The sequence below is a fragment of the Narcine bancroftii genome, chromosome 13 (genome assembly GCF_036971445.1).
Source record: "Narcine bancroftii isolate sNarBan1 chromosome 13, sNarBan1.hap1, whole genome shotgun sequence".
NCBI lineage: Eukaryota > Metazoa > Chordata > Chondrichthyes > Torpediniformes > Narcinidae > Narcine > Narcine bancroftii.
This window is the reverse complement of record NC_091481.1, coordinates 37942212-38518927: the sequence shown is the minus strand read 5'-3', so window position 1 is coordinate 38518927 and position 576716 is coordinate 37942212. Positions and strand designations below refer to the sequence as shown.

General features: G+C 45.5%; 3 protein-coding genes across 9 annotated transcripts; 1 reads left to right on the top strand and 2 right to left on the bottom strand.

Moving 5' to 3' along the window:
- Positions 1-157461: 157461 nt before the first annotated feature.
- On the bottom strand, positions 157462-223283 carry dldh (dihydrolipoamide dehydrogenase). The gene is made up of 14 exons (XM_069908207.1): positions 223180-223283; positions 218175-218247; positions 216691-216770; positions 207713-207781; positions 207212-207281; positions 206493-206593; positions 200891-201034; positions 194265-194366; positions 185212-185402; positions 184950-185120; positions 176631-176820; positions 161975-162112; positions 161790-161879; positions 157462-157718 (listed from the first exon to the last, which is right to left on the bottom strand). The coding sequence occupies exons 1-14, from the start codon at positions 223198-223200 to the stop codon at positions 157653-157655; spliced, it is 1506 nt and encodes a 501-aa protein (XP_069764308.1). The 5' UTR covers positions 223201-223283; the 3' UTR covers positions 157462-157652.
- Positions 223277-480774, top strand: LOC138748290 (chloride anion exchanger-like). 3 transcript variants are annotated; one of them, XM_069908204.1, is made up of 25 exons: positions 223277-223355; positions 227076-227094; positions 238069-238202; positions 244388-246491; positions 248018-248101; positions 263213-263409; positions 267002-267141; positions 271259-271369; positions 271452-271615; positions 271693-271857; positions 276546-276698; positions 305643-305725; positions 306780-306927; positions 309142-309255; positions 311761-311838; positions 312671-312766; positions 323755-323861; positions 328489-328558; positions 328649-328741; positions 468040-468135; positions 472061-472294; positions 473488-473542; positions 477840-477985; positions 478493-478552; positions 478634-480774. In XM_069908204.1, the coding sequence occupies exons 6-25, from the start codon at positions 263249-263251 to the stop codon at positions 478655-478657; spliced, it is 2298 nt and encodes a 765-aa protein (XP_069764305.1). In that variant the 5' UTR covers positions 223277-223355; positions 227076-227094; positions 238069-238202; positions 244388-246491; positions 248018-248101; positions 263213-263248; the 3' UTR covers positions 478658-480774. The 3 variants fall into 3 exon arrangements, with proteins under 3 accessions (XP_069764305.1, XP_069764306.1, XP_069764307.1); XM_069908205.1 differs by having other exon boundaries at positions 227076-227107; XM_069908206.1 differs by lacking the exons at positions 223277-223355; positions 473488-473542; positions 477840-477985; positions 478493-478552; positions 478634-480774 and adding an exon at positions 473209-473261 and having other exon boundaries at positions 227003-227094.
- Positions 480775-488690: 7916 nt separating this feature from the next.
- Positions 488691-557074, bottom strand: cbll1 (Cbl proto-oncogene-like 1, E3 ubiquitin protein ligase). 5 transcript variants are annotated; one of them, XM_069907423.1, is made up of 6 exons: positions 556873-557074; positions 549013-549180; positions 502196-502293; positions 502035-502118; positions 500682-500755; positions 488691-490794 (listed from the first exon to the last, which is right to left on the bottom strand). In XM_069907423.1, exons 1-6 carry the CDS (start codon positions 557045-557047, stop codon positions 489756-489758), a joined length of 1638 nt encoding a protein of 545 aa, XP_069763524.1. In that variant the 5' UTR covers positions 557048-557074; the 3' UTR covers positions 488691-489755. The 5 variants fall into 5 exon arrangements, with proteins under 5 accessions (XP_069763524.1, XP_069763522.1, XP_069763525.1 ...); XM_069907421.1 differs by having other exon boundaries at positions 502196-502296; positions 556873-557062; XM_069907424.1 differs by lacking the exon at positions 556873-557074 and adding an exon at positions 551128-551224 and having other exon boundaries at positions 502196-502296.
- Between the last annotated feature and the right edge of the window lie 19642 nt (positions 557075-576716).

Sequence of the window (576716 nt, the reverse complement as noted above, 5' to 3'; positions counted from 1 at the left end):
GATGCACCTCTTGCCAGTGTAATTATCAGGGACACGTGCAGATGGATGCACCTCTTGTCTTTTTAATTATCAGGGACACGTGGAGCTGGATGCACCTCTTGCCAGTGTAATTATCATGGACACATACAGCTGGATGCAACTCTTGCCAGTGTAATTATCAGCGATACTTGAAGTTGGATGCACCTCTTGCCAGAGTAATTCTCAGGGACACATGCAGCTGGATGCACCTCTGGCTGATGTAATTATCAGGGTCACCTGCAGCTGGATGCACCTCTTGCCAGAGTAATTATCAGGGACACTTGCAGCTGGATGCACATCTTGCCGGAGTCATTATCAGGGTGGAGTAACTATCAGGGACACGTGTAGGTGGATGCTCCTCTTTCCGGAGTAATTATCAGGGACACATGCAGCTGGATGCACCTCTTGCCGGAATAATTATCAGGGACACGTGTACCTGGATGCACTTCTTGCCAGTGTAATTATCAGGGACACATGCAGGTGGATGCACCCCTTGCCGGAGTAATTATCAGGGACACATGCAGCTGGATGCACCCCTTGCCGGAGTAATTATCAGGGTCACTTGCAGCTGGATGTAACTCTTGCCGCTGTAATTATAAGGGATACGTTCAGCTGGATGCACCACTTGCCAGAGTAATTATCAGGGACACATGCAGCTGGATGCACCTCTGGCTGATGTAATTATCAGGGTTACCTTCAGCTGGATGCACATCTTGCCAGAGTAATTATTAGGGACACTTGCAGCTGGATGCACCTCTTACCGGAGTCATTATCAGGGACACGTTCAGCTGGATGCAGATCTTGCCAGTGTAATTATCAAGGACACATGCAGCTGGATGCACCTCTGGCCGGTGTAATTATCAGGGTGGAGTAATTATCAGGGACACATGCAGCTGGATGCACCTCCTGCCACTGTAATTATCAGGGACACATGCAGCTGGATGCACCTCTGGCTGGTGTAATTATCAGGATCATCTGCAGCTGGATGCACCTCTTGCCAGAGTAATTATCAGGGACCCGTGCAGCTGGATGCACCTCTTGCCGGAGTAATTATCAGGGACACGTGCAGCTGGATGCACCTCTTGCCGGAGTAATTATCAGGGACACGTTCATCTGGATGCAAATATTGCCAGATTAATTATCAGGGACACATGCAGCTGGATGCACCTCTGGCCGGTGCAATTTTCAGGGTCACTTGCAGCTGGATGCACCTCTTGCCAGAATAATTATCAGGGACCCGTGCAGCTGGATGCACCTCTTGCCGGAGTAATTATCAGGGTCACATGCAGCTGGATGCACCTCTTGCCGGAGTGATTATCAGGGACACGTTCAGCTGGATTCAAATCATGCCAGATTAATTATCAGGGACACATGCAGCTGGATCCACCTCTGGCTGGTGTAATTCTCATGATCACCTGCAGCTGGATGCACCTCTTGCAAGAGTAATTATCAGGGACCCGTGCAGCTGGATGCACCTCTTGCCGGAGTAATTATCAGGGACCCATGCAGCTGGTTGCACCTCTTGCCGGAGTAATTATCAGGGACACGTTCAGCTGGATGCAAATCTTGCCAGATTAATTATCAGGGACACATGCAGCTGGATGCAGCTCTGGCCGGTGTAATTATCAGGGTCACTTGCAGCTGGATGTAATTCTTGCCAGAGTAATTATCTTGGACACGTGTAGCTGGATGTTCCTCTTGCCGGAGTAATTATCAGGGACACGTGCAGCTTGATGCACCTCTTGCCAGAGTACTTATCAGGGATATGTGCAGCTGGATGCACCTCTTGCCAGTGCAATTATCATGGACACATACAGCTGGATGCAACTCTTGCCAATGTAATTATCAGCAATACTTGAAGTTGGATGCACCTCTTGCCAGAGTAATTATCAGGGACACATGCAGCTGGATGCACCTCTGGCTGATGTAATTATCAGGGTCACCTGCAGCTGGATGCACCTCTTGCCAGAGTAATTATCAGGGACACTTGCAGCTGTATTCACCTCTTGCCGGAGTAATTATCAGGGACACGTTCAGCTGGATGCAAATCTTGCCAGTGTAATTATCAGGGACACATGCAGCTGGATGCACCTCTGGCCGGTTAAATTATCAGGGTGGAGTAATTATCAGGGACACGTGTAGCTGGATGCTCCTCTTGCCGGAGTAATTATCAGGGACACATACAGCTGGATGCACCTCTTGCCGGTGTAATTATCAGGGACATGTGCAGCTGGATGCAACTCTTGCTGGAGTAATTATCAGGGACACATGCAGCTGGATGCACCTCTTGCCGGAGTAATTATCAGGGACACGTACAGCTGGATGCATCTCTTGCCGGAATAATTATCAGGGACACATGCAGCTGGATGCACCTCTTGCCGGAGTAATTATCAGGGTCACTTGCAGCTGGATGTAACTCTTGCCGCTGTAATTATAAGGGATACGTTCAGCTGGATGCAGATCTTGCTATTGTAATTATCAAGGACACATGCAGCTGGATGCACCTCTGGCTGGTGTAATTATCAGGGCGGAGAAATTATCAGGGACACGTGTAGGTGGATGCTCCTCTTGCCAGAGTAATTATCAGGGACACATGCAGCTGGATGCACCTCTTGCCACTGTAATTATCAGGGACACATGCAGCTGGATGCACCTCTTGTCTTTGTAATTATCAGGGACACGTGCGGCTGGATGCACCTCTGGCCGCTGTAATTATAAGGTTCAATTGCAGCTGGATGCACCTCTTTCCAGAGTAAGTATCAGGGACACATGCAGCTGGATGTAACTCTTGCCGCTGTAATTATCATGGACACCTACAGCTGGATGCAACTATTGCCAGTGTAATTATCATGGACACATACAGCTGGATGCAACTCTTGCCAGTGTAATTATCAGGGATAATTGAAGTTGGATGCACCTCTTGCCAGAATAATTATCAGGGACACATGCAGCTGGATGCACCTCTGGCTGGTGTAATTATCAGGATCATCTGCAGTTGGATGCACCTCTTGCCAGAGTAATTATCAGGGACCCGTGCAGCTGGATGCACCTCTTGCCGGAGTAATTATCAGGGACACGTGCAGCTTGATGCACCTCTTGCCGGAGTAATTATCAGGGACACGTTCAGCTGGATGCAAATATTGCCAGATTAATTATCAGGGACACATGCAGCTGGATGCACCTCTGGCCGGTGTAATTATCAGGGTCACTTGCAGCTGGATGCACCTCTTGCCAGAGTAATTATCAGGGACCCGTGCAGCTGGATGCACCTCTTGCCGGAGTAATTATCAGGGACACGTTCAGCTGGATGCAAATCTGGCCAGATTAATTATCAAGGACACATGCAGCTGGGTGCAACTCTGGCCGGTGTTATTATCAGGGTCACTTGAAGCTGGATGTAATTCTTGCCAGACTAATTATCTGGGACACGTGTAGCTGGATGTTCCTCTTGCCGGAGTAATTATCAGGGACACGTGCAGCTGGATACACCTCTTGCTAGAGTACTTATCAGGGATACGTGCAGCTGGATGCACCTCTTGCCTGTGTAATTATCATGGACACATACAGCTGGATACAACTCTTGCCAATGTAATTATCAGCAATACTTGAAGTTGGATGCACCTCTTGCCAGAGTAATTATCAGGGACACATGCAGCTGGATGCACCTCTGGCTGATGTAATTATCAGGGTCACCTGCAGCTGGATGCACCTCTTGCCAGAGTAATTATCAGGGACACTTGCTGCTGTATGCACCTCTTGCCGGAGTAATTATCAGGGACACGTTCAGCTTGATGCAAATCTTGCCAGTGTAATTATCAGGGACACATGCAGCTGGAGGAACCTCTGGCCGGTGTAATTATCAGGGTGGAGTAATTATCAGGGAAACGTGTAGCTGGATGCTCCTCTTGCCAGAGTAATTATCATGGACACATACAGCTGGATGCAACTCTTGCCAGTGTAATTATCAGGGACACATGCAGCTGGATGCACCTCTTGCCGGAGTAATTATCAGGGACATGTGCAGCTGGATGCAACTCTTGCCGGAGTAATTATCAGGGACACGTACAGCTGGATGCATCTCTTGCCGGAATAATTATCAGGGACACATGCAGCTGGATGCACCTCTTGCCTGATTAATTATCAGGGTCACTTGCAGCTGGATGTAACTCTTGCCGCTGTAATTATAAGGGATATGTTCAGCTGGATGCACCACTTGCCAGAGTAATTATCAGGGACACATGCAGCTGGATGCACCTTTAGCTGCTGTAATTATCAGGTTCACTTGCCGCTGGATGCACCTCTTGCCGGAGCAATTATCAGGGACACGTGCAGCTGGATGCACCTCTTGCCAGAGGACTTATCAGGGATACGTGCAGCTGGATGCACCTCTTGCCAGAATAATTATCAGGGTCACTTGCAGCTGGATGTAACTCTTGCTGCTGTAATTATAAGGTTCACTTGCAGCTGGATGCACCTCTGGCCAGTGTAATTATCAGGGTCACCTGCAGCTGGATGCACCTCTTGCCAGTGTAATTATCAGGGACACGTGCAGATGTATGCACCTCTTGTCTTTTTAATTATCAGGGACACGTGGAGCTGGATGCACCTCTTGCCAGTGTAATTATCATGGACACATACAGCTGGATGCAACTCTTGCCAGTGTAATTATCAGCGATACTTGAAGTTGGATGCACCTCTTGCCAGAGTAATTCTCAGGGACACATGCAGCTGGATGCACCTCTGGCTGATGTAATTATCAGGGTCACCTGCAGCTGGATGCACCTCTTGCCAGAGTAATTATCAGGGACACTTGCAGCTGGATGCACATCTTGCCGGAGTCATTATCAGGGTGGAGTAACTATCAGGGACACGTGTAGGTGGATGCTCCTCTTTCCGGAGTAATTATCAGGGACACATGCAGCTGGATGCACCTCTTGCCGGAGTAATTATCAGGGACACGTGTAGCTGGATGCACTTCTTGCCAGTGTAATTATCAGGGACACATGCAGGTGGATGCACCCCTTGCCGGAGTAATTATCAGGGACACGTTCAGCTGGATGCAAATCTGGCCAGATTAATTATCAAGGACACATGCAGCTGGGTGCAACTCTGGCCGGTGTTATTATCAGGGTCACTTGAAGCTGGATGTAATTCTTGCCAGACTAATTATCTGGGACACGTGTAGCTGGATGTTCCTCTTGCCGGAGTAATTATCAGGGACACGTGCAGCTGGATACACCTCTTGCTAGAGTACTTATCAGGGATACGTGCAGCTGGATGCACCTCTTGCCTGTGTAATTATCATGGACACATACAGCTGGATACAACTCTTGCCAATGTAATTATCAGCAATACTTGAAGTTGGATGCACCTCTTGCCAGAGTAATTATCAGGGACACATGCAGCTGGATGCACCTCTGGCTGATGTAATTATCAGGGTCACCTGCAGCTGGATGCACCTCTTGCCAGAGTAATTATCAGGGACACTTGCTGCTGTATGCACCTCTTGCCGGAGTAATTATCAGGGACACGTTCAGCTTGATGCAAATCTTGCCAGTGTAATTATCAGGGACACATGCAGCTGGAGGAACCTCTGGCCGGTGTAATTATCAGGGTGGAGTAATTATCAGGGAAACGTGTAGCTGGATGCTCCTCTTGCCAGAGTAATTATCATGGACACATACAGCTGGATGCAACTCTTGCCAGTGTAATTATCAGGGACACATGCAGCTGGATGCACCTCTTGCCGGAGTAATTATCAGGGACATGTGCAGCTGGATGCAACTCTTGCCGGAGTAATTATCAGGGACACGTACAGCTGGATGCATCTCTTGCCGGAATAATTATCAGGGACACATGCAGCTGGATGCACCTCTTGCCTGATTAATTATCAGGGTCACTTGCAGCTGGATGTAACTCTTGCCGCTGTAATTATAAGGGATATGTTCAGCTGGATGCACCACTTGCCAGAGTAATTATCAGGGACACATGCAGCTGGATGCACCTTTAGCTGCTGTAATTATCAGGTTCACTTGCCGCTGGATGCACCTCTTGCCGGAGCAATTATCAGGGACACGTGCAGCTGGATGCACCTCTTGCCAGAGGACTTATCAGGGATACGTGCAGCTGGATGCACCTCTTGCCAGAATAATTATCAGGGTCACTTGCAGCTGGATGTAACTCTTGCTGCTGTAATTATAAGGTTCACTTGCAGCTGGATGCACCTCTGGCCAGTGTAATTATCAGGGTCACCTGCAGCTGGATGCACCTCTTGCCAGTGTAATTATCAGGGACACGTGCAGATGTATGCACCTCTTGTCTTTTTAATTATCAGGGACACGTGGAGCTGGATGCACCTCTTGCCAGTGTAATTATCATGGACACATACAGCTGGATGCAACTCTTGCCAGTGTAATTATCAGCGATACTTGAAGTTGGATGCACCTCTTGCCAGAGTAATTCTCAGGGACACATGCAGCTGGATGCACCTCTGGCTGATGTAATTATCAGGGTCACCTGCAGCTGGATGCACCTCTTGCCAGAGTAATTATCAGGGACACTTGCAGCTGGATGCACATCTTGCCGGAGTCATTATCAGGGTGGAGTAACTATCAGGGACACGTGTAGGTGGATGCTCCTCTTTCCGGAGTAATTATCAGGGACACATGCAGCTGGATGCACCTCTTGCCGGAGTAATTATCAGGGACACGTGTAGCTGGATGCACTTCTTGCCAGTGTAATTATCAGGGACACATGCAGGTGGATGCACCCCTTGCCGGAGTAATTATCAGGGATACATGCAGCTGGATGCACCCCTTGCCGGAGTAATTATCAGGGTCACTTGCAGCTGGATGTAACTCTTGCCGCTGTAATTATAAGGGATACGTTCAGCTGGATGCACCACTTGCCAGAGTAATTATCAGTGACACATGCAGCTGGATGCACCTCTGGCTGATGTAATTATCAGGGTTACCTTTAGCTGGATGCACATCTTGCCAGAGTAATTATTAGGGACACTTGCAGCTGGATGCACCTCTTGCCGGAGTCATTATCAGGGACACGTTCAGCTGGATGCAGATCTTGCCAGTGTAATTATCAAGGACACATGCAGCTGGATGCACCTCTGGCCGGTGTAATTATCAGGGTGGAGTAATTATCAGGGACACATGCAGCTGGATGCACCTCTTGCCACTGTAATTATCAGGGACACATGCAGCTGGATGCACCTCTGGCTGGTGTAATTATCAGGATCATCTGCAGCTGGATGCACCTCTTGCCAGAGTAATTATCAGGGACCCGTGCAGCTGGATGCACCTCTTGCCGGAGTAATTATCAGGGACACGTGCAGCTGGATGCACCTCTTGCCGGAGTAATTATCAGGGACACGTTCATCTGGATGCAAATATTGCCAGATTAATTATCAGGGACACATGCAGCTGGATGCACCTCCGGCCGGTGCAATTTTCAGGGTCACTTGCAGCTGGATGCACCTCTTGCCAGAATAATCTTCAGGGACCCGTGCAGCTGGATGCACCTCTTGCCGGAGTAATTATCAGGGACACGTTCAGCTGGATGCAAATCTTGCCAGATTAATTATCAGGGACACATGCAGCTGGATGCAATTCTGGCCGGTGTAATTATCAGGGTCACTTGCAGCTGGATGTAATTCTTGCCAGAGTAATTATCTGGGAAACGTGTAGCTGGATTTTCCTCTTGCCGGAGTAATTATCAGGGACACGTGCAGCTGGATACACCTCTTGCCAGAGTACTTATCAGGGATACGTGCAGCTGGATGCACCTCTTGCCTGTGTAATTATCATGGACACATACAGCTGGATACAACTCTTGCCAATGTAATTATCAGCAATACTTGAAGTTGGATGCACCTCTTGCCAGAGTAATTATCAGGGACACATGCAGCTGGAGGCACCTCTGGCTGATGTAATTATCAGGGTCACCTGCTGCTGGATGCACCTCTTGCCAGAGTAATTATCAGGGACACTTGCAGCTGTATGCACCTCTTGCCGGAGTAATTATCAGGGACACGTTCAGCTGGATGCAAATCTTGCCAGTGTAATTATCAGGGACACATGCAGCTGGATGCACCTCTGGCCTGTGTAATTATCAGGGTGGAGTATTTATCAGGGACACGTGTAGCTGGATGTTCCTCTTGCCGGAGTAATTATCATGGACACATACAGCTGGATGCAACTCTTGCCAGTGTAATTATCAGGGATAATTGAAGTTGGATGCACCTCTTGCCAGAGTAATTATCAGGGACACATGCAGCTGGATGCACCTCTGGCTGGTGTAATTATCAGGATCACCTGCAGCTGGATGCACCTCTTGCTAGAGTAATTATCAGGGACCCGTGCAGCTGGATGCACCTCTTGCCGGAGTAATTATCAGGGACACATGCAGCTGGATGCACCTCTTGCCGGAGTGATTATCAGGGACACCTTCAGCTGGATTCAAATCATGCCAGATTAATTATCAGGGACACATGCAGCTGGATGCACCTCTGGCTGGTGTAATTCTCATGATCACCTGCAGCTGGATGCACCTCTTGCAAGAGTAATTATCAGGGACCCATGCAGCTGGATGAACCTCTTGCCGGAGTAATTATCAGGGACCCGTGCAGCTGGTTGCACCTCTTGCCGGAGTAATTATCAGGGACACGTTCAGCTGGATGCAAATCTTGCCAGATTAATTATCAGGGACACATGCAGCTGGATGCAGCTCTGGCCGGTGTAATTATCAGTGACACATGCAGCTGGATGCACCTCTGGCTGATGTAATTATCAGGGTTACCTTCACCTGGATGCACATCTTGCCAGAGTAATTATTAGGGACACTTGCAGCTGGATGCACCTCTTGCCGGAGTCATTATCAGGGACACGTTCAGCTGGATGCACATCTTGCCGGAGTCATTATCAGGGTGGAGTAACTATCAGGGACACATGTAGGTGGATGCTCCTCTTTCCGGAGTAATTATCAGGGACACATGCAGCTGGATGCACCTCTTGCCGGAGTAATTATCAGGGACACGTGTAGCTGGATGCACTTCTTGCCAGTGTAATTATCAGGGACACATGCAGGTGGATGCACCCCTTGCCGGAGTAATTATCAGGGATACATGCAGCTGGATGCACCCCTTGCCGGAGTAATTATCAGGGTCACTTGCAGCTGGATGTAACTCTTGCCGCTGTAATTATAAGGGATACGTTCAGCTGGATGCACCACTTGCCAGAGTAATTATCAGTGACACATGCAGCTGGATGCACCTCTGGCTGATGTAATTATCAGGGTTACCTTCAGCTGGATGCACATCTTGCCAGAGTAATTATTAGGGACACTTGCAGCTGGATGCACCTCTTGCCGGAGTCATTATCAGGGACACGTTCAGCTGGATGCAGATCTTGCCAGTGTAATTATCAAGGACACATGCAGCTGGATGCACCTCTGGCCGGTGTAATTATCAGGGTGGAGTAATTATCAGGGACACATGCAGCTGGATGCACCTCTTGCCACTGTAATTATCAGGGATACATGCAGCTGGATGCACCTCTGGCTGGTGTAATTATCAGGATCATCTGCACCTGGATGCACCTCTTGCCAGAGTAATTATCAGGGACCCGTGCAGCTGGATGCACCTCTTGCCGGAGTAATTATCAGGGACACGTGCAGCTGGATGCACCTCTTGCCGGAGTAATTATCAGGGACACGTTCATCTGGATGCAAATATTGCCAGATTAATTATCAGGGACACATGCAGCTGGATGCACCTCTGGCCGGTGCAATTTTCAGGGTCACTTGCAGCTGGATGCACCTCTTGCCGGAGTAATTATCAGGGACACGTTCAGCTGGATGCAAATCTTGCCAGATTAATTTACAGGGACACATGCAGCTGGATGCAATTCTGGCCGGTGTAATTATCAGGGTCACTTGCAGCTGGATGTAATTCTTGCCAGAGTAATTATCTGGGAAACGTGTAGCTGGATTTTCCTCTTGCCGGAGTAATTATCAGGGACACGTGCAGCTGGATACACCTCTTGCCAGAGTACTTATCAGGGATACGTGCAGCTGGATGCACCTCTTGCCTGTGTAATTATCATGGACACATACAGCTGGATACAACTCTTGCCAATGTAATTATCAGCAATACTTGAAGTTGGATGCACCTCTTGCCAGAGTAATTATCAGGGACACATGCAGCTGGAGGCACCTCTGGCTGATGTAATTATCAGGGTCACCTGCAGCTGGATGCACCTCTTGCCAGAGTAATTATCAGGGACACTTGCAGCTGTATGCACCTCTTGCCGGAGTAATTATCAGGGACACGTTCAGCTGGATGCAAATCTTGCCAGTGTAATTATCAGGGACACATGCAGCTGGATGCACCTCTGGCCTGTGTAATTATCAGGGTGGAGTATTTATCAGGGACACGTGTAGCTGGATGTTCCTCTTGCCGGAGTAATTATCATGGACACATACAGCTGGATGCAACTCTTGCCAGTGTAATTATCAGGGATAATTGAAGTTGGATGCACCTCTTGCCAGAGTAATTATCAGGGACACATGCAGCTGGATGCACCTCTGGCTGGTGTAATTATCAGGATCACCTGCAGCTGGATGCACCTCTTGCTAGAGTAATTATCAGGGACCCGTGCAGCTGGATGCACCTCTTGCCGGAGTAATTATCAGGGACACATGCAGCTGGATGCACCTCTTGCCGGAGTGATTATCAGGGACACGTTCAGCTGGATTCAAATCATGCCAGATTAATTATCAGGGACACATGCAGCTGGATGCACCTCTGGCTGGTGTAATTCTCATGATCACCTGCAGCTGGATGCACCTCTTGCAAGAGTAATTATCAGGGACCCATGCAGCTGGATGAACCTCTTGCCGGAGTAATTATCAGGGACCCGTGCAGCTGGTTGCACCTCTTGCCGGAGTAATTGTCAGGGACACGTTCAGCTGGATGCAAATCTTTCCAGATTAATTATCAGGGACACATGCAGCTGGATGCAGCTCTGGCCGGTGTAATTATCAGGGTCACTTGCAGCTGGATGTAATTCTTGCCAGAGTAATTATCTTGGACACGTGTAGCTGGATGTTCCTCTTGCCGGAGTAATTATCAGGGACACGTGCAGCTGGATGCACCTCTTGCCAGAGTACTTATCAGGGATACGTGCAGCTGGATGCACCTCTTGCCAGTGTAATTATCATGGACACATACAGCTGGATACAACTCTTGCCAATGTAATTATCAGCAATACTTGAAGTTGGATGCACCTCTTGCCAGAGTAATTATCAGGGACACATGCAGCTGGATGCACCTCTGGCTGATGTAATTATCAGGGTCACCTGCAGCTGGATGCACCTCTTGCCAGAGTAATTATCAGGGACACTTGCAGCTGTATTCACCTCTTGCCGGAGTAATTATCAGGGACACGTTCAGCTGGATGCAAATCTTGCCAGTGTAATTATCAGGGACACATGCAGCTGGATGCACCTCTGGCCGGTTAAATTATCAGGGTGGAGTAATTATCAGGGACACGTGTAGCTGGATGCTCCTCTTGCCGGAGTAATTATCAGGGACACATACCGCTGGATGCACCTCTTGCCGGTGTAATTATCAGGGACATGTGCAGCTGGATGCAACTCTTGCCGGAGTAATTATAAGGGACACATGCAGCTGGATGCACCTCTTGCCGGAGTAATTATCAGGGACACGTACAGCTGGATGCATCTCTTGCCGGAATAATTATCAGGGACACATGCAGCTGGATGCACCTCTTGCCGGAGTAATTATCAGGGTCACTTGCAGCTGGATGTAACTCTTGCCGCTGTAATTATAAGTGATACGTTCAGCTGGATGCAGATCTTGCTATTGTAATTATCAAGGACACATGCAGCTGGATGCACCTCTGGCTGGTGTAATTATCAGGGTGGAGTAATTATCAGGGACACGTGTAGGTGGATGCTCCTCTTGCCAGAGTAATTATCAGGGACACATGCAGCTGGATGCACCTCTTGCCACTGTAATTATCAGGGACACATGCAGCTGGATGCACCTCTTGTCTTTGTAATTATCAGGGACACGTGCGGCTGGATGCACCTCTGGCCGCTGTAATTATAAGGTTCAATTGCAGCTGGATGTAATTCTTGCCAGAGTAATTATCTTGGACACGTGTAGCTGGATGTTCCTCTTGCCGGACTAATTATCATGGACATATACAGCTGGATGCCACTCTTGCCAGTGTAATTATCAGGGATAATTGAAGTTGGATGCACCTCTTGCCAGAGTAATTATCAGGGACACATGCAGCTGGATGCACCTCTGCCTGGTGTAATTATCAGGATCACCTGCAGCTGGATGCACCTCTTGCTAGAGTAATTATCAGGGACCCGTGCAGCTGGATGCACCTCTTGCCGGAGTAATTATCAGGGACACATGCAGCTGGATGCACCTCTTGCCGGAGTGATTATCAGGGACACGTTCAGCTGGATTCAAATCATGCCAGATTAATTATCAGGGACACATGCAGCTGGATGCACCTCTGGCTGGTGTAATTCTCATGATCACCTGCAGCTGGATGCACCTCTTTCAAGAGTAATTATCAGGGACCCATGCAGCTGGATGTAATTCTTGCCAGAGTAATTATCTTGGACACGTGTAGCTGGATGTTCCTCTTGCCGGAGTAATTATCAGGGACACGTGCAGCTGGATGCACCTCTTGCCAGAGGACTTATCAGGGATACGTGCAGCTGGATGCACCACTTGCCAGAATAATTATCAGGGTCACTTGCAGCTGGATGTAACTCTTGCTGCTGTAATTATAAGGTTCACTTGCAGCTGGATGCAACTCTGGCCAGTGTAATTATCAGGGTCACTTGCAGCTGGATGTAATTCTTGCCAGAGTAATTATCTTGGACACGTGTAGCTGGATGTTCCTCTTGCCGGAGTAATTATCAGGGACACTTGCAGCTGTATTCACCTCTTGCCGGAGTAATTATCAGGGACACGTTCAGCTGGATGCAAATCTTGCCAGTGTAATTATCAGGGACACATGCAGCTGGATGCACCTCTGGCCGGTTAAATTATCAGGGTGGAGTAATTATCAGGGACACGTGTAGCTGGATGCTCCTCTTGCCGGAGTAATTATCAGGGACACATACAGCTGGATGCACCTCTTGCCGGTGTAATTATCAGGGACATGTGCAGCTGGATGCAACTCTTGCTGGAGTAATTATCAGGGACACATGCAGCTGGATGCACCTCTTGCCGGAGTAATTATCAGGGACACGTACAGCTGGATGCATCTCTTGCCGGAATAATTATCAGGGACACATGCAGCTGGATGCACCTCTTGCCGGAGTAATTATCAGGGTCACTTGCAGCTGGATGTAACTCTTGCCACTGTAATTATAAGGGATACGTTCAGCTGGATGCAGATCTTGCTATTGTAATTATCAAGGACACATGCAGCTGGATGCACCTCTGGCTGGTGTAATTATCAGGGTGGAGTAATTATCAGGGACACGTGTAGGTGGATGCTCCTCTTGCCAGAGTAATTATCAGGGACACATGCAGCTGGATGCACCTCTTGCCACTGTAATTATCAGGGACACGTGCAGCTGGATGCACCTCTTGTCTTTGTAATTATCAGGGACACGTGCGGCTGGATGCACCTCTGGCCGCTGTAATTATAAGGTTCAATTGCAGCTGGATGCACCTCTTGCCAGAGTAAGTATCAGGGACACATTCAGCTGGATGTAACTCTTGCCGCTGTAATTATCATGGACACCTACAGCTGGATGCAACTATTGCCAGTGTAATTATCATGGACACATACAGCTGGATGCAACTCTTGCCAGTGTAATTATCAGGGATAATTGAAGTTGGATGCACCTCTTGCCAGAATAATTATCAGGGACACATGCAGCTGGATGCACCTCTGGCTGGTGTAATTATCAGGATCATCTGCAGTTGGATGCACCTCTTGCCAGAGTAATTATCAGGGACCCGTGCAGCTGGATGCACCTCTTGCCGGAGTAATTATCAGGGACACGTGCAGCTTGATGCACCTCTTGCCGGAGTAATTATCAGGGACACGTTCAGCTGGATGCAAATATTGCCAGATTAATTATCAGGGACACATGCAGCTGGATGCACCTCTGGCCGGTGTAATTATCAGGGTCACTTGCAGCTGGATGCACCTCTTGCCAGAGTAATTATCAGAGACCCGTGCAGCTGGATGCACCTCTTGCCGGAGTAATTATCAGGGACACGTTCAGCTGGATGCAAATCTGGCCAGATTAATTATCAAGGACACATGCAGCTGGGTGCAACTCTGGCCGGTGTTATTATCAGGGTCACTTGAAGCTGGATGTAATTCTTGCCAGACTAATTATCTGGGACACGTGTAGCTGGATGTTCCTCTTGCCGGAGTAATTATCAGGGACACGTGCAGCTGGATACACCTCTTGCTAGAGTACTTATCAGGGATACGTGCAGCTGGATGCACCTCTTGCCTGTGTAATTATCATGGACACATACAGCTGGATACAACTCTTGCCAATGTAATTATCAGCAATACTTGAAGTTGGATGCACCTCTTGCCAGAGTAATTATCAGGGACACATGCAGCTGGATGCACCTCTGGCTGATGTAATTATCAGGGTCACCTGCAGCTGGATGCACCTCTTGCCAGAGTAATTATCAGGGACACGTGTAGCTGGATGCTCCTCTTGCCGGAGTAATTATCATGGACACATACAGCTGGATGCAACTCTTGCCAGTGTAATTATCAGGGACACATGCAGCTGGATGCACCTCTTGCCGGAGTAATTATCAGGGACATGTGCAGCTGGATGCAACTCTTGCCGGAGTAATTATCAGGGACATGTACAGCTGGATGCATCTCTTGCCGGAATAATTATCAGGGACACATGCAGCTGGATGCACCTCTTGCCTGATTAATTATCAGGGTCACTTGCAGCTGGATGTAACTCTTGCCGCTGTAATTATAGGGGATATGTTCAGCTGGATGCACCACTTGCCACAGTAATTATCAGGGACACATGCAGCTGGATGCACCTTTAGCTGCTGTAATTATCAGGTTCACTTGCCGCTGGATGCACCTCTTGCCGGAGCAATTATCAGGGACACGTGCAGCTGGATGCACCTCTTGCCAGAGGACTTATCAGGGATACGTGCAGCTGGATGCACACTTGCCTGAATAATTATCAGGGTCACTTGCAGCTGGATGTAACTCTTGCTGCTGTAATTATAAGGTTCACTTGCAGCTGGATGCACCTCTGGCCAGTGTAATTATCAGGGTCACCTGCAGCTGGATGCACCTCTTGCCAGTGTAATTATCAGGGACACGTGCAGATGTATGCACCTCTTGTCTTTTTAATTATCAGGGACACGTGGAGCTGGATGCACCTCTTGCCAGTGTTATTATCATGGACACATACAGCTGGATGCAACTCTTGCCAGTGTAATTATCAGCGATACTTGAAGTTGGATGCACCTCTTATCCAGAGTAATTATCAGGGACACATGCAGCTGGATGCACCTCTGGCTGATGTAATTATCAGGGTCACCTGCAGCTGGATGCACCTCTTGCAGAATAATTAGCAGGGACACTTGCAGCTGGATGCACCTCTTGCCGGAGCAATTATCTGGGACACGTGCAGCTGGATGCACCTCTTGCCAGAGTACTTATCAGGGATACGTGCAGCTGGATGCACCTCTTGCCAGAATAATTATCAGGGTCACTTGCAGCTGGATGTAACTCTTGCTGCTGTAATTATAAGGTTCACTTGCAGCTGGATGCACCTCTGGCCAGTGTAATTATCAGGGTCACCTGCAGCTGGATGCACCTCTTGCCAGTGTAATTATCAGGGACACGTGCAGATGGATGCACCTCTTGTCTTTTTAATTATCAGGGACACGTGGAGCTGGATGCACCTCTTGCCAGTGTAATTATCATTGACACATACAGCTGGATGCAACTCTTGCCAGTGTAATTATCAGCGATACTTGAAGTTGGATGCACCTCTTATCCAGAGTAATTATCAGGGACACATGCAGCTGGATGCACCTCTGGCTGATGTAATTATCAGGGTCACCTGCAGCTGGATGCACCTCTTGCCAGAGTAATTAGCAGGGACACTTGCAGCTGGATGCACCTCTTGCCGGAGTCGTTATCAGGGTGGAGTAACTATCAGGGACACGTGTAGGTGGATGCTCCTCTTTCCGGAGTACTTATCAGGGACACATGCAGCTGGATGCACCTCTTGCCGGAGTAGTTATCATGGACACATACAGCTGGGTGCAACTCTTGCCAGTGTAATTATCAGCAATACTTGAAGTTGGATGCACCTCTTGCCAGAGTAATTATCAGGGACCCATGCAGCTGGATGCACCTCTTGCCAGAGTAATTATCAGGGACACATGCAGCTGGATGCACCTCTTGTCTTTGTAATTATCAGGAAAATTTACAGCTGGATGCACCTCTTGCCGCTGTAATTATCAGGAACACGTGCAGCTGGATGCACCTCTGTCCGCTGTAATTATAAGGTTCACTTGCAGCTGGATGCACCTCTTGCCAGAGTAATTATCAGGGACACTTGCAGCTGGATGCACCTCTTGTCTTTGTAATTATCAGGAAAACGTACAGCTGGATGCACCTCTTGCCGGAATAATTATCAGGGACACATGCAGCTGGATGAACCTGTTGCCGGAATAATTACCAGGGACACATACAGCTGGATACACCTCTTGCCGGAGTAATTATCAGGGTCACTTGCAGCTGGCTGTAATTCTTGCCGCTGTAATTATAAGGTTCACTTGCAGCTGGATTCACCTCTTGTCTTTGTAATTATCAGGGACACGTACAGCTGGATGCATCTCTTGCCGGAATAATTATCAGGGACACATGCAGCTGGATGCACCTCTTTCTGGAATAATTATCAGGGTCACTTGCAGCTGGATGCACCTCTTCCCATAGTAATGATCAGGGACACGTGCAGCTGGATGCACCTCTTGCCAGAGTAATTATCATGGACACGTGCAGCTGGATGCACCTCTTGCCTGAATAATTATCAGGGACACATACAGCTGGATACACTTCTTGCCGGAGTAATTATCAGGGACACGTACAGCTGGATGCACCTTTTGCCGGAATAATTATCAGGGACACATACAGCTGGATACACCTCTTGCCGGAGTAATTATCAGGGACACGTACAGCTGGATACACCTCTTGCCAGAATAATTATCAGTGACACATACAGCTGGATACACCTCTTGCCGGAGTAATTATCAGGGACACATACAGCTGGATGCACCTCTTGCCGGAGTCATTATCAGGGACACGTTCAGCTGGATGCAGATCTTGGCAGTGTAATTATCAAGGACACATGCAGCTGGATGCACCTCTGGCCGGTGTAATTATCAGGGTGGAGTAATTATCAGGGACACATGCAGCTGGATGCACCTCTTGCCACTGTAATTATCAGGGACACATGCAGCTGGATTCACCTCTGGCTGGTGTAATTATCAGGATCATCTGCAGCTGGATGCACCTCTTGCCAGAGTAATTATCAGGGACCCGTGCAGCTGGATGCACCTCTTGCCGGAGTAATTATCATGGACACGTGCAGCTGGATGCACCTCTTGCCGGAGTAATTATCAGGGACACGTTCAGCTGGATGCAAATATTGCCAGATTAATTATCAGGGACACATGCAGCTGGATGCACCTCTGGCCGGTGTAATTATCAGGGTCACTTGCAGCTGGATGCACCTCTTGCCAGAGTAATTATCAGGGACCCGTGCAGCTGGATGCACCTCTTGCCAGAGTAATTATCAGGGACACGTTCAGCTGGATGCAAATCTTGCCAGATTAATTATCAGGGACACATGCAGCTGGATGCAACTCTGGCCGGTGTAATTATCAGGGTCACTTGCAGCTGGATGTAATTCTTGCCAGAGTAATTATCTGGGACACGTGTAGCTGGATTTTCCTCTTGCCAGAGTACTTATCAGGGATACGTGCAGCTTGATGCACCTCTTGCCTGTGTAATTATCATGGACACATACAGCTGGATACAACTCTTGCCAATGTAATTATCAGCAATACTTGAAGTTGGATGCACCTCTTCCCAGAGTAATTATCAGGGACATATGCAGCTGGATGCACCTCTGGCTGATGTAATTATCAGGGTCACCTGCAGCTGGATGCACCTCTTGCCAGAGTAATTATCAGGGACACTTGCAGCTGGATGCACATCTTGCCGGAGTCATTATCAGGGTGGAGTAACTATCAGGTACACGTGTAGGTGGATGCTCCTCTTTACGGAGTAATTATCAGGGACACATGTAGCTGAATGCACCTCTTGCTAGTGTAATTATCAGGGACACATGCAGGTGGATGCACCCCTTGCAGGAGTAATTATCAGGGACACATGCAGCTGGATGCACCTCTTACCGGAGTAATTATCAGGGTCACTTGCTGCTGGATGTAACTCTTGCCGCTGTAATTATATGGGATACGTTCAGCTGGATGCACCACTTGCCAGAGTAATTATCAGGGACACATGCAGCTGGATGCACCTCTGGCTGATGTAATTATCAGGGTTACCTTCAGCTGGATGCACATCTTGCCAGAGTAATTATCAGGGACACTTGCAGCTGGATGCACCTCTTGCCGGAGTCATTATCAGGGACACGTTCAGCTGGATGCAGATCTTGCCAGTGTAATTATCAAGGACACATGCAGCTGGATGCACCTCTGGCCGGTGTAATTATCAGGGTGGAGTAATTATCAGGGACACATGCAGCTGGATGCACCTCTTGCCACTGTAATTATCAGGGACACATGCAGCTCGATGCACCTCTGGCTGGTGTAATTATCAGGATCATCTGCAGCTGGATGCACCTCTTGCCAGAGTAATTATCAGGGACCCGTGCAGCTGGATGCACCTCTTGCCGGAGTAATTATCAGGGACACGTGCAGCTGGATGCACCTCTTGCCGGAGTAATTATCAGGGACACGTTCAGCTGGATGCAAATATTGCCAGATTAATTATCAGGGACACATGCAGGTGGATGCACCTCTGGCCGGTGTAATTTTCAGGGTCACTTGCAGCTGGATGCACCTCTTGCCAGAGTAATTATCAGGGACCCGTGCAGCTGGATGCACCTCTTGCCGGAGTAATTGTCAGGGACACGTTCAGCTGGATGCAAATCTTGCCAGATTAATTATCAGGGACACATGCAGCTGGATGCAACTCTGGCCGGTGTAATTATCAGGGTCACTTGCAGCTGGATGTAATTCTTGCCAGAGTAATTATCCGGGACACGTGTAGCTGGATTTTCCTCTTGCCGGAGTAATTATCAGGGACACGTGCAGCTGGATACACCTCTTGCCAGAGTACTTATCAGGGATACGTGCAGCTGGATGCACCTCTTGCCTGTGTAATTATCATGGACACATACAGCTGGATACAACTCTTGCCAATGTAATTATCAGCAATACTTGAAGTTGGATGCACCTCTTGCCAGAGTAATTCTCAGGGACACATGCAGCTGGATGCACCTCTGGCTGATGTAATTATCAGGGTCACCTGCAGCTGGATGCACCTCTTGCCAGAGTAATTAGCAGGGACACTTGCAGCTGGATGCACCTCTTGCCGGAGTCGTTATCAGGGTGGAGTAACTATCAGGGACACGTGTAGGTGGATGCTCCTCTTTCCGGAGTACTTATCAGGGACACATGCAGCTGGATGCACCTCTTGACGGAGTAGTTATCATGGACACATACAGCTGGGTGCAACTCTTGCCAGTGTAATTATCAGCAATACTTGAAGTTGGATGCACCTCTTGCCAGAGTAATTATCAGGGACCCATGCAGCTGGATGCACCTCTTGCCAGAGTAATTATCAGGGACACATGCAGCTGGATGCACCTCTTGTCTTTGTAATTATCAGGAAAATTTACAGCTGGATGCACCTCATGCCGCTGTAATTATCAGGAACACGTGCAGCTGGATGCACCTCTGTCCGCTGTAATTATAAGGTTCACTTGCAGCTGGATGCACCTCTTGCCAGAGTAATTATCAGGGACACTTGCAGCTGGATGCACCTCTTGTCTTTGTAATTATCAGGAAAACGTACAGCTGGATGCACCTCTTGCCGGAATAATTATCAGGGACACATGCAGCTGGATGAACCTGTTGCCGGAATAATTACCAGGGACACATACAGCTGGATACACCTCTTGCCGGAGTAATTATCAGGGTCACTTGCAGCTGGCTGTAATTCTTGCCGCTGTAATTATAAGGTTCACTTGCAGCTGGATTCACCTCTTGTCTTTGTAATTATCAGGGACACGTACAGCTGGATGCATCTCTTGCCGGAATAATTATCAGGGACACATGCAGCTGGATGCACCTCTTTCTGGAATAATTATCAGGGTCACTTGCAGCTGGATGCACCTCTTCCCATAGTAATGATCAGGGACACGTGCAGCTGGATGCACCTCTTGCCAGAGTAATTATCATGGACACGTGCAGCTGGATGCACCTCTTGCCTGAATAATTATCAGGGACACATACAGCTGGATACACTTCTTGCCGGAGTAATTATCAGGGACACGTACAGCTGGATGCACCTTTTGCCGGAATAATTATCAGGGACACGTACAGCTGGATACACCTCTTGCCAGAATAATTATCAGTGACACATACAGCTGGATACACCTCTTGCCGGAGTAATTATCAGGGACACATACAGCTGGATGCACCTCTTGCCGGAGTCATTATCAGGGATACGTTCAGCTGGATGCAGATCTTGGCAGTGTAATTATCAAGGACACATGCAGCTGGATGCACCTCTGGCCGGTGTAATTATCAGGGTGGAGTAATTATCAGGGACACATGCAGCTGGATGCACCTCTTGCCACTGTAATTATCAGGGACACATGCAGCTGGATTCACCTCTGGCTGGTGTAATTATCAGGATCATCTGCAGCTGGATGCACCTCTTGCCAGAGTAATTATCAGGGACCCGTGCAGCTGGATGCACCTCTTGCCGGAGTAATTATCATGGACACGTGCAGCTGGATTCACCTCTTGCCGGAGTAATTATCAGGGACACGTTCAGCTGGATGCAAATATTGCCAGATTAATTATCAGGGACACATGCAGCTGGATGCACCTCTGGCCGGTGTAATTATCAGGGTCACTTGCAGCTGGATGCACCTCTTGCCAGAGTAATTATCAGGGACCCGTGCAGCTGGATGCACCTCTTGCCAGAGTAATTATCAGGGACACGTTCAGCTGGATGCAAATCTTGCCAGATTAATTATCAGGGACACATGCAGCTGGATGCAACTCTGGCCGGTGTAATTATCAGGGTCACTTGCAGCTGGATGTAATTCTTGCCAGAGTAATTATCTGGGACACGTGTAGCTGGATTTTCCTCTTGCCAGAGTACTTATCAGGGATACGTGCAGCTTGATGCACCTCTTGCCTGTGTAATTATCATGGACACATACAGCTGGATACAACTCTTGCCAATGTAATTATCAGCAATACTTGAAGTTGGATGCACCTCTTCCCAGAGTAATTATCAGGGACATATGCAGCGGGATGCACCTCTGGCTGATGTAATTATCAGGGTCACCTGCAGCTGGATGCACCTCTTGCCAGAGTAATTATCAGGGACACTTGCAGCTGGATGCACATCTTGCCGGAGTCATTATCAGGGTGGAGTAACTATCAGGTACACGTGTAGGTGGATGCTCCTCTTTACGGAGTAATTATCAGGGACACATGCAGCTGGATGCACCTCTTGCCGGAGTAATTATCAGGGACACGTGTAGCTGGATGCACCTCTTGCCAGTGTAATTATCAGGGACATATGCAGGTGGATGCACCCCTTGCAGGAGTAATTATCAGGGACACATGCAGCTGGATGCACCTCTTACCGGAGTAATTATCAGGGTCACTTGCTGCTGGATGTAACTCTTGCCGCTGTAATTATATGGGATACGTTCAGCTGGATGCACCACTTGCCAGAGTAATTATCAGGGACACATGCAGCTGGATGCACCTCTGGCTGATGTAATTATCAGAATTACCTTCAGCTGGATGCACATCTTGCCAGAGTAATTATCAGGGACACTTGCAGCTGGATGCACCTCTTGCCGGAGTCATTATCAGGGACACGTTCAGCTGGATGCAGATCTTGCCAGTGTAATTATCAAGGACACATGCAGCTGGATGCACCTCTGGCCGGTGTAATTATCAGGGTGGAGTAATTATCAGGGACACATGCAGCTGGATGCACCTCTTGCCACTGTAATTATCAGGGACACATGCAGCTCGATGCACCTCTGGCTGGTGTAATTATCAGGATCATCTGCAGCTGGATGCACCTCTTGCCAGAGTAATTATCAGGGACCCGTGCAGCTGGATGCACCTCTTGCCGGAGTAATTATCAGGGACACGTGCAGCTGGATGCACCTCTTGCCGGAGTAATTATCAGGGACACGTTCAGCTGGATGCAAATATTGCCAGATTAATTATCAGGGACACATGCAGGTGGATGCACCTCTGGCCGGTGTAATTTTCAGGGTCACTTGCAGCTGGATGCACCTCTTGCCAGAGTAATTATCAGGGACCCGTGCAGCTGGATGCACCTCTTGCCGGAGTAATTGTCAGGGACACGTTCAGCTGGATGCAAATCTTGCCAGATTAATTATCAGGGACACATGCAGCTGGATGCAACTCTGGCCGGTGTAATTATCAGGGTCACTTGCAGCTGGATGTAATTCTTGCCAGAGTAATTATCCGGGACACGTGTAGCTGGATTTTCCTCTTGCCGGAGTAATTATCAGGGACACGTGCAGCTGGATACACCTCTTGCCAGAGTACTTATCAGGGATACGTGCAGCTGGATGCACCTCTTGCCTGTGTAATTATCATGGACACATACAGCTGGATACAACTCTTGCCAATGTAATTATCAGCAATACTTGAAGTTGGATGCACCTCTTGCCAGAGTAATTCTCAGGGACACATGCAGCTGGATGCACCTCTGGCTGATGTAATTATCAGGGTCACCTGCAGCTGGATGCACCTCTTGCCAGAGTAATTATCAGGGACACTTGCAGCTGGATGCACATCTTGCCGGAGTCATTATCAGGGTGGAGTAACTATCAGGGACACGTGTAGGTGGATGCTCCTCTTTCCGGAGTAATTATCAGGGTCACTTGCAGCTGGATGTAATTCTTGCCAGAGTAATTATCTGGGACACGTGTAGCTGGATTTTCCTCTTGCCAGAGTACTTATCAGGGATACGTGCAGCTGGATGCACCTCTTGCCTGTGTAATTATCATGGACACATACAGCTGGATACAACTCTTGCCAATGTAATTATCAGCAATACTTGAAGTTGGATGCACCTCTTCCCAGAGTAATTATCAGGGACATATGCAGCTGGATGCACCTCTGGCTGATGTAATTATCAGGGTCACCTGCAGCTGGATGCACCTCTTGCCAGAGTAATTATCAGGGACACTTGCAGCTGGATGCACATCTTGCCGGAGTCATTATCAGGGTGGAGTAACTATCAGGTACTCGTGTAGGTGGATGCTCCTCTTTACGGAGTAATTATCAGGGACACATGCAGCTGGATGCACCTCTTGCCGGAGTAGTTATCAGGGACACGTGTAGCTGGATGCACCTCTTGCCAGTGTAATTATCAGGGACACATGCAGGTGGATGCACCCCTTGCAGGAGTAATTATCAGGGACACATGCAGCTGGATGCACATCTTACCGGAGTAATTATCAGGGTCACTTGCTGCTGGATGTAACTCTTGCCGCTGTAATTATATGGGATACGTTCAGCTGGATGCACCACTTGCCAGAGTAATTATCAGGGACACATGCAGCTGTATGCACCTCTGGCTGATGTAATTATCAGGGTTACCTTCAGCTGGATGCACATCTTGCCAGAGTAATTATCGGGGACACTTGCATCTGGATGCACCTCTTGCTGGAGTCATTATCAGGGACACGTTCAGCTGGATGCAGATCTTGCCAGTGTAATTATCAAGGACACATGCAGCTGGATGCACCTCTGGCCGGTGTAATTATCAGGGTGGAGTAATTATCAGGGACACATGCAGCTGGATGCACCTCTTGCCACTGTAATTATCAGGGACACATGCAGCTCGATGCACCTCTGGCTGGTGTAATTATCAGGATCATCTGCAGCTGGATGCACCTCTTGGCAGAGTAATTAACAGGGACCCGTGCAGCTGGATGCACCTCTTGCCGGAGTAATTATCAGGGACACGTGCAGCTGGATGCACCTCTTGCCGGAGTAATTATCAGGGACACGTTCAGCTGGATGCAAATATTGCCAGATAAATTATCAGGGACACATGCAGCTGGATGCACCTCTGGCCGGTGTAATTTTCAGGGTCACTTGCAGCTGGATGCACCTCTTGCCAGAGTAATTATCAGGGACCCGTGCAGCTGGATGCACCTCTTGCCGGAGTAATTGTCAGGGACACGTTCAGCTGGATGCAAATCTTGCCAGATTAATTATCAGGGACACATGCAGCTGGATGCAACTCTGGCCGGTGTAATTATCAGGGTCACTTGCAGCTGGATGTAATTCTTGCCAGAGTAATTATCCGGGACACGTGTAGCTGGATTTTCCTCTTGCCGGAGTAATTATCAGGGACACGTGCAGCTGGATACACCTCTTGCCAGAGTACTTATCAGGGATACGTGCAGCTGGATGCACCTCTTGCCTGTGTAATTATCATGGACACATACAGCTGGATACAACTCTTGCCAATGTAATTATCAGCAATACTTGAAGTTGGATGCACCTCTTGCCAGAGTAATTCTCAGGTACACATGCAGCTGGATGCACCTCTGGCTGATGTAATTATCAGGGTCACCTGCAGCTGGATGCACCTCTTGCCAGAGTAATTATCAGGGACACTTGCAGCTGGATGCACATCTTGCCGGAGTCATTATCAGGGTGGAGTAACTATCAGGGACACGTGTAGGTGGATGCTCCTCTTTCCGGAGTAATTATCAGGGACACATGCAGCTGGATGCACCTCTTGCCAGAGTAATTATCAGGGACACGTGTAGCTGGATGCACTTCTTGCCAGTGTAATTATCAGGGACACATGCAGGTGGATGCACCCCTTGCCGGAGTAATTATCAGGGACACATGCAGCTGGATGCACCCCTTGCCGGAGTAATTATCAGGGTCACTTGCAGCTGGATGTAACTCTTGCCGCTGTAATTATAAGGGATACGTTCAGCTGGATGCACCACTTGCCAGAGTAATTATCAGGGACACATGCAGCTGGATGCACCTCTGGCTGATGTAATTATCAGGGTTACCTTCAGCTGGATGCACATCTTGCCAGAGTAATTATCAGGGACACTTGCAGCTGGATACACCTCTTGCCGGAGTCATTATCAGGGACACGTTCAGCTGGATGCAGATCTTGCCAGTGTAATTATCAAGGACACATGCAGCTGGATGCTCCTCTGGCCGGTGTAATTATCAGGGTGGAGTAATTATCAGGGACACATGCAGCTGGATGCACCTCTTGCCACTGTAATTATCAGGGACACATGCAGCTGGATGCACCTCTGGCTGGTGTAATTATCAGGATCATCTGCAGCTGGATGCACCTCTTGCCAGAGTAATTATCAGGGACCCGTGCAGCTGGATGCACCTCTTGCCGGAGTAATTATCAGGGACACGTGCAGCTGCATGCACCTCTTGCCGGAGTAATTATCAGGGACACGTTCATCTGGATGCAAATATTGCCAGATTAATTATCAGGGACACATGCAGCTGGATGCACCTCTGGCCGGTGCAATTTTCAGGGTCACTTGCAGCTGCATGCACCTCTTGCCAGAATAATTATCAGGGACCCGTGCAGCTGGATGCACCTCTTGCCGGAGTAATTATCAGGGACACGTTCAGCTGGATGCAAATCTTGCCAGATTAATTATCAGGGACACATGCAGCTGGATGCAATTCTGGCCGGTGTAATTATCAGGGTCACTTGCAGCTGGATGTAATTCTTGCCCGAGTAATTATCTGGGAAACGTGTATCTGGATTTTCCTCTTGCCGGAGTAATTATCAGGGACACGTGCAGCTGGATACACCTCTTGCCAGAGTACTTATCAGGGATACGTGCAGCTGGATGCACCTCTTGCCTGTGTAATTATCATGGACACATACAGCTGGATACAACTCTTGCCAATGTAATTATCAGCAATACTTGAAGTTGGATGCACCTCTTCCCAGAGTAATTATCAGGGACACATGCAGCTGGATGCACCTCTGGCTGATGTAATTATCAGGGTCACCTGCAGCTGGATGCACCTCTTGCCAGAGTAATTATCAGGGACACTTGCAGCTGTATGCACCTCTTGCCGGAGTAATTATCAGGGACACGTTCAGCTGGATGCAAATCTTGCCAGTGTAATTATCAGGGACACATGCAGCTGGATGCACCTCTGGCCTGTGTAATTATCAGGGTGGAGTATTTATCAGGGACACGTGGAGCTGGATGTTCCTCTTGCCGGACTAATTATCATGGACACATACAGCTGGATGCAACTCTTGCCAGTGTAATTATCAGGGATAATTGAAGTTGGATGCACCTCTTGCCAGAGTAATTATCAGGGACACATGCAGCTGGATGCACCTCTGGCTGGTGTAATTATCAGGATCACCTGCAGCTGGATGCACCTCTTGCTAGAGTAATTATCAGGGACCCGTGCAGCTGGATGCACCTCTTGCCGGAGTAATTATCAGGGACACATGCAGCTGGATGCACCTCTTGCCGGAGTGATTATCAGGGACACGTTCAGCTGGATTCAAATCTAGCCAGATTAATTATCAGGGACAAATGCAGCTGGATGCACCTCTGGCTGGTGTAATTCTCATGATCACCTGCAGCTGGATGCACCTCTTGCCAGAGTAATTATCAGGGACCCGTGCAATGGATGCACCTCTTGCCGGAGTAATTATCAGGGACCCGTGCAGCTGGTTGCACCTCTTGCCGGAGTAATTATCAGGGACACGTTCAGCTGGATGCAAATCTTGCCAGATTAATTATCAGGGACACATGCAGCTGGATGCAGCTCTGGCCGGTGTAATTATCAGGGTCACTTGCAGCTGGATGTAATTCTTGCCAGAGTAATTATCTTGGACACGTGTAGCTGGATGTTCCTCTTGCCGGAGTAATTATCAGGGACACGTGCAGCTGGATGCACCTCTTGCCAGAGTACTTATCAGGGATACGTGCAGCTGGATGCACCTCTTGCCAGTGTAATTATCATGGACACATACAGCTGGATACAACCCTTGCCAATGTAATTATCAGCAATACTTGAAGTTGGATGCACCTCTTGCCAGAGTAATTATCAGGGACACATGCAGCTGGATGCACCTCTGGCTGATGTAATTATCAGGGTCACCTGCAGCTGGATGCACCTCTTGCCAGAGTAATTATCAGGGACACTTGCAGCTGTATTCCCCTCTTGCCGGAGTAATTATCAGGGACACGTTCAGCTGGATGCAAATCTTGCCAGTGTAATTATCAGGGACACATGCAGCTGGATGCACCTCTGGCCGGTTAAATTATCAGGGTGGAGTAATTATCAGGGACACGTGTAGCTGGATGCTCCTCTTGCCGGAGTAATTATCAGGGACACATACAGCTGGATGCACCTCTTGCCGGTGTAATTATCAGGGACATGTGCAGCTGGATGCAACTCTTGCCGGAGTAATTATCAGGGACACATGCAGCTGGATGCACCTCTTGCCGGAGTAATTATCAGGGACACGTACAGCTGGAGGCATCTCTTGCCGGAATAATTATCAGGGACACATGCAGCTGGATGCACCTCTTGCCGGAGTAATTATCAGGGTCACTTGCAGCTGGATGTAACTCTTGCCGCTGTAATTATAAGGGATACGTTCAGCTGGATGCAGATCTTGCTATTGTAATTATCAAGGACACATGCATCTGGATGCACCTCTGGCTGGTGTAATTATCAGGGTGGAGTAATTATCAGGGACACGTGTAGGTGGATGCTGCTCTTGCCAGAGTAATTATCAGGGACACATGCATCTGGATGCACCTCTTGCCACTGTAATTATCAGGGACACATGCAGCTGGATGCACCTCTTGTCTTTGTAATTATCAGGGACACGTGCGGCTGGATGCACCTCTGGCCGCTGTAATTATAAGGTTCAATTGCAGCTGGATGCACCTCTTGCCAGAGTAAGTATCAGGGACACATGCAGCTGGATGTAACTCTTGCCGCTGTAATTATCATGGACACCTACAGCTGGATGCAACTATTGCATGTGTAATTATCATGGACACATACAGCTGGATGCAACTCTTGCCAGTGTAATTATCAGGGATAATTGAAGTTGGATGCACCTCTTGCCAGAATAATTATCAGGGACACATGCAGCTGGATGCACCTCTGGCTGGTGTAATTATCAGGATCATCTGCAGCTGGATGCACCTCTTGCCAGAGTAATTATCAGGGACCCGTGCAGCTGGATGCACCTCTTGCCGGAGTAATTATCAGGGACACGTGCAGCTGGATGCACCTCTTGCCGGAGTAATTATCAGGGACACGTTCAGCTGGATGCAAATATTGCCAGATTAATTATCAGGGACACATGCAGCTGGATGCACCTCTGGCCGGTGTAATTATCAGGGTCACTTGCAGCTGGATGCACCTCTTGCCAGAGTAATTATCAGGGACCCGTGCAGCTGGATGCACCTCTTGCCGGAGTAATTATCAGGGACACGTTCAGCTGGATGCAAATCTTGCCAGATTAATTATCAAGGACACATGCAGCTGGGTGCAACTCTGGCCGGTGTAATTATCAGGGTCACTTGAAGCTGGATGTAATTCTTGCCAGACTAATTATCTGGGACACGTGTAGCTGGATGTTCCTCTTGCCGGAGTAATTATCAGGGACACGTGCAGCTGGATACACCTCTTGCTAGAGTACTTATCAGGGATACGTGCAGTTGGATGCACCTCTTGCCTGTGTAATTATCATGGACACATACAGCTGGATACAACTCTTGCCAATGTAATTATCAGCAATACTTGAATTTGGATGCACCTCTTGCCAGAGTAATTATCAGGGACACATACAGCTGGATGCACCTCTTGCCGGAGTCATTATCAGGGACACATTCAGCTGGATGCAGATCTTGGCAGTGTAATTATCAAGGACACATGCAGCTGGATGCACCTCTGGCCGGTGTAATTATCAGGGTGGAGTAATTATCAGGGACACATGCAGCTGGATGCACCTCTTGCCACTGTAATTATCAGGGACACATGCAGCTGGATTCACCTCTGGCTGGTGTAATTATCAGGATCATCTGCAGCTGGATGCACCTCTTGCCAGAGTAATTATCAGGGACCCGTGCAGCTGGATGCACCTCTTGCCGGAGTAATTATCATGGACACGTGCAGCTGGATGCACCTCTTGCCAGAGTAATTATCAGGGACACGTTCAGCTGGATGCAAATATTGCCAGATTAATTATCAGGGACACATGCAGCTGGATGCACCTCTGGCCGGTGTAATTATCAGGGTCACTTGCAGCTGGATGCACCTCTTGCCAGAGTAATTATCAGGGACCCGTGCAGCTGGATGCACCTCTTGCCAGAGTAATTATCAGGGACACGTTCAGCTGGATGCAAATCTTGCCAGATTAATTATCAGGGACACATGCAGCTGGATGCAACTCTGGCCGGTGTAATTATCAGGGTCACTTGCAGCTGGATGTAATTCTTGCCAGAGTAATTATCCGGGACACGTGTAGCTGGATTTTCCTCTTGCCGGAGTAATTATCAGGGACACGTGCAGCTGGATACACCTCTTGCCAGAGTACTTATCAGGGATACGTGCAGCTGGATGCACCTCTTGCCTGTGTAATTATCATGGACACATACAGCTGGATACAACTCTTGCCAATGTAATTATCAGCAATACTTGAAGTTGGATGCACCTCTTGCCAGAGTAATTCTCAGGTACACATGCAGCTGGATGCACCTCTGGCTGATGTAATTATCAGGGTCACCTGCAGCTGGATGCACCTCTTGCCAGAGTAATTATCAGGGACACTTGCAGCTGGATGCACATCTTGCCGGAGTCATTATCAGGGTGGAGTAACTATCAGGGACACGTGTAGGTGGATGCTCCTCTTTCCGGAGTAATTATCAGGGACACATGCAGCTGGATGCACCTCTTGCCGGAGTAATTATCAGGGACACGTGTAGCTGGATGCACTTCTTGCCAGTGTAATTATCAGGGACACATGCAGGTGGATGCACCCCTTGCCGGAGTAATTATCAGGGACACATGCAGCTGGATGCACCTCTGGCTGATGTAATTATCAGGGTTACCTTCAGCTGGATGCACATCTTGCCAGAGTAATTATCAGGGACACTTGCAGCTGGATGCACCTCTTGCCGGAGTCATTATCAGGGACACGTTCAGCTGGATGCAGATCTTGCCAGTGTAATTATCAAGGACACATGCAGCTGGATGCTCCTCTGGCCGGTGTAATTATCAGGGTGGAGTAATTATCAGGGACACATGCAGCTGGATGCACCTCTTGCCACTGTAATTATCAGGGACACATGCAGCTGGATGCACCTCTGGCTGGTGTAATTATCAGGATCATCTGCAGCTGGATGCACCTCTTGCCAGAGTAATTATCAGGGACCCGTGCAGCTGGATGCAAATCTGGCCTGTGTAATTATCAGGGTGGAGTATTTATCAGGGACACGTGTAGCTGGATGTTCCTCTTGCCGGACTAATTATCATGGACACATACAGCTGGATGCAACTCTTGCCAGTGTAATTATCAGGGATATTTGAAGTTGGATGCACCTCTTGCCAGAGTAATTATCAGGGACACATGCAGCTGGATGCACCTCTGGCTGGTGTAATTATCAGGATCACCTGCAGCTGGATGCACCTCTTGCTAGAGTAATTATCAGGGACCCGTGCAGCTGGATGCACCTCTTGCCGGAGTAATTATCAGGGACACATGCAGCTGGATGCACCACTTGCCGGAGTGATTATCAGGGACACGTTCAGCTGGATTCAAATCTAGCCAGATTAATTATCAGGGACAAATGCAGCTGGATGCACCTCTGGCTGGTGTAATTCTCATGATCACCTGCAGCTGGATGCACCTCTTGCCAGAGTAATTATCAGGGACCCGTGCAATGGATGCACCTCTTGCCGGAGTAATTATCAGGGACCCGTGCAGCTGGTTGCACCTCTTGCCGGAGTAATTATCAGGGACACGTTCAGCTGGATGCAAATCTTGCCAGATTAATTATCAGGGACACATGCAGCTGGATGCAGCTCTGGCCGGTGTAATTATCAGGGTCACTTGCAGCTGGATGTAATTCTTGCCAGAGTAATTATCTTGGACACGTGTAGCTGGATGTTCCTCTTGCCGGAGTAATTATCAGGGAAACGTGCAGCTGGATGCACCTCTTGCCAGAGTACTTATCAGGGATACGTGCAGCTGGATGCACCTCTTGCCAGTGTAATTATCATGGACACATACAGCTGGATACAACCCTTGCCAATGTAATTATCAGCAATACTTGAAGTTGGATGCACCTCTTGCCAGAGTAATTATCAGGGACACATGCAGCTGGATGCACCTCTGGCTGATGTAATTATCAGGGTCACCTGCAGCTGGATGCAGATCTTGCCAGTGTAATTATCAAGGACACATGCAGCTGGATGCACCTCTGGCCGGTGTAATTATCAGGGTGGAGTAATTATCAGGGACACATGCAGCTGGATGCACCTCTTGCCACTGTAATTATCAGGGACACATGCAGCTCGATGCACCTCTGGCTGGTGTAATTATCAGGATCATCTGCAGCTGGATGCACCTCTTGGCAGAGTAATTATCAGGGACCCGTGCAGCTGGATGCACCTCTTGCCGGAGTAATTATCAGGGACACGTGCAGCTGGATGCACCTCTTGCCGGAGTAATTATCAGGGACACGTTCAGCTGGATGCAAATATTGCCAGATTAATTATCAGGGACACATGCAGCTGGATGCACCTCTGGCCGGTGTAATTTTCAGGGTCACTTGCAGCTGGATGCACCTCTTGCCAGAGTAATTATCAGGGACCCGTGCAGCTGGATGCACCTCTTGCCGGAGTAATTGTCAGGGACACGTTCAGCTGGATGCAAATCTTGCCAGATTAATTATCAGGGACACATGCAGCTGGATGCAACTCTGGCCGGTGTAATTATCAGGGTCACTTGCAGCTGGATGTAATTCTTGCCAGAGTAATTATCCGGGACACGTGTAGCTGGATTTTCCTCTTGCCGGAGTAATTATCAGGGACACGTGCAGCTGGATACACCTCTTGCCAGAGTACTTATCAGGGATACGTGCAGCTGGATGCACCTCTTGCCTGTGTAATTATCATGGACACATACAGCTGGATACAACTCTTGCCAATGTAATTATCAGCAATACTTGAAGTTGGATGCACCTCTTGCCAGAGTAATTCTCAGGTACACATGCAGCTGGATGCACCTCTGGCTGATGTAATTATCAGGGTCACCTGCAGCTGGATGCACCTCTTGCCAGAGTAATTATCAGGGACACTTGCAGCTGGATGCACATCTTGCCGGAGTCATTATCAGGGTGGAGTAACTATCAGGGACACGTGTAGGTGGATGCTCCTCTTTCCGGAGTAATTATCAGGGACACATGCAGCTGGATGCACCTCTTGCCGGAGTAATTATCAGGGACACGTGTAGCTGGATGCACTTCTTGCCAGTGTAATTATCAGGGACACATGCAGGTGGATGCACCCCTTGCCGGAGTAATTATCAGGGACACATGCAGCTGGATGCACCCCTTGCCGGAGTAATTATCAGGGTCACTTGCAGCTGGATGTAACTCTTGCCGCTGTAATTATAAGGGATACGTTCAGCTGGATGCACCACTTGCCAGAGTAATTATCAGGGACACATGCAGCTGGATGCACCTCTGGCTGATGTAATTATCAGGGTTACCTTCAGCTGGATGCACATCTTGCCAGAGTAATTATCAGGGACACTTGCAGCTGGATGCACCTCTTGCCGGAGTCATTATCAGGGACACGTTCAGCTGGATGCAGATCTTGCCAGTGTAATTATCAAGGACACATGCAGCTGGATGCTCCTCTGGCCGGTGTAATTATCAGGGTGGAGTAATTATCAGGGACACATGCAGCTGGATGCACCTCTTGCCACTGTAATTATCAGGGACACATGCAGCTGGATGCACCTCTGGCTGGTGTAATTATCAGGATCATCTGCAGCTGGATGCACCTCTTGCCAGAGTAATTATCAGGGACCCGTGCAGCTGGATGCAAATCTGGCCTGTGTAATTATCAGGGTGGAGTATTTATCAGGGACACGTGTAGCTGGATGTTCCTCTTGCCGGACTAATTATCATGGACACATACAGCTGGATGCAACTCTTGCCAGTGTAATTATCAGGGATAATTGAAGTTGGATGCACCTCTTGCCAGAGTAATTATCAGGGACACATGCAGCTGGATGCACCTCTGGCTGGTGTAATTATCAGGATCACCTGCAGCTGGATGCACCTCTTGCTAGAGTAATTATCAGGGACCCGTGCAGCTGGATGCACCTCTTGCCGGAGTAATTATCAGGGACACATGCAGCTGGATGCACCTCTTGCCGGAGTGATTATCAGGGACACGTTCAGCTGGATTCAAATCTAGCCAGATTAATTATCAGGGACAAATGCAGCTGGATGCACCTCTGGCTGGTGTAATTCTCATGATCACCTGCAGCTGGATGCACCTCTTGCCAGAGTAATTATCAGGGACCCGTGCAATGGATGCACCTCTTGCCGGAGTAATTATCAGGGACCCGTGCAGCTGGTTGCACCTCTTGCCGGAGTAATTATCAGGGACACGTTCAGCTGGATGCAAATCTTGCCAGATTAATTATCAGGGACACATGCAGCTGGATGCAGCTCTGGCCGGTGTAATTATCAGGGTCACTTGCAGCTGGATGTAATTCTTGCCAGAGTAATTATCTTGGACACGTGTAGCTGGATGTTCCTCTTGCCAGTGTAATTATCATGGACACATACAGCTGGATACAACCCTTGCCAATGTAATTATCAGCAATACTTGAAGTTGGATGCACCTCTTGCCAGAGTAATTATCAGGGACACATGCAGCTGGATGCACCTCTGGCTGATGTAATTATCAGGGTCACCTGCAGCTGGATGCACCTCTTGCCAGAGTAATTATCAGGGACACTTGCAGCTGTATTCACCTCTTGCCGGAGTAATTATCAGGGACACGTTCAGCTGGATGCAAATCTTGCCAGTGTAATTATCAGGGACACATGCAGCTGGATGCACCTCTGGCCGGTTAAAATATCAGGGTGGAGTAATTATCAGGGACACGTGTAGCTGGATGCTCCTCTTGCCGGAGTAATTATCAGGGACACATACAGCTGGATGCACCTCTTGCCGGTGTAATTATCAGGGACATGTGCAGCTGGATGCAACTCTTGCCGGAGTAATTATCAGGGACACATGCAGCTGGATGCACCTCTTGCCGGAGTAATTATCAGGGACACGTACAGCTGGATGCATCTCTTGCCGGAATAATTATCAGGGACACATGCAGCTGGATGCACCTCTTGCCGGAGTAATTATCAGGGTCACTTGCAGCTGGATGTAACTCTTGCCGCTGTAATTATAAGGGATACGTTCAGCTGGATGCAGATCTTGCTATTGTAATTATCAAGGACACATGCAGCTGGATGCACCTCTGGCTGGTGTAATTATCAGGGTGGAGTAATTATCAGGGACACGTGTAGGTGGATGCTGCTCTTGCCAGAGTAATTATCAGGGACACATGCAGCTGGATGCACCTCTTGCCACTGTAATTATCAGGGACACATGCAGCTGGATGCACCTCTTGTCTTTGTAATTATCAGGGACACGTGCGGCTGGATGCACCTCTGGCCGCTGTAATTATAAGGTTCAATTGCAGCTGGATGCACCTCTTGCCAGAGTAAGTATCAGGGACACATGCAGCTGGATGCAACTATTGCATGTGTAATTATCATGGACACATACAGCTGGATGCAACTCTTGCCAGTGTAATTATCAGGGATAATTGAAGTTGGATGCACCTCTTGCCAGACTAATTATCTGGGACACGTGTAGCTGGATGTTCCTCTTGCCGGAGTAATTATCAGGGACACGTGCAGCTGGATACACCTCTTGCTAGAGTACTTATCAGGGATACGTGCAGTTGAATGCACCTCTTGCCTGTGTAATTATCATGGACACATACAGCTGGATACAACTCTTGCCAATGTAATTATCAGCAATACTTGAATTTGGATGCACCTCTTGCCAGAGTAATTATCAGGGACACATACAGCTGGATGCACCTCTTGCCGGAGTCATTATCAGGGACACGTTCAGCTGGATGCAGATCTTGGCAGTGTAATTATCAAGGACACATGCAGCTGGATGCACCTCTGGCCGGTGTAATTATCAGGGTGGAGTAATTATCAGGGACACATGCAGCTGGATGCACCTCTTGCCACTGTAATTATCAGGGACACATGCAGCTGGATTCACCTCTGGCTGGTGTAATTATCAGGATCATCTGCAGCTGGATGCACCTCTTGCCAGAGTAATTATCAGGGACCCGTGCAGCTGGATGCACCTCTTGCCGGAGTAATTATCATGGACACGTGCAGCTGGATGCACCTCTTGCCAGAGTAATTATCAGGGACACGTTCAGCTGGATGCAAATATTGCCAGATTAATTATCAGGGACACATGCAGCTGGATGCACCTCTGGCCGGTGTAATTATCAGGGTCACTTGCAGCTGGATGCACCTCTTGCCAGAGTAATTATCAGGGACCCGTGCAGCTGGATGCACCTCTTGCCAGAGTAATTATCAGGGACACGTTCAGCTGGATGCAAATCTTGCCAGATTAATTATCAGGGACACATGCAGCTGGATGCAACTCTGGCCGGTGTAATTATCAGGGTCACTTGCAGCTGGATGTAATTCTTGCAGAGTAATTATCTGGGACACGTGTAGCTGGATTTTCCTCTTGCCAGAGTACTTATCAGGGATACGTGCAGCTTGATGCACCTCTTGCCTGTGTAATTATCATGGACACATACAGCTGGATACAACTCTTGCCAATGTAATTATCAGCAATACTTGAAGTTGGATGCACCTCTTCCCAGAGTAATTATCAGGGACATATGCAGCTGGATGCACCTCTGGCTGATGTAATTATCAGGGTCACCTGCAGCTGGATGCACCTCTTGCCAGAGTAATTATCAGGGACACTTGCAGCTGGATGCACATCTTGCCGGAGTCATTATCAGGGTGGAGTAACTATCAGGTACACGTGTAGGTGGATGCTCCTCTTTACGGAGTAATTATCAGGGACACATGCAGCTGGATGCACCTCTTGCCGGAGTAATTATCAGGGACACGTGTAGCTGGATGCACCTCTTGCCAGTGTAATTATCAGGGACACATGCAGGTGGATGCACCCCTTGCAGGAGTAATTATCAGGGACACATGCAGCTGGATGCACCTCTTACCGGAGTAATTATCAGGGTCACTTGCTGCTGGATGTAACTCTTGCCGCTGTAATTATAAGGGATACGTTCAGCTGGATGCACCACTTGCCAGAGTAATTATCAGGGACACATGCAGCTGGATGCACCTCTGGCTGATGTAATTATCAGGGTTACCTTCAGCTGGATGCACATCTTGCCAGAGTAATTATCAGGGACACTTGCAGCTGGATGCACCTCTTGCCGGAGTCATTATCAGGGACACGTTCAGCTGGATGCAGATCTTGCCAGTGTAATTATCAAGGACACATGCAGCTGGATGCACCTCTGGCCGGTGTAATTATCAGGGTGGAGTAATTATCAGGGACACTTGCAGCTGGATGCACCTCTTGCCACTGTAATTATCAGGGACACATGCAGCTCGATGCACCTCTGGCTGGTGTAATTATCAGGATCATCTGCAGCTGGATGCATCTCTTGCCAGAGTAATTATCAGGGACCCGTGCAGCTGGATGCACCTCTTGCCGGAGTAATTATCAGGGACACGTGCAGCTGGATGCACCTCTTGCCGGAGTAATTATCAGGGACACGTTCAGCTGGATGCAAATATTGCCAGATTAATTATCAGGGACACATGCAGCTGGATGCACCTCTGGCCGGTGTAATTTTCAGGGTCACTTGCAGCTGGATGCACCTCTTGCCAGAGTAATTATCAGGGACCCGTGCAGCTGGATGCACCTCTTGCCGGAGTAATTGTCAGGGACACGTTCAGCTGGATGCAAATCTTGCCAGATTAATTATCAGGGACACATGCAGCTGGATGCAACTCTAGCCGGTGTAATTATCAGGGTCACTTGCAGCTGGATGTAATTCTTGCCAGAGTAATTATCCGGGACACGTGTAGCTGGATTTTCCTCTTGCCGGAGTAATTATCAGGGACACGTGCAGCTGGATACACCTCTTGCCAGAGTACTTATCAGGGATACGTGCAGCTGGATGCACCTCTTGCCTGTGTAATTATCATGGACACATACAGCTGGATACAACTCTTGCCAATGTAATTATCAGCAATACTTGAAGTTGGATGCACCTCTTGCCAGAGTAATTCTCAGGGACACATGCAGCTGGATGCACCTCTGGCTGATGTAATTATCAGGGTCACCTGCAGCTGGATGCACCTCTTGCCAGAGTAATTATCAGGGACACTTGCAGCTGGATGCACATCTTGCCGGAGTCATTATCAGGGTGGAGTAACTATCAGGGACACGTGTAGGTGGATGCTCCTCTTTCCGGAGTAATTATCAGGGTCACTTGCAGCTGGATGTAATTCTTGCCAGAGTAATTATCTGGGACACGTGTAGCTGGATTTTCCTCTTGCCAGAGTACTTATCAGGGATACGTGCAGCTGGATGCACCTCTTGCCTGTGTAATTATCATGGACACATACAGCTGGATACAACTCTTGCCAATGTAATTATCAGCAATACTTGAAGTTGGATGCACCTCTTCCCAGAGTAATTATCAGGGACATATGCAGCGTGATGCACCTCTGGCTGATGTAATTATCAGGGTCACCTGCAGCTGGATGCACCTCTTGCCAGAGTAATTATCAGGGACACTTGCAGCTGGATGCACATCTTGCCGGAGTCATTATCAGGGTGGAGTAACTATAAGGTACTCGTGTAGGTGGATGCTCCTCTTTACGGAGTAATTATCAGGGACACATGCAGCTGGATGCACCTCTTGCCGGAGTAATTATCAGGGACACGTGTAGCTGGATGCACCTCTTGCCAGTGTAATTATCAGGGACACATGCAGGTGGATGCACCCCTTTCAGGAGTAATTATCAGGGACACATGCAGCTGGATGCACCTCTTACCGGAGTAATTATCAGGGTCACTTGCTGCTGGATGTAACACTTGCCGCTGTAATTATATGGGATACGTTCAGCTGGATGCACCACTTGCCAGAGTAATTATCAGGGACACATGCAGCTGGATGCACCTCTGGCTGATGTAATTATAAGGGTTACCTTCAGCTGGATGCACATCTTGCCAGAGTAATTATCGGGGACACTTGCAGCTGGATGCACCTCTTGCTGGAGTCATTATCAGGGACACGTTCAGCTGGATGCAGATCTTGCCAGTGTAATTATCAAGGACACATGCAGCTGGATGCACCTCTGGCCGGTGTAATTATCAGGGTGGAGTAATTATCAGGGACACATGCAGCTGGATGCACCTCTTGCCACTGTAATTATCAGGGACACATGCAGCTCGATGCACCTCTGGCTGGTGTAATTATCAGGATCATCTGCAGCTGGATGCACCTCTTGGCAGAGTAATTATCAGGGACCCGTGCAGCTGGATGCACCTCTTGCCGGAGTAATTATCAGGGACACGTGCAGCTGGATGCACCTCTTGCCGGAGTAATTATCAGGGACACGTTCAGCTGGATGCAAATATTGCCAGATTAATTATCAGGGACACATGCAGCTGGATGCACCTCTGGCCGGTGTAATTTTCAGGGTCACTTGCAGCTGGATGCACCTCTTGCCAGAGTAATTATCAGGGACCCGTGCAGCTGGATGCACCTCTTGCCGGAGTAATTGTCAGGGACACGTTCAGCTGGATGCAAATCTTGCCAGATTAATTATCAGGGACACATGCAGCTGGATGCAACTCCTACCGGTGTAATTATCAGGGTCACTTGCAGCTGGATGTAATTCTTGCCAGAGTAATTATCCGGGACACGTGTAGCTGGATTTTCCTCTTGCCGGAGTAATTATCAGGGACACGTGCAGCTGGATACACCTCTTGCCAGAGTACTTATCTGGGATACGTGCAGCTGGATGCACCTCTTGTCTGTGTAATTATCATGGACACATACAGCTGGATACAACTCTTGCCAATGTAATTATCAGCAATACTTGAAGTTGGATGCACCTCTTGCCAGAGTAATTCTCAGGTACACATGCAGCTGGATGCACCTCTGGCTGATGTAATTATCAGGGTCACCTGCAGCTGGATGCACCTCTTGCCAGAGTAATTATCAGGGACACTTGCAGCTGGATGCACATCTTGCCGGAGTCATTATCAGGGTGGAGTAACTATCAGGGACACGTGTAGGTGGATGCTCCTCTTTCCGGAGTAATTATCAGGGACACATGCAGCTGGATGCACCTCTTGCCGGAGTAATTATCAGGGACACGTGTAGCTGGATGCACTTCTTGCCAGTGTAATTATCAGGGACACATGCAGGTGGATGCACCCCTTGCCGGAGTAATTATCAGGGACACATGCAGCTGGATGCACCCCTTGCCGGAGTAATTATCAGGGTCACTTGCAGCTGGATGTAACTCTTGCCGCTGTAATTATAAGGAATACGTTCAGCTGGATGCACCACTTGCCAGAGTAATTATCAGGGACACATGCAGCTGGATGCACCTCTGGCTGATGTAATTATCAGGGTTACCTTCAGCTGGATGCACATCTTGCCAGAGTAATTATCAGGGACACTTGCAGCTGGATGCACCTCTTGCCGGAGTCATTATCAGGGACACGTTCAGCTGGATGCAGATCTTGCCAGTGTAATTATCAAGGACACATGCAGCTGGATGCTCCTCTGGCCGGTGTAATTATCAGGGTGGAGTAATTATCAGGGACACATGCAGCTGGATGCACCTCTTGCCACTGTAATTATCAGGGACACATGCAGCTGGATGCACCTCTGGCTGGTGTAATTATCAGGATCATCTGCAGCTGGATGCACCTCTTGCCAGAGTAATTATCAGGGACCCGTGCAGCTGGATGCACCTCTTGCCGGAGTAATTATCAGGGACACGTGCAGCTGCATGCACCTCTTGCCGGAGTAATTATCAGGGACACGTTCATCTGGATGCAAATATTGCCAGATTAATTATCAGGGACACATGCAGCTGGATGCACCTCTGGCCGGTGCAATTTTCAGGGTCACTTGCAGCTGCATGCACCTCTTGCCAGAATAATTATCAGGGACCCGTGCAGCTGGATGAACCTCTTGCCGGAGTAATTATCAGGGACACGTTCAGCTGGATGCAAATCTTGCCAGATTAATTATCAGGGACACATGCAGCTGGATGCAATTCTGGCCGGTGTAATTATCAGGGTCACTTGCAGCTGGATGTAATTCTTGCCAGAGTAATTATCTGGGAAACGTGTAGCTGGATTTTCCTCTTGCCGGAGTAATTATCAGGGACACGTGCAGCTGGATACACCTCTTGCCAGAGTACTTATCAGGGATACGTGCAGCTGGATGCACCTCTTGCCTGTGTAATTATCATGGACACATACAGCTGGATACAACTCTTGCCAATGTAATTATCAGCAATACTTGAAGTTGGATGCACCTCTTCCCAGAGTAATTATCAGGGACACATGCAGCTGGATGCACCTCTGGCTGATGTAATTATCAGGGTCACCTGCAGCTGGATGCACCTCTTGCCAGAGTAATTATCAGGGACACTTGCAGCTGTATGCACCTGTTGCCGGAGTAATTATCAGGGACACGTTCAGCTGGATGCAAATCTTGCCAGTGTAATTATCAGGGACACATGCAGCTGGATGCACCTCTGGCTGGTGTAATTATCAGGGTGGAGTAATTATCAGGGACACGTGTAGGTGGATGCTCCTCTTGCCAGAGTAATTATCAGGGACACATGCAGCTGGATGCACCTCTTGCCACTGTAATTATCAGGGACACATGCAGCTGGATGCACCTCTTGTCTTTGTAATTATCAGGGACACGTGCGGCTGGATGCACCTCTGGCGGCTGTAATTATAAGGTTCAATTGCAGCTGGATGCACCTCTTGCCAGAGTAAGTATCAGGGACACATGCAGCTGGATGTAACCCTTGCCGCTGTAATTATCATGGACACCTACAGCTGGATGCAACTATTGCATGTGTAATTATCATGGACGCATACAGCTGGATGCACCTCTGGCCGGTGTAATTATCAGGATCATCTGCAGCTGGATGCACCTCTTGCCAGAGTAATTATCAGGGACCCGTGCAGCTGGATGCACCTCTTGCCGGAGTAATTATCAGGGACACGTGCAGCTGGATGCACCTCTTGCCGGAGTAATTATCAGGGACACGTGCAGCTGGATGCACCTCTTGCCGGAGTAATTATAAGGGACACGTTCAGCTGGATGCAAATCTTGCCAGATTAATTATCAAGGACACATGCAGCTGGGTGCAACTCTGGCCGGTGTAATTATCAGGGTCACTTGAAGCTGGATGTAATTCTTGCCAGACTAATTATCTGGGACACGTGTAGCTGGATGTTCCTCTTGCCGGAGTAATTATCAGGGACACGTGCAGCTGGATACACCTCTTGCTAGAGTACTTATCAGGGATACGTGCAGTTGGATGCACCTCTTGCCTGTGTAATTATCATGGACACATACAGCTGGATACAACTCTTGCCAATGTAATTATCAGCAATACTTGAAGTTGGATGCACCTCTTGCCAGAGTAATTATCAGGGACACATGCAGCTGGATGATCCTCTGGCTGATGTAATTATCAGGGTCACCTGCAGCTGGATTCACCTCTTGCCAGAGTAATTATCAGGTACACTTGCTGCTGTATGCACCTCTTGCCGGAGTAATTATCAGGGACACGTTCAGCTTGATGCAAATCTTGCCAGTGTAATTATCAGGGACACATGCATCTGGAAGCACCTCTGGCCGGTGTAATTATCAGGGTGGAGTAATTATCAGGGACACGTGTAGCTGGATGCTCCTCTTGCCGGAGTAATTATCATGGACACATACAGCTGGATGCAACTCTTGCCAGTGTAATTATCAGGGACACATGCAGCTGGATGCACCTCTTGCCGGAGTAATTATTAGGGACATGTGCAGCTGGATGCAACTCTTGCCGGAGTAATTATCAGGGACACGTACAGCTGGATGCATCTCTTGCCGGAATAATTATCAGGGACACATGCAGCTGGATGCACCTCTTGCCTGATTAATTATCAGGGTCACTTGCAGCTGGATGTAACTCTTGCCGCTGTAATTATAAGGGATATGTTCATCTGGATGCACCACTTGCCAGAGTAATTATCAGGGACACATGCAGCTGGATGCACCTTTAGCTGCTGTAATTATCAGGTTCACTTGCCGCTGGATGCACATCTTGCCGGAGCAATTATCAGGGACACGTGCAGCTGGATGCACCTCTTGCCAGAGGACTTATCAGGGATACGTGCAGCTGGATGCACCTCTTGCCAGAATAATTATCAGGGTCACTTGCAGCTGGATGTAACTCTTGCTGCTGTAATTATTAGGTTCACTTGCAGCTGGATGCACCTCTGGCCAGTGTAATTATCAGGGTCACCTGCAGCTGGATGCACCTCTTGCCAGTGTAATTATCAGGGACACGTGCAGCTGGATGCACCTCTTGCCAGAATAATTATCAGGGTCACTTGCAGCTGGATGTAACTCTTGCTGCTGTAATTATAAGGTTCACATGCAGCTGGATGCACCTTTGGCCAGTGTAATTATCAGGGTCACCTGCAGCTGGATGCACCTCTTGCCAGTGTAATTATCAGGGACACGTGCAGATGGATGCACCTCTTGTCTTTTTAATTATCAGGGACACGTGGAGCTGGATGCACCTCTTGCCAGTGTAATTATCATGGACACATACAGTTGGATGCACCTCTTATCCAGAGTAATTATCAGGGACACATGCAGCTGGATGCACCTCTGGCTGATGTAATTATCAGGGTCACCTGCAGCTGGATGCACCTCTTGCCAGAGTAATTAGCAGGGAGACTTGCAGCTGGATGCACCTCTTGCCGGAGTCGTTATCAGGGTGGAGTAACTATCAGGGACACGTGTAGGTGGATGCTCATCTTTCCGGAGTACTTATCAGGGACACATGCAGCTGGATGCACCTCTTCTCGGAGTAGTTATCATGGACACATACAGCTGGGTGCAACTCTTGCCAGTGTAATTATCAGCAATACTTGAAGTTGGATGCACCTCTTGCCAGAGTAATTATCAGGGACCCATGCAGCTGGATGCACCTCTTGCCAGAGTAATTATCAGGGACACATGCAGCTGGATGCACCTCTTGTCTTTGTAATTATCAGGAAAATTTACAGCTGGATGCACCTCTTGCCGCTGTAATTATCAGGGACAGGTGCAGCTGGATGCACCTCTGTCCGCTGTAATTATTAGGTTCACTTGCAGCTGGATGCACATCTTGCCAGAGTAATTATCAGGGACACTTGCAGCTGGATGCACCTCTTGTCTTTGTAATTATCAGGAAAACGTACAGCTGGATGCACCTCTTGCCGGAATAATTATCAGGGACACATGCAGCTGGATGCACCTCTTGCCGGAATAATTACCAGGGACACATACAGCTGGATACACCTCTTGCCGGAGTAATTATCAGGGACACTTGCAGCTGGCTGTAATTCTTGCCGCTGTAATTATAAGGTTCACTTGCAGCTGGATTCACCTCTTGTCTTTGTAATTATCAGGGACACGTACAGCTGGATGCATCTCCTGCCGGAATAATTATCAGGGACACATGCAGCTGGATGCACCTCTTTCTGGAATAATTATCAGGGTCACTTGCAGCTGGATGCACCTCTTCCCATAGTAATGATCAGGGACACGTGCAGCTGGATGCACCTCTTGCCAGAGTAATTATCATGGACACGTGCAGCTGGATGCACCTCTTGCCTGAATAATTATCAGGGACACATACAGCTGGATACACTTCTTGCCGGAGTAATTATCAGGGACACGTACAGCTGGATGCACCTCTTGCCGGAATAATTATCAGGGACACATACAGCTGGATACACCTCTTGCCGGAGTAATTATCAGGGACACGTACAGCTGGATACACCTCTTGCCAGAATAATTATCAGGGACACATACAGCTGGATACACCTCTTGCCGGAGTAATTATCAGGGACACATACAGCTGGATGCACCTCTTGCCGGAGTCATTATCAGGGACACGTTCAGCTGGATGCAGATCTTGGCAGTGTAATTATCAAGGACACATGCAGCTGGATGCACCTCTGGCCGGTGTAATTATCAGGGTGGATTAATTATCAGGGACACATGCAGCTGGATGCACCTCTTGCCACTGTAATTATCAGGGACACATGCAGCTGGATGCACCTCTGGCTGGAGTAATTATCAGGATCATCTGCAGCTGGATGCACCTCTTGCCAAAGTAATTATCAGGGACCCGTGCAGCTGGATGCACCTCTTGCCGGAGTAATTATCATGGACACGTGCAGCTGGATGCACCTCTTGCCGGAGTAATTATCAGGGACACGTTCAGCTGGATGCAAATATTGCCAGATTAATTATCAGGGACACATGCAGCTGGATGCACCTCTGGCCGGTGTAATTATCAGGGTCACTTGCAGCTGGATGCAAATCTTGCCAGATTAATTATCAGGGACACATGCAGCTGGATGCAACTCTGGCCGGTGTAATTATCAGGGTCACTTGCAGCTGGATGTAATTCTTGCCAGAGTAATTATCTGGGACACGTGTAGCTGGATTTTCCTCCTGCCAGAGTACTTATCAGGGATACGTGCAGCTGGATGCACCTCTGGCTGATGTAATTATCAGGGTCACCTGCAGCTGGATGCACCTCTTGCCAGAGTAATTATCAGGGACACTTGCAGCTGGATGCACATCTTGCCGGAGTCGTTATCAGGGTGGAGTAACTATCAGGTACACGTGTAGGTGGATGCTCCTCTTTACGGAGTAATTATCAGGGACACATGCAGCTGGATGCACCTCTTGCCGGAGTAATTATCAGGGACACGTGTAGCTGGATGCACCTCTTGCCAGTGTAATTATCAGGGACACATGCAGGTGGATGCACCCCTTGCAGGAGTAATTATCAGGGACACATGCAGCTGGATGCACCTCTTACCGGAGTAATTATCAGGGTCACTTGCTGCTGGATGTAACTCTTGCCGCTTTAATTATAAGGGATACGTTCAGCTGGATGCACCACTTGCCAGAGTAATTATCAGGGACACATGCAGCTGGATGCACCTCTGGCTGATGTAATTATCAGGGTTACCTTCAGCTGGATGCACATCTTGCCAGAGTAATTATCAGGGACACTTGCAGCTGGATGCACCTCTTGCCGGAGTCATTATCAGGGACACGTTCAGCTGGATGCAGATCTTGCCAGTGTAATTATCAAGGACACATGCAGCTGGATGCACCTGTGGCCGGTGTAATTATCAGGGTGGAGTAATTATCAGGGACACATGCAGCTGGATGCACCTCTTGCCACTGTAATTATCAGGGACACATGCAGCTGGATGCACCTCTGGCTGGTATAATTATCAGGATCATCTGCAGCTGGATGCACCTCTTGCCAGAGTAATTATCAGGGACCCGTGCAGCTGGATGCACCTCTTGCCGGAGTAATTATCAGGGACACGTGCAGCTAGATGCACCTCTTGCAGGAGTAATTATCAGGGACACGTTCAGCTGGATGCAAATATTGCCAGATTAATTATCAGGGACACATGCAGCTTGATGCACCTCTGGCCGGTGTAATTTTCAGGGTCACTTGCAGCTGGATGCACCTCTTGCCAGAGTAATTATCAGGGACCCGTGCAGCTGGATGCACCTCTTGCCGGAGTAATTGTCAGGGACACGTTCAGCTGGATGCAAATCTTGCCAGATTAATTATCAGGGACACATGCAGCTGGATGCAACTCTGGCCGGTGTAATTATCAGGGTCACTTGCCGCTGGATGTAATTCTTGCCAGAGTAATTATCTGGGAAACGTGTAGCTGGATTTTCCTCTTGCCGGAGTAATTATCAGGGACACGTGCAGCTGGATACACCTCTTGCCAGAGTACTTATCAGGGATACTTGCAGCTGGATGCACCTCTTGCCTGTGTAATTATCATGGACACATACAGCTGGATACAACTCCTGCCAATGTAATTATCAGCAATACTTGAAGTTGGATGCACCTCTTGCCAGAGTAATTATCAGGGACACATGCAGCTGGATGCACCTCTGGCTGATGTAATTATCAGGGTCACCTGCAGCTGGATGCACCTCTTGCCAGAGTAATTATCAGGGACACTTGCAGCTGTATGCACCTCTTGCCGGAGTAATTATCAGGGACACGTTCAGCTGGATGCAAATCTTGCCAGTGTAATTATCAGGGACACATGCAGCTGGATGCACCTCTGGCCTGTGTAATTATCAGGGTGGAGTATTTATCAGGGACACGTGTAGCTGGATGTTCCTCTTGCCGGAGTAATTATCATGGACACATACAGCTGGATGCAACTCTTGCCATTGTAATTATCAGGGATAATTGAAGTTGGATGTACCTCTTGCCAGAGTAATTATCAGGGACACATGCAGCTGGATGCACCTCTGGCTGGTGTAATTATCAGGATCACCTGCAGCTGGATGCAACTCTTGCTAGAGTAATTATCAGGGACCCGTGCAGCTGGATGCACCTCTTGCTGGAGTAATTATCAGGGACACATGCAGCTGGATGCACCTCTTGCCGGAGTAATTATCAGGGACACGTTCAGCTGGATTCAAATCTTGCCAGATTAATTATCAGGGACACATGCAGCTGGATGCACCTCTGGCTGGTGTAATTCTCAGGATCACCTGCAGCTGGATGCACCTCTTGCAAGAGTAATTATCAGGGACCCTTGCAGCTGGATGCACCTCTTGCCGGAGTAATTATCAGGGACCCGTGCAGCTGGTTGCACCTCTTGCCGGAGTAATTATCAGGGACACGTTCAGCTGGATGCAAATCTTGCCAGATTAATTATCAGGGACACATGCAGCTGGATGCAGCTCTGGCCGGTGTAATTATCAGGGTCACTTGCAGCTGGATGTAATTCTTTCCAGAGTAATTATCTGGGACACGTGTAGCTGGATGTTCCTCTTGCTGGAGTAATTATCAGGGACACGTGCAGCTGGATGCACCTCTTGCCAGAGTACTTATCAGGGATACGTGCAGCTGGATGCACCTCTTGCCAGTGTAATTATCATGGACACATACAGCTGGATACAGCTCTTGCCAATGTAATTATCAGCAATACTTGAAGTTGGATGCAGCTCTTGCCGGAGTAATTATCAGGGACAAGTGCAGCTGGATGCACCTCTTGCCAAAGTACTTATCAGGGATACGTGCAGCTGGATGCACCTCTTGCCAGTGTAATTATCATGGACACATACAGCTGGATACAACTCTTGCCAATGTAATTATCAGCAATACTTGAAGTTGGATGCACCTCTTGCCAGAGTAATTATCAGGGACACATGCAGCTGGATGCACCTCTGGCTGATGTAATTATCAGGGTCACCTGCAGCTGGATGCACCTCTTGCCAGAGTAATTATCAGGGACACTTGCAGCTGTATTCACCTCTTGCCGGAGTAATTATCAGGGACACGTTCAGCTGGATGCAAATCTTGCCAGTGTAATTATCAGGGACACATGCAACTGGATGCACCTCTGGCTGGTGTAATTATCGGGGTGGAGTAATTATCAGGGACACGTGTAGCTGGATGCTCCTCTTTCCGCAGTAATTATCAGGGACACATACAGCTGGATGCACCTCTTGCCGGAGTAATTATCAGGGACATGTGCAGCTGGATGCAACTCTTGCTGGAGTAATTATCAGGGACACATGCAGCTGGATGCACCTCTTGCCGGAGTAATTATCTGGGACACGTACAGCTGGATGCATCTCTTGCCGGAATAATTATCAGGGACACATGCAGCTGGATGCACCTCTTGCCGGAGTAATTATCAGGGTTACTTGCAGCTGGATGTAACTCTTGCCGCTGTAATTATAAGGGATACGTTCAGCTGGATGCAGATCTTGCCATTGTAATTATCAAGGACACATGCAGCTGGATGCACCTCTGGCCGGTGTAATTATCAGGGTGGAGTAATTATCAGGGACACGTGTAGGTGGATGCTCCTCTTGCCGGAGTAATTATCAGGGACACATGCAGCTGGATGCACCTCTTGCCACTGTAATTATCAGGGACACATGCAGCTGGATGCACCTCTTGTCTTTGTAATTATCAGGGACACGTGCGGCTGGATGCACCTCTGGCCGCTGTAATTATAAGGTTCAATTGCAGCTGGATGCACCTCTTGCCAGAGTAGTATCAGGGACACATGCAGCTGGATGTAACTCTTGCCGCTGTAATTATCATGGACACCTACAGCTGGATGCTACTCTTTCCAGTGTAATTATCATGGACACATACAGCTGGATGCAACTCTTGCCAGTGTAATTATCAGGGATAATTGAAGTTGGATGCACCTCTTGCCAGAATAATTATCAGGGACACATGCAGCTGGATGCACCTCTGGCTGGTGTAATTATCAGGATCATCTGCAGCTGGATGCACCTCTTGCCAGAGTAATTATCAGGGACCCGTGCAGCTGATGCACCTCTTGCCGGAGTAATTATCAGGGACACGTGCAGCTGGATGCACCTCTGGCTGATGTAATTATCAGGGTCACCTGCAGCTGGATGCACCTCTGGCCGGTGTAATTATCAGGGTCACTTGCAGCTGGATGCACCTCTTGCCAGAGTAATTATCAGGGACCCGTGCAGCTGGATGCACCTCTTGCCGGAGTAATTATCAGGGACACGTTCAGCTGGATGCAAATCTTGCCAGATTAATTATCAAGGACACATGCAGCTGGGTGCAACTCTGGCCGGTGTAATTATCAGGGTCACTTGCAGCTGGATGTAACTCTTGCCAGAGTAATTATCTGGGACACGTGTAGCTGGATGTTCCTCTTGCCGGAGTAATTATCAGGGACACGTGCAGCTGGATACACCTCTTGCTAGAGTACTTATCAGGGATACGTGCAGCTGGATGCACCTCTTGCCTCTGTAATTATCATGGACACATACAGCTGGATACAACTCTTGCCAATGTAATTATCAGCAATACTTGAAGTTGGATGCACCTCTTACCAGAGTAATTATCAGGGACACATGCAGCTGGATGCACCTCTGGCTGATGTAATTATCAGGGTCACCTGCAGCTGGATGCACCTCTTGCCAGAGTAATTATCAGGGACACTTTCTGCTGTATGCACCTCTTGCCGGAGTAATTATCAGGGACACGTTCAGCTTGATGCAAATCTTGCCAGTGTAATTATCAGGGACACATGCAGCTGGAGGCACCTCTGGCCGGTGTAATTATCAGGGTGGAGTAATTATCAGGGACACGTGTAGCTGGATGCTCCTCTTGCCGGGGTAATTATCATGGACACATACAGCTGGATGCAACTCTTGCCAGTGTAATTATCAGGGACACATGCAGCTGGATGCACCTCTTGCCGGAGTAATTATCAGGGACATGTGCAGCTGGATGCAACTCTTGCCGGAGTAATTATCAGGGACACGTACAGCTGGATGCATCTCTTGCCGGAATAATTATCAGGGACACATGCAGCTGGATGCACCTCTTGCCTGATTAATTATCAGGGTCACTTGCAGCTGGATGTAACTCTTGCCGCTATAATTATAAGGGATATGTTCAGCTGGATGCACCACTTGCCAGAGTAATTATCAGGGACACATGCAGCTGGATGCACCTTTAGCTGCTGTAATTATCAGGTTCACTTGCCGCTGGATGCACCTCTTGCCGGAGCAATTATCAGGGACACGTGCAGCTGGATGCACCTCTTGCCAGAGGACTTATCAGGGATACGTGCAGCTGGATGCACCTCTTGCCAGAATAATTATCAGGGTCACTTGCAGCTGGATGTAACTCTTGCCGCTGTAATTATAAGGTTCACGTGCAGCTGGATGCACCTCTGGCCAGTGTAATTATCAGGGTCACCTGCAGCTTGATGCACCTCTTGCCAGAGTAATTATCAGGGACACGTGCAGATGGATGCACCTCTTGTCTTTTTAATTATCAGGGACACGTGGAGCTGGATGCACCTCTTGCCAGTGTAATTATCATGGACACATACAGCTGGATGCAACTCTTGCCAGTGTAATTATCAGCGATACTTGAAGTTGGATGCACCTCTTATCCAGAGTAATTATCAGGGACACATGCAGCTGGATGCACCTCTGGCTGATGTAATTATCAGGGTCACCTGCAGCTGGATGCACCTCTTGCCAGAGTAATTAGCAGGGACACTTGCAGCTGGATGCACCTCTTGCCAGAGTAATTATCAGGGACACATGCAGCTGGATGCACCTCTTGTCTTTGTAATTATCAGGAAAATTTACAGCTGGATGCACCTCTTGCTGCTGTAATTATCAGGGACTCGTGCAGCTGGATGCACCTCTGTCTGCTGTAATTATAAGGTTCACTTGCAGCTGGCTGCACGTCTTGCCAGAGTAATTATCAGGGACACTTGCAGCTGGATGCACCTCTTGTCTTTGTATTTATCAGGACAACGTACAGCTGGATGCACCTCTTGCCGGAATAATTATCAGGGACACATGCAGCTGGATGCACCTCTTGCCGGAATAATTACCAGGGACACATACAGCTGGATACACCTCTTGCCGGAGTAATTATCAGGGTCACTTGCAGCTGGCTGTAATTCTTGCCGCTGTAATTATAAGGTTCACTTGCAGCTGGATTCACCTCTTGTCTTTGTAATTATCAGGGACACGTACAGCTGGATGCATCTCTTCCCGGAATAATTATCAGGGACACATGCAGCTGGATGCACCTCTTTCTGGAATAATTATCAGGGTCACTTGCAGCTGGATGCACCTCTTCCCATAGTAATGATCAGGGACACGTGCAGTTGGATGCACCTCTTGCCGGAATAATTATCAGGGACACATACAGCTGGATACACTTCTTGCCGGAGTAATTATCAGGGACACGTACAGCTGGATGCACCTCTTGCCGGAATAATTATCAGGGACACATGCAGCTGGATGCACCTCTTGCCGGAATAATTATCAGGGACACATACAGCTGGATACACTTCTTGCCGGAGTAATTATCAGGGACACGTACAGCTGGATGCACCTCTTGCCGGAATAATTATCAGGGACACATACAGCTGGATACACCTCTTGCCGGAGTAATTATCAGGGACACGTACAGCTGGATACACCCCTTGCCAGAATAATTATCAGGGACACATACAGCTGGATACACCTCTTGCCGGAGTAATTATCAGGGACACATACAGCTGGATGCACCTCTTGCCGGAGTAATTATCAGGGTCACTTGCAGCTGGCTGTAATTCTTGCCGCTGTAATTATAAGATTCAGTTTCAGCTGGATGCAACTCTTGTCTTTGTAATTATCAGGGACATATACAGCTGGATGCATCTCTTGCCGGAATAATTATCAGGGTCACTTGCAGCTGGATGCACCTCTTGTCTTTGTAATTATCAGGGACACGTGGAGCTGGATGCACCTCTTGCCAGAGTCATTATCAGGGGCACGTTCAGCTGGATGCACTTCTTGCCGGAATAATTATCAGGGACACATGCAGCTGGATGCACCTCTTGCCGCTGTAATTATCATGGACACATACAGCTGGATGCAACTCTTGCCGGTGTATTTGTAAGGGACACGTGCAGCTGGATTGACCTCTTACCATAGTAATGATCAGGGACACGTGCAGCTGGATGCACCTCTTGCCAGAGTAATTATCACGGACTCGTGCAGCTGGATGCACCTCTTGTCTTTGTAATTATCAGGGACACGTGGAGCTGGATGTAACTCTTGCCAGAGTCATTATCAGGGTCACGTTCAGCTGGATGCACCTCTTGCCGCTGTAATTATCATGGACACATACAGCTGGATCAACTCTTGCCGGTGTATTTATCAGGGACACGTGCAGCTGGATTCACCTCTTACCATAGTAATGATCAGGGACACGTGGAGCTGGATGCACCTCTTGCCGGAATAATTATCAGGGTCACTTGCAGCTGGATGTACCTCTTGCCGCTGTAATTATCATGGACACATACAGCTGGATGCAACTCTTGCCGGTGTATTTATCAGGGACACGTGCAGCTGGATTCACCTCTTGCAAGTGTAATTATCAGGGACACATGCAGCTGGATGCACCTCTTGACTTTGTAATTATCAGGGACACGTGCGGCTGGATGCACCTCTGGCCGCTGTAATTATAAGGTTCACTTGCCTCTGGAAGAACCTCTTTCCAGAGTAAGTATCAGGGACACGTGCAGCTGGATGCACCTCTTGCCGGAGTAATTATCAGGGACACATGCAGCTGGATGCACCTCTTGTCTTTGTAATTATCAGGAAAACGTACAGCTGGAAACATCTCTTGCCGGAATAATTACCATGGACACATGAAGCTGGATGACCCTCTTGTCTTTGTAAATATCAGGGACACGTGCAGCTGGATGTAAATCTTGCCGCTGTAATTGTCAGGGACACGTGCAGCTGGATGCACCTCTTGCTGGAGTATTTATCAGGGTCACTTGCAGGTGGATGCACCTCTGGCAGCTGTAATTATAAGGTTCACTTGCAGCTGGATGCACCTCTTGCCGCTATAATTATCATGGACACATACAGCTGGATGCCAGTGTAAATATCAGGGATACTTGAAGATGGATGCACCTCTTGCCAGAGTAATTATCAGGGACACGTGCAGCTGGAAGCACCTCTTGCAAGAGTAATTATCAGGGACACATGCAGCTGGATGCACCTATTGTCTTTGTAATTATCAGGAAAATGTTCAGCTGGATGCACCTCTTGCCGGAATAATTATCAGGGACACATGCAGCTGGATGCACCTCTTGTCTTTGTAATTATCAGGGACACGTACAGCTGGATGCACCTCTTGCTGGAGTTATTATCAGGGTCACTTGCAGCTGGATGCACCTCTGTCCACTGTAATTATAAGGTTCACGTGCAGCTGGATGCACCTCTTGCCGGAATAATTATCAGGGACATATGCAGCTGGATGCACCTCTTGTCTTTGTAATTATCAGGGACACGTACAGCTTGATGCACCTCTTGCCGCTGTAATTATCAGGGTCACTTGCAGCTGGATGCACCTCTGTCCACTGTAATTATAAGGTTCACTTGCAGCTGGATGCACCTCTCCCGCAGAAATTATCAGGGACACGAACAGCTGGATGCACCTCTTGCCGGAATAATTACCAGGGACACATACAGCTGGATACACCTCTTGCCGGAGTAATTATCAGGGTCACTTGCAGCTGGCTGTAATTCTTGCCGCTGTAATTATAAGGTTCACTTGCAGCTGGATTCACCTCTTGTCTTTGTAATTATCAGGGACACGTGCAGCTGGATGCACCTCTTGCCTCTGTAATTATCATGGACACATACAGCTGGATACAACTCTTGCCAATGTAATTATCAGCAATACTTGAAGTTGGATGCACCTCTTGCCAGAGTAATTATCAGGGACACATGCAGCTGGATGCACCTCTGGCTGATGTAATTATCAGGGTCACCTGCAGCTGGATGCACCTCTTGCCAGAGTAATTATCAGGGACACTTTCTGCTGTATGCACCTCTTGCCGGAGTAATTATCAGGGACACGTTCAGCTTGATGCAAATCTTGCCAGTGTAATTATCAGGGACACATGCAGCTGGAGGCACCTCTGGCCGGTGTAATTATCAGGGTGGAGTAATTATCAGGGACACGTGTAGCTGGATGCTCCTCTTGCCGGGGTAATTATCATGGACACATACAGCTGGATGCAACTCTTGCCAGTGTAATTATCAGGGACACATGCAGCTGGATGCACCTCTTGCCGGAGTAATTATCAGGGACATGTGCAGCTGGATGCAACTCTTGCCGGAGTAATTATCAGGGACACGTACAGCTGGATGCATCTCTTGCCGGAATAATTATCAGGGACACATGCAGCAGGATGCACCTCTTGCCTGATTAATTATCAGGGTCACTTGCAGCTGGATGTAACTCTAGCCGCTGTAATTATAAGGGATATGTTCAGCTGGATGCACCACTTGCCAGAGTAATTATCAGGGACACATGCAGCTGGATGCACCTTTAGCTGCTGTAATTATCAGGTTCACTTGCCGCTGGATGCACCTCTTGCCGGAGCAATTATCAGGGATACGTGCAGCTCGATGCACCTCTTGCCAGAATAATTATCAGGGTCACTTGCAGCTGGATGTAACTCTTGCCGCTGTAATTATAAGGTTCACGTGCAGCTGGATGCACCTCTGGCCAGTGTAATTATCAGGGTCACCTGCAGCTTGATGCACCTCTTGCCAGAGTAATTATCAGGGACACGTGCAGATGGATGCACCTCTTGTCTTTTTAATTATCATGGACACTTGGAGCTGGATGCACCTCTTGCCAGTGTAATTATCATGGACACATACAGCTGGATGCAACTCTTGCCAGTGTAATTATCAGCGATACTTGAAGTTGGATGCACCTCTTATCCAGAGTAATTATCAGGGACACATGCAGCTGGATGCACCTCTGGCTGATGTAATTATCAGGGTCACCTGCAGCTGGATGCACCTCTTGCCAGAGTAATTAGCAGGGACACTTGCAGCTGGATGCACCTCTTGCCGGAGTCGTTATCAGGGTGGAGTAACTATCAGGGACACGTGTAGGTGGATACTCCTCTTTCCGGAGTAATTATCAGGGACACATGCAGCTGGATGCACCTCTTGCCGGAGTAATTATCATGGACACATACAGCTGGGTGCAACTCTTGCCAGTGTAATTATCAGCGATACTTGAAGTTGGATGCACCTCTTGCCAGAGTAATTATCAGGGACCCATGCAGCTGGATGCACCTCTTGCCAGAGTAATTATCAGGGTCACTTGCAGCTGGATGTAATTCTTGCCAGAGTAATTATCCGGGACACGTGTAGCTGGATTTTCCTCTTGCCGGAGTAATTATCAGGGACACGTGCAGCTGGATACACCTCTTGCCAGAGTACTTATCAGGGATACGTGCAGCTGGATGCACCTCTTGCCTGTGTAATTATCATGGACACATACAGCTGGATACAACTCTTGCCAATGTAATTATCAGCAATACTTGAAGTTGGATGAACCTCTTGCCAGAGTAATTCTCAGGTACACATGCAGCTGGATGCACCTCTGGCTGATGTAATTATCAGGGTCACCTGCAGCTGGATGCACCTCTTGCCAGAGTAATTATCAGGGACACTTGCAGCTGGATGCACATCTTGCCGGAGTCATTATCAGGGTGGAGTAACTATCAGGGACACGTGTAGGTGGATGCTCCTCTTTCCGGAGTAATTATCAGGGACACATGCAGCTGGATGCACCTCTTGCCGGAGTAATTATCAGGGACACGTGTAGCTGGATGCACTTCTTGCCAGTGTAATTATCAGGGACACATGCAGGTGGATGCACCCCTTGCCGGAGTAATTATCAGGGACACATGCAGCTGGATGCACCCCTTGCCGGAGTAATTATCAGGGTCACTTGCAGCTGGATGTAACTCTTGCCGCTGTAATTATAAGGGATACGTTCAGCTGGATGCACCACTTGCCAGAGTAATTATCAGGGACACATGCAGCTGCATGCACCTCTGGCTGATGTAATTATCAGGGTTACCTTCAGCTGGATGCACATTTTGCCAGAGTAATTATCAGGGACACTTGCAGCTGGATGCACCTCTTGCCGGAGTCATTATCAGGGACACGTTCAGCTGGATGCAGATCTTGCCAGTGTAATTATCAAGGACACATGCAGCTGGATGCTCCTCTGGCCGGTGTAATTATCAGGGTGGAGTAATTATCAGGGACACATGCAGCTGGATGCACCTCTTGCCACTGTAATTATCAGGGACACATGCAGCTGGATGCACCTCTGGCTGGTGTAATTATCAGGATCATCTGCAGCTGGATGCACCTCTTGCCAGAGTAATTATCAGGGACCCGTGCAGCTGGATGCACCTCTTGCCGGAGTAATTATCAGGGACACGTGCAGCTGCATGCACCTCTTGCCGGAGTAATTATCAGGGACACGTTCATCTGGATGCAAATATTGCCAGATTAATTATCAGGGACACATGCAGCTGGATGCACCTCTGGCCGGTGCAATTTTCAGGGTCACTTGCAGCTGCATGCACCTCTTGCCAGAATAATTATCAGGGACCCGTGCAGCTGGATGCACCTCTTGCCGGAGTAATTATCAGGGACACGTTCAGCTGGATGCAAATCTTGCCAGATTAATTATCAGGGACACATGCAGCTGGATGCAATTCTGGCCGGTGTAATTATCAGGGTCACTTGCAGCTGGATGTAATTCTTGCCAGAGTAATTATCTGGGAAACGTGTAGCTGGATTTTCCTCTTGCCGGAGTAATTATCAGGGACACGTGCAGCTGGATACACCTCTTGCCAGAGTACTTATCAGGGATACGTGCAGCTGGATGCACCTCTTGCCTGTGTAATTATCATGGACACATACAGCTGGATACAACTCTTGCCAATGTAATTATCAGCAATACTTGAAGTTGGATGCACCTCTTCCCAGAGTAATTATCAGGGACACATGCAGCTGGATGCACCTCTGGCTGATGTAATTATCAGGGTCACCTGCAGCTGGATGCACCTCTTGCCAGAGTAATTATCAGGGACACTTGCAGCTGTATGCACCTCTTGCCGGAGTAATTATCAGGGACACGTTCAGCTGGATGCAAATCTTGCCAGTGTAATTATCAGGGACACATGCAGCTGGATGCACCTCTGGCCTGTGTAATTATCAGGGTGGAGTATTTATCAGGGACACGTGTAGCTGGATGTTCCTCTTGCCGGAGTAATTATCATGGACACATACTGCTGGATGCAACTCTTGCCAGTGTAATTATCAGGGATAATTGAAGTTGGATGCACCTCTTGCCAGAGTAATTATCAGGGACACATGCAGCTGGATGCACCTCTGGCTGGTGTAATTATCAGGATCACCTGCAGCTGGATGCACCTCTTGCTAGAGTAATTATCAGGGACCCGTGCAGCTGGATGCACCTCTTGCCGGAGTAATTATCAGGGACACATGCAGCTGGATGCACCTCTTGCCGGAGTGATTATCAGGGACACGTTCAGCTGGATTCAAATCTAGCCAGATTAATTATCAGGGACAAATGCAGCTGGATGCACCTCTGGCTGGTGTAATTCTCATGATCACCTGCAGTTGGATGCACCTCTTGCCAGAGTAATTATCAGGGACCCGTGCAATGGATGCACCTCTTGCCAGAGTAATTATCAGGGTCCCGTGCAGCTGGTTGCACCTCTTGCCGGAGTAATTATCAGGGACACGTTCAGCTGGATGCAAATCTTGCCAGATTAATTATCAGGGACACATGCAGCTGGATGCAGCTCTGGCCGGTGTAATTATCAGGGTCACTTGCAGCTGGATGTAATTCTTGCCAGAGTAATTATCTTGGACACGTGTAGCTGGATGTTCCTCTTGCCGGAGTAATTATCAGGGACACGTGCAGCTGGATGCACCTCTTGCCAGAGTACTTATCAGGGATACGTGCAGCTGGATGCACCTCTTGCCAGTGTAATTATCATGGACACATACAGCTGGATACAACCCTTGCCAATGTAATTATCAGCAATACTTGAAGTTGGATGCACCTCTTGCCAGAGTAATTATCAGGGACACATGCAGCTGGATGCACCTCTGGCTGATGTAATTATCAGGGTCACCTGCAGCTGGATGCACCTCTTGCCAGAGTAATTATCAGGGACACTTGCAGCTGTATTCACCTCTTGCCGGAGTAATTATCAGGGACACGTTCAGCTGGATGCAAATCTTGCCAGTGTAATTATCAGGGACACATGTAGCTGGATGCACCTCTGGCCGGTTAAATTATCAGGGTGGAGTAATTATCAGGGACACGTGTAGCTGGATGCTCCTCTTGACGGAGTAATTATCAGGGACACATACAGCTGGATGCACCTCTTGCCGGTGTAATTATCAGGGACATGTGCAGCTGGATGCAACTCTTGCCGGAGTAATTATCAGGGACACATGCAGCTGGATGCACCTCTTGCCGGAGTAATTATCAGGGACACGTACAGCTGGATGCATCTCTTGCCGGAATAATTATCAGGGACACATGCAGCTGGATGCACCTCTTGCCGGAGTAATTATCAGGGTCACTTGCAGCTGGATGTAACTCTTGCCGCTGTAATTATAAGGGATACGTTCAGCTGGATGCAGATCTTGCTATTGTAATTATCAAGGACACATGCAGCTGGATGCACCTCTGGCTGGTGTAATTATCAGGGTGGAGTAATTATCAGGGACACGTGTAGGTGGATGCTCCTCTTGCCAGAGTAATTATCAGGGACACATGCAGCTGGATGCACCTCTTGCCACTGTAATTATCAGGGACACATGCAGCTGGATGCACCTCTTGTCTTTGTAATTATCAGGGACACGTGCAGCTGGATGCACCTCTGGCGGCTGTAATTATAAGGTTCAATTGCAGCTGGATGCACCTCTTGCCAGAGTAAGTATCGGGGACACATGCAGCTGGATGTAACTCTTGCCGCTGTAATTATCATGGACACCTACAGCTGGATGCAACTATTGCATGTGTAATTATCATGGACACATACAGCTGGATGCAACTCTTGCCAGTGTAATTATCAGGGATAATTGAAGTTGGATGCACCTCTTGCCAGAATAATTATCAGGGACACATGCAGCTGGATGCACCTCTGGCTGGTGTAATTATCAGGATCATCTGCAGCTGGATGCACCTCTTGCCAGAGTAATTATCAGGGACCCGTGCAGCTGGATGCACCTCTTGCCGGAGTAATTATCAGGGACACGTGCAGCTGGATGCACCTCTTGCCGGAGTAATTATCAGGGACACGTTCAGCTGGATGCAAATATTGCCAGATTAATTATCAGGGACACATGCAGCTGGATGTACCTCTGGCCGGTGTAATTATCAGGGTCACTTGCAGCTGGATGCACCTCTTGCCAGAGTAATTATCAGGGACCCGTGCAGCTGGATGCACCTCTTGCCGGAGTAATTATCAGGGACACGTTCAGCTGGATGCAAAATCTTGCCAGATTAATTATCAAGGACACATGCAGCTGGGTGCAACTCTGGCCGGTGTAATTATCAGGGTCACTTGAAGCTGGATGTAATTCTTGCCAGACTAATTATCTGGGACACGTGTAGCTGGATACACCTCTTGCTAGAGTACTTATCAGGGATACGTGCAGTTGGATGCACCTCTTGCCTGTGTAATTATCATGGACACCAACAGCTGGATACAACTCTTGCCAATGTAATTATCAGCAATACTTGAAGTTGGATGCACCTCTTGCCAGAGTAATTATCAGGGACACATGCAGCTGGATGATCCTCTGGCTGATGTAATTATCAGGGTCACCTGCAGCTGGATGCACCTCTTGCCAGAGTAATTATCAGGTACACTTGCTGCTGTATGCACCTCTTGCCGGAGTAATTATCAGGGACACGTTCAGCTTGATGCAAATCTTGCCAGTGTAATTATCAGGGACACATGCATCTGGAGGCACCTCTGGCCGGTGTAATTATCAGGGTGGAGTAATTATCAGGGACACGTGTAGCTGGATGCTCCTCTTGCCGGAGTAATTATCATGGACACATACAGCTGGATGCAACTCTTGCCAGTGTAATTATCAGGGACACATGCAGCTGGATGCACCTCTTGCCGGAGTAATTATTAGGGACATGTGCAGCTGGATGCAACTCTTGCCGGAGTAATTATCAGGGACACGTACAGCTGGATGCATCTCTTGCCGGAATAATTATCAGGGACACATGCAGCTGGATGCACCTCTTGCCTGATTAATTATCAGGGTCACTTGCAGCTGGATGTAACTCTTGCCGCTGTAATTATAAGGGATATGTTCAGCTGGATGCACCACTTGCCAGAGTAATTATCAGGGACACATGCAGCTGGATGCACCTTTAGCTGCTGTAATTATCAGGTTCACTTGCCGCTGGATGCACCTCTTGCCGGAGCAATTATCAGGGACACGTGCAGCTGGATGGACCTCTTGCCAGAGGACTTATCAGGGATACGTGCAGCTGGATGCACCTCTTGCCAGAATAATTATCAGGGTCACTTGCAGCTGGATGTAACTCTTGCTGCTGTAATTATTAGGTTCACTTGCAGCTGGATGCACCTCTGGCCAGTGTAATTATCAGGGTCACCTGCAGCTGGATGCACCTCTTGCCAGTGTAATTATCAGGGACACGTGCAGCTGGATGCACCTCTTGCCAGAGGACTTATCAGGGGTACGTGCAGCTGGATGCACCTCTTGCCAGAATAATTATCAGGGTCACTTGCAGCTGGATGTAACTCTTGCTGCTGTAATTATAAGGTTCACATGCAGCTGGATGCACCTTTGGCCAGTGTAATTATCAGGGTCACCTGCAGCTGGATGCACCTCTTGCCAGTGTAATTATCAGGGACACGTGCAGATGGATGCACCTCTTGTCTTTTTAATTATCAGGGACACGTGGAGCTGGATGCACCTCTTGCCAGTGTAATTATCATGGACACATACAGTTGGATGCACCTCTTATCCAGAGTAATTATCAGGGACACATGCAGCTGGATGCACCTCTGGCTGATGTAATTATCAGGGTCACCTGCAGCTGGATGCACCTCTTGCCAGAGTAATTAGCAGGGACACTTGCAGCTGGATGCACCTCTTGCCGGAGTCGTTATCAGGGTGGAGTAACTATCAGGGACACGTGTAGGTGGATGCTCCTCTTTCCGGAGTACTTATCAGGGACACATGCAGCTGGATGCACCTCTTGCCGGAGTAGTTATCATGGACACATACAGCTGGGTGCAACTCTTGCCAGTGTAATTATCAGCAATACTTGAAGTTGGATGCACCTCTTGCCAGAGTAATTATCAGGGACCCATGCAGCTGGATGCACCTCTTGCCAGAGTAATTATCAGGGACACATGCAGCTGGATGCACCTCTTGTCTTTGTAATTATCAGGAAAATTTACAGCTGGATGCACATCTTGCCGCTGTAATTATCAGGGACACGTGCAGCTGGATGCACCTCTGTCCGCTGTAATTATAAGGTTCACTTGCAGCTGGATGCACATCTTGCCAGAGTAATTATCAGGGACACTTGCAGCTGGATGCACCTCTTGTCTTAGTAATTATCAGGAAAACGTACAGCTGGATGCACCTCTTGCCGGAATAATTATCAGGGACACATGCAGCTGGATGCACCTCTTGCCGGAATAATTACCAGGGACACATACAGCTGGATACACCTCTTGCCGGAGTAATTATCAGGGTCACTTGCAGCTGGCTGTAATTCTTGCCGCTGTAATTATAAGGTTCACTTGCAGCTGGATTCACCTCTTGTCTTTGTAATTATCAGGGACACGTACAGCTGGATGCATCTCCTGCCGGAATAATTATCAGGGACACATGCAGCTGGATGCACCTCTTTCTGGAATAATTATCAGGGTCACTTGCAGCTGGATGCACCTCTTCCCATAGTAATGATCAGGGACACGTGCAGCTGGATGCACCTCTTTCCAGAGTAATTATCATGGACACGTGCAGCTGGATGCACCTCTTGCCTGAATAATTATCAGGGACACATACAGCTGGATACACTTCTTGCCGGAGTAATTATCAGGGATACGTACAGCTGGATGCACCTCTTGCCGGAATAATTATCAGGGACACATACAGCTGGATACACCTCTTGCCGGAGTAATTATCAGGGACACGTACAGCTGGATACACCTCTTGCCAGAATAATTATCAGGGACACATACAGCTGGATACACCTCTTGCCGGAGTAATTATCAGGGACACATACAGCTGGATGCACCTCTTGCCGGAGTCATTATCAGGGACACGTTCAGCTGGATGCAGATCTTGGCAGTGTAATTATCAAGGACACATGCAGCTGGATGCACCTCTGGCCGGTGTAATTATCAGGGTGGAGTAATTATCAGGGACACATGCAGCTGGATGCACCTCTTGCCACTGTAATTATCAGGGACACATGCAGCTGGATGCACCTCTGGCTGGTGTAATTATCAGGATCATCTGCAGCTGGATGCACCTCTTGCCAGAGTAATTATCAGGGACCCGTGCAGCTGGATGCACCTCTTGCCGGAGTAATTATCATAGACACGTGCAGCTGGATGCACCTCTTGCCGGAGTAATTATCAGGGACACGTTCAGCTGGATGCAAATATTGCCAGATTAATTATCAGGGACACATGCAGCTGGATGCACCTCTGGCCGGTGTAATTATCAGGGTCACTTGCAGCTGGATGCACCTCTTGCCAGAGTAATTATCAGGGACCCGTGCAGCTGGATGCACCTCTTGCCAGAGTAATTATCAGGGACACGTTCAGCTGGATGCAAATCTTGCCAGATTAATTATCAGGGACACATGCAGCTGGATGCAACTCTGGCCGGTGTAATTATCAGGGTCACTTGCAGCTGGATGCACCTCTGGCTGATGTAATTATCAGGGTCACCTGCAGCTGGATGCACCTCTTGCCAGAGTAATTATCAGGGACACTTGCAGCTGTATGCACCTCTTGCCGGAGTAATTATCAGGGACACGTTAAGCTGGATGCAAATCTTGCCAGTGTAATTATCAGGGACACATGCAGCTGGATGCACCTCTGGCCTGTGTAATTATCAGGGTGGAGTATTTATCAGGGACACGTGTAGCTGGATGTTCCTCTTGCCGGAGTAATTATCATGGACACATACAGCTGGATGCAACTCTTGCCAGTGTAATTATCAGGGATAATTGAAGTTGGATGTACCTCTTGCCAGAGTAATTATCAGGGACACATGCAGCTGGATGCACCTCTGGCTGGTGTAATTATCAGGATCACCTGCAGCTGGATGCACCTCTTGCTAGAGTAATTATCAGGGACCCGTGCAGCTGGATGCACCTCTTGCCGGAGTAATTATCAGGGACACATGCAGCTGGATGCACCTCTTGCCGGAGTAATTATCAGGGATACGTGCAGCTGGATGCACCTCTTGCCAGAATAATTATCAGGGTCACTTGCAGCTGGATGTAACTCTTGCTGCTGTAATTATAAGGTTCACTTGCAGCTGGATGCAACTCTGGCCAGTGTAATTATCAGGGTCACTTGCAGCTGGATGTAATTCTTGCCAGAGTAATTATCTTGGACACGTGTAGCTGGATGTTCCTCTTGCCGGAGTAATTATCAGGGACACATGCAGCTGGATGCACCTCTGGCTGGTGTAATTATCAGGATCACCTGCAGCTGGATGCACCTCTTGCTAGAGTAATTATCAGGGACCCGTGCAGCTGGATGCACCTCTTGCCGGAGTAATTATCAGGGACACATGCAGCTGGATGCACCTCTTGCCGGAGTAATTATCAGGGATACGTGCAGCTGGATGCACCTCTTGCCAGAATAATTATCAGGGTCACTTGCAGCTGGATGTAACTCTTGCTGCTGTAATTATAAGGTTCACTTGCAGCTGGTTGCAACTCTGGCCAGTGTAATTATCAGGGTCACTTGCAGCTGGATGTAATTCTTGCCAGAGTAATTATCTTGGACACGTGTAGCTGGATGTTCCTCTTGCCGGAGTAATTATCAGAGACACTTGCAGCTGTATTCACCTCTTGCCGGAGTAATTATCAGGGACACGTTCAGCTGGATGCAAATCTTGCCAGTGTAATTATCAGGGACACATGCAGCTGGATGCACCTCTGGCCGGTTAAATTATCAGGGTGGAGTAATTATCAGGGACACGTGTAGCTGGATGCTCCTCTTGCCGGAGTAATTATCAGGGACACATACAGCTGGATGCACCTCTTGCCGGTGTAATTATCAGGGACATGTGCAGCTGGATGCAACTCTTGCTGGAGTAATTATCAGGGACACATGCAGCTGGATGCACCTCTTGCCGGAGTAATTATCAGGGACACGTACAGCTGGATGCATCTCTTGCCGGAATAATTATCAGGGACACATGCAGCTGGATGCACCTCTTGCCGGAGTAATTATCAGGGTCACTTGCAGCTGGATGTAACTCTTGCCGCTGTAATTATAAGGGATACGTTCAGCTGGATGCAGATCTTGCTATTGTAATTATCAAGGACACATGCAGCTGGATGCACCTCTGGCTGGTGTAATTATCAGGGTGGAGTAATTATCAGGGACACGTGTAGGTGGATGCTCCTCTTGCCAGAGTAATTATCAGGGACACATGCAGCTGGATGCACCTCTTGCCACTGTAATTATCAGGGACACATGCAGCTGGATGCACCTCTTGTCTTTGTAATTATCAGGGACACGTGCGGCTGGATGCACCTCTGGCCGCTGTAATTATAAGGTTCAATTGCAGCTGGATGCACCTCTTGCCAGAGTAAGTATCAGGGACACATGCAGCTGGATGTAACTCTTGCCGCTGTAATTATCATGGACACCTACAGCTGGATGCAACTATTGCCAGTGTAATTATCATGGACACATACAGCTGGATGCAACTCTTGCCAGTGTAATTATCAGGGATAATTGAAGTTGGATGCACCTCTTGCCAGAATAATTATCAGGGACACATGCAGCTGGATGCACCTCTGGCTGGTGTAATTATCAGGATCATCTGCAGTTGGATGCACCTCTTGCCAGAGTAATTATCAGGGACCCGTGCAGCTGGATGCACCTCTTGCCGGAGTAATTATCAGGGACACGTGCAGCTTGATGCACCTCTTGCCGGAGTAATTATCAGGGACACGTTCAGCTGGATGCAAATATTGCCAGATTAATTATCAGGGACACATGCAGCTGGATGCACCTCTGGCCGGTGTAATTATCAGGGTCACTTGCAGCTGGATGCACCTCTTGCCAGAGTAATTATCAGAGACCCGTGCAGCTGGATGCACCTCTTGCCGGAGTAATTATCAGGGACACGTTCAGCTGGATGCAAATCTGGCCAGATTAATTATCAAGGACACATGCAGCTGGGTGCAACTCTGGCCGGTGTTATTATCAGGGTCACTTGAAGCTGGATGTAATTCTTGCCAGACTAATTATCTGGGACACGTGTAGCTGGATGTTCCTCTTGCCGGAGTAATTATCAGGGACACGTGCAGCTGGATACACCTCTTGCTAGAGTACTTATCAGGGATACGTGCAGCTGGATGCACCTCTTGCCTGTGTAATTATCATGGACACATACAGCTGGATACAACTCTTGCCAATGTAATTATCAGCAATACTTGAAGTTGGATGCACCTCTTGCCAGAGTAATTATCAGGGACACATGCAGCTGGATGCACCTCTGGCTGATGTAATTATCAGGGTCACCTGCAGCTGGATGCACCTCTTGCCAGAGTAATTATCAGGGACACTTGCTGCTGTATGCACCTCTTGCCGGAGTAATTATCAGGGACACGTTCAGCTTGATGCAAATCTTGCCAGTGTAATTATCAGGGACACATGCAGCTGGAGGAACCTCTGGCCGGTGTAATTATCAGGGTGGAGTAATTATCAGGGACACGTGTAGCTGGATGCTCCTCTTGCCAGAGTAATTATCATGGACACATACAGCTGGATGCAACTCTTGCCAGTGTAATTATCAGGGACACATGCAGCTGGATGCACCTCTTGCCGGAGTAATTATCAGGGACATGTGCAGCTGGATGCAACTCTTGCCGGAGTAATTATCAGGGACACGTACAGCTGGATGCATCTCTTGCCGGAATAATTATCAGGGACACATGCAGCTGGATGCACCTCTTGCCTGATTAATTATCAGGGTCACTTGCAGCTGGATGTAACTCTTGCCGCTGTAATTATAAGGGATATGTTCAGCTGGATGCACCACTTGCCAGAGTAATTATCAGGGACACATGTAGCTAGATGCACCTTTAGCTGCTGTAATTATCAGGTTCACTTGCCGCTGGATGCACCTCTTGCCGGAGCAATTATCAGGGACACGTGCAGCTGGATGCACCTCTTGCCAGAGGACTTATCAGGGATACGTGCAGCTGGATGCACCTCTTGCCAGAATAATTATCAGGGTCACTTGCAGCTGGATGTAACTCTTGCTGCTGTAATTATAAGGTTCACTTGCAGCTGGATGCACCTCTGGCCAGTGTAATTATCAGGGTCACCTGCAGCTTGATGCACCTCTTGCCAGTGTAATTATCAGGGACACGTGCAGATGTATGCACCTCTTGTCTTTTTAATTATCAGGGACACGTGGAGCTGGATGCACCTCTTGCCAGAGGACTTATCAGGGATACGTGCAGCTGGATGCACCTCTTGCCAGTGTAATTATCATGGACACATACAGCTGGATGTAACTCTTGCTGCTGTAATTATAAGGTTCACTTGCAGCTGGATGCAACTCTGGCCGGTGTAATTATCAGGGTCACTTGCAGCTGGATGCACCTCTGGCTGATGTAATTATCAGGGTCACCTGCAGCTGGATGCACCTCTTGCCAGAGTAATTATCAGGGACACTTGCAGCTGTATTCACCTCTTGCCGGAGTAATTATCAGGGACACGTTCAGCTGGATGCAAATCTTGCCAGTGTAATTATCAGGGACACATGCAGCTGGATGCACCTCTGGCCGGTTAAATTATCAGGGTGGAGTAATTATCAGGGACACGTGTAGCTGGATGCTCCTCTTGCCGGAGTAATTATCAGGGACACATACAGCTGGATGCACCTCTTGCCGGTGTAATTATCAGGGACATGTGCAGCTGGATGCAACTCTTGCCGGAGTAATTATAAGGGACACATGCAGCTGGATGCACCTCTTGCCGGAGTAATTATCAGGGACACGTACAGCTGGATGCATCTCTTGCCGGAATAATTATCAGGGACACATGCAGCTGGATGCACCTCTTGCCGGAGTAATTATCAGGGTCACTTGCAGCTGGATGTAACTCTTGCCGCTGTAATTATAAGGGATACGTTCAGCTGGATGCAGATCTTGCTATTGTAATTATCAAGGACACATGCAGCTGGATGCACCTCTGGCTGGTGTAATTATCAGGGTGGAGTAATTATCAGGGACACGTGTAGGTGGATGCTCCTCTTGCCAGAGTAATTATCAGGGACACATGCAGCTGGATGCACCTCTTGCCACTGTAATTATCAGGGACACATGCAGCTGGATGCACCTCTTGTCTTTGTAATTATCAGGGACACATGCAGCTGGATGCACCTCTTGCCACTGTAATTATCAGGGACACATGCAGCTGGATGCACCTCTTGTCTTTGTAATTATCAGGGACACGTGCAGCTGGATGCACCTCTTACCGGAGTAATTATCATGGACACGTTCAGCTGGATGCAAATATTGCCAGATTAATTATCAGGGACACATGCAGCTGGATGCACCTCTGGCCGGTGTAATTATCAGGGTCACTTGCAGCTGGATGCACCTCTTGCCAGAGTAATTATCAGGGACCCGTGCAGCTGGATGCACCTCTTGCCGGAGTAATTATCAGGGACACGTTCAGCTGGATGCAAATCTTGCCAGATTAATTATCAAGGACACATGCAGCTGGGTGCAACTCTGGCCGGTGTTATTATCAGGGTCACTTGAAGCTGGATGTAATTCTTGCCAGACTAATTATCTGGGACACATGTAGCTGGATGTTCCTCTTGCCGGAGTAATTATCAGGGACACGTGCAGCTGGATACACCTCTTGCTAGAGTACTTATCAGGGATACGTGCAGCTGGATGCACCTCTTGCCTGTGTAATTATCATGGACACATACAGCTGGATACAACTCTTGCCAATGTAATTATCAGCAATACTTGAAGTTGGATGCACCTCTTGCCAGAGTAATTATCAGGGACACATGCAGCTGGATGCACCTCTGGCTGATGTAATTATCAGGGTCACCTGCAGCTGGATGCACCTCTTGCCAGAGTAATTATCAGGGACACTTGCTGCTGTATGCACCTCTTGCCGGAGTAATTATCAGGGACACGTTCAGCTTGATGCAAATCTTGCCAGTGTAATTATCAGGGACACATGCAGCTGGAGGCACCTCTGGCCGGTGTAATTATCAGGGTGGAGTAATTATCAGGGACACGTGTAGCTGGATGCTCCTCTTGCCGGAGTAATTATCATGGACACATACAGCTGGATGCAACTCTTGCCAGTGTAATTATCAGGGACACATGCAGCTGGATGCACCTCTTGCCGGAGTAATTATCAGGGACATGTGCAGCTGGATGCAACTCTTGCCGGAGTAATTATCAGGGACATGTACAGCTGGATGCATCTCTTGCCGGAATAATTATCAGGGACACATGCAGCTGGATGCACCTCTTGCCTGATTAATTATCAGGGTCACTTGCAGCTGGATGTAACTCTTGCCGCTGTAATTATAGGGGATATGTTCAGCTGGATGCACCACTTGCCACAGTAATTATCAGGGACACATGCAGCTGGATGCACCTTTAGCTGCTGTAATTATCAGGTTCACTTGCCGCTGGATGCACCTCTTGCCGGAGCAATTATCAGGGACACGTGCAGCTGGATGCACCTCTTGCCAGAGGACTTATCAGGGATACGTGCAGCTGGATGCACACTTGCCTGAATAATTATCAGGGTCACTTGCAGCTGGATGTAACTCTTGCTGCTGTAATTATAAGGTTCACTTGCAGCTGGATGCACCTCTGGCCAGTGTAATTATCAGGGTCACCTGCAGCTGGATGCACCTCTTGCCAGTGTAATTATCAGGGACACGTGCAGATGTATGCACCTCTTGTCTTTTTAATTATCAGGGACACGTGGAGCTGGATGCACCTCTTGCCAGTGTTATTATCATGGACACATACAGCTGGATGCAACTCTTGCCAGTGTAATTATCAGCGATACTTGAAGTTGGATGCACCTCTTATCCAGAGTAATTATCAGGGACACATGCAGCTGGATGCACCTCTGGCTGATGTAATTATCAGGGTCACCTGCAGCTGGATGCACCTCTTGCAGAATAATTAGCAGGGACACTTGCAGCTGGATGCACCTCTTGCCGGAGCAATTATCTGGGACACGTGCAGCTGGATGCACCTCTTGCCAGAGTACTTATCAGGGATACGTGCAGCTGGATGCACCTCTTGCCAGAATAATTATCAGGGTCACTTGCAGCTGGATGTAACTCTTGCTGCTGTAATTATAAGGTTCACTTGCAGCTGGATGCACCTCTGGCCAGTGTAATTATCAGGGTCACCTGCAGCTGGATGCACCTCTTGCCAGTGTAATTATCAGGGACACGTGCAGATGGATGCACCTCTTGTCTTTTTAATTATCAGGGACACGTGGAGCTGGATGCACCTCTTGCCAGTGTAATTATCATTGACACATACAGCTGGATGCAACTCTTGCCAGTGTAATTATCAGCGATACTTGAAGTTGGATGCACCTCTTATCCAGAGTAATTATCAGGGACACATGCAGCTGGATGCACCTCTGGCTGATGTAATTATCAGGGTCACCTGCAGCTGGATGCACCTCTTGCCAGAGTAATTAGCAGGGACACTTGCAGCTGGATGCACCTCTTGCCGGAGTCGTTATCAGGGTGGAGTAACTATCAGGGACACGTGTAGGTGGATGCTCCTCTTTCCGGAGTACTTATCAGGGACACATGCAGCTGGATGCACCTCTTGCCGGAGTAGTTATCATGGACACATACAGCTGGGTGCAACTCTTGCCAGTGTAATTATCAGCAATACTTGAAGTTGGATGCACCTCTTGCCAGAGTAATTATCAGTGACCCATGCAGCTGGATGCACCTCTTGCCAGAGTAATTATCAGGGACACATGCAGCTGGATGCACCTCTTGTCTTTGTAATTATCAGGAAAATTTACAGCTGGATGCACCTCTTGCCGCTGTAATTATCAGGAACACGTGCAGCTGGATGCACCTCTGTCCGCTGTAATTATAAGGTTCACTTGCAGCTGGATGCACCTCTTGCCAGAGTAATTATCAGGGACACTTGCAGCTGGATGCACCTCTTGTCTTTGTAATTATCAGGAAAACGTACAGCTGGATGCACCTCTTGCCGGAATAATTATCAGGGACACATGCAGCTGGATGAACCTGTTGCCGGAATAATTACCAGGGACACATACAGCTGGATACACCTCTTGCCGGAGTAATTATCAGGGTCACTTGCAGCTGGCTGTAATTCTTGCCGCTGTAATTATAAGGTTCACTTGCAGCTGGATTCACCTCTTGTCTTTGTAATTATCAGGGACACGTACAGCTGGATGCATCTCTTGCCGGAATAATTATCAGGGACACATGCAGCTGGATGCACCTCTTTCTGGAATAATTATCAGGGTCACTTGCAGCTGGATGCACCTCTTCCCATAGTAATGATCAGGGACACGTGCAGCTGGATGCACCTCTTGCCAGAGTAATTATCATGGACACGTGCAGCTGGATGCACCTCTTGCCTGAATAATTATCAGGGACACATACAGCTGGATACACTTCTTGCCGGAGTAATTATCAGGGACACGTACAGCTGGATGCACCTTTTGCCGGAATAATTATCAGGGACACATACAGCTGGATACACCTCTTGCCGGAGTAATTATCAGGGACACGTACAGCTGGATACACCTCTTGCCAGAATAATTATCAGTGACACATACAGCTGGATACACCTCTTGCCGGAGTAATTATCAGGGACACATACAGCTGGATGCACCTCTTGCCGGAGTCATTATCAGGGACACGTTCAGCTGGATGCAGATCTTGGCAGTGTAATTATCAAGGACACATGCAGCTGGATGCACCTCTGGCCGGTGTAATTATCAGGGTGGAGTAATTATCAGGGACACATGCAGCTGGATGCACCTCTTGCCACTGTAATTATCAGGGACACATGCAGCTGGATTCACCTCTGGCTGGTGTAATTATCAGGATCATCTGCAGCTGGATGCACCTCTTGCCAGAGTAATTATCAGGGACCCGTGCAGCTGGATGCACCTCTTGCCGGAGTAATTATCATGGACACGTGCAGCTGGATGCACCTCTTGCCGGAGTAATTATCAGGGACACGTTCAGCTGGATGCAAATATTGCCAGATTAATTATCAGGGACACATGCAGCTGGATGCACCTCTGGCCGGTGTAATTATCAGGGTCACTTGCAGCTGGATGCACCTCTTGCCAGAGTAATTATCAGGGACCCGTGCAGCTGGATGCACCTCTTGCCAGAGTAATTATCAGGGACACGTTCAGCTGGATGCAAATCTTGCCAGATTAATTATCAGGGACACATGCAGCTGGATGCAACTCTGGCCGGTGTAATTATCAGGGTCACTTGCAGCTGGATGTAATTCTTGCCAGAGTAATTATCTGGGACACGTGTAGCTGGATTTTCCTCTTGCCAGAGTACTTATCAGGGATACGTGCAGCTTGATGCACCTCTTGCCTGTGTAATTATCATGGACACATACAGCTGGACACAACTCTTGCCAATGTAATTATCAGCAATACTTGAAGTTGGATGCACCTCTTCCCAGAGTAATTATCAGGGACATATGCAGCTGGATGCACCTCTGGCTGATGTAATTATCAGGGTCACCTGCAGCTGGATGCACCTCTTGCCAGAGTAATTATCAGGGACACTTGCAGCTGGATGCACATCTTGCCGGAGTCATTATCAGGGTGGAGTAACTATCAGGTACACGTGTAGGTGGATGCTCCTCTTTACGGAGTAATTATCAGGGACACGTGTAGCTGGATGCACCTCTTGCCAGTGTAATTATCAGGGACACATGCAGGTGGATGCACCCCTTGCAGGAGTAATTATCAGGGACACATGCAGCTGGATGCACCTCTTACCGGAGTAATTATCAGGGTCACTTGCTGCTGGATGTAACTCTTGCCGCTGTAATTATATGGGATACGTTCAGCTGGATGCACCACTTGCCAGAGTAATTATCAGGGACACATGCAGCTGGATGCACCTCTGGCTGATGTAATTATCAGGGTTACCTTCAGCTGGATGCACATCTTGCCAGAGTAATTATCAGGGACACTTGCAGCTGGATGCACCTCTTGCCGGAGTCATTATCAGGGACACGTTCAGCTGGATGCAGATCTTGCCAGTGTAATTATCAAGGACACATGCAGCTGGATGCACCTCTGGCCGGTGTAATTATCAGGGTGGAGTAATTATCAGGGACACATGCAGCTGGATGCACCTCTTGCCACTGTAATTATCAGGGACACATGCAGCTCGATGCACCTCTGGCTGGTGTAATTATCAGGATCATCTGCAGCTGGATGCACCTCTTGCCAGAGTAATTATCAGGGACCCGTGCAGCTGGATGCACCTCTTGCCGGAGTAATTATCAGGGACACGTGCAGCTGGATGCACCTCTTGCCGGAGTAATTATCAGGGACACGTTCAGCTGGATGCAAATATTGCCAGATTAATTATCAGGGACACATGCAGGTGGATGCACCTCTGGCCGGTGTAATTTTCAGGGTCACTTGCAGCTGGATGCACCTCTTGCCAGAGTAATTATCAGGGACCCGTGCAGCTGGATGCACCTCTTGCCGGAGTAATTGTCAGGGACACGTTCAGCTGGATGCAAATCTTGCCAGATTAATTATCAGGGACACATGCAGCTGGATGCAACTCTGGCCGGTGTAATTATCAGGGTCACTTGCAGCTGGATGTAATTCTTGCCAGAGTAATTATCCGGGACACGTGTAGCTGGATTTTCCTCTTGCCGGAGTAATTATCAGGGACACGTGCAGCTGGATACACCTCTTGCCAGAGTACTTATCAGGGATACGTGCAGCTGGATGCACCTCTTGCCTGTGTAATTATCATGGACACATACAGCTGGATACAACTCTTGCCAATGTAATTATCAGCAATACTTGAAGTTGGATGCACCTCTTGCCAGAGTAATTCTCAGGGACACATGCAGCTGGATGCACCTCTGGCTGATGTAATTATCAGGGTCACCTGCAGCTGGATGCACCTCTTGCCAGAGTAATTATCAGGGACACTTGCAGCTGGATGCACCTCTTGCCGGAGTCGTTATCAGGGTGGAGTAACTATCAGGGACACGTGTAGGTGGATGCTCCTCTTTCCGGAGTACTTATCAGGGACACATGCAGCTGGATGCACCTCTTGCCGGAGTAGTTATCATGGACACATACAGCTGGGTGCAACTCTTGCCAGTGTAATTATCAGCAATACTTGAAGTTGGATGCACCTCTTGCCAGAGTAATTATCAGGGACCCATGCAGCTGGATGCACCTCTTGCCAGAGTAATTATCAGGGACACATGCAGCTGGATGCACCTCTTGTCTTTGTAATTATCAGGAAAATTTACAGCTGGATGCACCTCATGCCGCTGTAATTATCAGGAACACGTGCAGCTGGATGCACCTCTGTCCGCTGTAATTATAAGGTTCACTTGCAGCTGGATGCACCTCTTGCCAGAGTAATTATCAGGGACACTTGCAGCTGGATGCACCTCTTGTCTTTGTAATTATCAGGAAAACGTACAGCTGGATGCACCTCTTGCCGGAATAATTATCAGGGACACATGCAGCTGGATGAACCTGTTGCCGGAATAATTACCAGGGACACATACAGCTGGATACACCTCTTGCCGGAGTAATTATCAGGGTCACTTGCAGCTGGCTGTAATTCTTGCCGCTGTAATTATAAGGTTCACTTGCAGCTGGATTCACCTCTTGTCTTTGTAATTATCAGGGACACGTACAGCTGGATGCATCTCTTGCCGGAATAATTATCAGGGACACATGCAGCTGGATGCACCTCTTTCTGGAATAATTATCAGGGTCACTTGCAGCTGGATGCACCTCTTCCCATAGTAATGATCAGGGACACGTGCAGCTGGATGCACCTCTTGCCAGAGTAATTATCATGGACACGTGCAGCTGGATGCACCTCTTGCCTGAATAATTATCAGGGACACATACAGCTGGATACACTTCTTGCCGGAGTAATTATCAGGGACACGTACAGCTGGATGCACCTTTTGCCGGAATAATTATCAGGGACACGTACAGCTGGATACACCTCTTGCCAGAATAATTATCAGTGACACATACAGCTGGATACACCTCTTGCCGGAGTAATTATCAGGGACACATACAGCTGGATGCACCTCTTGCCGGAGTCATTATCAGGGATACGTTCAGCTGGATGCAGATCTTGGCAGTGTAATTATCAAGGACACATGCAGCTGGATGCACCTCTGGCCGGTGTAATTATCAGGGTGGAGTAATTATCAGGGACACATGCAGCTGGATGCACCTCTTGCCACTGTAATTATCAGGGACACATGCAGCTGGATTCACCTCTGGCTGGTGTAATTATCAGGATCATCTGCAGCTGGATGCACCTCTTGCCAGAGTAATTATCAGGGACCCGTGCAGCTGGATGCACCTCTTGCCGGAGTAATTATCATGGACACGTGCAGCTGGATTCACCTCTTGCCGGAGTAATTATCAGGGACACGTTCAGCTGGATGCAAATATTGCCAGATTAATTATCAGGGACACATGCAGCTGGATGCACCTCTGGCCGGTGTAATTATCAGGGTCACTTGCATCTGGATGCACCTCTTGCCAGAGTAATTATCAGGGACCCGTGCAGCTGGATGCACCTCTTGCCAGAGTAATTATCAGGGACACGTTCAGCTGGATGCAAATCTTGCCAGATTAATTATCAGGGACACATGCAGCTGGATGCAACTCTGGCCGGTGTAATTATCAGGGTCACTTGCAGCTGGATGTAATTCTTGCCAGAGTAATTATCTGGGACACGTGTAGCTGGATTTTCCTCTTGCCAGAGTACTTATCAGGGATACGTGCAGCTTGATGCACCTCTTGCCTGTGTAATTATCATGGACACATACAGCTGGATACAACTCTTGCCAATGTAATTATCAGCAATACTTGAAGTTGGATGCACCTCTTCCCAGAGTAATTATCAGGGACATATGCAGCGGGATGCACCTCTGGCTGATGTAATTATCAGGGTCACCTGCAGCTGGATGCACCTCTTGCCAGAGTAATTATCAGGGACACTTGCAGCTGGATGCACATCTTGCCGGAGTCATTATCAGGGTGGAGTAACTATCAGGTACACGTGTAGGTGGATGCTCCTCTTTACGGAGTAATTATCAGGGACACATGCAGCTGGATGCACCTCTTGCCGGAGTAATTATCAGGGACACGTGTAGCTGGATGCACCTCTTGCCAGTGTAATTATCAGGGACACATGCAGGTGGATGCACCCCTTGCAGGAGTAATTATCAGGGACACATGCAGCTGGATGCACCTCTTACCGGAGTAATTATCAGGGTCACTTGCTGCTGGATGTAACTCTTGCCGCTGTAATTATATGGGATACGTTCAGCTGGATGCACCACTTGCCAGAGTAATTATCAGGGACACATGCAGCTGGATGCACCTCTGGCTGATGTAATTATCAGGGTTACCTTCAGCTGGATGCACATCTTGCCAGAGTAATTATCAGGGACACTTGCAGCTGGATGCACCTCTTGCCGGAGTCATTATCAGGGACACGTTCAGCTGGATGCAGATCTTGCCAGTGTAATTATCAAGGACACATGCAGCTGGATGCACCTCTGGCCGGTGTAATTATCAGGGTGGAGTAATTATCAGGGACACATGCAGCTGGATGCACCTCTTGCCACTGTAATTATCAGGGACACATGCAGCTCGATGCACCTCTGGCTGGTGTAATTATCAGGATCATCTGCAGCTGGATGCACCTCTTGCCAGAGTAATTATCAGGGACCCGTGCAGCTGGATGCACCTCTTGCCGGAGTAATTATCAGGGACACGTGCAGCTGGATGCACCTCTTGCCGGAGTAATTATCAGGGACACGTTCAGCTGGATGCAAATATTGCCAGATTAATTATCAGGGACACATGCAGGTGGATGCACCTCTGGCCGGTGTAATTTTCAGGGTCACTTGCAGCTGGATGCACCTCTTGCCAGAGTAATTATCAGGGACCCGTGCAGCTGGATGCACCTCTTGCCGGAGTAATTGTCAGGGACACGTTCAGCTGGATGCAAATCTTGCCAGATTAATTATCAGGGACACATGCAGCTGGATGCAACTCTGGCCGGTGTAATTATCAGGGTCACTTGCAGCTGGATGTAATTCTTGCCAGAGTAATTATCCGGGACACGTGTAGCTGGATTTTCCTCTTGCCGGAGTAATTATCAGGGACACGTGCAGCTGGATACACCTCTTGCCAGAGTACTTATCAGGGATACGTGCAGCTGGATGCACCTCTTGCCTGTGTAATTATCATGGACACATACAGCTGGATACAACTCTTGCCAATGTAATTATCAGCAATACTTGAAGTTGGATGCACCTCTTGCCAGAGTAATTCTCAGGGACACATGCAGCTGGATGCACCTCTGGCTGATGTAATTATCAGGGTCACCTGCAGCTGGATGCACCTCTTGCCAGAGTAATTATCAGGGACACTTGCAGCTGGATGCACATCTTGCCGGAGTCATTATCAGGGTGGAGTAACTATCAGGGACACGTGTAGGTGGATGCTCCTCTTTCCGGAGTAATTATCAGGGTCACTTGCAGCTGGATGTAATTCTTGCCAGAGTAATTATCTGGGACACGTGTAGCTGGATTTTCCTCTTGCCAGAGTACTTATCAGGGATACGTGCAGCTGGATGCACCTCTTGCCTGTGTAATTATCATGGACACATACAGCTGGATACAACTCTTGCCAATGTAATTATCAGCAATACTTGAAGTTGGATGCACCTCTTCCCAGAGTAATTATCAGGGACATATGCAGCTGGATGCACCTCTGGCTGATGTAATTATCAGGGTCACCTGCAGCTGGATGCACCTCTTGCCAGAGTAATTATCAGGGACACTTGCAGCTGGATGCACATCTTGCCGGAGTCATTATCAGGGTGGAGTAACTATCAGGTACTCGTGTAGGTGGATGCTCCTCTTTACGGAGTAATTATCAGGGACACATGCAGCTGGATGCACCTCTTGCCGCTGTAATTATATGGGATACGTTCAGCTGGATGCACCACTTGCCAGAGTAATTATCAGGGACACATGCAGCTGTATGCACCTCTGGCTGATGTAATTATCAGGGTTACCTTCAGCTGGATGCACATCTTGCCAGAGTAATTATCGGGGACACTTGCATCTGGATGCACCTCTTGCTGGAGTCATTATCAGGGACACGTTCAGCTGGATGCAGATCTTGCCAGTGTAATTATCAAGGACACATGCAGCTGGATGCACCTCTGGCCGGTGTAATTATCAGGGTGGAGTAATTATCAGGGACACATGCAGCTGGATGCACCTCTTGCCACTGTAATTATCAGGGACACATGCAGCTCGATGCACCTCTGGCTGGTGTAATTATCAGGATCATCTGCAGCTGGATGCACCTCTTGGCAGAGTAATTATCAGGGACCCGTGCAGCTGGATGCACCTCTTGCCGGAGTAATTATCAGGGACACGTGCAGCTGGATGCACCTCTTGCCGGAGTAATTATCAGGGACACGTTCAGCTGGATGCAAATATTGCCAGATTAATTATCAGGGACACATGCAGCTGGATGCACCTCTGGCCGGTGTAATTTTCAGGGTCACTTGCAGCTGGATGCACCTCTTGCCAGAGTAATTATCAGGGACCCGTGCAGCTGGATGCACCTCTTGCCGGAGTAATTGTCAGGGACACGTTCAGCTGGATGCAAATCTTGCCAGATTAATTATCAGGGACACATGCAGCTGGATGCAACTCTGGCCGGTGTAATTATCAGGGTCACTTGCAGCTGGATGTAATTCTTGCCAGAGTAATTATCCGGGACACGTGTAGCTGGATTTTCCTCTTGCCGGAGTAATTATCAGGGACACGTGCAGCTGGATACACCTCTTGCCAGAGTACTTATCAGGGATACGTGCAGCTGGATGCACCTCTTGCCTGTGTAATTATCATGGACACATACAGCTGGATACAACTCTTGCCAATGTAATTATCAGCAATACTTGAAGTTGGATGCACCTCTTGCCAGAGTAATTCTCAGGTACACATGCAGCTGGATGCACCTCTGGCTGATGTAATTATCAGGGTCACCTGCAGCTGGATGCACCTCTTGCCAGAGTAATTATCAGGGACACTTGCAGCTGGATGCACATCTTGCCGGAGTCATTATCAGGGTGGAGTAACTATCAGGGACACGTGTAGGTGGATGCTCCTCTTTCCGGAGTAATTATCAGGGACACATGCAGCTGGATGCACCTCTTGCCAGAGTAATTATCAGGGACACGTGTAGCTGGATGCACTTCTTGCCAGTGTAATTATCAGGGACACATGCAGGTGGATGCACCCCTTGCCGGAGTAATTATCAGGGACACATGCAGCTGGATGCACCCCTTGCCGGAGTAATTATCAGGGTCACTTGCAGCTGGATGTAACTCTTGCCGCTGTAATTATAAGGGATACGTTCAGCTGGATGCACCACTTGCCAGAGTAATTATCAGGGACACATGCAGCTGGATGCACCTCTGGCTGATGTAATTATCAGGGTTACCTTCAGCTGGATGCACATCTTGCCAGAGTAATTATCAGGGACACTTGCAGCTGGATACACCTCTTGCCGGAGTCATTATCAGGGACACGTTCAGCTGGATGCAGATCTTGCCAGTGTAATTATCAAGGACACATGCAGCTGGATGCTCCTCTGGCCGGTGTAATTATCAGGGTGGAGTAATTATCAGGGACACATGCAGCTGGATGCACCTCTTGCCACTGTAATTATCAGGGACACATGCAGCTGGATGCACCTCTGGCTGGTGTAATTATCAGGATCATCTGCAGCTGGATGCACCTCTTGCCAGAGTAATTATCAGGGACCCGTGCAGCTGGATGCACCTCTTGCCGGAGTAATTATCAGGGACACGTGCAGCTGCATGCACCTCTTGCCGGAGTAATTATCAGGGACACGTTCATCTGGATGCAAATATTGCCAGATTAATTATCAGGGACACATGCAGCTGGATGCACCTCTGGCCGGTGCAATTTTCAGGGTCACTTGCAGCTGCATGCACCTCTTGCCAGAATAATTATCAGGGACCCGTGCAGCTGGATGCACCTCTTGCCGGAGTAATTATCAGGGACACGTTCAGCTGGATGCAAATCTTGCCAGATTAATTATCAGGGACACATGCAGCTGGATGCAATTCTGGCCGGTGTAATTATCAGCGTCACTTGCAGCTGGATGTAATTCTTGCCCGAGTAATTATCTGGGAAACGTGTATCTGGATTTTCCTCTTGCCGGAGTAATTATCAGGGACACGTGCAGCTGGATACACCTCTTGCCAGAGTACTTATCAGGGATACGTGCAGCTGGATGCACCTCTTGCCTGTGTAATTATCATGGACACATACAGCTGGATACAACTCTTGCCAATGTAATTATCAGCAATACTTGAAGTTGGATGCACCTCTTCCCAGAGTAATTATCAGGGACACATGCAGCTGGATGCACCTCTGGCTGATGTAATTATCAGGGTCACCTGCAGCTGGATGCACCTCTTGCCAGAGTAATTATCAGGGACACTTGCAGCTGTATGCACCTCTTGCCGGAGTAATTATCAGGGACACGTTCAGCTGGATGCAAATCTTGCCAGTGTAATTATCAGGGACACATGCAGCTGGATGCACCTCTGGCCTGTGTAATTATCAGGGTGGAGTATTTATCAGGGACACGTGTAGCTGGATGTTCCTCTTGCCGGACTAATTATCATGGACACATACAGCTGGATGCAACTCTTGCCAGTGTAATTATCAGGGATAATTGAAGTTGGATGCACCTCTTGCCAGAGTAATTATCAGGGACACATGCAGCTGGATGCACCTCTGGCTGGTGTAATTATCAGGATCACCTGCAGCTGGATGCACCTCTTGCTAGAGTAATTATCAGGGAACCGTGCAGCTGGATGCACCTCTTGCCGGAGTAATTATCAGGGACACATGCAGCTGGATGCACCTCTTGCCGGAGTGATTATCAGGGACACGTTCAGCTGGATTCAAATCTAGCCAGATTAATTATCAGGGACAAATGCAGCTGGATGCACCTCTGGCTGGTGTAATTCTCATGATCACCTGCAGCTGGATGCACCTCTTGCCAGAGTAATTATCAGGGACCCGTGCAATGGATGCACCTCTTGCCGGAGTAATTATCAGGGACCCGTGCAGCTGGTTGCACCTCTTGCCGGAGTAATTATCAGGGACACGTGCAGCTGGATGCACCTCTTGCCAGAGTACTTATCAGGGATACGTGCAGCTGGATGCACCTCTTGCCAGTGTAATTATCATGGACACATACAGCTGGATACAACCCTTGCCAATGTAATTATCAGCAATACTTGAAGTTGGATGCACCTCTTGCCAGAGTAATTATCAGGGACACATGCAGCTGGATGCACCTCTGGCTGATGTAATTATCAGGGTCACCTGCAGCTGGATGCACCTCTTGCCAGAGTAATTATCAGGGACACTTGCAGCTGTATTCACCTCTTGCCGGAGTAATTATCAGGGACACGTTCAGCTGGATGCAAATCTTGCCAGTGTAATTATCAGGGACACATGCAGCTGGATGCACCTCTGGCCGGTTAAATTATCAGGGTGGAGTAATTATCAGGGACACGTGTAGCTGGATGCTCCTCTTGCCGGAGTAATTATCAGGGACACATACAGCTGGATGCACCTCTTGCCGGTGTAATTATCAGGGACATGTGCAGCTGGATGCAACTCTTGCCGGAGTAATTATCAGGGGCACATGCAGCTGGATGCACCTCTTGCCGGAGTAATTATCAGGGACACGTACAGCTGGAGGCATCTCTTGCCGGAATAATTATCAGGGACACATGCAGCTGGATGCACCTCTTGCCGGAGTAATTATCAGGGTCACTTGCAGCTGGATGTAACTCTTGCCGCTGTAATTATAAGGGATACGTTCAGCTGGATGCAGATCTTGCTATTGTAATTATCAAGGACACATGCAGCTGGATGCACCTCTGGCTGGTGTAATTATCAGGGTGGAGTAATTATCAGGGACACGTGTAGGTGGATGCTGCTCTTGCCAGAGTAATTATCAGGGACACATGCATCTGGATGCACCTCTTGCCACTGTAATTATCAGGGACACATGCAGCTGGATGCACCTCTTGTCTTTGTAATTATCAGGGACACGTGCGGCTGGATGCACCTCTGGCCGCTGTAATTATAAGGTTCAATTGCAGCTGGATGCACCTCTTGCCAGAGTAAGTATCAGGGACACATGCAGCTGGATGTAACTCTTGCCGCTGTAATTATCATGGACACCTACAGCTGGATGCAACTATTGCATGTGTAATTATCATGGACACATACAGCTGGATGCAACTCTTGCCAGTGTAATTATCAGGGATAATTGAAGTTGGATGCACCTCTTGCCAGAATAATTATCAGGGACACATGCAGCTGGATGCACCTCTGGCTGGTGTAATTATCAGGATCATCTGCAGCTGGATGCACCTCTTGCCAGAGTAATTATCAGGGACCCGTGCAGCTGGATGCACCTCTTGCCGGAGTAATTATCAGGGACACGTGCAGCTGGATGCACCTCTTGCCGGAGTAATTATCAGGGACACGTTCAGCTGGATGCAAATATTGCCAGATTAATTATCAGGGACACATGCAGCTGGATGCACCTCTGGCCGGTGTAATTATCAGGGTCACTTGCAGCTGGATGCACCTCTTGCCAGAGTAATTATCAGGGACCCGTGCAGCTGGATGCACCTCTTGCCGGAGTAATTATCAGGGACACGTTCAGCTGGATGCAAATCTTGCCAGATTAATTGTCAAGGACACATGCAGCTGGGTGCAACTCTGGCCGGTGTAATTATCAGGGTCACTTGAAGCTGGATGTAATTCTTGCCAGACTAATTATCTGGGACACGTGTAGCTGGATGTTCCTCTTGCCGGAGTAATTATCAGGGACACGTGCAGCTGGATACACCTCTTGCTAGAGTACTTTATCAGGGATACGTGCAGTTGGATGCACCTCTTGCCTGTGTAATTATCATGGACACATACAGCTGGATACAACTCTTGCCAATGTAATTATCAGCAATACTTGAATTTGGATGCACCTCTTGCCAGAGTAATTATCAGGGACACATACAGCTGGATGCACCTCTTGCCGGAGTCATTATCAGGGACACGTTCAGCTGGATGCAGATCTTGGCAGTGTAATTATCAAGGACACATGCAGCTGGATGCACCTCTGGCCGGTGTAATTATCAGGGTGGAGTAATTATCAGGGACACATGCAGCTGGATGCACCTCTTGCCACTGTAATTATCAGGGACACATGCAGCTGGATTCACCTCTGGCTGGTGTAATTATCAGGATCATCTGCAGCTGGATGCACCTCTTGCCAGAGTAATTATCAGGGACCCGTGCAGCTGGATGCACCTCTTGCCGGAGTAATTATCATGGACACGTGCAGCTGGATGCACCTCTTGCCAGAGTAATTATCAGGGACACGTTCAGCTGGATGCAAATATTGCCAGATTAATTATCAGGGACACATGCAGCTGGATGCACCTCTGGCCGGTGTAATTATCAGGGTCACTTGCAGCTGGATGCACCTCTTGCCAGAGTAATTATCAGGGACCCGTGCAGCTGGATGCACCTCTTGCCAGAGTAATTATCAGGGACACGTTCAGCTGGATGCAAATCTTGCCAGATTAATTATCAGGGACACATGCAGCTGGATGCAACTCTGGCCGGGGTAATTATCAGGGTCACTTGCAGCTGGATGTAATTCTTGCCAGAGTAATTATCCGGGACACGTGTAGCTGGATTTTCCTCTTGCCGGAGTAATTATCAGGGACACGTGCAGCTGGATACACCTCTTGCCAGAGTACTTATCAGGGATACGTGCAGCTGGATGCACCTCTTGCCTGTGTAATTATCATGGACACATACAGCTGGATACAACTCTTGCCAATGTAATTATCAGCAATACTTGAAGTTGGATGCACCTCTTGCCAGAGTAATTCTCAGGTACACATGCAGCTGGATGCACCTCTGGCTGATGTAATTATCAGGGTCACCTGCAGCTGGATGCACCTCTTGCCAGAGTAATTATCAGGGACACTTGCAGCTGGATGCACATCTTGCCGGAGTCATTATCAGGGTGGAGTAACTATCAGGGACACGTGTAGGTGGATGCTCCTCTTTCCGGAGTAATTATCAGGGACACATGCAGCTGGATGCACCTCTTGCCGGAGTAATTATCAGGGACACGTGTAGCTGGATGCACTTCTTGCCAGTGTAATTATCAGGGACACATGCAGGTGGATGCACCCCTTGCCGGAGTAATTATCAGGGACACATGCAGCTGGATGCACCCCTTGCCGGAGTAATTATCAGGGTCACTTGCAGCTGGATGTAACTCTTGCCGCTGTAATTATAAGGGATACGTTCAGCTGGATGCACCACTTGCCAGAGTAATTATCAGGGACACATGCAGCTGGATGCACCTCTGGCTGATGTAATTATCAGGGTTACCTTCAGCTGGATGCACATCTTGCCAGAGTAATTATCAGGGACACTTGCAGCTGGATACACCTCTTGCCGGAGTCATTATCAGGGACACGTTCAGCTGGATGCAGATCTTGCCAGTGTAATTATCAAGGACACATGCAGCTGGATGCTCCTCTGGCCGGTGTAATTATCAGGGTGGAGTAATTATCAGGGACACATGCAGCTGGATGCACCTCTTGCCACTGTAATTATCAGGGACACATGCAGCTGGATGCACCTCTGGCTGGTGTAATTATCAGGATCATCTGCAGCTGGATGCACCTCTTGCCAGAGTAATTATCAGGGACCCGTGCAGCTGGATGCACCTCTTGCCGGAGTAATTATCAGGGACACGTGCAGCTGCATGCACCTCTTGCCGGAGTAATTATCAGGGACACGTTCATCTGGATGCAAATATTGCCAGATTAATTATCAGGGACACATGCAGCTGGATGCACCTCTGGCCGGTGCAATTTTCAGGGTCACTTGCAGCTGCATGCACCTCTTGCCAGAATAATTATCAGGGACCCGTGCAGCTGGATGCACCTCTTGCCGGAGTAATTATCAGGGACACGTTCAGCTGGATGCAAATCTTGCCAGATTAATTATCAGGGACACATGCAGCTGGATGCAATTCTGGCCGGTGTAATTATCAGGGTCACTTGCAGCTGGATGTAATTCTTGCCCGAGTAATTATCTGGGAAACATGTAGCTGGATTTTCCTCTTGCCGGAGTAATTATCAGGGACACGTGCAGCTGGATACACCTCTTGCCAGAGTACTTATCAGGGATACGTGCAGCTGGATGCACCTCTTCCCAGAGTAATTATCAGGGACACATGCAGCTGGATGCACCTCTGGCTGATGTAATTATCAGGGTCACCTGCAGCTGGATGCACCTCTTGCCAGAGTAATTATCAGGGACACTTGCAGCTGTATGCACCTCTTGCCGGAGTAATTATCAGGGACACGTTCAGCTGGATGCAAATCTTGCCAGTGTAATTATCAGGGACACATGCAGCTGGATGCACCTCTGGCCTGTGTAATTATCAGGGTGGAGTATTTATCAGGGACACGTGTAGCTGGATGTTCCTCTTTCCGGACTAATTATCATGGACACATACAGCTGGATGCAACTCTTGCCAGTGTAATTATCAGGGATAATTGAAGTTGGATGCACCTCTTGCCAGAGTAATTATCAGGGACACATGCAGCTGGATGCACCTCTGGCTGGTGTAATTATCAGGATCACCTGCAGCTGGATGCACCTCTTGCTAGAGTAATTATCAGGGACCCGTGCAGCTGGATGCACCTCTTGCCGGAGTAATTATCAGGGACACATGCAGCTGGATGCACCTCTTGCCGGAGTGATTATCAGGGACACGTTCAGCTGGATTCAAATCTAGCCAGATTAATTATCAGGGACAAATGCAGCTGGATGCAGCTCTGGCTGGTGTAATTCTCATGATCACCTGCAGCTGGATGCACCTCTTGCCAGAGTAATTATCAGGGACCCGTGCAATGGATGCACCTCTTGCCGGAGTAATTATCATGGACCCGTGCAGCTGGTTGCACCTCTTGCCGGAGTAATTATCAGGGACACGTTCAGCTGGATGCAAATCTTGCCAGATTAATTATCAGGGACACATGCAGCTGGATGCAGCTCTGGCCGGTGTAATTATCAGGGTCACTTGCAGCTGGATGTAATTCTTGCCAGAGTAATTATCTTGGACACGTGTAGCTGGATGTTCCTCTTGCCGGAGTAATTATCAGGGACACGTGCAGCTGGATGCACCTCTTGCCAGAGTACTTATCAGGGATACGTGCAGCTGGATGCACCTCTTGCCAGTGTAATTATCATGGACACATACAGCTGGATACAACCCTTGCCAATGTAATTATCAGCAATACTTGAAGTTGGATGCACCTCTTGCCAGAGTAATTATCAGGGACACATGCAGCTGGATGCACCTCTGGCTGATGTAATTATCAGGGTCACCTGCAGCTGGATGCACCTCTTGCCAGAGTAATTATCAGGGACATTTGCAGCTGTATTCACCTCTTGCCGGAGTAATTATCAGGGACACGTTCAGCTGGATGCAAATCTTGCCAGTGTAATTATCAGGGACACATGCAGCTGGATGCACCTCTGGCCGGTTAAATTATCAGGGTGGAGTAATTATCAGGGACACGTGTAGCTGGATGCTCCTCTTGCCGGAGTAATTATCAGGGACACATACAGCTGGATCCACCTCTTGCCGGTGTAATTATCAGGGACATGTGCAGCTGGATGCAACTCTTGCCGGAGTAATTATCAGGGACACATGCAGCTGGATGCACCTCTTGCCGGAGTAACTATCAGGGACACGTACAGCTGGAGGCATCTCTTGCTGGAATAATTATCAGGGACACATGCAGCTGGATGCACCTCTTGCCGGAGTAATTATCAGGGTCACTTGCAGCTGGATGTAACTCTTGCCGCTGTAATTATAAGGGATACGTTCAGCTGGATGCAGATCTTGCTATTGTAATTATCAAGGACACATGCAGCTGGATGCACCTCTGGCTGGTGTAATTATCAGGGTGGAGTAATTATCAGGGACACGTGTAGGTGGATGCTGCTCTTGCCAGAGTAATTATCAGGGACACATGCATCTGGATGCACCTCTTCCCACTGTAATTATCAGGGACACATGCAGCTGGATGCACCTCTTGTCTTTGTAATTATCAGGGACACGTGCGGCTGGATGCACCTCTGGCCGCTGTAATTATAAGGTTCAATTGCAGCTGGATGCACCTCTTGCCAGAGTAAGTATCAGGGACACATGCAGCTGGATGTAACTCTTGCCGCTGTAATTATCATGGACACCTACAGCTGGATGCAACTATTGCATGTGTAATTATCATGGACACATACAGCTGGATGCAACTCTTGCCAGTGTAATTATCAGGGATAATTGAAGTTGGATGCACCTCTTGCCAGAATAATTATCAGGGACACATGCAGCTGGATGCACCTCTGGCTGGTGTAATTATCAGGATCATCTGCAGCTGGATGCACCTCTTGCCAGAGTAATTATCAGGGACCCGTGCAGCTGGATGCACCTCTTGCCGGAGTAATTATCAGGGACACGTGCAGCTGGATGCACCTCTTGCCGGAGTAATTATCAGGGACACGTTCAGCTGGATGCAAATATTGCCAGATTAATTATCAGGGACACATGCAGCTGGATGCACCTCTGGCCGGTGTAATTATCAGGGTCACTTGCAGCTGGATGCACCTCTTGCCAGAGTAATTATCAGGGACCCGTGCAGCTGGATGCACCTCTTGCCGGAGTAATTATCAGGGACACGTTCAGCTGGATGCAAATCTTGCCAGATTAATTATCAAGGACACATGCAGCTGGGTGCAACTCTGGCCGGTGTAATTATCAGGGTCACTTGAAGCTGGATGTAATTCTTGCCAGACTAATTATCTGGGACACGTGTAGCTGGATGTTCCTCTTGCCGGAGTAATTATCAGGGACACGTGCAGCTGGATACACCTCTTGCTAGAGTACTTATCAGGGATACGTGCAGTTGGATGCACCTCTTGCCTGTGTAATTATCATGGACACATACAGCTGGATACAACTCTTGCCAATGTAATTATCAGCAATACTTGAATTTGGATGCACCTCTTGCCAGAGTAATTATCAGGGACACATACAGCTGGATGCACCTCTTGCCGGAGTCATTATCAGGGACACGTTCAGCTGGATGCAGATCTTGCCAGTGTAATTATCAAGGACACATGCAGCTGGATGCACCTCTGGCCGGTGTAATTATCAGGGTGGAGTAATTATCAGGGACACATGCAGCTGGATGCACCTCTTGCCACTGTAATTATCAGGGACACATGCAGCTGGATTCACCTCTGGCTGGTGTAATTATCAGGATCATCTGCAGCTGGATGCACCTCTTGCCAGAGTAATTATCAGGGACCCGTGCAGCTGGATGCACCTCTTGCCGGAGTAATTATCATGGACACGTGCAGCTGGATGCACCTCTTGCCAGAGTAATTATCAGGGACACGTTCAGCTGGATGCAAATATTGCCAGATTAATTATCAGGGACACATGCAGCTGGATGCACCTCTGGCCGGTGTAATTATCAGGGTCACTTGCAGCTGGATGCACCTCTTGCCAGAGTAATTATCAGGGACCCGTGCAGCTGGATGCACCTCTTGCCAGAGTAATTATCAGGGACACGTTCAGCTGGATGCAAATCTTGCCAGATTAATTATCAGGGACACATGCAGCTGGATGCAACTCTGGCCGGTGTAATTATCAGGGTCACTTGCAGCTGGATGTAATTCTTGCAGAGTAATTATCTGGGACACGTGTAGCTGGATTTTCCTCTTGCCAGAGTACTTATCAGGGATACGTGCAGCTTGATGCACCTCTTGCCTGTGTAATTATCATGGACACATACAGCTGGATACAACTCTTGCCAATGTAATTATCAGCAATACTTGAAGTTGGATGCACCTCTTCCCAGAGTAATTATCAGGGACATATGCAGCTGGATGCACCTCTGGCTGATGTAATTATCAGGGTCACCTGCAGCTGGATGCACCTCTTGCCAGAGTAATTATCAGGGACACTTGCAGCTGGATGCACATCTTGCCGGAGTCATTATCAGGGTGGAGTAACTATCAGGTACACGTGTAGGTGGATGCTCCTCTTTACGGAGTAATTATCAGGGACACATGCAGCTGGATGCACCTCTTGCCGGAGTAATTATCAGGGACACGTGTAGCTGGATGCACCTCTTGCCAGTGTAATTATCAGGGACACATGCAGGTGGATGCACCCCTTGCAGGAGTAATTATCAGGGACACATGCAGCTGGATGCACCTCTTACCGGAGTAATTATCAGGGTCACTTGCTGCTGGATGTAACTCTTGCCGCTGTAATTATAAGGGATACGTTCAGCTGGATGCACCACTTGCCAGAGTAATTATCAGGGACACATGCAGCTGGATGCACCTCTGGCTGATGTAATTATCAGGGTTACCTTCAGCTGGATGCACATCTTGCCAGAGTAATTATCAGGGACACTTGCAGCTGGATGCACCTCTTGCCGGAGTCATTATCAGGGACACGTTCAGCTGGATGCAGATCTTGCCAGTGTAATTATCAAGGACACATGCAGCTGGATGCACCTCTGGCCGGTGTAATTATCAGGGTGGAGTAATTATCAGGGACACATGCAGCTGGATGCACCTCTTGCCACTGTAATTATCAGGGACACATGCAGCTCGATGCACCTCTGGCTGGTGTAATTATCAGGATCATCTGCAGCTGGATGCACCTCTTGCCAGAGTAATTATCAGGGACCCGTGCAGCTGGATGCACCTCTTGCCGGAGTAATTATTAGGGACACGTGCAGCTGGATGCACCTCTTGCCGGAGTAATTATCAGGGACACGTTCAGCTGGATGCAAATATTGCCAGATTAATTATCAGGGACACATGCAGCTGGATGCACCTCTGGCCGGTGTAATTTTCAGGGTCACTTGCAGCTGGATGCACCTCTTGCCAGAGTAATTATCAGGGACCCGTGCAGCTGGATGCACCTCTTGCCGGAGTAATTGTCAGGGACACGTTCAGCTGGATGCAAATCTTGCCAGATTAATTATCAGGGACACATGCAGCTGGATGCAACTCTGGCCGGTGTAATTATCAGGGTCACTTGCAGCTGGATGTAATTCTTGCCAGAGTAATTATCCGGGACACGTGTAGCTGGATTTTCCTCTTGCCGGAGTAATTATCAGGGACACGTGCAGCTGGATACACCTCTTGCCAGAGTACTTATCAGGGATACGTGCAGCTGGATGCACCTCTTGCCTGTGTAATTATCATGGACACATACAGCTGGATACAACTCTTGCCAATGTAATTATCAGCAATACTTGAAGTTGGATGCACCTCTTGCCAGAGTAATTCTCAGGGACACATGCAGCTGGATGCACCTCTGGCTGATGTAATTATCAGGGTCACCTGCAGCTGGATGCACCTCTTGCCAGAGTAATTATCAGGGACACTTGCAGCTGGATGCACATCTTGCCGGAGTCATTATCAGGGTGGAGTAACTATCAGGGACACGTGTAGGTGGATGCTCCTCTTTCCGGAGTAATTATCAGGGTCACTTGCAGCTGGATGTAATTCTTGCCAGAGTAATTATCTGGGACACGTGTAGCTGGATTTTCCTCTTGCCAGAGTAATTATCAGGGACACTTGCAGCTGGATGCAATTCTTGCCGGAGTCATTATCAGGGTGGAGTAACTATCAGGGACACGTGTAGGTGGATGCTCCTCTTTCCGGAGTAATTATCAGGGTCACTTGCAGCTGGATGTAATTCTTGCCAGAGTAATTATCTGGGACACGTGTAGCTGGATTTTCCTCTTGCCAGAGTACTTATCAGGGATACGTGCAGCTGGATGCACCTCTTGCCTGTGTAATTATCATGGACACATACAGCTGGATACAACTCTTGCCAATGTAATTATCAGCAATACTTGAAGTTGGATGCACCTCTTCCCAGAGTAATTATCAGGGATATATGCAGCTGGATGCACCTCTGGCTGATGTAATTATCAGGGTCACCTGCAGCTGGATGCACCTCTTGCCAGAGTAATTATCAGGGACACTTGCAGCTGGATGCACATCTTGCCGGAGTCATTATCAGGGTGGAGTAACTATAAGGTACTCGTGTAGGTGGATGCTCCTCTTTACGGAGTAATTATCAGGGACACATGCAGCTGGATGCACCTCTTGCCGGAGTAATTATCAGGGACACGTGTAGCTGGATGCACCTCTTGCCAGTGTAATTATCAGGGACACATGCAGGTGGATGCACCCCTTTCAGGAGTAATTATCAGGGACACATGCAGCTGGATGCACCTCTTACCGGAGTAATTATCAGGGTCACTTGCTGCTGGATGTAACACTTGCCGCTGTAATTATATGGGATACGTTCAGCTGGATGCACCACTTGCCAGAGTAATTATCAGGGACACATGCAGCTGGATGCACCTCTGGCTGATGTAATTATCAGGGTTACCTTCAGCTGGATGCACATCTTGCCAGAGTAATTATCGGGGACACTTGCAGCTGGATGCACCTCTTGCTGGAGTCATTATCAGGGACACGTTCAGCTGGATGCAGATCTTGCCAGTGTAATTATCAAGGACACATGCAGCTGGATGCACCTCTGGCCGGTGTAATTATCAGGGTGGAGTAATTATCAGGGACACATGCAGCTGGATGCACCTCTTGCCACTGTAATTATCAGGGACACATGCAGCTCGATGCACCTCTGGCTGGTGTAATTATCAGGATCATCTGCAGCTGGATGCACCTCTTGGCAGAGTAATTATCAGGGACCCGTGCAGCTGGATGCACCTCTTGCCGGAGTAATTATCAGGGACACGTGCAGCTGGATGCACCTCTTGCCGGAGTAATTATCAGGGACACGTTCAGCTGGATGCAAATATTGCCAGATTAATTATCAGGGACACATGCAGCTGGATGCACCTCTGGCCGGTGTAATTTTCAGGGTCACTTGCAGCTGGATGCACCTCTTGCCAGAGTAATTATCAGGGACCCGTGCAGCTGGATGCACCTCTTGCCGGAGTAATTGTCAGGGACACGTTCAGCTGGATGCAAATCTTGCCAGTTTAATTATCAGGGACACATGCAGCTGGATGCAACTCTGGCCGGTGTAATTATCAGGGTCACTTGCAGCTGGATGTAATTCTTGCCAGAGTAATTATCCGGGACACGTGTAGCTGGATTTTCCTCTTGCCGGAGTAATTATCAGGGACACGTGCAGCTGGATACACCTCTTGCCAGAGTACTTATCAGGGATACGTGCAGCTGGATGCACCTCTTGCCTGTGTAATTATCATGGACACATACAGCTGGATACAACTCTTGCCAATGTAATTATCAGCAATACTTGAAGTTGGATGCACCTCTTGCCAGAGTAATTCTCAGGTACACATGCAGCTGGATGCACCTCTGGCTGATGTAATTATCAGGGTCACCTGCAGCTGGATGCACCTCTTGCCAGAGTAATTATCAGGGACACTTGCAGCTGGATGCACATCTTGCCGGAGTCATTATCAGGGTGGAGTAACTATCAGGGACTCGTGTAGGTGGATGCTCCTCTTTCCGGAGTAATTATCAGGGACACATGCAGCTGGATGCACCTCTTGACGGAGTAATTATCAGGGACACGTGTAGCTGGATGCACTTCTTGCCAGTGTAATTATCAGGGACACATGCAGGTGGATGCACCCCTTGCCGGAGTAATTATCAGGGACACATGCAGCTGGATGCACCCCTTGCCGGAGTAATTATCAGGGTCACTTGCAGCTGGATGTAACTCTTGCCGCTGTAATTATAAGGGATACGTTCAGCTGGATGCACCACTTGCCAGAGTAATTATCAGGGACACATGCAGCTGGATGCACCTCTGGCTGATGTAATTATCAGGGTTACCTTCAGCTGGATGCACATCTTGCCAGAGTAATTATCAGGGACACTTGCAGCTGGATGCACCTCTTGCCGGAGTCATTATCAGGGACACGTTCAGCTGGATGCAGATCTTGCCAGTGTAATTATCAAGGACACATGCAGCTGGATGCTCCTCTGGCCGGTGTAATTATCAGGGTGGAGTAATTATCAGGGACACATGCAGCTGGATGCACCTCTTGCCACTGTAATTATCAGGGACACATGCAGCTGGATGCACCTCTGGCTGGTGTAATTATCAGGATCATCTGCAGCTGGATGCACCTCTTGCTAGAGTAATTATCAGGGACCCGTGCAGCTGGATGCAAATCTGGCCTGTGTAATTATCAGGGTGGAGTATTTATCAGGGACACGTGTAGCTGGATGTTCCTCTTGCCGGACTAATTATCATGGACACATACAGCTGGATGCAACTCTTGCCAGTGTAATTATCAGGGATAATTGAAGTTGGATGCACCTCTTGCCAGAGTAATTATCAGGGACACATGCAGCTGGATGCACCTCTGGCTGGTGTAATTATCAGGATCACCTGCAGCTGGATGCACCTCTTGCTAGAGTAATTATCAGGGACCCGTGCAGCTGGATGCACCTCTTGCCGGAGTAATTATCAGGGACACATGCAGCTGGATGCACCACTTGCCGGAGTGATTATCAGGGACACGTTCAGCTGGATTCAAATCTAGCCAGATTAATTATCAGGGACAAATGCAGCTGGATGCACCTCTGGCTGGTGTAATTCTCATGATCACCTGCAGCTGGATGCACCTCTTGCCAGAGTAATTATCAGGGACCCGTGCAATGGATGCACCTCTTGCCGGAGTAATTATCAGGGACCCGTGCAGCTGGTTGCACCTCTTGCCGGAGTAATTATCAGGGACACGTTCAGCTGGATGCAAATCTTGCCAGATTAATTATCAGGGACACATGCAGCTGGATGCAGCTCTGGCCGGTGTAATTATCAGGGTCACTTGCAGCTGGATGTAATTCTTGCCAGAGTAATTATCTTGGACACGTGTAGCTGGATGTTCCTCTTGCCGGAGTAATTATCAGGGACACGTGCAGCTGGATGCACCTCTTGCCAGAGTACTTATCAGGGATACGTGCAGCTGGATGCACCTCTTGCCAGTGTAATTATCATGGACACATACAGCTGGATACAACCCTTGCCAATGTAATTATCAGCAATACTTGAAGTTGGATGCACCTCTTGCCAGAGTAATTATCAGGGACACATGCAGCTGGATGCACCTCTGGCTGATGTAATTATCAGGGTCACCTGCAGCTGGATGCAGATCTTGCCAGTGTAATTATCAAGGACACATGCAGCTGGATGCACCTCTGGCCGGTGTAATTATCAGGGTGGAGTAATTATCAGGGACACATGCAGCTGGATGCACCTCTTGCCACTGTAATTATCAGGGACACATGCTGCTCGATGCACCTCTGGCTGGTGTAATTATCAGGATCATCTGCAGCTGGATGCACCTCTTGGCAGAGTAATTATCAGGGACCCGTGCAGCTGGATGCACCTCTTGCCGGAGTAATTATCAGGGACACGTGCAGCTGGATGCACCTCTTGCCGGAGTAATTATCAGGGACACGTTCAGCTGGATGCAAATATTGCCAGATTAATTATCAGGGACACATGCAGCTGGATGCACCTCTGGCCGGTGTAATTTTCAGGGTCACTTGCAGCTGGATGCACCTCTTGCCAGAGTAATTATCAGGGACCCGTGCAGCTGGATGCACCTCTTGCCGGAGTAATTGTCAGGGACACGTTCAGCTGGATGCAAATCTTGCCAGATTAATTATCAGGGACACATGCAGCTGGATGCAACTCTGGCCGGTGTAATTATCAGGGTCACTTGCAGCTGGATGTAATTCTTGCCAGAGTAATTATCCGGGACACGTGTAGCTGGATTTTCCTCTTGCCGGAGTAATTATCAGGGACACGTGCAGCTGGATACACCTCTTGCCAGAGTACTTATCAGGGATACGTGCAGCTGGATGCACCTCTTGCCTGTGTAATTATCATGGACACATACAGCTGGATACAACTCTTGCCAATGTAATTATCAGCAATACTTGAAGTTGGATGCACCTCTTGCCAGAGTAATTCTCAGGTACACATGCAGCTGGATGCACCTCTGGCTGATGTAATTATCAGGGTCACCTGCAGCTGGATGCACCTCTTGCCAGAGTAATTATCAGGGACACTTGCAGCTGGATGCACATCTTGCCGGAGTCATTATCAGGGTGGAGTAACTATCAGGGACACGTGTAGGTGGATGCTCCTCTTTCCGGAGTAATTATCAGGGACACATGCAGCTGGATGCACCTCTTGCCGGAGTAATTATCAGGGACACGTGTAGCTGGATGCACTTCTTGCCAGTGTAATTATCAGGGACACGTGCAGGTGGATGCACCCCTGCCGGAGTAATTATCAGGGACACATGCAGCTGGATGCAAATCTGGCCTGTGTAATTATCAGGGTGGAGTATTTATCAGGGACACGTGTAGCTGGATGTTCCTCTTGCCGGACTAATTATCATGGACACATACAGCTGGATGCAACTCTTGCCAGTGTAATTATCAGGGATAATTGAAGTTGGATGCACCTCTTGCCAGAGTAATTATCAGGGACACATGCAGCTGGATGCACCTCTGGCTGGTGTAATTATCAGGATCACCTGCAGCTGGATGCACCTCTTGCTAGAGTAATTATCAGGGACCCGTGCAGCTGGATGCACCTCTTGCCGGAGTAATTATCAGGGACACATGCAGCTGGATGCACCTCTTGCCGGAGTGATTATCAGGGACACGTTCAGCTGGATTCAAATCTAGCCAGATTAATTATCAGGGACAAATGCAGCTGGATGCACCTCTGGCTGGTGTAATTCTCATGATCACCTGCAGCTGGATGCACCTCTTGCCAGAGTAATTATCAGGGACCCGTGCAATGGATGCACCTCTTGCCGGAGTAATTATCAGGGACCCGTGCAGCTGGTTGCACCTCTTGCCGGAGTAATTATCAGGGACACGTTCAGCTGGATGCAAATCTTGCCAGATTAATTATCAGGGACACATGCAGCTGGATGCAGCTCTGGCCGGTGTAATTATCAGGGTCACTTGCAGCTGGATGTAATTCTTGCCAGAGTAATTATCTTGGACACGTGTAGCTGGATGTTCCTCTTGCCGGAGTAATTATCAGGGACACGTGCAGCTGGATGCACCTCTTGCCAGAGTACTTATCAGGGATACGTGCAGCTGGATGCACCTCTTGCCAGTGTAATTATCATGGACACATACAGCTGGATACAACCCTTGCCAATGTAATTATCAGCAATACTTGAAGTTGGATGCACCTCTTGCCAGAGTAATTATCAGGGACACATGCAGCTGGATGCACCTCAGGCTGATGTAATTATCAGGGTCACCTGCAGCTGGATGCACCTCTTGCCAGAGTAATTATCAGGGACACTTGCAGCTGTATTCACCTCTTGCCGGAGTAATTATCAGGGACACGTTCAGCTGGATGCAAATCTTGCCAGTGTAATTATCAGGGACACATGCAGCTGGATGCACCTCTGGCCGGTTAAATTATCAGGGTGGAGTAATTATCAGGGACACGTGTAGCTGGATGCTCCTCTTGCCGGAGTAATTATCAGGGACACATACAGCTGGATGCACCACTTGCCGGTGTAATTATCAGGGACATGTGCAGCTGGATGCAACTCTTGCCGGAGTAATTATCAGGGACACATGCAGCTGGATGCACCTCTTGCCGGAGTAATTATCAGGGACACGTACAGCTGTATGCATCTCTTGCCGGAATAATTATCAGGGACACATGCAGCTGGATGCACCTCTTGCCGGAGTAATTATCAGGGTCACTTGCAGCTGGATGTAACTCTTGCCGCTGTAATTATAAGGGATACGTTCAGCTGGATGCAGATCTTGCTATTGTAATTATCAAGGACACATGCAGCTGGATGCACCTCTGGCTGGTGTAATTATCAGGGTGGAGTAATTATCAGGGACACGTGTAGGTGGATGCTGCTCTTGCCAGAGTAATTATCAGGGACACATGCAGCTGGATGCACCTCTTGCCACTGTAATTATCAGGGACACATGCAGCTGGATGCACCTCTTGTCTTTGTAATTATCAGGGACACGTGCGGCTGGATGCACCTCTGGCCGCTGTAATTATAAGGTTCAATTGCAGCTGGATGCACCTCTTGCCAGAGTAAGTATCAGGGACACATGCAGCTGGATGTAACTCTTGCCGCTGTAATTATCATGGACACCTACAGCTGGATGCAACTATTGCATGTGTAATTATCATGGACACATACAGCTGGATGCAACTCTTGCCAGTGTAATTATCAGGGATAATTGAAGTTGGATGCACCTCTTGCCAGACTAATTATCTGGGACACGTGTAGCTGGATGTTCCTCTTGCCGGAGTAATTATCAGGGACACGTGCAGCTGGATACACCTCTTGCTAGAGTACTTATCAGGGATACGTGCAGTTGAATGCACCTCTTGCCTGTGTAATTATCATGGACACATACAGCTGGATACAACTCTTGCCAATGTAATTATCAGCAATACTTGAATTTGGATGCACCTCTTGCCAGAGTAATTATCAGGGACACATACAGCTGGATGCACCTCTTGCCGGAGTCATTATCAGGGACACGTTCAGCTGGATGCAGATCTTGGCAGTGTAATTATCAAGGACACATGCAGCTGGATGCACCTCTGGCCGGTGTAATTATCAGGGTGGAGTAATTATCAGGGACACATGCAGCTGGATGCACCTCTTGCCACTGTAATTATCAGGGACACATGCAGCTGGATTCACCTCTGGCTGGTGTAATTATCAGGATCATCTGCAGCTGGATGCACCTCTTGCCAGAGTAATTATCAGGGACCCGTGCAGCTGGATGCACCTCTTGCCGGAGTAATTATCATGGACACGTGCAGCTGGATGCACCTCTTGCCAGAGTAATTATCAGGGACACGTTCAGCTGGATGCAAATATTGCCAGATTAATTATCAGGGACACATGCAGCTGGATGCACCTCTGGCCGGTGTAATTATCAGGGTCACTTGCAGCTGGATGCACCTCTTGCCAGAGTAATTATCAGGGACCCGTGCAGCTGGATGCACCTCTTGCCAGAGTAATTATCAGGGACACGTTCAGCTGGATGCAAATCTTGCCAGATTAATTATCAGGGACACATGCAGCTGGATGCAACTCTGGCCGGTGTAATTATCAGGGTCACTTGCAGCTGGATGTAATTCTTGCAGAGTAATTATCTGGGACACGTGTAGCTGGATTTTCCTCTTGCCAGAGTACTTATCAGGGATACGTGCAGCTTGATGCACCTCTTGCCTGTGTAATTATCATGGACACATACAGCTGGATACAACTCTTGCCAATGTAATTATCAGCAATACTTGAAGTTGGATGCACCTCTTCCCAGAGTAATTATCAGGGACATATGCAGCTGGATGCACCTCTGGCTGATGTAATTATCAGGGTCACCTGCAGCTGGATGCACCTCTTGCCAGAGTAATTATCAGGGACACTTGCAGCTGGATGCACATCTTGCCGGAGTCATTATCAGGGTGGAGTAACTATCAGGTACACGTGTAGGTGGATGCTCCTCTTTACGGAGTAATTATCAGGGACACATGCAGCTGGATGCACCTCTTGCCGGAGTAATTATCAGGGACACGTGTAGCTGGATGCACCTCTTGCCAGTGTAATTATCAGGGACACATGCAGGTGGATGCACCCCTTGCAGGAGTAATTATCAGGGACACATGCAGCTGGATGCACCTCTTACCGGAGTAATTATCAGGGTCACTTGCTGCTGGATGTAACTCTTGCCGCTGTAATTATAAGGGATACGTTCAGCTGGATGCACCACTTGCCAGAGTAATTATCAGGGACACATGCAGCTGGATGCACCTCTGGCTGATGTAATTATCAGGGTTACCTTCAGCTGGATGCACATCTTGCCAGAGTAATTATCAGGGACACTTGCAGCTGGATGCACCTCTTGCCGGAGTCATTATCAGGGACACGTTCAGCTGGATGCAGATCTTGCCAGTGTAATTATCAAGGACACATGCAGCTGGATGCACCTCTGGCCGGTGTAATTATCAGGGTGGAGTAATTATCAGGGACACTTGCAGCTGGATGCACCTCTTGCCACTGTAATTATCAGGGACACATGCAGCTCGATGCACCTCTGGCTGGTGTAATTATCAGGATCATCTGCAGCTGGATGCATCTCTTGCCAGAGTAATTATCAGGGACCCGTGCAGCTGGATGCACCTCTTGCCGGAGTAATTATCAGGGACACGTGCAGCTGGATGCACCTCTTGCCGGAGTAATTATCAGGGACACGTTCAGCTGGATGCAAATATTGCCAGATTAATTATCAGGGACACATGCAGCTGGATGCACCTCTGGCCGGTGTAATTTTCAGGGTCACTTGCAGCTGGATGCACCTCTTGCCAGAGTAATTATCAGGGACCCGTGCAGCTGGATGCACCTCTTGCCGGAGTAATTGTCAGGGACACGTTCAGCTGGATGCAAATCTTGCCAGATTAATTATCAGGGACACATGCAGCTGGATGCAACTCTGGCCGGTGTAATTATCAGGGTCACTTGCAGCTGGATGTAATTCTTGCCAGAGTAATTATCCGGGACACGTGTAGCTGGATTTTCCTCTTGCCGGAGTAATTATCAGGGACACGTGCAGCTGGATATACCTCTTGCCAGAGTACTTATCAGGGATACGTGCAGCTGGATGCACCTCTTGCCTGTGTAATTATCATGGACACATACAGCTGGATACAACTCTTGCCAATGTAATTATCAGCAATACTTGAAGTTGGATGCACCTCTTGCCAGAGTAATTCTCAGGGACACATGCAGCTGGATGCACCTCTGGCTGATGTAATTATCAGGGTCACCTGCAGCTGGATGCACCTCTTGCCAGAGTAATTATCAGGGACACTTGCAGCTGGATGCACATCTTGCCGGAGTCATTATCAGGGTGGAGTAACTATCAGGTACACGTGTAGGTGGATGCTCCTCTTTCCGGAGTAATTATCAGGGTCACTTGCAGCTGGATGTAATTCTTGCCAGAGTAATTATCTGGGACACGTGTAGCTGGATTTTCCTCTTGCCAGAGTACTTATCAGGGATACGTGCAGCTGGATGCACCTCTTGCCTGTGTAATTATCATGGACACATACAGCTGGATACAACTCTTGCCAATGTAATTATCAGCAATACTTGAAGTTGGATGCACCTCTTCCCAGAGTAATTATCAGGGACATATGCAGCTGGATGCACCTCTGGCTGATGTAATTATCAGGGTCACCTGCAGCTGGATGCACCTCTTGCCAGAGTAATTATCAGGGACACTTGCAGCTGGATGCACATCTTGCCGGAGTCATTATCAGGGTGGAGTAACTATAAGGTACTCGTGTAGGTGGATGCTCCTCTTTACGGAGTAATTATCAGGGACACATGCAGCTGGATGCACCTCTTGCCGGAGTAATTATCAGGGACACGTGTAGCTGGATGCACCTCTTGCCAGTGTAATTATCAGGGACACATGCAGGTGGATGCACCCCTTTCAGGAGTAATTATCAGGGACACATGCAGCTGGATGCACCTCTTACCGGAGTAATTATCAGGGTCACTTGCTGCTGGATGTAACACTTGCCGCTGTAATTATATGGGATACGTTCAGCTGGATGCACCACTTGCCAGAGTAATTATCAGGGACACATGCAGCTGGATGCACCTCTGGCTGATGTAATTATAAGGGTTACCTTCAGCTGGATGCACATCTTGCCAGAGTAATTATCGGGGACACTTGCATCTGGATGCACCTCTTGCTGGAGTCATTATCAGGGACACGTTCAGCTGGATGCAGATCTTGCCAGTGTAATTATCAAGGACACATGCAGCTGGATGCACCTCTGGCCGGTGTAATTATCAGGGTGGAGTAATTATCAGGGACACATGCAGCTGGATGCACCTCTTGCCACTGTAATTATCAGGGACACATGCAGCTCGATGCACCTCTGGCTGGTGTAATTATCAGGATCATCTGCAGCTGGATGCACCTCTTGGCAGAGTAATTATCAGGGACCCGTGCAGCTGGATGCACCTCTTGCCGGAGTAATTATCAGGGACACGTGCAGCTGGATGCACCTCTTGCCGGAGTAATTATCAGGGACACGTTCAGCTGGATGCAAATATTGCCAGATTAATTATCAGGGACACATGCAGCTGGATGCACCTCTGGCCGGTGTAATTTTCAGGGTCACTTGCAGCTGGATGCACCTCTTGCCAGAGTAATTATCAGGGACCCGTGCAGCTGGATGCACCTCTTGCCGGAGTAATTGTCAGGGACACGTTCAGCTGGATGCAAATCTTGCCAGATTAATTATCAGGGACACATGCAGCTGGATGCAACTCCTACCGGTGTAATTATCAGGGTCACTTGCAGCTGGATGTAATTCTTGCAAGAGTAATTATCCGGGACACGTGTAGCTGGATTTTCCTCTTGCCGGAGTAATTATCAGGGACACGTGCAGCTGGATACACCTCTTGCCAGAGTACTTATCTGGGATACGTGCAGCTGGATGCACCTCTTGCCTGTGTAATTATCATGGACACATACAGCTGGATACAACTCTTGCCAATGTAATTATCAGCAATACTTGAAGTTGGATGCACCTCTTGCCAGAGTAATTCTCAGGTACACATGCAGCTGGATGCACCTCTGGCTGATGTAATTATCAGGGTCACCTGCAGCTGGATGCACCTCTTGCCAGAGTAATTATCAGGGACACTTGCAGCTGGATGCACATCTTGCCGGAGTCATTATCAGGGTGGAGTAACTATCAGGGACACGTGTAGGTGGATGCTCCTCTTTCCGGAGTAATTATCAGGGACACATGCAGCTGGATGCACCTCTTGCCGGAGTAATTATCAGGGACACGTGTAGCTGGATGCACTTCTTGCCAGTGTAATTATCAGGGACACATGCAGGTGGATGCACCCCTTGCCGGAGTAATTATCAGGGACACATGCAGCTGGATGCACCCCTTGCCGGAGTAATTATCAGGGTCACTTGCAGCTGGATGTAACTCTTGCCGCTGTAATTATAAGGAATACGTTCAGCTGGATGCACCACTTGCCAGACTAATTATCAGGGACACATGCAGCTGGATGCACCTCTGGCTGATGTAATTATCAGGGTTACCTTCAGCTGGATGCACATCTTGCCAGAGTAATTATCAGGGACACTTGCAGCTGGATGCACCTCTTGCCGGAGTCATTATCAGGGACACGTTCAGCTGGATGCAGATCTTGCCAGTGTAATTATCAAGGACACATGCAGCTGGATGCTCCTCTGGCCGGTGTAATTATCAGGGTGGAGTAATTATCAGGGACACATGCAGCTGGATGCACCTCTTGCCACTGTAATTATCAGGGACACATGCAGCTGGATGCACCTCTGGCTGGTGTAATTATCAGGATCATCTGCAGCTGGATGCACCTCTTGCCAGAGTAATTATCAGGGACCCGTGCAGCTGGATGCACCTCTTGCCGGAGTAATTATCAGGGACACGTGCAGCTGCATGCACCTCTTGCCGGAGTAATTATCAGGGACACGTTCATCTGGATGCAAATATTGCCAGATTAATTATCAGGGACACATGCAGCTGGATGCACCTCTGGCCGGTGCAATTTTCAGGGTCACTTGCAGCTGCATGCACCTCTTGCCAGAATAATTATCAGGGACCCGTGCAGCTGGATGAACCTCTTGCCGGAGTAATTATCAGGGACACGTTCAGCTGGATGCAAATCTTGCCAGATTAATTATCAGGGACACATGCAGCTGGATGCAATTCTGGCCGGTGTAATTATCAGGGTCACTTGCAGCTGGATGTAATTCTTGCCAGAGTAATTATCTGGGAAACGTGTAGCTGGATTTTCCTCTTGCCGGAGTAATTATCAGGGACACGTGCAGCTGGATACACCTCTTGCCAGAGTACTTATCAGGGATACGTGCAGCTGGATGCACCTCTTGCCTGTGTAATTATCATGGACACATACAGCTGGATACAACTCTTGCCAATGTAATTATCAGCAATACTTGAAGTTGGATGCACCTCTTCCCAGAGTAATTATCAGGGACACATGCAGCTGGATGCACCTCTGGCTGATGTAATTATCAGGGTCACCTGCAGCTGGATGCACCTCTTGCCAGAGTAATTATCAGGGACACTTGCAGCTGTATGCACCTGTTGCCGGAGTAATTATCAGGGACACGTTCAGCTGGATGCAAATCTTGCCAGTGTAATTATCAGGGACACATGCAGCTGGATGCACCTCTGGCTGGTGTAATTATCAGGGTGGAGTAATTATCAGGGACACGTGTAGGTGGATGCTCCTCTTGCCAGAGTAATTATCAGGGACACATGCAGCTGGATGCACCTCTTGCCACTGTAATTATCAGGGACACATGCAGCTGGATGCACCTCTTGTCTTTGTAATTATCAGGGACACGTGCGGCTGGATGCACCTCTGGCGGCTGTAATTATAAGGTTCAATTGCAGCTGGATGCACCTCTTGCCAGAGTAAGTATCAGGGACACATGCAGCTGGATGTAACCCTTGCCGCTGTAATTATCATGGACACCTACAGCTGGATGCAACTATTGCATGTGTAATTATCATGGACGCATACAGCTGGATGCACCTCTGGCCGGTGTAATTATCAGGATCATCTGCAGCTGGATGCACCTCTTGCCAGAGTAATTATCAGGGACCCGTGCAGCTGGATGCACCTCTTGCCGGAGTAATTATCAGGGACACGTGCAGCTGGATGCACCTCTTGCCGGAGTAATTATCAGGGACACGTGCAGCTGGATGCACCTCTTGCCGGAGTAATTATCAGGGACACGTTCAGCTGGATGCAAATCTTGCCAGATTAATTATCAAGGACACATGCAGCTGGGTGCAACTCTGGCCGGTGTAATTATCAGGGTCACTTGAAGCTGGATGTAATTCTTGCCAGACTAATTATCTGGGACACGTGTAGCTGGATGTTCCTCTTGCCGGAGTAATTATCAGGGACACGTGCAGCTGGATACACCTCTTGCTAGAGTACTTATCAGGGATACGTGCAGTTGGATGCACCTCTTGCCTGTGTAATTATCATGGACACATACAGCTGGATACAACTCTTGCCAATGTAATTATCAGCAATACTTGAAGTTGGATGCACCTCTTGCCAGAGTAATTATCAGGGACACATGCAGCTGGATGATCCTCTGGCTGATGTAATTATCAGGGTCACCTGCAGCTGGATTCACCTCTTGCCAGAGTAATTATCAGGTACACTTGCTGCTGTATGCACCTCTTGCCGGAGTAATTATCAGGGACACGTTCAGCTTGATGCAAATCTTGCCAGTGTAATTATCAGGGACACATGCATCTGGAGGCACCTCTGGCCGGTGTAATTATCAGGGTGGAGTAATTATCAGGGACACGTGTAGCTGGATGCTCCTCTTGCCGGAGTAATTATCATGGACACATACAGCTGGATGCAACTCTTGCCAGTGTAATTATCAGGGACACATGCAGCTGGATGCACCTCTTGCCGGAGTAATTATTAGGGACATGTGCAGCTGGATGCAACTCTTGCCGGAGTAATTATCAGGGACACGTACAGCTGGATGCATCTCTTGCCGGAATAATTATCAGGGACACATGCAGCTGGATGCACCTCTTGCCTGATTAATTATCAGGGTCACTTGCAGCTGGATGTAACTCTTGCCGCTGTAATTATAAGGGATATGTTCATTTGGATGCACCACTTGCCAGAGTAATTATCAGGGACACATGCAGCTGGATGCACCTTTAGCTGCTGTAATTATCAGGTTCACTTGCCGCTGGATGCACCTCTTGCCGGAGCAATTATCAGGGACACGTGCAGCTGGATGCACCTCTTGCCAGAGGACTTATCAGGGATACGTGCAGCTGGATGCACCTCTTGCCAGAATAATTATCAGGGTCACTTGCAGCTGGATGTAACTCTTGCTGCTGTAATTATTAGGTTCACTTGCAGCTGGATGCACCTCTGGCCAGTGTAATTATCAGGGTCACCTGCAGCTGGATGCACCTCTTGCCAGTGTAATTATCAGGGACACGTGCAGCTGGATGCACCTCTTGCCAGAATAATTATCAGGGTCACTTGCAGCTGGATGTAACTCTTGCTGCTGTAATTATAAGGTTCACATGCAGCTGGATGCACCTTTGGCCAGTGTAATTATCAGGGTCACCTGCAGCTGGATGCACCTCTTGCCAGTGTAATTATCAGGGACACGTGCAGATGGATGCACCTCTTGTCTTTTTAATTATCAGGGACACGTGGAGCTGGATGCACCTCTTGCCAGTGTAATTATCATGGACACATACAGTTGGATGCACCTCTTATCCAGAGTAATTATCAGGGACACATGCAGCTGGATGCACCTCTGGCTGATGTAATTATCAGGGTCACCTGCAGCTGGATGCACCTCTTGCCAGAGTAATTAGCAGGGAGACTTGCAGCTGGATGCACCTCTTGCCGGAGTCGTTATCAGGGTGGAGTAACTATCAGGGACACGTGTAGGTGGATGCTCCTCTTTCCGGAGTACTTATCAGGGACACATGCAGCTGGATGCACCTCTTCTCGGAGTAGTTATCATGGACACATACAGCTGGGTGCAACTCTTGCCAGTGTAATTATCAGCAATACTTGAAGTTGGATGCACCTCTTGCCAGAGTAATTATCAGGGACCCATGCAGCTGGATGCACCTCTTGCCAGAGTAATTATCAGGGACACATGCAGCTGGATGCACCTCTTGTCTTTGTAATTATCAGGAAAATTTACAGCTGGATGCACCTCTTGCCGCTGTAATTATCAGGGACACGTGCAGCTGGATGCACCTCTGTCCGCTGTAATTATTAGGTTCACTTGCAGCTGGATGCACATCTTGCCAGAGTAATTATCAGGGACACTTGCAGCTGGATGCACCTCTTGTCTTTGTAATTATCAGGAAAACGTACAGCTGGATGCACCTCTTGCCGGAATAATTATCAGGGACACATGCAGCTGGATGCACCTCTTGCCGGAATAATTACCAGGGACACATACAGCTGGATACACCTCTTGCCGGAGTAATTATCAGGGACACTTGCAGCTGGCTGTAATTCTTGCCGCTGTAATTATAAGGTTCACTTGCAGCTGGATTCACCTCTTGTCTTTGTAATTATCAGGGACACGTACAGCTGGATGCATCTCCTGCCGGAATAATTATCAGGGACACATGCAGCTGGATGCACCTCTTTCTGGAATAATTATCAGGGTCACTTGCAGCTGGATGCACCTCTTCCCATAGTAATGATCAGGGACACGTGCAGCTGGATGCACCTCTTGCCAGAGTAATTATCATGGACACGTGCAGCTGGATGCACCTCTTGCCTGAATAATTATCAGGGACACATACAGCTGGATACACTTCTTGCCGGAGTAATTATCAGGGACACGTACAGCTGGATGCACCTCTTGCTGGAATAATTATCAGGGACACATACAGCTGGATACACCTCTTGCCGGAGTAATTATCAGGGACACGTACAGCTGGATACACCTCTTGCCAGAATAATTATCAGGGACACATACAGCTGGATACACCTCTTGCCGGAGTAATTATCAGGGACACATACAGCTGGATGCACCTCTTGCCGGAGTCATTATCAGGGACACGTTCAGCTGGATGCAGATCTTGGCAGTGTAATTATCAAGGACACATGCAGCTGGATGCACCTCTGGCCGGTGTAATTATCAGGGTGGATTAATTATCAGGGACACATGCAGCTGGATGCACCTCTTGCCACTGTAATTATCAGGGACACATGCAGCTGGATGCACCTCTGGCTGGAGTAATTATCAGGATCATCTGCAGCTGGATGCACCTCTTGCCAAAGTAATTATCAGGGACCCGTGCAGCTGGATGCACCTCTTGCCGGAGTAATTATCATGGACACGTGCAGCTGGATGCACCTCTTGCCGGAGTAATTATCAGGGACACGTTCAGCTGGATGCAAATATTGCCAGATTAATTATCAGGGACACATGCAGCTGGATGCACCTCTGGCCGGTGTAATTATCAGGGTCACTTGCAGCTGGATGCACCTCTTGCCAGAGTAATTATCAGGGACCCGTGCAGCTGGATGCACCTCTTGCCAGAGTAATTATCAGGGACACGTTCAGCTGGATGCAAATCTTGCCAGATTAATTATCAGGGACACATGCAGCTGGATGCAACTCTGGCCGGTGTAATTATCAGGGTCACTTGCAGCTGGATGTAATTCTTGCCAGAGTAATTATCTGGGACACGTGTAGCTGGATTTTCCTCTTGCCAGAGTACTTATCAGGGATACGTGCAGCTGGATGCACCTCTGGCTGATGTAATTATCAGGGTCACCTGCAGCTGGATGCACCTCTTGCCAGAGTAATTATCAGGGACACTTGCAGCTGGATGCACATCTTGCCGGAGTCGTTATCAGGGTGGAGTAACTATCAGGTACACGTGTAGGTGGATGCTCCTCTTTACGGAGTAATTATCAGGGACACATGCAGCTGGATGCACCTCTTGCCGGAGTAATTATCAGGGACACGTGTAGCTGGATGCACCTCTTGCCAGTGTAATTATCAGGGACACATGCAGGTGGATGCACCCCTTGCAGGAGTAATTATCAGGGACACATGCAGCTGGATGCACCTCTTACCGGAGTAATTATCAGGGTCACTTGCTGCTGGATGTAACTCTTGCCGCTTTAATTATAAGGGATACGTTCAGCTGGATGCACCACTTGCCAGAGTAATTATCAGGGACACATGCAGCTGGATGCACCTCTGGCTGATGTAATTATCAGGGTTACCTTCAGCTGGATGCACATCTTGCCAGAGTAATTATCAGGGACACTTGCAGCTGGATCCACCTCTTGCCGGAGTCATTATCAGGGACACGTTCAGCTGGATGCAGATCTTGCCAGTGTAATTATCAAGGACACATGCAGCTGGATGCACCTGTGGCCGGTGTTATTATCAGGGTGGAGTAATTATCAGGGACACATGCAGCTGGATGCACCTCTTGCCACTGTAATTATCAGGGACACATGCAGCTGGATGCACCTCTGGCTGGTGTAATTATCAGGATCATCTGCAGCTGGATGCACCTCTTGCCAGAGTAATTATCAGGGACCCGTGCAGCTGGATGCACCTCTTGCCGGAGTAATTATCAGGGACACGTGCAGCTGGATGCACCTCTTGCAGGAGTAATTATCAGGGACACGTTCAGCTGGATGCAAATATTGCCAGATTAATTATCAGGGACACATGCAGCTGGATGCACCTCTGGCCGGTGTAATTTTCAGGGTCACTTGCAGCTGGATGCACCTCTTGCCAGAGTAATTATCAGGGACCCGTGCAGCTGGATGCACCTCTTGCCGGAGTAATTGTCAGGGACACGTTCAGCTGGATGCAAATCTTGCCAGATTAATTATCAGGGACACATGCAGCTGGATGCAACTCTGGCCGGTGTAATTATCAGGGTCACTTGCCGCTGGATGTAATTCTTGCCAGAGTAATTATCTGGGAAACGTGTAGCTGGATTTTCCTCTTGCCGGAGTAATTATCAGGGACACGTGCAGCTGGATACACCTCTTGCCAGAGTACTTATCAGGGATACTTGCAGCTGGATGCACCTCTTGCCTGTGTAATTATCATGGACACATACAGCTGGATACAACTCCTGCCAATGTAATTATCAGCAATACTTGAAGTTGGATGCACCTCTTGCCAGAGTAATTATCAGGGACACATGCAGCTGGATGCACCTCTGGCTGATGTAATTATCAGGGTCACCTGCAGCTGGATGCACCTCTTGCCAGAGTAATTATCAGGGACACTTGCAGCTGTATGCACCTCTTGCCGGAGTAATTATCAGGGACACGTTCAGCTGGATGCAAATCTTGCCAGTGTAATTATCAGGGACACATGCAGCTGGATGCACCTCTGGCCTGTGTAATTATCAGGGTGGAGTATTTATCAGGGACACGTGTAGCTGGATGTTCCTCTTGCCGGAGTAATTATCATGGACACATACAGCTGGATGCAACTCTTGCCATTGTAATTATCAGGGATAATTGAAGTTGGATGTACCTCTTGCCAGAGTAATTATCAGGGACACATGCAGCTGGATGCACCTCTGGCTGGTGTAATTATCAGGATCACCTGCAGCTGGATGCAACTCTTGCTAGAGTAATTATCAGGGACCCGTGCAGCTGGATGCACCTCTTGCCGGAGTAATTATCAGGGACACATGCAGCTGGATGCACCTCTTGCCGGAGTAATTATCAGGGACACGTTCAGCTGGATTCAAATCTTGCCAGATTAATTATCAGGGACACATGCAGCTGGATGCACCTCTGGCTGGTGTAATTCTCAGGATCAACTGCAGCTGGATGCACCTCTTGCAAGAGTAATTATCAGGGACCCTTGCAGCTGGATGCACCTCTTGCCGGAGTAATTATCAGGGACCCGTGCAGCTGGTTGCACCTCTTGCCGGAGTAATTATCAGGGACACGTTCAGCTGGATGCAAATCTTGCCAGATTAATTATCAGGGACACATGCAGCTGGATGCAGCTCTGGCCGGTGTAATTATCAGGGTCACTTGCAGCTGGATGTAATTCTTTCCAGAGTAATTATCTGGGACACGTGTAGCTGGATGTTCCTCTTGCTGGAGTAATTATCAGGGACACGTGCAGCTGGATGCACCTCTTGCCAGAGTACTTATCAGGGATACGTGCAGCTGGATGCACCTCTTGCCAGTGTAATTATCATGGACACATACAGCTGGATACAGCTCTTGCCAATGTAATTATCAGCAATACTTGAAGTTGGATGCAGCTCTTGCCGGAGTAATTATCAGGGACAAGTGCAGCTGGATGCACCTCTTGCCAAAGTACTTATCAGGGATACGTGCAGCTGGATGCACCTCTTGCCAGTGTAATTATCATGGACACATACAGCTGGATACAACTCTTGCCAATGTAATTATCAGCAATACTTGAAGTTGGATGCACCTCTTGCCAGAGTAATTATCAGGGACACATGCAGCTGGATGCACCTCTGGCTGATGTAATTATCAGGGTCACCTGCAGCTGGATGCACCTCTTGCCAGAGTAATTATCAGGGACACTTGCAGCTGTATTCACCTCTTGCCGGAGTAATTATCAGGGACACGTTCAGCTGGATGCAAATCTTGCCAGTGTAATTATCAGGGACACATGCAACTGGATGCACCTCTGGCTGGTGTAATTATCGGGGTGGAGTAATTATCAGGGACACGTGTAGCTGGATGCTCCTCTTTCCGCAGTAATTATCAGGGACACATACAGCTGGATGCACCTCTTGCCGGAGTAATTATCAGGGACATGTGCAGCTGGATGCAACTCTTGCTGGAGTAATTATCAGGGACACATGCAGCTGGATGCACCTCTTGCCGGAGTAATTATCTGGGACACGTACAGCTGGATGCATCTCTTGCCGGAATAATTATCAGGGACACATGCAGCTGGATGCACCTCTTGCCGGAGTAATTATCAGGGTTACTTGCAGCTGGATGTAACTCTTGCCGCTGTAATTATAAGGGATACGTTCAGCTGGATGCAGATCTTGCCATTGTAATTATCAAGGACACATGCAGCTGGATGCACCTCTGGCCGGTGTAATTATCAGGGTGGAGTAATTATCAGGGACACGTGTAGGTGGATGCTCCTCTTGCCGGAGTAATTATCAGGGACACATGCAGCTGGATGCACCTCTTGCCACTGTAATTATCAGGGACACATGCAGCTGGATGCACCTCTTGTCTTTGTAATTATCAGGGACACGTGCGGCTGGATGCACCTCTGGCCGCTGTAATTATAAGGTTCAATTGCAGCTGGATGCACCTCTTGCCAGAGTAGTATCAGGGACACATGAAGCTGGATGTAACTCTTGCCGCTGTAATTATCATGGACACCTACAGCTGGATGCAACTCTTTCCAGTGTAATTATCATGGACACATACAGCTGGATGCAACTCTTGCCAGTGTAATTATCAGGGATAATTGAAGTTGGATGCACCTCTTGCCAGAATAATTATCAGGGACACATGCAGCTGGATGCACCTCTGGCTGGTGTAATTATCAGGATCATCTGCAGCTGGATGCACCTCTTGCCAGAGTAATTATCAGGGACCCGTGCAGCTGATGCACCTCTTGCCGGAGTAATTATCAGGGACACGTGCAGCTGGATGCACCTCTGGCTGATGTAATTATCAGGGTCACCTGCAGCTGGATGCACCTCTGGCCGGTGTAATTATCAGGGTCACTTGCAGCTGGATGCACCTCTTGCCAGAGTAATTATCAGGGACCCGTGCAGCTGGATGCACCTCTTGCCGGAGTAATTATCAGGGACACGTTCAGCTGGATGCAAATCTTGCCAGATTAATTATCAAGGACACATGCAGCTGGGTGCAACTCTGGCCGGTGTAATTATCAGGGTCACTTGCAGCTGGATGTAACTCTTGCCAGAGTAATTATCTGGGACACGTGTAGCTGGATGTTCCTCTTGCCGGAGTAATTATCAGGGACACGTGCAGCTGGATACACCTCTTGCAAGAGTACTTATCAGGGATACGTGCAGCTGGATGCACCTCTTGCCTCTGTAATTATCATGGACACATACAGCTGGATACAACTCTTGCCAATGTAATTATCAGAAATACTTGAAGTTGGATGCACCTCTTACCAGAGTAATTATCAGGGACACATGCAGCTGGATGCACCTCTGGCTGATGTAATTATCAGGGTCACCTGCAGCTGGATGCACCTCTTGCCAGAGTAATTATCAGGGACACTTTCTGCTGTATGCACCTCTTGCCGGAGTAATTATCAGGGACACGTTCAGCTTGATGCAAATCTTGCCAGTGTAATTATCAGGGACACATGCAGCTGGAGGCACCTCTGGCCGGTGTAATTATCAGGGTGGAGTAATTATCAGGGACACGTGTAGCTGGATGCTCCTCTTGCCGGGGTAATTATCATGGACACATACAGCTGGATGCAACTCTTGCCAGTGTAATTATCAGGGACACATGCAGCTGGATGCACCTCTTGCCGGAGTAATTATCAGGGACATGTGCAGCTGGATGCAACTCTTGCCGGAGTAATTATCAGGGACACGTACAGCTGGATGCATCTCTTGCCGGAATAATTATCAGGGACACATGCAGCTGGATGCACCTCTTGCCTGATTAATTATCAGGGTCACTTGCAGCTGGATGTAACTCTTGCCGCTATAATTATAAGGGATATGTTCAGCTGGATGCACCACTTGCCAGAGTAATTATCAGGGACACATGCAGCTGGATGCACCTTTAGCTGCTGTAATTATCAGGTTCACTTGCCGCTGGATGCACCTCTTGCCGGAGCAATTATCAGGGACACGTGCAGCTGGATGCACCTCTTGCCAGAGGACTTATCAGGGATACGTGCAGCTGGATGCACCTCTTGCCAGAATAATTATCAGGGTCACTTGCAGCTGGATGTAACTCTTGCCGCTGTAATTATAAGGTTCACGTGCAGCTGGATGCACCTCTGGCCAGTGTAATTATCAGGGTCACCTGCAGCTTGATGCACCTCTTGCCAGAGTAATTATCAGGGACACGTGCAGATGGATGCACCTCTTGTCTTTTTAATTATCAGGGACACGTGGAGCTGGATGCACCTCTTGCCAGTGTAATTATCATGGACACATACAGCTGGATGCAACTCTTGCCAGTGTAATTATCAGCGATACTTGAAGTTGGATGCACCTCTTATCCAGAGTAATTATCAGGGACACATGCAGCTGGATGCACCTCTGGCTGATGTAATTATCAGGGTCACCTGCAGCTGGATGCACCTCTTGCCAGAGTAATTAGCAGGGACACTTGCAGCTGGATGCACCTCTTGCCGGAGTCGTTATCAGGGTGGAGTAACTATCAGGGACACGTGTAGGTGGATACTCCTCTTTCCGGAGTAATTATCAGGGACACATGCAGCTGGATGCACCTCTTGCCGGAGTAATTATCATGGACACATACAGCTGGGTGCAACTCTTGCCAGTGTAATTATCAGCGATACTTGAAGTTGGATGCACCTCTTGCCAGAGTAATTATCAGGGACCCATGCAGCTGGATGCACCTCTTGCCAGAGTAATTATCAGGGACACATGCAGCTGGATGCACCTCTTGTCTTTGTAATTATCAGGAAAATTTACAGCTGGATGCACCTCTTGCTGCTGTAATTATCAGGGACTCGTGCAGCTGGATGCACCTCTGTCTGCTGTAGTTATAAGGTTCACTTGCAGCTGGATGCACGTCTTGCCAGAGTAATTATCAGGGACACTTGCAGCTGGATGCACCTCTTGTCTTTGTATTTATCAGGACAACGTACAGCTGGATGCACCTCTTGCCGGAATAATTATCAGGGACACATGCAGCTGGATGCACCTCTTGCCGGAATAATTACCAGGGACACATACAGCTGGATACACCTCTTGCCGGAGTAATTATCAGGGTCACTTGCAGCTGGCTGTAATTCTTGCCGCTGTAATTATAAGGTTCACTTGCAGCTGGATTCACCTCTTGTCTTTGTAATTATCAGGGACACGTACAGCTGGATGCATCTCTTCCCGGAATAATTATCAGGGACACATGCAGCTGGATGCACCTCTTTCTGGAATAATTATCAGGGTCACTTGCAGCTGGATGCACCTCTTCCCATAGTAATGATCAGGGACACGTGCAGTTGGATGCACCTCTTGCCGGAATAATTATCAGGGACACATACAGCTGGATACACTTCTTGCCGGAGTAATTATCAGGGACACGTACAGCTGGATGCACCTCTTGCCGGAATAATTATCAGGGACACATGCAGCTGGATGCACCTCTTGCCGGAATAATTATCAGGGACACATACAGCTGGATACACTTCTTGCCGGAGTAATTATCAGGGACACGTACAGCTGGATGCACCTCTTGCCGGAATAATTATCAGGGACACATACAGCTGGATACACCTCTTGCCGGAGTAATTATCAGGGACACGTACAGCTGGATACACCCCTTGCCAGAATAATTATCAGGGACACATACAGCTGGATACACCTCTTGCCGGAGTAATTATCAGGGACACATACAGCTGGATGCACCTCTTGCCGGAGTAATTATCAGGGTCACTTGCAGCTGGCTGTAATTCTTGCCGCTGTAATTATAAGATTCAGTTTCAGCTGGATGCAACTCTTGTCTTTGTAATTATCAGGGACATATACAGCTGGATGCATCTCTTGCCGGAATAATTATCAGGGTCACTTGCAGCTGGATGCACCTCTTGTCTTTGTAATTATCAGGGACACGTGGAGCTGGATGCACCTCTTGCCAGAGTCATTATCAGGGGCACGTTCAGCTGGATGCACTTCTTGCCGGAATAATTATCAGGGACACATGCAGCTGGATGCACCTCTTGCCGCTGTAATTATCATGGACACATACAGCTGGATGCAACTCTTGCCGGTGTATTTGTAAGGGACACGTGCAGCTGGATTGACCTCTTACCATAGTAATGATCAGGGACACGTGCAGCTGGATGCACCTCTTGCCAGAGTAATTATCACGGACTCGTGCAGCTGGATGCACCTCTTGTCTTTGTAATTATCAGGGACACGTGGAGCTGGATGTAACTCTTGCCAGAGTCATTATCAGGGTCACGTTCAGCTGGATGCACCTCTTGCCGCTGTAATTATCATGGACACATACAGCTGGATCAACTCTTGCCGGTGTATTTATCAGGGACACGTGCAGCTGGATTCACCTCTTACCATAGTAATGATCAGGGACACGTGGAGCTGGATGCACCTCTTGCCGGAATAATTATCAGGGTCACTTGCAGCTGGATGTACCTCTTGCCGCTGTAATTATCATGGACACATACAGCTGGATGCAACTCTTGCCGGTGTATTTATCAGGGACACGTGCAGCTGGATTCACCTCTTGCAAGTGTAATTATCAGGGACACATGCAGCTGGATGCACCTCTTGACTTTGTAATTATCAGGGACACGTGCAGCTGGATGCACCTCTGGCCGCTGTAATTATAAGGTTCACTTGCCTCTGGAAGCACCTCTTTCCAGAGTAAGTATCAGGGACACGTGCAGCTGGATGCACCTCTTGCCGGAGTAATTATCAGGGACACATGCAGCTGGATGCACCTCTTGTCTTTGTAATTATCAGGAAAACGTACAGCCGGAAACATCTCTTGCCGGAATAATTACCATGGACACATGCAGCTGGATGACCCTCTTGTCTTTGTAAATATCAGGGACACGTGCAGCTGGATGTAAATCTTGCCGCTGTAATTGTCAGGGACACGTGCAGCTGGATGCACCTCTTGCTGGAGTATTTATCAGGGTCACTTGCAGGTGGATGCACCTCTGGCCGCTGTAATTACAAGGTTCACTTGCAGCTGGATGCACCTCTTGCCGCTATAATTATCATGGACACATACAGCTGGATGCCAGTGTAAATATCAGGGATACTTGAAGATGGATGCACCTCTTGCCAGAGTAATTATCAGGGACACATGCAGCTGGATGCACCTCTGTCTGGTGTAATTATTAGGATCACCTGCCGCTGGATGCATCTCTTGCCAGAGTAAGTATCAGGGACACGTGCAGCTGGATGCAAATCTTGCCAGTGTAATTATCAGGGACACATGCAGCTGGATGCACCACTTGTCTTTGAAATTATCAGGGACACGTGCAGCTGGAAGCACCTCTTGCAAGAGTAATTATCAGGGACACATGCAGCTGGATGCACCTATTGTCTTTGTAATTATCAGGAAAATGTTCAGCTGGATGCACCTCTTGCCGGAATAATTATCAGGGACACATGCAGCTGGATGCACCTCTTGTCTTTGTAATTATCAGGGACACGTACAGCTGGATGCACCTCTTGCTGGAGTTATTATCAGGGTCACTTGCAGCTGGATGCACCTCTGTCCACTGTAATTATAAGGTTCACGTGCAGCTGGATGCACCTCTTGCCGGAATAATTATCAGGGACATATGCAGCTGGATGCACCTCTTGTCTTTGTAATTATCAGGGACACGTACAGCTTGATGCACCTCTTGCCGCTGTAATTATCAGGGTCACTTGCAGCTGGATGCACCTCTGTCCACTGTAATTATAAGGTTCACTTGCAGCTGGATGCACCTCTCCCGCAGAAATTATCAGGGACACGAACAGCTGGATGCACCTCTTGCCGGAATAATTACCAGGGACACATACAGCTGGATACACCTCTTGCCGGAGTAATTATCAGGGTCACTTGCAGCTGGCTGTAATTCTTGCCGCTGTAATTATAAGGTTCACTTGCAGCTGGATTCACCTCTTGTCTTTGTAATTATCAGGGACACGTGCAGCTGGATGCACCTCTTGCCTCTGTAATTATCATGGACACATACAGCTGGATACAACTCTTGCCAATGTAATTATCAGCAATACTTGAAGTTGGATGCACCTCTTGCCAGAGTAATTATCAGGGACACATGCAGCTGGATGCACCTCTGGCTGATGTAATTATCAGGGTCACCTGCAGCTGGATGCACCTCTTGCCAGAGTAATTATCAGGGACACTTTCTGCTGTATGCACCTCTTGCCGGAGTAATTATCAGGGACACGTTCAGCTTGATGCAAATCTTGCCAGTGTAATTATCAGGGACACATGCAGCTGGAGGCACCTCTGGCCGGTGTAATTATCAGGGTGGAGTAATTATCAGGGACACGTGTAGCTGGATGCTCCTCTTGCCGGGGTAATTATCATGGACACATACAGCTGGATGCAACTCTTGCCAGTGTAATTATCAGGGACACATGCAGCTGGATGCACCTCTTGCCGGAGTAATTATCAGGGACATGTGCAGCTGGATGCAACTCTTGCCGGAGTAATTATCAGGGACACGTACAGCTGGATGCATCTCTTGCCGGAATAATTATCAGGGACACATGCAGCAGGATGCACCTCTTGCCTGATTAATTATCAGGGTCACTTGCAGCTGGATGTAACTCTAGCCGCTGTAATTATAAGGGATATGTTCAGCTGGATGCACCACTTGCCAGAGTAATTATCAGGGACACATGCAGCTGGATGCACCTTTAGCTGCTGTAATTATCAGGTTCACTTGCCGCTGGATGCACCTCTTGCCGGAGCAATTATCAGGGATACGTGCAGCTCGATGCACCTCTTGCCAGAATAATTATCAGGGTCACTTGCAGCTGGATGTAACTCTTGCCGCTGTAATTATAAGGTTCACGTGCAGCTGGATGCACCTCTGGCCAGTGTAATTATCAGGGTCACCTGCAGCTTGATGCACCTCTTGTCTTTTTAATTATCATGGACACTTGGAGCTGGATGCACCTCTTGCCAGTGTAATTATCATGGACACATACAGCTGGATGCAACTCTTGCCAGTGTAATTATCAGCGATACTTGAAGTTGGATGCACCTCTTATCCAGAGTAATTATCAGGGACACATGCAGCTGGATGCACCTCTGGCTGATGTAATTATCAGGGTCACCTGCAGCTGGATGCACCTCTTGCCAGAGTAATTAGCAGGGACACTTGCAGCTGGATGCACCTCTTGCCGGAGTCGTTATCAGGGTGGAGTAACTATCAGGGACACGTGTAGGTGGATACTCCTCTTTCCGGAGTAATTATCAGGGACACATGCAGCTGGATGCACCTCTTGCCGGAGTAATTATCATGGACACATACAGCTGGGTGCAACTCTTGCCAGTGTAATTATCAGCGATACTTGAAGTTGGATGCACCTCTTGCCAGAGTAATTATCAGGGACCCATGCAGCTGGATGCACCTCTTGCCAGAGTAATTATCAGGGTCACTTGCAGCTGGATGTAATTCTTGCCAGAGTAATTATCCGGGACACGTGTAGCTGGATTTTCCTCTTGACGGAGTAATTATCAGGGACACGTGCAGCTGGATACACCTCTTGCCAGAGTACTTATCAGGGATACGTGCAGCTGGATGCACCTCTTGCCTGTGTAATTATCATGGACACATACAGCTGGATACAACTCTTGCCAATGTAATTATCAGCAATACTTGAAGTTGGATGAACCTCTTGCCAGAGTAATTCTCAGGTACACATGCAGCTGGATGCACCTCTGGCTGATGTAATTATCAGGGTCACCTGCAGCTGGATGCACCTCTTGCCAGAGTAATTATCAGGGACACTTGCAGCTGGATGCACATCTTGCCGGAGTCATTATCAGGGTGGAGTAACTATCAGGGACACGTGTAGGTGGATGCTCCTCTTTCCGGAGTAATTATCAGGGACACATGCAGCTGGATGCACCTCTTGCCGGAGTAATTATCAGGGACACGTGTAGCTGGATGCACTTCTTGCCAGTGTAATTATCAGGGACACATGCAGGTGGATGCACCCCTTGCCGGAGTAATTATCAGGGACACATGCAGCTGGATGCACCCCTTGCCGGAGTAATTATCAGGGTCACTTGCAGCTGGATGTAACTCTTGCCGCTGTAATTATAAGGGATACGTTCAGCTGGATGCACCACTTGCCAGAGTAATTATCAGGGACACATGCAGCTGCATGCACCTCTGGCTGATGTAATTATCAGGGTTACCTTCAGCTGGATGCACATTTTGCCAGAGTAATTATCAGCGACACTTGCAGCTGGATGCACCTCTTGCCGGAGTCATTATCAGGGACACGTTCAGCTGGATGCAGATCTTGCCAGTGTAATTATCAAGGACACATGCAGCTGGATGCTCCTCTGGCCGGTGTAATTATCAGGGTGGAGTAATTATCAGGGACACATGCAGCTGGATGCACCTCTTGCCACTGTAATTATCAGGGACACATGCAGCTGGATGCACCTCTGGCTGGTGTAATTATCAGGATCATCTGCAGCTGGATGCACCTCTTGCCAGAGTAATTATCAGGGACCCGTGCAGCTGGATGCACCTCTTGCCGGAGTAATTATCAGGGACACGTGCAGCTGCATGCACCTCTTGCCGGAGTAATTATCAGGGACACGTTCATCTGGATGCAAATATTGCCAGATTAATTATCAGGGACACATGCAGCTGGATGCACCTCTGGCCGGTGCAATTTTCAGGGTCACTTGCAGCTGCATGCACCTCTTGCCAGAATAATTATCAGGGACCCGTGCAGCTGGATGCACCTCTTGCCGGAGTAATTATCAGGGACACGTTCAGCTGGATGCAAATCTTGCCAGATTAATTATCAGGGACACATGCAGCTGGATGCAATTCTGGCCGGTGTAATTATCAGGGTCACTTGCAGCTGGATGTAATTCTTGCCAGAGTAATTATCTGGGAAACGTGTAGCTGGATTTTCCTCTTGCCGGAGTAATTATCAGGGACACGTGCAGCTGGATACACCTCTTGCCAGAGTACTTATCAGGGATATGTGCAGCTGGATGCACCTCTTGCCTGTGTAATTATCATGGACACATACAGCTGGATACAACTCTTGCCAATGTAATTATCAGCAATACTTGAAGTTGGATGCACCTCTTCCCAGAGTAATTATCAGGGACACATGCAGCTGGATGCACCTCTGGCTGATGTAATTATCAGGGTCACCTGCAGCTGGATGCACCTCTTGCCAGAGTAATTATCAGGGACACTTGCAGCTGTATGCACCTCTTGCCGGAGTAATTATCAGGGACACGTTCAGCTGGATGCAAATCTTGCCAGTGTAATTATCAGGGACACATGCAGCTGGATGCACCTCTGGCCTGTGTAATTATCAGGGTGGAGTATTTATCAGGGACACGTGTAGCTGGATGTTCCTCTTGCCGGAGTAATTATCATGGACACATACAGCTGGATGCAACTCTTGCCAGTGTAATTATCAGGGATAATTGAAGTTGGATGCACCTCTTGCCAGAGTAATTATCAGGGACACATGCAGCTGGATGCACCTCTGGCTGGTGTAATTATCAGGATCACCTGCAGCTGGATGCACCTCTTGCTAGAGTAATTATCAGGGACCCGTGCAGCTGGATGCACCTCTTGCCGGAGTAATTATCAGGGACACATGCAGCTGGATGCACCTCTTGCCGGAGTGATTATCAGGGACACGTTCAGCTGGATTCAAATCTAGCCAGATTAATTATCAGGGACAAATGCAGCTGGATGCACCTCTGGCTGGTGTAATTCTCATGATCACCTGCAGTTGGATGCACCTCTTGCCAGAGTAATTATCAGGGACCCGTGCAATGGATGCACCTCTTGCCAGAGTAATTATCAGGGTCCCGTGCAGCTGGTTGCACCTCTTGCCGGAGTAATTATCAGGGACACGTTCAGCTGGATGCTAATCTTGCCAGATTAATTATCAGGGACACATGCAGCTGGATGCAGCTCTGGCCGGTGTAATTATCAGGGTCACTTGCAGCTGGATGTAATTCTTGCCAGAGTAATTATCTTGGACACGTGTAGCTGGATGTTCCTCTTGCCGGAGTAATTATCAGGGACACGTGCAGCTGGATGCACCTCTTGCCAGAGTACTTATCAGGGATACGTGCAGCTGGATGCACCTCTTGCCAGTGTAATTATCATGGACACATACAGCTGGATACAACCCTTGCCAATGTAATTATCAGCAATACTTGAAGTTGGATGCACCTCTTGCCAGAGTAATTATCAGGGACACATGCAGCTGGATGCACCTCTGGCTGATGTAATTATCAGGGTCACCTGCAGCTGGATGCACCTCTTGCCAGAGTAATTATCAGGGACACTTGCAGCTGTATTCACCTCTTGCCGGAGTAATTATCAGGGACACGTTCAGCTGGATGCAAATCTTGCCAGTGTAATTATCAGGGACACATGTAGCTGGATGCACCTCTGGCCGGTTAAATTATCAGGGTGGAGTAATTATCAGGGACACGTGTAGCTGGATGCTCCTCTTGACGGAGTAATTATCAGGGACACATACAGCTGGATGCACCTCTTGCCGGTGTAATTATCAGGGACATGTGCAGCTGGATGCAACTCTTGCCGGAGTAATTATCAGGGACACATGCAGCTGGATGCACCTCTTGCCGGAGTAATTATCAGGGACACGTACAGCTGGATGCATCTCTTGCCGGAATAATTATCAGGGACACATGCAGCTGGATGCACCTCTTGCCGGAGTAATTATCAGGGTCACTTGCAGCTGGATGTAACTCTTGCCGCTGTAATTATAAGGGATACGTTCAGCTGGATGCAGATCTTGCTATTGTAATTATCAAGGACACATGCAGCTGGATGCACCTCTGGCTGGTGTAATTATCAGGGTGGAGTAATTATCAGGGACACGTGTAGGTGGATGCTCCTCTTGCCAGAGTAATTATCAGGGACACATGCAGCTGGATGCACCTCTTGCCACTGTAATTATCAGGGACACATGCAGCTGGATGCACCTCTTGTCTTTGTAATTATCAGGGACACGTGCAGCTGGATGCACCTCTGGCGGCTGTAATTATAAGGTTCAATTGCAGCTGGATGCACCTCTTGCCAGAGTAAGTATCGGGGACACATGCAGCTGGATGTAACTCTTGCCGCTGTAATTATCATGGACACCTACAGCTGGATGCAACTATTGCATGTGTAATTATCATGGACACATACAGCTGGATGCAACTCTTGCCAGTGTAATTATCAGGGATAATTGAAGTTGGATGCACCTCTTGCCAGAATAATTATCAGGGACACATGCAGCTGGATGCACCTCTGGCTGGTGTAATTATCAGGATCATCTGCAGCTGGATGCACCTCTTGCCAGAGTAATTATCAGGGACCCGTGCAGCTGGATGCACCTCTTGCCGGAGTAATTATCAGGGACACGTGCAGCTGGATGCACCTCTTGCCGGAGTAATTATCAGGGACACGTTCAGCTGGATGCAAATATTGCCAGATTAATTATCAGGGACACATGCAGCTGGATGTACCTCTGGCCGGTGTAATTATCAGGGTCACTTGCAGCTGGATGCACCTCTTGCCAGAGTAATTATCAGGGACCCGTGCAGCTGGATGCACCTCTTGCCGGAGTAATTATCAGGGACACGTTCAGCTGGATGCAAAATCTTGCCAGATTAATTATCAAGGACACATGCAGCTGGGTGCAACTCTGGCCGGTGTAATTATCAGGGTCACTTGAAGCTGGATGTAATTCTTGCCAGACTAATTATCTGGGACACGTGTAGCTGGATACACCTCTTGCTAGAGTACTTATCAGGGATACGTGCAGTTGGATGCACCTCTTGCCTGTGTAATTATCATGGACACCAACAGCTGGATACAACTCTTGCCAATGTAATTATCAGCAATACTTGAAGTTGGATGCACCTCTTGCCAGAGTAATTATCAGGGACACATGCAGCTGGATGATCCTCTGGCTGATGTAATTATCAGGGTCACCTGCAGCTGGATGCACCTCTTGCCAGAGTAATTATCAGGTACACTTGCTGCTGTATGCACCTCTTGCCGGAGTAATTATCAGGGACACGTTCAGCTTGATGCAAATCTTGCCAGTGTAATTATCAGGGACACATGCATCTGGAGGCACCTCTGGCCGGTGTAATTATCAGGGTGGAGTAATTATCAGGGACACGTGTAGCTGGATGCTCCTCTTGCCGGAGTAATTATCATGGACACATACAGCTGGATGCAACTCTTGCCAGTGTAATTATCAGGGACACATGCAGCTGGATGCACCTCTTGCCGGAGTAATTATTAGGGACATGTGCAGCTGGATGCAACTCTTGCCGGAGTAATTATCAGGGACACGTACAGCTGGATGCATCTCTTGCCGGAATAATTATCAGGGACACATGCAGCTGGATGCACCTCTTGCCTGATTAATTATCAGGGTCACTTGCAGCTGGATGTAACTCTTGCCGCTGTAATTATAAGGGATATGTTCATCTGGATGCACCACTTGCCAGAGTAATTATCAGGGACACATGCAGCTGGATGCACCTTTAGCTGCTGTAATTATCAGGTTCACTTGCCGCTGGATGCACCTCTTGCCGGAGCAATTATCAGGGACACGTGCAGCTGGATGCACCTCTTGCCAGAGGACTTATCAGGGATACGTGCAGCTGGATGCACCTCTTGCCAGAATAATTATCAGGGTCACTTGCAGCTGGATGTAACTCTTGCTGCTGTAATTATTAGGTTCACTTGCAGCTGGATGCACCTCTGGCCAGTGTAATTATCAGGGTCACCTGCAGCTGGATGCACCTCTTGCCAGTGTAATTATCAGGGACACGTGCAGCTGGATGCACCTCTTGCCAGAGGACTTATCAGGGGTACGTGCAGCTGGATGCACCTCTTGCCAGAATAATTATCAGGGTCACTTGCAGCTGGATGTAACTCTTGCTGCTGTAATTATAAGGTTCACATGCAGCTGGATGCACCTTTGGCCAGTGTAATTATCAGGGTCACCTGCAGCTGGATGCACCTCTTGCCAGTGTAATTATCAGGGACACGTGCAGATGGATGCACCTCTTGTCTTTTTAATTATCAGGGACACGTGGAGCTGGATGCACCTCTTGCCAGTGTAATTATCATGGACACATACAGTTGGATGCACCTCTTATCCAGAGTAATTATCAGGGACACATGCAGCTGGATGCACCTCTGGCTGATGTAATTATCAGGGTCACCTGCAGCTGGATGCACCTCTTGCCAGAGTAATTAGCAGGGACACTTGCAGCTGGATGCACCTCTTGCCGGAGTCGTTATCAGGGTGGAGTAACTATCAGGGACACGTGTAGGTGGATGCTCCTCTTTCCGGAGTACTTATCAGGGACACATGCAGCTGGATGCACCTCTTGCCGGAGTAGTTATCATGGACACATACAGCTGGGTGCAACTCTTGCCAGTGTAATTATCAGCAATACTTGAAGTTGGATGCACCTCTTGCCAGAGTAATTATCAGGGACCCATGCAGCTGGATGCACCTCTTGCCAGAGTAATTATCAGGGACACATGCAGCTGGATGCACCTCTTGTCTTTGTAATTATCAGGAAAATTTACAGCTGGATGCACATCTTGCCGCTGTAATTATCAGGGACACGTGCAGCTGGATGCACCTCTGTCCGCTGTAATTATAAGGTTCACTTGCAGCTGGATGCACATCTTGCCAGAGTAATTATCAGGGACACTTGCAGCTGGATGCACCTCTTGTCTTAGTAATTATCAGGAAAACGTACAGCTGGATGCACCTCTTGCCGGAATAATTATCAGGGACACATGCAGCTGGATGCACCTCTTGCCGGAATAATTACCAGGGACACATACAGCTGGATACACCTCTTGACGGAGTAATTATCAGGGTCACTTGCAGCTGGCTGTAATTCTTGCCGCTGTAATTATAAGGTTCACTTGCAGCTGGATTCACCTCTTGTCTTTGTAATTATCAGGGACACGTACAGCTGGATGCATCTCCTGCCGGAATAATTATCAGGGACACATGCAGCTGGATGCACCTCTTTCTGGAATAATTATCAGGGTCACTTGCAGCTGGATGCACCTCTTCCCATAGTAATGATCAGGGACACGTGCAGCTGGATGCACCTCTTTCCAGAGTAATTATCATGGACACGTGCAGCTGGATGCACCTCTTGCCTGAATAATTATCAGGGACACATACAGCTGGATACACTTCTTGCCGGAGTAATTATCAGGGATACGTACAGCTGGATGCACCTCTTGCCGGAATAATTATCAGGGACACATACAGCTGGATACACCTCTTGCCGGAGTAATTATCAGGGACACGTACAGCTGGATACACCTCTTGCCAGAATAATTATCAGGGACACATACAGCTGGATACACCTCTTGCCGGAGTAATTATCAGGGACACATACAGCTGGATGCACCTCTTGCCGGAGTCATTATCAGGGACACGTTCAGCTGGATGCAGATCTTGGCAGTGTAATTATCAAGGACACATGCAGCTGGATGCACCTCTGGCCGGTGTAATTATCAGGGTGGAGTAATTATCAGGGACACATGCAGCTGGATGCACCTCTTGCCACTGTAATTATCAGGGACACATGCAGCTGGATGCACCTCTGGCTGGTGTAATTATCAGGATCATCTGCAGCTGGATGCACCTCTTGCCAGAGTAATTATCAGGGACCCGTGCAGCTGGATGCACCTCTTGCCGGAGTAATTATCATGGACACGTGCAGCTGGATGCACCTCTTGCCGGAGTAATTATCAGGGACACGTTCAGCTGGATGCAAATATTGCCAGATTAATTATCAGGGACACATGCAGCTGGATGCACCTCTGGCCGGTGTAATTATCAGGGTCACTTGCAGCTGGATGCACCTCTTGCCAGAGTAATTATCAGGGACCCGTGCAGCTGGATGCACCTCTTGCCAGAGTAATTATCAGGGACACGTTCAGCTGGATGCAAATCTTGCCAGATTAATTATCAGGGACACATGCAGCTGGATGCAACTCTGGCCGGTGTAATTATCAGGGTCACTTGCAGCTGGATGCACCTCTGGCTGATGTAATTATCAGGGTCACCTGCAGCTGGATGCACCTCTTGCCAGAGTAATTATCAGGGACACTTGCAGCTGTATGCACCTCTTGCCGGAGTAATTATCAGGGACACGTTCAGCTGGATGCAAATCTTGCCAGTGCAATTATCAGGGACACATGCAGCTGGATGCACCTCTGGCCTGTGTAATTATCAGGGTGGAGTATTTATCAGGGACACGTGTAGCTGGATGTTCCTCTTGCCGGAGTAATTATCATGGACACATACAGCTGGATGCAACTCTTGCCAGTGTAATTATCAGGGATAATTGAAGTTGGATGTACCTCTTGCCAGAGTAATTATCAGGGACACATGCAGCTGGATGCACCTCTGGCTGGTGTAATTATCAGGATCACCTGCAGCTGGATGCACCTCTTGCTAGAGTAATTATCAGGGACCCGTGCAGCTGGATGCACCTCTTGCCGGAGTAATTATCAGGGACACATGCAGCTGGATGCACCTCTTGCCGGAGTAATTATCAGGGACACGTTCAGCTGGATTCAAATCTTGCCAGATTAATTATCAGGGACACATTGAGCTGGATGCACCTCTGGCTGGTGTAATTCTCAGGATCACCTGCAGCTGGATGCACCTCTTGCAAGAGTAATTATCAGGGACCCTTGCAGCTGGATGCACCTCTTGCCGGAGTAATTATCAGGGACCCGTGCAGCTGGCTGCACCTCTTGCCGGAGTAATTATCAGGGACACGTTCAGCTGGATGCAAATCTTGCCAGATTAATTATCAGGGACACATGCAGCTGGATGCAGCTCTGGCCGGTGTAATTATCAGGGTCACTTGCAGCTGGATGTAATTCTTTCCAGAGTAATTATCTGGGACACGTGTAGCTGGATGTTCCTCTTGCTGGAGTAATTATCAGGGACACGTGCAGCTGGATGCACCTCTTGCCAGAGTACTTATCAGGGATACGTGCAGCGGGATGCACCTCTTGCCAGTGTAATTATCATGGACACATACAGCTGGATACTGCTCTTGCCAATGTAATTATCAGCAATACTTGAAGTTGGATGCACCTCTTGCCGGAGTAATTATCAGGGACACGTGCAGCTGGATGCACCTCTTGCCAAAGTACTTATCAGGGATACGTGCAGCTGGATGCACCTCTTGCCAGTGTAATTATCATGGACACATACAGCTGGATACAACTCTTGCCAATGTAATTATCAGCAATACTTGAAGTTGGATGCACCTCTTGCCAGAGTAATTATCAGGGACACATGCAGCTGGATGCATCTCTGGCTGATGTAATTATCAGGGTCACCTGCAGCTGGATGCACCTCTTGCCAGAGTAATTATCAGGGACACTTGCAGCTGTATTCACCTCTTGCCGGAGTAATTATCAGGGACACGTTCAGCTGGATGCAAATCTTGCCAGTGTAATTATCAGGGACACATGCAGCTGGATGCACCTCTGGCTGGTGTAATTATCGGGGTGGAGTAATTATCAGGGACACGTGTAGCTGGATGCTCCTCTTGCCGCAGTAATTATCAGGGACACATACAGCTGGATGCACCTCTTGCCGGAGTAATTATCAGGGACATGTGCAGCTGGATGCAACTCTTGCTGGAGTAATTATCAGGGACACATGCAGCTGGATGCACCTCTTGCCGGAGTAATTATCTGGGACACGTACAGCTGGATGCATCTCTTGCCGGAATAATTATCAGGGACACATGCAGCTGGATGCACCTCTTGCCGGAGTAATTATCAGGGTCACTTGCAGCTGGATGTAACTCTTGCCGCTGTAATTATAAGGGATACGTTCAGCTGGATGCAGATCTTGCCATTGTAATTATCAAGGACACATGCAGCTGGATGCACCTCTGGCCGGTGTAATTATCAGGGTGGAGTAATTATCAGGGACACGTGTAGGTGGATGCTCCTCTTGCCGGAGTAATTATCAGGGACACATGCAGCTGGATGCACCTCTTGCCACTGTAATTATCAGGGACACATGCAGCTGGATGCACCTCTTGTCTTTGTAATCATCAGGGACACGTGCGGCTGGATGCACCTCTGGCCGCTGTAATTATAAGGTTCAATTGCAGCTGGATGCACCTCTTGCCAGAGTAGTATCAGGGACACATGCAGCTGGATGTAACTCTTGCCGCTGTAATTATCATGGACACCTACAGCTGGATGCAACTCTTTCCAGTGTAATTATCAGGGATAATTGAAGTTGGATGCACCTCTTGCCAGAATAATTATCAGGGACACATGCAGCTGGATGCACCTCTGGCTGGTGTAATTATCAGGATCATCTGCAGCTGGATGCACCTCTTGCCAGAGTAATTATCAGGGACCCGTGCAGCTGATGCACCTCTTGCCGGAGTAATTATCAGGGACACGTGCAGCTGGATGCACCTCTGGCTGATGTAATTATCAGGGTCACCTGCAGCTGGATGCACCTCTTGCCAGAGTAATTAGCAGGGACACATGCAGCTGGATGCACCTCTGGCCGGTGTAATTATCAGGGTCACTTGCAGCTGGATGCACCTCTTGCCAGAGTAATTATCAGGGACCCGTGCAGCTGGATGCACCTCTTGCCGGAGTAATTATCAGGGACACGTTCAGCTGGATGCAAATCTTGCCAGATTAATTATCAAGGACACATGCAGCTGGGTGCAACTCTGGCCGGTGTAATTATCAGGGTCACTTGCAGCTGGATGTAACTCTTGCCAGAGTAATTATCTGGGACACGTGTAGCTGGATGTTCCTCTTGCCGGAGTAATTATCAGGGACACGTGCAGCTGGATACACCTCTTGCTAGAGTACTTATCAGGGATACGTGCAGCTGGATGCACCTCTTGCCTCTGTAATTATCATGGACACATACAGCTGGATACAACTCTTGCCAATGTAATTATCAGCAATACTTGAAGTTGGATGCACCTCTTACCAGAGTAATTATCAGGGACACATGCAGCTGGATGCATCTCTGGCTGATGTAATTATCAGGGTCACCTGCAGCTGGATGCACCTCTTGCCAGAGTAATTATCAGGGACACTTTCTGCTGTATGCACCTCTTGCCGGAGTAATTATCAGGGACACGTTCAGCTTGATGCAAATCTTGCCAGTGTAATTATCAGGGACACATGCAGCTGGAGGCACCTCTGGCCGGTGTAATTATCAGGGTGGAGTAATTATCAGGGACACGTGCAGCTGGATGCTCCTCTTGCCGGGGTAATTATCATGGACACATACAGCTGGATGCAACTCTTGCCAGTGTAATTATCAGGGACACATGCAGCTGGATGCACCTCTTGCCGGAGTAATTATCAGGGACATGTGCAGCTGGATGCAACTCTTGCCGGAGTAATTATCAGGGACACGTACAGCTGGATGCATCTCTTGCCGGAATAATTATCAGGGACACATGCAGCTGGATGCACCTCTTGCCTGATTAATTATCAGGGTCACTTGCAGCTGGATGTAACTCTTGCCGCTGTAATTATAAGGGATATGTTCAGCTGGATGCACCACTTGCCAGAGTAATTATCAGGGACACATGCAGCTGGATGCACCTTTAGGTGCTGTAATTATCAGGTTCACTTGCCGCTGGATGCACCTCTTGCCGGAGCAATTATCAGGGACACGTGCAGCTGGATGCACCTCTTGCCAGAGGACTTATCAGGGATACGTGCAGCTGGATGCACCTCTTGCCAGAATAATTATCAGGGTCACTTGCAGCTGGATGTAACTCTTGCCGCTGTAATTATAAGGTTCACGTGCAGCTGGATGCACCTCTGGCCAGTGTAATTATCAGGGTCACCTGCAGCTTGATGCACCTCTTGCCAGAGTAATTATCAGGGACACGTGCAGATGGATGCACCTCTTGTCTTTTTAATTATCAGGGACACGTGGAGCTGGATGCACCTCTTGCCAGTGTAATTATCATGGACACATACAGCTGGATGCAACTCTTGCCAGTGTAATTATCAGCGATACTTGAAGTTGGATGCACCTCTTATCCAGAGTAATTATCAGGGACACATGCAGCTGGATGCACCTCTGGCTGATGTAATTATCAGGGTCACCTGCAGCTGGATGCACCTCTTGCCAGAGTAATTTGCAGGGACACTTGCAGCTGGATGCACCTCTTGCCGGAGTCGTTATCAGGGTGGAGTAACTATCAGGGACACGTGTAGGTGGATACTCCTCTTTCCGGAGTAATTATCAGGGACACATGCAGCTGGATGCACCTCTTGCCGGAGTAATTATCATGGACACATACAGCTGGGTGCAACTCTTGCCAGTGTAATTATCAGCGATACTTGAAGTTGGATGCACCTCTTGCCAGAGTAATTATCAGGGACCCATGCAGCTGGATGCACCTCTTGCCAGAGTAATTATCAGGGACACATGCAGCTGGATGCACCTCTTGTCTTTGTAATTATCAGGAAAATTTACAGTTGGATGCACCTCTTGCTGCTGTAATTATCAGGGACTCGTGCAGCTGGATGCACCTCTGTCCGCTGTAATTATAAGGTTCACTTGCAGCTGGATGCACCTCTTGCCAGAGTAATTAACAGGGACACTTGCAGCTGGATGCACCTCTTGTCTTTGTATTTATCAGGAAAACGTACAGCTGGATGCACCTCTTGCCGGAATAATTATCAGGGACACATGCAGCTGGATGCACCTCTTGCCGGAATAATTACCAGGGACACATACAGCTGGATACACCTCTTGCCGGAGTAATTATCAGGGTCACTTGCAGCTGGCTGTAATTCTTGCCGCTGTAATTATAAGGTTCACTTGCAGCTGGATTCACCTCTTGTCTTTGTAATTATCAGGGACACGTACAGCTGGATGCATCTCTTCCCGGAATAATTATCAGGGACACATGCAGCTGGATGCACCTCTTTCTGGAATAATTATCAGGGTCACTTGCAGCTGGATGCACCTCTTCCCATAGTAATGATCAGGGACACGTGCAGTTGGATGCACCTCTTGCCAGAGTAATTATCAGGGACACGTGCAGCTGGATGCACCTCTTGCCGGAATAATTATCAGGGACACATACAGCTGGATACACTTCTTGCCGGAGTAATTATCAGGGACACGTACAGCTGGATGCACCTCTTGCCGGAATAATTATCAGGGACACATACAGCTGGATACACCTCTTGCCGGAGTAATTATCAGGGACACGTACAGCTGGATACACCCCTTGCCAGAATAATTATCAGGGACACATACAGCTGGATACACCTCTTGCCGGAGTAATTATCAGGGACACATACAGCTGGATGCACCTCTTGCCGGAGTAATTATCAGGGTCACTTGCAGCTGGCTGTAATTCTTGCCGCTGTAATTATAAGATTCACTTTCAGCTGGATGCACCTCTTGTCTTTGTAATTATCAGGGACATATACAGCTGGATGCATCTCTTGCCGGAATAATTATCAGGGTCACTTGCAGCTGGATGCACCTCTCGTCTTTGTAATTATCAGGGACACGTGGAGCTGGATGCACCTCTTGCCAGAGTCATTATCAGGGGCACGTTCAGCTGGATGCACTTCTTGCCGGAATAATTATCAGGGACACATGCAGCTGGATGCACCTCTTGCCGCTGTAATTATCATGGACACATACAGCTGGATGCAACTCTTGCCGGTGTATTTATAAGGGACACGTGCAGCTGGATTCACCTCTTACCATAGTAATGATCAGGGACACGTGCAGCTGGATGCACCTCTTGCCAGAGTAATTATCACGGACTCGTGCAGCTGGATGCACCTCTTGTCTTTGTAATTATCAGGGACACGTGGAGCTGGATGTAACTCTTGCCAGAGTCATTATCAGGGTCACGTTCAGCTGGATGCACCTCTTGCCGCTGTAATTATCATGGACACATACAGCTGGATCAACTCTTGCCGGTGTATTTATCAGGGACACGTGCAGCTGGATTCACCTCTTACCATAGTAATGATCAGGGACACGTGGAGCTGGATGCACCTCTTGCCGGAATAATTATCAGGGTCACTTGCAGCTGGATGTACCTCTTGCCGCTGTAATTATCATGGACACATACAGCTGGATGCAACTCTTGCCGGTGTATTTATCAGGGACACGTGCAGCTGGATTCACCTCTTGCAAGTGTAATTATCAGGGACACATGCAGCTGGATGCACCTCTTGACTTTGTAATTATCAGGGACACGTGCGGCTGGATGCACCTCTGGCCGCTGTAATTATAAGGTTCACTTGCCTCTGGAAGCACCTCTTTCCAGAGTAAGTATCAGGGACACGTGCAGCTGGATGCACCTCTTGCCGGAGTAATTATCAGGGACACATGCAGCTGGATGCACCTCTTGTCTTTGTAATTATCAGGAAAACGTACAGCTGGAAACATCTCTTGCCGGAATAATTACCATGGACACATGCAGCTGGATGACCCTCTTGTCTTTGTAATTATCAGGGACACGTGCAGCTGGATGTAAATCTTGCCGCTGTAATTGTCAGGGACACGTGCAGCTGGATGCACCTCTTGCTGGAGTATTTATCAGGGTCACTTGCAGGTGGATGCACCTCTGGCCGCTGTAATTACAAGGTTCACTTGCAGCTGGATGCACCTCTTGCCGCTATAATTATCATGGACACATACAGCTGGATGCCAGTGTAAATATCAGGGATACTTGAAGATGGATGCACCTCTTGCCAGAGTAATTATCAGGGACACATGCAGCTGGATGCACCTCTGGCTGGTGTAATTATTAGGATCACCTGCCGCTGGATGCATCTCTTGCCAGAGTAAGTATCAGGGACACGTGCAGCTGGATGCAAATCTTGCCAGTGTAATTATCAGGGACACATGCAGCTGGATGCACCACTTGTCTTTGAAATTATCAGGGACACGTGCAGCTGGAAGCACCTCTTGCAAGAGTAATTATCAGGGACACATGCAGCTGGATGCACCTATTGTCTTTGTAATTATCAGGAAAATGTTCAGCTGGATGCACCTCTTGCCGGAATAATTATCAGGGACACATGCAGCTGGATGCACCTCTTGTCTTTGTAATTATCAGGGACACGTACAGCTGGATGCACCTCTTGCTGGAGTTATTATCAGGGTCACTTGCAGCTGGATGCGCCTCTGTCCACTGTAATTATAAGGTTCACGTGCAGCTGGATGCACCTCTTGCCGGAATAATTATCAGGGACATATGCAGCTGGATGCACCTCTTGTCTTTGTAATTATCAGGGACACGTACAGCTTGATGCACCTCTTGCCGCTGTAATTATTAGGGTCACTTGCAGCTGGATGCACCTCTGTCCACTGTAATTATAAGGTTCACTTGCAGCTGGATGCACCTCTCCCGCAGAAATTATCAGGGACACGAACAGCTGGATGCACCTCTTGCCGGAATAATTACCAGGGACACATACAGCTGGATACACCTCTTGCCGGAGTAATTATCAGGGTCACTTGCAGCTGGTTGTAATTCTTGCCGCTGTAATTATAAGGTTCACTTGCAGCTGGATTCACCTCTTGTCTTTGTAATTATCAGGGACACGTGCAGCTGGATGCACCTCTTGCCTCTGTAATTATCATGGACACATACAGCTGGATACAACTCTTGCCAATGTAATTATCAGCAATACTTGAAGTTGGATGCACCTCTTGCCAGAGTAATTATCAGGGACACATGCAGCTGGATGCACCTCTGGCTGATGTAATTATCAGGGTCACCTGCAGCTGGATGCACCTCTTGCCAGAGTAATTATCAGGGACACTTGCTGCTGTATGCACCTCTTGCCGGAGTAATTATCAGGGACACGTTCAGCTTGATGCAAATCTTGCCAGTGTAATTATCAGGGACACATGCAGCTGGAGGCACCTCTGGCCGGTGTAATTATCAGGGTGGAGTAATTATCAGGGACACGTGTAGCTGGATGCTCCTCTTGCCGGGGTAATTATCATGGACACATACAGCTGGATGCAACTCTTGCCAGTGTAATTATCAGGGACACATGCAGCTGGATGCACCTCTTGCCGGAGTAATTATCAGGGACATGTGCAGCTGGATGCAACTCTTGCCGGAGTAATTATCAGGGACACGTACAGCTGGATGCATCTCTTGCCGGAATAATTATCAGGGACACATGCAGCTGGATGCACCTCTTGCCTGATTAATTATCAGGGTCACTTGCAGCTGGATGTAACTCTAGCCGCTGTAATTATAAGGGATATGATCAGCTGGATGCACCACTTGCCAGAGTAATTATCAGGGACACATGCAGCTGGATGCACCTCTTGCCAGAGGACTTATCAGGGATACGTGCAGCTGGATGCACCTCTTGCCAGAATAATTATCAGGGTCACTTGCAGCTGGATGTAACTCTTGCCGCTGTAATTATAAGGTTCACGTGCAGCTGGATGCACCTCTGGCCAGTGTAATTATCAGGGTCACCTGCAGCTTGATGCACCTCTTGCCAGAGTAATTATCAGGGACACGTGCAGATGGATGCACCTCTTGTCTTTTTAATTATCATGGACACGTGGAGCTGGATGCACCTCTTGCCAGTGTAATTATCATGGACACATACAGCTGGATGCAACTCTTGCCAGTGTAATTATCAGCGATACTTGAAGTTGGATGCACCTCTTATCCAGAGTAATTATCAAGGACACATGCAGCTGGATGCACCTCTGGCTGATGTAATTATCAGGGTCACCTGCAGTTGGATGCACCTCTTGCCAGAGCAATTAGCAGGGACACTTGCAGCTGGATGCACCTCTTGCCGGAGTCGTTATCAGGGTGGAGTAACTATCAGGGACACGTGTAGGTGGATACTCCTCTTTCCGGAGTAATTATCAGGGACACATGCAGCTGGATGCACCTCTTGCCGGAGTAATTATCATGGACACATACAGCTGGGTGCAACTCTTGCCAGTGTAATTATCAGCGATACTTGAAGTTGGATGCACCTCTTGCCAGAGTAATTATCAGGGACCCATGCAGCTGGATGCACCTCTTGCCAGAGTAATTATCAGGGACACATGCAGCTGGATGCACCTCTTGTCTTTGTAATTATCAGGAAAATTTACAGCTGGATGCACCTCTTGCTGCTGTAATTATCAGGGACTCGTGCAGCTGGATGCACCTCTGTCCGCTGTAATTATAAGGTTCACTTGCAGCTGGATGCACCTCTTGCCAGAGTAATTATCAGGGACACTTGCAGCTGGATGCACCTCTTGTCTTTGTATTTATCAGGAAAACGTACAGCTGGATGCACCTCTTGCCGGAATAATTATCAGGGACACATGCAGCTGGATGCACCTCTTGCCGGAATAATTACCAGGGACACATACAGCTGGATACACCTCTTGCCGGAGTAATTATCAGGGTCACTTGCAGCTGGCTGTAATTCTTGCCGCTGTAATTATAAGGTTCACTTGCAGCTGGATTCACCTCTTGTCTTTGTAATTATCAGGGACACGTACAGCTGGATGCATCTCTTCCCGGAATAATTATCAGGGACACATGCAGCTGGATGCACCTCTTTCTGGAATAATTATCAGGGTCACTTGCAGCTGGATGCACCTCTTCCCATAGTAATGATCAGGGACACGTGCAGTTGGATGCACCTCTTGCCAGAGTAATTATCAGGGACACGTGCAGCTGGATGCACCTCTTGCCGGAATAATTATCAGGGACACATACAGCTGGATACACTTCTTGCCGGAGTAATTATCAGGGACACGTACAGCTGGATGCACCTCTTGCCGGAATAATTATCAGGGACACATACAGCTGGATACACCTCTTGCCGGAGTAATTATCAGGGACACGTACAGCTGGATACACCCCTTGCCAGAATAATTATCAGGGACACATACAGCTGGATACACCTCTTGCCGGAGTAATTATCAGGGACACATACAGCTGGATGCACCTCTTGCCGGAGTAATTATCAGGGTCACTTGCAGCTGGCTGTAATTCTTGCCGCTGTAATTATAAGATTCAGTTTCAGCTGGATGCACCTCTTGTCTTTGTAATTATCAGGGACATATACAGCTGGATGCATCTCTTGCCGGAATAATTATCAGGGTCACTTGCAGCTGGATGCACCTCTTGTCTTTGTAATTATCAGGGACACGTGGAGCTGGATGCACCTCTTGCCAGAGTCATTATCAGGGGCACGTTCAGCTGGATGCACTTCTTGCCGGAATAATTATCAGGGACACATGCAGCTGGATGCACCTCTTGCCGCTGTAATTATCATGGACACATACAGCTGGATGCAACTCTTGCCGGTGTATTTATAAGGGACACGTGCAGCTGGATTCACCTCTTACCATAGTAATGATCAGGGACACGTGCAGCTGGATGCACCTCTTGCCAGAGTAATTATCACGGACTCGTGCAGCTGGATGCACCTCTTGTGTTTGTAATTATCAGGGACACGTGGAGCTGGATGTAACTCTTGCCAGAGTCATTATCAGGGTCACGTTCAGCTGGATGCACCTCTAGCCGCTGTAATTATCATGGACACATACAGCTGGATCAACTCTTGCCGGTGTATTTATCAGGGACACGTGCAGCTGGATTCACCTCTTGCAAGTGTAATGATCAGGGACACGTGGAGCTGGATGCACCTCTTGCCGGAATAATTATCAGGGACACATGCAGCTGGATGCACCTCTTGACTTTGTAATTATCAGGGACACGTGCGGCTGGATGCACCTCTGGCCGCTGTAATTATAAGGTTCACTTGCCTCTGGAAGCACCTCTTTCCAGAGTAAGTATCAGGGACACGTGCAGCTGGATGCACCTCTTGCCGGAGTAATTATCAGGGACACATGCAGCTGGATGCACCTCTTGTCTTTGTAATTATCAGGAAAACGTACAGCTGGAAACATCTCTTGCCGGAATAATTACCATGGACACATGCAGCTGGATGACCCTCTTGTCTTTGTAATTATCAGGGACACGTGCAGCTGGATGTAAATCTTGCCGCTGTAATTGTCAGGGACACGTGCAGCTGGATGCACCTCTTGCTGGAGTATTTATCAGGGTCACTTGCAGGTGGATGCACCTCTGGCCGCTGTAATTATAAGGTTCACTTGCAGCTGGATGCACCTCTTGCCGCTATAATTATCATGGACACATACAGCTGGATGCCAGTGTAAATATCAGGGATACTTGAAGATGGATGCACCTCTTGCCAGAGTAATTATCAGGGACACATGCAGCTGGATGCACCTCTGGCTGGTGTAATTATTAGGATCACCTGCCGCTGGATGCATCTCTTGCCAGAGTAAGTATCAGGGACACGTGCAGCTGGATGCAAATCTTGCCAGTGTAATTATCAGGGACACATGCAGCTGGATGCACCACTTGTCTTTGAAATTATCAGGGACACGTGCAGCTGGAAGCACCTCTTGCAAGAGTAATTATCAGGGACACATGCAGCTGGATGCACCTGTTGTCTTTGTAATTATCAGGAAAATGTTCAGCTGGATGCACCTCTTGCCGGAATAATTATCAGGGACACATGCAGCTGGATACACCTCTTGTCGGTGAATTTATCAGGGACACATACAGCTGGATGCACCTCTTGCCGGAGTAATTATCAGGGTCACTTGCAGCTGGCTGTAATTCTTGCCGCTGTAATTATAAGGTTCACTTTCAGCTGGATGCACCTCTTGTCTTTGTAATTATCAGGGACACGTACAGCTGGATGCATCTCTTGCCGGAATAATTATCAGGGTCACTTGCAGCTGGATGCACCTCTTGTCTTTGTAATTATCAGCGACACGTGGAGCTGGATGCACCTCTTGCCAGAGTCATTATCAGGGGCACGTTCAGCTGGATTCACCTCTTGTCCTTGTAATTATCAGGGACACGTGCAGCTGGATGCACCTCTTGCCAGAGTAATTATCAGGGACACGTGCAGCTGGATGCACCTCTTGTCTTTGTAATTATCAGGGACACGTGGAGCTGGATGTACCTCTTGCCAGAGTCATTTTCAGTGGCACGTTCAGCTGGATGCATCTCTTGCCGCTGTAATTATCATGGACACATACAGCTGGATGCAACTCTTGCCGGTGTATTTATCAGGGACATGTGCAGCTGGATTCACCTCTTACCATAGTAATGATCAGGGACACGTGCAGCTGGATGCACCTCTTGTCTTTGTAATTATCAGGGACACGTGGAGCTGGATGCACCTCTTGCCGGAATAATTATCAGGGTCACTTGCAGCTGGATGTACCTCTTGCCGCTGTAATTATCATGGACACATACAGCTGGATGCAACTCTTGCCGGTGTATTTATCAGTGACACGTGCAGCTGGATGCACCTCTTTCCAGAGTAAGTATCAGGGACACGTGCAGCTGGATGCACCTCTTGCCGGAGTAATTATCAGGGACACATGCAGCTGGATGCACCTCTTGTCTTTGTAATTATCAGGAAAACGTACAGCTGGATGCATCTCTTGCCAGAATAATTACCATGGACAGATGCAGCTGGATGACCCTCTTGTCTTTGTAATTATCAGGGACACGTGCAGCTGGATGCACCTCTTGCCGGAGTAATTATCAGGGTCACTTGCAGGTGGATGCACCTCTGGCCGCTGTAATTATAAGGTTCACTTGCAGCTGGATGCACCTCTTGCCGCTATAATTATCATGGACACATACAGCTGGATGCAACTCTTGCCAGTGTAAATATCAGGGATACTTGAAGATGGATGCACCTCTTGCCAGAATAATTATCAGGGACACATGCAGCTGGATGCACCTCTGGCTGGTGTAATTATTAGGATCACCTGCCGCTGGATGCACCTCTTGCCAGAGTAAGTATCAGGGACACGTGCAGCTGGATGTAGCTCTTGCCGGAGTAATTATCAGGGACACGTTTAGCTGGATGCAAATCTTGCCAGTGTAATTATCAGGGACACATGCAGCTGGATGCACCACTTGTCTTTGAAATTATCAGGGACACGTGCAGCTGGATGCACCTCTTGCAAGAGTAATTATCAGGGACACATGCAGCTGGATGCACCTATTGTCTTTGTAATTATCAGGAAAATGTTCAGCTGGATGCACCTCTTGCCGGAATAATTATCAGGGACACATGCAGCTGGATGCACCTCTTGCCTCTGTAATTATCAGGGTCACTTGCAGCTGGATGCACCTCTGTCCACTGTAATTATAAGGTTCACGTGCAGCTGGATGCACCTCTTGCCGGAATAATTATCAGGGACACATGCAGCTGGATGCACCTCTTGCCGGAGTAATTATCAGGGTCACTTGCAGCTGGATGCACCTCTTGTCTTTGTAATTATCAGGAAAACGTACAGCTGGATGCACCTCTTCCCGCAGTTATTATTAGGGACACGTACAGCTGGATGCACCTCCTGCCGGAATAATTATCAGGCACACATACAGCTGGATGCTCCTCTTGCCGCTGTAATTATAAGGTTCACTTGCATCTGGATGCACCTCTTGTCTTTGTAATTATCAGGGACACGTACAGCTGGATGCACCTCTTGCTGGAGTAATTATCAGGGACACATGCAGCTGGATGCACCTCTTGCCAGTGTAATTATCAGGGTCACTTGCAGCTGGATGCACCTCTTGCCTGTGTAATTATCAGGGACACGTGCAGCTGGATGCACCTTTTGCCGGTGTAATGATCGGGGATACATGATGTCCCAGATTCTCCATATGCTGCAATAGAAGAACACCGCAGTTCTCGCTGCCGTCTCCTCCACCTACTCTGAGTTACTATGAAAAGGTATTATCTGACTTACCTATAGTACATTCTCAGCCTCTGGTCGCCGAAGAATCGACCAAAAACCACTCTCCTGTCCCACACTGGGCCACTCCCATACTGGCCACTCCAATTGTGTCCGCTCCGCTTATGTCTGCTTCAGAACCAGATCTAGCATGGCCCCTCCTCTTATCAGCTTGTCCACGTACTGTGCCAGGAATCTTTCTTAGATACACCAGACAAATTCTGCACCATCTGAACCTTTTGAACTCAGGAGGTTCTGGTCAATATTGAGATATTTGGGAAAGTGATGTCTCACAAGACAACTACCCTTTTAATTTTGCACCTTTCAAAAATCTGCCCAATGGTTATTTGGGGGTGTGGGTGGAGGGCTTGGAGAATTCTTCCATTGGAGTGATTGCTTCCTTTCTGTTTTTAACTTCCTCCTACATGGCCCAGTTGATGATCTTCCTATGCCCTTCTTTTCAACAGCTCTGATACTATCCCTGATTACCATTTGCCTCCCCTTTCACGCATCTGAACCCCGCTCCCTGCATCGGCCAATCCTGTCTGTGAGCCATCCACAATGGCCACAACATTAGAATTCCATGTATTGATCCATGTTCTAACTTCAGCTCCCTTCATTTTCTACTTCTTGCATTTAAACACACTTCAACCCATTCAACTGACGGCATTTCTGTTCAATTCACTGCCTCACAATCTCACTACACACAGAGGTTACCTTTTCACCAATGCTCTATCATTTCACTCAACCTTTTGGTTCCCTTCTTCCTGCTGAACTAGTTTAAACCCTCTCCACCAGCTCTGGGAAATCTGCCCACAAAGATGTTGGTCCCTCTCCAGTTCAGGTTCAGTCTGGACTACCCAAAGGTGCTGGTGAAATACAACCACATGCTTCCAGAGGCAGGAAAAGGTGGTTGACATTTCGGGACTGGGCCCTTCATCAGAAATGTGGAGACCTGAATGAAGAGGTGGGAGTGGGAAGGGGGAAAGGTGGAGGGACACAGACGAACTGGTGGGATCCAGGTAGGAGAGAAGGATGGTAGTGATGGTGGAGAGGGCAAAGAGTGAAGGACTATAGCTCTGACAGGAGATGGGGCTGGCAGCTATAAGGAATAGCAGCTCTATGTAGGGGGCTCCTGAAACTTCTGCCAGTCAATATTGGTGATGGGCTCAAAATGGCTGCAGGGAGTGATGGAGCTGCAAAAAAACGGAAAAAAGAGTAAAAAAGGAAGAGTCAGTTACTCTCTTTCATCTTGTATTCGTATGTGTGAGTTCTTAGACAACACATGTTCTTTACTTTAAAGTTGTTGTAAACAGCCCATGAAGCTGCAGCCTCCGTAACAGATCTCTCATACAACAGTCTCTCTTGGTCTGTGTCAGTTCCCTGCTGGCAGCCAAGTATAATCAAACAAGAACTATGATCGTTCAGACACTGCTAGTGGCCATGCAAACATGATCACTGTCATTACATCTCCCTTCCTTAAAACAAAAGTAGCTTACTTTTGACTAACATGTATAACTGCAATTTTAACTTTAACACCAGGAACTTGCATTTTCATTATTATCAACATTGTTAACATTTTTTAAACTTGTTTTGTGTGTGTGCACATTTATAGACACAAAAACTGCTCTATGAGTCTCTTAGGAGGATTCACGTGTATTGACGATCTCCTGATTGATTGTCCTTGAATCTGAGTTGTTGCCTCACACAATTTCTTCTCAGCTGTGCATTCAGGTTGTTCCACGGTATCCGTCTTTCTATCTACTGTGGCTGGTCCCATTGGAAGATCTCGACGATTTCTTCACATAACAGGACCTTCATCTGTCTGAATGGTGTATGATCTTGGTTGGACTTCACAAAGGACAGTTCCCTTCTGAATCTATGTTTATTTTGTCTTTCAGCCTTACTTGGTTACCAGTGTAGAGCTCTGGTAGGTTTTTTGTTTCTCTGTCAAAGTAATGCTTTTGCTTTTCTTTCTGTTGTTCTTTGAATTTCCTCACCTTCTCCCCCTGTTTTGTTTTTAGGAGGTTCTTATGAATGGGTAGGTTTGATCTTAGCCAGCGTCCCATAAGGAGTTGTGCTGGTGACCTACCACACTTGAGCGGCGTTGTGAGGTATACTAGCATGCTCTGTTAGAAGTCCATTCCACTATCTTTTGCCTTGTTTATCAGTCTTTTCACTGTCTGTACTAATTTTTCCACTAGACCATTGGACTATGGAAAATTAGGACTTGATGTGGTGTGTAGAAAGTCCCACTCTTTGGCAAACTGCCAGAACTTTGAATTGCAAAACCGGGGTCCATTGTTTGTGAAGACCTCGCTTGCCATGTCATGTCTGGAGAATATAGTTTTCATACCTGTTATTACAGCGTCTGGAGTGGTGGTGTTCAGTCTATACACCTCTGGATACAGGGAGTAATAGCCTGTGACTACAAGATAGTCCTTCCCTTGACATTCGAATAGGTCAGCGCCTACCTTCTGGTAAGGTCTGTATGGTGGCTTTAGTAGTTCTGCAGGATTGCTTGCTTGATATTTCTGGAATATTGTACAGTTTGACACTTCATTTGTTATATCATGTTGATTCTTGGCCAGTACATCACTTCTCGTGCTCCTTTCTTACACTTTTTGATTCCAAGATGTCCTCCATGGATCCTTTTCAGCATCTCTTTACTCAGACTCTTTGGGATAAGGATTTTTCTTCTTTTGTAGATGATATCTTCAACCACTGATAGTTCCGCTCTACAGTTCCAGTACTCTTCAACGTCAGGTGAACAGTCCTGCTTCATGGTGGGCCATCCATCCAAGATGTTTTTTCTCAGTGTTCCATCTTTGTTTGTCTCTGACTTTATAAGCTCCATTTTTGCATCTGATATGGGCAGTGCACTTGAGACTATGTCCATGAAGGCATTCACATCTTCATCCATTTTGGTTTTTGCAGGCTCTCTCATGTCAACAGCTCTAGACAACGTTTCTGCCGTGTACATTAGCTTACCCAGTGAATGCTACATTCAGTGTATAGCGTTGCAGCCTAATCATCATTCTTTGTATTCTAAGTAGATTTTCATTTAATGGCTTTTGAAACAATGCAGTCAAGGGCTTATGGTCAGTCTCTACACTGATTGCTTGTCCTGATACAAATTGATGAAATCTTTCACAGGCATATGTGATGCTGAGTTGCTCCTTTTCAATTTGAACAAATCATATCTCCGTGTCTGTCATCAAGCATGATGCATACGCAATGGGTTGCCAGTCATCATATTTTTGCAGAAGACCTGCACTGAGCCCACTATCTGATGCATCTGATGATATCTTGATGGGTTTCGCTGGGTTGTAAAACCTCAGAACTGGTTACTCTGTGAGCAGTTTCTTTAGTTCCCTCTATGACTTTTCATGGTCACGATTCCATTCCTATTCAATGTTCTTTCCTGTTAGTCTTCTCCATGGAGCCATCTTTTCTGAGAGATTGGATATGAATTTACTCATATAGTTGACCATTCCATTAAACCTCTGTCTGTCCTTTTTGCATTGTGGCCTTGGCATGTTCCCAATGGCAGACATCTTTCTGGGATCTGGTCTGATGCCTTCACTGCCAATAATATCTCCCACAAATGTTAGTTCTGTCACCCCGAGCTGGCATTTCTCTCTATTCAGCTTCAGGTTCGCTTTCCCTACTGCTTCTAGCACTTTCCTTAGTCTCTCATCATGCTCCATTCTCGTGGTTCCCCAGATGATGATGTCATCCATTGAGGTATCAACTCCGACCAGGTACTCATAGACCATATGGATAGTTTTGTGATACACTTCAGGAGCTGAGGCGATTTCGAATGGTCACCTTAGGAATCTGTATCTGCCAAATGGACTATTGAACGTGCATAGTCTTGAACTTGATTCATCCAATTTCAACTGCCAGAATCCTGATGATGTATCTAACTTGCTGAAAAACTTTGCATTTGCAAACTATGACATGATTTAGTTGCTTTTGAAGCGCAAATGGAACTTTTCTGCATGCATGTATTGTCGGTGGCACAAGTTTATCCACTCTAATCGTGTGTCCTCCTGGAAGGCAGCCTAGACCTTGAAATAGGTCATTGTAAACTTTCATGAATTCATCGTAGACTGTCTCTCTTTTGCTTTCCTCAGCAAGGACTCTTTTTACCAGGTTCAGTTTCTCACAGGTTGTTAAACCTAGTATGGCCTGTACATCCTTTGGTACCATGATGAATGCTAGCATGTGCTCTTTGTCCTTGTGTTTCACTTTGACCATTCATTCTCCTTGCACTGGTATATCGGTACCCGAATATCCTGTCACCTTCACTTTTGTTCCATACATCTTTGGTCTGGGTCTAATCTTCTCAAAATCAGTCTCTGATATTACATTACTTTGTGCTCCAGTATCCAATTTAACTGAAATGCATATCCCATTCACTCACTTTTAATCTCAACATCCAGTCTCTATTTTCTTTCTTGTTTTCAGTCACATCGTCAACATAGAATTCCTCTATCTCCCTTTCCTCCACTGCATGAACCTTGGTTTGTTGCACTTGGTTCCTACAGCAATGGGCATAATGATTGTTTTTATTGCACATATTGCATGTTTTACCATATGCTGGACACTTTTTTAGCAGGTGTTGTGTATGGCATCGATAACATGGCTTTCGATTGTCCTTTTCTTTTGTTTGTTGGCTATGTCTCTCTTTCCACCCTGGTGCTCTTTTCGTTAAATGGTTTATGTCTGTTCTTGCTCACTGCATTCACGTTGCAGCTAGTTTCACTGAGCAGCTCTTTTACCTACACTTCTACAGATTCTGTAGCCTTACAGAGTGCAATGGCTTTTTCCAGGTCTAGATTTTGCTCTCTTAGCAGTCTTTCCCTTAGACTATTATCTGGAATACCACACATAAGTCTGTCTTTTATCAGCGAGTCGGTCAGTTCACCAAATTCACATGTTTTGCTTCTGTTTCTCAATTTAATCACATACTGATCAATACTTTCTTTCATTTCTTGTATGCATTTCCTCAAACTGTTCCATTATTTTTTTCCAGTTTCATTTTGTCTCCTTCAGCAGCAAATGAGAAGTTATTATACACATCCAGGGCTTCATTACCCATGACATGTAAGAAAACTGATGCTTTCACTTTATCACTTTTCTTGTCAGCTCCGACTGCCGCTAAATACAAACCAAAACATTGTTTGAATCTGTTCCAATTTTCAGCCACATTTCCTGTCAACTGAAGTTTTGTTGACGGGTATAATCCTTCCATTTTTCACTTCGATAGCTTCTCTTCACTGAGCTAACTTTAGATTTTTACTTTTAAAGTATTTTCTTTTAATTTCCTTCATCTCATTTCTTTTTTGTTCGAAACTTTATTTATTAATTTTAACATATGAAGAAAATAAGTAATTCACGTACAGAAAAAATACAAAATAAAATAATACAAGTACAAAGTAACATAGTTAATACAATCTCGGCATCTCCCCCTAACAACTAAAAACTAAGACTAAAAAATACCTATTTTTAACCCCTAAACCCCCCCCTCCCCACCCCCACGATAAAGAGTGAAGAATTAATACTATTAGTATAATTAAAAAATATATATATCTTAAAAAAAGATTGATATATATTAAAAAAACAAAAAAAATTAATTAAGTATTAATTATTAATCCAAAACATTTTTATTATATAAGAATATATATCTTCATCACATTTCTGACACCATGTTTCATCTTGTATTCATATGTGTGAGTTCTTAGGCAACATGTGGATGAAAGAAAAGGTTCTTTACTTTAAGGTTGACGTAAACAGCCCATGAGGTCATGAGGCTGCAGCCCCCATTATAGATCTCTCAAACAGTAGTCTCTCCATCTGTGTCACCCCCCCTGCTGGCAGCCATCTAATCAAACAGGAACTATGATATTCAAGACAATGCTAGTTGCATTGAAGACGCTGTTTACATCCGGTACCGCACGGATGGCAGTCTCTTCAATCTGAGGCGCCTGCAAGCTCACACCAAGACACAAGAGAAACTTGTCCGTGAACTACTCTTTGCAGATGATGCCGCTTTAGTTGCCCATTCAGAGCCAGCTCTTCAGCGCTTGACGTCCTGCTTTGCGGAAACTGCCAAAATGTTTGGCCTGGAAGTCAGCCTGAAGAAAACTGAGGTCCTCCATCAGCCAGCTCCCCACCATGACTACCAGCCCCCCCACATCTCCATCGGGCACACAAAACTCAAAACGGTCAACCAGTTTACCTATCTCGGCTGCACCATTTCATCAGATGCAAGGATCGACAATGAGATAGACAACAGACTCGCCAAGGCAAATAGCGCCTTTGGAAGACTACACAAAAGAGTCTGGAAAAACAACCAACTGAAAAACCTCACAAAGATAAGCGTATACAGAGCCGTTGTCATACCCACACTCCTGTTCGGCTCCGAATCATGGGTCCTCTACCGGCACCACCTACGGCTCCTAGAACGCTTCCACCAGCGTTGTCTCCGCTCCATCCTCAACATCCATTGGAGCGCTCACACCCCTAACGTCGAGGTACTCGAGATGGCAGAGGTCGACAGCATCGAGTCCACGCTGCTGAAGATCCAGCTGCGCTGGATGGGTCACGTCTCCAGAATGGAGGACCATCGCCTTCCCAAGATCGTATTATATGGCGAGCTCTCCACTGGCCACCGTGACAGAGGTGCACCAAAGAAAAGGTACAAGGACTGCCTAAAGAAATCTCTTGGTGCCTGCCACATTGACCACCGCCAGTGGGCTGATAACGCCTCAAACCGTGCATCTTGGCGCCTCACAGTTTGGCGGGCAGCAGCCTCCTTTGAAGAAGACCGCAGAGCCCACCTCACTGACAAAAGGCAAAGGAGGAAAAACCCAACACCCAACCCCAACCAACCAATTTTCCCTTGCAACCGCTGCAATCGTGTCTGCCTGTCCCGCATCGGACTGGTCAGCCACAAACGAGCCTGCAGCTGACGTGGACTTTTTACCCCCTCCATAAATCTTCGTCCGCGAAGCCAAGCCAAAGAGTTGCAATGCAAACATGATCACTATCATTACACACTCCAACTGCACACTCCACTTCTGACCTTCTGAACAAACACACATAGGAAATAACTGAAACATTAAAAGAGAGTCAATGGGAAATTAAATCTGCACTCGGAAAGGTGTGACAGTTGATATCAGCACTTGATGAGCGCCTGGGTCTGTTGAGGAAGGTTTGAACACAGTTAATGATTGTTTAACAAATGAGAAGTTCTTTGTTCTGAACTGTCTGCCAACAACTTCAAATGAGCTTGTGTTGATTTGGAGAGTAGAAGCAGATGTCAAAATATAAGAATCTTGGGCTTAAGGTGATACAGAAACTGGCCATCTGACCAACTTCTTTTCAGATCTAATTTTGGGTGTTTGGAAAGAAGATGCAAAGTTTGAATTTGATAAGATGTGAGGACTATTCATGGATCATTAACATAACTTTGTAGCGGTCCATGACCATCGCTGCAGGCCAACACAGAAGACGCCCTTCAAACACAGCAATTGAGTGGGCTGCAGGAGGTGTCAGTGGCCTGTTCCCATAGGCCGCTGGAAAACGGGCTCTGCCAGCCAATCACTGGTGACGGATCACAAAAGGTGTCCAGGGCAGCACAAACCACACCCATCAATGACGTTGCAGCAAAACAGGCTGATCCCACCAATCAGAGCCTGAAGGGACACAGGTCACACCCATCAGTCACATGGCAGCCAGGGTCTGCCTGAGTGCATTTTCCTTGACCATATGACCGGGGAAATCTGGCCGCTGCTGGTCCAGGAGAGCTTCACCCACCCGAGGAAGATTGCCCAGAAGGCCCAAGAGCTATGGCTTGCATGATTCCCAGAGGGCTCAGTGGTCCAGCAGGTCACAAGGCTTGGGCACGACTACACCAAGCCCACCCCTAGCGCTGTGGTAGAGCATCCGGATCCTCTAACCAAGGCCACAGCATCCATTCCAGGCATTTGCTTCTACCACCAGCACTGGGAACCAAGGCATGGAAGTGTCATCAGCCCTGCTCATTCCAGGGAAATGACCAGGCCAGCTGCTGTTAATGGCTGCGGCAGCTGGCCAAGGACACAGCCTCCTCTATCTGCAAGACTCAGTCAGCGGCCGGTGGTTCCTCATTGACACTGAAGCCCAGATTAGCGTCATCTCGGCCACAGGCATCAAGTCCAGGAACCGACCTCGTGGACCTCCTCTCCATACGGCCAACGTTACAGAAATCTGGATGTATGGAGACAAGTCAGTCCACTTCCAGATCAGCCAATGAAATTTCACATGGAGGTTCACCATCTCATTCCTCCCGACTGCCATCCTGGGTGCAGACTTCCTCCTCGCACACAGGCTTCTGGTGGACATTCAAGGTAGGTGCCTGGTGGACGCCTGTACCTTCCAGGCTGTTCGCCTCAACCCCTCCTGCTCGGAGCAACCGCAGATGGACATGATCAGCACGCCCAGAGACGAGTTCCAGCGAATCCTGGACAAGTTCCTGACACTCCTTAAGCCACAGTTCTCCGTGCCTCACTGCACCACAGGGTGTTCCACCACATCCCCACCCAGGGCCCATTGGTTCAGACCAAGGCACACCAGCTCCCGCCTGACAAGCTCCAGGTGGTGAAGGAGGAGTTTTCACACCTGTTGGAACTGGGGACCATTTGGCAGTCCGACAGCCCATGGGCCTTATCGCTGCATCTGGTCCCGAAAGCCTCCAGCGGCTGGCATCCTTGCGGAGACTATAAATGGCTCAACGAGGCAACAGTTCCTGACCATTACCCCATAACTCACATCCAAGACTTTACGGCCAACCTGCACGGTGTGAGGGTTTTCTCCAAGGTTGACCTGGTGCGCGGATATCACCAGATCCCAGTGCACACTGAGGACATACCCAAGACAGCCATCATCACCTCCTTTGTCTTATTTGAATTCCTGTGCATGGCGTTCGGGTTCAAGAACGCTGTTCAGATCTACCAGCGCCTCATGGACTCTGTGGGCAGGGACTTGGATTTTGTCTTTATTTATTTGGATGACATCCTCGTCACCAGCAAGGACCAGGTGCAACACAAGGCCCACCTACACGCCCTTTTCTCCCGGCTGGCCGATTTCGGCCTTACCATCAACTCGGCCAAGTGCCAGTTCGGGAAGGAGTCCATGCAGTTCCTGGGCCATACCATCACGGCCGAAGGAGCCACACCTGCCACTGCAAAGGTCACTGCAATCATGGAGTTCCCATGCCCGGACAGCCTCAAGGAGCTGCAGGAGTTCGCGGGTATGGTCAACTTTTACAACTGCTTCATCTCAGCATCTGCGCGCATCATGCAGCCGCTATTCGCCGTCATTGTAGCCAAGCACAAAATACTCGCTTGGAACCCAGAAGCCTGCACCGCATTCGAGGCCACCAAGGATGCCCTCGCAAAGGCCGCCATGCTCGCATACCCACACACCAACCTGCATATGGCACTCTATGTTGATGCCTCTTCCATAACCATCAGTGCCGTCCTGGAGCAGCAGGTGAATGGGTATTGGAAGCCGCTGGCGTTCTTCAGCCGCCTGCTCCGCCCACCAGAACGCAAGTATAGTGCTTTCGTCCGCAAGTTACTGGGCATGTATCAGGCGATGCGGCATTTCCGCTTTTTTTTGGAGGGGAGGACTTTTACCATCTTCACCAACCACAAACCCTCCACCCAGGTGCTCGCAATGGCAAAGGATCACTGGTCGGTTCACCAGCAGCGTCACCTCTCCTTTGTGTCGGAGTTTACCACCGACATTCGGCACAAGGCGGGGAAGGATAATGTGGTTGCTGATGCACTCTTGCGACCGGCCATCTGCGCAGTGACGCCCGGCTTCAACTTCGACCAGCCCGGGACCAGAAGTCTGATGATGAGACGAGGGCCTTCAAGACTGTCATCATGGGCCTGCGGTTCCAAGATATCCCGACTCCAAGCAGTGAAGGCACCATCCTGTGTGATATCTCCATGGGCACCCCACGACCAGTGGTTCCCCAGCAGTGGCAGGCAGGTCTTCTGTCACATCCACGATCTTTCACATCCGTCCATCAGGTCCATGGTCTGAATGGTGGCAGAATGGTTCGTATGGCATGGGCTGTGGAAGTAGATCGCGGGCTGGGCTAGAACATGCACCCATTGCCAGATGTCCAAGGTGCACAGACACACCAGGGCGCCCATAAAAGAGTTTGTGCATGACTGGGAATGGTTCAGCACATTCACGTGGATATCGTCGGGCCCTTACCCATTTCCCTGGGCAACTGTTACCTCTTTACAATGGTGGACCACACCACTCGCTGTCACACTTCCACTGACTCCTGCTCCCGAGCCCTGTTGCATGGTTGGGTCACCCAGTTCGGCGACCTGGGGCACCTCACCAGCAATCGGGGCACCCAGTTCACATTTGTGCTCTGGGCACAGCTACACTGCACCATGGCTTACCACCCACAGGCCAATGGACTGGTCGAATGTCTGCACTGCCACCTTAAGTCGGCATTCATGGTCCCGAATGAGTGAACCAACTGCCTTGGGTGCTCCTGGGTATCCGCTCCACACCCAAGGAAGATCTGCAGGCATCATCTGCTGAGCTGGTCTACGGTGCTCCACTGGATCTACCTGGTGAGTTCATCAACACACCTCACAACCCCAGTGGTCGCCGCACGAACTACTTCCTCACCTCGGGGCACGATTGGTCTCGAACAAACCCTCACCGCCGCCCAGGCATGGCACCCACCCGTCTCACATTCCCAGTGAACTGCTTTCTGCGGAGTATATTTTCGTTCGGCGGGGCCCGACCGCGGCACCTCTGCAGTGACCATATGAGGGGCCATACAGGTTTGTACAGCGTTCCAGCTCCACGTTCACTCTGGATATCGGTAGCAGGCGGGAGCAGTTTACCGTGGACAGGCTGAAGCCAGCGCACCTCGATCCCACTGAGCCCGTGGTCGTAGCTCAGCCCAAGAAGCAAGGCCGCCTGGCGAAAAAGGACATTGGTATCGGTTCTGGGGGGGGGGGGGGGGGCTGTGTGGCAGGCAAACTGGCCCCACTTGTAAGCAACGTAGCGGAGCAGCCGGCCAAAATGGCGGCATCAGGGGTGATCTCTTCCTCCCATCACAGGGCTCAGAAGCCCTCACTGAGGGACCATGTGGTGCCCGGGTGACGTCAGTGCCCTCCAGCGCAGTTTTCAGCCAGGTCCGGGCTGGGAGTATAAGTACAGCCCAGCAGCCTGCAATAAACTAGTCTGCTCACTGAGCTAAACCCGCTACACCTGCAACATTTCAAAGGATGATTAATTCAATAATCCAAGGGTTAACACATACAGATGCTTATATTGATGACTTGGTCACAAATAATGACTCATGAGAAGGACATCTGAGGGAATTGGACAATTGTTTGCAAGATTATCCAAAGCAAACTTAACTGTTAATTTAGTGAAGAGTCAATTTGCAAATGCCATGGTAACATACTTGTGTTATGTAGTTGGCTATGGCAAAGTTGCACCTATTCAAGCCAAGGTGAATGCAATTTCTGAGTTTCCTACTTCCAAGGGCAAGAAAGCAGTGAGAAGGTTTTTAGGTGGCAGGATATGATAGGAAGTTTTGCAGAAATGTTGCTGGGGTTGCTCTTCCTTTAACCAACCTTTTGAAGAAAGGGGAGAAATTTGTGTGGACTAAAGAGCGCCAGACAGCTTTAGAAAATTTATAGGAGATGTTATGCCATTATCCCGTATTAAATCTCCTGATTTTGACAAGACCATTTTCATTAGAGCAATGGACATGAGTGAGGGAGCAGCAGGTGCAGAAAACATAATGAAATTGACCATCCAGTTGCCTACTTTTCAAAAAGATTCAATGTTCATCAAAGGAACTATCCCACTATTGAAAAATAACTTACCTATCATATTTGCTCTGCAGAATTTTGATGTATATCTCAGTACCTTTCATGAACCAATTGTGATATTCACTGACCACAATCCTTTGGTTTTAAATAAAATCAATTAAAACAGAAGATTGTTAAACTGGAGTTTAATATTACAAGAATATAATTTGCAAATTAACCATATCAGAGGTACAAATAATGTGATAGCAGATTGTCTGTCAAGATGTTAAAATTGATCATGTATAGAAATAAATAATCTCAACATTGGGCAACATTGTTATAACATGTTATATATTGTATATGGCGAGCTCTCCACTGGCCACCGTGACAGAGGTGCACCAAAGAAGAGGTACAAGGACTGCCTAAAGAAATCTCTTGGTGCCTGCCACATTGACCACCGCCAGTGAGCTGATATCGCCTTACACCGTGCATCTTGGCACCTCACAGTTCAGTGGGCAGCAACCTCCTTTGAAGAAGACTGCAGAGCCCACCTCACTGACAAAAAACAAAGGAGGAAAAACCCAACACCCAACCCCAACCAACCAATTTTCCTCTGCAACCGTGTCTGCCTGTCCCGCATCGGACTTGTCAGCCACAAACGAGCCTGCAGTTGACGTGGACATTTACCCCTCCATAAATCTTCGTCTGCGAAGCCAATCCAAAGAGAAGAAAGATATTGTGTATTGTTATCACTTTAGTGATTTTAAAGTCAGTTTAGTTAAAATTCTTTTGTAGGGGGAAAGTGTGACAGATTATGTTGTTTTATATTGTATATAGATATGTTATAAAGGAGATAATTGTGTCAGGTTTTTATTGTACGTCACATACAAGAAAATAAATCTCATTTAAAATACCAGAGCTCTGCTCAAGCCAGACAGTCCATCTCTGAGGGCCTTTGCAAAAGCTTTGGAGAGTGCCCAGGTGACTTCACTAATGGATTGTTGTTTTGAAAAGCAACAGATGAAGGAACTGGGAGAATTAGGTTCGGAGCCACAGGCTGTCTGAGTGCAGTTTGCTGTTCTAAGGGGGGGGGGCGGGGGGTCATGTGGTTTTGCAAGCAGAGAGAGAAAAAGCAGGCTTTTCTCTGGGAGAGAGAGGGAGAATTCAGTTCAGCAGCAGCAGCTGGGACTGGAACAGGACAAGCTGGCAAGCTTGTGGTAAAACCCCATTTTGAAGATGAGTTGTGAGTACTTAGTTCAGCCTGATCAAAGCCCCTGTGGTCCATACAAGAGGAGAGGACTGGCTGCCTAATGCTTCATTTGAAGTAAGAGAAACAAAAAGGAACTCTGTGATGACCTGAAAGAAAGGTTATCATCAGGAAAACCCTGATGGGGCAAGTTTCTTTGGCAAGACATTGAAGTGGCTGATTAGAAGAAATTAGTTTGTGTCCAGCGAACAACAAATCTCTCTCTGAAAACCGACAAGAATCTTCCAGAGCGGTAACCATTTACCTTTCAAGCATCAAAGCCTGGTGAACTTCAGAAATGTTAAATCCTGTGCACAGTATAAGAATTGCTTGCAACCAGTGAACTTGGAGGAGTGAGAAGTGAGATTGGACTGTGAATCAAAGAACTTTTCTGAATGTACACACACATTACACACACGTGTGCTTAGAATTAGAAGGGGGTTAAGTTAGGTTAGCTAAGTCAATAGTGATAAGTTAAAGTGTGATTCTGTTTTCACGTTTAAAGATAATTAAAAACAACTTTTGTTTAAGTAACCATTTGTCTTGGAGAATTTTGTTGCTGCTGGGTTTTGGGATCCTCTGGACTCATAACACAATCCTTGATACACTTGATCCGTTTCTGACACCACGTATCCAGAATTGTATTACCCAGAGTCAAGGGTATTAAATTGTTCTGGGTCAAAGATGTTTTGGGCAATATCCCCACCTTCAATCCAATACATTGATTTATTCTTTGCCATGTCTGAAGTGCATGCTTTAGTATGGGGTTAACCGTTTTCTTTTAGATTAATTTAGTGTCCCATTTGCTATCTTTTCACCTACTTCACGTGGACCAATTTGTGAGGCAATAAACCGCCTGGTAATATTTTTTGAAATCAGGTCATTTTAAACCCCCTCCCCCCAAATTATAGTCCCACGTCAACTTTTCCATGGAGATTCTAGCCACTTTACCGTTCCACAGGAACCTCCTGACACATTCGTTGAGCATTTTAATTAAGTCCTGTGGCAACAAAATGGGTAATGATTGAAAAAGGTCCTGGAGCCTTGGCATCACCTTCATTCTGACACAGTTAATTCTGGCCAACAGTGTTGTGGGCCGAGTCCTCCATCTAGCAATGTCTTTCTCAACCTTCCGGAACAAAGGGAGATCATTAAGTTTGTATAAATTGCATAAATCCTTTTCTGTTGATATTGTTTATAATCCCCATTTGTCAAAGGCATAATCTCACTTTTGTGCAGGTTTGCTAGAATCCTCCAGTGTGGTCCCCAGCCTGGCCGGGGTCTGTCAAATATACTAACAAATCAGCAGTAAAAAGGTTGATTTTGTGTTCCACCTGGCCCAGCCTGAGCCTTTATGTCTGGCTTCCGCCAGTCGCTCAATGGCCAGTATGAACAATGGACAGCCCTGGCTACTGGACCTGCTCAAAGGGACACTGGAGACATCTGCCCATTTGTAATCATTTTTGTTTGGGGTTTAGGTCCTCATCCAGTTAATAAATGTGTGACCCAATCCAAATTTCTCCAATACCTTGAACAAAAACGTCCCACTCCTATCTAAGGCTTTCTCCACATCCAGAGCTGTGGCCACTCCTGCATCCACCTCTGACTGTGCCAGATGTACTATGTTGTTTGCTGATTGTCACCTTTCTACAAATCCAGCTTGGTCTGGATTCGTAAATTTTGGCAAAGTTTCTGCCCACATATTGGCCAATGCTTTAATAATGTGTTCAATGATGAGATGGGTCTATATGAAGCAGGATTCAGTGGGCTCCTGCCTTTTTTTTTGGATTCTTTATAAAATTGCCTCCTTCTTTCTCTTGACCAGAGCCTTAATTTCCCTCATTATCCAAGCTTCCCTACACCTGCATGAAGGGAACGTGCGTGTCCTGGACACTTTTAAAAACATCAAATATTTCTAAAGCTGCCCTTCCTTCAAACGACCTGTTCCATTTAGCTTCAGCATTCTTGCCTTTTGCCTTGCCCCTAGTTCCAAATGGACGAGAGAAGTGTGGAGGGTTATGGGCTGGGGGCGGTCCAGTGGGAGAAAGTGTTTGGCATGGATTTGAAGGGCCAAACTGGCCTGCTTCTGTACTGTAATTGTTAATGTTATATGGTTATGTATGGTTATAGTTCTGCCCTGTCTGTCTCCATAACTATCTTGAACATAATAGAACAATGACACTGGTCTCCAAAGACGCATCTACAAGTACTTCATCTGCTTGTCCTTCCTATTTTCCCACGACTAGATCTCCCTTCCATATATTACCCGAGGAAATGTTCCTGAAAACATTTGACAAATTCCATCCTGTCAAAATCTTTCTATGACTTTCCCATTCAATATTTATAAGGTTAAAATCCCATACTATTGACAACATCCTGACATATTTACTCCTCTAACTCCTTTTGACTATCTGGGGGCCTGTAGTACTCTCCCATCAAGGTGATCATGCCTTTCTTGTTCCTCAGCTCTTACAATATAGGCCCCTTTCACATTTGCAAGTGGTCCCAGGAATCAAACATCAATCAGCCTTTAAAGTGTTTAGGGTGAAAACAAAATCAACTCAATACCGACATGAGATTATGTCATCTCATGCCGGGGATTGGAGGCCTCAACCCCTAGTACAATCCCCAGAGTCTGCAGATGTCAGCATTGCAATCAGGCATGTGTGAAACGGGTAATTGCATTGGGATTGAAATGACCTGTTTTTGCGTGTGCAGGAAGATTAAAATGAAGGTATAAACTTTGCCATGGGAAAATTGAAGTAGGAGAGAGAGAGAGCGAGAGAGGAAATAAATAGCAATAGCGGACAATTTTTGAAGCGTGGGAAAGTTGGCAGCGCTATAGCATACAATTTACACAGAGAAACCCCTATCTTTGCTGCATGGAATTCTGGGAGGGCAGGTCCACCATCACTTTTCCCTCACAGTATTTATAAATTGTACATGATAGAGCAACCAACTTTCCCACGGTATTTATATATTGTGCGCTATAGCGCTACTAATTCTCCCACCGTTTAAAAATTGTCCGCTATTGCTGTTTATTGCCAGCACTTTCCCTTATAATGGTTTATATTGGTCGGCACAACAGCAACAAGGGCTGAAGGGCTCATACTGAACTGTACATAAAGCTGAATTATGTTATAATTAGGCTGATTAATTTTGTTCAAATATAAAATCAGGATTTAGGGCAGGCCCACCATTGCTCGATGCGTCATGACATCACCGGCAGAAGGTAGAACAGTCCTAACCCTGGGGATGGCTCCTTGCAAATGTGAAAGCATTCAGTGTCCCAGTTAAGAGTGGTCAAATGTGAACAGCTCAACCACTATTCCTATCCCAGGACAATGAATGGCCAATTTAGTGGGATGTAATTGTGAAAGGGGCCATGGCCTCATGTTTGTAACATCTTCTTTACCCCCACCTATGAGCCCTTGAAGCACTTGCACCCTGGAATGTGGAGCCAACAGTCCTGCTCCTTTCTTAAGGAGAGAGTTGATACAATTAATAAATTTACAGTTGACACCGCAGTTTCCTGGAAGTGGCGACTCAGGAGGACATGGTGGTGTAGAAGGCATTTGGTACACTGGCCTTGATTGGATGGGGTATAGAGTGTAAGATAGAGACTTTGTGATCCAGCTGTGCAAGGTGTCGGTGAGACCACACATGGGATGCTGCGTGCAATTCTGGTCACCCAGCTCGAGGAAGGGCATCAATAAATGGGAAGGGGTTGCAAAGGATGTTACCGAGACTAGAGTCTCATACATAAATTTAAAAAAAAGACTGCAAGCCTAGCACTGGTAAATGTGATTGGCATGCTCTCAATTTTAGGAAGGAGAGGCTGAGGGCTCACATACCTGTTCACAGAGGTGGGTCAGAGATGCAGAGGGTTATTACCTTCAAGTTCCTGTGAGCTCACCAATCAGAGGACCTCTCCTGGAGCCAGCACATCAGTGCAACCATGAAGACACTCGAACAGCTCTAATTTCCCAAGAGTCTAAGGAGATTAGGCATGTTGTTAGATACTCACTGTGGAGAGTATACTGATTGGTTGCATGACTGCCTGGTTTGGAAGTTCGAGTGCCCAGAAAGGCCGAAGGCTGCAGGAGATAGTGAATGTGGCCAGGCCCATCACAGCCTCCCATTCATGACAGACATTTATGACTCATGAAAGCAGCCAACTTCATAACCTCTTCTTATTGCTTCCTTTGGGCGAGAGAGCAGCACCTCTAGGTTCAAGAGCAGTTCCCCACAGCTACCAGGCTCTTGAACTTTCCCTTGCTACGAATCAAGGACTTACCTGCATCATTTCAGTCACTTTTTTTGGTCTTGGATAATTGTGAATATTTAGCTTCCCTTTGTATTACAGCCTCTTTCAAATTCTGTTCCGTGCACTCTCATAGCTGGATTTTCTTTTACAAAATAAGAATTTAATTGTAGTGTATGAATGATAACAAGCTGGCCCACTCCTCTAACACACCCTATTGGCTGTGAAACTTTATGGGCAGCGGTGAGATTGCAAGATTTCATCATAAAATAAGTATCCAGTCTCCACGCTGCTCAATTTGAACACATGGAGAAGATTTGCTGCATATATTAAAACTGAAATCTGTACACCATTCCCTTAGTTTTATTTCTGTTAAAATACAAACAACATGACATCAAAGACAACAAGTTGTTTACGACAATTCTTTCAATAGCTGTGTAAAATTCTCCTGACAAGATCATTTCATTCCTTATCATCATTTCAACCTCATTTCAGTCCAGATCCCAAGTTACAGACTATGTACAAATCCTAGGACTTTTCAGAAGTTAATGGCTTTGCCAAAAGATGCCGCTATGTTTGCTTCCCTGAACGCTTCTGAGACGGTCTGGAAGAGAAAATAAAAGCAGAGTTGGTCAGAAGAGCTTAATCACTGATTACACAATGGATGTTGGGGGTAGGGGGAAGTGAAGAGTGAGCTTGGCGATACACACCAGAGGCATGGGACACAAATAATAGGCTTCAGTACACGTCAGAACTGAATGTGGGAATGATTTAAATCAAACTTTGATGCAGGTGAGATGAAGGTTTTGTGAAATGGCCAATGGTCTGAGGAAGTGGAAACACTGGTGCACTTTACTGGCCGCTGCATTGACAAGGATGACCAGGACAGGTCAATGGAGATGGTTACCCTGAGGAATTTAAAGCTGTCAACTATCTCTATGTCACCACTATTGATGTAGACCAGGGACTGAAGTCCTCACATTTTAATTTTGGATACAATTACCCAGCTCTCCTTGGCTCCAATGTTCCTTAATCTTTGGTCCAACCTACCATTCAGGACTTGTCAAATGCCTTACGAAAGAAATGGCAGATAGAGTTTAACTTGGTTAAGTACAGGTTTGTATTTTGGTAAATCATAGAATAGTATTGCATAGTAAACAGCAGGGCTCCGAAACGTGTTAAAGAACAGGGAGGCCAAGGTTTACAAGCACATAGTTCCCTGGGTCAACAAGACTGTGAAGGTGGCATTTGGCACACTTGATTTCATCAGTCAGGAAACTGAGAAAAGGATTGGGACATCATGTTACAGGCACACAAGATTATGGGGGGTTCAGAGTGGGCAGCCAGCACTCTTTCCTAGGAGGACATTGGTTCAAAATAAGGGGAGCAAAATTTTGGGGAGATGGAAGAGGCACTTTTTTGTTTACTTTGGAATTGCTGGGGGTGGTGCTGGAGGCCTGCTACAACAGTGCATTCAAAATACTCTCAAGATAAGCACAGGGATGTAAGAAAAGTAGGCTGTGAGGATTAAATTGATGTTACGTAGGTTTAGGTAGGTCGGCACTTCCCGGGCTGGGCTGACTTTAAAATATAACTACCACCCACCATGCCTTCATCAACTCCCTCGTCTCCTCCTCTAACAACTCATTCAAAAAAGACCACAGCCATGAATTATCAGCATGGGATATCAGTATTTGGGAAGCCAATTCCATAATTTTAAAGACAAGGTGGGGGTGGAGGGCACAGGTACCGTAATGACTGTTGTGCCTTTACAGTACCAGAAACAGGACCGGAGTTTGAATTTTGCGCTGTCTGTAAGGAGTGTGTTCACTTTCCCTCTGTCTGTGTGGGCTTTCCCTGTGTCTGTGTTCACTTTCCCTGTGTCTGTGTGGGCTTTCTCTGTGTCTGTGTGGGCTTTCTCTGTGTCTGTGTGGGTTTTCCCTGTGTCTGTGTTCACTTTCCCTGTGTCTGTGTGGGTTTTCCCTGTGTCTGTGTTCACTTTCCCTGTGTCTGTGTGGGCTTTCCCTGTGTCTGTGTGGGTTTTCCCTGTGTCTGTGTGGGTTTTCCCTGTGTCTGTGTGGGTTTTCCCTGTGTCTGTGTGGGCTTTCCCTGTGTCTGTGTGGGTTTTCCCTGTGTCTGTGTTCACTTTCCCTGTGTCTGTGTGGGCTTTCCCTGTGTCTGTGTGGGTTTTCCCTGTGTCTGTGTGGGTTTTCCCTGTGTCTGTGTGGGTTTTCCCTGTGTCTGTGTGGGCTTTCCCTGTGTCTGTGTGGGCTTTCCCTGTGTATGTGTTCACTTTCCCTGTGTCTGTGTGGGCTTTCCCTGTGTCTGTGTGGGTCTTCCCTGGGGACTCTGGTTTCCTCCCACCGTTTGAAACATACCAGGGGTGTAGATTACCTTATTTGATGGAATATAGGACCCATTCGCAAATAAGACCCCCCCCCCTTTTAGGGTGAAATTTTAGGAAACATTTGTTTTAGTGTATTTACAGGTGCCCAATAAGTAGGTTCATCCTGCAAGGCCCCTTGTAGATAATGCGTATTTGTGTGAGCCTTCACTCATCTTGATGGAAACCCTCATGCCTTGCAAGGCCAAGATGCCGAAGTCTCCTCACACACAAGCAACACCAGAAACACATCCTCCTGCCTGCCACATGCTGAGGCTCAGGCTGCTTATCCCCTCAATGGTGCCGGGATCGGTGGGTGCGCAAGGGCAGGAGGGAGAGAAGCCGGTCACCAGGGCAACAGGCAGGGCCCACTGTTGGAGGCTCGATAGACCACTCACCCACTGCTACCTTCCCCCACGCCACATTCAATTTGCTCGGGGAGTTGTGCCCATTGAACAAAGGCTCAGTGTGAGCCTGATCATCGAGGCCCAACATTCCTCTCAAAGCAAGTGATCGATCGTACCACTGGCGTGCACTACAAACACAACTGTTGCGTTGCTGGCGGGGGCCACCGTGGTCAGCTTTCTCACATGGAGAGGGAGTGGTGGCTCCAGAAAGCACGGGCCACCTGAGGGAAGATGGCCCACAAAGCTGCCGGCTTACTTCCTGGACAGCCGCAGCACCTCCATGGGATTCTGGAAGCTGGGTGAGTAGCTTGAGTGCTTTGTATTTCAGTGCCCAAAATGATGACACCAAAATGTCACCTTCATGTATCGGACCCGGGGTGGTTTTTGAGGCGATTTTCTAGAGAAGAAAGGGGGTCCTCTATGCTGCCCAATACGATAATAGGGTGTAAAGTGGGCAGCATGGGCGGTGGGCCGAAATTTAAATTGAAGTTGGAGATAAAGACCACAATGCATAGGACGGAAACAGGTTAAGTTCCTCAGGGAAACCATCTCCATTGATCTGTCCTGGTTATCTTTGTCAATGAAGTAAAATGCACCAGTGTTTCCACTCCCTCAGACCATTGGCCATTTCACAAAACCTTCATCTAACCTCCATCAAAGTTTTATTTAAATAATTCCCAAGTTTAGTTCTGACGTGCCCCAACATTGAATCATGAGCTGCTCCATTTTCCCACTCAGCCTTTTCCCATAACCTTTGATCCCTGAATAATCAAAACCTATCAATCTCTGCCTTAAATACAGCTCTACAACCAGCTGTGGCAACAAATTTCAGATTTACCACCCTTTGGCAAAAGAAATTCCTCCATGTTTCTGTTCTAAGTGGACGCTCTTCAATCCAGAAGTTGTCCCCTATTGTCCTAGACTCTCCTGCCCTGGGGAACAACCTTTCTACATCTACTCTGTACATCATCTACCTTACAACATTCAAAATGTTTCAATGAGATCCTCTCTCATTCTCCTAAATTCCAACGAGGCCAAGAGCTGTCCAACGCTCCTCATATGAAAGATAACCCTTTCATTGCTGGAATCCTCCCTGTGAACATGTTTTGAGCCCGCTCCAACATCAGCATATCTTTTCTTAAAGTTCAAAACTGCACACAATACTCCAAATGAGGTCGCACCAGTGCCTTATAAGGCCTCAACATCACATCAGTGCTTGCCTCCTTCACCACCTTCAGGCTATCCCGCTCGAGGACTCCCAGGTCACTTTGGATCTGGGTATTTTTCAGTTTTTCCCCATTTAAAAAATCAACTGTCCATTTATTTTTTTCTACCAAAGTGCACGACCGTTCACTTTCTGACAATGTATTTAATTTGCCACTCCCCTGCCCTTTTTGCTGCGGCCTCTGTGCTTCCTCTACCCCACCTGCTCCTCCACCTACCTTTGCACCATCTGGAGATAATTCCATTTTTAGAGTTAGCATCAAGTAATAGAGAAAATCTCTGCCAGTTAGAGGGTGTCACAGAGATGAGGTGGCAAAGCAGTTGCCTCCCAGCTCCAGGGATCGGGATCGATCCTGGCCTCATTTTCTGTTCATGAAGAGTGTGCAGGTTCTCTGTGCAAGCCAGTTTGTTCCTGTATCCCAGAGACGTGTGGGTTGTGGGTTAATACAGGGATGAGTGATGGAATATGGGTGGAGCAAAGAGACATGCACATCGTTGGGACGAGGTGGATTAGTTCAGCACAGACCAAATGGGCCAAAAGGTCTATTTCTGTGTTGTCGTGTTTGGTGGTGAGAATGGAACACGATAAGTGTGAGTGGGTATGGATTCGGTGGGACAAGTGTCCAGGTCAGTGACCGTCACTGCAAACAGTGCTACTCACCGGATGGGCATGACAAACCCGGGCAATGTCCTCACACGAGGCTCCGTACTCCATGGCAAGTGCTGCTTCATTGATCATTTCCCCAGCACCCTGGAAATGAAGACAAACACATGATGAGAGAGAGAGAGAGAGAGAAAGAAAGAATTCACTGGCATCATTCATGATTTGTTGGGTTTTATACTCACAGGCCCAAGGATGTGTGCCCCCAACATCCTGTCCGTTTCTTTGTGACTGAGAATCTTCACCAGACCATCTGTGTCATTGTTGGTCTTTGCTCTGCTGTTGGCAGCAAATGGAAACTTCCCAATTTTGTAAGGAGTGCCCTGTGGGTGAAGGAAGTTGGACACATTAAGCAGGTTCACACACATCCTCAACTAAAAGGATGCCGAGACATGGGAAGGTTGCAGAGGATGATTCATCAGGATGATTCTAGGACCGGAGGGCTTGGGTTAGAGAGAGACGCAGGAGCAGCTGGGTCCTCGCTACTGTCTACAAGGTTTCCACAGATCACTTCCAAGGATGGATGAAGTGAACGCTCACAGTTCATTTCCCAATGTTGATGATTCTGGAATTGGAGGGATAGGTTTAAGGGGAGAGACCTGAGGGGCAACTTTTTCCCTCAGAGGGTGGTCCGTATCTGGAATGAGCTGCAAGAGGAAACAGGAGAAGGCTACAATGACAACGTTCAAAAGATAATTGGACAGATTTATGGATGGGAAGGACTTAAATGGACCAAATGAGAGCAAATGGGCCTGACCCAGAATGCCAACTTGGTCAGCATGGACAAGATGGCCTGAAGGGTCTTTTATGTGCATTATGGCTATGACCTGTGAGAGTCCCAAGTTTGAAGAAGCAAAGACTCACACAGATGGAAACAGGATCTTTGACCGAAACATCCCACCCACCTGGTCTTGACTCATTTCCCTCTGAGCCCATCCTATCCAATGCTGACCATGAAAACATCAAAAATGGTGGCACTGCCAGAGCCACTGTAACGGCAGCACTGCTGCTGATGCGGACCCATGGAGAGTGAGGAGATACAGCCTCCCACTGGGTCCAACTGTCCAGTCCGACTGTCGTCAGCTCCACACAGGCTTTGAATGGCCCATTAAAGGAGCCGATAGCAGTTTCATTTAAAATCCTGCGACCGCGAGGTCTGTGCCCAAGATGGCAGCGCCTATGATTGGAAGCAGCCACGAGGGGTTGTAGACTCCAGGGGAGCGGAGGACTGGAGCAGGGAACCTGAAAATGGGGAGACCATCCCCCGTCTGAGAAGGAGAGGCAGAGACAACCCATGGGACGGTGACCACGGCAGTGGACCAGTGAGGGGGCCTCTGCGGCTGAAAAACCCACGCATGTGGCGAGCGGATGGAGGAACCCACGGAGGCTGTTGGCTGATGGAGAAGGCAATTGGGGGACTCGTGTCTGGCTGCGGAATGCTGGAGATGGACTCGAAACTGGCTGAAGGGGTACCAGGTATTGGAGCGGGATGTGAGAGGGTGCCGAAGGCGCAGAAGGGTTCTTGACTGCATTGGAGGTTCAGTTTTGGAGCTAGTGTTGCCAATAATTTGGACTGGACTCTGTGTGGTTGCAGAGGCTGTGGAAATGCTGGAGGTGAATCTATGAACACTCGTTGACTCTGAGGGGGGGACTTTCTTTTGCTTCTCTTTCTCGAAGTGTAAGAGGCACTTCAGGCAATTTCGGCCGATGGCGAATCTGCCTTACAGCAGGCAAAAGCAATTTCATGTAATAGGACACGGTTAATAATAAACTGAATCTTGAATCTGTCCAATTTTAATCTCAAACATTGCAAAAGTACTCCCCACCCCCTCTCATCTATCTCCTCCAGCAGCCCATTCCATACACTCACCACCTTCTCTCTGTAAAATAGTTACCCCTCAGGTTTCGGTTAAGTCCCCTTCCCCCATGTCGAGTGAATAAGGTTAACTGGGGGTGTGTGTCAAAGAATGGCAGATGGAAGTTAACTCAGTTAGATGCTCTATTAAATTTGGCTCTGGCAGGACTTTGTTGGGAGGTAGAAGCCAGGTAGAAGGGGTGGTGAAGGGGTTTGGTACACCTGCCTTCGTCAAAGAGAGAATGCGTACGGGTGTTGGGATGTTGTGACCACATTTGGGAGTGTTGTGTGTTGTTCTGCTCTCTCACCTATAGAAAATATCTCTTTAAGCTGGAATGAGTGCAATGTAGATTCACCACGACATAACTGGGACTGGTGAGCTTTCATGAAAGGAAGAGGTAGCATAGACTGGGCCTCTCTATCTGCTCTACAGATTTACAGAACAGGTGGAGGTTGACAAAACCATGAGAATAGCTGTAATAGCACTGTGTTGCTCTGCCAACCGTGCCACATCCCACTACCCAGGCAGCACAGCTGGCATAGTGCTTAACACAACACTATTACAGCCCCAGCGGTTGGGACCGGGGCTCAAATCCCCGCGCTGTCTGTGAGGAGTTTGTACGTTCTCCCTGTGTCTGTGTGGGTATCCTCCAGTTTCCTCCCACCGTTCAAAATACACCAGATATTGTAGGTTAACTGGATGTAATCGGGCAGCACGGGCTCATGGGTTGGAAATGCATGCATGTCTAAATTAAAAAAAGCTTGAGGGCATAGTTTCCAGGTAAGAGGGAAAACATTTGAAAGGGACATGAGGGGAAACATTTTCCACAGAACCCTAGAACACAAGAGGCGTGAAACAAGAAAGTCGGTAGATGCTCACAGCCTCCCTCACAACCATTCAGGCCCCCATACAGTCCTTCCAAGTGAAGCATCACTTCACCTGTGAATCTGCAGGGGTCGTCTACTGGATCCCGTGCTCCGGTTGTGGCATTCTCTACATCGGAAAAACTGTATGCAGACTGGAAGTTCGATTTGTTGAGCACCTTCACTCTGTACGCTGTAATAGTGAGGATCTTCCCATTTTAATTCCCCACCCTATTTCCATGTTGATAATGTCTGTACAAGGTCTCATGCACTGCCCAATTGAGACCAGCCACCAACCCAATGGCATGAACATCAACCTCTCTGGTTTCCATTAGCCCCACCCCATCTCTCTCTTGCCTTATCCCTATGTCTCCTCTGCCTCTCCCCGATCAGCTCTTCTCTCTTGCCTTCCTATCCACCTCCAACTTTGGCCTCTTGCACTTTGGCCTGCCTCTTTCACGTGCCTCTACTTCCCACCCCTCCCTATCTTTTCATTCATGCACCTGCCTGCTTTTTGCTCATACTCTGACAAAGGGCCCAGGCTCTAAACATTAAATATATATCTTTGCCTCCCTGGAATTGCTGCAGGGCCCAACTGAGCTTCTTTAACATTTTTGTGCATTAAACACAGAATCAGTTCCTTCGGCCCATCTGGTCTGTGTCGATCTATTATACCGTCTCGTCCCAATGACCTGCATTTGCACCATATCCCTCCTCTCCCATCCAGGTACCTATCCAAATTTTCCTAAATGTCAAAATCGAGCCCACATTCGCCTCTTCAAATACACACTCTCACCATTCTCTGTGTGAAGAAGTTCCCCTTAGTGTTCCCTTTAAACATTTCACCTTTCACTCTTAACCTCTAGTTCTTGTCACCCAACCTCAGTGGAAATTGCCTGCTTCCATTTATCTATACCCCTCATTCTTCAATGCTTCTAAAAGTTATAGGTTGGGAGTGGGGGCGGGGGGGGGGAGGGGAACAACATTACTGGTCAGGGATAGTATCATGGCTATAAAAAAGGGTCAGATTTATGGATAAGAAGGACAAATAAACCAAATGTAGGCAAATCTGTAGAGAGATAGCAGAAAGTTGTGACAGATTAAAACTTTCCAAATATTGACTGCCATACTGTGAAAGGGCTGGGAGGCTTGGAGTTTGTCAAATATGTTCAGGGAAGTTTTCTAAATCAATATATCGAGGTACCAATGAGGGAAATGCAGTACTTGATCTTCCATTAGGGAACCAGACAGGTCAGGTGACAGAGTAGGTGTAGGTGAACATTTTGGGTCCAGTGACCAGAATGTCATTACCTTCAAGTTTATTTTGGAGAAGGATAGGTCTGGCCCTCATGTTGGAGGAAGGCGAATTTTGTGGAAAGGAGAAAAGATCTAGGGAGCGTGAATTGGGATATGTTGTTTCCTGACAAAGATGAGTTAAGTGAGTGGATGGCCTTCAAAGGCAAATTTTTGAGAATGCAGGGTTTGCATGTTCCTGTTAGGGTTAAAGGCAAAATTAACAGGCATAGGGAAACATGGTTTTCAAGGGATATTGGTGATCTGGTTAAGGTGTATAGTGAGTATAGGTAACAAGGAGCTAATGAGGTACTTGGAAGAATCCAGAAAATGCAAGAAAATACTCAAGGAGGAAATTGGGAAGGCAAAAAGAGACATGAGGTTGCTCTGACAGATAATGTGAAGGTAAACCCAAGGTTTCTACAAATTCTTTTTCTTTGGCTTGGCTTCGCGGACGAAGATTTATGGAGGGGGTAAAAGTCCACGTCAGCTGCAGGCTCGTTTGTGGCTGACAAGTCCGATGTGGGACAGGCAGACACGGTTGCAGCGGCTGCAGGGGAAAATTGGTTGGTTGGGGTTGGGTGTTGGGTTTTTCCTCCTTTTCCTTTTGTCAGTGAGGTGGGCTCTGCGGTCTTCTTCGAAGGAGGTTGCTGCCCGCCAAACTGTGAGGCGCCAAGATGCACGGTTTGAGGCGATATCAGCCCACTGGCGGTGGTCAATGTGGCAGGCACCAAGAGATTTCTTTAGGCAGTCCTTGTACCTTTTCTTTGGTGCACCTCTGTCACGGTGGCCAGTGGAGAGCTCGCCATATAACACGATCTTGGGAAGGCGATGGTCCTCCATTCTGGAGACGTGACCCATCCAGCACAGCTGGATCTTCAGCAGGGTGGACTCGATGCTGTCGACCTCTGCCATCTCGAGTACTTCGACGTTAGGGATGAAAGCGCTCCAATGGATGTTGAGGATGGAGCGGAGACAACGCTGGTGGAAGCGTTCTAGGAGCCGTAGGTGATGCAGGTAGAGGACCCATGATTCGGAGCCGAACAGGAGTGTGGGTATGACAACGGCTCTGTATACGCTTATCTTTGTGAGGTTTTTCAGTTGGTTGTTTTTCCAGACTCTTTTGTGTAGTCTTCCAAAGGCGCTATATACCTTGGCGAGTCTGTTGTCTATCTCATTGTCGATCCTTGCATCTGATGAAATGGTGCAGCCGAGATAGGTAAACTGGTTGACCGTTTTGAGTTTTGTGTGCCCGATGGAGATGTGGGGGGGCTGGTAGTCATGGTGGGGAGCTGGCTGATGGAGGACCTCAGTTTTCTTCAGGCTGACTTCCAGGCCAAACATTTTGGCAGTTTCCGCAAAGCAGGACGTCAAGCGCTGAAGAGCTGGCTCTGAATGGGCAACTAAAGCGGCATCGTCTGCAAAGAGTAGTTCACGGACAAGTTTCTCTTGTGTCTTGGTGTGAGCTTGCAGGCGCCTCAGATTGAAGAGACTGCCATCCGTGCGGTACCGGATGTAAACAGCGTCTTCATTGTTGGGGTCTTTCATGGCTTGGTTCAGCATCATGCTGAAGAAGATTGAAAAGAGGGTTGGTGCGAGAACACAGCCTTGCTTCACGCCATTGTTAATGGAGGGTTCAGAGAGCTCATTGCTGTATCTGACCCGACCTTGTTGGTTTTCGTGCAGTTGGATAATCATGTTGAGGAACTTTGGGGGACATCCGATGCGCTCTAGTATTTGCCAAAGCCCTTTCCTGCTCACGGTGTCGAAGGCTTTGGTGAGGTCAACAAAGGTGATGTAGAGTCCTTTGTTTTGTTCTCTGCACTTTTCTTGGAGCTGTCTGAGGGCAAAGACCATGTCAGTAGTTCCTCTGTTTGCGCGAAAGCCGCTCTGTGATTCTGGGAGAATATTCTCGGCGACACTAGGTATTATTCTATTTAGTAGAATCCTAGCGAAGATTTTGCCTGCAATGGAGAGCAACGTGATTCCCCTGTAGTTTGAGCAGTCTGATTTCTCGCCTTTGTTTTTGTACAGGGTGATGATGGTGGCATCACAAAGATCCTGAGGCAGTTTTCCTTGGTCCCAACAAAGCTTGAAAAACTCATGCAGTTTGGCATGCAGAGTTTTGCCGCCAGCCTTCCAGACCTCTGGGGGGATTCCATCCATACCTGCTGCTTTGCCACTTTTCAGTTGTTCGATTGCCTTATATGTCTCATCCAGGGTGAGGACCTTATCCAGCTCTAGCCTTAGGGGCTGTTGAGAGAGCTGGAGCAAGGCAGAATCTTGGACTGAGCGGTTGGCACTGAAAAGAGATTGGAAGTGTTCTGACCATCGGTTGAGGATGGAGATCTTGTCGCTGAGGAGGACTTTGCCGTCTGAGCTGCGCAGCGGGGTTTGGACTTGGGGTGAGGGGCCGTACACAGCCTTTAGAGCCTCGTAGAAACCCCTGAATTTGCCAATGTCCGCGCTGAGCTGGGTTCGTTTGGCGAGGCTAGTCCACCACTCATTTTGGATCTCCTGGAGTTTGCGCTGAAGATGGCTGCATGCGTGACGGAAGGCTTGTTTCTTCTCTGGACAAATATATTATCAGTAAAAGGATAATAATGGACAAAATTCATCCTGTCGAGGATCAGAGTGGTCACCATGTGTGGAGCCTCACGTAATGGGGGAGATCTTAAACAATTTTGTTTTTTGCATCAGTATTTACACAGGAAACTGGCAAAGTGCATAAGGAAGGGAAACAAACAGAAGGGTCATGGAATATATCGTGATTAAGGAGGAGGAGGTGCTTGCTGCCTTACAGTGAATAAAGGTAGATAAATCCCCCGGGCCGAATATGATATTCTCTCAGACCTTGTGGGAGACTAGTGTAGAAATTGCAGGGGCCCTGGCAGATATATTCAAATTGTCCTTAGCCACAGGTGAGGGGGATTGGAGGGTAGCTCAGGTTGTTCCATTATTTAAAAAAAGCTCCAAAAATAAATCAGGTAATTCTAGGCCAATGAGCCTGACGTCAGTAGTAGGTAAATTATTGGAAGGAGTTCTGAGAGACAGGATATAAGGGTATTTGGACAGTCACGGGCTGATTAAGGACAGTCAGCATGGCTTTGTGCATGTAGGTCGTGGAGATTTTCGAGAAGGTTACCAAGGAGGGAGATAAAGGAAAGGCTGTGGATGTTGTCTACGTGGACTTTAGGAAGGCATTTGACAAGGTCCCACGCAGGAGGTTAGTCTGTGGAGAAGTTGTAAACTGGATTGGAAACTGACTGTGTGGGAAAATTCAGAGAGATGGTGGATGATGCTTCTCAGACTAGACGCCTGTGACGAGTGGGGTGCCTCAGGGATTGGTACTGGGACTGTAATGATTATAATATTTTGGGAGAATTTGGTAACATTTGGGGAGAATTTGTAAGATTTAGAGTAGGTTACACACACACACACATTTTAAAACAGATCTTATTTGAAAGACTGAAGAATTCACATTGCAGGATCTCTGTTATTTCACCAGTAGGTACTAATGGCTCATAATATGCTTGACCATTGTCTTGCTGGAGTCAGACTGTCTAAGTACCCTCTCTGCAAAGTTCTCACAGAAAGGTCACTTCTGGGTTTTGTTTATCTAATAACAACAGATGGGAGCAGAAGTAAGAATTCCTGTTGTTTGCTGAAGAAGGTGGGGATTTTGCAAGTCACATGAATCACTGGAGTTTCAGTTGGAGAGAGAGTGAAGGAGAGGTCACAAGCTCTCTCAGTCAGTATGTTTGGGACACTGAAAAGTGCAATCCAGGAAGAACTGATGAAAAGTTCGAAAAGCAGTGGATGGCTGGAAATGCTATCTCTTGGAATAAGAGGTACAGAAGGAGCTCTGTGGTAACCTGAAAGAAAGAGGTTACCACCTGGAAAACCCTGATGGGGCAAGTTTCATCAGCGAGACCTTGAGGTGACTAATGGTGGTACCTCAATTGTGGAAATCCTGGAACAACAAATCTCTCTCTGCAAACCCTACAAGAACCTTCCTGAGCGGTAAACATTTATCTTTCAAGCATCAAAGCCTGGTGAATTTTATACATGTTGAATTCTGTGCACAGTCTAAGAATTGCCTGCGTCCAGAAAACTTGGAAGAAGGAGAAGTGAGATTAAACTGTGAATCAAAGAACTTTTCTTGAATTTACACACACGTTGCATACACGTGTGCATAGAATTAGTAGGGGGCTAATTTGGGTTAGTATAGAGTATGGTTTAGTATAAGTATAGTGCTTGGAATTCAGAACAAATAGATGTTGCAGAACACTGGAAAAAAAAAACTATTATTGTTGTGTACCTAAATGCAATGAGTCTCATAAGTCAGGTGGGTGAACAGAAACCTATGTCGGTGTGGAAGTACAATATCTTGGTGTGCAGCGGGGCAAAATCAAAACTTGGCATTCTTATTATGGGGTTTGCAAACAAGATAGGAACATGTGGAAAAAAGGGTGAATGCCTTTCAACCATTATTTCCACAGTCAATGGTTGAAAAGGTCACAAAATAAATGTTATGGATTGATGTTAATGGTCTTCTGGACACGGATGTATCGGATCCTTTTATTAGTTCAGTAAGGGGTAATAGAAATGCTGCAGGAAAAAATTCATCATGGGGGATCAGAGGTGGAGAGGATGAGCAAATGTAGGTTCTTGGGATTCACTATCTTGTAAGATTTTTCCTGGAACCAACACACCAATGGCATCATGAAGAAAGCCTCTACTTCCTCAGGAGTTTGTGGAGGAGCTAGTGGAGTTGTTCAAGTGAACTGGTACGGACTTGAAGGGCCGACATGGCCTGTTTCCGTGCTGTAAACGGTTATATGGTTATAGAGATAAGTTAAAGTTTGATTCTATTTTCATGTTTGAAGTTGATTAAAAATAACTTCTGTTTTGAAAACCACTTGTCTTGGTGAAAGTCTATTGCTGCTGGGTTTTGGGGTCCTTTGGGCTCGTAACATGACCATTGTTGTTTGTCACCTATATCAATGATAATGTGGTGAATTGGATCAAGTTTGCTGATGACACGAAGATAGGAGGGGCTGTGGACAGCGAGGAAGATTCTCAAAGCTTGCAGAGGGATCTGGACCCACTAGGAGAATGGGCCAGGAAATGGCAAATGGAGTTTAATGCAGATAAGTGAGGAGATTCATTTTGGAAGGGCAAACCAAAGTAGGAGATATACAGTTAATGATAAGGCATTGAGGAGTGCGGAGAAGCAGAGAGATCTGGGAATACAAATATATTGTTCCCTGAAGGTGGCATCTCAGGTGGACAGGATTATAAAGAACGGCTTTGGCGATCTTAGGGTTTAAACATGAAAGTGTTGAGTAGAGGGGTTGGGATATTTCGTTGAAGTTGTTTAAGACATTGGTGAGGCCAAATTGGAATATTTTGTGCAGTTCTGGGCACCAAACTATAGGAAGGATATCAATAAGATTGAAAGAGTGCAGAGAAGATTTACTAAGATGTTGCCGGGTCTTCAGGAGTTGAGTTACAGGGAAATATTAAACAGGTTAGGACTTTATTCCTTGGAAGAATGAGGGGAGATTTGATAGAGGTTTACAAGATTATGAGAGGTATAGACAGAGTGGATGTGAGGAGGCTTTTTTCACTTAGATAGGGGGAGATAAATACAAGAGGTCATAGTTTTAAGCTGAAAGGGGAAAGGTTTAGGGGGAACATTGGGGGAAAGTTCAGAAAATGGTGGGAGTGTGGAATGAGCTACCATCTGATGTGGTGAATACGGACTCGATCTTGAGTTTTTGGAATAAATTGGATAAATACATGGATGGGAGAAGGCTGGAGGGTTATGGAATGGGAGTAGGTTAATGGGACTAGCAGAATGATGGTCAGCACAGACGAGAGGGCCTGCTTTCTCTGCAGAGGTGTTCTATGGTTCTACAAATCTCTGGTGAGACCATACTTAGAATATTGTGTTCAGTTCTGGTCACCTCATTATAGAAGGATGGGGAGGGGGCAGAGAAAATTTCCCAGGATGTTGCCTGGATTGAAAAATGTCTTATGAGGCAGGTTTAAGAGCTGGGACTCTTTTTGGTACGTAGTAATAGTAAACAGAGATGAAGGGAGGGAAGTTTAGGGGAGACATCAGGGGTAAGTTGTTTTACACTGAGAGTTGTAGGTGCCTGAAATGCCTTGCCAGGGATGGTGGTGGAGGCTGAAACATTAGGGGCATTTAAAAGGCTCTTATGTAGGAACATGGATGGAAGGAAAATAGAGGATTAGGGGTAGGGAGGGTTTAGTCTATTTTTTTAAGGAATACAACATCAAGAGTTGATGGATTCGAATGGGATTATACTCAATGAAAGAGGGGGCAGCAAAGGATTTTATCTATGTGGAGTGTTAAGTCAATATCAACAAAGTATGGCAAGAAATCAATGAGTGTATTGGAAAGAAGCAGGGATATCATTATGTAAGAATGTGTTTGTTACCTCTGACTATAGGTAGCAGAATATTAAACTCCTGGTAAGACAAGGAATAAGAAACATTGAAGACTGCTATGCAGAGGGGACCCTTCTCTTCTGATCAACTAAAACAGAAATATGGAGTAGCTAATGGAACTGTTTTCTCCAGCTAAGTTCATTCTTGAGAGAAAGATGGGTGCTAGTGTTGCTCCCATCTGAAATTAGTGAGATGGAGTGAACGATCTGGCTGGGAAATACTATGTTCTTCAGATTGAAAATGCAAAACCAGGTTTACAAAGGAGTTGTAATATCAGAAAGATGTTGGTCTGGCTGGTGTTTGGATGGCATGTCATCAATTATAAATGCAAGGTATGGATTGGTTCAGTACAAGTTCCTATACCAATTACATTTTACACCACAGAAGCTACAAAAGTCAGAATCTGAAATACCAGAGAGGTGTTTTAGATGTGGGATCAAAACAGGAATGTTTTTACATGCTATGTGGTCATGTGTAACGGTGAAGCCTTTTTGGCAGGGTATTGCAGAAACATTAACAAGGATAACAGGGGTGACATTCACGGACGACCCAGAGCTTTATATTTTGGGTAATTCCAAGTTTATTTTGTCGAAGTACTTTAGCAGTGGCTAAGAAGTGTATTGCAATCACTTGGAAGTCTGACTCTCCCTAACTCACAGCGTGATGGTCTGTAGAGATAAATAGTTGAATACCAATTACATATACTCTACAAAACAAATATGACATGTTTGTCAAGGTTTGCAGCCACATTAGGGCCCAATAATTAATAATGATCATTAGCCAAATGCTGTTATAACATAGACTTTTTAAGTCATGAGGTTTTTATGGATAGTATAAATGTGAGCTCTGATGGTGTGTGGATTTATATTTTGTAGGAAGGGGTTTTTCTTTTGTTTTTTTGTATGAAAAATTTTAATATATTGTGATATTGAAGAATATACTATGTATATTTATAAAAGAAAAAATAAAATATAAAAAACCCCGCTCCCAGTTCCACCGGTCCCTGACACACTGTCACTAGGAGAACACGTAGAGAGCGTCTGAGGTTAGTGCCCGGTGGGTGGGCTGGAGGTGTGTGGCAGGAGGTCAACGAGCTTGGAGAAATACTGACAGGATCATAGAGATAAGGGATATCGGAGAGCTGGGATCACTTCCTGCGGGATGCCTTTGGGAGCATATAGTTATGATTTAGATAAGCACAGAAAATAGACAATAGGTACTGGAGTAGGCCAACTGGCCCTTCGAGCCAGCACCGCTAGTTATCGGATCATGGCTGATCTTTCCCTTTCAATAACCAATCCCAGCCTTATCCCCATAACCCTTAACTCCCCTGCCCAAAAGAGCCTTATCCAACTCTCTCTTAAATCCATCCAACGAATCCGCCCCCACTACCCTCTGCGGCAATGTATTCCACAGACCCACAACTCTCTGGGTAAAAAACTTTCTCCTCATTTCTGTCTTAAATGCCCTCTAGTCCTAGTCTCACCCATCATTGGGATCATGTGCTCTGACTTCACCCTGTCAAGCCCTTTGATAATCCTAAATGCCTCAATCTTGTCTCCCTTCATCCTTCTAAACTCCATCACATATAGTCCAAGTCTTTCTAACCTATCCACGTATGACAATCCTGCCATCCCGGGAACTAACCTTGTAAACCTGCGCTGCACTCCCTTTATAGCAAGTATGTCCTTTCTTAAATATGGGGACCAAAACTGGACGTAATACTCCAGGTGATGTCTCACCATGGCCCTGTAAAACTGCAGGAGGGCTTCTCTACTCCTATACTCCAATCCCCTCTTTATGAAAGCCAATATACCATTCGCCTTCTTCACCACTTGCTGAACCTGCATGCTAGTTTTCAATGACTGGTGAACAAGTATGCCCAGATCCCTTTGCATTACCTCACTCCCTATCTTAACTCCATTTAAATAATATTCTGCTTTCTTGTTTCTGCCTCCAAAATGGACAACCTCGCATTTACTCACATTAAACTTCATCTGCCATCTTTCTGCCCACTCCCCTAACCTGTCCAAGTCCCCTTGCAATTTCCTGACATCCCCCTCACACTTTACACCACCACCCAGTTTAGAGTCATCTGTGAATTTGCATATGTAGTTATTTATCCCCTCATCCAAATCATTTACATAAATGATAAATAACTGAGGGCCCAACACCGACCCCTGCGGGACCCCACTTGTCACATCCTGCCATTCAGAAAATGACCCGTTTATCCCAACCCTTTGTTTCCTATTTCTCAAGCAATTATCTGTCCATGACAGCACCCTACCCATGTTCCTTGATTTTGCAACCTAGCCTCCTGTGTGGGACTTTATTGAAAGCTTTCCAAGTACACCACATCCACTGGCTCTCCCAAGTCCACCCTCCTTGTTACATCCTCGAAAAATTCCAGGAGATTAGTCAAGCAAGATTTCCCTTTAAGGAACCCATGCTGACCAGCACCGATACTATTATTCCTTCCTACGTGTTCTGCTAATTCTCTTTTAATGATGGATTCCAATATCTTCCCCACAACCAACGTCAGGCTGACTGGTCTATAATTTCCCGTATTCTCTCTCCCTCCCTTCTTAAAAAGTGGTACTCCATCAGCCACTTTCCAGTCTGCAGGCACTTCCCCGGAATCTAAAAAACTTTGGAAAATGTCAACTAGTACTTCCACAATTTCCAGAGCAATCTCTCTAAGCACCCTGGGATGCAGCCCATCAGGCCCAGGGGACTTATCAGGCCTCAGTTTTAACAATTTGCTCACAACCACCTGCTTCTGGATCTGAATATCCATCAAATTCTCTGCTTCCTTCGGTAATTTCACCAAGTCCCTCGATACTGCTTGACCCCTACCCCTATTCTGATCATAACCTATATCCTCCTTGGTGAAAACAGATCCAAAGTAATTGTTAAATTCCTCAGCCATCTCCATGTCCCCATTGATAATTTCACCTCTCTCTGTTTAATAGGGCCCAATTTTGGCCCTAACCAATTTCTTCCTTTTAACATATCTGAAGAAGCTTTTGCTATCCCATTTTATATTACTTGCCAATTTGTCCTCGTACTTCATTTTCCCCTCCTGAATGACTTTCTTAGTTTCTCTCTGTTGGTCTTTAAAGGCCTCCCATTCCTCTAACCTCCTACTCTGCTTTGCCATCTTATACTATTAGACCTGATACTGCTCTTGATTTCCTTTGTCAGCCATGGCTGCCATTTGCTCTTCGAATAGCCTTTCCTCCTCTTTGGGATGAATCTATTCTGAATCCTGTGAAAAATTTCTAGAAATACCTGCCATTTTTGCCCAGTTGTCTTCCCAGCTAGAATGTCCTTCCATTTTATTTTGGCTAGCTCCTCTCTCAGGGAGCATGAGGAGCAAGGTTGCAGCAAAACAAAAACTGGGTGTCTTGTTGACAGGAAAAAAGATTTTCAATTTCAAGAGGATGAAAATGGAGCATCACTCAGGCAGAGAATGGGATTTAATGCCAAAAAGTTAATGCATTTTGGGAGGTGCTGCAGGTAGGGAAACATGATATTGAGAACAGTAGGCAATCAGACCAATAAACCTGTTGAAAGGGGTAAGGGGGGCAGCCTGAATGGTGCACACAGTGCCAGGCAGGTTAGAGTACAGTGGAGAGGGTGCAGAAGCATAAGGAGGTTGCCTGGGCTACAAACTTAGCTGTGAGGAAAGATTGGACGAATCAGAGATCTATCCTGTACAAAACCAAATAAGGGAAACTTGAATGGGGTGTACAAACTTTTGGGAGGGCTGGATAAGGATATATTTTCCATTGCTAAGACAACAAAGCAGCCTGACTGGCCCCTCAGCCACCCACTAAGCCAAGATCCCTCCACCAACAGCGCAGAGTGGCTGCACCAAGCTACTCACCTGGGAGGCCTCAACATCATCTCCCAAGCCTGTGAACCTTGTCCATCAAGGACAAGAACAGTAGGTGAAGGGAACAGCCCTTATCTGGATACACATTGCGAGTCCTTAGTGTCACTGGATCCAACTCTGGCACCCATCCCCCAAACTATGGGAGCAACTTCAGCAGGATCTCCTCTAGGGTATTAAGGGATGGGCCCTGCCAGTGATGGTTAGATAAATACATTTAAAAAGAGCAGGCCACGTAGCTAGGTAACTCTGTCCCACAACTCCTGATGTCCAATCTGTTCCACTACAAGGTCCTTCGTCAAAATTGTTTACAACTAACTGATAATCAAAGGCTTTTCTCAGCAGTTGAAATAAATGTAAATAATTAAAACAATTACATCTTTTAAAATATAATTAAATGATATAAATTCAGATTAACAGGTGTTCTTAAAGATTTGGAATTATTGGTTATCACCTCCTCTTTCAGTTGTTCCTCCGACTTTCCAACCCAAGCAACTTCTGGGTGAGTGTACACGACAGAGGGGACACAGTTATAGTCAATGTGAACAGCTCCTCCAGCCATGCCTTCCACACAGATTATCCCCTCATCTTCAGCTTTGTGAGCCAGCATAGGGCCTGGAATCACATCTCCAATGGCAAAGATGCTGTGGAAAGGAAGAGGCAACTCTCAACATGGGGCAGTTCCATACATTTCATATATCAACACCAGACAGGAAAGACACTTGATTCCTGGTTTGAACCACAGGACACGGAACTGAAATCCGCAAATGACACTGAAATTGACCTGGGCCATGCTTTGTTTTCACCTTTGTTCGTATGACCCCTGCAGGGGTGAAGACCCACTAGGCACCTTCACCTAAAGGGGTTGTTTGTGACAGCTCTCGTTGTCAAAGACCTTTTAAATTGTGTCTCAATCCTGCTAATAAACATTTAAAAACAATAAAGTGATGGAAATTATTTGTTAATTTCATTTTAAAATCTATCAGATTGATGTAATTGAGGCTGATATTAATGAACAAAAATCCTATTTTCCACACAAAGGAACCCTTGAAGATTGGAGAGTTGGCATCGTTTCCACTTTACTGAGGCTTGCTCCATTCCTGTTCGCCCCTCTTCCAATCTTACTGGCTTTAAACCCTTGCCAAATCCACATTGATTACTACCCCCATCGGACCTGCTCATGAACCTGTCTCCCTCTCATCATGTTACATTTGTTCAATATTCCATCACTTTGTCAATGTGTTCAAGCTATAATCCACAGTTCATTGGCCACAAAGCTCTGGCCTCAACGCAAATGCTCCTCCCACTCAAGGCATTTGTTTGAAAATTAGTTCATCTCTTTCTCCTATCCAAGTACCGACCAGAGATGACCTGAGATCAAATGAGATTGGGCGTTTTCAGGCTCGTAAGGCCGTAGGCTAGTTCGTCTCTTTCCAAATCCCTCTGATGCTGTTGGACTGCATTCCCATACCTGATACCTGACAGGAATTAACACACCAGAAATCTCATGGCCTGACAGGATGCTGCTTTCCCATTTCCAATGTGATCTGAGCCACAGCGAGCTGCTTTGCACAATCTGGAACCCATGGATTCTCCTTCTCAACCAGAGCCCACTATCCACTTGATTACTGCAGCAGATTTTTCATGGATCTGTACTTCAAGGATACAAACCTCACCCAGACATTATCCCAGAAAATTGTGGCCAAATGGAAAATCACCCACAGCTGATAGCAGGCGATGAAGGGTCCACGGCTCAGTGACAGTCTCATACAAATGCACACACACACACACACACACACACACACACACACACACACACACACACATATAGATGGTGACACACAGAACTGTGCATGGATTGGTGATGGTCACACATACAGGAAATGAGAGGCATAGATAGGGTGGACAACCAGCACTTTTTCCCCCCAGGGCAAGAGCAGCAAATACCAAAGAACATCTGTATAAAGCAGGGGTCTCAAGCTTGCGGCCTGCGGGCCAACTGCGGCCCTCGGGACAATAGTTTGTGGCCCCGCCTTAATATGAAAGTTTAATGTTAGTGCGGCCCGCGAGTTTGATATGATTGGCACTTTTCAGTGTTGTGTGCGGAGCTGAACGAACCTACCAATCACGGTGGGATATATTGCTCTCGGGGGCGGGACATCGGCTGGGCTTATTGCGAATATAAGCATATTTGTGTGCATTTTCTATTTGTCATTATATGCACGCGGCACATGCGCAATTTCCACGGCCGCTCCCGCTTCACGCGGTTCAGCGTCCAGTCTGAACCAGGAAGTTGTTGCTCAGCGGGACAGAAAAAGAAGCGGAAAAGACGCATCGGCTAAACACTGAAACTTCAACGCAACAGTGACACCAAGTGGAATTATATATATTATACATGTCTTTTTCAAAGCCTGCAGTGAAGAGAAAGGTTGGTGATGAGCACAGACAATTTCAGGAAAAGTGGGAAGTGCAATATTTCTTTGTTGAGCACAGGGGTATCCCGACGTGTCTTATTTGCACAGAGAAAGTTGCACTGCACAAAGAATACAATTTGAAACGTCATTACACAGCTAGACATGCTGAGGAGTATGCAAAATACCAAGGAGATGAGAGCCAACCGGGTTGTTAATCTTAAAACATGTCTAGTGAGGCAACAAGATTTCTTTAAGAAAGCAACCAAAGAGAATGATGCAGCAGTTGAAGCTAGCTACGTGGTTAGTGAGATGATTGTTAAAGCAGGAAAGCCATTCACAGAAGATGAATTTGTCAAAAAGTGCATATTACAGGCTGCAAGTATTGTCTGTCCAGAAAAGAAAGGTCAGTTTAGCAACATCAGCCTTTCTGCCAACACCGTGGCAGAGCGCATTTCTGACCTGTCAAGTGACGTTTATGATCAACTGTGTGAGAAAACAAAATGTTTCAGTGTATACTCAGTCGCTCTTGATGAGACCACAGACATCACCGACACTGCCCAGCTCGCAATCTATGTTTGTGGTGTTGATGACAATTTTGAAGTCACAGAGGAGTTGCTCACAGTAATTCCAATGCATGGCCAGACCATCGCTCAGGAGATATTTTACCAGCTGTGTGATGCCATTGAGAATGCCGGTTTGCCATGAAAGAGGTTTGTTGGAATAACAACCGATGGAGCGCCATCAATGACAGGGAGGAAAAATGGACTGGTGGCACTTGTTAAAAAAAAAACTGGAAGAGGAGAGTGTGGAGGAGGCCATTGCTCTGCACTGCATTATCCATCAGCAGGCTCTTTGCAGCAAATGCCTGAAGTTTGACAATGTGATGTCTGTCGTTATGAAATGCATCAACCAAATCAGATCCAAGAGCTTAAAGCACAGAAGTTTCCGTGCTTTTTTAGAGGAAATGGAGTCAGATTATGGGGATGTGCTCTACTTCACCGAGGTACGTTGGCTCAGCAGGGGAAACATAATGAAGAGGTTTTTTGAGTTGAGAGCGGAAGTGAAAACCTTCATGGAGAAAGATGGGGTTGCTGTTCCCGTGCTAAGTGATCCCAAATGGCTCATGGACTTAGCTTTTCTTGTTGATATTACACATGAGCTTAATGTACTGAACAAGAAGTTACAAGGCCAGGGGCAACTTGTCAGTGCTGCCTATGACAACGTGAGAGCATTCTCTGTGAAACTTATGTTATAGAAAGCCCAGCTTTCTCAGACAAATCTTTGCCATTTCCCAGAATGCAAGGCACTCATGGATTCTGGCACACCATTCAGTGGTGAGAAGTATGTGAATGTGATTTTGAAGCTACAGGAGGAATTTGATCACAGATTTGCAGACTTCAAGATGCACAGAGCCACATTTCAAATTTTTGTGGACCCCTTCTCCTTTGATGTGCAAGATGCCCCTCCTGTGCTTCAAATGGAGCTCATTGACCTGCAGTGCAACTCTGAACTCAAAACCAAGTTCAGGGAGGTGAGTGGAAAAGCAGACAAGCTTGGGCAATTTTTGAGAGAAATGCCCCCCCCCCCCCAGCTTCCCTGAGCTTTCCCGAATGTTCAAGTGGACCATGTGTCTTTTTGGGAGCACATACTTGTGCCAAAAGCTCTTCTCTACCTTGAACTTCAATAAGTCCAAGTACAGGTCCAGACTTACTGACGAGCATCTTCAAGCCCTACTGAGGGTCTCAACTGCCTCTTCCCTTAAGCTTCCTCTCGGCTATGCGAGAGGAAGCGCTGCCAGATCTCTAGCAGTAAGAAGTAGGCAGAAGAAGACATGTTCATAACAGTTTATGTTCAATGTTCCATTCATGTTCAGAAAGTTAAAGGTTAAAGAACTGTTAATACAGACATTTGAATCTGAATAATAATAATTACATTTCTCCAGTCAGCAACTATATATGGTTTCTTCAGTCTTCTATATCTGCTGTATTATTATTACTTCCATTTTATTTATTTATTTATTACTGATTGATTTTTTTTTCTTATGAATTGTTAATTTATTTATTTTTTCATCTTATTTTGTGTTAAAAAATAAAAATAAAGACATTTGATAACATTGGAATGTTTTTGTAAGAGCTTTTCTTGTGGAAAATCTGATGCGGCCCAGCCTCACCCAGACTCTACCTCCAGCGCCCCCGGGTAAATTGAGTTTGAGACCCCCTGGTATAAAGTGAAGTGAGGAAAGTTTAGGAGAAATGTCAGGAATAATTTTTTTTTTGCACCAAGAGGAATGGGTGCCTGGAGTGCATTGCCAGTGTTGGTGGTAGAGGCTGGTACAATAGGGAAATTTAAAAGAACACTATTCAGGCGCATGAATGAAAGAGAGCTATGAGGTAGGTGTAAAGGTTAAAACCTTATATTTTTGCTTCTTAGTAAGTCTATGACTATCCCTTTAAGGAATAAGAATTGTGTGTAGTGTTACTAGAGTTACCATGACGTTGTACGTCAGAATATCCGTGCAGACTCAGAGCTTGCTTTCATTCTTCGGAGAACCATGGAAGATACGTGAGCTCAAAATACTTTTCTTTGAATTCGTCTTAATCATCTCTTATTATAGTTTTATATCGTTATGTCTTTAAATATAACCGAATGCTTTGTTTATTCATCAATATGAAAATCTTGATGCAAAGTTATGCAAAATGTTTATCCATTTATATCACCAAATTAAAGCTACATAAAGCTGCATCTACAAAGTTTGGTTATTGGAGTGATAATATATTAATTTGGAATATCATCCTTATGTTTCTTTGAAGATAACTTGTCTTGAAATTGGAAAGTGTCGTCTATAGTCTAGAAGGTTTAGGTATTTTGAGTAGGGCTGTCATATTCTTTTTATCATCCATGGACGATACACACAGTCACACACACAGAAATGTTCATGGATTGTGATGGTCTTGCACACACATACATAGGAGCTATCCATGGCTTAGTGATGGTCACACACAAGCAGGAAATGTCCATAAAATGGTGACAGTCACAAACACAGGGGATCAGTCCATGGATGGCTGATGGAGACCATACATACGTGGCAACTATCCATAGCTTATTGATGGTCACACTCACATTGGAACTGTCCATGGATGGTGACGATCTCTCTCTTACAAATATAGGAACTGTCCATAGATTGGTATCATTCACACAGTCAGGTTCAGTCCATGGGTTGGTGACAGTCACACACACACAGGAAAAGTACATGGATTAATGATGGTCATATACTGTACAGATACACAGGAACTGACCTTGGATTGGTGACGGTCTTGCACGTATACACATGAATTGTCCATGGATTGGTGATGGTCTCTCACACACACAAGGGAACGGTTGATGGATTGGTGACAGTATCACACACACAAGAATTGTTTATGGATTGATGATGATCTCAAACACACACACACACACACACACACAGGAACTGTGCATGGAATTGGTGACGGTCTCTCTCACACACACACACACACACACACACACACACACACACACACACACACACAGGAACTGTGCATGGATTGGTGACAGTCAAACACACACACAGAGGAACTGTGCATGGATTGGTGACGGTCACACACACACACACACACACACACACACACAGAGGAACTGTGCATGGATTGATGACAGTCAAACACACACACACAGGAACTGTGCATGGATTGGCGACAGTCACACACACGGAGGGGCACTGCACATGGATTGGAGACGGTCTCAGAATAACATGTAGGTCTCCAAATCGCGGTCAGGATGTGGGAAGCAATTTTCTACCAGTTTTAAATTTAAATTTTTAACAGTTTAACACATACAGGCATGCAAGTAAGGCTGTGTTATTATGATTACCAGGGACCTCAGTATCCAGGTACACTCAAAGTTAGACTTGCGCTGGATCCCAAGAGAAGGAATTTGTGGAAAGCCAACGAGATGGTCGAGCCACGATGAAAAGATGGAAAATTCTGGTGTCAGTGCCGTTCATTGAACTGGATTGGATTAGGAGGCAGTTGTTGCAATATGATAGAATTCGTTCCGCAGTTTGCGAGGCAGTAGCTAAAGTTAGATGTGTTGGTGTTATAACTACCATGGCATGAAAGAGGAAGTGGCCAAAGTTGATGGATAGGGACCTGAGCAGGGAAGATGAACGCCAGGAGCTTCTGGAAAGAATGTGGAAGATGCAGGAGTGATTCATCACAAAGAAGCAGAAACATACGTAGAGGAAGCTCAGGCAACTGTGGCTGACAAGAGAAGTCAAAGGTAGCGTAACAGCAAAAGGTAAAGGTAGAGCAGGCAGTACTGCCATAATTAGTGGGAAGCCGGAGGATTGGGTAGCTTTTAAAAACTACCAGAAGGTAACTAAGCAAATATAAAGGAGAAGCAAGAGTGGACTGCTGGAAAATGACACTGGACAAGTGGTAACAGGGATCAAAAAAAGGCAGATGACCTGAGTGGCACGATTAGTGAGGTGGTTAGCGCAATGCTGTTACAGCATCAGGGACTGTCTGTAAGGAGTTTGTACATTCTCCCTGTGTTCTGCATGGGTTTCCTTGGGGTGGGGGGAGATTCTGCTTTCCTTCCATTGCTCACTCCCGAGTTTTGAAAAAGTTAGCCAAAAAGATTGTGAATGCATTGGTAATGATCCTTTAAGAATCACTAGAGTTGGGCATGGCACCAGAGGACTGAAAAATTGCAAATGTCACTCCTAAGAGTGACAACTATAGGCTGGTTAGCCTGACTTCAGTGGTAGGCAAGATTCCAGAGATCATTATTAAGGATGAGGTTTCAGGGTAGTTGAAAGCAAAAATAGGCCAAAGTCAGCACAGTTTCCTTCAGTGGCTATCTTGTTTGAGAAATCTGTTGGAGTTCTTTGAGGAAGTATGAACAGGGGTTTTTGATATACATTTTAACGATATAGCACAGCGGAAATGCCTTCTGGCCCATGAATCCTGTGCCATCCAATTAAACCTAACTAGCTTACGAACCCCATACATTTTGGAGGGTGGGAGGAAATTAGAGCATCTGGAGAAAATCACGCAGGTCAAAGTGAGATTGTACAAACTCAGATTTCAGATTTATTGTCAAGACTACCAAATGTTAAGCACCAAAGCCTGGTGAACTTTGTTAATGCTAACTTCTTTGCACAGTACAAGAATTCCCTGCAACCAATGAGATTGGACTGTGATCCAAATAACTTTTCTAAGCTTATATACACATTACATACACCTGCGCTTAGTATTAGAGGGGGGGATTAAGTAGATTAAGTAAGTAGGTGAAGTTTAATTCTGTTTTCTTATTCAATTATAATTAAAAACTGTGTTGTGGTGCATATCTATTGCTGCTAGTTTTTGGGGTCCTCTGGTACGTCCAAAGCTTCCAGAGCTCTAGAACAAGGGACACAGACTTGAGTCCAGGATGAGCTGGGAAGAAATTTCTTCAGCCAAAGGGTAGTGAACCTTTGGAACTTTCTGACTCAGAGGACCATGGAGGCTCACTCAACAAGTATTCACAACAGAGTTGGGAGGATTACAAGAAAGTCAGCTGAGGTAGATTGCATAGACAAGCAAATGGCTCAATGGCCCACTCCTGCTCTGCGAGGAGATTGAGTTCAACAGCCATGAGGTCACATTGGAACTTTATAAAATTCTGCTCAGGTTACACTTGGGAGTATTGTGTACAGTTCTGGTTGCCTCATTACAGGAAGGATGAAGATGCTTTCTAGAAGATGTTGCCTGGATTGGAAAACGTCATATGAAGCATGGTTGATAGGTCGGTGGAGTGATGAGGGCTGATAGATGACTTAATAGAGGTATACAAGATTGTGAGGTGAACAGCCAGCTCCTTTTACCTGAGGTGACAACAGCAAACACCAGAGGACATCCACTTATGTTTTTATACACAGAAAATGGTGAGTGTCTGGAATACATTGCTGGGGATGGTGGTGGAGGCTGGTACAATAGGGGCAAAAAAAATAGAGGCTATGGTGTGTAGTAGGGAAGGGTTAGATTGTTGTGGAGTAGGTCTCCATTGGTCACTGAAGGACCAGTGCTGAACTGCAACGTTTAATGTTTTTATAACAGCAAGACATTGTCACCCATTGAAGCTGATCACCGGGCCTACTTACTGAACCTTGTGCCCAAGTGATTGAACTGACCACTCAAACAACACCCCAAATTCTGAAGAACCCCTGCACTCATCATGGGAAAATGCATGCTCACCTACTCAAGCACCTTGAGCTCAGGGAGACAGTGATCTCCTAAAGACAATGTTTCTGGAATTGTCTGGTGTATGGTTAGTGATACCACTACTACTTTGGGACTTACTTTGGGATCTTTGTTTGGAATAGGTTGTTGACCTGGATCCGACCTTTCTTGTCAAGTTCAATTCCCATCTCCTGCAATCCCAGGTTTTCCGTAAAAGGCCGCCGCCCAATGCTGACCAGCAAAACATCACATGTGAGCACATCCGCCTTTCCACCAGTGGCAGCCTCAAAGCTGGAGAGAGACATGACACTAAATCAGAAACATCTGAGTTACAGTGATGACCTCATGGTCCAAAACCACCCAACCCTTACTGCATACTCACACAACATCAATCTTCCCATCAGGTCGCTTTGTTGCTGCAGTTACTTTCGTGTTAAGTTTGAACTTTAGACCTTGTTTCTGAAGAATGCGCTGAAAGTTCTTTGAGATCTCCATGTCAATCCCGATTCCTCCAACGTGTCCCAGGAACTCAACAGCTGTCACTTCAGAACCCAGCCGCTGCCACACGGAGCCCTGCAGACAACTGAGGATTACAGCTCTGACATCTCGTGCCAGCGCACGTGCTAATTCATTGCTGTGGCTGAGCAGAACACAGTGACAACACCGCTTCACCTCACTCTCCTCCGTTTGAAAAGGCATCAGCAGGTTGGGGAATTGGTCACAGCTGGCTTGGAATTAAGCAGCAAATTTGCCAGGTCAAATAAGGTTTCATAGCAGGGGATTTTATCTCACCAAAGGTTGACTGCGAAACTTGAAATGCACAAGGTTCAGACGGAATGGAATTTGTAAAATCCTTTCAGGAATGTTCTCTCCTGCAACATATTGTACCAGCCTCCACCACCAATGATTCTAGCCACCCACTATTTTTTGTGTAAAAAAAACCTTGCCTTTGACATCTCCCCTAACACTCATGGGAAAGGTGCTGGGTGTCCACCCTGTCTAAGCCCCTCACAATCTTTCATTCATCATTGCTCCACAAATCTATCAACCATACTTCATACGACTTGTTCACCAATCCAGATAACATTCAGGTACCGGTAAATCTCTGCATCCTCTCCAAAGCAGTTACACCCTTCCTGTAATGAGGCGACCAGAACTGTATGCAATACTCCAAGTGTGGTCTGAGAGGAGTTTTATAAAGCTCCAACATAACCTCATGACTGTTGAACTCAGTCTTCAAGTAGCAGAGGTAGTAGTGGGCCATTGAGCCATTTGCATGTCTGTGTAATCATTGTCTGTCTCCACCTCAGCCGACTTTCCTCTTCTCTTCCCATTTCACCACCAGTAAAGATCTTCCAACCTCTGTTGTGAATACTTGTTGAGTATACCAGGAGGAGTTTCAGGAACTGAGGAGTAAGCTAAAAAACAAAATGAGGAGGGCAAGAAAAGAGGACAGTGGACAGCTCTGGCAGATAACATTAAGGATAATCCCAAGAGATTTTATGTACATAAAGGGAAATATGTAACCAGAAAAAAAATGAAGCCACGCTGGAATCAACTCAGCCACAGAAGATGGTCATGGTTCTCATAGAATGCTTCTCCTCGGTTTTTACTTTGGAGCAAGACATGAGTGGGGAACTGGGTACAATCAATGATAGTGTGCTGACAACAGTCAAGATTACAGTTGAAGAGGTGCTGAAAGGGGGGCGTGGCAAGATGGCGTAAAGGGCAGACGTGCGGTCCTAATCCTCCTCAGCCAGTTTTTTTTAAACACCTGTTTTTAAACTTTAAGTATAAAAATGTTTTATTTTTACTTCTAAGTACATTATTTGTCTATAATGGCAGCTAATATTAAAAAACCTAAGACTCAATTACAGTAAAAAACTACTTTTTAAAAGTGCTGAAGAACTGAGGCCTACCTGTCCAGTTGGAACCACGGAGTTGCCGTCTGGAACCTCCAAGCCACAGAGAACTCCAGCTAGATTGAGTATTACGCCGGTGCCGGTCTTGTCTCTGCAAGATGGCGCCAGCTTGCTAACGAGATCAGCTGACGTTGACCCGCGCATTCGCAATGTCGGGCGCGTGGGTGACCTGACTGAGAAGAGAGCCCTTGAACCTGCGCTGCCGAGGGGGGAGTTGAGGGCGCGCAGGATGGTGTTGGAGACTGCTCCTGCGCAGCCTCTGGTCTTGCCGGGCATGCGCAGTGCCTCCAGGGTCCGCGATTTGCTGGAACATTTGTGGTCTGCGGGGGGGGGGGCCTGACCGGCGGCACCCCGATGTGGTCGGGTGCCGTCGTCGGGTGTACAGTCCCGCAGCCGCACAGGAAAAGGCCTGACAACAGTGAAACAAGAAGAAGACTTACCTATAATGGCCAGTTCACAGGAACAATTGGAGGAGGAGTTTGTAGAAGGTAGACCTCAAGATGTGGCACTGGAATCTGGATTGAACTCTATTTTTACTGTTCTGGAAGGGATTGTCTATCATATGGATAATATGTCTCAACAAATGACTCAAGTAACAACTACAATGTTTAATATGTCTGAAGATATATCTACATTTAAGAGAGATGTTAATAAATGCCTTACTTCAGTGGAAAATTTTTAAAAATTGAGACAGCCTTTTCTGAATGTAAAGAGCAAGTTGTGCGTAATAAGGATAAAATAGAGAAAGTGGAAGATTTGTTTATGGATTGGGGAATCCAGAAGAGAGATTTATTGAAAAAGATTGATTCACTGGAAAATCAAAGTCGGAGAAATAATGTAAAAATTGTGGGCCTTCCAGAAGATATTGAGGGAGCAGATCCAATAAAATGTTTTAAGGACTGAATCCCCGAGATGTTGGGTAAAGAGTTCTTTCCGGGTGGTTTAGTATTGGAGAGGGCACTTAGAGCTCTAAGGAAGAAACCATTACCAGGACAGCCATCACGAGCAGTTTTAATTCGGTGCCTGAATTATCTCGAGAAATGATTTTGCGGTTGGAGGTACAGAAGGGAAGACAAAGTCAAACCCAATGATGAGCCAGAATAATAGGTTTCCTTTATGCAGATTTGAATCAAGAAATTATTAGACGTCGACAGGAGTTTAATTCGGCCAAAGATGTGTTGTGGCGGAAAGGATATAAATTTGCTTTTCGATACCCTGCTATGTTGAAGGTTTTTTATGCCAATTATCAATCTCAATTTTTTTGAGAATGATCATGACGCATTGGTTTTTGCTAATTCGTTACCGGATCTAAGTGGTCAGGGAAGAGTCTCGCAGTCGTCGCCTAAAGGAAGGGCCAATGGAAATGGAAATGGACAGAATGAGAAAAATGGGAAGAGGCTTCGACACATAGTCTTATTGACATTGCAGATCTGAACCAGTCATTGGGACTGGAGTCGTTGGGTTGAATATTTTTATGACATTGAACTGTATTATTATATTTATTGTTTTTCTGGCTGGGGGTGGGGAGGTGGATGGCACTGAAATCTTTGATAATCATCTGCCACTGGTGGGGTTTACCACACCCAGTTTTTAGGGCGTAACTGCCTTTGGGTTTTTTCCCTCTTTTTTTTGGGGGGGGGGAAATTAATTATATTCCTTTTTATATAAACTTTTTATATAATATTAGGGGAGGGAGAGTGAGTTTTGTTTATTAGCAGGAGAGCGATCTTTTGTATTAAATGATTATATTGTTAGTTTGTTAAGATGTCTAGTTTGAAATTTGCAACTTTTAATGTTCAGGGATTAAATAATCCAATTAGGTGAAAGAGAGTTTTAGCTTATATTAAGAAAATGAAAACTGATATTGATTTCTTACAAGAAATATATTTGACCAAAAAAAGAGCATTTGAAATTGAAAAGAGATTGGTTGGTCATGTGTTTTTTTCTTCATTTGACTCCAAGGCAAAAGGTGTAGCGATTTTAGTTCATAAGAATTTATCTTTTGAGCTGCATTCTCTGGAGGTGAATGCTGGGAGGGTTTTAAAAGCGGACTGTAAAATCTTTAACAAACTTTGGTATTTACTTAATATCTATGCACCTAATGTGGATGATGAATGCTTTATTTTAGACACTTTTTTGTCATTAAGTCAAGCTAATGAAAATATTTTAGTGGGGGGTGGGGGAATTTCAATTGTGTTTTGGATCGTTTGATGGATAAATCTCCAAAATACATTAGGAAATCAAAGATGGCGATACAAATTGGGGCTTTAATGAAAGATTTAAATTTGGTAGATATTTGGAGAAGGGTTAAACTTACAGAGAAAGATTTTTCTTTTCATTCTTCTCAACATGATTCATTTTCCAGAATAGATATTTTTTTAATATCGGCACATTTACAAGAAAAAGTATTGCAGGCAGAATATAAGAGTAGAGTTATATCAGATCATTCTTTATTATTTTTTTCCTATAAAAGTTCAGAGGTAGTTCGTTTATCCTATAGATGGAGATTTAATACAATGTTGTTGAAAAAACCTGAGTTTGTTACTTTTGTTAAGGAACAGATTGGTTTTTCTTAACTGAAAATGCTAATTCAGTGAAAAGTCATTTTGTGTTATGGGATGCGTTAAAAGCTTACTTAAGAGGGCAAATAATTAGTTATAGCACTAAAGTTAAGAAAGGGTATATGGCTGAAAGTCTTAAATTAGAGAAGCAAATTGATGAACTGGAGAAGGAATTTCAGAAGAGAGTGACAGAAGATCAGAAAATAGCTTTGACTAAATTGAAACTGCGATATAATACGTTACAGACTTATCAATTTGAATGTTTACTTAATAGAGCTGAACAACGATATTATGAGTGGGGGTGAGAAGGCACATAAAGTACTTGCATGGCAGTTAAAGAAGGAACAGACCTCACGGGTTATTAATGTTGTTAAAAAGAATTCAACAGATACCTATAAACCTCAGGAATTCAATGACCAGTTTTATTCATTTTCTAAAAAATTATATACTTCTGAGGGGAGACCGGATAATGGATCTATTGATTCTTTTTTATCTACATTAACGTTATCAGTATTAGAAGAAGAGGATATTATAGATTTGAAAGCTCTGTTTACAGATCTAGAAATGAAGACAGCTATGTTGGAAATGGCAAGTCACCAGGTGATGACGGGTTTTCGGTGGAATTTTATAAAGTTTTTTTATGAAGATTTATCTTTGGTGTTTGATGAGGTATTACAACAAGTGACTGAACATTATGAGTTAACAGAATCTTGTTCCAGTGCTCTGATTACTGTAATTCCAAAGAAAGAGAGATCCGTTAAAGGTGTCTTTGTATAGACCTATTTCTTTATTGAATATGGATTATAAAATAATAGCTAAAATGTTAGCAAATCGACTTGCTAAATATTTGCCTAAATTGATACATGTAGACCAAACAGGTTTTATTAAAAATAGACATGCTTCAGATAATATTCTTCAATTAATTAGTTTGGTTAATGCATATCGGTACTTGATGTGGAAAAAACTTTTGATAGAGTCGAATGGGATTTTTTAATTTAAGCTTTTTTGGAGGTTTAAATTTGGCCCTTTTTTTATTGGTTAAAGCTTTATATACAAACCCGATTGCTAGGGTGGTGACAAATGGACAAGTTTCATCGTCGTTTAAATTGACACGTTCTACCCGACAAGATTGTCCATTGTCACCAGCCCTGTTTGCATTGGCAATTGAACCATTAGCTCAATTAATCAGGCAAATTGAACAGATACAAGGGATGAGAGTTATGGATGAAGAGTATAAGATTAATTTATTTGCAGACGATGTTTTGATATATTTAACAAACCCAGAACAATCTTTGCCACATTTACGGAAATGTTTATTACAGTACGGATTATTATCTGGATATAAAGTTAATTGGGATAAAAGTGAAATTCTACTGGTTGGTGAAGGAGATTATTCAGTATATAAAAATGTTATTAATTTGAAATGGTCAGATAAAATTAAATATTTAGGAATAATTGTGAATACTGAGTATCAATCTTTATATAAATTAAATTATGTTCCATTACTGAAAAAGATTAAAGTAGTCTTAATTAAGTGGAAGGACCTTCCGTTAACTCTAATTGGTCAGGTTAATTGCATTAAAATGAATATTTCTCCACGTATTCAATATTTGTTTCAATCAATACCATGATTTCTTACAAAGAACTTTTTTCAGGATTTAAATAAAGTCACTAGGGAATTTTTATGGAAAGGTAAATTACCAAGGGTAGCATTAAATAAACTTACTTGGAAGTATGCATTAGGTGGATTACAATGAACTCACCTTCAGAACTATTATGAAGCAGCCCAGTTTAAATTTATTAGTGGTTTGATGGATCTGGATTGGCCTCCAAGTTGGGCTAAAATTCAGATGGCAGGTATTTCTGAAATTGCAATGCATCAATTTGTATTTCGGTGGAATATTAATTTGTTAATATGCCGATATTAAAACATTTATTGATGTTATGGACAAAAAAAAAGATTATAGGATCAAAAGGTAAATTGTCTATTTTAATGCCATTATATAATAATCAGCTTATTCCTTTTTCAATATTTAATAGTCATTTAAAGAGTTGGGATTCTAAGGATAACTCTCATAACATTACAGGATTGCTTTGTAGAGAGACAGCTTCTTTCTTTTAATCAAATGAAAGAACGTTTTAATATTGCAGAAAATTCTTTATTTGCTCATTATGAAATTTGATCTTTGGTGAAAAATATGTATGGTAGAGAGATGATTTTACCTGTATTGTCGGAATTCGAATCAGATTTCTGTTTTAGATGTGGTACGTGTGTTGGTACTTTTTTACATGCTGTTTGGTCCTGTACAACCATTTTGGGAAGAAATTAAGCTAATTTTGGAAAAATTGTATAAGTTTAAGTTACCATCAGATCCATCCATTTTTTTATTGGGTTATGTGATTCCTTTAAAGGGATTGGGGTTGGATAAATTTCAAATTGCATTTGTATATTTAGCATTGTCCAAAATGTGTAGCAAGTACATGGAAAGATAATATAATGATTAACATAATGCGGTGAAAGCTTGCATTGTTATGGAAAAAATTACATATAATCTGGATGACAATTTTTTTTTGTTAATAAGTGGTTACCATATTTGGAATATGCATTTAGATGTACTTTGATTTATCTTATTTTTAGTTTTTCTTTATATATTTTTGGCTCTCCTTAAGAGAACTGGCTGAAGGGGTGGGGGGATGGGTGAGGATTTAATTTTGATATTTTTTTTCTCTTTTTTTTATATATATAAAAATGTTGTTACTGTTTGTATTTTGTACTGTTACTAACAATTTTTCAAATAAGTAAAGATTTTTTTTAAAAAGAAGAGGTGCTGAAGGTCCTGATGCATACAAAGGTAGACAAATCTCCTGGACCTGATCAGATGTATCCAAGGGCACAGTGGGAAGCTGGATTGGATTTATGAGTCGTTATTAAGCACCATAAGTGACTGGAGGGGAACAAATGTTATGCCTCAATTCAAGTAAGGCTGCAATGAAAAGCCTGGGAACTACACCTAGTGAGCCTAACATGTGTGGTCAGTTGGTTACTGCAGAGTATTCTGAGGGAGAAGATACATATGATCTGATCAGAAATAGTCAGCAGTGTTTTTTTAACTGGGTGGTCATGTCTCATATATCTAATATAGAGTTTTTTTTTAAGAAGATGTGACCAAGTTTGACAAGGGCAGAGCTGTAGATGTGTATATGGATTTCGGCAAGGCATTCAATAAGGTTCCACGTGGTTGGTTGCTCTGCAGAGTTAGATCAATAGGATCCAAGGTACAATACCAGAATGAATAGAAAAAAGCAGAATGTTGCTTTTCAGACTTGAGACCTGTGACTAGTGGTGTGCCACAGGGTTTGATGTTGGGCCCATTGCTATTTGTAATCTGTATCAATGGATTACATGAAATCATACATGGCAAGACGAACAAGTTTACAGATGACACTAAAGTGTCTGGTATTGTAGATAGTTGCCAAAGATTGGAGCAAAACCTTGATTGGTCAGGCAGGTAAGCAGAGGAATGGTTGATGGAATTGAATACAGAGAAATGTGAGATGTTGTATTTTGGAAGGTCGAATATGGGTAGGATCTATAGTGAATGCTAGGGATTGAGTGGTGTCACAGGTAGTATTGTCAAAAGGTCTTTTGGCACATTGGTCTTCATCAGTCAGAGTATTGCATAAGAAGTTTGGAAGTTATGTAGCAGTTATACAAGATGTTGGTGAGGACAATTTTGGAGTATTACATTCAGCTTTGGAGACCATAATATAGGCACAGTGTTGTCAAGCTGCAGAAAAAAATCACGAGGATATTGCCAGGACTCAGAGGTCTAGGCTACAGAGAGAGGTTATATAGGACAGCCTTTATTACTTGGGAGTACAGGAGGATAAGGGGTGATCTATCAGAGGTATACAAAACCACGAGAGGAACAGGTGGGTGAACGCAGTCTTTTGCCACAGTAGGGGAAATCAGTAACCAGAGGACATAGGTTTAAAATGAGGAGGTAGAGATTTAACAGGAACCTGAGAGGCAACTTTTATTTTAAACACAGAGGCAAATTAGGCCAAAGAGTCTGGTTCCACGTGATACGATTCACACTCATCCAACCCTATCCATGCATCCAATTTTTTGTGAACTTTGCAATTCCATGACTCTGAACATGAAGTCAGTCGAGACAAGTGAACAGAATGCTTGGCAGTGAATGAAAACAATTTATTTGAGGTACAAAGAAATTGGTGAGGAAGGACAAATTGCTTACATCACCCAGACTGGAGACTTAAATGCAGGTGTTTCTGTCCAAATAATCAAGCTTTCAAAAAATCTTCCTTCCCTTCCAGAAGGATGAAGAGAATCATATTTCAGTGGAAGAACAATAAATACAAGATGGGAGGATGCAGGAAATGTTTCTCCATGGCAGAGCAATTGAAAGCAAAGGGCAGGGGATGGAAGATTTGGAAGGAATCGAAGAAAAGGTTCTCCCAGAGAGATGAGGGAATCTGGAACACACTGCCTGAGGGGGTGGTGGGGGCAGAGCTGTTTAAGAAGCATCTGGGTGATCATTACAATTGGCCAAGGCAGAGGAGACGATGGACATAGAACTGGCAGGGACATAGAACTGGTATTTAGCATGAACATGATGGGCTCAAGGCTTCTGTTTTTATCAATGACTAACATTTTATGGTGCCAGATAATTGGCAATAGAAATATTTTTGAATGGAAGATAGCATTCTATGATCTGGAATTCATTGCTTGGAAATAATTGCAAATTTGATGAAATTAGATAAAAATATGGAGCTGAAGAAACTCGAATGTAAGTGGGATGCATTATCTACTTTCACAACAGGCCAAGCAGCCTCCTTCTGCAACATCCATAATCACCAAGAGGTCCTCCGTTCTCTGGCTTCCCCCACATTATTGACAAGGTACGTCTCATCTATGTTTAGATTCTTACCAATTCAACACCAATGACACCAGCACCAATAACTACCATCTTCTCAGGAATTTGCTTCAAAGATAAGGCGCCCGTTGAGGACACAATTGTCTCTTCATCAATCTGTGAGAACAATAATATTGTTAATTTAGACAATTCTGGTCATGTACAGCAGGTCTGTTTGCAGCTGTGGGAAGAGAAACCACTATGTGGGGGGGTGGCAGGTTGTTAAGCAAAAGGATTATATGGAGATCAGGTGATGAGAAACATGAACACCAACTCTCAGGTATTTTAAAAAAGGGGAAGGAAATGGATGTATTAATGGTGTTACAGAGTCCAGAGGACCCCAAAAACCAGCAGCACAACACAGGGTTACTTAAACAAAAGTAATTTTTAATTATATTTGAACAAGAAAACAGAATTTAACTTTAATTTATTACTTAACCTACCTAACTACTTACTCCCCCCTCTAATACTAAGCGCAGGTGTGTGTAATGTGTATTTAAGATTAGTAAAGTTCTTTGGTTCACAATCCAATCTCACGGGTTGCAAGCAATTCTTGTACTGTGCACAGAAGTTAGCATTAACAAAGTTCACCAGGCTTTGGTGCTTAACAGGTAAATGGCTACCACTCAGGAGGGTCTTGCTGGTTTTAAGAGAGAGATTTATTTTCCAGGACATCCACAACTGATTCTTTCTCAATCAGTCTTGCTGACGAAACTTGTCCCCTTCAGGACTCTCCAGATGATCCTCTTTCTTTCAGGTCACCTTTCACACTGCCCGTCTTCTCCTTTGACCAGGCAACCTTCCTAAGTTTGCCAGCTTGTCCTTCTGGAACTGATTTCTGCCTCCTCTCTCTCTCTCTCTCTCTGTTTCACACCCTCCCTCTCTGAGAGCAAAACTGTTCTCCCTGCCTGCAAAGATCACATGCTCTCCCAGGTAAGCTGCTGTTGATACTTTGTGGCCTCCTGCAAAAGTCCTGCAAATATTCTGTTTTAAAATGTGTGTGTGCAAGCTGCTCTAGCAATTCCTCCCAAACCACCTCTAAATACTCTGTCACAATGTAAAAAGTTCAGATCAGTTCCAAAGTTAGAAAATTCACTGCTCATTTCAGAAGGTTGCAAAGGACCCAGATAGAAAATAGGCTGTTTACAGTGGGTCTCACTGTGATAGTACAGGAGGTCACAAACACATGGCAGATTGGGATTGAGTGTTGCACCTCACTCCAGCACCCACCCAGCCAGCTCTGTTCAAAAACTACAAATCCATTGCTCTCCTGTCAGTCTGAGGAAGGGTCCCTGACCCAAGCTTCTCTCTCAGATGCAATATACTGAATGTTTTCAATTTCTGTTTTCATTCTGCCCAGCAAATGCAGTTTTTTTTCTTATGCAATTTGACTTTTAACTGCATTAACTGAATACTTATTGTCAGTATGTACTGTAGAGAAGGGAAGCCAGGGAATTCAGGGAAGAACAGAGAGGTCCTGAAAGTTATCGATAGAACAAACAGTGACTTTAGCACGGCCTTTGGATCCAACGTAGGGTCCAGGATCAGCTGGCCATTTGGAAGGAATCAAAAAGGTGGTAGCGGAATCAGATTGCTGTGACCAACAGCATGCCTCAGGGATCTAAGTTGGGTTCTGTGATTTATTGTATACATGAACAGCTTGGATGAGAATGTGGTGGAATGATTAGCAAATGTGCAGATGACACTGAAATTAGGTGGGGGGGGGGGGTCTGGAGTGGTCTGTGAAGAAGTATACAGATGTTGGAGCCTAGTGCAGAACACAAAGGTGCTGTAAAAGTTGGCAGGTCACGCTATAGCCATGGAAACCAAGCCCTCATTTTTGCTTTCCGTGTATGATGTCCCCTGGATAGTGAAAGTTGTCTGAGATTACAACAGGATCAAGATCGACTGGGAATCTGAGCCATGGAATGCAATGTGGACAGATATGAAGTGATGTCTTCCGTTAGGTTAAACCAGGACAGCATGTACACAATGTTTATAGGTTGTGGAAGAGCGACCTAGAGGTACAGGCACATAGTTCCCTGAAAGTGGTGGCACTGGCAAACAGGGTGGTTAAGAAGGAATTTGACATGCTTGCCCTCATCAGACAGGGAATGGAATGCAAGAGTGGGATGTCACATTCCAATTGGGCAGGACCACATCTGGCATATTCTGTGTTGTTCTGATGGCCATACTATAGGAAGGAAGTAATTAGAGAGGGTACAGAAAAATTCCCAAGGAAAGAAAGGCTTGAGTTATAAAGAGCTCCTAAGTCAGCTAGGATTTTTTCCCTGGGGTGAAGGGTGACCTGATAAGATCATGTGAGGCATAGATAAGGTGGATGATCAATCCTTTTAGAACACAGAGGCTTAAGGTAAGAATGGACCTGAGGGATATGTTTTTTCATTCAGAGGGTGGTGGGTATATGGAATGAGCTGCCACATAAAATAAAAGAGGCAAGTATAATTACAATGTTGAAAAAATATTTGAACAGGGACACGATAGGAAAGGTTTCTGGTGCAGGGCAGGGGGGATGCAAGGCAAGCACAAGCAAATGGGACGTTCAGACAGGCACCTTAGTCAACAGGGATGAGTTGGGCCAAAGGGCCTGTTTCTATGCTTATATCTCAAACCCTATGATTTCATAAATAAAGCACAAAGGATTCCACACGGAACCATAGAACAATACAGCCCACAAAATAGGCCTCTTCAAACTTCTAGTCTGTACCAAGTCATTTTTAAGTGTAGTTCTACTGACCTCCACCCACTCCATAGCCCTCCATACCTCTCCCATCCATGTACCTGTCCAAATTCTTCTTAAATGTTAACATGAATCCCGTATTCATCACTTCAGCTGGAAGCTCGATCCACATTCCCACGATTCACTGTGTGAAGAAGATCCCCCTAAATTTTTTCCCTTTCACTCAATCCAAGGCCTCTGATTTGTATCCCACCTACCTTCAAGGGAAAAAGCTTATTTACATTTACTCTGTCTATCCCCCTCATCATTTTAAATACCTCTATCAAATCTCCCCTCATTCTTCTACAGCCCAGGGAATAAAGCCCTAACTTGTTTAACTTTTCCCTGTAAATCAATTCCTGAAGTCCGGGCAACATCCTAGTAAATCTTCTCTGCACTCTTTCAACCTTATTGATATCCTTCCTGTTAGGTGTCCAAAACTGCACACAATACCCAAATTTAGCTTCACCAATGTCTTATACAACTTGACCATAACATCCCAACACCCATACTCCTTACTTTGATTTATGAAGGTCAATATGTTAAAAGCTCTCTTTATAACCCTATTCACCTGTAACGCCACTTTCAGAGAATTATGTATCTATATTCCCAGGCCCCTCTGTTCTACTACACTCCTCAGTTTCCTACCATTTACCATGTATGTCTTTTCTTGATTTGTCCTTCCAAAATGCATTGTCTGCATTGAATTCCAACTGCCATTTTTCAGCCCATTTTCAGTCCCAATCCTTCTGCAAGCTTTGAAAACCTACTTCGCTGTCCACATGCTTCCAATCTTAGTGTCAACTGCAAACTTGCTGATTCATTTTACCACATTATCATCCAGATCATTGATATCGATATCAAACAACAATGGTCTCAGCACTGATCCCTGAGGAACACCACTAGTCACAGGCCTCCAGTGTGAGAAGAATCATCCACCACTACTCTCTGTCTTCTCCCGTACAGTTCACTACTTCACCATGAATACCGAGCGTCTGAACCTTCCTGATTAACCTCCCATGCAGGACCTTGTCAAAGGTCTTTCTAAAGTTCATGCAGACAACATCCACAGCCTTTTCTTCATCTAGTTTCTTGGAAACCTTTGTGAAAAGCTCTACAAGATTGGTTAAATTCGACCTACTATGCACATGTTGACTATCTCTGATCAGTCCCTGGCTATCTAAATAATTGTATTTCCGATTTCTTAGAACACCGTCCAATAATTTACCTACTTCTGAGATCAGGCTCATTGGCCTTTAATTTCCAGGGTTACTTTTGGAGCCTTTTTTAAACAACAGAACAATCTGTGGCTAAGGACATTTTATTTATTTCTGCCAGAGCCATTACAGTCCAGGCCAAAATCTAGAAAGTTACTTCAAAATTCAATCTTTTACATTCATTGTTGAAGCGTAGGCCTTGAAATTTGATGCCCAGAATTAATGTTGAACTGTTGGGGAGACAGGAATTGTGGCTGCAACAGACCCATGAATTCTCCTTGTGTTACCTTTGAAGAAATGTCCATCCACACGAGCTGAGGTCATAACACTCCTGGTCCTTTTGTTGGTGAGACTCGAACTGGGCAGCCTCCACAAAGCTTCCAAGACCCTGGCACCGGTCTCTCCCAAGTGACCTCCACTGTTAGTCACAATCAAAATGAAGCACTTTGCTTCCCAAAAAGCCCCTCCTGGCACAGGCCCATCCACCGAAAAGACCCAGCCATTCACAAAGCATGTTTTGCTCTGAGTTCCACAGAATGGCTGGCCACAACAGCTGCTTCAAAAAGCTGATTTTTCCCTTACAAAATCACAGTGTCTGTGCAAATATATGGAATTCTGGAACAGCCTATGACAAACCTTCCCTCAGTTCTTCCAATATATGGAATTGTCACTGGGCTGTGACTTGTGTTGTGCTGTGGGAAATGTTAACTGTGACCATTCAGTTCCTCCTGTCTATACTATCCCTTACAGTGGTAATCCCATTTTACTAAAACAGGAGCTCATACTAACAGCAATCTTTAATCTGTATAGGTTTCATGACCTCACTGGTTGTTTTCCTTACATCCCATGACTCAGTGCCCATTTCCTTAGTGAATACTGAGGGGGAAAAAAAACATTTAAGATCTCCTCCATCTCTTTTGTCTCCATACAAAGCTGACCACTCTGATCTTCAAGAGGACAAAGTTTGTCCCTTACTATGCTTTTACTCTTAATATACCTGTAGAAACCCTTAGGAATTTCTTTCATATTGTCTGCTAAAGCAACTCATAGCTTCTTTTCACCTTCCTGATTTCCTTCTTCAGGGTTTTCTTGAATTTTTTTATACTCCTCTGTTACGAGCCCAAAGGACCCCAAAACCCAGCAGCAACAGACATTCACCAAGACGAGTAGTTTTTAAAACAAAAGTTATTTTTAATCAACTTTAAACATGAAAACAGAATCAAACTTTAACTTATCTCTATTAACTTAACTAACCCAACTTAACCCCCTTCTAATTCTAAGCGCACATGTATGTAATGTGTGTGTAAATTTAAGAAAAGTTCTTTGGTTCACAGTTCAATCTCACTTCTTATTCCAAGTTTTCTGGATGCAGGCAATTCTTATACCATGCACAGAATTTAACATTTATAAAGTTACTCAGGCTTTGGTGCTCAAAAGGTAAATGTTTACCGCTCAGGAAGGTTCTTGTAGAGTTTGCAGAGAGAGATTTGTTGTTCCAGGATTTTCACAACAGAGGTACCATTAGTTACCTCAAGGTCTCGCTGATGAAACTTCCCCCATCAGGGTTTTCCAGATGGTAACCTCTTTCTTCAGGCTACCACCAGAGTTCCTTTCTGTTCCTCTTATTCCAAGAGAAACATCAGACAGATAGCACTTCCAGCCATCCACTGCTCTGGAACTTTCTGTTTCCAATCAGCTCTCCCTGGCTTACACTGTTCAGCTGCTTTTCAGTGTTATACATACTAGCTGAGAGGGCTTACTTTCTCTCTCTCTCTCTCTCTCCCCAACTGCCAGAAAAGCCCATGTGACTCTCTCACTTGCAAAAACCCCCACCTTCTTCAGCAAACAACAGGAGTTTTTCTCCTTGGTCAAGATGTTGTCTTAGAGAAACAAAACCCAGGAGTGACCTTTCTGTAAGAACTTTGCAGAGTACTTGTAGCCAGTTTGTCTCCAGTCCATTCATTTTATGACGTCAGTTCAATTAGCATCTACTTGTGAAATGTGCATCGCATTCTCCAGATATCCTGCAATGTTATTGAATATGAATTCTTCAGTCTTTCAAATAAGATCTGTTTTAAAATGTGTGTATGTCTGTAACCCACTAATCTTACCAAAATTCTCCCAAATATTTATCCATTACACCACAATAACCCATTTGCTCCATATTGCCTATACCTCCTAGAGTTCTTCCGAACCAGATCTCCAACATCACTCAAAAACCAAGTTCCCTATAGCTTTGAACCTTGCCTTTGATATTGACAGGAGCACACAAACTCCGAACTCTCAAAATTTCACCTTTGAAGGTCTTCCATTTACCACGCACACCCTTGCCCGAAAACAACTTATCCCAACCCATGCATTCTCAATCCTTCCTCATTTCCTCAGAATTGGCCTTTTTCCAATTTAGAATCTCTTCCCGAGGTCCAGGCCTACCTTCTCCATAATTAACTTGAAACTAATGGCATTCTGATCACTGGACCTGTATAAAGTACACCTTCAAAGTTTTCAGGAGTGTGGGGAAAGGGCAGAGAAAGTGTAAATAGTCCATTCAAGCCAATGTCATCACACAGGCAACAGAAGTTGTATTTCAAGTAACCATTTCTACCAATTCACAATTACACGTTGAACATTCTTTTATTAACTTGTTCAAGTCCAGAACAGTTGTTTTATGTCAAAGGATGTACCTGAATCCCAGGAAAAGGAGTAACTTCTGACCCTGTGGCGATGATTATGTTCTTGGAGTTGATGATCTGCGTGGTGCCGTCGTTACACAGAGCGGTGACCTGGTTTTTCCCAGTAATCTTACCATAGCCATGGACATGTGTTACCTTGAAAAATAGTGAAAAGAAAAATATCAAGATTCTTTCATCTAAATCCACATCAAAACTCTTCAAATATCATCTGTTCTGGAAAAGTGAGGGAGGGAATTAAGCAATCAGACTGCACATTTTATAAGGCAAGTTAACAATTTACATTTGAGCTGTTGGTGTTCACTACATTAACTAGATTTGAGTTTATACTTTCTCTCCTTACTCTTTTCTCCTTTTACTGTAATTCCATAATAACATGGTGACCAATTCAGACCAAGGATAGTAAAGACAAAATTATGTACTCAACGATTAGGGAATATGTGCAAAATGTCCAACTTCTTAAAATTTAGACATGCAGCACAGTAACAGGCCTTTCTGGCCCACGAACCTGTGCTGCACAATTACACCCAATTAGACGTCAGAAAAAAATCCCCACATCACGGGGAGAATGTACAAGCTCCTGACAGACAGTGCTGGCACTGTAATAGCAATGTGCTAACCCAGTCGTTCCCAAACTTATTTGGGTTGTCACATCCTGAGCACGCCTCCCCCCCTCCCCCCATGCAACTGCACTAGGTTGGGGGTTAGTGGCGGCGCTGAGAGGGGGGGTTCATGGCAATGCTGAGAGGGGGATTGCCAGCAGCGCTGAGAGGGGGGTTGGTGGCGACGCTGAGAGAGGGGTTGGTGGCGGTGCTGAGGGAGGTTGGTGGTGGTGCTGAGAGGGGGGGGGGGGTTGGTGGCGACGATGAGAGGGGGATTGGTGGCAGCACTGAGAGGGAGGTTGGAGTTTGGTTGCACCGCTAAGGAGGGGTAAATTTATGAGATCTCGCATTGAAAAGTGTGTAATTGTAGTGGTGGCTACACTACTGACTGAAGGATAGCACAATCAGACGGATTGAGCTCAGCGAGTAAAAATGATTTATTGTAGGCTGCCTGGCTGGTCTTATACTCCCAGCTCGGACCTGGCTGAGAACCACGCTGGGGGGCCCCGATATCACCGGGGCGTCACGTGGGTCACCAAGTGCGGGCTTCTGAGCCTGGTGCCGAGGTCAGGAGGAAACCCCCAACGGCGCCATTTTGGGTGGCTGCCCTGCCGCGTGCATGATAAGTAGGGCCGGTTTGCCTGCCTAATGGCATACCGCCACACAGAACCCCCCAGAACCGGCGCCAATGTCCTTTTTTGCCTGGCAGCCTCGCTTCTTGGATGGGCCACAACTACTGGTTCGATGGGGTTGAGGTGGGCAGGCTTTAACCTGTCCACTGTAAACAGTTCCCTCTTACCTCCAATGTCCAGTGTGAAAGTGGATACTGAACGCTGGATGACTTTGTACGGCCCTTCACATGGTCTTTGTAGAGGTGCTGTGGATGGGTCCCACCTGATAAAAAATTACTCTACGGAGTACAGCTCGCTGGGGACATAAGAGGCCCGTGTGCCACGTCTGGGCGGCGATGGGGGTGTGAAGGAGTCCAACAGGGCCCGGTGTCGGGACAGTAGAATGTGCGGTGGCTGCTGGGGGTTGTGAGGTGCGTTGACGAACTCACCGGGTAGGGCTAGCGGTGCACCTTAGACCAGCTCGGCTGATGACGCCTGTCGGTCTTCTTTGGGTGTCGAGCGGATGCCCAGGAGCACCCAAGGCAAGTCGTCCACCCAGTTGGGGCCGGTGAGGCGGGCCATAAGTGCCGACTTAAGGTGGCGGTGCAATCGTTCGACTAGCCCATTGGCCTGTGGGTGATAGGCCATGGTGTGATGTAGCTCAATCCCCAGCCTGTGGCAAGCTATGCCCAGAGTGCAGAGGTGAACTGGGCATCCCGATCACTGGTGAGGTGGTTCGGGATGCCGAACTGGGCAACCCGACCATTCAAAAGCGCTCAGGAGCAAGAGTCCATGAAGGCATTTGGCATCAGGATCACCTCGGGCTAACGAGTGGTGCTTGTCTACCATTGTGAAAAGATAACGGTTACCTTGGGAAAAGGGCAAGTGTTCGACGATGTCCACATGTATGTGGCTGAACCATTCCTGGACGTGTTCAAAATCTTCTATGGGCGCTCTGGTGTGCCTGTGTACCTTGGAAAGCTGGCAATGGGTGCAGGTTCTGGCCCAGTCCATAATCTGCTTCCAAAGCCCATGCCAGACAAAACGTTCTGCCACCATACGGACCGTGAACCTGATGGAAGGGTGGGAAAGATCATGGATATGGTGGAAGACTTGCCTGTGTCACTGCTGGGTAACCACTGGTCGCAGGGTGCCCATGGAGAAATCGCACAGGATGGTGCCCTCACCGTGAGGAGTCAGGAGGTCCTGGAATCGCAGGCTCGTGATGGCAGTCCTGAAGGCCTGCGTCTCCTCGTCGAACTTCTGGTCCCGGGCGAGCTGGTCGAAGTCGAGGCCAGGTGTCAGCACGCAAATGGCCGGTCGTGAGAGTGAGTCGGCAACCACATTGTCTTTCCCCACTTTGTTACGAATATCGGTGATGAACCCCGATATGAAGGAGAGGTAACGCTGCTGGCGGGCAGACCAGGGATCTCTTGCCATAGTGAGCACCTGAGTGAGGGGTTTGTGGTCGGTAAAAATGGTGAAAGGTCTCCCCTCCAAGAAATAGCGGAAATGACGCACCGCAGGTACATGCCCAGCAACTCATGATCTATATTTGCGCTCTGGGAGGTGAAGAAGTCGGCTAAAGAATGCCAGTGGTTTCCACTGTCCGTTCACCTGCTGCTCCAGGACGGCGCTGACGGCTGTGGCAGAGGCATCGACAGAGAGCGCCATATGCAGGTCGGTGCGTGGGTGACCGAGCAGGGTAGCCTTCACGAGGGCATCTTTCATGGCTTCGAATGCCCTGCTGGCTTCCGGAGTCCAGGCGAGTGTCTTGTCTTTGGCTGCGATGAGGGCGAAGAGTGGCTGCATGATGCACGCAGCGCCTGGAATGAAGCAGTTATAGAAATTGACCATACCCGTGAACTCCTGTAGCCCCTTGAGGTTATCTGGGCATGGGAACTCCCTGATTGCAGCGACCTTCACAGCGGCAGGTGTGGCTCCTTCGGCCGTGATGGTATGGCCCAGGAACTGCATAGACTCTTTCCCAAACTGGGACTTGGCCGGATCGATTGTTAGGCCGAAATCAGCCAGTCGGGAGAAGAGGGTATGCAGGTGAGACTTGTGTTGTGCCCGGTCTCTGCTGGCGACAAGGATGTTGTCCAGGTAAATGAATACAAAATTCAAATCCCTGCCCACTGTGTCCATAAGGCGCTGGAAGGTCTGGGCAGCGTTCTTGAGCCCGAACGGCATGCGTAGGAATTCGAACAAGCTGAAGAGGGTGACGATGGCCGTTTTGGGTATGTCCTCGGGGTGCACTGGGATTTGGTGATACTCGCGCACCAGGTCGACCTTGGAGAATACCCTTGCGCCATGCAGGTTGGCCGTAAAGTCCTGGATGTGAGGGATCGGGTAATGGTCAGGTACTGTTGACGTTGATCCATCGATAATCTCCGCAGGGCGCCAGCTGCCAGAGGCTTTCGTAGGTGGAGTGGTGAAGCCCAAAGACTGTCGGAGCATCGAATGATCCCCAGCTCCTGCAGATGCGAGAGCTCTTCCTTTGCTATTTGGAGTTTATCTGGCGGGAGCCAGTGTACCTTGGCATGGACCGGTGGGCCGTGGGTGGGGATGTAATGAAACACCCTGTGGCGTGGTGAGGCGGCAGAGAACTGCGGTTTGAGGAGGGACGGGAACTTGTCCAGGATACGCTGAAACTTGTCCTTGGGCATGCTGACTGTGGCCATCTGTGGCTGCTCTGTGCAGGAGGTGTTGAGGAGAATGGATTGGAAGGTACGGGCATCTACCAGTTGCCTACCTCGAATGTCGACCAGGAGTCCGTGGGCGAGGAGGAAGTCGACACCCAGGATGGCGATTGGAAGGGATGAAATGGTGAACCTCCATGAGAACCTCCGCTGGCCGATATGGAAATGGACGGTCTTGTCTCCATACGTTTGGATCTCCGTTGAATTGGCTGCACGGAGGGGAGGTCCTCGAGGCCAGTTCCGGGACTCGATGTCTGTGGTCAGGATGATGCTGATCTGAGCCCCGGTGTCGATGAGGAATTGTCGGGTGACTGAATACCGCAGGTAGAAAAGGCTGTGTTCTTGGCCAGCCACCGCAGCCATTAACAGTGTCCAGCCTGCTCGTTTCCCTGGAACGAGCAGGGCTGGTGACACTTCCGAGCCTTGGATCCCCAGGGCTGGTGGAGGAAGCAGAGGCCTGAAGTGGATGGCTGGCTTCTGGCTATGCTCTTTGAGGCACTTGCAGGGGCCGGGTGTTCCACTGAAGCGCTAGAGGAAGGCTTGGCGTGGTCATGCCCGTGACTCGTAACCTGCTGGACTGCTGAGCCCTTAGGCAATCGTTCGAGCCATAGCTCCTGAGCCTTTTCAGTGACCTTCCTAGGGTCGATGAAGCTCTCCTGGGACAGTAATGGCCAGATGTCTTCAGGCGGATGGTCGAGGAAGATGCGCTCAAAGAGTGGGCAGTTGATGCGATCGCCTATGAGCGTGAGCATCTCATCCATCAACTCGATTAGAGTTCTGTCCCCCAAGTCTTCAAGGCACAGCATCCGAGAGGCACACTGGTGCCTGGAGAAGCCGAGGGAGCTGGTGAGCACCTTCTTGATGGTCCTGTACTTATCTTTCACAGGTGGGTGCTGAACGAGGTGCAGCACTCGTTTGGCGGTGGCCCTAGTCCAGGGCGGCGACCACATGGGAAAACTTGGTCGAATCTGATGAAATCTGGTGGAGGTGAAACTGAGCCTCTGCATAGCTGAACCAGGTCTCTGGCTCCTGAACGCAGAAGTCAGGAAGATTGATGGCTATAGTGTTGATCGAAGGGTCGTTCATGTTGGGTTCAAAGATGTTTGAACCTGTCAGGGTCATCAATTGTAGCGGCGGCTACACTGCTAACTAAAGGATTGCACAACCAGAAGGGTTGAGTTCAGTGAGCAAAAACTGATTTATTGCAGTCTGCCTGGCTGGCCTTATACTCCCAGCCTGGACCCGGCTGAGAACCGCGCTGGGGGTCCCCGACGTCACCGGGGCGTCACGTGGGTCACCAAGCACGGGCTTCTGAGCCCGGTGCTGAGGTCGGGAGGAAACCCCGATGGCACCATTTTGGCCGGCTGCCCCACCGCCTGCGTGACAAGTGGGGCCGGTTCGCCTGCCTAATGGCGTGCCGCCACATAATTTTGAAAAATGTATTTCAGTATATTAACAAGTTAATTCTCACTTTGAAAGAAACAGTTTAAGCTGTGCTCTAATAAGAGATATAAAATTTGCAGTTAATCCATCTTTGGATAGGTTCTGTCACCCTTTGGAGATGCCTGGATCTATACTACCCAACCTGAGAGGCAGCAACCCACTGAGCAAGTTCTCACCCCATCACCAATCACAAAAAGCCTCATCACATCATGAACCTATATCAAAATCAGAAACGGACCTTATTTTGCTTAAATAAATGAGCAATTCCACCAGTCAATGACTTCACTGCATTGTTCTTCTGTTCCATCATCTTCTCCAGATTAAGATTCATTCCTGTAACTTTAGAACAACATTTACTCACATGATATATTGAGATATTTCTCTCAAAACCCCTGTACAAAGCAGGTACATTTTCTTCCAATGAGAATTTGTCATGCAACTGTCGTGACATTGCTTGATGAAAGGTATTAAAATAGTCCACTCACAGATGGAAGGGAGACAAATGTTTACATTCAAGAAAAATTTTGAAAACTGAGCAATGGCAAATGATCAGGGAAAGCTTGAGAGGATGATGGACTGAACCTGGTAAACAGTGTTGGTAAATAACTTGGATATTGCAAGAGTAGCTACAATCGTGCATGATGCAAGTCATGAACGAGCTATTAGATGAAGACTGTTGTCATCAGTGCTCAGGAACCAAAGACATGGCATGATAATGAAATTAACTAAAGTTGGGTCGACACATTCAAACAGGGTGGAAGGCTCGACAGCTCTACATTCAGTCTCAAAGCAAAACTGGCTTGCTTATTTTATTGATTTGTTCATTTTTTACCCTCCATAACACAGTAATGTTAAAAGAGAGGCATCTGAGAATGTTAAATCCCGACTCATTATTAGTCAAACCTTGTGGTAAAACCAGAACAAAACAGGGGAAGGGAAGAAAGAAGATCTACATACTTTCAATTCCTCTGCTTGCAAAATCTTTTCCGTGGGCCAAATGATAGAGATAGGAGTTGTTCAACAAAGCCTGAGAATAACAACAACTTTGATTACTATTCTTACAAGTCATTCCCAAACCTTTGCAATTAAAGATCAAGACAAGAGTGCATTGGGGCAGGGCGACCATTCAACTTTCTCATCCTTCTCCATGACTCCACATAATCATGGCTGATCATCATTACAACTCTGTTCCCACACCCCTCGAACCTTCAGACCAATAAATGTTTCATCTTGAAATGGCGACCATCCCTTCTCTTCCACTTATGGAACTTGACTTGCAGAGTTCCTCCTGCACTGTATTTAGCTTCAGGATCCAATAAATCAACAGCACCTGTCCATCAATACACAGAACTGTACTAATGTACGGACTTACAAAGCAAAGAATCAGCGTGGAGTATAGAATCAACAGCAAGCCTCGAGTAAGAAGATGCATTGTGATCATCTTGAACGGGTACTTACTTTGGAAGGGATACAACCCACGTTCAAACATGTTCCACCCAATGTTTCATTCTTTTCTACGCAGACAGTCTAAAAGATATTAAAAAATGAATTAACATTTTATATTATTTTTAAAAAGATCAGCTATAATGAGTGAAAAACAATGTTGTAACCCATTGTCCCTTGTTTTAGGTTTTGCGGGTAGGAGAGAAACCAGATATCATGGTCCACATTGGTACCAATGAATGAGGTCCTGAAGAGGGAATATAAGGAGTTAGGAAGAAAGTCAAAAAGTGGGATCTCAAGGATAGTAATCTTAGGATGCCATGGAAGTTATGGCGGGTGAAGGCATGAGCTCGTGCAGGAAGCAGGGGTTCAGATTAATGGAAAATTGGGATATTATCTGTACAAAAAAGATGGATTGCACCTGAGCAGAAAAGGTGGGTCGGTTTGCTAGAGCTGTTGGGGTTTAAACTAGCTTGGCAGGGGATGGTATGCAAGAGCAGAGGATAGACCAGATGTTGGTAAGTTAGATAAACTGTGTTGCGGGTTTGTGAGGGAGGACAGGCTGTGGAGGAAGCAGAAATGCAGTCAGTTGGAGGGTTTGAAATGTGTTTATTTCAATGCCAGGAGTATTAGGAATAAGGGAGATGTGGCCGTTACAGAGACTTGGCTGGCTGAAGAACAGGATTAGCTGATGCAGGTACCAGGGAGGGGGGGGGGGTTTAAGTCATTTTAAAAGGATAGGATGGGAGGCAAAAAGTGTGTGTGTGTGGTTGGGGGGGGGGGTGCGGGGTGGAAGAAGTGATAATCAGGAAAAGGAATAATCAGGAATCAGCTGCAGAAAGGACAGACATTGCAGAGGGATTGTCTCCCGAGTCAGTGTGGGTGAAAATCAGAGATAGGAAAGGAGCTATCACAGTACTGGGAGTAGTCTATCGGTCCCCAAATTGCCCTTGGGACGCCAAAGAGCAGATAAGTTGGCAGATTTTGGAATGGTGCAGAAATTACAGGGTTGTTGATATGGGAGACTTCAACTTCCCAATTATTGACTGGCACCCCCTCACTCCAAGAGGGAATTTGTCAGTTATTCCCAAGGATTCCTGATACCGTATGTGACAAGCTGACCAGAGAGGTCACACTGGACCAAGTCCTGGGTAATGAACATGATGAGGTGACGGACCTCTCAGCGGGGGAGCATTTCAGTGACAGTGACCACAACTCCCTGACCTTCAGTACAGTATTTTCAAGGATAAGAGCAGACAAAATGGTAAAGTGTTTCATTGGGGAATGTCTTATTATGATGGGATTAGGCAGGAATTGTTGAATGTATATGTTCTTGTAATTCCCCCCAATTTCCATCGGTTTCTCCCTCGTCATCCGGTGTATATTTTTCCCCCTGCGTATTGTGTGTGTGTAGAGTTTGTTTAACAGATCGACCCTGTTGTTCCATTTCCATCCCCGAAATAAACAGGTGCTTTGTACCTGCACTGTGGTCTGGTTCTTAACCTGTGGGACTCACACAAACCCAAACAACAGAGATACCTTGGTCAAGGTAAGGTCAGAATATTTTTATTAGACATAAACACTGTAACAGGCCAATTTGGTCCTACGAGTCCATGCCGCCAAATTTATACCCCACTTACCTACACATTTTTTTTTGAACAGTGGGAGAAAACCCATGCAGAGACAGGGAGAAAGCACAAACTCCTTAAGGACAGCGCAGGATTCGAACCCAGGTCCGATCGCTGGTGCTGTAAAGGCATGGCGTTAACCACTAAGCCAATTCACCCATCCACCCTAAAGGATAAAGACCACTTGATTGCAACATTCTGCTCCAATTCCCCTTCTTGATCTGACGGATTGCTGCTATGGAATCACTGATTTCAACCGCCAACACCACCTCCAGCTGTGGCCACCACACCAGCTTGTTTAAAGGAGCAGTATTGGACATTCTATTGCATCTATTATGATTTGCATTACGAGTGCGGAGTTTGGAATGGATCTTATGTGTTTTTGTTGTTTTTCTTCTTCTTCGGTCGACCTGAGATGACGTCTTAGAAGTAATATCGCTGAACGGGTGTCACTGAATGGACGTTGTGTGCTTTCTGTTTCACTTGACAGTGACAGCATCGCCCCAGCCCCCCATGAACAGAAACAACATGCCTCATGTGGTGGGGGTGTGGACAGCTTTTATTTAAAAACACTCATTTGGCTAAATTTCCGTCCCGACTCCTCCTGGCTATCATTGTAGGGATCCAACACAGGCACTTGTGGCACCTGTTTAAAGACCATGCAAGCACGAACAGCCCAGGGAAACTGCGAGCCTCAGGTACACACCTGGTAGCCTGTCTCCTGCCGAACCGCGGGATAGCATGGCAATGGCAATCTGGGGGCTGCACTTAAGGAACGCCCAAGTGTGAAACCAAGGTGCAGGATATGCAAGCCGAGAGAGTGCTCTGCCACCTGATGGATGACCTTGCACGGCCTGTTTGCAGACGTTTGTAATAGGAGTGCTCACATTTGCCAGCCGTCGGCAGGCGAGTTGGTGACCAAACAAATTCTTTTTTCTGCCCTCCCCATTGACACTGGGGAGCAGCTCCCACAGCACCCTGCTCCATCAGTAACACAGCAAACCTGTTTGGTCCGGTGGTGGGGGGGGGGGGGGGTTGCTGAGGCGCTGTCATTGAATTTGATTATGAGTCTTGTCCAGCATACTTGTGTATATATATTGATCCACTTCTTAATTTTTTTCTAAACACAACTTTTTGTTTTTAGTTATAACATGTACAAGGTCATTCCAGACTGGTGTGGTTTCCAAGGGGTGGAATGTTGTATGTGGAGGAGGCTCTGATTGTGGGTGGTCACACGTCCTCCCTGACTGAAATTTATTCGGAAGTCACGTCACCTGTCACACATTGTGTACTTTTTATTTCGCTCAAAGTTACAATTTATAGATTCAAAGTTACTGTTTGCAGGTGGAGTGTCAGTTCAGGTTGGCACACCTTGCCGTTGGCTAACTCATATCACCTAGCATCCTTATTGGCACAGTGCCTCGTGGTCCAGGCCCCAGACACTGCTCCATGCCAGGTCGCTTCTGTGGACGTAGCCTGGAAGGGTAAGGTGTGCACTGCACTGAAGCTGAGCTGTAGCATTACTATAGATCAATACTTGCAGTAGAGCCCCTGCTCCCAATGATCAGGGGTCCTGGAGGGTGTGAATAACCCCTGCTTATAGTGTGAATCGCATGTGTGAATTAATAATGTTTTCACATGCTCTTTTATAAATTCTGCATGAATGATTGACCCACACTCTTCTAGAAATTGTTGTGGTGTAGCATACCAAGCGACAGACAGACATCGCCATGTCACAGCCAAATCCAATGTGGTGGCTGACACACTGTCCAGACCGGCCATCACTATGACCTCAGGAGGGCTCGATGTTGCTCAGCCAGCCAAAGACCAAGCAGAAGATGAGGATGTCCAGGCCTACCGGACTGCCATCACCAGCCTGAAGGTTAGCGATTTTTGTTCTTCACCAGGTAACCCAACTTTATTGTGCGACATGTCCACAGGCTTCCCCAGACCCATCCTACCATAACCTGGCGACACGAGTGTTCGATCAAATACACACTTCCACTTTCTTAACCATTGTTGTGTAGAGAAAGTGTCAGGATCAATGAGTTTGCAGAGAGATGAGTTTGGACAAAGGGTTTGCAATCACGTGTAATTTTATTAACACACTGTAGCGTCTGCTAACGGTAGCACTACCAAAATGAGAGACATCCACACAGCACGAGGTGAACCAGTAACGGAACTTTAATTTGAATTCCTTGCGCTGCTCGAGGAGACCACCCACTTCCTGTGAGGGGCGCAATGGCTGTAGGAAGTGACGTCAGCACGTTGTGGCATCACTCCCCGTCCAGTGGCATGCAACACGGAAGCGGTGCTATCCTCCGGGCAACATGTGTCACCTCGGAAGGGAAGGGGGGCTCGCGCCACCTCATGTCGGATGACTGGAGTGGAGATCTGGCCCACTACACCAACCCCCCCCCAGAATCACCGCCACCCTTTAAGCAAGTTACTGTACTGTCTTTGGGAGAGCGGCCCCTGTATCTGACCTGGGATCCAGGGCAGGCTGGTTTGAGTCCAGATGCACTGCCTTGAGGGGGTCAATGGTAAACCTGTCCTGCCGCCCACCAATGTCCAAGGTGGAAACGACATCGTCGTGCTGCAACACTTTGAATGGACCTTCGTAAGGGCATTGTAGGGATGTTCCTTGTTGTCCTCTCTGCACCAAAATGAATTTGGCGGACTGCAGGTTCACCAGGATATGGCAGGGTGGAGAGCCATGTTGGGAAGGTGGCAGAGGTTTCTGTCTACCTATTTGTTCCCTCAATTGCTGGAGAACATCTATAGCAATGGGTTGCGGGCCAGGAGGGTTGAAGTGAATATCCCCAGGGATGGTAAGTGGGGAGCCATACACCATCTTGGCTGACGACGCTAGTAGGTTTAGTTTTGGTGCTGTGCAAATTCCTAACAGCACCCACGGGAGTTTGTCCATCCAATTAGGGCCTTGTAGTTGATCTTTCAGGTGGTGGTGGAACCGTGGAATCTTCTTAAAAATATTAGGATTGATAAGGCCCCAGAACTGGACAAGATATACCCCAGGATGGGAGGGAAGAAATTTCTGGCCCATTGGGAATGATCTTTGTGTCATTCCTGGCCACAGGTGAAGTACCAGAGGTTAGGAGAATGGCAAATGCAGAACCCTTATTAAAAAACCAAATGGGGAGAATCCTGGGAATTACAAACCAGTGAGTCTTATGTCAGTGGTATGCAAACCATTGGGGAGGATTCTTTGGGACAGGATTTACAAGCATTTAGAGAAGTACTCGAGAATAGTCAGCATGGCTTTGTGAAGAGTAGGTGGTGCCTCACAAGCCTAGTTACATTTTTTGAGGAGGTAACAAAAGAAATTTTGTTTTTGATTAGCCAGGACATCAATGGTTATGGAGAGAAAGATCAAGCAGTGGGGCTGAATGGGGAAATGGATCAGCTCATGATTAAATGGTGGAATAGGCTTGATGGGCTGAATAGTCTATTTCTGCTCCAAGATCAAATGGTTTAAATTGATGAAGGTAGGACGATAGTTGTGGTGTATATGACATTTGAAAAAATGCCCCAATGATAGACCCATTCAGAAAGTCATGAGGTATGGGATCCATGGAACCTTGCCTGTATGGAATCAGAATTGGCTGGCCTGCAGAAAGCAGAAGATAGTTGTGGATAAAATGTATAACATGGAGGTTGGTGACCAGTGGAAGTCTGCAGGGATCTATTCTGGGACCCCTGCCCTTAGTGATTTTTATAAATGACCTGCACGAGCAAGTAGAGGGATTGGCCAGTATGGTGTTGTGACTAGTGTAGACAGCTGTCATAAGTTACAAGATGCAGAGTTGGGTGGAAAAATGGCTGATGGAGTTCAATAGGATAAGTGTGAAGTGATGCTTTTTGGAAGGTCCAACTTGAAGGCAGAGTTAATGGTCGGAATGTTAACAGATGGACCGTGTTGGGGTACAAATTCATAGTTCTCTTAAGGTTGCTGCACAGGTTGGTAAAGTAATCAGCAAGACATATGGTGTGCTGGCCTTCATTAATCGGGGGATTGAGTTCAAGAGTCGAGAGGTTATGTTGCAGCTTTATAAAACTCAGGTTTGACCACACTTGGATATTCAGTTCTGGTCACCTCATTACAGGAAGAATGTGGAAGCTATGAGGAGGGTGCAGAGATTTATCAGGAAGTGTAAACACTGCCTGTTTTACACAGACCCTTCAACTCATTCTTTGCTATATAAACGACTACATCAGTGCTGCCTCACGCACCCGTGATGAGCTCATCAATTTCATTCACTTTGCTGCCAACTTCTACCCCGATCTCAAACTCACCTGGTCCATCTCCAATTACACTTTCCCCTTTCTGGATCTCTGTCCTCATCCTGGAAGACAAGCTTTCTACCAACATTTTACAAACCCACCAACTTCCACAACTATCTCAACTTCACTTCCTCACATCCTGTCCACTGCAAAGACGCTATTCTCTTCTCACAATTTCTGTTTCCACCTCATCTTTTCCCAAGATGAGGTCTTCCAGTCTAGATCATCTGAAGTGTCTGCTTTCTTCCACAAATCTGGCTTCCCCTCCACCACCATCAACCCAGTAGCCAACCATTTCAGTTCTGCGTCCCACTCCCACATTCACATGTCTGTCCATGACCTCATGAACTATCCCACCAAGCTCACCCATACATTGGAGGAACAAAACTGGATTTTCCATCTGGACATTCTCAAACAGGATGGCATTCCCACTCCCACACTCACATGTCTGTCCATGACCTCATGTACTATCCCACCAAGCCCACCCATACATTGGAGGAACAACACTGGATTTTCCATCTGGACACTCTCTAACAGGATGGCATCAACATCGACTTCTCCGGTTTCTGCTAACCTACTCTCTATTCTCCCTTTCCCCTTGTCTTCTTTCTTCCAGCTCTACACCCTCTTCCCTCTCTATTCAATGAGCCATCCCTACTTCCCCTGCTTGCTGCTGTGCCCTCCCTCCCTCCCTTATCTGCCTTTGGGAACGCGGTCCTCCCACACCTCCCATTTTGTGAGGAAGCCTGCTGACATTTTACCATACCTTGATGAAGGGCTCAAGCCTGAAAATTTGATTATATATCTTTATCTTTGCTTCAACCAAGTTGTCTTCAGACTTTTGGGTTTCCAATCCAGGAGATTGCCTGGATTGGAGAACATGTTTTGTGAGGCAAGGTTATCATTACTGGGGCTTTTCTCTTTGGAGCAAACAAGAAATAGAAGCAAATTTTGATAGTAGTCAGTAAGATTATAAGAGGCATAGTCAAGGTGGATGGCCAGCACCTTTTTCCATGGGAAAGAGTAACAAACACCAGAGGACATGTGTACAAAGTGAGGGGAGGAAAGTTTAGGGAGATATCAGAGCTAATTTTGTTTTAAATATAAAGACAGAATGTAATGGGTGCCTGCAATGCGTTGCCAGGGATTGTGGTACAATAGGGACTTTTAAGAGATTCTTTGGCTCATGGATGCAAGAAAAATATGGGTTATGGATGTGAGGACTAGTTGTTTGAGTAGGTTTACATAGGTCGGTGCAACATCATAGTCAGTACAGGGTTAGCGCAACACCTTTATAATACTAGCAATCAGGACTGGACCAGGGTTCGAATCCTGCACTAACTGTAGGGAGTTTGTACGTTCTTCCCCGTGTCTGCGTGGGTTTTCTCCGGTTTCCTCCCACCGTTCAAAACATTCTGGGGGTGTAGATTAATGGGGTGGGCCAAAATGGCCTGTTACAGTGCTAAATGTCTAAATGTAAAATTTTTAAAAAGATTTTATAATTAAAAAAGTAACTTTAATCATGGGCTGAAGGGCCTGTACTGTGCTGTAATGTTTTATGTTGTATTTGGTTGCATTAAAAGAAATAAGTCTTTGCTGACTCAAGTTCTCCAAACTTCTACTTAGTTTAAAAATGTGACTAAAATAAATTGCTCTAAGTTCATCAGATGGGAGTGGGGAGGGAATGGCATCACTCTACAGAGATTTTATTGGAGTAGGGCTGAGCATGGACAAGAAACCCTGAGCAGCTGGTGGCCAGAGAAGGGAAGGAAGGGTGAAGACTGGGGCTGACAGCAAAAGTACAACATGCTTGGGGGGAGCCGCAATGAAAAAAAGTGAAGCTGTGGGGGATGTTGAAGCTCAATGAGAGCTGGATTCAAATACCTTCAAGTTTTGTCAAGGTATCGTGAATCATCTTTTATCTGATGCTAAAACTGCTTTCCTTCACGTGCTGCTGTTGGCCTTGAACTGTATTCTTTATATGAAAATATTTATTGGCCTCAGAGCACCTTCCTGGAGAACTTCGAATTTGTACTTGCACCAGGTGGCCTGTTCACCCTAGCAGCGCCATCACCACCAATGCCTCAACAATGGGTACATTACCTCAAGGGTTTCTGTGTCTCCAATGTTTCTTGCTTTCAAAATGGCTGTTTAAAACTTTCTGAATCAACTGTAACAAAATCCTCTGCTGCAATAATTCAATTACTTTAACTGTCTGAGGATAGATTGTGCTCTCTTGGTGATCAGAGGACACAACTCGTCCTTGAAGTCTCACAAATGATCACAAAAATGCTGAAAAGACTCAGCATGTGTGTGAAGAGAAATGGCAACAAGCTTCGTGCTACAACAGCGCCATCTTGCCTTGGCTGCATTATCCCCGGCCCCTGGGTTTAAGCCAGCCCGACATGGTGAGAATAACAGCACAACACTGTCAGAGCGCCAGTGACCTGGTTCCATCCGATCTAGCACTCTCTGTAAGGACACAATGCTGGAGCAAAGCAGGTCAAACTGCATCGTTAATATAGCAAAGATAAAAATATATAGCTGATATTTTGGTATGGAAAACCTTTCCCTCAGCTCTCTATTCACCTCGCCATCCACCTCCCCCTGCTTGCTGCTGCGCCTGCCCTCCCTTCTCCTCCTATACCTCCTGCCTTTGGGACCATGCTCCTCTCCCTGCGCCACCTCCCTCACTTTTTTAATTCAGATGGCTGCCGACATTTTTTTCTATACCTTGATGAAGGGCTCAAGCTTGAAATGTTGGTTATGTGTTTTTATCTTTGCGATGTAAAAGAAATGGTTTGACCTGCTGATTTGCTCCAGCATTGTGGTTTTACTTCAACCATGGTGTTTGCAGACTTTTGTGTTTTACTGCCGCCAGAAAGGAGTTTATCCATTCTCCCCATGTCTGCGCAGGTTTCCTCTGGATTCCTCCCACATTCCAAAGGGAGGACATGCTACCATACTCGATCTCTAAATTAAATTAAAAACACAGAATCACTAAAATCCCGTACAGTCAGTTTTGGCCACAATGCCAGTTGAGAAGCAGAATCTTTTACCTACCTTAAACCCCAACTGTGCAGCTTTAATTGCAGCGACGTAACCTCCTGGGCCTGAGCCCAGAACTGTGACATCTGCATCAACTGTAATGAAAAACAAAACACCCTGAATGCAAGTCTGCATCACTGCTTTTTAATTGAGGCAAAACACCCACATTAATCTGAACAGGAAATTGTAACAGGGCAGAATCTTGGATAATTGTGAGATGAACCATTAAGGTTGGAAGAAGGAAGACCATATTAATCCAGTACATGGGCAGAAATCTGGAAGTGGCCAGAGAGGATGAGGCAACTGTGGGAAAAACAGAACACAATCCTGGCCTTATTCAGAGTACAAAAGCAGAGGAGGTATGCTGAAACTTTTAACATGCCTGTTTGGCCCCAGATGGAGAATAGGGTTTCATTATGGTTGCCTCGTTAGAGGATACGAAATCACAACAAGTGATCCAGAAAGGATTTACACAGATGCTTCTTGGGATGAGAATTGACAGTTACAAGGGTTGATTCAAGAACCTGGGACTGTTTTCTGTGGAGAAAATAAGATGAGTTTGGCGTAAAATGAGGGGACTCTGAGAGGCTCAAAGATTAGAGGTCATAGTACAGAAAAGAGGGAAGAGAATTAAAACTGGCATATGCCAGATATTTTTATTTAATGCAATATGTCTGAGGTACCCCTGCCTGGACATGTGGTGGGAGCAAGTTCCACTGTGGCCTGGTAGAGGAAATCACAAAACATATGGCAAGGAAAGATTTGCACACTAAAGGGAACAAAAGAGTTAATCTGGTGTGGACACGATGGGCTGAATGAGCTTCTGATTCATTGCAATCAAATTGACTCCAAGGGGAATGTCAAGGCCAAGGATGTAGGAGAAATCTTGTCAGGGAGAATGGGATCCAGTGAACAAGAACTTGAAGCATAACATAATGAAGAAAAAGTTTTGAATGGGAGTGGTATGGAGGGCTATGGACGAGGTACAGAGCAGTGGAACTAGGCAAAGAAAGGGTTGGCACAGACTAGAAGGGCCGAAGATGCCTGTTTTTATGCTGTAATGTTCTATGGTTCTAATAAGTGAACAAGGATCTACAATTCTACCAGTAATCTGTACAAGTATTAAATCTGTTCTAATAGACATTAATTTGAACTGATAAAGACATGTACTTCAATCAACACAAACCAAAACAATCATTTCAGGAAGTAAATCACTTTATTTTCAAGGACATTTCAGAGCCTTGCACCATTGAGACTCCAGGATCCCTGAGATCATCAATCAGGAAGGTACCAATCAGTCTGGGAAAAGATGGTTGGTGAGTTGCAACAAACCTCTCACCAAATAACTGGTAACATTATTTACAAACCTTCTTGACAAGGCATTATAAATTTCAAACATTTTGTTAAAAGGCATTGGTGAACTTGAAGCATCAGGCAGAATACACTGTCAGTTGTGCATGGATACAACATCAGACTGTGTCCTAGAATGGGTTCTATACCTGCAGCAGCGTCAGCATATGTCCGCAACCTGCCAGCAGAAAGGCTCTGAAGTCTGCGACAAACATTTCCGTTCTGCAGAAAGAACACAGAAACATGAGAAAGACAAAATAATACATCAGATCTCCCAGTTTCACAACCCTCAAACCCCCCAGAGCTTTGTCACCCTAAAAACCTCACCCGGCTCAGAGCTTCGTCCCCCGAAAAACATCACCCAGCTTAGAGCTTCGTCCCCCACAAACCCTCACCCAGCTACTGTACAACTACCTCCTGAAAATGTGTTGTTCGTACTGGAGTTGGTATGTTCTCTCCATGTTTGCTTGGGTTTACCACAGGGGCTCCAGTTTCCTACCACCCGTACTGGGTGGGTGTAATTGGATGGCACGGGCTCATGGGCAGAATGAGCCTGTTCATGTGCTGAATTTAAGAATTAAATTATATTCAGTGCATCACTGAAGCATGAGTGTTTCTGTTTGCAGTTACCACTGCTATCCATGATCTCTCCCTGCACTGCCAGCTTTCCAACGTCAGTCGGGGGAAAGAAAATGAAGGAAAGGGTCGGATATTGGGTGAGAAGAAAAATGGAAGGGTGGGCGGACAACAGATAAGGGGCAGCCTGGGTGCCATTGCAATTAGCACAGCACTGTTACAGTGACAACGATCTGGACTTCAATTGAATCCCGCGCTGTCTGTGAGGAGTTTGTACGTTTTCCCCATGTATGCATTGGTTTTCCCCGGGGCCTCCGGTTACCTCCCACTGTTCAATTGGATATAATTGGGCTCATGGGCCGAAATGGCTTGTTACCATGCTGCATGTCTTGTTGAGCTGGGGTGTCGGGGGGGGGGGGGGGGGGTCATGTGGTGTCAGTGGTGGGGGTGTCGGGGAGGAATAGGAGGTCTGGGATGAACGGGCTGGGGTGCGATGGGCTGAGTGTGATGAGAGTGAAACACGATAGGTTTAAGCTACTGTGATTGTAGTAAACACACCGAAAGGCTTGAGGAACTCAGTCTTTTCACCATCTTAGGAGACAAAAACTCCTTTTACACTTGCATGCCACTAAATCAGCGTCCCAGGATAGAAATGGTGTTTTTGCTGTTCACACTTGACCACTCCTAACTGGGACACTGAATGCTTTCACACTTGCAAGGAGCCATCCTTGAGGTTAAGACTGTTCTACCTTCTACCAGTGACATCATGACGCATCAGGCAATGGTGGACCTGCCCTAAATCCTGATCAATGTATTATGGTCTCATATTAGAACAAAATTAATCATGCCTAATTATAACTTAATTAAGCTTTATGTACAGCTCAGTATGAGCCCTTCAGCCCTTGTTGTTGTGCCAACCTATATGGACATTTATAAGGGACAATGGGAAGTGCTGGCAATATATAGCAATTAGCAGACAATTTTTAAACAGGGTGGAAAAATTGGTAGCTCTATTGCACACAATTAATACAGCATAGGAAAGTTGGTAGCTCTATCACACACAATTTATACAGCATGGGAAAGTTGATATCTCTATCGCACACAATTTATACAGTGCGAGAAAGACGGTAGCTCTATCGTGTACAATTTATACAGTGCGGGAAAGTTGGTAGCTCTATCATGTACAATTTATACAGCATGAGAAAATCGGTAGCTCTATCGCACACAATTTATATAGTGCGGGAAAGTTATTAATATCATGGGAAAAAGCAATTGTGTACCTGCCCTACCAGAGAGCCATGAGGCAGAGAAAGAGCTACAAGCATGGCTGCATGCATGGAGCACTCATGGAGGGTTTTCTCTGCTGCACGACATTCAGGTAAGTCAGGTCTGCCATCTTTTTCCGATTGTCTTTATAAATTGCACGCTATAGCGCTACCCACTTTCCCACGCTATTTAAAAATTGTTCCCTATTGCTATTTATTTCCTCTCGCTCTCTCCCTGCTGCGACATTCCCATGGCAAAGTTTATACCTTCATTTTAATCTTTTTTTTCTTCAAGTTCCTGCACTCACACAAACACTTGGGCCATTTCTATCCCAGAATGCAACTACACTTTGCCTGATTGCAACGCCTGCATCTGCAGAAGCCGGGGATTGTACAAGGGCTCGAGACGTTGAGAAGATTTTTGTTTCACACTGTATTGGGAAGGATCGTCGCTGTCATGTGATAGCACTGCCCCTACCTAGTCAGAGGACACGCCAGCTGCCAATCAAGGTTTGGTTCTGCCCCACCCATTATTGCACACCTTGCTGTTGAATCCATGTAAATCACCTGGATTGGATTGTCCAGCCTGCCTGTACTTGGCCTTGGGCCATTGTTATTGGATTAATTAATTAACCCTCCTGGCACTGAGCCATTGGTTCCTGCTAATGACCTGGGCTACACCATCCAGCACTATAAAGGTGCCATGTACTCTCTTTTCCCATCTTCACTCTAGGCTGAGGAATATGAAGCAGCGCTGGAGAAACTGCTGGTGAGCTATCCACTAAATAGGGTTGGGAGGATTGATTATTATCCCTAAATCACAGAGAGCCGCCGTGCCTGCAGAGTCAAGGGGCGGTGGGCATCATATTGACTTTTCCCTTGGTCGTTTGTGTGTGTATGCAGTTTGTTCCCATGTTCTTTATTAGTTGCCAGCGTATGTTTCATCCTTTCTGACTTTCTTCCCCACAATCGCTAATAACCTGCTCTTTTTAATCCTTTACAGCACAGAAACAGGCCAGTTGGGCCCTACTAGTCCATGCCAAACATCTTCTCCCACCTAGTCCCACTGACCTGCATTTGGCCCTACTAGTCCATGCCAAACATCTTCTCCCACCTTGTCCCACTGACCTGCATTTGGCCCATAACCCTCCACACCTCTCCCATCCATGTACCTATCCTTATATTAATATCATTAACATATTAACATCGATCTCACTTCCACTACTGGAAGTTCAATCCATACCCCCACCACCGTCTGCGTGAAGAAATGTCCCCTTAAACTTTTCCCCTTTTATTCTGATCCATGCCCTCTTTGAATCTCCTCCACTCTCAGTGGAAAAAGCCTGTCCATTCCCTTTTTATAATTTTGGATACCTCTATCAAATCAACCCTTAACCTTCTACACTCTAAAGTCCCAGCATGCTGAACTGTTTCCTGTAACTCAAACCTTGGCAGCATTCTCGTAAACCTCCTCTGCACTCTCTCTCTATACTTTTTATATCCTTCTTGTAATTCGACGACCAAAACTGCACATAATATTCCAAATTTGGCTTCACCAAAGCCTTATAGAATTTCAACATAACATCCCATCTCCTACTCTGATTTATGAAAGCCAACATTCTAAATGCCTTCTTCACCACCCTATTCCCAGGTCTACTCTTTCCCATGGCTGCTGTAAATTGCATGCGTGTGCGTGTTGCATCTGTTACCATTTCCCAACTTGCCTATAGTAAATAAATCCTTCACTACAAAAAAACTGTGTTCAGAGTCCTTGTCTTTGAGTCTTACCAAACCTGCTTCCTCACTCACAGCACATACTACACCCATTTTAGACCAATTGGCCATTAATTTCTGGGACCACTTGCAAGTGTGAATGGGGTAAAAGTTATATTGCTGTTGTTATAACCTTGATCCCTTCTTCAAGGGAAAAAAAAATCACAAAGGCAGCAACAGGAAACATCAGAAACAATGGGGTAGGAATCCAGACCAACAAAAAGTATTAATTGGATGTGATATATAACAATTACAGTACGGAAACAGTCCATCTCGGCCCCTCTAGTCCGCACCAATTTAAGAGAACTCCACTAACTCTCACCTGTCCGCTCCCTGTCCATAACCCTCCAATCCCCTCACATCCTTGCATTCATCCAATCTAAAATGGCAAAATTGATCCTGCTGCAACCATCTGTTCCAGAAGGTCATTCCACTCAGCCACCACTCTCTGAATGAAGAAGCTTCCCCTCATGTTACTTCTAAACATTTTTCCCCTAACTCTTAGCTTATGACCTCTCATTCCAATCTCACCTAACCTCAAAGGGAAGAGCCTATTCGCATCTACTCTATCTATCCCCCTCATAATTTTAAATACCCTATCAAATCCCTCCTCAACCTTCTACGCTCCAATGAATAAAGACCCAGTCTACTCAATCTTTCTTCGTATTGATAAGGGACCAGGTAGAATTTACCAGGCGAAAGGAGTCGAGGAATGGAGAGATGGCAGGGGGAAGAAAGGGTTGGGGGAGTTTAACAAAAGTCAGAGAGGTCCATGTCAATGCCATCCAGTTGGCATGAGGTGTTGTTTCTCCAATTTGTGGGTGGTCTCAGTCTGGCCGTACATGAGACCATGGACAGACATGTCGAAAAGGGAATGGAATGGGGAATTGAAATAGGTGGCAACTGAGAGATCCACGCTATTGCAGTAGAGCTGAGGTGCTCAACAAGCAATCTCCCAGTCTGTGGCCAGTCTCTCCAATGTAGAGGAGACCACAATGGGAGCACCGGACGCAGGAGATGAACTCTGCAGATTCACAAGTCAAATGTTACTTCACTTTGAAGTACTATTTGGGGGCACCAAATGGAGATGAGGGAGGAGGTGTGGGTCCATCTCCTGTGTTTGCAGGGAGGGGAGGAACTGGGGGGAACAGCTGGGGGGAGATAGGGGGGGGATTGGGGGGGGGGGATCGGGAGGGGGGGTCGAGGGGAGGAACGGGGGTCGAGGGGAGGAACGGGGGTCGGAGGGGAGGAACGGGGGTCGGAGGGGAGGAACGGGGGGGAGGGGAGGAACGGGGGGGAGGGGAGGAACGGGGGGGGAGGGGAGGAACGGGGGGGAGGGGATGGAAGGGGGGAAGAACGGAGCAGGGGAAGGGAACAGGGCTGGGCCTGGGCCTGTAATAGTGCCCGAATGCGGCAGCCCCGAACCTTACAAGCCAAGACCTATTGACGGGCTGGAGTGGCGCCGACTGTAGTGACCGAAGCTGGGCCCCACACCCGTCGCGGAGCCCCGCTGCGGCCCAGAGCCGAATCCGACACTGACCTTGAACAAGCGACGGAACATTGCGACGATCCCGTCCCACTGCCCCCTCCAATGACCGGCGTGCGCATGCCCAGCGCGTTGACGTCATCAGAGCGCCAAGGCGCAGCGAGCAGTCTCCCCAGGCGGCGTCACGCAGTCCTTCTCCAATATGGCGGAGGGTGGCCAAAGGGTTGTAGGTAGTAGAGGGCAGGGTGTGGGGAGGGACGAATGGGTGAGGGGGAGAAGGTTGGAGAAGGGAGGTGGTTGTGGCAGGGGAAGAGGATGGGGGAGGGAGCTGAGGAAGGGGAGAGGATGGAGGTGAAAGGGAAGGGTGGGGATAGGGAAGGGAGGGAGTGGGATAAAGGGGTAGGGAGGTTGGGTGGAGGTGGAGGGAGGGAGGTGGGAGGAGGGAGGGAGGTAGGAGGGATTTGGGGAAGGGAGGTAGGGGGGAGGGTGGGGATAGAGAGGGAGGGTGGGGATAGAGAGGGAGGGTGAGGATAGAGAGGGAGGGTGGGGATAGAGAGGGAGGGTGGGGATAGAGAGGGAGGGTGGGGATAGAGAGAGAGCGAGAAGGGGTGGAGAGAGGGAGAAGGGGTGGAGAGTGAGGGAGAAGGGTGGAGTGTGAGGGAGAAGGGTGGAGAGTGAGGGAGAAGGGTGGAGAGAGAGGGAGAAGGGGTGGAGAGAGAGGGAGAAGGGGTGGAGAGAGAGGGAGAAGGGGTGGAGAGAGAGGGAGGGTGGGGATAGAGAGAGAGGGAGAAGGGGTGGAGAGAGAGGGAGAAGGGGTGGAGAGTGAGGGAGAAGGGTGGAGAGAGAGGGAGGAGGGGGTGGAGAGGGAGGAGGGGTGGAGAGAGAGGGAGGAGGGGTGGAGAGAGAGGGAGGAGGGGTGGAGAGAGAGGGAGAAGGGTGGAGAGAGAGGGAGGAGGGGTGGAGAGAGAGGGAGGAGGGGTGGAGAGAGAGGGAGGAGGGGTGGAGAGAGAGGGAGGAGGGGTGGAGAGAGAGGGAGGAGGGGTGGAGAGAGAGGGAGGAGGGGTGGAGAGAGAGGGAGGAGGGGTGGAGAGAGAGGGAGGAGGGGTGGAGAGAGAGGGAGGAGGGGTGGAGAGAGAGGGAGGAGGGGTGGAGAGAGAGGGAGGAGGGGTGGAGAGAGAGGGAGGAGGGGTGGGAGAGAGAGGGAGGAGGGGTGGAGAGAGAGGGAGGAGGGGTGGAGAGAGAGGGAGGAGGGGTGGAGAGAGAGGGAGGAGGGGTGGAGAGAGAGGGAGGAGGGGTGGAGAGAGAGGGAGGAGGGGTGGAGAGAGAGGGGAGGAGGGGTGGAGAGAGAGGGAGGAGGGGTGGAGAGAGAGGGAGGAGGGGTGGGAGAGAGAGGGAGGAGGGGTGGAGAGAGTGGGAGGAGGGGTGGAGAGAGAGGGAGGAGGGGTGGAGAGAGAGGGAGGAGGGGTGGAGAGAGAGGGAGGAGGGGTGGAGAGAGAGGGAGGAGGGGTGGAGAGAGAGGGAGGAGGGGTGGAGAGAGAGGGAGGAGGGGTGGAGAGAGAGGGAGGAGGGGGTGGAGAGAGAGGGAGGAGGGGTGGAGAGAGAGGGAGGAGGGGTGGAGAGAGAGGGAGGAGGGGTGGAGAGAGAGGGAGGAGGGGTGGAGAGAGAGGGAGGAGGGGTGGTGAGAGAGGGAGGAGGGGTGGAGAGAGAGGGTGGAGGGGTGGTGAGAGTGGGAGGAGGGGTGTGAGTGAGAGGAGGGAGGAGGGTGGAGAGAGAGGGAGGAGGGGTGGAGAGAGAGGTGGAGGGGGGTGGAGGTGAGAGGGGTGGGTGGAGAGAGAGGGAGAGAGAGGGAGGAGGGGTGGAGAGGTGGGAGGAGGGTGGTGAGAGAGGGAGGAGGGGTGGAGAGAGAGGGAGGAGGGGTGGAGAGAGAGGGAGGAGGGGTGGAGAGAGAGGGAGGAGGGGTGGAGAGAGAGGGAGGAGGGGTGGAGAGAGAGGGAGGAGGGGTGGAGAGAGAGGGAGGAGGGGTGGAGAGAGAGGGAGGAGGGGTGGAGAGAGAGGGAGGAGGGGTGGAGAGAGAGGGAGGAGGGGTGGAGAGAGAGGGAGGAGGGGTGGAGAGAGAGGGAGGAGGGGTGGAGAGAGAGGGAGGAGGGGTGGAGAGAGAGGGAGGAGGGGTGGAGAGAGAGGGAGGAGGGGTGGAGAGAGAGGGAGGAGGGGTGGAGAGAGAGGGAGGAGGGGTGGAGAGAGAGGGAGGAGGGGTGGAGAGAGAGGGAGGAGGGGTGGAGAGAGAGGGAGGAGGGGTGGAGAGAGAGGGAGGAGGGGTGGAGAGAGAGGGAGGAGGGGTGGAGAGAGAGGGAGGAGGGGTGGAGAGAGAGGGAGGAGGGGTGGAGAGAGAGGGAGGAGGGGTGGAGAGAGAGGGAGGAGGGGTGGAGAGAGAGGGAGGAGGGGTGGAGAGAGAGGGAGGAGGGGTGGAGAGAGAGGGAGGAGGGGTGGAGAGAGAGGGAGGAGGGGTGGAGAGAGAGGGAGGAGGGGTGGAGAGAGAGGGAGGAGGGGTGGAGAGAGAGGGAGGAGGGGTGGAGAGAGAGGGAGGAGGGGTGGAGAGAGAGGGGGGAGGGGTGGAGAGAGAGGGAGAAGGGGTGGAGAGAGAGGGAGAAGGGGTGGAGAGAGAGGGAGAAGGGGTGGAGAGAGAGGGAGAAGGGGTGGAGAGAGAGGGAGAAGGGGTGGAGAGAGAGGGAGAAGGGGTGGAGAGAGGGGGAGAGAGAGGGAGAAGGGGTGGAGAGAGGGGGGAGAGAGGGGTGGAGAGGGGGAGAGAGGGAGGGGTGGAGAGAGAGGGAGGAGGGGTGGAGAGAGAGGGAGGAGGGGTGGAGAGAGAGGGAGGAGGGGTGGAGAGAGAGGGAGGAGGGGTGGAGAGAGAGGGAGGAGGGGTGGAGAGAGAGGGAGGAGGGGTGGAGAGAGAGGGAGGAGGGGTGGAGAGAGAGGGAGGAGGGGTGGAGAGAGAGGGAGGAGGGGTGGAGAGAGAGGGAGGAGGGGTGGAGAGAGAGGGAGGAGGGGTGGAGAGAGAGGGAGGAGGGGTGGAGAGAGAGGGAGGAGGGGTGGAGAGAGAGGGAGGAGGGGTGGAGAGAGAGGGAGGAGGGGTGGAGAGAGAGGGAGGAGGGGTGGAGAGAGAGGGAGGAGGGGTGGAGAGAGAGGGAGGAGGGGTGGAGAGAGAGGGAGGAGGGGTGGAGAGAGAGGGAGGAGGGGTGGAGAGAGAGGGAGGAGGGGTGGAGAGAGAGGGAGGAGGGGTGGAGAGAGAGGGAGGAGGGGTGGAGAGAGAGGGAGGAGGGGTGGAGAGAGAGGGAGGAGGGGTGGAGAGAGAGGGAGGAGGGGTGGAGAGAGAGGGAGGAGGGGTGGAGTCGAGGGGAGGAGGGGTGGAGGAGAGAGGGAGGAGGGGTGGAGAGAGAGGGAGGAGGGGTGGAGAGAGAGGGAGGAGGGGTGGTGAGAGGGGAGGAGGGGTGGAGTGAGAGGGAGGAGGTGTGAGAGAGAGGGAGGAGGGGTGGTCGAGAGTGGGAGGAGGGGGTGGAGAGTGTGGTCGGAGGGGTGGGAGTGTAGGGAGGAGGGGTGGAGTGAGAGGGTGGAGGGGTGGAGAGGAGGGGAGGGGGGTGGAGGAGAGGGGGTGGGGTCGGGAGAGAGAGGGAGGTCGGGGTGGAGAGGAGGGTGGGGGGTGGAGGTGAGAGGGTGGAGGGGTGGAGAGAGTGGGAGGAGGGGTGGGAGAGAGGGGGGAGGGGTGGAGAGAGAGGGTGAGGGTGCAGGGAGCAAGGTGGTGGGTGCAGGGAGCAAGGTGGAGGGTGGGAAGGGAGCGTAAGAGGGGCCGGAAGAGGAGGGTGGGTTGAAGGGGGAGGAAGTTGTAAAGTGATTGACAATACTTGAGAACGTGTGGAGCATAAACACACTTATATTATCTTACAATTAACAATCAGTATCGACAATGGTCTTCAGGTAAATTGGGGAGGTAAGGAGGGTTTATATTGGGACTAATGGGAGCCGGTTGTCTAATCTACCCATAGATAGTGAATTCCAGTTCACTGCATTCACCCCTTCAGGTGAAAACAGACCTTGTTCATCAACACGAGCTTTTTACAATTATTTACACGTTTGTGTCTGTCTGGGGGCCTGGTTATTCTGGTCGAGCGCCTTAAAACTGGTGGACTTTGCTCTTCCAGAACTTCCTGTGCCCTCTGTGGGTCTTGGATACTGGGACTCAAAGGAGCACTCGGGGGTCAGGATCCATGGTTTTGTGGTTGAAACTATGTCATTAGGAACCCTGCATGAGGGTGTAGCCCTATTGTGGGTGTTGGGACCTCAGTTCCTGAATGTGCCAGGTCTCTAATGGAGACGGTGTCCTCTCTGCCATCTGGATATGCCACATAGGCATAGATCAGATTTGCATGCAGTTGGTGCTCTCTCTCATATGCTTTTCTAGCAGGACTGATCCTGGTGTCATTAGCCATACTGGAAGAGTGATCCCCGTTGTGGATTTCCTCGGGAATGCAAACATTAGTTCGTGAGGAGTCGCATTTGTGGCAGTGCAGGGAAGTGATCTTAGAGTGGAGTGCAGTGGGCAGAACCTCCTGAGTTTCCAAACCTTTGCATTCTCTTTTTCAACTTGTCCATTCCCCTGGGGGTTGTGGCTAGTTATCCTGCTTGAGGCGATGCCTCTTTGAATGATGAGCCCCGGTTGCAATGAATATAGCTGGGATACCTGAACATGGTGATAATGGTGTGCAGAGCTGTGATGACTGGTAGTGAAGATGTCGGGACAGGGGATGGTGAATGGAAAATGCGAGTACTCATCAATAATGTTAAGAACATGCACGTTTCCATTGGTGGAAGGAAGGAGCACCTTGAAATCGACATGGAGTCATTTGAAGGGGCAGGAAGCTTTTATCAGGAGCACTTTGTCAGGACAGTAGAAATGTGGTTTGCACTTAACGCAGACCTAGCATGACCTGGTCATTTTCCTGATATTTTCATTAGAGAAGGGCAGGTTGTGTGCCTTGACAAAATGAGCCATAAGGGTGATGCCCGGGTGGCAGAACTCGTCGTGAATTGACTGCAACCCAGCTTCCTCAGGATAGGGCATCTGGAAGTTCATTGAGTGTACCTGGCCTATACACTATCTCATAGTTTTAGTTCAATCCTCCACCTCGCAATCTTGTAATTCTTTATTTTGCCCCTTTTTGTGTTATTGAACATGAATGCTATAGATTGCTGATCAGTGAGCAGGGTGAATTTCCTGCCGACCAGGTAATGCCTCCAGTGCCTGATGGTCTCCACAAGGGCTTGAGCCTCTTTCTCCACTGAAAGGTTTCAGAACTCGTGGCCTTGTAGAATGCGGGAAAAGAATGGTACTGGCCGTCCACTTGGTTAAGTGTCGCAGCCAGAGCAACATTGGAGGCACCTGGAATGGTGGGTTTTCGTCCACCACATGGATGGTGGCCTTAGCGATATAGCTTCTGACGTAGCTAAAAGCTGCCTGGGCTTCGGCTGATAATGGAAAGTAGGTGGATTTTAAAAGGGAACAGACCTTGTCAGCGTAATGATGCACCCACTGAGAGTAGTATGAGAAGAAGCCCAGGCACATCCTTGAAACTTTCATGGTCCTTGGGATTGGGAGGTCTAAGAGGGGGCGCATACCCTCGGGGTTTGGGCCAATGATGCCATTCTCCACCACATAACCCAGGATAGCTAGACGTTTAGTCCACTTACTGATATGTATGTGAGGTTCAGGGATTTGGGTGTGTGAAGAAACTTCTGAAGATTGGCAGTGTGATCCTCCAAGTTGTGTCCACAAATGGTGATGTTGAGATAAGGGAAGGTAACCCTTAACTCGTGCTTATCTACCATTTCATCCATCTGTTTCTGGAAGATCCTATTCGTAATAACAAAAGGAACCCTTAGGAATTGATAAAGCCATCCATCTGCCTCGAAAGCTGTGTAAGGACGGTCCTCGGAATGGATCGGTAGCTGGTGATATGCAGCTTTCAGGACAGTGGTCAAATAGACCCGGTACTGAGCAATTTCTTTCATCGTGTCTGAGATGTGGGGGGGGGGGGGGGGGTATGCATCCGGGAGTGTGAAACAATTAATAGTTTGGCTATAGTGTTACAGAGTCCAGAGGACCCCAAAATCTAGCAGCAATAGATAGGCACCACAACACAGGATTACTTAAACAAAAGTAGTTTTTAATTACATTTGAACAAGAAAACAGAATTTAACTTGTTACTTAACCTACCTAACCCACTTAATCCCCCCCTCTAATACTAAGTGCAGGCATGTGTAATGTATATTTAAGATTAGAAAAGTTCTTTGGATCACAGTCCAATTTCACTGGTTGCAAGCAATTCTTGTACTGTGCACAGAAGTTAGCATTAACAAAGTTCACCAGGCTTTGGTGCTTAACAGGCAAATGGTTCCCACTCAGGAGAGTCCTTGCTGATTTTCAGAGAGAGATTCCTTTTCCTGGACATCTGCAACTGATTCCTTCTCAATCAGTCTTGCTGACGAAACTTACCCCCTTCAGGGTTCTCCAGATGATCCTCTTTCTTTCAGGTCACCTTTCAGACTGCCAGTCTTCTCCTTTGACCAGGCAGCCTTCCAAATTTTGCCAGCTCGTCCCTCTGGAACTGATTTCTGTGACACTCTCTCACTCCCTCCCTCTCTGAGAGCAAAGCTGTTCTGTCTCCCTGCAAAAATCACATGCTCTCCCAGGCAAGCTGTATGCTGCAATTTTGTTGCTCTTTGCAAAAAGCATTCTACAAAAGTCCTACAAATATTCTGTGTTTTCAAATATTTTGTGTGCAACCTGCTCTAACAATTCCTCCCAAACCACCTCTAAATCCTCTGTCACAATAGTCAATCACTAGCCTGGGCTTTTCTCCCCTCTCTCATGACTACCATCTGGGCTTTCCAAGTGTTGTTGCTAGGCTCAATGATTTTTTTTCTTTAAGCAGCACCTGTGTTTCAGCTCTAATAAATTCTCAGTCCCCTGCAATATATCATCTGCTCTTTGTGGCTATTGGCTTACAATCGGTGGTTAGGTTCTGAAACAAACTGGGGGATATTCAGCATGAGTGTCTGGATCTTGGAATCTTGCGTTCCGCACCGTGATTGGGGAAAGTGGGCCTGATATCTCCATGGTCACGCTTTTAAGGTGACACAGGAAGTCTAGGCCCAGCAACACAGAAGCACTGAAATCCTCCAATACATACAACCTGAACTTACAAAATCCCCCCCCCCCCCCCCGCCCTTTTACAGTCCGGGCGAAGGGTAGACGGCGGCGGCCCCGATACGGGCAGGAGCAAGGGGGAGACGGCGGCCCCGGCCTCGGTCGAGTGAGGCAGGCGGAGGCCCCGGTCCGGACAGGGAGTGGGAGGCGGCGGCCCCAGTCCGGGCACAGGGAGAGCAGCAGCGGCCCCGGCCCCGGTTCGGGCGAAGGGTAGACGTTGGCGGCCTCGATCCAGGCAGGAGCAAGGGGGAGGCGGCGGCCCAGGCCTCGGTCGAGTGGGGCAGGCGGAGGCCCCGATCCGGGCAGAGAGTGGGAGGCGGCGGCCCCAGTCCAGGCACAGGGTGAGCTGCGGCGGCCTCGGCCCCGGTCCGGGCAGTATGGACCGACCTAGGAGGGGAGGCAGGCCCCTCCAGCCCGGGTAAGAAACCTGCATAGGAGAAGGCCACTCCGATATAAAACCTACGACCCAAGGACCTCGCTGCCACGTCCCAGCTTGCTTGGCCACGGCACATGAACCATGGGTGTAAAGGGTGGGGCCAGTACTGCGCGCACTGCACTCCACCTAAAAGCTCCTTTGCGCAGGCCCGAGGACAGGTCCACGTCCTCCCACTCCACGTCCTCCCCCTCCACGTCCTCCCACTCCACGTCCTCCCCCTCCACGTCCTCCCCCTCCACGTCCTCCCCCTCCACGTCCTCCCCCTCAAAAGATGCTCACAAACTCAAGCTAGCATGCTGGAACATCAGAACCATGCTAGACAAGGCTGACAGCCACCGACCTGAACGTCGGTCTGCCCTCATTGCACATGAACTCCTCAGACTTGACATCGACATAGCCGCTCTCAGTGAAGTCCGCCTGGCAGATGTAGGCAGCCTCCAAGAACGCGGCGCGGGCTACACACTCTACTGGTCTGGCAAGCCTTCGGATGAACGACGCCTATCTGGTGTAGGCTTCATGGTCAAGAGCTTCATTGCCTCCAAACTCGAAAACCTTCCGACAGGCCTCTCGGACCGAATCATGTCCATGCGACTCCCCCTTCAAAACAAGCGTCACATCACCCTCATCAGTGTCTATGCTCCAACCCTCCAGGCGGAACCAGCAGAAAAGGACAAGTTCTACACCGACCTGCGCAACCTCATCCAACGCACCCCTACAGCCGACAAGGTTGTCATCCTGGGCGACTTCAACGCTCGTGTCGGCAAAGACTCAGAAACCTGGCCAGGAATCCTGGGCAAGCATGGCGTCGGCAAGTGCAACGACAATGGGCGCCTCCTGTTGGAGCTCTGCGCAGAACAGTGGCTTGTCATTACAAACACCCTTTTTCAGCAGAGGGACAGCCTTAAGACCACCTGGATGCATCCCCGATCCAAACACTGGCACCTCCTGGACGACATCCTGATGCGAGAAAGTGACAAACGAGATGTGCTCCACACCAGGGTCATGCCTAGCGCGGAATGCCACACTGACCACCGGCTGGTTCGCTGCAAGCTCAACCTTCACTTCAAGCCAAAGCCCAGGAACAATAAAGCCCCCAGAAAGAGGTTCAATGTTGGAAACCTGCAGTCAGACGAAGCGAGAGGAAACTTCCAGGCAAACCTCAAAGCAAAGCTCAACGATGCAACCCGCCTCACGGACCCGTCCCCTGAAACCCTCTGGGATCAGTTGAAGACTACCATACTGCAATCCACTGAAGAGGTACTGGGCTTCTCCTCCAGGAAAAACAAGGACTGGTTTGACGAAAACAGCCAGGAAATCCAGGAGCTGCTGGCAAAGAAGCGAGCTGCCCATCAGGCTCACCTTACAAAGCCGTCCTGTCCAGAAAAGAAACAAGCCTTCCGTCGCGCATGCAGCCATCTTCAGCGCAAACTCCGGGAGATCCAAAATGAGTGGTGGACTAGCCTCGCCAAACGAACCCAGCTCAGCGCGGACATTGGCGACTTCAGGGGTTTCTACGGGGCTCTAAAGGCTGTGTACGGCCCCTCACCCCAAGTCCAAAGCCCGCTGCGCAGCTCAAACGGCAAAGTCCTCCTGAGCGACAAGATCTCCATCCTCAACCGATGGTCAGAACACTTCCAATCTCTTTTCAGTGCCAACCGCTCAGTCCAAGATTCCGCCCTGCTCCAGCTCCCTCAACAGCCCCTAAGGCTAGAGCTGGATGAGGTTCCCACCCTGAATGAGACATATAAGGCAATCGAACAACTGAAAAGTGGCAAAGCAGCAGGTATGGATGGAATCCCCCCAGAAGTCTGGAAGGCTGGCGGCAAAACTCTGCATGCCAAACTGCATGAGTTTTTCAAGCTTTGTTGGGACCAAGGTAAACTGCCTCAGGATCTTCGTGATGCCACCATCATCACCCTGTACAAAAACAAAGGCGAGAAATCAGACTGCTCAAACTACAGGGGAATCACGTTGCTCTCCATTGCAGGCAAAATCTTCGCTAGGATTCTACTAAATAGAATAATACCTAGTGTCCCGAGAATATTCTCCCAGAATCACAGTGCGGCTTTTGCGCAAACAGAGGAACTACTGACATGGTCTTTGCCCTCAGACAGCTCCAAGAAAAGTGCAGAGAACAAAACAAAGGACTCTACATCACCTTTGTTGACCTCACCAAAGCCTTCGACACCGTGAGCAGGAAAGGGCTTTGGCAAATACTAGAGCGCATCGGATGTCCCCCAAAGTTCCTCAACATGATTATCCAACTGCACGAAAACCAACAAGGTCGGGTCAGATACAGCAATGAGCTCTCTGAACCCTTCTCCATTAACAATGGCGTGAAGCAAGGCTGTGTTCTCGCACCAACCCTCTTTTCAATCTTCTTCAGCATGATGCTGAACCAAGCCATGAAAGACCCCAACAATGAAGACGCTGTTTACATCCGGTACCGCACGGATGGCAGTCTCTTCAATCTGAGGCGCCTGCAAGCTCACACCAAGACACAAGAGAAACTTGTCCGTGAACTACTCTTTGCAGACGATGCCGCTTTAGTTGCCCATTCAGAGCCAGCTCTTCAGCGCTTGACGTCCTGTTTTGCGGAAACTGCCAAAATGTTTGGCCTGGAAGTCAGCCTGAAGAAAACTGAGGTCCTCCATCAGCCAGCTCCCCACCATGACTACCAGCCCCCCCACATCTCCATCGGGCACACAAAACTCAAAACGGTCAACCGGTTTACCTATCTCGGCTGCACCATTTCATCAGATGCAAGGATCGACAATGAGATAGACAACAGACTCGCCAAGGCAAATAGCGCCTTTGGAAGACTACACAAAAGAGTCTGGAAAAACAACCAACTGAAAAACCTCACAAAGATAAGCGTATACAGAGCCGTTGTCATACCCACACTCCTGTTCGGCTCCGAATCATGGGTCCTCTACCGGCACCACCTACGACTCCTAGAACGCTTCCACCAGCGTTGTCTCCGCGCCATCCTCAACATCCATTGGAGCGCTTACATCCCTAACGTCGAAGTACTCGAGATGGCAGAGGTCGACAGCATTGAGTCCACGCTGCTGAAGATCCAGCTGCGCTGGATGGGTCACGTCTCCAGAATGGAGGACCATCGCCTTCCCAAGATCGTGTTATATGGCGAGGTCTCCACTGGCCACCGTGACAGAGGTGCACCAAAGAAAAGGTACAAGGACTGCCTAAAGAAATCTCTTGGTGCCTGCCACATTGACCACCGCCAGTGGGCTGATAACGCCTCAAACCGTGCATCTTGGCGCCTCACAGTTTGGCGGGCAGCAACATCCTTTGAAGAAGACCGCAGAGCCCACCTCACTGACAAAAGGCAAAGGAGGAAAAACCCAACACCCAACCCCAACCAACCAATTTTCCCCTGCAACCGCTGCAATCGTGTCTGCCTGTCCCGCATCGGACTTGTCAGCCACAAACGAGCCTGCAGCTGACGTGGACTTTTTACCCCCTCCATAAATCTTCGTCCGCGAAGCCAAACCAAAGAAAGACAATACTCCTGAATGGTTGCCGAATATGATTGCGACGTGAGATAAATATGGTAGTCTGTTAGATAAACCTTTATGTTGTACTGCCGAGCAGTCATAGAGTTTATAAAGTGCTCAGTTGAGCCAGTTTCTATTAAGCAATCCGTCAGATGACCATTACTCTCACCTCCATCATCAAGTTGTTCAGCTGGTGAGGTTTTGCCTGGTCACGAATGACTGATGCTAACGCTCACCCTGTTGACATCTTCTTGATCCAAGGTCTGGGAAAATGGCGTCGACCACGAGGAGCAGCAAATTGGCCACCCTTCTTGCCATTGCTTCACTTCCAGTAGCAGTTCCTGCCACGAGGCATAGCAAGATGGTGGAAATGAGGAGCATGGAGATGCAGGGAACCGCACTTCTGGGGTTAACAGGGGTTTTCATGGGTAGTCTTTCTGGGATTCCCTTTGGCCCAACACTCATTTGCCCAGTGTTCCCTCTTACCGCATCCTGAACACATGGAATCCTTTGTGGGGCATCTGGTGTGAGGGTGTTTGGCCTGTGCACAGAAGTAGTGTCCCCGGGTGTATGTGGCCATGGTAGGCGGTACCGGGGACGGCTGCCCTCTGCAGGCCTGGTCTTCCAAAAAGGTGCCTCAGAGAAGTCATCTGCTCCCAGTTGGGTCTGTTGGACCCAGATTGAGGGTACTGTCATGGTCCTTCTTCCCCAACTCTAGCAGTCACTGCCTCACATACCTCAATCTCACTCCTGCCATGAGTGTATTCTGGACTTGCTCTTCTCTCACCTGGGCTGAGACCATAGTGGCACTTTCTTGTCAGTGTCCATAGTTCTAGAACATAGTTGTCCAGCAATTCACCCAGTCATTGTTGATGTTGTGAGAGTTGGTTCTCGCCAGCACGTTGTTCTTGGGCCTCGTGTAGTGGGCCTTCAGGCCTTTGATGGGCTTCATGCAGTCCCTGATGACAGCATATCCCTGGGGACCAACTCAGGAGAGGAGGGCTGATTTCTGGAGGTTGTCGGAGTGGAAGATCTTGGGTGGTCATTTTGTAAGACTGGAAGCACTCCAACCAGTAGGTGAATTCTTCCAGGGCCTCTGGGGACAGGGCTGACCTGGAGCATACCTGGCTTCAATAGGGCTTCCATACCATTTACAAAAGTAAGCTAATAAAATTGTAAATTGGAGACTTGTGTGGAGCGTACACACTTTTATTAGCTTACAATTAATGGCCAGTTTCTACAATGGCCTTCAGGTAAATTGGAGTAAGGCATTAAAACAGGGTGTATCCATAGACTATGAATTTCAGTTCACTGCTGGAGTAATCCATCGGCACTTGACATTTCAAGTCTATGCCCTTCAGCCCCCACTTCCTCCACCATCATTACCTCCCCTCCCTCATACATCACATTTCTCCCCATCTGAGATTCACCTTCCAAATAGCTTTTTAGGCTTCTTAACCCTCTACTTCCCTTCTGAATCCAACTGTGCACCATTCAACCCGAACCCTCCTTTGACTTACTTCATCCCCTGGATCTTCACTATCCCCTCTGCCCTTCCGTGAGTAGAAATGCTCTGTCCTCAGTAAAGTCCTCACTCACCTTCATCCTCCTTTGCCCACACCTCAACAAGGTCCATGCTCACCAAAATTCTGAACTCTTCTTCTGTTGTCTCCTGCCTAATTCTTTAAACCAGGATTCTCCACCTGTACCGAAGTCCTCTTCTCCCTTCTTCAGCCTTTTCCCTCCTTTCTGGCACTTGATTCTGGTCTTCTGCTTGCTCTGAATCTTTTTTTAATTTCCAAATGCTGTCAAGACGTTGATTGCTTCAACTTCACTCTGCTCACTTATTGTAATCTCACCCCCTTTGGGACATGTTCTGTCTGCTCAATTTCAACTTCACGAGGAAACCCGCAGACAAAGGTGGTTCCGTTGTAGTGTGGCATCACCTCCTCACTCAGGCCCACTTCATCCACCATCACTGACCTCATCACCTGGTCATCTCCCTGCCACAGCCTCTAACCTCATTGTTTCCCAACCTTGCACTGCCCAGTTCTACCTCTTACCTAAGATCCACAAACTCTATTGCCCTGATGGACCCATTGTCTTGTGTACTCCTGCCCCACCACACTGTTATTATCCCTTAGACCAGTCCTTTCCCACCTCCATCCTGGACCTCACATGCTCTCCATCATTTCACCAGCTTCCAGTTCCCTATCCCTACATCCATTTTTCATAAAGGCCTTGTGACTCACCATTTCTTTCTCAACAACAGACCTTATCAGTCTCCCTCCACCAGTACCCAGCTTTAACTGGCAAAAGTTGTAACCATATAACAATTACACTACAGAAACAGGCCATCTCGGCCCCTCTAGTCTGCACTGATTTAAGTGAACTCCACTAGTCCCACCGACCTGCTCCCTGCCCATAACCCTCCAATTCCCTCACATCCATGTACTCATCCAACCTTCTCTTAAATGACGAATTTGACCCTGCTGCAACCACCTCGTCCGGAAGGTCATTCCACTCAGTGAAGAAGCTTCCTCTTATGTTACTTCTAAAGTTTTGACCCCTAACTCTTAATTTATGACCCCTCATTCCAATCTCACCTCCCCTCAAGGGGAAGAGCCTATTCACATCTTTTCTATCTATCCCCCTCATAATTTTATATACCTCTATAAAATCCCCCCTCAACCTTCTACGCTACTCGCCCTCAGTCACCGCTTTGGCTCATCCCACTTTGTCCAAATCAAAAGGTGCCATCTTCCATCTCTGGTAACTCCCTTTTTTCAATCTCTCTAACTTCCACAACTAGACCTCTTCCAACCCTGTCTCCTATTAGGATTCTGTTCCTTTAAATTCCTCAGTCTCCACCACATCTGCTCCATTCCAGAACATCTGAGGTATTCTCCATCTTCAGAAAGCATGGCTTCCCTTTACTACCATTATCTCAGCCCCCACCTACATCTCTATTTCCTGCATATCTGCCTTGGCCACCATTACTCCAAGAAGCAAGAAGGACAGGATTCCCCATGACTTTACCTACCATCTATAAGACCATATGACAAAGAAGCAGAAATAGGCTATTCAGCCCATTAAGTTTGCCCTGCCATCGAAAACAATATACCAAAGAATCCAGAGATCTTCCTCCTAAGTAACATAAAAAACAAAGAATTTGGAATTGATTTGGAGGATGCACAAAAAAGATTTGTTAAGATAGCTTTAGCCGTAGCAAAAAAATGTATTATGTCAACCTGGAAATTGGAAGATAATTTGAAAATACAACAATGATATATAGAAATGAATAAATGTATTCCATTAGAAAAAATAACATATAGTTTAAGAAATAATATTGAAATATTCGAACAAATATGGGAGCCTTACATTAAACATAATAGCGAAAACCTACCGGGGACAATCACTACCTAAGTTAACGGAAGGAAAAGGAAATGAAAAGAATGGACTCAGTGGAATTTCTGGTGTATTTTTATTGAATGACAACATTGTCTGACTGGTTTAATCTATCCTAGATTTTATACCTTAAATGGACGGGAGGGGGGAATTAGGGAGGGTGAGATGGGAGGAGGGAGGGGGGGGAGAGAAAATGGCACTGTATATGTGTGAAAAGGAAAAAGTGTGTATCATGGTTAATGTGATTTATGGTGTGAAAAATAAAAAATTAAAAAAAAAGTTTGCCCTGCCATTTAATCATGTTTATCCATTTTTCCACTCAGCCCTACTGCCCGGCCTTTCCATAACCTTTGATGCTCCTGACACATCAGGAACCTATCACTCTCTACCTGTGGTGGCACGGTTAGAGCAACGCTGTTACAGTGCCAGCGACCGTGGTTCAAATCCTGTGCCGTCTGTAAGGAATTTGTATGTTTTCTCCATGTCTGTGTGGGTTTCCCCTTGGGGCTTCAGTTTCACCCTTCAAAACAAACCAAGGGTTCAATTGGGTAGCATGGGTTCATGGGCTGAATGGTCTATTACCATGCTATATGCTTTGTGGAACACCACCAGCAACTGGCAGCCAACTAGAATATGATCCCTGTCTTCCGACTCTGATGCCTGCCAATCACCCAGTGCTCTACCCACGTTAGTGTGTTTTCTGTAGTAGCCTCGTGCGGCACCTCATCAAAGGCCTTCTGACAATCCAAATACACAACATACACTGATGTATCAAAGAGGATACAGAAAACTCAGTATATTGAGTTTAAAAGAGGTGAGAGAAGATGTAGGGCCACTAGAAAACAATGCTGGGGAAATAATGGGAGTGAAACACAAAAATCTGCAGAAACAAATGCTGGAGGAACTCAGCTGCTCTTGCAGCGCCCATAGGAGGTAACCAAATAATACTGACTTAATGGACCTGAGCCCTTTTTCAAGGTATAAGCAAAAAAAGCAGGAAGGTGTCTGCATAAAAATGGGAGAGAGAAAGGGGAAGGAGTTCAGACCAACTGCAAAAAGTTGTTAATTGGTGGAAAAGATTTTGGCTCTGTGAAAGGAGATGGGGCAAGGGAAGAGAGAAAGAGGGAGGCAGAGCTGGGAAAGAAGGGGGCAGGGTTTAATGGAGCCAGGGAAGTCTATATCAATGCCAAATGGTTGGAGGGTTCCCAGTCGGAAGATGAAGTGTTGTACCTCTAAGATGTGGTGGTCTCAGTCTGGCAGTGCATGAGACCATGAACATACATGACAGCAAGGGAATGGGATGGAGAATTGAGATGGGTGGCCACTGGGAGATCCACGCTGTTGCAACAAGTCCACAATGGGAAACAATGAGACAGCAGAGGAACTAAATGAGTATTTTACATTAGTTTACTGGAAGACATTAGTAGTGTTCAAAATAACCAAGAGTATCAGATAAGTGAGTGCAGATTATATTTCAAGGGGGAACGTGCTCAAAAATCTTAATGATCTAGTGGAGAGAAGTCTCCCAGACCAGACGGATTGTACCTTTGGGCTCTGAAAGTAGTAGCTGTAGAAATTGTGGGAGCATTGGTTATGAACTTACAGGAATCAATAAATCCTGGTCCTGCATGACTGGAAAATAGCAAATGTCATCCCACTATTCAAGAAGGGAGGGAGGCAGCAGATCAGAAGTTATAGCCCAGTTAGCCTGACAAGTTCAGGCCAAGAGTTGTCAAAGGCTTCTCATATGATAACCCCTTTATTCCCAGAATCATCCTCCTGAATCTAGTTGGAAAATGTTGGAGTCATTTGTTAAGGATGAGGTTATGGAGAATTTGGAGGCACATGACAGCAGGGTTTCCTGAAATGAAAATATTGCTTTTTTAAAATTTAGGCAAACAGCATTGTAACAGGCCAATTTGACCCTATGAGTCCGTGCTGCCCAATTTACATCCCATTAACCTACACCCCGCTACAAGCAGGATTGATAAAGGAGAAACACAGACATGCCGGAGGAACTCGGCAGGTCTCGCAGCATTCTTTTCTTCTTTGGCTTGGCTTCGCGGACGAAGATTTATGGAGGGGGTAAAAAGTCCACGTCAGCTGCAGGCTCGTTTGTGGCTGACCAGTCCGATGCGGGACAGGCAGACACGATTGCAGCGGTTGCAAGGGAAAATTGGTTGGTTGGGGTTGGGTGTTGGGTTTTTCCTCCTTTGCCTTTTGTCAGTGAGGTGGGCTCTGCGGTCTTCTTCAAAGGAGGCTGCTGCCCGCCAAACTGTGAGGCGCCAAGATGCACGGTTTGAGGCGTTATCAGCCCACTGGCGGTGGTCAATGTGGCAGGCACCAAGAGATTTCTTTAGGCAGTCCTTGTACCTTTTCTTTGGTGCACCTCTGTCACGGTGGCCAGTGGAGAGCTCGCCATATAATACGATCTTGGGAAGGCGATGGTCCTCCATTCTGGAGACGTGACCCAGCATATATAGGAAGTAAAGGTACGTAACTAACGTTTCAGGCCTGAGCCCTTTTCTATGTTGAGTAAAGAGCAGACAGGGGCCTGAATTAAAAGACTGAGGAGAAGGAAAGAAAGGGCAGGGGGAAGAGCATCAAACCCACTCTTCTCTGCCTTTTAATTCAGGCACCTGCTTTTATACTTGAAGCAGGACCCATGCTTCCCATGGATGCTGCGAGTCCTGGTGAGATACTCCAGCTTATCTATGTTTTGACTACAATCATAGCATTTGCAGACTTTCATATTTTGCTGGTTAAAGGAGATTCAGTGGATGTTGGGTATTTGGATTTTCAGAAGGCATTTGACAAGGTGCTGCACTTGAGGCTACTTAACAAGATAAGAGCCTGTGGTATAACTGGAAACATGCTAGCATTGGCTGATTGGAAGGAAGCAGAGAGTTGGAACACATATTCTGATTGACTGCCATTTGCTAGAGGTGTTCCACAGGGGTTGACGATGGGGCCATTTTTCTTTACATTGTATATTAATAATTTGGTTTATGGAATGAATAGTTTTGTGGCCAAGTTTGCAGAAGATACAAAGGTGGGTGGAAGAGCAGCTGGTGTAGAGGAAACATGGAAGCTGCACAAGGACTTGGACATATAGGAGAATGGGCAGAGGTGGAAAATGAAGTATAATGTTGGAAAGTGTACGGTCATGCCTTTTGGTAGAAGAAAATAAATGGGCAGACTTTTTAATGGGGAAAAAATTGAACATTCAGGGAAGGGATGTTGAGATTTTTTTAGGAACTGGGGCAGCACCTACACTTTGATATCGATGTTGCGCAATTGCTCAGTGAAAACAGGTGTAAGGCGCTCCTTCTGTCTGATAGCTTACAAGTCACTCTTAGACAAGGTGTGGTATCTGTTTAGCCTCCCAAACAGGGTCACGTAAGGCCATGATTTACAGATGGTGAATGATTTCTACAAGCAATTTCTACAAATTGGAAATTATGGTTGTGAAACTAAAACCGCTAGGCAAACGTATCTGCTGATCAATGGTCAGGCAGTGGACAACCACTTTAGTACTTTTCCCATGTATAATCGTGAACTCAACATCGACTATGGTCTCAGTTCAAAGATGGAGGCAGCAACTACAGATTGTGATGGATGGAGAAATGTGATCCCCATACCGAATGGCAAGGCACCTGAATGAATGATGAGACTTCACTTGGGGATTATCAACAGTTTTGGGCTCCTCATGTGCTGACATTAGAGAGGGTTCAGAGGAGGTTCACAAGGACGATTCTAGGAATGAAGGTCATACAAGGGTTGTGACAGCTCTGGGTAGTTGGAATTTTGGAGAATGAGAGAATCTCACTGAAACATTTTGAATGTTGGTGGGTGTGGCAAGAGGCTGTAGTGAGAAGATGTGCAATAACACCTCTCCCTGAACTAAATACCCGAATCAACAGCCAATTTGGCCCTATGAGTCAGTGCTGCCCAATTTACACCCTATTGTGAGAGATGAGTAAAACTAATATGAAAATATGAGAGATGAAGAAAGCTAGTATGGATATATGTGTAATGAATAAAGCCAGTATGAATAGGATAAGGATAGATAATAAAATGTAGGAAGTAAAATTAGTCTGAATAAGATAAGGGTCTTCTAGCCTTAGACAGAGTCAGCAAGTTCCGCATATGTAATTAGTAAGCCTTAGACAGAATTAGGAAGTTCTGCATATAAGAGTTAGTAAGCTCTGAGGGTTGGGAAGGTGTGAATAAGAACAATGACATGATGGGACACAGACAGGATACCCCCTGGTCCTCCAAGTTCACAGAAACAGCACGTAATGCCAAACTTATCCAGGAGGCAGAAGAATGGTAGGAGGGGTAGGGTACCTCTACACTGAAATGAACTGTATAGGATGTGTCAGGCATTGAACATCTGGCTCTATCAAAATCAAAGAGATAATATTGAGAGCAGAGAATATGCAGCCTGCTGGCTCAGTGGATCGGTTGATCAACTGGTTTTGAATGAAAAGGAATGTATGGACAAGAAGGATGAGGAACCTTTTGTCCCTGAAACACAAGGATGGGATGTGTTACATTCCCTTCCTCCACCTTATGCTCCTCCTATGTCGGCTCCTATCTTTCCCCTCTCTCCTATGCTCTATCCTTCTTCACCTTCCCCTCCTCCTCCACAGCTAAAGAAAGGAGAAGAAAGTAGGGGTGGTATAATGACTCATTCACAACGTACTAGATTACCACCTCAATTGACAAGAGAGGGAGGAGACTTTGATTCAGTGTGAGACCCTCAGGGAGGGAAGGGCAGAACCCTTTGATTCATTTCCCGGAGAGCAGGAACCTAGACATTATAAAGGAGAGGATAAGCCAGAAATTAACTGGATGAGACCTTTATGGGAAGTTTCCATGGGAGGGGGTCTCGGTTTCGTAAATGTGCCCCTGACTAGTATGGAGGTGCGTAACTTTAAGAGAGAAATGACCTCCCTGATAGAAGATCCTCAGGGATGTGCCGAACAATTAGATCAATTTTTGGGACCTAATATATATACATGGGATGAGTTAACATCGATCTTTAGGGCTCTGTTCACTTTGGATGAACGTGGAATGATTTGCCAGGCAGGGATTAGAGTCTGGGATAGGGAACACCAAGGGGGACCAGAGGCGATATCTGGGGAACTTAAATTCCCCCTGGCAAAACCAAATTTGGATAAGAATACTAATGATGATTGCACATTAATGGAGGAATATAGGGTTAATCTGATAAAAGGAATCAAGGAATCTGTTTCAAAGGGACAGAATTTTAAGAAAGCATTTGAGGTTCCCCAAGGTCCCGAGGAGACCCCCCTCTGCATTTCTGAATAGATTGCGTACAGCCATACAGCAATATGGGGGTCTGGATATAGAATCCCCAGCGGGTGAACAATTGGTATTAACGGGCTTCATTACAAATTCAGCACCAGACATTAGAAGGAAATTGCAGAAGACTGAGAATTGGCATGAACAGGGAATAACACAGCTTTTACAGATCGCACAAAGGGCATACGTCCAGAGGTCTGAGGATAAACAGAAAGGAAAGGCTAAGATTTTGATGCAGGCAGTCAAGGAAGTCGTGGAGGGACAGCAAGGAAAGGGTAGGGGCTGTGTGCCAGCTCCTGGACATTGGGAGGAGCGCCTGGAGTGGGAGAGTAGAGACCAGAGCAGGGGCAAGGGTAGAGGGGAATTCTGGGGATGACGACCGTTCCCAGGACCTCGTGGTAATCCGGTAGGAATTGGGAAACAGGAGCATTAGTTTGCTACCATTGTAAAAAGGAGGGACATTTTAATAATGCGAGCCAGGGAGACATGATCTTACGCACTGATGGAAGCAGATTATGAATAGGGGGGGTCACAGTTCTCAGTCAATACACACCGTGGGGCTGCACGGAGAACCATTGGTAAATTTAAGCATAGGACCCCACAGCGACAGATGAACTTTTTAGTAGATTCTGGGGCAGCCCGGTCTAGTATTTTACAACCAGATGGAGGGGACAGTGATGGTTTCGGGAGTAGGAGGAAGAGATTTTACAGTCCCTGTATTAAGGGATGTAAGAATACAAATGGGAGAGAAGATAGTAATGGAGGACATTCTACTAGTTCCCCAAGCTGGAGTTTGTTTGTTAGGACAAGATTTACAGGACCAATTGGCTATCGGCACCAGACCACAGGAATCTGGTATTGGGATTCAATTGTATATATTAACCGAGGAGGATCGGGAACTAATAAATCCTGGAGTATGGGCAAAAAGAGGCAATAGAGGAGTGTTAGATATTCCTCCCCTGCAAGTTACTTTAAAAGATCCTGAGCAAATAATTAGACGAAAGCAGTATCCAATTCTGATGGCTGGCCGAAAGGGGCTGCAGCCAGTAATTGACCAGTTGGTGAAAGATGGTATACTTGAACCTTGATTGTCACCTTTTAATACCCCTATCCCTGAGGCTAACGATCAGTACATATCCAAATATTTAAAGGGACTTTCTGCCTCTCTATACGAATTAAAACGGAAGGGTTTATTAGCTCAAAACCCACCCCTGGAGCATTTTATTAAATCTGGTGATTGGGTAAAAGCATGGCAAGATCACCAACTAAAACCTGTCTGGGACAGCCCCTATTGTGTACTTTTGATTACAGACACTGCAGTGCGAACGAAAGAAAAGGGGTGGACTCACATAGAACGAATTAAACAAGCTGCTGATCCACGGACTAAAGACATTGATAATCTACCCTCCACCTGGCATGCAGTCCTTCATCCTTCTGATCTGAAAGTTACACTACACCGGGAAAAAGTGCTGTAATGTTGTTTTTACCATTTGCTGTTTTGTTTACTTGTTGGTTCCCAATATTTGGGAAATCGCCAAATTGCTCACAATGTATTAAGTCCTCCTGGAATAGGGGCAGCAGAGGTGACAATTATTTACCTTTAGAATGCAGACAGGGTGCAGGTATAGAGTATAGTCATAGTGGGGTATGGGTTAATATAGGATCCCACCATGGATCAGGGGAACAGAATGGCCCTCGGGGAGTAGATTTGATTTGTATTTCGGCCTCTACAGGTATTAAAAAGAGGAGTTTTAAAGAGTTAGCACAAAGAAGATGGTGGGACAAAGACAGACAGAATGTTAGTCAGGATTGTACATGTAGCAGAAATAGAGTGAATACTTATGCTAATGTCACAGACAGGCTGCAACTCACAGGTTCAGTGATACTTATGCTAATGTTCGCAGACAAACTGCAACTCACAGGTTAAGTGACAAGAAACACCCCTCCCCAACTTGGTCTCCTGTAAATCATCCTTTGGGTCACACAGACATTCAGAATGTTAAGAACCACCAATGTAAGGGGAGTTCCAGTTGTAAATGACGTAAGCTGCTCCAGAACACCACAGCTGCTTGGCATTTAAATCATTTAATCAGACTCCAGGCAGCCTTGGAGATCATCACCGAACAGACAGCGATGGCCCTGAATTTATGGGCTGAAGAAAGACGACAGATATGAGCCACAGTTCAACAAAACCGCCTGGCTCTCGATTACTCGTTGGCTGCTGAAGGCAGCGTTTGTGAAAGACTGGTTAATGACAATGCTCACAACGGTCAGGCGGTTAAAGACACTTCTTCAGGAGTTCAAAAATCTTCCCATACCCAGGTTCAGACTTGGCAACCTTGGTCCGGTGTGGGATGGACTAGACTTTTTATTGGTAACTGGAGTTTGATACCCAAAGCCCTTATAGCAGCTGGACTCGCTATTCTGGCCATTATGGTGCTCCCCTGCCTAAAGACTTGTGTGCAGTATTTAATTCAACGGACCCCTCGTCAGATCACTATAACCCAAAGGATGTATGTTTCCCAAATTCTGTCTGATGATGCTGAAACTGCAGTTCGTTTACTGACTCGCTGGGAAAAAGACCAAGTTTACAAGTAATACATTCCAGTTGAGAATTCACGAAGCGTAGCTAAAAGAAAAGTGAGGATTGTGAGAGATGAGAAAAACTAATATGAAAATATGAGAGATGAAGAAAGCTAGTATGGATATATGTGTAATGAATAAAGCCAGTATGAATAGGATAAGGGTAGATAATAGAATGTAGGAAGTAAAGTTAGTCTGAATAAGATAAGGGTCTTCTAGCCTTAGACAGAGTCAGCGAGTTCCGCATATGTAATTAAGTATGCCGTAGACAGAATTAGCAAGTTCTGCATATAAGAGTTAGTAAGCCCTGAGGGTTGGGAAGGTGTGAATAAGGACAATGACATGATGGGACACAGACAGGATACTCCCTGGTCCTCCAAGTTCACAGAAACAACGTAGGCAGACAGGATTGCCTAATGCCAAACTTATCCAGGAGGCAGAAGAATGGTAGGGGGGAGGGGGATGGGTACCTCTACACTGAAATGAACTAAAAGTTGGGTGAGCCCCAGTATGGGTGTTTATTCCCAGGGTAAGGGGAAGCACTCAACTTTGCATTGTTGTTATAATAAATGTTCTTTGTTCTCAACTTTTGTCTCGAGCAAATTCTGTGAAGGTACTTCTATTTCTAACAAACTCGACCTACTCTGGGCATTGGTGGGGCTTGGCCCACGTTGCACTGATGAAGTTGGCTTGACATGGACAGAAGTCCAGACCCATAGCCAGGTGGCCCTGTCGGGAGAAGTTGCAGGTTAAGAGGAAGAAAAAGAAAGTCCTGCTTTTTTGGAAGATGAAGAACAAGCAATACTAATGGCTGCAACCCATATTGTGGAAGGTAGGCCCCAAGCAACTCAAGCTTCTCAGAGTGTAAAATCTATTTCTTCTACAGTTGAACAGAAGACAGTAGTGGGATTGAAGTTGTACATCCTATATTGGAAGATATTGCAAAACAGATGGAGAATATGACTTCAAATGAATGCTGGTTTTGTCCAAATTTATGATCAATTTGATGCTATGAAAGAGAAAATGAGTGGTATTTGTGAAGATGCTGCCATAGTAAAAATGGATGTCAATAAATGTTTGCAAGCAGTGGACACTGTTCAAGATAAATTTAAGAAAATTGAAGAGGTTTTTGTTGATTGTAAAAGTCAAGTGGACCAATACAAGGAAAGGATGGATCATATTGAAGATTAGTTTATGGGTTGGGATATTCAGAAAAAATTGACTCACTGGAAAATCAGGGTCCATGTAATAATATTAAGATAATGGGTCTTCCTGAAGATGTGGAAGGGATGGAGCCCATAAATTTTTTTTGGCAATGGATTCCTGAGACATTGGGGGTAGAAGCTTTTCTGGATGAATTAAAATTAGATCGAGCACACTGAGCATTAAGGAGGAAACCTTTTCCTGGTCAACCTCCAAGGGCAGTTCTGATCTGATGTTTGTGATATCAAGATCATGAGATGAGTTTATGTTTAGCAGTTCAAAAAGCAAGACAAAATCAGGGCTCTTTGATGGTTCATGGAAAATAGGGTTTTTTTAATGCTGATTTGAGTCAAGACATTATTAGAAGGTATAAAGAATTTACTTCAGCTAAGACTGTATTATGGAGAAAGGGATACAAGTTTGTCTTTTGGTATCCTGCGGTACTGAAAGTGTTTTATGGTAATCAGACTTACTTTTTTGAGAGTGATTTTGAGGCATTAACTTTTGCTAATTCTTTGCCAGATAATAAAGTAAGTCGAGAGTTGTTGAAACCACCGGTGAAGTTGTCTGGGAAGAAGAATGGGGATGCTGGAACTTCAGTTTGTTGAAATAGAAAATGATGATCATAGATCGGAAGCTGTGGGTTAAATATGAAGTTTTTATCTGTATGATTGAAAAGGTTTGGTTGAGGGGAGGTGGATGATTATGCTGCTTCTTAAGTCATCTGCCACTCATGGTAAGCCGCACCTGGTTAATTGAGGGGAATACTACACGTAGTTTTTTTGGGGGGGTTCTTTTTGTTGAGTTGATTTCTGTTTTTTTTGGTTATATTTTTAAAACTAGATTAATTGGTTTATATAAATAAAATATATAAATAAATAAACAAGATGGATAGATAAATAAATAAATAAATAAATAGATGGAGATATATATATATATATAAAAGTTTTTTTTTACTTTTAATGTTTTCTTTTAAAAATAAGAAAGGAGCCTTTTTTTGATTGGAACTGCTGTATGAGTTATTTTTCAAAATATATGATATGACTAGTTTAAATTTTGCTACTTTTAATGTTAAAGGGCTTAATAACCTGGTTAAACAGAAAAGAGTTTTAGCGTATATTAAGAAGATGAAGTTTGAGATTACTTTTTTTACAGGAAACTCATTTGACGGAGAAAGAACATTTGAAATGGAAAAGGAACTGGGATGGGCATGTAATTTCATCTTCATTTAATTCTAAGGTGAGAGGTGTGGCTATTTTAATGCACAAAAAATTGCCTTTTACTTTAGAATCATTTTACGATAATGGTGATAGAGTATTGATTGCCAATTGTCAATTTTTTTCTGAATTTTGGACTTTGATGAATGTTTATGCACCTAATGTGGATGATGAAGAATTTGTAACTTGTAAATATTTTTTGGGACTGAATCAAGCACATGAAAATATTTTAGTAGGGGGAGATTTTAATTGTTATCTAGACCCTTTGTTGGATAAATCTTCAAAAACTCTGAAGAAAACTAAAATGGCAAAACATTTGTCAGAAATGATGAAGGATTTAAATTTAGTTGAGATTTGGAAAAGATTAAATCCGACTGAAAAAGACTTTTCATTTTATTCACCAAGACATGTTCTTATTCTAGAATTAATTTATTTTTAATATCGGGACAATTGAGTAGGATTACTCAGGCTGATTATTAAAGTAGGATTTGTCTGACAATGGTTCATACAGCTTACCTTGGAGATTTAACGCAATGTTATTAAAACAATTGGAGTTTATTAAATATATTAGGGAACATATAAAGATATTTTTGAAAATAAATGAAAAATCAGTACAAAGTAAATTTACTTTGTGGGATAATTCAAAGATTTATTTAAGATGGCAGATTATTAGTTATTCTATGAAAATTAAAAGACAATATATTACAGGAACTGTTAATTTGGAAAAGGAGTTACAGCAAAAAGACTGAAGATAAAAAAAAGCTCAATTAATGAAATTGAAATTGCAATATAATACTTTACAAACATATAAGTATGGGAAGTTAATACAGAGGTCAAAAGAACATTATTATGAATTGGGGAAATGCGCACATAAGGTATTAGCTTGGCAATTGAAGACAGAGCAAGCATATAGGACAATAAATGCAATAAGGAAAAAGTCAGTAGTTACATATAGGCTTCAAGAAATCAATGAAGAGTTTCATATTTTCTATCAAGAATGATATATTTCTGGAGGGGTTCGAGATGATAATCAGGTTGAGTCTTTTCTGAATAACCTAGATTTAAAATTTTAAAAGGAAAAAGAAATACAGGAGTTAGATTTTTTTAACTGATTTGAAGGTTAAGGAAGTTTTAGGGTGGGAAATCTATGCTGGGTGGGAAATCTCCAGGAGAGGATGGGTTTACTTTAGAGTTTTATAAAGAATTTTATGATTTATTATTGCCAGTATTTCTGGAGGTATTAAAGCAAGCTACAGAAATGGGTGAACTCCTGAGTATTTTTCAAGAGCATTGATTACTATTATCCCATCTATATATATCCATCACCTACCAGTCCCTTCCTTTACACCCCCCCACCCCCAAAACTGTTTGCCTGATCGACATCATCCCTGACAAAGGGCTCAGGCCTGAAATGTCAACCACCAATTGCTTTCTATGGATGTTGTTTGATATGCCGAGTTCTATACTCAAGATTCCGGCATTTCCAATCTACATTTCTCCAAGATCTGAAACTTTTCTGTCTAAAATCCCAACATGGCTCAGCAGTTCTTTTTAACATTGTCAACAATTCATAAAGTCATGTTGGAGAAAAGTTGAATTTTGCATGTTTGACTTTGCACCATGAGTATGGTAAGTAGGAATTATTTTGGGTTCAAGTGCAGTGCGTTGATTACTGAAAGCCAATGAAAGGTTAGCCATTGATTAAGCACATTTTTTCTGCTTCACATATGGATAATTCTGTGTTAGATTATTTACTGAAACAATGGGCAATCTTCAAAACTAAAAATAACAATGCTAGGTTAATTCTTCACCTTATCAGCAAGGTCCTAAATTTCCAAATACTGCTGATAAGAGTTGCTGATTCACCCACCCCTCAGTCACTATCTTGTTTATCTTTCCTTCCATCACTATCCTGCAATCAAAATGATCACGTCTTTTCTGTTTACTTCATCTCATTCTCTTTCCTCTTGTCATAAAAAAATGGCCAGAAAGATTGTTCAATAAAGGCAAGACAAGCTTCCTGCCTCTTCAGACCTTGAAGACCCAAAGCTAATCACAATCAAAACCTGGTTGTGGTTAATTATTACCTCTGTAATGAGAAATTGTTGTGACCAAATTGTATAAAAGATCTCAACGTATTTCCATCAAAACTGAAGCTGTGAATTTGCAAGCCCTATTCACGGAGATCCAGTCAGCAGAAGAACAGGTAAACTCATTATCGGTGGCTTTTCACAGTGTGCCTCAGCTGTCAGGTTGCATGAGACATCATGCAGTGTTTGGTTTGTCTGTTTCTAACTGCCTCTTATGGGAGGTCCTGTGCTGGTCTATGTTCTGTCATTGAGAAGTGTTACAGCATTGTCCCTGTACATGTTGAAGCCAGTCAGTGGGAGAGGTTGGTGAACTGTCTAGATGGGTGGGGGTGGGCTCACATTCACTGCTATCTTCTAAACCTGTTCCCCCATGCCTGACTCCACCACTCAGGGGTATTTCCCTATCCTGACTCTGTGTAAACATATTGTGACCTGTCTTCCTCTGTCAAGCCTCTTCCTGAACTTCCTTGCACCAATCAGTCTGATCATCAGCCTGAAGCCCCTCATTCCTGCAACTATCCCAGGAAAGTATCATCCTCTCCTCATCAGGTCTTGGTGGTAGACCACAGGCCTATTCAATCACTCTCCATGTTTTAAAAAAAACAGCTTTTGGACTCACTAAGGAGTTTGAGGACCCACATGCCTATCTGATATTGCAGGCCTTAGTATTCCCACATTAGGGACCACGTATCCCAGGAAAGGAAAGGAGAATATCTTGTATGCTCCAGTTATGGAATGGCATGAGGGTCCTGGATTCAGAATCCTAGGTGAGGTGGTGGGGGAAGGGGAGGGACAGATGAGGCCTCTGGTTTGGGGAGGATCTGGTATTACCAGTGTCAACATCAATCTGGGGCTGAGAACAGATGGGCTGAGGAACTTACAAAGAGAAACTCTTTGTGTGAGGGACCAAAGACAGACAAGTCACCAGGATCAAATGGCCTGCACCCAAGGGTTGTGATGGGTAAGAAAGAGATGGCAAAACTTTGTCATCTGAGTCCTGCCAAGAGAGCAACACATTGGAACATTGCAGAAGTGTCTGCCTTGTTCAAAAAGGGAGGGAAACAAAAACCAGGCAATAATAAAACTGTTAGCTGAGGAAGAAATGGCTACATATAATCAAACCAAATCAACATGGTTGAACAAATGTGCATGAACTTTTTTTTAGGATGTCACCTGCAGAATAGATGGAGAGCAATCTGTAGATGTAATTTATTTAGATTTCCAGAAGACATTTGACAAGGTGCCCCATAAAAAATTCAATGTTGGAAGAGTGTTGACATACATTGTGTATTGGTTGTCACAACAGGAGATAGAGATTTGGAATAAAGGGGTTCTTTACATTTTATAAAAATGTCACTGGTGGAGTTTGCCAAGAATCTTCAACTAACCTAGAAGTGGGCCAGGAGTAAGGATGACAGGATTGAAAGTAGGTGGAAAGGCCATTTCCATTGGATTCTATGATGAGATAAAGGTTGGCTGCCATGGGCAGGAATGGAGGAAAGTGAGAGCTCATGCACTTCAGTAAAACAAATCAAAAGGCAGACATTGTAGGTGTATCAGTGTGTGTGTGGGTCACAGTGGGACTGCAGGCAGGTGTATCAGTGTGTGTGGGTCACAGTCGGGCTGCAGGCAGGTGTATCAGTGTGTGTGGGTCACAGTCAGGCTGCAGGCAGGTGTATCAGTGTGTGTGGATCAAGTTGGGCTGCAGGCAGGCGTGTCTGTGTGTAGATCACAGGCGGGTAGTAGGCAGGTGTATCAGTGTGTAGGTCAGGTCGGGCTGCAGGCAGGTCTGTCAGTGTATGTTCATCACAGTTCGGTAGCAGCCAGGTGTATCAATTTGTGTAGGTCACTGTCGGGTAGCAGACAGGTGTATCTGAGTGTGGATCAGAGTTAGGCAGCAGGCAAATGTATTAGCGTGTGTGAGTCACAGTCGGGCTGCAGGCAGGTGTATCAGTGTGTGTGGGTCACGGTTGGTTTGCAGGTAGGTTTATCAGTGTGAGTGGGTCAGTCGGGTAACAGGCAGGAGTATCAGCGTGTGTGGGTCACAGTTGGGCTGCAGGCAGCTGTATCAATGAGTGTGGGCAATAGTCGGGCTGCAAGCAGGTGTGTCAGTGTGTGGGTCACAGCCAGGTTGAGCACAGATTTATCAGTGTGTGTGGGTCAGTCAGGTAGCAGGCAGTATATCAGGCACACAAATCTGTGTGCTTGTCTGTGTCACATTTGGGGAGCAGGCAGACATATCAGTATGTGTAGGGCACAGTGGGACAGCAAGCAGATACATCAGACTGTGGGTCACATTTGTGTAGCTTGCAGGTGTATTAGTGTGCGTTGTTCACAGTCAGGTAGTATGCAGGTATATCTGGGTGAGGATTACAGTGGCTTTGCAAGCAGATATATCTGTTTCTGGGTGACAGTTTTGTAGTAGGCATGAGTATCAGTGTGTACATCGCAGTCGGACAACAGACAGGTATATCAGTGTGTGTGCATCACAAACGCATAGCAGGCAGGTGTATCAGTGTGTGTGGGTCACAGTCGGGCTTCAGGCAGGTGTATCAGAGTATGTGCATCACAGTCAGTAGCAGACAGGTGTATCATTTTATGTAGGGCATAGTTGCATAGCAGGCAGGTGCATCAGTGTGTGTGTGGGTCAGTTGAGTAGCAAGCAGGAATATCAATGTGTGTTGCATATAGTCGGGTAGCAGGCAGGAATATCAATGTGTGTTGCATATAGTCGGGTAGCAGGCAGCTTTATATCAGTGTGTGTGGGGTATAGTCAGGTAGCAGGCAGGTATATCAGTGTGTGTGGGGTATAGTCAGGTAGCAGGCAGGTATATCAGTGTGTGTGGGGTATAGTCAGGTAGCAGGCAGGTATATCAATGTGTGTGGGTATAGTCAGGGAGCAGCAGCAGGTATATCAATGTGTGTGGGGTATAGTCGGATAGCAGGCAGGTATATCAACGTGTGTGGGGTACAATCAGGTAGCAGGCAGGTATATCAGTGTGTGTGGGGTATAGTCAGGGAGCAGCAGCAGGTATATCAATGTGTGTGGGGTATAGTCGGATAGCAGGCAGGTATATCAACGTGTGTGGGGTACAGTCAGGTAGCAGGCAGGTATATCAGTGTGTGTGGGGTACAGTCAGATAGCAGGCAGGTATATCAATGTGTGTGGGGTACAGTCAGATAGCAGGCAGGTATATCAATGTGTGTGGGGTACAGTCAGGTAGCAGGCAGGTATATCAACGTGTGTGGGGTACAGTCAGGTAGCAGGCAGGTATATCAATGTGTGTGGAGTATAGTCAGGTAGCAGGCAGGTATATCAATGTGTGTGGGGTATAGTCAGGTAGCAGGCAGGTATATCAGTGTGTGTGGGATATAGTCAGGTAGCAGGCAGGTATATCAGTGTGTGTGGGGTATAGTCAGGTAGCAGGCAGGTATATCAATGTGTGTGGGGTATAGTCAGGTAGCAGGCAGGTATATCAATGTGTGGGGTATAGTCAGGTAGCAGGCAGGTATATCAGTGTGTGTGGGATATAGTCAGGTAGCAGGCAGGTTTATCAGTGTGTGTGGGGTATAGTCAGGTAGCAGGCAGGTATATCAATGTGTGTGGGATATAGTCAGGTAGCAGGCAGGTATATCAGTGTGTGTGGTATATAGTCAGGTAGCAGGCAGGTATATCAATGTGTTTGGGGTACAGTCAGGTAGCAAGCAGGTATATCAATGTGTGTGCGGTATAGTCAGGTAGCAGGCAGGTATATCAATGTGTTTGGGGTACAGTCAGGTAGCAGGCAGGTATATCAATGTGTTTGGGGTACAGTCAGGTAGCAGGCAGGTATATCAATGTGTTTGGGGTACAGTCAGATAGCAGGCAGGTATATCAATGTGTGTGGGGTATAGTCAGGTAGCAGGCAGGTATATCAATGTGTGTGGGGTATAGTCAGGTAGCAGGCAGGTATATCAGTGTGTGTGGTATATAGTCAGGTAGCAGGCAGGTATATTAATGTGTGTGGGGTATAGTCAGGTAGCAGGCAGGTATATCAATGTGTGTGGGGTATAGTCAGGTAGCAGGCAGGTATATCAGTGTGTGTGGGGTATAGTCAGGTAGCAGGCAGGTATATCAATGTGTTTGGGGTACAGTCAGGTAGCAGGCAGGTATATTAATGTGTGTGGGGTACAGTCAGGTAGCAGGCAGCTGTATCATTGTAGAGGCTCAGTTGAGTAGCAGGCAGCTGTTTAAGTGTGTGGGTCACAGTTGGACTACAGATAGGTGTATTAGTGTGTGTGGGTCACAGTCAGGTAGCAGACAGGGTGTATCAGTGTGTGGGTCACAGTTGGGCTGCAGGCAGTTGTATCGATGTGTGAGTCAATCGGGTAGCAAGCAGGTATATCAGTGTGTGTGGGTCACAGTTGGGCTGTGCACAGCTTTATCAGTGTGTGAGGCAGCCGGGTAGCAGGCAGTATATCAGATATATCTGTGTGTGTGTGCGTGTCACAGTCAGGGAGCAGGCAGGCATATCAGTATGTTTAGGGCACAGTGGGACAGCAGGCAGTTACATCAGACTGTGGGTCACATTTGTGCAGCATGCAGGTGTATTAGTGTGTGTTCTTCACAGTCAGATTGTATGCAGGGATAGCTGGGTTTGGGTCATAGTGGCTTTGCAGGCAGATATATCTGTTTCTGGGTTAAAGTTTGGTAGTAGGCATGTGCATCATTGTGTGTGGGACACATTTGGGCATAATCCGGTGTATCAGTATTTGTGTGGGTCAGTTGGGCAGCAGTCAGATCTTGCTATGTGTTGTCCACAGTCATGCAGGCAGCTGTATCAGTGTGTGTGGGTCACAGTTGGGGAGCAGGCAAGTGTATCAGTATGTGTAGGGCACAGTGGGTCAGCAGGCAGGCACATCACATGTTGTGGGTCACATGTGCAGCATGCATGTGTAGTAGTACATGTTATTCACAGTCAGGTGGTATGCAGGTATAGCTGGGTCACAGTCACTTTGCAGGCAGATGTATCAGTTTCTGGGTCACAGTTTGGTAGTAGGTGTGTGTATCATTGTGTGGTCACAGTCAGGTTGGAGGCACCTATATCAGTGTGTGGGACTCATTCAGGTGGCAGGCAGGTGTATCAGTGTGTGTCTGGGGCACAGTCGGGAAGCAGGCAGGCCTATTAGTGTGTGTGGGGCACAGTCGGGTAGTAGGCAGGTGCATATGTGTGTGTCATGATCGGTTTTCTTGGAGGTATTTGTGTGTGGGGCACAGTCGTGTAGCAGGCAGGTGTATCAGTGTGTATGTGGAGGGCACAGTCAGGTAGCAGGCAGGTGTATCAGTTCGTCTGGGTCAGTAAATTTAACAGCTCTTATGAACGAAGCATCTTAAATCCTTACATCCATGATAGTAGATTTTATCTTTTCACATTGAATAGGACTTCCATCCTGCAAAATTGCTGAGAGGCTTGAAGTTTGTCAAATGTGTTCAGGAAACTTGTATAAATCAATATATAGAGGTACCATAGAGAGAGTGCAACACTGAATCTCCTTTTAGGGAACCAGACAGGACAGGTGACAGAAGTGTGTGTAGGGGGACATTTTGGATCCAGTGATCATAATGCCATTTGTTTTGTTAATTGTGGAGAAGGATAGGTCTGGGTCTCAGTTTGAGATTCTAAATTGGATAAAGGATAATTTTGAGGAAATTAGAAAGTATCTAGAAAGCGTAGATTTTGTTAGGTGTTTTCAGGCAAGGATGTGCGAAGTAAGTGGAGGACCCTCAAAGTTTGTATGTTTCTGTTAGGATCAAAAGCAAGGTTAGAAGTCATAGGGAAGCTTGACTTTTGAGGGATATTGTTGGGGATCTGGTTTGGAAAAAGAGAGGTGTACAACAAGTATAGGCAATGTGGAGGAAATGAGGTACTTCGGGAGTATAAAAAATGCAAGAAAAACCTCGAAAGAAGTCAGGAAGGCTAAAAGAAGATAAGAGGTTGCTTTGGCAGACAATATGAAAGATAATCCTCAGGGTTTCTTCAGGTATATTGAGAGCAAAATGATAGTAATGGGCAAACTTTTGTTCCTCAGTATTCACTCAGGAAAAGAACACTGAATTGTGGGAAGTAAGACAACCAGTGAGGTCTTGGAACCTACACAGATTAAAGAGGAAGTGCTTGCTGTCTTAATGCAAGTAAGGGTGGATACATCCCCAGGGCATGTCAAGATATTCCCTTGAACCTTGAGGGAGTCTAGTGTAGAAATTGCAGGGGCTCTTGCAGAAATATTTAAAATGTTCTTAGCCACGGGTGTGGTGCCAGAGGATTAGAGGGTAACTCGCGTTGTTCTGTTGTTTAGAAAAATTATCCAAAAGTAACCTTGGAAATTGTTGGCCGGAGAGCCTGATGTCAGTAGTAGGCAAATTATTGGAAGGTTGTCCAAGAGATAAGATATGCACTTAATTGGATAGCCATAGACTGATTCGGGATAGTCAACATGGCTTTGTGTGTGATCAGTCATGTTTAACCAATCTTATAGAGTTTTTTTGAGGAGGTTACCAGGAAAGTTGATGAAGGAGAGGCTGTGGATGTTGTCTACATGGACTTTAGAAAGGTCTTTGACAAGGTCTTAGGAAGGTTCAGGCTCTCAGTATTCATAGTGAAGTAGTGAACTGGATTTGACAATGGCTGGATGGGAGAAGCCAGAGAGTGGTGGTGGATGATTCTTCTGAGACCTGTGGCCTGTGATCGGTGCTGGGACATTGTTGTTTGTCATCTATATCAATAATCTAGATGTTAATGTGGTAAATTGGAGCAGCAAGTTTGCAAATTACACTAAGATTGGAGGTGTTGTGGATGGCAAGGAAGGTTTTCAGACCTTGCAGAGGGATCTGGACCAGCTGGAAAAATGGGCTGAAAAATGGCAGATGAAATGTAATGCAGACAAGTGTGAGGTGTGGCATTTTGGAAGGACAAATGAAGAAAGGACATACATGGTAAATAGTAGGGAACCAAGAAGTGAGGTAGAACAGAGAGACCTGGGAACACAGGTGCATAATTCCCTGAAAGTGGCGTCACAGGTAGACAGGGTTATAAAGAGAGATTTTGGCATATTGGCCTTCACAAGTCAAGTATTGAGTACAGGAGTTGGGATGTTACGGTAAAGTAATATAAAACATTGGTGAGACCAAATTTGGAGTATTGTGTGCAGGTTTGGTCACCTCAATAAGATGGAAAGAGTGCAGAAGAAATATTTCCTTGAATCAAATAAAAAAAAAGTAATTGATAGCCAGATGAGCAATTTTGATGAAGTGGAAGGATAGTTTACCATCTAGTCATATACGTTGGATACAGGATATTATGTCTTGCTTGAGTTTAGAGAAAATTAGATATAATATTCAAGAAACCCCGATTGAATTTGACAAAATATGGGCCCATTCTTGCTCGGGGGGGGGGGGGGGTGGGTGGTGACCTGCTCATTGTGCGGGGGACGAAACTTAACTCTTTGTTTACTTTTTGCCGATGACCGTGTTTAGTAGGAGGGGTGGGATTAGCGTGGGGGGGGGGGGGGTTCTTTTTTCTTTCTGTATCATCTTTCTTTGATTTTTGTGTGTTTTTTTTCTTGTTCTTTCCTTTTTTTTTAGATTATTTAGTTAGCTTACCTGGAATTCTAAAATAGAATATGAACCAAATGAGTTTCTGCTGTTATATGATTATTGGATATAATATAATGTTATAATTTGTTTATGATTCATGTTCTGCATTTTATTGTTTTAAGATTTATGATTATTGTTCAATTTCTGGCATGTAATATTTCTCTCTTGCAAAACAAGAAAAATATATTAAAAAGAAAAGGGAAAGAGTGCAGAGAAGATTTACTAGGATGTTGCCCAGACTGAGTTACAGGGAAAGGATAAACAGGCTAGAACTTTATTCCCTGGAGCGTTGAAGAATGAGGGGAGATTTGATAGAGGTACAGTATTTAAAATTATAAGGGGGGGGGATAGACAGAGTAAATGTGGATAGGTTTTTTTCCACTGAGCGTCGGTGAGATACAAACCAGAAGACATGGATTAAGGGTGAAAGGGGAAAGTTTAGGGGGTACATGATGGGAAATTTCTTCACACTTAGAGTGGTGGGAGTTTGGAATGAGCTGCCAGCTGAGGTGGTGAATGCAGGCTCAATTTGTGGTATATAATAAAACAATTTGGACAGGTACATGGATGGGAGCAGTATGGAGGGCTATGGACTGGGTGCAGATCAATGGGACTAGGTAAAAAAAATGGTTTGGCACAGACTAGAAGGGTTGAAGAGGCCTGTTTCTATGTTGTAGCATTCTATGGTTCTCAGATCATGTTGCTTTGAGGACCAGAGCACCATTTTTGTGTGTTCATCTTGTCCACTTTGCCCTAAGTATTACCAGGTTTGGAGATGGGTTCATGGTTTTAATGTAATCTCCAGTTACCCAATCAGAAGGAACTCTGAAGATGGCACTGCTGCCACTGGTACAGACCTGGGGAGAGTGGGGAGTGGAGATAGAGTGTTCCTGTGGGGTCCAACTCCCCAGTCCAACTGCCGCCAACTCCATACAGGCTTTCAACAGTCCGTTAAAGGAGCTGATGGTGGCTTTACTTAATATCCCATGCGTACAGGGTCTGGACCCAAGATGGCGGCACCTATGATCAGCAACAGCCATGAGGGATTACAGACTCCAGGGAAGATGAAGACTGGTGCAGGGCATCAGAAAACAGGGAGACCATCTCCCCCCCACCTTGAGAAGGAAAACAGAGGAGATGACCCATGGGACAGGGAACACAGCGGTGGACCAGTGAGGGGGTTTGAGGTTGAAAGACCCACACATGAAGCAAGGCCGTTGGCCACTAGGTGAGGAACCCATGGAGATTGTGGGCTGCTGGAGACTGCAGTCTAGGGACTCACACCAGGCTGCGGACTGCTGGAGACTGGCTTGAAACTGGCTGAAGGGGTACCAGAGCCAGGATGCAGAGGCTGCCGAGGGTTCCAGATCATGTTGGGGGTTCAGATCTGGAAGTCGAGCTGCTGATGGTTTGGACTGGACTCTGTGGCTGTGGATGCCATGGGAGAAGTGGAGGCAAATCCATAGACACTTGGTGATTCTGGGAGGGGGGCTCTCTTTTGATTCTCTTTCTCTAACTGTTCGAGGCACTTCAGGCAATTTCTGCCGATGGTGAATCTGTCTGCCTTACGGCAGGCAAAAACAATTTTGTGTAATATGTCGCTGTTTTATTACATGACAATAAATTGAATCTTGCCTCTCCTGAGTCTTCTTCTCGCGTCTCCCTCTCCTATCTGTTTATCTCTTGTTCTCTTGAGGATTGGGCAGTGGATGTTGTCCATGTGGATTTTAGTAAGATGTTAAGCAGGTCCCTCCTGGTTGGCTGATGCAGATGCATGGAATCCATGGTGAGTTGATAGTTTGAATACTGAATTGGCTGGATCATGGAGGGTAGTGGTGGAGGCCTGTGACCAGTGATGTTCTGCAGGGATCAGTGTTGGTACCCCTATTTATTAATGAGGTAGGAACAGAGAAATATAAACGGTACAAGTTTAGACAAGTGTAAGGTGTCTGGACAAGTGTGAGGTTGTGCACTTTGGGATGTCAAATGTTGGGGGATTGTATGTATTTTATGTCAGAGCTGTTGAAAAGTATTGATATGCAGAGGAATCTGTAGATCCAGGTTCATCACTCACTGAAAACAGCAAAGGTGGAAAAGAAGGACTGTGGTGTGCTTGGCTACATGAGGCAGGGCATTGAGTATTGTGACAGAGTATATAGATAAGTTTTTGAGAGATAAAATGGGAAACGTTTGTTAGAGTAGGTCACATTACAAACACTTTAAAACATCTTATTTGAAATACTGGAGCTCTGCTAATGCTAGAAATATCGGCTCCACAGCTTTTGCAAGAGCTTTAGAGAGTGCCCAAGAGACTTCACTAACGGATTATTGTTTGCAAAAGGCAACAGATGAAAGAGCTTGTCAGAGCCGCCTTCTGTCTGGAAGGGTACTTGCTGTTCTAAGAGGGTCATGTGATTTTGCAAGCAGAGAGAAAAACAGGCTTTCTCGGCGCGTGTGTGAGAGAGAGAGAGAGAGACACACACGTATCAATTCTACAGGAGCTGGGACTGGAACAGGACAAGCTGGCAAGCTTGTGGAAAACCCCATTTGGAAGATGGGTTCTTATTTCAGCCTGGTCAAAGCCCTTGTGGTTCATGTAAGAGGAGAGGACTAATGTTTAATGTTTCACTTGGAATAAGGGAAACAAAAAGGAAATCTGTGGTGACCTGAAAGGAAGAGGTTATCATATGGAGAGCCCTGAGGGGGCAAGTTTAATCAGCAAGAGCACTGATTAAAAAGGAATCAGTTGTGGATGTCCTGGAACAACAAATCTCTTTCTGAAAACCGACAAGAACCTTCCTGAGCGGTAACCATTTACTTTTCAAGCACCAAAGCCTGGTGAACTTTATAAATGTTAAATTCTGTGCACAGTAGAAGAATGGCCTGCAACCAGTGAACTTGGAGGAATGAGAAATGAGATTGGACTGTGAACCAAAGAACATTTCTGAACTTACACACGCACATGACACAAATGTGCGCTTAGAATTAGAAGGGGGTTAAGTTAGGTTAGTTAAGTTAAAGTGTGATTCTGTTTTCATGTTTGAAGATAATTCAAAGCAACTTTTGTTTAAGTAACCATTTGTCTTGGTGAATATCTATTGCTACTGGGATTGGGGTCCTCTGGGATCGTAACAGATTAAAAGTCATGGTGCAGTAATATAAAACTTTGGTTAGGCTAGGATGCATTGTGTGCAGTTCAGATCACCCCATTACAGGACGGATGTGGAAGCTTTGGAAAGGGTACAGAAGAGGTTTACCGGGATGTTGCCTGATTATAGAAGTTACAAGTGATGGTGAAAGGTTGAATAAAGCTGGGGTGTTTTCTCTGTGGGCACAAGATTGAAGGGAGACTTGGTCGAGGTTAATAAAAATCATTAGACGTATTGATAGGCTGGTCGGTCACGATCTTTTCCTGGGGGTAAACATGTCACGCACCAGGAAACATCTGTTGAAGATGCCGTGAAGGAGGCTTGAGGGAGATGTGCGGGACAGATATTTTACACCAACTGCCTGGAACAGGATGCCAGAAGTACTGGTGGAAGTGGACATAATAAGAGTGTTTAAGAGACCTGTAGACAGGTGACCTGTTGTCAGACGTGGATATGGAGGGGCATCAATCAGGTGCAAGTAGCAGGGTTTTAGGCTGATTTGGACATCATATTCAGCACAGAAGCATGAGCCAAAGACCTCGTTCCTGACATCGTCTCCCTGTCTGCCTTTGAAAGACATCAAGACCATGGCAAATGCCTCACAGTTCCAAGGACCTGGGTTTGATTTATAGGACATGAGCAGAAATAGGACATTCAGCCCTGCAATTTAGTCAAGAGCTGATCCATTTGCTCACTCAGCCTCACTGCCAAGCCTGATCCCCTTAACTTTTGATGCCCTGGCTGGTCAAGAACCTGTCAATCTCTGCTTTAAATGCACCCAATGACCTGTCCTCCACACCGTCCGGCTGAAGAAATTCCTCTGCATCTCTGTTCTAAGCGGATGCCCTTCAATCCTGAAGTTGTGCCCTCTTCTCCCTGACTCTGCCACTGTGGGAAACAACCTTTCTACATCTACTCTGTCCACACCTTCCAACATTCAAAATGTTTCAATGAGGACCCCCCACCATTCTCCTGAATACCAACAAGTACAGGCCAAGAGCTGTCAAATGCTCCTCATATGATAACCCTTTTTCATTCCCACAATCTTCCTTGTGATCCTCCTCTGAACCTTCTGATATATCTTACATTTGCCTTCTTCACCACCGTCTCAACCTGTAAGTTTACCTTCAGATGCGAGCTCTCCCAGGTCCCTTTCCATCTGGAAATTTTCAATATTCTCCCCATTAAAATTTTTTTTTTTCCTGTTTATATCTTATACCAAAGTGCATGACCGTACACTTTCCAGCATTATATTTTATTCGCCTCATCTCTTTTCTATTTATCCTAATCTGTTAAAATCCTTCTGCAGCCTCCATGTCTCCTCTACACAACCTGTTCCTCCACTCACCTTCATATCTGCAAACTTGGTCATTCCATAATCCAAATCATTAATATACAACATAAAAGGAAGTGGCCCCAAACCCCGAACCCTGTGGAACCCCGACCCCTGTGGAACCCCACCAGCACTGGCAGCCAATCAGAACATGATCCCTGTATCCTAACTTTCTGCTTACTGCCAATCAGCCAATGCTCTCCATACACTAGTATGTTTCCTGTTGTTCCACAGGCTCTTATCAGGCCTCCTGAAAATCCAAATACACAACATCCACCGAATCTCCCTTATCCAGCCTGTTTGTCTCCTCCTCAAAGAATTTCAATAGGTTTGTCAAATAAGGTTTTCTCTTCAGGAAACCCTGCTGGCTTTGGCCTATCCTGACATGTGCCTCCATTAGCTCATCCTTACTCTAACATCTTCCTAACCACTGATGTCAGGTTAAACAGCTTATAATTTCCTTTCTGCTACCCCACTCTCTTCTTGAATAGTGGGGTGACATTTACTGAGAGGACTCTGCTGCATTGGTGGGTAGAACCTGGGTAAGTGGGTGTTGATGGGATTAGTGTCTGGGTGGTTGACTCGGTGGGCCAAAAGCTGTATGTTGTGCTGTGTGGCCCAATGACAGTCACTGAGGACCAAACTGCCAATGGCCCTAACTGCATGGTGAGGTTCTTGTGCACTTGCTGTCTGTGGCCACTCACAGCTCCTTAGGGTATTCTGCAGTACCCATTGGGCCTAATTCTTGCTATCCCCGATCCAGCGACTGCACCATGAGAGAAACTCCACCCGAAGGCAACAGAGCTCACCTCATCTTCTTAAGGTTACAGTCACTTCACCCCAAAACTCTGTGGAACTGTCAACTGGTTATTTAACAGTGCAAAGTCTGAGTTTCCCAACTAACAGGAATGTTCCCATTTGTTCCCAGTTTACCCTCAGCCAAATATAACTTCCCTGAAAGGCAATGGGGACCAAACCTGCCACAGGAGATGGACCCATGCATCCAGGCATGCAAAAGTACATGGTGGCACGAGCCGCCTTCTCAGAGGTCAGCTTCAAAGCACAGCACCAACCCATTGAGCGGTATCACAAAACAACGCTGGATAATCTCAGGATCTATTTCAGGTAAGAAATAACCAGTGTCAGGCAGGAATAACCAACTTACTCCAGAGCCCAGCAATGAACGACCTGGGCCAACATCATCTTCCACTCTGTTGCCACACTGAGGATGCTGCCTGGTGAGTGGACTAATGTGCTCAAACACCCCACCACAGTTCCCCACAAGAAGAAACTCAGGAATGCTGAAGCAGGAGTGTGGGGTTAGGACTTCAGTTATGGGTAGAAATTGGAGATGCTGGACCTCTTCTCCCTAGAGCAGAGAGAGCAGATAAAGGGGGCCAGAATCACATCAAAGTATGGAGGGTGTAGTTAGGGGAGATTGCAGAAAACTATTCCCCATTTCAGAAGTGGATAAAACTGCAAGATGAAGATAGATTAAGGGTCTATTTTCATCCAGTGATGTGTACCTGGGACACTGCTGGAGCAGAGTCTCCAACCCATTGAAAGATCCAGACAAGCCCAGGTATGGAAGGCTACAGGCCATATGCTGGAAGACTGTATTAATATGGATAGGTTGGGTATGTGTTTGCTCCATGAATCAATGATGGGATCCAAGTCTTTCTACCACTCAGTACTCTAGTACTGCCACTTCAAAGTTTCTCTGTGCTGGTCATGTACTTAAACACCTCCTGTCTCTCCATGAGGGACTTACTTTGGCAACAAGGGACCGTCCCTTCAACCTTTGTGACTATGCCCAAATCAGACAAAAGCTCTGCTTCCTGCAGACTGCCTAATAGGGGTCATGGAGAAGTTGGGCAGGGGTCACTAGGGAGTCAAGTAGTGGTCACGGGGGAGTCGGTAGGGATGGGAATCAATAGGGCGTTGGTGGCATCAGTGAGGATGAGGTTATCAGTGGGACCGGGGGTCATGGGGTGTCAGTGGGGACAGGGGTGTAGATGTAGGTGGAGTTCATGGGGAGTATCAATGGGATAGGTCAATGGTGTCAGTGGGACAGGGGTCACGGGAACGTGGATGGGAATGGGGTCATGGGCTGTTGATGGGGCAGAGTCATGGGATTCATTAGATTAGGGTTGAAGATGAGTGTGGGGGTGGTGATGGCTGGTGGGTTGTGGATGGAGCCAGGAAACACAGAGTGGGAATAGAGGGAACCGACCCACAGGGGTCGGTGCTGGGGACACTTCTCCTTATGTTTTTATGTTCAGGGTTTGGATTGTGGCTAAGTTTTCAAATGATACAAAGAAATGGAGAGATTGAAGGGAGATATGAGAATGGGCAAAGAACTGGCAAATAAATGAGAATGTTGGAAAAGACCTGGTCATGCACTTCAGTACAAGGAATAAAAGGGCATTATATTATTTGAATGGGGAGAAAATTCAAAATCCGTAGGTGCAAAGGGGCTTGGGAGCCCTCGTGCAGGATACCCTAAAGCAATAATTCCCAAAGTGGGTGGTGCCACTCTCCTGGGGGCAGTGGAAAGTCCAAGGGGATGCTGAGGAAAAAGGGGGAGCGCCACAGCATAGCCCTTGGCTCCCAGTACCTTCTTGAGAGCAGCCAAAGAGAGACGATGCCGCTCCTGGGAGGTCGCCGCCACTGACAGGACGCACTTGGTCACCATGGGGCTCTCTGCTCCCCTGCCCACTCTGCCCTGGGGTTCTCAGTCATGGTGAGTCCCTCTCTCTGTCTGACTCCTCCTCGCTAACTTTTCCTAGTGCCGCAGCTGAAAGCAGTGGGAACTGGAGAAGTAACCGAGCCCCTTTATACCTGGGAAGCGGACAGAAAGGAGAAACCCTTCCACCACCCCTCCCTTGCACCTTGGCCACCCAGCTTACTTTGTGTTTCTCAGCTCTGCTAAACTCACGGAACACAAGCTAACCCGCCCTCCCCAACCCACCAAACCCCTGCATGCTGCCCCATCGACTACGGAGCATTTGAATCCCCCAGCATCTCCATCTGCCTTTGCCTGAACTCGCCCAAATTTTCATCCAGTTCAAAAAAACTCTTTGGGCGCCTTAATGTTTGACCCATTCCTTGGCAAAATAGGGCATTGTCCTCGACTCTTGTGAAATACATACACTTGTTTACAATGTTGTTTTAAATTTGCTGTAGACCTAATAGCAAGAAAGAGGTGTGTGTGCATGCGAGCGCACCAGGCATGTAACCTCAGTCCAATAAAGTCTGGGAACCACCTCAAGATTAAGTGGGTGGTGAAGAAGGAGGCGATTGGCATTCATATCTGGAGAAGGAGGATAGAAGTGCAGGGATGTGATGGGGAGACTTTATTATAAGGCACATTGAGACCTTGGTTTCGTAGTGTTTGGCTCCTTATTTAAGAAAGAACGAGCTGGTGTTGTAGAGGATTCTCGAAGAATGATTCATGGAATGAAGGGATTAGGAACATTTGACGGCTCTTGGACTGGCTCCTTGGAGTTCAGAAGAATGAGGGGGACCTGAAGCATTTAGAATGTTTAAAGGCCGGAAAAGGGCAGATGTGGCAAAATTGTTTCCCATGTTTGGGGAGTCATGTAGAACAATGAAGGGTGCCCATTTGAAATTCATCTGTGAGAGAACGTCGAACTTTTGGAATTTGTGAGACTAGGTGGGTATTGGGCTGTATTTAATGCAGAGATTGAAAGGTATCTGAATCATCGGGATATTCGGGTCAGTGTGGGCGTGAGGAAGGATTTGGGCTAACGACAAATTTTATTACAATGTACACATGCACCAAAATTCACACGCAGCAGCCAAACAGGACATGAAAAAAAATGACAGTGTATATTGAAATGAAATAGACTGATTGATGATAAATATTCACAATTCCCAGAGATGTGTGTAGTGGACGGGAGATGTGGGTGATGGTGTAGATGTGTGTAATGGATGGGAGGTGTGGGTAATGGTGTAGATGTGTGTGTAGTGGACGGGAGGTGGGAGTGATGGTGTAGATGTGTGTCGTGGATGGGAGGAGGGGGTAACGATATAGATGTGTGTAGTGGACAGGGGGTGGGGGAACGATGTAGATGTACATAGTGGACGGAAGGTGGGATAACAGTGTAGATGTATGTAGTGGATGGGAGGTGGGGGTGACGGTGTAGATGTGTGTAGTGGATGGGAGATGTGGGTGATGGTGTAGATGTGTGTAGTGGATGGGAGGTGGGGGTGACGGTGTAGATGTATGTAGTGAATGGGAGATGTGGGTGATGGTGTAGATGTGTGTAGTGGACGGGAGGTGTGGGTGACGGTGTAGATGTGTGTAGTGGACGAGAGGTGGGGGTGACGGTGTAGATGTGTGTAGTGGATGGGAGGTGGGAGTGATGGTGTAGATGTGTATAGTGGACGGGAGGTGGGGGTGACGGTGTAGATGTGCGTAATGGACGGGAGGTAGGGGAGGTGACGGTGTTGATGTGTGTAGTGGATTGGAGGTAGGGGTGAGGTGATGGTGTTGATGTGTGTAGTGGACAGGAGGTGGGGGCCTGTCGTAGAGCTGGATAAATGCAGCTGAATCTGCTCCCGGGTGTCCTTTACACTGTGATCTGGAGTGTGTCTGATCAGTCCAAGTCCCAAAGAAACGCTTATTTTGGGTGACGTTTGTCCCCTTCCAGATCTCGCCTCCCCTGCACTGAGGGGCTCTCTTCTCTTTCAGATGCTCAACTGCAAAAGCGAAGAAAATCTCCCGGACGCTGCTCCCTGTAATCTCCTGGCTGCCTGCATATAACGTGAAAGAGTGGCTTATCAGTGACATCGTGTCTGGGATCAGCACAGGCCTCGTGTGTGTTCTACAAGGTATCATTTCACCCCTCCTAGCAAGCAACTCTTTGTTCAAAAAGCCCAATGCTGCCTTTCAAATCTGTTGGAAAATACAAAGGGCCAACTTTTGAGCCCACTGTTCTATCCAGATATCTCTGGTTGATTGCCTGTGACCTTGCAGAAGACACAATTACTTCATGTTATCTCTTCAATATCAAAGTTTCAAAGATCACCCCAATTCATAAAATGAATTAAGGTGGCGGGTGTAAAATCATAAAATCAGCTGATTAGGAACACCTTGAAGTATTTTGAGCTGAATGAGAGCAAGGTTGTACAAAAGATAAAGCAGACAAATTGTAATCCCTCAGCACTGGCTCTGGTACCCGCTCTCACTCCCAGGCACCCAAGGAAACCTCTCTCCCTCAAAGCTGAACTGCAAGGCCACAGGTCTGTCCCTGTACCTACGGGATGTGGCCTGGGTCCTTCAGAGTTAGTTGTTTTAACACTGCCAGACAGTTAACAAAAAAGGGAAGAGCCGGGAGGTCACATTGCAGCTATATTCCACTGTAGTTAGATCCCATGTGGAATACTGTGTTCAGCTCTGGTCACCTCACTACAGGCAGGATGTGGATGCTATTGAGAGGGTGCATTGCAGAGAGCCTGCAGACACTGATTTTAGTAGTGAAGGGGAGGTGGGGGTGACGGTGTAGATATGTGAGGTGGGGGTGACGGTGTAGTTGTGTGTAGTGGACGTGATGTGGGGGTGACGGTGTAGATGTGTGTATTGAACATGAGGTGGGGGTGACGGTGGAGATGTGTGTAGTGGATGTGAGGTGGGGGTGACGGTGTAGATATGTGTAGTGGACAGAAATGCAGGAGGAACTCAGCCGGTCTTTCAGGGTCTATTGGAGACAGACATGTGTTACTGACAATTCGGCTTTTTCCTTTAAGAGGTGGTCAGGCCCAAAACGTGAGCAATATACCTTTGTCCCTGACAGTTGGTGAAAAAACGGCTGAATTCCCCAAGCATTTTGGTGGGTATTTGCCTGCATTGGGGAGTGAGACTCATGAGGATAGGTTCTGTGAACACGATTGGTTCTTCAAGCAGCGAGAGACAAGGAATGAGGATGAAAGACATTGATCGGGTGGATGGCCAGAGTCTCAAATGGCTAACGCAGAGACACAGGCTGCGGACACACTCACTCCCCTCACACTGAGACACTCACTCACCTCACACTGACACACTCACTCCCCTCACACGACACACACACTCCCCTCATACTGCTGCGGACACACTCACTCCCCTCACACAGCTACGGACACACTCACTCCCCTCACACTGCTGCGGACACACCCACTCGCCTCGCACTGCTGCAGACACACTCACTCCCCTCGCACTGCTGCGGACACACCCACTCCCCTCGCACTGCTGTGGACACACCCACTCCCCTCACACTGCTGTGGACACACCCACTCCCCTCGCACTGCTGTGGACACACCCACTCCCCTCGCACTGCTGTGGACACACCCACTCCCCTCTCACTGCTGTGGACACACCCACTCCCCTCGCACTGCTGTGGACACACCCACTCCCCTCGCACTGCTGTGGACACACCCACTCCCCTCGTACTGCTGTGGACACACCCACTCCCCTCGCACTGCTGTGGACACACCCACTCCCCTCGTACTGCTGCGGACACACCCACTCCCCTCACACTGACACTGACACACTCACTCCCCTCACACTGACACACTCACTCCCCTCACACTGACACACTCACTCCCCTCACACTGACACACTCACTCCCCTCACACTGACACACTCACTCCCCTCACACTGACACATACACTCCCTCACACTGACACACTCACTCCCCTCACACTGACACACTCACTCCCCTCACACTGACACACTCACTCCCCTCACACTGACACACTCACTCCCCTCACACTGACACACTCACTCCCTTCACACTGACACACTCACTCCACTCACACTGACACACTCACTTGCCTGACACTGACACTGATACACTCACTCCCCTCACACTGAGACACTCACTCCTCTCGCTTTGCTGCTGTCACACTCACTCCCCTCGCACTGACACTGAGACACTCACTCTCCTCACACTGACCTGGACACACTCACTCCCCTCACACTGACACTGAGACACTCACTCCCCTCACACTGACACGGACACACTCACTCCCCTCACACTGACACTGAGACACTCACTCCCCTCACACTGACACAGACACACTCACTCCCCTCACACTGACACTGAGACACTCACTCCCCTCACACTGACGTGGTAACACTCACTCCCCTCACACTGACACACTCACTCCCCTCACACTGCCACTGAGATACTCACTCCTCTCACACTGACATGGACACACTCAACCCCTCACTCTGCTATGGACACACTCACTCCCCTCACAGTGACACACGCACTCCCCTCACACTGACACACTCACTCCACTCACACTGACACACTCACTCTCCTCACACTGACACACTCACTCCCTTCACACTGACACATTCACTCCCTTCACGCTGACACACTCACTCCCTTCACACTGACACACTCACTCCCCTCGCACTGACACACACTCCCCTCACACTGACACACTCACTCCACTCACACTGACACACTCACTCTCCTCACACTGACACACTCACTCTCCTCACACTGACACACTCACTCCCTTCACACTGACACACTCACTCCCTTCACGCTGACACACTCACTCCCTTCACACTGACACACTCACTCCACTCACACTGACACACTCACTCTCCTCACACTGACACACTCACTCCCTTCACACTGACACACTCACTCCCTTCACACTGATACACTCACTCGCCTCACACTGCTGCGTACACACTCACTCCTCTCACTTTGCTGCTGTCACACTCACTCCCCTCACACTGACCTGGACACACTCACTCCCCTCCCACTGACACTGAGACACTCACTCCCCTCACACTGACACTGAGACCCTCACTCCCCTCACACTGACGCGGACACACTCATTCCCCTCACACTGACACACTCACTCCCCTCCCACTGACACTGAGACACTCACTCCCCTCACATTGACACAATCACTCCTCTTACTTTGCTGCTGTCACACTCACTCCCCTCACACTGACACAGACACACTCACTCCCCTCACACTGACACACTCACTCCCCTCAGTCTGACACACTCACTCCCCTCACACTGACACACTCACTCCCCTCACACTGACACACTCACTCCCCTCACACTGACACTGAGATACTCACTCCTCTCACACTGACACGGACACACTCACCCCCCTCACTCTGCTATGGACACACTCACTCCCCTCACACTGACACGGACACACTCACTCCCCTCACACTGACAAGGACACACTCACTCCCCTCACACTGACATGGACACTCACTCCCCTCACACTGACAAGGACACACTCACTCCCCTCACCCTGACACACTCACTCCCCTCACACTGACACATGCACTCCTCTCACACTGACACACGCACTCCCCTCACACTGACACACGCACTCCCCTCACACTGCTGTGGACACACTCACTCCCCTCACACTGAACTGACAAACTCACTTCTCTCACACAGCTGCGGACACACTCACTCCTCTCTGCTGATGGTACACTCACTCATACACACTGCTGGTGAAAGACATACCCCCACCCACTCCTTTGTGGGTTGCTCGGGCCCTCGTGGGTGCCCCCCTTAAAAGCAGACACACTGTGAACACACATCATCCCCCCCCTCTCTTTCATGGGCTGAACTGTTTGATGAAGCAGAGGTGTGAGAGGGTGTGAAACACTTCCACTGGGATCTCCCCCTCTGTTGGGGTCTGGGATGGTGCCTGGAGCTGCTGAGTCCAATCACTGCCAGTGGCGGAGTGTGACAGAGCAGTCTCACATACCAATTCCACACCCCTCTCCCCGTGCAGCTGTTCAGCAAATGTTGACTGAGAAACAGAACATCCTTTGGCGTCAGAATCGGTTCTCTACCTGCATTGATGGGGCGTTCTTGAAATGAAGATTCCGAGCTGGGACATCCCCATGTTACTTCATTCACTGCTCCACTTTCTTTGGCCTGACCTCATGAATTCTGCTCCCTGTGTATTGCAGGCTTGGCGTACGCTCTGCTTGTGTCAATTCCTGCTGGCTATGGACTATATGCAGCCTTCTTCCCGATCTTGACCTACTTTTTGTTTGGCACATCAAGACATATATCAGTCGGTGAGAGTTTTGATCTTGACGATGCTTCCTGAAGCACATGTTGGTTGGCGGCCCTTTGCTGAGTGTTTCTCCCTGTCACCAGGGCCCTTCCCAGTGACCAGTCTCATGGTGGGGACTGTAGTGGACAGGATGGTGACTGATGCAACTGCTGGTGGGAATTCCACTGTGTTCCCTGCTGACATGAGCAGAGAAGATCGGCAAGTCTGGGTGGCAGCCACTGTCACCTTCCTCGCCGGTATCATTCAGGTTAGTTCCCTTCCTGCCACTCTGGGGAAACTCCCAGTTTTAGAGACACACTCATCTCTTCTTCCTTCGCTTCTCAGCTAGCTCTTGGAGTTCTTCAAGTGGGATTTATTGTCATTTACCTGTCGGATCCAATGATCTCTGGCTTCACTACAGCAGCTGCAATCCATGTCCTGGTCTCCCAGTTGAAGTTTGTCCTGCATCTCGCAGTGCCCAGCTTCAGTGGGCCACTGTCCATTATTTATGTGAGTACCAACCACGCTGTAAACATGGTGATGAGGAGGTTTTATTGTGTTGTAAAGATGCCAGGCAGCTCTTACTTGCTGCAGACAGACTGAATCACAAGTAGCTGGTTATAAAGAGGACTGGAGCTCACTCTCCATCCACGTCAAAGTGATCAGGTGGAGATAGTCGACAGTGTAACGATCTCTAGTGACACATAGATGTAATAGACAAGCACGAGTGCCAGTGCCACGACTTCCTCAGAGACCTGAAGGAATTTGGCCTGGCCCCCATATCCCTGAGCAACTTCTTCGTATTCACCATTGAAAGCATCCTGTCAGGATGTGTCATTGTGCAGGACGAGAAATGATCTGCCCAAGACCACAAAAAACTGCAGAGGATTTAAAAGGTAGCTCAGTCCATCACAGACTCCTCCCCTCCACCCACGCCATTCCACACCCTTTCCCAATCAACTCCATCACACACCACCTCTCCTCCACCAACATCACCTCACACCCCTTCCCATTAAACACCATCGCACACAACCTCACCTCCACCAATGTCATCACACAACCTTTCCCAAACAACATTACACACTACCAACCCTCCATTAACACCATCTCACAGCCCTATCAATCAACTCCATCATAAACACCACCTCCTCTCCACCAATGTCATCTCACAACCCTTCCCAATAAACTCCATCACACACCACATCACCTCCACCAACGTCATCTCACAAACCTTCCCAAACAACATTACACACCACTTCTTCTCCAACAACATCTCACACCCTTCCCAATCAACTCCATCATACACACCACCTCCCCTCCACCAACATCATTTCACACCCCTTCCAAATCAACTCTATCACACACACCACCTCACCACCATCATCACCTCACACTCCTTCCCAATAAACTCCATCACACACCACCTCCCATCCACCAACACCATCTCACATCCCTTCCCAATAAACTCCATCATACACAACAACTCCCCTCCACCAACATCATTTCACACCCCTTCCAAATCAACTCTATCACACACACCACCTCACCACCATCATCACCTCACACCCCTTTTCAATAAGGTCCATCACACACCTCCTCACCTCCACCAAAACCATCTCACAACCCTTCTCAAACAACATCACACACCACCTCCCTTCCAACAACATAATTTCACACACCTTCCCAATCATCTTTATCATACATACCACCTCCCCTCCACCAACGTCATCTCACACCCCTTCCAACTGAACTCTATCACACACCACCTCTCCTTTGCCAACGTCATCTCATACTGCTTCCCAATCAACTCCATCTCACACACTACCTCCCCTCCATCAACACCATCTCACACCCTTTCCCAATCAATTCCATCATACACCAGCTACCCTCCACCATCAACATCTCACTTCCCTTCCTAATCAGATCCATCACACACACCATCTCCCCTTCACTAATGCCATCTCACACACCTTCCCAATCAACTCCATCACACACCACCACTCCTCCTCCAACATCATCTCACAGCCTTTCCCAATAAACTCCATCACACACCACCTCCCCTCCATTAATACCATTTCACAGCCTTATCAATCAACTCCATCACATACTACCTCACCTCCAGCAATGTCATCTCACACCCCTTCCCAATCAACTCCATCACACACACCTCCCTTGCACAAACACCATCTCGTGCCCCTTCCCAATCAACTCTATCACACATCACCACCCCTCCAACACCATCTCATACCCTTTCCAATAAACTCCATCACACGCCATCACTTCCTCCACTAACATCATCTCACACACCATCCCAATAAACTCCATAACACACATCACCTCCCCTCCACCAACATCATCTCACACCACTTTCCAATCAACTCAATCACACACCACATCCTCCTCCACCAACGTTATCTCACACCCTTTCCCAATAAACTCCAGCGCACACCGCTTCCACTCCACCACTTACACATCTTCCTAATCAACTCTATCACACAAACCACCTTATCTCCACCAACATCATCTTACACCCCTTCCCAATCAACTCCATCACAGACACCACTTCCCCTCTACAAACAACATCTAACACCCCTTTCCAAAAAAATGCATCACACACCACCTCCCATCCACCAAAACCATCACACACCCCTTCCCAATAAATTCCATCACACACCATCTCCCCAACACCGTCATTTCACACCACTTCCCAATCAACTCCATCATACACACTAACTCCGCTCCACCAGCATCATCTCACACCCCTTCCAAATCAACTCCAACACACATCACCTCTCCTCCCCAACACCATCTCACACTCCTTCCCAATAAACTCCATTACACACCACATCACCTCCACCAATGTCATCTCACAAACCTTGCCAAACAACTCACACAACCTCACCTCCACCAATGTCATCACGCAACCTTTCCCAAACGACATAACACACCACCAACCCTCCAGTAACACGATCTCACAGCCCTATCAATCAACTCCATCATAAACACCACCTCCTCTCCACCAACGTCATCTCACACCCCTTCCTAATCAACTCCATCATACATGACCTCCAGTCCACCAAAGCCAACTCACACCTCTTCCTAATCAACTCCATCACACACACCACCTCACCTCCACCAACACAATCTCACACCTTTTCCCAATCAACTCCATAACACACACACTACCTCCTCTCCACCAATGTCATCTCACACCCCTTCCCAATCAATGCCATCACACACTGCCTCACTCCACCAACGTCATCTCACACACCTTCCCAATCAACTCAATCACAAACATCTCCTTCCCACCACCAACACCATCTCACACCCCTTCCCAATCAACCCCATCTCACACACACCACTTCCGCTCCACCAACACCACCTCACACTTCTTCCTAATTGACACCATCACCCAGAACACCTCCCCTCCACCAACACCATCTCAAACCCCTTCCCAATCAACTCCATCACACACACACCACCTCCCCTCAACCAACACCATCACACAACCCTTCCAATAAACTCCATAACACACCACCTCTTCCTCCACCAACATTATTTCACACCCTTTCCCAATAAACTCCAGTGCACACCACCTCCACTCCACCACTTTCTCACACCCCTTCCTCATCAACTCCATCAAACACACCACCTCCCCTCCATTATCAGCATCTCGCAATTCTTCCTGATCGACTCCATAACACGCAACACCTATCCTCCACCAACACCATCTCGCACCACTTCCCAATCAACTACATCATACACCACCTCCCCTCAACCAACACTATCTCAGACCCCTTCCCAATAAACTCCAGCACACACCACCTCCAATCCACCACTATCTCACACCCCTTCCCAATCAATTCCATCATATACTACCTCCCATCCACTCACATCATCTCACACCCTTTCCCAATCAATTCCATCACACACCACCTCCCCTCCATTAACACCATCCCTCACCCCTTCCCAATCAACTCCATCACACACCACCTCCCCTCCACCAACACCATCCCTCACCCCTTCCCAATCAACTCCATCATACACCACCTCCCCTTCACTCACATCATCTCACACCCTTTCCCAATCACTTCCATCATGCACCACCTCCCCTCCACCAACGCCATCTCACACCACTTCCCAATCAACTCCATCACACACCACCTTTCTTCCACCAATGTCATCTCAAACCACTTCCCAATCAACTCCATCACACACCATCTCCATTTCACTGAGACCTTCTATGAACTCCTCCTGCCTTGGACGAGCACCAACATATTAAAAACTCCCTTGCCCCATTCTCTTCACACCCTACTGTCAGAAACATAGTGAGTGTGAGATCACGAATCACCAGATTCAAGGTCCGTGTCTTTCCTGCTGTTATCAGACTTCTGCATGTACTCTCCCCCAGCAAAATGAATCTGCCTTTACTCCGTTCCAAGTGATCTCTCTCTGTAACTGCTTTTCTCTTCTGTCTTACTCGTTATAATGCAAATGTGATCTCTAACTCATCTATTCACAAATCATTCTCTATCTCTGCAATTTTTTCTCGTGGCAATAATCCTGAATGCTAACAACAATAAGTATAAATGAAGTTACATCAGAAGAGAAAATGAATGATAAATATAAAGGAGGGGTGGCATGGTTCCTGTCACGGTTAGTGCCTAGCTGTTCACCATTGGTGTCAAGGGTTTGAATCCTGCACTGGCTGTAAGGAGTTTGTCCCTTCTCCCCATGTCTGCGTGAGTTTTCCCCGGGGGCTCCGGATTTCTGCCACCGTTTGAAATATTACCTGGGGTTGTAAGGTAATGGGGCTGCACGGGCTTGGGGTCTGGAATGGCCTGTTACAAAGCTGTACGTCTCAATTAGTGCAGAGAATCTGATGTTCCAATAGTGCAGACATGTATGTAAATCCCAACTCCTAACGTGACTCTCATCACCGACGTGACACTCAGTGCAACCACCTGCACTTGGCCCCAGGAAATTTAGTTTCTCTCTAATCAATGTGTTGTCTTTATTAATTCAATTCAATTTACCACCACAGTTGTTTTTCTTACAAAGTTCCTGTTCATTGCAGCAAGTAAGAATTAGGTGCATTTATGTAATGTGTCTGGCAATAAACTTAATCCTTATTATCGGTTTAACTTTGATGTTTAAGAGTTTGGATTTTTGATCTGTATGTTTGTACATCATTTTAGACGTTGAAATACATCTTTATGAACATCACAGAGTCAAATGTCGTTGATGTCATCATTTCAGTCATCGTAATGACTGTTGTATTTGTGGTGAAGGAAATTAATGATCGATTCAAGTCCAAGCTCCCTGTGCCAATTCCCATTGAGGTTATCATGGTGAGTAGCTTATCCTATGTGCTTCTCAACTTCATTCCATTCAGTCCATACCAGTGATTGACATCTATACCGTTACAGAAAGCTCTGAGCTACCAGACTTCAAACTTAATTAAATGAATGTAGATTAGTCCTGGGTCCAGTTCTGCCCGTCGGAGGAGAGAGGGGAGACTAGATGACCCTGGGGCCAAAGGTGTGAGGTTGAGAAGGGCGGCTGGCTTGTACTGGTTGAGGAGGATACTTTAGCTGAGTGAAGAACACTCAGGAACATTCTGTGGGCTAATCTCTGTTGGACATGGAGCAGCAGTTCAGAGGTTGTCTAAGATGGAGGCGCAAGAACGTTAAACCTTAAACAAAGAGAGACTGGAGAGTCAGTGGGTCAGGAAACATCCATGGGAGAGACTGGAGAGTCAGTGGGTCAGGAAACATCCATGGGGAGAGACTGGAGAGTCAATAGGTCAGGAAACATCCAAGGGGAGAGACTGGAGAGTCAGTGGGTCAGGAAACATCCATGGGGAGAGACTGGAGAGTCAATGGGTCAGGAAACATCCATGGGGAGAAATGGTCAAGGAATATTCATTCCTAAATCAGTTTTTGACAATATTGACTCTGAAATTTCTTCTTGTATATGGTAGAATAAGGATGCCAGGTTGAGTACATTTCATTTGCAGAAATTAAAGAAAGATGGTTGTATGACTTTACCTAATCTTAGATTTTATTATTAGGCAATTAATATTCAATAGATTATTTTCTGGCAAACCTGAATGCCCTCATTGGGCAGATTTGGAACTGAATTCTGGACAGAGGTGTTAATTTGCTTCCTTAATGGGAGCTGCTCTTCCTGTTACAATTTCTACGATCAGAAGTAACCCAATACTTAAACATACATTGCAGATTTGGTTTCAATTTCACCAATTATTATTTGATTTTAAAAATGTTAGTTTATCCAATACTATTTTTCTCATTGTCTATAATGGATCAAGCCTTTTTTGGGAAAAACAAAGGAGTTCTCTATTTTTCATATCTGTTTATAGATGGGTGTTTAATGTCTTTTGAGACAATATCTAAAAATCTAATATACCTATGTCACATAGATATTTCCAAGTTCAAGTTTTTTGAATTAGATATTACCTAACTTTCCTCTATCATATCAGCCTGATCTGGTTGATTCTCTGAATCCTTCCCAGAATGGCTTTAATAGGTAATATTTACATTAATTTATTAAAATTGCAATCAATCTCTAATGATAAAATTTGAGGAGTTTGGAAATCGGAACTTCAGTCACTTCTCCCAGAGGAACTTTGGGAAAATGGTTTTGCAATGGCTAACACCTCTTCATAATGAATTCATAATGAATCGATTCAGTTTAAAGTGGTACATCAGGTTCATATGTCGAAAGATCAATTGGTTCATATCTGTCCTCATGTATGATCGATGTAAATCACAAGTGGCCACATTAATGCACATGATTTGGTCATGCTCTGAATTGGAGAAGTTTTGGACAGATATTTTCAAGACTTTGTTAATTATACTGGGCCTTAGCCATTGGTAGCTAATTTTGGAATAGTTCTAGAGATGGGTGGAGTTCACACATCTGATTGTGGCCAGAACCACACTGTTGGCCAGAGAGCCAATTTATTCATATCCTAATTCACCTCCTTTGATGCAATGGCTCTCTCAAGTTATGTCATGTTTAAGTTTAGAAAAAATTGAAAGTTTCACTTTTGATACCTCTATTAAGTTCAAAGAGACTTGGCGTCCTTTGATAAGCTATTTAGATTGGAGTTAATTTACCCCCACTATAAATCTTCGTTCGCGAAGCCAAGCCAAAGAAAAGAAATTTGTATTTTGACTTCACCTTCCACATTGACTGGCTTTTGCTTGTTTTTTTTATTGGCAAAGACCAGATAAAGAGTTTGTGGCAGTGAACTCTCAGTTTAGGCAGCTTATTTTGTTTATTTTGGTCGGTTAAATAGGGCTTTAACAATAATTTTTTTCTCTCGTTTTTGAATTTTCCAAATAGTTATAATGTATATGTTGTTTGATGTTTTGCAATATATTGATGTTTCTGTTTTTACTATTCGATTCTGGATTCTATTCCCCTCAAGTATTGCTTACTGTAATATGTTTAATAAAAAGATAGAAAAAGAAAGAAAGAACATTTGTGGTGGTCAGGACCCTGCAGAGAGACTAAAGAAGGAAGGTTCTGTTCTTGACAGGGAAATGGGGGGAGAAGCAGGAGAGAAACTGAAACCAACACCATACCACCTTTTCCCCCTCCGTGATGCAACTTGCTATCCCACCTCCCAAACTGAAACATTTACTGACCCGTCTCTCTCCACGGATACTACCCGACCCGTCTCCCTCTCTACAGATACTACCCGACCCGTCTCTCTCCATGGATACGACCAGACCCATCTCTCTCCACAGATACGACCTGGCCTGTCTCTCCAAGAATAGTTCCTGACCCATCTCTCTCCACAAATTCTTCTGATCCGCGCGGCCCCTCTGACTTTCCCTCATCTCCAAGCCGTGCTATGTAAATCCTAATACTGGTTTGCTCCTCTTTGTAATGTATTCAGTTTTGGTCGCCATGTAACATAAAAGAAGTCAAGCTGGAGATGGTGCAGAGAAGGTTTACGAGGAAGCTTCCAGAGCTTTAGAGAGAGATTGAGCAGGAAAGCACTTTATTCTTTGGATTTCAATAGGATGAGGGACTATGTGCTTGTGGTGTCAAAGATCATGAAAGGAATAAATTGAGTGAACATAGAGACTTTTGGACAAAGTAGGGAAAGTAACCAGAGGACAAAGCTCTAAATTGGGGGGAGGGTCGAGCAGTGTGGTTTAACAGGAACATGAAGGGTTCCACAGAGGGTGGTGCGTGCCAGGGCGAGTGGTTGAAGTAGGTGCTCTTGCGGTGTTTATGCTGCCGGTGCTGCTGTAATGGCATCGCTGCAGCTGGTGCAAACCCAAGTGAGCAGGGATGCAGCACTTCTCCACAGGACCCTCCTACCTGGTTCTGATGCAGGTGGCCTATTGAAGGAGCCAATCCTGCCTCCATGACATCTGTGCCCAGGATGGCAGTGCCTGTGCTGGGGATACCACGAGGGATGCAGTTTTTGGGCAGCAGCAGACCAGAGCAGGGAACCAGATATGGGGAGAACAAACACCCAACCACCGTTGAGAAGGAGAAGCATGAGAGACAACTCCACAGGATGGTGACCATGGCAACGGAGCTGCATTGAAGGACTGAAAGGCTGCAGGCTGCTGCAGACTGGCTCAAGGGAACCAACCATTGGAACCATGTTTCAAAAGGATGCTGAGGGTAAGAAGGACTCCCGAAGGGCCTCAGACTCTGAAGGGCTTCTTGCGGGAGGATTGGATCCAGAGCTCAGGTTGCTGACAGTCTGAACGTAAGGGCCTGAGTGCTATGGTACCTCCTAGCAGATCGCAGAAGGGAGAACAGTTTACGTGAGGGGTGTGTGAAGTCCTTCACGATGTTTATTGCCTTTCACCTGCATTGACTGTTGTAGATGTCCTTCTTGGTAGGAAGAGAGCCCTAGTGATCTTTTCCACTGACCCCATTATCCTCTGCAGGGTCTTGTGGTCCGAGCAAGTACAGATTCCAAACCAGGCGGTGACACAATTGCTCAGAATGCTCTCAATACATCCTCTAGAATGTAGTGAGGATGGAAGGTGGGAGATGGACTTTCCTCAGCTTTCGCAGGAAGTTGAGGCGCTGCTGGGCTCTCTTGGCTATGGAGGGTGTTAAGGGACCAGGAGAGATTCACCGCCAGGTGCACACCAAGGAACTTGATACTCTTGATGACCTCAATGGTGGAGCCATCAGTGGAACGTGATTCCCCCCGGGCCCTCCTGAAGTGGACTACCATCTCTTTTGTTTTTTAACATTCAGATCCAAGTTGTTGGCTCTGCCCCAGTCCTTTAGCGACTGCACGTCAGCTCTGTATGCTGTCTCCTCGGTGTTACTGATCAGGCCCACCTGATGATGGGTCATGACACGGTCATGTCATCAGCGAATTTGATGATGTGGTTCGAGCTGTGTTTTGCTGCACAGTGAACAACAGTGGACTCAGCACGCAGCCCTGAGGGGCCCCCGTGTTCAGTGTGATGGTCTTGGAGGTGCTGTTACTGATCTGGTCTGTTTGAGGTCTCCCTGTCAGGAAGTCAAGAATCCAATGACAGAGGGAGATGTTAGATTGTGTTGAATGCTGATCTGAAGTCAATAAGCAACATTTGAACATATAAGAACATATGACTGTGGACAGTGAAGAAGGTTTTCAAAGCTTTCAGAGGGATCTGAAGCAGCTGGAAAAAATGGGCTGAGAAATGGCAGATGGAATTTAATGCAGTCAAGTGTGAGGTGTTGCATTGTGGAAGAAATGATCAGACACTGGGGAGTGTGGTAGAACAGAGGGATCTGAGAATTCAGATACACAATTCCCTGAAAGTGGAGTTACAGGTGGACAGAGTTGTAAAGAGAACATTTGACATATTGGTCTTCATAAATCAAAGCATTGAGTATAGGAGTTAGGATGTGATGGTGAGGTTGTATAAGACATTGGTGAGGCCAAATCTGGATTACTGAGTGCAGTTCTGGGCACCAAATCTCAGGAAGGATATCAATAAGACAGAAAGAGTGCAGAGAAGATTTACTGGGATGTTGCCCTGACTTCAGGAAATTAGTTACAGGGAAAGGTTAAACAGGTTAGGACTTTATTCCCTGGAGCATAGAAGAATAAGGGGAGATTTGATGGAGGTACTTAAAATTATGAAGGGGGTAGTTTTTTTTCCCTACTGAGTATAGGTGAGGTACAAACCAGAGGACATAGATTAGTGGAGAATGATGAGAGTGTGGAACAAGTCTCCAGCTGGACTGGTGAATGTGGGTTCATTTTTAACATTTAAGAAGAATTTGGACAGATAGATGGATGGGACTAGTGTGGTTTGGTCGGTGTGGGCAAGTTGGACCAAAGTGTCTGTTTCCATGCTGTGTGACTCTATAATGAACTTATTAATGAATGCAACCACTAAAAACCATTCATCTCCCAAAGTGCAGATGTCATAGAGTTTTACAGCTCAGATACAGACCATTTATTTTTTTAACATTTAGAGATACAGCTCAAGTGCCAAAATCCACTCATGAGAACAATGAACAAACCCCATATGTTTTTGAGGGTGGGATGAAACGGAGCACCAGGGGAAAACCCACATAAGGCACAGCAGGAATGTACAAACTTTGGACACATGGCTCCAGATTCGATCCAGGGTCACTGACACTGTCATTGTACCAACTGGTCCCAGCTCAACTTGTTCACGCTGACCAATATCCACGTTGACCAATGTCCACGCTGACCAATGTCCACGCTGACCAATGTCCACGCTGACCAATGTCCACGCTGACCAATGTCCACGCTGACCAATATCCACGCTGACCAATGTCTACGCTGACCAACGTCCACGTTGACCAATGTCCACACTGACCAATGTCCATTCTGAGCTCGTCCCATTTGCCTGCCTTTTGCCAACATCCTTCTCAGACGTTCCCATCCATCTACCTGTGTAAATACCCCTTAAACATATTATTGTCTCCACCTATGCCACCCTTTCTGGTGAATCTTTTCCACACCCTTTCCACTTTAGTGACATCCTTTTGGCTGGGCGACCAGACCTTCTCATGATACTCCATCATGTTCAGACCTTGTGAGTCCAACACCTCTATTCTGCTGGCTTTCTCCAGGAGCTCTATGAACCTATCAATGAGTTACCTTGTTCCTGACTCCCCCAATCCTTGCTGTTGGAAAAATCCTCTGTTCATTCCTTCCTGGGACTGAAGTGGATACAGCCACACTGAACCTGCCTGCCCTTTGTCCCCTCACCTAGTTAGTCAAGAGTCCTACTACACAGCTCTGCTACCTTTACTACTCCTGGCCCTCTATTGGGTTTCATCTCTGCTCATGTCTGGAGCTCATTCATAAACCAGGAAGCATGGAAACCTTGACCCTCTGTCAAAGTCAGCTTGAGGGATGATGTGCGTGAACAACAATAAATACACAAAAAACAGACAAATACAGATATTCATAACAATCCTCATTCGAAGATAGCAAGTTGCAATTTGCGGATGATTTATACTAACATAATGGAGCAGTCCATAGTAGTATAAAACGGGAAGGTTCCAGAGCCTGACAGATGTTGCAAAGAAACTGTTCCTGATTAGATTAAATTTAATTCAACTTTATTGTCATTGATCCAAGTAAAATGCAAAGCCAATGAAAAACAATTAGCATCCACCAGAAGTTAAAAATTGGCTTCAGTCCCTTTTGCTGGAAGTTGTGACCAGGGTGACAGCTGTTCTTCATGATTTTGGGTGCTTTCTTGAGGCATGTGTGCAATGGTTGTGCCTTGTGATGGTCCTGGCCATGTTCACTACCTCCTGCAGCCTTTAGAATTCCTGGGCAGTCAAATTCCCAAATCAGGCTGTGTTGCAACTCATCAATTTCCTTTCTACTGAATGCACCAATGAGACCTACACCCCACCTCTGCACCTGACCTGGACATTTCTGGTCCATGTGGTTCAAGTTTATCCAATCAGCTTCTCCCTTGCTGGAGTTTAGTGGAGTTGGGAGGATACTTCATTGAAATATCACTGTGAGGAGTGGGTGTGGAACTGACATTTACTCTCGGGAGATATCAACTCTCCTCTTTAGAGTTGGTGGCTATCATTCAGGCAGAACTGGAATGATTCTTCGTGGGCAGGTGGAGAGGAGCAACTCAAGGTGCATCAGCCCTCATTCTCATTTAATGACAGGATGGACTGCAGGCGCTCGTGGCCTCTCTTATTCCTTTGTGCAAGTCGAGACAAGAACAGGCCTTATGGCCCCTCAAACTGCTCCACCAATCAGGATCTAGGATAGTTGGAAAGGTGGACTAAGGAGTGGCAAATGGAATTTAACTCTGATAAGTGCAAGGTGCGGCACTTTGCAAAGTCAAGCCAAAGCAGGACCAGCTCTCCAGCAGTGAAACACGAAAGTCTGCAGACACTGTGATTGTTGTAAAAACACTGAAATGCTGGAGGAACTCGGCTGGGCTTTCAGCGTCCAGAGGAGAAAAAGATATATTGCTGACATTTTGGACCTAAGCCCTGCTTCAAATTCTGCTTTTTCAAAATTCAGAAGCAGAATTTAATGTTATGAATGTGTCACAACATTTGTTGTTTTGCTGCAGGATTATAGATGCAAATATTGTTATAAATTACAATTCAAAATGAGTGCAGGAAGAGAAAGTGAGGTGGTGACTGTGGTTCGTTGTCCATTCAGAAATCTGATGGCACAGGGGAGGATGTTTTTGTACCACTGAGTGTTCGTCTTTAGGCTCCTGTACCTCCTTCCCAATGGAGGGCAGAAGGAAGGTGGTGAGGGTCTTTGAGGATAGAAGCTGCTTTCTTGAGACGCTGTCTCTTGTAGGTGTTCTTAATGGAGTGAAGACTGATACCCATGATGGCACTGGCCGAGTTCACAACTCTGTAGTCTTGTCCTGTCCTGTGCATTGGTGCCTCCATACCAGACAGCGATGCAACCAGTCAGAACGCTCTCCACAGTACAACTGTAGATATTTGCAAGAGGCGATGGTGACGAAAGGAGTGAAACATGAACATCTGCAGATGCTGTGTGTGGTGGAACACAGTACTGCAGACATGACCTCACTGGGCTAGCCAGGCTAGATCCCATAATAAATGCCGAGAGCCTGAGTCTCCTCCCTCACACCTGCCTTGGACGTGAGCCAGCAGCATGTAGAGGCATGTCTGGGTCTTCAGATCAATAAAGCCTTTGACTATCTGCTTCGTATTTGTGAGTGGTCATTGAATGCGCCACACTGTGATTGTAGTAAAAGCATAAAAATGCTAGAGGAACTCTGCAGGCCTCACAGCGTCCATAGAAGGTTAAGATCAGTTACCGATGTTTCAGGGCCGAGCCCTTCTTCCAGTTGGGACTTCATGATTCAACTGCACAAGGTGTTGGCGGAGTTCTATGTGCAGTTCTGGTCACCCAGCTGTAGGAGTGCAGAGGAGGTTCCGCAGGATGGTGAGAGGATTGGAGGGCTGAGATAGAACTATATTAGGGTAAATGTTCCTAGAACTAGAGAGCATACGATTAAGATGAGAAATTTATGCAGGATCTGAGTGGGAATGTTTTCACTCAGAGGGAATTCTGTAACTGGAACAAGCTGCCAGAAAAACTAACAGCTACAACAACAACATTCACAGATGTTTGGGCAAAAGTGGGGAGGGAGGAAGGGAAGATTATTTCCTCACATTATGTCAAACTTCACTCTCCCATCAGGTCACTTTTATCCTCACGGATCTCTCATAGACATGTGCCTGGTCCTGGTCAACTGCACCCACAGTCCGCTGGACTTCTCCCATCCTGCTGTGGGAGACGATTTCTTCAGCTTTCAATCTTTTTCAGTGCCATGCATGGGAGACCACAAAATCTGCAAATCTTTGATCTCCAAGAGCAAACTAGTGCGGATGATGGAAATCTAAAATCTATCTTGACAGGTCTGGTAATGTGTGGAATAATGAATGCTCAATAAAACATTCTCTTTTCAAGGCAGCACGGTCGGTTGGTGTAGCAGCTAGTGCAACGCCTTTACAGCGCCAGCGATTGGGATTTGACTGCGGTTCGAATTCCACGCTATCTGTAAGGAGTTTGTACATTCTCCCTGTGTCTGTGTGGGTTTTCCCTGGGGGCACCAGTTTCCTCCCACCCTTCAAAACATACCGGGGGATGTAGGTTAATGGGGTGTAAATTGGGCTGCATGGTCTCTTAGTTCTGAATTGGCCTGTTACTGTGCTGTATGTCTAATTTTTTAAAAATGTTGATCACCATTTTCCAATGTGAAATTAAATCAAATTAGTTCCTCTTCTTGATTTCATTTTCTTTACTTTTGCTCATCGATTCACTGCAATCTGCAGCTGGCCAGGTCACAGAGGTGAGTTGGGGGCATGAATTCACTCAGAGGTTTTAACAACAAACACAACAAGCGGGATTGCAAAAGCCTCAGTTATATTGGCATCAATCAATGGCGATTTCCTTATCATTGGAGATAAATGAGCTTGGCTTTGTAACCGACTTACACCAAGTGGTACAAGTGCAACTATTGATTGCAGCAGTCACATTCCTTCTGGGAAAATGATCACTTCATGTGAGAGAGGTGGATGGTTGGAAGTGCTGCACCTTTGTTCGGTAGCTCCCAATGTATGCCCTGTTAAACTTGCAATGTGCTTTGACTGAATTTATGTCAATATAAACAGAAGTTGGAAAAATGTGCTTTGACATTGCTCCACCCCAAAGCTATCAATGAAATGGCTCAACAAGCAAGGAGAGGTGGGTTGAACCTTCTCCGCTGATGCAAGGTGGGTTCAGCCCAGTGCTGTTTGCTGAGACAATGATAACTGGATGGAGCAGTGACTTATCCAGATGTAAAAAGTGAATCACAAAAATCTGTAGGCACAAAACGCTGGAGAAGCTCAGCAGGTCAACCCATGTCCTTTATATAGCAAAGGTAAAGATAAAGGACCGATGTTTCGGACTTGAGCCCGTCATCAAGGGATGGAAAAATGTCAGCAGGCATCCAAACAAAAGAGTGGGGGGCAGAGGCAGATGATAGGTGGAGAAAGGGGGAGCGGAATTGCTGGGTGGGTGGAAGAACTGGAAAGGCAGGAAGGAGGAGGAGAAAAGGCGAGCAGGTTTAGTGGAGAGTCTGGTTGGAAAATATGATGTTCCTCCAATCTGCAGATGATCAGAGTGGAATAGTAGACAAGGACTTGGACAGACATGTCAGCATGGAGTGTGGCTCGAAATTGGAGTGGTTGGCCACTGGTAGGTCACTGTTGTAGCAGATGGAGAGGAGGTGCTAAACGAAGTGATCTCCCAGTTGACAACCGGTCTCTCCAACATGGAGAAGGCAACAAAGGAGTCCTAAAGGAGCTCTAAATGAGTCCTCTGGATGTACAAGGAAGTGTTGCTACATGTGAAAGCCCTGTTTGGGGCCCTGGACTGTGGTGAGTGAGGAAGTGTGGGTGCAAATGTTGCACCTCCTGCAGGCATAGGGGAAGGGGCCGGGGGTGGGGCGGGGGTGAAATGTGATAGGTGGGCAAGAGGAGAGGAAAAGGAAAAAAGTGTCTGGTGATGGGATCCTGTAGTAAGTGCTGGAAATTCCAGTGAATAATGTGTTGGATGCGGAAACTGGTGGGGTGGTAGGTGAGGACGAGGGGGATTCTATGTTTATTGTGTCTGAGGGCAGAATGGACCAGGGCAGATGAGCGGGAAATGGAGGAGATGAGGGTGAGGGCTGATGGGGTGGAAGGGAAGCCACATTTGTGGGAGAAGGCAGACATTTCGCAAGATCTGGAACGGAAGATCACATCTTGGGAACAGATGTGGCAGAGACGGAGCAGTTGAGAGAAGGTGATGGAATCCTTTCAGGGGACAGGATGTCAGGAGTTGGAGGATTTGTTGTATGTTACGAACCGCACGTAACAAGCAGCAATAGACAATGAACCAGGCAGTGTTTAAATTTAAATCACTAATTTATAACTCTTAAAATATTGTCCTAACTTTTAAACTATCCTTATCACTAAATCTATCCCCATCTGTGTGTGTGTGTGCGCGCATGTGTATATGCGCGTGTGAATATGTGTGGGTGTGTGTGTGAGAGATACCCACACCATTACAGTCCAGGCCAAAATCTAGAAAGTTACTTCAAAATTCAATCTTTTACATTCATTGTTGAAGCGTAGGCCTTGAAATTTGATGCCCAGAATTAATGTTGAACTGTTGGGGAGACAGGAATTGTGGCTGCAACAGACCCATGAATTCTCCTTGTGTTACCTTTGAAGAAATGTCCATCCACACGAGCTGAGGTCATAACACTCCTGGTCCTTTTGTTGGTGAGACTCGAACTGGGCAGCCTCCACAAAGCTTCCAAGACCCTGGCACCAGTCTCTCCCAAGTGACCTCCACTGTTAGTCACAATCAAAATGAAGCACTTTGCTTCCCAAAAAGACCCTCCTGGCACAGGCCCATCCACTGAAAAGGCCCAGCCATTCACAAAGCATGTTTTGCTCTGAATTCCACAGAATGGCTGGCCACAAGAGCTGCTTCAAAAGCCTGTCTTCTCCCCAGCAAACTCACAATGTCTTTCCAAATGTATGGACTTCCCTCAGTTCTTCCAATGCACTGAATTGTCACTTGTGTTGTACTTGTGTGAAATGTTAACTGTGACTATTCAGTTCCTCCTGTCTATACTATTCCCTTACAGTGATAATCACATTTTACTAAAACAGAAGTTCGCAATAAGTATATGTTGGTGTAAAGCTTGTCTTCTGAGATGGAGACAGAAAGATTTAGGAAGGGGAGAGTGTTATCAGAGATTTTCCAGGTGAGTTTGAGATCTGGGTGAAAGTTGACTGCGAAGTTAATGAGATTGACAAGCTCATCGTGGGTGTATGGGCAGCAGTGATGTAGTCGTCATTAGAGCAGAGGAAGAGTGAGGGGCTTGCAGCATGGATTGCTCCACAAAGCCCACAGGCAGGCGTAGCTGGACCCATGCGGGTACTCATGGCTACTCCTTTAATTTGGAAGAAATGGGACAAGTTAAAGGAGAAGTTATTTAGAGTGGGGACAAGTTCTGCCAGGTGGAGGTAGAGGGTGACTGGTCGGGTCTTTGTCCCAGAAAGAAGCAAAGTGCTTTCAGACCTTCTGTGTGGGGGATAGAGGTATAGGACATCCATCGTTAAGATGAGGCAGTCCAGTTTGGGGGTATCTGAAGTCATTGAGGAGATGGAGGCCATGTGAGGTGTTGCGGATGTAGGTGGGGAGGGATTGGACCAGGGGAGAAAGGATAGAGTCAAGGTAAGATTAAACTAGTTTGGTGGGGCAGGAGCAGGCAGAAACAGTGGGACTTCCCAGATGGTTGGGTTTGTGTATCTTGGGATAGGAGGAAGAAACAGGCAGTGCGGGGATGGGAGAAAATGAGATTGGTGGTCATGGAGGGGAGGTGACGAGCTTGGAGAGACAGTGTCCAGCTGTAAGATTACTCCAGAGAACAAGCAGGGTTCACCATCCTGTGCCACATGACAGAGATCAGCAGTGGAGTTTCAGGAATAGTCCTGTAACCGGGAATTGGGCCTTGAGCCCAACCCCCACGAGGAAAAGCAGTCCAGGCAAAAGATAAAGGTCATAGCGAAGGCAAAGATTAGATTTATATTTTTAGATTGACATTCTCCAATATTATCTATAATCTTTGGCTTGGGTTCGCGGACGAAGATTTATGGAGGGGGTAAATGTCCACGTCAGCTGCAGGCTCGTTTGTGGCTGACCAGTCCGATGCGGGACAGGCAGACACGGTTGCAGCGGTTGCAGGGGAAAATTGGTTGGTTGGGGTTGGGTGTTGGGTTTTTCCTCCTTTGCCTTTTGTCAGTGAGGTGGGCTCTGCGGTCTTCTTCAAAGGAGGTTGCTGCCCGCCAAACTGTGAGGCGCCAAGATGCACGGTTTGAGGCGATATCAGCCCACTGGCGGTGGTCAATGTGGCAGGCACCAAGAGATTTCTTTAGGCAGTCCTTGTACCTTTTCTTTGGTGCACCTCTGTCACGGTAGCCAGTGGAGAGCTCGCCATATAACACGATCTTGGGAAGGCGATGGTCCTCCATTCTGGAGACGTGACCCACCCAGCGCAGCTGGATCTTCAGCAGCGTGGACTCGATGCTGTCGACCTCTGCCATCTCGAGTACTTCGACGTTAGGGATATATATATATATTCTCTCTCTCTCTCTCTCTCTCTCTCTCTCTCTCTCTCTCTCTCTCCCTGGATAGATAAAATCTTTTTGTAATCATTAGATTAGGAAAGGGGAAGGGTTAGGGAGGGAAGTTGGGAGGGAGGGTTGAAAATATTCTCATGTAACTTGATACATTTTTATATATGTACTTTTTGATGTGATTTCAAATTTTAAATAAAATATTTTTAAAAATCGAAGGCAACAATGACAGTTTGGGAGTTCATCCAATTACAGCAGTACTGAAGGGGTAACAGTTGTTCAAGGCGATTGGTGCAATGCTCTTCCAATGCAGCTTTGAATCTGCTACTGTCTGAAAGGAGTTAGTACGTTCTCCCGTATCTGTGTGGCTATTTCCTAACCTTGACCATGTACAGTGGTTTAGGTTAATTAGGGGTATTTAGGTGTCGTGGGCTGGAATGACCTGTTACCACACTAGACATCTAAATTTAAGTGCACTGTGGGGTGCACGTCTCTGTAGATACATTTCTGTTGATGCAGTTTGGAGGAGCTATATATCTAAAGAAAGGTGATGGGGAGAAGGCAAATCCTGCTGTAAAGTTAGGCGAAACGTTACCGGGATAGAAATGAGAGACAGGCCCGCCCTTTCTCTGCTGATCCTGATCCACAACACAGTGTCTGAGCTTTTGAGAGATCTCCGAATGCATTTCCAGCTCTGTTTCTGCACTGACAGGTGACTGATATATCCTTAAAAATTGAGATGGAGAATGTTTAAAGAAAAAACCTTTCCAAGTGATTCATTTAATCCAAAGTCATTGATTGGGCAGTTAGGTGGGCAGAGGAGGGAGAGAGAGTTGAAGAGATTGGAGAGAAGATTGCGACAGTGCTACCTGTGCCAATGTTGACCCCTGGTCTGTCCCCTGCTGCTAAAGCAAATATGGGTGGATAAATCCCCAGGGCCTGACAAGATATTCCTTCAGACTTTGAGGGAAGTGAGTGTAGAAGTTGCAGGGGCTCTGGCAGAAATATTTAAAATGTCCTAGGCCACAGGTATGGTGCCAGAGATTGGAGGGTAGCTCACATTGTTGTTTAAAAAAGGGTCCAAATATAACCCTGGAAATTATCGGCCATTGAGCCTGATCTCAGAAGTTGGTAAATTATTGGAAGGTGTTCTGAGAGATCAGATATAAAATCATTTGGATAGCCAGGAACTGATTAGGGATAGTCAACATGGCTTTGTGTGTGATTGGTCAAGTTTAATCAACCTTGTAGAGTTTTTCGAGGAGGTTACCAGGAAAGTTGATGAAAAGGTTGAAGATATTGTCTACATGGACTTTAGTAAGACCTTTGACAAGGTCCCACATTGGTGGTTAGTCGAAAAGGTTTAGACACTCGGTATTCATAGAACCATAGAACATTACAGCACAGAAAACAGGCCATTTGACCCTTCTGGTCTGTGCTGACCAATAAAACTAGCTAGTCCCATTGACATACTCTCATTCCATAACCCTCCAGTCCACTCCTATCCTTGTATTTATCCAATTTATTTTTTAATTCAAGATTGAATCTGTATTCACTATATCAGATGGCAGCTCATTCCACACTCCTACCGCTCTCCTTATATCTCTCCCCTTTCAGCCTAAAGCTATCTCTTGTATTTATCTCCCCCAGTCTAAGTGGAAACATCTTTCTCACATCTACTCTGTCTATACCCCTCATAATCTTATAAACCTCTATTAAGTCTCCCCTCATTTTTCTTCATTCCAAGGAGTATAGTACTAACCTGTTTAATCTTTCCCAGTAACTCAACTCCTGAGGACTCGACAACATCTTAGTAAATCTTTTCTGCACTCTTTGAATCTGATTGATATTTTTCCTGCTGCTGGAAGAGCAGAACTGCACACAATGGTCACACCAATGACTTGAATAACTTCAACATAACATCCCAATTTCTATACTCAATACTTTGATTTATAAAGGTTAAGATGCCAAAAACTTTCTTTACAACCCTGTCCACATGCGACACCACCTTGAGGGAATGATGTATACGCATTCCCAGATCTCTTTGCTCCTCCGCACTCCTTAATGGCCTACCATTTACTGTGTACGTCCTACTCTGATTTGCTCTTCCAAAGTGCAACACCTCGCACTTCTCTGCATTAAATTCCATCAGCCATTTTACTGATCCCTCTGTGAGCTTTGAAAATCTTCCTCACAGTCCATGTCCCCTCCTATCTTTGTGTCATCAGCAAACTTTCTGATCCAATTCACCACATTATCATCTAGGTCATTTATATAACTAACAAACAGTAATGGTCCCAACACATATTCCTGAGGCAGCCCACTCGACACAGACCTCCAGTCTGAGAAGCAACCATCCACCACCACTCTCTGTTTTCTTCCACCAAGTGAATTTCAAATCCAGTTTGCAACCTCTATGTATACCTAGTGTCCGAACCTTCTGAACCATCCTCTCATGTGGAACCTTGTCAAAGGCCTTACTGAAGTCCATATAATATTCACAGCCTTTTCCTCATCAACCTTCTTTGTAACTCCCTCAAAAAACTGCAAGATTTATTAAACACAACCTACCGTGCACAAATCCATGCTGACTGTCCTCAATCAGCTGATGACAGTCCAAATAATTATATTTCCTACCTTGACAATGGGTGGATGGGAGAAGCCAGAGATTACTGGTTGATGATTGCTTCCCAGACAGGAGGCAAGTGGTCTGCCTGACGGATCAGTGTATCAATGATAATATGATAAATTGGATCAGCAAGTTTGCAGGTTACACTAAGATTGGAGGGGTTATGGACGGCGAAGAAGGTTTTCAGACCTTGCAGAGGGATCTGGACCAGCTGGGAAAATGGGCTGAAAAATGGCCGATGAAATTTAATGCAGACATGGTGTTGCAGTTTGGAAGGACAAACCAAGAAAGGACATATTGTAGTATACACGAGCACAGGAAAAGAACTGAGATGGGAGGGTGTTATCTCGTTAAGCACAACCGATTTGCTTTGAAGTTCGTGCTGTGGTCTTTAAGGCCAGAGACTGCCCCTTGCATCCCAGAACTCTCATCACGCTGACATAAGCACGTACGTGAACTTTCGGTCTGCACTGTGTTAGGTCTGCTTTGTTCATGAATGAGTGAGACAAACACCAGGCTGAGTCGAAATCAGGGTTCTTTGTTCTTTATTACCAGATTGTAACACTTGCGACTAACCATGTTAGTCGGAGAATGCATTCTGCCGTTATCAGCAAAATGGTGATTTTTTTATACCCTTGGATATGTGCTTAGAACATCATCATATCATTACTTGTCCAATGACTAAAACTGTTGCTATCCTTTCCCTGCTAGCTTCCTGCCTCTCAATCCATCAATGTCTCTCTTATCTTGTAAGTACAAGGATGCATTCACATCTTGTTACAGCCCTGCACATTCCCATCTCATGATGTTTTACCTAACAGGAGTACAAGGACACCTCCCCTTCTTGTTACAGCCCTGTACAGGGTAACTCCTTACACATTCCCATCTCATGATGTTTTACCTTACAATCCCTCCTTTGTCCTCTTTAGAGGACAATCTCGCCCTGACTATGCTACCACCGCGTTACATTAGTTCGCCTATTATTGCCAAGCTCTATACGGGTTCTGTTCACAGGGCAGTTCGGCTGGTGGGCGAGGGCTCCCCCAACCCTCCTTTGCGTACACCCCCCATCCGTCACCCCGATCCCATTGCCCGTTTACAAGTTTCATCCCATTTGCCCCCAAGCAAAAAACTAGCTAACCCCCCGTACATTAGTAAATTCCCAAGTTAACATATGGTCTACAATCTAATTCATAATACTTGTTCTACAATCTGATTAATAATGTTTGTGTTGCAATCAATGTTATAATATTTGTTCTACAATAAAGGTTATAATATTTAGGTTACAAGCAAGGTTAAAATTATATGTGTAACAATCTAATTCACAATCCCTCCTTCCCATCACATTCCCCTTCAGACTCCAGATCGATCTCAGCAACTTTCTCCGCCTCCTGTAATGTGAGATAGTCTTGCTCCACAGCCTGCACAGCTTGATATTTCGGAGGCAGTTCATCACGGTCAGCAAAGGCTCTCTCTATGGTCCTCGTGACCAGCGTTCGAATGCATGGAATACAACAACAGCCACAAGTGATAAAAATTGATACAGAAATGAACAAACCCAGCAAAAGTTGTCCTAACAATGTGCTCCATCTCCCAAACACTCCCTGTAACCAGGATAAAACAGGATTGGAGACTCCAGACTGGGCTTTTAATTCTTTCGCCAATGCCCTAAGTTTCGTTAACCCCTTAGTGAGTGATCCATCTGGCCCTGTGTTATTAGAGATAGAAGTGCAGCATAGATCTCCAAACATAGCACACACTCCACCTTTCTCTGCCAGGACCATATCAATCGCTATCCTATTCTGAAGTGTCATAAGGGAAGTTTCTGACAGTTGTTGATGTATTGCCTCAACAACGTCCCTGGTCAAATTTGCAAGGCGCTGGACATTATAGTGAATAAGGTTGAGCCTATTAACATTCTTATTTACAGTGATGGGAAAAATTGCACTAAAAACAGGAAAGCTTTCAAACCCAGCTGCAATCTCATCGGCTAATTTAAATTCGTCCGGAATATTCCGGGCTTGGCCAATGGCATCAATCCATACCCCATCAGGGTTCCTTCCTCCCGGCCCCAAGAGTCCAACACTCCTCCTTTTTCTCCACAGCCAACTCTCTGTGTGGCGCAATTCTAGGGAATCCTCATCTCCCTCCTGCCTTTTGACAATCAGCACTGGCGCATTAAGGGTTACTAGAGCACACCGACCATCCCAGTTAGCGGGGAGCCAGTTGTACAGCACTCTTCCTCCACAAAACCACCAAATATCCGCCCTAGCCTGGGTCAAGCGGGTTGCACTACTGCTATGTGAGAGATCAACATGAGTCCTGCACGAGTCGCTGGGCAGCCAACCCACATGGAAAACGTGCGCTGCTGTGTTGTTGTTGGCAAAACAAGTAACATTAGTTATGCCTGTGGATCTAAAGACAGGGGGAGCTACATTAGCCGGAGCTATGGGAAACGTCTGTTCCCATATCAGACACCTATTCAGTGGGTTGGATTCTGACATTAGGTTCAAGGCGCAGTCCATAGCATCTGTCTCCTCAAAAATTGATCTGCTCATCCGTAATAATGGCCTTCCTCGGGCACAGACCCAGCAGTTCCCATACCCTGCTTGGTCCGCATATTTACCCATCTGATCTATCCAGGAGTTTGACTCATCAATACCTGTCTCAATTGCTATCTTCTCTCCCCTGGTCATCTTCGTACTGTCGAATTTTCTCACTTCCCCCTCTTTCGAAGTGGGTTTAATTATGTCCTTTGTGTATGTTTGTAAGTCGAACCTCACCACTCCCCAAGGATCTTTTCCACTAATAGACACTCCAATCATTAGATAGAAGAGGTCTCCGACACCATGTTCTCTCCCTGTGCCCCCCTCGCATGTCTTAGAGCTCCATCCCTTCATATTCCACGGGTTGCGCAGCCCCGCCTTTACTGTCAAAATCAGGGGATTCTCTCCTTTCATTGAATAGGTCACAGCACCACGTATCAGGGAGATTTTAGTGAAAAAAATATAATAAGGTTTGCTGGACCCTTTGTTAAGGGGTTTTCTTATCCATCTAGTGTCGGGTCCTGTCCACCACCAAACCTCACCCCAAGACGGACAGACATGTAGACCCCATTTAGGATATCCTATTTTAAAGGCACACATGTAAATATCATATCCTCTCCAGGACGCCTCATTCTTACCACACGCTATTATACTGCATAGATCGAACTGGAAGGTGTTATCCCTGTCTTTGTCTACCTTTAGAATAACTTTGGCCCCGCAAGAATCCGAGCTATTCTGCTGACTTATCCGGCATCCCATTAGTAGTACTGCCCATAGGGCCCCCGGTATCGTCTGCATGAGTCTCATCAATTCTATCAAGGCTGGCTACGTGCTGTTTTGCCTTGGAACAGTAGGCAAAATGATGCCAATTATGATCCCCTGGTTTGTCAATTCTTACCGACCTATCTGTTACGGCGGTAACAGTGTATGGTCCAGACCACCTAAATTCAGTCCAATGTACTTTACCTGGTTTACGGATATACACCAGGTCTCCCTCCTTTACTGGAACTCTTTCGGTGTCCGGGTTCTCCTTACTAGCATTCGCCACCTGTTGTGAAACTAAAGCAACCATATTACCCAGCATCTGCATATAATGATCTAGTTCCACTTCCCTTTCTTCCCACAACTTAACCCATGCTGGATCAGTCTTTGGACCGGGCATGGGTCGACCCGTTAGAATCTCATGCGGTGACAGGAAGGTATCTTTGGCCTTCTCTTGTCGCATAGACATCAGTACTAATGGCAATGCCTCAACCCAATTCAACCTGGTCCCCCCTAAAACTTTCCCTAATTTAGATTTTATCGTTCTGTTTGCCCTTTCTACTAACCCCTGGCTCTCAGGCCTATAGACACTACCAAAACGGTGTTTGATCCCTAGGTATTCTTCAACCTGTCGGATCAGCTTATTCTTAAAATGAGACCCATTATCAGAGCATATCCTGCTGGGGACTCCATAGCGGGGTATTAACTCTCGCGTTAGCCAGCCTATTGCACTATCCGCATCTTCTTTCTTTGTTGGAATAGCCTCCACCCATCGTGAGAACCTATCTACTGCCACTAAAAGATATCGGTAACCCTCCTTTGTCCTAAGGTCAGTACCCATATCTGTATAGTCAATATAGATCTCTTTCCACGGGGCTGTCGGTACTGGAAATCGTAAAAGTGGGTGGGGTAAGGTGATCCTTATCCTTGGGAGGGGGAGTGGGTGAGAGAGGAGGGGGGGAGAAGAGAGAGAGGGGAGGGTGAAAGGAGGGAGGGAGAGAGCAAACCCGGACACTTCGTGGCTGGAAACTGGAAACAGGCACTTTTCCTTTCCCTTCTGTGTTTTGTTTCTTCCAGCTTATCTAAGCCTCTACGTTTTAAAATTTTTTTTTCCCCTCACCTGTCAGGAACATCTCAGTGCCCCCGGGTAACCAACCCCTCTTCCTCCAGCGGTCTACACATTTTCGGAGCATTTTTTGTTTTTCCAATGCCGCATTACTGGTATTTCGCTCCTCTAATTCCTGATTAATTTCCTTAATAACTTGGTCAAAAGTCTTAGCAGGCAACTGTACAGCCATAGCTGCGGGACCGCTTTCTAATGCCTGTTTTAATTTAGGTTTTTGTCCGTTTAGGGGATCTATGTCAACGAAAATTGCTTTTAAAAATGTCTCCTTGCAAGCTGGATGACTAATATCTTTTAAAGGAACAGTCTCTAAGTCTTGTCCTCCAATTGACTTCAGACTGTCCTGTATACTCTGATTGCTCGTTTTCCACTCTCTGTTTTCCCAAAGGGGTCTGAAAGTTAAATTACAACTAGAAAACCAAATATTTGGGCTATACTTTTGTCCTGTTTCCCTGTACCAATCTATGAATTTACGTAACTTTATCTCCTTGGTGATGTTGGGAATACCCTCATTTAACTTATCAAAAGTATTTCGAATAAACTGGGTGTCTCTTAGGAGTTTGTCAACTTTTTCATTAATATCTCCTACCTGATCCGGACACAGCTGTCGCAGCCTTCTGTCGTCGTTCTTGTTCACCAGGCAGGCGTCCCTGAGTACTTTTTTTGTTGTCTCAAGGTCTCTAGTGTCTGCTGTGGTATTCCACCACGGCGAATTGGGGAAATAAATTCTTAACTTCTCAAGTGTACAGACATTATCATACCTACCGGACATTTATAAGTCAGTCTCTCAGATACAATTGAGGCCAATAAGCCTGAACCTTTGTTTTCTTTCAAAGCCCAACCTTCACGTGGGAGATTTCTCCTCTTAATAACCAGTTTAGGGCAGAAAACTCAGGTCCTCAATTGTTTATAGACCACCTTCTCACTCTATTGGACTTTGCAACGACACAATAAAGACTTTTAAACTCTAGTAGTTTCTTGCGAAGCACTTAATAAATGTCATTCAAACACCTTAAGGACTTTTATCTTGTCTGTAATCACTTACGTGTTACAATCCTGGCATGCGACCTTCAATTGTGGTCGTCTAATTTGTCCGATCTCCAGTTCTTACTGACAATCATAAAGATTTTTTTTTTAAAAAAAGAGAATTTTGTTAAAACAGGCTTCTCTGGACCTTTTTATCAGCCGGCTGAGATGATTGTCAGAAAAAACAGAAACCGTCGTCCAGTGTTCACTCACCCATCACGTCGGGGTCACCAAATTGTTAGGTCTGCTTTGTTCATGAATGAGTGAGACAAACACCAGGCTGAGTCGAAATCAGGGTTCTTTGTTCTTTATTACCAGATTGTAACACTTGCGACTAACCATGTTAGTCGGAGAATGCATTCTGCCGTTATCAGCAAAATGGTGATTTTTTATACCCTTGGATATGTGCTTAGAACATCATATCATTACTTGTCCAATGACTAAAACTGTTGCTATCCTTTCCCTGCTAGCTTCCTGCCTCTCAATCCATCAATGTCTCTCTTATCTTGTAAGTACAAGGATGCATTCACATCTTGTTACAGCCCTGCACATTCCCATCTCATGATGTTTTACCTAACAGGAGTACAAGGACACCTCCCCTTCTTGTTACAGCCCTGTACAGGGTAACTCCTTACACATTCCCATCTCATGATGTTTTACCTTACAACTGGAAGAGAAGGACCTGCAACACCATCTTTGCCACAGCTGCCCTGCTAACCGCGCATGACAAGTGGGGCCGGTTCACTGCTGCAATTATGTGCACTTGCCACACAGCCACTCCCCAGAACTGGCGCTGGTGGTCTCACTGCGGGTCGTAGATGAGGCCTCCTGCTTTGGTGGCTGACCTCTACGTCCTGGCGACGGAACCATTACTGGCTCTGACAGGTCCAAGTGAGCTGGTTTGAGGCGGTCCAGGGCGAAAAGTTCCTTTCTGCCCCCAATGTCAAGAGCGATAGTAGATGCATTTCTCTGGAGCACCTTGTAGGGTCCCTCATAGGGATAATGGAGGGTGGCCTGTGTCCACCCCTCCAAACAAACACATAGTCACAGGTGTCTAAACCTGTGGGATAAATGGAGGGGAGGGTAGCAGTATCGTGATGGTGGTGGAATTGCAAGTGATCCCAATTTGTCTCTCAGACTTTCCAGTATGATGACAGTGCCAGAGTCTTGCCCTGGTGGTCAAGGGAGGAATAGGCCTGGGGCTGCAAGGGGTTTGCCGAAGACCAACTCTGCTGAAGAGATCTTGAGGTCATCCTTCGGCGCTGTGCAGATACCAAGGAGGACCCATCCGTCTACCCACTTTCGCCTCTCCAGCCTTGCCATCAGTGCAGACTTAAGGTGGCGATGAAAATGCTTGACTAGTCTGTGGGACTGGGGGTAGTAGGACATGGTGCAGTGAAGCTGGGTGCCCAGGGGTTTGGAGAGTACATTCCAAAGGGCGGAGGTGAATTGGCCCCCCTTGTCAGTGGTTCTGTGCACTGGCACTCCAAAGCGGGAGACCCAGGTGGAGAGGAAAACCCTGGCACAAGTATCGGTAGTGGTGTCCGAGATGGCCGGACACCGGGTGAGACTGTCCACTATCGTGAGCAGGTAGAGCGCAACCCTCAGGAGACTGGCAAGGGTCCCACTATGTCGAGGTGGACATGTTGGAACCTGTGAGTCGGTATGTCAAATTGTTGGAGGCAGGGCTTGGTGCACCGCTCGACCTTCGCAGTCTGGCAGGTTATGCAGGTTTTTTGCCCACTCCATAACCTGCTTGTGCAGCCCGTGCCAGATAAACTGTCAGAATATCATCCACACTGTCGTTTGGTTGGAGGGATGGGAAAGGCGATGTATCGTGTTGTTCGTCACCATTGGGCCAAGGTTGGCCAGTGGAGATGTCGCAGAGCAAGGTTGTACCATTGGTGTCCAGGGGGAGGTCTCGGAGCTGCAGACTCATGATCACTGTCCTGAAACTGTGGGTCTGGGATCATCCTGCTGGGCTCGAGCCAAGTCATGGAAGCGTTAGTTAACAGCCGGCCTGGAGAGTGCGTCAGTGACAGTGTTCTCTTTGCCCGAGAGGTGGCGGATGGAGGTTGTGAATTCCAAGATGTAAGATAAGTGCCCCTGCTGGTGGGCAGACCACGGGTTTGAGGAATTGGAGAATGCAAATGTCACTGGCTTGTGGTCTGTGTAGATCCTGAAAGGCCACCCCTCCAAGAAGTAACAGAAATGGCAGACGGCCAGCAGCTCTCGGTCGAACGCGCTGTACTTCAGTTCAGGCGCTCATAGATGATGGCTGAAAAAGGTGAGGGGCCTCAAAGTGTTGTCCATTAACTGTTGTAGGACACCACCCACCACTGTGTTGGATGCTTCAACAATGAGGGCTGTGGGCACATCCATGCGTGGGTGGACAAGCATCGTTGTGGCAGCCAGTGCCTCCTTACTTTTCTGGAAAGTGACCTGCGCCTCGTCAGCCCAATTAAAGTCTCTCTTGGAGTTTGACATTGACGTGAAGAGTTGGGCACATGATGCTGGCAGCTGTGGGGATGAATCTGTTGTAGAAGTTCACTGTGCCCATGTATCGGTCAGGCGCCGTCGCGTCATTGAGGCATCTGTAGTCTCCACAGGGTCTCCAGCTGCCATTGGACTTGGGCACCAAGTGGAGGGGGGAGGCCCATGGACTGTCGGAATGGCAGACGATACCGAGTTTCTCCATGCACTTAAACTCTTCCTTGGCGAGGTTGAGCTTGTCAGGGGCCAGATGTCAGGCTCAGGAATGCACTGGTGGGCCTGTGCTGGCTATGTGGTGCTGAACACTGTGCTTCAGCATGGCGACAGTGAACTGGGGATGCAGGATGGAGGGACAGCTGGCAAAGAGGCGGCTGTATTGGCCATGAAGTCTCCACAGAGGTAAGCTGGGTGGCTGGCTCATTGGATGTGCCGAGGGGCTCTGTCTGGAACGTCTCTGAGTGGGCCAGTAGTTTGCCCTGGAGGTCTATCAATAGACAACGTGGGCTCAGGAAATCTGCGCCTAGAAGGGGCTTGTTCATGGATGCCAGTGTGAATGAACAATTAAAAGTGGTCTTGCTGAAACCTACGCCTCTTGCCAAAAGTCTTAATGGCAGTATTGTTGGCTGCATGCAGGGTGGGGCTGTGAGGTCTCGTGCATCTCTTGAGCGATGGAGGGGAATGAGGCTTATCTCTGCACCCGTGCCTACCAGGAATCTGCGGCCCGAGATCCTGTCCCAGATGTGGAGTCGGCTGTTCAGCTGGCTAGCCACCGTGGCCATTAATGGTGGCTGGCCCTATCATTTCCTGAAAACAAGCATGGCTGGTGGTACCTGTGTGTTCCTGTGCCCCACCGCTGATGGCAGAAGCACCATTTTGGGTCAGGGTTTTCAGTTCTGGGGGTGGGGTGGGGGGGGGCAGTTCTGGCTCATGTGTTGGGCTGTCCTTGGGTATTGGACTGGGCGGCATCCTTGTAATGTGGTTGACTGTCCCTGCAGGCTCACGTTTGGAGCGATGAAGGACATCTGCCCGTGCACTGAAATCCACGCTGGCCAGTAGTAGCTTAATGTCTTCAGGCATTTGCTTGAGGAATGCCTGCTCGAACACGAGGCAGGACGTGTCCTTCTGCTAAGGTGAGCATCTTGTTCATGAGAGTGGACGGCGTCCTGTCCTCTAGGCCATCCAGGTTAAGGAGCCCGGTGGCCCTTTCACGTCTTGATAGCCCATAAGTGCTAATGAAGAGGTTCTTTAGAGCCATGTAACCTTTCTCTGGCGGCACCTGGATGAGGTAATTGACTCGTGATGCTACTTCCTGGTCTAGCGAGCTGATGACATGGAAGTATTTTGTCGAATCCGAGGTAATCTGCTAGATCTGGAACTGGGTCTCCACTTGGACGAACCAAGTGTGGGGCCTGTTCATCCAGAAAATGGGGAGCTTTAACGCAGTGGCACCTACAGTTATGGGGTCCATTGTTCCGAATCTTCAGAATGTGGATACTGTTGTAGTCACCAGTGTAGTGGGTTATGCATGACCTCAGCGAGAAGAACTGAGACAGCAGGCTGTGAGCTTGTTCAGTGCAACTAGTTTACTTGGAAGTTCATGCTGCAGCCTTTAAACCCGTCCAGAGCCCGCCCCTCATGTTCCAGTACTCATGTCACACTGATGTAAGCATGTACCTGTACTTCCGGTCTGTACCAGAAGAGAAGGACCTGTGATGCCATCTTCACTGTGGCTGCTCTGCTGACTGCAGGTGACCAGTGGTTCGCTGCTGCCATTATTGTGCACTGCCACACACACGGTCAATGTTAGGGCACTGAGGAGTGTGATAGAATAGAGAACACAGGTACGTAATTCTCTGAAAGTGGCGTCACAGGTGGACGGGGTTATAAAGAGAGCTTTTAGCACATTGGCCTTCGTAAACAAAGTATTGTGTGCAGGAGTTGGGATGTTATGGTAAAGTTGTAAAAGACATTGGTGAGGTCAGGTTTGGAGTACTGGGTGCAGCTTTGGTTCCCTAACTCCAGATCCATTGCCAAGAAGGCCCAACAACGCCTTTACTTTCTGCGGAGGTTGAGGAAAGTCCAGCCTCCACCCTCCCTACGTTCTACAGGGGATGCATTGAGAGCATCGTATGTAACTGCATCACTGCTTGGTTCAGGAACTGCACCATCCCAGAATGTAAGTCCCTGCAGTGGCTAGTAAAGACTGCCGAGGGGATTATTGGGGTCTCTCTCCCTGTCATGATGCACTTTTATAATTTATTTATAAATTGCATTGTTTGCGGAAAGCCATAAACATCGTGAAGGACTCCCACAATCTGTTCACCCTCTTGCCATCCAGGAAGAGGTAATGAAGCACATGGACCCTCACTACCAGATTACAAGACAGCTTTTTCCCCCAAACCATGAAGATCCTGAACTCCGAGGACACAGAGCTAGCATATGTAACATATTTATAAGTGATATGATATAAGATGGCAGAGACCACGCAGTGTGGGAAGATGGCCGCCTCCTCATCTCATGAAGATGGCACCAGTTACAAAACATGGCAAGATGGCCACTGGGGTTTGCTGTGTCGCTGCTCTCGCCGCGAAGCCCCACAGGAGGCCCCACTGGAAGGCCTGTGGCATACATCACTGGCACTGGGAGGGTCGTGGGTTTGGGTTTTGAGCTCACCTCAGTCAGCCTGTCAGGGGTCACGCACGTGTTGGACCTCTCAGCGCTCCCCCTCGCCCTTCACCCAGTGCCCCTTCTTAACACAACTGGAGCAGATGGAGTCTTTTGCAGGACCTCAAGTTCTTGGGTGCTGCTGCCGACTGCGGAAGAAGCATCCCTTAGTGCCAGAGGCCACTGTCTTCAGGGCTGATGCAATGCGTGGAGCCGCTCCAGGAATCCAATCCTCCTGGAGGTTGCTGCCACCACTTTCCAAATTACCAGTTCCCAGTTGGGCCATCTCCAGCGACTTGGCCAGCTGTACGTTCTCAGACAGCACCACACTGCCTTACTCCAGAAACCTCTGCCTTATGTACTTGGACCGCATGCCAGGGACAGGAGTGTCCTGAATCTGCTCGCCTTCCCACTCTCAGGCCGTGCTGTCCTCGTACCCGCAGTTCCTTGCAAGTGTTCGTACTATGAGGACAAAATGTTCTATTGACTCACCAGGCCGCTGCTTCTGTTGCGAGAGCTGATGCTTTGCTAGGACGAAATTCTTGGGCCTCATGTAGCGAGCTTTCAGCCTTTCGACTGCCGACTCGCAGGTTGTACAGTCCCTGATGATCAGAAATCCTTTAGGCCTGACGCGGAGAGGGGCACCAACCTCTTGACCTCATCAGTGGAGTAGACCATTTGTGTGGCCATTAGGTACACATCCAGCCAGTATGTGAATTCCTCTGGGGACAGAGGGTCGATGAGGAGCATCGCGGCCTTCAACAGGGCTTCCATCCTTTATCTTACTGAATAAAATTGTAGCGGGACCGAGAGCATTCAAGACCAGAGAGAGGACACCACGCTTTTATTCAGGACGAATAACATACGATGGTCTTGGGACTGAATTGGTTTTGGCAGGGATCCAGGGTTTATATCAGGATATGTGGGGGTGGAGTCAGGGGAGGAGCCAGTCCTTACAACATCACACCAGTAGTGAATTCACAGTTCAAAACAGATATGTCATTTATAAGCAAGTTTCTGAGGTAATTTCTCTGTGGGCTGAAGAAACGCTATCTCATTTTTCACTCTACACTGCAAGGTTTATGGTATGAACGACAAATAAACAAAACTTGACTAACTACAGGAACGATATCGATAAGATTGAAAGAGTGCAGAGAAGATTTACTAGGATGTTGCCTGGACTTCAGGAACTGAGTCACAGGGAAAGGTTAAACAGGTACGACTTTATTCCCTGGAGCATAGAAAAATGAGGGGAGATTATTTAAAATTATGAGGAGGATAGACAGAGTAAATGTAGGTTGGCTTTTTCCACTGAGGGTGGGTGAGATACAAACCAGAGGATATGGGTTCAGAGTGAGAGGGGAAATGAGAGTGGAGGGAGTGTGGAAGTGGTGAATACGGGATCAATTTTAACATTTAAGAAGAATTTGGACAGGTACATGGATGGGAGGGGTATGGAGGGCTATGGAGTGGGCAAAAATAAAATGGTTTGGCACAGACTAGAAAGGCTGAAGGGGTCTGTTTCTGTGCTGTAGTGTTTCTATGGTTCTATGTGAATTCTAGAAAAAGCAGAAATGGCCTTGATTTCGTTTGTAACTTTTGTATTTTAAAGTCCTGATTGGAATTTGGCCTGGTCTCTGAGAAAGATATCACTGATCAAGTGATTTAGTTATGCCCCTGTTATGAGCCTAGAGGACCCCAAAACCCAGCAGCAATGATATTCACCAAGACAAATGGTTACTTAAACAAAAGTTGCTTTTTTAATTATCTTTAAACATGAAAATAGAATCACACTTTAACTAACTAACCTAACTTAACCCCCTTCTAATTCTAAGCACACGTGCATGTAATGTGTGCGTAAGTTCAGAAATGTTCTTTGATTCACAGTCCAATTTCACTTCTAATTCCTCCAAGTTCACTTGTTCCAGGCAATTCTTATACTGTGCACAGAATTTAACATTTATAAAGTTCACCAGGCTTTGGTGCTTGAAAGGTAAATGGTTACCACTCAGGAAGGTTCTTGTCAGTTTTCAGATAGAGATGTGTTGTTCCAGGACATCCACAACTGATGTACTTCCATCAGCCACTCCAGTGTCTTGCTGATGAAACCTGCCCCTTCAGGGTTCTCCAGATGATAACCTCTTTCTTTCAGGTCACTACAGATTTCATTTTTGTTTCTCTTATTCCAAGTGAAACATTAGACAGCCAGTCCTCTCCTCTTGCATGAACCACAAGACTTTGACCAGGCCGTCATCCAAATGGGCTGTCCCCAAGCTTGCCAGCTTGAAATGTTCCAGACCCAATTACTTGTGCTGGCTGGAACATTATCAAGATCTCTGTCTCAGTCTCTCTCTCTGTCTCTCTCTCTCTCTCTCTCTCTCTCTCTCTCTCTCTCTCTCTCTCTCTCTGAGAGAAAGCCTGTTTGACTCTTTGCTTGCAAAAACCACATGACCTTCTTACAACAAGCTCTCTTCCAGACAGCAGCGGCTCCGACATGCTCTTTCATCTGTTGCCTTTTGCAAACAACAATTCATTAGTGAAGTCTCTTCAAGGCCTCAATATGTCTAGCATGGGGCAAAGCTCCAGTATTTTAAATAAGATCTGTTTTGAAGTGTTTGTATGTGACCTACTCTAACAAACCTTTCCCAATTTATCTCCCAAAAACATATCTATATACTCTATATACTGTGTCACACCCCTCAAGGGAAGAAGGTCAGAGTGACATTGCATTCACTTCCCAACGACACTTGAACTGATGTACATCATGCAATGGTGTTTGGATCAATGGATTGGAATGAAGTTCAGTGGTGGCTCTATGGTTGGACCTAAAAAGCTGAATTATTCACTATCCTTTGTTACTTTGCAGACAATAATTGCAACGGGTGTCTCCTATGCCTATAACTTTGAAGAGACCTATCATGTTGAAATTGTTGGAAAACTTCCAAATGGGTCAGTGCTCCATTTATACTTTCCATGGATTTGTAGTCATAGTGTTGGCCAGCACTGAAATGGGTTATTTTGGCTCCCCTCTTGGGGATATGTGGCAGCAGCTACATATCCCCATTCATCCTGTTTGCCTGCATGAAGCCTACCCCTCTTATCCTAGAACCTGTCCAAATGTTCTGATTGTATCTGCCCCCAGCACCTCCTCTGGATGCTCTTTCCAGTTACTAATCACTCTCTGTGTGAGTAACCAACCAAACAGTGGCAAGGTGGTTGGCATTGTGGTCAGCGCCAGCGGCTGGGGTTTGAAGCCATCGCTGTTTGTACGTTCTCCCCTTGTCTGTGTGGGTATCCTCTGGGCACTGCAGTTTCCTCCCACCCTTCAAGAATGTACCGGGTGGGGTCGTATGTTAATTGGGTGTATTTGGACGGTTCAGGTTGCATGTCTACTTTTAAATACCATGGGTTGAGAGTATGGGGCAGTCGTGCAACCTGGAAAAGGCCCTTAAGCCCATCCAGTCAACCGTGACCATCTGAGCTGGGACAGGATCATGTGCCAGCATTACGAATTGTTGCCAAAGTGGCCAAATTGTCGGCTCCAGCTTCCCACTGGGACTCTTCTACACGGGACTCAGTGCAGCTGTGAGGAACATCTCAAACAAAAGTGTTGGCAAGGAGATGAACTCACCAGACACTCCCAACAAGGTGACAAATATGCTGGAGGAATTCACGAGACCATGCAGCATCTGGAGGAAGTGAAAGGCAGTGAACATTTCAGGCCCGAGCCCTTCGTCAGCTGGAGGGAGGGGGAGAGAAGTGAGGAGGGCCCTCCCACTTGTCGGCACCTATCACCTGTACTTACCTGTGCTCTTCCCATCTCCTCTCCACCTCACCACCTTCTGATGAAGGTCACCCTTTACTTCCCATGGATGGTGCGTGGCCTGCTAAGTTTCTCCAGCACGTTAGTGTGTGGCACTCGACCCCGCCCATCAAGGTGAGCGAGTGTTCTGAATGGGACAGGGATGGAGATGGAGGGGGGATTTATTGCTCTGTGTTTCAGCTTTCAGACTCCCCTCCCTCCCAACACCACCGTTTTACAGCAGAGCTTTGGAGACGCCTTCTCAGTGGCTATTGTTGGCTTTGCAGTGGCATTCTCAGTGGCCAAGGTTTACTCTGTCAAGCATGATTACGTCATTGATGGAAACCAGGTATGTGAGGGGAAGGGTGGAGGGTGACTGCGAGGAGGAGGGCACCATAGGGGAGGTTGGGTGCAGCTGAGCTCTGCAAGAGGGAGGAGAATGAGGAAAATGCAGGCAGGGAAAAAGACAACCGAGAGAGCAGCAGGAGCCATGTTCAGTAGGTTGGGAGAAGGAGTGAGTGTGGTAGGGAGGAGGAGTAGGAAGGTGCTGGGGAGTGGGGCGAAGGGGTGACCAGGACCATGTGCAGAGGTTCGGTGTGAAAGGAGGTGTTGCTTGAAGGGAAATGGGTGAAGGCAGAAGGTGGTGGTTTTGAGGAAGGGGCAATAACGGGGAGAGCTGAGGTAGAGGTATGGGGTAGGGGCAGTGATGGGTAGAGCTGAGGTGGGGATGGGGTAGGGGGTAGTGACTGGGAGCTGAGGTGAGGATGGGGTAGGGGCAGTGACGAGGAGAGCTGAAGTGGGGATGGGGTAGGGGATAATGATGGATAGAGCTGAGGTGGGGATGGGGTAGGAGCAGTGACCGGAAGAGCTGAGGTGGGGGAGATGGGTGAGGGGCAGTGGGAAGTACTGAAAAGGGTGAAAAGAGGGAGAGATGAAAAGGGAGGTAGGGGCAAGGAGATATTGAGAATGGAGAGCGATTGAGGATGGGAAGTGAGATTTTGGGGAGGGGAATGGTTTGGTAAGGGGTGGTTTTGGAAAGATGAGAGGAAGGTGGGGATGAGGAGGTGGTGGTGTTGATGAGGGTTGAGTCTGTGGGTGAGCTCTGAGTCTGTGGGTGAGCTCTGAGTCTGTGGGTGAGCTCTGAGTCTGTGGGTGAGCTCTGAGTCTGGGTGAGCTCTGTCTGTGGGTGAGCTCAGGTACAGTGGAAAAGCTCTGGGTCGGTGGGTGAGCTCTGGGTCGGTGGGCGAGCTCTGGGTCGGTGGGTGAGCTCTGGGTCGGTGGGTGAGCTCTGGGTTGGTGGGTGAGCTCTGGGTCGGTGGGTGAACTCTGGGTCGGTGGGTGAGCTCTGGGTCAGTGGGTGAGCTCTGGGTCGGTGGGTGAGCTCTGGGTCGGTGGGTGAGCTCTGGGTCAGTGGGTGAGCTCTGGGTCGGTGGGTGAGCTCTGGGTCGGTGGGTGAGCTCTGGGACTGGATCCATAGGTGAGCTCTGGGACAGTGGGTGAGCTCTGGGACTGGGACTAGGTGAGCTCTGGGTTTTTGGGTGAGCTCTGGGACTGGGATGGTGGGTGAGTTCTGGGACAGTGGGTGAGCTCTGGGACTGGATCTATGGGTGAGCTTTGGGTCGGTGGGTGAGCTCTGGGTCGATGGGTGAGCTCTGGGTTGGTGGGTGAGCTCTGGGTCGGTGGGTGAACTCTGGGTCGGTGGGTGAGCTCTGGGTCGGTGGGTGAGCTCTGGGTCGGTGGGTGAGCTCTGGGTCGGTGGGTGAGCTCTGGGTCGGTGGGTGAGCTCTGGGTCGGTGGGTGAGCTCTGGGTCGGTGGGTGAGCTCTGGGTCGGTGGGTGAGCTCTGGGACTGGATCTATGGGTGAGCTTTGGGTCGGTGGGTGAGCTCTGGGTCGATGGGTGAGCTCTGGGTCGATGGGTGAGCTCTGGGATGGTGGGTGAGCTCTGGGATGGTGGGTGAGCTCTGGGACGATAGGTAAGCTCTGGGACGATAGGTGAGCTCAGGGACGGTAGGTGAGCTCAGGGACGGTAGGTGAGCTCTGGGACAGTGGGTGAGCTCTGGGACAGTGGGTGAGCTCTGGGACAGTGGGTGAGCTCTGGGACAGTGGGTGAGCTTTGGGACTGGATCTATGGGTGAGCTCTCGGATAGTGGGTGAGCTCTGGGATGGTGGGTGAGCTCTGGGACAGTGGATGAGCTCTGGGACGGTGGGTGAGCTCTGGGATGGTAAGTAAGCTGTGGGACTGGGAATGTGGGTGAGCTCTGGGATAGTGGGTGAGCTCTGGGATGGTGGGTGAGCTCTGGGACGGTAGGTGAGCTCTGGGATGGTAGGTGAGCTCTGGGACTGTGGGTGAGCTCTGGGATGATAGGTGAGCTCTGGGACGGTAGGTGAGCTCAGGGACGGTAGGTGAGCTCAGGGACGGTAGGTGAGCTCTGGGACAGTGGGTGAGCTCTGGGACAGTGGGTGAGCTTTGGGACTGGATCTATGGGTGAGCTCTGGGACAGTGGGTGTGCTCTGGGACAGTTACTGATTAATGTAAATGAGTGTTTGCTGTTTCATCGGCAGGAGCTGGTGGCGTTTGGTATCAGCAACATGGTTTGTGGTGCGTTTCGTGGATTTGCAGCCAGCACCTCTCTCTCCAGGACAGCAGTACAGGAGAGCACAGGGGGGAAGACTCAGGTATGCCTCCTACCCATTCCCAGCCTCATGACCTCCCCACCTTTCCTCTGTATCTCTTTCCTGCACATAGCTGTTGCACTGATCGATAGAAATCTACACAACAAATTAAGCTTCTCTGCTTCACACCCGTAACCAGTATCCCGCTAAGCTGTGTGTGCACTCGTGCAAAGCAGATTATGTGCACATGTCACCATAACGTTCCTATTTCTAGACTACTCCCACCAGAGATTGTTTTCCCCCTTGCTCCTCCTTTAGCTGGAGTCAGTCTCAGGCTTTGCTGAATCTCCCGGAGTCCAAAGAGGGTAGAGATTTAAATTAGAGGGACCCAAGTGGCAAATTTTCCACACTCTGGGTACTGGGTGTGTGGAACGAGTGGCCAGGGGAAGTGGGAGGCAGGGACTGCCTGTGATATTTGGATGACACTGAGAGGGATGGGGATAGGAACTGTTTAGAGTGGCCATCCTCAACTGGATCTGGGGGCCACAGTACACTTAAGGGGAAATCAGAAAAATGTTTTCTATTTTTATGTAGTCAGTAGGAGAGAAGTACGGAAGAAACCAACTAAAATTGGCTACTTCACGTGGAAGGGAGCCCATAAACCTCGAGCAGAGTCCTAAGCCAAATAAAAGTTCAGAATGGCTGGTTTGGAGAGATATGGGTTGAACACAGGCAAATGGGACAAGTTCAGGTAAACAGCTTGGTCAGCATGAACGAGTAGGGCCAAAGGGCCTGTTTCATGCTATAAACATTTTTGTATCACTATTGATATGAAAAGAAAAAGGACAATAAATGAGCGAGTGAGGCTTCCTGGAAACTGAGAGAGTAACTTGGGGGAAGGTGTGGGAGATTCTCCTGGAGTCTGGCTGATGGGATGATTACGGATGCTGAGTGTGTAATATTGGGCAGGATAAACATGGCAAAAGGATTTTCATCAGTGGGCAAATGTGTAGTACACAAGGGAACTATCCCGGGCTGCATAGAGGTAAGGAAGATATCTGAGCAGAGTTTCTCATAGCCCTGACTCAGGGCAAGGCAGGGATCGGGTTTGGACAGGGATCCACATGGTCACTGGCAGGGATTGTGTTTGGACAGGGTTCCACCTGGTCAATAGGAGGGATCGTGTTTGGAGAGGGATCCATGTGGCCACTGGCAGGGATCGTGTTTGGAGAGGGGTCCACCTGGCCACTGGCAAGGATCGTGTTTGGAGTGGGATCCACCTGGCAAATGGCAGGGATCATGTTTGGAGATGAATCCATGTGGCCTATGTCAGGGATCATGTTTGGATTGGGATCCACCTGGTCAATAGCAAGGATCATGTTTGGAGAGGGATCTACATGGTTACTGGCAGGCATTATGTTTGGAGTGGGATCCACGATGTCACTGGCAGGGATTGTGTTTGGACAGGGATCCACGTGGCTACTGGCAGGGATCATGTTTGGAGATGGATCCATGTGGCCTCTGGCAGGGATCGTATTTGGAGTGGGATCCACCTGGCAAATGGCAGGGATCATGTTTGGAGATGAATCCATGTGGCCTCTGTCAGGGATCATGTTTGGAGTGGGATCCACCTGGTTAATAGCAAGGATCATGTTTGGAGAGGGATCTACATGGTTACTGGCAGGGATTGTGTTTGGACAGGGATCCACGTGGCTACTGGCAGGGATCGTGTTTGGAGAGGGATCCACGTGGTCACTGGCAGGGATTGTGTTTGGAGTGGGATCCACCTGGTAAATGGCAGGGATCATGTTTGGAGAGGGATTCATGTGACCACTGGCAGGGATTGTGTTTGGAGATGGATCCATGTGGCCTCTGGGAGGGATCGTGTTTGGAGTGGGATCCACCTGGTCAATGGCAGGGATCGTGTTTGGCCAGGGATCCATGTGGCCTCTGACAGGGATCATGTTTGGAGAGGGATGCATGTGACCACTGGCAGGGATTGTGTTTGGAGAGAGATTCATGTAGTTACTGGCTGGGATTGTGTTTGGAGTCGGATCCACGAGGTCACTGGCAGGGATCATGTTTGGAGAGGGATCCACGTGGCCATTGGCAGGGATTGTGTTTGGAGTGGGATCCATCTGGTAAATGGCAGGGATCATGTTTGGAGATGGATCCATGTGGCCACTGGCAGGGATTGTGTTTGGAGTGGGATCCACCTGGTCAATGGCAGGGATCATGTTTGGAGTGGGATCCACCTGGTCAATTGCAGGGATTGTGTTTGGAGTGGGATCCACCTGGTCAATGGCAGGGATCATGTTTGGAGTGGGATCCACCTGGTCAATTGCAGGGATTGTGTTTGGAGTGGGATCCAAGAGGTCACTGGCAGGGATCATGTTTGGAGAGGGATCCACATGGCCACTGGCAGGGATCGTGTTTGGAGAGGGATCCATGTGGTCACTGTCAGTGAGTTTATCTTGGACCATGCGATATGCAGCCTCGATGAAAGAGAAGTTACTGAGCCAGATGAAGACGATGTGAACAGTTGACAATGAATCCATTTTGCTGCAGGTTGCTGGTCTTCTATCGGCTGTGGTGGTGATGATCGTTACTCTGGCCATTGGTTTCCTGCTGACCCCTCTCCCCAAGGTGAGGTATTTTCATGAGAAATCTTTCTAGTTACTGGCTGTTGACAATGTGGTCAGCTCCAATGAGAGGAATTGATGGAAGCTTCAATTCTAATGTCATAGGTCATTTGACCTTTTAGTGTCTGCTGTCTCATTGCTCCACTTGTCACCCATTCTCTCTGACCCATCCCTGCTCATGACACTCACCCATTCTGGCACCAATTAGCCCATCAATCAGCACAAGTTTTGGATGTGGGAACTCCCGTGGAATACTCTCGTAGTCATGTGGGGAGCATGCAAACTCCACACAGACAGCGGAAGAGATCAGAATCGACTGCGTCTCTCGAACTGGGAGGCTGCAGCTTTATCCCATGTCTCAGGGCCAGCAGGCATGTCGGTACAAAGCTGCATCTCTTCCCAGATACCTGGGGTAGGGGTCAGCCTGCTCATTTGGAAGTAGGTTCTCCTGCACCCTTCCCCGGGGATTCAGGACCCTCCTGAAATTCTCCTGAACTCAACACTATCTCCCATCAGTGGTCCACAAAGGTTAGAATGTTTGCTGTGAACACTTTGGGTCTTGTAAGTCAGTTTGACAAAACTTTCTGTGGTGAAATAATGTCATGTGCGTAAAGATGAAGAGCTTGGCTTCGCTGAGACACATCTAAGGGAGCCAAAGAGCCATCTCCATTGTATTCCTGGCGGACTTGCTGCATCCCTTCCCCTCAGCAGGAGGTGAGACTGACTCCTTCTGGAGTTTATTGGGAACTGATATGCCCCATTGTGATACGTCATAACTTGTATTACAAACATGTCCATTCAATGACTAATTCTGTTCCTTTACTCTCCATCTTTAGTCAGTTCTGGGAGCTGTGGTTATTATAAATTTGAAGGGAATGTTGATGCAGTTCCGAGAAATTGGAATTCTCTGGAAGAAAGACAAGTATGACTGTGTAAGTGATGCAGATTTCCTCTGACCCACTCGCTGTGGCTGGCCTTCCGATTTGCTCAGATTTTCCCTTCAAGCACCATTGATGAGAATGGGGATTGGCCTGAATTATCCTTGGGGACATCATCCATTATTTTGTTGGCCATGTTTTTGAGACAAATCTTTTCATTAAGAACGCATTTGTTGAACTGGGATAAACTTTAAAGACATCCTGTGAAGTCAGGAGGAAGAAGGAAGCATACTTAAGGTTCAGGAAGGGCTCATGAGAACACATTGGTAGCCAGGATGGAGCTTAAAAAAAGCCAAGGGAGAGATAGAAGGGGGCATGAGAAGACCTTGGCAAGTAGCCTAAGGGTTCTCGATGAACAAAGGAATGATGAGATCGAAGGTTGGGCCAGTCAGGGGTAAAGGAGGGAACATGCCTGAAGGTAAGGGAGGTCTTAAATTAAGACTTTGCTTCAGTCTTTACTAAGGAGAGAGATTTCATTGAGGTCAGGGTTGAATAGGCAAATGTACCAGAGTATGCTGAGGAAGAGGAAGTGCTGGATCTTCTTGAAACATTTGGATACATAAGTCCCCGGGATGAGCAGGATATATCCCAGGTTATGAAAAAGCAAGGGAAGGTATTGTAGCGGCTTGGACAATATTTATAACTCTCAGCCACAGGAGAGGTATTGGAGGATGAAGAATGGAAAATGAAGTTCCCTTGTTTGAGAACAGTCCGAGGAAGAATCTCGAGAATTATAGTCTTCTGTGGGCAAACTTGACAGGATTTATGAGTCTTCTCATGGATAGTAGGGGAGTGAATCTGGTGTTTATGGATTGGGTTTAACAGATGCAAATTACATAGGTTCATATGATAATATTGATAAAATAAATTAATATCCAGTTACAAATAACAGTGAACAAGGTTCATGTGAACACATGTTATTAAAATGGAAAAAAATTAGAGAAAAAAACCCATATATTTCTAAACTAAAAATCTAGCCCCACTCTATAGGGGCTGCTGGCCAAGTTGAGAGTCCACCCCTTAATCATAATAACAATGGGCTCAAAAAAAGACAAGAAATAATTAATCTACAAGTTTTGAAAATAATTGAGAAAAGAAACCCAAAGTGAAAGGAAGTTAAGATCCATTGTAGCGACTCCCCAGAGGTCTAATCGACTCACCCGAGGCGTAATCGAACTGGCTCAGGAGGTTCCGAGTGACGTCATGATGTCACAATGTGATGGCGTCATTTGGAACGTGCGGGGTTTTAAAAATCTGCAGGTGATTGTTTGAGTAAAACTACTTTTACTGAACTTCGATGCAACTACGTCTGATCGTTTTCTCGTTCTTCATTTCACACGGTGACACAGTTGCTACGTTGGTAACCCCAACAGGCCCAAACTGATTTTGGACCCATCATGGACCACACAGTGGTTTTGCTCAAACTGCCTGTCTTTTGGACTACTCAACCTGAATTTGGTTCGGTCCGCAAAATAGAAGTGGATGCCACTAAGTACTATCATGTGGTAAGCGCCCTTGACCAGGACACGGCCGATCGAGTAGTGTATCTCCTTCGGGACCCACCAGCTCTCGCCAAGTATGAAACCCTAAAAGCCTTCCTTCTCCAGATTTATGATCTCTCACGACATGAGCGAGCTGCACTGCTCCTCCATATCAATAGCCGGGTTACCACGCCCCTTCAGATAGATGGCCATAAGCCTTGCTTGCTCTTCGAACAGTAGTTTTTAGAGCATACGCCAGAAGATCCATCTCATGTTGGCTTTCAAGGACTTTACTAACCCTCGAACAGTGGCCACCCAGGCAGACATTCTCTGGCGCATGAAACACCAAGGTACAAGGCACACAGAAATTAGTGCTGCATCGCACCCAAAATCCCAGGCTCCATGAGTAACAGTGACAAGGGTGCATGACCCCATGACAACCACCTGGTGTTTTTACCAACAACACTGGGGTTCTGGAGCTCATCGCTGCCGACCCCCTTGCACTTTTCCGGGAAAATGCCATGGCCAGTTGTTGCTAATGGCTATGGTGGCTGGCCACCATAACTGCCTACTCTACGTTGGGACAAATTCTCCCAGCGACAAAGTACAGAGGTTGGTGTCCTTCCTCCTTCATCTTTGACACCCATACCAGGAGTACGGGTCCGGCCCTCACTGCAGTGAATAACAGTTCAATTCGTACATACGGCACACAGACTATACCCCTGAAATTCAATGACAAGATATTTACATAGAAGATCATTCTTGCTGCTGTGACCCCGACTTCCTCAGAGCCCATTCACTGATGGTGGATTTAAAAGGGTGCCAGTTGGTGAACACCACAATGTTCCAGACTCTCTGCCTTGGAAAACTCAAACTACCTGCCCCACACCTAGATGCCGTGGAGTATTCAAACAACAAATTCACCAAACTTCTTACTGAGATTCCGGACATTGTCACTCCCCAGTTCTCTACTGCCACAGCACATCCTCATCCAAAGACCTCCTCTAAATGCCCGAGCCTGACGCCCGACAAGTTGTGGGTTGCAAAACAAGAGTTCCACCTCTGGAGGAACTTGGAATCATATACAGGTCTGATAGCCCATGGGGTTCCCCACTACATATGGTGCCCAATGCCATGGGAGGATGGAAGCTCTGTGGGGATTACAGGCACCTCAAAGACGCTACCACTGCAGACTGCTACCTGTGCCCATATGCAGGACTTTACAGCTAATCTTCATGGGGCCAGGATTAACTTGGTGCGTGGGTACCACCAAATACCATCAGAACACTGTTCAGCCTCTTCAAATTGTTGAGAATGCCTTTTGGACTCAAAAATGCTGCACAAACATTCCAGTGATTGCTGGACGCAGTGGGGTGTGGCATGGACTTCCTTTTCATATACTTGGATGACATACTTGTCGCCAGCCTCTCCCACAAAAAGCATCTGTGTTTATTCTGCTTCCGCCTACGGGAGTTTGAGCTAACTGTGAACCCTGCCAAGTGCAAATTCGGGCAGCCCTCTATCGAGTTCTTGGGACATCAGATAAGCAGCCGGAATGTTGTTCCATTGCTTAGCAAGATGGGAGCCATCCTCAAATTCCTGAGGCCCGATACAATCGACTCCAGGAATGTGTGGGGATGGTCAATTTCTATTCCAACTTTATACCCTCTGCAGCTCATATTATGAAACCCCTCTTAGACCTCATGTCCAGAGGTGCCAAAGAACTCAAATGGTCAAAGGAGACGATGGTAGCATTCCAGCAGATCAAAGACACCCTAGCGAAGGCAACATTGCTGGTCCATCCACAAATGGATGCACCAACCGCCTTGCTGATAGATGTATAATCTATAGGCAGGGTCTTGGAATAGCACACCAATGGACAACAGAAGCCACTATGTTTTTTTAGTAGGGACCTACACCCTCCGGAAACGAAATACAACATATTCACTGGCTCTGTACCTAGTGGTCAGACACTTCTGCTATTTTTTTGGAAGGCTCTGGAACTTCACAGTTTTTACTGACCACAAACTGCTAACATTTGACTTCACGAAGACATCAGATCTCTGATCAGCCAACTAGCACTGCCAACTATCTTACGTATCCAGGTTTTCAACCAGGATTAAACATATTTCCGGTAAGAGTAATATGGTGGTTGATGCCCTGTCCTGCTTCTTCGTTCAAGCAGTATGTACCCTCTCTCTGGGTGTAGACTACATGGCGCTCACCAAAGCTCAGAGCCAGGATGACGAACTCCCCGCTTACAAAACTGCTGTCATGAACCTGCAACTCGATGATGTAGCCTTTGGGCTGTAAGGTACCACTCTCCTGTGCGATGTTTAAAAAAAAAAGGAATTATGTAAAATGGGACTAATTAACAAAAAACAAAATGTTTTCTAAATTAAAACTCAATTCTCAAAGTGTGTCTAACTACAAAATTATCATTAACTTGGAAACTGAAAAATGCAGAGGTGCTCCATATTAAAAGGAGAGATATCTTTTAGTAGATTTAATCTCTAAATCAGTCCATCTTGAAGAACCTTAAACGTTCATTCTAATGAATCTAATATACCTAATATTCACTGCCTAATAATAACATCTAAAATTAGGCAATGCCAAGTCCCCATTTTACAAAAAATATTTTGAAGGAAATTTTTTTGAGGCAGTGGTGCTTATTTTTCCAAATAAAAGAAGAGGTAGGAGAGTCCAGTGAATCAAAAACCAGTACAGCTTGAAAAATAAAAGAATTTAGGCCAGATATTCATTTTGATAATATTAACATGTCCAATTAAGGACATTGAAAAAGGGCACCACTGAGATAGGGACTTCTTAATGTAAGGAAATTTTCCTTAAACAAGTTATTAAACTTTTTAGTAATAATAATGCCTAGATAATTAAATTGATTTTTAACAATTTTAAAAGGAACAGAGGAATCTAAGGAGCAGGAAGAATTCAAAACAAACATTTCACTCTTCTGCAGGTTTAATTTATAGCCTAAAAATTGACCAAATTGATTGAGAAATAATAAAGTGTGTGGAATTGAGAGGTCAGGAGTGGATATTTATAAAACAGACCATCAACATAAAGAGTCACCTTATGAATATTTAAAGCTCTAGAGATTCCAGGGATCTCAAATGATTGGTGAAAAGCGACTGCTAGTGGTTCCAAAGCCAAATTAAATAAGAGTCGACTTAGGGGATAACCCTGTCTGGTTTCACGGTGCAGTTTAAAGGATTTAGATTTAATTAAATTAGGAAAAATTGAAGCTGTAGGAGATAAATATATTTATTTAATCCAATTCATTAATCGAGAACTTAGGTTAAATTTCTCTAATATACAAAATAGATATTCCTATTCCACTCTATCAAATGCTTTTTCAGCATCTAAAGAAATAATTCATTCAGAGAATGAAACTGCAGGGGAGTAAAAAATACCTAAGAGACATTGAAAATTAAATTGTAGTAACGTCCTTTAATAAATCCAGTTTGATCCTCAGAAATAATAAGAGGCCTAACATTCTCTAACCTGGAAGCCACGATCTCCTGCTGAGAAATAGGCTGTTCCAGTTTGAATCTCTTTTCTGAGGAGACTGAATTAAGACGATTGACAAGGTCCTCCATGGTAGGTTCATTCAGAAAGTCAAGTCATGAAGCTTGTGGTCATAGATCTGAAATTGGCTTGCCTGCAAAAAACAGTGCATAGTAGCAGATGGATCATATTCTGTCTGGAGGTGGCTAACTAGTGGAGTTATGCAGGGATCTATTGTGGGACGTTTGCTATTTGAGATTTTTAGAAATGGCTTGGAAGAAGAAATGGAGATGTGGGTTATTAAGTTTGCAGATGATAAAGGTTGGGAGGTGTTGTGGGTAGGCTAGATGTTTGTTGTATGTCACAGAGTTTGCAGATAAGTGGCAAATGGAGTTCAATCTTAATTTAATTTTTAATTTAATTTAGGCATACAGCACAGTAACAGGCCATTTGGGCCCACAAGTCCGTGACGCCCAATTTCCACCCAATTAAACTACACCCCCTGGTACATTTCAAATGGTGGGAGAAAACTGGAGCCCCTGGGGAAAACCCACACAGATACGGGGAGAACATTCAAATGCAGTTGGGTAGGTTGAACTTGAAAGCAGGGTACGTGGTTAATGGCAGGGTTGTAAACAATGAAGAGATCTTAGGGTCCAGGTCTATAGATCTCTCAAAGTTGCTGCACAAATTGTCAGGCTTTTGTTATTTGGGAAATTGAGTGCAAAAGGGTGAGTAAATGTTGTAGGGTAGTGGCACTATAGATAGACTACAACTCCCAGAAGTCTATCAAACCAGCACGAGTCGTCATGACGTGGTGCATGTAGTTCAGTGTCTTAAAAGAATATGTGCGTGACTCAAGTAAATGAGTTCTGCAACTCCGTGTGTCGTTATTTCGCATCCATCAGCCACCACTGCATTTTCAGTGGCTATAATTGGTGACCCCGACGGGTCTAAATTGAGGTTTTGGACCATATGGAGACTGCAGCAGTTGCTGTTAAGCTACCACCCTTCTGGACGGCAGAACCAGAGCTGTAATTTCGACTGGCTGAGGCAGAATTTCACCTCAGGAAGATCGAGGCAGACGTGACTCGCTATTATCACCTCATCAGTGCCTTGGACCAAGCCACTGCCAAGCAAGTCGGTGACATCCTGTGTGATCCACCGGAGCCTGGTGAGTGCAAGCATGATACTCTAGAAGTGCTCCTGCTGTGGATTCATGGCGTCCCACAGAGAGAGGGTCGCCAGACTGTTACTCATGGAGGAGTTGGGTGACCGCGTCTCATCTGAACTAATGGACAACCTGCTGTGCCTGGCATCTGGCCAACGGCCGGATATATTATTCAAACAGCTCTTCCTGGAGAGGTTGCCAGAAGACATTAGAATCTTATTATTGCAGAGTTCTTTCGAAGACCCCAAGGCAGTAGCCGCAGAAGCAGATGTCCTGTGGCTGGCAAAAAAACACACCAAAAGATCTTTGGACATTGTCACTGTGTCACAGCTGTCTGCACCCAGCACCTCCATTGTGGACGCTACTTCCCAAGCCAACGCTCTCAATGTGCCAGCTCCTTTAACGAGGCAATGTCTCAGGTCAGGCAGACAGACTGTTGACACTTCCACCTGGTGTTTTTGCCACCGGCATTGGGGAGTCAATGCACGTAGGTGCCTGCCACCTTGTGCGTTCTCAGGAAAAGCCCTGGCTGACTGTCCTTAATGGCTGTGACGGTTGGCTGAAAATCTATGAGCCTTTTATATGTTTGGGTTCAGCTATCCCAGTGAAAGTTTTTGGTGGACACAGGATTGGAGGTTTGTGTTTTTCCACCAACTGGTTTTGATACATGTTATCCTTCCCCTAACCTCCAATTCACAGCAGTCAATAGTTCCATCGTACCCACGTACAGTTCGAGGGGAACATTTACACACGGCCTTTTATTATAGCGGCAGTGTCACGACCGCTACTCGGGGCCGATTTCCTTTGAACTCATGGTGGATTTAAAAGGGTGCCAGCTGGTGGATAGTCCAGCACTATGGTCCTGCACTATGGCTTCAAGCCTTGCGTAAGACTGTTGATAATTCTCCAGACTTGTACAATTACAACTCTGCAGTTTTTGACCCCCCACCGCGAAACAAATTTCTACCAAGGGCCCTCCCATTCATGCTAAGGCACATCGCTTGCCTCCTGAGAAATTGCAATTAGCTAAACAAGAATTCCACAAAATGGAAGATCTGGGAATAATTAGCAGATCCGACAGCCCATGGGCGTCTCCATTACATTTAGTCCAAAAACACTCCGGAGGGTGGTGTGATGGATTATATCATATTTTATATTGTATATAGATATGTTTTTGAAGGAGATAGATTGTGGGAGTAGTGTAGGTCACAAACACTTGACAAAAAGATTTCTTTTAAAATGCCAGAGCTCTGCTCAAGCCAGACAGTCCAGGTTCTGGGTGCCTTTGCATAAACTATGGGGAATAAGTCTTCACAAGTAGGTGTTAATTGGACATGCTGTGAAGTAATGGATTATTGCTTTTAAAGCAACAGATGAGCAGACTCAGAAGATTTGGTCCGGTGCTGTAATCTGTCTGAATACAGTTTGCTGTTCTAAGAAGGTTTTGCAAGCAGAGAAAGAGAGGGAGGAGACCAAACAGGCTTCCTCTATAAGAGAGAGAGCTGGTTTCTGCAGCATGGCAAGCTGGCAGCTTGTTGAAACCCCATTTTGAAGACGGGTTGTGGATTGTGAGTTCTGAGTTCAGCCTGTTGAAGCCACCCATGTGGTCCACACAAGGGGAAATGACTGGCTAGAGTGTTTCTCCTTAAATAAGGGAAACAAAAGGAACTCGGTGGTGACCTGCAGAAGAGATTATCATTTGGAAAACCCTGATGGGGCAAGTTTCGTCAGCAAGACACTGAAGTAACTGAAGTAACTCAGTTTGTGTGTGTCCAATGAATCTCTCTCTGAAAACTGACAAGATCCTTTCTGACTGATAACCATTTAACCGTTTCTACCAGAGCCTGGTGAAAATTTGTGAATGTTAAAATCTGTGCACAGTATAAGAATTGCCTGATACCAGCGAACTTGGAAGAGTGAAAAGTGAGATTGGACTGTGAGTCAAAGAACTTTTCTGAACATACACACACATTACATACACGTGTGCTTAGAATTAGAAGGGGGTCAAGTTAATAGTAATAAGTTAAAGTTTGATCCTGTCTTTATGTTTAAGGAAAATTAAAATTTGCTTTTGTTTAAGTAACCATTGATCTTGGTGAATTTCTATTGCTGCTGGGTTTTGGGGTTGTCTGGGCCTGTAACAGTGGAGATCTTGTGGAGATTATAGATGGCTCAACGATACTGTTTCACGATCCGATTCCTCATATTCAAGATTTTGCAGTGAATCTGCATGGTGTGAAAATCTTTTCAAAGGTGGATTTGGTGCATAGATATTACCAGGTGCCATTGGAACCAGACAACATCTTGAAAACAGCAATAATTACCCCTTTCAGATTGTTTGAATTATTAACGTATGCCTTTTGGGTTATAAAATGCAGCTCAGACCTTTCAGCAAGTTATGGATGCAGTAGGGCGAGGCATGGCCAATGTTTTCGTTTATCTAGACAACATATTAATCTCATCCATCCATCAGATTGACCATTCTTCTGATTTCAGACAGATTTGTTTGGCACGATCTGAAGAAAGACGTCACACAAATGGCCAAATCTTGTGTAACTTGTCAAAAAGTCAAAATCCATCAGCTTATGAAAGCACCACTACAACCCTTCCCACCAGTAACTCGCCGCTTCGACCATGTCCAATTGGACATTGTGGGACCAGTTCCAGTTTCACGAGACTCCCACTATCTTTTCAAGGTGATCGATAGGTTTACGAGATGACCTGAGGGAGTCCCCATGGTGGATGCTTCTAAGGACTCCTGTGTGCGAGCATGCCTTAATTCCTGGGTGGCTTGCTTCGGCCTACTGGGGCACATCCCATCTGACAGAGGACCTCTTTGTTATGGACAGCCTTATCTCGGCTGCTCGGCTCTAGGCTTCATCGTACAAGTGCCATCACCCACAGTCTAACGGGATGGCTGAATGATTCCATCATCACCTTAAATCAGCCTTAATGACCGGTTTGGATGGTCCCAACTGGGCAGACGAATGGCTATGGGTGTTGCTCGGCATTAGGACAACTCCAAATGAGGATCTTCACACTTTGTCTGCAGAGCTTGTACACGGTGTGCCTTTGATGGTCCCGGGGGGATTCATTCTGCACGGATCCAGTAAAGATGAAGATCCCAAAGATCTGCTGAGCAGATTAAGGGACACCGTAGGCAAATTATCCCCTGTACCACCATCATCACATGGCAAACATATTTCTTTTGGACCACATGAACTGAAGGACTGTGAGTACATGTTCGTACGTAGAGGAACACATGGACAGCCCTTGCAGGGGTCATACAGGGTGATAAGATGAATGAGGTCAACCTGCATCTGAGGCATTGCCGGACAATGACAGGCTCAAACTTGCCCACATTGACAAAACTGCCCCTTTTCAACAGCCAGTGGTCGATCTCCCAAAATACTACCAGGCAATAGTGCTGGATCTGGGGGTTGGGGGCATGTAGTGGCACTATTGATAGTCCTCAACTCCCAGAAGTCTAGCGAATCAGCACAGGATGTCAAACATCATAACATGGCTCAGTGTTTTAAAAGAAAATGTGTGCAAGTTCTGATTCACCTGAAACTGTGTGTGTCACACTCACCAGCCACCATTGCGTTTTCACTGGCTCCAGTAGCTTTGTAAAACTCTAATTATACCACGCTTAAGTTCTGGCCGCATCATTGCAGGAAAGATGCAGGGATGCAGAGATTTACCAGGATGTTGCCTGGATTGGAGAATGTGTCACATAAAGCAAGGTTGACAGAGCTAGGGGCTTTCCTCTTTGGAGTGAGAAGGATGTGAGTGACACAATAGAAGTCACAGGGGCCTAAATAGGGTGGAGTGCCTGCACCTCTTCCTGGGGCGATTAGAGACCATACAGGAGGACGTTTGTTTAAGGTAAGTAGCGTAAATTTTGGGGAGATGTTAAAGAATATTCAGAAGACCCTTTGTTACGCACATGGATGTAAGAGGGTTATGGATGTGAGGTGGGATAAAATCAGATTTTGTGGAGATTTACCTAGGTCGGCATAACATCATGGGCTGAACAGTCTGTTCTGTGTGGTAATGTTCTGTTTGGATCACAGGCACTGGGGAGCACTAGCCCTGGGTATCTCTGGGTCACTTGTCCTGGGTGTCTCTGGGGCGCACTGGCCCTGCGTATTTCTTGGGAACACTGGCCCGGGATGTCACTGGGGATCACTGCCCCTTGGCGTCATTGGGGATCATTGGCTCTGGGTATCGCTGGAGAACACTGGTCCTGTGTATCACAGGGAACACTGGCCCTGGGTATCATTTGGACCACTGGCCCTGGGCATCACTGGGGAACACTGTCCATGATTATCACTGGGACACATTGGTCCTCCGTATCTCTGGGTCACTTGTCCTGGGTGTCACTGGGGATTACTGCCCCTGGGTGTCATTGAGGATCACTGCCCTTGGGTGTCATTGGGGATCACTGCCCTTGGGTGTCACTGGAGATAGTTGGCCCTGTGTGTCGCTGCAGAACACTGGCCCTGGATGTCACTGTTGAACACTGGCCCTGGGTGTCGCTGGGGAACACTGGCCCTGGGTGTTGCTAGGGAACACTGGCCCTAGGTGTTGCTGGGGAACACTGGCCCTGGGTGTTGGTGGGGAACACTGGCCCTGGGTGTTGCTGGGGAACACTGGCCCTGAGGAACATTGGCCCTGGGTAACACTGACCCCTAGTATCTCTAGGTTACTGGCCCTGGGTATTGCTGGGGGACACTGGCCCTGGGGATAAGGCGGTCATGTTCTGCACTGTGGCGCTGACTAACATTGCTTTCTGTTCCAAGCTGGTGTGGGTCATGGCCTTCATTGCTGCTGTGCTGCTTGGACTCGACATCGGTCTGGCGGCTGCTGTCGGATTTGAACTTCTGACCGTGGTGTTCAGGACCCAATTGTGAGTTTATTGTTGTCCATTGAGAGCAGGTGTTTGAGGCCATGCCACGAAATCCATCTTAAGAAATACATTCCCCTCTGGTGGGAGTAGTATCCAACCATGATTTGGACGTTGTACGATGTCTGGTGACTTGGGCTCCTTAGGACCATGCTTGATGCACCAGGACCTCTCCTGCACTTTCCTCAGTCAAAGGCTTTGCCAGCACATGCTGGCAGCAGCTCACTCCTCTGGCTTCTGTTCATGCCCTGAGATCCCAATTCAACAATAGCTCGAGGAAACATTCCTCAATTCATTTTGATTTCCAGCAGTCCTTGGCCCCAAACTTTCAGACTTCCTCCTAAACTCGCTGCCATTCACTCCCATAAAAGATTTTGATATCATCCTAATTTTTCTGACCTATTGTCGCACCATGTTTTCAAAGGCAAAAGTACTATGGAAGCTGGAATTTTGGGAAGGCCTCTTGTCTGGGGAGCCAAAGGTTTCCAATGCCAACATGTGCCTGATCATCAGGTCTGTTTGCAATGGGCACATTGCCTCCTCTTTGCACCCATCCTTCCTTTGCCATTGCCCACGGAATCATCGAACCTTTGAACCCCTGTCCCCTTCTCCTTCTGACTATTCTGTCCACTTCACTCTTTTCCACAACTTTTAGCATCTGGTGATTAAACAAGACAACCTGCAGATGCAATGCACAGAAGTGCAAGAGAAACTCAGGATGCCACACAGCATCTGGGGGAAGCCCACATTTTGAGCCTGAGTCCTTGGTCAGGAGCTTGACTCATTTGGTTTGTGACGAAGGGTTCCGGCCCAAAACACTGACTGCCTTTTAATTCCCATGGATGCTGCCTGATCTACCGAGATTTTCCTGCACTTTAAACTTTGAAACGTTTCTCTGATGTGAGGAACGAGCTGAGCGGGTTAGAGAAGCAACGGGTCTGGACACAAGCTGATTATAGCAAATATTTTTAATTGGCTGTGAGGGAAAGTGTCACAGGATGTGTACACATACGCACATGCACAACCGGACAAAGTAGACACAATACACTTATATTGGACACAACTAACAACCAGCACTTACTGCTAATTGCAAACAATGAAATACAATGATAAGATGCAATGCATGTGGTAGGCTGAATGCCATTGAGCTGGTGGATAGAAGGCACGACAAACCCTGGAAAGCAGCAGCTATACCATCCCGTGGGGAGCTGTGTGGCTGCATGCTGTTCACTGTGCACAGAGCCCCCTCCTTTCCTGGAGCATGTTACTGCACTTGCTGGGCCCTGCCGACTGGTGAGACCAGTGCTGATCATACCATCTGCTCCAACATTCCTCGGCCCTACTCACTGGTTGGGAAATCACTGAGAGTCGGGAGTGAGGAAAAAACCAGCCCTTGGACCATCCATCACACCGGGGGCTGCTGGAGGTGAGATTGTTGACATTGTGGAGCGAGGTTGGTGGGGGACCAACCCCCTCCACATCAAGTCCCCAATCCCCACAGAGCTGGCAAGTTTGATGAAACTGTCCATTTCCTCCTCACTGAATGGGATAGGCATGCGCCGAAGTTTTATAGCACGCCATCCAGACTGCCATGCCGTTGGCAACAGCCCACATCGCTGTAGGTGCAGGTAATCCTGGTTGTCTCTTTAAGGGTTAAAACCACACCCACCAGTTTGACCCTCCCTCCCTCTTTTGTGAGGGTCTTGCCCATGGCAGGGTGGGGTGCTGCAGCTCCAGTAATGTAAAGTCTACATAGTTCTTCCAGCAACTGCGTAGACTTCTTTCATCCAGCATTTCACCCCCTTTCCTCCCCTTTCACAGAGCTATCCCATGTTTGCTGGTGTACCCTCTCTCTCTTATCCACTTATTATCTCCTGCCTGTGGGCCTCTGCTCCTTCCCCCCACCATTTTGTTTGGATGCATGTCTACATTTTACTTGTATCTCATCTGAAATGCTGGTTATGTATCTTTGTTTCTGCTCGAGAAAGGGCAGAGTTCGACCTGTTAATTTCTCCACTGCTGTATTTTTACTTTCATGACAGTCTTCTGTGTTTTACTCCCTTCGGTGGTTGGAGGCGATTGTAAACGATGAGGTTATGGAGAATTTGGAGGCACCTGACAGGATAGAGAAAATCTTGCTTGACAAACCTATTGGAATTCTCTGAGGAAATGACAACAGGCTGGAAAAGGGAGATGCTGTGGATGTATTTGGATTTTCAAAAGGCCTTGGACAAGGTGCCGCACATGAGGCTACTTAACAAGATAAGAGCCCGTGGTACAACAGGAAACATACTAGTATGGGGAGAGCATTGGCTAATTGGCAGGAAGCAGAGAGTTGAGATACAGGGATCATGTTCTGATTGGCTGGTAGGGGTCGGGGTTTGGGGCCATATTGTTTTGTGTTGTATATGAATGATTTGGATAATGGAATGAATGGCTTTGTGGCCAAGTTTGCAGATGATACAAAGGTGGGTGGAGGAGCAGATGGTGTAGAGGAAACAAGGAGGGTGCAGAAGGACTTGAAGTGGCAAATGAAATATGATGTCAGATGCAAAGGGACCTGGGAGTCTTCGTGCCTGAAGGTAAACTTGCAGGTTGAGTTGGTGGTGAAGAAGGCAGATGTAACGCTGGTGTTCATTTCAAGAGGAGTAGAATATAAAACCAGGGATGTGATGTTGAGGCTCTATAAGGCACTTGTGAGACCTCACTGGAGTGCTATGAGCAGTTTTGGGCTCCTCATTTAAGAAAAGATGTGCTGACTTTGGGGAGGGTTAAGAGGCGGATCACAAGGATGATTCTGGAATGAAAGGGTTATCGTATGAGGAGCGTTTGACAGCTCTTGGTCTGTCATCATTGGGATTTAGGAGAATGAGGGTGGATTTCATTTGAAACATTTTGAATGGTGAAAGGCATAAATTTAGACATATAGCATGGTAACAGACTCTATCGGCCCACTATCGGGTGCCGCCCAATTATGACCAATGAACCTACAACTTCTGGTACATTTTGAAGGGTGGGAGGAAACCCATGCAGACACAGGGAGAATGACGACAAACTTCTTACAGACAATGCTGGATTTGAACCCTGGTCACTAACTGCTGCGCTAACCATGCCACCAACAGAGTATCTCCCATGGTGAGAAAGTCTGGTACAAAAGAGGACAACAGAGATGCAGAGGAATTTCTTCAGCTAGAGGGTGATAAATCTGTGGTATATGTTGCCACAGGTACTTGTGGAAGCCAGTCATTGAGTGTATTTAAGACAGGTTGATAGGTTCTTGATTAGCCAGGGCATCAATTGGGAGAAGGCCAGGCAGTGGGCCTGAGTGGGAAACTGATTCAACTCATGATTAAATGGCAGGACAGGCTTGATGGGCTGAATAGCCTATTTCTGCTTTTATGTCTTATAGACACAATGGGGAATCTTTCAACGCCCTCAGCACACTCTTGCATCCTGGTTCCAATACTTGGTACCCCTTCAGTCTCCAGCGGTTTGCGGTCTGGTGTGATCCTTTGACTGCATTCGCCAGTGGCCCGCATCATGCCTCGAGTCTCCAATAGCCCATCGTCTGTCACTGGTCACTCATTGGTTTGCTGCCTTGTCACTGACTTGTAGGGTTGTCTCCTCTGCTTCTCCTTCTCAAACAGGGGTTGGTCTCCCCATTTTCTGGTGATCTGCACTAGTCCTCTACTTCCACAGAGTCTGCAATCCCTCGAGGATGACACATCTTGGGCCCAGACCCCACCATCCCGAGAGTTCAGCAGGCAATTTGAAGCACGTATGGAGCTGAGGGTGATCGGACTGGATAGTAGAGCCCTGCGGACCAGTGCTTTGTATCCTCTCCCTGCAAGTCCACACAAGCTCCAGTGCTGCTGTTAAAGCAATGACACTCTTCCAACCAGAGGTGATCCAACCATAGGTGACCCAACCCACCCACAACGGTGGCTTTCAGGGGGTTATTCCCGGGATCTTTTATCAGGCTCGTCAACCTTTGATTGAAATGATGATGTTTATCGCCATACATCGTGTACAATGTACACATGCTGCAAAGTTATTATTTGCTGCGGCCAGACAGGTATTTGTATTTAAAAAAAAACTGGAAGAGTTAACTTAATTGAATTAAAAAAGACAACAAATATGTGGAATTGATTGATGATAAATATTCGCAGTAATCCTTGTACAAAAAAGGGAACTACAGATGAGCAGTGAAGATTTCTTTTAAAAGCCCCTTCTCCCATTTCTGCCTCATGGACCCCTCGGTTCCCAGCTTTGGGCGATGAATGTTTGTGGTGGTAGCCCAGATTCAGCAGGAGAGGGGTGGCATCACCAGGAACATTTGGAGGTGAGTGATGGACAGGAACTCCATCTGCTGTTAGGCTCCATAACAGAACACACATTTAATTGATCGGCATTAGTTTATGGTAGACCCAAGGAGGGTGTATGGAATTAATTGGGAGACGGAGGTTAGATGATGTGAGAGGAGCTGAGGAAGATGGGGTTCAGCTTTGACAGATGAAGGGCCAGGCAAACAAGACTGGCATTGTCAGGTAGCCAGCTGAGCCATGAGCTGGAGTTGAATGGTACACACAGCAAACTCCTTCTCTCAGTGATCTTTTCTTCTCACTTTCAGTCCGCTGTGTTCTGTTTTGGCCAATATCAGTGGGACAGACATCTACAGAAACAGGAAGGACTATGTCAATGTAAGTGAAGTACATAGCTGATGTGAAAAGCTGAGAGCCAAGGCTTGAACTAAGCAGTAACTGCACTGACCTCTGTATTCCTCACCACAGATCTATGAGCCGGAGGGAGTGAAAATTTTCCGATGTCCTTCACCCATTTTCTTTGCAAACATCGACTTTTTCAGGAACAAGCTGACAGAGGCTGTAAGTTTTGATTTATCAAACAATTTTCTGTTTCAATATTTGTATTAAATTTTACAATAATAATGCAAAAGGTACAAGCCATATTTATCAAAATATAAAGAGGCAATGTGAAAAAGAAAATATACAAAAGAAAGACTTGTATAAGAAAATCTTAACAATCAACAAAAAAGAAATAATGAAACAATCATTTAATCAGTTATAATGTGGTTAACGGAAAAAGATAAAACAAAATATATTGATACAATGCTACAAATTTTACCCCCTTTCCTTCCAATGTTTTTACAAAAAACCCACAAGACAAGATCATAGATTATGAAAAAAATTAATAAAAGGACCCCCTAAACTTTAAAAATGTAATTCCGTTCCATTAGAGGAACATCTGATTTTTTTCCAAAGTTAGATGTACCATCGTGTCATATAACCATTGAGTGTGAGTAGGAGGGACAGCATCTCTCCATCTCATCGATATTGATCATTCAGCATAAGTTAGATGTGCCATCGTGTCATATAACCATTGAGTGTGAGTAGGAGGGACGGCATCTCTCCATCTCATCGATATTGATCATTCAACATAAGTTAGATGTGCCATCGTGTCATATAACCATTGAGTGTGAGAAGGAGGGACGGCATCTCTCCATCTCATCAATATTGATCATTCAGCATGTTAGGTGTGCCATCGTGTCATATAACCATTGAGTGTGAGTAGGAGGGACGGCATCTCTCCATCTTATCGATATTGATCAATCAACATAAGTTAGATGTGCCATCGTGTCATATAACCATTGAGTGTGAGAAGGAGGGACGGCATCTCTCCATCTCATCGATATTGATCATTCAGCATAAGTTAGATGTGCCATCGTGTCATATAACCATTGATTGTGAGAAGGAGGGACGGCATCTCTCCATCTCATCGACATTGATCATTCAGCATAAGTTAGATGTGCCATCGTGTCATATAACCTTTGAGTGTGAGAAGGAGGGACGGCATCTCTCCATCTCATCGATATTGATCATTCAACATAAGTTAGATGTACCATCGTGTCATATAACCATTGAGTGTGAGTAGGAGGGACGGCATCTCTCCATCTCATCGATATTGATCATTCAACATAAGTTAGATGTGCCATCGTGTCATATAACCATTGAGTGTGAGAAGGAGGGACGGCATCTCTCCATCTCATCGATATTGATCATTCAGCGTAAGTTAGATGTGCCTTCGTGTCATATAACCATTGAGTGTGAGTAGGAGGGACGGCATCTCTCCATCTCATCAATATTGATCATTCAGCATGTTAGATGTGCCATCGTGTCATATAACCATTGAGTGTGAGAAGGAGGGACGGCATCTCTCCATCCCATCAATATTGATCATTCAGCATGTTAGATGTGCCATCGTGTCATATAACCATTGAGTGTGAGAAGGTGGGACAGCATCTCTCCATCTCATCGATATTGATCATTCAGCATAAGTTAGATGTGCCATCGTGTCATATAACTATTGAGTGTGAGTAGGAGGGACGGCATCTCTCCATCTCATCGATATTGATCACTCAACATACGTTAGATGTGCCATCGTGTCATATAACCATTGAGTGTGAGAAGGAGGGCGGCATCTCTCCATCTCATCGATATTTATCATTCAACATACGTTAGATGTGCCATCGTGTCATATAACCATTGAGTGTGAGAAGGAGGGACGGCATCTCTCCATCTCATCGATATTGATCATTCAGCATAAGTTAGATGTGCCATCGTGTCATATAACCATTGAGTGTGAGAAGGAGGGACGGCATCTCTCCATCTCATCGATATTGATCATTCAGCATAAGTTAGATGTGCCATCGTGTCATATAACCATTGAGTGTGAGAAGGAGGGACGGCATCTCTCCATCTCATCGATATTGATCATTCAGCATGTTAGATGTGCCATCGTGTCATATAACCATTGAGTGTGGGAAGGAGGGACGGCATCTCTCCATCTCATCGATATTGATCATTCAGCATAAGTTAGATGTGCCATCGTGTCATATAACCATTGAGTGTGAGAAGGAGGGACGGCATCTCTCCATCTCATCGATATTGATCATTCAGCATAAGTTAGATGTGCCATCGTGTCATATAACCATTGAGTGTGAGAAGGAGGGACGGCATCTCTCCATCTCATCGATATTGATCATTCAACATAAGTTAGATGTGCCATCGTGTCATATAACCATTGAGTGTGAGAAGGAGGGACGGCATCTCTCCATTTCATCAATATTGATCATTCAGCATGTTAGATGTGCCATCGTGTCATATAACCATTGAGTGTGAGAAGGAGGGACGGCATCTCTCCATCTCATCGATATTGATCATTCAGCATAAGTTAGATGTGCCATCGTGTCATATAACCATTGAGTGTGAGAAGGAGGGACGGTATCTCTGCATCTCATCAATATTGATCATTTAGCATGTTAGATGTGCCATCGTGTCATATAACCATTGAGTGTGAGTAGGAGGGACGGCATCTCTCCATCTCATCGACATTGATCATTCAGCATAAGTTAGATGTGCCATCGTGTCATATAACCTTTGAGTGTGAGAAGGAGGGACGGCATCTCTCCATCTCATCGATATTGATCATTCAACATAAGTTAGATGTACCATCGTGTCATATAACCATTGAGTGTGAGTAGGAGGGACGGCATCTCTCCATCTCATCGATATTGATCATTCAACATAAGTTAGATGTGCCATCGTGTCATATAACCATTGAGTGTGAGAAGGAGGGACGGCATCTCTCCATCTCATCGATATTGATCATTCAGCGTAAGTTAGATGTGCCTTCGTGTCATATAACCATTGAGTGTGAGTAGGAGGGACGGCATCTCTCCATCTCATCAATATTGATCATTCAGCATGTTAGATGTGCCATCGTGTCATATAACCATTGAGTGTGAGAAGGAGGGACGGCATCTCTCCATCCCATCAATATTGATCATTCAGCATGTTAGATGTGCCATCGTGTCATATAACCATTGAGTGTGAGAAGGTGGGACAGCATCTCTCCATCTCATCGATATTGATCATTCAGCATAAGTTAGATGTGCCATCGTGTCATATAACCATTGAGTGTGAGTAGGAGGGACGGCATCTCTCCATCTCATCGATATTGATCATTCAACATACGTTAGATGTGCCATCGTGTCATATAACCATTGAGTGTGAGAAGGAGGGCGGCATCTCTCAATCTCATCGATATTGATCATTCAACATACGTTAGATGTGCCATCGTGTCATATAACCATTGAGTGTGAGAAGGAGGGACGGCATCTCTCCATCTCATCGATATTGATCATTCAACATAAGTTAGATGTGCCATCGTGTCATATAACCATTGAGTGTGAGAAGGAGGGACGGCATCTCTCCATCTCATCGATATTGATCATTCAACATATGTTAGATGTGCCATTGTGTCATATAACCATTTAGTGTGAGAAGGAGGGACGGCATCTCTCCATCTCATCGATATTGATCATTCAACAGAAGTTAGATGTGCCATCGTGACATATAACCATTGAGTGTGAGTAGGAGGGACGGCATCTCTCCATCTCATCGATATTGATCATTCAACATAAGTTAGATGTGCCATCGTGTCATATAACCATTGAGTGTGAGAAGGAGGGACGGCATCTCTCCATCTCATCAATATTGATCATTCAGCATGTTAGATGTGCCATCGTGTCATATAACTATTGAGTGTGAGTACGAGGGACGGCATCTCTCCATCTCATCGATATTGATCATTCAGCATAAGTTAGATATGCCATCGTGTCATATAACCATTGAGTTTGAGAAGGAGGGACGGCATCTCTGCATCTCATCAATATTGATCATTCAGCATGTTAGATGTGCCATCGTGTCATATAACCATTGAGTGTGAGTAGGAGGGACGGCATCTCTCCATTTCATCAATATTGATCATTCAGCATGTTAGATGTGCCATCGTGTCATATAACCATTGAGTGTGAGAAGGAGGGACGGCATCTCTCCATCTCATCGATATTGATCATTCAGCATAAGTTAGATGTGCCATCGTGTCATATAACCATTGAGTGTGAGAAGGAGGGACGGTATCTCTGCATCTCATCAATATTGATCATTTAGCATGTTAGATGTGCCATCGTGTCATATAACCATTGAGTGTGAGTAGGAGGGACGGCATCTCTCCATCTCATCGACATTGATCATTCAGCATAAGTTAGATGTGCCATCGTGTCATATAACCTTTGAGTGTGAGAAGGAGGGACGGCATCTCTCCATCTCATCGATATTGATCATTCAACATAAGTTAGATGTACCATCGTGTCATATAACCATTGAGTGTGAGTAGGAGGGACGGCATCTCTCCATCTCATCGATATTGATCATTCAACATAAGTTAGATGTGCCATCGTGTCATATAACCATTGAGTGTGAGAAGGAGGGACGGCATCTCTCCATCTCATCGATATTGATCATTCAGCGTAAGTTAGATGTGCCTTCGTGTCATATAACCATTGAGTGTGAGTAGGAGGGACGGCATCTCTCCATCTCATCAATATTGATCATTCAGCATGTTAGATGTGCCATCGTGTCATATAACCATTGAGTGTGAGAAGGAGGGACGGCATCTCTCCATCCCATCAATATTGATCATTCAGCATGTTAGATGTGCCATCGTGTCATATAACCATTGAGTGTGAGAAGGTGGGACAGCATCTCTCCATCTCATCGATATTGATCATTCAGCATAAGTTAGATGTGCCATCGTGTCATATAACCATTGAGTGTGAGTAGGAGGGACGGCATCTCTCCATCTCATCGATATTGATCATTCAACATACGTTAGATGTGCCATCGTGTCATATAACCATTGAGTGTGAGAAGGAGGGCGGCATCTCTCCATCTCATCGATATTGATCATTCAACATACGTTAGATGTGCCATCGTGTCATATAACCATTGAGTGTGAGAAGGAGGGACGGCATCTCTCCATCTCATCGATATTGATCATTCAACATAAGTTAGATGTGCCATCGTGTCATATAACCATTGAGTGTGAGAAGGAGGGACGGCATCTCTCCATCTCATCGATATTGATCATTCAGCATAAGTTAGATGTGCCATCGTGTCATATAACCATTGAGTGTGAGAAGGAGGGACGGCATCTCTCCATCTCATCGATATTTATCATTCAGCATAAGTTAGATGTGCCATCGTGTCATATAACCATTGAGTGTGAGAAGGAGGGACGGGATCTCTCCATCTCATCGATATTGATCATTCAACATAAGTTAGATGTGCCATCGTGTCATATGACCATTGAGTGTGAGAAGGAGGGACGGCATCTCTCCATCTCATCGATATTGATCATTCAACATAAGTTAGATGTGCCATCGTGTCATATAATCATTGAGTGTGAGAAGGAGGGACGGCATCTCTCCATCTCATCGATATTGATCATTCAGCATGTTAGATGTGCCATCGTGTCATATAACCATTGAGTGTGAGAAGGAGGGACGGCATCTCTCCATCTCATCGGTATTGATCATTCAGCATAAGTTAGATGTGCCATCGTGTCATATAACCATTGAGTGTGAGAAGGAGGGACGGCATCTCTCCATCTCATCGATATTGATCATTCAACATAAGTTAGATTTGCCATCATGTCATATAACCATTGAGTGTGAGAAGGAGGGATGGCATCTCTCCAGCTCATCGATATTGATCATTCAGCATGTTAGATGTGCCATCGTGTCATATAACCATTGAGTGTGGGAAGGAGGGACGGCATCTCTCCATCTCATCGATATTAATCATTCAGCATAATTTAGATGTGCCATCGTGTCATATAACCATTGAGTGTGAGAAGAAGGGACGGCATCTCTCCATCTCATCGATATTGATCATTCAGCATAAGTTAGATGTGCCATCGTGTCATATAACCATTGAGTGTGAGAAGGAGGGACGGCATCTCTCCATCTCATTGATATTGATCATTCAACATAAGTTAGATGTGCCATCGTGTCATATAATCATTGAGTGTGAGAAGGAGGGACGGCATCTCTCCATCTCATCGATATTGATCATTCAACATACGTTAGATGTGCCATTGTGTCATATAACCATTGAGTGTGAGAAGGAGGGACGGCATCTCTCCATCTCATCGATATTGATCATTCAACATAAGTTAGATGTGCCATCGTGACATATAACCATTGAGTGTGATAAGGAGGGACAGCATCTCTCCATCTCATCGATATTGATCATTCAACATACGTTAGATGTGCCATCGTGTCATATAACCATTGAGTATTAGAAGGAGGGACGGCATCTCTCCATCTCATCGATATTGATCATTCAACATAAGTTAAATGTGCCATCGTGTCATATAACCATTGAGTGTGAGAAGGAGGGACGGCATCTCTCCATCTCATCGATATTGATCATTCAACATACGTTAGATGTGCCATCGTGTCATATAACCATTGAGTGTGAGAAGGAGGGACGGCATCTCTCCATCTCATCGATATTGATCATCCAACATAAGTTAGATGTGCCATCGTGTCATATAACCATTGAGTGTGAGAAGGAGGGACAGCATCTCTCCATCTCATCGATATTGATCATTCAACATACGTTAGATGTGCCATCGTGTCATATAACCATTGAGTGTGAGAAGGAGGGACGGCATCTCTGCATGTCATCAATATTGATCATTTAGCATGTTGGATGTGCCATCGTGTCATATAACCATTGAGTGTGAGAAGGAGGGACGGCATCTCTCCATCTCATCGATATTGATCATTCAGCATAAGTTAGATGTGCCATCGTGTCATATAACCATTGAGTGTGAGAAGGTGGGACAGCATCTCTCCATCTCATCGATATTGATCATTCAGCATAAGTTAGATGTGCCATCGTGTCATATAACCATTGAGTGTGAGTAGGAGGGACGGCATCTCTCCATCTCATCGATATTGATCATTCAACATACGTTAGATGTGCCATCGTGTCATATAACCATTGAGTGTGAGAAGGAGGGCGGCATCTCTCCATCTCATCGATATTGATCATTCAACATACGTTAGATGTGCCATCGTGTCATATAACCATTGAGTGTGAGAAGGAGGGACGGCATCTCTCCATCTCATCGATATTGATCATTCAGCATAAGTTAGATGTGCCATCGTGTCATATAACCATTGAGTGTGAGAAGGAGGGACGGCATCTCTCCATCTCATCGATATTGATCATTCAGCATAAGTTGGATGTGCCATCGTGTCATATAACCATTGAGTGTGAGAAGGAGGGACGGCATCTCTCCATCTCATCGATATTTATCATTCAGCATAAGTTAGATGTGCCATCGTGTCATATAACCATTGAGTGTGAGAAGGAGGGACGGCATCTCTCCATCTCATCGATATTGATCATTCAACATAAGTTAGATGTGCCATCGTGTCATATAACCATTGAGTGTGAGAAGGAGGGACGGCATCTCTCCATCTCATCGATATTGATCATTCAACATAAGTTAGATGTGCCATCGTGTCATATAATCATTGAGTGTGAGAAGGAGGGACGGCATCTCTCCATCTCATCGATATTGATCATTCAACATTAGTTAGATTTGCCATCATGTCATATAACCATTGAGTGTGAGAAGGAGGGACGGCATCTCTCCAGCTCATCGATATTGATCATTCAGCATGTTAGATGTGCCATCGTGTCATATAACCATTGAGTGTGAGAAGGAGGGACGGCATCTCTCCATCTCATCGATATTGATCATTCAACATAAGTTAGATGTGCCATCGTGACATATAACCATTGAGTGTGAGAAGGAGGGACAGCATCTCTCCATCTCATCGATATTGATCATTCAACATACGTTAGATGTGCCATCGTGTCATATAACCATTGAGTATTAGAAGGAGGGACGGCATCTCTCCATCTCATCGATATTGATCATTCAACATAAGTTAAATGTGCCATCGTGTCATATAACCATTGAGTGTGAGAAGGAGGGACGGCATCTCTCCATCTCATCGATATTGATCATTCAACATACGTTAGATGTGCCATCGTGTCATATAACCATTGAGTATGAGAAGGAGGGACGGCATCTCTCCATCTCATCGATATTGATCATCCAACATAAGTTAGATGTGCCATCGTGTCATATAACCATTGAGTGTGAGAAGGAGGGACAGCATCTCTCCATCTCATCGATATTGATCATTCAACATACGTTAGATGTGCCATCGTGTCATATAACCATTGAGTGTGAGAAGGAGGGACGGCATCTCTCCATCTCATCGATATTGATCATTCAACATAAGTGAGATGTGCCATCGTGTCATATAACCATTCAGTGTGAGAAGGAGGGACAGCATCTCTCCATCTCATCGATATTGATCATTCAACATACGTTAGATGTGCCATCGTGTCATATAACATTTGAGTGTGAGAAGGAGGGACGGCATCTCTCCATCTCATCGGTATTGATCATTCAACATAAGTTAGATGTACCATCGTGTCATATAACCATTGAGTGTGAGAAGGAGGGACGGCATCTCTCCATCTCATCGATATTGATCATTCAACATAAGTTAGATGTGCCATCGTGTCATATAACCATTGAGTGTGAGAAGGAGGGACGGCATCTCTCCATCTCATCGATATTGATCATTCAACATACGTTAGATGTGCCATTGTGTCATATAACCATTGAGTGTGAGAAGGAGGGACGGCATCTCTCCATCTCATCGATATTGATCATTCAACATAAGTTAGATGTGCCATCGTGACATGTAACCATTGAGTGTGAGAAGGAGGGACAGCATCTCTCCATCTCATCGATGTTGATCATTCAACATACGTTAGATGTGCCATCGTGTCATATAACCATTGAGTATTAGAAGGAGGGACGGCATCTCTCCATCTCATCGATATTGATCATTCAACATGTTAGATGTGCCATCGTGTCATATAACCATTGAGTGTGAGTAGGAGGGACGGCATCTCTCCATCTCATCGATATTGATCATTCAACATAAGTTAGATGTGCCATCGTGGTATATAACCATTGAGTGTGAGTAGGAGGGACGGCATCTCTCCATCTCATCGATATTGATCATTCAACATAAGTTAGATGTGCCATCGTGTCATATAACCATTGAGTGTGAGAAGGAGGGACGGCATCTCTCCATCTCATCGATATTGATCATTCAGCATAAGTTAGATGTGCCATCGTGTCATATAACCATTGAGTGTGAGAAGGTGGGACAGCATCTCTCCATCTCATCGATATTGATCATTCAGCATAAGTTAGATGTGCCATCGTGTCATATAAATATTGAGTGTGAGTAGGAGGGACGGCATCTCTCCATCTCATCGATATTGATCATTCAACATACGTTAGATGTGCCATCGTGTCATATAACCATTGAGTGTGAGAAGGAGGGCGGCATCTCTCCATCTCATCGATATTTATCATTCAACATACGTTAGATGTGCCATCGTGTCATATAACCATTGAGTGTGAGAAGGAGGGACGGCATCTCTCCATCTCATCGATATTGATCATTCAGCATAAGTTAGATGTGCCATCGTGTCATATAACCATTGAGTGTGAGAAGGAGGGACGGCATCTCTCCATCTCATCGATATTGATCATTCAGCATAAGTTAGATGTGCCATCGTGTCATATAACCATTGAGTGTGAGAAGGAGGGACGGCATCTCTCCATCTCATCGATATTGATCATTCAGCATGTTAGATGTGCCATCGTGTCATATAACCATTGAGTGTGGGAAAGAGGGACGGCATCTCTCCATCTCATCGATATTGATCATTCAGCATAAGTTAGATGTGCCATCGTGTCATATAACCATTGAGTGTGAGAAGGAGGGACGGCATCTCTCCATCTCATCGATATTGATCATTCAGCATAAGTTAGATGTGCCATCGTGTCATATAACCATTGAGTGTGAGAAGGAGGGACGGCATCTCATCGATATTGATCATTCAACATAAGTTAGATGTGCCATCGTGTCATATAACCATTGAGTGTGAGAAGGAGGGACGGCATCTCTCCATCTCATCGATATTGATCATTCAACATATGTTAGATTTGCCATTGTGTCATATAACCATTTAGTGTGAGAAGGAGGGACGGCATCTCTCCATCTCATCGATATTGATCATTCAACATAAGTTAGATGTGCCATCGTGACATATAACCATTGAGTGTGAGTAGGAGGGACGGCATCTCTCCATCTCATCGATATTGATCATTCAACATAAGTTAGATGTGCCATCGTGTCATATAACCATTGAGTGTGAGAAGGAGGGACGGCATCTCTCCATCTCATCAATATTGATCATTCAGCATGTTAGATGTGCCGTCGTGTCATATAACTATTGATTGTGAGTACGAGGGACGGCATCTCTCCATCTCATCGATATTGATCATTCAGCATAAGTTAGATATGCCATCGTGTCATATAACCATTGAGTTTGAGAAGGAGGGACGGCATCTCTGCATCTCATCAATATTGATCATTCAGCATGTTAGATGTGCCATCGTGTCATATAACCATTGAGTGCGAGTAGGAGGGACGGCATCTCTCCATTTCATCAATATTGATCATTCAGCATGTTAGATGTGCCATCGTGTCATATAACCATTGAGTGTGAGAAGGAGGGACGGCATCTCTCCATCTCATCGATATTGATCATTCAGCATAAGTTAGATGTGCCATCGTGTCATATAACCATTCAGTGTGAGAAGGAGGGACGGTATCTCTGCATCTCATCAATATTTATCATTTAGCATGTTAGATGTGCCATCGTGTCATATAACCATTGAGTGTGAGTAGGAGGAACGGCATCTCTCCATCTCATCAATATTGATCATTCAGCATGTTAGATGTGCCATCGTGTCATATAACCATTGAGTGTGAGAAGGAGGGACGGCATCTCTCCATCTCATCGATATTGATCATTCAGCATAAGTTAGATGTGCCATCGTGTCATATAACCATTGAGTGTGAGTAGGAGGAACGGCATCTCTCCATCTCATCAATATTGATCATTCAGCATGTTAGATGTGCCATCGTGTCATATAACCATTGAGTGTGAGTAGGAGGGACGGCATCTCTCCATCTCATCGATATTGATCATTCAACATAAGTTAGATGTGCCATCGTGTCATATAACCATTGAGTGTGAGAAGGAGGGACGGCATCTCTCCATCTCATCGATATTGATCATTCAGCATAAGTTAGATGTGCCATCGTGTCATATAACCATTGAGTGTGAGAAGGTGGGACAGCATCTCTCCATCTCATCGATATTGATCATTCAGCATAAGTTAGATGTGCCATCGTGTCATATAACCATTGAGTGTGAGTAGGAGGGACGGCATCTCTCCATCTCATCGATATTGATCATTCAACATACTTTAGATGTGCCATCGTGTCATATAACCATTGAGTGTGAGAAGGAGGGCGGCATCTCTCCATCTCATCGATATTGATCATTCAACATACGTTAGATGTGCCATCGTGTCATATAACCATTGAGTGTGAGAAGGAGGGACGGCATCTCTCCATCTCATCGATATTGATCATTCAACATAAGTTAGATGTGCCATCGTGACATATAACCATTGAGTGTGAGAAGGAGGGACAGCATCTCTCCATCTCATCGATATTGATCATTCAACATACGTTAGATGTGCCATCGTGTCATATAACCATTGAGTATTAGAAGGAGGGACGGCATCTCTCCATCTCATCGATATTGATCATTCAACATAAGTTAAATGGCCATCGTGTCATATAACCATTGAGTGTGAGAAGGAGGGACGGCATCTCTCCATCTCATCGATATTGATCATTCAACATACGTTAGATGTGCCATCGTGTCATATAACCATTGAGTATGAGAAGGAGGGACGGCATCTCTCCATCTCATCGATATTGATCATCCAACATAAGTTAGATGTGCCATCGTGTCATATAACCATTGAGTGTGAGAAGGAGGGACAGCATCTCTCCATCTCATCGATATTGATCATTCAACATACGTTAGATGTGCCATCGTGTCATATAACCATTGAGTGTGAGAAGGAGGGACGGCATCTCTCCATCTCATCGATATTGATCATTCAACATAAGTGAGATGTGCCATCGTGTCATATAACCATTCAGTGTGAGAAGGAGGGACAGCATCTCTCCATCTCATCGATATTGATCATTCAACATACGTTAGATGTGCCATCGTGTCATATAACATTTGAGTGTGAGAAGGAGGGACGGCATCTCTCCATCTCATCGGTATTGATCATTCAACATAAGTTAGATGTACCATCGTGTCATATAACCATTGAGTGTGAGAAGGAGGGACGGCATCTCTCCATCTCATCGATATTGATCATTCAACATAAGTTAGATGTGCCATCGTGTCATATAACCATTGAGTGTGAGAAGGAGGGACGGCATCTCTCCATCTCATCGATATTGATCATTCAACATACGTTAGATGTGCCATTGTGTCATATAACCATTGAGTGTGAGAAGGAGGGACGGCATCTCTCCATCTCATCGATATTGATCATTCAACATAAGTTAGATGTGCCATCGTGACATGTAACCATTGAGTGTGAGAAGGAGGGACAGCATCTCTCCATCTCATCGATGTTGATCATTCAACATACGTTAGATGTGCCATCGTGTCATATAACCATTGAGTATTAGAAGGAGGGACGGCATCTCTCCATCTCATCGATATTGATCATTCAACATGTTAGATGTGCCATCGTGTCATATAACCATTGAGTGTGAGTAGGAGGGACGGCATCTCTCCATCTCATCGATATTGATCATTCAACATAAGTTAGATGTGCCATCGTGGTATATAACCATTGAGTGTGAGTAGGAGGGACGGCATCTCTCCATCTCATCGATATTGATCATTCAACATAAGTTAGATGTGCCATCGTGTCATATAACCATTGAGTGTGAGAAGGAGGGACGGCATCTCTCCATCTCATCGATATTGATCATTCAGCATAAGTTAGATGTGCCATCGTGTCATATAACCATTGAGTGTGAGAAGGTGGGACAGCATCTCTCCATCTCATCGATATTGATCATTCAGCATAAGTTAGATGTGCCATCGTGTCATATAAATATTGAGTGTGAGTAGGAGGGACGGCATCTCTCCATCTCATCGATATTGATCATTCAACATACGTTAGATGTGCCATCGTGTCATATAACCATTGAGTGTGAGAAGGAGGGCGGCATCTCTCCATCTCATCGATATTTATCATTCAACATACGTTAGATGTGCCATCGTGTCATATAACCATTGAGTGTGAGAAGGAGGGACGGCATCTCTCCATCTCATCGATATTGATCATTCAGCATAAGTTAGATGTGCCATCGTGTCATATAACCATTGAGTGTGAGAAGGAGGGACGGCATCTCTCCATCTCATCGATATTGATCATTCAGCATAAGTTAGATGTGCCATCGTGTCATATAACCATTGAGTGTGAGAAGGAGGGACGGCATCTCTCCATCTCATCGATATTGATCATTCAGCATGTTAGATGTGCCATCGTGTCATATAACCATTGAGTGTGGGAAAGAGGGACGGCATCTCTCCATCTCATCGATATTGATCATTCAGCATAAGTTAGATGTGCCATCGTGTCATATAACCATTGAGTGTGAGAAGGAGGGACGGCATCTCTCCATCTCATCGATATTGATCATTCAGCATAAGTTAGATGTGCCATCGTGTCATATAACCATTGAGTGTGAGAAGGAGGGACGGCATCTCATCGATATTGATCATTCAACATAAGTTAGATGTGCCATCGTGTCATATAACCATTGAGTGTGAGAAGGAGGGACGGCATCTCTCCATCTCATCGATATTGATCATTCAACATATGTTAGATTTGCCATTGTGTCATATAACCATTTAGTGTGAGAAGGAGGGACGGCATCTCTCCATCTCATCGATATTGATCATTCAACATAAGTTAGATGTGCCATCGTGACATATAACCATTGAGTGTGAGTAGGAGGGACGGCATCTCTCCATCTCATCGATATTGATCATTCAACATAAGTTAGATGTGCCATCGTGTCATATAACCATTGAGTGTGAGAAGGAGGGACGGCATCTCTCCATCTCATCAATATTGATCATTCAGCATGTTAGATGTGCCGTCGTGTCATATAACTATTGATTGTGAGTACGAGGGACGGCATCTCTCCATCTCATCGATATTGATCATTCAGCATAAGTTAGATATGCCATCGTGTCATATAACCATTGAGTTTGAGAAGGAGGGACGGCATCTCTGCATCTCATCAATATTGATCATTCAGCATGTTAGATGTGCCATCGTGTCATATAACCATTGAGTGCGAGTAGGAGGGACGGCATCTCTCCATTTCATCAATATTGATCATTCAGCATGTTAGATGTGCCATCGTGTCATATAACCATTGAGTGTGAGAAGGAGGGACGGCATCTCTCCATCTCATCGATATTGATCATTCAGCATAAGTTAGATGTGCCATCGTGTCATATAACCATTGAGTGTGAGAAGGAGGGACGGTATCTCTGCATCTCATCAATATTTATCATTTAGCATGTTAGATGTGCCATCGTGTCATATAACCATTGAGTGTGAGTAGGAGGAACGGCATCTCTCCATCTCATCAATATTGATCATTCAGCATATTAGATGTGCCATCGTGTCATATAACCATTGAGTGTGAGAAGGAGGGACGGCATCTCTCCATCTCATCGATATTGATCATTCAGCATAAGTTAGATGTGCCATCGTGTCATATAACCATTGAGTGTGAGTAGGAGGAACGGCATCTCTCCATCTCATCAATATTGATCATTCAGCATGTTAGATGTGCCATCGTGTCATATAACCATTGAGTGTGAGTAGGAGGGACGGCATCTCTCCATCTCATCGATATTGATCATTCAACATAAGTTAGATGTGCCATCGTGTCATATAACCATTGAGTGTGAGAAGGAGGGACGGCATCTCTCCATCTCATCGATATTGATCATTCAGCATAAGTTAGATGTGCCATCGTGTCATATAACCATTGAGTGTGAGAAGGTGGGACAGCATCTCTCCATCTCATCGATATTGATCATTCAGCATAAGTTAGATGTGCCATCGTGTCATATAACCATTGAGTGTGAGTAGGAGGGACGGCATCTCTCCATCTCATCGATATTGATCATTCAACATACTTTAGATGTGCCATCGTGTCATATAACCATTGAGTGTGAGAAGGAGGGCGGCATCTCTCCATCTCATCGATATTGATCATTCAACATACGTTAGATGTGCCATCGTGTCATATAACCATTGAGTGTGAGAAGGAGGGACGGCATCTCTCCATCTCATCGATATTGATCATTCAGCATAAGTTAGATGTGCCATCGTGTCATATAACCATTGAGTGTGAGAAGGAGGGACGGCATCTCTCCATCTCATCGATATTGATCATTCAGCATAAGTTAGATGTGCCATCGTGTCATATAACCATTGAGTGTGAGAAGGAGAGACGGCATCTCTCCATCTCATCGATATTTATCATTCAGCATAAGTTAGATGTGCCATCGTGTCATATAACCATTGAGTGTGAGAAGGAGGGACGGCATCTCTCCATCTCATCGATATTGATCATTCAACATAAGTTAGATGTGCCATCGTGTCATATAACCATTGAGTGTGAGAAGGAGGGACGGCATCTCTCCATCTCATCGATATTGATCATTCAACATAAGTTAGATGTGCCATCGTGTCATATAATCATTGAGTGTGAGAAGGAGGGACGGCATCTCTCCATCTCATCGATATTGATCATTCAGCATGTTAGATGTGCCATCGTGTCATATAACCATTGAGTGTGAGAAGGAGGGACGGCATCTCTCCATCTCATCGATATTGATCATTCAGCATAAGTTAGATGTGCCATCGTGTCATATAACCATTGAGTGTGAGAAGAAGGGACGGCATCTCTCCATCTCATCGATATTGATCATTCAGCATAAGTTAGATGTGCCATCGTGTCATATAACCATTGAGTGTGAGAAGGAGGGACGGCATCTCTCCATGTCATCGATATTGATCATTCAGCATAAGTTAGATGTGCCATCGTGTCATATAACCATTGAGTGTGAGAAGGAGGGACGGCATCTCTCCATCTCATCGATATTGATCATTCAGCATGTTAGATGTGCCATCGTGTCATATAACCATTGAGTGCGAGTAGGAGGGACGGCATCTCTCCATTTCATCAATATTGATCATTCAGCATGTTAGATGTGCCATCGTGTCATATAACCATTGAGTGTGAGAAGGAGGGACGGCATCTCTCCATCTCATCGATATTGATCATTCAGCATAAGTTAGATGTGCCATCGTGTCATATAACCATTGAGTGTGAGAAGGAGGGACGGTATCTCTGCATCTCATCAATATTTATCATTTAGCATGTTAGATGTGCCATCGTGTCATATAACCATTGAGTGTGAGTAGGAGGAACGGCATCTCTCCATCTCATCAATATTGATCATTCAGCATGTTAGATGTGCCATCGTGTCATATAACCATTGAGTGTGAGAAGGAGGGACGGCATCTCTCCATCTCATCGATATTGATCATTCAGCATAAGTTAGATGTGCCATCGTGTCATATAACCATTGAGTGTGAGTAGGAGGAACGGCATCTCTCCATCTCATCAATATTGATCATTCAGCATGTTAGATGTGCCATCGTGTCATATAACCATTGAGTGTGAGTAGGAGGGACGGCATCTCTCCATCTCATCGATATTGATCATTCAACATAAGTTAGATGTGCCATCGTGTCATATAACCATTGAGTGTGAGAAGGAGGGACGGCATCTCTCCATCTCATCGATATTGATCATTCAGCATAAGTTAGATGTGCCATCGTGTCATATAACCATTGAGTGTGAGAAGGTGGGACAGCATCTCTCCATCTCATCGATATTGATCATTCAGCATAAGTTAGATGTGCCATCGTGTCATATAACCATTGAGTGTGAGTAGGAGGGACGGCATCTCTCCATCTCATCGATATTGATCATTCAACATACTTTAGATGTGCCATCGTGTCATATAACCATTGAGTGTGAGAAGGAGGGCGGCATCTCTCCATCTCATCGATATTGATCATTCAACATACGTTAGATGTGCCATCGTGTCATATAACCATTGAGTGTGAGAAGGAGGGACGGCATCTCTCCATCTCATCGATATTGATCATTCAGCATAAGTTAGATGTGCCATCGTGTCATATAACCATTGAGTGTGAGAAGGAGGGACGGCATCTCTCCATCTCATCGATATTGATCATTCAGCATAAGTTAGATGTGCCATCGTGTCATATAACCATTGAGTGTGAGAAGGAGAGACGGCATCTCTCCATCTCATCGATATTTATCATTCAGCATAAGTTAGATGTGCCATCGTGTCATATAACCATTGAGTGTGAGAAGGAGGGACGGCATCTCTCCATCTCATCGATATTGATCATTCAACATAAGTTAGATGTGCCATCGTGTCATATAACCATTGAGTGTGAGAAGGAGGGACGGCATCTCTCCATCTCATCGATATTGATCATTCAACATAAGTTAGATGTGCCATCGTGTCATATAATCATTGAGTGTGAGAAGGAGGGACGGCATCTCTCCATCTCATCGATATTGATCATTCAGCATGTTAGATGTGCCATCGTGTCATATAACCATTGAGTGTGAGAAGGAGGGACGGCATCTCTCCATCTCATCGGTATTGATCATTCAGCATAAGTTAGATGTGCCATCGTGTCATATAACCATTGAGTGTGAGAAGGAGGGACGGCATCTCTCCATCTCATCGATATTGATCATTCAGCATAAGTTAGATGTGCCATCGTGTCATATAACCATTGAGTGTGAGAAGAAGGGACGGCATCTCTCCATCTCATCGATATTGATCATTCAGCATAAGTTAGATGTGCCATCGTGTCATATAACCATTGAGTGTGAGAAGGAGGGACGGCATCTCTCCATGTCATCGATATTGATCATTCAGCATAAGTTAGATGTGCCATCGTGTCATATAACCATTGAGTGTGAGAAGGAGGGACGGCATCTCTCCATCTCATCGATATTGATCATTCAACATATGTTAGATGTGCCATTCTGTCATATAACCATTGAGTGTGAGAAGGAGGGACGGCATCTCTCCATCTCATCGATATTGATCATTCAACATAAGTTAGATGTGCCATCGTGACATATAACCATTGAGTGTGAGAAGGAGGGACAGCATCTCTCCATCTCATCGATATTGATCATTCAACATACGTTAGATGTGCCATCGTGTCATATAACCATTGAGTATTAGAAGGAGGGACGGCATCTCTCCATCTCATCGATATTGATCATTCAACATAAGTTAAATGTGCCATCGTGTCATATAACCATTGAGTGTGAGAAGGAGGGACGGCATCTCTCCATCTCATCGATATTGATCATTCAACATACGTTAGATGTGCCATCGTGTCATATAACCATTGAGTGTGAGAAGGAGGGACGGCATCTCTCCATCTCATCGATATTGATCATCCAACATAAGTTAGATGTGCCATCGTGTCATATAACCATTGAGTGTGAGAAGGAGGGACAGCATCTCTCCATCTCATCGATATTGATCATTCAACATACGTTAGATGTGCCATCGTGTCATATAACCATTGAGTGTGAGAAGGAGGGACGGCATCTCTGCATCTCATCAATATTGATCATTTAGCATGTTGGATGTGCCATCGTGTCATATAACCATTGAGTGTGAGAAGGAGGGACGGCATCTCTCCATCTCATCGATATTGATCATTCAGCATAAGTTAGATGTGCCATCGTGTCATATAACCATTGAATGTGAGAAGGTGGGACAGCATCTCTCCATCTCATCGATATTGATCATTCAGCATAAGTTAGATGTGCCATCGTGTCATATAACCATTGAGTGTGAGTAGGAGGGACGGCATCTCTCCATCTCATCGATATTGATCATTCAACATACGTTAGATGTGCCATCGTGTCATATAACCATTGAGTGTGAGAAGGAGGGCGGCATCTCTCCATCTCATCGATATTGATCATTCAGCATAAGTTAGATGTGCCATCGTGTCATATAACCATTGAGTGTGAGAAGGAGGGACGGCATCTCTCCATCTCATCGATATTGATCATTCAACATAAGTTAGATGTGCCATCGTGTCATATAACCATTGAGTGTGAGAAGGAGGGACGGCATCTCTCCATCTCATCGATATTGATCATTCAACATATGTTAGATGTGCCATTGTGTCATATAACCATTTAGTGTGAGAAGGAGGGACGGCATCTCTCCATCTCATCGATATTGATCATTCAACATAAGTTAGATGTGCCATCGTGACATATAACCATTGAGTGTGAGTAGGAGGGACGGCATCTCTCCATCTCATCGATATTGATCATTCAACATAATTTAGATGTGCCATCGTGTCATATAACCATTGAGTGTGAGAAGGAGGGACGGCATCTCTCCATCTCATCAATATTGATCATTCAGCATGTTAGATGTGCCATCGTGTCATATAACTATTGAGTGTGAGTACGAGGGACGGCATCTCTCCATCTCATCGATATTGATCATTCAGCATAAGTTAGATATGCGATCGTGTCATATAACCATTGAGTTTGAGAAGGAGGGACGGCATCTCTGCATCTCATCAATATTGATCATTCAGCATGTTAGATGTGCCATCGTGTCATATAACCATTGAGTGTGAGTAGGAGGGACGGCATCTCTCCATTTCATCAATATTGATCATTCAGCATGTTAGATGTGCCATCGTGTCATATAACCATTGAGTGTGAGAAGGAGGGACGGCATCTCTCCATCTCATCGATATTGATCATTCAGCATAAGTTAGATGTGCCATCGTGTCATATAACCATTGAGTGTGAGAAGGAGGGACGGTATCTCTGCATCTCATCAATATTGATCATTTAGCATGTTAGATGTGCCATCGTGTCATATAACCATTGAGTGTGAGTAGGAGGGACGGCATCTCTCCATCTCATCAATATTGATCATTCAGCATGTTAGATGTGCCATCGTGTCATATAACCATTGAGTGTGAGAAGGAGGGACGGCATCTCTCCATCTCATCGATATTGATCATTCAGCATAAGTTAGATGTGCCATCGTGTCATATAACCATTGAGTGTGAGTAGGAGGGACGGCATCTCTCCATCTCATCAATATTGATCATTCAGCATGTTAGATGTGCCATCGTGTCATATAACCATTGAGTGTGAGTAGGAGGGACGGCATCTCTCCATCTCATCGATATTGATCATTCAACATAAGTTAGATGTGCCATCGTGTCATATAACCATTGAGTGTGAGTAGGAGGGACGGCATCTCTCCATCTCATCGATATTGATCATTCAACATAAGTTAGATGTGCCATCGTGTCATATAACCATTGAGTGTGAGAAGGTGGGACAGCATCTCTCCATCTCATCGATATTGATCATTCAGCATAAGTTAGATGTGCCATCGTGTCATATAACCATTGAGTGTGAGTAGGAGGGACGGCATCTCTCCATCTCATCGATATTGATCATTCAACATACGTTAGATGTGCCATCGTGTCATATAACCATTGAGTGTGAGAAGGAGGGCGGCATCTCTCCATCTCATCGATATTGATCATTCAACATACGTTAGATGTGCCATCGTGTCATATAACCATTGAGTGTGAGAAGGAGGGACGGCATCTCTCCATCTCATCGATATTGATCATTCAGCATAAGTTAGATGTGCCATCGTGTCATATAACCATTGAGTGTGAGAAGGAGGGACGGCATCTCTCCATCTCATCGATATTGATCATTCAGCATAAGTTAGATGTGCCATCGTGTCATATAACCATTGAGTGTGAGAAGGAGGGACGGCATCTCTCCATCTCATCGATATTTATCATTCAGCATAAGTTAGATGTGCCATCGTGTCATATAACCATTGAGTGTGAGAAGGAGGGACGGCATCTCTCCATCTCATCGATATTGATCATTCAACATAAGTTAGATGTGCCATCGTGTCATATAACCATTGAGTGTGAGAAGGAGGGACGGCATCTCTCCATCTCATCGATATTGATCATTCAACATAAGTTAGATGTGCCATCGTGTCATATAATCATTGAGTGTGAGAAGGATGGACGGCATCTCTCCATCTCATCGATATTGATCATTCAGCATGTTAGATGTGCCATCGTGTCATATAACCATTGAGTGTGAGAAGGAGGGACGGCATCTCTCCATCTCATCGGTATTGATCATTCAGCATAAGTTAGATGTGCCATCGTGTCATATAACCATTGAGTGTGAGAAGGAGGGACGGCATCTCTCCATCTCATCGATATTGATCATTCAGCATAGGTTAGATGTGCCATCGTGTCATATAACCATTGAGTGTGAGAAGAAGGGACGGCATCTCTCCATCTCATCGATATTGATCATTCAGCATAAGTTAGATGTGCCATCGTGTCATATAACCATTGAGTGTGAGAAGGAGGGACGGCATCTCTCCATCTCATCGATATTGATCATTCAGCATAAGTTAGATGTGCCATCGTGTCATATAACCATTGAGTGTGAGAAGGAGGGACGGCATCTCTCCATCTCATCGATATTGATCATTCAACATACGTTAGATGTGCCATTGTGTCATATAACCATTGAGTGTGAGAAGGAGGGACGGCATCTCTCCATCTCATCGATATTGATCATTCAACATAAGTTAGATGTGCCATCGTGACATATAACCATTGAGTGTGAGAAGGAGGGACAGCATCTCTCCATCTCATCGATATTGATCATTCAACATACGTTAGATGTGCCATCGTGACATATAACCATTGAGTGTGAGAAGGAGGGACGGCATCTCTCCATTTCATCAATATTGATCATTCAGCATGTTAGATGTGCCATCGTGTCATATAACCATTGAGTGTGAGAAGGAGGGACGGCATCTCTCCATCTCATCGATATTGATCATTCAGCATAAGTTAGATGTGCCATCGTGTCATATAACCATTGAGTGTGAGAAGGAGGGACGGTATCTCTGCATCTCATCAATATTGATCATTCAGCATGTTAGATGTGCCATCGTGTCATATAACCATTGAGTGTGAGAAGGAGGGACGGCATCTCTCCATCTCATCGATATTGATCATTCAGCATAAGTTAGATGTGCCATCGTGTCATATAACCATTGAGTGTGAGTAGGAGGGACGGCATCTCTCCATCTCATCGATATTGATCATTCAGCATGTTAGATGTGCCATCGTGTCATATAACCATTGAGTGTGAGTAGGAGGGACGGCATCTCTCCATCTCATCGATATTGATCATTCAAAATAAGTTAGATGTGCCATCGTGTCATATAACCATTGAGTGTGAGTAGGAGGGACGGCATCTCTCCATCTCATCGATATTGATCATTCAGCATGTTAGATGTGCCATCGTGTCATATAACCATTGAGTGTGAGTAGGAGGGACGGCATCTCTCCATCTCATCGATATTGATCATTCAACATAAGTTAGATGTGCCATCGTGTCATATAACCATTGAGTGTGAGTAGGAGGGACGGCATCTCTCCATCTCATCGATATTGATCATTCAACATAAGTTAGATGTGCCATCGTGTCATATAACCATTAAGGGTGAGAAGGAGGGACGGCATCTCTCCATCTCATCGATATTGATCATTCAGCATAAGTTAGATGTGCCATCGTGTCATATAACCATTGAGTGTGAGAAGGTGGGACAGCATCTCTCCATCTCATCGATATTGATCATTCAGCATAAGTTAGATGTGCCATCGTGTCATATAACCATTGAGTGTGAGTAGGAGGGACGGCATCTCTCCATCTCATCGATATTGATCATTCAACATACGTTAGATGTGCCATCGTGTCATATAACCATTGAGTGTGAGAAGGAGGGCGGCATCTCTCCATCTCATCGATATTGATCATTCAACATACGTTAGATGTGCCATCGTGTCATATAACCATTGAGTGTGAGAAGGAGGGACGGCATCTCTCCATCTCATCGATATTGATCATTCAGCATAAGTTAGATGTGCCATCGTGTCATATAACCATTGAGTGTGAGAAGGAGGGACGGCATCTCTCCATCTCATCGATATTGATCATTCAGCATAAGTTAGATGTGCCATCGTGTCATATAACCATTGAGTGTGAGAAGGAGGGACGGCATCTCTCCATCTCATCGATATTTATCATTCAGCATAAGTTAGATGTGCCATCGTGTCATATAACCATTGAGTGTGAGTAGGAGGGACGGCATCTCTCCATCTCATCGATATTGATCATTCAGCATGTTAGATGTGCCATCGTGTCATATAACCATTGAGTGTGAGTAGGAGGGACGGCATCTCTCCATCTCATCGATATTGATCATTCAACATAAGTTAGATGTGCCATCGTGTCATATAACCATTGAGTGTGAGTAGGAGGGACGGCATCTCTCCATCTCATCGATATTGATCATTCAACATAAGTTAGATGTGCCATCGTGTCATATAACCATTAAGTGTGAGAAGGAGGGACGGCATCTCTCCATCTCATCGATATTGATCATTCAGCATAAGTTAGATGTGCCATCGTGTCATATAACCATTGAGTGTGAGAAGGTGGGACAGCATCTCTCCATCTCATCGATATTGATCATTCAGCATAAGTTAGATGTGCCATCGTGTCATATAACCATTGAGTGTGAGTAGGAGGGACGGCATCTCTCCATCTCATCGATATTGATCATTCAACATACGTTAGATGTGCCATCGTGTCATATAACCATTGAGTGTGAGAAGGAGGGCGGCATCTCTCCATCTCATCGATATTGATCATTCAACATACGTTAGATGTGCCATCGTGTCATATAACCATTGAGTGTGAGAAGGAGGGACGGCATCTCTCCATCTCATCGATATTGATCATTCAGCATAAGTTAGATGTGCCATCGTGTCATATAACCATTGAGTGTGAGAAGGAGGGACGGCATCTCTCCATCTCATCGATATTGATCATTCAGCATAAGTTAGATGTGCCATCGTGTCATATAACCATTGAGTGTGAGAAGGAGGGACGGCATCTCTCCATCTCATCGATATTTATCATTCAGCATAAGTTAGATGTGCCATCGTGTCATATAACCATTGAGTGTGAGAAGGAGGGACGGGATCTCTCCATCTCATTGATATTGATCATTCAACATAAGTTAGATGTGCCATCGTGTCATATAACCATTGAGTGTGAGAAGGAGGGACGGCATCTCTCCATCTCATCGATATTGATCATTCAACATACGTTAGATGTGCCATTGTGTCATATAACCATTGAGTGTGAGAAGGAGGGACGGCATCTCTCCATCTCATCGATATTGATCATTCAACATAAGTTAGATGTGCCATCGTGACATATAACCATTGAGTGTGATAAGGAGGGACAGCTTCTCTCCATCTCATCGATATTGATCATTCAACATACGTTAGATGTGCCATCGTGTCATATAACCATTGAGTATTAGAAGGAGGGACGGCATCTCTCCATCTCATCGATATTGATCATTCAACATAAGTTAAATGTGCCATCGTGTCATATAACCATTGAGTGTGAGAAGGAGGGACGGCATCTCTCCATCTCATCGATATTGATCATTCAACATACGTTAGATGTGCCATCGTGTCATATAACCATTGAGTGTGAGAAGGAGGGACGGCATCTCTCCATCTCATCGATATTGATCATCCAACATAAGTTAGATGTGCCATCGTGTCATATAACCATTGAGTGTGAGAAGGAGGGACAGCATCTCTCCATCTCATCGATATTGATCATTCAACATACGTTAGATGTGCCATCGTGTCATATAACCATTGAGTGTGAGAAGGAGGGACGGCATCTCTGCATCTCATCAATATTGATCATTTAGCATGTTGGATGTGCCATCGTGTCATATAACCATTGAGTGTGAGAAGGAGGGACGGCATCTCTCCATCTCATCGATATTGATCATTCAGCATAAGTTAGATGTGCCATCGTGTCATATAACCATTGAGTGTGAGAAGGTGGGACAGCATCTCTCCATCTCATCGATATTGATCATTCAGCATAAGTTAGATGTGCCATCGTGTCATATAACCATTGAGTGTGAGTAGGAGGGACGGCATCTCTCCATCTCATCGATATTGATCATTCAACATACGTTAGATGTGCCATCGTGTCATATAACCATTGAGTGTGAGAAGGAGGGCGGCATCTCTCCATCTCATCGATATTGATCATTCAACATACGTTAGATGTGCCATCGTGTCATATAACCATTGAGTGTGAGAAGGAGGGACGGCATCTCTCCATCTCATCGATATTGATCATTCAGCATAAGTTAGATGTGCCATCGTGTCATATAACCATTGAGTGTGAGAAGGAGGGACGGCATCTCTCCATCTCATCGATATTGATCATTCAGCATAAGTTAGATGTGCCATCGTGTCATATAACCATTGAGTGTGAGAAGGAGGGACGGCATCTCTCCATCTCATCGATATTGATCATTCAACATAAGTTAGATGTGCCATCGTGTCATATAATCATTGAGTGTGAGAAAGAGGGACGGCATCTCTCCATCTCATCGATATTGATCATTCAACATTAGTTAGATTTGCCATCATGTCATATAACCATTGAGTGTGAGAAGGAGGGACGGCATCTCTCCAGCTCATCGATATTGATCATTCAGCATGTTAGATGTGCCATCGTGTCATATAACCATTGAGTGTGAGAAGGAGGGACGGCATCTCTCCATCTCATCGATATTGATCATTCAACATAAGTTAGATGTGCCATCGTGACATATAACCATTGAGTGTGAGAAGGAGGGACAGCATCTCTCCATCTCATCGATATTGATCATTCAACATACGTTAGATGTGCCATCGTGTCATATAACCATTGAGTATTAGAAGGAGGGACGGCATCTCTCCATCTCATCGATATTGATCATTCAACATAAGTTAAATGTGCCATCGTGTCATATAACCATTGAGTGTGAGAAGGAGGGACGGCATCTCTCCTTCTCATCGATATTGATCATTCAACATACGTTAGATGTGCCATCGTGTCATATAACCATTGAGTATGAGAAGGAGGGACGGCATCTCTCCATCTCATCGATATTGATCATCCAACATAAGTTAGATGTGCCATCGTGTCATATAACCATTGAGTGTGAGAAGGAGGGACAGCATCTCTCCATCTCATCGATATTGATCATTCAACATACGTTAGATGTGCCATCGTGTCATATAACCATTGAGTGTGAGAAGGAGGGACGGCATCTCTCCATCTCATCGATATTGATCATTCAACATAAGTTAGATGTGCCATCGTGTCATATAACCATTCAGTGTGAGAAGGAGGGACAGCATCTCTCCATCTCATCGATATTGATCATTCAACATACGTTAGATGTGCCATCGTGTCATATAACATTTGAGTGTGAGAAGGAGGGACGGCATCTCTCCATCTCATCGGTATTGATCATTCAACATAAGTTAGATGTACCATCGTGTCATATAACCATTGAGTGTGAGAAGGAGGGACGGCATCTCTCCATCTCATCGATATTGATCATTCAACATAAGTTAGATGTGCCATCGTGTCATATAACCATTGAGTGTGAGAAGGAGGGACGGCATCTCTCCATCTTATCGATATTGATCATTCAACATACGTTAGATGTGCCATTGTGTCATATAACCATTGAGTGTGAGAAGGAGGGACGGCATCTCTCCATCTCATCGATATTGATCATTCAACATAAGTTAGATGTGCCATCGTGACATGTAACCATTGAGTGTGAGAAGGAGGGACAGCATCTCTCCATCTCATCGATGTTGATCATTCAACATACGTTAGATGTGCCATCGTGTCATATAACCATTGAGTATTAGAAGGAGGGACGGCATCTCTCCATCTCATCGATATTGATCATTCAACATGTTAGATGTGCCATCGTGTCATATAACCATTGAGTGTGAGTAGGAGGGACGGCATCTCTCCATCTCATCGATATTGATCATTCAACATAAGTTAGATGTGCCATCGTGGTATATAACCATTGAGTGTGAGTAGGAGGGACGGCATCTCTCCATCTCATCGATATTGATCATTCAACATAAGTTAGATGTGCCATCGTGTCATATAACCATTGAGTGTAAGAAGGAGGGACGGCATCTCTCCATCTCATCGATATTGATCATTCAGCATAAGTTAGATGTGCCATCGTGTCATATTACCATTGAGTGTGAGAAGGTGGGACAGCATCTCTCCATCTCATCGATATTGATCATTCAGCATAAGTTAGATGTGCCATCGTGTCATATAAATATTGAGTGTGAGTAGGAGGGACGGCATCTCTCCATCTCATCGATATTGATCATTCAACATACGTTAGATGTGCCATCGTGTCATATAACCATTGAGTGTGAGAAGGAGGGCGGCATCTCTCCATCTCATCGATATTTATCATTCAACATACGTTAGATGTGCCATCGTGTCATATAACCATTGAGTGTGAGAAGGAGGGACGGCATCTCTCCATCTCATCGATATTGATCATTCAGCATAAGTTAGATGTGCCATCGTGTCATATAACCATTGAGTGTGAGAAGGAGGGACGGTATCTCTGCATCTCATCAATATTGATCATTTAGCATGTTAGATGTGCCATCGTGTCATATAACCATTGAGTGTGAGTAGGAGGGACGGCATCTCTCCATCTCATCAATATTGATCATTCAGCATGTTAGATGTGCCATCGTGTCATATAACCATTGTGTGTGAGAAGGAGGGACGGCATCTCTCCATCTCATCGATATTGATCATTCAGCATAAGTTAGATGTGCCATCGTGTCATATAACCATTGAGTGTGAGTAGGAGGGACGGCATCTCTCCATCTCATCAATATTGATCATTCAGCATGTTAGATGTGCCATCGTGTCATATAACCATTGAGTGTGAGTAGGAGGGACGGCATCTCTCCATCTCATCGATATTGATCATTCAACATAAGTTAGATGTGCCATCGTGTCATATAACCATTGAGTGTGAGAAGGAGGGACGGCATCTCTCCATCTCATCGATATTGATCATTCAGCATAAGTTAGATGTGCCATCGTGTCATATAACCATTGAGTGTGAGAAGGAGGGACGGCATCTCTCCATCTCATCGATATTTATCATTCAGCATAAGTTAGATGTGCCATCGTGTCATATAACCATTGAGTGTGAGAAGGAGGGACGGCATCTCTCCATCTCATCGATATTGATCATTCAACATAAGTTAGATGTGCCATCGTGTCATATAACCATTGAGTGTGAGAAGGAGGGACGGCATCTCTCCATCTCATCGATATTGATCATTCAACATAAGTTAGATGTGCCATCGTGTCATATAATCATTGAGTGTGAGAAGGAGGGACGGCATCTCTCCATCTCATCGATATTGATCATTCAGCATGTTAGATGTGCCATCGTGTCATATAACAATTGAGTGTGAGAAGGAGGGACGGCATCTCTCCATCTCATCGGTATTGATCATTCAGCATAGGTTAGATGTGCCATCGTGTCATATAACCATTGAGTGTGAGAAGGAGGGACGGCATCTCTCCATCTCATCGATATTGATCATTCAGCATAGGTTAGATGTGCCATCGTGTCATATAACCATTGAGTGTGAGAAGAAGGGACGGCATCTCTCCATCTCATCGATATTGATCATTCAGCATAAGTTAGATGTGCCATCGTGTCATATAACCATTGAGTGTGAGAAGGAGGGACGGCATCTCTCCATCTCATCGATATTGATCATTCAGCATAAGTTAGATGTGCCATCGTGTCATATAACCATTGAGTGTGAGAAGGAGGGACGGCATCTCTCCATCTCATCGATATTGATCATTCAACATACGTTAGATGTGCCATTGTGTCATATAACCATTGAGTGTGAGAAGGAGGGACGGCATCTCTCCATCTCATCGATATTGATCATTCAACATAAGTTAGATGTGCCATCGTGACATATAACCATTGAGTGTGAGAAGGAGGGACAGCATCTCTCCATCTCATCGATATTGATCATTCAACATACGTTAGATGTGCCATCGTGACATATAACCATTGAGTGTGAGAAGGAGGGACGGCATCTCTCCATTTCATCAATATTGATCATTCAGCATGTTAGATGTGCCATCGTGTCATATAACCATTGAGTGTGAGAAGGAGGGACGGCATCTCTCCATCTCATCGATATTGATCATTCAGCATAAGTTAGATGTGCTATCGTGTCATATAACCATTGAGTGTGAGAAGGAGGGACGGTATCTCTGCATCTCATCAATATTGATCATTTAGCATGTTAGATGTGCCATCGTGTCATATAACCATTGAGTGTGAGTAGGAGGGACGGCATCTCTCCATCTCATCAATATTGATCATTCAGCATGTTAGATGTGCCATCGTGTCATATAACCATTGAGTGTGAGAAGGAGGGACGGCATCTCTCCATCTCATCGATATTGATCATTCAGCATAAGTTAGATGTGCCATCGTGTCATATAACCATTGAGTGTGAGTAGGAGGGACGGCATCTCTCCATCTCATCAATATTGATCATTCAGCATGTTAGATGTGCCATCGTGTCATATAACCATTGAGTGTGAGTAGGAGGGACGGCATCTCTCCATCTCATCGATATTGATCATTCAACATAAGTTAGATGTGCCATCGTGTCGTATAACCATTGAGTGTGAGTAGGAGGGACGGCATCTCTCCATCTCATCGATATTGATCATTCAACATACGTTAGATGTGCCATCGTGTCATATAACCATTAAGTGTGAGAAGGAGGGACGGCATCTCTCCATCTCATCGATATTGATCATTCAGCATAAGTTAGATGTGCCATCGTGTCATATAACCATTGAGTGTGAGAAGGTGGGACAGCATCTCTCCATCTCATCGATATTGATCATTCAGCATAAGTTAGATGTGCCATCGTGTCATATAACCATTGAGTGTGAGTAGGAGGGACGGCATCTCTCCATCTCATCGATATTGATCATTCAACATACGTTAGATGTGCCATCGTGTCATATAACCATTGAGTGTGAGAAGGAGGGCGGCATCTCTCCATCTCATCGATATTGATCATTCAACATACGTTAGATGTGCCATCGTGTCATATAACCATTGAGTGTGAGAAGGAGGGACGGCATCTCTCCATCTCATCGATATTGATCATTCAGCATAAGTTAGATGTGCCATCGTGTCATATAACCATTGAGTGTGAGAAGGAGGGACGGCATCTCTCCATCTCATCGATATTGATCATTCAGCATAAGTTAGATGTGCCATCGTGTCATATAACCATTGAGTGTGAGAAGGAGGGACGGCATCTCTCCATCTCATCGATATTTATCATTCAGCATAAGTTAGATGTGCCATAGTGTCATATAACCATTGAGTGTGAGAAGGAGGGACGGGATCTCTCCATCTCATCGATATTGATCATTCAACATAAGTTAGATGTGCCATCGTGTCATATAACCATTGAGTGTGAGAAGGAGGGACGGCATCTCTCCATCTCATCGATATTGATCATTCAACATAAGTTAGATGTGCCATCGTGTCATATAATCATTGAGTGTGAGAAGGAGGGACGGCATCTCTCCATCTCATCGATATTGATCATTCAGCATGTTAGATGTGCCATCGTGTCATATAACCATTGAGTGTGAGAAGGAGGGACGGCATCTCTCCATCTCATCGGTATTGATCATTCAGCATAAGTTAGATGTGCCATCGTGTCATATAACCATTGAGTGTGAGAAGGAGGGACGGCATCTCTCCATCTCATCGATATTGATCATTCAACATAAGTTAGATTTGCCATCATGTCATATAACCATTGAGTGTGAGAAGGAGGGATGGCATCTCTCCAGCTCATCGATATTGATCATTCAGCATGTTAGATGTGCCATCGTGTCATATAACCATTGAGTGTGGGAAGGAGGGACGGCATCTCTCCATCTCATCGATATTAATCATTCAGCATAAGTTAGATGTGCCATCGTGTCATATAACCATTGAGTGTGAGAAGAAGGGACGGCATCTCTCCATCTCATCGATATTGATCATTCAGCATAAGTTAGATGTGCCATCGTGTCATATAACCATTGAGTGTGAGAAGGAGGGACGGCATCTCTCCATCTCATTGATATTGATCATTCAACATAAGTTAGATGTGCCATCGTGTCATATAACCATTGAGTGTGAGAAGGAGGGACGGCATCTCTCCATCTCATCGATATTGATCATTCAACATACGTTAGATGTGCCATTGTGTCATATAACCATTGAGTGTGAGAAGGAGGGACGGCATCTCTCCATCTCATCGATATTGATCATTCAACATAAGTTAGATGTGCCATCGTGACATATAACCATTGAGTGTGATAAGGAGGGACAGCATCTCTCCATCTCATCGATATTGATCATTCAACATACGTTAGATGTGCCATCGTGTCATATAACCATTGAGTATTAGAAGGAGGGACGGCATCTCTCCATCTCATCGATATTGATCATTCAACATAAGTTAAATGTGCCATCGTGTCATATAACCATTGAGTGTGAGAAGGAGGGACGGCATCTCTCCATCTCATCGATATTGATCATTCAACATACGTTAGATGTGCCATCGTGTCATATAACCATTGAGTGTGAGAAGGAGGGACGGCATCTCTCCATCTCATCGATATTGATCATCCAACATAAGTTAGATGTGCCATCGTGTCATATAACCATTGAGTGTGAGAAGGAGGGACAGCATCTCTCCATCTCATCGATATTGATCATTCAACATACGTTAGATGTGCCATCGTGTCATATAACCATTGAGTGTGAGAAGGAGGGACGGCATCTCTGCATCTCATCAATATTGATCATTTAGCATGTTGGATGTGCCATCGTGTCATATAACCATTGAGTGTGAGAAGGAGGGACGGCATCTCTCCATCTCATCGATATTGATCATTCAGCATAAGTTAGATGTGCCATCGTGTCATATAACCATTGAGTGTGAGAAGGTGGGACAGCATCTCTCCATCTCATCGATATTGATCATTCAGCATAAGTTAGATGTGCCATCGTGTCATATAACCATTGAGTGTGAGTAGGAGGGACGGCATCTCTCCATCTCATCGATATTGATCATTCAACATACGTTAGATGTGCCATCTTGTCATATAACCATTGAGTGTGAGAAGGAGGGCGGCATCTCTCCATCTCATCGATATTGATCATTCAACATACGTTAGATGTGCCATCTTGTCATATAACCATTGAGTGTGAGAAGGAGGGACGGCATCTCTCCATCTCATCGATATTGATCATTCAGCATAAGTTAGATGTGCCATCGTGTCATATAACCATTGAGTGTGAGAAGGAGGGACGGCATCTCTCCATCTCATCGATATTGATCATTCAGCATAAGTTAGATGTGCCATCGTGTCATATAACCATTGAGTGTGAGAAGGAGGGACGGCATCTCTCCATCTCATCGATATTTATCATTCAGCATAAGTTAGATGTGCCATCGTGTCATATAACCATTGAGTGTGAGAAGGAGGGACGGCATCTCTCCATCTCATCGATATTGATCATTCAACATAAGTTAGATGTGCCATCGTGTCATATAACCATTGAGTGTGAGAAGGAGGGACGGCATCTCTCCATCTCATCGATATTGATCATTCAACATAAGTTAGATGTGCCATCGTGTCATATAATCATTGAGTGTGAGAAGGAGGGACGGCATCTCTCCATCTCATCGATATTGATCATTCAACATTAGTTAGATTTGCCATCATGTCATATAACCATTGAGTGTGAGAAGGAGGGACGGCATCTCTCCAGCTCATCGATATTGATCATTCAGCATGTTAGATGTGCCATCGTGTCATATAACCATTGAGTGTGAGAAGGAGGGACGGCATCTCTCCATCTCATCGATATTGATCATTCAACATAAGTTAGATGTGCCATCGTGACATATAACCATTGAGTGTGAGAAGGAGGGACAGCATCTCTCCATCTCATCGATATTGATCATTCAACATACGTTAGATGTGCCATCGTGTCATATAACCATTGAGTATTAGAAGGAGGGACGGCATCTCTCCATCTCATCGATATTGATCATCCAACATAAGTTAGATGTGCCATCGTGTCATATAACCATTGAGTGTGAGAAGGAGGGACAGCATCTCTCCATCTCATCGATATTGATCATTCAACATACGTTAGATGTGCCATCGTGTCATATAACCATTGAGTGTGAGAAGGAGGGACGGCATCTCTCCATCTCATCGATATTGATCATTCAACATAAGTTAGATGTGCCATCGTGTCATATAACCATTCAGTGTGAGAAGGAGGGACAGCATCTCTCCATCTCATCGATATTGATCATTCAACATACGTTAGATGTGCCATCGTGTCATATAACATTTGAGTGTGAGAAGGAGGGACGGCATCTCTCCATCTCATCGGTATTGATCATTGAACATAAGTTAGATGTACCATCGTGTCATATAACCATTGAGTGTGAGAAGGAGGGACGGCATCTCTCCATCTCATCGATATTGATCATTCAACATAAGTTAGATGTGCCATCGTGTCATATAACCATTGAGTGTGAGAAGGAGGGACGGCATCTCTCCATCTCATCGATATTGATCATTCAACATACGTTAGATGTGCCATTGTGTCATATAACCATTGAGTGTGAGAAGGAGGGACGGCATCTCTCCATCTCATCGATATTGATCATTCAACATAAGTTAGATGTGCCATCGTGACATGTAACCATTGAGTGTGAGAAGGAGGGACAGCATCTCTCCATCTCATCGATGTTGATCATTCAACATACGTTAGATGTGCCATCGTGTCATATAACCATTGAGTATTAGAAGGAGGGACGGCATCTCTCCATCTCATCGATATTGATCATTCAACATGTTAGATGTGCCATCGTGTCATATAACCATTGAGTGTGAGTAGGAGGGACGGCATCTCTCCATCTCATCGATATTGATCATTCAACATAAGTTAGATGTGCCATCGTGGTATATAACCATTGAGTGTGAGTAGGAGGGACGGCATCTCTCCATCTCATCGATATTGATCATTCAACATAAGTTAGATGTGCCATCGTGTCATATAACCATTGAGTGTGAGAAGGAGGGACGGCATCTCTCCATCTCATCGATATTGATCATTCAGCATAAGTTAGATGTGCCATCGTGTCATATAACCATTGAGTGTGAGAAGGTGGGACAGCATCTCTCCATCTCATCGATATTGATCATTCAGCATAAGTTAGATGTGCCATCGTGTCATATAAATATTGAGTGTGAGTAGGAGGGACGGCATCTCTCCATCTCATCGATATTGATCATTCAACATACGTTAGATGTGCCATCGTGTCATATAACCATTGAGTGTGAGTAGGAGGGACGGCATCTCTCCATCTCATCAATATTGATCATTCAGCATGTTAGATGTGCCATCGTGTCATATAACCATTGAGTGTGAGAAGGAGGGACGGCATCTCTCCATCTCATCGATATTGATCATTCAGCATAAGTTAGATGTGCCATCGTGTCATATAACCATTGAGTGTGAGTAGGAGGGACGGCATCTCTCCATCTCATCAATATTGATCATTTAGCATGTTAGATGTGCCATCGTGTCATATAACCATTGAGTGTGAGTAGGAGGGACGGCATCTCTCCATCTCATCAATATTGATCATTCAGCATGTTAGATGTGCCATCGTGTCATATAACCATTGAGTGTGAGAAGGAGGGACGGCATCTCTCCATCTCATCGATATTGATCATTCAGCATAAGTTAGATGTGCCATCGTGTCATATAACCATTGAGTGTGAGTAGGAGGGACGGCATCTCTCCATCTCATCAATATTGATCATTCAGCATGTTAGATGTTCCATCGTGTCATATAACCATTGAGTGTGAGTAGGAGGGACGGCATCTCTCCATCTCATCGATATTGATCATTCAACATAAGTTAGATGTGCCATCGTGTCATATAACCATTGAGTGTGAGTAGGAGGGACGGCATGTCTCCATCTCATCGATATTGATCATTCAACATAAGTTAGATGTGCCATCGTGTCATATAACCATTGAGTGTGAGAAGGAGGGACGGCATCTCTCCATCTCATCGATATTGATCATTCAGCATAAGTTAGATGTGCCATCGTGTCATATAACCATTGAGTGTGAGAAGGTGGGACAGCATCTCTCCATCTCATCGATATTGATCATTCAGCATAAGTTAGATGTGCCATCGTGTCATATAACCATTGAGTGTGAGTAGGAGGGACGGCATCTCTCCATCTCATCGATATTGATCATTCAACATACGTTAGATGTGCCATCGTGTCATATAACCATTGAGTGTGAGAAGGAGGGCGGCATCTCTCCATCTCATCGATATTGATCATTCAACATACGTTAGATGTGCCATCGTGTCATATAACCATTGAGTGTGAGAAGGAGGGACGGCATCTCTCCATCTCATCGATATTGATCATTCAGCATAAGTTAGATGTGCCATCGTGTCATATAACCATTGAGTGTGAGAAGGAGGGACGGCATCTCTCCATCTCATCGATATTGATCATTCAGCATAAGTTAGATGTGCCATCGTGTCATATAACCATTGAGTGTGAGAAGGAGGGACGGCATCTCTCCATCTCATCGATATTTATCATTCAGCATAAGTTAGATGTGCCATCGTGTCATATAACCATTGAGTGTGAGAAGGAGGGACGGCATCTCTCCATCTCATCGATATTGATCATTCAACATAAGTTAGATGTGCCATCGTGTCATATAACCATTGAGTGTGAGAAGGAGGGACGGCATCTCTCCATCTCATCGATATTGATCATTCAACATAAGTTAGATGTGCCATCGTGTCATATAATCATTGAGTGTGAGAAGGAGGGACGGCATCTCTCCATCTCATCGATATTGATCATTCAGCATGTTAGATGTGCCATCGTGTCATATAACCATTGAGTGTGAGAAGGAGGGACGGCATCTCTCCATCTCATCGGTATTGATCATTCAGCATAAGTTAGATGTGCCATCGTGTCATATAACCATTGAGTGTGAGAAGGAGGGACGGCATCTCTCCATCTCATCGATATTGATCATTCAGCATAGGTTAGATGTGCCATCGTGTCATATAACCATTGAGTGTGAGAAGAAGGGACGGCATCTCTCCATCTCATCGATATTGATCATTCAGCATAAGTTAGATGTGCCATCGTGTCATATAACCATTGAGTGTGAGAAGGAGGGACGGCATCTCTCCATCTCATCGATATTGATCATTCAGCATAAGTTAGATGTGCCATCGTGTCATATAACCATTGAGTGTGAGAAGGAGGGACGGCATCTCTCCATCTCATCGATATTGATCATTCAACATACGTTAGATGTGCCATTGTGTCATATAACCATTGAGTGTGAGAAGGAGGGACGGCATCTCTCCATCTCATCGATATTGATCATTCAACATAAGTTAGATGTGCCATCGTGACATATAACCATTGAGTGTGAGAAGGAGGGACAGCATCTCTCCATCTCATCGATATTGATCATTCAACATACTTTAGATGTGCCATCGTGACATATAACCATTGAGTGTGAGAAGGAGGGACGGCATCTCTCCATTTCATCAATATTGATCATTCAGCATGTTAGATGTGCCATCGTGTCATATAACCATTGAGTGTGAGAAGGAGGGACGGCATCTCTCCATCTCATCGATATTGATCATTCAGCATAAGTTAGATGTGCCATCGTGTCATATAACCATTGAGTGTGAGAAGGAGGGACGGTATCTCTGCATCTCATCAATATTGATCATTTATCATGTTAGATGTGCCATCGTGTCATATAACCATTGAGTGTGAGTAGGAGGGACGGCATCTCTCCATCTCATCAATATTGATCATTCAGCATGTTAGATGTGCCATCGTGTCATATAACCATTGAGTGTGAGAAGGAGGGACGGCATCTCTCCATCTCATCGATATTGATCATTCAGCATAAGTTAGATGTGCCATCGTGTCATATAACCATTGAGTGTGAGTAGGAGGGACGGCATCTCTCCATCTCATCGATATTGATCATTCAACATACGTTAGATGTGCCATCGTGTCATATAACCATTGAGTGTGAGAAGGAGGGACGGCATCTCTCCATCTCATCGATATTGATCATTCAGCATAAGTTAGATGTGCCATCGTGTCATATAACCATTGAGTGTGAGAAGGAGGGACGGCATCTCTCCATCTCATCGATATTGATCATTCAGCATAAGTTGGATGTGCCATCGTGTCATATAACCATTGAGTGTGAGAAGGAGGGACGGCATCTCTCCATCTCATCGATATTTATCATTCAGCATAAGTTAGATGTGCCATCGTGTCATATAACCATTGAGTGTGAGAAGGAGGGACGGCATCTCTCCATCTCATCGATATTGATCATTCAACATAAGTTAGATGTGCCATCGTGTCATATAACCATTGAGTGTGAGAAGGAGGGACGGCATCTCTCCATCTCATCGATATTGATCATTCAACATAAGTTAGATGTGCCATCGTGTCATATAATCATTGAGTGTGAGAAGGAGGGACGGCATCTCTCCATCTCATCGATATTGATCATTCAACATTAGTTAGATTTGCCATCATGTCATATAACCATTGAGTGTGAGAAGGAGGGACGGCATCTCTCCAGCTCATCGATATTGATCATTCAGCATGTTAGATGTGCCATCGTGTCATATAACCATTGAGTGTGAGAAGGAGGGACGGCATCTCTCCATCTCATCGATATTGATCATTCAACATAAGTTAGATGTGCCATCGTGACATATAACCATTGAGTGTGAGAAGGAGGGACAGCATCTCTCCATCTCATCGATATTGATCATTCAACATACGTTAGATGTGCCATCGTGTCATACAACCATTGAGTATTAGAAGGAGGGACGGCATCTCTCCATCTCATCGATATTGATCATTCAACATAAGTTAAATGTGCCATCGTGTCATATAACCATTGAGTGTGAGAAGGAGGGACGGCATCTCTCCATCTCATCGATATTGATCATTCAACATACGTTAGATGTGCCATCGTGTCATATAACCATTGAGTATGAGAAGGAGGGACGGCATCTCTCCATCTCATCGATATTGATCATCCAACATAAGTTAGATGTGCCATCGTGTCATATAACCATTGAGTGTGAGAAGGAGGGACAGCATCTCTCCATCTCATCGATATTGATCATTCAACATACGTTAGATGTGCCATCGTGTCATATAACCATTGAGTGTGAGAAGGAGGGACGGCATCTCTCCATCTCATCGATATTGATCATTCAACATAAGTTAGATGTGCCATCGTGTCATATAACCATTCAGTGTGAGAAGGAGGGACAGCATCTCTCCATCTCATCGATATTGATCATTCAACATACGTTAGATGTGCCATCGTGTCATATAACATTTGAGTGTGAGAAGGAGGGACGGCATCTCTCCATCTCATCGGTATTGATCATTCAACATAAGTTAGATGTACCATCGTGTCATATAACCATTGAGTGTGAGAAGGAGGGACGGCATCTCTCCATCTCATCGATATTGATCATTCAACATAAGTTAGATGTGCCATCGTGTCATATAACCATTGAGTGTGAGAAGGAGGGACGGCATCTCTCCATCTTATCGATATTGATCATTCAACATACGTTAGATGTGCCATTGTGTCATATAACCATTGAGTGTGAGAAGGAGGGACGGCATCTCTCCATCTCATCGATATTGATCATTCAACATAAGTTAGATGTGCCATCGTGACATGTAACCATTGAGTGTGAGAAGGAGGGACAGCATCTCTCCATCTCATCGATGTTGATCATTCAACATACGTTAGATGTGCCATCGTGTCATATAACCATTGAGTATTAGAAGGAGGGACGGCATCTCTCCATCTCATCGATATTGATCATTCAACATGTTAGATGTGCCATCGTGTCATATAACCATTGAGTGTGAGTAGGAGGGACGGCATCTCTCCATCTCATCGATATTGATCATTCAACATAAGTTAGATGTGCCATCGTGGTATATAACCATTGAGTGTGAGTAGGAGGGACGGCATCTCTCCATCTCATCGATATTGATCATTCAACATAAGTTAGATGTGCCATCGTGTCATATAACCATTGAGTGTAAGAAGGAGGGACGGCATCTCTCCATCTCATCGATATTGATCATTCAGCATAAGTTAGATGTGCCATCGTGTCATATAACCATTGAGTGTGAGAAGGTGGGACAGCATCTCTCCATCTCATCGATATTGATCATTCAGCATAAGTTAGATGTGCCATCGTGTCATATAAATATTGAGTGTGAGTAGGAGGGACGGCATCTCTCCATCTCATCGATATTGATCATTCAACATACGTTAGATGTGCCATCGTGTCATATAACCATTGAGTGTGAGAAGGAGGGCGGCATCTCTCCATCTCATCGATATTTATCATTCAACATACGTTAGATGTGCCATCGTGTCATATAACCATTGAGTGTGAGAAGGAGGGACGGCATCTCTCCATCTCATCGATATTGATCATTCAGCATAAGTTAGATGTGCCATCGTGTCATATAACCATTGAGTGTGAGAAGGAGGGACGGTATCTCTGCATCTCATCAATATTGATCATTTAGCATGTTAGATGTGCCATCGTGTCATATAACCATTGAGTGTGAGTAGGAGGGACGGCATCTCTCCATCTCATCAATATTGATCATTCAGCATGTTAGATGTGCCATCGTGTCATATAACCATTGTGTGTGAGAAGGAGGGACGGCATCTCTCCATCTCATCGATATTGATCATTCAGCATAAGTTAGATGTGCCATCGTGTCATATAACCATTGAGTGTGAGTAGGAGGGACGGCATCTCTCCATCTCATCAATATTGATCATTCAGCATGTTAGATGTGCCATCGTGTCATATAACCATTGAGTGTGAGTAGGAGGGACGGCATCTCTCCATCTCATCGATATTGATCATTCAACATAAGTTAGATGTGCCATCGTGTCATATAACCATTGAGTGTGAGAAGGAGGGACGGCATCTCTCCATCTCATCGATATTGATCATTCAGCATAAGTTAGATGTGCCATCGTGTCATATAACCATTGAGTGTGAGAAGGAGGGACGGCATCTCTCCATCTCATCGATATTTATCATTCAGCATAAGTTAGATGTGCCATCGTGTCATATAACCATTGAGTGTGAGAAGGAGGGACGGCATCTCTCCATCTCATCGATATTGATCATTCAACATAAGTTAGATGTGCCATCGTGTCATATAACCATTGAGTGTGAGAAGGAGGGACGGCATCTCTCCATCTCATCGATATTGATCATTCAACATAAGTTAGATGTGCCATCGTGTCATATAATCATTGAGTGTGAGAAGGAGGGACGGCATCTCTCCATCTCATCGATATTGATCATTCAGCATGTTAGATGTGCCATCGTGTCATATAACCATTGAGTGTGAGAAGGAGGGACGGCATCTCTCCATCTCATCGGTATTGATCATTCAGCATAGGTTAGATGTGCCATCGTGTCATATAACCATTGAGTGTGAGAAGGAGGGACGGCATCTCTCCATCTCATCGATATTGATCATTCAGCATAGGTTAGATGTGCCATCGTGTCATATAACCATTGAGTGTGAGAAGAAGGGACGGCATCTCTCCATCTCATCGATATTGATCATTCAGCATAAGTTAGATGTGCCATCGTGTCATATAACCATTGAGTGTGAGAAGGAGGGACGGCATCTCTCCATCTCATCGATATTGATCATTCAGCATAAGTTAGATGTGCCATCGTGTCATATAACCATTGAGTGTGAGAAGGAGGGACGGCATCTCTCCATCTCATCGATATTGATCATTCAACATACGTTAGATGTGCCATTGTGTCATATAACCATTGAGTGTGAGAAGGAGGGACGGCATCTCTCCATCTCATCGATATTGATCATTCAACATAAGTTAGATGTGCCATCGTGACATATAACCATTGAGTGTGAGAAGGAGGGACAGCATCTCTCCATCTCATCGATATTGATCATTCAACATACGTTAGATGTGCCATCGTGACATATAACCATTGAGTGTGAGAAGGAGGGACGGCATCTCTCCATTTCATCAATATTGATCATTTAGCATGTTAGATGTGCCATCGTGTCATATAACCATTGAGTGTGAGAAGGAGGGACGGCATCTCTCCATCTCATCGATATTGATCATTCAGCATAAGTTAGATGTGCTATCGTGTCATATAACCATTGAGTGTGAGAAGGAGGGACGGTATCTCTGCATCTCATCAATATTGATCATTTAGCATGTTAGATGTGCCATCGTGTCATATAACCATTGAGTGTGAGTAGGAGGGACGGCATCTCTCCATCTCATCAATATTGATCATTCAGCATGTTAGATGTGCCATCGTGTCATATAACCATTGAGTGTGAGAAGGAGGGACGGCATCTCTCCATCTCATCGATATTGATCATTCAGCATAAGTTAGATGTGCCATCGTGTCATATAACCATTGAGTGTGAGAAGGAGGGACGGTATCTCTGCATCTCATCAATATTGATCATTTAGCATGTTAGATGTGCCATCGTGTCATATAACCATTGAGTGTGAGTAGGAGGGACGGCATCTCTCCATCTCATCAATATTGATCATTCAGCATGTTAGATGTGCCATCGTGTCATATAACCATTGAGTGTGAGAAGGAGGGACGGCATCTCTCCATCTCATCGATATTGATCATTCAGCATAAGTTAGATGTGCCATCGTGTCATATAACCATTGAGTGTGAGTAGGAGGGACGGCATCTCTCCATCTCATCAATATTGATCATTCAGCATGTTAGATGTTCCATCGTGTCATATAACCATTGAGTGTGAGTAGGAGGGACGGCATCTCTCCATCTCATCGATATTGATCATTCAACATAAGTTAGATGTGCCATCGTGTCATATAACCATTGAGTGTGAGTAGGAGGGACGGCATGTCTCCATCTCATCGATATTGATCATTCAACATAAGTTAGATGTGCCATCGTGTCATATAACCATTGAGTGTGAGAAGGAGGGACGGCATCTCTCCATCTCATCGATATTGATCATTCAGCATAAGTTAGATGTGCCATCGTGTCATATAACCATTGAGTGTGAGAAGGTGGGACAGCATCTCTCCATCTCATCGATATTGATCATTCAGCATAAGTTAGATGTGCCATCGTGTCATATAACCATTGAGTGTGAGTAGGAGGGACGGCATCTCTCCATCTCATCGATATTGATCATTCAACATACGTTAGATGTGCCATCGTGTCATATAACCATTGAGTGTGAGAAGGAGGGCGGCATCTCTCCATCTCATCGATATTGATCATTCAACATACGTTAGATGTGCCATCGTGTCATATAACCATTGAGTGTGATAAGGAGGGACGGCATCTCTCCATCTCATCGATATTGATCATTCAGCATAAGTTAGATGTGCCATCGTGTCATATAACCATTGAGTGTGAGAAGGAGGGACGGCATCTCTCCATCTCATCGATATTGATCATTCAGCATAAGTTAGATGTGCCATCGTGTCATATAACCATTGAGTGTGAGAAGGAGGGACGGCATCTCTCCATCTCATCGATATTTATCATTCAGCATAAGTTAGATGTGCCATCGTGTCATATAACCATTGAGTGTGAGAAGGAGGGACGGCATCTCTCCATCTCATCGATATTGATCATTCAACATAAGTTAGATGTGCCATCGTGTCATATAACCATTGAGTGTGAGAAGGAGGGACGGCATCTCTCCATCTCATCGATATTGATCATTCAACATAAGTTAGATGTGCCATCGTGTCATATAATCATTGAGTGTGAGAAGGAGGGACGGCATCTCTCCATCTCATCGATATTGATCATTCAGCATGTTAGATGTGCCATCGTGTCATATAACCATTGAGTGTGAGAAGGAGGGACGGCATCTCTCCATCTCATCGGTATTGATCATTCAGCATAAGTTAGATGTGCCATCGTGTCATATAACCATTGAGTGTGAGAAGGAGGGACGGCATCTCTCCATCTCATCGATATTGATCATTCAGCATAGGTTAGATGTGCCATCGTGTCATATAACCATTGAGTGTGAGAAGAAGGGACGGCATCTCTCCATCTCATCGATATTGATCATTCAGCATAAGTTAGATGTGCCATCGTGTCATATAACCATTGAGTGTGAGAAGGAGGGACGGCATCTCTCCATCTCATCGATATTGATCATTCAGCATAAGTTAGATGTGCCATCGTGTCATATAACCATTGAGTGTGAGAAGGAGGGACGGCATCTCTCCATCTCATCGATATTGATCATTCAACATACGTTAGATGTGCCATTGTGTCATATAACCATTGAGTGTGAGAAGGAGGGACGGCATCTCTCCATCTCATCGATATTGATCATTCAACATAAGTTAGATGTGCCATCGTGACATATAACCATTGAGTGTGAGAAGGAGGGACAGCATCTCTCCATCTCATCGATATTGATCATTCAACATACTTTAGATGTGCCATCGTGACATATAACCATTGAGTGTGAGAAGGAGGGACGGCATCTCTCCATTTCATCAATATTGATCATTCAGCATGTTAGATGTGCCATCGTGTCATATAACCATTGAGTGTGAGAAGGAGGGACGGCATCTCTCCATCTCATCGATATTGATCATTCAGCATAAGTTAGATGTGCCATCGTGTCATATAACCATTGAGTGTGAGAAGGAGGGACGGTATCTCTGCATCTCATCAATATTGATCATTTATCATGTTAGATGTGCCATCGTGTCATATAACCATTGAGTGTGAGTAGGAGGGACGGCATCTCTCCATCTCATCAATATTGATCATTCAGCATGTTAGATGTGCCATCGTGTCATATAACCATTGAGTGTGAGAAGGAGGGACGGCATCTCTCCATCTCATCGATATTGATCATTCAGCATAAGTTAGATGTGCCATCGTGTCATATAACCATTGAGTGTGAGTAGGAGGGACGGCATCTCTCCATCTCATCGATATTGATCATTCAACATACGTTAGATGTGCCATCGTGTCATATAACCATTGAGTGTGAGAAGGAGGGACGGCATCTCTCCATCTCATCGATATTGATCATTCAGCATAAGTTAGATGTGCCATCGTGTCATATAACCATTGAGTGTGAGAAGGAGGGACGGCATCTCTCCATCTCATCGATATTGATCATTCAGCATAAGTTGGATGTGCCATCGTGTCATATAACCATTGAGTGTGAGAAGGAGGGACGGCATCTCTCCATCTCATCGATATTTATCATTCAGCATAAGTTAGATGTGCCATCGTGTCATATAACCATTGAGTGTGAGAAGGAGGGACGGCATCTCTCCATCTCATCGATATTGATCATTCAACATAAGTTAGATGTGCCATCGTGTCATATAACCATTGAGTGTGAGAAGGAGGGACGGCATCTCTCCATCTCATCGATATTGATCATTCAACATAAGTTAGATGTGCCATCGTGTCATATAATCATTGAGTGTGAGAAGGAGGGACGGCATCTCTCCATCTCATCGATATTGATCATTCAACATTAGTTAGATTTGCCATCATGTCATATAACCATTGAGTGTGAGAAGGAGGGACGGCATCTCTCCAGCTCATCGATATTGATCATTCAGCATGTTAGATGTGCCATCGTGTCATATAACCATTGAGTGTGAGAAGGAGGGACGGCATCTCTCCATCTCATCGATATTGATCATTCAACATAAGTTAGATGTGCCATCGTGACATATAACCATTGAGTGTGAGAAGGAGGGACAGCATCTCTCCATCTCATCGATATTGATCATTCAACATACGTTAGATGTGCCATCGTGTCATACAACCATTGAGTATTAGAAGGAGGGACGGCATCTCTCCATCTCATCGATATTGATCATTCAACATAAGTTAAATGTGCCATCGTGTCATATAACCATTGAGTGTGAGAAGGAGGGACGGCATCTCTCCATCTCATCGATATTGATCATTCAACATACGTTAGATGTGCCATCGTGTCATATAACCATTGAGTATGAGAAGGAGGGACGGCATCTCTCCATCTCATCGATATTGATCATCCAACATAAGTTAGATGTGCCATCGTGTCATATAACCATTGAGTGTGAGAAGGAGGGACAGCATCTCTCCATCTCATCGATATTGATCATTCAACATACGTTAGATGTGCCATCGTGTCATATAACCATTGAGTGTGAGAAGGAGGGACGGCATCTCTCCATCTCATCGATATTGATCATTCAACATAAGTTAGATGTGCCATCGTGTCATATAACCATTCAGTGTGAGAAGGAGGGACAGCATCTCTCCATCTCATCGATATTGATCATTCAACATACGTTAGATGTGCCATCGTGTCATATAACATTTGAGTGTGAGAAGGAGGGACGGCATCTCTCCATCTCATCGGTATTGATCATTCAACATAAGTTAGATGTACCATCGTGTCATATAACCATTGAGTGTGAGAAGGAGGGACGGCATCTCTCCATCTCATCGATATTGATCATTCAACATAAGTTAGATGTGCCATCGTGTCATATAACCATTGAGTGTGAGAAGGAGGGACGGCATCTCTCCATCTTATCGATATTGATCATTCAACATACGTTAGATGTGCCATTGTGTCATATAACCATTGAGTGTGAGAAGGAGGGACGGCATCTCTCCATCTCATCGATATTGATCATTCAACATAAGTTAGATGTGCCATCGTGACATGTAACCATTGAGTGTGAGAAGGAGGGACAGCATCTCTCCATCTCATCGATGTTGATCATTCAACATACGTTAGATGTGCCATCGTGTCATATAACCATTGAGTATTAGAAGGAGGGACGGCATCTCTCCATCTCATCGATATTGATCATTCAACATGTTAGATGTGCCATCGTGTCATATAACCATTGAGTGTGAGTAGGAGGGACGGCATCTCTCCATCTCATCGATATTGATCATTCAACATAAGTTAGATGTGCCATCGTGGTATATAACCATTGAGTGTGAGTAGGAGGGACGGCATCTCTCCATCTCATCGATATTGATCATTCAACATAAGTTAGATGTGCCATCGTGTCATATAACCATTGAGTGTAAGAAGGAGGGACGGCATCTCTCCATCTCATCGATATTGATCATTCAGCATAAGTTAGATGTGCCATCGTGTCATATAACCATTGAGTGTGAGAAGGTGGGACAGCATCTCTCCATCTCATCGATATTGATCATTCAGCATAAGTTAGATGTGCCATCGTGTCATATAAATATTGAGTGTGAGTAGGAGGGACGGCATCTCTCCATCTCATCGATATTGATCATTCAACATACGTTAGATGTGCCATCGTGTCATATAACCATTGAGTGTGAGAAGGAGGGCGGCATCTCTCCATCTCATCGATATTTATCATTCAACATACGTTAGATGTGCCATCGTGTCATATAACCATTGAGTGTGAGAAGGAGGGACGGCATCTCTCCATCTCATCGATATTGATCATTCAGCATAAGTTAGATGTGCCATCGTGTCATATAACCATTGAGTGTGAGAAGGAGGGACGGTATCTCTGCATCTCATCAATATTGATCATTTAGCATGTTAGATGTGCCATCGTGTCATATAACCATTGAGTGTGAGTAGGAGGGACGGCATCTCTCCATCTCATCAATATTGATCATTCAGCATGTTAGATGTGCCATCGTGTCATATAACCATTGTGTGTGAGAAGGAGGGACGGCATCTCTCCATCTCATCGATATTGATCATTCAGCATAAGTTAGATGTGCCATCGTGTCATATAACCATTGAGTGTGAGTAGGAGGGACGGCATCTCTCCATCTCATCAATATTGATCATTCAGCATGTTAGATGTGCCATCGTGTCATATAACCATTGAGTGTGAGTAGGAGGGACGGCATCTCTCCATCTCATCGATATTGATCATTCAACATAAGTTAGATGTGCCATCGTGTCATATAACCATTGAGTGTGAGAAGGAGGGACGGCATCTCTCCATCTCATCGATATTGATCATTCAGCATAAGTTAGATGTGCCATCGTGTCATATAACCATTGAGTGTGAGAAGGAGGGACGGCATCTCTCCATCTCATCGATATTTATCATTCAGCATAAGTTAGATGTGCCATCGTGTCATATAACCATTGAGTGTGAGAAGGAGGGACGGCATCTCTCCATCTCATCGATATTGATCATTCAACATAAGTTAGATGTGCCATCGTGTCATATAACCATTGAGTGTGAGAAGGAGGGACGGCATCTCTCCATCTCATCGATATTGATCATTCAACATAAGTTAGATGTGCCATCGTGTCATATAATCATTGAGTGTGAGAAGGAGGGACGGCATCTCTCCATCTCATCGATATTGATCATTCAGCATGTTAGATGTGCCATCGTGTCATATAACCATTGAGTGTGAGAAGGAGGGACGGCATCTCTCCATCTCATCGGTATTGATCATTCAGCATAGGTTAGATGTGCCATCGTGTCATATAACCATTGAGTGTGAGAAGGAGGGACGGCATCTCTCCATCTCATCGATATTGATCATTCAGCATAGGTTTGATGTGCCATCGTGTCATATAACCATTGAGTGTGAGAAGAAGGGACGGCATCTCTCCATCTCATCGATATTGATCATTCAGCATAAGTTAGATGTGCCATCGTGTCATATAACCATTGAGTGTGAGAAGGAGGGACGGCATCTCTCCATCTCATCGATATTGATCATTCAGCATAAGTTAGATGTGCCATCGTGTCATATAACCATTGAGTGTGAGAAGGAGGGACGGCATCTCTCCATCTCATCGATATTGATCATTCAACATACGTTAGATGTGCCATTGTGTCATATAACCATTGAGTGTGAGAAGGAGGGACGGCATCTCTCCATCTCATCGATATTGATCATTCAACATAAGTTAGATGTGCCATCGTGACATATAACCATTGAGTGTGAGAAGGAGGGACAGCATCTCTCCATCTCATCGATATTGATCATTCAACATACGTTAGATGTGCCATCGTGACATATAACCATTGAGTGTGAGAAGGAGGGACGGCATCTCTCCATTTCATCAATATTGATCATTTAGCATGTTAGATGTGCCATCGTGTCATATAACCATTGAGTGTGAGAAGGAGGGACGGCATCTCTCCATCTCATCGATATTGATCATTCAGCATAAGTTAGATGTGCTATCGTGTCATATAACCATTGAGTGTGAGAAGGAGGGACGGTATCTCTGCATCTCATCAATATTGATCATTTAGCATGTTAGATGTGCCATCGTGTCATATAACCATTGAGTGTGAGTAGGAGGGACGGCATCTCTCCATCTCATCAATATTGATCATTCAGCATGTTAGATGTGCCATCGTGTCATATAACCATTGAGTGTGAGAAGGAGGGACGGCATCTCTCCATCTCATCGATATTGATCATTCAGCATAAGTTAGATGTGCCATCGTGTCATATAACCATTGAGTGTGAGTAGGAGGGACGGCATCTCTCCATCTCATCAATATTGATCATTCAGCATGTTAGATGTGCCATCGTGTCATATAACCATTGAGTGTGAGTAGGAGGGACGGCATCTCTCCATCTCATCGATATTGATCATTCAACATAAGTTAGATGTGCCATCGTGTCGTATAACCATTGAGTGTGAGTAGGAGGGACGGCATCTCTCCATCTCATCGATATTGATCATTCAACATACGTTAGATGTGCCATCGTGTCATATAACCATTAAGTGTGAGAAGGAGGGACGGCATCTCTCCATCTCATCGATATTGATCATTCAGCATAAGTTAGATGTGCCATCGTGTCATATAACCATTGAGTGTGAGAAGGTGGGACAGCATCTCTCCATCTCATCGATATTGATCATTCAGCATAAGTTAGATGTGCCATCGTGTCATATAACCATTGAGTGTGAGTAGGAGGGACGGCATCTCTCCATCTCATCGATATTGATCATTCAACATACGTTAGATGTGCCATCGTGTCATATAACCATTGAGTGTGAGAAGGAGGGCGGCATCTCTCCATCTCATCGATATTGATCATTCAACATACGTTAGATGTGCCATCGTGTCATATAACCATTGAGTGTGAGAAGGAGGGACGGCATCTCTCCATCTCATCGATATTGATCATTCAGCATAAGTTAGATGTGCCATCGTGTCATATAACCATTGAGTGTGAGAAGGAGGGACGGCATCTCTCCATCTCATCGATATTGATCATTCAGCATAAGTTAGATGTGCCATCGTGTCATATAACCATTGAGTGTGAGAAGGAGGGACGGCATCTCTCCATCTCATCGATATTTATCATTCAGCATAAGTTAGATGTGCCATAGTGTCATATAACCATTGAGTGTGAGAAGGAGGGACGGGATCTCTCCATCTCATCGATATTGATCATTCAACATAAGTTAGATGTGCCATCGTGTCATATAACCATTGAGTGTGAGAAGGAGGGACGGCATCTCTCCATCTCATCGATATTGATCATTCAACATAAGTTAGATGTGCCATCGTGTCATATAATCATTGAGTGTGAGAAGGAGGGACGGCATCTCTCCATCTCATCGATATTGATCATTCAGCATGTTAGATGTGCCATCGTGTCATATAACCATTGAGTGTGAGAAGGAGGGACGGCATCTCTCCATCTCATCGGTATTGATCATTCAGCATAAGTTAGATGTGCCATCGTGTCATATAACCATTGAGTGTGAGAAGGAGGGACGGCATCTCTCCATCTCATCGATATTGATCATTCAACATAAGTTAGATTTGCCATCATGTCATATAACCATTGAGTGTGAGAAGGAGGGATGGCATCTCTCCAGCTCATCGATATTGATCATTCAGCATGTTAGATGTGCCATCGTGTCATATAACCATTGAGTGTGGGAAGGAGGGACGGCATCTCTCCATCTCATCGATATTAATCATTCAGCATAAGTTAGATGTGCCATCGTGTCATATAACCATTGAGTGTGAGAAGAAGGGACGGCATCTCTCCATCTCATCGATATTGATCATTCAGCATAAGTTAGATGTGCCATCGTGTCATATAACCATTGAGTGTGAGAAGGAGGGACGGCATCTCTCCATCTCATTGATATTGATCATTCAACATAAGTTAGATGTGCCATCGTGTCATATAACCATTGAGTGTGAGAAGGAGGGACGGCATCTCTCCATCTCATCGATATTGATCATTCAACATACGTTAGATGTGCCATTGTGTCATATAACCATTGAGTGTGAGAAGGAGGGACGGCATCTCTCCATCTCATCGATATTGATCATTCAACATAAGTTAGATGTGCCATCGTGACATATAACCATTGAGTGTGATAAGGAGGGACAGCATCTCTCCATCTCATCGATATTGATCATTCAACATACGTTAGATGTGCCATCGTGTCATATAACCATTGAGTATTAGAAGGAGGGACGGCATCTCTCCATCTCATCGATATTGATCATTCAACATAAGTTAAATGTGCCATCGTGTCATATAACCATTGAGTGTGAGAAGGAGGGACGGCATCTCTCCATCTCATCGATATTGATCATTCAACATACGTTAGATGTGCCATCGTGTCATATAACCATTGAGTGTGAGAAGGAGGGACGGCATCTCTCCATCTCATCGATATTGATCATCCAACATAAGTTAGATGTGCCATCGTGTCATATAACCATTGAGTGTGAGAAGGAGGGACAGCATCTCTCCATCTCATCGATATTGATCATTCAACATACGTTAGATGTGCCATCGTGTCATATAACCATTGAGTGTGAGAAGGAGGGACGGCATCTCTGCATCTCATCAATATTGATCATTTAGCATGTTGGATGTGCCATCGTGTCATATAACCATTGAGTGTGAGAAGGAGGGACGGCATCTCTCCATCTCATCGATATTGATCATTCAGCATAAGTTAGATGTGCCATCGTGTCATATAACCATTGAGTGTGAGAAGGTGGGACAGCATCTCTCCATCTCATCGATATTGATCATTCAGCATAAGTTAGATGTGCCATCGTGTCATATAACTATTGAGTGTGAGTAGGAGGGACGGCATCTCTCCATCTCATCGATATTGATCATTCAACATACGTTAGATGTGCCATCTTGTCATATAACCATTGAGTGTGAGAAGGAGGGCGGCATCTCTCCATCTCATCGATATTGATCATTCAACATACGTTAGATGTGCCATCTTGTCATATAACCATTGAGTGTGAGAAGGAGGGACGGCATCTCTCCATCTCATCGATATTGATCATTCAGCATAAGTTAGATGTGCCATCGTGTCATATAACCATTGAGTGTGAGAAGGAGGGACGGCATCTCTCCATCTCATCGATATTGATCATTCAGCATAAGTTAGATGTGCCATCGTGTCATATAACCATTGAGTGTGAGAAGGAGGGACGGCATCTCTCCATCTCATCGATATTTATCATTCAGCATAAGTTAGATGTGCCATCGTGTCATATAACCATTGAGTGTGAGAAGGAGGGACGGCATCTCTCCATCTCATCGATATTGATCATTCAACATAAGTTAGATGTGCCATCGTGTCATATAACCATTGAGTGTGAGAAGGAGGGACGGCATCTCTCCATCTCATCGATATTGATCATTCAACATAAGTTAGATGTGCCATCGTGTCATATAATCATTGAGTGTGAGAAGGAGGGACGGCATCTCTCCATCTCATCGATATTGATCATTCAACATTAGTTAGATTTGCCATCATGTCATATAACCATTGAGTGTGAGAAGGAGGGACGGCATCTCTCCAGCTCATCGATATTGATCATTCAGCATGTTAGATGTGCCATCGTGTCATATAACCATTGAGTGTGAGAAGGAGGGACGGCATCTCTCCATCTCATCGATATTGATCATTCAACATAAGTTAGATGTGCCATCGTGACATATAACCATTTAGTGTGAGAAGGAGGGACAGCATCTCTCCATCTCATCGATATTGATCATTCAACATACGTTAGATGTGCCATCGTGTCATATAACCATTGAGTATTAGAAGGAGGGACGGCATCTCTCCATCTCATCGATATTGATCATCCAACATAAGTTAGATGTGCCATCGTGTCATATAACCATTGAGTGTGAGAAGGAGGGACAGCATCTCTCCATCTCATCGATATTGATCATTCAACATACGTTAGATGTGCCATCGTGTCATATAACCATTGAGTGTGAGAAGGAGGGACGGCATCTCTCCATCTCATCGATATTGATCATTCAACATAAGTTAGATGTGCCATCGTGTCATATAACCATTCAGTGTGAGAAGGAGGGACAGCATCTCTCCATCTCATCGATATTGATCATTCAACATACGTTAGATGTGCCATCGTGTCATATAACATTTGAGTGTGAGAAGGAGGGACGGCATCTCTCCATCTCATCGGTATTGATCATTGAACATAAGTTAGATGTACCATCGTGTCATATAACCATTGAGTGTGAGAAGGAGGGACGGCATCTCTCCATCTCATCGATATTGATCATTCAACATAAGTTAGATGTGCCATCGTGTCATATAACCATTGAGTGTGAGAAGGAGGGACGGCATCTCTCCATCTCATCGATATTGATCATTCAACATACGTTAGATGTGCCATTGTGTCATATAACCATTGAGTGTGAGAAGGAGGGACGGCATCTCTCCATCTCATCGATATTGATCATTCAACATAAGTTAGATGTGCCATCGTGACATGTAACCATTGAGTGTGAGAAGGAGGGACAGCATCTCTCCATCTCATCGATGTTGATCATTCAACATACGTTAGATGTGCCATCGTGTCATATAACCATTGAGTATTAGAAGGAGGGACGGCATCTCTCCATCTCATCGATATTGATCATTCAACATGTTAGATGTGCCATCGTGTCATATAACCATTGAGTGTGAGTAGGAGGGACGGCATCTCTCCATCTCATCGATATTGATCATTCAACATAAGTTAGATGTGCCATCGTGGTATATAACCATTGAGTGTGAGTAGGAGGGACGGCATCTCTCCATCTCATCGATATTGATCATTCAACATAAGTTAGATGTGCCATCGTGTCATATAACCATTGAGTGTGAGAAGGAGGGACGGCATCTCTCCATCTCATCGATATTGATCATTCAGCATAAGTTAGATGTGCCATCGTGTCATATAACCATTGAGTGTGAGAAGGTGGGACAGCATCTCTCCATCTCATCGATATTGATCATTCAGCATAAGTTAGATGTGCCATCGTGTCATATAAATATTGAGTGTGAGTAGGAGGGACGGCATCTCTCCATCTCATCGATATTGATCATTCAACATACGTTAGATGTGCCATCGTGTCATATAACCATTGAGTGTGAGAAGGAGGGCGGCATCTCTCCATCTCATCGATATTTATCATTCAACATACGTTAGATGTGCCATCGTGTCATATAACCATTGAGTGTGAGAAGGAGGGACGGCATCTCTCCATCTCATCGATATTGATCATTCAGCATAAGTTAGATGTGCCATCGTGTCATATAACCATTGAGTGTGAGAAGGAGGGACGGTATCTCTGCATCTCATCAATATTGATCATTTAGCATGTTAGATGTGCCATCGTGTCATATAACCATTGAGTGTGAGTAGGAGGGACGGCATCTCTCCATCTCATCAATATTGATCATTCAGCATGTTAGATGTGCCATCGTGTCATATAACCATTGAGTGTGAGAAGGAGGGACGGCATCTCTCCATCTCATCGATATTGATCATTCAGCATAAGTTAGATGTGCCATCATGTCATATAACCATTGAGTGTGAGTAGGAGGGACGGCATCTCTCCATCTCATCAATATTGATCGTTCAGCATGTTAGATGTTCCATCGTGTCATATAACCATTGAGTGTGAGTAGGAGGGACGGCATCTCTCCATCTCATCGATATTGATCATTCAACATAAGTTAGATGTGCCATCGTGTCATATAACCATTGAGTGTGAGTAGGAGGGACGGCATCTCTCCATCTCATCGATATTGATCATTCAACATAAGTTAGATGTGCCATCGTGTCATATAACCATTGAGTGTGAGAAGGAGGGACGGCATCTCTCCATCTCATCGATATTGATCATTCAGCATAAGTTAGATGTGCCATCGTGTCATATAACCATTGAGTGTGAGAAGGTGGGACAGCATCTCTCCATCTCATCGATATTGATCATTCAGCATAAGTTAGATGTGCCATCGTGTCATATAACCATTGAGTGTGAGTAGGAGGGACGGCATCTCTCCATCTCATCGATATTGATCATTCAACATACGTTAGATGTGCCATCGTGTCATATAACCATTGAGTGTGAGAAGGAGGGCGGCATCTCTCCATCTCATCGATATTGATCATTCAACATACGTTAGATGTGCCATCGTGTCATATAACCATTGAGTGTGAGAAGGAGGGACGGCATCTCTCCATCTCATCGATATTGATCATTCAGCATAAGTTAGATGTGCCATCGTGTCATATAACCATTGAGTGTGAGAAGGAGGGACGGCATCTCTCCATCTCATCGATATTGATCATTCAGCATAAGTTAGATGTGCCATCGTGTCATATAACCATTGAGTGTGAGAAGGAGGGACGGCATCTCTCCATCTCATCGATATTTATCATTCAGCATAAGTTAGATGTGCCATCGTGTCATATAACCATTGAGTGTGAGAAGGAGGGACGGCATCTCTCCATCTCATCGATATTGATCATTCAACATAAGTTAGATGTGCCATCGTGTCATATAACCATTGAGTGTGAGAAGGAGGGACGGCATCTCTCCATCTCATCGATATTGATCATTCAACATAAGTTAGATGTGCCATCGTGTCATATAATCATTGAGTGTGAGAAGGAGGGACGGCATCTCTCCATCTCATCGATATTGATCATTCAGCATGTTAGATGTGCCATCGTGTCATATAACCATTGAGTGTGAGAAGGAGGGACGGCATCTCTCCATCTCATCGGTATTGATCATTCAGCATAAGTTAGATGTGCCATCGTGTCATATAACCATTGAGTGTGAGAAGGAGGGACGGCATCTCTCCATCTCATCGATATTGATCATTCAGCATAGGTTAGATTTGCCATCGTGTCATATAACCATTGAGTGTGAGAAGAAGGGACGGCATCTCTCCATCTCATCGATATTGATCATTCAGCATAAGTTAGATGTGCCATCGTGTCATATAACCATTGAGTGTGAGAAGGAGGGACGGCATCTCTCCATCTCATCGATATTGATCATTCAGCATAAGTTAGATGTGCCATCGTGTCATATAACCATTGAGTGTGAGAAGGAGGGACGGCATCTCTCCATCTCATCGATATTGATCATTCAACATACGTTAGATGTGCCATTGTGTCATATAACCATTGAGTGTGAGAAGGAGGGACGGCATCTCTCCATCTCATCGATATTGATCATTCAACATAAGTTAGATGTGCCATCGTGACATATAACCATTGAGTGTGAGAAGGAGGGACAGCATCTCTCCATCTCATCGATATTGATCATTCAACATACTTTAGATGTGCCATCGTGACATATAACCATTGAGTGTGAGAAGGAGGGACGGCATCTCTCCATTTCATCAATATTGATCATTCAGCATGTTAGATGTGCCATCGTGTCATATAACCATTGAGTGTGAGAAGGAGGGACGGCATCTCTCCATCTCATCGATATTGATCATTCAGCATAAGTTAGATGTGCCATCGTGTCATATAACCATTGAGTGTGAGAAGGAGGGACGGTATCTCTGCATCTCATCAATATTGATCATTTATCATGTTAGATGTGCCATCGTGTCATATAACCATTGAGTGTGAGTAGGAGGGACGGCATCTCTCCATCTCATCAATATTGATCATTCAGCATGTTAGATGTGCCATCGTGTCATATAACCATTGAGTGTGAGAAGGAGGGACGGCATCTCTCCATCTCATCGATATTGATCATTCAGCATAAGTTAGATGTGCCATCGTGTCATATAACCATTGAGTGTGAGTAGGAGGGACGGCATCTCTCCATCTCATCGATATTGATCATTCAACATACGTTAGATGTGCCATCGTGTCATATAACCATTGAGTGTGAGAAGGAGGGACGGCATCTCTCCATCTCATCGATATTGATCATTCAGCATAAGTTAGATGTGCCATCGTGTCATATAACCATTGAGTGTGAGAAGGAGGGACGGCATCTCTCCATCTCATCGATATTGATCATTCAGCATAAGTTGGATGTGCCATCGTGTCATATAACCATTGAGTGTGAGAAGGAGGGACGGCATCTCTCCATCTCATCGATATTTATCATTCAGCATAAGTTAGATGTGCCATCGTGTCATATAACCATTGAGTGTGAGAAGGAGGGACGGCATCTCTCCATCTCATCGATATTGATCATTCAACATAAGTTAGATGTGCCATCGTGTCATATAACCATTGAGTGTGAGAAGGAGGGACGGCATCTCTCCATCTCATCGATATTGATCATTCAACATAAGTTAGATGTGCCATCGTGTCATATAATCATTGAGTGTGAGAAGGAGGGACGGCATCTCTCCATCTCATCGATATTGATCATTCAACATTAGTTAGATTTGCCATCATGTCATATAACCATTGAGTGTGAGAAGGAGGGACGGCATCTCTCCAGCTCATCGATATTGATCATTCAGCATGTTAGATGTGCCATCGTGTCATATAACCATTGAGTGTGAGAAGGAGGGACGGCATCTCTCCATCTCATCGATATTGATCATTCAACATAAGTTAGATGTGCCATCGTGACATATAACCATTGAGTGTGAGAAGGAGGGACAGCATCTCTCCATCTCATCGATATTGATCATTCAACATACGTTAGATGTGCCATCGTGTCATACAACCATTGAGTATTAGAAGGAGGGACGGCATCTCTCCATCTCATCGATATTGATCATTCAACATAAGTTAAATGTGCCATCGTGTCATATAACCATTGAGTGTGAGAAGGAGGGACGGCATCTCTCCATCTCATCGATATTGATCATTCAACATACGTTAGATGTGCCATCGTGTCATATAACCATTGAGTATGAGAAGGAGGGACGGCATCTCTCCATCTCATCGATATTGATCATCCAACATAAGTTAGATGTGCCATCGTGTCATATAACCATTGAGTGTGAGAAGGAGGGACAGCATCTCTCCATCTCATCGATATTGATCATTCAACATACGTTAGATGTGCCATCGTGTCATATAATCATTGAGTGTGAGAAGGAGGGACGGCATCTCTCCATCTCATCGATATTGATCATTCAACATAAGTTAGATGTGCCATCGTGTCATATAACCATTCAGTGTGAGAAGGAGGGACAGCATCTCTCCATCTCATCGATATTGATCATTCAACATACGTTAGATGTGCCATCGTGTCATATAACATTTGAGTGTGAGAAGGAGGGACGGCATCTCTCCATCTCATCGGTATTGATCATTCAACATAAGTTAGATGTACCATCGTGTCATATAACCATTGAGTGTGAGAAGGAGGGACGGCATCTCTCCATCTCATCGATATTGATCATTCAACATAAGTTAGATGTGCCATCGTGTCATATAACCATTGAGTGTGAGAAGGAGGGACGGCATCTCTCCATCTCATCGATATTGATCATTCAACATACGTTAGATGTGCCATTGTGTCATATAACCATTGAGTGTGAGAAGGAGGGACGGCATCTCTCCATCTCATCGATATAGATCATTCAACATAAGTTAGATGTGCCATCGTGACATGTAACCATTGAGTGTGAGAAGGAGGGACAGCATCTCTCCATCTCATCGATGTTGATCATTCAACATACGTTAGATGTGCCATCGTGTCATATAACCATTGAGTATTAGAAGGAGGGACGGCATCTCTCCATCTCATCGATATTGATCATTCAACATGTTAGATGTGCCATCGTGTCATATAACCATTGAGTGTGAGTAGGAGGGACGGCATCTCTCCATCTCATCGATATTGATCATTCAACATAAGTTAGATGTGCCATCGTGGTATATAACCATTGAGTGTGAGTAGGAGGGACGGCATCTCTCCATCTCATCGATATTGATCATTCAACATAAGTTAGATGTGCCATCGTGTCATATAACCATTGAGTGTGAGAAGGAGGGACGGCATCTCTCCATCTCATCGATATTGATCATTCAGCATAATTTAGATGTGCCATCGTGTCATATAACCATTGAGTGTGAGAAGGTGGGACAGCATCTCTCCATCTCATCGATATTGATCATTCAGCATAAGTTAGATGTGCCATCGTGTCATATAAATATTGAGTGTGAGTAGGAGGGACGGCATCTCTCCATCTCATCGATATTGATCATTCAACATACGTTAGATGTGCCATCGTGTCATATAACCATTGAGTGTGAGAAGGAGGGCGGCATCTCTCCATCTCATCGATATTTATCATTCAACATACGTTAGATGTGCCATCGTGTCATATAACCATTGAGTGTGAGAAGGAGGGACGGCATCTCTCCATCTCATCGATATTGATCATTCAGCATAAGTTAGATGTGCCATCGTGTCATATAACCATTGAGTGTGAGAAGGAGGGACGGCATCTCTCCATCTCATCGATATTGATCATTCAGCATAAGTTAGATGTGCCATCGTGTCATATAACCATTGAGTGTGAGAAGGAGGGACGGCATCTCTCCATCTCATCGATATTGATCATTCAGCATGTTAGATGTGCCATCGTGTCATATAACCATTGAGTGTGGGAAGGAGGGACGGCATCTCTCCATCTCATCGATATTGATCATTCAGCATAAGTTAGATGTGCCATCGTGTCATATAACCATTGAGTGTGAGAAGGAGGGACGGCATCTCTCCATCTCATCGATATTGATCATTCAGCATAAGTTAGATGTGCCATCGTGTCATATAACCATTGAGTGTGAGAAGGAGGGACGGCATCACATCGATATTGATCATTCAACATAAGTTAGATGTGCCATCGTGTCATATAACCATTGAGTGTGAGAAGGAGGGACGGCATCTCTCCATCTCATCGATATTGATCATTCAACATATGTTAGATTTGCCATTGTGTCATATAACCATTTAGTGTGAGAAGGAGGGACGGCATTTCTCCATCTCATCGATATTGATCATTCAACATAAGTTAGATGTGCCATCGTGACATATAACCATTGAGTGTGAGTAGGAGGGACGGCATCTCTCCATCTCATCGATATTGATCATTCAACATACGTTAGATGTGCCATCGTGTCATATAACCATTGAGTGTGAGAAGGAGGGACGGCATCTCTCCATCTCATCAATATTGATCATTCAGCATGTTAGATGTGCCGTCGTGTCATATAACTATTGATTGTGAGTACGAGGGACGGCATCTCTCCATCTCATCGATATTGATCATTCAGCATAAGTTAGATATGCCATCGTGTCATATAACCATTGAGTTTGAGAAGGAGGGACGGCATCTCTGCATCTCATCAATATTGATCATTCAGCATGTTAGATGTGCCATCGTGTCATATAACCATTGAGTGCGAGTAGGAGGGACGGCATCTCTCCATTTCATCAATATTGATCATTCAGCATGTTAGATGTGCCATCGTGTCATATAACCATTGAGTGTGAGAAGGAGGGACGGCATCTCTCCATCTCATCGATATTGATCATTCAGCATAAGTTAGATGTGCCATCGTGTCATATAACCATTGAGTGTGAGAAGGAGGGACGGTATCTCTGCATCTCATCAATATTTATCATTTAGCATGTTAGATGTGCCATCGTGTCATATAACCATTGAGTGTGAGTAGGAGGAACGGCATCTCTCCATCTCATCAATATTGATCATTCAGCATGTTAGATGTGCCATCGTGTCATATAACCATTGAGTGTGAGAAGGAGGGACGGCATCTCTCCATCTCATCGATATTGATCATTCAGCATAAGTTAGATGTGCCATCGTGTCATATAACCATTGAGTGTGAGTAGGAGGAACGGCATCTCTCCATCTCATCAATATTGATCATTCAGCATGTTAGATGTGCCATCGTGTCATATAACCATTGAGTGTGAGTAGGAGGGACGGCATCTCTCCATCTCATCGATATTGATCATTCAACATACGTTAGATGTGCCATTGTGTCATATAACCATTGAGTGTGAGAAGGAGGGACGGCATCTCTCCATCTCATCGATATTGATCATTCAACATAAGTTAGATGTGCCATCGTGACATATAACCATTGAGTGTGAGAAGGAGGGACAGCATCTCTCCATCTCATCGATATTGATCATTCAACATACTTTAGATGTGCCATCGTGACATATAACCATTGAGTGTGAGAAGGAGGGACGGCATCTCTCCATTTCATCAATATTGATCATTCAGCATGTTAGATGTGCCATCGTGTCATATAACCATTGAGTGTGAGAAGGAGGGACGGCATCTCTCCATCTCATCGATATTGATCATTCAGCATAAGTTAGATGTGCCATCGTGTCATATAACCATTGAGTGTGAGAAGGAGGGACGGTATCTCTGCATCTCATCAATATTGATCATTTAGCATGTTAGATGTGCCATCGTGTCATATAACCATTGAGTGTGAGTAGGAGGGACGGCATCTCTCCATCTCATCAATATTGATCATTCAGCATGTTAGATGTGCCATCGTGTCATATAACCATTGAGTGTGAGAAGGAGGGACGGCATCTCTCCATCTCATCGATATTGATCATTCAGCATAAGTTAGATGTGCCATCGTGTCATATAACCATTGAGTGTGAGTAGGAGGGACGGCATCTCTCCATCTCATCGATATTGATCATTCAACATACGTTAGATGTGCCATCGTGTCATATAACCATTGAGTGTGAGAAGGAGGGACGGCATCTCTCCATCTCATCGATATTGATCATTCAGCATAAGTTAGATGTGCCATCGTGTCATATAACCATTGAGTGTGAGAAGGAGGGACGGCATCTCTCCATCTCATCGATATTGATCATTCAGCATAAGTTGGATGTGCCATCGTGTCATATAACCATTGAGTGTGAGAAGGAGGGACGGCATCTCTCCATCTCATCGATATTTATCATTCAGCATAAGTTAGATGTGCCATCGTGTCATATAACCATTGAGTGTGAGAAGGAGGGACGGCATCTCTCCATCTCATCGATATTGATCATTCAACATAAGTTAGATGTGCCATCGTGTCATATAACCATTGAGTGTGAGAAGGAGGGACGGCATCTCTCCATCTCATCGATATTGATCATTCAACATAAGTTAGATGTGCCATCGTGTCATATAATCATTGAGTGTGAGAAGGAGGGACGGCATCTCTACATCTCATCGATATTGATCATTCAACATTAGTTAGATTTGCCATCATGTCATATAACCATTGAGTGTGAGAAGGAGGGACGGCATCTCTCCAGCTCATCGATATTGATCATTCAGCATGTTAGATGTGCCATCGTGTCATATAACCATTGAGTGTGAGAAGGAGGGACGGCATCTCTCCATCTCATCGATATTGATCATTCAACATAAGTTAGATGTGCCATCGTGACATATAACCATTGAGTGTGAGAAGGAGGGACAGCATCTCTCCATCTCATCGATATTGATCATTCAACATACGTTAGATGTGCCATCGTGTCATATAACCATTGAGTATTAGAAGGAGGGACGGCATCTCTCCATCTCATCGATATTGATCATTCAACATAAGTTAAATGTGCCATCGTGTCATATAACCATTGAGTGTGAGAAGGAGGGACGGCATCTCTCCATCTCATCGATATTGATCATTCAACATACGTTAGCTGTGCCATCGTGTCATATAACCATTGAGTATGAGAAGGAGGGACGGCATCTCTCCATCTCATCGATATTGATCATCCAACATAAGTTAGATGTGCCATCGTGTCATATAACCATTGAGTGTGAGAAGGAGGGACAGCATCTCTCCATCTCATCGATATTGATCATTCAACATACGTTAGATGTGCCATCGTGTCATATAACCATTGAGTGTGAGAAGGAGGGACGGCATCTCTCCATCTCATCGATATTGATCATTCAACATAAGTTAGATGTGCCATCGTGTCATATAACCATTCAGTGTGAGAAGGAGGGACAGCATCTCTCCATCTCATCGATATTGATCATTCAACATACGTTAGATGTGCCATCGTGTCATATAACATTTGAGTGTGAGAAGGAGGGACGGCATCTCTCCATCTCATCGGTATTGATCATTCAACATAAGTTAGATGTACCATCGTGTCATATAACCATTGAGTGTGAGAAGGAGGGACGGCATCTCTCCAGCTCATCGATATTGATCATTCAGCATGTTAGATGTGCCATCGTGTCATATAACCATTGAGTGTGAGAAGGAGGGACGGCATCTCTCCATCTCATCGATATTGATCATTCAACATAAGTTAGATGTGCCATCGTGACATATAACCATTGAGTGTGAGAAGGAGGGACAGCATCTCTCCATCTCATCGATATTGATCATTCAACATACGTTAGATGTGCCATCGTGTCATACAACCATTGAGTATTAGAAGGAGGGACGGCATCTCTCCATCTCATCGATATTGATCATTCAACATAAGTTAAATGTGCCATCGTGTCATATAACCATTGAGTGTGAGAAGGAGGGACGGCATCTCTCCATCTCATCGATATTGATCATTCAACATACGTTAGATGTGCCATCGTGTCATATAACCATTGAGTATGAGAAGGAGGGACGGCATCTCTCCATCTCATCGATATTGATCATCCAACATAAGTTAGATGTGCCATCGTGTCATATAACCATTGAGTGTGAGAAGGAGGGACAGCATCTCTCCATCTCATCGATATTGATCATTCAACATACGTTAGATGTGCCATCGTGTCATATAATCATTGAGTGTGAGAAGGAGGGACGGCATCTCTCCATCTCATCGATATTGATCATTCAACATAAGTTAGATGTGCCATCGTGTCATATAACCATTCAGTGTGAGAAGGAGGGACAGCATCTCTCCATCTCATCGATATTGATCATTCAACATACGTTAGATGTGCCATCGTGTCATATAACATTTGAGTGTGAGAAGGAGGGACGGCATCTCTCCATCTCATCGGTATTGATCATTCAACATAAGTTAGATGTACCATCGTGTCATATAACCATTGAGTGTGAGAAGGAGGGACGGCATCTCTCCATCTCATCGATATTGATCATTCAACATAAGTTAGATGTGCCATCGTGTCATATAACCATTGAGTGTGAGAAGGAGGGACGGCATCTCTCCATCTCATCGATATTGATCATTCAACATACGTTAGATGTGCCATTGTGTCATATAACCATTGAGTGTGAGAAGGAGGGACGGCATCTCTCCATCTCATCGATATAGATCATTCAACATAAGTTAGATGTGCCATCGTGACATGTAACCATTGAGTGTGAGAAGGAGGGACAGCATCTCTCCATCTCATCGATGTTGATCATTCAACATACGTTAGATGTGCCATCGTGTCATATAACCATTGAGTATTAGAAGGAGGGACGGCATCTCTCCATCTCATCGATATTGATCATTCAACATGTTAGATGTGCCATCGTGTCATATAACCATTGAGTGTGAGTAGGAGGGACGGCATCTCTCCATCTCATCGATATTGATCATTCAACATAAGTTAGATGTGCCATCGTGGTATATAACCATTGAGTGTGAGTAGGAGGGACGGCATCTCTCCATCTCATCGATATTGATCATTCAACATAAGTTAGATGTGCCATCGTGTCATATAACCATTGAGTGTGAGAAGGAGGGACGGCATCTCTCCATCTCATCGATATTGATCATTCAGCATAATTTAGATGTGCCATCGTGTCATATAACCATTGAGTGTGAGAAGGTGGGACAGCATCTCTCCATCTCATCGATATTGATCATTCAGCATAAGTTAGATGTGCCATCGTGTCATATAAATATTGAGTGTGAGTAGGAGGGACGGCATCTCTCCATCTCATCGATATTGATCATTCAACATACGTTAGATGTGCCATCGTGTCATATAACCATTGAGTGTGAGAAGGAGGGCGGCATCTCTCCATCTCATCGATATTTATCATTCAACATACGTTAGATGTGCCATCGTGTCATATAACCATTGAGTGTGAGAAGGAGGGACGGCATCTCTCCATCTCATCGATATTGATCATTCAGCATAAGTTAGATGTGCCATCGTGTCATATAACCATTGAGTGTGAGAAGGAGGGACGGCATCTCTCCATCTCATCGATATTGATCATTTAGCATAAGTTAGATGTGCCATCGTGTCATATAACCATTGAGTGTGAGAAGGAGGGACGGCATCTCTCCATCTCATCGATATTGATCATTCAGCATGTTAGATGTGCCATCGTGTCATATAACCATTGAGTGTGGGAAGGAGGGACGGCATCTCTCCATCTCATCGATATTGATCATTCAGCATAAGTTAGATGTGCCATCGTGTCATATAACCATTGAGTGTGAGAAGGAGGGACGGCATCTCTCCATCTCATCGATATTGATCATTCAGCATAAGTTAGATGTGCCATCGTGTCATATAACCATTGAGTGTGAGAAGGAGGGACGGCATCACATCGATATTGATCATTCAACATAAGTTAGATGTGCCATCGTGTCATATAACCATTGAGTGTGAGAAGGAGGGACGGCATCTCTCCATCTCATCGATATTGATCATTCAACATATGTTAGATTTGCCATTGTGTCATATAACCATTTAGTGTGAGAAGGAGGGACGGCATTTCTCCATCTCATCGATATTGATCATTCAACATAAGTTAGATGTGCCATCGTGACATATAACCATTGAGTGTGAGTAGGAGGGACGGCATCTCTCCATCTCATCGATATTGATCATTCAACATACGTTAGATGTGCCATCGTGTCATATAACCATTGAGTGTGAGAAGGAGGGACGGCATCTCTCCATCTCATCAATATTGATCATTCAGCATGTTAGATGTGCCGTCGTGTCATATAACTATTGATTGTGAGTACGAGGGACGGCATCTCTCCATCTCATCGATATTGATCATTCAGCATAAGTTAGATATGCCATCGTGTCATATAACCATTGAGTTTGAGAAGGAGGGACGGCATCTCTGCATCTCATCAATATTGATCATTCAGCATGTTAGATGTGCCATCGTGTCATATAACCATTGAGTGCGAGTAGGAGGGACGGCATCTCTCCATTTCATCAATATTGATCATTCAGCATGTTAGATGTGCCATCGTGTCATATAACCATTGAGTGTGAGAAGGAGGGACGGCATCTCTCCATCTCATCGATATTGATCATTCAGCATAAGTTAGATGTGCCATCGTGTCATATAACCATTGAGTGTGAGAAGGAGGGACGGTATCTCTGCATCTCATCAATATTTATCATTTAGCATGTTAGATGTGCCATCGTGTCATATAACCATTGAGTGTGAGTAGGAGGAACGGCATCTCTCCATCTCATCAATATTGATCATTCAGCATGTTAGATGTGCCATCGTGTCATATAACCATTGAGTGTGAGAAGGAGGGACGGCATCTCTCCATCTCATCGATATTGATCATTCAGCATAAGTTAGATGTGCCATCGTGTCATATAACCATTGAGTGTGAGTAGGAGGAACGGCATCTCTCCATCTCATCAATATTGATCATTCAGCATGTTAGATGTGCCATCGTGTCATATAACCATTGAGTGTGAGTAGGAGGGACGGCATCTCTCCATCTCATCGATATTGATCATTCAACATACGTTAGATGTGCCATTGTGTCATATAACCATTGAGTGTGAGAAGGAGGGACGGCATCTCTCCATCTCATCGATATTGATCATTCAACATAAGTTAGATGTGCCATCGTGACATATAACCATTGAGTGTGAGAAGGAGGGACAGCATCTCTCCATCTCATCGATATTGATCATTCAACATACTTTAGATGTGCCATCGTGACATATAACCATTGAGTGTGAGAAGGAGGGACGGCATCTCTCCATTTCATCAATATTGATCATTCAGCATGTTAGATGTGCCATCGTGTCATATAACCATTGAGTGTGAGAAGGAGGGACGGCATCTCTCCATCTCATCGATATTGATCATTCAGCATAAGTTAGATGTGCCATCGTGTCATATAACCATTGAGTGTGAGAAGGAGGGACGGTATCTCTGCATCTCATCAATATTGATCATTTAGCATGTTAGATGTGCCATCGTGTCATATAACCATTGAGTGTGAGTAGGAGGGACGGCATCTCTCCATCTCATCAATATTGATCATTCAGCATGTTAGATGTGCCATCGTGTCATATAACCATTGAGTGTGAGAAGGAGGGACGGCATCTCTCCATCTCATCGATATTGATCATTCAGCATAAGTTAGATGTGCCATCGTGTCATATAACCATTGAGTGTGAGTAGGAGGGACGGCATCTCTCCATCTCATCGATATTGATCATTCAACATACGTTAGATGTGCCATCGTGTCATATAACCATTGAGTGTGAGAAGGAGGGACGGCATCTCTCCATCTCATCGATATTGATCATTCAGCATAAGTTAGATGTGCCATCGTGTCATATAACCATTGAGTGTGAGAAGGAGGGACGGCATCTCTCCATCTCATCGATATTGATCATTCAGCATAAGTTGGATGTGCCATCGTGTCATATAACCATTGAGTGTGAGAAGGAGGGACGGCATCTCTCCATCTCATCGATATTTATCATTCAGCATAAGTTAGATGTGCCATCGTGTCATATAACCATTGAGTGTGAGAAGGAGGGACGGCATCTCTCCATCTCATCGATATTGATCATTCAACATAAGTTAGATGTGCCATCGTGTCATATAACCATTGAGTGTGAGAAGGAGGGACGGCATCTCTCCATCTCATCGATATTGATCATTCAACATAAGTTAGATGTGCCATCGTGTCATATAATCATTGAGTGTGAGAAGGAGGGACGGCATCTCTACATCTCATCGATATTGATCATTCAACATTAGTTAGATTTGCCATCATGTCATATAACCATTGAGTGTGAGAAGGAGGGACGGCATCTCTCCAGCTCATCGATATTGATCATTCAGCATGTTAGATGTGCCATCGTGTCATATAACCATTGAGTGTGAGAAGGAGGGACGGCATCTCTCCATCTCATCGATATTGATCATTCAACATAAGTTAGATGTGCCATCGTGACATATAACCATTGAGTGTGAGAAGGAGGGACAGCATCTCTCCATCTCATCGATATTGATCATTCAACATACGTTAGATGTGCCATCGTGTCATATAACCATTGAGTATTAGAAGGAGGGACGGCATCTCTCCATCTCATCGATATTGATCATTCAACATAAGTTAAATGTGCCATCGTGTCATATAACCATTGAGTGTGAGAAGGAGGGACGGCATCTCTCCATCTCATCGATATTGATCATTCAACATACGTTAGCTGTGCCATCGTGTCATATAACCATTGAGTATGAGAAGGAGGGACGGCATCTCTCCATCTCATCGATATTGATCATCCAACATAAGTTAGATGTGCCATCGTGTCATATAACCATTGAGTGTGAGAAGGAGGGACAGCATCTCTCCATCTCATCGATATTGATCATTCAACATACGTTAGATGTGCCATCGTGTCATATAACCATTGAGTGTGAGAAGGAGGGACGGCATCTCTCCATCTCATCGATATTGATCATTCAACATAAGTTAGATGTGCCATCGTGTCATATAACCATTCAGTGTGAGAAGGAGGGACAGCATCTCTCCATCTCATCGATATTGATCATTCAACATACGTTAGATGTGCCATCGTGTCATATAACATTTGAGTGTGAGAAGGAGGGACGGCATCTCTCCATCTCATCGGTATTGATCATTCAACATAAGTTAGATGTACCATCGTGTCATATAACCATTGAGTGTGAGAAGGAGGGACGGCATCTCTCCATCTCATCGATATTGATCATTCAACATAAGTTAGATGTGCCATCGTGTCATATAACCATTGAGTGTGAGAAGGAGGGACGGCATCTCTCCATCTCATCGATATTGATCATTCAACATACGTTAGATGTGCCATTGTGTCATATAACCATTGAGTGTGAGAAGGAGGGACGGCATCTCTCCATCTCATCGATATTGATCATTCAACATAAGTTAGATGTGCCATCGTGACATGTAACCATTGAGTGTGAGAAGGAGGGACAGCATCTCTCCATCTCATCGATGTTGATCATTCAACATACGTTAGATGTGCCATCGTGTCATATAACCATTGAGTATTAGAAGGAGGGACGGCATCTCTCCATCTCATCGATATTGATCATTCAACATGTTAGATGTGCCATCGTGTCATATAACCATTGAGTGTGAGTAGGAGGGACGGCATCTCTCCATCTCATCGATATTGATCATTCAACATAAGTTAGATGTGCCATCGTGGTATATAACCATTGAGTGTGAGTAGGAGGGACGGCATCTCTCCATCTCATCGATATTGATCATTCAACATAAGTTAGATGTGCCATCGTGTCATATAACCATTGAGTGTGAGAAGGAGGGACGGCATCTCTCCATCTCATCGATATTGATCATTCAGCATAAGTTAGATGTGCCATCGTGTCATATAACCATTGAGTGTGAGAAGGTGGGACAGCATCTCTCCATCTCATCGATATTGATCATTCAGCATAAGTTAGATGTGCCATCGTGTCATATAAATATTGAGTGTGAGTAGGAGGGACGGCATCTCTCCATCTCATCGATATTGATCATTCAACATACGTTAGATGTGCCATCGTGTCATATAACCATTGAGTGTGAGAAGGAGGGCGGCATCTCTCCATCTCATCGATATTTATCATTCAACATACGTTAGATGTGCCATCGTGTCATATAACCATTGAGTGTGAGAAGGAGGGACGGCATCTCTCCATCTCATCGATATTGATCATTCAGCATAAGTTAGATGTGCCATCGTGTCATATAACCATTGAGTGTGAGAAGGAGGGACGGCATCTCTCCATCTCATCGATATTGATCATTCAGCATAAGTTAGATGTGCCATCGTGTCATATAACCATTGAGTGTGAGAAGGAGGGACGGCATCTCTCCATCTCATTGATATTGATCATTCAGCATGTTAGATGTGCCATCGTGTCATATAACCATTGAGTGTGGGAAGGAGGGACGGCATCTCTCCATCTCATCGATATTGATCATTCAGCATAAGTTAGATGTGCCATCGTGTCATATAACCATTGAGTGTGAGAAGGAGGGACGGCATCTCTCCATCTCATCGATATTGATCATTCAGCATAAGTTAGATGTGCCATCGTGTCATATAACCATTGAGTGTGAGAAGGAGGGACGGCATCTCATCGATATTGATCATTCAACATAAGTTAGATGTGCCATCGTGTCATATAACCATTGAGTGTGAGAAGGAGGGACGGCATCTCTCCATCTCATCGATATTGATCATTCAACATATGTTAGATTTGCCATTGTGTCATATAACCATTTAGTGTGAGAAGGAGGGACGGCATCTCTCCATCTCATCGATATTGATCATTCAACATAAGTTAGATGTGCCATCGTGACATATAACCATTGAGTGTGAGTAGGAGGGACGGCATCTCTCCATCTCATCGATATTGATCATTCAACATAAGTTAGATGTGCCATCGTGTCATATAACCATTGAGTGTGAGAAGGAGGGACGGCATCTCTCCATCTCATCAATATTGATCATTCAGCATGTTAGATGTGCCGTCGTGTCATATAACTATTGATTGTGAGTACGAGGGACGGCATCTCTCCATCTCATCGATATTGATCATTCAGCATAAGTTAGATATGCCATCGTGTCATATAACCATTGAGTTTGAGAAGGAGGGACGGCATCTCTGCATCTCATCAATATTGATCATTCAGCATGTTAGATGTGCCATCGTGTCATATAACCATTGAGTGCGAGTAGGAGGGACGGCATCTCTCCATTTCATCAATATTGATCATTCAGCATGTTAGATGTGCCATCGTGTCATATAACCATTGAGTGTGAGAAGGAGGGACGGCATCTCTCCATCTCATCGATATTGATCATTCAGCATAAGTTAGATGTGCCATCGTGTCATATAACCATTGAGTGTGAGAAGGAGGGACGGTATCTCTGCATCTCATCAATATTTATCATTTAGCATGTTAGATGTGCCATCGTGTCATATAACCATTGAGTGTGAGTAGGAGGAACGGCATCTCTCCATCTCATCAATATTGATCATTCAGCATGTTAGATGTGCCATCGTGTCATATAACCATTGAGTGTGAGAAGGAGGGACGGCATCTCTCCATCTCATCGATATTCATCATTCAGCATAAGTTAGATGTGCCATCGTGTCATATAACCATTGAGTGTGAGTAGGAGGAACGGCATCTCTCCATCTCATCAATATTGATCATTCAGCATGTTAGATGTGCCATCGTGTCATATAACCATTGAGTGTGAGTAGGAGGGACGGCATCTCTCCATCTCATCGATATTGATCATTCAACATAAGTTAGATGTGCCATCGTGTCATATAACCATTGAGTGTGAGAAGGAGGGACGGCATCTCTCCATCTCATCGATATTGATCATTCAGCATAAGTTAGATGTGCCATCGTGTCATATAACCATTGAGTGTGAGAAGGTGGGACAGCATCTCTCCATCTCATCGATATTGATCATTCAGCATAAGTTAGATGTGCCATCGTGTCATATAACCATTGAGTGTGAGTAGGAGGGACGGCATCTCTCCATCTCATCGATATTGATCATTCAACATACTTTAGATGTGCCATCGTGTCATATAACCATTGAGTGTGAGAAGGAGGGCGGCATCTCTCCATCTCATCGATATTGATCATTCAACATACGTTAGATGTGCCATCGTGTCATATAACCATTGAGTGTGAGAAGGAGGGACGGCATCTCTCCATCTCATCGATATTGATCATTCAGCATAAGTTAGATGTGCCATCGTGTCATATAACCATTGAGTGTGAGAAGGAGGGACGGCATCTCTCCATCTCATCGATATTGATCATTCAGCATAAGTTAGATGTGCCATCGTGTCATATAACCATTGAGTGTGAGAAGGAGAGACGGCATCTCTCCATCTCATCGATATTTATCATTCAGCATAAGTTAGATGTGCCATCGTGTCATATAACCATTGAGTGTGAGAAGGAGGGACGGCATCTCTCCATCTCATCGATATTGATCATTCAACATAAGTTAGATGTGCCATCGTGTCATATAACCATTGAGTGTGAGAAGGAGGGACGGCATCTCTCCATCTCATCGATATTGATCATTCAACATAAGTTAGATGTGCCATCGTGTCATATAATCATTGAGTGTGAGAAGGAGGGACGGCATCTCTCCATCTCATCGATATTGATCATTCAGCATGTTAGATGTGCCATCGTGTCATATAACCATTGAGTGTGAGAAGGAGGGACGGCATCTCTCCATCTCATCGGTATTGATCATTCAGCATAAGTTAGATGTGCCATCGTGTCATATAACCATTGAGTGTGAGAAGGAGGGACGGCATCTCTCCATCTCATCGATATTGATCATTCAGCATAAGTTAGATGTGCCATCGTGTCATATAACCATTGAGTGTGAGAAGAAGGGACGGCATCTCTCCATCTCATCGATATTGATCATTCAGCATAAGTTAGATGTGCCATCGTGTCATATAACCATTGAGTGTGAGAAGGAGGGACGGCATCTCTCCATCTCATCGATATTGATCATTCAGCATAAGTTAGATGTGCCATCGTGTCATATAACCATTGAGTGTGAGAAAGAGGGACGGCATCTCTCCATCTCATCGATATTGATCATTCAACATATGTTAGATGTGCCATTGTGTCATATAACCATTGAGTGTGAGAAGGAGGGACGGCATCTCTCCATCTCATCGATATTGATCATTCAACATAAGTTAGATGTGCCATCGTGACATATAACCATTGAGTGTGAGAAGGAGGGACAGCATCTCTCCATCTCATCGATATTGATCATTCAACATACGTTAGATGTGCCATCGTGTCATATAACCATTGAGTATTAGAAGGAGGGACGGCATCTCTCCATCTCATCGATATTGATCATTCAACATAAGTTAAATGTGCCATCGTGTCATATAACCATTGAGTGTGAGAAGGAGGGACGGCATCTCTCCATCTCATCGATATTGATCATTCAACATACGTTAGATGTGCCATCGTGTCATATAACCATTGAGTGTGAGAAGGAGGGACGGCATCTCTCCATCTCATTTATATTGATCATCCAACATAAGTTAGATGTGCCATCGTGTCATATAACCATTGAGTGTGAGAAGGAGGGACAGCATCTCTCCATCTCATCGATATTGATCATTCAACATACGTTAGATGTGCCATCGTGTCATATAACCATTGAGTGTGAGAAGGAGGGACGGCATCTCTGCATCTCATCAATATTGATCATTTAGCATGTTGGATGTGCCATCGTGTCATATAACCATTGAGTGTGAGAAGGAGGGACGGCATCTCTCCATCTCATCGATATTGATCATTCAGCATAAGTTAGATGTGCCATCGTGTCATATAACCATTGAGTGTGAGAAGGTGGGACAGCATCTCTCCATCTCATCGATATTGATCATTCAGCATAAGTTAGATGTGCCATCGTGTCATATAACCATTGAGTGTGAGTAGGAGGGACGGCATCTCTCCATCTCATCGATATTGATCATTCAACATACGTTAGATGTGCCATCGTGTCATATAACCATTGAGTGTGAGAAGGAGGGCGGCATCTCTCCATCTCATCGATATTGATCATTCAGCATAAGTTAGATGTGCCATCGTGTCATATAACCATTGAGTGTGAGAAGGAGGGACGGCATCTCTCCATCTCATCGATATTGATCATTCAACATAAGTTAGATGTGCCATCGTGTCATATAACCATTGAGTGTGAGAAGGAGGGACGGCATCTCTCCATCTCATCGATATTGATCATTCAACATATGTTAGATGTGCCATTGTGTCATATAACCATTTAGTGTGAGAAGGAGGGACGGCATCTCTCCATCTCATCGATATTGATCATTCAACATAAGTTAGATGTGCCATCGTGACATATAACCATTGAGTGTGAGTAGGAGGGACGGCATCTCTCCATCTCATCGATATTGATCATTCAACATAATTTAGATGTGCCATCGTGTCATATAACCATTGAGTGTGAGAAGGAGGGACGGCATCTCTCCATCTCATCAATATTGATCATTCAGCATGTTAGATGTGCCATCGTGTCATATAACTATTGAGTGTGAGTACGAGGGACGGCATCTCTCCATCTCATCGATATTGATCATTCAGCATAAGTTAGATATGCGATCGTGTCATATAACCATTGAGTTTGAGAAGGAGGGACGGCATCTCTGCATCTCATCAATATTGATCATTCAGCATGTTAGATGTGCCATCGTGTCATATAACCATTGAGTGTGAGTAGTAGGGACGGCATCTCTCCATTTCATCAATATTGATCATTCAGCATGTTAGATGTGCCATCGTGTCATATAACCATTGAGTGTGAGAAGGAGGGACGGCATCTCTCCATCTCATCGATATTGATCATTCAGCATAAGTTAGATGTGCCATCGTGTCATATAACCATTGAGTGTGAGAAGGAGGGACGGTATCTCTGCATCTCATCAATATTGATCATTTAGCATGTTAGATGTGCCATCGTGTCATATAACCATTGAGTGTGAGTAGGAGGGACGGCATCTCTCCATCTCATCAATATTGATCATTCAGCATGTTAGATGTGCCATCGTGTCATATAACCATTGAGTGTGAGAAGGAGGGACGGCATCTCTCCATCTCATCGATATTGATCATTCAGCATAAGTTAGATGTGCCATCGTGTCATATAACCATTGAGTGTGAGTAGGAGGGACGGCATCTCTCCATCTCATCAATATTGATCATTCAGCATGTTAGATGTGCCATCGTGTCATATAACCATTGAGTGTGAGTAGGAGGGACGGCATCTCTCCATCTCATCGATATTGATCATTCAACATAAGTTAGATGTGCCATCGTGTCATATAACCATTGAGTGTGAGTAGGAGGGACGGCATCTCTCCATCTCATCGATATTGATCATTCAACATAAGTTAGATGTGCCATCGTGTCATATAACCATTGAGTGTGAGAAGGTGGGACAGCATCTCTCCATCTCATCGATATTGATCATTCAGCATAAGTTAGATGTGCCATCGTGTCATATAACCATTGAGTGTGAGTAGGAGGGACGGCATCTCTCCATCTCATCGATATTGATCATTCAACATACGTTAGATGTGCCATCGTGTCATATAACCATTGAGTGTGAGAAGGAGGGCGGCATCTCTCCATCTCATCGATATTGATCATTCAACATACGTTAGATGTGCCATCGTGTCATATAACCATTGAGTGTGAGAAGGAGGGACGGCATCTCTCCATCTCATCGATATTGATCATTCAGCATAAGTTAGATGTGCCATCGTGTCATATAACCATTGAGTGTGAGAAGGAGGGACGGCATCTCTCCATCTCATCGATATTGATCATTCAGCATAAGTTAGATGTGCCATCGTGTCATATAACCATTGAGTGTGAGAAGGAGGGACGGCATCTCTCCATCTCATCGATATTTATCATTCAGCATAAGTTAGATGTGCCATCGTGTCATATAACCATTGAGTGTGAGAAGGAGGGACGGCATCTCTCCATCTCATCGATATTGATCATTCAACATAAGTTAGATGTGCCATCGTGTCATATAACCATTGAGTGTGAGAAGGAGGGACGGCATCTCTCCATCTCATCGATATTGATCATTCAACATAAGTTAGATGTGCCATCGTGTCATATAATCATTGAGTGTGAGAAGGAGGGACGGCATCTCTCTATCTCATCGATATTGATCATTCAGCATGTTAGATGTGCCATCGTGTCATATAACCATTGAGTGTGAGAAGGAGGGACGGCATCTCTCCATCTCATCGGTATTGATCATTCAGCATAAGTTAGATGTGCCATCGTGTCATATAACCATTGAGTGTGAGAAGGAGGGACGGCATCTCTCCATCTCATCGATATTGATCATTCAGCATAGGTTAGATGTGCCATCGTGTCATATAACCATTGAGTGTGAGAAGAAGGGACGGCATCTCTCCATCTCATCGATATTGATCATTCAGCATAAGTTAGATGTGCCATCGTGTCATATAACCATTGAGTGTGAGAAGGAGGGACGGCATCTCTCCATCTCATCGATATTGATCATTCAGCATAAGTTAGATGTGCCATCGTGTCATATAACCATTGAGTGTGAGAAGGAGGGACGGCATCTCTCCATCTCATCGATATTGATCATTCAACATACGTTAGATGTGCCATTGTGTCATATAACCATTGAGTGTGAGAAGGAGGGACGGCATCTCTCCATCTCATCGATATTGATCATTCAACATAAGTTAGATGTGCCATCGTGACATATAACCATTGAGTGTGAGAAGGAGGGACAGCATCTCTCCATCTCATCGATATTGATCATTCAACATACGTTAGATGTGCCATCGTGACATATAACCATTGAGTGTGAGAAGGAGGGACGGCATCTCTCCATTTCATCAATATTGATCATTCAGCATGTTAGATGTGCCATCGTGTCATATAACCATTGAGTGTGAGAAGGAGGGACGGCATCTCTCCATCTCATCGATATTGATCATTCAGCATAAGTTAGATGTGCCATCGTGTCATATAACCATTGAGTGTGAGAAGGAGGGACGGTATCTCTGCATCTCATCAATATTGATCATTTAGCATGTTAGATGTGCCATCGTGTCATATAACCATTGAGTGTGAGTAGGAGGGACGGCATCTCTCCATCTCATCAATATTGATCATTCAGCATGTTAGATGTGCCATCGTGTCATATAACCATTGAGTGTGAGAAGGAGGGACGGCATCTCTCCATCTCATCGATATTGATCATTCAGCATAAGTTAGATGTGCCATCGTGTCATATAACCATTGAGTGTGAGTAGGAGGGACGGCATCTCTCCATCTCATCGATATTGATCATTCAGCATGTTAGATGTGCCATCGTGTCATATAACCATTGAGTGTGAGTAGGAGGGACGGCATCTCTCCATCTCATCGATATTGATCATTCAACATAAGTTAGATGTGCCATCGTGTCATATAACCATTGAGTGTGAGTAGGAGGGACGGCATCTCTCCATCTCATCGATATTGATCATTCAACATAAGTTAGATGTGCCATCGTGTCATATAACCATTAAGTGTGAGAAGGAGGGACGGCATCTCTCCATCTCATCGATATTGATCATTCAGCATAAGTTAGATGTGCCATCGTGTCATATAACCATTGAGTGTGAGAAGGTGGGACAGCATCTCTCCATCTCATCGATATTGATCATTCAGCATAAGTTAGATGTGCCATCGTGTAATATAACCATTGAGTGTGAGTAGGAGGGACGGCATCTCTCCATCTCATCGATATTGATCATTCAACATACGTTAGATGTGCCATCGTGTCATATAACCATTGAGTGTGAGAAGGAGGGCGGCATCTCTCCATCTCATCGATATTGATCATTCAACATACGTTAGATGTGCCATCGTGTCATATAACCATTGAGTGTGAGAAGGAGGGACGGCATCTCTCCATCTCATCGATATTGATCATTCAGCATAAGTTAGATGTGCCATCGTGTCATATAACCATTGAGTGTGAGAAGGAGGGACGGCATCTCTCCATCTCATCGATATTGATCATTCAGCATAAGTTAGATGTGCCATCGTGTCATATAACCATTGAGTGTGAGAAGGAGGGACGGCATCTCTCCATCTCATCGATATTTATCATTCAGCATAAGTTAGATGTGCCATCGTGTCATATAACCATTGAGTGTGAGAAGGAGGGACGGGATCTCTCCATCTCATTGATATTGATCATTCAACATAAGTTAGATGTGCCATCGTGTCATATAACCATTGAGTGTGAGAAGGAGGGACGGCATCTCTCCATCTCATCGATATTGATCATTCAACATACGTTAGATGTGCCATTGTGTCATATAACCATTGAGTGTGAGAAGGAGGGACGGCATCTCTCCATCTCATCGATATTGATCATTCAACATAAGTTAGATGTGCCATCGTGACATATAACCATTGAGTGTGATAAGGAGGGACAGCTTCTCTCCATCTCATCGATATTGATCATTCAACATACGTTAGATGTGCCATCGTGTCATATAACCATTGAGTATTAGAAGGAGGGACGGCATCTCTCCATCTCATCGATATTGATCATTCAACATAAGTTAAATGTGCCATCGTGTCATATAACCATTGAGTGTGAGAAGGAGGGACGGCATCTCTCCATCTCATCGATATTGATCATTCAACATACGTTAGATGTGCCATCGTGTCATATAACCATTGAGTGTGAGAAGGAGGGACGGCATCTCTCCATCTCATCGATATTGATCATCCAACATAAGTTAGATGTGCCATCGTGTCATATAACCATTGAGTGTGAGAAGGAGGGACAGCATCTCTCCATCTCATCGATATTGATCATTCAACATACGTTAGATGTGCCATCGTGTCATATAACCATTGAGTGTGAGAAGGAGGGACGGCATCTCTGCATCTCATCAATATTGATCATTTAGCATGTTGGATGTGCCATCGTGTCATATAACCATTGAGTGTGAGAAGGAGGGACGGCATCTCTCCATCTCATCGATATTGATCATTCAGCATAAGTTAGATGTGCCATCGTGTCATATAACCATTGAGTGTGAGAAGGTGGGACAGCATCTCTCCATCTCATCGATATTGATCATTCAGCATAAGTTAGATGTGCCATCGTGTCATATAACCATTGAGTGTGAGTAGGAGGGACGGCATCTCTCCATCTCATCGATATTGATCATTCAACATACGTTAGATGTGCCATCGTGTCATATAACCATTGAGTGTGAGAAGGAGGGCGGCATCTCTCCATCTCATCGATATTGATCATTCAACATACGTTAGATGTGCCATCGTGTCATATAACCATTGAGTGTGAGAAGGAGGGACGGCATCTCTCCATCTCATCGATATTGATCATTCAGCATAAGTTAGATGTGCCATCGTGTCATATAACCATTGAGTGTGAGAAGGAGGGACGGCATCTCTCCATCTCATCGATATTGATCATTCAGCATAAGTTAGATGTGCCATCGTGTCATATAACCATTGAGTGTGAGAAGGAGGGACGGCATCTCTCCATCTCATCGATATTTATCATTCAGCATAAGTTAGATGTGCCATCGTGTCATATAACCATTGAGTGTGAGAAGGAGGGACGGCATCTCTCCATCTCATCGATATTGATCATTCAACATAAGTTAGATGTGCCATCGTGTCATATAACCATTGAGTGTGAGAAGGAGGGACGGCATCTCTCCATCTCATCGATATTGATCATTCAACATAAGTTAGATGTGCCATCGTGTCATATAATCATTGAGTGTGAGAAGGAGGGACGGCATCTCTCCATCTCATCGATATTGATCATTCAACATTAGTTAGATTTGCCATCATGTCATATAACCATTGAGTGTGAGAAGGAGGGACGGCATCTCTCCAGCTCATCGATATTGATCATTCAGCATGTTAGATGTGCCATCGTGTCATATAACCATTGAGTGTGAGAAGGAGGGACGGCATCTCTCCATCTCATCGATATTGATCATTCAACATAAGTTAGATGTGCCATCGTGACATATAACCATTGAGTGTGAGAAGGAGGGACAGCATCTCTCCATCTCATCGATATTGATCATTCAACATACGTTAGATGTGCCATCGTGTCATATAACCATTGAGTATTAGAAGGAGGGACGGCATCTCTCCATCTCATCGATATTGATCATTCAACATAAGTTAAATGTGCCATCGTGTCATATAACCATTGAGTGTGAGAAGGAGGGACGGCATCTCTCCTTCTCATCGATATTGATCATTCAACATACGTTAGATGTGCCATCGTGTCATATAACCATTGAGTATGAGAAGGAGGGACGGCATCTCTCCATCTCATCGATATTGATCATCCAACATAAGTTAGATGTGCCATCGTGTCATATAACCATTGAGTGTGAGAAGGAGGGACGGCATCTCTCCATCTCATCGATATTGATCATTCAACATACGTTAGATGTGCCATTGTGTCATATAACCATTGAGTGTGAGAAGGAGGGACGGCATCTCTCCATCTCATCGATATTGATCATTCAACATAAGTTAGATGTGCCATCGTGTCATATAACCATTCAGTGTGAGAAGGAGGGACAGCATCTCTCCATCTCATCGATATTGATCATTCAACATACGTTAGATGTGCCATCGTGTCATATAACATTTGAGTGTGAGAAGGAGGGACGGCATCTCTCCATCTCATCGGTATTGATCATTCAACATAAGTTAGATGTACCATCGTGTCATATAACCATTGAGTGTGAGAAGGAGGGACGGCATCTCTCCATCTCATCGATATTGATCATTCAACATAAGTTAGATGTGCCATCGTGTCATATAACCATTGAGTGTGAGAAGGAGGGACGGCATCTCTCCATCTCATCGATATTGATCATTCAACATACGTTAGATGTGCCATTGTGTCATATAACCATTGAGTGTGAGAAGGAGGGACGGCATCTCTCCATCTCATCGATATTGATCATTCAACATAAGTTAGATGTGCCATCGTGACATGTAACCATTGAGTGTGAGAAGGAGGGACAGCATCTCTCCATCTCATCGATGTTGATCATTCAACATACGTTAGATGTGCCATCGTGTCATATAACCATTGAGTATTAGAAGGAGGGACGGCATCTCTCCATCTCATCGATATTGATCATTCAACATGTTAGATGTGCCATCGTGTCATATAACCATTGAGTGTGAGTAGGAGGGACGGCATCTCTCCATCTCATCGATATTGATCATTCAACATAAGTTAGATGTGCCATCGTGGTATATAACCATTGAGTGTGAGTAGGAGGGACGGCATCTCTCCATCTCATCGATATTGATCATTCAACATAAGTTAGATGTGCCATCGTGTCATATAACCATTGAGTGTAAGAAGGAGGGACGGCATCTCTCCATCTCATCGATATTGATCATTCAGCATAAGTTAGATGTGCCATCGTGTCATATAACCATTGAGTGTGAGAAGGTGGGACAGCATCTCTCCATCTCATCGATATTGATCATTCAGCATAAGTTAGATGTGCCATCGTGTCATATAAATATTGAGTGTGAGTAGGAGGGACGGCATCTCTCCATCTCATCGATATTGATAATTCAACATACGTTAGATGTGCCATCGTGTCATATAACCATTGAGTGTGAGAAGGAGGGCGGCATCTCTCCATCTCATCGATATTTATCATTCAACATACGTTAGATGTGCCATCGTGTCATATAACCATTGAGTGTGAGAAGGAGGGACGGCATCTCTCCATCTCATCGATATTGATCATTCAGCATAAGTTAGATGTGCCATCGTGTCATATAACCATTGAGTGTGAGAAGGAGGGACGGTATCTCTGCATCTCATCAATATTGATCATTTAACATGTTAGATGTGCCATCGTGTCATATAACCATTGAGTGTGAGTAGGAGGGACGGCATCTCTCCATCTCATCAATATTGATCATTCAGCATGTTAGATGTGCCATCGTGTCATATAACCATTGTGTGTGAGAAGGAGGGACGGCATCTCTCCATCTCATCGATATTGATCATTCAGCATAAGTTAGATGTGCCATCGTGTCATATAACCATTGAGTGTGAGTAGGAGGGACGGCATCTCTCCATCTCATCAATATTGATCATTCGGCATGTTAGATGTGCCATCGTGTCATATAACCATTGAGTGTGAGTAGGAGGGACGGCATCTCTCCATCTCATCGATATTGATCATTCAACATAAGTTAGATGTGCCATCGTGTCATATAACCATTGAGTGTGAGAAGGAGGGACGGCATCTCTCCATCTCATCGATATTGATCATTCAGCATAAGTTAGATGTGCCATCGTGTCATATAACCATTGAGTGTGAGAAGGAGGGACGGCATCTCTCCATCTCATCGATATTTATCATTCAGCATAAGTTAGATGTGCCATCGTGTCATATAACCATTGAGTGTGAGAAGGAGGGACGGCATCTCTCCATCTCATCGATATTGATCATTCAACATAAGTTAGATGTGCCATCGTGTCATATAACCATTGAGTGTGAGAAGGAGGGACGGCATCTCTCCATCTCATCGATATTGATCATTCAACATAAGTTAGATGTGCCATCGTGTCATATAATCATTGAGTGTGAGAAGGAGGGACGGCATCTCTCCATCTCATCGATATTGATCATTCAGCATGTTAGATGTGCCATCGTGTCATATAACCATTGAGTGTGAGAAGGAGGGACGGCATCTCTCCATCTCATCGGTATTGATCATTCAGCATAGGTTAGATGTGCCATCGTGTCATATAACCATTGAGTGTGAGAAGGAGGGACGGCATCTCTCCATCTCATCGATATTGATCATTCAGCATAGGTTAGATGTGCCATCGTGTCATATAACCATTGAGTGTGAGAAGAAGGGACGGCATCTCTCCATCTCATCGATATTGATCATTCAGCATAAGTTAGATGTGCCATCGTGTCATATAACCATTGAGTGTGAGAAGGAGGGACGGCATCTCTCCATCTCATCGATATTGATCATTCAGCATAAGTTAGATGTGCCATCGTGTCATATAACCATTGAGTGTGAGAAGGAGGGACGGCATCTCTCCATCTCATCGATATTGATCATTCAACATACGTTAGATGTGCCATTGTGTCATATAACCATTGAGTGTGAGAAGGAGGGACGGCATCTCTCCATCTCATCGATATTGATCATTCAACATAAGTTAGATGTGCCATCGTGACATATAACCATTGAGTGTGAGAAGGAGGGACAGCATCTCTCCATCTCATCGATATTGATCATTCAACATACGTTAGATGTGCCATCGTGACATATAACCATTGAGTGTGAGAAGGAGGGACGGCATCTCTCCATTTCATCAATATTGATCATTCAGCATGTTAGATGTGCCATCGTGTCATATAACCATTGAGTGTGAGAAGGAGGGACGGCATCTCTCCATCTCATCGATATTGATCATTCAGCATAAGTTAGATGTGCTATCGTGTCATATAACCATTGAGTGTGAGAAGGAGGGACGGTATCTCTGCATCTCATCAATATTGATCATTTAGCATGTTAGATGTGCCATCGTGTCATATAACCATTGAGTGTGAGTAGGAGGGACGGCATCTCTCCATCTCATCAATATTGATCATTCAGCATGTTAGATGTGCCATCGTGTCATATAACCATTGAGTGTGAGAAGGAGGGACGGCATCTCTCCATCTCATCGATATTGATCATTCAGCATAAGTTAGATGTGCCATCGTGTCATATAACCATTGAGTGTGAGTAGGAGGGACGGCATCTCTCCATCTCATCAATATTGATCATTCAGCATGTTAGATGTGCCATCGTGTCATATAACCATTGAGTGTGAGTAGGAGGGACGGCATCTCTCCATCTCATCGATATTGATCATTCAACATAAGTTAGATGTGCCATCGTGTCGTATAACCATTGAGTGTGAGTAGGAGGGACGGCATCTCTCCATCTCATCGATATTGATCATTCAACATACGTTAGATGTGCCATCGTGTCATATAACCATTAAGTGTGAGAAGGAGGGACGGCATCTCTCCATCTCATCGATATTGATCATTCAGCATAAGTTAGATGTGCCATCGTGTCATATAACCATTGAGTGTGAGAAGGTGGGACAGCATCTCTCCATCTCATCGATATTGATCATTCAGCATAAGTTAGATGTGCCATCGTGTCATATAACCATTGAGTGTGAGTAGGAGGGACGGCATCTCTCCATCTCATCGATATTGATCATTCAACATACGTTAGATGTGCCATCGTGTCATATAACCATTGAGTGTGAGAAGGAGGGCGGCATCTCTCCATCTCATCGATATTGATCATTCAACATACGTTAGATGTGCCATCGTGTCATATAACCATTGAGTGTGAGAAGGAGGGACGGCATCTCTCCATCTCATCGATATTGATCATTCAGCATAAGTTAGATGTGCCATCGTGTCATATAACCATTGAGTGTGAGAAGGAGGGACGGCATCTCTCCATCTCATCGATATTGATCATTCAGCATAAGTTAGATGTGCCATCGTGTCATATAACCATTGAGTGTGAGAAGGAGGGACGGCATCTCTCCATCTCATCGATATTTATCATTCAGCATAAGTTAGATGTGCCATAGTGTCATATAACCATTGAGTGTGAGAAGGAGGGACGGGATCTCTCCATCTCATCGATATTGATCATTCAACATAAGTTAGATGTGCCATCGTGTCATATAACCATTGAGTGTGAGAAGGAGGGACGGCATCTCTCCATCTCATCGATATTGATCATTCAACATAAGTTAGATGTGCCATCGTGTCATATAATCATTGAGTGTGAGAAGGAGGGACGGCATCTCTCCATCTCATCGATATTGATCATTCAGCATGTTAGATGTGCCATCGTGTCATATAACCATTGAGTGTGAGAAGGAGGGACGGCATCTCTCCATCTCATCGGTATTGATCATTCAGCATAAGTTAGATGTGCCATCGTGTCATATAACCATTGAGTGTGAGAAGGAGGGACGGCATCTCTCCATCTCATCGATATTGATCATTCAACATAAGTTAGATTTGCCATCATGTCATATAACCATTGAGTGTGAGAAGGAGGGATGGCATCTCTCCAGCTCATCGATATTGATCATTCAGCATGTTAGATGTGCCATCGTGTCATATAACCATTGAGTGTGGGAAGGAGGGACGGCATCTCTCCATCTCATCGATATTAATCATTCAGCATAAGTTAGATGTGCCATCGTGTCATATAACCATTGAGTGTGAGAAGAAGGGACGGCATCTCTCCATCTCATCGATATTGATCATTCAGCATAAGTTAGATGTGCCATCGTGTCATATAACCATTGAGTGTGAGAAGGAGGGACGGCATCTCTCCATCTCATTGATATTGATCATTCAACATAAGTTAGATGTGCCATCGTGTCATATAACCATTGAGTGTGAGAAGGAGGGACGGCATCTCTCCATCTCATCGATATTGATCATTCAACATACGTTAGATGTGCCATTGTGTCATATAACCATTGAGTGTGAGAAGGAGGGACGGCATCTCTCCATCTCATCGATATTGATCATTCAACATAAGTTAGATGTGCCATCGTGACATATAACCATTGAGTGTGATAAGGAGGGACAGCATCTCTCCATCTCATCGATATTGATCATTCAACATACGTTAGATGTGCCATCGTGTCATATAACCATTGAGTATTAGAAGGAGGGACGGCATCTCTCCATCTCATCGATATTGATCATTCAACATAAGTTAAATGTGCCATCGTGTCATATAACCATTGAGTGTGAGAAGGAGGGACGGCATCTCTCCATCTCATCGATATTGATCATTCAACATACGTTAGATGTGCCATCGTGTCATATAACCATTGAGTGTGAGAAGGAGGGACGGCATCTCTCCATCTCATCGATATTGATCATCCAACATAAGTTAGATGTGCCATCGTGTCATATAACCATTGAGTGTGAGAAGGATGGACAGCATCTCTCCATCTCATCGATATTGATCATTCAACATACGTTAGATGTGCCATCGTGTCATATAACCATTGAGTGTGAGAAGGAGGGACGGCATCTCTGCATCTCATCAATATTGATCATTTAGCATGTTGGATGTGCCATCGTGTCATATAACCATTGAGTGTGAGAAGGAGGGACGGCATCTCTCCATCTCATCGATATTGATCATTCAGCATAAGTTAGATGTGCCATCGTGTCATATAACCATTGAGTGTGAGAAGGTGGGACAGCATCTCTCCATCTCATCGATATTGATCATTCAGCATAAGTTAGATGTGCCATCGTGTCATATAACCATTGAGTGTGAGTAGGAGGGACGGCATCTCTCCATCTCATCGATATTGATCATTCAACATACGTTAGATGTGCCATCTTGTCATATAACCATTGAGTGTGAGAAGGAGGGCGGCATCTCTCCATCTCATCGATATTGATCATTCAACATACGTTAGATGTGCCATCTTGTCATATAACCATTGAGTGTGAGAAGGAGGGACGGCATCTCTCCATCTCATCGATATTGATCATTCAGCATAAGTTAGATGTGCCATCGTGTCATATAACCATTGAGTGTGAGAAGGAGGGACGGCATCTCTCCATCTCATCGATATTGATCATTCAGCATAAGTTAGATGTGCCATCGTGTCATATAACCATTGAGTGTGAGAAGGAGGGACGGCATCTCTCCATCTCATCGATATTTATCATTCAGCATAAGTTAGATGTGCCATCGTGTCATATAACCATTGAGTGTGAGAAGGAGGGACGGCATCTCTCCATCTCATCGATATTGATCATTCAACATAAGTTAGATGTGCCATCGTGTCATATAACCATTGAGTGTGAGAAGGAGGGACGGCATCTCTCCATCTCATCGATATTGATCATTCAACATAAGTTAGATGTGCCATCGTGTCATATAATCATTGAGTGTGAGAAGGAGGGACGGCATCTCTCCATCTCATCGATATTGATCATTCAACATTAGTTAGATTTGCCATCATGTCATATAACCATTGAGTGTGAGAAGGAGGGACGGCATCTCTCCAGCTCATCGATATTGATCATTCAGCATGTTAGATGTGCCATCGTGTCATATAACCATTGAGTGTGAGAAGGAGGGACGGCATCTCTCCATCTCATCGATATTGATCATTCAACATAAGTTAGATGTGCCATCGTGACATATAACCATTGAGTGTGAGAAGGAGGGACAGCATCTCTCCATCTCATCGATATTGATCATTCAACATACGTTAGATGTGCCATCGTGTCATATAACCATTGAGTATTAGAAGGAGGGACGGCATCTCTCCATCTCATCGATATTGATCATCCAACATAAGTTAGATGTGCCATCGTGTCATATAACCATTGAGTGTGAGAAGGAGGGACAGCATCTCTCCATCTCATCGATATTGATCATTCAACATACGTTAGATGTGCCATCGTGTCATATAACCATTGAGTGTGAGAAGGAGGGACGGCATCTCTCCATCTCATCGATATTGATCATTCAACATAAGTTAGATGTGCCATCGTGTCATATAACCATTCAGTGTGAGAAGGAGGGACAGCATCTCTCCATCTCATCGATATTGATCATTCAACATACGTTAGATGTGCCATCGTGTCATATAACATTTGAGTGTGAGAAGGAGGGACGGCATCTCTCCATCTCATCGGTATTGATCATTGAACATAAGTTAGATGTACCATCGTGTCATATAACCATTGAGTGTGAGAAGGAGGGACGGCATCTCTCCATCTCATCGATATTGATCATTCAACATAAGTTAGATGTGCCATCGTGTCATATAACCATTGAGTGTGAGAAGGAGGGACGGCATCTCTCCATCTCATCGATATTGATCATTCAACATACGTTAGATGTGCCATTGTGTCATATAACCATTGAGTGTGAGAAGGAGGGACGGCATCTCTCCATCTCATCGATATTGATCATTCAACATAAGTTAGATGTGCCATCGTGACATGTAACCATTGAGTGTGAGAAGGAGGGACAGCATCTCTCCATCTCATCGATGTTGATCATTCAACATACGTTAGATGTGCCATCGTGTCATATAACCATTGAGTATTAGAAGGAGGGACGGCATCTCTCCATCTCATCGATATTGATCATTCAACATGTTAGATGTGCCATCGTGTCATATAACCATTGAGTGTGAGTAGGAGGGACGGCATCTCTCCATCTCATCGATATTGATCATTCAACATAAGTTAGATGTGCCATCGTGGTATATAACCATTGAGTGTGAGTAGGAGGGACGGCATCTCTCCATCTCATCGATATTGATCATTCAACATAAGTTAGATGTGCCATCGTGTCATATAACCATTGAGTGTGAGAAGGAGGGACGGCATCTCTCCATCTCATCGATATTGATCATTCAGCATAAGTTAGATGTGCCATCGTGTCATATAACCATTGAGTGTGAGAAGGTGGGACAGCATCTCTCCATCTCATCGATATTGATCATTCAGCATAAGTTAGATGTGCCATCGTGTCATATAAATATTGAGTGTGAGTAGGAGGGACGGCATCTCTCCATCTCATCGATATTGATCATTCAACATACGTTAGATGTGCCATCGTGTCATATAACCATTGAGTGTGAGAAGGAGGGCGGCATCTCTCCATCTCATCGATATTTATCATTCAACATACGTTAGATGTGCCATCGTGTCATATAACCATTGAGTGTGAGAAGGAGGGACGGCATCTCTCCATCTCATCGATATTGATCATTCAGCATAAGTTAGATGTGCCATCGTGTCATATAACCATTGAGTGTGAGAAGGAGGGACGGTATCTCTGCATCTCATCAATATTGATCATTTAGCATGTTAGATGTGCCATCGTGTCATATAACCATTGAGTGTGAGTAGGAGGGACGGCATCTCTCCATCTCATCAATATTGATCATTCAGCATGTTAGATGTGCCATCGTGTCATATAACCATTGAGTGTGAGAAGGAGGGACGGCATCTCTCCATCTCATCGATATTGATCATTCAGCATAAGTTAGATGTGCCATCGTGTCATATAACCATTGAGTGTGAGTAGGAGGGACGGCATCTCTCCATCTCATCAATATTGATCATTCAGCATGTTAGATGTTCCATCGTGTCATATAACCATTGAGTGTGAGTAGGAGGGACGGCATCTCTCCATCTCATCGATATTGATCATTCAACATAAGTTAGATGTGCCATCGTGTCATATAACCATTGAGTGTGAGTAGGAGGGACGGCATCTCTCCATCTCATCGATATTGATCATTCAACATAAGTTAGATGTGCCATCGTGTCATATAACCATTGAGTGTGAGAAGGAGGGACGGCATCTCTCCATCTCATCGATATTGATCATTCAGCATAAGTTAGATGTGCCATCGTGTCATATAACCATTGAGTGTGAGAAGGTGGGACAGCATCTCTCCATCTCATCGATATTGATCATTCAGCATAAGTTAGATGTGCCATCGTGTCATATAACCATTGAGTGTGAGTAGGAGGGACGGCATCTCTCCATCTCATCGATATTGATCATTCAACATACGTTAGATGTGCCATCGTGTCATATAACCATTGAGTGTGAGAAGGAGGGCGGCATCTCTCCATCTCATCGATATTGATCATTCAACATACGTTAGATGTGCCATCGTGTCATATAACCATTGAGTGTGAGAAGGAGGGACGGCATCTCTCCATCTCATCGATATTGATCATTCAGCATAAGTTAGATGTGCCATCGTGTCATATAACCATTGAGTGTGAGAAGGAGGGACGGCATCTCTCCATCTCATCGATATTGATCATTCAGCATAAGTTAGATGTGCCATCGTGTCATATAACCATTGAGTGTGAGAAGGAGGGACGGCATCTCTCCATCTCATCGATATTTATCATTCAGCATAAGTTAGATGTGCCATCGTGTCATATAACCATTGAGTGTGAGAAGGAGGGACGGCATCTCTCCATCTCATCGATATTGATCATTCAACATAAGTTAGATGTGCCATCGTGTCATATAACCATTGAGTGTGAGAAGGAGGGACGGCATCTCTCCATCTCATCGATATTGATCATTCAACATAAGTTAGATGTGCCATCGTGTCATATAATCATTGAGTGTGAGAAGGAGGGACGGCATCTCTCCATCTCATCGATATTGATCATTCAGCATGTTAGATGTGCCATCGTGTCATATAACCATTGAGTGTGAGAAGGAGGGACGGCATCTCTCCATCTCATCGGTATTGATCATTCAGCATAAGTTAGATGTGCCATCGTGTCATATAACCATTGAGTGTGAGAAGGAGGGACGGCATCTCTCCATCTCATCGATATTGATCATTCAGCATAGGTTAGATGTGCCATCGTGTCATATAACCATTGAGTGTGAGAAGAAGGGACGGCATCTCTCCATCTCATCGATATTGATCATTCAGCATAAGTTAGATGTGCCATCGTGTCATATAACCATTGAGTGTGAGAAGGAGGGACGGCATCTCTCCATCTCATCGATATTGATCATTCAGCATAAGTTAGATGTGCCATCGTGTCATATAACCATTGAGTGTGAGAAGGAGGGACGGCATCTCTCCATCTCATCGATATTGATCATTCAACATACGTTAGATGTGCCATTGTGTCATATAACCATTGAGTGTGAGAAGGAGGGACGGCATCTCTCCATCTCATCGATATTGATCATTCAACATAAGTTAGATGTGCCATCGTGACATATAACCATTGAGTGTGAGAAGGAGGGACAGCATCTCTCCATCTCATCGATATTGATCATTCAACATACTTTAGATGTGCCATCGTGACATATAACCATTGAGTATGAGAAGGAGGGACGGCATCTCTCCATTTCATCAATATTGATCATTCAGCATGTTAGATGTGCCATCGTGTCATATAACCATTGAGTGTGAGAAGGAGGGACGGCATCTCTCCATCTCATCGATATTGATCATTCAGCATAAGTTAGATGTGCCATCGTGTCATATAACCATTGAGTGTGAGAAGGAGGGACGGTATCTCTGCATCTCATCAATATTGATCATTTAGCATGTTAGATGTGCCATCGTGTCATATAACCATTGAGTGTGAGTAGGAGGGACGGCATCTCTCCATCTCATCAATATTGATCATTCAGCATGTTAGATGTGCCATCGTGTCATATAACCATTGAGTGTGAGAAGGAGGGACGGCATCTCTCCATCTCATCGATATTGATCATTCAGCATAAGTTAGATGTGCCATCGTGTCATATAACCATTGAGTGTGAGTAGGAGGGACGGCATCTCTCCATCTCATCAATATTGATCATTCAGCATGTTAGATGTGCCATCGTGTCATATAACCATTGAGTGTGAGTAGGAGGGACGGCATCTCTCCATCTCATCGATATTGATCATTCAACATAAGTTAGATGTGCCATCGTGTCGTATAACCATTGAGTGTGAGTAGGAGGGACGGCATCTCTCCATCTCATCGATATTGATCATTCAACATAAGTTAGATGTGCCATCGTGTCATATAACCATTAAGTGTGAGAATGAGGGACGGCATCTCTCCATCTCATCGATATTGATCATTCAGCATAAGTTAGATGTGCCATCGTGTCATATAACCATTGAGTGTGAGAAGGTGGGACAGCATCTCTCCATCTCATCGATATTGATCATTCAGCATAAGTTAGATGTGCCATCGTGTCATATAACCATTGAGTGTGAGTAGGAGGGACGGCATCTCTCCATCTCATCGATATTGATCTTTCAACATACGTTAGATGTGCCATCGTGTCATATAACCATTGAGTGTGAGAAGGAGGGCGGCATCTCTCCATCTCATCGATATTGATCATTCAACATACGTTAGATGTGCCATCGTGTCATATAACCATTGAGTGTGAGAAGGAGGGACGGCATCTCTCCATCTCATCGATATTGATCATTCAGCATAAGTTAGATGTGCCATCGTGTCATATAACCATTGAGTGTGAGAAGGAGTGACGGCATCTCTCCATCTCATCGATATTGATCATTCAGCATAAGTTAGATGTGCCATCGTGTCATATAACCATTGAGTGTGAGAAGGAGGGACGGCATCTCTCCATCTCATCGATATTTATCATTCAGCATAAGTTAGATGTGCCATAGTGTCATATAACCATTGAGTGTGAGAAGGAGGGACGGGATCTCTCCATCTCATCGATATTGATCATTCAACATAAGTTAGATGTGCCATCGTGTCATATAACCATTGAGTGTGAGAAGGAGGGACGGCATCTCTCCATCTCATCGATATTGATCATTCAACATAAGTTAGATGTGCCATCGTGTCATATAATCATTGAGTGTGAGAAGGAGGGACGGCATCTCTCCATCTCATCGATATTGATCATTCAGCATGTAAGATGTGCCATCGTGTCATATAACCATTGAGTGTGAGAAGGAGGGACGGCATCTCTCCATCTCATCGGTATTGATCATTCAGCATAAGTTAGATGTGCCATCGTGTCATATAACCATTGAGTGTGAGAAGGAGGGACGGCATCTCTCCATCTCATCGATATTGATCATTCAACATAAGTTAGATTTGCCATCATGTCATATAACCATTGAGTGTGAGAAGGAGGGATGGCATCTCTCCAGCTCATCGATATTGATCATTCAGAATGTTAGATGTGCCATCGTGTCATATAACCATTGAGTGTGGGAAGGAGGGACGGCATCTCTCCATCTCATCGATATTAATCATTCAGCATAAGTTAGATGTGCCATCGTGTCATATAACCATTGAGTGTGAGAAGAAGGGACGGCATCTCTCCATCTCATCGATATTGATCATTCAGCATAAGTTAGATGTGCCATTGTGTCATATAACCATTGAGTGTGAGAAGGAGGGACGGCATCTCTCCATCTCATTGATATTGATCATTCAACATAAGTTAGATGTGCCATCGTGTCATATAACCATTGAGTGTGAGAAGGAGGGACGGCATCTCTCCATCTCATCGATATTGATCATTCAACATACGTTAGATGTGCCATTGTGTCATATAACCATTGAGTGTGAGAAGGAGGGACGGCATCTCTCCATCTCATCGATATTGATCATTCAACATAAGTTAGATGTGCCATCGTGACATATAACCATTGAGTGTGATAAGGAGGGACAGCATCTCTCCATCTCATCGATATTGATCATTCAACATACGTTAGATGTGCCATCGTGTCATATAACCATTGAGTATTAGAAGGAGGGACGGCATCTCTCCATCTCATCGATATTGATCATTCAACATAAGTTAAATGTGCCATCGTGTCATATAACCATTGAGTGTGAGAAGGAGGGACGGCATCTCTCCATCTCATCGATATTGATCATTCAACATACGTTAGATGTGCCATCGTGTCATATAACCATTGAGTGTGAGAAGGAGGGACGGCATCTCTCCATCTCATCGATATTGATCATCCAACATAAGTTAGATGTGCCATCGTGTCATATAACCATTGAGTGTGAGAAGGAGGGACAGCATCTCTCCATCTCATCGATATTGATCATTCAACATACGTTAGATGTGCCATCGTGTCATATAACCATTGAGTGTGAGAAGGAGGGACGGCATCTCTGCATCTCATCAATATTGATCATTTAGCATGTTGGATGTGCCATCGTGTCATATAACCATTGAGTGTGAGAAGGAGGGACGGCATCTCTCCATCTCATCGATATTGATCATTCAGCATAAGTTAGATGTGCCATCGTGTCATATAACCATTGAGTGTGAGAAGGTGGGACAGCATCTCTCCATCTCATCGATATTGATCATTCAGCATAAGTGAGATGTGCCATCGTGTCATATAACCATTGAGTGTGAGTAGGAGGGACGGCATCTCTCCATCTCATCGATATTGATCATTCAACATACGTTAGATGTGCCATCTTGTCATATAACCATTGAGTGTGAGAAGGAGGGCGGCATCTCTCCATCTCATCGATATTGATCATTCAACATACGTTAGATGTGCCATCGTGTCATATAACCATTGAGTGTGAGAAGGAGGGACGGCATCTCTCCATCTCATCGATATTGATCATTCAGCATAAGTTAGATGTGCCATCGTGTCATATAACCATTGAGTGTGAGAAGGAGGGACGGCATCTCTCCATCTCATCGATATTGATCATTCAGCATAAGTTAGATGTGCCATCGTGTCATATAACCATTGAGTGTGAGAAGGAGGGACGGCATCTCTCCATCTCATCGATATTTATCATTCAGCATAAGTTAGATGTGCCATCGTATCATATAACCATTGAGTGTGAGAAGGAGGGACGGCATCTCTCCATCTCATCGATATTGATCATTCAACATAAGTTAGATGTGCCATCGTGTCATATAACCATTGAGTGTGAGAAGGAGGGACGGCATCTCTCCATCTCATCGATATTGATCATTCAACATAAGTTAGATGTGCCATCGTGTCATATAATCATTGAGTGTGAGAAGGAGGGACGGCATCTCTCCATCTCATCGATATTGATCATTCAACATTAGTTAGATTTGCCATCATGTCATATAACCATTGAGTGTGAGAAGGAGGGACGGCATCTCTCCAGCTCATCGATATTGATCATTCAGCATGTTAGATGTGCCATCGTGTCATATAACCATTGAGTGTGAGAAGGAGGGACGGCATCTCTCCATCTCATCGATATTGATCATTCAACATAAGTTAGATGTGCCATCGTGACATATAACCATTGAGTGTGAGAAGGAGGGACAGCATCTCTCCATCTCATCGATATTGATCATTCAACATACGTTAGATGTGCCATCGTGTCATATAACCATTGAGTATTAGAAGGAGTGACGGCATCTCTCCATCTCATCGATATTGATCATTCAACATAAGTTAAATGTGCCATCGTGTCATATAACCATTGAGTGTGAGAAGGAGGGACGGCATCTCTCCATCTCATCGATATTGATCATTCAACATACGTTAGATGTGCCATCGTGTCATATAACCATTGAGTATGAGAAGGAGGGACGGCATCTCTCCATCTCATCGATATTGATCATCCAACATAAGTTAGATGTGCCATCGTGTCATATAACCATTGAGTGTGAGAAGGAGGGACAGCATCTCTCCATCTCATCGATATTGATCATTCAACATACGTTAGATGTGCCATCGTGTCATATAACCATTGAGTGTGAGAAGGAGGGACGGCATCTCTCCATCTCATCGATATTGATCATTCAACATAAGTTAGATGTGCCATCGTGTCATATAACCATTCAGTGTGAGAAGGAGGGACAGCATCTCTCCATCTCATCGATATTGATCATTCAACATACGTTAGATGTGCCATCGTGTCATATAACATTTGAGTGTGAGAAGGAGGGACGGCATCTCTCCATCTCATCGGTATTGATCATTCAACATAAGTTAGATGTACCATCGTGTCATATAACCATTGAGTGTGAGAAGGAGGGACGGCATCTCTCCATCTCATCGATATTGATCATTCAACATAAGTTAGATGTGCCATCGTGTCATATAACCATTGAGTGTGAGAAGGAGGGACGGCATCTCTCCATCTCATCGATATTGATCATTCAACATACGTTAGATGTGCCATTGTGTCATATAACCATTGAGTGTGAGAAGGAGGGACGGCATCTCTCCATCTCATCGATATTGATCATTCAACATAAGTTAGATGTGCCATCGTGACATGTAACCATTGAGTGTGAGAAGGAGGGACAGCATCTCTCAATCTCATCGATGTTGATCATTCAACATACGTTAGATGTGCCATCGTGTCATATAACCATTGAGTATTAGAAGGAGGGACGGCATCTCTCCATCTCATCGATATTGATCATTCAACATGTTAGATGTGCCATCGTGTCATATAACCATTGAGTGTGAGTAGGAGGGACGGCATCTCTCCATCTCATCGATATTGATCATTCAACATAAGTTAGATGTGCCATCGTGGTATATAACCATTGAGTGTGAGTAGGAGGGACGGCATCTCTCCATCTCATCGATATTGATCATTCAACATAAGTTAGATGTGCCATCGTGTCATATAACCATTGAGTGTGAGAAGGAGGGACGGCATCTCTCCATCTCATCGATATTGATCATTCAGCATAAGTTAGATGTGCCATCGTGTCATATAACCATTGAGTGTGAGAAGGTGGGACAGCATCTCTCCATCTCATCGATATTGATCATTCAGCATAAGTTAGATGTGCCATCGTGTCATATAAATATTGAGTGTGAGTAGGAGGGACGGCATCTCTCCATCTCATCGATATTGATCATTCAACATACGTTAGATGTGCCATCGTGTCATATAACCATTGAGTGTGAGAAGGAGGGCGTCATCTCTCCATCTCATCGATATTTATCATTCAACATACGTTAGATGTGCCATCGTGTCATATAACCATTGAGTGTGAGAAGGAGGGACGGCATCTCTCCATCTCATCGATATTGATCATTCAGCATAAGTTAGATGTGCCATCGTGTCATATAACCATTGAGTGTGAGAAGGAGGGACGGCATCTCTCCATCTCATCGATATTGATCATTCAGCATAAGTTAGATGTGCCATCGTGTCATATAACCATTGAGTGTGAGAAGGAGGGACGGCATCTCTCCATCTCATCGATATTGATCATTCAGCATGTTAGATGTGCCATCGTGTCATATAACCATTGAGTGTGGGAAGGAGGGACGGCATCTCTCCATCTCATCGATATTGATCATTCAGCATAAGTTAGATGTGCCATCGTGTCATATAACCATTGAGTGTGAGAAGGAGGGACGGCATCTCTCCATCTCATCGATATTGATCATTCAGCATAAGTTAGATGTGCCATCGTGTCATATAACCATTGAGTGTGAGAAGGAGGGACGGCATCTCTCCATCTCATCGATATTGATCATTCAACATAAGTTAGATGTGCCATCGTGTCATATAACCATTGAGTGTGAGAAGGAGGGACGGCATCTCTCCATCTCATCGATATTGATCATTCAACATATGTTAGATGTGCCATTGTGTCATATAACCATTTAGTGTGAGAAGGAGGGACGGCATCTCTCCATCTCATCGATATTGATCATTCAACATAAGTTAGATGTGCCATCGTGACATATAACCATTGAGTGTGAGTAGGAGGGACGGCATCTCTCCATCTCATCGATATTGATCATTCAACATAATTTAGATGTGCCATCGTGTCATATAACCATTGAGTGTGAGAAGGAGGGACGGCATCTCTCCATCTCATCAATATTGATCATTCAGCATGTTAGATGTGCCATCGTGTCATATAACTATTGAGTGTGAGTACGAGGGACGGCATCTCTCCATCTCATCGATATTGATCATTCAGCATAAGTTAGATATGCCATCGTGTCATATAACCATTGAGTTTGAGAAGGAGGGACGGCATCTCTGCATCTCATCAATATTGATCATTCAGCATGTTAGATGTGCCATCGTGTCATATAACCATTGAGTGTGAGTAGGAGGGACGGCATCTCTCCATTTCATCAATATTGATCATTCAGCATGTTAGATGTGCCATCGTGTCATATAACCATTGAGTGTGAGAAGGAGGGACGGCATCTCTCCATCTCATCGATATTGATCATTCAGCATAAGTTAGATGTGCCATCGTGTCATATAACCATTGAGTGTGAGAAGGAGGGACGGTATCTCTGCATCTCATCAATATTGATCATTTAGCATGTTAGATGTGCCATCGTGTCATATAACCATTGAGTGTGAGTAGGAGGGACGGCATCTCTCCATCTCATCAATATTGATCATTCAGCATGTTAGATGTGCCATCGTGTCATATAACCATTGAGTGTGAGAAGGAGGGACGGCATCTCTCCATCTCATCGATATTGATCATTCAGCATAAGTTAGATGTGCCATCGTGTCATATAACCATTGAGTGTGAGTAGGAGGGACGGCATCTCTCCATCTCATCAATATTGATCATTCAGCATGTTAGATGTGCCATCGTGTCATATAACCATTGAGTGTGAGTAGGAGGGACGGCATCTCTCCATCTCATCGATATTGATCATTCAACATAAGTTAGATGTGCCATCGTGTCATATAACCATTGAGTGTGAGTAGGAGGGACGGCATCTCTCCATCTCATCGATATTGATCATTCAACATAAGTTAGATGTGCCATCGTGTCATATAACCATTGAGTGTGAGAAGGAGGGACGGCATCTCTCCATCTCATCGATATTGATCATTCAGCATAAGTTAGATGTGCCATCGTGTCATATAACCATTGAGTGTGAGAAGGTGGGACAGCATCTCTCCATCTCATCGATATTGATCATTCAGCATAAGTTAGATGTGCCATCGTGTCATATAACCATTGAGTGTGAGTAGGAGGGACGGCATCTCTCCATCTCATCGATATTGGTCATTCAACATACGTTAGATGTGCCATCGTGTCATATAACCATTGAGTGTGAGAAGGAGGGCGGCATCTCTCCATCTCATCGATATTGATCATTCAACATACGTTAGATGTGCCATCGTGTCATATAACCATTGAGTGTGAGAAGGAGGGACGGCATCTCTCCATCTCATCGATATTGATCATTCAGCATAAGTTAGATGTGCCATCGTGTCATATAACCATTGAGTGTGAGAAGGAGGGACGGCATCTCTCCATCTCATCGATATTTATCATTCAGCATAAGTTAGATGTGCCATCGTGTCATATAACCATTGAGTGTGAGAAGGAGGGACGGCATCTCTCCATCTCATCGATATTTATCATTCAGCATAAGTTAGATGTGCCATCGTGTCATATAACCATTGAGTGTGAGAAGAAGGGACGGCATCTCTCCATCTCATCGATATTGATCATTCAGCATAAGTTAGATGTGCCATTGTGTCATATAACCATTGAGTGTGAGAAGGAGGGACGGCATCTCTCCATCTCATTGATATTGATCATTCAACATAAGTTAGATGTGCCATCGTGTCATATAACCATTGAGTGTGAGAAGGAGGGACGGCATCTCTCCATCTCATCGATATTGATCATTCAACATACGTTAGATGTGCCATTGTGTCATATAACCATTGAGTGTGAGAAGGAGGGACGGCATCTCTCCATCTCATCGATATTGATCATTCAACATAAGTTAGATGTGCCATCGTGACATATAACCATTGAGTGTGAGAAGGTGGGACAGCATCTCTCCATCTCATCGATATTGATCATTCAACATACGTTAGATGTGCCATCGTGTCATATAACCATTCAGTGTGAGAAGGAGGGACAGCATCTCTCCATCTCATCGATATTGATCATTCAACATACGTTAGATGTGCCATCGTGTCATATAACATTTGAGTGTGAGAAGGAGGGACGGCATCTCTCCATCTCATCGGTATTGATCATTGAACATAAGTTAGATGTACCATCGTGTCATATAACCATTGAGTGTGAGAAGGAGGGACGGCATCTCTCCATCTCATCGATATTGATCATTCAACATAAGTTAGATGTGCCATCGTGTCATATAACCATTGAGTGTGAGAAGGAGGGACGGCATCTCTCCATCTCATCGATATTGATCATTCAACATACGTAAGATGTGCCATTGTGTCATATAACCATTGAGTGTGAGAAGGAGGGACGGCATCTCTCCATCTCATCGATATTGATCATTCAACATAAGTTAGATGTGCCATCGTGACATGTAACCATTGAGTGTGAGAAGGAGGGACAGCATCTCTCCATCTCATCGATGTTGATCATTCAACATACGTTAGATGTGCCATCGTGTCATATAACCATTGAGTATTAGAAGGAGGGACGGCATCTCTCCATCTCATCGATATTGATCATTCAACATGTTAGATGTGCCATCGTGTCATATAACCATTGAGTGTGAGTAGGAGGGACGGCATCTCTCCATCTCATCGATATTGATCATTCAACATAAGTTAGATGTGCCATCGTGGTATATAACCATTGAGTGTGAGTAGGAGGGACGGCATCTCTCCATCTCATCGATATTGATCATTCAACATAAGTTAGATGTGCCATCGTGTCATATAACCATTGAGTGTGAGAAGGAGGGACGGCATCTCTCCATCTCATCGATATTGATCATTCAGCATAAGTTAGATGTGCCATCGTGTCATATAACCATTGAGTGTGAGAAGGTGGGACAGCATCTCTCCATCTCATCGATATTGATCATTCAGCATAAGTTAGATGTGCCATCGTGTCATATAAATATTGAGTGTGAGTAGGAGGGACGGCATCTCTCCATCTTATCGATATTGATCATTCAACATACGTTAGATGTGCCATCGTGTCATATAACCATTGAGTGTGAGAAGGAGGGCGGCATCTCTCCATCTCATCGATATTTATCATTCAACATACGTTAGATGTGCCATCGTGTCATATAACCATTGAGTGTGAGAAGGAGGGACGGCATCTCTCCATCTCATCGATATTGATCATTCAGCATAAGTTAGATGTGCCATCGTGTCATATAACCATTGAGTGTGAGAAGGAGGGACGGTATCTCTGCATCTCATCAATATTGATCATTTAGCATGTTAGATGTGCCATCGTGTCATATAACCATTGAGTGTGAGTAGGAGGGACGGCATCTCTCCATCTCATCAATATTGATCATTCAGCATGTTAGATGTGCCATCGTGTCATATAACCATTGAGTGTGAGAAGGAGGGACGGCATCTCTCCATCTCATCGATATTGATCATTCAGCATAAGTTAGATGTGCCATCGTGTCATATAACCATTGAGTGTGAGTAGGAGGGACGGCATCTCTCCATCTCATCAATATTGATCATTCAGCATGTTAGATGTTCCATCGTGTCATATAACCATTGAGTGTGAGTAGGAGGGACGGCATCTCTCCATCTCATCGATATTGATCATTCAACATAAGTTAGATGTGCCATCGTGTCATATAACCATTGAGTGTGAGTAGGAGGGACGGCATCTCTCCATCTCATCGATATTGATCATTCAACATAAGTTAGATGTGCCATCGTGTCATATAACCATTGAGTGTGAGAAGGAGGGACGGCATCTCTCCATCTCATCGATATTGATCATTCAGCATAAGTTAGATGTGCCATCGTGTCATATAACCATTGAGTGTGAGAAGGTGGGACAGCATCTCTCCATCTCATCGATATTGATCATTCAGCATAAGTTAGATGTGCCATCGTGTCATATAACCATTGAGTGTGAGTAGGAGGGACGGCATCTCTCCATCTCATCGATATTGATCATTCAACATACGTTAGATGTGCCATCGTGTCATATAACCATTGAGTGTGAGAAGGAGGGCGGCATCTCTCCATCTCATCGATATTGATCATTCAACATACGTTAGATGTGCCATCGTGTCATATAACCATTGAGTGTGAGAAGGAGGGACGGCATCTCTCCATCTCATCGATATTGATCATTCAGCATAAGTTAGATGTGCCATCGTGTCATATAACCATTGAGTGTGAGAAGGAGGGACGGCATCTCTCCATCTCATCGATATTGATCATTCAGCATAAGTTAGATGTGCCATCGTGTCATATAACCATTGAGTGTGAGAAGGAGGGACGGCATCTCTCCATCTCATCGATATTTATCATTCAGCATAAGTTAGATGTGCCATCGTGTCATATAACCATTGAGTGTGAGAAGGAGGGACGGCATCTCTCCATCTCATCGATATTGATCATTCAACATAAGTTAGATGTGCCATCGTGTCATATAACCATTGAGTGTGAGAAGGAGGGACGGCATCTCTCCATCTCATCGATATTGATCATTCAACATAAGTTAGATGTGCCATCGTGTCATATAATCATTGAGTGTGAGAAGGAGGGACGGCATCTCTCCATCTCATCGATATTGATCATTCAGCATGTTAGATGTGCCATCGTGTCATATAACCATTGAGTGTGAGAAGGAGGGACGGCATCTCTCCATCTCATCGGTATTGATCATTCAGCATAAGTTAGATGTGCCATCGTGTCATATAACCATTGAGTGTGAGAAGGAGGGACGGCATCTCTCCATCTCATCGATATTGATCATTCAGCATAGGTTAGATGTGCCATCGTGTCATATAACCATTGAGTGTGAGAAGAAGGGACGGCATCTCTCCATCTCATCGATATTGATCATTCAGCATAAGTTAGATGTGCCATCGTGTCATATAACCATTGAGTGTGAGAAGGAGGGACGGCATCTCTCCATCTCATCGATATTGATCATTCAGCATAAGTTAGATGTGCCATCGTGTCATATAACCATTGAGTGTGAGAAGGAGGGACGGCATCTCTCCATCTCATCGATATTGATCATTCAACATACGTTAGATGTGCCATTGTGTCATATAACCATTGAGTGTGAGAAGGAGGGACGGCATCTCTCCATCTCATCGATATTGATCATTCAACATAAGTTAGATGTGCCATCGTGACATATAACCATTGAGTGTGAGAAGGAGGGACAGCATCTCTCCATCTCATCGATATTGATCATTCAACATACTTTAGATGTGCCATCGTGACATATAACCATTGAGTATGAGAAGGAGGGACGGCATCTCTCCATTTCATCAATATTGATCATTCAGCATGTTAGATGTGCCATCGTGTCATATAACCATTGAGTGTGAGAAGGAGGGACGGCATCTCTCCATCTCATCGATATTGATCATTCAGCATAAGTTAGATGTGCCATCGTGTCATATAACCATTGAGTGTGAGAAGGAGGGACGGTATCTCTGCATCTCATCAATATTGATCATTTAGCATGTTAGATGTGCCATCGTGTCATATAACCATTGAGTGTGAGTAGGAGGGACGGCATCTCTCCATCTCATCAATATTGATCATTCAGCATGTTAGATGTGCCATCGTGTCATATAACCATTGAGTGTGAGAAGGAGGGACGGCATCTCTCCATCTCATCGATATTGATCATTCAGCATAAGTTAGATGTGCCATCGTGTCATATAACCATTGAGTGTGAGTAGGAGGGACGGCATCTCTCCATCTCATCAATATTGATCATTCAGCATGTTAGATGTGCCATCGTGTCATATAACCATTGAGTGTGAGTAGGAGGGACGGCATCTCTCCATCTCATCGATATTGATCATTCAACATAAGTTAGATGTGCCATCGTGTCGTATAACCATTGAGTGTGAGTAGGAGGGACGGCATCTCTCCATCTCATCGATATTGATCATTCAACATAAGTTAGATGTGCCATCGTGTCATATAACCATTAAGTGTGAGAAGGAGGGACGGCATCTCTCCATCTCATCGATATTGATCATTCAGCATAAGTTAGATGTGCCATCGTGTCATATAACCATTGAGTGTGAGAAGGTGGGACAGCATCTCTCCATCTCATCGATATTGATCATTCAGCATAAGTTAGATGTGCCATCGTGTCATATAACCATTGAGTGTGAGTAGGAGGGACGGCATCTCTCCATCTCATCGATATTGATCATTCAACATACGTTAGATGTGCCATCGTGTCATATAACCATTGAGTGTGAGAAGGAGGGCGGCATCTCTCCATCTCATCGATATTGATCATTCAACATACGTTAGATGTGCCATCGTGTCATATAACCATTGAGTGTGAGAAGGTGGGACAGCATCTCTCCATCTCATCGATATTGATCATTCAGCATAAGTTAGATGTGCCATCGTGTCATATAACCATTGAGTGTGAGAAGGTGGGACAGCATCTCTCCATCTCATCGATATTGATCATTCAGCATAAGTTAGATGTGCCATCGTGTCATATAAATATTGAGTGTGAGTAGGAGGGACGGCATCTCTCCATCTTATCGATATTGATCATTCAACATACGTTAGATGTGCCATCGTGTCATATAACCATTGAGTGTGAGAAGGAGGGCGGCATCTCTCCATCTCATCGATATTTATCATTCAACATACGTTAGATGTGCCATCGTGTCATATAACCATTGAGTGTGAGAAGGAGGGACGGCATCTCTCCATCTCATCGATATTGATCATTCAGCATAAGTTAGATGTGCCATCGTGTCATATAACCATTGAGTGTGAGAAGGAGGGACGGTATCTCTGCATCTCATCAATATTGATCATTTAGCATGTTAGATGTGCCATCGTGTCATATAACCATTGAGTGTGAGTAGGAGGGACGGCATCTCTCCATCTCATCAATATTGATCATTCAGCATGTTAGATGTGCCATCGTGTCATATAACCATTGAGTGTGAGAAGGAGGGACGGCATCTCTCCATCTCATCGATATTGATCATTCAGCATAAGTTAGATGTGCCATCGTGTCATATAACCATTGAGTGTGAGTAGGAGGGACGGCATCTCTCCATCTCATCAATATTGATCATTCAGCATGTTAGATGTTCCATCGTGTCATATAACCATTGAGTGTGAGTAGGAGGGACGGCATCTCTCCATCTCATCGATATTGATCATTCAACATAAGTTAGATGTGCCATCGTGTCATATAACCATTGAGTGTGAGTAGGAGGGACGGCATCTCTCCATCTCATCGATATTGATCATTCAACATAAGTTAGATGTGCCATCGTGTCATATAACCATTGAGTGTGAGAAGGAGGGACGGCATCTCTCCATCTCATCGATATTGATCATTCAGCATAAGTTAGATGTGCCATCGTGTCATATAACCATTGAGTGTGAGAAGGTGGGACAGCATCTCTCCATCTCATCGATATTGATCATTCAGCATAAGTTAGATGTGCCATCGTGTCATATAACCATTGAGTGTGAGTAGGAGGGACGGCATCTCTCCATCTCATCGATATTGATCATTCAACATACGTTAGATGTGCCATCGTGTCATATAACCATTGAGTGTGAGAAGGAGGGCGGCATCTCTCCATCTCATCGATATTGATCATTCAACATACGTTAGATGTGCCATCGTGTCATATAACCATTGAGTGTGAGAAGGAGGGACGGCATCTCTCCATCTCATCGATATTGATCATTCAGCATAAGTTAGATGTGCCATCGTGTCATATAACCATTGAGTGTGAGAAGGAGGGACGGCATCTCTCCATCTCATCGATATTGATCATTCAGCATAAGTTAGATGTGCCATCGTGTCATATAACCATTGAGTGTGAGAAGGAGGGACGGCATCTCTCCATCTCATCGATATTTATCATTCAGCATAAGTTAGATGTGCCATCGTGTCATATAACCATTGAGTGTGAGAAGGAGGGACGGCATCTCTCCATCTCATCGATATTGATCATTCAACATAAGTTAGATGTGCCATCGTGTCATATAACCATTGAGTGTGAGAAGGAGGGACGGCATCTCTCCATCTCATCGATATTGATCATTCAACATAAGTTAGATGTGCCATCGTGTCATATAATCATTGAGTGTGAGAAGGAGGGACGGCATCTCTCCATCTCATCGATATTGATCATTCAGCATGTTAGATGTGCCATCGTGTCATATAACCATTGAGTGTGAGAAGGAGGGACGGCATCTCTCCATCTCATCGGTATTGATCATTCAGCATAAGTTAGATGTGCCATCGTGTCATATAACCATTGAGTGTGAGAAGGAGGGACGGCATCTCTCCATCTCATCGATATTGATCATTCAGCATAGGTTAGATGTGCCATCGTGTCATATAACCATTGAGTGTGAGAAGAAGGGACGGCATCTCTCCATCTCATCGATATTGATCATTCAGCATAAGTTAGATGTGCCATCGTGTCATATAACCATTGAGTGTGAGAAGGAGGGACGGCATCTCTCCATCTCATCGATATTGATCATTCAGCATAAGTTAGATGTGCCATCGTGTCATATAACAATTGAGTGTGAGAAGGAGGGACGGCATCTCTCCATCTCATCGATATTGATCATTCAACATACGTTAGATGTGCCATTGTGTCATATAACCATTGAGTGTGAGAAGGAGGGACGGCATCTCTCCATCTCATCGATATTGATCATTCAACATAAGTTAGATGTGCCATCGTGACATATAACCATTGAGTGTGAGAAGGAGGGACAGCATCTCTCCATCTCATCGATATTGATCATTCAACATACTTTAGATGTGCCATCGTGACATATAACCATTGAGTATGAGAAGGAGGGACGGCATCTCTCCATTTCATCAATATTGATCATTCAGCATGTTAGATGTGCCATCGTGTCATATAACCATTGAGTGTGAGAAGGAGGGACGGCATCTCTCCATCTCATCGATATTGATCATTCAGCATAAGTTAGATGTGCCATCGTGTCATATAACCATTGAGTGTGAGAAGGAGGGACGGTATCTCTGCATCTCATCAATATTGATCATTTAGCATGTTAGATGTGCCATCGTGTCATATAACCATTGAGTGTGAGTAGGAGGGACGGCATCTCTCCATCTCATCAATATTGATCATTCAGCATGTTAGATGTGCCATCGTGTCATATAACCATTGAGTGTGAGAAGGAGGGACGGCATCTCTCCATCTCATCGATATTGATCATTCAGCATAAGTTAGATGTGCCATCGTGTCATATAACCATTGAGTGTGAGTAGGAGGGACGGCATCTCTCCATCTCATCAATATTGATCATTCAGCATGTTAGATGTGCCATCGTGTCATATAACCATTGAGTGTGAGTAGGAGGGACGGCATCTCTCCATCTCATCGATATTGATCATTCAACATAAGTTAGATGTGCCATCGTGTCGTATAACCATTGAGTGTGAGTAGGAGGGACGGCATCTCTCCATCTCATCGATATTGATCATTCAACATAAGTTAGATGTGCCATCGTGTCATATAACCATTAAGTGTGAGAAGGAGGGACGGCATCTCTCCATCTCATCGATATTGATCATTCAGCATAAGTTAGATGTGCCATCGTGTCATATAACCATTGAGTGTGAGAAGGTGGGACAGCATCTCTCCATCTCATCGATATTGATCATTCAGCATAAGTTAGATGTGCCATCGTGTCATATAACCATTGAGTGTGAGTAGGAGGGACGGCATCTCTCCATCTCATCGATATTGATCATTCAACATACGTTAGATGTGCCATCGTGTCATATAACCATTGAGTGTGAGAAGGAGGGCGGCATCTCTCCATCTCATCGATATTGATCATTCAACATACGTTAGATGTGCCATCGTGTCATATAACCATTGAGTGTGAGAAGGAGGGACGGCATCTCTCCATCTCATCGATATTGATCATTCAGCATAAGTTAGATGTGCCATCGTGTCATATAACCATTGAGTGTGAGAAGGAGGGACGGCATCTCTCCATCTCATCGATATTGATCATTCAGCATAAGTTAGATGTGCCATCGTGTCATATAACCATTGAGTGTGAGAAGGAGGGACGGCATCTCTCCATCTCATCGATATTTATCATTCAGCATAAGTTAGATGTGCCATAGTGTCATATAACCATTGAGTGTGAGAAGGAGGGACGGGATCTCTCCATCTCATCGATATTGATCATTCAACATAAGTTAGATGTGCCATCGTGTCATATAACCATTGAGTGTGAGAAGGAGGGACGGCATCTCTCCATCTCATCGATATTGATCATTCAACATAAGTTAGATGTGCCATCGTGTCATATAATCATTGAGTGTGAGAAGGAGGGACGGCATCTCTCCATCTCATCGATATTGATCATTCAGCATGTTAGATGTGCCATCGTGTCATATAACCATTGAGTGTGAGAAGGAGGGACGGCATCTCTCCATCTCATCGGTATTGATCATTCAGCATAAGTTAGATGTGCCATCGTGTCATATAACCATTGAGTGTGAGAAGGAGGGACGGCATCTCTCCATCTCATCGATATTGATCATTCAACATAAGTTAGATTTGCCATCATGTCATATAACCATTGAGTGTGAGAAGGAGGGATGGCATCTCTCCAGCTCATCGATATTGATCATTCAGCATGTTAGATGTGCCATCGTGTCATATAACCATTGAGTGTGGGAAGGAGGGACGGCATCTCTCCATCTCATCGATATTAATCATTCAGCATAAGTTAGATGTGCCATCGTGTCATATAACCATTGAGTGTGAGAAGAAGGGACGGCATCTCTCCATCTCATCGATATTGATCATTCAGCATAAGTTAGATGTGCCATTGTGTCATATAACCATTGAGTGTGAGAAGGAGGGACGGCATCTCTCCATCTCATTGATATTGATCATTCAACATAAGTTAGATGTGCCATCGTGTCATATAACCATTGAGTGTGAGAAGGAGGGACGGCATCTCTCCATCTCATCGATATTGATCATTCAACATACGTTAGATGTGCCATTGTGTCATATAACCATTGAGTGTGAGAAGGAGGGACGGCATCTCTCCATCTCATCGATATTGATCATTCAACATAAGTTAGATGTGCCATCGTGACATATAACCATTGAGTGTGATAAGGAGGGACAGCATCTCTCCATCTCATCGATATTGATCATTCAACATACGTTAGATGTGCCATCGTGTCATATAACCATTGAGTATTAGAAGGAGGGACGGCATCTCTCCATCTCATCGATATTGATCATTCAACATAAGTTAAATGTGCCATCGTGTCATATAACCATTGAGTGTGAGAAGGAGGGACGGCATCTCTCCATCTCATCGATATTGATCATTCAACATACGTTAGATGTGCCATCGTGTCATATAACCATTGAGTGTGAGAAGGAGGGACGGCATCTCTCCATCTCATCGATATTGATCATCCAACATAAGTTAGATGTGCCATCGTGTCATATAACCATTGAGTGTGAGAAGGAGGGACAGCATCTCTCCATCTCATCGATATTGATCATTCAACATACGTTAGATGTGCCATCGTGTCATATAACCATTGAGTGTGAGAAGGAGGGACGGCATCTCTGCATCTCATCAATATTGATCATTTAGCATGTTGGATGTGCCATCGTGTCATATAACCATTGAGTGTGAGAAGGAGGGACGGCATCTCTCCATCTCATCGATATTGATCATTCAGCATAAGTTAGATGTGCCATCGTGTCATATAACCATTGAGTGTGAGAAGGTGGGACAGCATCTCTCCATCTCATCGATATTGATCATTCAGCATAAGTTAGATGTGCCATCGTGTCATATAACCATTGAGTGTGAGTAGGAGGGACGGCATCTCTCCATCTCATCGATATTGATCATTCAACATACGTTAGATGTGCCATCTTGTCATATAACCATTGAGTGTGAGAAGGAGGGCGGCATCTCTCCATCTCATCGATATTGATCATTCAACATACGTTAGATGTGCCATCGTGTCATATAACCATTGAGTGTGAGAAGGAGGGACGGCATCTCTCCATCTCATCGATATTGATCATTCAGCATAAGTTAGATGTGCCATCGTGTCATATAACCATTGAGTGTGAGAAGGAGGGACGGCATCTCTCCATCTCATCGATATTGATCATTCAGCATAAGTTAGATGTGCCATCGTGTCATATAACCATTGAGTGTGAGAAGGAGGGACGGCATCTCTCCATCTCATCGATATTTATCATTCAGCATAAGTTAGATGTGCCATCGTATCATATAACCATTGAGTGTGAGAAGGAGGGACGGCATCTCTCCATCTCATCGATATTGATCATTCAACATAAGTTAGATGTGCCATCGTGTCATATAACCATTGAGTGTGAGAAGGAGGGACGGCATCTCTCCATCTCATCGATATTGATCATTCAACATAAGTTAGATGTGCCATCGTGTCATATAATCATTGAGTGTGAGAAGGAGGGACGGCATCTCTCCATCTCATCGATATTGATCATTCAACATTAGTTAGATTTGCCATCATGTCATATAACCATTGAGTGTGAGAAGGAGGGACGGCATCTCTCCAGCTCATCGATATTGATCATTCAGCATGTTAGATGTGCCATCGTGTCATATAACCATTGAGTGTGAGAAGGAGGGACGGCATCTCTCCATCTCATCGATATTGATCATTCAACATAAGTTAGATGTGCCATCGTGACATATAACCATTGAGTGTGAGAAGGAGGGACAGCATCTCTCCATCTCATCGATATTGATCATTCAACATACGTTAGATGTGCCATCGTGTCATATAACCATTGAGTATTAGAAGGAGGGACGGCATCTCTCCATCTCATCGATATTGATCATTCAACATAAGTTAAATGTGCCATCGTGTCATATAACCATTGAGTGTGAGAAGGAGGGACGGCATCTCTCCATCTCATCGATATTGATCATTCAACATACGTTAGATGTGCCATCGTGTCATATAACCATTGAGTATGAGAAGGAGGGACGGCATCTCTCCATCTCATCGATATTGATCATCCAACATAAGTTAGATGTGCCATCGTGTCATATAACCATTGAGTGTGAGAAGGAGGGACAGCATCTCTCCATCTCATCGATATTGATCATTCAACATACGTTAGATGTGCCATCGTGTCATATAACCATTGAGTGTGAGAAGGAGGGACGGCATCTCTCCATCTCATCGATATTGATCATTCAACATAAGTTAGATGTGCCATCGTGTCATATAACCATTCAGTGTGAGAAGGAGGGACAGCATCTCTCCATCTCATCGATATTGATCATTCAACATACGTTAGATGTGCCATCGTGTCATATAACATTTGAGTGTGAGAAGGAGGGACGGCATCTCTCCATCTCATCGGTATTGATCATTCAACATAAGTTAGATGTACCATCGTGTCATATAACCATTGAGTGTGAGAAGGAGGGACGGCATCTCTCCATCTCATCGATATTGATCATTCAACATAAGTTAGATGTGCCATCGTGTCATATAACCATTGAGTGTGAGAAGGAGGGACGGCATCTCTCCATCTCATCGATATTGATCATTCAACATACGTTAGATGTGCCATTGTGTCATATAACCATTGAGTGTGAGAAGGAGGGACGGCATCTCTCCATCTCATCGATATTGATCATTCAACATAAGTTAGATGTGCCATCGTGACATGTAACCATTGAGTGTGAGAAGGAGGGACAGCATCTCTCCATCTCATCGATGTTGATCATTCAACATACGTTAGATGTGCCATCGTGTCATATAACCATTGAGTATTAGAAGGAGGGACGGCATCTCTCCATCTCATCGATATTGATCATTCAACATGTTAGATGTGCCATCGTGTCATATAACCATTGAGTGTGAGTAGGAGGGACGGCATCTCTCCATCTCATCGATATTGATCATTCAACATAAGTTAGATGTGCCATCGTGGTATATAACCATTGAGTGTGAGTAGGAGGGACGGCATCTCTCCATCTCATCGATATTGATCATTCAACATAAGTTAGATGTGCCATCGTGTCATATAACCATTGAGTGTGAGAAGGAGGGACGGCATCTCTCCATCTCATCGATATTGATCATTCAGCATAAGTTAGATGTGCCATCGTGTCATATAACCATTGAGTGTGAGAAGGTGGGACAGCATCTCTCCATCTCATCGATATTGATCATTCAGCATAAGTTAGATGTGCCATCGTGTCATATAAATATTGAGTGTGAGTAGGAGGGACGGCATCTCTCCATCTCATCGATATTGATCATTCAACATACGTTAGATGTGCCATCGTGTCATATAACCATTGAGTGTGAGAAGGAGGGCGTCATCTCTCCATCTCATCGATATTTATCATTCAACATACGTTAGATGTGCCATCGTGTCATATAACCATTGAGTGTGAGAAGGAGGGACGGCATCTCTCCATCTCATCGATATTGATCATTCAGCATAAGTTAGATGTGCCATCGTGTCATATAACCATTGAGTGTGAGAAGGAGGGACGGCATCTCTCCATCTCATCGATATTGATCATTCAGCATAAGTTAGATGTGCCATCGTGTCATATAACCATTGAGTGTGAGAAGGAGGGACGGCATCTCTCCATCTCATCGATATTGATCATTCAGCATGTTAGATGTGCCATCGTGTCATATAACCATTGAGTGTGGGAAGGAGGGACGGCATCTCTCCATCTCATCGATATTGATCATTCAGCATAAGTTAGATGTGCCATCGTGTCATATAACCATTGAGTGTGAGAAGGAGGGACGGCATCTCTCCATCTCATCGATATTGATCATTCAGCATAAGTTAGATGTGCCATCGTGTCATATAACCATTGAGTGTGAGAAGGAGGGACGGCATCTCTCCATCTCATCGATATTGATCATTCAACATAAGTTAGATGTGCCATCGTGTCATATAACCATTGAGTGTGAGAAGGAGGGACGGCATCTCTCCATCTCATCGATATTGATCATTCAACATATGTTAGATGTGCCATTGTGTCATATAACCATTTAGTGTGAGAAGGAGGGACGGCATCTCTCCATCTCATCGATATTGATCATTCAACATAAGTTAGATGTGCCATCGTGACATATAACCATTGAGTGTGAGTAGGAGGGACGGCATCTCTCCATCTCATCGATATTGATCATTCAACATAATTTAGATGTGCCATCGTGTCATATAACCATTGAGTGTGAGAAGGAGGGACGGCATCTCTCCATCTCATCAATATTGATCATTCAGCATGTTAGATGTGCCATCGTGTCATATAACTATTGAGTGTGAGTACGAGGGACGGCATCTCTCCATCTCATCGATATTGATCATTCAGCATAAGTTAGATATGCCATCGTGTCATATAACCATTGAGTTTGAGAAGGAGGGACGGCATCTCTGCATCTCATCAATATTGATCATTCAGCATGTTAGATGTGCCATCGTGTCATATAACCATTGAGTGTGAGTAGGAGGGACGGCATCTCTCCATTTCATCAATATTGATCATTCAGCATGTTAGATGTGCCATCGTGTCATATAACCATTGAGTGTGAGAAGGAGGGACGGCATCTCTCCATCTCATCGATATTGATCATTCAGCATAAGTTAGATGTGCCATCGTGTCATATAACCATTGAGTGTGAGAAGGAGGGACGGTATCTCTGCATCTCATCAATATTGATCATTTAGCATGTTAGATGTGCCATCGTGTCATATAACCATTGAGTGTGAGTAGGAGGGACGGCATCTCTCCATCTCATCAATATTGATCATTCAGCATGTTAGATGTGCCATCGTGTCATATAACCATTGAGTGTGAGAAGGAGGGACGGCATCTCTCCATCTCATCGATATTGATCATTCAGCATAAGTTAGATGTGCCATCGTGTCATATAACCATTGAGTGTGAGTAGGAGGGACGGCATCTCTCCATCTCATCAATATTGATCATTCAGCATGTTAGATGTGCCATCGTGTCATATAACCATTGAGTGTGAGTAGGAGGGACGGCATCTCTCCATCTCATCGATATTGATCATTCAACATAAGTTAGATGTGCCATCGTGTCATATAACCATTGAGTGTGAGTAGGAGGGACGGCATCTCTCCATCTCATCGATATTGATCATTCAACATAAGTTAGATGTGCCATCGTGTCATATAACCATTGAGTGTGAGAAGGAGGGACGGCATCTCTCCATCTCATCGATATTGATCATTCAGCATAAGTTAGATGTGCCATCGTGTCATATAACCATTGAGTGTGAGAAGGTGGGACAGCATCTCTCCATCTCATCGATATTGATCATTCAGCATAAGTTAGATGTGCCATCGTGTCATATAACCATTGAGTGTGAGTAGGAGGGACGGCATCTCTCCATCTCATCGATATTGGTCATTCAACATACGTTAGATGTGCCATCGTGTCATATAACCATTGAGTGTGAGAAGGAGGGCGGCATCTCTCCATCTCATCGATATTGATCATTCAACATACGTTAGATGTGCCATCGTGTCATATAACCATTGAGTGTGAGAAGGAGGGACGGCATCTCTCCATCTCATCGATATTGATCATTCAGCATAAGTTAGATGTGCCATCGTGTCATATAACCATTGAGTGTGAGAAGGAGGGACGGCATCTCTCCATCTCATCGATATTTATCATTCAGCATAAGTTAGATGTGCCATCGTGTCATATAACCATTGAGTGTGAGAAGGAGGGACGGCATCTCTCCATCTCATCGATATTTATCATTCAGCATAAGTTAGATGTGCCATCGTGTCATATAACCATTGAGTGTGAGAAGGAGGGACGGCATCTCTCCATCTCATCGATATTGATCATTCAACATAAGTTAGATGTGCCATCGTGTCATATAACCATTGAGTGTGAGAAGGAGGGACGGCATCTCTCCATCTCATCGATATTGATCATTCAACATAAGTTAGATGTGCCATCGTGTCATATAATCATTGAGTGTGAGAAGGAGGGACGGCATCTCTCCATCTCATCGATATTGATCATTCAGCATGTTAGATGTGCCATCGTGTCATATAACCATTGAGTGTGAGAAGGAGGGACGGCATCTCTCCATCTCATCGGTATTGATCATTCAGCATAAGTTAGATGTGCCATCGTGTCATATAACCATTGAGTGTGAGAAGGAGGGACGGCATCTCTCCATCTCATCGATATTGATCATTCAGCATAGGTTAGATGTGCCATCGTGTCATATAACCATTGAGTGTGAGAAGAAGGGACGGCATCTCTCCATCTCATCGATATTGATCATTCAGCATAAGTGAGATGTGCCATCGTGTCATATAACCATTGAGTGTGAGAAGGAGGGACGGCATCTCTCCATCTCATCGATATTGATCATTCAGCATAAGTTAGATGTGCCATCGTGTCATATACCCATTGAGTGTGAGAAGGAGGGACGGCATCTCTCCATCTCATCGATATTGATCATTCAACATACGTTAGATGTGCCATTGTGTCATATAACCATTGAGTGTGAGAAGGAGGGACGGCATCTCTCCATCTCATCGATATTGATCATTCAACATAAGTTAGATGTGCCATCGTGACATATAACCATTGAGTGTGAGAAGGAGGGACAGCATCTCTCCATCTCATCGATATTGATCATTCAACATACGTTAGATGTGCCATCGTGTCATATAACCATTGAGTATTAGAAGGAGGGACGGCATCTCTCCATCTCATCGATATTGATCATTCAACATAAGTTAAATGTGCCATCGTGTCATATAACAATTGAGTGTGAGAAGGAGGGACGGCATCTCTCCATCTCATCGATATTGATCATTCAACATACGTTAGATGTGCCATCGTGTCATATAACCATTGAGTGTGAGAAGGAGGGACGGCATCTCTCCATCTCATCGATATTGATCATCCAACATAAGTTAGATGTGCCATCGTGTCATATAACCATTGAGTGTGAGAAGGAGGGACAGCATCTCTCCATCTCATCGATATTGATCATTCAACATACGTTAGATGTGCCATCGTGTCATATAACCATTGAGTGTGAGAAGGAGGGACGGCATCTCTGCATCTCATCAATATTGATCATTTAGCATGTTGGATGTGCCATCGTGTCATATAACCATTGAGTGTGAGAAGGAGGGACGGCATCTCTCCATCTCATCGATATTGATCATTCAGCATAAGTTAGATGTGCCATCGTGTCATATAACCATTGAGTGTGAGAAGGTGGGACAGCATCTCTCCATCTCATCGATATTGATCATTCAGCATAAGTTAGATGTGCCATCGTGTCATATAACCATTGAGTGTGAGTAGGAGGGACGGCATCTCTCCATCTCATCGATATTGATCATTCAACATACGTTAGATGTGCCATCGTGTCATATAACCATTGAGTGTGACAAGGAGGGCGGCATCTCTCCATCTCATCGATATTGATCATTCAACATACGTTAGATGTGCCATCGTGTCATATAACCATTGAGTGTGAGAAGGAGGGACGGCATCTCTCCATCTCATCGATATTGATCATTCAGCATAAGTTAGATGTGCCATCGTGTCATATAACCATTGAGTGTGAGAAGGAGGGACGGCATCTCTCCATCTCATCGATATTGATCATTCAGCATAAGTTAGATGTGCCATCGTGTCATATAACCATTGAGTGTGAGAAGGAGGGACGGCATCTCTCCATCTCATCGATATTTATCATTCAGCATAAGTTAGATGTGCCATCGTGTCATATAACCATTGAGTGTGAGAAGGAGGGACGGCATCTCTCCATCTCATCGATATTGATCATTCAACATAAGTTAGATGTGCCATCGTGTCATATAACCATTGAGTGTGAGAAGGAGGGACGGCATCTCTCCATCTCATCGATATTGATCATTCAACATAAGTTAGATGTGCCATCGTGTCATATAATCATTGAGTGTGAGAAGGAGGGACGGCATCTCTCCATCTCATCGATATTGATCATTCAGCATGTTAGATGTGCCATCGTGTCATATAACCATTGAGTGTGAGAAGGAGGGACGGCATCTCTCCATCTCATCGATATTGATCATTCAGCATAAGTTAGATGTGCCATCGTGTCATATAACCATTGAGTGTGAGAAGGAGGGACGGCATCTCTCCATCTCATCGATATTGATCATTCAACATTAGTTAGATTTGCCATCATGTCATATAAACATTGAGTGTGAGAAGGAGGGACGGCATCTCTCCAGCTCATCGATATTGATCATTCAGCATGTTAGATGTGCCATCGTGTCATATAACCATTGAGTGTGGGAAGGAGGGACGGCATCTCTCCATCTCATCGATATTAATCATTCAGCATAAGTTAGATGTGCCATCGTGTCATATAACCATTGAGTGTGAGAAGAAGGGACGGCATCTCTCCATCTCATCGATATTGATCATTCAGCATAAGTTAGATGTGCCATCGTGTCATATAACCATTGAGTGTGAGAAGGAGGGACGGCATCTCTCCATCTCATCGATATTGATCATTCAACATAAGTTAGATGTGCCATCGTGTCATATAACCATTGAGTGTGAGAAGGAGGGACGGCATCTCTCCATCTCATCGATATTGATCATTCAACATACGTTAGATGTGCCATTGTGTCATATAACCATTGAGTGTGAGAAGGAGGGACGGCATCTCTCCATCTCATCGATATTGATCATTCAACATAAGTTAGATGTGCCATCGTGAAATATAACCATTGAGTGTGAGAAGGAGGGACAGCATCTCTCCATCTCATCGATATTGATCATTCAACATACGTTAGATGTGCCATCGTGTCATATAACCATTGAGTATTAGAAGGAGGGACGGCATCTCTCCATCTCATCGATATTGATAATTCAACATAAGTTAAATGTGCCATCATGTCATATAACCATTGAGTGTGATAAGGAGGGACAGCATCTCTCCATCTCATCGATATTGATCATTCAACATACGTTAGATGTGCCATCGTGTCATATAACCATTGAGTATTAGAAGGAGGGACGGCATCTCTCCATCTCATCGATATTGATCATTCAACATAAGTTAAATGTGCCATCGTGTCATATAACCATTGAGTGTGAGAAGGAGGGACGGCATCTCTCCATCTCATCGATATTGATCATTCAACATACGTTAGATGTGCCATCGTGTCATATAACCATTGAGTGTGAGAAGGAGGGACGGCATCTCTCCATCTCATCGATATTGATCATCCAACATAAGTTAGATGTGCCATCGTGTCATATAACCATTGAGTGTGAGAAGGAGGGACAGCATCTCTCCATCTCATCGATATTGATCATTCAACATACGTTAGATGTGCCATCGTGTCATATAACCATTGAGTGTGAGAAGGAGGGACGGCATCTCTGCATCTCATCAATATTGATCATTTAGCATGTTGGATGTGCCATCGTGTCATATAACCATTGAGTGTGAGAAGGAGGGACGGCATCTCTCCATCTCATCGATATTGATCATTCAGCATAAGTTAGATGTGCCATCGTGTCATATAACCATTGAGTGTGAGAAGGTGGGACAGCATCTCTCCATCTCATCGATATTGATCATTCAGCATAAGTTAGATGTGCCATCGTGTCATATAACCATTGAGTGTGAGTAGGAGGGACGGCATCTCTCCATCTCATCGATATTGATCATTCAACATACGTTAGATGTGCCATCGTGTCATATAACCATTGAGTGTGAGAAGGAGGGCGGCATCTCTCCATCTCATCGATATTGATCATTCAACATACGTTAGATGTGCCATCGTGTCATATAACCATTGAGTGTGAGAAGGAGGGACGGCATCTCTCCATCTCATCGATATTGATTATTCAGCATAAGTTAGATGTGCCATCGTGTCATATAACCATTGAGTGTGAGAAGGACGGACGGCATCTCTCCATCTCATCGATATTGATCATTCAGCATAAGTTAGATGTGCCATCGTGTCATATAACCATTGAGTGTGAGAAGGAGGGACGGCATCTCTCCATCTCATCGATATTGATCATTCAGCATAAGTTAGATGTGCCATCGTGTCATATAACCATTGAGTGTGAGAAGGAGGGACGGCATCTCTCCATCTCATCGATATTGATCATTCAACATAAGTTAGATGTGCCATCGTGTCATATAACCATTGAGTGTGAGAAGGAGGGACGGCATCTCTCCATCTCATCGATATTGATCATTCAACATAAGTTAGATGTGCCATCGTGTCATATAATCATTGAGTGTGAGAAGGAGGGACGGCATCTCTCCATCTCATCGATATTGATCATTCAGCATGTTAGATGTGCCATCGTGTCATATAACCATTGAGTGTGAGAAGGAGGGACGGCATCTCTCCATCTCATCGATATTGATCATTCAGCATAAGTTAGATGTGCCATCGTGTCATATAACCATTGAGTGTGAGAAGGAGGGACGGCATCTCTCCATCTCATCGATATTGATCATTCAACATTAGTTAGATTTGCCATCATGTCATATAACCATTGAGTGTGAGAAGGAGGGACGGCATCTCTCCAGCTCATCGATATTGATCATTCAGCATGTTAGATGTGCCATCGTGTCATATAATCATTGAGTGTGGGAAGGAGGGACGGCATCTCTCCATCTCATCGATATTAATCATTCAGCATAAGTTAGATGTGCCATCGTGTCATATAACCATTGAGTGTGAGAAGAAGGGACGGCATCTCTCCATCTCATCGATATTGATCATTCAGCATAAGTTAGATGTGCCATCGTGTCATATAACCATTGAGTGTGAGAAGGAGGGACGGCATCTCTCCATCTCATCGATATTGATCATTCAACATAAGTTAGATGTGCCATCGTGTCATATAACCATTGAGTGTGAGAAGGAGGGACGGCATCTCTCCATCTCATCGATATTGATCATTCAACATACGTTAGATGTGCCATTGTGTCATATAACCATTGAGTGTGAGAAGGAGGGACGGCATCTCTCCATCTCATCGATATTGATCATTCAACATTAGTTAGATTTGCCATCATGTCATATAAACATTGAGTGTGAGAAGGAGGGACGGCATCTCTCCAGCTCATCGATATTGATCATTCAGCATGTTAGATGTGCCATCGTGTCATATAACCATTGAGTGTGGGAAGGAGGGACGGCATCTCTCCATCTCATCGATATTAATCATTCAGCATAAGTTAGATGTGCCATCGTGTCATATAACCATTGAGTGTGAGAAGAAGGGACGGCATCTCTCCATCTCATCGATATTGATCATTCAGCATAAGTTAGATGTGCCATCGTGTCATATAACCATTGAGTGTGAGAAGGAGGGACGGCATCTCTCCATCTCATCGATATTGATCATTCAACATAAGTTAGATGTGCCATCGTGTCATATAACCATTGAGTGTGAGAAGGAGGGACGGCATCTCTCCATCTCATCGATATTGATCATTCAACATACGTTAGATGTGCCATTGTGTCATATAACCATTGAGTGTGAGAAGGAGGGACGGCATCTCTCCATCTCATCGATATTGATCATTCAACATAAGTTAGATGTGCCATCGTGAAATATAACCATTGAGTGTGAGAAGGAGGGACAGCATCTCTCCATCTCATCGATATTGATCATTCAACATACGTTAGATGTGCCATCGTGTCATATAACCATTGAGTATTAGAAGGAGGGACGGCATCTCTCCATCTCATCGATATTGATAATTCAACATAAGTTAAATGTGCCATCATGTCATATAACCATTGAGTGTGATAAGGAGGGACAGCATCTCTCCATCTCATCGATATTGATCATTCAACATACGTTAGATGTGCCATCGTGTCATATAACCATTGAGTATTAGAAGGAGGGACGGCATCTCTCCATCTCATCGATATTGATCATTCAACATAAGTTAAATGTGCCATCGTGTCATATAACCATTGAGTGTGAGAAGGAGGGACGGCATCTCTCCATCTCATCGATATTGATCATTCAACATACGTTAGATGTGCCATCGTGTCATATAACCATTGAGTGTGAGAAGGAGGGACGGCATCTCTCCATCTCATCGATATTGATCATCCAACATAAGTTAGATGTGCCATCGTGTCATATAACCATTGAGTGTGAGAAGGAGGGACAGCATCTCTCCATCTCATCGATATTGATCATTCAACATACGTTAGATGTGCCATCGTGTCATATAACCATTGAGTGTGAGAAGGAGGGACGGCATCTCTGCATCTCATCAATATTGATCATTTAGCATGTTGGATGTGCCATCGTGTCATATAACCATTGAGTGTGAGAAGGAGGGACGGCATCTCTCCATCTCATCGATATTGATCATTCAGCATAAGTTAGATGTGCCATCGTGTCATATAACCATTGAGTGTGAGAAGGTGGGACAGCATCTCTCCATCTCATCGATATTGATCATTCAGCATAAGTTAGATGTGCCATCGTGTCATATAACCATTGAGTGTGAGTAGGAGGGACGGCATCTCTCCATCTCATCGATATTGATCATTCAACATACGTTAGATGTGCCATCGTGTCATATAACCATTGAGTGTGAGAAGGAGGGCGGCATCTCTCCATCTCATCGATATTGATCATTCAACATACGTTAGATGTGCCATCGTGTCATATAACCATTGAGTGTGAGAAGGAGGGACGGCATCTCTCCATCTCATCGATATTGATTATTCAGCATAAGTTAGATGTGCCATCGTGTCATATAACCATTGAGTGTGAGAAGGAGGGACGGCATCTCTCCATCTCATCGATATTGATCATTCAGCATAAGTTAGATGTGCCATCGTGTCATATAACCATTGAGTGTGAGAAGGAGGGACGGCATCTCTCCATCTCATCGATATTGATCATTCAGCATAAGTTAGATGTGCCATCGTGTCATATAACCATTGAGTGTGAGAAGGAGGGACGGCATCTCTCCATCTCATCGATATTGATCATTCAACATAAGTTAGATGTGCCATCGTGTCATATAACCATTGAGTGTGAGAAGGAGGGACGGCATCTCTCCATCTCATCGATATTGATCATTCAACATAAGTTAGATGTGCCATCGTGTCATATAATCATTGAGTGTGAGAAGGAGGGACGGCATCTCTCCATCTCATCGATATTGATCATTCAGCATGTTAGATGTGCCATCGTGTCATATAACCATTGAGTGTGAGAAGGAGGGACGGCATCTCTCCATCTCATCGATATTGATCATTCAGCATAAGTTAGATGTGCCATCGTGTCATATAACCATTGAGTGTGAGAAGGAGGGACGGCATCTCTCCATCTCATCGATATTGATCATTCAACATTAGTTAGATTTGCCATCATGTCATATAACCATTGAGTGTGAGAAGGAGGGACGGCATCTCTCCAGCTCATCGATATTGATCATTCAGCATGTTAGATGTGCCATCGTGTCATATAATCATTGAGTGTGGGAAGGAGGGACGGCATCTCTCCATCTCATCGATATTAATCATTCAGCATAAGTTAGATGTGCCATCGTGTCATATAACCATTGAGTGTGAGAAGAAGGGACGGCATCTCTCCATCTCATCGATATTGATCATTCAGCATAAGTTAGATGTGCCATCGTGTCATATAACCATTGAGTGTGAGAAGGAGGGACGGCATCTCTCCATCTCATCGATATTGATCATTCAACATAAGTTAGATGTGCCATCGTGTCATATAACCATTGAGTGTGAGAAGGAGGGACGGCATCTCTCCATCTCATCGATATTGATCATTCAACATACGTTAGATGTGCCATTGTGTCATATAACCATTGAGTGTGAGAAGGAGGGACGGCATCTCTCCATCTCATCGATATTGATCATTCAACATAAGTTAGATGTGCCATCGTGACATATAACCATTGAGTGTGAGAAGGAGGGACAGCATCTCTCCATCTCATCGATATTGATCATTCAACATACGTTAGATGTGCCATCGTGTCATATAACCATTGAGTATTAGAAGGAGGGACGGCATCTCTCCATCTCATCGATATTGATCATTCAACATAAGTTAAATGTGCCATCGTGTCATATAACCATTGAGTGTGAGAAGGAGGGGCAGCATCTCTCCATCTCATCGATATTGATCATTCAACATACGTTACATGTGCCATCGTGTCATATAACCATTGAGTGTGAGAAGGAGGGACGGCATCTCTCCATCTCATCGATATTGATCATTCAACATAAGTTAGATGTGCCATCGTGTCATATAACCATTGAGTGTGAGAAGGAGGGACAGCATCTCTCCATCTCATCGATATTGATCATTCAACATACGTTAGATGTGCCATCGTGTCATATAACCATTGAGTGTGAGAAGGAGGGACAGCATCTCTCTATCTCATCGGTATTGATCATTCAACATAAGTTAGGTGTGCCATCGTGTCATATAACCATTGAGTGTGAGAAGGAGGGACGGCATCTCTCCATCTCATCGATATTGATCATTCAACATAAGTTAGATGTGCCATCGTGTCATATAACCATTGAGTGTGAGAAGGAGGGACGGCATCTCTCCATCTCATCGATATTGATCATTCAACATTAGTTAGATTTGCCATCATGTCATATAACCATTGAGTGTGAGAAGGAGGGACGGCATCTCTCCAGCTCATCGATATTGATCATTCAGCATGTTAGATGTGCCATCGTGTCATATAATCATTGAGTGTGGGAAGGAGGGACGGCATCTCTCCATCTCATCGATATTAATCATTCAGCATAAGTTAGATGTGCCATCGTGTCATATAACCATTGAGTGTGAGAAGAAGGGACGGCATCTCTCCATCTCATCGATATTGATCATTCAGCATAAGTTAGATGTGCCATCGTGTCATATAACCATTGAGTGTGAGAAGGAGGGACGGCATCTCTCCATCTCATCGATATTGATCATTCAACATAAGTTAGATGTGCCATCGTGTCATATAACCATTGAGTGTGAGAAGGAGGGACGGCATCTCTCCATCTCATCGATATTGATCATTCAACATACGTTAGATGTGCCATTGTGTCATATAACCATTGAGTGTGAGAAGGAGGGACGGCATCTCTCCATCTCATCGATATTGATCATTCAACATAAGTTAGATGTGCCATCGTGACATATAACCATTGAGTGTGAGAAGGAGGGAAGGCATCTCTCCATCTCATCGATATTGATCATTCAACATACGTTAGATGTGCCATCGTGTCATATAACCATTGAGTATTAGAAGGAGGGACGGCATCTCTCCATCTCATCGATATTGATCATTCAACATAAGTTAAATGTGCCATCGTGTCATATAACCATTGAGTGTGAGAAGGAGGGGCAGCATCTCTCCATCTCATCGATATTGATCATTCAACATACGTTAGATGTGCCATCGTGTCATATAACCATTGAGTGTGAGAAGGAGGGACGGCATCTCTCCATCTCATCGATATTGATCATTCAACATAAGTTAGATGTGCCATCGTGTCATATAACCATTGAGTGTGAGAAGGAGGGACAGCATCTCTCCATCTCATCGATATTGATCATTCAACATACGTTAGATGTGCCATCGTGTCATATAACCATTGAGTGTGAGAAGGAGGGACAGCATCTCTCTATCTCATCGGTATTGATCATTCAACATAAGTTAGGTGTGCCATCGTGTCATATAACCATTGAGTGTGAGAAGGAGGGACGGCATCTCTCCATCTCATCGATATTGATCATTCAACATAAGTTAGATGTGCCATCGTGTCATATAACCATTGAGTGTGAGAAGGAGGGACGGCATCTCTCCATCTCATCGATATTGATCATTCAACATACGTTAGATGTGCCATTGTGTCATATAACCATTGTGTGTGAGAAGGAGGGACGGCATCTCTCCATCTCATCGATATTGATCATTCAGCATGTTAGACGTGCCATCGTGTCATCTCACCATTGAGTGTGAGAAGGAGGGACAGCATCTCTCCATCTCATTGATATTGATCATTCAACATACGTTAGATGTGCCATCGTGTCATATAACCATTGAGTGTGAGAAGGAGGGACGGCATCTCTCCATCTCATCGGTATTGATCATTCAACATAAGTTAGATGTACCATTGTGTCATATAACCATTGAGTGTGAGAAGGAGGGACGGCATCTCTCCATCTCATCGATATTGATCATTCAACATAAGTTAGATGTGCCATCGTGTCATATAACCATTGAGTGTAAGAAGGAGGGACGGCATCTCTCCATCTCATCGATATTGATCATTCAACATAAGTTAGATGTGCCATCGTGTCATATAACCATTGATTGTGAGAAGGAGGGACAGCATCTCTCCATCTCATCGATATTGATCATTCAACATACGTTAGATGTGCCATCGTGTCTTATAACCATTGAGTGTGATAAGGAGGGACGGCATCTCTCCATCTCATCGGTATTGATCATTCAACATAAGTTAGATGTACCATCGTGTCATATAACCATTGAGTGTGAGAAGGAGGGACGGCATCTCTCCATCTCATCGATATTGATCATTCAACATATGTTAGATGTGCCATTGTGTCATATAACCATTTAGTGTGAGAAGGAGGGACGGCATCTCTCCATCTCATCGATATTGATCATTCAACATAAGTTAGATGTGCCATCGTGACATATAACCATTGAGTGTGAGTAGGAGGGACGGCATCTCTCCATCTCATCGATATTGATCATTCAACATAATTTAGATGTGCCATCGTGTCATATAACCATTGAGTGTGAGAAGGAGGGACGGCATCTCTCCATCTCATCAATATTGATCATTCAGCATGTTAGATGTGCCATCGTGTCATATAACTATTGAGTGTGAGTACGAGGGACGGCATCTCTCCATCTCATCGATATTGATCATTCAGCATAAGTTAGATATGCCATCGTGTCATATAACCATTGAGTTTGAGAAGGAGGGACGGCATCTCTGCATCTCATCAATATTGATCATTCAGCATGTTAGATGTGCCATCGTGTCATATAACCATTGAGTGTGAGTAGGAGGGACGGCATCTCTCCATTTCATCAATATTGATCATTCAGCATGTTAGATGTGCCATCGTGTCATATAACCATTGAGTGTGAGAAGGAGGGACGGCATCTCTCCATCTCATCGATATTGATCATTCAGCATAAGTTAGATGTGCCATCGTGTCATATAACCATTGAGTGTGAGAAGGAGGGACGGTATCTCTGCATCTCATCAATATTGATCATTTAGCATGTTAGATGTGCCATCGTGTCATATAACCATTGAGTGTGAGTAGGAGGGACGGCATCTCTCCATCTCATCAATATTGATCATTCAGCATGTTAGATGTGCCATCGTGTCATATAACCATTGAGTGTGAGAAGGAGGGACGGCATCTCTCCATCTCATCGATATTGATCATTCAGCATAAGTTAGATGTGCCATCGTGTCATATAACCATTGAGTGTGAGTAGGAGGGACGGCATCTCTCCATCTCATCAATATTGATCATTCAGCATGTTAGATGTGCCATCGTGTCATATAACCATTGAGTGTGAGTAGGAGGGACGGCATCTCTCCATCTCATCGATATTGATCATTCAACATAAGTTAGATGTGCCATCGTGTCATATAACCATTGAGTGTGAGTAGGAGGGACGGCATCTCTCCATCTCATCGATATTGATCATTCAACATAAGTTAGATGTGCCATCGTGTCATATAACCATTGAGTGTGAGAAGGAGGGACGGCATCTCTCCATCTCATCGATATTGATCATTCAGCATAAGTTAGATGTGCCATCGTGTCATATAACCATTGAGTGTGAGAAGGTGGGACAGCATCTCTCCATCTCATCGATATTGATCATTCAGCATAAGTTAGATGTGCCATCGTGTCATATAACCATTGAGTGTGAGTAGGAGGGACGGCATCTCTCCATCTCATCGATATTGGTCATTCAACATACGTTAGATGTGCCATCGTGTCATATAACCATTGAGTGTGAGAAGGAGGGCGGCATCTCTCCATCTCATCGATATTGATCATTCAACATACGTTAGATGTGCCATCGTGTCATATAACCATTGAGTGTGAGAAGGAGGGACGGCATCTCTCCATCTCATCGATATTGATCATTCAGCATAAGTTAGATGTGCCATCGTGTCATATAACCATTGAGTGTGAGAAGGAGGGACGGCATCTCTCCATCTCATCGATATTTATCATTCAGCATAAGTTAGATGTGCCATCGTGTCATATAACCATTGAGTGTGAGAAGGAGGGACGGCATCTCTCCATCTCATCGATATTTATCATTCAGCATAAGTTAGATGTGCCATCGTGTCATATAACCATTGAGTGTGAGAAGGAGGGACGGCATCTCTCCATCTCATCGATATTGATCATTCAACATAAGTTAGATGTGCCATCGTGTCATATAACCATTGAGTGTGAGAAGGAGGGACGGCATCTCTCCATCTCATCGATATTGATCATTCAACATAAGTTAGATGTGCCATCGTGTCATATAATCATTGAGTGTGAGAAGGAGGGACGGCATCTCTCCATCTCATCGATATTGATCATTCAGCATGTTAGATGTGCCATCGTGTCATATAACCATTGAGTGTGAGAAGGAGGGACGGCATCTCTCCATCTCATCGGTATTGATCATTCAGCATAAGTTAGATGTGCCATCGTGTCATATAACCATTGAGTGTGAGAAGGAGGGACGGCATCTCTCCATCTCATCGATATTGATCATTCAGCATAGGTTAGATGTGCCATCGTGTCATATAACCATTGAGTGTGAGAAGAAGGGACGGCATCTCTCCATCTCATCGATATTGATCATTCAGCATAAGTGAGATGTGCCATCGTGTCATATAACCATTGAGTGTGAGAAGGAGGGACGGCATCTCTCCATCTCATCGATATTGATCATTCAGCATAAGTTAGATGTGCCATCGTGTCATATACCCATTGAGTGTGAGAAGGAGGGACGGCATCTCTCCATCTCATCGATATTGATCATTCAACATACGTTAGATGTGCCATTGTGTCATATAACCATTGAGTGTGAGAAGGAGGGACGGCATCTCTCCATCTCATCGATATTGATCATTCAACATAAGTTAGATGTGCCATCGTGACATATAACCATTGAGTGTGAGAAGGAGGGACAGCATCTCTCCATCTCATCGATATTGATCATTCAACATACGTTAGATGTGCCATCGTGTCATATAACCATTGAGTATTAGAAGGAGGGACGGCATCTCTCCATCTCATCGATATTGATCATTCAACATAAGTTAAATGTGCCATCGTGTCATATAACAATTGAGTGTGAGAAGGAGGGACGGCATCTCTCCATCTCATCGATATTGATCATTCAACATACGTTAGATGTGCCATCGTGTCATATAACCATTGAGTGTGAGAAGGAGGGACGGCATCTCTCCATCTCATCGATATTGATCATCCAACATAAGTTAGATGTGCCATCGTGTCATATAACCATTGAGTGTGAGAAGGAGGGACAGCATCTCTCCATCTCATCGATATTGATCATTCAACATACGTTAGATGTGCCATCGTGTCATATAACCATTGAGTGTGAGAAGGAGGGACGGCATCTCTGCATCTCATCAATATTGATCATTTAGCATGTTGGATGTGCCATCGTGTCATATAACCATTGAGTGTGAGAAGGAGGGACGGCATCTCTCCATCTCATCGATATTGATCATTCAGCATAAGTTAGATGTGCCATCGTGTCATATAACCATTGAGTGTGAGAAGGTGGGACAGCATCTCTCCATCTCATCGATATTGATCATTCAGCATAAGTTAGATGTGCCATCGTGTCATATAACCATTGAGTGTGAGTAGGAGGGACGGCATCTCTCCATCTCATCGATATTGATCATTCAACATACGTTAGATGTGCCATCGTGTCATATAACCATTGAGTGTGACAAGGAGGGCGGCATCTCTCCATCTCATCGATATTGATCATTCAACATACGTTAGATGTGCCATCGTGTCATATAACCATTGAGTGTGAGAAGGAGGGACGGCATCTCTCCATCTCATCGATATTGATCATTCAGCATAAGTTAGATGTGCCATCGTGTCATATAACCATTGAGTGTGAGAAGGAGGGACGGCATCTCTCCATCTCATCGATATTGATCATTCAGCATAAGTTAGATGTGCCATCGTGTCATATAACCATTGAGTGTGAGAAGGAGGGACGGCATCTCTCCATCTCATCGATATTTATCATTCAGCATAAGTTAGATGTGCCATCGTGTCATATAACCATTGAGTGTGAGAAGGAGGGACGGCATCTCTCCATCTCATCGATATTGATCATTCAACATAAGTTAGATGTGCCATCGTGTCATATAACCATTGAGTGTGAGAAGGAGGGACGGCATCTCTCCATCTCATCGATATTGATCATTCAACATAAGTTAGATGTGCCATCGTGTCATATAATCATTGAGTGTGAGAAGGAGGGACGGCATCTCTCCATCTCATCGATATTGATCATTCAGCATGTTAGATGTGCCATCGTGTCATATAACCATTGAGTGTGAGAAGGAGGGACGGCATCTCTCCATCTCATCGATATTGATCATTCAGCATAAGTTAGATGTGCCATCGTGTCATATAACCATTGAGTGTGAGAAGGAGGGACGGCATCTCTCCATCTCATCGATATTGATCATTCAACATTAGTTAGATTTGCCATCATGTCATATAAACATTGAGTGTGAGAAGGAGGGACGGCATCTCTCCAGCTCATCGATATTGATCATTCAGCATGTTAGATGTGCCATCGTGTCATATAACCATTGAGTGTGGGAAGGAGGGACGGCATCTCTCCATCTCATCGATATTAATCATTCAGCATAAGTTAGATGTGCCATCGTGTCATATAACCATTGAGTGTGAGAAGAAGGGACGGCATCTCTCCATCTCATCGATATTGATCATTCAGCATAAGTTAGATGTGCCATCGTGTCATATAACCATTGAGTGTGAGAAGGAGGGACGGCATCTCTCCATCTCATCGATATTGATCATTCAACATAAGTTAGATGTGCCATCGTGTCATATAACCATTGAGTGTGAGAAGGAGGGACGGCATCTCTCCATCTCATCGATATTGATCATTCAACATACGTTAGATGTGCCATTGTGTCATATAACCATTGAGTGTGAGAAGGAGGGACGGCATCTCTCCATCTCATCGATATTGATCATTCAACATAAGTTAGATGTGCCATCGTGAAATATAACCATTGAGTGTGAGAAGGAGGGACAGCATCTCTCCATCTCATCGATATTGATCATTCAACATACGTTAGATGTGCCATCGTGTCATATAACCATTGAGTATTAGAAGGAGGGACGGCATCTCTCCATCTCATCGATATTGATAATTCAACATAAGTTAAATGTGCCATCATGTCATATAACCATTGAGTGTGATAAGGAGGGACAGCATCTCTCCATCTCATCGATATTGATCATTCAACATACGTTAGATGTGCCATCGTGTCATATAACCATTGAGTATTAGAAGGAGGGACGGCATCTCTCCATCTCATCGATATTGATCATTCAACATAAGTTAAATGTGCCATCGTGTCATATAACCATTGAGTGTGAGAAGGAGGGACGGCATCTCTCCATCTCATCGATATTGATCATTCAACATACGTTAGATGTGCCATCGTGTCATATAACCATTGAGTGTGAGAAGGAGGGACGGCATCTCTCCATCTCATCGATATTGATCATCCAACATAAGTTAGATGTGCCATCGTGTCATATAACCATTGAGTGTGAGAAGGAGGGACAGCATCTCTCCATCTCATCGATATTGATCATTCAACATACGTTAGATGTGCCATCGTGTCATATAACCATTGAGTGTGAGAAGGAGGGACGGCATCTCTGCATCTCATCAATATTGATCATTTAGCATGTTGGATGTGCCATCGTGTCATATAACCATTGAGTGTGAGAAGGAGGGACGGCATCTCTCCATCTCATCGATATTGATCATTCAGCATAAGTTAGATGTGCCATCGTGTCATATAACCATTGAGTGTGAGAAGGTGGGACAGCATCTCTCCATCTCATCGATATTGATCATTCAGCATAAGTTAGATGTGCCATCGTGTCATATAACCATTGAGTGTGAGTAGGAGGGACGGCATCTCTCCATCTCATCGATATTGATCATTCAACATACGTTAGATGTGCCATCGTGTCATATAACCATTGAGTGTGAGAAGGAGGGCGGCATCTCTCCATCTCATCGATATTGATCATTCAACATACGTTAGATGTGCCATCGTGTCATATAACCATTGAGTGTGAGAAGGAGGGACGGCATCTCTCCATCTCATCGATATTGATTATTCAGCATAAGTTAGATGTGCCATCGTGTCATATAACCATTGAGTGTGAGAAGGAGGGACGGCATCTCTCCATCTCATCGATATTGATCATTCAGCATAAGTTAGATGTGCCATCGTGTCATATAACCATTGAGTGTGAGAAGGAGGGACGGCATCTCTCCATCTCATCGATATTGATCATTCAGCATAAGTTAGATGTGCCATCGTGTCATATAACCATTGAGTGTGAGAAGGAGGGACGGCATCTCTCCATCTCATCGATATTGATCATTCAACATAAGTTAGATGTGCCATCGTGTCATATAACCATTGAGTGTGAGAAGGAGGGACGGCATCTCTCCATCTCATCGATATTGATCATTCAACATAAGTTAGATGTGCCATCGTGTCATATAATCATTGAGTGTGAGAAGGAGGGACGGCATCTCTCCATCTCATCGATATTGATCATTCAGCATGTTAGATGTGCCATCGTGTCATATAACCATTGAGTGTGAGAAGGAGGGACGGCATCTCTCCATCTCATCGATATTGATCATTCAGCATAAGTTAGATGTGCCATCGTGTCATATAACCATTGAGTGTGAGAAGGAGGGACGGCATCTCTCCATCTCATCGATATTGATCATTCAACATTAGTTAGATTTGCCATCATGTCATATAACCATTGAGTGTGAGAAGGAGGGACGGCATCTCTCCAGCTCATCGATATTGATCATTCAGCATGTTAGATGTGCCATCGTGTCATATAATCATTGAGTGTGGGAAGGAGGGACGGCATCTCTCCATCTCATCGATATTAATCATTCAGCATAAGTTAGATGTGCCATCGTGTCATATAACCATTGAGTGTGAGAAGAAGGGACGGCATCTCTCCATCTCATCGATATTGATCATTCAGCATAAGTTAGATGTGCCATCGTGTCATATAACCATTGAGTGTGAGAAGGAGGGACGGCATCTCTCCATCTCATCGATATTGATCATTCAACATAAGTTAGATGTGCCATCGTGTCATATAACCATTGAGTGTGAGAAGGAGGGACGGCATCTCTCCATCTCATCGATATTGATCATTCAACATACGTTAGATGTGCCATTGTGTCATATAACCATTGAGTGTGAGAAGGAGGGACGGCATCTCTCCATCTCATCGATATTGATCATTCAACATAAGTTAGATGTGCCATCGTGACATATAACCATTGAGTGTGAGAAGGAGGGACAGCATCTCTCCATCTCATCGATATTGATCATTCAACATACGTTAGATGTGCCATCGTGTCATATAACCATTGAGTATTAGAAGGAGGGACGGCATCTCTCCATCTCATCGATATTGATCATTCAACATAAGTTAAATGTGCCATCGTGTCATATAACCATTGAGTGTGAGAAGGAGGGGCAGCATCTCTCCATCTCATCGATATTGATCATTCAACATACGTTAGATGTGCCATCGTGTCATATAACCATTGAGTGTGAGAAGGAGGGACGGCATCTCTCCATCTCATCGATATTGATCATTCAACATAAGTTAGATGTGCCATCGTGTCATATAACCATTGAGTGTGAGAAGGAGGGACAGCATCTCTCCATCTCATCGATATTGATCATTCAACATACGTTAGATGTGCCATCGTGTCATATAACCATTGAGTGTGAGAAGGAGGGACAGCATCTCTCTATCTCATCGGTATTGATCATTCAACATAAGTTAGGTGTGCCATCGTGTCATATAACCATTGAGTGTGAGAAGGAGGGACGGCATCTCTCCATCTCATCGATATTGATCATTCAACATAAGTTAGATGTGCCATCGTGTCATATAACCATTGAGTGTGAGAAGGAGGGACGGCATCTCTCCATCTCATCGATATTGATCATTCAACATTAGTTAGATTTGCCATCATGTCATATAACCATTGAGTGTGAGAAGGAGGGACGGCATCTCTCCAGCTCATCGATATTGATCATTCAGCATGTTAGATGTGCCATCGTGTCATATAATCATTGAGTGTGGGAAGGAGGGACGGCATCTCTCCATCTCATCGATATTAATCATTCAGCATAAGTTAGATGTGCCATCGTGTCATATAACCATTGAGTGTGAGAAGAAGGGACGGCATCTCTCCATCTCATCGATATTGATCATTCAGCATAAGTTAGATGTGCCATCGTGTCATATAACCATTGAGTGTGAGAAGGAGGGACGGCATCTCTCAATCTCATCGATATTGATCATTCAACATAAGTTAGATGTGCCATCGTGTCATATAACCATTGAGTGTGAGAAGGAGGGACGGCATCTCTCCATCTCATCGATATTGATCATTCAACATACGTTAGATGTGCCATTGTGTCATATAACCATTGAGTGTGAGAAGGAGGGACGGCATCTCTCCATCTCATCGATATTGATCATTCAACATAAGTTAGATGTGCCATCGTGACATATAACCATTGAGTGTGAGAAGGAGGGAAGGCATCTCTCCATCTCATCGATATTGATCATTCAACATACGTTAGATGTGCCATCGTGTCATATAACCATTGAGTATTAGAAGGAGGGACGGCATCTCTCCATCTCATCGATATTGATCATTCAACATAAGTTAAATGTGCCATCGTGTCATATAACCATTGAGTGTGAGAAGGAGGGGCAGCATCTCTCCATCTCATCGATATTGATCATTCAACATACGTTAGATGTGCCATCGTGTCATATAACCATTGAGTGTGAGAAGGAGGGACGGCATCTCTCCATCTCATCGATATTGATCATTCAACATAAGTTAGATGTGCCATCGTGTCATATAACCATTGAGTGTGAGAAGGAGGGACAGCATCTCTCCATCTCATCGATATTGATCATTCAACATACGTTAGATGTGCCATCGTGTCATATAACCATTGAGTGTGAGAAGGAGGGACAGCATCTCTCTATCTCATCGGTATTGATCATTCAACATAAGTTAGGTGTGCCATCGTGTCATATAACCATTGAGTGTGAGAAGGAGGGACGGCATCTCTCCATCTCATCGATATTGATCATTCAACATAAGTTAGATGTGCCATCGTGTCATATAACCATTGAGTGTGAGAAGGAGGGACGGCATCTCTCCATCTCATCGATATTGATCATTCAACATACGTTAGATGTGCCATTGTGTCATATAACCATTGTGTGTGAGAAGGAGGGACGGCATCTCTCCATCTCATCGATATTGATCATTCAGCATGTTAGACGTGCCATCGTGTCATCTCACCATTGAGTGTGAGAAGGAGGGACAGCATCTCTCCATCTCATTGATATTGATCATTCAACATACGTTAGATGTGCCATCGTGTCATATAACCATTGAGTGTGAGAAGGAGGGACGGCATCTCTCCATCTCATCGGTATTGATCATTCAACATAAGTTAGATGTACCATTGTGTCATATAACCATTGAGTGTGAGAAGGAGGGACGGCATCTCTCCATCTCATCGATATTGATCATTCAACATAAGTTAGATGTGCCATCGTGTCATATAACCATTGAGTGTAAGAAGGAGGGACGGCATCTCTCCATCTCATCGATATTGATCATTCAACATAAGTTAGATGTGCCATCGTGTCATATAACCATTGATTGTGAGAAGGAGGGACAGCATCTCTCCATCTCATCGATATTGATCATTCAACATACGTTAGATGTGCCATCGTGTCTTATAACCATTGAGTGTGATAAGGAGGGACGGCATCTCTCCATCTCATCGGTATTGATCATTCAACATAAGTTAGATGTACCATCGTGTCATATAACCATTGAGTGTGAGAAGGAGGGACGGCATCTCTCCATCTCATCGATATTGATCATTCAACATTAGTTAGATGTGCCATCGTGTCATATAACCATTGAGTGTGAGAAGGAGGGACGGCATCTCTCCATCTCATCGATATTGATCATTCAGCATGTTAGATGTGCCATCGTGTCATATAACCATTGAGTGTGAGAAGGAGGGACGGCATCTCTCCATCTCATCGATATTGATCATTCAGCATCAGAGAAACAAGATTGAAATACAGTTAATTTCAAATCAATTATTTTAGTTGATCCAAAAATAACAATTAAATGATTAGATATAAGATTTGCATTAAGAACTAAAGACAAGGTACAAAAGATAGCTTCCCCAAATTTGGAAATTGAGGAAGAAAACCAAAACATATGTCACAAAGTACCTTCTTTTATCTTTCATCTGTCACAATTCAAAGAAATATTAGGATAAAATTTAGCCAACTGAACTTTAGAAAACTAGGCTCAAGGTACAGGTACACAAGGTTCAGAATCCTTTATCCGAAACCCTTTGGAGAGAGTGTGTTCCAAATTTTGGATTTTTCTGGATTTTGGAAAGCCCACCCGAATTGTGCTGCTGTATCCACCCCCACCCCCTTCCAGTCGCCCGGCTGTCTCTCCCAAATGCCAGTCCCTTGGCTGCCCCGCCACCTGCCCCCCAACTGGTGGTCCTTCGGCCATCTCCCCTAACCGCGGTCCCTCGGCCCCCTGACCACCTCCCCCAACTGTTGGTCCCTCAGCCGCTTCCCTCAACCGCTGGTCCTTCAGCTGCCTGGCCATCTCCCCCCACTGCTGGTACTTTAGCCACCTCCTCATCTGCCGGTCCCTTGGCTGCCCGGCCGCCTCCCCCAACAGTCGGTCCCTTGGCTGCCTGGCTGTCTCCCCCAACTGCGGTCCCTCGGCGACTCCGCCGTCTCCCTCAACCGCTGTCCTCAGCTGTCCTGCCGCCTCCCCCAACTGCCAGTCCCTCGGCTGCCCGGCCTCCTCCCCTGGCTTCTTTGCCCACCAGAGCGCAAGTATAGCGCTTTTGACCGTGAGTTACTGGGTATGTCCCTGGCGGTGTGGCATTTTCGCTATTTCACAAACCCCTCACCCAGGCACTCGCAATGGCGAAGGACCCCTGGTCAGCCCACCAGCAGCGTCACCTCTCTTTCGTGTCGGAGTTTACCACCAATATTTGGCACAAGGCAGGGAAGGCCAACGTGGTCGCTGATGCACTCTTGTGACTGGCCATCTGCGTGCTGACACCCGGCCTCAACTTTGACCAGCTCACCCGGGACCAGAAGTCCAACGAGGAGATGTGAGCCTTCAGGACTGCCATCACGGGCCTGCGGTTCCGAGACCTCCCAACTCCAAGCGGCAGAAGCACCATCCTGTGCGATGTCTCCATGGGCACCCCGCGGCCAGTGGTTCCCAGCAGTGGCGCAGGCAAGTCTTCCATCACATCCACGACCTTTCGCACCCATCCATCAGGTCCACGATCCGGATGGTGGCAGAGCGGTTCGTCTTGCATGGGCTGCGGAAGCAGATCACGGGCTGGGTCAGAACATGCACCCACTGCCAGATGTCCAAGGTACACAGGCACACCAGCTCACCCGTGCAAGAGTTTGAGCACGTCCGGGAATGATTCAGTCACATTCACATGGACATAGTTGGGCCCTTACCCGTTTCCCATGGCAACTGTTACCTGTTCACAGTGGTGGACTGCACCACTCGTTGGCCTGAGGCGATTCCGATGCCAGATGCCTCCACGGACTCCTGCTCCTGAGCGTTGTTGCACAGTTGGGTCGCCCGGTTCGGCGTTCCGAATCACCTCACCAGCAATCGGGGCACCCAGTTCACCTCTGCGCTCTGGGCACAGCTCGCCAACAGGTTGTGGATCGAGTTACACCGCACCAAGGCCTATCACCCGCAGGCCAATGGGCTGGTCGAGCGTCTGCTCCCCCATCTTAAGTTGGCCCGCCTCACTGGTCCCAACTGGGTGGATGAACTGGGCATCTGCTCCACGCCCAAAGAGGATGTGCAGGCGTCATCAGCTGAGCTGGTCTATGGCACACGGCTGGCACTTCCTGGAGTGTTCATCAACGGTTGCCGCAAGAGCTGCTTCCCCACCTCCGGGCCCATTTGGACTCCTTCACACCCCCACAGCAGCCCAGACACGGCACATGGCCATCTTACGTCCCCAGCGAGCTGCTTTTCGCAGAGTACGTTTTTATTCGGTGGGGCCCACCCGCAGCACCTCTGCAGAGACCTTGTGAGGGGCCATACAAGGTTGTCCAGTGTTCAGGGTCTACGTTCACGCTGGACGTCGGCGGCAGGCAGGAACTGTTTACTGTGGACAGGCTGAACCCAACGCACCTCGACCCCACCGAACCAATGATTGTGGCCCAGCCAGCCAAAATGCTGCCATAGGGGATTTCCCCTTCACGGGCTCAGAAGCCCGTGCTGGGGGATCACGTGATGCCAAGGTGATGTCAGCGCCCCCAGCATGGTTCTCAGCCAGGACTGGGCTGGGAGTATAAGTTCAACCCAGCAGCCTGCAATAAATCAGTTCTGCTCACTGAGCTCAACCCATCTGGTTGTGTGTTCTTTCAGTAGCAGTGTACATGCTGCTACAAGACAGTATTTGTATTTCACCTGCTTACCAGGATTGAACTATCCAATCCATCATGAAAGGTTTATACATTCTCCCCGATATATGTGGGTTTTCTTCCACCCTCCAGAAATGTACAGTGAACTTGGGCAGCCCAGGCTAATGAACTGGAAGAGCCTGTTACTGTGCTGTCGGTCTTTAAAAAAATTAACCTGGTTATTTGTCAGATAGGTAAATTAAGCCCTGGTTTCCAGCAACAAACCTGTACCTTAACCATACAGTTACCACAAATATTTGGTATGGTTAAGGTACAGGTTGACAGAGGAGGGGTGGCATGGTTGATATAGCAGTTAGCACAACGCCTTTACAGCGCCAACGATCGGGACCAGGGTTCGAATCCCATGCTGTCTGCAAGGAGTTTGTATGTTCTCCCCATGTCTGCGTGGGGTTTTCTCGTGGGCTCCGGTTTCCTCCCACCATTTAAAACATAATGGGGATTGTAGATTAATGGGGTGTAAATTGGTTGGCATGGGCTCATGGGCCAAAATGGCCTGTTACTGTGCTGTATATCTAAATTTAAAATGTATCAGTAAACCATACCAACTCCCACCTAGGTTGTAATAATAACCCAGATCATTTTCCACAAGCTTCCGACATTAACCCAGAGACTGCTGTCAGACATGAACTAGTTTGATTATCAATCCAAACATTTAAAAAACTCATTTACTGTGTGATTCTGAGCTATAATCTTCTTGAGAAATCCATTTTTATCTAATAGAACATAGAACATTATAGCACAGTACAGGCCATCAGCCCATGATGTTATGCCGACCTATACACAACAATTCAACCCTTACCTACCTCTTTTCCTTACATCCATGTCTGTACCTCAGAGTCTTTTGAATGTTCTCTACCACCAACCCTGGCATTGCATTCCAGGCACCCACTACTCTGTGTATTAAAAAATAATTACCTCTGACTTCTCCCCTGAACTTTCCTTCCCTTTGGTATTTGGTATTGTCGCCTGTGAAAAGGTGCTGGCTGTCTGCCCTATCTATGCACAGAATCTCATACTCACCCCTATTAATGCATCTCTTTGTTCTTCAAAGATCTGTCAACCTTGCCTCATATGACATATACATCAATCCAGGAAATATCCTGGTAAATCTCTGCATCATCTCCAAAGCTTTAACCTCTTTCCTATTATGAAGCAAACAGAACTGAACACAAGACTCCAAGTCTGATCTAACCTGCGTTTTTATAGAACTGTAACATTACCTCATGGCTCTTGAATTCAATCCCTTGACAAATGAAGACCAACACTCCATATGCCTTCTTAATCATCCTATCAACTGCATGGCTTCCCTGAGGGATCTAGGAACCTGGACCCCAAGATTCCTCTACACTGTTAAGAAACCTGTCATTAACCACACACTGAACTCTTCGACCTTCTAAAGTGCATCATTTCACACTTATCCAGATTGAACTCCATCTGTCACTTCTCTGCACAACTTTGCATCTTGTCTATATCCTGAAGTAGTCTACAATAAACTTCTACACTATCCACAACACCTCCAATCTGTATCAGCTGCAATCTTACTGACTCCTCCAACCACCTCTTCATCCAAGTTGTGCATAAAAATGACAAAGAGTATGGGTACCAGAACAGGTCCCTGTGGAATGCTGCAGGTCACTGATCTCCAGGCAGAATACATTCTATCTACTACTACCCTCTGCCTCTGCAGGCCAGCCAATTCTCAATCCTACAGTTTCCACCATAATATTAATATATTTTTAAGTTAGAGTTGTTATTTGATCAATCTTCGTTTGTGCTCTGAATCTCAATTTGATTCATATGTCCAGATTGGATTCAATCCACTCCGGATTCTCCGAAAGCGGAATAAAGCCCTTCGAAAGATGAAAAAAATGCTTCTGAAAGGAGAGCTGGTGGCGACAGCGGTAAGTTTCTCAACATGCAGTCTCGCCTGTGGTCCTGACCTGAAAAGTTGGCTTCTCTTCCCATGGTTGCTGCCTGATCACTGATGCTTCAGCTCATCACTGTGTCCTGGAGGTTCAAAAGACCATAAGACATAGAAACAGAAATAGGCTATTCAGCCCATCAAGTCTGTCACTCACGAGATGATCCATTTTCCCACTCAGCCCCACTCTTCGGATCTCTTCCCATAACCATTGATGCCCTGGATAATCAAGAACCTGTCAATCTCTGCCTTAAATACATCAATGACCTGGCCTTCACAACTGCCTGTGGCAACAAATTCCACAGATTCACCAATTTCTCTGCCTCTCTGTTCTAAGTAGATGCCCTTCTATCATGCAAGTGTGCCCTCTTAACCTGGACTCTCCCACCAGGAGAAACAGCCATTCTACATCTACAATGTCCACACCTTTCAACATTCAGCATTATTTCGATGAGACCCCCACCCAACCCTGAGCATGTGCTGCTCATCATTATTCAGCAACTGATTCCATATTAATTTACATAAAAAATATATTTCACAGCTTTTATGAATGAAGCATCTGAAATCTATACATCCATGATAGTGGGAGATTTTAACTTTCCACGTATTGACTGGGACTCCCATATTGTGAAAGGGCTGGATGGCTCGGAGTTTGTCAAATGAGTTCAGGAAGGTTTTCTAAACCAACGAGAGAGGAACCAGACAGGCCAGGTGACAGATGTATGTGTAGGGGAACATTTGGGTTCAGTGACCACAATGTCATTAGTTTCACATTAATTATGGAGAAGGATCAGTCTGGTCCTAGAGCTGAGATTCTAAATTGGAATTTGTGGAAATGAGAAAGGATCTAGGAAGAGTGGAATGAAATAAGTTGTTTTCTTGCAAGTGAGTGGGATGGCCTCAAAGGGGAATTTTTGAGACTGCAGAGCTTGCATGGTTCCTGTTAGAATTAAAGGCAAAGTTACCAGGCACAGGGAACCCTGGTTTTCAAAGGATATTGGTGATCTGGTTAAGAAGAAGTGAGGTGGAAAGAAGGTATAGGCAACAAGAAGCAAATGAGGTACTTGAAGAGTCCAGAAAATGTAAGAAATCAGAAGGCAAACAAAAAAAGACACGAGGTTGCTCTGGCAGATAATGTGAAGGTAAACCTGAAGGAGTAAAAGGATAGTAAGGGACAAAAAGATCAGGGTGGTCATCTACGTGTAGAGCCTCACGAGATGGGGGAGATCTTAAACAGTTTTGTTTGCATCAGTATTTACTCAGGTAACAGACGTGGTGCGTAAGGAAGGGAGGGAAACCAGCAGTAGTGGTATGGAACACGTGGAGATTAAGGAGCAGGAGCTGCTTGCTGCTTTACAGCGAATAAAGGTAGATAAATCCACCGGGGCCAGCATGATATTCCCTTGGACCTTGAGGGAGATGTGTAGAAATTGCAGGGGCCTGGGCAGAAATATTTAGTTTCCTTAGGCACAGGTGAGGTGGCGGAGGATTAGAGGGTGGCTCAGTGTCGCGCCATCGATCAACCACATTAGACCAAGAGCTGTGATTAATAGGCTTTAATCACCTTGAGACATCAACATATTTCATATGTTGCTGGCCCGGTTCCAAAGCAGGTACTGAGGAAGGGGTTTGGGAGTAACAGCCTTTTTTTGGATATCCAGGAGGGAGGAGTCACAGGTGCAGGGGGGAGAGCCAGCCCATACATAGAGAGATACATACATACAATATAAACAAATATATATGTATAAAATACATACCCTACATACAATCATACAATACAAACATACAATCCATGCACATATATGGGCATACATACGTACAGTGGTTGCACCACATTCATCCCTTCTTTTGAAACAAAGCCCGGTGGGTGAAGTGATTCAATGTTTGTAACAGGTTCAGCCTGTCTGGGGATCTCACCTGTCACTGCAACCATCGTAGGGTTTGCTGTGGTTCAGCTGCTGGTTCTCGGGCGGCGTCTTGCACGACAAGCTGTGTCTCCGGTGACTGAAGGGGTGGGTTAGTAGGGCCATGGGGTTGCTTGGTGTGGGGTTGGGACACTGCGCCAGGTGCAATCAGTGGGGCCAACTGGCTGGGGTTACCATGAAGGGATGTTGATTGTTTGGTCGAAGGTCCCCTGCATGCGCCAGGTCTCGGATGGAAACCGTGTCCTGCTGCCCATCTTGGATGGCGCATAAATGTATTGAGGGTTTGCGGGGAGAATGTGGACCTTCTTGACTGAAGGGTCAGTTTTGTGTCACCTGATATGCCTCAGGAGCAGTACAGGCCCAGGGGTCATCAGCCAGGATGACAATGTGGTTTCCGATGCTGATTTCCTGGGAAAGGATGAGCCTTTCATGCGGTGTCACTTTAGTAGCAGTACAGAGGAGGGACCTGGTGGCATGGAGCCCCTCAGAGAGGACGTCTTGCCACTGGGAGATGGCAGGCCTTTCGACCTGAGGGCTAGGAGGCTTTGTAGTGGCCCATGCACAGAGATGTGAACCGGCCCACAAAACGGCCAATGAACATGGTGACTGCGCAGACCTATGGGTGACAATGGCCATTGTCCCAGGTGACCTCCTGCATGGCGGGAAGATGGGGAGCTGTGATGGAAACACTGGCCAATCCTAGGCTGGCGCTCCGATGATGCAGGGTCCTGACGTCCATATAAGCGCAATGGTAGTGCAATGATCCAGTCTCGACTTCAAAGGCATTGGTGTATGTGTCTTTCTTCTCCACACACATATAGCGTAAACACTACAGATTGCCTTCCAGAAGGGACATTCTCCCTTTCTGTCTGGCTGTTTCCCTGGGGGGGTTAAAACTTGTGGTCCTGCTAGTGGCTATGCCTTGGCCAGCAGGTTCTGGTGCACCTCCTCGCTCATAAACGAGGATCCCCGGTTATTATGGATATAGCAGAGGTATCCGAACAGAGCGAATATGCTATGCAGTGCCTTTATGAATGTGGCTGTGGTCATTTCCAGGCTGTGGTCATGATGGTCAAACGGAAGTGGGAGCATTTGTTGATGATATTTAGAAAGTATACGTTCCTGTTGGTGGAAGGGAGGGAGCCCTTGAAGTCCATACTCAGGTGTTCGAAAGGGTGGGTGGCTTTAATCAGGTGGGTTTTGTCTGGCCAATAGAATTGGGATTTACACTCAGCTCTGGATCAGCTCCCTGATGTCCTCAACCAAGTAGGGGTGGTTGCGGGCTCTAACGAAGTGGTAGAGCTGGTGTCCCCAGGTGGAGGAATTAGAGGTGGTCAGTCAGCAGGGACTTGGTGGAAGAGGTAGAGGTGGCTGTCTGCATCGAAGGCAGTGTGTGGTCTGTCCTCTGGGCAGATCGGGAGTTTGTGGTAGGCTTGACTTGAGGTCAATGGTTGAGATGACCTCCCCCAATCCACAGTGAATCCCTCCCCACATATGTGGATAAATCTGTACCCCAACCTGCAGTGAATCCTTCTACCGATTTGCAGAGAATCTCCCCAATCTACGGTGAATCCCTCCCATGATCCGCAGTGAATCCCTACCCCAAACCTCAGTGAATCCCTCCTACTGATCCGTGGATAAACTCTCCCTGATCCACAGTGAATCACTTCCCTGATCCCCAGCTAATCCCTAACCCGATCCTCGGCGAATCCCTCCCCAATCCTAAGTGCATCCCTCCCCTGATCCCTGGTGAATCCTTACCGTGGTCCATAGAGAATCCCTCCCCCCTTTCGTGAAAACGTCTCACCCTCAATCCATGCAGAATCTTGATATTCGCTGAGGTTCTGCTGCCAGTACCCATTTTCCCTGGCTTCCAATTTCCATTGATCTTCACTCCTTTCCCACCATGGTCCTGTTCCCATGTGTTGTGAAGCCGCCTGCCCTGAGCCTGACACATCATTGGTTTGTATTCCTGAGCAGACGGGATACGTTGAAACCACAGATTGGGGTTGTCTGAAGGACTCTGACGGTGAAGATGACAAGAACACCAGTGGCCTCACTGCAGACACCATGACAAAGGATTTACCAATGCAAGTTGATTGGAATTGCCTGCCAACAGGAATCCATATTCCCCATGTGCAAACACACAGCATTGTTCTCGACTTTGCTGCTGTCTCGTTCCTGGATGTGTCTGCGATGAAAGGCTTGAATTCGGTAAAACCTAATTGTACCGGTTGTTTAATGGGGTCTGGAGGTGGGGAGACAGTTTAATGGGGAGTCTGAATCTGGGTAAATGGTTTAATGGGAGGGGGGGAGGTGTCTGGATCTGGGGAGGTGGATTAATGGGGAGTCTGGATCTGGGGAGATGGTTTAATGGATGTCTGGATCTGGGGAGATTGTTTAATGGGATCTGAATCTGGGGAGATGGTTTAATGGGGTCTGGATCTGGGGAGGTGGTTTAATGGGGTCTGGATCTGGAGAGATGGTTTAATGGGGTCTGAATCTGGGGAAATGGTTTAATGGGGTCTGGATCTGGGGAGGTGGTTTAATGGGGTCTGGATCTGGGGAGATGGTTTAATGGGGTCTGGAACTGTGGAGATGGTTTAATGGGGTCTGGATCTGAGGAGGTGGTTTAATGGGAGTCGGATAAATGGGGGTCTGATGTTGAAGAGGGTTCCGAGAGGTTCACAAGGATGATTCTGGGAATGAAAGAGTTATCATATGAGGAGTGTTTAACAGCTCTTGGTCTGTACTCATTGGAATTTCAGAGAATGAGGGGGGATCTCACAGACACATTTCAAACATTGAAAGAAATGGTCAGAGTAGATGTAGAAAGGTTGTTTCCCATGGTGGGAGAGTCTAAGACAAGAGGGCACTACTTCAAGATTGAAGGGTGTCCGATAGAACAGAGATACAGAGAAATTTCTTCAGTTGGTGGGTGGTAAATCTGTTGCCACAGGCGGTTGTGAAGGCCAGGTTACTGCGTATATTTAAGACAGATATTGACAGGTTGTTGATTAGCCAGGGAATTGAAGGTTATGGGGAGAAGGCCTGGCAGTGGGGCTGAGTTGGAAAATGGATCAGCTCATGATTAAGTGGCAGGGTATAATTATGGCCTTATATTCCAGGCAGCTCTCAGCTTTGTCCCGGATATCTGTAACAATGACCCTTAACTTCTGAACCTCACATGCCAGTTCTCTTCATCAATAAGACTCTGGAGAGATTCAGTGGGACAGGCAACATCTCTGGAGAGAAACAAATGGTCAACATTTCAGGCCAGTATGTAATGAACAGTCCCAAGCCAAAAGGTTGATCTACCATCTCTTAGTTTGATTATTGCCTGCCCTGCTGAGTCTTTCAGATTTCTTTGTGTTTCTCTGCCTATCCTTCACTTTCTATCTCCACAGATCCTGAAAGAGCTTATCAGGATTGACGTTGACATTTACATTTCTGCCTGTGATGGTGAGTTTTCAACCCAAGAACATGCTGACAGAAGGTGTTTGCTGGCCTGCAGGGGATGGTGCAATGTTTTCTTGTTTCCCATGTCCTTCACCAGGAGCAGCCAGGGAAAGGAGGTCTGGGGACAAGGTGGTCACTAGGACAAGGTGGTTCCTTGAGCAACATGGTCTCCTGGGCCAATAGTCTCTTGCGTCAAGGTGGTCTCCTGGGCTGTGTGGTCTCCTGGGGTTTCTGGTCCTTCGGGCATGTGGTTACTGAGGCATGTGGTCTCCTGGGGTGTGGTGGTCTCCTGGGATGTGGTGGTCTCCTGGGGTGTGGTGATCTCCAAGAGTGTTGTGATCTCCTGGGGCATGGTGATCTCCAGGAGCATGGTGATCTCCTGGAGTATTTGGTCTCCTGGGGTGTGGTGGTCTCCTGGGGAATTTGGTTCCCTGAACTGTTTGGTTTCCCAAGGTGTGGTGGCCCCCTGGGGCATGTTGATCTCCTGGGGCAAGATGTTTTCCTGAGGTGTTATATTCTTCTGCGGCGTGGTGGTTCCAAGGGCATGGCAGTCCCTGTGGTGTGTTGTTCTCCTGGGCTGTGCTGTTCTCCTGGGGCGTGGTGGTCTCCTGGGGCATAGTGGTGTCTTGCGGCGTTTCGTTATCTGGGGCGTGGTGGTCCCTGGGGCATGCTGTTACCCTGTATCATGGTGGTCCCTGAGGCATGCTGTTACCCTGTATCATGGTTTTCAGGAAGAAGATATCTGGTGTGTTGTTCTCCTGGACAGTACTGTTCTCCTGGAGTGTGGTGGTCTCCTGTGGTGGTCATCTCCTGGGGCATGGTGGTCCCTGGGGCGTGATGATCTCCTGGGACATGATGGTCTTTTGGGGCGTTTGGTCCCCTGGGATGTGGTGGTTCCATGGGGTGTGTGGTCCCTGTGTCGTGTGGTCCCTGGTGTGTGGTGGTCTCCTGGGACATGGTGTTCTCCTAGGTGGTCTCCTATGGCATTTGGTCTCCTGGGGTGTGGTGGTGGTCTCCTGTGGCATGGTAGTCCCCTTGGGCATGTGGTCTCCTGGAGCATGATCATCCCCCAGTGCTTGCTGTTCTCTTGGGGCATGGTGGTCCCCTGGGGCGTGGTAGTACTTGAATGTGTGTGGTCCCTGGGGTGTGGTGGTCTCTTGGGGCATAGTGGTCCCCTGGGGCATGAGGTCCCTGGGGCATGCTGTTCTCTAGGGGCATGGTGGTCTCCTGGGGTGTATGGTTTCTTGGAGCATGCTGCTCTCCTGGGGTCTGGTGGACTCCTGGGGCATGCTGTTCTCCGGGGTGCGGTGGTCTCCTGGGGCGTGTGGTCCCTGGGGTGAGGTGGTCTCCTGGGGCATGTGTTCCCTGGGGTGAGGTGGTCTCTCGGAGGATGCTACATCCACTTGCCATTCATCTATTGCTGCTGGAGGCACCTTTAACATCTACAATGTTCACCAAGAGGCGGGACTCAGGCTGAATTGGGCTCAAAATCTCTCCCAGCTCATGTACATCCATTGGGCAGTATGGTTAATGTAATGGTTAGAACGATGCCTTTACAGGGCCAGCAATCGAGACCTTGATTCGAATTCCACGTTGTCTGGATTTTGTATGTTCTCATTGTGTCTGCATGGGTTTTCCCAGGGGCTCCAGTTCCCTCCCACCCTTCAAAAACATACCAGATATAGGGTGTAAACTGGGCGACACAGACACATGGGCCGAAATTTAAAATTTAAATATTCCTTTTTCTCCAGCCAAGTAAAAGCATTGACCTACCTGCACTGGGAGGGTCTTTACTGGAGGCCGGAGTTACTGAAGAAAATTGTTCAGTCACATCCTTCCAATGCCATCTGGTGATGACCACAGAACTCTAAAGTGAAGTTGAAAATGCACAGCAAAGATCTTCATCCTCCTATAGTTTTCAGTCATTCCACAGCTGGGATCAAGCCTTTAGCCCAGATCTCCCGTGTCAATCAAGTATTTCATCTGAGCTGGTCCCATTTGCCTGCATTGAGCCCTTATCTTTCTCAACCCTCCTCTTCATGCATGTTCTAAATTACTTTTAAAAAGAACCAAAGAATATTTGCAGTCAAACACAAAAATCTGCTTTCTCAGTCTGGCGCTGCATGAGACCATAGAAAGATAATCGGACAGACAAAATTCCACAGGGACCGCTCCTTCAGTGACTCCCTTGTCCACTCTTCCTTCCCCACCAGTACCAAACACTGTGAGCGCAGATGTTCCACAGATGCGCTCACATCTCCTCTCTCACCACCATTTGGGACCTCAAACAGTCCTTCCAAGTAAAATGAATCTGCAGGGGTCATCTACTCCATCGGTTGTGGTCTTCGGAGAGACTGGATGCAGACTGGGAGATCACTTTGATAAGCACCTCAGCTCTGTCCCCTGCAATAGCACAGATCTCCCAGTGGCCCCCCATTTCAATTCTCCATCCCATTCCCTTGCTGATATGCCTGTCCATGGCCTTGTGCAGTGCCAGACTGAGACCACCCAAAAATTGAAGGAACAACACCTCATCTCCGACTGGGCTCCCTCCAACTGGATGGCATTAACATCGACTTCTCTGGCTTTTGTTAAACCCCTACCCCCCCACTTCTTCCCCCATCACCTTCCACACAGACATGACCAATTCCTACCTCTATCAGATCAACCTTTAGTTACTCTGGGTTCCTCCCCCAGCCGACACTGTCCGAATTCTGCTTATCCCTTGAAGAAGGGCTCTGGCCCCAAACGGCAGTGACATATCTTCATCTCGTATAGATGCTGAAAGACCAGCTGAGTCTCTCCAGCATTCCATTGTGTTTTTCCAGAGTAAAAGGCCCTTCAGCCCATCCGGTCTGTGCTGAGCTGCCTAATCCTGTTTAATTTTTCCCTGTCACTCAGTTCCTGGCAACATCCTAGTAAATTTTCTCTGCACTCTTTCAATCTTATTAATATCTTTCCTGTAGTTTGGTCACTAAAACTGCACACAATCCTCCAAATTCGGCCACATCCATGTTAAGACAACTTTACCACAACATCCCAACTCCTGTACTCAATACTTTGATTTGTGAAGGCCAATATGCCAAAAGCTCCCTTTCCAACCCTGTCCACCTGTGACCCCACTTTCAGGGAATTATGTATCTGTATTCTCATATCCTTCTGTTCTATCGCACTCCTCAGTGCCCAACCATTCACTGGGTATGTCCTCCCTTGGTTTGTAATCTCAACATTCAACCCCTCACACTTGCCAGCATTAAATTCAATCTGCCATTTTACCAGCTGGTCCAGATCCTGTTGTAAGTTTTCAAAACCTTTGTCACTGTCCTCAATATCGCCAAAATTAGAGTCACCTGTAATGTTGCTGCTCCAATTTACTGTTGATATAGATGACAAATTGTACCTGCCCTAATGCACTTCCTGTTGAAGCTCCCCATCCCCATCACTCTCTCAATGAGAGGTTGCCCCTCAGATTCTCCTTAAACCAAATCACAATGGCATGTGATGTCTTCCACACCCTCAGAAAAGATGTGACCATCTGTGCCCCTCATGATTTTGTTCACCTCAGCCTCCAATGCTGCAGGGAGAAAAGTCCAAGCCTCTCCTTGGTGCACAAGTCCTGGTAACATACTTGTCAATCTTGTTTGCACCCAAAGCCACCCTTTCTGTAGCCAAGTGACTAGAATTGCCCACAATACTCGACGTGGTCTCACTGGTGCCTTGTTTATCTGTGCCAGTGACTGACGTGCCAAACCCCTTCTTCATTGCTCTGTCCACTGAGAAAGGGCAGGCTGATGGGTGGTGAGGTTGGTGTGGCGGTTAGCACAACACCTTTGCAGTGCCAGTGATTGGATGGGTGTTCAAATCTTGCGGTCTTTGAGGAGTTTGTACATTCTCCCCGTGCCTGAGTGGATTTTCCCCGGGGCCTCCGGTTTTCTCCCATCATTCGAAACATACCAAGGGTGTAGGTTAATGGGGTGTAAACTGGGCAGCCTGGACTCGTGGGCTCAAAGGGCCTGTTACCGGGCGGTAGGTCTACATCTCCATTGTAGCCCTGAAACATCCCATCTCCAGACCCAGCCATGGTTTGGAGAAGTGCGGAGACCGAGTGGCAGAGCTTCTCACCTTTCACAGAGCAGACACTTTGGCCCAACTCCTTCATGCCATCCCACTGGCATTCTGAGCTCATCCCATTTACCTGCATTTGCTTCATATCCTTCCAAACATTCCCTGTCCCTATTATCTGTTCAAATGTCTTCTGAAGGTCACAATATTTGAATAGAATTATTTTGACTATTTTCAGATCTACTATTGGAAAAATTAGAAAGGTGTGGATTTTTTGACGATGAAATCACTCCAGATATCTTCTTCCTGACCATCCATGATGCAGTGCTCTGTATTTTGGAGAAGCATGGCCCCCTCGCCACTCTGAGCCTCGGAAATGGAAAGGTCTGTTCTTATTTCTATTGATAATGACTCTGCACCACAGTGAAATATTCCAACCACTTCCACTACTGCAACCAAGGAGGAGAGGCAGAGATGAAGTTATTTCTCACTTCTCTGGCATTTGATGTCTCAATAAAAGTACACTAACATCGGGCTATAATTTCCATTCTGCTGCCTCTCCCCCTGGAAAAGTCAGATGACATTTGTGATTTTCCATTCCTCTGGGTCCATGCCAGAATCTGTTGATTCCTGAAAAATCAGTACCAGTGCCTCCATAATCTCTACCACAACCTCTGGCAGGTCCCTACGGTGCGATCCATCAGGTCAATCATCCCCATCCTGACCTGATAAGAATGTTCTGTTTGTTTCACGGTGGGCCTCTCTCTGGGAGCTCTGACACCAGCATCCCTTTGCTTCTCTGTCATCTTGGGGCTTTTATAATACAGTGTTAACATCAAGGAATGCAAGCAAGTTTCCAGAGGTCACAGTCCCTTCTCACATTGTCCACAGGTGAACAAGTCCAGGGAAATGGTGCAGTCTGAAGGAGAACTAAAGAAGAGGGAATGGTTGGTAAGTGAGACACATTTTCTGTGCCGTCCAGCAGCCCATGTTGTTCTGCATTAATACCCGTGTTCTGTGATTTACTTGTAGACATCATCAAACACTCAGTTCTGAAGTAGCACAAACGGAACTGGAGATGGAAGCTTATCCAAAAGTGTATGTGCTACTCGTTTGGAAAATAAAGTTCATTCAGACAGGACTTTCCAATGCCGATTTGTAATGTCTTCTTGTGAAGAGTGTTGTCCAATAACCTTGTAACATTGATTTACAGCTTATTAAATACAGTACAACTCTCTGATTATCTGAAATGATCAGGACTGGCCCATTTCGGATGAATGTTTTTTTTTTTGGAGAACCAATTGTTTTTTAAAAACAGCTCGGTAACAACAGCAAACCACTTGTAACAGTGTTTAAACAACAAGGAAGGCGTTTAAAGTAATGTTTAATTCCCACCAAAAAATTGCTGGCCACCACTGACCCGAGGTTCCTGCCAGCACCGGGAGCCCGAGGCCCGCTGCTGCCGCTGGCAGGGGCCCGACATCTCTGGTCAGTTCAGCTCCGAGAAAATTTTGGAGAACTGAGGACTTTGGAAAATCTGATTTTGGATAATGGGAGTTGTACTGTATATGAATATGATCTTTTGCTTTTCATTTCAAACAGAGAGGTTTCTATACCAAATATATTAATTTTATTTGCCCATACGGGCCAGTTCTCAGGTTATAAAATAAATCCGCATAAGAGTGAATTATTACCCATAAAATATATTCCAATTACCCTTTCAGGTTAGTGAACAATCAGTTTAGATACTTTGGAATTACAAAGACTAAGTGTTATAAGCATTTATTTAAAGAAAATCAGATTGAAATTTAATCAGATTAAATCTCTATAATCTTTTCTAGTTTTTACCTATTTTAATCCCTAAATCTTTTTTATTCATTGGATTTGTTTATTTTTTTCATACATATGGGAAGGAAAACAACCTTGTTTAAACAAAGTGCATCTTCTAAAAGCTAAAATTTCCAAATTTTAGGATCTACTATTGAGTGGTCAATATATGTAATTTGCATCTTTTGTTAAAATTAGTTGACCACCCTTCTTGAGTGGAAATGGAATTGATTTTTTTCTTAAAAAACATTCATATTGGCAGTCCGAGGGCCCTTTTTTTTTAACTTTTCTTTTTCAAAATTAACGTAATCCAATAATTACACCTAGGTTGAGAATATGGGCAAAATTTGGAAAGTTGCTCGGAATCCATAGTTTTTCTCCAGCCAGTCATTTTTGAACCTTCTTTGTCAGATGAAGGTTTTAGGGAATGGGGTAAACTGGGGATTAATAATTTTAAAAATCATTTTTTATTCGAGATAATTTCACTGCTTTTCAACAATTGACAGCAACATTTAAATTACCCAATGGTCATTTTTTTTTCTAGAAATCAGCAAGTCAGACATTTTTTCCAGTCCAAGCTCTGAATTTCCAGGGATTTCTGAAACAAACATTCTTGATTCACTTTTTGACTTTCAATCTTCCCCCTAGAGGCTCAATATCAATTATTTCTAGTGATTTGATGAATCTGAGAAACGTTTGAGAAAAGCTAAGATCAAGAGTGATTGGGACCATGATTTGGATTTGTCACTTCCAGATGAGAACTAGGATATTGTTCTAAATTTGATTAATGAATCCTCATTTTGAACGTGACATTGTTGTTATTTAAGGTTTTACACAGAGCACATATTTCCAAAGTTAAATAAACTATCTCACTTCTATTCTATGTGATAAACGAGGCTTGCCCTAGTTTAGAAAATCTTTGGAAAAATTATTTTCAAACTTTATCAATTATTTACAGGGCTAAATGAGAACCGTGCCCTTTAATTGCTCAATTTTTTTTTCTCAAGAAAGAGGAAATATTATTGACCATCTCAGAAGAGAATTTTGGCTTTTACCTCGCTGATAGCTGGACGGGCAATTTTGATCAAATGGAAAGACAGTTCCCCCACCTACTCATGTTCAATGGTTACAAAAAGTCATGACTTTCCTAACTTTTGAAAACAAAATCTGATATTATGCTAAAGATGTAAAGATGAATTTTTATAAGATGTGGGGCCCATTCAGGAAGCATCACCATAATGAAACAAATTAGGGTTTTTCAATGCTTCTGAACAGAGCTGTCTGGTCTCGGTGTCGTCCTTCATTTCCTAAGTATATTAGATATGGAAGTTAACCTGGTTTAGAGGGAGGGGTTTGAAAAACAGTGGGGCGGGGGGGGGGCTTTTTTTCCTGTTTTTCTTTTGACGTGTTTTGAAAATGATTTTTTTTGTTGAAGATGTAATTTATCATTTGTACCAATACAAAGTATAAATTCAATAATATAGTAAATTAATAAACCTTACAAAATGATTCAATAATTTTTTTATTTTCATCCCAACCCCTCCCCCTCCCACACACCCCAAAAGAAAAAGGAAAAAAAGGAACTCCTACTTCTATATATATATATATATATATATATATATATATATAATATTATTAACATATAAAATACATTGACTATTTTTTTATAATGACTAACTGGATAAAGTGGAGGATGTGGATGGGGTTTTATTCATAAAATGCCCAAATTTTATAAAAGTTTCCAATTCAATTCCTTAAACTCGAAGTAATTTTTCTAAAGGTGTACAGTTTTGCATTTCAGTCTGCCCTCTGTCTATTTTTTTTTACCAAATTCTCAATTTCCACCGCTAGACATTTCTTTGCTGTCACTACTACTATATTTTAAAAAATTTATCGATACAATTTAAATTTATATCTTCTTTATATATATTCTCAAGTAAAAATATTCTTGGGTCTTTTTGTATCTTTATCTTCATAATTTGTCCTAACAAATCACTCAAATCATTCCAAAATTGTTCCACTTTCACACAGGACCAGACCGAATGTAAAAAGGTCCCTATTTCCTTGTTACACCGGAAACAATTATCTGGATAATTAGAGTTAATTCCATTCAGTTTATGTGGAGTATAATATAATTGATGAAGAAAATTATATTGAACCATTTGATATCTGGCATTAACTGTATTTGTAACACCCTCTTGATACAATTTTGACCTTATTTCCTTTTGAATTTATATATTTAAATCTCTCTCCCATCACAATTCTGATTTATATAACTCTTGTTTCTTTTAGTTTCTTGTACGTTTATATACATATTAGTAATAAATTTCTTGATAATAAATGTATCTATTCAAATTGACTTTGTTCCAGAAGTCTCAAATCTGTTCCTAATTTAATTTTAAATATGATTTTAATTGATAATATGCAAAATTTGTATTATTTTGAATATTATATTTATCTTTTAATTGCTCAAAATGAAAAAGATCACAAAAAAACAATATTTTATCCTCTGTATACCTTTACTATACCAATGATCAAATAAAGAATTATTCAGAGTGAAAAGAATAAGTTGATTTTGTTTTAACAACATTTTAGGTAACTGATCATTTTTAATCCCTCTCTCCATATGAATCCCATTGCACATTTTCAATATATGTTTAAAAATTGGTATTTCCCTTTTTCCTTTAAACAATTCACTATTCCATTTATACAAAATATGTTCTGGGATAATTTCTCCAATTTTATTAATTTCAATCTGAACCCAGGATGTTTTCTCACCCATTTGATAACAGGAGGACAAAAATCTTAATTGTGTTTTTGGGAGATAAATTGGTAAAATTAGAGTAGCTTACATACATACACACATTTGAAAACAGATCTTACTTGAAATACTGAAGAATTCATATTTAATGACTTTACAGAAACTATGGAGAATGATATGCACATTTTACAAGTAGGTGCTAAATGAAATGATGTCATAAATGAATAGGCTATTGTTTTGGAAGAACAACGAGAGTCCAGTTGTCTGTTTTGGCTTTTGACCTCTCTGCAAAGTGCTCACTCAAAGGTGATTGAGAGGTTCTTGTTTACCTAAAACAACAGATGGGAGCAGAAGACTAACTCCTATTGTTTGCTGGAGAAGATGGGGGGTTTTGCAGGTGAGAGAGAGAAAGACATGTGGCTGGCAGTTTGGAGTTTGAGATAGAGACACAGCTGAAACAAGTCAGGAGAGCCTTGTTGGAACTTGTTACGAGCCCAAAGGACCCCAAAACCCAGCAGCAACATACATTCACCAAGACAAGTGGTTTTTAAAACAAAAGTTATCTTTAATCAACTTTAAACATGAAAACAGAATCAAACCTTAACTTATCTCTATTAACTTAACTAACCCAACTTAACCCCCTTCTAATTCCAAGCACACGTGTATGATGTGTGTGAAAAGTTCTTTGGTTCTCAGTTCAATCTCATTTCTCATTCTTCCAAGTTCACTGGTTGTAGGCAATTCTAACACTATGCACAGAATTTAACATGTATAAAGTTCACCAGACTTTGGTGCTCAAAAGATAAATGTTTACTGCTCAGGAAGGTTATTGTAGGGATTGCAGAGAGAGATTTGTTGTTCCAGGATTTCCACAACTGAGGTACCATCATTAGTCACCCCAATGTCTCGCTAATGAAACTTGGCCCATCAGGGTTTTCCAGATGATAACCTCTTTCTTTCAGGCGACCACAGAGTACCTTTCTGTTCCACTTATTCCAAGAGAAACATCAGACAGATAGCACTTCCAGCCATTCACTGCTCTGGAACTTTCTGTTTCCAACAAACTTCTCCTGGCTTGCACTGTTCAGGTGCTTTCAGTGTCACACACAAACTGGCTGAGAGAGCTTGTTTCACCTTCCTCTCTCTTTCTTCAACTTCCAACTGCCAAGAAGCCCATGTGACTCTCTCACTTGCAACTCCCACCTTCTCTAGCATACAATAGGAGTTGGTCTCTTGGTCAAGCTGTTGCCTTAAGTAAACAAAACCCAGGAGTGACCTTTCTGTGCACTCTGTCAAAACCCTTGAAAAGAGCTTCGAACAGTCAGTATCTCCAGTCCATTCATTTCATGACATAATTTCAATTGGCACGTACTTGTGAAATGTGCTTAGCATTCTTCATTCTTTCTGCAAAGTTCACTGAATATGAATTCTTCAGTCTTTCAAATAAGATGTTTTAAAATGTGTTTATGTGTGTAACCCACTAATCTCACCAAAATCCACCCCCCCCCCCAATATTTATACATTACAAACTGAAACAGAAGCTCCAGTGGCGGATGGCTGGAGGTGCTATCTGTCTGATGTTTCTCATGGGGTAAGTGGAACAGAAAGGTACTCTATGATAGCCTGAAAGTAAGAGGTTACCACCATCTGGAGAACCCTGATGGCCCAAGTTTCATTAGCGAGACATTGAGGTGACAAATGGTGGTGCCTCAGTTGTAGAAATTCTGGAACAACAAATCTCTCTCTGCAAATCCTACATGAACCTTCCTGAGCGGTAAACATTAATCTTTCAAGCACCAAAGCCTGGTGAACTTTATACATGTTAAATTCTGTGCACAGTATAAGAATTGCCTACAACCAGTGAACTTGGAAGAATGAGAAGTGAGATTGAACTGTGAACTGTGAACCAAAGACTTTTCTTAAATTAACACACATCATACACGTGCGCTTAGAATTAGAAGGGGGTTAAGTTAATAGAGATAAGTTAAAGTTTGATTTTGTTTTCATGTTTAAAGATAATTAAAAACAACTTTTGTTTAAGTAACTACTTGTTGTGGTGAATATCTATTCCTGCTGGGTTTTGGGGTCCTTTGGGCTCGTAACAATTGAGCTGCTTTATAATAATTTTTAAAATTCTGTAACCTGATCAATTTTCCATGTTAATTTTTCAAGACCAATTCTTGACATTTTATCTTTCCAAATATATTTTTGTATAATTTTATTTAAACTTCTAAAGAATGTTTCTGGCACATTAATGGGTAATGATTGAAATACATATTGTATTCTCAGAAAAATATTCATCTTAATACAATTCACCCACGCTATTAACCTTATTGATAAATCTTTCCATCTTCTCAGATCTCCTATCTTTTTTAATAGTGGTGAATAATTTACCTTAAATAATTTATATTTATTAAAAAAAATATTTATTGATCAAAATAAATCATACAATCAAATTCAAAATACAAGTAGATACATAATATTTATCCCCAATAATCTCCCACACCCCATTAATAAAGAGATAGGTCTATAAGATCCCACTTTCAATGGGTCCCTATCCTTCTTGGGAATAACCGTATTAAGTGCTCGAGAAAAATAATCCGGAAAAGAACCAGCCTCCATCACCTGTTTCAATATATTCATCAATATGGGAATTAATAAATCCTTAAAATTCTTTATAAAATTTGAAAGTAAAATCATCCTCTCCTGGAGATTTCCCACCAGACCTCATTGATAATTTTTAAAGTCTTATTGCCCCTTTTTACTCTTTTCCACTTGGTCCTCCATTTAGTGCCAGCAGGGTATTTATAAAATGACACACCTTTTCTTTCTCTGTAAAAAAATTTCTTCCCCTCCCAGCCCCCCCGGCAACATAATTTTCAAGGTAGTAGGATGGCACAGAACATAATCATAGCCCGTCTGCTTTGCCAATCCCTTAACCAGCTCAACGTCTTTCCGTTTCTTGAGCAGAGCTGCACTAATATCTGGATAAAAGAACCCTTTCAACCTCCTGTACTCCAGAGGGCCTCACCTCTGAATTTCCCCTTTTGACGCTGCCCCTAATATTTTTTCACAATCTTGAAAATATTTTACCTCTATAAGGATCAACCAGGGCCTTTGTCTCAATCCTGACTTAGGGATTGGGGCTCTAAAGGCTCTTTCAATTTTAATGGGGGTTCCCAGTGCCTCCTTTCCCAATACTTCGGGGATCCATTTAGTTAGGAACGCTGTAAGATTCCTCCCCTCCGTGTCATCTTTCAGTCCCATTAATTTAATGTTGCTGCATTTTGTGAAGTTCTCCAAGTCCAACTCCTCTTCCTTCTTTAAGGAGACCTTTAATTTCTTGTTCCATTGTAGCATCTCTGTCTTTCCCTGCCCCCAATCTCTCTTCTACCTCTGTCACCCTGCCTGTCATAATCACCAGGGCCCCCTCCATCCATGTCTCTGGCCCTTCTGTCCACTACCTTCTCCAACCTGTCTTCCATTTGGGTCAGAATCTGTAAAATGTCTCTTACAGAGGACTCCAGGCCCTCCTCCTCACTTTTCTGTAGCAGACCAGCCTTCTGACCTCTCCTGGCCTCGTGGCTGTGTCCCTCACTCTCTCAACCACCGCCACTTCTTCATCACTGTCCCAGCCACCTCACTCTGCATCCTCACCTGAGCTCACACTGACTCCACTCAAACCCAGTCTCTCGACTTGACACCCCACTCGTGGATCACGGCCATTGGAGAGCCCACCCTTTAGCTCCCAAACTTGAGTTGCGAGGGGGGAGCAGCTCCCTTTCTCCTGTCCCGGGGCCCATTATAACACATGACCGCTCCTCTGTTCTGGCAGCAGCCCAATTGCGGGACTCCTGTTGGTGCTGGGGTCAGCGGACCGCGTCTTTTCCCCAACATTGTTTCTGACACTTGCCTTATGTCCTTATCGGGCTGCCCATTTCCTCGCTGTGCTTTCCCATTTTTTGTTGATTGAATCTTCTTCATCCTCTTCCTTCAATTGGGCAGAATTTTTCCCCCTTTTTTCAAATGTAGGACTTTTTAATGCTGTTTTCTGGTCTAGGTTTGGGAGCTCCTAGGATCTGCAACCCTCCGAGACCATCACGTGACCCCGAAAGTAAAAAAGAATTGATGGGAAAACAGAAATTGATCTTGCTGAAGTGAGAAATAATGTTTTATTTGAGGAGGAAATTCTCAAGTGCTAGTGGGATATTATCTAAAAGATTCATCAGGTCGTAGTTCCTAAAGCATAAAGGAATGACATTTTAAACTTGGTCCATTCTTGGTGTAAAAAAGACTGTAGATAAAATAACACTTTTATTAGCATAATTTAAGGAGGGACATTGTGACTTTTTGCAGGATGTGTCACATTTGTCAGGTTGTGAGTAAAGCTAATAAGAGGCCGCCAAAGGCACCGTTACAACCTGTACCTGTTGTGGAGAACCCTTTCCTAGAGTTATTGTGGATTGTGTTGGTCTGTGGCCTCAGAAGCTGGTAATCACTACTCCTTAACTGTTATGCGTGCAGCTTCCAGGTTTCCAGAAGCTATTCCCCTTAGGAACATAAAAGCTAAATCCATAACCAAAGCTTTGGTTAAATTCATTACAATGGCAGGATTTCTGAAGGAAATGCAATCAGATCAAGGAAGTGATTTTCTGTCAGAACTTTCCCAGTAAATTATTTATAAATGAGGAGTTAAACAAATGACATCATCTGCATATCATCCTGAAACTCACGGTGCCTTGGAGAGATTTCATTCGACACTCAAGAACATGCTGAGGACTTATTGGAGTGGGATGAGGGTGTCCATTTGCTTCTGTTTGCAGTAAGAGAATATGTACAAGAATCATTAGGCTTCAGTCTTTTTGAGCTGGTGTTTGGACATCAAATTAGCCTTTTAGCATCCAAAGGAGGCAAAGAAATATTGTCGATGTTTCGAACCTGTGCCCTTCTTCAAAGAATTCGAATGAGTCAGAAGCGGGAACTCTCAGAATTCAGACAGTGGGGAGGAATCCAAACCAACAAAAGGTGTTAATTGGATGTGATAAGGGAGGTGAGAATTTATCATGTCTGAAGAAAAGGAGACAGGGAAAAAGGGAGGCAGAGCTGGGGGAAGGCGACAGGGAAGCCGATATTAATGCCAATCAGTTGGGGATGAGGTTTGTTCCTCCAATTTATGGGTGGTCTCGGTCTGACAGTGCTTGAGACCATGGGCAGGCATGCCAGCAAGGGAATGGGATGAGAATTGAAATGGATGGCCACTGGGAGATCTGCGCTATTGCAGGGGACAGAGCCGAGGTGCTCAACAAAGCAATTTCCCAGTCTGCGTCCAGTCTCTCTGATGTAGTGGAAACCACAATGGGTACACCGGATGCAGGAAATGACCCCTGCAGATTCACAAGTGAAATGTTGCTTCATGAGGAAGGGCTGTCTGGTGCCCTGAATAGTGGTGAGGGAGGAAGTGTGGGCACAAATGGAGCATCTCCTGTGGTCGAAGGGTTAGGTCCCAAGGAGACGATTGGTGGGGAGGGAGGAGTGGACAAGGGAGTCGAAAAGGTGGGGTCCCTGCAGAAGGTAGAGAGGGGAGGAGAGCAGAACAGTGGGATCTTGTAGTAGGTGCTGGAAATGGCATTAGATGTGGAATCTGGTGGGTGGTCTCCTGTCCTCTTGCACGTGGGAGAGGAGGAGGCCAGAGCAGATATGCAGGTAATGGAGGATATGTGGGTGTGTTGATGGAGGCAGAGGGAAAGCCACAAAGAGGCACAGTCGAGGTAGCTGTGCGAGTTGATATGTTTGTGGAAGATGTCTGTTGAAAGTTTGTCTCTCGAGATGGAGACAGAGACTGAGAAAGGAGAGAGAGTTGCTAGATATGGGCATTATCCATTTGAGGTCAGGGTGGAAGTTGGCAGCAAAGTGGATGAAGTCAACAAGCTCATCATGGGTACATGAGGCAGCACCAAAGTAGTCACTGATGTAGTGGAGAAAGAGTTGAGGGGTCAACAAAAAAACAGGCATAGCTGGGGCCCATGTGGGTTCCCATGGCTACCCCTTTAACCCGAGAAAGTGGGATGAGTCAAAGGAGAAATTATTGAGGGTGAGAACAAGTTCTGCCAGCCCGAAGGGGATGGTGGAGGAGAACTGATTGGGTCTATTGTCCAGAAAGAACCAAAAGCCTTCAGTATGGGAGTTTAGCTGTATAGAGGACCATGGTAAAGTGTTCAAGATATAGATGAGAAGGGTTTGGAGGAGGAGGGACAAAAAAATGTCGAGACCAATTCGGAGGGATAGGAGCACGTGGACATGATGGGTCTGTCAGGACAATTGGATTTGTGGATCTTGGGTTGGAGGTAGAAATAATAAGGTTGGAGGCCATGCCAGGGAGGTGACCGGAAGTGATGTTCAGAGAGGGTGCGTGATACAACACCTGAAATTAAGTCAGCAAGTGCTGCTATTAGCAGATACGAACAGATAGGAACAAAACAAATTACATTCAGCAAATTCAAGTCAATTTGACAAAAGGAGTTTAATATATATATTTTTTAAATTGCTGTATTTTGGGTAAAAAAAAACAACTGGCAAAGCAACAATGGTCCAAATGTACCTGTTTTGTATGATTGTTCAGAGATACTAATTATATTTAAAATACAATATTGAGAAACCTGTGGAAAAAGCATCCAGAAATTTCACCCATTTATAACAATATATCATGTAAAACATGAAGTGGAGAGATAGTGATGAACTTCTTGTTTATATCGTCAGCCAAGCATTCGCAGGATTGGTTTAAGACGAGCTCAGTTATGAAACAGAAGCTCATGACTAAACTTCACTGTTTTTTGGTAACCATTTCCAGAAAGTATTTAAAAGGATTCCATGTTTTTCTTTGAATTGTTAAAATCACAACATTAATGTTCTTCATTTTTATCTGAAATGGACACACTACTTGTTTGGAAGTTTATTCTTTTCTTGCATATTAAAAAATGGTTTCATTAGTAACAACTCCAGTGAGGAGATGGGCACAGGAACTAACACCATGTAGAGAGAGTGCAAAACTCATCCATATCGTAGCACTGGCTTATTTTGGATTTAGTATTCAACTCGAGTATTCACTCGAAACAGAAATAATCAAAAATATCTCCATTTCATTCTCTGGCGTTGATCACACAGTATTCCTCAAAATAGTATACATTTGTCTCACTTTAAGATTAGAATGATGACAGAATATTCTACAATATTAAGCAAAGAAGTCAAAGAATGAGGCCAAGAGTTTTAATTTAATTACATACACCAACTGCAAAATGGCATAAAGCATAATAAGAGCTGCTTGTTCCTCCAACCTATGACCAAGAGACCATTAGGAGGATAACTCCCAACGCTCACTGATGGTTTCCCCTCACAGATCAACTTTATGCAATGTTTAAAATAGTTGGTACACACTCTGAAACATGTCAGTGAAGCATGAGATCTCCGTGGGCTGATGCACAAGCTCTTGAGCTGCAGAGACTCTCCACTTAAATTTTAAAACTAACATGAATTGGAGCAGAAAACCGACAAAGCACTTTCATCTGCCACTTACTGATAATATGGTCTGTACCGTGCCTGATCGGGATGATGTGGCGCAGGCAGGGGAGCCTGTGGAGGTGGAACCTGAATCCTTGGTGGAGGGGGTCCTCTTGGGGCAGGCCAAACCCCAATACCTGGGCTGTGCCCTCCAGGCTGAGAAAATGGAGGACTCAGAGTTCCCTGGTCTTCTGAATACTGAGGCATTGAGGAGGCAGAGTAATGATGAGGAGGAGGAGTGTTCACGGGGGGTCCAGTGTGCTGTGGAGGGGGTGGTCCATGAGGAGGATGGTTCATGTACGGTGGCAATGGAGCCAAAATATGTCCTGGTGGTGGGTTGATAGGAGGTGGGGCTGCTGACAGAGGTGGAGGTGGTGCCTGGTTATACACCATATGAGGGTTGCCAGTCGCCTGTGCTGGGTGCTGCATGGGGTGGCTGATTGGTGGGGGAGGGGGAGGGGGAGGAGCATAGTGTTGCTGTGGAGGCAGCAGGTGGTGTGGGTGAGGTACCACTGGGTTGTTCTGGTATTCAGGGTGATGATGAGGGGTTGCAGGTGGGGGCTCACGGCTGCCTGAACTGGACGAGTCATCTTGGATGGGCACTGTGATCAAGTTGCTGTGTTTCCTTGTCGTCACAGTCGAAATGCGAAAGGTTTCCTGGTTCACTGACCTGGGCGGTGGAGCAAGAGGCATCTCGGAGGGCGGTGGACGAATGTCCTCGTGTGTCTGGCCATAGTGGTCATGTGACACGTGCTGCAGAGGGGGTGGGGGCATCATGATAGCATGCTGCTTGGGTGGGAGATGAGGAATATGGTGCTTGTCTTGTGGCATCAAAAAGCGCTCGGTCACCTCTGCCGGAGGGGCTAGGGCGGCGTGGACCTGCTCTGGCTGTGGACGAATGACGGCTTTGCCACTTCTCATGTGTCTATGGTTAATGTGAGCTTGCAAGTCTCTTTGAGAGAGGTAGGTCCGTTTGCAGCCTTGGACAATGCTGCACATGAACAGTGAGCCCCGCAGGCACTGCTCAATGCGCTGGACTGGGTCATTACACCTAAACAAAGAAAAGAAAGCAGGCTGTTATTGTCAATTTGTTACCATCACTGTTCACCCCATATCCTGATGGATATTCAAAAAGAAATAGTGAAGTGTGAAGTGTCACCTTTCAAAAGTTTAATCCTTTCATTATAAACAAAAGCTCAGATCTTTAAGATTGATAAGAAGGAATCAGACCCCAGTATCACAGACCCTGCCACGTTGTAGGAATAGAATCACACATAATCAATGCAGCCAAAATTTCAATTCCGGAATCAGAGTTTATGGCTCGCCCAGACTAGGTGCTTACTGTACAGCCTCGCCCAGGCTAGGTGCTTACTGTACAGTCTGATGCCTTATAGGTGAGTTTGTGAACTGACACACAAGAACAAAGTAAACTTAACTGCCCCAATTTCATGATTTTGAGGAACAAACACTTATGAAATGACCAGAGGCAGTACCATTGCCACAATGGATGTGTGGGCACTTCAGGCACCTGAAAAAATCGCTACTTAAATGGAGCTCATGTGCCAAACTCAAAAATCTAAGAAAAATTCAGTCAAAGATGAGACCTGTGCATTTGTTAAAGGTACAGGATAACAACATGCAAATTGCACTCAATAACGGTTTGGGTTGAGATAAAATATGCGAAACTCATCAGTAGGCCATCCTGCTTCCAACCTGCCCCTCAGTGGCACTGAGCTCATCTCATGAATCTTGGATAAAAACAATTCCGTAAATCTACCTGCGAAGAAACTTCTATCCCGAATAATCAATGCCTAATCCCCTAGCAGGCAGCCTACATCCAGCCAGATGTAGTCTTCCAGACTGAAAATTTTTAAAATGTGCATTCTGAAACTTATAAATAAAATAGTAATTCTCAGAATGGGAAAGATAAAAACACCCAAGTATTAATCACCCAAGTATTGGCCCAATCTGTTCATTCTCTCTTCACAGACCAAGCAGCAGCATCCACCCCAGGAATCTATCTCCCCATTGTGGAGCATCGAGTCTCTGCAGTTCACAAAGCAATTTCATCAGTCATGGTCTATGCCCTTAGCCTCTCCCCTTTCTTCAACCAGCCACCTACACTGGGGAGGGTAGCAGAGTGACTGTAATTATTACAGTAATTATCCCACCATCCAGGGCATTCTAGTGAACAATGAAATGAAAATAGATGGGAGGGCGTGTCTCCATGGGGATATTGTGCCCTCTGCAACAGGATATGGATAGGATGATGGAGTGAAGGTTCATGCTGTAAAGTCATGGCTTCCGCCTCCATATCCAAATTGTTCTCGTGTATAACAATCAGCACAGATCCCTGCACAATACCACTGGTCTCAGGCAACAAGTCACACACCCATCACACTCTGCAAGACTGCTTTGGATCTCACTTATTCTGGAACTGGGAGATCCTAACCACTTGGACCAGTCTCCCACATGGGACCTTGACAAAAGCCTTCCTGAAATTCATGGAAAATATATCAACTGCACTCTCTTCATCTACAACCAGTCAGATTGGTCAGGCAAGATTAGCCCTGGACATGGAGAAACAGAGATGAGTGTTGTATAGAGCGTTCCAGGCATTTTTGAGCATGAATCACGAAACGGTAGCAGGAAGCTGTAACAGGTCATTTGGAATGCAAAGGAATGGAGATTAGAAATAGGGAAATACAGTTACTACTGCATTTACACAGGATTGCTGATGCCATATCTGATGTACTGCACACAATTTTGCACCCTTATCTTAGAAAGAATAAACTAGCACTAAAGGCAGCCCCAAAAGACATGTACCTGGCTAACTCTTGGATTGGAGTTGCCTGACCTAAAATGGCTGAAAATATTAGACCTACATTCTTTAGAATTGAGAAGAATGAATCTTATTGAAACCAAGATCCTCAGAGAGGTTAACAGGTGAATATCAAGATATTTCCATCAGATGATGTTTCGATAGTAGCATGGATAGGAAAGGTTTAGTGATATGAGCTAAATGCAGGCAAAAGGCCATCTGACCCATCCAGCCTGCATGGTCATTCAAGAATGGCAATTGTAGGTGAATTGAAGCTATAGCTACCATCAATAATAGTGCTGACTGTTGCAAAAATCTTGTTAAGAGAAATTATCCTGCCTTATGGACTGTCTGAAATGTTGTTTAGAACAATGGTCCACACTTTATTACAAAAATAAATGAAGAATGATGCCAAGACCTGCCGATGGATCAACAGTTCCAGTGATCCCACAAGCAGCAGGAATAATGGAATGTGCATAATGGAACTTCAACATTGAAATTAACAGACGAAACTGGGCTGAATTCACAAAATGTGTTACCCCTGGCATTACTTCAGATACTGGCTACTCTGCAAACCAGGCCCGGATTATCAACTGCAGAGATAATCTACGAAAGATCACTGTAGACCCCTTGGCGAGCCAAGGCCGATTTACCAGTAAAAGTGAATTTATACATCGAGCATTACAGCACAGAAAACAGGCCTGTCAGCCCTTCTAGTCTGTGTCAAACTATTATTCTGCCCCGTCCCACTAACCTGCATCCAGTCCACAGTCTTCCAACCATTCTCATCTATTTACCTGTCCAAATTTCTCTTAAATTTTAAAATGGAGCCCACATTCATCACTTCAGCTGGAAGCTCATTCCGCACTCCCACCACTCTCTGTGTGAAGAAGCAGCCCATAATGTTCCCTCTAAACTTTTCCCCTTTCACTCTTAATCCACGTCCTCTGGTTTGTATCTCATCTCAACTCAGTGGCAAAAGTCTGCTTGCATTTACTCTATCTATCCCACTCATAATTTTGCATACCTCCATCAAATCTCCTCTCATTCTTCTACGCTCCAGGGAATAAAATCCTAACCTGTTTAACCTTTCCCTATAACTCAGTTCCTGAAGTCCAGGCAACATCCTATTAATCTTCTCTGCATTCTTTCTATCTTATTGATATTTTCCTTGTAGTTAGGTGACCAGAACTGCACACAATACTCCAAATTTGGCCTCATCAATGTCTTACACAACTTTACCACAACATCCCAACTCCTATGCTCAATACATATTGAGAGAAGATACGGATTCATATTTACAATTCACCAAGTTTAGCATTTGCAGGTACGCCACATGTATTGGCCAGAGAACACGTGATAAGGAAAAGAGCAATTATTCGGTGATGCCGCCTGATATCTATGTATTGATTAAGAATTGGGAGTGGAAGAAATTTGGGCCATGCTAGAAAGAATCATTCTAGTACTTTTCACCATGCTGCCTGTGAAGGGCATCCAAAGCGGATTCATCAGACTGTAAAATATACATAGGCAGAGGGTAAATAAGAACAAGGACGTTACTGAAAAACCTTTGCTTTTACTTTCTCCATCCCTCTCTAATCTGTTGAGCCCACTCCTCCTTGACTCCAAAGGGCAGCACAGTTAGCGGTTAGCACAACACTGTTACAGCACCAGCAAATGAGGCGAGAATCCAGTGCTGTTTGTTAAGAGTTTGTACATTCTCCCTGTGTCTGTATGGGTTTCCTCTGTTCCAGTTTCTTCCCACTGTTCAAAGATGTAACGGGGATGTAGGTTCATCAATTGGGTGGCACAGGCATGTTGCTCTATGTCTAAATTTAAAATTTATATTTGTATGGAAGTCCAGTGCAAAAGAGGCAAATGTTACCAGATTTTAAAAACAGAATGGGTATAATGGCCACTTTACCTGAATGCCCGTAGTATTCCATAGTTAGGTGGACATATAAGAGGTTCTGTGGAAGAGATTGAGTATTCCAGATTGTATGTTTCCTCCCTGGTGCCAGGATCTGAGATATCTCATATCGAGTTTACGGGCAGCCAGATATTGTGGTCCATATAGGGATGTGACGTAGGTAGGAAGGGTGAGGAGATCCAGCAGGAGAGTTCAGGGAGTTAGACACGAGGATGAAGAACAGGACCTCCAGGGTTGTGATCTCAGGAATGTTAGCTGTGAGGTTAGAAATAGGAGGATAATGCAGCTTGATACGTGGCTCAAATATGGTACAGGAGGGAGGGCTTCAGGTTTCTGGATCATTGGGCTCTCCTCCAGGAAGGGTGGAACCTGTTCCGACAGGACGGTTTCCATTTGATCTGGAGGGAGACTAATATCCTTGCAGGAAGTGTTGCTAGTGCTGCTCCAGTGGGTTTAAACTAGATTTGCAGGGGGGTGGGAATCAGAGTCCCAGAACAGATCGAGGAGCGGAGGAGGAAATTTCTCAGGTGCATCAATTTCAATGCAAGGAATAATGCAATGGAGTTTATTGCAGACAAGTGTGAGGTGTTGCATCTTGAAAAGACAAACCAAGAAAGGACATATACAGTAAATGGTAGGTCCCTGAGGAGTGCAGTAGAATGGAGGGATCTGGGAATACAGATACAAAATTCCCTGAAAGTGGGAGCACAGATGGATAGGGTGATAAAGAGAGCTTTTAGCATATTGGCCTTCATAAATCAAAGTGTAGGAGTTGGGATATTATGGTAAAGTTGTGTAAGATGTTGCTGAGGCCAAGTATAGAGTATTGTGTGCAATTTTGCTCACCTAACTACAGAAAAGAGTGCAGAGATGATTTACTGGGATGTTGCCCGGACTTCAGGAATTGAATTATGGGAAAAGTTAAACAGGCTGGAGTGTAGAAGAATGAAGGGAGATTTGATAGAGGTTTTAAAATTATAAGGGGATAGTCAGAATAAATGTAGATAGGCTTTTTCCACTGAGGGTAGGTGAGATACAAGCCAGAGGATGTGAGTTAAGAGTGGAAGAAGAAAGTTTAAGGGGAACATGAGTGGAAATTCTTCACACAGAGAGTGATGGGAGTGTGGAATGAGTTGCTCTCTGTATTAATGAATGTGGGCACAAATTTTAATATTTAAGAAGAATTTGGACAGGTACATGGATGTGAGAGGTATGGAGGCCTATGGACTGGGTGCAGGTCAGTGGGACTAGGCAGAAAAAAAAGGTTTGGCACAGACTAGAAGGAGCTTGTTTCTTTGCTGTAATGTTTGCCACTTCTCTTCCCATTCTCGTTATCCAAGTCCTTCTGCAGCCTTCATATTTCCTTTACACTACCTGCTCCTCCCACTTGCAAACTTGACCACAAAACCATGCCTTCCTCAATCCAAATCAATATCATAATAACCTAATATTGACTGGCACCTCCTGACTGCAAGAGAGACAGATGGTGCAGAATTTGTCAGGTGTGTCCATGAAGAATTCCTAAAACAGTATGTGGACCAGCCGGCTAGAGGAGGGGCCACACTGGGCCTAGTACTGGGTAATGAACCTGGTTAGGTGGTAGACCTCGGTGGGGGACCATTTTGGTTATAGTGATCACTAGTCTCTGAGCTTTAGCATAGCCATGGACAAGGATTAAAGCAAATAAAATGCGAAAGCTTTCAATTTGGGAAATTATGATGGGATGAAGCAAGAACTAAGGGAGAGTAAATTGGGAACAGATGTTCACAAAGAAATGTGGAGGATGTTTAGGGACCATATAAATCAGAATTGGAAGGGAGGTCCAATAAAATGGCTGACTTCCTGTCAAAGATGGAGTTCCCAAATTTGGATTTGGAAGGACAGGAAGATTTAGACTGTCCCTTCATGGAAGAAGAAATAGTGAGTGCATTGAACGCATTCAAACCAACAAGTCTCCAGGACAGGATGGGATTCTGCCTGAGTTCTATAGGGAATTTACATGGAGGTGATAGACCAGGCAATGGAGACTCATAGATTCGTGGAATCTTTCTCAACTGCAATCATTATGACGATTTTGAAAAAAGTCAAGGAGCCATTAAAGCCATCCTCTTATAGACCTATTTCACTATTAAATAAGGACCATAAGATAATCGCCAAAGCCCTGGCAAATAGATTGGTGAAGTATCTGACATAACTAATTAACAAAGATCAAGTGGGCTTTGTACCAAAAAGACAGGCAGCAGATAATGTGGGCAGACTACTAAGCATAATGCACCTGGCGCAAACTAGAAATGAGAGGGGTCTCGCCATGGCTCTCAATGCAGAAAAGGCATTGGATAGATTAGAGTGGGATTTTTTATTTAAAGTCCTGAAGAAAATTGGGCTAGGGCCAACTTTTATTAATTGGATAAGGGCGCTATATTATGCACCCAAGGTAAAAATTGTGACTAATGGGCAGATTTATTCAGCCTTCCCACTCACAAGATCAAGCAGACAGGGATGTCCGCTATCTCCAGCTCTGTTCATTCTGGCAATGGAACCGTTGGCTGAGGCCATTCATTAAAGGATGAGGACATTAAAGGATTTCAAGTAGGCCAGGAGGAACAGAAGATCAGTTTATTTGCTGATGACGTATTGGTACATTTGACAGACCCAGTAAGTTCATTGCCCAAGCTGCACACTTGGGAGGACTGTGGGGAGGTCTCCAGGTACAAAATAATTTGAGATGAAAGTGAGATTATGCCACTTACGGGGAAAAAAATAGTTACCTAAAGTGGACCCAAAATGGGATTAAGTACCTAGGAGTAAAAATTGATAATGACTTAAACAACCTGTATAAGTTAAACTTATAAACTTGCTGAGGAAGATCGAGGAGGACTTAAGTAGATGGATGTCCTTGCCCATAACATTGGTGGGTAGGATCAACTGCGTAAGAATGAATGTGTTCCAAGGCTTCAGTATCTCTTTCAGACCTTGCCTGTGGCTTTTCCCAGGGGTTTTATTTCAAGCCTTGCTCTCACGATTAAGAACATTCCTATAGAATGGGAAAAACTGACCTGGGCTGATTATGGTTGCCAGACTTTAAAAAATACTATTGGGCATCCCAGTCGAGGTACATCTCACCCTTTGGAGGGGGGGGGGGGGGGGGGAAGGTATCATCCTGGGTACAAATTGGACTGCACTTGGTGGGCAAGAGGATAGCAGAGGACTTTATTTATAAATGGGATCCAAATTACTATCTGGAAAAACAGACAGCCCCATTTTAAGACAAATTATTCACATTTGGAGTGATATTCACCGATATTTAGGAATGAACTTGGGGCTGATTCCAAAAATACCCCTGACTCCAAATCGTTTAATACCTTTGACGGTATGTAACAAGATCCTAGACACCTGGTGCAGGAACGGCATCAGGAGCATAAAGGACTGTTACGAGCAGGGACAATTAATGTCATTCAAGCAGCTTAAACATTTTACTGCTACCTTCAGATAAGATCTCTTCTCCAGGACAAACTAGGTCCAACCATGGCCCTGCCAAAGTGACCAGGATTCGAAGGGGAACACATGAAAATTCATTTCAGCAATGTATTTCTTACTCCAACCAGAAGGACCCAAACGAGGTTTTCATAAAGCGAGACAGAGGTGGGAGTTGGATTTGGGAACATCGATTGATGAGTGGTGTTAGTCCGCCCTGTGTCAGATCTGCATGATACAGCCATACAACTTGCACCAGCTGTATCTAACGCCGCAAAGGATTAACAGGCCCAAGCCGGAACCATCAGATCAGTGTTTCAGATGTGGCATTGAGATAGGAACCTTTGTGCACGCGACCTGGATATGTACCAAGGTGAGGCCTTTCTGGGTAGAGCTAGGTGAAGTCCTAGGGAAAATCATCGGTAAAGAATTCCAGCAGGACCCTGAACTGTTCCTGCTGGGTAAAATGATGGACATAAGACTTACAATGAAGCTGTCCAAGTTCCAAGTTCAATTTGTAGTGATCACATTGGCGGTGGCCAGGAAGAGCATAGCAGTTACCTGGAAATCCGACTCTCACCTGAGTATTGCGCATTGGAGCAGGGAGATGCAAGCTTGTGTTCCCCTGGAGATTACCTACAACCTGAGGGGAAGGTACGGCACCTTCCAAAAAAATCTGGCAGCCGTACCTGAACCACATAGGAGCGCAGCTGTGACTTGGGGCCTGACTTGCCCTAAACTAGGGGCCTGGCTTAGCCCAGCCAGGAAAAGTCAAGGAACAAAGGGAAATGGGCCTGGTTCCTCCCTGCTGCATCAGATCTGACCCATAATTCTCCAATATGATTTATCCCTATATTTTGTTGTTTAAATGTCTTGGTTACCCACTTGTCCGTGTACTGAGTGGGGGGGGGGGGGGGGGAAGAGAGGATAAGGGGTATTAGGTTTGGACCTTTTGGTAAATTTGAATAGATATGATATGGATAAGTGGTAATCAATGTCAACTTATAACGATTATTGTTGCCAAGCTGTAAAATTACTGCATCGAAACCTGAAAAACAATAAATATTCAAAAAAAAGGAGTGTCTGCAGGACTGCTTAGAATCATTGGACTGAAACATATTCAAGAACTCATCCATAGACTTGAATGAATATGCAATAGTGTCACTGACTTCATTAAGATCTACATGGATGAGTGTGTGCCCACACGCACAAACCGGGTGTTCCCCAACCAGAAGCCTTGGATGAATCAGAGAATTTGCAACTTGCAGAGGGTGAGAATAAAGGCGTTTAAGGCCGTGGATCTCGATCTCTACAAGTCCAGGTATGACCTGCAGAAGGGCCATCTCTGAAGCAAAGTGCCAATTCTGGAGGAAGCCAGAGTCAGAGACAGATACACTCCAGCTATGGCAGGAGTACAGGCCATTACAGCCTACAAAGCGAGGGTGAACACTATAGATAGCTGCGATGCTTCACTACCCAATTAGCTGCCCACTATGAGAAGAACCAAATAGTGTCTACTAGAATCCCTCAAAATCCTGAGGAACTTCTGATATCTATCTCTGAGGGCAATGCTAGAACATCATTCAAGAGGGTGAACCCTCGCAAGACACCAGATCCTGTGGTAATGACTAGCTGGAGTGTTCACGGACATTTTCAATCTCTCATTGTGGCAGTCAGAGGTTTCCACCAGCTTCAAAAGGGCATCAATCATCCAAAGAATAGTGTGAGTTGCCTCAATGACTATTGCCCAGTAGCACTAACTTCTACTGCAATGAAATGCTTTGAGAGGCTGGTCTTGGCCAGAATTAACATGTGTTGCAATATCACTGGCTCTCCATTTAGCTTTGGATCACCTCGAAAACAGCAACTCATCTATGCGGCTGCTCTTCTCGTCGGAAGATCACAGTCAGTATGAATTGGAGACGTCTCCTCCTCATGAACACAGGCCCACCCCAAGGATGCGTGCTTAGCCCACTGCTCGACTCATTATACACTCATGGCTGTGTGGCCAGACCCAATTCCAATACTATCTACAAGTATGGCGATGACACCACAGTTGTCGGCAGAATCACCAACGGAAATGAAGATAGTTTTGAAATGAATTAGTAGATGATCAAGAGGATGAATCTCAGACTGCTTTTGTTAATTATGTGCAGTCAGCAAAACGGTATTACAGTGCTAGCAACATGGGTTTGAATCGAGCACTGTCTGTAAGGAGTTTGTACGTTCTCCCCGTGTCTGCGTTGGTTTATCCTGATGCTCCAGTTTCCTCCCACCTTCCAAAATGTACGGGGCTGTCAGTTAATTTGGGTGAAATTGGGCAGTATGGGCTTAAGAGGCTGGAATTGGCTTCTATCGTGAGTAATTAACCTCAAAATTTGGCATTCAACTGATTAATACACTCCTACAGAAAATATAGTACCTCAATGGATAACCATGAAAGATGAATGAGTAGCTTGGGGATATAAAGTGATGGCCCCACGACCCCGTTATCAGGACATGGTTAACCTGCAGAAGCTTACAAGGTTGCACTAAATTCTAGATTTGGAGTTGCCGCCTCTGTTGTATATCAGTATACAGTTCTCACATCATCTGCACAATTTTGTGCATTTCATAGCCATGAGAGAAAGAAAACATATTTTAAGAACTTGGAAAAGAATTTTAGGTGTATAACCTGAGAAACACAGCTTGTAGTTCACAGATATGAACTTACCCTGGACATATCCTGTCCGCCTTTCTTTCTTGCAAACTTGCACAGTTGAAACAAAAAACATGTTTACATGGAATCTGTGAAGAAGTGCACAATTAAGATAACAAAAATATTGGATTGTACTTTTTTTTAAACTACCCAATGCAAAAATTATAAGAAAGGCAGCTTGGAAAGAAGAAATTAGGTTTGGACTCAACTCCTGTTCTTAACATCAACGTAAAAAGAACCTGATATGTCCTTCGAGCCTGCAGCACTATTTCAAAATTATCATCTTCCTCAATCCTATTTTCCTGCTTAATTCAGATATCTCACAATTCCCATGTATTCAAAATTAACTCTCATTCTTGAATAAATTTTAAAATCTGGGCTTCACAGAGTGCTCAAAGTTTTCATTAAAAGTTGTGAAAACAATCCTCAGATGCTACTCCTGAACATGTAACGCCTATATATTTAGAGTACACCCTTGATTCTAGGCACCCCGGTCAGACCACTTCAGGATATTAACAGTGATCCTCTCTTACACCTCTGAGTTCCATTAAAAAAATTGATGAAGGAGCACGAGATACATGGACTTCCTCAATGCTTTGGATAAGCCCCCACATGATAAGCTGGTGCAGAAGGTTAAAGGATAAGATCAGAAGCATGTTGGAAAACCTCACTCAAAATTAGCTTGGTAAGTGAAGGATGAGTAGAGGATTATTTGTCTGACTTTAACACTGTAACCAGTGGTGTCCTGTTGGGATCTTTATAATATCACATAAAATGACATGAATGAGAATGTAGATGGCTTAATTATCTAGTTTACAGAAATCGGTGGATTTGTGGATAGCGAAGACTATTGCTAGGGGGACACAGATCAGCTGGACAGTTCGCTCAGATAAATGGCAGATGGAATTGAGTTAAAACAATTGTGAAGTATTGCACTTTAAGACTCCAAGTACTGGCAGGTGTGCTGAGGTAGAGGGAGACCTTGGGGCCAAGTTCCTGAAAAGAGCTAAACACGTTTGTTAGTGAACAAAACAAGAATATCATTTTCCAATTTTTATGAATAGGTGAAAAACCAACTGCCGGAGGAACTCAGTGGGTCAGGCAACATCTGTGGAGACAGAGGAATAGTTTGCATTTTCAAGTCAAGAGCCTGTATCAGGTCCTCGCCCAAAACGTCCACTAATCCTCTGCTGAGTTCCTCCAGAGGTTTGTTTTGGCTCAAGATTCTAGCATCTGCAGTCATAAGTCTTCTGCAAAAAGTTTCTCTTTCACTTTACAGACATTAACAAAGCAGGAAACAGGTAAAGCACTTTATATCTATGAGAAAAATCGACCACAATCACAGCTGAGGAAAATAACATTACTTACCATGCGTCCATATATCTTGATTGGCAATCCACATTTATCACAGAAATGAACAGGAGTGTCATCTTTTTCACCCAACAAATTTATCTGTAAAATAGGTTTGACTAGATTATGCACATATCTAAGTAAAATATTTATTTCTATCAATATTCAAAAATAGTTACCTTAAAGTCCCAGAAAAATTGCAGAGAAAATTGGCGCTGGTTCCCAAATACTTCTCCACTTTTGCATTCATAGATCTCATCATCATTATAATCAAATCCTTCTAGAAGACAAGAGAAGCAATTAAAATTATTATCAAAGAAGCTCTCTTCTGTTCATGAAACATAAGAAATAGGCTATTCAGCCCGGTAAGCCCGCCCCGTCATTCAATCGTGAACTGATCCATTTGCCCGCTCGGCCCCACTACCTGGCCTTCTCCCCAAACCTACGATGTACTGCCTACTCAAGAACCTTTCAATCTCTAACTTAAATACACCCAATGACCTGGCCTGGACCACTGTCTGTGGCAACAAATTCCACAGATTTACCACCTTCTGGCTGAAGAAATTTCTGTTCTAAGCAGACACCCTTCAAAATTGAATCCTCTTGTCCCAGACTCTTCCACCAAGGAAAACTCTGATAACGCCTTTCAATATTTGAAATATTTAAATTAGATTACCCCCTCATTCTCCCAAATTCTAACAAATAGAGGCCAAGTGCTGTCAACTGTTCTTCAGATAACCCTTTCATTCCCAGAATCATCCCACTGAACCTCCTTTGAGCCCTCTTCAACTTCAGCACATCTTTTAAACGGGGAGCCCCAAACGGCTCAAAATACTCAAAGTGAGGTCTCACCAGAGCCTTATAAAGCCTCAACATTACATCCCTGCTCTTATATTGGGTAGCAGAGTTGGCACAATGCTTTTACAGTGCCAGAGATCAGGACTGGGGTTCAAATCCTGTGTTGTCTGTAAGGAGCTTGTACGTTCTCCCTGTGCTTGCGTGGGTTTTCCCGGGGGCTCCGGTTTCCTCCCATCATTCGAAAGTTACTGGGGGTGTAGGTTAATTGGGTGTAAATTGTGCGGTATAGACTCGTGGGTCGAAATGGCCTGTTAATGCGGTCTCTAAATTTATTTAAATTTTCATATTCTATTCCTTTTGAACTGAATGCCAGGATTGTAGTTGCCTTCTTCACCACCGTCTCAACATACATCTGGGTATTTTCAATCTTTTCTCCATTTAAAAATAGTCTGCCGATTTATTTTTTTCTACCAAATGTCATGACATTATATTTCATTTGCCATTTCTCTGCCCTTTCTCCTAATCCAAGCCCTTCTGCAGCCTCCGTGTTTCCTCTACACCACCTACTCCTCCACCTCCCTTTGATTAATTCAGGACATCACAGGCAAAACCCTCCCAACTCTCGAGAACATAGATAGGGGGGTGCTGCTGTCGGAGGGCAAGGTTCTACCCCACCCAGCACACGCTCTGTTCTCACTGCTATCATTAGGAGAGAGGTCTCGGTGCCACAAGACTTGCACCTCCAGTTTCAATAGCTGCTCCCCCTCCACCATCAGACTCTTCAATGACAAACTCAATCAGGGGCTCATTAGGACTCTTGTGCATTTTATTGTGTTTTTTATTCTCTTTGTATTGCACAGTCAATTTGTTTACATTTCTTTATTTATATGTGTACACTGTGTAGTTTTTTTTGTATTTCCAATAAGCGCTAATTCTGACTCACCCACAGGAAAAAGAATCTCAGGGTTACATGTGATGTCATGCATGTACTCTCTGGGACAATAAACTTAAAATCTGAAAAAACTTGGCCACAAACCCATTCATTCCATAATCCAAATCATTAATATACAACACAAAAAGAAGAAGCAGCCCCCAACCCCGACCCCTGTGGAACCCCACGAGCAACTGGCAGCCGATCAGAACATGATCCCTGTATCCCAACTCTCTGCTTCCTGCCAATCAGCCAATGCTCTCCCCACACTAGTATGTTTCCTGTTGTACCACGGGCTCTTATCTTGTCAAATGCCTTCTGATAATCCAAATACACAACATTCCCTCCATCTTCCTGATCCAGCCTGTTTGTCACTTCTTCAATGAATTCAAATATGTTTGTCAAGCAAGATTTTCCCTAAAGGAAACCATTCTGGCTTTGGTCTATCCTGACACATGCTTCCAAACACTCTGTAACATCATCCTTGACAACCTACTCCAGCACCTTCTTAATATCATCAGGCTAACCAGACTATAATTTCCTTTCCTTCTTCAATAGTGATAGCTCATATTTGAAAGGATTGAGACCCAATATGTCCACTGCCTTTTACATTTTGGACGCTGTGGGACCTGCTGCACTTCTCCATAACGTTTCTGCACTGAAGAGTAGCTAATGTTGTACCTTTGTACAAAAAGGTTAATGCAGGAATTTATAGGTCAGTACACCTCACGTCAGTGGAAGTAAGCTATTGGAAAGGATACTTAAGGATGGAATTATGCACTTTTGAAAAGTCATGGTCAGATTAAGGAATAGTCAACACAGATTTGTAAGAACCAGATCACGTCTTACCAATCCAGCTGAGTTTTTTGAGGAGATAACAAAGATGGTCGATGATGGTATGGCACTAGATGTTGTCCACATGGACTTTAATAAGGCATTTGACAAGGACTGATTTAGAAGGTGCAGATGCACAGGGTGTTGATAATTTTGATAGAATTGTTTGGCTCATAGACGGCAATGGGTAATGCTGGGAAGCTGTTATTTGGGTTGGAGTCCTGTGACTAGTGGTGTCCCTGAGGGCTAATAGAACTATAGAACACTAGGCTTAAGGAAAAGGGCCTTTGGCCTACCCAATCTGGGCCAAACTATTATTCTGCAGAGTCCCATTGGCCTGCGCACTGACCATAACCCTTCATACCCCTCCCATTCATGAATCTGTCAAAATCGACCTCGCAATCACTTTAGCTGGCAGCTTACTACTCCACACCCCCACCACTCTCTGTGTAAAGTTCCACAAATATTCCCCAGAAACATCACACCTTTCATCTGTACCCTATGACTTCTCATTCTTGTCTCACCTCCTCATGGCTTGGCTTTACGAATGAAGATTTAGGAAAGGGACTGTCCACATCTGCTGCAGGCTTACTAATGGCTGATGAGGCCAATGCAGGACAGACATACCCGGCTGCATTGGCTGCAAGGGAAATTCAGTTCTGGGTTTGGCGCGGTTTTTCCTCCATCTCCTTTTGTCCTCAAGGCCAGCTCTGCATGCTTTCTTGAAGGAGGACACAGACTGGTGAATGGTGTGTCACCAGGCTGCACGATTGGAGGCTAGAGCAGATCACTGGCAATGGTCAATGTGATAGACAGTAAGGGATTTCTTCAGAGAGTCCTGGTACCTCTTTTTCAGAGCCCCTCTGTGATGATGGCTAGTGGACCATGCAGCACAATTTGGGCAAGTGATCATCCTCCAACCTGGAGATGTGCTCTGCCCAGTGTAACTGTGTCTTCAATGGCATGGTCTCAACGTTGGCAACCTCTGCCTGTTCAAGGGCTTCAATGTTGGTGACGGTCACCCCAGTGAATGGTGAGGAGGCAGTGTCGGTGATGGTACATGACCCATGACTTGGAGCTGTACAGGAGGGTGGTCAGTACATGGCTCTATACACCATTTTCAGTGGAAAGACAGTCTGCAGACAACCTAGATGACAACCTCAGTCCAAGCACTGGCACTTCAGAGACTCCATCTTGATGAGTCAGAGAGACCTTTGGGACGTCTTACTCACCCATGCAATCAAAGTACAGAATGTCATACTGACCATCGTCTTGTCCGCTCCAAACTCAGTCTCCACTTCAAATCCAAGCCAAAGAGCGGAAGCACTCCAAGGAAGAAGTTCACTCTAGTCAACTGAAGTGAAAGCCGACTTCCACAAGAATCTTCAGTCGAGGCTTGTGGATCCCAGTTTCCCCACAGATCCTTCTCCAGAATTGCTTTGGGAACACCTAAAAACTTCCACCCTGAGACTTCTGAAGAAGTCTGAGGGTTTTCCACAAAGAAGAGCAAAGAATGGTTCGATGAAAACAATCAAGAGATCCGAATTGCTGAAGAAGAGATCCGCCCAACGGGCGCACCTAGCTCAGCCGTCTTGTCTTGATAAGGATGCAGCCTTCCACCTAGTGTGCAGCAATCTCCAGTGCAAGTTTCAAGAGATTCAGAATATGTGGTGGACCAACCTCGCAGACAGAACTCGGCTTTGCGCAGACACCAGTGACTACAGAGGGTTTTATGAAGTCATTAAAGCGGTGTACGGCCATTCGCACCAGGTCCAAAGTCCCTTGAACAGTGCAGATGGCCAGGCGCTCTACACGGAGAAGATGTCCACCCTGAACTGGTGGTCAGAACATTTCCAGACTCTAATCAGTGCTAGCCACATCTCACCTAACCTCTGCAGAAAAAGCCTGCTTGTATTTATTCTTATGAATTACCAGATCACTCTGTTCAACTGCACTTATCATTCCCTACCATTTATTGTGTATGTGCTATATTAGTTAGTCCTTCCAAATTACAACATCTCACATTTGTCCACATTAAATTCTATCTGCCATTTTTGCAGTGGTCATGGTCCCTCTGCAAGCTTTGAAAACCTTCCTCACTTCAACTTCAATCTTTGTGTCATCTGCAAACTTGCTAATCCAATTTACCACATTATGAACTCCAGATCATTCAGGAGGCAGTGATACAGAGGAGCTTCAGAGAGACACTCACCCCCAAAAGTCAGGAGGCATGTAACTGGGTGACTGTTAGGAGAGAGAAGGGGCAGACAGAGCAGAATACCCATTCCCCATAACAATGTTTTGGATACTGTTGGGGGCAAACGATCTACCAGGGACAAGTTGTAGTGGTCACGTCTCTGGCACGAGACTAGCCCCTTGGCACGGGGGGGGGGGGGGGGGGGGCGGGGGAAGAGAGAAAGGGTAACTGGGGACTCATTGGTTCGAATACATAGGAGGTTCCATGAATGAGACTGAGACTCCCAGATTGTATGTTGCCTCCCTCCCAAGTGCCAGAGTCAGGGACATTTCTGATTGACTTCACAGCATTCTGAAGGGGGAGGGTGAGCAGCCAGATTTCAGGGTCCACGTGGGGAAAAATGACATAGACAGGAGTAGTAATCAGGTCTTAAAGAGGAAATATCGGGAGTTCCAAAAGAAGTTAAAAAGCAGGACCTCAAGGGTGGTAATCTCACGATTGCTGCCTGTGCCATGCCAGAGAGGGTAGGAATAGGAATTGTGGCAGATGAATGAGTGGCTGAAGAGTTGGTGCAGGGGGCAGGGGTTCAGATTTGTGGATCATGAGGATCTCATCTGGGGAAGGTCTGACATGTACAAAAAGGATGGGCTGCACCTAAACTGGAGGGGGACCAGTATCCTGGTGAGAAGCTTTGCTAGATTTGTTGGCCGGGGGGGGGGAGGAGGGGGGGGTTTAAACTAGTTTGGCAAGGGGTGGGAACCAGAATGAGAGTGCAGAGAATAGGGCAGAAGGTCTAAAGCATACTGTTCTGAGTTTGTGAGGAAGGACAGGCAGGGGACAAAACTTAAGTCAGTTGGAAGGTTGGAAATGTGTCCATTTTAGCACTAGGTCAGTGCAACTCTGATTATCCAAAATGGTCAGGGCTGGGCCTATTTCGGATGAATACTTTCAGATAACTGGTCATTTTAATAAAAACAGCCCAGTAGTAACAGCAACTCACTTGTGACAGTGCTTAAATACCAAATTTAGATTACAAGAAATTTGTGCAAGAAACATTTTTGAATTTAGCAAATACCCATGAAAATTTATTAATAGGAGGAGTCTTGACCCACTATTGGTTAGATCTGGAAGAAATGTTATTAAAAGTAAATCTGTCAAAGTCACAGTCATTAATGAAAGATATGAGATTAATATATGTATGGAGGAGGATTCATCCAAAAGAAAGGGATTATTCTTTTTACTCGAAAAGACATGACTCTTACTCCTGAATTGATTTTTTCTTAATATCGGCACAATTGTAAGGAAGAATAAAGAGAGTAGAGTATAAAGCAAGAATTTTATCAGATAATTCATCTTTACTTTTAGTAATTAATATCAATAGAAGATGAAGACAAATCGGTTTAATGATGGAGATTTAATTCTATGTTGTTAAAAAGGAAGGATTTCTGTGAGTTTATGGAAAAGCAAAAACGGATATTTTTTTAAAAATTAATTCTAATTCAGAAATGAATCAGTTTGTTTTATGGGATGCATTGAAACCATATTTAAGAGGTTAAATAATGTTATGTATCTAAATTTTAAAAAATATTATATGAAAGTAGAAAAACTTGAGAAGAAAATAATAGAAAAAAATTACATATACAATCAAATGAAGAAAAAATAATGTTGTTAAATATGAAATTAAAGTATAATTGAAAACATAAAACAGAAAGAGAGATAATGAGAACTAAGCAAAGATAGGAGTTGAGTTAGGAGACACAAAGTTCTTGCGTGGCAATTAAAAACAGAACAAGTTTCTAGGGCAATTATAGCATCTAAGAAAGAATCAAATTGGATAACATAAATCACAATAAATAAATGAAAATTTTAAAGAATTTTCTAAAAAATTATATCAGTAAAAATTGTTAAAAATGAAAATAAAAGTGGGGGGGGAGGTGGCTGGTGGATGGACTGTACTGGACTGAGAGTGGAGTGACGTTCCTAGCGATAGAGGCAGTGCCTGTGAGTGGAGAGCAAGCTGAAAGCACCGAAAAGGTAAGGGGCCCGGGGCTAGGGTTAGAGACTGGCCGCCCGTTAAAAGATGGGCTGCTGCAGTGGGGTGGCGCGGAGCTCTGGTTCACTGGGTGTCTGCAGCATTACACACCTGAGGAAAAGTGTGTGTCCCACCCAGCCTGTCTGCCCACCAGCAGCTATTGAGCGACGCATAAACAAATGGGTTGTTTAACATAATTTATTAGCAATAACAGAATTACTTCATTAAACAACACCCTTTATGATAACTCTACATTAATAGCAGATAAAGTGGGGTGGGGGGGGTGAGAACCATCAGACCATTACAGTCCAAGTTCAAAATGTCCCAAGAGAAAAAAATATATTAAAAAAATGAAAATAAAATAGAAGAATTTTTTTCTCAAATAAATTTACCAAAATTAAATACAGAAGATCAAGGAGTATTGGCTACTCCATTTACTGAAAAGGATGTTAAAGAATCATTGGGTTCATTGCAATATAGTAAGTCTCCAGAAGATGGCTTTACCCCTGAATTTTATAAAGCATTTAAAGATTTATTAATTCCTCCATTTATGGAAGTACTAGAACAGGTGGGAGAGACAGAATAATTTAAGACACCAATAAGTGATTTAAAAAAAAAGCGAAAGATCCTTTGAATCTGTCATCATGTAGACCTATTTCATTGTTAAGTGCAGTTAATAAAATAATATCTAAACTGTTAGCAAACAGAATAGCGAAATATTTACCTAAATTAATAAATATTGATCAAACTGGATTTGTTAAAAAAAGGAAATTAGCAGATACTGTAACAAAGTTAATGAGTATAATATATTTAGCACAGTTAAGAGATGTACTTAGTGTTGTAGTTAGATGCTGAAAAAGCATTTGATAGACTTGAATTTTAAATATTAAGTAAATTTGGAATAGCACCCAGATTTATAGATTGGATCAGAGCTCTATATAATAAACCTAAAATGAAAGTGGTAACAAATGGGCAAATATCTGAATCTTTTTTATTGAGTAGATCAAGTAGACAAGGATGTCCATTGTCACCATCATTATTTATTTTAGCAATAGAGCTGTTGGCAGATATTTAGGTTTTAAGATTGATAACAATAAATAATCTATTTAAATTGAATTATATACCATTGCTTAAGAAAGCAGAAGAAGATATATGGAAATGGAAAAAAACTACCTATAACATTAATAGGAAGGGTTAATTGTTTAAAAATGAATATGTTCCTAGAGTACAGTATTTATTTCAAATGCAACCTATATTTATACCATCAATTTTTTTCAAGAACTAAATAAATATGTAAGGAAATTTATAAGAGTTGTATTATAAAAATTAACATGGAAGTTTGAATTAGGAGGACTAAAATTACCAAATTTTAAGGAGAGAATCCAGCATAGATTTATATAGAAATGAATAAAATAGGAGAAGATAAGTCAGAGAATTTTATATATAAATGGAATGATAAGCTTTTTATTGGAGGTAGAAATATTTCTTTGTTTAAATATCTTTTTAAAATATGGAGTAAAATACATTTAGAAGTGGGAGTAAGAAATTTTCAGACACCAGGAATGATATTGGTCAGAATCAACTTAATTCTTTTACAATAATACTTTTTGATATTTGGTTTAACAAAGGAATTAAGTCAATAAAAGTTTGTTTTCAAGGTTCAACTTTAATGACATTTGAGTGCGTGGGGGGGGGGGGGGGGGGTGGGCATGGCAAGATGGCATAGAACCAAGACATTTGTCTCTCCCTGGAAGGATTGATTAATACCCGAGTTATATAAACTGTTTATCAGTTAAAAAGTCCATTAGATGTATTAAGTGTTGGGGCTGCAAGAAATGAAAAAAGGAAAAGGTCAGAAGCAGAAGAAATTAGTTATTAAAGTTGTGGAAAAAGTGAAAAATTTGGGCCAACCAAGCAGAAGAAGCACCAGGATCAATTAAGCATGGAACCCAAGTCACAGAGGATGTCCCTGGATCAATTTGAAAGAAATATGACGTCCCCAGGGATCCGACCGATAAAGACGGCGCCGACGTCAGCCAGGACACTCGTGGAAGCAGCGCCGTCAGCGTGACCGAGGGGTGAGTCAAGCGGAGTCATGCAGGGGAGCAACCAGGAAAGCGCTGTAACATGCCTGCGAGCACCCGCTACTATGCAACAGGCCCAATGAGCATGCGCCCGATGTCGCATTTCTGTGAGGTTTTAGCTTGGCAATTAAAAACAGAACAAGCATCAAGAACAATTAATGCAATTAGGAAAGATTGGGAGATTACATAAACCTCAGGAAATTAATGAGGAATTTTTTAGATTTTACAATTAACTTTACACATCCGAAAGTAGACAAAATACTGAGCAAATTGATTTGTTTTTGGTTAATTTAAATTTGTCATCATTGACTGGGAAGGATATTAATGACTTAGATAGTCCTTTTGCAGAATTGGAATTAAAGAAAGCATTGCAATCAATGTCGGGAGGAAAGTCCCCCCCAGGTGAAGATGGGTTTACAGAAGAATTTTATAAAGAATTTAACATTTGTTGTTTCTGATTTATATGGAAGTTTTGAAACAGGCAACTGAGATGGGTTCATTTCCAAAATAATTTTTGAGGACTTGCTTACTGTTATTCCAAAGAAAGATAGAGATCCATTAAAAGTGTCTTCTTACCAACCAATATCTTTATTAAAAGTAGGTTATAAAATTGTTGCGAAAGTATTAGCTAATAGATTGGCTAATTATTTGCCAAAACTAGTACATGTTGACCAAGCTGGATTTATAAAAGGTCGATATTCAGTTGATAATGTCACTAAACCAATGATAGTGGTGTTGGATGCAGATAGGATTGATTGGAAATTTTATTTAAGGTTTTAGAAAAATTTCAATTTGGACCGCTCTTTACTACTGGGTTAAAGCTTTATATACTAATCCTACAGAACAAATAATGATGAATAGTCTGATTTCATCGGCTTTTACATTATCTTGATCAACTAGACAAGGTTGTCCTCTTTCACCAGCATTGTTTGCTTTGGTAATGGAACCTTTAGCTCAAGCTATTAGGCAAAATTTGGACATTAAAGGTATCAAAGTAGGTGAACAAGAGTCTAAGATTAATTTGTTTGCTGATGATGTTCTAATATATTTAACTTATCCTAAAGAATCTTTGAGGGTGCTGCAAAATTTATTAAATCAGTATGGCACATTGTCAGGTTATAAGGTTGACTGGGAGGAGAGTGAAATATTGCCAATATCAGGTGAGGATTATTTAGGTTGTAGATAGATTACTAAATTTAAATGGTCTGATAAGATTAAATATTTAGGAGTTATAGTTACTAAATAATATCAGGACTTATATATTTTGAATTATATGTCTTTGTTGAATAAGATTAAAATTGATTTACAGAAATGGAAAGATTTGCCAATAACTTTAATTGGGAGAGTAAATTGTATAAAAATGAATATTTATCCTCATATACAATATCTTTTTCAATCTATTCCATGTGTGATCCCGAAGAAATTTTTAAAAGAATTAAATAAAATAATTTGGTTATTTTTATGGAAGGGTAAATTGTCTAGGGTTTCTATGCATAAATTAATGTGGCGATACAAATGGGGAGGACTTCAATGACCACATTTTCAAAACTATTATGAAGCGGCACAGTTGAAATTCATTAACAGGTTGTTTGATGTTCAACAACCACCTGTCTGGGCTAAAGTTGAATTGGATCAAATTTCTGAAAAACAAATGTGTCAATTTATTTATAAATGGAATCCTTTATTGTTACAAAAATATAAATTACCAGTATTAAGACATATATTGGATATTTGGTTTCAGCAGGATCAACTTATAGGCTCTTAAGGTAAAATTTTGATTAAATCATCGTTGTATCAGAATATCTGTTTTCTTTAAATAATCCTTATTTGAAAAATTGGGAACTGAAAGGAATTAGTATTATACAAGATTGTTTTGAGGCGGGTAAATTTTCTTCATTTAATAGATTACAAGAGAAATTTAGTATTTCTGCAAATTCTATTTTGCTTATTATCAAGTTCGAGATTTTTTGCGAACACAATTAGGTAAGGATTTAATTTTACCAAGTCAATCTAAGTTTGAGATTATAATGGTTGACAAGGAAACGAAAGGATTTATATCAGATATGTATAGGTTGTTGTAAGAAAGGATGGATAAAGTTGGGCTATATAGGACAAAAGAGAAATGGGAGAAAGATTTAGATATTGAATCGTCTTGGGAGGAATGGTCAAATATGTGTACTGATAGTGTTACAAAATTAATTAATGTGAGATATACTATGGTTAATTATAATTTTATTCATCCTGAGAAGTGAAGAAATATGAATTTAGTCTAACAGATTTGTGTTTTAGATATGGAGAAAAGACAGGTACTTTTATGCACTGTGTATGAACATGTAAGAAAGTTAAATCCTTTTGGGAAAAAGCTATTAAATTTTTGAGAGATTTATTTATAATCGATTTGCAAATGGATCCAATGATGTGTTTATTGGGTTACGTGAACGCTGTTACTTTGGGATTGGCTGATAAGCCACAATTGGAATTTTTGCGGTTAGGGTTAGCGGTTGCAATAAAATGTATAGCAATAACTTGGAAAAATGATATGGAATTGAATATACAAAAATGGCTTAATGAATTGCAATTGTGTTTATATTTGGAAAAAATAACTTATAATTTGCGAAATAATTACTTTTTTTTGTTAAAATGTGGGGTTTATATTTGGATTTTGATCTTAAGAAAAAGTTATGTAAAGAGTTGGGACTTTGATTAATTAATTACAAATGTATAATTTTTTTTAAGGGTCTGAGGGGTTGGGGAGGAAGTTAAGATAATGTAGCTGGTAGAGAGAGGGAGTGGGGTATGGGATATTACTGTTATTTTTTATATATTTTTCTTTTATATATCTGCATTTTTATCTTTTTATTTTCTTTCTTTGTAATATTTTATAAAATTTTTAAATAAAAATTTCAAAAAAAAGACTTTTGAGCAATTGAAAAGCAAGTAGGAATACAAAACAATACAATATTCTTTTATTATCAGTTAAAGGCATATTTAAGAGAAAGTTTAGGTCCAGATTTGATATTACCTGAACAAAGTTATTTGGAACAATTAATCACAGATATTAATATTAAAAAGCTTATTCCAATTGTGTATACAACTTTGCAAAGAGGAATGCATAAACAAGGAGTTCATAAGTCAAGACAAAGATGGGAGAAAGATTTAAAAATAGATATTGAAGAGGAGACTTGGATAGAACTTTGTCAGGATAGTATGACTGAAACTATTATGTCTGCTACAGAATGGTACAATATCATTTTTTACATCAACTATATCTTACTCCACAGAAATTAAATTCTAATTTTTCAGATAAATGTTTTAGATGGAATTAAAAAAAGGTACTTTTCTACATTCTACGTGGGAATGTTTAAAATTAAGACCCTTGCAGCGGCCTGCGGCCCACACCTCAGGATGGAGTGATCGTCAAAGCATTGTGTGGGCTGAAACACCCATTTCCATAGGTCGCTGGCAGAACGGTAAAACTGGCCAATCACCGCTGGTGGATCGCAGGGGCCCAATTGGGGTCCGGTCATCCAAGGTAACCAATCGGCGGCCGGCCCGCTCAAGTCGCAGTGGTGACGTGGCCAAGCTGACTGTAAAAGGTAGAGCTACCACTGAATAAACTCAGTGTCGAATACACTCTACTGGTGCGGGTGTCTTTCTTCTCCTGCAGATGCAAGGTACAGCCTTAGGGCTATAACCGAGAGCTAGAACCTAGCTGAGCCGTAGTGACCTCGCTACATCCTTTTGGACAGAACTAGGTTTATTTTTGGAAAGAGTTACAAAGGTTAAGTTTCTGCAAGATCCAAAGTTTGTTTACTTGGAAATATTTTTGACACAGAATTGAAATTGAAATTAAATAAATTCCAAAAAGAATTTGTTAAAATAGCCCTAGTGGTAGCTAGAAAATGTGTGGCAGTAACTTGGAAATCAGATGTGTATTTAGGAATGGGGAGATGGCAGACTGTAATGGGTAGTTGTATACCACTTGAAAAGATTACACATAATTTACTTAACAATTTGAAATTTTTCAAAAAATTTGGGAATCATATTTACAAATTGAAGGAATTCATTTGTAATCACCCAACCTGAATATTTCAACTTCTAAAATTAAGAAACATTAAGTTTTATTTTATAGCTTTAGTAAGTTTTTATAAATACTATCCAGATGTTTTCTTTCTTCTTTTTCCCTTTTTTATTGGGTTGTTAGGGGGAGGGGGGGAGGGAGGAATTTTTTTAAAAATCACTATGTTTTAATTTTTCACTATTTTCAAATAAGGAATTTATGTATAAGATTTTTTTAATGCACATGAAATAAAATTTTCCATAAGAAAAAGATTGGTTAAGAACGATCCATCACGCATAAACCTATATTAATTAGCCCTAATCAGTCCCTGTTTAAACATATGCTTTAACATGTGATCTCTTAGAAAACCTTCCAATAACTTACTCTCTGCTGATGTCAAGCTAACCAGCATGTAATTTTCCACTTTCTTTAAACAATGGATCTACATGAGCTTTCATCCAATCCTCCCGCACCTCACCTGTGGCTAAGGATATGTTAAATAATATCTGCTCAGGCCCTTGCAATTTCTACACCAACCCTCAAGGTCTGAGGGAATACCTTGTCAGGCCCTGGGGATTTATCCACCCTTATTTGCCTCAAAACAGCAAGGACCTCCTCCTCTTTAATCTGTTTTGGTTCCATAACCTCACTGCTTGTTTGCCTCCCTTCCTTGGACTCAGTCTTCTGAGATTGCAATAAACCCATTTAAGATGCAATAAACCCATTTAAGATCTCCTGATCTCTTTTGGCTCCACAAATAGATGACCACTCTGATCTTCAAGGGGACTAATTTTGTCTCTTACTATCCTTTTACATTCAATATATTGGTTGATATAGGATTTTCCTTCACCTTGCCTTGCCAGGGATTGTGATGGAGGCTAGAAGATTAAGAGACTCCTGGATGGAAGAAAAATAGAAGGTTATGGAGTAGGGAGAGTTTCGTATTTTTAAGGAATATATGGGTCATCACAACATACTGTGCTGCAGCATTCCATGTTCTAACTGCCAAAGCAACGTCATATTTTCTTTTAGCTCTCATGATTCCTTTATTGTTTTTTCTTGCATTTTTGTACTCCTCGATTACCTCATTTGCTCCTTGTTGCCTATACCTGCTATAAACCTCTTCTTCTTAACCTGCTATATACCTCTTCTTAACCTGTAACCTATGCCTTTAATCTTTAACAAGAACACACAAACTCTACTCTCAAAATTTCACCTTTGAAGGCCTCCCACTTACTAAGCACATCCTTAAAACCATAGAACATTACAGCACAGAAGCAGGCCCCTTTGACCCTTCTAGTGTGCGCCAAACCATTTTTTTTTTGCCTTGTCCCACTGACCTGCACCCTGTCTATAGCCCCCCATACAACTCTCATCCACATATCTGTCCAAATTCTTCTTAAATGTTAAAATTGAGCTCGCATTCACTACTGCAGCTGGCAGCTCATTCCACACTCCCAACATTCTCCATGTGAATAAGTTCCCCCTAAACATTTGCCCTTTCACTCTCAACCCATGTTCTCTGGTTTGTATTTCACCTACCCTAGTGGAGAAAGCCTATCTATATTTACTCTGTCTATCCCCCAGATCAAATTCCTCGATCAAATCTCACCTCTATCAAATCTCCCCTCATTCTTCTACACTCCAGACAATAAAGTCTTAGCCTGTTTAACCTTCTTCTGTAACTCAGTCTGGACAGCATCCTAGTAAATCTTATCTGCACTCTTTCTATCTTCTTGATATCTTTCCTGTAGCAAGGTGACCAAAACTACACACAATACTCCACATTTGGCCTCACCAATGTGTTATGGAACTTTACCATTACATCCCAACTCCTATACTCAATACTTTAGCCGTATTCAGGTGGCCAGAATACCCGACTGTAAAGCTGCCTATTCTACCCCAATGTGGCCGTCGGGTGGCCACCTGAAAGTGGACAACCCGGCCAGGAGGAGCACTTACCTAACCCTCCTCTGGTAGGTATATTCTCCGGCTCGGAGAATCCCCCATTGCACCTGAAAGCAGCACCAGGCAAAGCAGCTTGCAGCTTTCAGGTGCCTAGCAGCCCCCACTGCCTGACAGTCCCCGCTGCCTGACAGTCCCCGCTGCCTGACAGTCCCCGCTGCCTGACAGTCCCCGCTGCCTGACAGTCCCCGCTGCCTGACAGTCCCCGCTGCCTGACAGTCCCCGCTGCCTGACAGTCCCCCGGCGCGGGATGTCAGCACTGACAGCCCACGCCAGCCACTCCAGCGCTGACATGACATACCGCACTGGCCGTCCCAGTCCTGACGTCCTGCACCGGCCGCTCCAGCCCCGTAGTCCCGTGCCAGGGGACTGTTAGGCAGCGAGGAAGGGGCTATCGGCAGTGGGGAGGCAAGCTGTCACACGGCTGCCCCAGCCCCGACTCAGGAGCAGGCGTTTGCTCTATGGAACCTCTCCCCACTAAGGACCTTTCAGCACTGCCACCTGAATGTCCCTTCGCAGACACCTGCAGCCTCATTCTCCAGGCAATTCCACCTGAAAACGGCTTTTGCTTATGAAGGCCAAGATGCCAAAAGCTCTAAATACAACCCTATCCGCTTGTGATGCCACTTTCAGAGAATTATGTATCTGTATTTCTAGATCCATTTCTTCTACAGCACTCCTCAATGCCCTACCATTAACCATCCTTTCTTGGTTTCTCCTTTGAAAATGCAACATCTCACACTTGTCTGTATTAAATTCCATCTGGCCAGATCCCTCTGCAAGCTCTGAAAACCTTCTTCACTGTCCAAGTGTTAACTGCAAAGGTGTTGATCTAATTTACCACATTATCATCCTGATCATTGATAAAGATGACAAGCAATGGTCCCAGCACCGATCCCCGAAGGACACCACTAGTCACAGGCCTCCAGTCTGAGAAGAATCATCCACCACTACTCTCTGGCTTCTCCCATCTAGCCATTGACGAATCCAGTTCACTGCTTCACCATGAACACCGAGCATCTGAATCTTCCTGACTAATCTCCCATGTGGGACCTTGTCGAAACCCTTAACTAAAGTGCATGTAGATAACATCCACAGCCTTTCCTTTGTCAACTTTCCTGGTAACCCCCTCCGAACAACTCTATAAGATTGGTTAAACACAACCTACCCTGCACAAAAAGCCACGTTGAGTATCCCCAATCAGTTTCTGGCTATCCAAATAATTGTATATCTGATCTCTTAGTAATAATGTACAGTACCTACTTGTGATCTCACCAGCCTATAATTTCCAAGGTTATTTTTGGAGCCTTTTTTAAACAATGGAATGACATGAGCTACCCTCCAATCCTTGGGCATCACACCTGTGGCTCAGGCCATTTTAAATATTTCTGCCAGAGCCCCTGCAATTTCTACTCTAGTTTCCCTCAAGGTTCAAAGGAATATCTTGTCAGGCCCTGGGGAATTATCTATCCTTATTTGCTTATCAGAAAACAACTTGTCCAAATCCACACTTCCCAAATCCTTACTGTTTCCATTAAAATTGGCCTTTATCCAATAGAATCTGAACAAGAGGACCAGATGTATTCTTGCCCATAATTATCTTGAAACTAAACGCAAAATGTTCCCCTACACATACTTCTGTCACCTGTCCTGTCTCATTCCCTAATAGAAGATCCAATTTTGCACTCTCCCTTGTTGGTTCCTCTATATGTTGATTTAGAAAACTTTCCTGAAAACATCTGACAAACTCAAAGCCATCCAGGCCTTTTAAAGTATGGGAGTCCCAGTCAATATGTGGAAAGTTAAAACCAGTTGCTATCACAACATTGTTTCCTGCAACTGTCTGGCATCTCTCTGCAGATTTGCTTCTCTAATTCTTACTGAACATTAATGTTCTCATCCTTCCTCCACCTCCACATTTAGCCTCACTGTTGTAATATTTGGATAGTCAAAATACAGCAGGATGCAAGATCAATTAAAGAAATGTGCACAAGTAGCACTTTGGTGGTGAAATGGAATGGGAGGATACAAAGTTAATGGCAGGATTCTTGAAAGCATTGATCTGCACAGGGATCTTTGGGGATCCAGGTCAATAGTTCATTGAAAGCAGCCACGTTAGTAGATATGGCGGGGGAAAAAGTGTATGTGAAATGCTTGGCTTCAATGAGCATGGCATTGTTTTTGCTCTATAAAATTTTGGTTAGGCCACACATGGAATACTGTGTGCATTTCAGGTTGACCCATTGCAAAAATGTAGTTATGGAACGAATACAGAAAAGGTTTACCACGGTGTGCCCTGGTTTTGAGGGTATGAGTTATGGGGTGAGACTAGACAAACAGACTGTTTTCTTTGGAGGCTGAGGAGTATAAAATCATGAGAGGCATTGATAGGATCTTTTCGCCAAGGCAAAAGTGTGACACACAAGAGGACAAGTGTAAGTATTTTAGAGTGGTAAATGCCTTGATTGGGTTGCCAGGAGTAGTGGCAGAAGCAGACACAATAGTAGCCCTCATTTGGGGAGACACAGTTGGCGTAGTGGTTAGTGCAATGCCCTTACAGCACCAATGATCGGGACAGGGGTTTGTACATTCTCCCCGTGTCCAGGGGCTCCAGTTTCCTCCCACTGTTCCAAACATACCAGGGCGTTGGTTAATTGGGTGTAAATTGGGCAGCACTGACACGTGGGCCAAAATGGCCTTATATGTCTAAGTTTTAATTTTTTCTTCAATTTTAGTGCTCGAGGTTTCTAGATAGACACATGAAATTGAAGGGGATGGAGAGCTATCTATCAGGTGCAAGCAGCAGCGTTTAAGTTTGATTTGGACATCAAGTTCAGCACAAAGAGGCCGAAGGATCTGTTCTATGGTTTATATTGTACACCGTACATGGATTTTAGGAAGGCATTTCACAAGGTCTCATGGTAGGCTGATGAAGGAGGTAAAGATGCATGGGATCCATGGTGAGTTGATAGTTTGGATTCAGAATAAGTTGACTCCGAAGAGAGAGGATTGTGATGGAAGGGTATGCTCCGGCTAGAGATTCGTGACCATGGTGATCAGCGTTGAGGACTTTCGGCTGGTGACTGCATGGTGTGGTGTAAGTTATTAGGTGTTCCTGTCTGCTTTCAAACATTTCTCACTCAAATAACTTTAATCTTTAATCAAAGTGGCTTAGACTTTGTCCCTTCAATATTTAATACTATTGATTTTGGAAATGACGACAACCAAAGGAACTAAAGCAGCAAAAAAATGGTAGGATACAGCCCCTCTGACTGCAGACTTTGTTTCAGACATGTTGAAAAAGTAATCACGGGAGTTAACACGAGAAATGACTGCAGCAGTGAAAGAGAGTTATTGAGAGATTGATTCTAAGTTTGAAAAGGAGATTTCAGCAATTGAGGAGTGTTGGAAACTACAGAAGTTGCTTTGAAGTCTGTTAATGACTGTGTTGGTAAATTTGAAACTCGATGCTAGCCACTCCAAGTTAGCCTCAAAGGTGGTCGATCTGGAGAGCAGGAGCAGACACAAAAACGTTCAGATCTTGGTCTTAAAGGAAGATACTAAGAAAGGCCAGTAACTGACTTCTCAAATTTACTTGTGGAGGTGTTTGGAAGAGTTTTTTTGCGACTAAGCCAGAGCTCAACAGCACACCGATCTCTGGTTCACGTTTGATAATTCTTCATTTTAATTACTAACATGGATCGTGTTATAAGTGAAGCTCATCAGAACAAAAATTTGAAATATCAGGGTCAACAAATTAGACTCATTGAATATTTTTGCTTTGAAGTTATGGAGATGTGGAAAGAATACAGAGAAGTTATGACTGAGCTATACAAGAAAGAATCTGCTTTGCTGTATCCAGCCTGTCTGCAAATACCTTGGAAGATGGCCATATTTTTAAATTCGGTGGATGAAGCTCGCAAAGTTTTGGCTGATTCTGTTTCAACTTCAAATTTAATATGAATTAATAGTCTGTGTCTGAAGTTGTTTTTATCTTGAAAGGATCTCTCCCCCCCCCACCCCGAGTAGAAGTCTGACCACTCTTTTCTTGTGCTAATTGAAGGGCTAATTGACTAAATGTGGTGTTTATTGTAACTTCTATTTTGCTTATCTTTGATGTTAAAGATTTAAATAGATTCTTACTTGATTATTAATGTTGACAGTATTACCCTATTCTAATTATTCATTTACTAATACTGCAACTGATATAATGTAAGTAGTTTATTATTTGAAGGTGGGAAAGTACGTTGGTGCAGTTAGTTTATTCTAGGACCGTGGAAAAATGTGGTCAGCAGTGAAATAAAGTATACTCGCTTAATCTATTTTAGGTCTGGAAAAATTTTATAATAATCAAATATAAGTTATAGTGTTCATGTAACTGAGTTTGGAAAGTTAAATGTGTTTTTTTATTGTTTAAAAAGCCTTCTTTTTTAATTACTGATGATTTGATATTATTTTGAAGGTTTAAAAACTTTAATGATATTTAATGCATCTGCGTGGTTTTTTTTCATTTTAGCTGATAATGGGAATAAGATCTATTTTACTACGCATGTGCAAATATTGTCTATCTTTACAGTTAACTTTGTTTTTTTTGAATATTTTATTTATATTTTCCCATAAGCTTGTACAGTCCATATGCCGCGTCCTGCCAACGATGGCAGTTCACAATCACATAATCCTTTTCTTTGTATTTCTCACTTTGGTTAAATTTCTTTTCGATAGAATCTTTTCTTTGGAAAAAATTATTAGTTATTCTTTTTCTTAATCTAAGAACTATATTCAGATTTTCAGTAGATCCGTGAGGGGTCATAATGAATTTTTTGAGCTGGTTGCTACTACGTTTTGCAACCTTCAGGGCTGGGATGATTGGGGGGGAGGGGTTTTTGTTTGGGTTTTTTTTACTGGATTTGCAAGTTATTTTTGTTTCATGGTTTACATTTTTCTTTGGCTTGGCTTCGCGGACGAAGATTTATGGAGGGGTAATGTCCACGTCAGCTGCAGGCTTGTTTGTGCTGACAAGTCCGATGTGGGACAGGCAGACACGGTTGCAGCGGTTGCAAGGGAAAATTGGTGGGTTGGGGTTGGGTGTTGGGTTTTTCCTCCTTTGTCTTTTGTCAGTGAGGTGGGCTCTGCTGTCTTCTTCAAAGGAGGTTGCTGCCTGCCGAACTGTGAGGCGCCAAGATGCACGGTTTGAGGCGACATCAGCCCACTGGCGGTGGTCAATGGGGCAGGCACCAAGAGATTTCTTTAGGCAGTCCTTGTACCTCTTCTTTGGTACACCTCTGTCTCGGTGGCCAGTGGAGAGCTCACCATAGAACACGATCTTGGGAAGGCGATGGTCCTCCATTCTGGAGACGTGACCTACCCAGCGCAGTTGGATCTTCAGCAGCGTGGATTCGATGCTGTCGGCCTCTGCCATCTCGAGTACTTCGATGTTGGTGATGAAGTCGCTCCAATGAATGTTGAGGATGGAGCAGAGACAACGCTGGTGGAAGCGTTCTAGGAGCCGTAGGTGATGCCGGTAGAGGACCCATGATTCGGAGCCGAACAGGAGTGTGGGTATGACAACGGCTCTGTATATGCTAATCTTTGTGAGGTTTTTCAGTTGGTTGTTTTTCCAGACTCTTCCAAAGGCGCTATTTGCCTTGGAGAGTCTGTTGTCTATCTCGTTGTCGATCCTTGCATCTGATGAAATGGTGCAGCCGAGATAGGTAAACTGGTTGAGTGTTTTGAGTTCAGTGTGCCGGATGGAGATGTGGGAGAGCTGGTAGTCATGGTGGGGAGCTGGCTGATGGAGGACCTCAGTTTTCTTCAGGCTAACTTCCAGGCCAAACATTTTGGCAGTTTCCGCAAAACAGGACGTCAAGCGCTGAAGAGCCGGGTCTGAATGGGCAACTAAAGCGGCATCGTCTGCAAAGAGTAGTTCACGGACAAGTTGCTCTTGTGTCTTGATGTGAGCTTGCAGGCGCCTCAGATTGAAGAGACTGCCATCCATGCGGTACCGGATGTAAACAGCATCTTCATTGTTGAGGTCTTTCATGGCTTGTTTCAGCATCATGCTGAAGATTGAAAAGAGGGTTGGTGCGAGAACGCAGCCTTGCTTCACGCCATTGTTAATGGAGAAGGGTTCAGAGAGCTCATTGCTGTATCTGACCCGACCTTGTTGGTTTTCGTGCAGTTTACATAAGCCCCTTTCATACTTGCAAGTGATCCCAGAAATTAACCGCCAAAGTGTCTAGTGTGAAAGCAAAATCAGTTCAACGCCGGAGTCAGATGACGTCATCTCACACTGGGGATTGACGGCCTCAACCCCTAAGTACAATCCCTGACCGAAATGACACGTTTTTGCGTGAGTGCAAGAACGTGAAGGAAGAAAAGATTAAAATAAAGATATAAACTTTGTCGTGGAAAAGTCACAGCGGGAGAGAGAGAGGAAATAAAGAGCAATAAATAGCAATAGTGGACAATTTTTAAACAGTGTGGGAAAATTGGTAGCACTATAGTACACAATTTATCGAGACCATGGGAAAAAGTAATGGCAGACCTAACTTCCCAGAATGCCGTGCAACAGAGAAACCCCCTCTGTGAAAGCTTCATGCATGCAACCAGACATACAGCCCTTTCTCCGCCACCTGGAATTCTGGGAGGGCAGGTTTGCCATTGCTTTTACCCATGGTTTCAATATGGTATTTACAAATTGTACACGATAGTGCTACCAACTTTCCCGTGCATTTTGTGATCCCTTAGATAGTGCCATCACAGGCATTGTACTTCACTCCATCAAGGGCATCTACATGAGGCGGAGTCTTAAAAAAGCGGCTCCATCCACAAAGACCCCCACCACAACGCCCTCTTCACTCTGCTGCCATCAGGAAAAAGGTACAGGAGCCTAAAGACGAGCAGCCAGCAGCACAAGGACAACTTCTTCCCCGCTGCCATCAGATCCTGAATAATCATGAACCAAAGACACTGTCTTAATTTTCGTCCACTATTATTTTTTATATAGTAATGATGTAAGATGGTTATGAGTGTTTCCACTATGATTTTGCCACAAAAAAACAGAATTTCATGAATTATTCATGACAATAAATTCTGATTCTGAAGATACATTGCTTCCTGAAGGTGGTGTTGCATGTGGACAGGGTTGTAAAGAATGCTTATGGCATCTTAGCCTTTATAAATGAAAGTAGAGTATAGGAGTTGGGCTGTTATGTTAAAGTTGTTTAAGACAATGATGAGGCCAAATTTGGAATGTAGTGTGCAGTTCTGGTCACCCAACTACTGGAAGGATGTCAGTAAGATTGAAAGAGGGCAGAGAAGATGTTGCTGTGTCTTCAGGATTTGAGTTACAGGGAAAGATTAAATAGGTTAGGACTTTATTCCTGGGAGCAAAGAAGAATGAGGGGAGGTTTAAGGGGAGCATTAGAGGAAGGTTTTTCATTCAGAGAGTGATGGGAGTGTGGAATGAGCTGCTATCTGATGTGGTGAATGCAGGCTTGAAATTAAGTCTTAAGAATATATTGGATAGATATGTGAATGGGAGAGATCTGGAGGGTAAGAGAATGGGAGCAGGTCAATGGGACTAGTGGATAATGGTCGGCACAGACAGAAGGACAGAATGGCCTGTTTTCTGTGCTGCAGTGTTTCATGCTTCTAATCCTCGGTTTGATTTGAACAGTGGGAGGTGTAAAGGTTAAAACCTTGTGTTTTTAATTCTTAGTTAATTTTGTACCTGTCTCTTTAAAAGAACTATTGTTTGTAGTGTTACCACAGTGACAATGATGCAATATGACATAATATAGGAACATAGGAAGTAGGAACAGTAGTAGGTCAAAAATGGCCCATTGAGCCATTCAATATGATCATGGCTGATCTAATTTATGACCTAACTCCACCTACCTGCCTTCTCCCCATATCCCTTAATTCCTCTATCACACTAACCTCTTGTTCTTGCTTCTACAAGATGTGAAGGAAGCATGAGCACAAAAAATATTTCTTTGAATTTGTGTCTTTTGTATCTTTAAATATTATTTTGTATCTCTTTGTATACTTTTTATATCTCTATTTTACAGTAAATACTTTGTTATTCATCATTATGAAAGTCTTAATGCGAAACTATGAAAAATGTTCATCCGTTCTATCAACAAATTAAAACTACCTAAAGTAACATCCACAGTGTTTGATTTGTTAGATTAAAAAGAGATCTAAATTTGGGATATCACAGTTCACGCTTTGGAAGGCGAATCTCTGAAACTAGGATATATTAGAGGAAGAAAAGTGTCATCTATAGGAGGAAACCGAATTACCTGGAGGAAACCATGCAGACACAGGGAGAACATACAAACTCTTTACAGACAGCCCAGGATTCGAAACCTAGTCCCAGTTGCTGGTGCTGTAACAGCATTGCGCTAACCATACATGGATGTATTATAACAATAAACCTGACATCAACTGTCTCGACTTCACCACTCCCCTCATCCATTCCAATCTCACCCTTGGTATGCCTGGTCCGCCACTCTCTCTGCACTAATACCAACTGCAGACAAGGGTAGGGCTGTTGTGGTCTGGCGCACTGACCTCTAACTGGCCAAAGCCAGATGCCAACTTTCAGACACCTCCTCTTACTTCAATAGTACCCAACCAAAACTCATTAGACCACTGGATAATGCACCATCACTTCCAATCATCTCCCTCACGTGGCCTCATTATTTCCCAATCCCGCACTGGCAGACCCATTGTTTCCACATACGCTTCCTGAACTGGTGGGACAAGAGTACCTTGATACAGACCACAGATATCCAATCACTATACACCTCCATATCCCATTTTGAAAGCCTCAAAGCCCTTTGTTTCTTGACAATAAACCCAAACAATTTCCCTCCACCAACACCCTCCTCCATCTGGCAGAACGTCCTCAATCTCACAACTTCTTTGACTTGTCCCACTTTTTCCAAGTCAAAGGGGCAGCTAAGTCTACCTGCTGGGCCTCATCTAAGCCTACCTTTTTGTTGGCTACATGGAGCAGTACAAGCCAACAGTGGCAAAAGCTCTGAACTCTTTCTCCGCTACATCAACAACTAATTTGGTGCTGCCTTGTGTACCCATGACGAGCTTGGCAGCAAAGTGGACTAAATCGACTACTTCCACCCCAACCTCAAATTCACTTGGTCCATCTCGAGCAACACTGTCCCCTTTCTCAATCTCTCGGTCTCCATCTCAAGAGTCAAACTCTCAAAGACATCTTCTGAGCAGTCTCCTACTGGCACAGCATGGGCTAGGTTGCTGAAGCACTGCTCCGATCTTTTAAAAACTTTTTTCCCACTTTTAAAGAACTGTTCTACTTCTAACTCATGAGCAAAAGTGGATCTTTCTGTTTTAGGACTTCTGAGGATGACAATTACAAGTGGAAAACCATTTGTGAAAGGCAAAAATGGGAATATGGGAATCCTAAGGAACCTTCACCAGCGCTTGTAGTTATTAATATGCTGGCTGAGAAGTTTCAGGGTGGTTTGAAGAAACCCCTCCCCCCGCTTCTGGATGGAGCACACCAAGCTTTAACAAGGAATCCATCTGCTGAAGCTAGACCTTGTCCAGTGATTCTTTGTTTTCATTACTTTCAAACCAAAGAAGTAAATATTCGGGAAGCTCATGAGTGGGAAACTATTTTACAAAGAAAGTGAGAATCTATTTTACAAAGAAACTGACATTCGTTTTGTGGAAGATTACCCTCAAGGAGTTCTTGCTGAGAGATCTAAATACAGATGTTATGTCTGAGCTCTATCGTAAGCAATATCGACCCTCTCTTAGCTATCCAGCACGGCTGATGATCTTTCTGAAGGATAATCCTCCAAAGTGGTTTGTTTCTCCTGATGATGCATGGAAAATTTCTGCAAGATAATTCAACTACTCTATAATCAGCATGACCATTTTAACCTGGCTATGTGGTTGATGCACCTGGAGAAACCTCACACTGATATACAGTGATTGGAATGTAGTTTCATTTGAATATTGGTTTGAACCATATGTAATTTTTCTTTTCCATCTTTTGGTTTTTTATATAGACTTACTCTAGTTAATGAAGTGATTTTTTAAAATGATTTAACAGGTTTAACTTTTTTTCAAACTTTGCTATTAGTTTCCTTTTGTTTAGTTTAATTTTATTTTTTTATTGAATCCAATTTAAATGCAGTAAACTTTTGATTAAATTTTTAATTTTCGATGTTTATCAATTTATTGGACTATGATTTCTTTTACTCAAGTTTATTAGATGAATTCAAAATGGAAGCTGTGTTATTTTTATTTTTTTTAAAGAGAGTCTAACCTGTATTGTTCTTGTTTTTAAATTTCATGTTTGGTCTTACTGTTGTAGGAACAAACATTAGTAGCATGCTGTCCTTCTCAAGTATAGTTTTCTTCAGGGCTTGGGGGAGGGGGAATGGCATCCTTGAGTTGAGAACTTATTGCTATCTGCTTTGTTTTAATGCCACATATTGTTGTCTCCTTTCAAATGTGATCTGTACGTGCACATTAAATATGTTATTTTATAGCTATCAAAATGATTTTAAATATGGATGCAAAGACTTCTAATTTGGTTTATTTTAATAGTAATGGCTGGAATCACCCAGTCAAATGTAAAAAGGATAAGGACTTTTCTGATTGTGCTTCCTATAGATCAATATCGTTACTGAATGTAGATTCTAAAATTCTTCCCAAGACTTTAGATAATAGATTGGAAAATATTCTTCTTCAGATTATCTCAATAGACCAGGGGTGGCCAACCTTTTTATTTTAAATTTTTAATTTGGACATACATCACGGTAACAGGCCATTTCAGCTCATGAGTCCATGCCACCCCCGGCATGGACGTGGGCCAGAATATTTTCCAATCTATTATATAAAATCTTGGGAAGAATTTTTGACCAAATAGGATTTGTAAAGAATTGATATTCACACCTTAATATCCATAGATTAATGAATATAATTTAACGTAAATATTCGTGTATAATGAGTTCTGTGTATGATGTGACCCCCCACCCCCATTTTTGAGGGGAAACTGAGTAGCGCTGGCATCTCTCCACTCGCCCACCCGGCCGCCTGAGTCGCGCTCGCATCTCTCCGGTTGCCCACCCAGCCGCCTGAGTCGCGCTGGTGTCTTTGTTCGCCCGCCTGCGCAGCCTCTTGAGGCATGCTCGCATCTCTCCGCCTCGCCTTCTGAGTCCCGCTTGCATCTCTACGCCCGTCTGCCCGGCCCCCTGAGTCATGCTGCCAACTACCGCTCACCCGACCGCCCGAGTTGCGCTGCCAACTACTGCTCACCTGCAGAAATTTAAAAAAATTTTTACTCTTGTGTATAATGCGACCCCCCCCTATTTTTGAGGGGAATTATACACGAATATTTACGGTATTCCCCATCACTTAAAACTCCAGAATGTGCATTGTCGTTAGATTCAGATAAGGCTTTTGATAGAGTACAATGGAAATATCTGTTTGAAATTTTGAAAACATTTAATTTCGGCCCTAGTTATATCTCTTGGATTAACTTATCAAGATCCAGCCACTGCTGTAATTACAAATAATCAAAAATCTTTCACATTTTTAATTATTTCAAGGAAGTAGACAGGGTTGTCCTCTTAGCCCTTTACTATTTAATTTAGCTTTGGAACCCTCAGCAATAGCACTTTGGAATTCCAGTGAAATTCGGCGAATTAATGGAGGAGATGGAATTTACAAAGTCTCTTTATAAGCAGATAATCTTTTAGTATATATTTTGGAGAAATCCATTCCTCCAATGTAGTCTTTGCTTTTGCAATTTGGTAGTTTCTCTGGATATAAATCCAATCTTTATAAGAGTGAATTATTCCCAAAAAAATGTATGTACATAATCATAAACCTTTTAGAGTGGTTAAAGACCATTTTATCTACCTTGGGGTTAAAGATCCATATAAATTTAACTTTCTTCCTTTGATAGATTACCTGAAACAATCACTTGATAAATGGTTGCCATTAGCTTTATCTTTAATTGGTCATATTAATGCTATTAAAATGATAATCTTACCTAATTTTTTTGTATTTATTTCCAGTTTTTATTCCAAAAATCCTATTTTGATAATATTGACTAAAATATCTTCCTATATTTGAAATAAAAAGAATGCCAGATTGAGTAAATTCCATCTGCAGAAATTATAGAAAGATGTTGGTATTGTAGCGAGATCACTGCAGCTCCAGCTAGTTTCTAGCTCTTGGTTATAGCCCTAAGGAGAAGAAAGACACACACACCAGTAGAGTGTATCCGACACTGAGTTTATTCAGTGGCAGCTCTGCCTTTTATAGTCAGCTCGGCTGTGTCACCACCGAGGTGTGGCTTGAGTGGGCCGGCTGCCAATTGGTTACCTCGGATCCCAGGACTCAATTGGGCCCCCTGCGATCCACCAGCAGTGATTGGGCAGTTTCAGCGCTCTGCTGGCAGACTATGGAAAGGGGCATTTCAGCCCGCATGATGCTTTACCAGTCGCTGCGTTTGACAGCCATTTTGTGTGCCTGCCCGAGACATGGGCTGCTACATGACCCCCCTCCCTTTAGGAGGCCGACCCCTGCGCCATGGGGTTGGGTGAGTGATGGGATAGTCAAAGTCCAAATAGACCAGCTTCAATCGGTCAAGTGTGAAAGTCTTTTTCCTGCCGTCAATGTCCAAAACACAAGTGGAGCCGTTCTGTCTGAGGACACAGTATGGCCCCTCACAAGGCCACTGTAGAGGTGGTGGTGAACCCCGTGCCGAACAAACACATATTTACAGTCAGTAATGTTCCTTGGGACATAAGGCCAGGGTGCCGAGGGGCTTGCATAGTCGGGACAATGTGGTCGTCAGGGGTCCCCCAAGTCCTCAGAAGTTATCATGAATTCACCTGGTATAACTAGGGGTGTGCCGTAGACTAACTAGACAGAGGGTGCCTTGAGGTCCTCCTTGGGTGCAGTGTGGATGCCTAACAGGACCCCAAGAGAGTTCGTCGACCCAATTAGGTCTGTTAAGCCGTGCCATTAAGGTGTCTGTGGAATCTCTCCACCAACTCGTTGGTTTGTGGGTGATACGCTGTGGTGTGGTGGAGTTGGGTCCCCAGGGCGTGGGCTAAGGTGGTCCACAGACTGGAAGTGAATTTGGCCCGCCTGTCCGACGTAAGGTGTTTGGGAACCCCAAAACACGCTAACCAAGTGTTGAGTAAAGCCCGTGCCCATACTTCTGTGGAAGCCTCTGATAGCGGCACCGCCTCTGGCCAACCATTGTGTAAAGGGAACATGTACCTCTGGATATGTGTAGGGGCCCCACAAAGTCAATGTGCACGTGGCTGAAAGGGTGACGTGCTGGCTTGAATGTCTGTGGTGGAGCTTTGATACAAGTCTGGATTTTGGATGACAGGCACTGAGTACAAGTCCTGGCCCACAGGGCGACCTCTTTGCGGAGGCCATACCAGACATTCCTGTTCACCACCATTTTGACTGTAGTTCTGATGGCGGGGTGAGCCAAGTTGTGGACCGTCGGAAACCCGCCTCTTCCATGCAGCTGGAATGACAGGGCGAGGTTTACCCGTTGAGGTGTTGCAGAGCAGCGTGTGATTGCCGGGGGCGATCTGGATGTCCTCCAGTTGTAAGCTGGTGAGCGCTGTCCAGTACGCCAGAATGCAGGGTCTGCTTGCTGCGCATCAGCCAGGGGTAGTGTGCTGCCAAGATAGCTGGACGGGATAGGGCATCGGCCACCACATTGGATTTGCTGGCTATATATTCAGTGTCCGCTGTAAATTCAGAAATGTAGGACAGGTGCCGCTGACCACAAGTTTGTGGTCCATGTAAATTTTGAACTTCCTGCCCTTCAGGAAGTAACAAAAGTGCTGAATTGCCAGGTATAAGACTAACTGTTCTCTATCAAAGGCACTGTACTCGAGCTCTAGTTACCTGAGGTGTTTACTGAAAAAGGCCAGCAGTTGCCATTGTCCATTCAACAGTTGCTCAACTACATCCCCGACCACTGTGCTGGAGGTGTCTCTTGTGAGGGTGATCGGGGCATCTGTCCGTGGGTGCACGAGGAGGGTAGGGCATTTTTGGTGCCTCCTGGATCCATTGTATGTTTTTATTGAGGGGAAAGTGAGCTCATGATGCGGGCGGCTGCAGGTATGAAGCTGCACTAAAAGTTGACCCTACCTGCAAACTCTTGTAGTCCCTTCATCGTCGATGGCATGGGGAAAGAACGAAAGTCCTGTCACCAGTTTCAGCAATGCGCAGGTGTCCCCCTTCACTGCCCATAGCTTAGGCAGCCACCTTCCTGGGGTCATCAAAGTCTTCCTCCGTGATGAGCAGCCGGATGTCCTCAGGAAGATCTGCTGGAACAGAGGGCAGGAGGTGTGGCCATCGTTGAAAGCGAGCATGTTGCTCATGAGAGCAGAAGGGGCTCTGTCCCCCAAACCGTCAACATGCAACAGTCACTCACTCTTTGAGAGCCCAATAGGGCGGGTTAACAGCTCTTTGATGGCCACATACCTTCCTTGTTCCAGGGGCTGCTGGAAGAAGGCTGCAGTGTCCTGATCAAGGGCGCTGACCACGTGGTAGTAGCGCATGTCGTCGGTGGAGATCTGTTGAATGCCAAACTGTGGCTTAGCTTGCTGGAACTACATCCGTGGTTGTGACATCCAGAAGCTGGGCAGCTTCAATGCTACGGCGTTGATCGCAGGTTGCTCTTCCATCTTCGGACCAGCTAGGGGTCACCACTGTCACTACGGCTCCAGCTAGGTTCTAGCTCTTGGTTATAGTCCTAAGGCTGTAGCTTGAATCTGCATAAGAAAGACCACACACCAGTAGGGTGTATTTGATACAGAGTTTATTCAGTGGCAGCTCCACCTTTTAGAGTCAGCTCAGCCATGTCACCACTAGGGCATGGCTTGAGTGGGCCAGCTACCAATTGGTTACCTTGGATCTGATTGGGCCCCTTGCAATCCACTGGCAGTGATTGGCTACTTTCACTGCTCTGCCAGCAGCCTATGGAAACGGACGTTTCAGCCTGCACAATGTTTTGCCGGTGGCTGCGCTCGACTGTCATTTCTTGTGTCAGCCCGAGGTGCGGTCCGCTATAATATGGCCTTATTATAGACTCTATTATTGGGCAGTTAACATTCATTATATTATTTTCTTGATCTACTATTCTGATAAATTTAAACACCCTTATTGGCTAGATTTGAATTGAATTCCATGTGGAGGTATTCAGTAGCCTCTTTACTTGGGAGCAGCTCTTTCTTTTACACTTTCTAAGATTAGTAGATATGCCTTCAACTTAAACATACATGATGGATTTGGTTTCAATTTTCAAAGTTCTTTTGACTTGAAAAACTTTTTTTAATCTAGCATTATTTCTCTTAATTATTTTTTTCAACCTAGAATTGATCAAGCCTTTTCTTTAAGGAAAGTTAAAGAAATCATTTCTTTTTCAGATTTGTTTATAGATAGTAGTTTAATGTCTTTTGAACAATTAACTAATAAATATACTTCCAAATTACTTTACTGCTTAACTTTCCAACATCGTACCAACTGGATTTAGTTGATTTTTTTTTTCATTTGAACCCTTCTGATAAGGATTTAATAGGTAAAATTTATATTATAATCAAATTCTAATGACAAAATTATGGGAGAAAATTTTTGGATTGGTTAATACCTCTTCAATATGTGCTTGTCATTCTTTAATTCAGTTTAAAGTGGTACATTGGACTTGTATGTCAAAAGACAAATTGGCCCGTATATTTTCTAATGTTAGTCCTATTTGTGATGTAAATCAGAAGTGGCTTCTTTAACTCGCATGTTTTGGTTATGCTCTATGTTGGAGAGGTATTGGATAGGTATTTTTAAGACTTTGTCAGCTATACTGGTTATCAGTTTGCAACCTAACCCATTAACTGCTCTTTTTGGAATTATAGTTCCAGAAGTAGGACGTTCCCACTTCCACATATTGGGTTGGAGCCTTTTCTACATTGTTGGCTAGAAGAGCAATCTTAATTAAATGGAAAGATTCTAATCCACCTACTTTGACTCAATGGCTCTCTCAAATATGTCATGCTGAAGCTTAGAGAGTTAGGAGTCGTACATTTGATACTTCTGTTAAATTTGAAGAGACGGCAACCTTTTATAAATGATTTCCACGTGACTTAGTTAGTATAATTATTTTCCCTTCTGGGCTATTTTTAATTTTATTTCTTTTCTCTTAGTTGGTGAAGACCAGATGATTAATTTTTATTAATAAATTCTCAGGATAGGCTGCCCAGTCTTTCTCCTTTTTTTGTTTTTTTTTCCTAGATTAGGTGGGGTTTTATATATTTTTAAAATTTTTTTGAAGATTTCAGTTTTAGGAGATGAGAACATATGTTAATTGTGGTGTAATGCAATATGTTATATCATATGATGTCATATTCTATTGGAATTTTTTAAGGAAATCTCAAGTAGGGTTGACAAGGGAGGCTGTGAATGTTGTGTATTTGGATTTTCAAAAGGCCTTCATAAGGTGCCACATAAGAAGCTGCTCAATAAGTTGAGAGTCCATGGAATTACAGGAAAGATATTAGATTGGGAGAATCATTGGCTGATGGGCAGAAAGCAAAGGATAGAAAAAAAGGGGTCCTGTTCTAGTGGTGTTCTGCAGGGGTCAGTGTTGGGGCTGCTTCTTTTTACAATATATAATGATGATTTGGATTATGGATTGAATTGTTTTGTGACCAAGTTTGCAGATGACACCAAGATAGGTGGTGGAGTAGAAAGTGATGAAGAGACCGAAAGGTTGCAGGGAGACTTGGGCAGTTTGGGAGAGAGGGCAAAGAAATGGCAGATGAGATACAATTTTCAGAAATGTACGGTTGTACATTTTGGAAAAGGAAATTAACAGGCAGCTTATTATTTCAATGGGGAGAAAATTCGAAAGTGCAAAGGGACTTGGGAGTCCTCATGCAGGATAACCTAAAGGTTAACCACAGAAAACAAAACAACTTGATCCAGTGTATAAAAGTAGATGACACATTTTTCTTGTTTATTTTTCATTGTGTGATGACATTGTTTAATGGTTTTATTGTATTGTATATATGTTGAATATTTATTGGTTTTGGAGGGGGGTGGGAAGGGAGGGTGGGGGGGGGGGGAAGGGAGAAAATGCCACTGCGTTTATTTAATGAGAAATGTTTGTATATATTTTGGTTGATATGGTTCACAGTATGAAAAATAAAAAATTATTAAAAAAAGGTTAACCACCAGGTTGGATCGGCAGTAAAGAAAGCAAATGCTATGTTGGCATTGTTACGGAATGGGTTAATAAAATTAGATAAAATACATCTTAAAAGGGGTAAGGTTGTGAGGTTTAGTTAGATCACATTTCACAGATCAACATCTCAAGTGCCATGCAGAGATAGACTTCATGTCTCCAATTGGCTTTGGTGAGACAACAGGGGAGTACTTGTGAGAGTTTTACAAATAGGTGTTAATGAATTATCATGTTTGTACAGTGTCCATGCTCAAGAACTGAAAGTCTTTTCCTATTAAGACTGGCGCCAGAAGTTTAAATTGCTGGTTGAAGGTTGCTGTTCCAAGAGGGGTCATCGTATATTCTTGTGCTTAAAATAATGAGTAGAGTCGGTAGATGCAGTGAACCACAACAAATGTTTTGCTGGACAAGGTAAATGTATTTACATTACTGGGAAGGGGGGGTGGGGGGGGGAGAGCTTGCAGTTTGCATCCACAGCCTTCCGTATACTCCCTACTAACCAACCAGGTACCTCACACATGCGCAGTACACCACTGTAAATACAGAGGCTGCAGTGTGATTGCAGCAGGAATAGAACAGTCAAAACAACTGCTGCCTATATCCCCTTTCTTGAGCTGGCCCCCATACATATTGTATTCCACATCTACATATATCAAACTAACAGCAACTAAACAAAAGATGAACATGCCTGGCTCACTCCTGCTATCACCCCACCCGCATCTTATAGAATCCTTCTTTGGAAGTTGAGACTTGAGACAGCTCCACCGGAAAATCACCCTCGTTTGCGATTGTTGGGATGTTGTCTGTGTCGCTCATGACTTCCTCTGGAACAGAGACGGGGCTCCCTATTATTTCTGGGTCCTCTGGGTCTCTATATTCATCCAAAAATATTGGTTCTTCGACTGGGAGAATGTGCTTTCTATTCCTCCGGTTTGTTTTTCCCCCCGACTTGATGAGGTATGACCTTGGCTCGTGGCAACTCTGTTGCACGCCTTAGCGGTCATACCCTTCTGGAGTCGAACCACCTGTTCTTCAACAAAGTGGCCTGGCTGACCTATCGTAACATTTTTTTCTGTGTAAGGCATTTGCATATTAGCTGAGCGTTAATGTCCTGAGGGTCCTTGATGTGAGGCTCCAGGAGCTTCTTAGCTACCGGACAAGTCGTCCTGGTCTGGAAGGACATCAAACATTGCACCGGTGAGCCCAAGGGACACTTCTCAGGTTCAGCGAACTGAGGAAGGTATCTGCTTTGTCTCTGTAACAGCACTCCATGAGTTGCTTGGTGCTTCTTACAGCTCTTTCGGCAAGTCCATTGGACTGAGGATATTCCGGGCTGCTAGCAATGTGCTTGAAATCCCATGAGGCAAAATCACAGAACTTCTGACTAGCGAACCGGCCACCTTTGTCACACAGGAGTACGTGTGGGGCTCCATGTATTGAGAAATGGCGACTCAGTTCTTGATCACTGCTTCCGAAGTGGTAGTTCGCAATAAGTCTATTTCAAACCAGCTAGAGTATGAGTCGGTCAAACCAGGTAGTGCTGTTCATGCCACTTGAAAATATCCATTGCCATTGTGGACTATGGGAAGGTGGGCACTGGGAGCAGTTGCAGTGGCTTCTTCTGCTGGTGTGGCCTGGTATGGTTGCAAACCACACACAATTGGACTTCCTCGTCTACCTGGTCGGACATTCCTGACCAGAAAGCTATGTCCCACGCCCGGCGTTTGGTTGCATCCATGCCTGGGTGTAAGATTTCCACATACAGTTTTTGTAGTGCAGCAGGGATAACTGCTCTTTGGCCTTTCATGATGATTTCCTTGTCGATGATCAGCTCATCTGATAGGGAAAGAACGGCTGTATGGCAGGTGACAAACTGCGCTGTCTATTTGGCCAACCGCCTGAAATGTCAGAGTTCTAACATCTGCAGTGTTCTGTTGTAGCTCATCGAGACGGGCCGAGGAGATACGTCCTCTTCCTCAGCGGTTGGATAATACTTACTAGGAGCTTGTGAAAGTGTATCTCTTTGCCACATCTGTGGATCAGAGCGATGCTGTACTTTTGCAGACGGAGCATCATTCACTGAAGTCTCGTTGGTGTTGCATGGATAGGTTTGTTGATGATTGTTACCAAGGGCAAATGGTCAGTTTCGACAGTAATCAGCCTTCCATATGTATAGTCATTAAATTTCGAACAGGCAAACGGTACTGCTAAAAGCTCCTTCTCAATTTGGGCGTATCTCGTCTCCGTGTCTATTAGAGATCTGGATGCATACGCCACTGGTTTTCCATTGTAGACTGCACCTAGGCCATACTGCGAAGCATCACAGGTTAGCAGCACAGGTCGGCGCTCGTTGAAGCAGGAGAGGACAGGGGGACAGAACATGTGCCGTTTGAGGGTCGCGAACCCATCCTGTTGCTGCTGGTGTCAAATCCACTGTGTGTCCTTGTGGGTAAACTGTAAGAGAGAAGCTGTTAATTCACTGGCATTGGGTATGAACTTTCCCAGATAGTTCACCATACCCAGAAATCGTTAGAGGGACCCCATGTCTGAGGGTACTGGCATCTCGCTGATGGCCTTTGTTTTCGAAAGGACCACTTTTAGTTCCCTACTGGTGAATACGTAGCCCACGTACGTGACTTGATCGAGGCAGAACCTGCATTTATCGGGATTGAGCCTCAGATTTACCTCTCATGCCTGGTCGAGCACCCTTCGCAGATTCTCGTCATGTTCTTCATGCCACCCACCAGTATGTCGCCAATAATAATAGCACAAGGATACCCGGCAAATATTTGCTCCATAGCCCTTTGAAACACCTCACTTGCCGAATTGATACCAAATGGCATTCTCCGGAACCTGTACCGGTCGAATGTTGTGCTGAAAGTGGTCAGCAGGGACGAACAATAATCAAGTGATATCTGCCTCGCATCTAGATCTGAGAACATTGTTGAGCCAGCCATCTGTATGGCCACTTCCTCTACCGTCCACATAGGGTGATGTGGCCTTCTGAGAGCCGTGTTAAGGTCTAGTGGATCGATGCAGATGCGAATTTGCTATCCTTCTTTTTGGTAGCTACCATGGACCAGAGATATTCCGTTGGTTCCGAAACCATTGTTATGACACCCAATTCTTCCATTTTGTCCAGCTCGGCTTTAACCCTTTCTTTCATGGCCACGGGAATACATTGTGCTGGATGAACCATGGGTCTCACCTCTGGGTTGAGCCGCATGGAATATGTCACTGGGAGCCTTCCCAGCTCGTCAGTAAAAAGTTCCCTATATTCTGAGAAAACTGCCCATGAAAAATCATCCTCAGCCAGACTTAGTTGATGGATGTTGGTGCCAAAGTAAACGAGTCCTATGTCCATGCATGCAGTGAGGCCAAGCAGAGGCTTGACGTCCTTCTCCACTACAAAGAAAGGAAGCACATGAGAATTCCCTTGTATCCGGCATTGCAACTGTACAGTGCCAGTGGTAGGGATTTTACTGCCTCCATAAGCCACTAAGCTTGTTGATTTGGCACATAGTTGTATTGGTTCCTTGCCTTTTAGTTGTTGGAAAGTTCTCACTGGCAGGCCGTTGAACTTTGCACCAGTGTCTATTTTCAGCTTGTCCATTTTGCCATTTTACCTCCATGGACAAGAATGCCTCATTATTGCTTCTGATGTGGGCCGTCGTTCCTGCAGACACTCTGTTGACCTGGTATTCATCATCTGGGTCACCCTCTCCATCTCTGTACCCTGCCTCCAGTAGATTGACTGCCCTCCCGGGTCTGGTCCACGCAGAGGCTCGCTGATTGGACCTACAACACCTGCTATAGTGGTTTCGTCTGCACAGTTTCGACAATGCTGGTACATCTCCCGTTTCGGAAAGTTGTCTCCCCTGCAGTTGCCACACCCAATCTTGGGTGTGGAGCGGTCTGTCTGAGGAACTGAGCATCGTCTTCGATCCTCTGGCCACTGTCTGTTCGCCGGTTCGGCTGTACCGTGTCAATAATTGCGGTAGGATGCTGTGGAGCAGCTAGTTTTCTGCTGTTCTCCTCAGTAGCCTCATAGGTAAGGCACGTTGGAAAGGCCATCTGCAAAGTTTCCCTCTCGCAGTAGTGACCTTCTCATGAGGTCGTCACGGATTCCGCATAACACAAGGTCTCTAATCAGTTCATCACTAAGTGTGCCAAAGTCGCAGGTTTCGGCTTTAATTTTTAGGTCGCTCACGTATGAGTGTATGGACTCGTCAGGGTTCTGGTCCCTTTTATTGAATTTGTGTCTCTCTAATGTTATTTTCTTCTGAGGGTTGCACATCTCCCTAAACTTTTGTTTAAGGCATTCGGGGTCCTCTCTCGTTTTGGCTGCAGAGATCACAAGATTCCCCTCACGCACTTCACCTGCATTGACAAAGGACCTCTCCCTTTCAATGGCTTCCGTGCCCGCCAAATTTAACAAGATGAATGCTCTGGTACTTGAAGGCTTATAACTGTGTGCTGCTGCTATAAAAATATCATATTCCTGTTCGAATATGTGCCAGTTCTCGGCCATGTTTCCTTCAAACACCATGGGGTCGGGCTGTCTAAAACCCGGGCCATTTTGAGGTTTCACAAATGTGGTTTGAATTACTCACTGTGGTCCTTCTTCAGTTGTGAGGCTTCACTTCTGACATCATGTTCATTATTGTGCTTAAAATAATGAGGGTAGAGTCGGTAGATGCAGTGAATCACAACAAATGTTTTGCTGGACGAGATAAACGTATTTACATTACTGGGAAGGGGGAGAGCTTGCAGCTTGCGTCCACAGCCTTCCGTATACTCTCTACTAATCAACCAGGTACCCCGCACCTGCACAGTACCCCATTGTAAATATGGAGGCTGCAGCGCGCTGGCAGCAGGAATAGAACAGCCAGAACAACAGCTGCCAACAGTCATGTGGTTTTGCAAACAGAAAACATTTATTCTTTGGAGGGAAAAAGAGAGAGATTGATCAGCAGTTGGTGTTAAAGAATGCAAGTTTGCAGATCCAGTGCAAGACCCCATTTCAAGACAGGTTTTGAGTTTCAAGTTCAATTGCAGAGGGTGTGGCTGGTTAATGCGTTTCTCCTGAATTAGGGGAAAAAGAACTCTTTGTGGTAAACTGACTAGAAGAAGAGGTTATCTTTTAGAAAACCGCAAGGGGAGAAAAATTCTTTGGCAAGACATTTCAGTAGCTGCTTGAAGGAGATCAGTTTGTGTTTGTCTGACCAATATCTCTCTGAAACTAATAAAGTCCTCCCTGAGTGGTAATAACTTAATTTAAAGCACCAGAGCTTGGTGAAGATAATACATGTTTAATTCTGTGCACAGTATGGGAGATTGGCTGATATCAGTGAACCTGGCAAAGTGAAAAGTGAATGATTAGACAGTGAAAAAGAACTTTGCTCAATGTGTGCTTAGAATTAGAAAGGGGTTAAGTTAGGTTAAGTTAATAGTAATGTTAAATATTGATCTTATTATTATGTACTAAGAAAATAAAACTACTTTTATTTAAGTAGCCATTGTCTTGGTATATTTCTGTAGCTGCTGGTTTTTGAGTCCTCTGGGCTTGTAACAGAATTCAATTCAAGAGGAATAGTGTATGAGTTGTTATGAGCCCAGAGGATCCATTAACCCAGCAGCAATAGATATTCACCGAGACAAATGATCACTTAAACAAAAGTTGCTTTTAATTATCTTTAAACATGAAAAACAGAATCACACTTTAACATTGCTAGTGACTTAAATAATCTAACTTAACCCCCTCCTAATTCTAAGTGCACACGTGTGTAATGTGTGTGTACATTCAGAAAGGTTCTTTGGTTCACAGTCCAATCTCACTTCTCATTCTTCCAAGTTCACTGGTTGCAGGCAATTCTTATAATGGGCATAGAATTTAACATTTTATAAGTTCACATTTATAAGTGCTTGAAAGGTAAATGGTTACCACTCATAAGGCTCTTGTCGGTTTTGAGAGATAGATTTGTTATATGCTGGATACCAACAACTGATTCCTTTTTTAATCAGCCACGTTAGTGTCTTCCTGAAGAAACTTGCCCCATCAGAGTTCTCCAGATGATAACCTCTTTCTTTCAGGTCACCACAGAGTTTCTTTTTGTTTCTCTTATTTCAAGTGAAACATTAGGCAGCCAGCCCTCTCCTCCTGTATGAACCACAAGGGCTTTGCCCAGGCTGAACTACCACTCACAACCCATCTTCCAAACGGGTTTTTCCACAAGCTTGCCAGCTTGTCCTGTTCTTGTCCCAATCGCTGCTGTTGATTGTAAAACTGTAGAACTGATCTCTGTGTGTGCCTCTCTCTCAGAGAGAAAGCCTATTTGACTCTCTCACTGATTGCAAAACCACATGACCCTTTTAGAACAGCAAGTTCCCATCCAGACAATCTGCAGCTCCAACAAGTTCTTTCAACTGTTACCTTTTTGTAAACAACAATCCATTAGTTGGACACTCTCCAAAGCTTTTGCAAAGGCTGTTGGCACCGACATCTCTAGCATGAGCAGAGCTCCAGTATTTTAAATAAGATCTCTTTTAAATTCTTTATATGTGACCTACAATAAAAAACCTCCAATTTATCTCCCAAAAACATATCTATATTCTGTCACGATTTCCCCCTTCAAAGGAAATTTAACTCGAGTTAAAATTCAGTTATAACTAAACTGTCTTTAAAATCACTAAAGAGATAACAATACACAATATATAGCATGTAATAATAAAGTAACCCAATGTTGAGATTATTTATTTCTATACATGATCAATTTTAACATCTTGACAAACAATCTGCTATCACATTATTTGTACCTCTGACATGATTAATTTGCAGATTATATTCTTGATATATTAAACTCCAGTTGAACAATCTTCTGTTTTTATTCCTCATTTTATTCAAAAACATCAGAGGATTGTGGTCAGTAAAATCACAATTGGTTCATGAGAAGTACCGAGATATACATCAAAATTCTGCAGAGCAAATATTATAGACAACAGTTCTTTCTTAATAGCGGAATAGTTCCTTTGATGAACATTGAATTTTTTTGAAAAGCAGGCAATTGGATGGTCAATTTCATTATGCTTTTGTAATAAAATTGCACCTGCTACTCCCTCACTGGCATCTACCGCTAAAGAAAATGGTCTGTCAAAATAAGGAGATTTTAACACAGGGTAAAAAAAAATTTCAAAATTTCCAAAGCTGCTGACAAACTTTAGTTCACACAAGTTTCTCCCCTTTCTTCAAAAGATTGGTTAAAGGAAGAGTAAAGCAGTGTTGATAAGGCTCTATGGGGCACTGATAAGACTCATTTGGAGTTTTGTGCCATTTTGGGCCCCTTTCCTTAGAAGGGATGTAATGATGTTGGAGAGGGTACAAACAAGATTTAACAGGATGATTCCTGGAATACAAGGGCTAACATATGAGGAACATTTGATGGCTTTTGGACTCTATTCATTGGAGTATAGAACAATGAGAGGGGCTCTCATAGAAACGTTTTGAATGGTGAAAGGATTGGACAGAGTAGATGTGAATAAAATGCTTCCTTTGGTGGGTAAATCCAGGACGAGGGTACAGACTTAGAATTATAAGTTACCCAGTTAAAACAGAGATGAGAAGAAATTTCTTTAGCCAGAGAGTCATGGATTTGTTGCCACATACAGCTGTGGAGGACCAATCACTGGGGAAGTTTAAGGAGATTGATGGGTTTCTAATTAGTTAGGGTACCAAGAGATGGGGGAAAAGGCCAGAAATTGAAACTAGATGTGAGTGGTTTAGTTCAGGGTGGAGTTGCAGAGCAGACTTGATGGGCCAAAATGGCCTACTTCTTGTGATATAGTGGGTTTTTTTCCCTTTCTGATTATGTTCTCCTATCCTCCTCATGTACTGTTTACCAATAATATGATTATAAAAAGAAAGACATCTTCCACAAACCAACCAAACTCCCACAGCTACCTCGACTATACCTCTTCACACTTTGTTCCCTGTAAGGATTTCATTCTCTTCTCTCAATTCTTGAGTCTCCGTCTCTCCCAGTACGAGGACTTCCATGCCAGATCATCAAAGATGTCCTCCTTCTTCTATCAACAGGGCCCTCACCCACATATCCTCCATTATACGCACTTCTGCCCTGGCCCCCTCCACACCCATGCAGATGAATGTGTGGCTTAAGAGTTGGTGCACGGGGCAGGGGTTCAGATTGCTGCATCATTGGGATCTCTTCTGGGGAAGGTCCGACCTGTTCAAAAAGGATAGGCTACACCTGAACTGGAGGGGGACCAACATCCTGGGAGCTGGTTTGCTAGAGCTGTTGGGGAGGGTTTAAACTAGTTTGGTGGGGGGTGGGTGGGAATCAGAATGTGAGTACACCAATTAAGGTAGGACAAAAGAATGATGCTATGTGTTCTGAGTTGGTGCGGAAGGACAGGCAGGGGACAAAAAATAAAGGTAGCCAGCTAGAGGGTTTGAATGTTTATCTCAATGCTAGGAGTACTAGGAATAAAGGGTACATGGAACTATGATGTTGTGGCTGTTACAGAGACTTACTGGAGGAAGGGCAGGATTGGCTGATGCAGGTACCTGGGTTTATGTGTTTTAAAAGGAATAGAATTGGAGGTAAAGAGGTGGGGGGGGGGGGCGGAGGTAGCATTACTGGTCAGGGATAGTACAATAGCTATAGAAAGGGACGACACTGCAGAGAGAGTGTCCACCGGGTTGGTGTAGGTGGAAGTCAGAAATAAGAATGGACCTATTACTGTGCTGGGAGTCGTTTAGATGCCCCCAAATAGCCCTCGGGACACTGAGGAACTAATAAGCAGGCTGATTTTGGAAAGGTGCAGGAAATATGGGGGTGTACTTATGGGTGATTTCAACTTCCCTAATATTGACTGGCACTTACTGACTGCAAGAGAGATAGATGTGGCTGAATATGTCAAGCGTGTACAAGTAGTCCCCTTGCTTAATAAAACGTAATAGGGAGAATCCTGGGAATTGTAGACCGGCGAGTCTTATGTCAGTGGTGTGTAAACTAAAGGAGAGAATTCTTAAGGATAGGATCTATGAGCATTTGGAGAAGTCCAGTCTACTCAAAGATAGTCAGCACGACTTTGTGAAGTGAAGGTCATCCTTCCAAAATTGATGAGGGTAGGGTGGTAGATGTGGACAGGATGCAGAAATTTACCAAGATGTTGCCTGGAATGGGAAACAAGTTTTAAGAGGCCAAGGTTTTCCCTTTGGAACGTAGAAGGATGAGAGGAGACTTGATTGAGGTCTACAAGATTATGCGAGGCATAGATAGGGTGGGCAGTCAGCACCTGTTTCTCAGGGCAGGATCAGCAAACACTAGAGATCACGTACAAAGTTAAGGGAGGGAAGTTGTGGGGAGACATCAGGGGTAAGTTTTTTTTTAAAAACACAGAGCTGTGGGTGCCTGGAATGCCTTGTCAGGAACGGTGGTGGAGGATGAAATATTGGGGGCATTTAGGAGACTCTTAGACAGACACATGGGTGAAAGAGGATGAGATGTTGCACTTCGGAAGAGCGAATCAGAATAAATCAAAGTATTGAGTATAGAAGTTGGGATGTTATGCTGAAGTTATTCAAGACATTGGTGTGCAGTTCTGGTTGCCCAGCAGCAGGAAAAATATCAATAAGATTGAAAGAGTGCAGAAAAGATTTACTAAGATGTTGCCGACTCTTCAGGGAGTTGAGTTACCAGGAAAGATTAAACAGGTTAGTACTATACTCCTTGGAACCAAGAAAAATGAGGGGAGACTTAATGGAGGTTTATAAGATTATGAGGGGTATAGACAGTGTAGATGTGAATAGGATGTTTCCACTTAGACTGGGAGATAAATATAGGAGGTCATAGCTTTAGGTTGAAAGGGGAGAGATATAAGGGGAACATTATGGGAAAGTTCTTCACTCAGAGAGCGGTAGGAGTGTGGAATGAGCTGCCATCTGACATAGTGAATGCAGATTCAATCTTGAATTAACAAATAAATTGGATAAATACAAGGATAGGAGTGGTCTGGAGGGTTATGGAATGTGAGTAGGTCAGTGGGACTAGCTAGTTTTATTGGTCACCAGACCTGGAGGGTCGAATGACCCATTTTCTGTGCTGTAATGTTCTATGGGTCAGCACAACATTGAGGGCTGAAGGGCCTCTATTGTGCAGTACTATTCTATGTTCTAAGAGCAGGGTTCTCCTTGTCCTCACCAAACAGTCTCAGCATCCAACATATCATCGCCATTCCGTCACCTACTGTGATCCCACTACCAGACACATTTTTCCTGCTCCTCCTCTCTCCATTCCCTCCATGACTCCCTCACCCACTTTTCCCTTCCCATCAATTTCCCCTTTCATACCTATCCCTGTTGCTGCAGGAGATGCTTCACTTGCGCCCAGACTTCCTCCCTCACCACATTTTGGGACCCAAACAGTCCTTCCAAATGAAGCTACAGAGGAATATTCGGTGCTCCCTTTGTGGTCTCATCTACCTTGGAGAGACTGGATGCTGACTAGGACATGATTTCAATGAGTACTCTGTCCACAATAGCATGGACATTCCCTTGCTGACATTGTCCGTCATGGACTCATGTACTGCCAAACTGTGACCATTTGCCTATTTAAGGGACAACACCCCATCTTCCATATGGGCATCTTCCAACCGTAGAGCATTAACATTGGCCTCTCCTGTTTTGGTTAGGCCCCTCCTCCATCTTTTCCTATGAATCGAGTTACAGGGAAAGGTTAACCAGGTTGGAACTTTATTCCCTGGAGCATTGAAGAATGAGGGAAAATTTGATAGAGGTGTTTAAAATTATGAGGGGGGTAGTCAGAGTAAATGTAGACACTACGTGTAGGAGAGATACAAACCAAAGATGTGTTAAAAGTCAATGGGGAAAAGTTTAGGGGAACATGAGGAGGAACTTCCTTTACACAGAGAGTGATGGGAGTGTGGAACGAGGTGAATGTGGGCTCAGTTTTAACATTTAAGAGGAATTTGGACAGATACATGGATGGGAGAGGTACGGAGGACTATGGAGTGGGTGCAGGTCAGTGGAACTAGGCAAAACAGTGTTCAGCACAGACTAGAAGGACTGAGCAGGCCTGTTTCTCGGCTGTAATTTTCTGGTTCTATCTCTTCTTTCCAGTAGCTCTGTCCTTCTCTCTCTCTCTCTCTTCACTTTTACCTATTCTACAGGTTGGAGTGGAGGGACAAGGTTATTGCATCATCAGTGGAACAGTTCTGTCTGTAGGTGAAATGAAATCAGTCCAGTGTCTTTGGGAGCTGTACTTTGATGTCCAAAGCATTTCATGATGGTGGAAGTCAGTAGAACTGGACGGTAGTCCTTGAAGTCTGTTACTGCCACTCTCTTTGGTACCGGGATGTTGGTGGCCATCTTGAAACCTATGGGGATGATGGACGACTGCAGTTTGACATATTGAAGATGTCCACAAGGGCCTCCATCAATCAGTCTGCACAGTCCTTCAATCCCTGACCAGGTATATCGTCTGGTCCCTCTGTCTTGCACGGGTTCATTGTGGATAGGGTTCTCCTCACCTCGGTTGCAGCTATGTTCATCAGAGGGACTCGGAGCTTGCTTCGGGATCAGCCTGTTCTTCACATTGAACAGAAGGGAAGCATCGTTGTCTTTGACTTGCATGTTTGTCTTCTGGTCTGTTATAGTTTTGATCCCTTGCCACAAGCATCCGTGTTATAAAGCTGTCAATAGCTCTTCTGTTCATACCCATGCTTTGCCTTCCGGATTGCATGGGAGAGTTCAGCCCTGGCTGATCTTAGCGCCATCTTGTCTCCTGTCTGAAGGCAGCATCACAAGCTCTGAGAAGTGCCCAGACTTCTGCATCCAACCAGGATTTCTGGTTTGCCCTGGTTGTGAAGCATTTGATTTCAGTGACATCCACTATGCACTTACTGATGTAGCCAGTCCCTTGCTCATGTAATCTTCTGTGTTTACAGATCTTTGTAGATGGCAGCCTCCCTGAAACTGCTGCAGCCCGTGGTCTCGACGCCATTCTATGGTATTGTTGTGCTCCTACCCCATCCTCATCACTCTGAAAACTGGCTTAGTCGCAGTCTGTATGCCAGCATTAGCAGGACGAATATGTGATCCGAGTATCCAAAGTGGGGGCAAAGGACAGTCTTGTATACATCAGGGACGTCGTACACCAGATCTAGGGTGTTCTCCTCTGTTGCCAGTGCTCGAATATGGCCTTTTTTCAATGCCTGAATAGCATGTAACTCTAAGCTTTTCACTGTAACTCAGCTCGTGTGATACAAATCATTAACAAACAACAGTGTATTTACCCCATTGTATTCCTGGAATAAGGTAAACATGTGAGGACTGTGTAAAATATGCCAATGTCCACTAGAGTTCAGAAGAGTCAGATCATTGAGAGAGATAAGACTTGAAAAGACGAAACAAGAAAATCTGGGACATTCTCCAAATCCCCAGCCTGAAGCCGCAAAGGAACATAGACCAACCCTTAAAAGGGTTATGAATCTGTGGAATTTTCAACAGCAAGTGTGACCATGATGTTCTGTCATACATTCTGGCACAATATGAATCAAGGGAAGTAGGGTTTAGTGAGACAAGAAGCCATGTTATAGAATCTGACACATTATTGAATGAATCAGAAAACGCTGTATAAACTTGGGAAATAGATACACCTACTTTAAAAGAGGTTTTTTAACCCCTCCCTCCAACAGGAGCTCTGTGAATTTCTCTCTCATTGCTCCTGCGCAGATTCCTGCTCTTTTAAATGCCCTCCACTCGCTACATTTCCTTCCTGAGTCTCAATAAAGGGTTCTGACCTGAAACAATCACTGACAATTTCTCACAATGCTGCCCCACTGAGTCCCTTCAGCTTCTCCTTGTTTGCTCAGAGATTCAAGTATCTGCAAGTCTTGCTTCTCCCTGTGAGAAATAGGACTAGGCCTGTTGCTCCTGTTTCCATTATTCTTTGAAGATCAATTGAATCCACTTAATTTACAGTAAATAATTTTAGGTACATGGGCAACCAGGTTACCTCACATAGAGTGCCCTCCATAATGTTTGGGACAAAGACACTTTTTTTTCCTTTATTTGCCCCTGTGCTCCACAGTTAAATTTGAAATTAAGCAATTCACATGAAATTAAATTTCCCATTCCAGATATTATCCAAGGTTATTTGTATACCTTTTGGTTTGACTATTTGATTGTAGAAATTACAGCACCCTCATTTCAGGGCAACATAATGTTTGGGACATTTGGCTTCACGGGTGGTTTGTGAGTTTAAATGTTTAATTGGCGCAAGTACAAGAGAACGAGGCTTGCTTCTAAGCTTTTGATTACCTTTGGAGCCTGCAGTTGTCATTTTTCAGCATGAGGACCAGAGTTGTGCCAGTGAATGTCAGAAGCCATTATAAGGCTGAAAAACTTGTAATGAGACATCATCCAAACCTTGGGATGACCAAAATCAACTGTTTGGAACATCGTTAAGAAGAAAGAGCGTACTGGTGAGCTGACCAGTTGCAAAGGGACTGGTCTTCCAAGGAAGATCTCCACTGCTGATGACAGAAGAATTTCTTCATCACGAAATCTCCAAATGCCTGCCCAACAGATCAGAAACACTCTTCAGGAGGCAGGTGTGGATGTGTCAATGAATACTGTCCAAAGAAGACTTCATGAACAGAAATACAGAGGCTACACAGATGCAAACCATGACAAAGGTGATAGGCGTGGATCTTGGGCAGTTCCTTTACACCTCCACACTCTGCTCTGATGCAGGTTAATCTTGGTCTCGTATGTCCACAAGACCTTTCTCCAGAATTCTGCAGTCTCTTTTAAATACATGGCACACTGTAATCTGGCCATCCTTTCTGTGACTAGCTGCATTTTGCAGTGTAGCCCCGTATTTCTTTTCATGAAGTCTTCTGCGGACAGTAGTCATTAACACATTCATACTTGCCTCCTGAACAGTGTTTCTGATCTGTTGGACATACGTTTGGGAATTTTTCGTCACTATGAGAAGAATGCCTCTGTCACCAACAGTGGATGTTTTCCTTGGAATACGAGTCCTTTTGCGATTTACTGAGCTCACCAGTGCACTCCTTCTTCTAAATGATGTTCCAAACTGTTGATTTTGGTAACTCTAAGGTTTGGGTGATGTCTCTTACTGCTTTATTCTTGTTTTGCAGCCTCATAATAACTTCGACTTTCATTGGCACAATCCTGGTCCTCATGGGTGAAAAATGGCAACTGCAGACTCCAAAGGTGATCAAAAGCTTAGAATCAAGCCTAACTCTTATACCTGCACCAATGAAGAAATTAAATATACATGCGAAGCCAAATGTTCCAAACATTATGGTGCCCTGAAATGTGCTATAATTTCTACATGGTCAAACCAATAGGTATACAAATAACCTTGGATAATTTCTGGAATGTGCACTTTAATTACATGTGAAATGTTTGATTACAAATTTAAAACTGTGGAGCACAGGGGCAAATAAAGGGTCTTTGTCCCAAACATTATGGAGAGCCCTATAAACACAACGTCCCAATAGCACAAAAAAACTAAACAATTACATTCCAGAATGGGACCGCATTAAATAAATTTATTTTATGCTTTGAATTATGAAAATTAGTCTGAGGAGAAACAATCATTAAAAAAAAAAGGATGCAAAACCAGTGCAACTGAATGCAATTTGAGCCTGGATTGATAACTGCATCCAAAGCATAATTGCCTGGGCCACTAAGGAACATCCGTACCTTGCATCAACATCCAAGTAATGAATATATAATTTTGTCACCTTCATCAGTAGGAATAGACTTTGAAGAATTTCTGCTCATATTTCTCTGACTCCGAGTCACAACTCGATTTCTGTTCGACTGTTTTGAGATTAATTTGATGGGAATACGTCTACGAACATCAACACTGCCAAGACATCCAGGACCGTCAGTGCCTTGCAGGTCTTTATCTTTTAGAAGAGAAAAGCTTAATCAGCAAACGTGGAACATTTCAGCACCTCGTATCCCTCTATTTTATTTTCAACCATGTACTTATCTAAAATTCTTTTAAATCTCCCTCTTGTACCAGTCACACCAACCCTGGAAACACATGCTAGGCACACACTGGGTAAAAAATTTTTTAAAAGTGTACTCCTGACATCCCTCATAAACTTTCCTCCTCTCTGATGTTTGCTACTCTCTCCCAGGTCATTCTTCTATGCTCCAAAGAGAAAAGCCCTAGCTCTGGTAATCCTGGCTCATAAGACATATTCTCCAGCAACAGACACTTGTGAACAGTAAGAAAGAAACAGAAATCACAAATATATAAAGATACAGTGAGGGCATAATACACTGAATCTCAGACAGTAGCCATGAGTAGAGGGCTCATAGCAGTGCAGATGGGATTGGGGCGAGGGAGAGACAGACGGGGCATGGCAGGAGAGATAGACGAGACAGACCAGGGGGTGACAAGGAAGAGAAAGGCATGGGGGTTGGTAGAAAAAGGGAGCAGGGGCGGGGGAAGGAGAGGACAGAGAGGTTGGCGGGGGGATGGAGAGGAGCGGGGGGATGGAGAGGAGCGGGGGGATGGAGAGGAGCGGGGGGATGGAGAGGAGCGGGGGGATGGAGAGGAGCGGGGGGATGGAGAGGAGCGGGGGGATGGAGAGGAGCGGGGGGATGGAGAGGAGCGGGGGGATGGAGAGGAGCGGGGGGATGGAGAGGAGCGGGGGGATGGAGAGGAGCGGGGGGATGGAGAGGAGCGGGGGGATGGAGAGGAGCGGGGGGATGGAGAGGAGCGGGGGGATGGAGAGGAGCGGGGGGATGGAGAGGAGCGGGGGATGGAGAGGAGCGGGGGATGGAGAGGAGCGGGGGGATGGAGAGGAGCGGGGGGATGGAGAGGAGCGGGGGGATGGAGAGGAGCGGGGGGGATGGAGAGGAGCGGGGGGATGGAGAGGAGCGGGGGGATGGAGAGGAGCGGGGGGATGGAGAGGAGCGGGGGGATGGAGAGGAGCGGGGGATGGAGAGGAGCGGGGGGATGGAGAGGAGCGGGGGGATGGAGAGGAGCGGGGGGATGGAGAGGAGCGGGGGGATGGAGAGGAGCGGGGGGATGGAGAGGAGCGGGGGGATGGAGAGGAGCGGGGGGATGGAGAGGAGCGGGGGGATGGAGAGGAGCGGGGGGATGGAGAGGAGCGGGGGGATGGAGAGGAGCGGGGGGAGGGGGAGTGGAGAGGAGAAGTGGGGGAGGGGGGTAAGGGGGGGAAAGGGGAGTGGGGGGGAGGGGAGTGGGGTGAGGGGAGTGGGGGGAGGGGGAGTGGGGGGAGGGGGAGTGGGGGGAGGGGGAGTGGAGGGGAGGGGGAGTGGAGGGGAGGGGGAGTGGAGGGGAGGGGGAGTGGAGGGGGTGGAGGGGAGGAAATGGGGAATGGGGTGGAGGAGGGAATGGGGAGATGGGAGGGTGGAGGAGGGGATGGGAGGGTGAAGAGGAGTGGATGGGGGAGTGGAGAGGAAGGGGAGATGGGTTTTGAGGAGGGGATGGGGGAATGGGGGAGGGGATGGGGAGATGGGGGAGGGGATGGGGAGATGGGGGAGGGGATGGGGAGATAGGGGAGGGGATGGGGAGATGGGGGAGGGGAGGGGATGGGGAGATGGGGGAGGGGAGGGAATGGGGAGATGGGTGGAGTGGAAGGATAAGCCGAAGCCCGTCACCGTGCCCCGCGGCCGCCTGTGTTGAGGACACTGACGTTGTGCACGGGGTCCGGGAGACGATGGCCAGTCGCCAGAATCGGCGCAGGCTGCGTTCAGGAGCCAAAGGCGTTGGAAGTGCCGGGACCCGGCGGATTAACGGTGGAGCTGGGGCCTAGGCAGGTACGGCCGCCGGCCCAAAGGGAATGCAGGCCGCGGCGCCACACTCACTCACTCACCACCCTCCTCCATCTTGAATGAAGCATTGTGGGAGGAAGAGGAGGCGGGAGCAGTAACCTAGCAACAGGCCGGCGTAGAAGGGAGCGATCATGATCAAGCCGATATGGAGGCAGAAAGGGCGTAACGATAGTGGGGGTGCGACGTAGTGGGTGCAGAAGGAAGAGGGGGGCGTGGGGGGGAGAGAAGGGGGCGTGGAGGGGGGAGAGAAGGGGGCGTGGAGGGGGGAGAGAAGGGGGCGTGGGGGGGAGAGAAGGGGGCGTGGGGGGAGAGAAGGGGGCGTGGAGGGGGGAGAGAAGGGGGAGAGAAGGGGGCGTGGGGGGAGAGAAGGGGGCGTGGGGGGAGAGAAGGGGGCGTGGGGGGAGAGAAGGGGGCGTAGAGGGGGGAGAGAAGGGGGCGTGGGGGGAGAGAAGGGGGCGTGGGGGGAGAGAAGGGGGCGTAGAGGGGGGAGAGAAGGGGGCGTGGGGGGAGAGAAGGGGGCGTGGAGGGGGGAGAGCAGGGGGAGAGAAGGGGGAGAGAAGGGGGCGTGGGGGGGGAGAGAAGGGGGCTTGGGGGGAGAGAAGGGGGCGTGGGGGGAGAGAAGGGGGCGTGGGGGGAGAGAAGGGGGAGAGAAGGGGGTCGTGGGGGGGAGAGAAGGGGGCGTGGGGGGGGAGAGAAGGGGGCGTGGGGGGAGAGAAGGGGGCGTGGGGGGAGAGAAGGGGGCGTAGAGGGGGGAGAGAAGGGGGCGTGGGGGGAGAGAAGGGGGCGTGGGGGGAGAGAAGGGGGCGTAGAGGGGGGAGAGAAGGGGGCGTGGGGGGAGAGAAGGGGGCGTGGAGGGGGGAGAGCAGGGGGAGAGAAGGGGGAGAGAAGGGGGCGTGGGGGGGGAGAGAAGGGGGCTTGGGGGGAGAGAAGGGGGCGTGGGGGGAGAGAAGGGGGCGTGGGGGGAGAGAAGGGGGAGAGAAGGGGGCGTGGGGGGGAGAGAAGGGGGCGTGGGGGGGGAGAGAAGGGGGCGTGGGGGGGAGAGAAGGGGGCGTGGGGGGGAGAGAAGGGGGCGTGGGGGGGAGAGAAGGGGGGAGAGGGGGACGTGGGGGGGAGAGAAGGGGGCGTGGGGGGAGAGAAGGGGGGAGAGGGGGACGTGGGGGGGAGAGGGGGACGTGGGGGGGAGAGAGGGGGACGTGGGGGGGGGAGAGAGGGGGACGTGGGGGGGGAGAGAGGGGGACGTGGGGGGGGAAGAGAGGGGGACAAGAGGGGGAGAGAAGGGGGCGTGGGGGGGAGAGAAGGGGGCGTGGGGGGGAGAGAAAGGGGCGTGGGGGGGAGAGAAGGGGGCGTGGGGGGGAGAGAAGGGGGCGTGGGGGGGAGAGAAGGGGGCGTGGGGGGGAGAGAAGGGGGCGTGGGGGGGAGAGAAGGGGGCGTGGGGGGGAGAGAAGGGGGCATGGGGGGAGAGAAGGGGGCGTGGGGGGGAGAGAAGGGGGCGTGGCGGGGAGAGAAGGGGGCGTGGAGGGGGGAGAGAAGGGGGCGTGGGGGGGAGAGAAGGGGGCGTGGGGGGAGAGAAGGGGGCGTGGAGGGGGGAGAGAAGGGGGAGAGAAGGGGGTGTGGGGGGGGAGAGAAGGGGGCTTGGGGGGGAGAGAAGGGGGCTTGGGGGGAGAGAAGGGGGCGTGGGGGGAGAAAAGGGGGCGTGGAGGGGGGAGAGAAGGGGGCTTGGGGGGGGGAGAGAAGGGTGCGTGGGGGGGAGAGAAGGGGGGAGAGGGGGACGTAGGGGGGAGAGGGGGACGTGGGGGGGAGGGGGGACGTGGGGGGGGGAGAGAGGGGGACGTGGGGGGGGAGAGAGGGGGACGTGGGGGGGAGGGGGGGACGTGGGGGGGGAGAGAGGGGGATGTGGGGGGGGAGAGAGGGGAACGTGGGGGGGGAAGAGAGGGGGACAAGAGGGGGAGAGAAGGGGGCATGGGGGGGAGAGAAGGGGGCGTGGAGGGGAGAGAAGGGGGCGTGGAGGGGGGAGAGAAGGGGGCGTGGGGGGGAGAGAAGGGGGCTTGGGGGGAGAGAAGGGGGCGTGGGGGGAGAGAAGGGGGCGTGGAGGGGAGAGGGGGCGTGGAGGGGGGAGAGAAGGGGGCGTGGGGGGGAGAGAAGGGGGCGTGGGGGGAGAGAAGGGGGCGTGGAGGGGGGAGAGAAGGGGGAGAGAAGGGGGCGTGGGGGGGGAGAGAAGGGGGCTTGGGGGGAGAGAAGGGGGCTTGGGGGGAGAGAAGGGGGCGTGGGGGGAGAGAAGGGGGCGTGGGGGGGAGAGAAGGGGGCGTGGGGGGGAGAGAAGGGGGCGTGGGGGGGAGAGAAGGGGGCGGGGGGGAGAGAAGGGGGCGTGGGGGGGAGAGAAGGGGGCGTGGGGGAGAGAAGGGGGCGTGGGGGGGAGAGAAGGGGGCGTGGGGGGAGAGAAGGGGGCGTGGGGGGGAGAGAAGGGGGCTTGGGGGGAGAGAAGGGGGCTTGGGGGGAGAGAAGGGGGCGTGGGGGGGAGAGAAGGGGGCGTGGGGGAGAGAAGGGGGCGTGTGGGGGAGAGAAGGGGGCGTGGGGGGGAGAGAAGGGGGCGTGGGGGGGAGAGAAGGGGGCTTGGGGGGAGAGTAGGGGGCTTGGGGGGAGAGAAGGGGGCGTGGGGGGGAGAGAAGGGGGCGTGGGGGGGAGAGAAGGGGGCGTGGGGGGGAGAGAAGGGGGCGTGGGGGGGAGAGAAGGGGGCGTGGGGGAGAGAAGGGGGCGTGGGGGGGAGAGAAGGGGGCGTGGGGGGAGAGAAGGGGGCGTGGGGGGAGAGAAGGGGGCGTGGGGGGGAGAGAAGGGGGCGTGGGGGGGAGAGAAGGGGGGGAGAGGGGGACGTGGGGGGGAGAGGGGGACGTGGGGGGGGAGAGAGGGGGACGTGGGGGGGGGAGAGAGGGGGACGTGGGGGGGGAAGAGAGGGGGACAAGAGGGGGAGAGAAGGGGGCGTGGGGGGGAGAGAAGGGGGCGTGGGGGGGAGAGAAGGGGGCGTGGGGGGGAGAGAAGGGGGCGTGGGGGGGAGAGAAGGGGGCGTGGGGGGGAGAGAAGGGGGCGTGGGGGGGAGAGAGGGGGGGAGAGGGGGACGTGGGGGGGAGAGGGGGACGTGGGGGGGAGAGAGGGGGACGTTGGGGGGGGAGAGAGGGGGACAAGAGGGGGAGAGAAGGGGGCGTGGGGGGGAGAGAAGGGGGCGTGGGGGGAGAGAAGGGGGCGTGGGGGGGAGAGAAGGGGGCGTGGGGGGGAGAGAAGGGGGCGTGGGGGGGAGAGAGAAGGGGACATGGGGGGGGAGAGAGGGGGACGTGGGGGGGAGAGAGGGGGACGTGGGGGGAGAGAGGGGGACGTGGGGGGGGAGAGAGAGGGGGACGTGGGGGGGAGAGAGAGAGGGGGACGTGGGGGGGAGAGAGGGGGACGTGGGGGGAGAGAGGGGGACGTGGGGGGGTGAGAGAAGGGGGCGTGGGGGGGAGAGAAGGGGGCGTGGGGGGGGAGAGAAGGGGGCTTGGGGGGAGAGAAGGGGGCGTGGGGGGAGAGAAGGGGGCGTGGAGGGGAGAGAAGGGGCGTGCGGAGGGGGGAGAGAAGGGGGCGTGGGGGGGAGAGAAGGGGGCGTGGGGGGGAGAGAAGGGGGCGTGGGGGGGGGAGAGAAGGGGGGAGGGCGTGGGGGGAGAGAAGGGGTGGGGGAGAGAAGGGGGCGTGGGGGGGGGGAGGGGAGAGAAGGGGGCTGTGGGGGGGAGAGAAGGGGGCTTGGGGAGGCGAGAGAAGGGGCGTGGGGGGGAGAGAAGGGGGCGTGGGGGGAGAGAAGGGGGCGTGGGGGGAGAGAAGGGGGCTTGGGGGGAGAGAAGGGGGCTTGGGGGGAGAGAAGGGGGGAGTGGGGGGGAGAGAAGGGGGCGTGGGGGGAGAGAAGGGGGCGTGGGGGGGAGAGAAGGGGACGTGGGGGGGGGAGAGAGGGGGACGTGGGGGGGGAGAGAGGGGGACGTGGGGGGGAGAGAGGGGGACGTGGGGGGAGAGAGGGGGACGTGGGGGGGAGAGGGGGACGTGGGGGTGAGAGGGGGACGTGGGGGGAGAGAGGGGGACGAGGGGGGGGAGAGGGGGACGTGGGGGGTGAGAGGGGGACGTGGGGGGGAGAGAGGGGGACGAGGGGGAGAGGGGGACGTGGGGGGGAGAGGTGGACGTGGGGGGGAGAGGGGGTCGTGGGGGGGAGAGGGGGGACGTGGGGGGAGAGGGGGACGTGGGGGGGGAAGAGAGGGGGACGTGGGGGGGAAGAGAGGGGGACGTGGGGGGGAAGAGAGGGGGACGAGAGGGGGACGTGGGGGGGAGAGGGGTCGTGGGGGGGAAGAGAGGGGGACAAGGGGGGGAGAGGGGGACGTGGGGGGAGAGGGGACATGGGGGGGAGAGGGGATATGGGGGGGAGAGGGGACGTGGGAGTAGAGAGGGGGACGTGGTGGGGAGAGGAGGATGTGGTGGAGAGGAGGACATGGTGTGGGTGAGGGGAGAGGGGATGTGGTGGGGGAGAGGAGAACGTGGTGGGGGAGATGGGGACATGGGGGAGGAGAGGAGGATGTGGGAGGGAAGAAGGGGAGAATAGGATGTGGGGAATGGGGAGAGAAGGACGTGGAGGATGAGAGTAGAGGACATGGGGGTAGGAGAGAAAGACGGGGAGAGGAGGATGTGGGGGAAGAGGGGAGTGGAGGTTGTGGGGGGAGGAGGATGTGGGGGAAGAGGGGAGCGATGTTCGTGGTGGAAGAGGGGAGAGATGGACGTGGGAGAAGGGGAGAGGACATGGGGGATGAGGGTGGAGGACGTGGGAGGGAAGGGGAGAGTAGGACGTGGGGAGAAGGACGTGGGGGGAAGAGGGAGAGAGAAGGATGTGGGGGAATGGGGAGAGGAGGTGGGGGGAGTAGGACGTGGGGAGAAGGACGTGGGGGGAAGAGGGAGAGAGAAGGATGTGGGGGAATGGGGAGAGGAGGTGGGGGGAAGAGGGAGAGAAGGACCTGGGTGGAAGTGAGGGAAGGACGTGGGGGAAGACAGGGAGAGAAGGACATGGGGGCGGAAGAGGGGGAGTCGAGGTGGGTTCCAAAGACGTTGGAACCTTCGGGGTCACCACTGTAGCGGCTGCTAACAGCAGCGATACTGAAATGATGTACGTCCACACAACACGAGGTTCAACCAGGAACTGACTTTATTTGAATCTCTCGTGCTGCCTTTAGGGAACGACCCACTTCCTGTCTAGGGTGCGCTGGTCTATGGGGGTGACGTCAGCGCGTTGTGAAGTCACTGCCTGCCCAGCAATGAGCAACCAGGAAGTGGGGTCATCTCCCAAGCAACACGTGTCTGTGGGTTTCTCTGAGAAAAGAAGGGGGCCTGCACCATCTTTTAACTACTGACTGGGCTGGCGATTCAGCCCGTCTAACTGCGTGGTTGTTTGGCCCACTATAGTATAACATGATAACATATTGAACAATATTGTCCCTTTCTCATCAATTTGGAATTGTGGTGACCCACTTACCAGCAAGCAAACCGGCTCCTGAAATGATAGACGTGTTGTGGAAAACACGGGAAATTGACCTTCATCCGCACAGGTTTTTAATTTGAGCTGATGATGTCACTGACAACATCACTCCCTGGCCATGTGACAGAAGCAGTGACATTTAAGCCCAGCCTACAAGCTGGGAGGTGTCAGTCTTACACTGAACTCTACAGTGCATACATTGACTTCCCTGAATTTACATCCACTCAATGTCTATAGTAGCTCAGTATAGAATACTCACAGCAGCAGGACCGTGTAACTCCCAACATTAGACCGGCAACAGGATTGATCAAATTCGTTGTCTGACCGTCAGTCGGCCAGGAGACAACGGGATGAAGATAGCACCCATTGGTGTTTCTCCCATCAATGATGGGTTGCAGAAGCTCGCTGCTGCCAACTGCCCTGCAGCTGGCCATCGAGACAGCCTTTTGTATGTCTGGCTGACATTTTTTGTGGGCAGCTATGGCTGCCGGCCCAAAGGGAATGCAGGCCGCAGCGCCACACTCACTCACTCATCACCCTCCTCCATCTTGAATGAAGCATTGTGGGTACACTTTCTTAAAAAATCCAGATCATCAACATTAGGAGCATATTTATTAACTAAGATGACTTTTCTGTTATTCAATGTACCTGTAACTATGAAGAATCTACCCATGGGATCCATAATCATTTAAAAATGCACAAAGGGAACTTTAGAGTCAATAAAGATCAATGCACCTTTAACTTTAAACTGAGCCAGGGACTGAAGTTGCAAACCTCTTCAGAACTTGAAAAACTGATTTTCATCCTCTTTATGAATGTGCATCTCCTGCGCAAAGATGAACATTTAAATTTTTTTTGTTTAATTGTATGGATCAAGTCAGTAACATTCAGAGTGTGATGGAATATCGGGAATGTTTTTTGGAGATAAATTGGTTAAATTAGAGTGTGTGCGTGTGCATGTGTGTGTGCGTGTGTGGCCGTCATCCCAAACTGTCACTGGCATTCATACCCATGGCAAAAGCTGAGCAGGTTCTGACACCTCACCTGCAAATACCAAATCTTAGTGATGTTTTACCATGCATGAAAAAAGGTTCCAGCAACAAATGATTGTGCCATAGGTCTTAATTTAGCTCACAAGATCACCTCATTGACTGACAGTGGAGAGGGGGGGGGGGAAGATTCTGAAGAGAATTTGCCTCAAGTGGGCTGACTTTTCTACACCCCTCCACATTCTTTCTGTTCATTTGGAGAACCATGGGTTTGAATGTAGGAAATGCTGGGAAAACACATTTCAGGCGTATCTTCATTTAAATAGGTTGAAGAAAACATAAGTGAGCAAATGATATAGGCCAGAGAACAAGGCATGAAAAGGATGGCCTCAAGCCTTGTTGAAAGTGTGACAGATTATGCTCTATTTTATATTGTTTATAGATATGTTTTAAAAGGAAATAAATTGTGGCAAAATTTTAATGTACTCACATACAAACACTTCAAAACAGATCTCATTTAAAATGCCAAGAGCTCTGCTCAAGCCAGGCAGTCCAGACTCCGGGTGCCTTTGCAAAAACTTTGAAGAATGCCTATAAAGACTTCACAAGTAGGTGTCAATTGGACATGCTGTGGAGTGATGGATTCTTTGGCTTGGCTTCGCGGACGAAGATTTATGGAGGGGGTAAAAAGTCCACGTCAGCTGCAGGCTCGTTTGTGGCTGACAAGTCCGATGCGGGACAGGCAGACACGATTGCAGCGGTTGCAGGGGAAAATTGGTTGGTTGGGGTTGGGTGTTGGGTTTTTCCTCCTTTGCCTTTTGTCAGTGAGGTGGATTATTGGTTTGGAAAGCAACAGATGAACAAACTCGGAAGATTAGGTCCAAAGCTACAGTCTGTCTGAGTGCAGTTGGCTGTTTTAAGAGGGTCATATGGTTTTCTCTAAGTGACAGAGATAATTCAGTTCAGCAGCAGCAGCTGGGACTGGAACAGGACAAGCTGGCAAGCTTGTGGAAAAACCCCATTTGGAAGATGGGTTCTGAGTTCTTAGTTCAGCCTGGTGAAAGAGGAGATGGCTGGCTGTATAATGTTTCACTTGAAATAAGGGAAACAGAAAAGGAACTCTGTGGCTACCTGAAAGAAAGTGATTATCATCTGGAAAATCCTGATGAGGCAGGTTTATTCAGCAAGACATTGAAGTGGCTGATCGGAAGGGATCAGTTGTGGGGATGACCAACGAGCAACAAATTTCTCTCTGAAAACTGTCACAAACCTTCCATTTACCTTAAAAGCCTGGTGAAATTCATGAATGTTAAATTCTGTGCACAATATAAGAATTGCCTGCAACCAGTGAACTTGAAGGAGTAAGAAGTGAGGTTGTGCCTGGAAGTCAGCCTGAAGAAAACTGAGGTCCTCCATCAGCCAGCTCCCCACCATGACTACCAGCCCCCCCCCCCCCCCCCCACATCTCCATTGGGCACACAAAACTCAAAACGCTCAACCAGTTTACCTATCTCGGCTGCACCATTTCATCAGATGCAAGGATCGACAACGAGATAGACAACAGACCTGCCAAGGCAAATAGCGCCTTTGGAAGACTACACAAAAGAGTCTGGAAAAACAACCAACTGAAAAACCTCATAAAGATTAGCGTATACAGAGCCGTTGTCATACCCACACTCCTGTTCGGCTCTGAATCATGGGTCCTCTACCGGCATCACCTACGACTCCTAGAACGCTTCCACCAGCGTTGTCTCCGCTCCATCCTCAACATTCATTGGAGTGACTTCATCACCAACATCGAAGTACTTGAGATGGCAGAGGCCGACAGCATCGAATCCACGCTGCTGAAGATCCAACTATGCTGGGTAGGTCACATCTCCAGAATGGAGGACCACCGCCTTCCCAAGATCGTGTTATAAGGTGAGCTCTCCACTGGCCACCGAGACCGAGGTGCACCAAAGAAGAGGTACAAGGACTGCCTAAAGAAATCTCTTGGTGCCTGCCACATTGACCACCGCCAGTGGGCTGATATCGCCTCAAACCGTGCATCTTGTTGCCTAACAGTTCGGCGGGCAGCAACCTCCTTTGAAGAAGACCGCAGAGCCCACCTCACTGACAAAAGACAAAGGAGGAAAAACCCAACACCCAACCCCAACCAACCAATTTTCCCTTGCAATCGCTGCAACCATGTCTGCCTGTCCTGCATCGGACTTGTCAGCCACAAACAAGCCTGCAGCTGACGTGGACATTACCCCTCCATTAATCTTCATCCGCGAAGCCAAGCTAAAGACCTACACGTGCGCTTAGAATTAGAAGGGGGTTAAGTTAAGTTCATGGTAATAAGTTAAAGTTAGATCCTGTTTTCATGTGTATGGAAAATTAAAAGCAACTTTTGTTGAAGTAACCATTTAACTTGGTGAATTTCTATTGCTGCTGGGGTTTGGGGACCTCTGGGCTCATAACAAAAGGCAATGCTCAACAACATCAAAGGTAGATGGAAGGCACAAGAGACTGTAGGTGTTGGAATCTGGTGCAGCAAACAAACTGCAAGGAAAACTCAAGTCCAGCAGGTTTATTATCATCTGATGGTACAAGGTCAACCCGATGAAGCAGGGGAAAACGCTCAGACACCTGACCAGACATAACACACATATAGGCAAACAATACGTATGCAGGACAAGTATTCTGTCAATGCAAATAAGTAATTAAATTTTGTTTTGTGCATAGGAGGGTCTCGGATGGTTCATGTGGATAGTTCCTTTGGTCGTTCAGCATCCTCACTGCATGTGGGCAGAAGCTGTTCCTCAGCCTGGTAGCCCAGGCTCTGGTACTTCTGCGGCATCTGTGGGAGAGGTGGAAGGAATTGCTGATGTTTCGAGTCGATACCCTGCATCAAAGTAGTGAGCAGCATTACCAACCATAAAGGCACTTAGGAAATAATGAATGAGGAACTAATGAGTGTTGGGGTCTAATCTGAGCTGATCAATCAGCCTTGATCATACAGAGTGCCAGGCAAACTTGAAGCTCCTGGTGGTTCACTCAGACTCTGTTACCCAGTGGCTTATTCAACAGGTTGGACAGGAAACTGCACTGAACGAAGGATAATCCATGTGCTTGCTCCTGGGGGGTTATCTGACCAGGCAGGTCGATCATCACTTCCCCATGTCAGTCATGTCTAGCCTGCCCACAGGTAAGTGAACACCTTGTTATTGACTCCTTCAAATGTTTACACATCTTGCCACTGGATCCCTTAATCACCTTCCCTCTTTTGGGTACACCTGAACTGGCCAGTGCATAAAGTCCAACATGTGGAAAAGCTCACTCTCTTTTTCCTCTGAGAATGAACCCTAGCTTCACTCCAGGTTGTGAGCTGTGGGCAACGCTGGAGAGTCAACAGTAAGGTGTCTGCCAGTATGTGGTGGGGTGGCTAGCATTGATGCATGACTGTACGACTGTTGGAAATTATTCTTTATTATAACCTAGTGATGCCATGGCTGCCAGTTACCAAGGGATGGCGGGTATAGTTTTATACTGTTTTTTTACAATATCTATGGGTATCATGGACTGTAGCATCTTCCAGTTATTTAGCTGTCCACTGTGTGTGAATTGAGTGTGTCTATGTGTGTTTGCATCTGTGTAAATGTGTTTGTGTGTGTGTGTGTAAGTGGGTGTCTGTGTGTATGAGTGAGTGTGTGGGTGTTTTGTGTCTGTGTATGCCTATGTGTGTTGTGCCTGTGTAAGTGTGTGTGAATGTGTGTCTGTGTGTGAGTGGGTGTGTGGGCATTTCTGTGTGTGTATGTCTGCGTGTGTGTGGGTGTGTGTGAATGTGTGTGTGTGAGTGTGTGTGTGTCTGGGTGTTTGTGTGTGTGTGTGCGTGTGCATGAGTGTGTGTGTGATTGTGTGTGGGGAAAACAACAGTCCAGAAGATGATGTCACTTCTGCCCCATTGTGCGTGAGGTTTCCGGGAGTGGGGTTTAAAAAGGAGGCATGTGAGAATTCATAAAGCTTTTCCAACTGGACACCATTTGAGTAAGACTTCTTATTTCTCCCATTGCGACCCAGTGTGACTACATTGATGGCCAAGACACTCTCCCTGAGAGAGGCCAAACTGCCCACCCCACACCTGGACCCTGCGACATGTTCAGAGACCGCATTCGCAAGGGGTCTGGCGGAATTTCCAGATGTCATAAAGCCACAATTCTCCACAGTGACACCCAAGCATGGCGTAGCACATCACATCCCCATGTAGAGACCTCCTCTCCACAGCCGAGCCCACAGACTACCGCCTGACAAACTCCGCCTGGCAAAGGAGCAGTTTCGACAGATGGGGGAGATGGGGATTGGGCATCCCCATTCCACATGGTGCCTATGGCAGCAGGAAGATGAGACCGTGCAGCGATTATGGAAGACTAAACGATGCCAGCACCACGGAATGCTACCCTGTGCCCTCTTGTACAGGACTTTGCTTAATCTTTATGCACCTAACGTGGATGATGAGTGTTTTATTTCAGATGTTTTTTTGTTATTAAATCAAGCTAATGAAAATATTTTAGTTGGGGGAGATTTTAATTGTGTCTTGAATCCTTTGTTGGATAGATCCCAAAAAAGTATAAAGAAATCAAAGATGGTGATACAAATTGGGCCATTGATGAAGGATTTAAATTTGGTGGATATTTGGAGAAGGGTTAATCCTACAGAGAAGGAATTTTCTTTTTACTCATCTCGACATGAATCATTTTCTAGAATAGATTATAGATTTTTTTTAGTATCGGCACATATACAAGGAAGGGTATTACAGGCAGAATATAAAAGCAGGGTTATATCAGATAATTCTTTATTATTTTTTTCTTGCATAAGTTCAGAAGTGGTACGTTCATCTTATAGATGGAGATTTAACACAATGTTGTTGAAAAAAAGAATTTGTTACCTTTGTTAAAGAACAGATTATTTTGTTCTTGACTGAGAATGCTAATTCAGTAGAAAGTAGTTTTGTGTTATGGGATGCATTAAAAGCTTACTTAAGAGGACAGATTATTAGTTACACCACTAAAGTTAAGAAGCAGTATATGGCAGAAAGTTTAGAATTAGAAAAGCAAATTGATGAATTGGAGAAGGAATTTCAGAAGGAAGTGACAGAAGATTAAAAAAAAGTGGCTTTGACTAAATTGAAATTGCATTATAATACATTGCAGACATCAATTTGAATGTTTAATTAATTGATCTAAGCAGCATTATTATGAGTTGGGTGAGAGGGCACATAAGGTACTTGCATGGCAGTTAAAAAAGGAACAGGTTTCACGGATTATTAATGATGTAAAAAGAATTCAACAGTTACCTATAAACCTCAGGAAATTAATGACCAGTTTTATTCATTTTATAAAAAATTATATACTTCTGAGGGGAAACAGGATAGTGGTTCTATTGATTCTTATTTATCTGTTAATGTTACCAGCATTAGAAGAGGAGGATGTTATGGATCTGGAAGCTCCGTTTACAGAATTAGAGATTAAGGCGGCTATGTTGGAGATGCCCAATGGGAAGTCACCAGGTGACGACGGGTTTTCGGTGGAATTTTATAAAACTTTTTAATAAAGATTTATCTTCTGTGTTTGAGGAGATATTACAAGTGACTGAACAGTATGCGTTACCAGAATCTTGCTCTAGTGCTTTAATTACTGTAATCCTGAAAAAAGATAGAGACCCGTTGAAAGTGTCTTTGTATAGATCTATTTCTTTATTGAATGTTGATTATAAAATCGACTTTCTAAGTATTTACATAAATTGATAATGTTGATCAAACAGGTTTTATTAATAATAGAAATGCTTCAGATAATATTCTTCGATTGATTAGTATGGTCAAGGCATATTGACAACAGCCCAACTATCCAATGGTGATTGCGCTTGACGTGGAAAAAGCCTTTGATAGGGTCGAATGGGAAGTTTAAATTTGGCCCTTTTTTATTGGTTGGGTTAAAGATTTATATATGAACCCGACTGCTGGGTGGTGACAATTTGTCAAGTTTCATCATTGTTTAAATTGACGTGTTCAACTCGACAATTGTCACCAGCTCTGTTTGCATTGGCTATTGAACCATTAGCTCAAACAATAAGGCAGAATGAACAGATAAGAGGGATGAGAGTTATGGATGAAGAGTATAAGATTAATTTATTTTGATATATTTAACAAACCCAGAACAATCATTGCAATATTTGTGGGAATGTTTATTACAATATGGAACATTATCTGGATATAAAGTTAATTGGGACAAGAGTGAAATTTTGCCTGTCGGAGAAGGAGATTATTCAGAGTATAAAAATATTATAAAACTGACATGGTCTGATAAAATTAAATATTTAGGAATAATTGTAAATACTGAGTATCAATCTTTATACAAGTTAAATTGTTCCTTTATTAAAAAAGATTAAAGCAGACTTAATTAAGTGGAAAGATCTTCCGTTAACTTTAATTGGTCGAGTTAACTGTATCAAGATGAATATTTTTCCTCGTATTCAATGTTTATTTGAATCAATACCGTGTTCTCTTTTAAAGAGTTTCTTTCAGGATTTAAATAAAGTTATAAGATAATTTTTATGGAAAGGTAAACTACCACGGGTAGCATTATATAAACTTACTTGAAAGTATGCATTAGGTGGGCTTCAATGACCTCATTTTCAAAAATTATTATGAAGCAGCCCAGTTGAAATTTATTAGTAGACTGATGGATTTGGACCAGCCCCCGAGTTGGGCTAAAGTTGAGATGGCTTGTATTTCTGAAGTTGAGGTGTATCAATTTATATTTCAATGGAATGTAAATTTGTTGAGGGAATATAATATACCAATATGAAAACATTTATTAAAACTATGGATTAAAAAAAATAAGATTTTAGGATCAAAAGATAAATTGTCAATTTTAACTCCATTATATAATAATCAGCTTATTTCTTTTTCAATGTTTAATAGTCATTTAAAGAGTTGGGATTCTAAGGGTATAAAGATGTTACAGGATTGTTTTGTGGAAGGACAGTTTCTTTCTTTTAATCAATTGAAAGAGCATTTTGATATGGCTGAAAATTCTTTATTTGTTTATTATCAACTTTGAGCTTTGGTGAAAAATATGTATGGTAGAGAGATGACTTTACCTCTATTGATGGAATTCGAGTCTTTGATTTCTTCTATACCAAAAAAGGGTTATATTTCTGTTATGTATCAAGTATTACAAGACAATATGGATAAACCAGAATGGGAGAAGTCTAAGCTTAAATGGCAAAATGATTTAGCTTTTGTTTTTTCCTGAAGATGTTTGGGCAGATACGTGTCATGACAGTGTTACTAAATTGACAAATGTGCGGGATGGAATGGTTAATTATAACTTTCTACATCAGTTGTATTTCACCCCAGAGAAATTGAAAAAATATGGTTTTAGTCATTCAGACTCTTGTTTTAGATGTGGTGCATGTACTGAAACTTTTTTAATATGCTGTTTGGTCTTGTGTGCATGTACAACCATTCTGGGATGAAATTAAGTTAATTTTGGAATAATTATATAATTTTAAGTTACCATTAGATCCATCTATTTTTTTAATGGGTTATATGATTCCTTTAAAGGGATTAGGGTTGGATAAATTTCAAATTGCATTTATATATTTAGCATTGTCTGTAGCTCAAAAATGTGTAGCAAGTACATGGAAAGATAATAAGTGATTAATATAATGCGACGGCATAATGAATTGAAAGCTTGAATTGTTATGGAAAAAATTACATATAATCTGCATGACAATTATTCTTTTTTTGTAAATAAGTGGTTACCATATTTGGAATATATGCATTTAGATATATTTTGATTTATTATATACTTTTAATTTCTGTTTATATATTTTTAGTTCTCCTTAAGAGAGCTGGCTGATGGGGTGGAAGGGTGGGGGGAGTGGGGATTTGATTTAATTTTTTTTGCTTTATTTTCTTATTATTTTTTAAAAATATATATATTCACATAAAATTCTCTTTGAGGAATGTATTCTGTATTACTATTAATGATTCTTTAAATAAATAAAGTTTAATATAAAAAAGATAGACCTTGTCTGCGGGCACCACCAAATCCTGGTATATCTGGATGATGTGCCCAAGACGGTCCTGATTATGCCGTTCGGACTCTTTGAGTTTCTCAGAATGACTTTTGATGTGAAAAATGCAGCATAGACATTCCAGCGATTGATGGATGTAGTGGAGCAGGTCATGATGTTCTTAACATAACATAACATAACATAACTTAACATAACATAACATAACAATTACAGCACGGAAACAGGCTATTAGGCCCTTCTAGTCCGCACCCAACCAAACACCCCTCTCTAGTCCCACCTCCCTGCACAATGCCCATATCCCTCCATCTTCTTCTCATCCATATACCTGTCCAACCTTTTCTTAAATAATACAATTGACTCCGCCGCCACTATTTCTCCCGGAAGCTCATTCCACACGGCTACCACTCTCTAAGTAAAGAAGTTCCCCCTCATGTTACCTCTAAACCTCTTCCCCTTAATTCTTAACTCATGTCCTCTTGTTTTAATCTTTCCTCCTCTTAACGGAAATAGTCTATCCACATCCACTCTGTCTATCCCTTTCATAATCTTAAATACCTATCAAATCCCCTCTCAACTTTCTACGCTCCAAAGAATAAAGACCTAATCTGTCCAATCTCTCCCTATACTCTAGATGCTGAAACCCAGGAAACATTCTGGTAAACCTTCTCTGCATTCTCTCCACTCTGTTTATATCCTTCCTATAATTAGGCAACCAGAACTGCACACAGAACTCCAAATTAGGCCGCACCAACGTCTTATATAATCTCAACATCACCTTCCAACTCCTATATTCCATGCAATGATTGATAAAGGCCAGCATACTAAAAGCCTTCTTCACCACCCTATTCACGTGAGTTTCTACCTTCAGGGAACGATGTACCGTCACTCCTAAATCTTTCTGCTCTTCTGTATTCCTCAATGCTCTCCCATTTACCACGTATGTCCTATTCTGATTCTTCTTACCAAAATGAAGCACCTCACACTTATCAGCATTAAATTCCATCTGCCATTTTTCAGCCCACTTTTCTAAGCAGCCCAAATCCCTCTGCAATCCTTGAAAACCTTCTTCATTATCCACTATTCCACCTATCTTAGTATCGTCTGCATATTTACTAATCCAATTCACCACCCCATCATCTAGATCATTAATGTATATAATGAACAACAATGGGCCCAATACAGATCCTTGAGGCACACCACTGGTCACCAGCCTCCAACCTGACAGACTCTCTGGCCTCTCCCTTTCAGCCAATGTTCAATCCATTTGACTATCTCAAAATTTATACCTAAAGACTGCACCTTCCTAACTAACCTTCCATGTGGTACCTTATCGAAGGCCTTACTGAAGTCCATATAGACAACATCCACTCCGCTACCCTCATCCACATTCCTAGTCACCTCTTCAAAAAATTCAATCAGATTGGTCAAATATGACCTTCCTCCCACAAATCCATGTTGAGTGCTCCTGATCAGACCCTTTCTATCCAAATGCTTATAAGTACTATCTCTAAAAATTTTCTCCATTAATTTACCTACCACAGACGTCAAACTTACAGGCCGATAGTTGCCAGGCTTCCTCCTTGAACCCTTTTTAAATAACGGAACCACATGCGCAATGCGCCAATCCTCCGGCACTATCCCCATATCTAATGACATTTGGAAAATTACCGCCAGAGCCTCTGCTATTTCCTCCTTCACTTCTCTCAATGTCCTGGGGAAGATCCCGTCTGGTCCCGGAGACTTATCCACCTTTATATTCTTCAAAAGCCCTAAAACTACATTTTTTGTAATCTCTATAATCCCCATATTTACCCAATTTGATTTTTTTTTATCTCACATCTCCCAATATCCTTTTCCTTAGTGAATACCGAAGAAAAGAAACTGTTCAATATCTCCCCCATTTCTCTATGCTCCACACACAGTTTTCCTCTCTGATTTTCTAAGGGACCAATTTTGTCTCTAGCTTTCCTTTTACCATTAACATATTTGTAGAACTCTTTTGGATTAGTTTTCACCCTGCTTACCATAGTTTCCTCGTACCTTCTTTTAGCTTTCCTAACTCCTCTCTTAAGATTCCTCTTACATTCAATGTATCTTTCAAACATCTCCTTAACTCCATGCTTCTTATATCTAATGTACGCCTCCCTTTTTCTTCGAACCAAGTTTCCAATATTCCTTGAAAACCACGGCTCTCTCAAGCCTTTTGCCCCTCCTTTTAACCTTCATCTACTTGGAAGCCACTTTCATCAGGAACACCTAAAACACCTCTGTCTGCTATTCTGCTGCAGGCCCTATTATGGGCTCACAATAAACCCCACCAAGTGTTAGTTCGGGTTGTCCTCGATCGACTTCTTAGGCCACCGCACCAATCGCCACAGCGCTGTTCCATTACCCACAGAAGCCATCCGCCAGTTTGCCAGGTCTGACTTGGTTAAGGGTCTACAAGCGTTTGAGGGGTGGTGAACATTTACCACTGCTCTTTGCCTGCGGCAGCCCTCATCACGCCACCTCTGTTTGGTCCCATGGCTGGGAAAACTAAAGCAATCACGTGGACGCAGGAAACAACAGTGGCTTTTGAGAAAGCCAAAGACACTCCGGTGAATGCCACTCCTGTGGACGTAGCCACAGCCCTCACGGTGGACACCTCTGAATCAGCAGTGGGTGTTATGACAGCAATCATGACCACAAGGCAACTAGCAATGCCTTACCATTTGATTATACTTGGCTGCAACCAGGGGTTGACACAGAGCAGGAGACACTCAATATGCAGAGCTGTAATGGAGATTTGGAGCCGCATGGCCAGCCTCATGGTGCTGTTCATAACAACTTTAAAGTTTCTTTTCCTTCATCCATGTGTTGTCTTACGAACTGACACATACAAATACAAGATGAAGCAGAGGGCAGCATCCTGGGACAATTCATCAGTGGCCAATGGAATCCCCTGGAATTCTTCAGCAGGCATCCACGGCTCGGTATCGATGGCAGCGAAGGACCAACAGACATGTATTCGGGGATATTGTGTAGTGTCTCAGGGATTGGGGGGAATATTACTATGACTTTGTACTGTTGATTATGCCCCAGCTCTGTGTGCCGATTCTCCTGGGCCTCAACTTCAGAATCAGTTCAGGAGTGAGATGAAGGCGTTCGGGGGCCGCCAACCACCTCTGACCGTCCATAACCACCAGCTCTTGGACTCCCACTCCCCAACCAAGCACCCAGTCTCCAGCATTGTCCTGCAGCCTCACCACCCTGCGGGTGGCCCCTCCGTCATTATTTGCGAACCTCACCCTGATCTGTAAACCGATTGCCACCGAGAGTAGGCACTACAGCACAGAGGATATGGCATTCATCTGGGCTGAGGTTCAGTGACTCCTGGTGAAGGGGATCATCGCCCCTAGCACCAGTCCCTGGAGGGCACAGGTCCTCATGGTCAGAGGGGTGGGCAAGCTCTGGATGGTAATCAACTACAGTCAAACCATCAACTGCTTCACCCAGTTGGACACATAACTGCTACCCTGGATAGCCGACTTGGTCAATAAGTTTGCATAATACAAAGTTTTTTCAACCATTGACCTCAAGTTGGCTTACCATCAACTTCCCCTCCATCTGAGCAATTGAATATACACGGGATTCGAGGCCAATGGCAAAATATTCCACTTCCTGTGGGTGCCTTTTGGTATGACTAATGGTGTCTCTGCTTTTCAGAGAGTTCCAATGGCTGGAGGAATTAGGTCTTACCATCAACCCTGGCAAATGTCAATTTGGCAAGTCTCCCATCGACTTCCTGGACCAACTGTGTGTTTCCCTTGTCCAGAAAGGGGAACACAGTCCATGCTTTCCCAACACCAACCACGGTTTAGGGCCTGCAGAAATTCTTGGGCAGTAGAAACTTCCATCACCGGTTCATTCCAGCAGCTGCTGACATTCTTCGACCACGGTTTCTGATCCTCACCACAAAGCACAGGGATATTCCCTAGACAACAGGGGCAGAGGTTGGGTTTATGATGCCAAAGATGCTTTAGCCAACACAGCAATGCTCACCCATCCTAACCCGACGTTTCCTTGACATTAGCTCTGATGCCTCAAGTATGGCCGAGGATGTGGTTCTAGAACTGACATCTATGGCCATCAGAGATGAAATATTGTGCATTTGATCGGGAACTGTTGGCATTGTTTCTAGCCACATGGCACTTCCAATTTGTTTTGGAGGGTCAGCATTTCACTGTGTTTACAGACCACAAGTCACTTGTTTTTGCCTTCCACAAAATAACAGATCCATAGGCAGCAAAACAGCAGCGTCACTTACCATACATTTCAGAATTTATGACGGACGTATGCCATATTTCTGGTAAAGACAATCTCGTCATGGATATGCTGTCCATACTGACTGTATATCATATTCAGGGTGGCATTGATATTCCTGAATTAGCCAGTGTACAGGCCATGGACCCCGATGTTTAGGCATACAATACAGCCATTACTAACTTGGACATACAGCAGGTGGCACCACAACTGGACGGCCAACCCTACCTTGTGACATGTCTTTGGGCTACCCTAGATGAGTGATTCTGGCATCTTGGAGGCAACACCTTTTTGACCAGATACACAGCTTGTCTCATCCATCCATCAGAACTTCTGTCAAGCTCTTGTCAAATAAATATGTATGGCATGGACTGAAAAAAGGGCATCACGCAATGATCTGCACATGTACCTCCTGCCAGTCTGCCAAAATTCAGCGGCACAGTCAGGGACCTCTTCAGCCTTTCCCGGCGGTATGCAGGTGGTTGGAACACATGCCAGTATCAGACCATTGCCAGTATCTCAAAACATGCATTCTAACAGTTGTAGAACATTTCACGCACTGCCCAGAGGCTGTCCCATTGCCATCCAGTGACACTGAGACAAGTGCTAGAGCATTCATCGTCAATTGGATCACTAGATTTGGTTTCCTGATGCACGTAACTTCAGACTGTGGAGCACAATTCACCACTGCATTATGGACTGCCTTTGTGCACTTTTGTGGCACACACCTGCACCACACCACAGAATACCACCACAGTCTAACGGCCTTGTGGAACGTTTCCACCGGCAACTCAAGTCTGCACTTAAGGCTTGACTCACCGGTCCCATTGGGGTCGATGAGTTGCCATGGGTTCTATTGGGAGTGCGCCTGGCTCCAAAGGAAGATTTGTCTGCATTGTCCGCAGAGATGATTTATGCTACAATCTTTACAGTTCCAGGGAACATACATTTCGCAACCAACTCTAACCTAGACATCCTTCAGCAGTTTCGATGTGGTGTTGCAATCAGCAAACCTGTTCCTACCAACAGGCATGGAACCCCTAAACGGCATGTGCCACCACGTCTCCTGGATGCTGATTTAGTTTTTGTGCATAGACAGGTCCCAGGAACACCATTACAATGACTGTATGATGGCCCTTTCCATGTGGTTAAGGAGGACAGGGGATATTCGCAGCTGTTTAGTGTGGACAGACTGAAGCCTGCCCATGTGGATCCTGCTTCATCCATTCAGTGCCCCCAGCCGAGACAGTGAGAGCATCCCCCTAGGGTGCGTGCAGCTGGTATTTTAGTTTCTGGCAATGGTTCGGGGAGGGGGGGTGGTGTAGCGGCCATGTAGCGGGCCAAGCAAAATCATAAGATGGACAGCTGAGTACTTATCCATTTAATTGACCACGCGTGTGGTGCAGCCTGCCGAGGAATGGCACGTTGAGCTGTGGAGTCTCCTGCCAGAAGGCACGGGACACTCACAAGGTTAATTTAAACCTACCGGTCCTGTGGATCGGAAGCAAGCTCATAATGATGTCCCATCTTGTCCTGTGGAGCCCGGGACATGCGGCATATAAAAGAAACCTGTAAAGTCTGAATAAAGCAGTCTTGTGTTGTCTAACCTGGTGTGTGTGTATGTATGTGTGTTTGTTTGTGCGCACACGCTCGTGCGGGTGTGTGTGCATGCGTGTATTGCGTTAGTAGCTCTGCCGAAGAAGCCGTGACATATATAAAGATTTGGGATGATTATCCCACTTACAGGATGCTTGTCATCCATCTAACAGCCTGTGGGAAGAAACTATTCCCCAACCTGGCAGTCCTGATTTTGATGATGGTCGTGGTTAACGATGCTGTGCACTGGATGGAAATGGTCTTTTTACAATTCCTTGAGCCCGATTTGAACAACACCTGTAGAAGAAAGGGAGACCCCAGTGATCCTCTCAACTCTTTGCATCAATCCTGTCTGATGATTTGTAGCTACTAGACCATTCAATGATGCAACCAGACAGGAGACTCAACTGTGCTCCTGTCAAATCTCAGGATGAGAGCTGTTGGCCTTGACCTCCTCAGCCTCCTTGGGAAGTGCAGGCGCTTCCTGACCAATAAGGAGGTGTGATTGTTTTGTGTTTTAATGTGAGTGGTGCATGGATGGGAATTTTGTGTGACAGTATTGTATATTATTCCTCTTTAACAATCTTTAGCGGATAGAAGTAGTCATTGTACTTTAGGATATACAGTCATATACAGATTGTCCTTAAGTAGCCATTTGGCCCAGATGTCTTTTCAGTCCAAGAATAATTTAGATCACAGGCAAATTTTGAAAAATAACACCGTTCATTTTGCAACAACTGCCACTTATTTTTGCCAGTTGCTCAATCGCAAGATATATGGGGAAAATGCCACTGTTAAGTCTTATGTTCAAATGGGCAGCACATCAAGAGATGGAAACAGGGGAAACAGAGATGAAAAAAATCTGATAAAAAAGTTAAAGAAATACAGGAGCTGTTAGCTCAGAAGATAGATATAATGGAAAACGATAAGAGGAGACCTCAGTTTTCTTCAGGCTGACTTCCAGGCAGTTGTTGGCAGTTTCTGCAAAACAGGACGTCATGCGCTGGAGAGCTGGCTCTGAATGGGCAACTAAAGCGGCATCGTCTGCAAAGTGTAGTTCACGACAAGTTGTTCTTGTGTCTTGGTGTGAGCTTGCAGGCGCCTCAGATTGAAGAGACCTGCCAAAATGTTTGGCCTGGAAGTCAGCCTGAAGAAAACAGAGGTCCTCCATCAGCCAGCTCCCCACCATGACTACCAGCCCCCCCCCCCCCCCCCCCCACATCTCCATCGGGCACACAGAACTCAAAATGGTCAACCAGTTTACCTACCTCGGCTGCACCATTTCATCTGATGCAAGGATCGACAAAGAGATAGACAACAGACTCGCCAAGGCAAATAGCGCCTTTGGAAGACTACACAAAAGAGTCTGGAAAAACAACCAACTGAAAAACCTCATAAAGATTAGCGTATACAGAGCCGTTATCATACCCACACTCCTGTTCGGCTCTGAATCATGGGTCCTACGGCTCCTAGAACGCTTCCACCAGTGTTGTCTCCGCTCCATCCACAACATTCATTGGAGCGACTTCATCACCAACATCGAAGTACTTGAGATGGCAGAGGCCGACAGCATCGAATCCACGCTGCTGAAGATCCAACTGCGCTGGGTAGGTCATGTCTCCAGAATGGAGGACCATCGCCATCCCAAGATCGTGTTATAAGGCGAGCTCTCCACTGGCCACTGAGACAGAGGTGCACCAAAGAAGAGGTACAAGGACTGCTTAAAGAAATCTCTTGGTGCCTGCCACATTGACCACCGCCAGTGGGCTGATATCGCCTCCAACCGTGCATCTTGGTGCCTCACAGTTCGGCGGGCAGCAACCTCCCTTGAAGAAGACCACAGAGCCCACCTCACTGACAAAAGACAAAGGAGGAAAAACCCAACACCCAACCCCAACCAACCAATTTTCCCTTGCAACCGCTGCAACCTTGCCTGCCTGTCCTGCATCGGACTTGTCAGTCACCAACGAGCCTGAAGCAGACGTGGACATACCCCTCCATAAATCTTCGTCTGCGAAGCCAAGCCAAAAAAGAAGAAAGAAATAATAGGAGAAACAATATAAAGATAGTGGGCCTTATGGAAGATGAAGAAGGATAAAATATGAAAGAATTTATAAAATAATGGATCTCCAGGGTCCTAGGAATGCCAGAATTACAGGAAGGAATGGAAATAGAAAGGGCACACAGAACATTAGCCCCTAAACCACAACCACAACAAAAACCAAGATCCATTCTAGTAAAATTCCTAAGATATACGACACGAGAAAATATATTGGAGAAGGCAATGAAAAAAATAAGAGAAGACAAAAAAACCACTGGAATACAAATGTCAAATTTTTTTTTTCTACCCAGACATAAGTTTTGAACTCCTGAAGAAGAGTTTAATGCAGCAAAATCAACCCTATGGAAAAAAGGTTATAAATTTATGTTAAAATATGTTAACATAGTTATCCTGGGGCAGCAAAGTAGCTTTACACATATACCTGTATTCTTTTTTCTTTTATACTTTTTTTCTCTTCTCACTTTTATGTACATTACAACCATTTATTTTTTATTCTATTTTGATCATTGTAAGTATCATTTGGATACGATTCTATTATTATATTGCACTGTTTACAAAACTATAAATATATTCTTTAAAAAGCTGAAATGTTTCACTGCGAGATAGATAGCTAAGAGTTCTTGCCCAAATGCACTATACTTTGCCTGAGCTGGTGACTGCTTGGCTGAAAAAAAAATGCCGGAGTTTCCAATTGGCCACAGACTCATTGTTCGAACACTGCTCCCACAACACTGACAGATGCATCTGTGGTAAGAGAGCAAGGCCTTGGGCATTTGATGTACAAGCTTAGTGGCATTTGTAAGAACAGTGTTCACATCATGGAAAGCATACACAGCATCGTCTCCCAAAGTTACTGTCTTTTTGGAAACAGACATCAGATCTTTTGAGTCGTTCAGCAAGAGGTAATAGAGCTGCTGTGGCATTCACCAGGGAACAGCAATAACAATTCCTCGTGCCTAAAAACCATCACAACTGGCCAAATTCTCAAATTTCACGCACTTTCCATTCATCAGGCAAAATACCATGTTGCATAAACCTCGGTCCCAAAAATACAAGATCAGCAGAACCAGAAACACTTTCCTGGGATTGATCACGATGCCACATTCCTCAAGCCTTGGGAACAATGAGAGAAGGTGGCTCTTGTGCTCCTCTTCACCCACACTTAAAACCAGAATCTCCTCGATCAACACAAGCACCAAAAAAACCCAAGGCCAGTGAGTTCGTGGTCCATGAACCATTGGAATGTCTGAGCTGCATTCCATAGACCAAATGGTATTCTCAGAAACTCAAACATGCCGAGCAGGAGCATCACTGCTGTCTTCATGACATCCAAAGACTCAAATGGAATCTAATAGTAAGCTCATCCTAGAACTATTATGGAAAATGCATATTTGCCATGGAGGTTTACTGAGAAGTCTTGTAAATTTGGAATATTGTATCAGTCAGGCACGGTGGAATTGTTCAGGGCACGATCATCTCTGCAAGGCCACCAATCCCTAGTTTTTTTCAGAACCGTATGCAATAGTGAAGCCCAGCAGCGGTCAGATTTGTGGACTATGCCCAACTCTTGCCAATCCAATTTTGCGATTTTAAGATAATCTGGGAGTAGAACAAGCCTGTGTTTCATAGACCCTGCCTTTATATGGTGGCTTATTGCATGTCTGTATGGCGATACGATGGGGTCACGAGGTGAAGAAAACACCTGAGCAAGGCTTGGAAAGGGCAGGAGTCAGGTTGAAGGCTTGTCAGGCAGCAGATGGCATTGGAGGGTGTCAGACTCTGGCTTTACCCTACCTTCAATTTAGTCTATGTGTCATCTGAGTCCAGCGTGCTCGTTGAATGAAGTGATAGAAGAAGGTATTCGGTTTCACAATCAGTTTATTACATAGTACAAGAATAAAGCTTAACAGAGCTCTGGTCCAGTTGTTAGTTCATAGGTCACCTGCTCAGTGAGCTATTCCCCAAGACTGACTCCTACTGTCCAGTCTCTTCTGTTTATATAGATCAACATTGTTACATTGACCACGGGTTGGCTTTCTTTGATAAACTCCTTGCATAAAATTTATCTCCAGCAATTTCCTGCTCTGCAATTATCGATAATGTAGACCTCCTATCTTAATCCCCAAGGCCAGAACATCCTGTTGTTTTGATCAGAAGTCAATTCATACCCCAGATATTTCTAATTATTTATTTGTTGTCATCTGGCCATAGTCTTCTGTTCTAATCAACACCTCCTGTGTACCCTTACGGCTTAGTATTCCTACTAAATTGGTTTATACATTTTATTTGTCTCTGACCTTCTCAGTCATGGTACTCTTATCACTTATCCTTGCAATCCACTTATCTTCCTGTCCCTAGCCTGTTTCAGAATAAATCACTGTCCCTAAGGTTCCTTCAACCTCATCCTGTCTGGTTTATACATTTTGTTTTTGGAGGCAGCAAATTCTACACATACTATAATCAGCCAACCTTTCTACATACTGTGGCTGTTACTTAATTGCATTAATATTTCCCTTAAACAGTATAATTGAAGTAAATAGTAAATTGTTACATAGTAATGGATTAATGAATATATAATGAATAGTACATAGGCATATTTTCCATGATTACAACCCCTTGGTTCCAACAAGTGACAACAAATGCAGCTCACTTGCATTCAATGGCTGCAGTTCACACAACAGCATTTTCACAAATACGTCAATGAAAAACGTGACAAGAAATCCACTCCCAAAATGGTATTTGCTACATTTACAACTGAAAACCATCCAAAAAGATTGCAAGACTGAAATTAAATGGGAGTGACCTCTGGCCATGTTTGAATAAGAGAATCATTTGTAGCTGAAAGAACACATGATATATTAGAATGTCTATGTTCCTCTGGGGTTGGAGGGACTGGCACTGCTCCAAAGTGACAGAGAGTTTTGGAGTTTTATATAGAGATGCCAAACTAATAACCTACTCAAACAACTGCCTGGAATTTTTCCATTTTACCTCCATTTTTCTCAGTTGCCTTCAATAATCTCTATCAAATGAGAACAAGATGCCAAGACAAAGTAACAGAACCAGCCCACT

Bases quoted from the DNA above. Each gene is read 5' to 3' on its own strand.
- dldh (XM_069908207.1), bottom strand. From the start codon at position 223,200: ATGTTCCGTCGCTTGTTCAAG. The intron at 162,113-176,630 runs GTGATAACCAAT...CTTCACCCACAG, and splicing joins AGGAACAACTGAAAGAGGAG to GGCACTCCTTACAAAATTGG. The intron at 161,880-161,974 runs GTGAGTATAAAA...CTTCATTTCCAG, and splicing joins GGGCACACATCCTTGGGCCT to GGTGCTGGGGAAATGATCAA.
- LOC138748290 (XM_069908204.1), top strand. From the start codon at position 263,249: ATGGGGACCAAACCTGCCACAGGAGATGGACCCATGCATCCAGGCATG. The intron at 306,928-309,141 runs GTATGTGAGGGG...TTTCATCGGCAG, and splicing joins ACGTCATTGATGGAAACCAG to GAGCTGGTGGCGTTTGGTAT. The intron at 309,256-311,760 runs GTATGCCTCCTA...ATTTTGCTGCAG, and splicing joins GCACAGGGGGGAAGACTCAG to GTTGCTGGTCTTCTATCGGC.
- cbll1 (XM_069907421.1), bottom strand. From the start codon at position 557,047: ATGGCCAGCTGCAGGGCAGTTGGCAGCAGCGAGCTTCTGCAACCCATC. The intron at 549,181-556,872 runs GTGAGTATTCTA...CTCTTCTAAAAG, and splicing joins AGTTACACGGTCCTGCTGCT to ATAAAGACCTGCAAGGCACT. The intron at 490,795-500,681 runs GTAAGTTCATAT...TTCTTTGTTTAG, and splicing joins GCGGACAGGATATGTCCAGG to GTGTAATGACCCAGTCCAGC.